Source organism: Acomys minous (genome assembly GCF_964271855.1).
Source record: "Acomys minous genome assembly, chromosome: 4".
Taxonomy (NCBI): domain Eukaryota; kingdom Metazoa; phylum Chordata; class Mammalia; order Rodentia; family Muridae; genus Acomys; species Acomys minous.
In genome coordinates, this window is record NC_140486.1 from 125200880 (window position 1) to 125777595 (window position 576716).

At 43.1% G+C, this 576716-nt stretch overlaps 2 protein-coding genes, 2 long non-coding RNA genes and 1 pseudogene across 18 annotated transcripts; 2 read left to right on the forward strand and 3 right to left on the reverse strand.

The window, feature by feature from the left end:
- Window positions 1–73521: 73521 nt before the first annotated feature.
- Window positions 73522–371538, forward strand: FER (FER tyrosine kinase). 13 transcript variants are annotated; one of them, XM_084778105.1, is made up of 20 exons: window positions 73534–73663; window positions 118822–118964; window positions 136199–136464; window positions 145250–145423; window positions 151103–151202; window positions 157999–158182; window positions 160197–160334; window positions 160894–161013; window positions 176542–176664; window positions 183313–183502; window positions 211445–211537; window positions 217289–217492; window positions 225644–225766; window positions 272024–272080; window positions 276421–276536; window positions 278650–278744; window positions 306424–306547; window positions 361133–361287; window positions 365887–366009; window positions 367330–371538. In XM_084778105.1, the coding sequence occupies exons 3-20, from the start codon at window positions 136258–136260 to the stop codon at window positions 367470–367472; spliced, it is 2469 nt and encodes an 822-aa protein (XP_084634231.1). In that variant the 5' UTR covers window positions 73534–73663; window positions 118822–118964; window positions 136199–136257; the 3' UTR covers window positions 367473–371538. The 13 variants fall into 13 exon arrangements, 10 of the variants coding, with proteins under 10 accessions (XP_084634235.1, XP_084634231.1, XP_084634234.1 ...); XM_084778108.1 differs by having other exon boundaries at window positions 118822–118902; XM_084778107.1 differs by lacking the exon at window positions 73534–73663 and adding an exon at window positions 106537–106704 and having other exon boundaries at window positions 118822–118902.
- Window positions 84539–87945, forward strand: LOC311595561. The gene is made up of 3 exons (XR_014778485.1): window positions 84539–84606; window positions 85685–85734; window positions 87237–87945. It is a non-coding gene; the product is annotated as an uncharacterized lncRNA (long non-coding RNA).
- Window positions 122101–176563, reverse strand: LOC311595434. Its single transcript, XR_014778443.1, has 3 exons — window positions 176432–176563; window positions 140575–140626; window positions 122101–122252 (listed from the first exon to the last, which is right to left on the reverse strand). It is a non-coding gene; the product is annotated as an uncharacterized lncRNA (long non-coding RNA).
- Window positions 138893–139837, reverse strand: LOC311596922 (large ribosomal subunit protein eL15-like; annotated as a pseudogene). The gene has a single exon. The product of its transcript is annotated as a large ribosomal subunit protein eL15-like (transcript).
- A 119234-nt stretch (window positions 371539–490772) lies between the features above and the next one.
- Window positions 490773–547431, reverse strand: PJA2 (praja ring finger ubiquitin ligase 2). 2 transcript variants are annotated; one of them, XM_084778115.1, is made up of 10 exons: window positions 547274–547431; window positions 523167–523284; window positions 521833–522033; window positions 519056–520070; window positions 510492–510677; window positions 505550–505735; window positions 502362–502473; window positions 497328–497442; window positions 496862–496983; window positions 490773–493281 (listed from the first exon to the last, which is right to left on the reverse strand). In XM_084778115.1, the coding sequence occupies exons 2-10, from the start codon at window positions 523195–523197 to the stop codon at window positions 493156–493158; spliced, it is 2094 nt and encodes a 697-aa protein (XP_084634241.1). In that variant the 5' UTR covers window positions 523198–523284; window positions 547274–547431; the 3' UTR covers window positions 490773–493155. The 2 variants fall into 2 exon arrangements, with proteins under 2 accessions (XP_084634241.1, XP_084634242.1); XM_084778116.1 differs by lacking the exon at window positions 521833–522033.
- Between the last annotated feature and the right edge of the window lie 29285 nt (window positions 547432–576716).

Consider the following 576716-nt stretch of genomic DNA (forward strand, 5'->3'; position numbering starts at 1 on the left):
AGTTTCTGTACTGACTGACAGAAATGATCGGTTTTGCTAATATTCTGTTCTCTGACACTTTTGCAGAGGTCTGTGCTGTCTGTCAAGGGAAGTCCACCTCAGCTCAGATAGCAGGAACTGAGGTCCATGGTTCCTGCCTTCTCATTTATAAATGGCCACGATGCAAGGCCTGGTTTGGAAGTCCATCCTAAGAGCCACTCAAGCCATGTGCTTATCTCTGCCTTCACTGTTTTGGTTAGAAAAGAGAGACAGAACACATACTCTGGCAGAAACTGCCAGACGTGTGCAGAAAAGATGATGATAAAAGCCCAAGACCGTCCTATGAGTGTGCCTTCCAGTGGGAAAGCAAAACATATATGCAGATATGAGCAAACACATGTCAGGTGCCATGCTATGGGTGCTGTACAATGGTGTAACGTACAGCATTGTGGACAGTGGTTACATGCGCAGCTCCTGACTCTCCATGGGAGGGAATCTGTTTTACCTGTGGAGTTTCTTACACATAGCTCATCTCTGGGAGTCACTTGCCCTGTTTTTAAAGTAGACACAAGTAGATCCAATGCATAGTGTGTTGCAGGGATTGCATGAGACATGGTAGATAGCACTATTGGATTGTAAGTGCCCAGTATTTGCGAAAAACTGAAATTATTGTTGGTTTTAATAATGAGAGCACAGGAGACACCGTGTGTTTGATTGACTTGAAAGGGCTGGTTCCCTGAGTACAGTGCTAGAAACGGGACCCAAGCTGACATGCTACAGAATTTGCAGCTACTTGGAATGCCCAGGGCTCAGTATGCAAGCCCAGTAGCCATGCATACCAGACCTGTGCAATGTCCAAGGACCAGAAAATGACAGGGCAGCAATTCTATTCTAGTCCCTGTGTCGGGCAAAACCATTTGGGCCTTGCTCTTAGGTTTCTGATTTGGGGACTAACGGGGCTAGACTAGGCAGCAGCTGTCGTCCTTTCCACTCCAGAGCTCCATGGACTTAACGCAGGGTTAAGCGAGTTAAGTCAGGAGCACCAGTTTGCATTCTAGGAAAAACCACGTTATCAGATGGGAGGGAGTGGAAAAAAGATGTCAGCGCTTGAGTACAAAGCAGGCAGTGTGTGGAAGAGTGGGGACCTCTGAACAGACGTGCAGCCAAGGGGTTAGTTCCTTGGTTAGGTGCAGCAAACACTACCTACGAAGGAAAGAATTACTATAAGCAGTCTACATTGAACCACTGCTTTCCAAACCTGTGAATTTGTTCTGTCACTTCTGATGTGTGTGTGTCTGTGTGTGTGTATGCATATATATGAATATGCATATGTAGATATGTATATCTCTATATATGACTGTATGTGTGCACATGTATACACATGCATGTATGTGTGTGCATGTGTGCGTGCATGTATGTGTGTGTGTGTGTGTGTGTGTGTGTGTGTGTGTGTGTGTGTGTGTGTGTGACAGTACTAGGGCCAATCATAGGCCTTTGCACACTAAGCAGGTACTCTAACACTGAATTCCACCTCCAGCCCTACATTTCAGTCACTGTCTAATTTCTCACTGGATACTAAATGCTCTGCTGCTCTGTTCCCTTCGCCAGCTTCCGTACTGCCTCTGCAGCCGACGCCATGATCCCACTCTTGTGGTTAGAGCAGCACCCAGGACCATGTAGATGTGCAAGGGCTGTGCAGCGCTGGCCTTGCTCATCCCTGCCTGTGGTATTCTGTAGAGCTGGCCTTGCCCATCCCTGCCTGTGGCATTCTACAGAGCTGGCCCTGCCCATCCCTGCCTGTGGCATTCTACAGAGCTGGCCCTGCCCATCCCTTCCTGTGGCATTCTACAGAGCTGGCCCTGCCTATCCCTGCCTGTGGCATTCTACAGAGCTGGCCCTGCCCATCCCTGCCTGTGGCATTCTGTAGAGCTGGCCTTGCCCATCCCTGCCTGTGGCATTCTACAGAGCTGGCCTTGCCCATCCCTTCCTGTGGCATTCTACAGAGCTGGCCCTGCCCATCCCTGCCTGTGGCATTCTACAGAGTGGACCCTGCCCATCCCTGCCTGTGGTATTCTGTAGAGCTGGCCCTGCCCATCCCTGCCTATGGCATTCTACAGAGCTGGCCCTGCCCATCCCTGCCTGTGGCATTCTACAGAGCTGGCCCTGCCCATCCCTTCCTGTGGCATTCTACAGAGCTGGCCCTGCCTATCCCTGCCTGTGGCATTCTACAGAGCTGGCCCTGCCCATCCCTGCCTGTGGCATTCTACAGAGCTGGCCCTGCCCATCCCTGCCTGTGGCATTCTACAGAGCTGGCCTTGCCCATCCCTGCCTGTGGTATTCTGTAGAGCTGGCCCTGCCCATCCCTGCCTGTGGCATTCTACAGAGCTGGCCCTGCCCATCCCTTCCTGTGGCATTCTACAGAGCTGGCCCTGCCCATCCCTGCCTGTGGCATTCTACAGAGTAGACCCTGCCCATCCCTGCCTGTGGTATTCTGTAGAGCTGGCCCTGCCCATCCCTGCCTATGGCATTCTACAGAGCTGGCCCTGCCCATCCCTGCCTGTGGCATTCTACAGAGCTGGCCCTGCCCATCCCTTCCTGTGGCATTCTACAGAGCTGGCCCTGCCTATCCCTGCCTGTGGCATTCTACAGAGCTGGCCCTGCCCATCCCTGCCTGTGGCATTCTACAGAGCTGGCCCTGCCCATCCCTGCCTGTGGCATTCTACAGAGCTGGCCTTGCCCATCCCTGCCTGTGGTATTCTGTAGAGCTGGCCTTGCCCATCCCTGCCTGTGGCATTCTACAGAGCTGGCCTTGCCCATCCCTGCCTGTGGCATTCTACAGAGCTGGCCCTGCCCATCCCTTCCTGTGGCATTCTACAGAGCTGGCCCTGCCCATCCCTGCCTGTGGCATTCTACAGAGCTGGCCCTGCCCATCCCTGCCTGTGGCATTCTACAGAGCTGGCCCTGCCCATCCCTGCCTGTGGCATTCTACAGAGCTGGCCCTGCACATCCCTGCCTGTGGCATTCTACAGAGCTGGCCTTGCCCATCCCTGCCTGTGGCATTCTACAGAGAGGGCCCTGCCCATCCCTGCCTGTGGCATTCTGTAGAGCTGACCCTGCCCATCCCTGCCTGTGGCATTCTGTAGAGCTGGTCCTGCCCATCCCTGCCTGTGGCATTCTACAGAGCTGGCCCTGCCCATCCCTGCCTGTGGCATTCTAAAGAGCTGGCCTTGCCCATCCCTGCCTGTGGCATTCTACAGAGCTGGCCTTGCCCATCCCTGCCTGTGGTATTCTGTAGAGCTGGCCTTGCCCATCCCTGCCTGTGGCATTCTACAGAGCTGGCCTTGCCCATCCCTGCCTGTGGCATTCTACAGAGCTGGCCCTGCCCATCCCTTCCTGTGGCATTCTACAGAGCTGGCCCTGCCCATCCCTGCCTGTGGCATTCTACAGAGCTGGCCCTGCCCATCCCTGCCTGTGGCATTCTACAGAGCTGGCCCTGCCCATCCCTGCCTGTGGCATTCTACAGATCTGGCCCTGCCCATCCCTGCCTGTGGCATTCTACAGAGCTGGCCTTGCCCATCCCTGCCTGTGGCATTCTACAGAGAGGGCCCTGCCCATCCCTGCCTGTGGCATTCTGTAGAGCTGACCCTGCCCATCCCTGCCTGTGGCATTCTGTAGAGCTGGTCCTGCCCATCCCTGCCTGTGGCATTCTACAGAGCTGGCCCTGCCCATCCCTGCCTGTGGCATTCTACAGAGCTGGCCCTGCCCATCCCTGCCTGTGGCATTCTGTAGAGTTGGCCCTGCCCATCCCTGCCTGTGGCATTCTACAGAGCTGGCCCTGCCCATTCCTGCCTGTGGCATTCTACAGAGCTGGCCCTGCCCATCCCTGCCTGTGGCATTCTACAGAGCTGGCCCTGCCCATCCCTGCCTGTGGCATTCTACAGAGCTGGCCCTGCCCATCCCTGCCTGTGGCATTCTACAGAGCTGGCCCTGCCCATCCCTGCCTGTGGCATTCTACAGAGCTGGCCTTGCCCATCCCTGCCTGTGGCATTCTACAGAGCTGGCCTTGCCCATCCCTGCCTGTGGCATTCTGCAGAGCTGGCCCCAACACTCACTGGCTGCAGCAGTTGGGAGATCGGGCCCTGCACCTCAGTTTGGCAGCACAGTAGAGCTAACTCTATGGTGTGGGTGAGTGAGCCAGCCCCAAGAGCATGAGAGCAGAAGAGCTGACCCTGCCCCCTGCCAGCTGCAGCATTGGGTGAGCTATCCTGGGCAGTGCTAGAGAGTTTGCCCTGGTGTTGAGAGTACGGAAGAGCTGGGGGCTGGCCAACTCACCTATCACCCAGGCCCAGATCTAGGGCTTTGAGTTGGCCCGCCCAACACCTACCTCATCGATGAACTACTAAGAGCAAAGAAAGGGCCGGTCCTGCAGATCCAAAGCTGATAGATCTCCGTGGCACAAGGCAACAACAGGAGAATCCTAGGGAAGATCCAATATGGATGATGTAATAGGATCCAGAGGCCTCGAACCAGGCTCATTGCAGTTAACATCTGCAAGTAAAGATGTGCGCACACAATTGTAGCTTCCACAATAAGATGTTTTCTATGCTTTGTTTTGTCTTGTTTTTTAGTTTTTGGTTTGTTTGTCAGGCCAAGGAAGCCACTGTCTATGGAAAAAATCTCATACAACACTTAGTAACCTAGAGTAGGACACAGCCTAACCTCAACAGCCTCATGGTTTGAAACTCCATCACACTCTGAGCTGTGTGGTGGAAGTGTGAGAAGACATCACAAGTGATGTACCACACAGAAGCACAGCCTCTCCCCACAGGACCAGCACTGCTGGGTGCAACGTCCCGGCTCCAAGCCGTGGCATGGCTACTTCAGAAAGTTCCACAGCAAGAGTTCCAAAAAGGGAATGGAACGTGAAGCCTGTGTGAGACACACAGTTTGTTACCGTTATTCTTAATGCTAGCCTCGACTGTCTGGTAAATGTGACTATTAGATGTTGAGCGATTAAGTTATTTGCCCAAAGCCGAAGACCTAGAAATGACAGTGACAAAATGACAGTGACAAAATGACAGTGATCAGATTGCTGTAATTTCAAAGCCAGGAGAGAGAGAGAGGGTGTACGGAGTGCAAGCTTTATCGCCCTCCTGACTGACGGATGACGTTAGCTCTGTTGCTAAAATCAAATCCGTTTCAAATCATGGTTTCGCAAGTACTTAAAAACCACTGAAAGTTTTGGGCTTCCCCCCCCCACCCCCACTGGTTCTGGAGTTTTCTTCACTTGAATATTAAGAACTTGCACTGCTGCTGTTTCTCTGCTTCTCTGTTAAACGATATTTACTAAAATAACTCATATTCTTTGAAGTGAGGCAGAAACTATGTTTCCCAGGGCGGACTTGAATTCCTGGGGCTCAAGTGATCTTTCCACCTCCGCCTTCTGAAAAGCTGGGGCCACAGATGTGTACCACTCTTCCCAGCTAACAGCTCATAGTCTTTGCTTACAATCACTCCAAACGCTTGCTCCCTTCAGCACTTCAGTGAGGACACAATGTTAACTGCTCCACAAAGATTCTGTAGTCTACGTCACAGATGCCGTGTTCTTATTACTCTTACTGGCCCCTCAGAAACATTCTCCACAGAGGACGACACCATGTGCCCCGCCCTCGTGTCATTCAGAACACTGAGCAGCTTCTTGCTTCCCTAATTGCTGTTTCTTAGTCTTCCTGTGGCCCTTCCTCCTCAGCTTGACTCCTAAATCCTATCAGAGAGAAGACACTCTTCTCCCTGCCCCTCCTAGCAGTCAACTCTTATTAAGTAACTTAATCCATGCCCATGGCCTCAGATACTGCTTACAAGCTGACAGCTGACCCTGGTATTTAGTTTCGGGCTCCTGTGCCCAGTAGCTCACTTGATAGCTCCACTGGGAAGGGCGCCTTCCACAGTGCCCTTGATCTTAGCCCTCTCACCCTCACCTGCTCTGTCCTGTCACCACAAACAACTTCACTGGCAGGAATTGTTCTTGGCTCCTTTACCTTTATTTTCTAGACCCAATTCCTCAGCAAATCAACTCTTCCCCACCCCCCCACCCCCCCACCCCCCTCACCCACCCCACCCCCACCCACCGCTGCTGTTGTCCTTCTAATCCAAAGAGCCATTACTCCTCAGAGTTTCCACCCCAACCTTCTCAATCAACCTCTTTGCTGCGGGAGCGGGGGTGGGGGGTGGGGGATGGGAGGGGGATGGGGGGTTGGGAGGGAGAATTTTCAACAACAGCACTGCTGACATTCTAGGTGGATGTTTTCTTTGTTGTAGGAGCTTCTGTCCTAGCACTGAAAAGTCTTTAACATCTCTGGCTTCTACCCACTAGATGCCCATAGCACTCCCATCCCCAAAGTTGCTAAAACAAAACTATTTCCAGACATTGTGGCAAATGGTCCCTGGGAGGCAAGATGCTCAGGGGGTAAAGGTGCATTTATTCTGTCGTGGTCAGGAAGTTTGGGTCATTTCTCTTACTTGTTGGTCCCAGTGACTTTATTTCTATTCCTCACCTCAAGCTAGCTGCTTCTTTCTATGAACCGCCTCATGCCTGGTTTCTTACACAAACCTCTCGCTATTTATCCCCATGTGTCCCCACTTTACACTGCTGTCCCCTCCGAGCTTTCTTCAATGTGTTATTCAATGCCCATTACAATGTTCATTATAGCATCTCTGGCTATCTGGAGTTGTCTTAAGTTTATATATTTTTATATTGTCTCCCAATGCAATATGGTTCTGCACGACCAAGCACCTCTGGTGCTGACTGCCTCACTGCCTCACTAACATCTATGACAGTGCCACGCACACAGCAGGTGCCTGGGAAACACTGAGTCTGGGGATTCTTCATACCTACATGTTTATTGTGAATTGTTTTGGTCCAAATGTAAATATTTTCACTAGGACAGGATGCCCGTGTGATGTGCTTAATGAGACAGACAGGGAGGACAATCCATCTCAAGGAAAAGCTATGAGCTTGCTTGGATGGTGATTGGAGCCCAAATGTCAACGGACAAAGTTGGCACAGTTAAGATCACGGAGTTCATCTTTGCCAATGACTTCAGCCTGGTGAAAGCCATCACCAGAGCTGAACACCTAAGGAATCTAGTTCCTGTGCCATCCAGCCTTCTGTTTGACAGAAGCTTTGACAAGGGAACGAGATACTGACATTTTAGTGTCTGTGGATCGTGGTAATGCGCTTAACTGTATTGATCCGCTCAGCATTCTGTACTTGCTTTGGCTGCTGTCCAAAAAAAAAAAAAAAAAAAAAAAAAAGAGAAAGGGGTGTCCAACTATGAAACGGGATCAAAGACGTGGCTTATCAAAGTAATTCATAAAACATTAGACATCAAGTTTTGACACTTTAGTTAAGCCACAAGCAGAATGAGGAAGTACTTAATGGGATAAATTAATCCTACCACCGGCAAAATTCAGTGTGTGTGTGCGTGTGCGTGCGTGTGTGAGTGCGTGTGTGTGTGTGTGTGTGTGTGTGTGTGTGCGCGCGTGCGTGCGTGCGTGTGTGTGTGTGTGTGTGTGACAAGAATGAGGATTTACTAGCTGACATGCAGCATCTGTGGAAGAGATGGAGAAGCAACATTTAAATGAGGACATCAGAATTAATATAGTAGTGGAATACACGGGAGGAGAGCGCAGGAGACCCACTTGGGCCTGGCCAGCAGACCTAAGGCAAGAATCCATGGGATACAACGTGCCAAGCTCTTAAATCGGTCAGGTTTTGTTTAGCCCCACCCCAAGTTCTGCACTTGCTTATAACTCTGCGTTTGCATGCTCACATGTGGCTTAATTTATTTTCCTATGTGTTCATCCTTCTCCTTGTAAAAAAAAAAAAGAGAAAAGTAATGTGCCTTATCACAAGATGATAGGAGAATAAATGTGATAATATATGCCAAGTACCGGGACCAGAATCTCAGTTCTCTCCTTGTCTGCAGTCTGTTTCCTCCCAGACTCTGGCATTTGCTCTCATTAAGATAGCATGTGAATTACCTACTTGACCTTGAAATGAGCAAAGACCTTCAGCCGAGACGGATCTCTGTGCTCAGCGTTTCCAGTTCCAGCAGCTTTTGTCAGTTGCCTCAGAGGAAAGATAAGCTTGTGTGAAATGCTGAGGTTGAATTACCCTCTGCTCTGTAAAGGTGATCTAGGGCTTGGCAGGAGGGCCTGGGGGAGGCTCTGCCCACTACTCCAGTTTGCCAGCCTGCAGGAGAAGAGCAGAGACCAGCAGACCCCTGCCCTGCCAGGAATGGCCCTTTTCACGCATGCCTCAAACACTTTGCAGCCATCGTAATGAAAGCTAAGTGTGCCAGTCCTGGCCCCGTGAGAGTGGATAAACAATAGCTAGAAGATTAAATAATGTGGGGCATTTCATATTTATGTTTGATGGTTTAGTGGAAACTGAGAGCATAATAAATTAAAAAAGGGCCGCACTAGCCTTTAATAAAGCCAGCAGACCAAAGAGTCATTCGTTTGCCATATGAAGGATTTGTTTTCCAGGGCAATCATGAGAAAACAAGAAAACAGAGAACTTAGCCTTTCCTGCAGATGAGAAACTGGCCTGACCCTATTCTACTCAGCCGAGTGAACTCTGCAAACAGGAATTTCAGAGAACACTTTTTCAATTAATGCTTTAGTATTTTTGAGGCCTTTCATGGAAATTATAGCTTTAGCTGTTCGAGATGACTTAAGCAACTGCCTGATTTACGGATGCATCCAAGCAATGCCAGTGGCCTTTGCAAATTAGATTTTTAAAATAATCCTCAAGGCACCCAAGTGCTTCCCATGCGCAGCCTTCTCGCCCCGTTCTGAAGAATGGCTTTCAGAACTCACTGCACATTCCCCTCTGTCACACTTTGGCTTTCCTTTTTGGATGGCTTCCACTGCTGCCTGTTCTTTATCAGAGTAATGAAAAGGAAACTGGGGGGGAGGGGTGGGGCGAGGGGGGCGGTGCCCAACACGTAGAGCTGTCAATCACCAAGGTTTCATTATACCTGCCAATCTCAGCTCACCACCCAGAGCTTCATCTTACCCTCATCAACTTGCTCTTGATGCCTTGCTGGATGCCTTCTCTCCATCATGGCGACGGCATTCTCAAATCACTGTTCTTCCGTGTTGTCCCTTGCTCCAGAAACTGTTTGTGGCACCGTTCATTTCCAGTTTAAACTTCCTCTTCCTCCTCTCACGGGTATCTTCATTTTATAACTATCTATAAAATGTGCCTTCATTTTAAAACTTTTTTAGAATGCTTTTAGGATCGCAGCAAAAACAAAGTACAGAGAGCTTCCATGTGTCACCCTCCTCCTGACACAGACAGCCTTCCTCCAGCTCGATACTATTAAAGTCGGTGAGTGCACATCTTCCTGACACTGTTAGAGTCATGGCTGCAGTGGCCTTCACTCAGGGTATTTGCATGTACCTTTGCATTCATCCACAACTGTCCTGACAAACATATGTGTTTGTTGCTCTATAGTCTCTCCATCTGTTCACCCTTCCTTGTAAGTAGCCCATGACAACCAGTGACCTTTTCCCTGACTCCCTGGCTTTCCCTTTTCCTAAACAGCTGGAGATGACACAGCATCGGGCCCTTCAGTAGTTTCTTTCGCTTTGTAGTGTCTATCAGCATTTCCACCATGTCTCTTTCTGATTTTTTTTCTTCTTTATTTTAACATGGAATGATAGTCCATTGTATGGATCTGTTTATCCATTCAACAGTCATAGAAAATCTTTTTTTTTCATTCCTTAATTTTTCAAGATTATAGTATGTTACATCATTTTCTCCTTCCCTTTCCCTCCTCCAAATGCTCCCATATCCTCCTCCTTGCTCCCTTTCATATTTTTCATTAATTATTGGTACATATATATGTATGCATATATTCATATATATACATTCTTAAACACAGCCCGCTCACTCTGTGTAATGTTACTTGTACATGCTTTTTCAGGGCTGACCCCTGGTGTTGAATAACCATTTGTTGTGCTCCTCCCCCGGGGAAGACCGTTTCTCCCAGTCTCAGTTTTCCTTAGTTGTGTGCGGCTCTTTGTGTAGAGTGGGGCCCTGTGGGCTTGCCCTCATCTGCTCCAGCATGGCTAGTCTTGTCCTTGTTGACCTATGTCTGGGCAGGCATGCTGATGAGACTTGTACTTGTGATGTACTAGGAGACATGATCGCACAGCACACTCTATGACCCTCTGGCTCCCAGAAGCTTCCAGTGCCCTCTTCTGCAGTGTTCCCCGAGCCTTAGGCATGGGAGTGCTTTGTAAATGTATCCATTGGGACTGGTTGCTTTCCAAGTCTGGGTGATTGTGACTAAAGCTGCTGGAAACACCTTTGTGAAGGATTTTGCATACACACGAGTTTTCAACTCCTTTAGATAAATAGCAAGTTTGCTTGGAGCAGGTTTGCTGGGTCAAATAACAGGTTTTTTTTTCTTTAATGGATAAAATATTGATGTTGCCAACATGTTGCATTTTTTTTCATTTTAAGGAACTTTTTTGTTTTTCTTTGTGTGAGAATATTTTATTTATCAAGTTCACTCCTCAGTGAACCAAAGAATCATATTAAGTTTCTAAAATTCAAATTAAATACCAATATTAGCCATTATTGCTTTGAAAATTAAATAAAGCATTATAATTATTTTTTTTAACTTTCTGCTGCTTGACAGTTTCATACATTTATATGAAGAATTTTAGCAATTTTCACTTCCTCATTTTCTTCCTTTATCTCTCCCTCTCCCTAGCCCTTCTCATCAAGTCTTGCTCTTTGTATGTGTGGTCCGCTGAGTCTAGTAAAAGTTCTTTGCCTGAACGTGAACAGGAGGTTATTTAGTACAGCAAAGGCTCTACTGTGACTATACCACTAAAGAAAATGCCGTCACATCCCTCAACAGCTGTCAATTACCATGGTCCCTCAGGGTAGGGTAGAGCTTCATGGCCCTGGCCATCTGTGGTAAAATGCCAGCAGGCCCAGTCTTGTGCGGACATTGATTTTGTCCTTAACCATGTGTATATGCATACCCGCGTGTAACTGTATGCATATGGGTGCAGATGCATAGCAGAACACACCAGCACACATGTCCCACTTCCGTATTTAGAGAGGCTTTTTTTTTTCTCTTCACGGTGGTGGGAATCAAGCCCATATATGTTGGGTAACTGCTTTACCACTGAGCTACATAGAACTTTTTTATAAACTGGTAAGAGATAGGGTGATTTCTGTGTTGCTGTTGCTCTCCTTGTCTTTATAAAGGTGTTTGCACATATGCAGTAAGGGCCCGACACTCTCTCCTGGCGTTTGCTGCACTGAGTTCCCACCACATAAGCAGTATCTGCCCCATCTCTTGTACCCAAAGCCTCTAAATCCTCCCCACTGGAATTTTAACCTAACCTTACTTCCTTGGCTGTGACTTGCTCTGAGTTTAGTTCTTGTCGCTACAGTGCCCCAAGCACACTAACATGCTCCATTCAGGAAGCTCCCCACGTTGTTGAAGCAGACACTAGGACTTTCAAAGCACCCAGTCCTTAAAGTGCAGCCAACGTCAAGGCCGAAGCACCAGACCTCAGAGTTCTTACTCAAAAACAAACAAACAAACAAACACTTCATTGCATACTAAGTAAACCATAGACCAGGTTCTCAGGAAGTGGTGCTAATCATTGGCAGGTTTATATTACATCTGAGAATCACTGTCTGTCTGCTAAAATTGATCTACTCGTATCTGCCAGGCTCGGAGGCAAATGGATAAGAAAGCATTTCCTGGTGGCCTATTTTATTTCTCCCCATGCAGACAGCTTAGCTTCATGGATTGGAGGCAAACACCGTATTCAAATCTCAACTACAACACTCGTCTTTACTTATATTAAACTCCCTTCCCACAGTCAATGGCTGAGCGCCTGCCCTCTGACAGCCAGCCGCTTACACAGCGGGGCGATTTGAAGTTGAGTGGCCAATTCAGTGTGACCTGTCTACGTCCACGAGGAAAAGAAAAACAGCAGTATTGGGGAGAAAGGTGATCTCCTAATTTTGTTGCAGATTTTTACCGGATCCAGCGTTGTTGTGATGCCATTCATAACACTTGCTGGGGAAGAAGAAGGAAGAGGAGGAGAAAGAGGGGAGAGGAAGAAGGTGGAAGAGGAAGGCGGTTGAGGAGGAAGAGGAAGAGGAAGGAAGTTGAGGAGGAAGTTGTTGTCAGCCAGACAGCAAATGCTACTTCCCACTTCGGGCTCACCTGACTGGCCTTTAGATTTCTCTTATCAGATTTAATCCATCCTGAAAGATCATTTGACCCTCAGAAATTAGTCTCCCACCTTCCCTTCCTGGCACAAAATATGTGCAGGGGACCCACTAGTGGGCAGCCTCGATCTACATTTTCATAGGGTGAGTTTTTCCTGGCATAACAGAACCCTAAGTTGGGCCCCTGGCCCAGTTAGTTACCTGCTGAGCGTTGAACTCAGTCTCTTCTAAAGTATGCAACTCGGATTAGCTATGGGGCCACCAAGCGGGAAATGCTCACTTTGGGAAAATGCATAGTGCTCCAAAGCGCAAGCTCTCGATGAGCGTGAACTTACACACATAAAAGCTCAGGAGCCAGAGCTGGTCAGGTCAGCTGAAAACCTCTTGAGATTACTCATGCCTCCTCCAAAGTCACAGCAAAGAAATATGTCACTGGGTAGATTTATAGTAACACTGAAGAGCAGGGAACAGCAGCCATCCACAAGCCAGAGGCTTTTGACAGACTTTAAAAGACAAAACTGCGGGTGATACTAACGAGTAAGGTGAAACTAAGAGAACCGTCACCCGGAAGCAGTCCAGAGAAGTGTGTGTATTCCTCACGCACAGGGTCTCCCCGCTAACAGCCAGGGAGGGTGATGGGTAAGGCCGGAGCAGGGTTCACTGGAGCACCATCCTCTTAGGAGCTTTGTCGCTGGTTCGCTTGGCTCTGCTCTCTGCTTTCAAATGACTGCGCTTGCTTCTGACCCACATACTAGCTGTACTGCTGGCTTACAGAAAAGATGGCTCCAGAGTACAACCGTGAAATTTTTCTGCCACAGAGAGAGATGTCGCTGGGGAACATGCTGCAGGCATCCTGAACCCATACACCTGGTAGTAGCTGTGGGCCTCAAACACAGAAGTGACCGTGTAGGGAGAGATGGCCCTACAGAGCAGCCGAGAAACCTCCATCAGCTGTCCTTGTTAATTTATTAACCAGGATGCTAATTCCCAAAGCTGAGGAGACAACCAATATGAGAAAAACAAAAAGAATAAAAACAAAAGTAATAGCTGAGACACTTAAAGAATCCAGGGGCGAGCTTGGAAAGAAGATCCTAATTTGCCTTAGTCAGTTAAGAAACTTCACCCACAAAATACAAATAGCTGCTATAATAATAGAAAAATATTTAGAAGTTGGCCAAGTAAAATAAATATATAGTAAAGATCACAAGAATAAAGTAAATAGGTCGAAGACATAAAAGGATGAAAATGATGAATTTTTTAAAAGTTAGATGATGTAAAGATAGGTCAGGGGCCAAGGCAGGAAGATTAGGAGTTCAATGCCATCCTGGGCTACGTAGTTCCAGGCTAGCCCATGGTACAAAGAAAGACTTTATCTCAATACAGATATGAGGATCTAGCTAATGTCGAGGGAATCTGGCTTCTGGGCATAGATAACACGGAAAACGTGAAGCTAATGGAATTATTTTACCTCCCTTCACCAAACACCCCAATCTTCTGATTAAAAGCTTATTTTCAGGCAACGACTACAACTAAGACAAAAATGAGGACCCTCTGCTGAATAGGACCACTGTCTTGCTACACCTCACAGAGCCTTTGAGGCAGGCATAGTGAGACAGATACCACTCACCCCAGTCATGTCCTCCTGACTTTTCAGAGCACCAATATGAAGAGACTGTTCTACACATTTGGAGAAAGATGGTCATTAACAAAGGACTAAAGCTCAGCAGCATCTACACTTTCCAGCAACAATGGCGGATCCCGGAGGTCAGTGCTGAGAGGCCTTTATCGTTCTGGTGAGAAATTAATTTTATTCAAGAATCAACTAGAACTTTTTTTTTCCGGACTCACTTTGTAGACCAGGCTGGTCTCGAACTCACAGAGATCCTCCTGCCTCTGCCTCCCAAGTGCTGGGATTACAGGCATGCGCCACCACACCCAGCATTAGAACATTTATTAAAAGAAGATGCTGTGAACAAAAGAAAACCTTTTCTGGACATTAGAAAGCAGAGGAAATTTATTTCAATATGCTTTTTGAAAAGTATTTGTAGCTATACTGCAGAATAAAAAACAAAGAAGGATTTTACCAAAGAGAATGACAGGGATTTCAGCAGAGCACACTAGCCCAGGAGTACAGAGCAATGTACCTAATGGGAAACAAAACAAAAACTGCATGTAGGAAATTAGAAAAGAATGTGAGCAGGTTCCTTGTAAAACCTTAACACCAAAATTAAAATTACTCCAGTTGAAGTTTAATGAAGAAGCAGAAAATATAATGCTGTGAAGCAAAAAGTCATGTATTTTCATTTGAGCAAAATATTGGAAACTACAGTTAAAACAGAAAGTTATACCAGTAATGTGCAAAAAAAAAAAATTACAGCACAATTTTGAATGGTCAATGGAAGATGAAAAAAAGAGAACCCGCTAATACCTTGTAATCTCCTTTCTGTCATTATGACAGAATATTTGACATAAACAACTGAGAAGTGTATTGATTTTGGCTCATTGTTTGAAAGGTGCCTGCCTGTCATGGCAGGGTGGTGGGCATCACAGAGTGGCTCAGACCACAGCAGCCAGGAAGTAAAGGGTGAGACACAGGAAGAGAACAAGATACAGGCCCTGAGCACACACCCCGAGTGGGCGCCATCTCCTACCTTCCACCTCTGCAACGCTACTATTATAGTATGAACCCATAAAAGAACTGACTCCTTCCTTGAATGAGAGCATTCAAGACCTAATCCCTCTGCTAATAGCCTCCCAGGAGCACCGGGAGACAGGCTTCAGAAGTCCCTTAAGAATCTCTCAGTCCAGTCACATTGAGAGCCCTAGCTCTCACAGGCCTATTTGCTATACCACTGCCCTTTAAACGGCATAAGCACAGCATAAATTTCATTTCTTTTTTTTTTCTGTGATTCCAACTTTATTAGTCAATTCTAAGAGGAACAAAATTTATACTGCAGATTTTTGCTTTGTTTCTTCTGAGTTCTTAGTTTAAAAAATATTCTTTTTTTTTTTATCTAAAGCATGACACATTTAACAGCCTTTATAAAGCAGAATATAAATTATAATAATGATATAAAAATCACAATATGACTAAGAGGTTGAGATGATGATGCAGGTTTAAGATAATACAGGAATACTAATTAACTCCTTTCATATTAGCAGACATTAGCGAACAGATCCAGAGCCAGTCATTTAGAACCGTGATCAGCAGCTGTGCTGTTTTAAAGATGAACTGGAGGACAGACTTCAGAAGCATGTGTGTTTTGTTTTGCCTAATGTTCCCATGTTGTTTATCACACACGCACGTGTTACTTTTATGACGCCTTTTAAAGATTAGTCTTTTCTCATTCTATTTCTTTAACATTTCACGAAACCAGATCATTTCAAAAGTGATAGTTTCCTGCAGTTGGCAGCCAAAATTTCCTTAAATTGCTCCGACTCATCACCGTGCTGGCTCTTATTCTATAAACCTTTGGACACATCTGTGTTTGCGGCTTTCATCCTGACTCTGCTTGAGTGGAAGTCCTGCCCGTTGACCATTGAATCTCTCTGACTAAGGATCTTGCATAACTTCTTATGCATTAGTCCATTTTTATGGCCATAATGAAATTCTTGGGGGAAGACTAGTTGACAAAGAAAAGGGAATTGGTTCAGCTCATGGTCTGGAGTTGTAAAGGTAAGGAGCTTCTGATAATGGCGTCCTTACTGAATGAGATCTGGGATGGTGCAAGCAAGGAGTCGCGTGTTTGGAAAAGAGAAGTGTGTGTGTGTGTGTGTGTGTGTGTGTGTGTTACATATTTCTTTCTTTTAAAGACAGGCTATCACTCTACAGCCTGTCTTGTCTGGAACTTGCCATGTTGACCAGGCTGGCCTTGAACCCACAGAGATCTGCCCCTACCCAACCCAAAGTGCAAGGATTAAGGATGCATGCCTTCATGCCAGGCTTGTTGGTGTGCTTTTCTTAAGAAGCCATTGAGGTATAGGGATGGAGGCTGGACTTTTGCTCCCAAACACACAACCCCTAAAACAACAAAATAGAGGTAAATTTCTGCTCTCTTACTTAAAACTTCACACTGAGGATTAAATTCCCCCAGTTTAGGTAATGCTCTAGAGCTACATCCAAAACCAAAGCCTCGCTGGTGGGTCAAGCTCAAGGTTGTTTGTCGTACAATGTGTGACTATGGAAGAATGTCTGTTAGACACTATTAGTCATAGAGGCAGACCTGAGCTTGAATGTTACTTCATTGTCATTAAAAAAAAAAAAAAAAGCCAGTCTCATACCCAGCCGTGTAGCAGACTGCTTGCAGGGCCTCTGACCACACCCTACTCCGTTCCCCATAGATGCCACTGAAGCTTGTAGCACAGTAGCCTCCTTCCTTCCTTCCTTCCTTCCTTCCTTCCTTCCTTCCTTCTTTCCTTCCTTCTTCCTTCCTTCCTTCTTCCTTCCCTTTCCTTCCCTTCCTTTCCCTTCCCTTCCTTTGTGTCAACCACTTGTACCTACAAACAGTCTCTACCTGGGACCTCCAGTAGCCACAAGGGGCTATAACTAAGGTAGGCAACTTTCACTCTCCTTTCTGTTCTCCATAGCAAGTGAAAGACATATAATAAAAACTTTAAAGACTGAAGAATGAAATTGAAAAAGATATCAAAAGATGGAAAGATCTCCTATGCTCATGGATCAGAAGGATTAATACAGTGAAAATGGCCACCCTACTAAAAGCAATATACAGAGTCAAAGCAATCCCCATCAAAAGTCCAACATAATTTTCCACAAAACTAGAAAGGATAATTTTATCTTTATTCGTAAATACACACACACACACAGAGAGAGAGAGAGAGAGAGAGAGAGAGAGAGAGAGAGAGAGAGAGAGAGAGAGAGAGAGATACACATACAAAAATCAGAATACCTATAATAATCCTGAATAATAAAAGTACTGCTGGATGTATCACCATTCCCAATTTTAAACTGCATTACAGAGTATAGTAATAAAACAGCATCATGTTAGCATGTAAGCAAACATACTGATCAATGGGATGGACTTGAAAATCCATATATAAGCCCACAACAACAAAAATGTCAGAAAAACATCATCTTAAACAAATGGTGCTGGTCAAACTGAATGGCTTCATGTGCAAGAATGAAACTAGATCCATGTTTATCACTGTGCATGAAACTCAAATCCAAATGGATCAGAGACCTCAACACAAGACCAGATGCACTGAACCTGATAGAAAAGAAAGTGGAAAATCATCTTAAAATTATTGGCACAGGAAAATACTTTCTGAACAGGACCTCAATAGCACAGGCACTAAGAACAATAATTAATAAACAGGACCTCATGACACCAAAAGGCTGCGTGACAAAGGACACCATCAGGAGGGGACAGTGTCAGGCTACAGAAAGAAGGGGGTCATTATAAAAAAAAATATATACAAAGAACCAAAAAAACTGGACATCAAGAAAACAAATAAACAAGTTAAAAATTGTGTACAGAACTAAACAGAGTTCTAGAGAGATGAAACGCAAATGGCTGATAAACACAGAAATGTTCAACATCCTTAGCCATCAGGAAAATGCAAATCAAAACTACTTTGAGATTTCAACTTACACTAGTCAGAATGACTAAGATCAGTTTAAAAAATGGCCTGGAGAGATGGCTCAGTGGTTAAGAGGACTGACTGCTCTTCCAAAGGACCCGGGTTCAATTCCCAGCACCCACATGGCAGCTTACAACTGTCTGTAACTCCAAGATCTGACACCTTCACACAGACATACATGAAGGCAAAACACCAATACACATAAAATAAAAATAAATACATTATTTTTTTAATTATTTTAAAAGTTTTTTAAATTAAAATTTTAAAGTACTTGCTTTTTAAAATTCTTGTTGTTGATATCAAGTATACGAATACTTTAAATTTTGCTTTTTTTTTTTTTTTTTGAATTTTACAAAAAGGAAGTCCTTGAAGTTAGTCTGGGACTTGTTTTTCTAATTCATCAGTATGCTACTGAGATTCATATATATGATTACATGTGGCGCTAACTCACTCATCTTCACTCTGTAATAAGCTACATCTGATTTTTACCTTTCCCCCATTGTTGATCATATTGTATTTCCACTGGCTGTTGTTAGCTGGTAATTCTTACATTTATTTGGTTTTGATTTTTTACTGTTATGGATTTCCTAAAACATTTTTGAGTGTGACCCCTGGTACAAGTGCCTGGGAACATACATTAAGGAGAACAATGGCCTTAGGGCATGTGAGTGCTCAAGCCAACAAGATAATTCCAAATTATTTTCTGAAGTGGTTGGACCAGTTAGTTCTAACTTCATCTCACAACACAGGAATGATGCCGTTGATCTGCGCAGTCTCCAAAACCCGGAATGTCACACCTCTGTTTTCTCTATATGACTACAAAGCAATAATGTGCTGTGATCTTATTTTTAAACAAGTGAAAACTATACTTACTTATGAACCAATAAATACTAATATATACTTCAGTTAGGCGTGGTAGCACATGCCTGTAATCCCAGAGTGTAAGAGGTTGAGGCAGGGGAAGCAGCAGCTCAGGGTCATCTTGGCTACACCGTAAGCTTAAGGCCAGCCTGTGTTGTATGAGGCCCTCTCTAAATTAAAAAGAAAAGAAGAAGAAAAAAATATTTCAATTCAGAAACTCTCACACTACAATCGTACCACCGTGCTTTAGTGCTGATTAAGAAATAAAGACACAACAGGAGCAAACATGTCATTATGAGCTAAACGTGGGAAAGCTAAGACTACCCGAGCCCAAGTGGCTTTACACAAACAGCACCTTCTGGGCTTTGTTTTCTGCCTCACTAGAGAGCAACTCTTCAAATAACTGTATCCTATGAAAGTCAGAGAGAGGCAGCTGGATGCTATGCCCAGGATTTCTTTTGAGTTGAATATCTGATTCCGTAGGTAGTGTTTATGTGTCAACAAAGTGACTATTTAACATAAGTGTTTAGAGTGGAGCTTTGGTGTCCTACGGACTCAGAGTGTGTGGTCACAGTTTCCATGTTTAACCACCCAGGCTGGCATGTATAGAACAAGCCCCTCTCCTGCCAGACTACAGCGCATTTTCTTTGTTCTCCCATACAGGAGCTGTAAATCTATTACAGCATAAACTGACAGGTGTTACATAAACACTGAATACAGCTGATCAGTCCTTTCAAACGATATCACACTAAAACCTCGACGGGGTTCCAGGAATTTACAGTACCCCAGAGAGGAAAGCAATATAAAAATCTCAGAAATAACTGAAATTGCTAGTAAAATAAGTCTGCGATATTGACTTTGGAAAAGACCAAACACTGAATCAACATGAGGACATGATTTATATACAGAAGGAAGCAGAAACTGTTAAAAAGCACAGTGTTGTCCTCCTGCAGCCAGAAAGGAAGGATGCTCTGAAGCTCCTCAATTGCAGCTTGCAGTAGCATGTGTATGAAGGACATGTTTATGTGCCAGCGGCACTGGAAAATGCCAACCTGTCTGCTGGGGCACACAGAGGCCAGGTGCATCGAGAAAGCATGACAGGCAATTCCCTGCTGCTTTCCTCGGGCTCTAACATCAATTGCATCCAACAAGCACTAGTTTCTTTTCCCTCCTATTTGATCCTAGCCACACTAGTTTATTGAACACTATTATGTGCCTCTAGGAGAAAATGTTAACTATTAAATAGCCAGAAGAATGCCAGTAAGGTATTTGAACAAGGACAGGAAGGATAGAAAAAGACACCAGCGTCACATGAGAGGTTACGGGGTAGAGCGAGCTGGCTGCAGATGACCTGGGTAGAGCAGTACAAGTGGAAGGTCAGCCACAGAAAGCTGAACAGGAGACTGGTGCGGGTAGTGTAGCAAAGTGTGCAGGGGTGAGAGAAGATGCGTGCATGAGACAGGATGCTTTAGGCGGAAGAGGGCAGCAAAACCGAGAGTGGGCTGTGGGTTTGAGCGAGGATGTGAGAACGGTCCTCATGAGCTCATATATGTGAATGTTTGCTCCCTAGTTGGTGGAACTGTGTTGAGAAGGATTAGGATGTGTGGGCTTTTCCCGAAGGTGTTATGACGTCACTGGAGATGGGCTTTGGGGCTTCAAATGCCTGTGCCAGCTCCAGTCTCCTCCTCCTCCTCCTCCTCCTCCTCCTCCTCTTCCTCCTCCTCCTCCTCGTTGTCTCTCTCTCTCTCTCTCTGTGTCTCTGTCTCTCTCTCTGTCTCTCTCTCTGTGTCTCTGTCTCTCTCTCTGTCTCTCTCTCTGTCTCTCTCTCTCTCTCTCTCTCTCTCTCTCTCTCTCTCTCTCTCTCTCTCTCTCTCTCTCCCCCTCCCCTTTCTCCCTCTCTCTCACCTGCGGATCAGTCTCGTAAGCTCCTAGACACCTCTCCAGTGCCATGCCTGCCTGCTTGCCGCCATGTTCCTGCCATGGTGCTCCTGTGAAACAGGAAGCAAGGCCCAATACTTTCTAGTGTAAGTGGCCGTGGTCATGGTGACTCTTCACAGCACTAGAAAATGAACTAAAGCAATGCACTGCCCTCTGCACTGGAGGCTGTGGGGTGGGAGCCTTGTGACTAGGCTACTTCCTGGGGTTCTCACACACACTTTAAATCTCACCTCGCTCCGATCTTGTTGAGGGATGGGGAAACATACAAGTGAGGGGATAACAATTGGGACATAATCTGAATAAGTTATGATAAAAATTTTTTAAAAGAATGAAGGGAGGGGCATGAGGGTAGGACTTGGAGGAAAGAAGCGAGGGGGCTGGGATCAGGCTGGAAAGTGATTAAATAAATAAATAAATAAATAAATAAATAAATAAAAATAATGGTGACAAGTCTCACATCTGTTAAAGAAGAGTTGAACTGAAGAAAGCCATGTATTTTTAAAAAACCAAATAGTAAAGATGATATAAAACCAATTTTTCTGTTAAAATGTTAACAAAAGAATTAGATATGACCGAAAGTGAGATGTGAACTCATAGGATCCAGTAATATTATTTGAAGAGGAAAATGAGGGTCGCAGGCGGGGGTGCCGCCCAGGGACAGAGTGCTTGGCCGGCGTGCCTGAGGTCTAGTTGCCAGCCTTAGGTGCCGGGGAGCAAGGAAGGGTGGATCCACGCTAGCTGTGGCCTGGGTCAGAGTGGAAAGTGGCAGATTCAAGGCACGTTTTGGAAACTGCATCAAACATGGACAAATTCTGTAAAACAGAAAATGGGCTGTGGAAGAAGGATGTTGGGTGGTTTGGTTTTTGGTTTTGGTTTTGGTTTTTTGGTTTGTTTGTTTTTTTTTTTTTTCAAATTTTGAGGATTAAGGAGGTTTTTTCCCTTGAATTTTTTTTAGAACTTCATATTTCATAGACCCCCTCCTCCATACTGCACTGCCCAGCATCCTGACTTTAGATGAACCTGTCATTAAAGTGACATACTGCTTTATTTGTAAATCTATTTTTGAGATTATTTCTTGTTTAAAGTGTTTCAGATAAAATGACTTTTGATGGGAAAGGGCAGGATTGGGGAGAGAAAGGAAGGCTGGAAGGGGTCAGCCTCGGGAACATCCGCTCTTCTGTGCTTTACTGCCATTTCTCAGGAGCAGGTTTCCACAGATCAGAAGGGGTCAGCCTCGGCACCAAGCCTGACATCGGGGCCTCGTGTCTCTTAGCCGAGGCAGCCCTTTCCTAAGAACCGCAGTGACTCATCACCAACTTCTGAGGCACCAACAATACCTAAGTTCACCAGAAACAGCGTGTCCTGCTCTCATTTCTGTGCTCTGATGAAACACCTGAGAAGAGGAGCTTCATGGGAAACAGGCTAATCCTAGCTCAGAATGCCTGGTTACTGTCCATCATGGGGAAGTCACGGGAGCAAAAGCATGAAGGAGCAGGTCAGCCTTGAGCGCGCGCGTGCGTGTGTGTGTGTGTGTGTGTGTGTGTGTGTGCGCGCACGAGAGAGAGACAGAGACAGAGACAGACAGACAGAGACAGAGACAGAGAGACAGACAGAAACAGAGACAAAGAAACAGAAAGAGACAAAGACAGACAGACAGACAGAAAGAGACAGAGACAGACAGACAGAGAGACAGAGACAGACAGAGAATAAATGCATGCCCGGTACTCAACTCCTTTATAGATTCCTATACTCATAGATAGACCAGGGAATGGTGCCCCCCATAGTGGGCTGAGTCGTCCCACATCAATTCACTTAACTATCAACACGGTCCTCCACATGCATGCTCATGGGCCAACCTCTTCAGATGATCCATCGTCACTCAGGCTCTCTTCTCAGGTAATTCCAAACTGTAGCAAGTTGACAATTAAAGTAACAGTCACAGTTTCGCTCCTTGTCAGCTTGACACACAACATACCACTTCAATCCAGAACCTTCCATCTCTTGCCCGCAACGTCTCCCATTTAATCTCATAGCACAAAATACAGTTTAATTCTTTTTTCAAGTACCCAAAGGTCTTTAAAAGCACCAACCCTTTAAAAGTCTGGAGTCTCTAAACTGTGGGCTCATATAGAACCAAAACATACTTGCAGTAATGGAAGAGCACAGGACATAAAATGATCACACCAAAGCAAAGCCAAAATGCTGTAATAAAGATGTCAAATACTGCTCCAGAGTGCATCGTTTAAGATCAGAATAACCTGGACAGCAGAGGCCCTGGGTGCCCCGCCTTCCAGCTCTGCCACCCACAGCACGCACAGCTTCTCCCATGAGCTTGGGTCATCCTTGTGGAAATCCCCCAGTCCTGGAGTACCCAATATCCAGGGTCTCCATACCTCAGCATCACAGCTTCATGCAGTGGCCTCCCGGGCACTCTCTGCAGGGACACTAGCTCTGTGTCACACGGCGTCAGGCCCCAGCAGCTCTTCGCAACCTTCTCAGTCTTGCATCTCTGCCTTCAAAACCAGTGTAACGCAACAGCACCTATGATACTGCCAATCCCTATGCCAGTTCCTCATGACCCCCTTGGACCAGCGCTGTAACTAATCCTGTGTGCTAACGGTGAGGTGAGGACACACCTCCCAAGGCAGCTGCCTTCAAGAAGTCACAGGGCAAGTCACGGCAACAGAAGCTCGAGAGAGCTTCAGTTAAAACTGGCCCTTGCACAGTGTGTCTTTGTTCCCTTATAAAGGTGTTGTAGTAATTTTAAAAATGGGTCATTAAAAAGTTATACGGAAAGGCAAAAGACCTAGGATGTTCAAAAGAATACTGAATAAGTTCACTGGACTGACGTATAAGAGTGTTCTGAGTCTTAGCTAAAATGGATCCGAACCACATGAGAATTTACAGTGAATGCGCATCTTGGCCTCTACCTTAGAAGCTTCAAGTCAGCACCGCGGGGAGCTGGTACCAGCAGCAGAGGTCATGCCAGCTGGATTCTGCCATGTGCCTGGGCTTCTGAATCACTGACCTGAACAAAAGGATTGCAGGAGTGATTGCTATAGCCAAGAAGAAAGATTATCTTTCCTTGTGTCACTCAGGGGCCTGCCTGCCTGCTGCTGCTGCTGCTGCTGCTGCTGGGCTCCGCACCATGGTGGCCTCTTCCTCAGTCTTCTTTCTCTGCTTTCTGGCCACCACGATGTGCCCTGCTTTGATGCTCCACCACACATGATCACCATGATGGGCTAGCATCTCTGAAACCATTAGTCAAAGTAAACCTTCTCTCCCCTTGTTCCTGTCATGTGTTTGACCACAGTGATGAGAAAAGTGACTAATATACTGCTTGTGTCGCAGTGGCAAGAATGACAAGGGTCTGAAGATGCTAAGTGGTTTAGTGCTTGTAGTGCTAAAGGCTATGGTTTACTCCCTGCACAGGGGGAAAAAAATACTATGTATAAGTCAGCCAGGACAATCGCAGCCACCGTGAAGGGCCTATTATGCCAAGCACTATGGCATGAAGTTTGCATTTGTTAGCCCATTTAATCCGTTCAGAAGCTCTAGAAAATGGATATCATGATCCCCATTTTATGGTTGAGGAAACTGACTTAGATTGGAAAATCAATTTGCCTGAAGAGACATAGAGCCAGCCGATACAGAAAGGTAGAACTTCAGCCAGTCACTGGAGTATAGGTAGGGGAAGTGGAGGCGGCCAAACAAAGTGGAACCTGGTAAAAATAAAACAAAAAACAAAAAGCAAAAAAAACAAAAACAAAAACCTTAGTGTGGTGAAAGTCATATTGCAAGTCACAGTTAAGCAGTCATGAGGAATCGGAGACCGCGGAGCACCTACGCCTGGTAGCGTCTCGGTAAAGGCCTCTCACAGTTCAAAATGGACATAAATCATTCAAGTGGGATCCTGGTTAAATGCATAGTCTCACTCTATCGGCCCAGACAAGACTGCAACTTGAGCAGTTAACACTCTAGCCTACGGTCACCAAAGCTGATTTAGAAACCAGTGCTAACCAGTGCCAAGAAGATGCCAGGTAGGTGAAAACGAAGACCATAAATGACAGTAGGGAACACACACACACACACACACACACACACACACACACACACACACACAGCTGGTAAAGCTGCTTGCTACTTCTCAGTGGCAACTTGAGATTGATCCCCAGAGCCACCATGTTTGAAGGAATCAACTGCCACAAGTTGTCATCTGACAAATGCCAAACAGGAAAATAAATAAAAGTAAGTTTTAAAAAGTAGCTTAGTAGCCATTGCTCTAACTCAACCACTTGGTTTGTAAGTGGGAAACCAAGGCTTTAAAGCGACAGCGACATGATCTGTTGAGGATCTCAGGCTCTGCCAAGCATGGCCTACGACCACCGGTACACTGGAGTGGATGGCAGCAAGTGTGGCATGTCACCTCGAGAGACAACAAATTTGAGTATATAACAAAATCTTCAGTATTTCAGTTAAGGGCGGTGGTAATACAACCAGGGTTAGAGGCTAGAAAGCTGGCCTGATGACAACGTGTATCGCAGTGAGCAACACGGGCTTGGTGCTGCAGGGGTCAGAGCAAGATCTTAACCTTGCCTCTGTGGGTTTCCTTTTACCCAAATGAGCTGTTGCATATGCATGACCTTTATGCTAATGTCATGTGTGTGTGCTTGTGGCATGAGGTGTCTCATGTGCTTGGTGCCAACAAGGCAGGATTCCCAGAACATGCTCATGGTGACTGGTTACTCAACAGCACATGCTAAGGTGGTTCTGAGGCAGGCTCCTCTGCTCTTACATTTCCCTCACTGTAGACAAGTTACAAATTCTGTATCCTCAGATGAAGGAGATTTAAAAAAAAATAGCCTAATGTGGCACCAAAGGAAGTCTCCCAATGAGTTGTAGGACAGGGTCAGGTGCATAGTGCACCGGATAAACACTCAATAGTAGTGTAATAACTGGATAGTTAGATACTGTCTTTGTATTACAAATAATTTGCTATATTTAACAGATTAAGCGTTTTTGTGTCTTGTTTTGTTTTTTGAGACAGGGTTTCTCTGTGTAGCCTTGGCTGTCCTGGAACATACTCTGCAGACCAGGCTGGCCTCAAACTCACAGCAATCCACCTGCCTCTGCCTCCCCGAATGCTGGGATTAAAGGCGTGTGCCACCATAACCAGCAGCGAGATAAATTTTATAGATACCTTTTTAAAACATACTTTATAGTTTTCTCATAGTCTATTTACTGGGACTTCATATTTTAAAGATTCATTATCCCTTTTTTCCTTAATTTTTTTTACATTTATTTATTTACTTCTGGGGTCACACAGGCCATGACAGGTGTGTGGCGGCTGGAGGATGACTTCTGAGAGCTGTTTCTCTCTTTCCAGCACACGGGAGGGATCTGTGGATAAATTCAGGTCATCAGGCTTAGTGGCGAGTCCCATCTTGCCATCCTTTGAGATCTATATTTCCAGAAAAAAAAATGCACAAATTAACTTTATAATCAATATATGTCCTTTTAAATTCTTATATCATTGCATTCCCTCGAACACAAAGAATTTCAATTTAAACATCTTGCTGGGAATTTATTAAAATTTATTTATGGGGCTGGAAATAAAAAATGGCCAGTAGTTAAGAACAATTGCTGCTCTTGCAGAGGAGCTAGTTAGGTTCCCAGCATCAGAATGGCCACTCACAGCCATCTGTAACTCCATCCTGAAGAACCAGTGCGCCCTCTTCTGGCCTCTTCAGGCACTGCAAGAATGTGATGCAAAACAGTAGCACATGCAAATACACGTAAGTAAAAATCTTTATGGGGCTAGAGAGATGGCTTAGAGGTTAAGAACACTGTCTGTTCTTCCAAAGGTACTGGGTTCAATTCTCAGCAACTACATGGTGGCTCACAACCATCTATAATTAAATCTGGCACCCTTTCCTGGCATACAAGCTTACATGCAGGCAGAATACTATACAAACAAATCATTTTAAAAATGTTTAAATTGCATTTAGTGTGTGTGTGTGCGTGTGTGTGTGTGTGTGTGTGTGTGTGTGTGTGTGTGTGTGTGTGTGTGTGAAAGCAAACCCAAGACTCTCAACTGCTCTATCAGAAGCTACAGCTCCTAGTTTTTAGGTTAGAAGTGAAGACACAAGTTCTTCCATATGCTAATACTCAGTTCCACCCAATCTTTTGTGGTCTGCATCATTTTTAGTGAATGCAATTAAATATACCTAACAGAAACATATGACCCATTTATGGCATTACTGTGTTTTAGTATGTTTTACCTGCTCTATACTTAAGTGATTTTTTGACCATTATAGCGTGTGTTTTTAATACATATCTACATAGTAAATATATGCTTACTTCCTTCTTTTGTCTCTTGGAATGGCTTTCATTCTGTCATTGATGCTGCCTGGAAGGTTTTGTCCTTTTAGCACCGACCTTCTGTTTATAACTTAGGCCAAAATAGTGAGCTCTCTCCTGTGTCATCCTTCCCTTCTTCTTGCACAACACACAGGAATTCCAATGCTTTTCTTTCTCTCCCTCCAGATTCTCTTCAGCTAAACATGTCATTCTTATCTCGAACTGTATTCTCCCTTAAAAGTGGGGCTCGAACCATCTGGCGCTTGTAAAGTTTCCTGGATGCTTGCCGATGCTTGTACGTCACGTTTGCTTCCTCTGGGTTTGTCTAGGTTAGGGCTTCTCTTGCCATCATGAAACACCATGACCGAAAAGCAAGTCAGGGAGGAAAGGGTTATTTAACTTCTGCTTTCATATCATTAAAGGAAGTCAGGACAGAAAGGGCAGTAACCTGGAGGCAGGAGCTGCTGCGGAGACCACAGGAGGGTGCTGCTTACTGGCTTGTTCCTCATGGCTTGCTCAGCCTGATTTCTCATAGAACCCATGACCCCCAGCCAAAAGATGGCACTACACACAATGGGCTGGGCTCTCCCACATCAATAACTAATTAAGAAAGTGCCCTTCAAACTTGCCTACAGCCCAATATTATGGAGGTATTTCCCTAATTGAGGTTCTCTCCTCCCAGATGACTTTATCCTGTGACAAGTTGACATAACATTATCCAGCATAGGGTTTAATTACTTTTGCCTGAAAAAAAAATTTATATGTCCTGCCGTAGTTTGATGGACCAAAGCTGATCACGAAACAGAAGTCAGGTAAGATTCCAATGCCTTACTCAGATCTGTGAGGTAGAATACGAAGTGCCTTCTCTTATAAGACACACTAATGTATATCCCCAAGGAAAAGGTCCTGTCAATAAAAACCATAGCAACCTGATTTTTCTTATCACTTTGAAATTTCTGTAGCTATTACATTCCTCTTTTATACTATGTAGACATTGCTTTTTCTTACATATTACTCCTGAGGATTCATAAAAGCAGACTATAAGAAAATTGAATTGGCAGAAGCCATGGTTCCCATGCCACATAAAACAGCACTGCAGAGAGCCACAGGAAACCCACCGGAGTACCATGGGAAAACTTGCATTTTTAAATGCACTAGTATTTGACATGAGTTAGCAATGGTACAAACATCTAGATCAAAGATAGTCACAATTTCAACATGCTGTCAGGCTGTATTGTTCTTGATAAGGTCATCTTTTGTGAATTTATTAGCATTTGCTGTAATAAAAAAAAAAGCAATGCCAGGATGCCAGGTGCGGTGGGGCATACCTTCCCTGGATGGCAGTGGCAGGCGGATCTCTGTGCGTTTGAGGCCAACCTCATCTACATAGTGAGTTCCAGGACAACCAGAGCTACAAAGTAAAACTCTGTCTCAAAAAAAAAAAACAAAAACAAAAAAACAGAAAACCAAACCAAAACCAAGAAGGATAACAACGAGAAGAAGAAATAACCATGGCAACGTCTGTTGCGATTCCAAAGTTTGGCAAGTTGCTGCCCAAGAAGCACATCCGTTCCACTAGTAGGTAACTGTAGTTATTTAACAATGAGATAAAAATTTAAAAATAACTAATAAAGTGCTGGACCTCAAGCTTGATAAATGAAATGGTTATTAGGTATTTCTTTTAACCTAGAAAAGACATGCAAAAGGTAGCAAGCCCCAAAACTCTGGAATCAAGAAAGTTTGGGAATCTTTATATGAAAGCATTTTTAAAAACCTTTTCGAGTTGATGGGCTGTTCTTCTGTATCACTAAGGCAGAGTTTTCTGCACCCATGTGTCACCTAGACAGCAGCATCCTGTATGCTGCAGATGCACTGGCATCGTTTTTTAAAGAGTACTCCACTTTCCATGGTTTTATGGTTGTTTGTTTTTTTTCCTACCCCCATGCAATCTAAATATTTTGTCACTAAAAAATACCTAAGGTCTTCAATAAAAGGGTTTTAAGCAATAGCCAGGACTCATGTTCTGTCTGTGGAGAGCTGACACTTGAGAAAACTGAGTTCGGGTCATGACAAAGGAAAAGGAAAAAAAAACAAATAAACAAACAAAAACAGCACAGCTATATACTTGTACACATACCACACAGCACAGAAAGCTGAAATGGTGTCTGTAAGATGGAGGAGTTTTGTGACCTTAAGGCACCGTCAGGATGGCTAGCCGGGGAAACTGAGAGAAGCATGGTTACAAAGCACAGAAATAGAACCCACAGGGTTTTAAAATAAGAGTTCAGGGGCTGGGGGCATAGCTCAGCGGGGAAGCACTTCCCTAATTTGCTCCATGCCTTAGGTTTCATCACCAGTAGCACAAAACAAATAAGAGTGCAAACTTAGATTGTTCAATTTCTTTGCATCCCTGGAGACGGTCCTGAGAATGTCTGGCCATGTGCCTGCTCCCACAGCACAGTTTCTGTGGAAGATACAATCCACCCACAACTCTCCAGGCCTCTTTTCTATGCCTAATTACCAAGCCATGGCCATAAATTCAAGTCGTGTACTCCTGAACTTGCTATTATTCGTGGTATAACACTCATCCTCACTAAAATCCGGGTTTAGGGGAAGAAGTGCTCTAGATATGCGCAGCAAATCCCTCATGCATTGTATTCTTAGAAAGAACTGTAAAATAAAAAGTAGTTGGGTTTTTTTTTCTATACCCGTACTAGCTCCCAAATAATGACACAGAGACCTATTAGATTTATTAATAAGCTTTAAAGCACTACATCTGGGCAGACATTGATCTATTCTAACCTGTCCCGTCTATACAAGCCTGGCTACTTCCCAGCCACGTGCGCCATGTTACTTCTCATCTTAGTCTCCCCTTGGCTGTTTCTGCTCCATCTGCCTGTTTCCATGGAGAAGTCCTCATGGTGATCATCTCTTCCTCCTCCTCCTCCTCCTCCTCCTCCTCCTCCCTCTTTTTCTCCCCCTCCTCCCCTCCTCCTCCTCCTCCTCCTCCTCCTCCTCCTCCTTCTTCTTCTTCTTCTCTCTCTCTCTCTCTCTCTCTCTCTCTCTCTCTCTCTCTCTCTCTCTCTCTCTCTCTCTTTTTCCCTGGTCCCTAGCTGAGCCCCCCTGACTGGGATCAGAAGCCCACCCTCCTGTGCTTTCTTGCCCAGCTATAGGCTGATCAAGCTTCTTTATTAACCAATCAGAGATGATGGTGAACAATTTTTTTTTTTTGCACAGCATTAAGACAGGAGATTCTTCAGTAACCATGACAACGCCCAGGTCAGGACCTGCAGCCAGATCTAGGGGCAGAGAAACCAGCATCTGCATGCACAGAGCACAAGACCGGCCCTCAACAAGGACCTTTTGGGCTAGGAGTAAAATTCACTGCTTCTGTTAAAAATAGATCCCGATTACAAGTTCTAGCCACATCCTGCACTCGCTGTGTGGCCGTGGGCTTCTCAGCCTGTTTCCTTATCTCACGGAACAGAAATGATTGTGGCATGTGCCTTCGTAAGAGTGTAACAAGGAGCAGGGAGTGATGGCACACACCTTTAGTCCCAGAACTCTCTGGCAGGCAGGTCTCTGCGGGTTCAAAGACAGCCAGGGATAAATAGACCCTGTATTAAAAACAACAACAACAACAACAACAAAACAAAATGTAGTGACAGCAACTAAGGTCAAGTGTGTGTATATTCAAGTGTTTAGCTCACACACGCATTCGAATGTCAAAAAGACCAAGACATCCCAGCTCATTTGACACATCTTTGGAAGCTTTGTAATTGTTTCTCCTCCTCTTACCTAAAACTTTATTAGACCATTTTCATGGACATCCAAGGAACATAGTCATGTGTAGAATCACACACATGCATGGCCTTTCCGCCAACTGCCTCCGGGTGTGTGCCACTGACTTATTTTTCAGATACACGCCCACACCTTCTGACATCTGGCTTCTCCTCCTGACCGACTGAACTCCATTCTGCAGTTACATTTCTAAACGTCCTTTACGCTTTGTCATTGCTCAGGCCACACTCTCCCCGAAAGAGCTTCCCGTTGCACTCTCAATAAAACTCAAGAACAGCGTGCAGGTTTTCCAGCCTGGCATTCACCTCATCTCCCCGCCCCCCTGCCCCCCCCACCCCCTACCCCCCCACCCCCACCCCACCCCCACCCCCCCTACCCCCCCACCCCCCCTACCCCCCCCCACCCCCCCCACCCCCCCCCCCGCCACCTACACCCATCACTTCGCTCCAAGCATTAACCTGCCTTCTGCTCCTTAAACACACCCGCCCATTTGATCTCTAGAACCAGCAGCGCTCTTTTTGCTGACACGGGTGCTGAGACAGATGGAAAGCTCACCACCCACACTCTCAGCCTCTTCCCACCCAGGCAGAGACCTAAAAAGTGAGTCCTGCCCTCTTAGGCTCCAGCAATGCCAAAGGGAAAACCAGTCGTCAGCAGAGAGGAAGGAGCCTCAGCTGAGGGGAAAAAAAAAAATGCCTCCATGAGATCTGGCTATGGGAAAGCCTGTGGGGTATTTTCTTAATTAGTGATTGATGTGGGAGGGCCTACCTCATGGTGGGTGGCGCCATCCCTGTGCTGGTGGTCCTGGGTTCAATAAGAAAGCAGGCTGAGCAAGCCATGAGGAGCAAGCCAGTAAGCAGCACCCTCCATGCCCAGCAGCTCCTGCCTCAGGTTCTGGCAGGAGTTCCGGTCCTGACTTCCTTGGAACTGTGATGTGGGAGCGTAAGCTGAACAGTCCTTTCCTCTCAAGTTGCTTTAGTCGTGATGTTTCATCAAAACAATAGTAACCTTAAGGCACACTGTGCACCCACACACACAACAACAACAACAACAACAACAACAACTGTGGGTGAAACACATGTACTCTGGTCTGAAGACTGCTCTCAAACAACAAGCAGCCAGACCATCCAAACCTGTCAGCAAATGAGTTCAAGGAACATCTGTACCTTCATTACTGAGACAATACATCAGGGTAAGTGGTCCTTACAACATGACTTCATACAAGAAAGAGTCTATTCAAAATATGTACTGAGTAGCCAACCACTATTACTCTAACACTATGTGCAATCAACACCAAACTCCCAAGAAAAGGCCTTGGAAATAGCAGAATGCCAATTTCAGACTCGAGGCACAAACAGCCCTTCACAAAGTCTGCTTTTCCCAAGGGATTTGCCATTTTTCCTTGGCTCTTCAGATGTCATTCTAAGTCAACACTCAGTCCCGTGTGAAAGGTTTCTGTGTCCAGCCTGGGGCAGGGCGCCTTGTGACCATAAGATCTCACGTCAATGAACATAGGTAGATACTTCAGTCTCATTTGCCAAAAAAGAAATGGAAGCCGCTGAGCAACTGAACAGATTGCCCAATGAAATTGTTAGATGCAATGTGCTAATTAAATTCTGGACGTTTGTGATTATATTTATTTGCTGATTAGCTTGAGTCTCTGAAGCTGAAGGTTCAAACGGGATATGCTCTAGATGCTCAGAGATTTCCCCTGACGTGTGATCAAAGAGTGTTTTCTAAAGTGGACGCATCATGGCTGAGGTAATGGTCCAGAGAACGGAAGAAACGGATCGCTTTTTGGAGGAAAGTGGAGGCGGAAGGACAGTGAAGACACTACCAAGATCTGATCAGAAAGTCCTGAAAATGAAAAGCCTAAGGAGCACTCAACAGAGGGGAGCTGGAGAGACGGGAATACAGTCACGTGGAGTGAGGAAGACTATCCAGTGTGGTGAAGAAGCAGAAACCTGGAGAAAAGAGCACAGGCCAGCCAAGGAGGGTGCGGGCGTCAGACTCAGGGAGCCATATTTTACCAGGAAAGTGACGGGATTCTAAGAAACATTTAAAGGAGGAATGTGACACCCTCAGAATGGTTTCTTTAAAAGGTTTTCCAGTGTCCGAACATGGTCTGGGAAATGATGCTGTATGAGATTTCTGAGAAAACTCCAAGTAAACAAGACAAGAGTCGCGTAATCTCTGTTTCTCCATAGCGTGGTTTGTTCTCAGAGTGTGGTTCCATGCCCCTCCCAGGTGTAGCACACAGGAGTGAGCTCTCTTTAGATTATTCCGGCTTGGAGAAAGGTGGGGCTGGAGAGATGGCTCAGCGGTTAAGAGCACTGACTGCTCTTCCAAAGGACCCGGGTTCAGTTCCCAGCACCCACATGGCAGCCCACAACTGTCTGTAACTCCAAGATCTGACACCCTCACACAGACATACATGCAGGCAGAACACCAGTGCACCTACAATAAAAATAAATAAAATATTTTTTAAAAATAGATTATTCCGGCTATTGTCATTTGTTTAGAGTCCTCTATTCAAAACCATGTGTTTACCACATGTGGCATGTCCCTGTCCCTGAACACCTTACTCAGGTGACTCTTCTTAACCCTCCGAGTATAAATTGTCTGATGCCCTGAATAAAGGTGGCTGTCCCATGAGACTTTAGACTGCCTCATTGTTAGGCCCCCTGCTCTCCCACATGCATGCTGCCAACTAGAGCGGCCACATTTCAGCAGTGGTGTGGAAGATGAGAGAGACACTTATCCGAGGAGGTAGAGAGGGTGGAGGAGAGACCTCTTCACCATCCAGGTGAGAGGCGCTAAGGCCTGACTGAAACAGGCCTGTCTAGGCCCTCTTCCTGCACAGTTCAACGCGCTGTGCTCATGAGGCAACTCTGTTCACTAAGCAAGGGGAGCTGGTTTACAAGAGTAGAATGGGGCTCCTCCAAACAGAGCTGATGCAGGTTGTCAGCCCAGCACTGCCGACCTTGCAAGGACTCCAAAATGAGCGCTTTAGTCACTCCTCTGCCATCGGCTGAGGAGCCTCCTATTAAAGGGTAGCGGAGTCCCTAGCAGGGATGCAGCATTAGCAGCCACTAATGCCCTGCCCTTAATTGCTTTGCCAGGTTAATTAGGTGGGTTCCCAGTGAGGCCCTAATCAAAGAGAGACAGAAGAGACCAGTGTGGTATGGGGGAAAAAATGAGATCCAAAGCGCCAGAGAACAGGGCGCCGCAAACCTGGCATGACTGGAACACTGAATACACATGGGGATGACCATCAAGACACGTGGGAGGGAAAAGCTCATGAGAGATGAAAGAGGCAACCAGGAAGTCTTAGCCTTGGAACCCAGGCATCCCCATCTACCATGTATGGTAGGTCCTTGGTCCTATATAGGTCCTCGTCAGAACTAGCCATTGTCACTTTCACCTTTCATTCAGCTCCTAAAATGTCCTCAGCAGACTTAACAATGGAATGACACCACCACCACCCCTCTCTTGGTATGTTCAAGACAGGGTCTCACTTGGTAGCTCTGGCTGTTCTGGAACTCACCATGTAGACCAGGCTGGCCTGTAACTCACAGAGATCTGCCTGCTTCTGCCTCCTGAGTGCTGGGATTAAAGGCATTGGCTTTGGCCAACTTTCATGCTGCGAGTTAGGCTTGGTGCTTATAAGTTTTCCAGGAGAAAACCAAAGTTCCAGTAAATCGCTTAGCTCCCAGGCATCCAGCTGAGTCTATGTCTACTCTGGCTCCAAGAGAATTAACCACCAGCTCATCTGCTCTCTGTCCCACCATTCTCAGTCATCACTGCAACTCTCCTGACGGGTGGAGGCTTCCTACGGCCCATAGATGTAGTTGGACCATGAGAAGGCTGTGGATGCATTTTAATCAGCCACTGTGCTGTCTATCCCCTTGCTGTACCTTAGATTTGCATTGTAGGGCTTATCATGCCATCTTCACATGAGCACCAAGAGAAGGCTTTCTACCCAAGAGAACTGCTGGGTTCTTGCAAAACAAATGATAAAGCTTGGATCAGAAACCCAAACTGGCTGAACCCAGAAATGCAAATCCATACTGACTGTTCCAAGAGGTGACAACCTTTGAACAGTGGATGACAGGGGTGGCGAAACGGAGGCCAGATGCAACAGAAATTGCTTGGAGAACGGTGAGCCTCAAGTGTTTATGGGAGAAAGAAAACACCAAGAGGTGAGGTTGGCAAGGTAACTTGAAATGCTGGTAGGAAGTTGTTTTAGTTGCTGTTCTAAAGGAAGGCATTTAACTGTGGGCTTGATTACAGTTTCAGAGGGCGAGTCCATGACCAACATGGCAGGAGCATGGAGACACGCAGGCATAGTGCTGGAGCTGGGGCTGAGAACTCACATCTCATCCGTAAGCAGCAGGCAAAGAGAAAGAGGGACAGAGAGGAGAGAGAGAGAGAGAGAGAGAGAGAGAGAGAGAGAGAGAGAGAGAGGGGGAGAGAGAGGGGGGAGAGGAGGGAGAGAGAGAGGAAGGGAGGGGGAGAAGGAAAGGGGAAAGAGAGAGAGAGCTGCTAGGCCTGGCATGGGCTTTGAAACCTAAAAGCCCATTCTTGGTGACCCCATCTAACAAGGCCACACCTCCTCATCCTTTTTAAACATTTCCACTAACTGGGGACCAAGGATTCCAACACATGAGCCTATTGGGGGGCATTCTCATTCAAAGCTCCACAGAAGGTGATGACATAGGAAACTACCAGTGGAAAAGTGTGTTCTTGTCAGTAAAATGATTGGAGTACTTGAAAATAGAGAGTTAACAACTCTTACAGTGGCATTAGCTGATGGCTACTGATGTACTGAAGGCCTGGGGATGGCTAATGAGAAACTCAGAGCCATTAATTAATGAACTGTTAAATGCTAAGTGAGAAAGTGAGCGACAGTTTACAACTCCCTACTTCCTGCAGTGAGAATGCCTCATCTGAGGAGCAAAGCCAGAGCTGACAGGCGAGGTTGCTGAATTCTAGATACTGAATTCAGTGTCTAGAGATACTGAAAGGCTTAGCCAAAGGGATCCCGTTTTCTAAGGTGAGGGCTGAGATTTGGAATGCCCAGAGCTCTAGAATCTGAGATGCGGACATCTAGGCAGGTCGTCCTGACAGGGTTATTTTTATGCACCTGTGAATCGCCCCTCTCCAAAGGAAGAGCCAGGATCCCAAGGGATAGGATTCTTTGGAGGCATTTCTCCTGTCAAGCAATAGGCAGTCCCCTCCCCTTGGGAGCTAACCCTGACTTTGTCTGGGTTACTCTTGTCTGACAGACTGACAATAATAGGAGTTAAGGCTGGGGGTGGCGGTGCACGCCTCTGAGCCCAGCACTCAGGAGGCAGAGGCAGGAGGACCTCTGTGAGTTTGAGGCCAGTCTGGTCTACAGAGTGAGTTCCATGACAGCCAGGGCACAGATAAACATTGCCTCAAAACAATAGCAATAATAACAACAACAACAACGATAATAATAATAAAAGTTAAAGCCCTGTAGTTAGGAACATGCTGGGCATGAGAGAAAAGTTTGTGTCAAAGGAGCTTCAGACACTAACCATTGTAGATGCACGAGCTGAATCTGGACCCTGAAACGACTTGATCAACAATGTTGAAACTTGGGCTTAGAGATGGCTTAGAGGTTAAGAGCGCTGCCTGCTCTTCCAAAGGTCCTGAGTTCAATTCCCAGCAACCTAGATAAGCAAAAAATTGAGTAACATGGAACATGTGATCACGGAATTGACCGTCCTCTCAAGGAGTCAAGGATGCAGGATCCAGCCAGGCTCAATCTCTGAAGTACGGGGAGAAAACAATGGCTTATCCTAGGCAAAGAAGAAAAGCCTGCAGGAAGAAGGGGGCTTTAGGAGGTGAGGTGCTGAGGTGGGTATATTATAAGCAATCAAAAGTCTACTCTAGAACTGTATAGTACAGGCGGCCCCAGGGAAGGCATCATTGACCATGGCTAGCGGAAATGGGCTGGGAAGAGGCGGCAGCAGTGCTCCAATGTTCTAGACTGGCCTCCCCTGCAGACAAGGAACCGTGGTAGGTGAGGAAGCCCTGGTGCTGGACTCAGGGTAGAAAAGTGAGATAATGAAGCCGAGAAGTGGCTCTCAGGGCTGAAGGAATGGCTCAGTGGTTAAGGGCACTTGCTTTTCTTGCAGAGGACCTGGATTCAGTTCCCAGCACCCACATTGGGTGGCAGCTCAGGACCACTTGTAACTCCAGTTCTAGGGGGATCCAACACCCCCCTCTGATCTCTGTAGGCACCTGCACCCACATGGAGCATTGTGCAAACCCGAGGGCGTACGTGTGTACATAAAGAAAGAAGATTATGCTTTAAGTGGCGCTTAACCAACATAGCCAGGAAGCCACAGTTATCACAATGACCAGAAAGGACAAAGAGACAGACAAGGATGCTGGACTCCAGGGAATTCCAGAGAAAATTAATAGAACAAGGCATTACACAGGAGAAAATTAGATAGTTCTGCTTAATACCCAGGAGGAAAAGCATAAAATGCAAGCAATCTGCAGAAGCTGGTAGCTCAGGTCTCTGCCATAGTAGCATCATCCATCCCCAAAGACAGACTTGACTGTATGTAGGGACCCTTACGATCTGTTGTGTCTTCTAAGGAGCGTAAGGTACAAAGATGCAAATGCAAACCAGCCCGCCTGGGGAGTTGAGCTTTCCCTTCTGAATGGATGGGAGACATAGACCTTCCGTTTACAGCAACTGGCTTCCTCTAAGGGCTGTTTTCAGTGTTACATAGTACAGTCGAGCATTTCTGTTTGTTTGTTTGTTTGTTTTGTTTTGTTTTTGTTTTTACATCTATACTGTGTGCTGTGGCTCTTCCACTAACCCTTCTTCTCTTCTTTCACAAGTATCATCTCTGCCTTGCTTAGGTATCCCGTGTGTCCTCTGTAGATTTTTTTCTGTTTTACATCTCTCTTGGGAACTGTTTCTCAAGGTTCTGAACTGGCATCTCTCTCTCCCTTATGTCCCATGAAAACAGAGCTCATGCCTGCCTTGTCTACAGCCCAGCACCATTTCCCAGTAAGTGTGCTATACAGTTGAAGACCATCAGGAAAATGCTGCCAGACCCATTTCAGCTTATAATTAGCCAAATTTATCAAAACTGCTAGCAGGGATGCAGTCTCTAACCCAAATGTGAAATGCGCACCCCAAAAACAGGTGAGGGAAGGCCTTTTAAAGGTGAAGACCACAATAACTTCCTTTCCCCAGAACTGGCAGCTTTGTGAGAAACTACCTCACCGCCACCGCCCTCCCCAGCTATGCGAGGAACTGCCCCACTTCCCCAGCACGTAGCGATAAGCAATTTTACAAAAGCCAGGGCAAGCAGCTAATCATTTCACAACGGTTACACCATTCTGGGGAGGGGGCAGATTGCTGGAAGCTTATCTTTCAGGTATTTAGGTCACAGGCCAAGGGCTACTGAAGTGAGTGGCCGGGTGTGAAATGGAGTTTCCTTAGTCATCAGAAGCAGACTAATCAATGCACTCATTCATGGCAGCATCAATCGTAGGAGTCAGACCCACACTGGACAGGAAGAGATGTGAGCTACTGGCTGGTTCTGTGTCGGCTAGACACAAGCTGGAGTCATCAGAGAGGAAGGAGCCTCAGTTGAGAGGCTGTCTCAATTAGTGATCAATAGGGGCGGGCCCGGCCCACGGTGGGTGGAGCCATCCCTGCGCTGGTGGTCCTGGGTTCTATAAGAAAGGAGGCCGAGCAAGCCATGGCAAGCAAGCCAGTAAGCAGCACCCCTCCACGGCCTCTGCATCAGCTCCTGCCTCCAGGTTCCTGTCCTGACTTCCTTTGGTGATGAACAGCAATGTGAATGTGTAAAGCAAATAAACCCTTTCCTCCTCAACTTGCTTTTTGGTCGTGGTGTTTCACTGCAACAATAGAAACCCTAACTTCAGCATGAGACAAGTATACCTTTTCAGGAATACTAGCTGGGAAAGAGAGAAAGGTGAGGTTTACAGCAGCAAGAGAGAAAACAATGGATGGAAGGCTTTTTTTTTTTTTGAGAAGCTGGGGCATAATATAAGCTATGGGAAAGTGGATGAAAAAGAAAAACCCTAGCACCATGTATACATCAAAATGCCATAATTAAGCCCATTACTTTTAATACTAATTTTAAACCAGAGAACTGTGAAGAGAAGAAAGAATGGTAAGAGCAGGAAGCTGAAGGTTGAGCACCTGCCCTGGGGGCGTGGTTCTGCTGTATACTGTGTTGGTAGCTGGCAAGCTCATCGGAGGATGGGGAGAGAGGACCAGTGCAGGCTTACAGGAGGATGGGTGGGTGAGCTGCTCCTCTACAGGGGCAGCCTCTGCTCTGTAGGGCTGAGGGAGGGGCTCATCTGAGGCTGGAGACAGGTGCCTGTGATTCCAGACACGGGCTTTCGTTCCACACCCACTAGGAGTTGCAGTTAGGAACTAGGAACATTAGAAAAACATGAGTTTCAGAATGAAGAAATCCAGGCCCTAAGGGGAGGTCGGGCAGGGCAGCAGAGTAGTTGTGAAAGGAGGGCACTGATAACTGATTTCCCATCATCGGATTGAGAGCAGAAAGTCTTAGCTGTCCAAGGTGAGGGAGTAATAAGCTGGCTACCCTTACCCTCCCATCGCATCTAATTCTCCCATATGAAAATATCTTTCTGCCCTTGAAGTCCTGAAGGCTCCAAGAATGTTGAGAAACATGTTAACGTAGCCTTAGCTTTTCTTTTCCCCCCAAAACAGAAATCAAATCTCAAACCTATTTTTACTTTTATAATTAATTGTCTTTGCTGGTGAGTGAATAGTGTGTGTGTGTGTGTGTGTGTGTGTGTGTGTGTGTGTGTGTGTATGTGTGTGTATGTGTGTGTGTGTGTGTGTGTGTGTGTGTAAATTTTATATAAGCTGCCATAACTAAACTAACTTCATAATTAAATAAGACTTCAACTGCATGTTTTACCTCGCTGTGTCTGACATAATTCCGCACCTTGTTGGGACTTAGGCTACGTTTTGGCATTGGATATACTCATAGAAAACAGTGAGATGTCGTGTTACCATATGCATTCATCTACACCATGCATACTGTTCTTTCTTTCCTTTTTTCTTTTCTTTCTTTCTTTCTTTTTATTTTTTAAGAGACAGAGCTTCTCTGTGTAGCCTTTGCTGTCCTGGACTCGCTTTGTAGAACAAGCTGACCTCTAACTCACAGTGATCCGCCTGCCTCTGCCTTCCTGAGTACTGGGATTACAGGCATGCACCACCGCGCCGGACTTCGCATACTTTTCTTGATGCTGTGACAAAAGCAATTTATGGAAGGGCTGGTTTGTTATGACTCACAGTTTGAAGGCACACCAGTCATTACGGAAGAAACGCAAGGTGGCCACAAAATTAGGTGGCTGGTCACATTGCTTCCACATCAGGAAAGAAAGAAAGGGACAGTTGCTCTGTTGGGTTTGTTTGTTTGTTTGTTTGTTTGTTTGTTTGTTTCTCTCAGCCCAGCCACGGGAAGGTGCTGCCCACACCCAGTAGTTGAACCTTTCTGAAAGAGCCATCACAAATGCCAAGAGGTGGTCTTCTAAGTGATTCTGAACCTAGTCAACTTGACAGTGAAGTTTTGCGTTCACATCTCACTGCCACCGCCCACAAACATGCGCGCATGCGCACACCTGTTGGGTTTGGCTAGCGAGTCCGATTCCTCTTAGCTTTTATGTATTAATAAACTCTCCTGAAACTAGATGTGGTGGCTCTGGGACTTGGGAAGCAAAAGCAGGGCGGATAGCGGATGGATCTGAAGTTTCAAGCCTGGTGTACCTGTGAGAGTCGGGGAGGGGAACGGGGGGGGGGGGGAGTGAGGGCAGGGGGAGGAAAAGAGATCTTCTAAGGGTTGGACTGGGGAACAGAGGATGCCGTAAGGATGCTAAAATTCCATTCGTATCGCCCCGTGCTCACTTATAATAAGAATGCATACTTATTTAAGATTCGACACTTCCTCTTAGAAATATTTAAGAAGAAAGGCCGCGATCTGCATGGCATTGTCTGGAATTCATCAGTATTTACTGCATGCACATTTCAGAAAACGATGTAGAATGTTTGAGTTAATTCCATTCTTTTTGCTCTTTTAACAAGCTCTGTGTATATTTTATGTGTAAGTATTTTTAAAAGTTATCGCCTGGATCAAGAGAGACCATGTGGACTATAAGCTCTTCGCTTGCTCTTACTACATGAACTTGTGGGTTTTACCTTTCCCCCCCCCCTCCCCCCATTAGATGTTAACCGCTAAATATCACAGACATTAGCTTGCTCATGGAGGTTTTTCTTAAAAGAATCAGAGAAAATTGCTTTGCTTGTAACCAAGCGGCTCTGAGGAAAATGTTAAGACGTGTGCAAATGGGATTGCGCTTGGTGCCTCGTGCACGGCGACAGGTGGCCCCTCATGCATTATCTAAGAAAGATAATTTGAGTCAAGTAGAGGGTGGAGTTCAAAACGAAAGCAGTAAAGAACTTACACTCAATTTTGACGCTGCTTTGTCCCCACTCACATTCTGGCGAGCTTATTTCACGGGCACACACGACGGCAGACATGGCTTTAAATTATAGTGGAGTTTCCATGGCGCTGTGTTTGACAGCTGGCCCCATGCACGCATGGGACCTGACAATTAACCACTCAACATCACATAAAAATACAAGCATCAGGGTCCAGACTGGTGTTCAACTTTTTATTTTATTTTTTTAATATGTTAACTAGAAGAAAGGTGAAGAGACTCATTCTAGACAGAATTTTTTTTATTACAGTCATTTCCTGATGTTTTTCATATTGAAGCCAAAAGAAACATTTCACCGAATTATTTGTCATGAATAAGCACTATCTGGAGAAAGAATTTTATTAAAAATAATATTAAAAATATAAAGTGAATAATATCTTATGGACCTGGGGGGTGGTTAATTTTTTAATAAATCCATGGAAATGCCAGGAAGGCTTTGCCCTATAAGCTGACTCTAGATCACAGCTAGTATGACCAGATCAGTGTTCAGTTAAATGCGTTCATGGCTCCACCTATTTGATGAGTGGGCAGGTGGGCACTTAGGATACACCTTGCCGAAGCTACAGGGCTGAAGAGCAGTGGCTAAGAGTGTTTATTGTTCTTCCAGAGGATTCAGTTTGGTTCCCAGCATCCATGTCAGGCTGATCACAGTTCCGGGAGATCTGGCACCTTCTTCAGACCTGCTCAGATATGTGTGTGCGCACGCGCACGCGCACGCACACACGCATGCACGCATGCAGAGAGACAGAGGCCAAGAGAGCATGCACGCATGCGCGCGAGGTGGCGGGGCATGGGGTGCGGGGGGCGGGGGAGATAGGAAAGCAAAACCTATACTAGTTGGATGTGATGGTGCGTACCTATAATCCTAGAACCTGGGAAGCTACAGCAGGCAAATGAGGAGACTGAGGTCAGCCTGGGCTACATAGCAACACTAGCTCAAAGTGAAACAAGGAAAAAACGCATTGCAATGGAACAGGCCAGACCCTCACATGGTAGGAGCTTTAGACATCTAACTTCAAGCTAAGCTCCTGCCACTCACTGGGCGTTCTCTCCATCACTGGTAGCTGGCTTTGGAAACTGCCCATTTTCCAAGTGATTGTGTCTCTCAGGAGTAGCTCATGTGGGACAGAGGCAGGAGTCTGTACCTTGTGAGGGAACCACACAAGCAGTTCCAAAAGGAGAGGCAAGGCGCACATGCGTCCTTCTGCTCTTAAAGAGCGGAAAGCACAAGTGAACAGATGACATGGTGTCGTTTCCCAGTGCACACTTTGACCCATCTCTTTTTGAGTCTTGGAGACCTTACCACTTCCCCAATCAGACTTCCAGAAAGCCAAAACTAAGTTTCACCCAGCCTAAGACCAGGGGCCCCTGGTGGCATGAGCAGGGTGGAGATAGTGTCATTTCTCCATGGTTTCAAACACACAGAATTGCAAAGACAAGGCAGGAGAGCGAACTCCACCTCAAGGGGTGAGGCCGAGAATAATCGGATTTGGACTAGTGGTACCACAGGAGAGCAGGAAGTCTCTCGCTAACTGTGGCAGCCTTGGCGTTGTGAACACATGCAGGGACAAGAGATAGGCCGGTGAGAGATGAGTACTAACTTTGCTTTCTCGTAAGTTCTTATGGTGTTTGGAAAAACGGCCACAGAGTCTCCCCCTCCTCCCATCAACTGACCCCTCCCCTCAAACACGAATAGATCTTGGTGACAACCTCAGTCAACAAAAGATAGTGTGTCACTTTTTGAGGCTGGGGCAGAAAAGCCCAGGCAGCCCATGGATGTCATCTCATTCTGAGATCCTTTATGCCCACCTCTACGGTAGTGATGAGCCTGCGCAGAACAGCGGAGCCCCGCGGAGCGGCGATGCTGAAGGATGCTGGCTGCCTAGCTCAGCTGCTGGGATACCCCTGGGCAGGCACCAGCCATACAGAGGAGCCCAGGCCCAACTACCTTTTCACTGCCAACACATGGGGACCTCAAATGAAAATTGTCTGAGTCCCAATGGAAAGCGAATTAACTGGCGTTGTCTTGAGGAAGTTTGGGAAGGTTTGTTGTGTGGGATAAACTCAACAGGCAGTTTTCTGTACCAGACACTTTTAACGTCCCTTTCTCACAGAGGCCTGGAGGTCTGGAGCTCAGGGGGAAGTAGTAGTAGTTGTTGTTGTGTTGTTTTTCAGGGTCCCCACCCCTTTCTCTGCTACAGTGCCTTTACAAAGATGGCTGATGGGATCAGAGCAGGATTCCTGTTGCTAACCTCAGAGGGCCCCCAGGCTTTATGGTAGAGTCCTCAGTTCTCAGTGGGTTCCTCAATGCAGAGGAGGCAGGTACCACAATCAGCAGAGTATAATGTAAGTGTGATGTCAACGTAGCCAAGCCAAGAACTGTCTGGACGGCTTTCATGTAACACTGAGCAGGATTGTGGATGGAGTGTAGCTCAGGGGGTTAGAAAGAAATCTGTGTTGCAGAGAAAGAGAGTGCTACCAACTAAATGTCTGCACAAGGCAAACGTAGAGAGACAGCAAGCACATTTGGCTAATTTTATTCTAATTCAGGTAGTGGCTATGTCTTTTTCCTCACTGTTTGGAGTCTGGTCACTAGTCTTACTTTGACTGACTAATCTGAGAAGAATTGGTACATGAAGAAGGGGAAAGGGGGGGTCTCCGGTCCAAGGAGAAGGGGGTTCCAGCTCCATCAGATTCCTGGAAAACAGCAATAGATCTTTTATCTACTGGGGTGGGGGTAGGGGTGGGGGTCAAACCTTCGCATAAAAGTTCTACAAGTGTCAGGGGTGGGGTGGGGGTGGGCTTTGAATTTCTTCTCCTAAATACAAGTTTTATAGTATTTGATAGAAGAGACTCCTATTTGATATTTCTCACAATGGTTAGAATATGTGTCAAACTTAGGCAAAACCTGGGATTCAATCTCTATAACTGAAAGAAAAAAAAATGAACTGCAAGTGAGTTTTCAGTCATGTCATGATTTTTTAAAATGTCTACAATCCTTTCTTACTATAAAAATGTATTACCTACACCTAGTTTCTCTCTCTCTCTCTCTCTCTCTCTCTCTCTCTCTCTCTCTCTCTCATGCACGTGCTTGCATTTGTGCATGCACACACACACACACTCACTCACTCACTCACTCACACTTGTAAATGACAGATTAGCCACAGAGGTGTTATAAGAGGCTTTGATATCAATAAAGCAAATGAATTCTCATATATGAAGATTCTAGACCATGTGAAAAAGGAGGGGTTTTAAGAACAATGGAATCATTGGAAAGCAGTTACCTGGACCTTGGGGAGCCATTAAGTTTTCCTTGCTACTGAGAACAAGCCCAGGCCTCCAATTCTAAAATCTTGAGACTTTTCAGAGCTCTGAGACAGCCTGAGCTTTCGAGAGCTCCACGGTGACCTTGTTGGTGCATTTGTTCTCTCTGGTGGCAACATTAAATGCGGGAGATGCGTGACTCACACTGCTCAGACACATGGATGTTACTACCAACCAAATCCTCTCTGTGTGAGCCAGAGACAGTGTCTCCAGCTGTTTCCGTCTTATTGTCAGATAGCCCTTAATTTTAATCAAATAAAATCAGCCGCCTGTGTTTAAAGACCTAGAAAATGATTGCTTTAGACATTTAATCCTAATTGTTGCTTCCTCTTCCTTCCTTGGTCTCTCTCACTAAAATAAACCATCCAATCGTCTCTGATCATGAGATAAACTTACAGTGACTAATGTCTCTTCTCTTGGCCTTTTCTCTTTTAGCCAAGGGTTACAGCTGATCATCAGCCGTGATCCAATCCAAGGAGAAAGGTATTTAAATAACCTGACAGCCACACAGAGAAACCCTGTCTCAAAACAAGACAAAACAAACAAGCAAACCAAAAACCCACCTAAAATAACCTGACAGCCAACCAATGGGAAACACCAGTATAAAGGAGACTTTCCCAGAATGTTGTCAGCATAATAAAAAATGTGCACTATTTCAGCATCCAGGGTAAGGCAAATCTGCCCAGAGGTGGTCCACAGCACAGGCATTGAAACTCTAGAGTCCTGCCTGCTCACCTCTTCAAGGTGAGGCATGTTCTGGCACGCAGACAGGACATAAAAGAATGAAAGGAACAAACAAACAAACTTGTCCTCAGAGGCCCCAGCCTGTTTGCTCAAAGAACTAGTAGAAATAGATCAAACCAATGTATTCTGAAATGTCAAAATGGCTCTAATGGATTAAAATATAGCTGTGTAAAAATCTGTATCCTAAGGTAGCAGATGGCTGATGAAGGTCAGGCAGCCAGCTTCCTTACATTGTCATTATGAGTTGTCATGTGCCTTTATTAGTCACCGATGGATAACTTCTTCTCAGCAATATCTTAGGGAGCACTTTATCTATACTACATAAAGTTTTCAAAAATATGAGTCTAATTAATTTTGCTGGTATAACTAAGAGAGAAAGTGAGGTCCCGATGGACATGCTTATCACACACACACACACACACACACACACACACACACACACACACACACACACACACACACACAAATGAGATTAATTGCTTTACTCACACCTGGAGGGATCTCTGAGTGTGTGACATGTTGTCAATGACTTTGAACTTCAAGTACAAAGTTGAGAACAAACAAAGCTGGAGCAAAGACAGCTGAAATGGTCTTGCAGTATCCGCTGCGAAGGCTAGGGGGCGCAGTTGCTTTAGCTGATCTAAAGCTATGAGAACCCAAACCCCAAACCAACCATGCTTATTTTACTGTGTGACCTACGGAGTTTCAAACTCACATCATCAATGCAAGCTTGTTCCTCGCTAAAAAACCGTCCTCGGTCAGCTTGAAGAAACAGGAGAATAGAATACGCCATTCCTAAATTATCGTTGACGGTAATTAGACCCTTGGGTCTGTGAGAATAAACGGAAGACATTTTAAATGTCCTGTCTTTCAAAGACTGCTGGTTTTGCTTTTGTCAAGTGTCTACTCAGATTTCACATGAGCTTTTGTCTGTTTCTCCTATTCAAGGAAAAACAAACTCAAAAACAAAAACACAAAAACAAACAAACCATGTATATACATAGAGTACCAGAAGGTTCTACATATGATTTTCAGTATCCTAGGGAAATTATGGGATAAACTCTAGGTGGTGTGAAATGGTGCAAAAATGTACATGTCTCTCTATTTTATTTTATCTTTTGTTTGTTGCAAAGAGACTGGCTAGTCAACGACTTCACTAGGCCTTAATGCTATTCGTGTGTTTCCTTGTCGCTTCCTGCACAGAGATTTCTAAGTTTTCTCTGATTTCTTTCACGTGATTCTTCCCCTGCTCAGACTCAGGAGGGCGCGGAATCCCACGGCCCAGGGCACCCCTCTTCATTCACTCCTCTCTGACCCTGTTCAGGCCACAACCCCATTCGTATCCACAAACTCCTGCTGATTTCATCTTTCCTTGGCCTCTCAGACAGACGTGCATAGTCCTCAAATGGAACTTCTTGAGTGACAGGTAACTCTCCCTCCATCTTTCTGCTTATCCAAAGTCCTCAAGTGAGACCTCTGTAGACAGATGAATGAAAATACTGTCCCAGAAAATACTGTCCCAGAAAATACTGTCTATTAGAAAAAAAAAAAAACAACAAAATTGCACTCCAGGAAGTAAAGTAGCCATGGCCTGTAAAGAAGTTTCTAAGAGCAGGGCACTGTGGTGCACGCCTGTGATCCCAGCACTTGGGGAGGCAGAGGCAGGCGGGGCTTTGTGAGTTCAAGGCCAGCCTGGTCTAGAAAGCAAGTCCAGGACAGCCAAGTCTACACAGAGAAACTCTGTCTTGAAAAACCAAAAAGAATTTTATAGGCACGCCCGGCTAAATGTTAAAACTTTTTTGAAGCAAATATTTCCCCTTCTGAAATAGTACAAGCCCATCTGTTGCCTCAGTATTTGGGCTCCTATAGTTGTCACTAGTGCCTTGCCCCACTCTCCAATTACTCCTATGAATATATTAATTTTCACATGACAGAATAAATATTCCAGAAGTAATTAAGACTGCTTTCTAATTACCTAGTCTAAAATAGGAAGAGCTACTGGGTTACCCAGGGAGACCTAGCACCACACCCATAGCCTTCTGACCCAGGGAACTGGGTTGTTCTCAGCATCTGCAGCAACACTGATAAGCAACACAGTCGCCATGCTTACTGTACACAACGCATATCCTTTGCAGTTTGGGCTATTTTCTCTTGTCTGCTTCTGCTGCTTCTGCTTCTGCTGTGATGTAAAACTGAAAGAGAAACTTCCATCTCCTCAATCTATAAATAAGAATAAGTCTGGGCACTGGGCACAGCCTTGTGTCAGTCCCAGCATTTGGGAGGCGGAGGCAAAACAATCTCTGTGAGCTCAAGGCCAGCTTGTTCCTTTCTGAAGAGCTTCAGGTCATCCAGGGCTTCATAGTGAGATATTGTGCCAAAAAAACAAAAAAACAAAACAAAACAAAACAAAAAACAAAACAAAAACAGATAATAATAATAATGTCTAAAAAATGTAACTTTCCCTTTTTTACTTAGGTACTATTGAATGTTAAAATATTTCTTTCAATGGAAGAATGTAACTGTCCAAATAATAACCAAATGGCAATCTAGAGTTAGGATCCATGCTGGTCAGCTGACCTGGTTTGGTTTCTGTGATAAAATTCTGACCAAAAGCAACATGGGGAGGAAGGGGTTCACCTGGCTTATAGGCCGCAATCCATCATCAAAGGGAGCCAGAGCAGCGGCCTGGGGCAGGGCTTTTCTTCTACAGCCTGCCTGCCTGCTTGAGGAAGGTGCTGACTCCAGAGCACTGGGCCTCCATCCAAATCAGTTCTCAATTAAGAGAATGCCCACAGGAGGCAGTTATCGCCAGCCGTGGGTATACAGACCCAGGCCTCAGAAGAGTGCGCACGGCACAGGAGAAAAGCACATGGTCAGTCTGGGAAAAGACCCAGCACCCACCGGGAGTGAGAAGCAGAGGAGAAACATTACTTTAAAAAGAGGAATGGTAAAAGGATGGGTTGGGGGTGGTTCCTTTTTGAACCTCACTGTGAAGTGCAGACTATCTCAGATTCCAGGAGGAGCCACCTAGAGAACAGAAAAGCTTCTGTCTTTAAAGGTTAAAATTCCTGGCCACAGACTGAGCGGCGAGGCACATAAAGGGCATTTAATTTTATAAGGTAATGTAATTGTTGAGCCCTATGGGGGATGGGTTGAGTTAGACTATTTCAACAGGCCAAGAAATTTTTACTCAAGACTATTCAATCAGCTCTCCACCACCCTGACAAAATACCCAAGAGGACAATTTAGAGTAGGAAAGAAGTGTGGCAGCTCACTGTTTCAAAGACTGAGTCAGTGGTCCCCTTGGCCTGTTGGTTCCATGATAAATATGGAGGGAAAAAGTGAAGCCTGGGAGCATGAGGTACCAACCAGGCAGCACACTAGGAAAGGCGGAGGCAGGGACCGAGCATCCTCTAAAGGCAGGCTGTCTCTAGGGACTGCTTCCTCCAGCTAGTGTGTCTTCCCCTACCCTCGCACCACCCCCCACCTCCGTTGCCTAATAGCCCAGTGATGTCATCATTGGATTAACTCGTTGAACCCCAGATTACCCAAATGCTGCTCAAGCCCTCTCTCCTCTGCTACACTGGGAACCAACATTCAAAGCGCGAGTCTTTGGGAAGACCGGCAACAGAGAAGACACAGTATGGCAGTAACGAGTGGATGGGCCAAGCACCAGGTCCAAAAGGCAGGAGGCTTGGGACACACTGATGGGAAACACTGCAGGATGTTGGCGGAGATCCCTAAAGGATGACCCCCCAGTCCTAAAGAAAAAAAAAAGACACTACCAACTTGTAGAAGGTTTACTTTTGAAAGAGCCATTAAAAATTAGAATTACAGCTGGGCATGGTAGTGCTCACCTTTGATCCCAGCACCCAGGGGATCAGGGAAGCAGGCAGATCTCTATGAGTTGGAGGCCAGCCTGGTCTACTTAGCAAGTCTAGGACAGCCAGGGCTACACAGAGGAACCCTGTCTCCAGAAACAAACAAACAAACAAACAAAAATTAGATTTCCAGAGTGTGGAATGTAAATACCTTATGAAGCAGTGAGAGCAGGGCGGGGGGAGGAGGAGGAGGAGGGGGAGGAAGAGGAGAGGAAGCGGGAGGGGGAGGGGAAGGAGGAGGAAGAGGAGGAGGAAGAGGAGGGAGAGGAGGAGGAGAGGGAGCGGGAGGGGGAGGGGAAGGAACACATTTGAAGTTTGTCAGGCTGAGACTTGCCAAAATCAGTCCCCATTTGGTTTGACTGTCAGAAAACCAGGGGTTGTTTGTTTGTTTGTTTGTTTGTTTGTTTTGAGTTCTCTTCCTAACTCTAGGGCCCATCCCAGTCCCTGCCTACCTCCTGCAGGTCAGGAAGGCCCGTTGCAGGTTCCCAGAGGATGGCCCCTCTGAACAGCAGAACAGTCCATTGGTGGCCTCAGCAGTTCAATCACAGCCCTCAGCTACTTCAGTGACATATTTAAGACACAACAACTCTTAGGTGGCCAGTGAACTAGTCTGCCTAAAAATCTTACCTACTTTTCTTTCTGATACATTCTTCATCTGATCAAAGCAACATGTGGCCAACATGAAAAGAAAGGACTGCAAGAAATAAAGAGAAAAAAAATAATACTGGCTAATTTCTCAAGCATAGTCTCTGCAATTAATACTAAAGAATAACTGATTCATACAACAAACACAAAAGCATTAAGGCACTCAAGTTTGTGCATTCACATGCTAATTAAGGAAATGAAATATGCACCTCATTAGCCCACAGGCTTCCAAGTCTGAGCTTGGCTGTCTATTCAGTGCAGTTTGTATGGTATTCAATATGCTTGTCTGAATTGAAGCCCTAAATTCAAGTATTAAATATGCGGTTTTTTTCCTCAGGAACACTCAGGATTGGAAAGCACATTAATGCCTCATTTTTTAAAATGTGCTGTTCAGCTTCCACATTCTTAAACACTTCTGATTGTGTTTTATCATTTGCTGTATGAGAATTTTCACATTTTCATTTTTTCCTTGACCTTCTTGATAACCATGCCCTGTGGAAAAGCATAGAAGATCAGTGTGTAACAAACTACAAAACGTACTTGTTGCAAGCCTGAAGAGACAGTGTAATCCCGTACACAATCTCTGTAACTGAGATCTAAGGCATACGGTTAGATTCTTACAGTACTTTTATTGTTGAATATGATTTCAGCGTTCAAATCAGGAATAAGTGCTATAAAGCCATGCAGTGATTTCTAAAGAGATTGAGAGATAAAATAGCAAGACCTTTGAAAGAAAGCCTTGCAGGTTAAAATAACGTACCAAGACAACAAACATTAAGGAGGTTGAACCTCAGTTCATGGTGTTGTCGTGGCAACAGTTCTTCAAGACAGGAAGTGGGGATAAAGATGAACAAAAATTTAGGCTGTGAAAGGATCAACTCCTTACTGGGTTTGTTGTTGTTGTTTGTTTATTTTGGTTTTGTGGCAAAGTTTCTGTACGAGATGCCGCTGGACAACCAAAGTCCCTCCCTTCTGGATTTTTCTAGCCTTTGTGCTTCCTAAGGGTTTCCTGGTGCTGCTCCCCACCCGGCCCCTGGGCCTGTCTGCTTCCCTTGGCTACTGGCAGAAAAGCGCCAAACAATCCAGCTCCCTAGCAGTGCAACAGAAACAGCTCAGATGCTCCAAGAGAGGCTCGCAGAGGAAACAAAAAACCTTAAAAAACAACTGGATGCTTTTCAGCTCCCTGAGTCCCTGTCCCAAGTCCCAGGTCTTGTTTTGGAATTGCAACTGTGGAGACCCACCCTCCCCACCTTGCCTGGGACCCAGACCCACCCTCCCCACCTTGCCTGGGAACCACCCTCTTTACCTCGCCTGGGACCCACCTTCCCTGGGACCTACCCTCCCCACCTCGCGTGGGGCCTCTCCGGTGTTTAAGCTCCTGAATACCCTACATCTATACTTCCGGTCTTAGTAGCAGGCAAACTGGGGTGGTCCTGAGGTTTTGTTTTTTGCTTTTTTGGTTTGTTTTGTTTTGTTTTGTTTTGTTTTTTATCTAACTCTTCAAATGTTCTTTAGACCATAAACAATAGAGCTGAGTGAGTCAGCTGAGCCCAAGAGTGCTGCTCACTCAGATAAGCTAGTGTGGCGGTCACTGGCACTGAGCCACAGACTTGTTAAGGAGTGTCCGCCCCAGCACTTCCTCAAACACTCTTCTTAGGAAGAGATGTCCCCAAACTCCAACAGCGCTATCATGCACTCAAATGCTTATCACGTGTATCGCTGGGGCTAGTGTCAAAGGTGGCTGCATCTTTACAAAGTCAAACACCAGCTACTCAACTGAGCACTGCGTAAGTCAGGTCAGAAGGGAGTTTTAACGTAGCTTCTTACTGGGTGTGTGGCTTGGGCATTATACATGGCACACACAATTTCAGCACTTGGGGGCAGGGGGGCAGGGAACGGACAGATCAGGGGTTAGTCATCCTGAGGTAGATGAGACCCTGACTTAAAGCAATTTATACATTAGTGAGAGACGATTTTACGAAACAAGCCATCGTCCTGTCTTTTGTGTTCCCAACTCTACGTATGGATCATAGAGTGACTAATTAGAAACAGATATGGTGGCACACACCTTTAATCTTAGCACTCTGGAGGCAGAGGCAGGTGGATCCCTGTGAGTTCAAGGCCAGCAGGGTCTACAAAGCGACTTCCAGAGCAGCCATGACTGCTACCCAGAGAAACCCTGTCTCAAAAACAAAGACAAAAAAAAAAAAAAAAAAAAAAAAGACCAGCCAAAGATAAAAAACCAAACTAAAGAGAAGTGGGGAGTTGGCCGAGCGGTGATGGTGTGTGCCTTTCATTCCAGGACTCAGGAAGCCAAGGCAGGCAAATCTGAGTTTGAGGCCAGCCTGGACAGCCAGGGCTACACTGAGAAACCATGTCTAAACGAAAACAAAAAAAGAAGAAAGAAAAGAAAGAAGAACAGAAAAGAAAAGAAATGGAGAATTGATTTTAGAGCTACCATTGATCTTAAAGGGCATATGACTATAAATAACTTACAGTTTAATGTAGATCTGCATGAAGAATATAGAAAGTGAAAAGAAAATCAATAATCATCCCATGACATAGGTGCATAGTTAGCATCTTATCACCTCTCCTTGATGACTCGCTCTATATGCTAACCACGTGTGTACCTTTACAAATAATGACACGCTTTAGCTTTCTATTCTGTTCTGCTTTTTTTTTTCCTTGAAACATTTGTCAACGGACTGAATGTTTGTTCCTGCCTTGCCCATCCCTGCAAATGTACATGCTCAAGCTCTCCTCCTCAGTGTTATGGATGTGGGGATGGACTGTGGGGAGGTGCTCAGGTTTACATGAGACCACGAAGGTGTCCCTCTCTGTGGAATCATTGCCCTTCTAAGGATTCTAAGGAAGGTCCACAGAGCTTTGCCTCTCTGTCCTCACCAGTGGCACCTTGGTCTTAGATTCTTCATTTCTTTAATTTTCCAGGCTGTAGGCTTTGGCTGTGACAGCCCAAGCAGACCAAGGTAGCACTTGCTGTACCGTGAATACTTTCCTATGTTAAACACTTTTCAAATACAACATGTATTTATACCATTCAAGATAATGATAGCCATTATATTAATAACCTAATAACCATCAATAGTAGCCATCCAAGAGAACATGCACGGACCATAATCTAGCTTTCCACATCACTGTCTGAAACTCCCTAGTGCATGTAAGTCACATATTACGTTGTCATGTCTGTTTTCCGAAGAGAATTATGATTTTGTTCAGTAACATCCTCCTCCTCCGTGCAAGTGGCCATGGTGTAATCATGTGTCTCAAAGAGAAATGAAGACACGAGGCGGTCCAGAAGTGGACCTGATTATCTAAAAATGGCATAATTCTCTTCCCTGGCAACTGGTTCAGAAATGGCATAGGACCAATCATAAGAAAGGAAAAGAGGGGCTGGAGAGATGGGCCAGAAGGTTAAGAGCACCGGCTGCTCTTCCTAAAGGTCCTGAGTTTAACTCCCAGCAACCACATGGTGGCTCACAGCCGTCTATAATGTGATCTGGTTCCCGCATTTGGCCTGCAGGTGTATGTGCAGGCAGAACACTGTATACATAATAATAAATAAATATTTAAGATATGAAAAGAAAGCTCTGAGTGGAAGATGCTGGGGAGGTTCTCTCGTGTCTAAGACAGAACCGTAAGAGATGCTCTCTCTTTTGGCTAGACTTTTGTGAATTTGGGACATGTAGCCTTCCCACTTCCTCACTGCTCAAAAAAAAATGGCAAGAGCAGATACATGAGCAGCTCTTTGGTGATGCTGATGAACTCCTGAGTCTCACCCCTGGACCCCCTCCTCCCTCTGCTTCCTGTTACGTAAGCGGAACCTGTTCTCTATAAGACAGATGTGCCAAGGTTCTGAGAGCTTGCAGCTAAAATTACCCTGATAAAAGACTTTATCCATTCTGCTCTTACAACACTCTCTGCTCATAAATCATTATCCATTTCCCCGATTACTTCCCAAGATAGAACGGTAAAGGGGAATCCTGGGCCAGAGGGTATGAGCGTGTTTCCTGCTCTTTCATCTGCTGCCAGGCTTATTCTGAGAACAGCTATGTCAGCTAACACTCAGCAATTAATGAGTGGGTGTCTCAACAGCCTTACCAGCATCAGCATCACCCTCCTCACTTCTCATCGGTGCTCTGTGTGCTGTGACATCGATCTATGTTTTTGTTAAGGAAGTTGAATGTGTTGTGTATGGCACTTATTAGCCGTTTGTATTTAGTCATCCCATGCCTGCCTGTTCATGTCATTGCCTATATTTGAAGCTAAGCATTCACATAAAAATTGTGCTATAATATGTATTTAATTTTAACATTGTCCTGATTTAGATGAAAGGCAGATTATATTACAGGACAGAAGTTGATATTGGTCTTTTAGTAAAATAATAATAATAATAATAATAATAATAATAATAATAATAATAATAACGAAAAGAAAAGCTAAAACTCACTAGAGTCACAACCACCTCTCTTCCTTAAAAGATATTTCTGTTTAAGAAATTGATGAAAACCTCCAGTAGCTACAGTCTAAACTCACATGGAACCTTGCATCTTTCAACATCAGAAGTCAGTATCTCAGGCCAACTGCCCATTTCAAGGCTTCGTTTATGACCTGTTCAGCTGAATTTAGGTTTCTCTCTACTGACTTAATGACCCACTATAATTTTCCTCATACACCCTTTTGCTAAAAATTGTTTTATGTCAGGCTTAGGAAATTTATACTCAGCTGGAGAGAAATGTGCATGTATAAAATTAAAAATGAACTCCAATAACATTACATACTCAAGACATAGGAGGCAATAGTAGTCCATTTTTATTCTGAAAATGCCAATTTTCAGTGTGCCTGCAGCCCTGGAAAACAGTATAATTCAGTCTCCATTATTAATGTGTTCAATTATGCGTTTTAATATAGGTAGGCACCAGTGAGGTGCTCTTTTGAGAAAAAAGAGGTGTTGAGAACCATCACTCGCTTCCTTGCCTCCAGCCTCCTCCTATGACTGGACTGGGAAGTGCAGCAGGCAGCTGGCTTGTCCCCAAAGTTGTCATAACTGAAGAAAGATCCTTTATAGGCTCTGAGTTTGGTTCTGTGTGTAGCAATAGAGGCAGCCTTTGAGGTATGGTCCACTGTCCCCCACAGGCAGGACAGACATTAGGGGTCCTAACAGACACTGCTTGAGTCCAAAGGACTGTACTAAAGGTCAACTCACAGGCCAGGCACCAAGGCGTCAGTCACTGAAGGTTGAGGGACAGGACTGTTGTGGCCCAGAGGGAACTGACAAGGATTGGACAAAGCGCCAGGATCAGAGAAAGAACCGAAACCAACCAGCACCACGGTGGACAGTGTCCTGCTAGGGAGCAGTGGGTCTCTGCCACGGTTGGTTGGTAGGGAAGGAAATAAAATCAGCATTGTGGAAGCCAAGCAATTTGCCCCAGGGAAGCCAAAAACCAGGTCCTTTTAAGAGAAGCAAATCTCTGGCCGGGCGTGGTGTTGCAAGCCTTTAATCCCAGCACTCGGGAGGCAGAGGCAGGTGGATCTCTGTGAATTCGAGGCCAGCCTGGTCTACAAAGTGAGTCTAGGACAGCCAAGGCTACACAGAGAAACCCTGTCTCGAAAAACCAAGAAAGAAATGCAGACCATGTTGAGCTGCTTTTCCCTGTACGTATGCAACGTTCTTCTCTCTGTCTGCTAGTAGACTTGGTTGCCTCGGCCCTCAGAATACAGTTCTAGCTTTTGCATTTGTATGGTGTAGTTTAGCCACACAGATTTTGCTTCACTCTCATTGTCTGTCTGTCTGTCTGTCTGTCTGTCTCTCTCTCTCTCTCTCTCTCTCTCTTTCTGTTTCTGTCTTTCTTTGTCTCTCTCTCTCTCTCTCTGTGTGTGTGTGTGTGTGTGTGTGTGTGTGTGTGTGTGTGTAGGTAAGCAGTACCCTTTCTAGCCATTGAAACAACAGACCTGACATGAATGATGTATTGTACTTTATACCTCAGTGATTTGTTTCAACCCATCTTGGTGTGCAGGCCATAAGGAACAGCAATTCACACCTGGGACTCAGGATTGCAGAAAGACAGCGCCTGTGCTAACAGGCTCTCTTCTTTTACCTTTATCCTGTGTGGACAACTCCCTACGTCCTCACGCCATCCCTCCCCTACTCCCTAACCCCACCTGTAGAATGGTGCCACCCACACCCAGGAATGACCCCCTCCCCGAGCCCAGTTCATGCTCTCTGGAAACACTCACCGTCATACCCAGAGTCTTGTTTTACTAATCTCCTGGGTGCTTCCTCATTAAATCAAGTCATCAATCAGGTTTAACCATCAAAGGCCCATCTCTTGTTTACTGGACACCCAAACCATCTCCTTAAGCCACGGCAGTAGGGAAAACAACGGCTTTTTTTATATATTAAACAACAGATAGCACAAAACTGCAGCCAACGAGAGAAGGATCCTAAGGTTCCCCACCTCTGTCCCCTTGTTCTCCAGGGAAGCTCCTACAGCAGGTAGGGGGGACCAAAGAGAACCTTGCGGGCTCACTGATTTCAAAATAACAGTAAATTTATAGGACAAAGGAATGAAGAGATCTCTATTTTCCTCAAATCTTCAGCTGATCACTTCAAGTAACCACTTTTACTCAAAACTATGGTGCAAAGTTAAGGAAATACGTAAGCATAGAACCCCTCAGAATGCACGCCTTATCCGGTTCAATCCAGTTCACACTAGCCCAAGTGAAAAGACCTCCACATACACAGGGCACCGAGTAGATTCTTCTTAGAGCTATTGCTTTAGTAGCTGGGCCATATTCGCTCTAGAATGAAGGATGTTCTGGACCAAACCAGGCAAATCAAAAAGGAAACTTCAAAATGAGCAAAACTAGGTGAAGGTGACTTAACAATGTCACAAAACAAAGCCTGGTAAGAACTCACAGCAAACAATAAGACCCAGACCCAAAGACATAAAATTCAGAATGTCTGATCCAATAAAAAAACTACCAGAAATGTAAAACTAATATGATACTTAGCTAAGACAGAGTGAATATTGGAATCGGCTGTTCTTAAATAGAACCAGCTTTTACAAATATATCCCATATGTTGAAGAAGATGAAAGAAAAACAGTGACCATGATGAGAACAGACATTAAAGACAAAAGGAAGATCTGAATGGAATGCCTAGAGATAAGAATACAATACCAGGAGTGAAAATAAACAAGATGGAATTAATATACAATTAAGCCACTGGGCTTTGATACACAGCAGTAGAAGTTATATAGAGAAAATGAATATATATATATATATAGAACAGAAGAAATGAGTGTGACATCATTCGCTGTGGGAACACATCAGCAGTCTAACAGACAAGTGTTTGAGTCACAGGAAGACTGCAATTGTTGAAAGGAAGACAAATGAGGAAAAAAAAATTGAAGAAGCATTTACCCCAGTGTAGTGAAAACTGTGAACCCACAGATACAAGATGCTCAAGAAACTTCAAGTTAAGAAACAGGAAACAAAACAAGACCAACAAAATTCTTTAGTAGGCAGAATAACGGCCTCACGCCCACGACCTGACCTCGACCTGACCTCAGGAACTTGTGGCATTGCTTTGTACCATTTTGTAGAGGTAATTAAACCAAGGGTCTTCCTATGAAGCCCTCATGGTGCATTGCCTGGGCAGCTTCTGTGTAAGCACAGGGATTTACACCAAAGAGGCAACAGGGAGTCAGAAGAGACCATGACAACAAGCAGTAAGCCATGACCCCAGGAATGCAGGTGGCCCCCGGGAGCTGCGGAAGGCCTCCAGAGACACCTTTGCTTTAGCTTGGCAAGGCACATTTTGGGGTTTCAGAACTATAAGACGATAGTGTGTCATTTTAAACCTCTAAATGTATGGCGATTTGTTGCCAAAGCAACCGTAAACTAACACAAACACTACAACACATCAAAATAAAAACAATGAAAATAAAAGAGAAAAAAAATCCTACCCCAACCCACATATTAATGAACAAATCTTAATATCACTGTTGGGGACATGATGCCTTGCATTTAGGGGAACAAATCCTCTTTGGCTACTGCCAGTGTCCCCACTCACTACTCTCTCAGCGTATCTCTTGGCTCTCACTTTTACACAGCTTGAAATGTCATCTCTTTATGGGTATTAACAATAGTAGCACCTTTTTGTTAACCAGAGGCACACCATTTTGTAAGCTCCTCCATTTTGGTTGATAAGCGTTCCTGTAATTACAGCAGTGGACCTCAAACAGCAGCCAGCCAGGAAAGCAGGGAAGACAGTTATTGATCACCTAACAGTCTTTAACTGACTACACTTTGAGCTTAGATCCCAGAATACTGGCTAGGGATGGACAGGGAATGAGGAATATGCATACACGCACACCCATACACCCACAGAGGCACACACAGAGAGACAGATACACAAAGAGAGAGAGAGACAGACAGACAGACAGACACACACACACACACACACACACACACACACACACACACACACAAAAGACAGAGAGAGACACAGAGACAGAGGCAGAGAGAGATGGGGTGAGTGTGCTCAGCCACCGGGAACCTCAGCCTGTTGGTTAGGTAGAGCACAGAGGAAATGGTTAGCTGGTCTTACAAAGACATCTCTGTGGGTGAGTTAATATCAGACTGCAAGCATCCAGGAGGAGGAAGCTGGAGTTGGTGGTCTGTGCGAACAGTGACCAGGCCATAAGCACATACTCTCAAGGGAAGCTTTGCTGCTTCTCTTGAGCCTGACCATATAGGTAAAGGCTTTGCCAATTTGCCACGGGCCAATTTAGTCTCCGAGTCCTCAACAGGCTGTGCCCATGCCAAAATATGCATTTGCCTAAAACTTCACTCACTCAAGGCTTCTTCCTCTTTTACATACACTTTTTAGTTACCCATAACAGTGGCCAAATATGGGAAAGTGTTCAAGTTTCCCCAGGTGTAAGCAGATAGCAGGCTGATTCTCACAGCACCCGTTCTGCAGGTCCACCCCACCCTCAGAGGAAGGCCAGCGGCATCTTAACTTGCTTTTTCCCTTACCTATCATTTCTTTTACCAAAATAAATTATGAGCCCCTTGCAGAAGCTTTTTGAATCTATCGCTCGCCTCTCTATAATAAGCCAAGCAGCTTTCAACCCAGTAAACAGAGGAAGCAGGACTGAAACTCAGAACTTCTTGAGAATGACAGAGCAAAATTAATGGCCCATTAAGCAAGAATTAAATTGCTTCTGGTTGAGAAGAGTAAATCTCTAGCCTCCGTGAAGGCTTAGCATTCTAAGCTAGCCAACGTTTAAACAATTTAATCCCATGGATTTGATCAATCACCTGGTCAATGGACTACCTCTTTTTTTTTTAATTTGTTATTTTTTTTTAAAGATTTCTTTATTATTATGTATACAGTGCTCTGTCTGCATCTACACCTGCAGGCCAGAAGAGGGCGTCAGATCACGTAGATGGTTGTGAGCCACCCTGTGGTTGCTGGGAAGTGAACTCAGGACCTCTGGAAGAGCAGTCAGTGCTCTTAAGCCATGCTCCAGCTCTGCAGCCCCCCCCCCATCTTGTTTTAAATTATGTATGTATGAGAGGGAGTATGTGCACATGCATGCAGTTATGCGTGGAGGCCAGAGCTGTGAGATGTCCTAGGCCGGGGTTGCTAGTTACCATTGTAACTATTGTAACCATTGTAACCACTGAGCCACCTTTGCAACCTGCTTTGGTTCTTTCATTGTCTCCTTCAGGTGATGGCCAGAGCAGAAGCGTGCCTTTTGGGGGTACTTTGAGCTTCCTTACCTTTTCTCTAAAGCTCCCCTTCCCGCCGCGTTGCTTGTCTGTCATATGGCTGACTTCCAGTGCTGGTTTAACTAAGATGGCATAGCTTTCCCCCCATCTTTTTGGTTCTCCGCCTTCAGGGGAGAAGCTGGGCTCTACAGCTTGCCTGCCGGTGGATGTTTCCTTTTAATCACTTTGAGACAACGTTCAGCTTTGCTTGGCTCTCACAATTCTCCTGCCTTGAAATGATTTAATCACCAGGGAAAATAAGCCTGTCCTTGAACTTCTAGGTGGTGTTGGGAAGACTGTTGTTACTTTCTCTGTCAGCACCCTCTTCTTCCACTTGGGGCAGCTCTGGCCGCGTATCCTCAAAACCTTACTTTGTACTTCGTCATCTTGTAAGTGGAATGTCGTCCTTGAGTGTCCTTACAGTCATGACTGGAGAATGCTGTGACTCATCCCAGCCCTCTGAGAGGCAGAGGCAGGCAGATCTCTGTAAGTTCGAGGCCAGCCTAGTCTACAAAGGGAGTCCAAGGGTAGCCATGGCTATGCAGAGAAACCCTGTCTGGGAAAAAAACAAAAACAAAGAAGACAACAACAGCAAAAAGTTGCCCCTTGGAGCTCCGTCCTCTGTGCGCCCTTGCCTGGACTGTCTGTGCAGTTTGGTTTTCCACTTACATGTACTGGGTGACGCTACATCTATTCCAGAGACAAACAGCTAAAACAAAACAAAACAAAACAAAAACAAAAAACAAACAAACAAAAAAAAAACACCAAAAACAAAAACAAAAAAACACCTAGGATCTTCTGGCTGAAAAGCTGACTGTTCTCACAAGGCCATGCTGTGAGAAAGCCCAGGCTAGGCACAGGAAGCAAGTGCGCAGAAAGAGGCTGGCAACTCACCCATCGCGAGCAATTCCAACTGTCCCACTCCCACACGAGGGTGGGGTACCATCAGGTGGGGACCTGGGTCTTGACAGAAAAAGGAAGAGTGCCCGAAATGGTGAACTGCTGCTATTGGAGGATTAGTTTCGAGAAAGCCACAGGGGCACTGAGAGATAGATGAGGCTGATAGCAAGTGTGCTTGCCTCAGGTAAGGACCTCCACATACCAAACCCTGTCACCCACCGTGTCCAGACTGCAGGGGACCTGCCCTAAGATGGACTCTTCCATCCCCCAAACAAACCCTTTTTCCATCCTATAACCCCTCCCCCAAGACCCTCCATGCCAGGAGCACACAGCTTCGTTTCTGCAGCCTTCATCTGTTCTGATTAAAGAACAATCTCGCTTCTAGAAACGCCTGTCTGCTTTCTTTTATTTCCATGTCGCCTTCATCAATCCTGATCTAAAAGCCTCATGAATAACAAAAAGATGATTTTTCCCCCTCGGTTGAAAATCTTTATAGAAGAAATTATTATTTCTTATTATTTCTTGACTCTAAGGGATATTAAGTATTGCTGGACACCACTTCCTAGGAGCACATCTAAGTTGGGGCCCGAGATGACCAGTTTGCAGCTGTCTCCTGAGTGGCAGGTGTAAATGTCCTTGGGGGCAGCTGAAGTGTAGCTACTGCACTTTTAACTAGTGTGGTACAGCCGTTTTGATTGTCTCTACATTGGGCTTTTCCTATGCCCTGAACAGGTGCCCGGTTAAACACGCCCTCTTTGCGTCGGTTATGCCTTCCCACTCCAGTATGAGTGACCTGGCTGCCTGTGAACACAGCCAGCGAGCCTGACCTAGGGAAGGAGCCCATGCTGGCGTTCTCACACGGAAGGCCTCTCTACGCTCAGTTGCCATATGTTCCTCCCAGGTGTTTCCCTTTAAGGCCCATTACAGCCTTCACTCCTTATTTCTCTGTGGGGGTCAAAAGTCCACACATGACCCATATTTAAGCTAAGACTCCTAGGTTCCCCCACAATCATTTTTGGTTTGTTTGTCCTTGGCCACTGGTCCGTAGGCTGTCACTAGCTCGGGCATGGGGCGTTCCCTCACAGCTTGATGAACTTTGAGGGATGGCCCATGGCTGGCCTGGTCCCAGGTGGCATCACCTGAAGGAGATGAGGCAGAACCCCTCTGTGGGGCAGTTAGTTACATTGATGGGTGTCCGGGAGTTGGAGTTGCCCTGGAACAAGGTTGCTCTCCAGACACTGGCTCCAACGAGCATTGCAGAATCTGTGAGGACGTCAGGAGGCAGGCTGAGCCATTGTTCCATTCAATGGTCAGGGTTTTTTGGTTGTTGTTGTTCTTGTTTCGAGACAGGGTCTTTGTGTAGCCTTGGCTGTCCTAGACTCACTTTGTAGACCAGGCTGTCCTTGAACTCACAATGATCTGCTGCCTCTGCCTCGGCTGGTCTGGGTCTGGGACTCTCATGGTTGACTCCTGGCTGGGGTCCACAGCCGCCTTGGTGTGGGCGTGGCATATCCTAGGCTTGGCACCTGCAACTTTAAGAGCTGAGGGAGTGGTGAAATTGGGCAGTTATTTTGTGTAGTGTCAGCCAAGTCTTTCAAGACTCGCTGGCGGCAGGTGTGTCCACACTCTCTCGGGTCCTGAGTCCTTTGGGGGCAGTGGAGGTGGGCAACCATCATCTCAAAAGGAGAAGAGCTGTGTTTACAGGGTGTGCAGTGTAGCCTAAACGGACAAGTGGCAGGGTTTCTGGCCAGGGGAGGTCTGTTCTTGGCGATGCGTGGCCAGCGCTGTTTTAAAGGTTCTTTTAATTTCACTCCCCGGCCTGATGACTGGGGTGGCACCATGTGTGCAGGGTTCATGCTACTCTTCTGTACAGGTAGGGAGAACTCCTTCACTCACTGAAATGTGCACACAATAACCAGCAAATATGGGTGCCCTCTGCTGGGTTAAGTCACTTCCAGATGTCCCGATGGGGAGGGCCCTTCATGTTGTGTCAGTGTGGGAACCTTGCTCCCTCCCTGGGATTGTTCAAGCACACTGTGGACGCTTTGCTAGGTTGTTGAGTACTGACATTTGGCAGCCTCGGAACCACCAAATTCTTGTTTGGGTGTTTTTCTACATGGGTTGCTTCATGAGCTTTCAGGACTGGGCTGGGAGCTGTCATCTCTGGAATTATTATTTTCCTGTATGTAGTAATCAGACAGTCCTCCTGAATTTTAGTAGCCCCATTGTTTTTCTCCTCTCTCTCTCTCTCTCTCTCTCTCTCTCTCTCTCTCTTTCTCTCTCTCTCTCTTTCTCTCTCTCTCCCTCACCCTCTCTTCCTCCCTCCCTCCTTTTTCTCTCCCCTTCCCTCCCTCCCTCTCTCCTTCCCTCTCCCTCCATCCTTCCCTCTCTCCTTTCTTTCTTTCTTTCTTTCTTTCTTTCTTTCTTTCTTTCTTTCTTTATTTATTTATTTCTTCTGGCTTATATGAGGGGAGGTCTGGGAGCACCTGAGTGTAAACATACCTTCTGGAGGGCTCTATGTCTTCTTCACAGAGGGCAGCCATTTGGCTGTCTGCTCTGCCAGTTGGTTTCCCAGCTCACTTGCCCTTGACATTTCCTGAGAGTCTGGCCATACAGCCGGGCCCCAGTTGGGGGGTCCACACAGCTTCTGGGAACTGAAGGGTTTGGTTTTTGCTTTAATTTCTTTGTCTTCTGAGATAATCCGTCCCTTTCTGGGTATACTGTGTGTGGGTCTCTTGTCAGCTCTTCCCCCTTTTGCAGAGCTCAGCTCCCATCACTAGAAGGCTCCTTATCTGAACTGGGTCTTGTCTTTTAAGTCCAGCCACGAGGAGAAAACCTCTTTTATAATATCCCCACAATCCTGGATGGGCTTTCCCCGCTCTTCAGGCATGAGTGTGGCTGAATAACATATCTGTCGTCTTCTTGTATGAGGCCAGGATGTGGCATTCCCTTTAGTGGACTCACTGGAATGGCCTCATACCTGGACCGCAGTCAGAGTCTGCTGAACTGGCTCCCTGTAGAGGCTGGTGAGCATCATAGCATGGGGCGGGTGCCTTTAAAGCGGCAGGATCAGGTGGTCTTGGGACTATCTGGGTCCCTCTGGGAAGCTAATGGGGGTGTCTTCAGGATTAATAGTCTTTGCAGATCTGTGGGGATCTCCTTGACCACAACCTCAGTTAGTCTAGAGAGACTGTTGCAGGAATCTAGTGTCCGCATTCAGACACCCATGAGAGTGGAAGAGAGGTGTCACTGGTGGAATGCTGTTTGGATAGTTCCTGAAAGGAGGGGGTGGGGGTGGGGGGGGGGTTGCACTCTTGGTTTATACTGTAAAACCACAAGGTGGGGCAGATATGCAAGGAGCTTTTACAAAAGTCCATGTGGCTGGCCCAGGTTGTTAAGGGCAACCATCCAGTGCTCCAACTATTTCTCTAGGTCACTCTGTCCTAGGCAGCAAGTGAAGGCCTGCTTGGCAAATAGGCAGTTCAAGCAGTGCTTTAAGTAAAACACTAAATAAAACAATACGTCAGCATCTAACAATCACTCTTTAATTTTCCCCTTTATTCTCTTCACTAATACTGTTTGGGGAAGTCGTGAAATCTTCATGGGATAGAGCGCCTTGGAAGGAAGTAGATGGTGAGGGAGGGGCCTTGAGATTTATATCCAAAGTAGGTTTCCAGTCCTGGGTTGCTTCCGGGTCCTCCAGGAAGTGAGCCAGTAGCCTCAAAGGCCTGCACATCCAGGCCCCTCTAGCCACTCCCTAGCACAAGATACCCAACCGTGAAACCCTGAGCCCAAAAAGTCCTCCCCCACTTGGCTTCCTTCTTGTCAGGTATTGGTCACAGCCACAAGGAGAGTAACAAACACAGGTAGACATGTAATCACTTTGTTATTTATAAACAAGTGCTCATAATGGACACTGTAAAATGTCCTTGTCATTTGCTTATGAAATACAACACAGTGAAAATGCAATATGCTCACAGCCTACATACTGACCTTATTTTTTCCATTAATATCCACATTGATGGTGTGATAAGAAACACAGTCCTGACTCCTGAACATTCCAAAACAGTTATGGGCTGGCTTCTTAGCAATACAAATGAGTGACATAGACTCTGTTTTTACTGTGTATCCCAGCTGTCTCTGATATGGACTCTGCTGCCTGCTTTTGGATCCCTTTTCCCTAGCTGGCTGCCTTGATGGGCCTCGGTTGAAGAAGATGCGCTTAGTCCTGATGAGACTTGATGTGCTGTCCTGCTTTGTTTGGTTCTGCTTCCTATTGTTAGATTATGTTACATGCTATGTTATTGATCCCTTAGATGCCTGTTTGCTCTCTAGTGAGAGACAGAAAGGGGGTGGATCCAGGCAGGAGAGGAGAAGCCATAATTAGAATATATTGTATGAAAAAAAACCCCTATTTTTAATAAAAGAAAGTGAAGTCACGGACCACATAAGACCATTTTGATCAATGGTGGAGTAAACATACAATGGTCGTGCAACAGGCAGCTGAGGAGCTGAGGAGCTGCTCTTGCCTCCCTTAGACTCACAATGTGTCTGTTTCTACCTTGCAGGAACAATGTCTTATTCTTGTGTTTGTGGTGAGGATGCTGTAAACAAGCTATTGTGCTGCCCGCTGTGTTAATGCATACAGCATGCAGCATTATAGCACACCATAGCAACCTGGTAATGATAATAAATGACTAACCAAGTTTCGGAATTACCTAAAAACAAATGTACAGAATTCTTTGATAACCATGTGGTTTTTCCTAGACCATGTGTTTGTATAGTGTGTGTGTGTGTTGTGTATGTGTACACCTAGAAATTCAATCCTCCCTGTTAAAGAGACTGGCGCTGCTCACACCTACCTGAAAGATTCAAGGGTATGTTCTAAAGGAATATTGGAAGTCACTTGAGCTAATGATTTTTCTTTATCCTTGTATTGAATGGAATCCTAATATCCAGACAGACACAGAATTTCACAAGATAAAGTATGTCACTGATGACCATGAGACAACTGTGATGAATTAAAAAATTAAATAATTATGTTATCCCCAGCATCAGATTTATTATTATATTTTACTTTAGTTGCACATTTGTAAAATACTTATTTAGATAAATGGTTGCAAATAGTCATAGTTTTTGTTTTGTTTCAAAGCAACTTCCCCAGCAACCTTGGTCCCTGCTCAACTTAACTCAATCAGAAGCTCACAAAAGAAGAGGGGATGGGGGAAAGGATCACATTTTATTCTTTCTACTGAAATGTCCATTTCAGGTTTTTTTTATTCATCTCATATATTTAGATTTCTCTGGAAGTATAAACAACTATAAGGCAATCCTGCAGGAAGCTGGAAGTGTCCCTCAGTGGTAGAACACGTGCTCAGCATGCACAAGGTCTTGGTGTTCGTCCCAAGACACACGAATGTAACAAATATTAAATCAAGCTTAAAGTCCCAACGATGGCACTGATGATTCCAGTGGCAGAGGGGGAAAGATGACCCATTCTCCCTTCCCTCTGGGGACCTTAAGCTGATATTAAAACACATTGCAACTGAAATCCAGAAATACACAAAAAGAGGAAAAGCATAGAATTTCTTAAGAGAAGCCTCATATTCCTGAGTTACAAAGTCTGTCAGTGTTAGGATAATGTCCTAGTTAGTTTTTGGTCAATTTGGCCAAATAGTAGTCATTTAGAGAGACCCTCAGTTGGGAGATGGCCCCTACCAAGCTCCCAGCAAGCCTGGGGAGCATATTCTTGACTAACGGTTGACATGAGTGGGAAGCACTCACTGTGGGTGGTGCTACCCCTGGGCCCCTAGTCCTGAATAGTATAATAAAACAGGCTAAAAGCTGGTGTCCAGCTTTACCCTACCGACTGGCATTTATGGTTCTGGAAGGTACTTTGTGTGTTACCAGAGAAGAAGAAAAGTAATTATCAATACCACCCAGCTACAAACCCTGCGATCTACAACAGCGATCTGCTTACAAGACATACAGGTGCATTAGTGGCACAAAAGTTACAGGAGTAGCCAGGCATGGTGGCGCATGCCTTTAATCCCAGCACTCGGGAGGCAGGGGCAGGCGGATAGCCATGAGTTCGAGGCCAGCCTGGTCTACAAAGTGAGTCCAGGACAGCCAAGGCTACACAGAGAAACGCTGTCTCAAAAAAAGTTACAGGAGAGTCAATCACTTTGTTGCTGTTGTTGAAGTTAAGGCCCATTCTACGACACTTAGAAAGTGGCCAAAGAATGTGATACTAAACAAATCATTGGCTCAGAGGAAAACTGCCACTATTACTCTGCTAAAGTAACATAGCAATAACATGACTCCTAATGACATATTGCTACACTCATCGATTAGAACGTTGTCCAGCCCTCATCAGAGCAGCATCTTCTTGCAGTAGATGGTTCTTAACGCAGAGACCTACAACTGGCCAGTGTGCAGAGAGCGAGGAGACACTTAGGAGAACTCAGCCCTAAATGGTATGCCTTTATCAAACCTCAAGGCGAAACTCTCAAGGCTCCAAGGCAGAAAGACTGAAAGAACCAAAGGTGGTGAGTGACTCCAGGGAACCAGCATCTTCCAGACACAACGGGGCTGGTACATATATGAACTTAAAGAGACTGTTGACCGCATGCCCAAGACCTACACCAATTCCACCCAGACAGAGTCTGAGGACAGAGAATCAGAAGTGTACACAAAGTCCTACACCTAACAAAGAAGCTGTTAGTGACTGTTATCTGTGGAGAGAGGAAAAATTGTTTTTCTCCATGAGATTGTCACTCGGTATATCAATCACACCCCAGGGACTGTCCTGCACCCAGTAGTAGTTGACCAACACAAAACAGCCTCTATGTTTCTGTGTGCTTTTGGTTGTGGGTTTTGCTTTTTGTTTGTTTTGTCTTAATGGGTCTTTTTGTTTGTTTGTTGTTTCTTTTGATATTTCTTTTAGAGAGATAGAGGAAGAATATGAAGTTGGATGGGAAGGGAAATGGGGAGGATCTGGGAGGTTTTGGGAGAGCAAAAAAGAATATGGCCAAAACAGAGTATATGTTAACTGGGGGGGGGGGGGGGACTGAGCAAGCCATGGGGAGCAGGCCAGCAAGCAGCACTCTTCCATGGCTTCTGCTTCAGCCCCTGCCTCCAGGTTTCTGACCTGAGTGTCCACCCTGGGTTCCCTAGTAATGACTGTAACCTGTCCCTTTCCCTCTCCCAGGTGCTTTTGGCTGTGATGTCTCATCACAGCAGTAGAAGCCTCATTAAGGCAGGTGGCGTGTAGCTCAGGATACTGAGTATTTGCTTTGCATGTGCAAAGGCCTGGGCTAGGTCCCTGACACCACAACAGAAGAAGGAAATAAGATAAGGAAAACAAAAGTCTGGCTGTTTTAGATTGAGTTTTTGAAATAGCTAACTTTCAGTTAAAAGAGAATCTACATGCTCCCAAAGAATCATCCCCATCCGGTAATTTCAACTCTGAAAGTTAAAGGAGAACTGTGGCTTTAAGTACAACTCCAATAAAGGATGTAGTCTTTCCTCTTTGTTCCTGGTGTATTATTCATGCTTATTGTCCTTTGGGGTACTTTAATAGATTTAAAGAAAATACTATGCTGATAAATACCTATTAAATAAAAGTCACACCCAAACCACACTGAGATCGCATTGGAAAGTTAAAAATTCTCCGGAGTGAATATATGCTTCCATCCCCAAGCACAGTTTTCAACTTTTTCACACAGGGTTTTCAGTCCTGTAAGTCCCACCTCTGATTTAATACCAGCTTCTCCCCTTAAGGAGATGAATGTGGTGCTTTCTTTTTATGAGGTAATAACTGCAGACTCTACTAAATAAACTTAGTGGCTGCGGTATTTACAGGAAATAAACTCAAAGCTAAAAAATCTAAAGGAACTTTTAGCCTAGGATATGAATTTAATTGAGTCTTTCCAGGAGCACCCTCAGGTCAACCCTGTTATAATGAACTGGCATCTCTTTCTTGTCCCCTTCTCCTCAAGGTCCTCTTTTGTGACTCTCCGTACATTTGTAGAAGATGGTCCTAAGAATTCTGTAATCAATTTCTCATTTGCTCCGTAGCACACGCTCTACTTTTCAATCGACCATCCTTGATCCTCTGTGGAACTCACCACTTATAAACTCATCACACTCAGCATTCAAAAATTAAAAGGAACTGACGTCGCCCTCCCCTATCTCCACTTCCAAGAGTGTGTTGAAGGCATCTACTAGCAACCAGGATTTAAATCAATTGAGAACTAGAGTCGTGCGGTGCGGAGGGAGGTGTGCAATCTTAAGCTAGCCCTGATCTCATTCCTTTGGGGAAATTGCAGTTTGGCTGTTTACTACCTCCCGTTATTTTGTTTCTGAAATACAGCTTGCTACCTAGCAAGATAAAATGAGGGTGGTCTCTGCAAATAAAGTGGAGTCTCTGGGTGTTTATTGCTACGTCATAAAAAAAATGAGCTAAAGAGATTTTTTTTTCCTTTTTACCACATTTGTAAAATTTATGTTGTGTGTGTATGTGTGTGTGTGTGTGTGTGTGTGTGTGTGTGTGTGTGTGTGTGTGTTTTAATTAGGTCACAAGAATGCTCACAGAATTTATTTCAAAAAGTCATTGGCACACTTCAAAGGGACAAGGAAGTGTCTTCCAGTGGACATGTAGCCTTTCAGATTCGCAGGATGTCAATCTTGTCATACATAAGCCGTTCTGAGCGTGAGGAGCAGCAGTGGACAGAAGTGAATCTTTAACAAGAGCTAGTGACTCTCTGGAAGATGCTGGCTTGGCCTCACTAAGGATATTATTTAATATAATAATTGATTCCAGTGTGTTATTTGTAATGGGTATTTCAGTTGGTTTTATTACTATTCTAACCATTCCTTAGACTGGAAATTTTTATTTATTTATTTATTTTATTTTTGTTTTTTTGAGAGAGGGTTTCCTTGTGTAACAGCTCTGGCTGTCCCAGAACTCATTCTATAGCCTAGGCTGGCCTCGAACTCACAGAGATCCACCTGCCTCTGCCTCCCAAACGCTGGAATTAAAAGAGTGCGCCACCACTGCCCAGCTTAGACTGGGAATTTAAAGACTAAAAACTATCTCGTGACACGATTTCATAGAAATCCATTTATTTGTTAGAAATAAGTTATCCTAATCTAATAGACTGAAGTTGTTGCTTTGAATGAATTCACACCTCGTAGCAGAGTCTGTCAGAGCCCATGGCACCTCATTGGCCCAAGTGGTAGGTCAGCGTAACATTACTGAATGGTTCCCAAATACACCAAGGGCTTCTTTCCTGAATCGCCATGTTTCTGTCTCAAGCCAAGGGAGTTACAAGCCAGAAGTTCCAATGTAGTTAGGATTTTGGAATTTTGGTTTCTTTAAAAACACAGAAATATTATAAGACTATGTTTTTGTTTTAATCCCAGGTATTCAGCAGCTTTGATCTATCTTGTGCTCTGGCAAGGGCACAGTCTTGCCAGCTGCAGATAGCTTCTGCAATTCTACCTTCAGAGGGTAGATACAAATGCTAGGGTGTATGGGCGGGTGGTTATTGGTCGCTGTTGTTTGCAACTTATTATGGAGTCATGCACAAAGAAGAAATGAGAAAAGAAGAAGAGGAGGAGGAGGAGGAGGAAAAGGAAGGAGGAGGAAGAGGCAGAGGAGGAAGAAGAGGAGGAGGAGGAGGAAGAGGAGGAAGAAGAAAAGGAGGAGGAGGAAGAGGAGGAGGAGGAAGAAGAAGAAAGTAGATCAAGTGTGCCCCCAAAGAGTTCGATGCCCCTAGTCAGCAGGAAGTGGTCTAATGAAAGCATCTCCCTCTTTTGGACCCTCGCCTTTATTCGAGGATCCTTTTTCTCTCATACCTAGTGCTGGGGGTTGAAAGGGAAGAAGCAAAGGGGTGGAGGAGGGTGGAAGAAAGAAGAACCCATAAAGTAGCAAACGCCTTCCTGTTTGTGAGCATCTATGTAAACAACAGTGAGCAAGGGTTGGCAGGTAAGTACCCGCTGCGTGGCTCCAGGCAGGTCAGTTCCTGAGGTGTGCTCTACACAGTCACCTGAACCCTACCGTGGTGATTTCACCATGTTCTCTATTAACAAATCTTTCTGTCTACTGCCTTACACTCTCACTGGCTTTTCTAAGATCTGATCCCATATGAGCTTAAATATATGAAAAACCTTGTCTCTAGATTGCTTTGGGCAAATTCGAACTAAGATAATTTAAACCGTTGGCAATTTTTCTTATCTTATTAGAGGTTTTTTTTCCCTTACTCTTTTTATTTTTTATGTCAAGTATAGTAGTTTAAATCATCAGTCAGATCTGGGTGTTGTGCCTGGCTTTCTGGTTAGCTAGCTGAGAACTTAGATTAAGTGGCTTAACTTCTCTGACGTTAAGTTTTCTATAAAGCAGAATCAGAGCAATACCTACTTAAAGCTGTATGTGGCATCTGTTAGACAACACACAGTGTCCAATCCTTACCACCTAAGAGGAAGTCAAGCCAACTGTGGTTGCTTGGTTTCATAGCTTCCTGCTTTGTTATAAAAAGTCTTTTACTGTATCTAAATTCATCTAAAGTAATTAGGTTTCAGATAGGCTCACCATTAAGAAATGGAACAATAGAAATAGTCTTTGGGTCGCATTTAGGAACATATTTATGTGGACTGGGGAGATGGCTCAGTGGTTAAGAGCATTTGCTGCATTCCCAGCACCACCTGGTGGCTCGCAGCCATCTGTAATTGCAGTTTCAGAAGATCCAGCATCTTCTCCTGACTCCTCCCACACCAGGAACACATGTGGCTCGTAGGCATATGTGTAGGTAAAACAATCATGAACACATAGAGCAAAAATATTTTTTATAAAGCATGTTTGTAGAGAAATTTTAATCCAGCAACAAGGCTACTTCTACTCTGGCTGGAATACAGACACGCCTTTAATCCCAGGAGACAGAGGCAAGCAGATCTCTGAGTTCAAGGCCAGCCCAGGACAGAACAAGTTCCAGGTACAGAAAAACTTAGGTCCAGGCCTAGTGGTACACGCCTTTAATCCCAGCACTCAAGGATGTAGATCTGTAAACTCTAGTCAGTCTGTTCTGGTCACCGGGTGGAGTTCAGTGCAATAGGATGAATCAGGCAGTGCAGTGGAGTTGAGCTCATGGACGTCAGAGGTAGTTTTTACCAGGACACTTGTACAGAGACAGGTTGCAGAGAGACACAGGTAAAAACAGAGAGAGCCAGAGAATGAGAAGGAGCCAGAATATTAGAAAATATTGCCAAAGTTAGTATGAGGCCAAGAGGAGCAATTTAGTCAGAAGCCAAGAGAAAGCAGTTTGAACCAGTCAGCTTGGAGAGCAGTTTTGAGCCAGACAGCTCAAAACAGTTGAACTAGCCAGCCAGAGCTCAGAAAGAGCTAGAATGGGTGAGCTTATTCAGCAGTAAGCCTCAGAGGCTGAAAACACTCTAGGCCTGGATTAGATTCTACAGAGGCTAGAAGCTTCCGGGACTAGGTTAGCGGACAGAGGCAGTAAGACAATTAAATCGGGCAAATAAAAGTCACTTTTACAGATGTTTACTGAAAAGGTCCTATTTCACAAATAACAAAAGTGAGGATTGGGGATGTAGCTCTGGGCTACAGCACTTACAAAGTACAAGCCTGTGAGCCTGGTAAGGTCTTCTCCTCTGAGGATTGTTTCGGGACAGAAGGTCATCGTGGTCTCTGCTCCACCCAGACCTGAGAATACTGTCTGGACTCTGGCAAGCACTCTGAGAATCCTAATCACCATCACTCCCACTCAGGCTTGTAAGGATGCTGTTCTGCGTGAGCTCATTTGTTCTGTGCTTGTTGCCCCAGTTAATTTTGCTCTGTACTGTTGGCCACGCCCCTTCTTGGTATGCCCTTAAGGCAGGGTAAACAATAGTACCACCATGGCCTGGGTATTTAGATGAGACCCATACAACTGTAAACCTGCTAGTTAATTTAGGTTTTAAGATAGAGGAATGAGGTATTTCTCGAGCATTTATAGATATCACAGAGATAAGAAGTCAAATGTCACCAGGGTGAAATATGATGGGCTGTGACCATATGGCAGGGGAGGAGGTTCCCTTTTGTCACAGACCTAGGGGAGGGGAATAGGATGAAAGAGGGAGGGAGGGGGTAATGGAAAGATATAGGTGAGGGGATAACAATAGAGAAGTAATAGGAATAAATTACTTAAATTAAAAAAAAGAAATTAAATGTCGGTGTGGGAGCACCTCTATATGATGAAAATGCTCATGATTGACATTTTAATGGCTTTAAAATATATCCTTTGAGACATATTTGCACTACTGATGCCATTTTTGTGTTTCACTCGAGGTAGAATGAGTTTTGTTTTGTTACTTGTGTATAGATTTTTACAGCCAAATTATAACAACAACTCCTAGAATGTGTTGTTCTCTCATGGACACTGAAGGACACATTTAGAAGGGCATATTGTAATAATAAAATTCCACAACTGGCCTTCACATCACACACACCATCCCCTACAAAGGAGAACCGGTTGATCAATTCACGACCAGTTGGTCATGGGGAACGGTGTGTGTTCCGCACCCATTTCTGTCTTACCCACAGGAGGACATGGCTTTCCTCACACTCCCTTGCACCTAGGGTCTGGATGAGGACTTGCTTCCACCAGTGAGTATGGAGTGTGTGCACACGTGAGCGTGCATGGGGGAAAGGGAGGACTTGGAAATGTGTGAAGGTCTCCTTCATAGTGAGCTGGTGGCTCACTGGTGTTTGCAGCTGGGCTTGGCATTCCACTGTCCAGTCATCAGCTTCCTCATAGGCCAGGAGCCGCAGATGGAGCAGTCTGTCAGTGTCTGGTCACGAGCTCCAGCAGAACCCAGGCAGCTGGCTCTACCTGGGGGAACAACAACAGTTTTCTGACCTCTACGTCACAGTGCTTAAAATCCATATCACCTGGCAGATCTCAGCTTCTGTTCCTTGAACCCATCCAATCATTTCGTGAGTACCTGATTTCCTATGTTCAATTCCTCACTATATAATGGCTAATGGTGGCTTTTTTTCCTGCACTGAATTATATAAGGATGTCAAGAATACTTAAGAACTGGGTGCTGGGGCACACACTTTTAATCCCAGCACTTGGAAGGCAGAGGTGGGCAGATCTCCATGAGTTCTAGGCCAGGCTGATCTATAAAGTGAGTCCAGGGCAGCCAAGGCTACAGAGAGAAGCCCTGTCTCAGAAAAACAGACAAACCAACAACAACAAAAGCGAAGAATTAAGAGCTGTACGTGCTTTAGAGCAACATTTAGGCTTATAGCACTAGAGTAAGACTTGAAAGTAAGAATAAAGTGTGTGTAATAGTATGTGTGATTGCTTATACACAGTAGAAAGGTCCTATAAGGTTATGTTTTTAAAAATCAATACTTATTTCTACAAAAGCTGAAGTGGGTTCTGAAAGAGACTTATGTTATAAAAAATGACAAATTTCTATAATAATTTGAATACATAATAACAAATTGTACTGGCATAGCAGATAAGAGTGCTTGCCAGGCAAGCCTAGCATCCAGAGTTTGATTCCCAGAAACCACAGTAAAAACCTCCAAAAACCGTCCTCTGACTTCCACAGAGTGCAATAGTCAATCAATTAAGCTAATTAAAGTGAGATCTTATTATTTCTCTCTTATTTATTTATTTATTTATTTATTTATTTATTTATTTATTTACACAGTGTCTCCCTATGTAGCCCTGGCTGGCCCAGAACTCAGAACCTGCCTCTGTCCCCTGAGTGTTGGGATCTAATGTGCGCACCACCACGCCCAGCATCTTAACCTTTTTTACTTCTGACTTACAATACACCAGGCATAGTCCTGTAAATCCCTTGAATCATCGTTCACTGAAACAAAGGTGCTATTTACTTTAAGGCATGGTATTATGCCACCTTGAGGGGAAATTGAAGGCACGAAACCTGCCCACCATGTAGCACTAGCCACGAATGCTCCGTGCTACGTTTACTTTGTTTTGTTTTCTGATTGAATCACATGTCCATGGAAGTTGAGCAACTTCTGCCTAACATCAACAGGAACTGTGTGACACACTGGTGATTGATACTTTAATGATGGCTCTCCACAAAGCATGGCTTGGTCACACCAGCCTGCCCCTTCTTAGACATGTCTTTCTACTCCAAGGTATTTCAGGTTCCTTAGCACTGCCTGGTGAGTGACAGTCAGGGATTCTCGGTCCTTGGGTGTAAAGGCATCCTCTCCAGGGTGCCTCTGCATGAGGGTAAGCAACTGCAATTGCAGCCTTCCCTTACGGAGCAAACGTTGGTGAGGTTTTAATTTTTAATTCTGTGTTCATGTGTGTTGGGGGGTGGTATTTGTGTGTGACTGCCCTTGGAGAAACTGCTGTTACAAGTGGTGAGTGAGCTGTCCAAGGCGGGTGCTGAGAACCACACTGCAAGAGCAGCTTGTGCTCTTAACCCCTGAGCCATCTCTGCAGGCCCCAAATACAGCTCTCATCAATGGTTAAAATGAAGCTCTCCCGCTCTACTCTGAGTCTTTGTCCATGTGTAACTGCTGTTTCTGTGCCAAATCACAATGGGATTTTACAGGGATTATAAATGGAAACTCAATTCAAATTAAGGAGCAGCACAATTCAGATGATTCAGTTTATAAGACAACCAACTTTCCATTCATAGATGAGAGCACCTGTGTAAGAGAAGCAGGATGAGCCAGGTGAGCACGCCTGTGATCCCAGAACTCAGGGAGGCAGAGGCAGGCAGATCTCTGTGAGTTCGAGGCCAGCCTGGTCTACAAAGCGAGTCCAGGACAGCAAAGGCTACACAGAGAAACCCTGTCTGGCATCGGGGGAGAGCATCAGGATGCCACTAACTACATCACAGCCCAGTGCCAGAGTCCTTAAAAGGGTGAAAACCAATTGTCCTTAGCATATATAAAATGTGGTATTATTCTTTTGATTTTCAAATAAGCCTTCAATCAGTTTAATTACCCCTCAGATGAGAAACGAAGGGATTATCAAGATGGATGGTAGTTAGGAACTAGCTAAATTTAGTCAGTTTGCTCTCAGTGCCCAAGATCTTTTTTTTTTTAATGTATTCACTTTATATCCTAATCTTAGCCCTCTTCTCATCTCCTCCTGGTCCCACCCCCTCCCTCTCCCCCCTTGCCCCTCCCCTAGTCCTCAGAGACAGGGAGCCCTTCTCCCCTATCAACTGACCCCAGCCTACCAAATCTCTTCAGCACTGCCTGCATTCTCTTCCTCTGTGGCCTAAGACACCCCAGCAGGGGGGACATGACCAAAGAGCAGGCAACAGAGTCGATGGCAGGGACAGCCCCTGAACCCCTTACTAGGGGAGCCTTATGGAGACTGAGCTGCCTATCAGCTACATCTGAGCAGGGGATCTACATCCTCTCAAAGCATGGTCCTTGTATGGTGCACCCGTGTCCGCCAGCCCCCTGGCCCCAGATTTGTTGGCTCCGCTGGCTGGTTTTCTGGTAGTGCTCCTGTTCCCTAAGGGTCCTTCTGTTTCCCCCCCCCCCCACACACACACACACTTCCATAGGGCTCCCTGCCCTCTGCCCAAAGTTTGGCTGTGAGTCTCAGCTTCTGCTCTGATCCCTCACTGGGGGGGAGTCTTTCAGGGAACCCCTATGGTAGGCTCCCATCCTGCTCCCTGTCTTCAACAACTTCCAGTGTCTGTTCTATTTGTCCTTCTGACTGAGAATTAAGCATCCTCCTCCACAGGGTCCTCCTGTAATTTAGCTTCTCTAGGCATGTGTATTGTAGTGTGGTTATCCTGTATTATATGGCTAATATAATATCTGCTTATAAGTGAGTATATATCATGCCTGTCCTTCTGGGTCTGGGTTACTTCACTCAGGATGATCTTTTCCAGATCCATCCATTTGCCTGAAAATTTCATGATGTCCTTGTTTTTGACATATGAATAGTATTCCATTGTGTAGATGTAACACAGTTTCTTTATCCATTCTTTAATTGAGGGACATCTGGGTTGTTTCCAGTTTCTGGCTATTATGAATAAAGCTGCTATGAACATAGTTAAGCAAATGTCCTTGTTGTATGGTGGAGCATCTTTCAGGTATACGCCCAGGAGTGGTATAGCTGGGTCTTGAGGAAGCACTAGTACCAATTTTCTGAGACTGTGCCAGACTGATTTCCAAACTGGTTGTACAAGTTTCTACTCCCACCAGCAATGGAGGAGTGTTCTCCTTTCTCCACATCCTCACCAGCGTGTGTTGTCACTTGAGTTTTTTTATTTTAGCCATTCTGATAGGGGTAAGATGAAATCTCAAGGTCATTTTAATTTGAACTTCTCTCATGGCTAAGAACATTGAGCATTTCTTTAAGTGCTTCTTGGACATTCTATATTTTTCTATTGAGAAATTTCTGTTTAGCTCTGTACCCTTTATTACTTGGATTATTTGGTTTGGTGGTTAATTTCCTGAGTTCTTTATATATTTTGGATATTAGCCCTCTGCTGGATGTAGGGTTGGTGAGGATCTTTTCCATGTCTGTAGACTGTCATTTTGTTCTGTTGAAAGTTCTGTTTGTCCTTTTATTCACAGAAGCTTTTCAGTTTCATGAGGTCCCATTTATTAATTGTTGATCTTAGAGCCTAAGCTATTGGTGTTCTGTTTAGGAAGTTGTCTCCTGTGCCAATAAGTTCAAGGGTGTTCCCCACATTTTTGTCAAACAGATTTATTGTTTCTGACTTTATGTTAAGATCCTTGATCTAGTTGGACTTGGTGCCCAAGATCTGAACCAGTAAATTACATTGTCTCCTCGTTGTTCTAAAGCCTTTTTTACATTGTGACATAATATGCATATTTTTCCATTGTGACATAACACCCATAATTACAGCAGCTTGACTCCGTCAGAAAAAGAGAAAAAACCAAATATTATCAAACATTATATAATCAGATTGGCTAATTTTTAAATCATAAGCTGTACAATAGTTACCATACTAACCCATATGCTTTCTATACATTTTAATATAAAAATCATATTCATCTTCAAAAATTTGGAAAATACAGAACTGAGTCATAAGAAAATAAGATTGTTATAATCTATCTACTGTGAGCCACCATTACTAATACAGATTCTTTTAAAATTTTTCCACACATTTTACATATGTAGTATGTTGTAGTTGTCTCTTTACTGGGATAAATGACCACAGACGCTGTAGCCCACAAGCCTGGAGACTTGGGCGAGGGTCTGAGAGGTAAAGTGGCTACGAGTTCTCTTCGCATCACAATGGAACTGGAAGATGCTGCAAGTCTTCGCTACTGTGTAACTTTATGAAGTGATGAGTGGGTCACCTGAGCTGAACTTTCCTGTTTGTTCAGGCTTTCCACCTCTACGTTCTGTGAGTAACATGGATGTGCAGAGACGATTCGCTGGGGAGAGAAAATAAGGGTCGACACTGATCTAGATCAAAACTGCCTTTTGTCTTCAGCAAGAGGTGTTTAACAGGGCTTTGAAGTTAAACATGCTTTGCAGAATGAAGAATTCAAAGCTTGCTTTAGACAGTCACTAGAAAAGGCAGCGAGAATGGACGACAGGATGCTGCACAGCCAAATTATCCTCCACCGGTAATTGTCTTACAAAGGAATAGGCCGTGGAGTCGCTGCCTCTCTGGCTCTTTCAATCTCAGGTGACATTAACCTCGCTGTGGTGCCATGTGCTGCCTTCATGCTGTTTGCTGTGCACTGAGCACGGCCCAACAACTAAAACGAAAGGCTCCCCCATGAAGATGCGCTGCACTCTCCCCATTACAAACAAAACCCCCTAGAGTGAGGCAAGGAGATAGCGTTTATACCTGAGGGTGGATCCGTACTGCACATGCCAGAAGAACAAAGCGGTACATTGATGAGCTGGGAGATGCTGATAGAATCTTCTAAGGGCAGCCAATAAGAACACGAACAGTGTTTGTTGTCTTGTGCGTATTTGTTCCGTATAGCCGAGGACCTGCCACAGGGCAGAGGAAATGGAGCTAAAGGCCAACTCGCGCTTTTCCTCTCAAGGCAGCTGTGTCCACCGTGCAGCGGGCTTTCCTTTGAGGAGCTCTTCACCTATTGAAACCGAAGTCCTAAATGTTTGCGCTGTTTCTGTCCTACCCCTCTGGCCTCCCCCACCCGTGGTGCTGACTCATCAGATAGAAAGGGGAGGCATGTTAAAGTTATCATTAACCTTTTCTTTTGACACGTAATCAGCCAGGAGTTATGAGATGCTAAAGGCTCCAACGTCTGGGAAAGGGTACATAAATGTATAAATGGGAGTGTTTCTGTTGTATTGAGTTTGGAATAATATAGCCATTTGTTTTCGTTGTGGCCCTGTGAATCTGGTATATTTTTATATCCAAGTGGGTAATGGCCTGTTAAAGAAATTAGACATATTATCCTAGTCCATCCTGGACTAGAGGTCTATTCCAGCTTCCTTACCAAGCTTTCTGATTGGATCAGATGAAGGCAATGCAGACTATCATAAAATGTAAGCCCACTTTCCTCTTTATTTTATGCTAGTTTGGGGGGCACCTGTTATCACGATTCAAAGTTTTATTGTCAATTCTAATTGAACCCACTGACTTTTAAGGGAAAACTTATTGCTGGAGTTTACTTAGGTCAGACCCTGTAACAGTCTCTACAAAAGTAAATAACTTTACAAGCAAACACTTACCAAGTAACCCTGATTTTTTTTTCTGTAAAAAATTATTTTATTTTGTGTGTGTGTGTGTGTTGTGTGTACATGTGGAGTATAGATGCCCGCAGAGGCCAGAGGCATTGGAACCAACTGGTGCTGCAGTTACAAATGGGATCAAAGCACCTTACATGAATGCTGGTAGCCAAACCCATGTCCTCCCCAAGAGTAGGATGCACTCTTAACTTCTGAGCCATTTCTCCAGCCCCCTTTCTATAAGATGGAATTAATTTTCAAGTTTTCTTCTTTTTTTATTTAAAAAGAAATAACATTTCCTCTAAACTTAATAGAGGAATTTACATTACCTTCCTTAGCAAGAAATTATTATATATCCCAGGCGTGGTGGCTCATGCCTTTAATCCTAGCACTCAGGAGGTAGAGGGGGCCAGACCTGAGTCTACATAATGTTTCAGGCCATCCAGGGCATTTTATAGTGAGACACTGCATGAAAAAGAAAAAAAAAAGAAAAGAAAGAAAGAAAAACTGAAGGAAGGAAGGAAAAATACTTACAGCAAGAAAAGGAAACAGATTACAAAGTATCTAACTTTTCATTGATTTGTGGAAATACCTAATTGGGTTGAGAAATGAAGGATGGGCAATTTTCAGTGCTGGAAGACTTTCAGCTACACTTAAAACAGCACATCTTCACTCTGGGCTGCCAAGAACAGAAGACATCCAAATTTGCCCTGACTGTCTTTCATCTTGCTTTTATCCTAGGCTTCTAAATCTTATGAAATCCTCTCTCACATCAATTAAATCACATATTTCCTTTAAGTGCTATATTGTATCGTGCCCTCTGACTGCAGAGATGAAAGTAGGCAAGCAGAGCTGTCATTCAAAGCATCATTTTCTGTCAGCTATACCGTGGCAAGCTAACTGTTATGATTTACACCTAAATTGCCTCCAACAAGCCTATGTTTTGAGTGCTCAGTTTCCAAGCTTGGAGAGCTGTTTTGAAGTGCATGGAGCCTTTGGGAGATAGGATCTGGCTGACAGAGGTAGGTCATAGGAGCGGGCCTTAGCTGGCACCCTGACTCCAGCTTGCCCTCTCTACTTTCTGGGGTGCCACGCAAACAGGGTCCTAGGAGCCCTATGGTATGAACTCTCTCTTGCTACAACAGACTGCAGTCCTCTGAAAGTGAGAGCCAAAGTAAAGAAAAGTTCTCCCCATAACTTGTTTCTGTCAAGTATTTTGGCTAGGATGACATAAACACAGTTAGCATACCACTCTGTTTTTAAATTTCTTCTTCTTCTTTTTTTTATTTAATTTCTAACCCAACTCCCAAAGCTCAGGTCATATGACGTAAGACATGTTTGATCTATAGTTAGCAGTCTTCCATGACTTTTCATTTATTTCATTCTCAAGAGCTTTATTCTATAATTATTACCATCCCTATAACTAATATTAGTATGTCACAAATATAACTTGCATTCTGTTGTTCTGGTTAGATGAATATGTATGACTTTTTTTGGTAAAAGTCTCTTATTATAGCCTCTATAGCTCTTCTTTTCATATTAATTTCCTACAACTACTTGAATAACATTTTTGTGGTCCTCTGATTTAGTAATTGTTACTATTGTGACCTTTTAAAGAAAAGATGTTAAGAAAGGGTTTGTTTTTAAGGCATAAAATCTCTGAGTTGAAGGAAGTTAAAAATTCAGTGAGAAGAAGAAAGAAGCAGGATTTTGCAGCTGGCCCGAGCTCCTGTTGGAGGGAGGTTGCAAGTGTTTCTTACAGGACAGTGTGTACCTGAGAGGTGGGTTGCCCTCAGGTCTCACTGAGGACAGGGAGGAAAACGGTTCTTAGGCACCTATCGGATCACCTGCTCGCTGCGGACCTGCACGTTAGCTGTTAGCTTTCATTTCACCTCGCCGCCGGAACTGTCTTCACGGAGCTTCCAGTTTCCTGGAATAACAATGATTTCTCTCCTGAGAGCTGTGTTTCAAGGTTAAAGCTGGTTACTCCTCTAGCTTCCTTGCAAGCCTCTGCTTAATGGCACCTGCCTGTACTTAAGTATTAGGTAGGAGAGGTACTGGGAAGAGAAGGCACGGGGGCTGGCAGGCATAAATATCTTTTCCTCCATTTGCCGGAACAAGGTGACCTGGGAGACAGCCGCTGTATTAATGTTAATGAGGATAAGCAAGCCCCTCGGTAACACTGAGAGAGTGGAGCCCAAATCACAGGGAGCAGCTGGCCGCATGCCAGGCTCTGTGTGTGGAATATAAGATGCCTTGGCCCCAGGGGGCTCAGCGTCAGGCTCCTCATCCTAAGAGGACAGTGGAACTCCACAGAGAGGACGAGTCCAGCGTTTTTGAGACCGAGAACTCAGGCTTTCTGTGCCATAAAGTTGGTCGGAAAAAAAAAAGGAAAAAAATTTTAATCAATTAATATTGTCCATCGTCATCCTTTTACCGTGAAAATCTCACCAATGCCATTTTTGTTTCTTCGCTATTTTATTCCTTAAGATCTCGAGGGACATCCAGCCAAATCGAAAGCCACTGAGAAGTCATGCTTATCAGTGACCTGATGAAACTGCAGACCGAGAGGACATAGTTCTCTGAGTATTAACTGGACAGTAAGATGTGTGCAGCGCCGCGGAGAAACGGACAGGGAAGGCTCTCGAATCATGGGGGCCGGGCCGGGGGGGTTGAGTTAAGGTTCTGGTTCTTCCTTATGGGCTGTCTCTGTGACCTTGAGGAAAGCATCCTTAAACCTATCTGTGAAATAGAACTGGATACGGAAACCTATCTGGGCTGGGCATGGAGGTATATATCTTTAATCCTATCACTCAGGAGGCAGAGGCAGGCAGGTGGAGCTCTGTGAATACATCGACATGGGTTCCAGGCCAGCATCAAAAAATCACACACACACACACACACACACACACACACACACACACACACACACACACACATCCCAAACAACTCTAGTAAAATCTATCTCATAAAATCACTTCAAAGACTGACATAAAATATATAAACTACCTAGAGCAAGGCATAGCACTTATATTTAGTATTTTCACAGCTATAATTGCTTAAAAGGCTGCTGCAGTCTTTATTTCTCCTGATCCTTGCATGCAGACAGCACAAGTTCAAGTCCCAGTATCACTAAAATAAAACAAAATAATTGCACTTGCAATTTTGTCTGTGTTTTTTCTAAAACTACCCCTTCAATGAACCTTAAAGTCCATTACTCAGACTTGCACTCTGTATTGTAGTTTTTAAAACGTTATACTTATTTTTACCCAAAAGGATGACTGAAGGTAAGACTCAGTGAAAGGGCTTCAAGCCACTTTGCAAGACTTTCAGTTTAGGCAACCTTCTTGCTAATCTATCGCTGCAGCCTCCTATTGGCTGACCGAGGAGGACAGGGCAGGCAGGACAACCTTCCAGAGCAGAGGGAGCATGGCCAGAAGTGGACAGCAGATGTGGAAAGGCATGAGCAGTTTCTGACACATATGTGCATTCTGGTCAGCCCAGGCCTGCCACACAGCTTGAACAGCACACATGTATTATTTAGAAGGCCAGGAGGTCCACTATCTGGTTCCAGTCACCGTGGACCTCTGGCAATGGGCCTCCTGCTGGTTTAGAGGGCTTATCTTCTTGTACCTTTTCCTTGCCAGAAACATAATCCTTAGGGCATGCCTGATTATAAGAGTACTAGTCCCAGAGGTGCGGGATCGCTCAGCAGCTAAGAGCACTCCCTGACTGGACTCCCAGCACCCACATGACAACTCACAGCTGTTCTAACTCCAGTTACAGGAGATCAGACGCCCTCGTTTGGCCTCCACTGGTATTGCACACTTATGGTGAACAGACACACAAGCAAATAAATAACTAAAATGTAGGTAGGTATGTAGATGATAGATAGATAGATAGATAGATAGATAGATAGATAGATAGATGGATGGATAGATAGATAGATAGATAGATAGATAGATAGAAAGATAGAAAGATAGCAGAACACCCATCCACATAAAATTAAAATTAAGGGGAAAAGGGGTCTAGGTCTCATGTACGAAGGTTCAGACCTTCATGACCAAACTACCTTCCACAGTCTTTACCTCCCAAGGCCATCATATTATGGGATAGGTGTTAAAATATGAAGGTGCAGAGGGAGAGAGTACAAATTCATGCCATAGCAATGTATAAGACATTCATGGGAAAAACTGAAAAGTTTCTGTTCCACATGTATGAGTAAGCCAACTAAACAATCTTACAAAGACAATGTCGTAGAAATTATAAATTTAATACATTTTAAATATTAAAAGTACTTCATAGGGCAGCAGTTGAGAGCACTGGCTACTCTTCCAGAGGTCCTGAGTTCAATTGCCAGCAACAACATGGTGGCTCACAACCACCTGTAATGGAATCTGATTACCTTTTCTGGTGTGCATGAAGACAAAGCACTTGTATACATTAAATAAATAAATATAAAAAGTATTTCATAGAATTCTATATAAGCTAATTTTAAAATGCATATAAGTATCAAAAAAAGAGCAATTCCAATTCAAATCTGAAGAACAAAGCATGAGATATTTATATGTATATGTATATGTATGAGTTATGATTGTACTGTAATGTGACTACTTTGCTAGCATAAGGAGTTAACTGCTAACATTTAAGTAGGGGCTTACTATGTATAGGTCTTTCTCTGAAACCCCAGTGTTCAATTCTACCCACTGAAACTCTAAGGCTGCCATGTTTTCCTGCCAGACTACGCTGCCTGCTCTGGTGGGCAGGTTTCTCTGTGGACAGTGCGTTTACTGTTACCTCAGGCTATGAGAGATGAGTTGGTCTCTCCTTTGCATCTCGTTCTACCACATCAGACAAGCCCTTTCAGAATTCCACACAGCACGACTGAGTCTACACCGTAGCTATAAAACATCACAGCGGGGTTAGGGATCAAAGGAAGCAGAGCATGACAATTACTGCCTAGGCCTAGACACATCCAAACATCTCAGAAATTTCATTCCTGGCTATTAGCTAGCTGGCCAGGGCTGGCTCCTTTGGAGACACTCCAAAACGTCCATGCCCTTGGCTCAGTGCTGTTGACAGTGGCACAGAAACAGGAACTAGTTTTTCTCTCACCTAGTGTAAGAGTTGCCAGCTTACATTCTCAGCAGGACGTGATTGATAGTTTGGCTTAAGTGCTTTGCAGGCAAGAGCCTCAGAAAGCTTTCACGAATTCCCTCTTTCACAAAAGGTTTGTTTTTGCTATTTTAAATTAAGAGTGAGTGTGTGTGAGTGAGTGTGTGTGTGTGTGTGTGTGTGTGTGTGTGTGTGTGTGTGCACGGGTGCCCTTGGCAGTGGAGAGGCATCAGATCCCCCTAGATCTGGAGTTGCAGGCAGTTGTGAGTCACTTGATATGAGTGAGAGGCCTCAAACCCTGGGTCTGCAGGGGAAAGTGCTCTGTCCTGGTTAGGATTTGTTTTTTATTGCTATTGTTTGTCAACTTGACACAAGTTAGAGTTATGGGGGAAGGGGAACTGCCATTGGAAAAATGTCACTATCAGATTGCCTGTAGGCAAGTCTGTGGGAACATTTCCTTGAGTAAGGATTAGTGTGGGGAGGGCCCAGCCTATTATGGGCAATGTCAGCCTGGGGCAAGTGGTCCTTGGTTGTAAAAGAAAGCAGGCTGACCAAATAAAAAACAAAGCAGCAACAACAACATATTTTTTTCTTTTCTTTTCTTTCTTTCTTTCTTTTCTTTTTTTTTTTTTTAGAAAAGAGGGCTTAAACATTGACAGAATTCTTATGTTTCCTCCAAATACTCTTGCTTCTTCCCCAGAGTCTTTCTTCCTTCCTTTCTTTCTTTCTTTCTTTTTTCCTTTGCTTTCTCTTGAATCTTAGCACGCGTGTAAATATACTTCCACCTCGGTTTGTAAGCTTACCCAGATATGAGACCACTGTTGATGTATCACAAAGGTGTGAGTAAGGGCTGTAATGCCAATAAATGGTCCTTTTCCCGTACAGTCTCTACAGGACACTCAGGATTTGAGCTCTAGAGAGACAGAAGTGAAGGCACTGCTCATGACACTGGGGTTCCTGTTGGGTGCGACAAGTTCACAGATTGATTTGGAGCACTGGGATTTTGTCATCTGTGTGTCCTCCTAAACTTGCCCCCTTTTTGTCCTCTTTTGTAAAGGCAATTAGCTAGAGCCAGGAAGGATCCTTAATTTATATGAAAGTTTGTTTACATCATAAAAAGAAAGAAAGCAGGCTGAGCAAGGCAGGAAGCAGCGTTGTTCCTTCTCGGCCTCTGCTTCATTTCCTGCCTCCAGGTTCCTGCTGGAGTTCCTGCCCTGACTGCCCTTCATGACAGACTACAACTGTAAGCTGATACATCCTCCCCTCCTCGAGGAGGTTTTGTCCATAATGTTTATTTGTTTGTTTGGGGTTTTTTTGAGGCAGAGTGTCTCTGTGCAACCGAGCCTTAGCTGTCCTAGACTCTCATTGTAGACCAGGCTGGCCTCAAACTCACAGAGATCCTCCTTCCTCTGCCTCCCGAGTGCTGGGATTAAAGGCATGCACCACCACCACCAGGCCATAATGTTTATGACAGCAACAGAAAACAAACTAATATGTGCTCTTAACCACTGAACAATCTCTCTAGCCCCTTGCAAACTCCCTCTTGCCTATTTCTCCAGCTCCATCACTTTGCTTTTCCCCCACTCACACCCCGTGGCTCATCCTAAACATTCAAAATTAGTATGAATCCTTGATCCTACATATTCTCTCTCTCTCTCTCTCTCTCTCTCTCTCTCTCTCTCTCTCTCTCTCTCTCTCTCTGTTTTTCAAGACAAGGTTTCTCTGTGTACCCTCGACTGTCCTGGACTCTCACTGTAGACCAGGCTGGCCTCGAATTCACAGAGATCCTCCTGCCTCTGCCTCCCAAGTGCTGGGATTAAAGGCGTGAGCCACCATGCCCAGTTGGTCCTACATTCTCTCTCTTGCCTCTTCCCTGCTGCCTAGATCAGGAATGTCTTTATGTTTCACTAGATGGCCATATCTCATTCATCCTTCTAGATATAACCCTGTTGACAATTCCTCCTGGGAACCCTATCTTTATCCATCCCCATGCCTGGGCCAGGAATATCTTCTCTGATCTGGGGCATGTTACACTTATCCCTGAAACATGCCTTATCAAACTGTACTGCACTTCCTCCTCTTCTATGAGTATGGGAGCTCCATAAAGGTAGGGTAATGTTGGCCTCTGTGTTGCCATGCACCAGCTACAAAGTTATCACTATATAAGTGTTTAGTAAAGGTGAATGAATATTGTGTCAATATACAGCCCTGAGAAGCCAGTGCTATTTCCACCACGTGTTGGTGGAAAGCAGCAAATCTGTATATTTGAAACTATGGTTAAAACACTATGAAGATTAACATACCACAATGGACAGCAAAGCCTATATAAATCATGGCAGCACAGAATAAATAGAATGAACAAAAGGAGAAAGGAAAGAAGCAAGCAGGTGAGAGATAGAAAATGTAGACTTCTTCTGTATACAACCAGCCCTGTGATGTTAGATCTTACGCTGATAAATCAAGTTATAAGTATATGGATACACTATAAACAGAAGTAAACAGAAGAATATAGAAAAGTCATGGAGTGAATTAAACCCAGGTTTTAGATGGCATAATATGAAAAATGATAATGGAGGTACAATCTTAATATAACACCCTCCAAAGTTCATGTGTTAGAGGCAATCTCCAGCACCAAGGATTGGGAGGCAGGGCCTGATGAGGGGAGTTTAGCCACTTTGGGTACTTGCAGCTTGGATAAACACCATTACCGCAATAGTAAGTTGTGTGGTTTTGTTACTATAACAGGTTCAAAGACTAAGGGAACGTTGTGGAAGAGGAGACAGGATGCACACATGGGTATTTGTTGGCAGGACACAGACAGGGGACAGTGGATGGAAATTTACTGTGAGAAAACCATCCAGCAAACAGAATTCTTGCTCAACCAACCCAACAGGATTCTTGCTGAAGACGACAGGACAGGACGATCAACGTCACTAGGGAACAATAGGAGGGTGAGAGAAGCGCAGGAAAAACAAAGACTCAGACTCAATCCTCAAAGAAATCCATTAAGTGCAGAAGAAAACAACTGATAGAAACACAAAGTGCAAGACAGAATCACAGGCATGTCAAAGGACACGTGAACAAAGAGAGGAACTGGTTTGGGGATGTCAATCGGTGGGAACTCCCTGGACTAGTGTGTGGTGAGGACTCTATCCCCAGCACTATAAGCAGCAAAAGGAAATATTATATATATAAAGATTTACTTATGTGTGAGTGCTCTATCTGCATGTACATCTACTTGCCAGAAGAGGATATCAAATCACGTTATTGATGGTTGTGAACTATTCTTTTGGTTGCCAGGAATTGAACTCAGGACCTCTGGAAGAGCAGAGTGCTCTTAACCATTGAGACATCTCTCCAGCCCATGATTTATATTTTTAAATTATGTATATATGTATATATTTGTACCAGTATAGTTTACAGGTGTCAGATCTCCTGAGAACTGAAGTTGCAAGTGGTTGTGAGCCACGTGATATGGGTGCTGGGACCTGAACTCAGAGGGGCAGAGTGACCCCATCAGCATTCCAAAAAAAATGTTGCTAAGAAGAAACTTCTGGGCACATTTTCTATACTACTATGGTTCTGTTGTCATCACAATTGCATCTCTTTTTTTGTTCAAAAATAAGCAGTTTTAAAATTCCGCTTTCTATTGACAAATATGGCAGAAGAAAAATAATATACTTCAATAATAAAATTACAGTGATGTGACCAGTCATGGGTAAGGGAAATTTAAGATTAAAATATTGCCGAGCACGGTGGCACACATTTATCATCCCAGCACTTTGGAAGAAGAGGCAGAAACATCAGGAGTTCAAGGCCAACCTATTTATAAAATCTCCTTCAAGTCAGGAAGAAAGTGGTAGCCTGAGGGTGACTCAGCTTCCATCCTTTAGCCATTGGATGGTTCTCCAGTGCCTAGCCGTGGTGTAGGCTCGGGAGATGAAAGGAACCTGAAGGAAAGAAAAGGGAAAGAATTCTTGTAACTCACAACCATGCCTTTACTTAAGCTGCAAATGTTTATAATAACAGTAATTGCTCCATTGTGCTAGCAGGAAGTGGCCAAAGAACAAACACAGTCCACACTTAAGAAGATAATCAGGATATCATGAATTCTTGTGCTAAATAAAAACAAAGTTGCTTCATGAAGCGCAATGTTTTAAACAGTTTGTAGAGGAAAAGTAGCAATATAGGGGTCCAGGAGGAAATGAGGTACAGAATGCAGCGCAGGCTGCATCAGAGTAGGGGGTAGAACCATAACCTCGGTTCCATAGGGAACATTCCACGCAAATTAGCTGTTTACATTTTACTTTGGGACCACAGATGGATGATAGGTTTCTTTAGAGTTTCCGACATCTGTTTTGGTCAAGTTAGGGACGCTACTACATAGTGCTTATCAAAATGAAGGACAGTTGGCTACCACTGTCCACAGATTGGAATCCCGCTGTCTGCGAATACTAATACACCTTTCTGCTTGAGTTGTCATACTTGCTATTTCTTAGGTATAGATCCAATACCGCTTGGACATATCTTTCTCATCTTCTTGTCGCAGATGGAATAGTATTTTGGGAAAGCTTTTCCCCTCCCAGTCACTTCCCCTCTTTACGCTCTTTAGGAGTCTCCTTATTTTAAGCACGCAAAGTTGTGATTAAATATCGTCTTTTGTAGTTGTTTAGAGTCCATTTGCTCTTTCAAGCCCCAACCAACAATTCATCTTCCACTGGGGGCGAAAATTCAGGGACCTTCGGAGTTTGATGATGCAGGGGTGAACGTTTATCTCCAGGGCCTGCCAGCGTTAATGATGGATTCCAGTCACGTGCTTAACAATGAATGCCAGGCCCCAAAACAAGGTACTGGAATTCTCATTCATCTTCTCAATTCTGATAAAACTTTGGGATATAATCATCACCGATACCGCGGGCTAGAAAATTATGGCAAGTGTCTGACGGCCCCTTAAGGCACAGCCCTGGGCCAGGAGGGGGTGATCCCTGTCCCTTTGCCATTTGCTGCTCGGCTCAGGGCAGCGTGAGTCTAGCTAGTGTCTGCTGGGGAGAGGCCGCTATGGGCGGGGGAGCGGCTAGCCCAGGGCAGCGGGCGTGGGGACACCCGGCCCACCAGCTCCCCCGGACCCGGAGACGCTCCGCCCATTGCTGCACCACCCTGTGGCCGCTCTAGGACGCCGGAGGGTCTCCTCTCTTGGCTCTCGCTGGTTAGGGCTGGACCTCCCTCCGTGGGCGGGGCCTGGCCTTAGGTCTGCGCGACGCCTTAGGCTGTCTTAGTCCTGATCTGGTAGAGCAGGAAGCCCAATTTTGAGGTCTTGTCCCTGTACCGGCTACCCTTGCTAAGGCTTGACATCTAAATCGCAGAGAACTGAAGCAATTGTTTCCCTAAACTTCTACAGTTTGCTGAGTGGGAGAAAAAAACAAAAACCACCTCTGACTATTATTGTCAACCGATTTCTTGTGTGCTTTGATTCCGGCTCAGATTATTGCCCTAGACACCTTCATATGGTGAGAGATCTGAAAGAGCCCATAACCGCAGTTTCCTAACCTGTGGGCAGAGTGTGGGACTAGGGCTTCCGTTTTTCCTCTACAGAGAACCAACAGGCTGTGGGGGAGGTAAACGTTAGTTCTATTGCCTGCCCTATAGCCTCCTTGGTTAATTCAGAGCTTTATAATTGCATGGCTGCCAAAAAGACCGGGGTGGGGGGATGGAGGTGGGGTGGGGTGGAGGAGGCAGGCGGGAGGGAGCGGGGAGTCAGAATCAAACATTAGAAATTGCGTTCTTAGAGGCTGAAAGTGTTACCGAATCTCTGGGGTCGCCACCTGTGCCTCCATGTGTGGGTCCAGCCACTCGTCCTCAATTAGCTAATTAAAGGAGCCAAATTCAAAATGGAAGACAGGGAAGACATTGATTCACCGTGCCCACGTTGGGAAGAGGGAAAGAGACCCAGGGAACTCACCACTTTCGGGGTCCTGAAGTAGCATCAGGCTAAGGAATGTGCGCATCGAGGCTAACCAGGTCATGAGGTGACTGCCCACACCATCGAGCTACCTTTGAGCTTCAGTCCTAACCTGTAAGATGGTGGGACACATTGTTAGAGCTGGGTAAAATGGAGTGTCTCCTCTGGCTAGGGGCTTGCTCATCTTTCAGCGTTAAGATTTCCCCGGGAAAGCCTCTTTTATGTCTGTGTCGATAGTCCATTGCCGTGACAGTCTAATAAATTGAAAGACGTGACTTAGAACACTGTCTTAGGGTTTTTATTGCTGTGAAGAGACACCATGACCACGGCAACTCTTTTACTTTTTTTTAAAAAAATTATTTATTATTATGCATACAGTGCTCTGCCTGCGTGTACACCTGCAGGCCAGAAGAGGGCATCAGATCTCATTATAGATGGTTGTGAGCCACCACGTGGCTGCTGGGAATTGAACTCAGGACCTTTGGAAGAGCAGCCAGTGCTCTTAACCTCTGAGCCATCTCTCCAGGCCCTCACTGCAATTCTTTTAAAGAAAAACGTTTAACTGGAACTGGCTTACAGTTCAGCGGTTTAGTCCCTGCCGTGGTGGCAGGAAGCACCGTGGCATCCAAGCCCACTCGGTGCCGGAGAAGGATGCAAGAAGTCTGCATCTGAATCCACAGGCAGCCAGCGATCCAGAGAGACACCGGGCCTGACCTCCAAGCCCACCCCGCAGTGACACACTTCCTCCAAAAGGGCCTCACCTACTAATAACGCAATGAGCCTCTGGGGGCCACTTTCACTCAAACTGCCACAAAAAGATTTTTTTTTCATTTCTGCTGGCCAGTTCTTGAACTCTGAGCACTTGATTGGTTCCATTAGAAATGTAAGCTTACTCTAAATAAGTAAATCAAATGGCCAGGGAAAGTGACGGTTTGTCTTTAATTCTAAATGTACTACCATCAGCTAAAAAAGAAACTTTTAGTGACTAGGCTCACTGAGGTGCTGGGCAGCAGTAATTCAGAGATGTTCTGCAGGGAGAACTTTCTGCATTATGAAGGCAATTTAGTGGGATATGTCAAGATGGCAAAACGCGGGTCCTTGGGAAGCGCAGTCTTTGTTCAAAAGCCTGTTGTCGACTCTCCGGGTCTTTAAAAAAAAGCCTTGCTTCACATATAAACACCAATACCAAAATTAAGTAAGTACCTCTTTGTGCTTAGGTAGATATAGGTAGAAACAATCCTGCATGGGTTAGCCAAGAGGCAGGTGGACTAAATAAACAAAAGAAACAATAATGTCGCTCCCAACTGGGCAACCCCAAGGAACTCAGCTTCACTTGGAAAATCGTAGCGCTATCTCAGAAGAATACTTATTACTGAACTTATTATATTATCCATTTTAAGACTCTGTCTTGGTGTTCCTTTATTCTTAGTGTCTCCGACTAATAACTTTCTCATTTTATTGCCGTGCGCATAATGATGTTCTTTAGTGTTTCCAAGAGGCTTTTTGATGTTGGGATATGCAATGATTGGACTTTCACTCCAGCAGCTTGAAGGAGCAATAATGAGGCGTTCTCCTTTTTGCATTTATGCTTCCCTTCCAGGCCTATAATTTCATTTTAAAAGTTGATATTGTTCTTTCAGAGTTTCTATTCAATATGGAAGGCAAAGCAATCATTGCTCCCTTAGGAACGACTCCTAAGTTTTCTGAGAAGTAAGACAAGGACTGTGCAGCGCACTCTCAAAGCATCGCGTTGGGATTTGCAACACGGGGCACTCGTAAGCCAGATGCCAGGGGGCATTCTGGATTATAATTGGTGGATGAAAATCTATAATGGTACGCTGAATCAGTGAGGATTTGGTGGGTAGTAAACAGAGTTACAGGACAAATGTGAGGATCTGGTTGCCCAACGGTAGTGTCAGTAACGTTCAACCTTGGCTCAGCTTTGTAGGAAAAACTCCTTGGAACACAAAGACAGAAAGGAAAAGGGTGTGGGGGATGGGAAGGTGGAGAAGAATAAAATACCAAAAGGAAGAATATCAGTGAACAGTTGTGGGTCATTTATTAAGTGCCAGGTGCCATAAGCATTTTTAGTTGTCCCCTTATTCCTCACAACAGCTATGAGGTTGGTGCTGTTGTCACCCTCAGTTGTTGTTGTTGTTTTGTTTGGTTTTGGTTTTAGTTTTGGTTTTGGTTTCGAGACATGTTTTCTCTGTGTAACCCTGGCTGTCCTGGACTCACTCCGTAGACCAGGCTGGCCTCGAACTCACAAAGATTCCCCTGCCTCTGCCTCCCGAGTGCTGGGATTAAAGGCGTGCGCCACTACGCCCGGCATCACCCTCGTTTTTAAAGTTGAAAATAAAGATCAGAGATGTCTTCAGCTGGGAAGTGCTATTGTGACTCCCAAACTTAGGGTTGTCTGACTTGCAGAGCTACACAGAGATTTTAGTATCAGCCATCCTATTTTCTACTCTTTTTTTTTTTTTCCGAGACAGGGTTTCTCTGTGTAGCCTTTGCTGTCCTAGACTCGCTTTTGTAGACTTTGTAGACCAGGCTGGCCTCGAACTCACAGTGATCTCCTGCCTCTGCCTCCGGAGTGCTGGGATTAAGTGCCACCACGCCCGACTCTATTTTCTGCTTGTAAAGATTTTTTTTTTTTAGCTGCATGGTGGTTCACAACTGCAATCCCAGCGCCTGGAAGGATAAGGGAAGTGGATCACGAGTTTGCAGCTAGTTTGGGCTGCATAGAAAAGCCCCCACGGTGCCCTTTGTTTCCATGGACTTTGGTTATCCTTATTCAAAACCACTCTTAGTGCTCTGAATCCTAGAGGAATTCATCGGTTCCTGACTGGCGAGGACGCTTAGGAGTGGTTAGAGTCGTGGCTTCTGTACTAGGTCACCCTGTTTCAAGTCACAATGCCTATGCCAACACAGCTGTAAGCTGGTAAATCACACATTCAAACTCGCTCTGCCTCTTTTTAAAAATATATCTAGAAATAGGGATAATATAAGTATCTATCCCACAGGATTTTTAGAAGGCTTAAATGAGACTGTGAGGTGTGTGTGTGTGTGTGTGTGTGTGTGTGTGTGTGTGTGTGTTAATCAGGGTTCTCTAGAGGAACAGAACCAATAGAGTGAGAGTATATATTACAAAGGACATTATTAGGTTGGATTATACAGTACAGACGGGTACTCCAACAATGGCCGTCTGTGTGCTAGAAAGGCTGGAAATCCGGCCTGGCAGTTTGATGCAAGAAGCCAGATGCCTCAGCGGTTTCGATCTGGGGCTGAGGACCTGGAACATTCCTGGAGAGCCAGTGGTCTTAGTTCTTGTTGGAAGGCCAAAGAAGCTGAGTTCCAACACCAGAAAACACCTCAGCAGGGGATATAACAGTGTAGCTACAGCAGTGCCATGAAGTAGAGGTCAGGGGACAAAAGTAGGCCTCCTAAAATCTGGGCAGCTACTGGGAGTCCCTGCCCATTCTAGACTATCTTTGATCTTCAGTTAATCCTCCTCAAGGACACACCCAGGGGCAGGTCTCTTAGTTGATTCCAGATCACCCTCCTCAAAGACCCACCCTGGGGCAGGTCTCTTAGTCGATTCCAGATCACCTTCCTCAAGGACCCACCCAGGGGCAGGTCTCTTAGTGGATTCCAGATCACCCTCCTCAAAGACCCACCCTGGGGCAGGTCTCTTAGTCGATTCCAGATCACCTTCCTCAAGGACCCACCCAGGGGCAGGTCTCTTAGTTGATTCCAGATCACCCTCCTCAAAGACCCACCCTGGGGCAGGTCTCTTAGTCGATTCCAGATCACCTTCCTCAAGGACCCACCCAGGGGCAGGTCTCTTAGTCGATTCCAGAGCCAGTCAAGCTGACAACCAAGATTAACCGCCACAGTGGGTAGTAAAAACATTTGTCATGTATCTGAGCAGTGTAGGGCGTTTGTATACATTAAATATCTTTATTAGAATTCAAGGGTGCGTGTGATAGCATTCTCTCGCCAGGGTTGGTGCTGCACAATTGCAATCCCTGCCCTGGAGAGACTGAGATAGAATGATGTAAAGTTTCAAACAAACAAACAAACAAACAAGTTTTGTTTGTTTGTTTGTTTGTTTGTTTGTTTTTAACACTGTTAGGACAAGGAAGTGGAGGGCCAGTCTGTGGTCCTCTTTAGACCTTATGAGTATGTTGTAATTGCTGTGACCAAAATACTTGGCAGAAGCAACGGAGGCAATACTCACTTGGCTCAGCTGAAGGGACCTATGTAAAAAATGCGTCAAGACAGGCGAGAGGCAGAACAGCTTGGTCCATGGTGGTGTGGCATTGGCTGTTTGCAAGGCCCAGGCCAGGAAGCCCAGTGCATAGAGAACATGTTATAGCCTTCAAGGTCCCCTGCACACCTAGGGACCTGCTTTCCACTGCCAGGTCCTACCTCCTAAAGGTCACGCACCAACAGGCACCGAACAGACTTCAAAAACATGAGCCTCAGGGGTCAATGCACAATCCATCCCATTGCTCTGGGGCTGAGAGAGGAAACAAACACAGATTACTGTACGTTTGGCCGTACTTTTCTGTTGTTGAGATAATAAAACATGACTGAGGCAACGTAGAGAAGGAAGAGTTTACTTCGGTTGATGGTTCCTGAGAGAGAATCCACAATGGCGGTGAAGGCCTTGGAGCTGCCGCTAGAGCAGGACGCCGAGAGGGCCCGCCTTCCCTCTCCAACACCGAGCTAGGGAATGAAGTAGAAGTGGGTGGAGCAAGCCATAAACCCTCAAGCCCATCCCCTAAGGATACAGTTCCTCCAGCAAGGCTGAGACACCCTCAGAAACAGTACCCACAACAGGGATCCACGTTTTCAAACACTTGATCCCGTGGGAGACTTTCCGCATTCGAACCTTCACAGCGACTCAACACAAGCCATAACTGCTACACAAGTATCTGTGCTGTTGTTGTTGTTGAAATCACTGGTGATGGATTAAGTTGGTACTAAAGAGGTCTTCCTAAACGAAGACAATGATCTATCTATCACTGCATAGCAAAAGCTTTAAGGACAAGATGCCAGGAAAACGACCAATAAAGAATGCCTGGGCTTTTCCTTATCAATCAAAGCTTGCTTTTTACCGCTTCTGAAGGAATAACGACAGCCATTGCTACATTGTGGTTTGACTACTGGGTGAACAAACATCCGGTTATAAACAGATACATGTGGATGTGATTAGGTAATTTAATTTTTGAGTTGAAACAAAGGATTCCGGCTTCAAAATAATAATAATAATTACTATTGTGCCTATATGTGGCCCCTGTATGTGGGTTTGTGCTTGTGAGTCCCTGGGCCTTCAGGGGCCAGAGTTTCCTGAAGGTGGAGTGACAGAGCTTCCTGAAGGTGTAGTGACAGTGACAGTGACAGATGGTTGTGAGCCGCAGGACATGGGTTCTGGGAACTGAATTCCAGGACTCTAGTGGAGCACTAAGTGCTTTTTCTGCCTGCTGACCCAGCTCTATAATTCTAGGAAGGCTTTTTTTTTTTTAATGGATTCTTTGCATTCTTGTTTGCTTCACCCACCATTACCATCACCATCACTAACAACCACAAACAAACAAACAAACAACCCCCAAGACTATGATTAAAATAACCAGCTAATAATGTTTAGGGCTATAGAAGCCGCTTAGCCAGGGTCCCTAACTAGTCTGTGACAGGCCCTGAGCTCAATCTCCACTACAGCAAACAAAGTAAAAACCTGACATCTCCCAAATTCTCTTCCTACTGTAAGCTCTTCATACACATTAGTGAGCTTCCTGGCAGTGCTGCCCTTTGACGTCTTTTGTGTTATTCTCCGAGGCCCATAGCTGAAGTATGCAGTCTATGTGTGCTGACTAAGATCAGTTAACCAGCTGGGCTACGGTTTCTCCTGAGCGGCCTGACTGCAGAGCCAAGTCTTTGAGTCTTTTTTTTTTCTTTCTTTTGTTTGGTTTTTGCTTTTTTGTTTGCTTGTTTGTTTGTTTGCTTTGAGACAGGGTTTCTCTGTATAGCCTTTGGGTGTCCTGGACTCACTTTGTAGACTAGTCTGGCTTCGAACTCACAGTGAGCTTCCCGAGTGCTGGGATTAAAGGCGTGCACCACCAAGCCCAGCCAAGTCTTTCCCTACTAGAGCAGTCTGTCTCATGCGTGCACCCACTTTACATGATTTACTATACAATTTTAAGCACTTTACATGATTTACTATACAATTTTAAGACACACAGACTCTATGAAATCTAAATATAAACCCCATGATAACCTTCTACATGTTTCTTCACTGTATTTAATACATAATTATCACAAAAACATAACATACAGGCCATCATTTTTAAAAATATTTATTTATTTATTTATTTATTTATTTATTTATTTCCGAGACAGGGTCTCTCTGTGTTAGCCTTGGCTGTCCTGGACTCACTTTGTAGACCAGGCTGGCCTTGAACTCAGAGCAATCCGAATGCTGGAATTAAAGATTTGCACCACCACACCACACACCTGGCACTTACCTATTATTTATACAGTGTTCTGCTTGCATGTACACTTGCAGGCCAGAAGAGGGCACCAGTTCTCATTATCCATGGTTGTGGGACACCCTGTGGTTGCTGGGAATTGAACTCAGGACCTTTGGAAGAGCAGACAGTGCTCTTAAGCTCTGCTCCATCTCTCCAGCCTCGTATAGCCAATTTTTAAAGAAGAAATAATTACAGATAGGCTCTGTGTTTTAAAATGTAGACTATCATTCAAGATGTCCCTATATGATCCATCTCCTCTTGGTAACACATGAGCAGGCCTTCCATAGCGGCTCGGGATAGGCAGTCTGCTTTCGTGAGTGGTACCTAGTCTCCCAAGAAGTGTTGCCTTTCCCTTCAACTATGGGATCTCAACAAAACCTGCTGTGCTCTTGCCAGGCTCAGATGTATAGTGCATACCCCAGTGGTCTGAAGTCCTTCTTGGATCTTGCCAACTTGGAATTGATAAGTTAGATTGCAGCAGCAGTGGGTTGTAAAAATCAGACACTTTCCCTGTCACATAGAAGATTTTGTCAGACAGAGAATTTAATGCAGTATGCAGTTATACGAGGTGAAACGGGGAGAGAATAAAAAAAAATTAAGTGCAGGAATGAGGACAAAGTGGAGAAAGGAGGTGAGTGAATCTTGGCCACAATCTAGACCCTGGTACAGTTATCTGAGCCTTTCCAGTTACCCTTCCTTCAGAGCTATTCAGCAGCTCTTCCCACATCTTTTCAACTATTTGCCTTGTGTCCCTAAGGATGCTGGAGATGGATTTCTGACACTTGCCACCAGAGAATCAGGCAAATTGAAAATTTTGTCACATTAAAAATACCTCTTATCTGTGTTTTAGCAATAATAAGCCTTCCCAGAGAGAAACCACTCTGCATACTGGAGTGAAGGAAAAAGTCTTCATTAGCACTTGTCTGGCTGGGGCTAATGCCCAAGGAAGGAGCTGCCTTAATATGCACCTTAGGCTTATGTGTCTTACATACACTTTCATCCTTAAATCTCTTTTAGGTCCCTGGTTACACTTTGAACAATTTAAACAGAGATGGGAGCCTGTCAGTCTGTCCATGTGGCCTGATGGGAGGAAATTTGCACAGTGAAGACATTGCAGAATTGTTTCTTACGTCCACCTGTGTTTCCTGCGAAGAGCACAGAGACTAGAAACAGATAAAGCGACAGATTCAAAGTGAGAGAAAGGCTTCCTGGCTTGGTTTGGAGAAGATGAAAATCACATGACTGAATTTGGTTAACTAAATCTTGAGGGGAAAAGTGAAACTGACCATACAGCTCTTTCCCTTGCTTAAAACTCTGCTGGCAGCCTGGTGAGGGGATTCACATTGTCACCTCTAAGTTCAAGGCCAGCCTGGGGTACATCATGAGGTCCAGGCTAGTCTGGGGCTGGAGAGTGAGATGGGGGGGCAAGGGAGGAGGAGGAGGAGGAGGAGGAGGAGGAGGAGGAGGAGGAGGAGGAGGAGGAAGAGGAGGAAACAATTTTAAAACAACATTTACTATTTTCAAAACAGCCCCTACACAAATCCCTGTTGGCCTTTTTCCAGTGCATCAGAATAAAAGTAGAACAAAAAACCACAGTCTCACCCTCTGTAACATCTCATCTGTTCATGGTGTTTTACTCTATTTCTGTTCTCGCTGCGCTCTCGTCACACCCGTCCTTCTGTGCTTGTAATACTCACTCCTCCTCTCTTCCACCTCAGGGTGTGCCACAGCAATTTGTAACTGTTGTCTAGAACATTCTGTTCCCAGAGCTCCCTGTACCTGGCTCCTTCCTCACCTTCAGGTCTCATTTCAAGTCGCATCTTTTCAGACTCCTTTGCTACCTAAGTTTCTCCCTGTCCCTAGCAACAGCACACACACCCTGTGGCACTATTCTACATGGACTTTAACTCCGCCCAGATGGCATTATCTACTTACTATTCGGTCCCTCCTGTTGGAATGGAAGACTTATGCTGGCACGTACCGACGCTTAAGAAACTATACTATATAGTAAAAAAAATATATGTTAAAACAGATTTCTCCATTAAATATGGTTAGAAGACAATAATTTATTATGTAAATGAAACATATCAATTCTGGAATAATAACAGTGAAATTAAAATTGTGGATTGACTGGATATCATTTCATTTCTGTTCTTTTGCTTGGAACAAGTCTTTCAGGTTAACATATCTTGGGTTAAAGGCATGCACCACTATTGCCTGACAGGTTAAAATTGTTTTAATGAATTGGGGATTATTTCAGATTAAAAAAATATTTTTAAAATTTTAATGTGCTAATTTTATGTCACTCAGTTCCATTTTAGTTACAGTCTTGGGACTTTATAAGATAAGCTGTGAGTTACAAGTAGGAAGAAATTATATCATTCAGTTCATTTTTAGTGACAGTCTTTGGACTTTATAACGTAAACTTTGAGTTTCAAGTAAGAAGAAATTTATTTTTCTTGAAATTGTTTCTACAAATAAATGAAGCCAATTTTTCCCACATGTAATAAGTTAGAATAAGCCAGAGATGCTACGAAATAAGTCACATGAAGTAGGTAATATGAATTATAATCTCAACTCAGGATTGGAGATGTTACTCAGGATTGGAGGTCACGAGCTACTTGGATACTAAAGCTTCAAAGCATAGGAGGCCACTTGTACATCAACCTCAATCCTAAGTAACAGATCTAAGGGACAGCAAAACAGATTGGCTCAGGCTAATTCGTGGCTTTGGTCATAGTTTTAAGCTAATGTCACTGCTACAGGGACAATCTATGTAAAGTGATAATTTTATTTTATCCAAAAAGTAGAACAAAGACCTATGAGGAGTACTAAACTCTGATCTTACATATCTTATCATGCTTATTTATTTACTGCACACACACATGCTAACGTGTATGTTGAGATCAGACAACAGCCTGCAATAGTCAGTTCTCTCCTTTCCCCTAGTGGGGCAGCCAGTGGAACACCCCCATCAGGCTTGAGAGGTAGCAAGCACCTCTTGCTACCCACTGAGCAGATGTACTTCGTGTGCATCTACTCTGCGTACATGGTTGCTGCATTCCCTTCTGGTGTGGGGCAAAACTGAGCTAATAAGTCTATGGCATCAAGACAGCACAAAGTGCACTGCACCCGTGTAAAAGGGAAATCTGTAGTCTGAAAAGTCGGGGGTGGAGCCTAGAGACTGCACTACTCAGGAAGTTAATTTATTCTCAGCACTGATCTAGGCCTAGCAAAAGGCTTTCTTCTTCTTCTTCTTCTTCTTCTTCTTCTTCTTCTTCTTCTTCTTCTTCTTCTTCTTCTTCTTCTTCTTCTTCTTCTTGAGACAGGGTTTCTCTGTGTATCCTTGGCTGTTCTGGACTCTCTTTGTAAACCAGGCTGGCTTTGAACTCACAGAGACCTACCTACCTCTGCCTCCCGAATGCTGGGAGGGAATTCTATTCTGAATATATGCTTGCTTTTTAAAAATTTTTAAATCAGGCATGTGATTTGCATGTATTTCCTGTATGTCTTTTCTTGTCATGTCTGTCATAGAGCAATACTTCCTGTTTTTAAGAAAAATTCTTAAAATTTTGTGGTTTTGATCAAGTCTATTTCCACACTTTTCTTTCACTATTGTACTTTTGGTGTTATAGCTAAGACCTTTTCTTCCTAACTGAAGGTCAGAAGATTTTCTTTAGTGTGGTATTTTGAATGCTTTATCATTTTCTACCTTTTCTAATTAGGCCTGTGGTTAATTTTGAATACCGTGAGAAGTATAGGGCAGTTTCCTTGTGGGCGACCAACTGTATCAAAACTATGATTTGCCTGGTCCTTATAAAGTTAAATATTACTTGCCAGCGCTGAAAAGGCTCAGTGGGTAGAGCCACAGAGCTCAGCTGGGGCTCAGAGATGGCTGAACAAGCAGAAGGACCTGCATTCAGATTCTAGAACCTACTAAAAAGCCAGCCATGGCTTCATGTGCCTGTCATCACACACGCGCGCGCGCGCGCACACACACACACACACACACACACACACACACACACCCCGAGTCTTACTAGTAGGTATCTGTCCAACTTAAATGGACATTATGTTTATATAATCAAAATGCTTTTTGGGAGTGCTTATAACAATTTATGTTTAATTGTCAAAACTGGGGCCTGAGGAATGGCTCCGTGGTTAAAAGCACTGGCCGTTCTTCCAGAGGACAGAGGTTCCATTCCAAGCACCTGCACGGCAGCTCACAACCACCAGTTACTCCAGTTCCAGGGCACCAGGTCCACATGTGGTACACACACACACACACACACACACACACCCCGCAAAACACACATATACATAAAATTAAAAACACCTCTGTTTCTCAATCAGTAAATGGATAAACAAAAATGAAACTCTACCTTGTGCTACTGGGGAAGAAGCTGTCACAGCAATGGCATGGGTACATCTTAAAGGCAGCCTCCATGCAACGACATTTTGGCAAAGGCTAAACTATAACAGGCAAACAGAAGTCATTGCCAGCCGCTGTTCAGGGAGAAGACTGCTGCCTGACTAAAGGGAGAGTTCTAGAACTTTCTTCCCTCTATGTAGTGCTCATGTTTACACATTTTACTACATGTAAATTAAAAATATGAAGTCAAACGTGGAGGGATTGAGTATTTTATAGCTGGAGATAGTTGGCAAAGGGAGCTGTGTGGTACAAGACAGATCTGGCTTGGTTTTTCTGTGGCTGTTGCTCAGACTAACTTACAGTAGCTGTGGTTACCTGTGTAAGATCTGACGAGATCAAGCCATTCAAAGTTTCAACATGGATGGGCGGGGCCCTGAGGCTGCTGAGGGAAGACTCATTCTCCTCAGGGAACATGGCCACACTCGTTGCATTTTCGAAATACTTCTTTGGGCTAAGCATGCCTTTAATCCTAGCACTCAGGCGGCAGAGGCAGATCTCTGTGAGTTCGAGGCCAGCCTGGCCTACAAAGTGAGTCTAGGACAACCAAGGATACACAGAGAAACCCTATCTTGAAGAACAAACAAAACAAACAAACAAACAAAATATTTCTTCAGGATAAACATCTTGTTTCCTTACACACACTATGTTCCTTTCTAAGATTTGTATTTGTTAGCTTTGATTATGTATAGTGTGTGTGTGTGTGTGTGTGTGTGTGTGTGTGTGTGTGTGTTCATGTTCATGTGAATGCATGTGCCCAAGGAAGACAGCTGCATTGGATGCCTCTGGAGCTGGAGCTACTCGCTATTGTGAGTCATCTGACCTTGGTGCTAAGAACTGAACTCCAGTTGGATGGAGCAGGAGTAAAGTGTGTGTTCTTAACCACTGGATGAGCCATTTCTCTAGGCCAGTATCTTCTTTTTAAAGGAAACCATTCACAGTTGATTAAAAAAGTGTTTTCCCCTCATCTCTCCTTTGGATTTATTTTGTTCCAGCCCCGCCCTCTCCTCTTTGGTTTGGTATCTGACTGCCATGATTGCAGGTCTACATAAAACATGATAATATATCCATTTGCCTTTTTCTAGCTGAATTTACAGATTGCACACTTCATTTCTGATGTGCTTAGGCAAGGAACAGGGCTATGTCATAGAGAAGAGCCTCTAAGCACATAAAATATTCCTTCTCAGACAAGTCACTGTGCCCAGAAGCCTGGAGACTTCAGGCGCTAAGCAAGAGAAGTGTGTGGCTCTCTGCTTGCTTCCTCTACTGTATGGGAAGGGGCTCACTCTCTTCTGCATTGAGTTGTGGTCTAGCTCAGCACAGGGCTAGAAGGAAATATTTTTGTTCCTTAGTAGCCCGATGGAGGAAGTGATCTGAGAGTCTGGCCTACACATTTCTTAGATTACACAGACTTCCAACTAATTCTGTGTTCAGCTCTGCTCCTTCTCCTTAGGCAGCTGGATACCCAGTGACCTGGACCTAAGTGTATTTGCTGTTGAAAGGAACAGAAGAGAGCATCAGATTCCAGTATAGAGGGTTATGAGCCACCATGTGGTTGCTGGCAATTGAACTCAGGATCTTTGGATGAGAAGGCAGTGCTCTTAGCTGCTGAGCCATCCCCCCATCCCAAAGGGACCCTCAGGTGACCACACGGGGAAAGTCATGACTCTAAGCACTGTCAAGCACAAGTTCTAGCCTTGTCTTTGAAGGTGCAGAGGACTAGGTGTAAGGCAATCAAGGGAAGGGCAGGTCAGGCCTGGTGAAAGAAAGGCTGAATAAAGGAGGAGACCTCGAATAGTCTGCGGGCATTTTAAGAGGACAAGTCTTGATGAGGAATGTTGGTGGTAGCATTTCTCAGTGGAGACAGAAAACCAAGGAACCACGGAAAACAACGTGAGTCTGTTCAGGCAGCCGCTGTCTGGGAGGGGCGGTTATGAAGTCTTCTTAGTGGATTTGACATTTACTTTGCAGACTGTAGTTTTCTTCCTCTTATCTACTTCACCTTTCTTCCCTCTGTTCCCCTTATTTTCCACATACAGGTTTGTAACCAGTGTAAACATATTTAGGTGCTTTGAAGTTCGGAAAGCCCAAACAACAAACATCTTGCACTTCACCCAAACGCGATCTATAGTGAAGGTATTCATTTAAAGTGAACACTCTTCAGAATCAATGACGTTTATATCCTGTGAAAACAGACTGTGTAGTGTGCATAAATGCCATTTCTGTTCAGCACCCCTCAGCACTGTATCTACTTTAGGCGTGGCATGTACACTTGTTAGGTATAAAAGTGAGCAAGAGAACAGTTGCAGATGGAAGGAACTGGCTGGGAACAGAGAAGAGGCAGAGATTACAGACGAAGGAATTGCTGAACTAACTTGGCTCACAGCCAAGATTCCTCAAGTCTATGAGAAAATTTTAAACAGGAAAACAAGAGAGGGAGAAAGATAGGGTGGAGTGATACCAACTAAAAGGGAGTAAAGAATTAAAGAATATATTTAAAACAATTAGCTAGTTTTAATGTTCACATTATATTATCCTTCCAGGAAAGTTACTTTATTAAAATGTAAACTTTGGTATGGATGACACGATGAGGACTTGTTTGCTTACAGCTAGTGATACTGTGGTATTTCACAAATAATGGTAGTTCCTGGTAGAGATCTAAATTTTAATGGAAGAAAACAGATCTATAAATCAATTGTTAGTAACTTCTACTCAGGGTGATTAGCATTTTATGAAGCTCATGGATCACCTAGACGGGAAATTAGTTCCCCATTCTCCTATATTGCCCCATACCTACAAGGTACAGGGAAGTTTGTTCAGAATTTTTGAAGGTGGAAAACAACTATTTGTTAAATGTGTCCCAGTGCAAAGTGATAAGGATCACGGGGGAAAACCAGTAAAACTAGGTGTGCAATTTCCCAGTTTATTTTTATTTTTTGGCTAAATTTATGTGTTTTATATACCCAGGGACCATTTTTTTAAATTGCAAAGTTACATTTTTAACATGGTACATGCTGACATATGGTGGGTAACTTATGTTTCTTGATTGAACAAGTGGGAACAGGATAATAACAGAACAGAAGATTGCTACCTTAGTGTAGCGGACTCCATTCTTGTATGTAAACCCACGCACTCTATACCAAAGAAGTCTATCCTTATTGTATTATAGAGTCCATTTTTATTGTACTTAAAGCTATTTTCTGCAAATCTTCTGATTATTTTTCTTTTTATAAAGATGTAAAGCCTAAGGTTCTTGGAAAAGGCATGCTTGGTAAAACAGTGCCAAGTTATACCGTTTTTTTTCAAACCATTTATACATGCACACACTTTTATTTATTTCACCCACACTGACATGATACAACATTCATTGCTTATAGAAAGTTAATTTGCATTTAAGAGGCTGTTTATGCATTTAAGTACAGAACTACGAAACCAGAAAACATTGTAATTTTTCATTTTATTAAAAATAAGATTCGGAGTTCGTTGACAAGGTAATGAGAGAAGGCAGGCACCTTTCTTGTCAAATAAGACATTAAACTAGACTGTGATGCATATCCCAGGCATTAGGTAAGAGATTGCAAAGGCACAGATCTCACACTGTCTGTAGTTGAGTAGACACAACCCATCATTTAGGCTTTCATAATGAATACTAACTAGTCCTCAGTAAGAGAACTTGGCTCTGTCACATCTATAGTGGGTTGTTGGGGTGGCCATCTGAGTTAGTTACTGTATTTTAAAAGAAAAAACAATCCTTATCCCCGAGGTAGTTTCGCAATTTAAGTTTAGAGTTCTAGAATTTCACAGAAACTGAGAGATAAGGGGGCAACTATTTCTTCTGGGATCTGTGAACTTTGAAAGACACTGGTTCCCAGTTTGTACGGGGCTTCCCTACCTCGCAGAGGTTCAGCCACGGTTTTAAGCACTCTTAACAGCGACTCACAACCCCTGTATATTCCAAGTTCTTGAGCAATTATTATTCCTCGATCATACATCTGACAAGAGTACTTAACACTTGTTTTCTGAGAAAAAGAAGGGGGAGAGAATCTCACTCATTTTCAACAGTAAGACTTAAACATCTGTGTGCCCTTATGTTTTGGATTCTTGGGCTTTGAAACTAACTTACATGAATAACTATTTAAAATAAAAAAGGATCAATCCTTTGGCTCTCATCTAACTCAACGGTTTTAAGGGTGGGAGTGCAAATGGAGTTGTTAGGCTTGTTGCAGGCAACGAATCTGGTTGAACTCAAGTACAAGACACAATGCCTTAAAAAGCATGCTACAGCAACACAGGAGTGACGCTCCGTGACGAGTAACACCTATCCCAGAGCTCCAGATCACCTAGTGAGATCCGCTCAGTCCACATTACTCATTTTGCACCAAACTGGCGAACAGCGCTTCAGAAGACAGCCCTCACTGGAAGAGCAAGTCAGTTTGGGTTCTCGCTTTCTAGACTTTATCCTAGAGGTAAGTACTTTCGAAGGGACCGCGGATTCCCAGGACTCGCGGTAGACCTTCCACGGCATGCACTTGCTTGCAGAGACTCTCAGGCACCGGGGAGCAGAGGAGCGAGAAAGGCCGTTCTGAGCGCTCTGCAGAAACGCAAAAGGCGCTGTGGAGGGATCCACGTGGTAGAGCACACGCAGGCAGAACGCGGGAAGGTAGAGTCCGGTGCGCAGCCTGCTCGGGGTGGGGAGACCAGGCGCTCGCCTGTCCCGTGCCCCCGCGGGCGCTCCACGTCTAAGTCACGCCTCCTTTCCGGCCGGGCGGCGGGGCTCACCCTTCCCGGCGGCCCCAGCTTATCACCCGGGCCAGGCCACTTCCCGGCTTCGGCCCTGCCGGCCTCCCCGAGTTTCCTGTCAGGCCCCCTCCACCTCCATCCCGCCGCGCTGTCCGAGAGTGGGCTCGGAGAACCGGGTTCCTCCAGGACCTAGAGCCGCGAGAAGCAGCCACGACGGGAGCCGGCCCGCAGGGCGTCGGCCGCGGCGCACGCCCCTTCACGCCCCGCAACCCTGGCCCGCGCCCACCCGCTAAGCCCCGCCCCCCGCGGGCCCGGGCCAATGGGCCGCGCCCGCCTCCTGGGAGGTAGCAGAGGAGGGGGTTGGGGCCGGCGGCAGCTCCCGCCCCCCGCTCTCGCTCATTGGCTGAGGTCTCAGGGTGCCCGGAGACCGGAGTGCAGCGGGATTGGCTGTCGAGGCTCCCGACGGCGGCGCCCATTGGCTGGAACGGCCCCCGTGACGCCGGGTGGCGACTGGCTCCCGGGTCTGAGGGGCTCCTGCTTGTCAGGTTCTAGGTAGGTGCGTTTCACGCCGCGGTCCGTAGGCACCGTTGCTCGGGGCAACGCCCCGGGAGGTGGGAAGGAGGCCGGAAGGCGAGCGCAGCGCGGGGGGCAACCGTCCCCGCCCGCAGGGGGGCGCCGGGCTCTGGCCCAGCGGGCGCGGGCTGCGCGGAGGCTCTTCCTCCTGCCTCAGCCAGCTCCGTCCCCGCCCCGGGTTGCGGGGGTCACTCGTCCTCGAGCTGCCCGCGATGGAACATTCCGGGTTGGGCTTAGGTCCGGCCCGCCAGGCCCGCCCTCCCACCCGCCCGGACCGGGAGGCTGAGGGGGCGGTGCCGGCCGTGGCGGGCGCCTGGCCCCGCCCCGTCGCGGGTCTCGGGTCTGCGGGGCGTGGGGCGGGGTCGGGGGGCCGCGGCGCTGGGAGCCCGCACCCTTTCCCTTCGCGCGCTCCTCGCTCCGCGCGCACGGTGCCCACACCCCGTCGAGTCTCCTCACCCACCCCTCGCCGCCCGCCCCTGGGGCAGCTAGCCTCTGGTGTTCCCGCAGCCCCTTCCCCATCAGGACCCGCTAACCCTGTGTGGCCTCCCCTGCAGCGCGTCTTGCTGATGACTGCTGCCCTTCTGGAGTCTGGTCCAGAGAGAGACTCCCTGGAGGCGTCTGGACTCCTTAGGGGCGATTTTTGCCCTCAGGGCTTTTTAGGGGTCTGAGGTATTTGGAGGCACTTTGGTGTCTTCTCTTAGGATCAGTTCCCTGATAGGAATCCATGAGGTTAGTTTTGGTAAGGACTAGGGCGCTTTTGGACAACTAAGTTTTCCTTGAGGTGGTGGTCGCTTTGTACTCTACATTTGTGATTTTGTTGAGAATGCCATTGCAGTCTAAATTTGTTACGGCAACCTTTTGTTTTCATCCACCTTGTGATGATGTAAGATTTTGGTATGTTTACTTCCGAAGAAGCTGGATATATTCACAATGATCTCGCCATCACTCTTAACATATGGTACTTTTAACTTGTACAGGAGTGTTCAGTCATTTTAAGAAAACCTTCTCACCTGAAGTCACTGTATAAAAAAGTTTGATGTAAAAAAAAAATCTGAAGATGAGGCCAACACTGTTTTCATGGTTAACGTCTAAAAAGCACTTTGCAATCCATATGTGAAATGAGAACAGGATTCAAAGTACAAGTATTGCAAACAGACTGTGCAGTGTAGGGACTATTCGTATACACCCGTATGTAGACTTAATGGTGGGTCATAGAAGACCCTCAGCATGTGAAAGGTTGCGTGTCTCCTTTACAGCCAAGAACAGATTTTCTGATAGCCCTAGAGTTAAGGGTTTTCAAAGGTCCTGGGGATGTTTTAAGAGAGTACATAGGCATTCTTGGAACACTTTCGGTTTTCTTCCATAAAAGACCTTTGGCGAAGATCTGTTTCTTTTCGGCATTGACAGTATTAATATACACTAGCAAAGATGATGTAGTGTTCTGCGAATGAGCGTCTGCTGTACTGCAGAGGCTGCAATCATTTGTGTGGGAGAAGTAACCTAGGCTTTTGTAGACAAAATACTTGAATCTCGTTCTTAGTTGCCATGTAGCTCTAACTTTTCTGTAAACATTTCAGATCTGCAGCTCTTTTTCTCTAGCATCAAGAAAAATTTCACTTTACACAGAAAAAAATGAGTTGTGCTTGTCATTTATATGGCAGCGATCTCTTTTACATTGCTTTTCCGTAGTAAACATTAACAACCCGGGAAGTGAAATGATCGGATTTGAAATCTAACATACCTGTGTAGAAGACCAAAATACCGTAAGGCACTTGTTTGTTTATAAGTGGAAACAGTAAAACTAAATAGTAACAGGGAAAAAAAAAAGCTAATAATAATTTAGTTACACGAACGACTACTCTGTGTGGTTTTGTGAGCTATTGGGAAGAAAGTATCTTTGTATCTCAGGCCCAAATTAGTAAGTAGCATTCTGGTAGCCATAGGAAAGATAATCTACAAACTTGCCATAAAAATCAAAGCTTCATTTTAACCTTGGATTTGTGCTAATAGATGGTGCTGAACATCTTTTGGAGTGAAGGCAAAGAGATGGTCAATTATTCAGTGTTTTGATAATGCAACTGAATAAATTGCATCAATTATATATATTGTTTTAGAGCAATGTATTTTGTGGTGGAAAAAGACTTTGAAAATGTAAACTTAAAAAAATGTCAGCTAATTTAGATGTACTTCATGGAGACTTCATTTACTAATATTTCAATAGGACTTTAAACTATCTTCATTGCTGTCTCATAATGTTAATAAAGAAATATCTTTAGACTGAACTTCAGTTACTAATAAAGGAGTAAAAGTGGAAGCGACATTGTTTCACACATATAATTGTATCTTTCCTGTCTTAGGAAAGTATTTCACTTTTCTTAAATATTTGTGTCCTTTTCAATTTCAGAAATATTTTATACCTATCTTTATCTATTAATTCCTAAAATATTTAAGAGATGTATATCAGAACTTAAAGATGTTTAAGACAGGTTTTCATTTCTTTGGCATACTTACTGTGGTCTACCTGATGTTTCATTGAGGCATCAAAGGGAATTAAGGCCACAGTTCTAGGGCTTAAGTAGTGAATTGAGCAAGCTTAGAAAGGCTGAGCTGCTTATGAGGTTCTCACCAGAGCTCCATTTTCCCTGCCTCTCTCCTCCTCCTTCCTTCTTTAATTCCCATTTTCATTTAGTTACTCAAATTGAGTTCTTCAAAATCAGTTGAGAAAATACATAGAAGAAAAGTCACCAGTAATTCTGTCATAGTTAATGATTTGGGAAATAATTACAACTTGCTGTTTAACAGGTAGTACTCCACCAGCCATCACTGTTCTGTGAACTGATATGTGTATGTAAATTGGTGTCATAACCTGGCTATAGTGACCCAGATGCTTCCACATCTGGGGAAGAACAGAGTAGAGGACATGGTAGAGCTGGAACAAAGAAACCAGAATAAAATAGCTATTTTTTCTTATTCTGTCAGAACAAGTACAGTCACAGTTTACCATGCATGTAGTTTACTGATGTGTGGCTCCCACATCTGGAGCCTTTAAGAGTTTTTGAAATTCAAAATATATAGGTAAACTGACGTTCACTTATTACCTTTCTAAGAAAATAAAATTTAACAAAAATCTCTCCATTTTAGGGGTATTACATATTCAGCTTTAAAAAATGTAATGTCACGCATAACTTGTAATTATTTCTTAAAATTTCATCTGTAGTTACAAAGCTGTGACTAATATTTAGTCTACATTATTACCATTCATTATAAGCTTGATATGTTCTCTTTCCTTAGTAAGTATTAATTAAGAGCCTGGAGATTTTAATGACAGAGTCCCTTGCCAGGTTGGGAGAGTGAAAAGAAGAACGGTTTGTTTGGAAGCCATATAACTTGGGTTTCAGCCCCAGTTTCTCTTTTGTGGGATCTTGGACAAATTACTTAATATCATCAAATCATAGTTTCCTCTTCTATTAAATGAGTAAGATAAAATTACCTCATGCAGTAGTTATGTAGAAGAAATGAGACAATGTAAGTAAAAATGCCTGGAGTTAGGACATGCTCTGCTTTTGTGTTCCGCTCTTTGCATCAGTTTTTATCTGTTCTGGTGCTGACACAATGATTCTGTCTTAGTTCATGTTATTGCTGTGAAGAGACACCATGACCAAGACAAGCCTTACAAAACAGAGCATTGAATTAGGGGCTTGCTTTGGGGATAGGAGGATGGGGATGGGGTGGGGAGGAGAAGGGAGGAGAGAGAGAGAGAGGGAGGGAGGGAGGGAGGGAGGGAGGGAGGGAGGAAGGGAGGAAGGGAGGGAGGATGGGGGAGGGAGCGAGAGAGAGGGAGAGAGAGAGAGAAGAATGAACTAGAACTGCTTACAAGATAAAGCTAGTCCTTAGAGAGGGGTCCTTCAGATCAGTTCCAAGTCAGGGGCCTCTGGGTCTTGTTTCTGAGACGCATGGGGATACCACTGCTGTCTTTTACCTCTGGGTGGTAACCAAGAGCAACAGCTGTAGGTTCTGTGTTTTGGGAATCTCTTGCATAGCCTTGGCCAACAATGTAAAAGTGGGTTTATTTCTGGTATTGAGAGTTTTGTTTTTTGTTTTGTTTTTCTGTTTTGTTTTTTGTTTTTTTCCAAGACAGGGTTTCTCTGTGTAGCCTTGGCTGTCCTAGACTCACTTTGTAGACCAGGCTGGCCTCGAACTCATGGCCATCCACCTGCCTCTGCCTCCAGAGTGCTAGGATTAAAGGCGTGCACCACCACACCCGGCTGAGGTTTTTGTTTTTTGTTAGGTGGTATTTGGCTGTTAAAGGGGACACCATCAGCCTAGATGAGAAAGGTTCATTGTTACTACATATGCATATCTGCACACTGAATTATGTGCATTGTAGGGTTTTTCCTCCCATTTCCTGGGTCAGATCAATAGGCCCAATTCCTAAAGTATTTTCTTTCAGCTTAGGTTGTCATTTGTTGTTGGTTGAGCACTGTAAATTCCTTTCACTTGAACGAAAAGTATTGGTTTAATATTGGTAGTGATGGTAAGTGTTACTAAATTTCTTATTAGGACTCCCACTTTGTATCACATTCGTTCCATTGGTGTAAAATCGAATCTCTGTAGAACGCTAATTCTTAAAACAGTTCAGATGTGCAGAAGGTATATGGCTGTTGGGTGCACCTGAGGAAGCCCTCAGCAAGGACTTACCAGCTGAATTATGCAGCAGTTACCGTCCCATCCCACAGCACACATTTTGATTTAAGTTGGTTATTCTCGAGGTTTTTTTCCCCCCATCCAAGTTCAAGATATTTACGTTTGTGATAACTAGTGTGAAGGTTCTAGGTATCAGCTGTGACTTTGTCTTCCTTTCCCACGCAAGCATGTCAGAATGGAGGTGTTGGCAGTGATACATATCACTGTAGTATAAACTTGGGTCTACTTGGAATTATTGAAGAAAGTAATCAGAAATGTCCTCTGACTCATCAGTAACAAGTACTTTTATTGATGAGATCAAGGGAATTCCTCTTTCCCTAAATGAAAGTCTGTCCTGTGCTTTCTGGTCTTTTGTGTAACATAATAGCATATACTATTTGCTGATTTTGTGTAATTGCTGATGAAGAATACACATTTGAAAGTTCAAGTAACTTAGAAAAGAGTTGAAAGCACTTTAATGAAAGCACTACAGCCTTTGTTATAAATGACATTAATTTTATAGAAATGTGAAGATCAGTTTTATGGTGAGAATTGTCTCTGTAGTATAACTGTTTTGGAGATCTTTATACTCTAGGCACTTAGTACCTAAAATGCTCTTTGCATGGGCGCAGTGCAAAGGGGCATCTTTAAAATTAACTTGCCCAGGTAGGAGTGCAGTTATTTATTTTAAAATTTAGTTTTAATTTTTTGATATCTTGTAGACCAGGTTGACTTCAAACTATGAGAGATTACAACCTCCCTTCAGAAGAGGAAAACTGTCAACATGGAGCCTGCAGTGGTTCTCAGTCCTGCTCGCCCACTCTGGTTTACACAGCAGTGACTGGCCAGCCATCTTGCATGTTAGGCATTGCTGGTTTCTTACCCTGTAGTAGAGAAATACCAAGTTTCCTTCACTTTCTGTTGCTTCAGTCCTACATGTTAAGGGGCTGCCGCTCGTCACTTGATTTCTGACATGAAGTTTTGCATTTGCCAGGGTTATTTTAGAACTCAAAGGACAGAAGCCACTTCATAAAGCCACACTTCCAGCTCTGACGGTGGCCGTGTTGTCCTGTTTTTGCTTAACCCCGTGTCTTTGAGATCGTTCTCAGTTCATCTTGAATGGCTCCTCCATGGCCACTGGGCACAATTCATTTTGCCTCCAAAACATTCTGAAATCTGGCTAATTCTTACACCTCTGCTTCCTTCACCCTAGATCAGCGTACCCCTTTCCTTTAGCATCCCTCCTAGGGAGACTGCTGCTCTGATGCTCTCCAAAAGTAGCCTTCACCCTTGTGAAAACCTGCTGACTGGCTACTCAGTCTTCAGTGTGCTGCTCCCGCTCCTCAGATGAGCTTGTCCGTGGTTCTGTTCTCTTCCACACAGAGCTTCGCTAAGATTTTTACTCTCCCCACCATGCACTGCCCAGAGGCCTAAACAGGCACTCTGTTCATTTGCCCCTGGGATGCTCTTCCTCCACATCTGACCATAGCGCCTGCCTTTGTCCTGCACAGGCCTTTGCTCTGTTATCATTAGTTTACCTCCCCCAGGCTTCTTACTAAGGTTTTCTTCTTCATAGTGATTGTCACAGCTAGCCCTTTAAACAAACTTTTAAAATATTTTAAATTTGATTTTCCTTTTTAAAGTATAATCTCCATGAAGGCATGATGTGTGTGTGTAGAAATTGTTGCATGGCTAATAGCTTTCAGCTAATAGTTGTTGATTGAAATAATAATTAAGACAGCTATTTGCTTTCTGTAACATTGTAGGAAGTGAGGATACTATTCCTTGCTTGCCATCCAGCGCCAGCTTGCTGTAGGTGTGTGTCTGTGTGAAGCCCTCTGCCTCACTGCCTAGGTTGGGCTTCGTGGATCTGCCCATCTCTACCCAACAATGCTTCAGCTACAGACATGGGCAGGCCTGAGCAGTTTCTCACACAGATGCTGGGCTTCAGACTCATGGTCATGCTTGTAGAGCAGTGCTCTCACCCCCTGAGCATCTCCCCAGCTCTCCCCAGCTCTAGTTTATGATTCCTATAGGAGCAGAGACCTGTGTCAGAGGCTCACCTAGGTGGAGTTAGTTAGAACGAAGAGAGTGGCCAGAGAAGCCACAGTTGTGCTTCTCTCAGCCTGTCCCTTTGGATTGGTCACGTGACAGGGCCAGATAGTTACCATTATATGCTTTATATGCATCCAGGAGAGTAGGCTGAACATCTAAATTGCCCCTTTTCTTTAGGGAGACACTGTCTCTACTTCCAGCATTGTCCCTTATGTGAAGAAGCCCTTGCACCTTTTGCTTGGAGAGCCCTGTCTATGTAGGAATATGAGTAATCCATGAGAAGTGTCTCTTAGCAGTGTTTCCAAGTTCCAGAAACTTCATCTGTTCACACTGAATGCAGACCTACAGCAAGATGTTTTGTGAATTTTCTCCACTTGCCTTTCCATTTCTAGCCTTTTTGGGAGGGGGCAGGGTTGGTTCATTGTTAAGTAGAAACTTAAAGCTCTTTCAGTTCAGCAACGTCAGCTGAAAGAGAACTTTGCTTCCTGGAGAAATGTTGGGTGAGGTGCTGGGGATGTGGCTCAGTGATAGGGTGTTGGAGCAGTGGGCATGAGGCTATGGGTCCCTCAGCCAGGAGTGCGGGGGAGATGTCCCGGTGGGCCCCTGTCCATTCCTGAACTACTGCGGGAGGCCATCCGCCCACTGTAGGAACTTCAGTGTCATCCAAACCATGTGGAAGGATGATGAGAAGAGCGAGTCTTAGTGGAAGAGCACTGAGATGCTGTTACCTCAGCAACGGGGAGGGGCTACAGAGCTTCAGAGTCAAACAAGCAAGTAAACATACTTACATGCAACTCATGATCATTTAAAACATGCTAGATTATATATAGTCATATCTTCATCAGAAATTTTTAAACAATCACACCATGAAGAAATTTTCTTTGAAAATACGAATGTAAATATCTGTAACTTTATATTTAAATCAGTGGTATATTTGTAGATATCTGATTGATCAGATTCAACTTTGAACCATCGGGATGTTTGTTGGGAACAGGAGAAGATGTGAAAAAAAGTAACAGGGCCAGTGAGACAGTGAAGATTTTTAGAGTTCTGTGTTTGTAGGATGTCATGTGACCCTGAAATTCTCCCTCCATTCTTCACTCCAAGTGCTCCTCTGGCTTCACTTAATCCCCATTGGTGAAGAAAAACACATTTGAGAAGTGGGAATTGTGTTTGCTTTGAGTGCGCTAGTGATGAGGACCTGTGGCATTGCAGAAGTCAGCTGTGTGTAGTCACAGCGATGTAGTCAGTCTTTGCTGAGTAAGGGTGATAGTGCATATGAAGTAATAAAAAGGGCATTTGTTTTTTCACATCTCAACATGGGACCAGTGATGATGTTAAGCCACGTCAATATTAAGGAAAATGATTTTTCACTGAAAAAATTATAGAGCAGACTTAGTTGGAGAGTAAGAGAGTGCATGGGTGCTTTGGCTGGCTGCCTCGGGGAGACATTTGAACTGTTGAGGGTTGGCTGAACATGGATCAGCTGAATGGTTCTCTCTGTTTCATGTAGCGTGTTGAGCATGACCATCCCACAGCAGAAGATGAAAATGTGAAATTCTAAATAACTCAGTTGGCTGCACACGCCTGTAATCCCAGCACCCAGGGGGGCAGAGGCAGGTGGATCTCTGTGAGTTCGAGGCCAGCCTGGTCTACAAAGTGAGTCCAGGACAGCCAAGGCTACACAGAGAAACCCTGTGTCGAAAAGCCAGAAAAACCAAAACAAAAACCACAACAATCTTAGTTATCTGTATTGACAAAGTGAAAAATTTAAACATTAAGAATTAAATGGATAACCAAGTGATTTGGGGGTATATTTGGAAAGGAACTAATTATTTATACAATGTGTACATTGGTGCACACTTACATTTTATTCCTTAGCAATATTACAAACAGGAATGCTGGAGGTTAGAAATACTTGCTGTTCTTCCAGAATACCTGAGTTTGGTTCCCAGTAGCAATGCTAGGCAACTTATACTACCTGTAACTCTGTCCCAAGTATCTGATGCCTTTTCTGGCCTCCATGGGGACTTGTACATATGTGGTATACACATGACATACACATAAATGAAAACAAATATACACAGGACCTGGTAGCACACACTTCAGGAGGCAGAGGCATGTGGATCTCAGAGGCAGACAGATCTGTGTGTTTGAGGCCAGCCTGGTCTACATAGTGAGTTCCAGGCCAGCTGTGGTTACATAGTGGCACCTTGCCTTAAAAAAAAATCTAAAGGAAATAGAACTTTAAAAATAGGAGCCAGTGAGCTGGTGCAGCTGGTGGGAGTGTTTGCCAGCAAGCCTGATTCAGTCCCAGGAGTCTCGATGCTGGGAGAAGAGTACCTGCTTCTACAAGGTGTCCTCTGACCTCCACCATTGCTATATAGTGTATATAAAATTGAATACTATATTACTATAGCCTAAGGTATGCTTTCTGAAAGCATATAAAGAAGCAATGATTACAAAATTCATATTTAAATATTTTAAGTTGCACATTTTACCATCAACAAGAACTCATTTAAAGGCCTAACTTTACACCACTATGTACTAATAACTAATTCACCTTATGTTGTCACTCACTCAGTCACACTTGTTGGGTGGCTGCTGTGTCTTAGGTGTGGTGCAGAGGACATTAACAATATTACGGTAGAAACTCTTCCCTAAGTTACAGTTCAGTGGAAGAAGGGGATTCAGTGACATTTATACAACATGGAGGTTAGATTTCCAATCATGTCAGCACCAACCATGCCAACTCTAAAATGAAATGTTTGGAGGCAATGAAGGTATCTTTGGAAATGGGTGGAGCATTGGAGGAGTGGAAGACTTGGAGAAGATGACTGATAAAACCGCTCTGTTTCCTGACTGGAAGGAGGCAGACACTTCTGGTAGAGTGTGTGAAATGCCTTTGTGTTCTTATGAAAGTCAAGGGTAATGACAGAACACAGCATGGGCAAGCACAGCAGTGGGGTGGGAGGCAGGGTAGAGGCACTTGCTGTGCAGGCCCCGTGAGCAGAGTTTAACCCACAAACCCATGTGGGCGTGGAAGGAGAGAACCAGGTCCACAGATTTGTCCTCTGGCTTTCACACGCATGCTACAGACAAATGAACACACACACACACACACACACACACACACACACACACACACACACTACACTTGTGGGGAGGGGTGTGGTGGGGAGAAGAGAGGATAGAGGATTATAGACCAAGAAGCCAGGGCTAGAACAGAAGGTTTCTATGTTGCAAAAAATAAAGTTACAACATTGTAAACTACACATATGGCCCTTGGTATTTGTATAGATGTTCGAGGATTCACTCAATCATTGCTCAAAAATGTATATAAAAATTGTGTTTGTATTGCACATGCACAAACTTGCTCTTTTCTTGTCCTTATTCCCCCAAAATACTGTACAACAACTGATATATAGCATTTCCATTATAGTAGGTAGTATTAGTTACCTAGACATGGTTTAAAGTGTAGGATGATGTGGGCAGTTTTTATGCAATACTGTGCCACTTGGTGTGCGTGTTTTGTTCGTTTGTTTGTTTTGTTTTGTTTTGTTTTTCGAGACAGGATTTCTCTATGTAGCCTTGGCTGTTCTGGACTTGCTTTGTAGACCAGGCTGGCCTCGAACTCAGCGATCCACCTGTCTCTGCCTCCCGAGTGCTGGGATTAAAGGCGTGTGCCACCACACCTGGCTGCATGTTTTTCTTTTTTAATTTAAAGTTATTTTTATGTGTATGTGTGGTGGGGTGTATGTGGAGAGTTGGTTTTTGCTTTTTTTTAATGTTTGGTTTGAGGCAGGGCCTCTCTTGTGTCTGCCAAGCTGCACTGGGTGCTCCAGCCTAGCTGACTCTGCAGCTTCGCTGTAGCTCTGCTATCTGCCTACCAATTTATCTTAGGCTTGATGTGAGTCCTGGAGGTCTGATCTCCTGTCGGCAGGCATGTGCTGCACGGCTGTTACCTGTTGAGCCTGCTCATGATGTTATATATAAAGGACCGAGCATCTGCAGGGTGCCAGGACTAATCTCTGTGAATTGATGGGGGCCGCTGTATGGATATCAGTGATAAAGAAGAGAACCTGTGACCAAGAGACCTCGTAAAACAGTCTCCACTTTCAAGAATTGCAAGGAAACCAGCCTAATCAAGGAGTATATAGGCAAACTGAAGCTTTTGAGACAGAAACTAAGTCTTTTTGGGAAAATCTTTCTAAACCCTCTGTCATCCTTTACATACCTAATTACTTCTTGAGACTCCCCCTTAGTTTTTGTAGTTAAAATATAATTACATCATTTTGCCCCCTTCCCTTTCACCCCGTCCTGTGTCCCTCTACCCCCTTACTCTCTCTCAATTCATGGCCTGTGTTTCCTTGATTATATTTGATTTTGTATGTATGTATATGTACAATCAAATACATATAATTTATGCATGCACATATAAATACAACCTGCTTGGTTTGCTGCTGTTGCTTGTATGCATCTGATTTCAGGGCTGAGCATTTGGTATTGGATAACAGTTAGGGTACTCACTCCCAGGGAAGTCGGTCTCCTCCAGCAGGTGCTAGGGGCATGTGGTTCCTTGCCTAGGAGTGGGGCCTGCTGAGATTCCTCACCCACAGGTAACATTTTAAAATAATGTAGTGCCTGCTTCTGCTGTGCTTCCAGCTTGAAGTTAGCTTTATGCGTTGAAAATGGAGAAAAACATGAGTTGGCTCTTCAAATTGGGTGGGAAAGAAAGAGGCAAGCATTGGGACAACTGTGGAGAGAGAGTAGGGAAAAAACAGTGCACAGCCAAAGTTAGGTCAGTGTAGTATTTTATTTAGTGAAGGTGAAAAACTGTGGCAGTTAATTTCTTCTTCTTATTTTTTTTAAAGATTTATTTATTTATTTATTTATTAGTATACAATGTTCTCCTGCAAGTAACAACTGAAGGCCAGAAGGGGGCACTAGATCTCGTTATAGTTGGTTGTGAACCACCATGTGGTAGCTGGGAATTGAACGCAGGACCTTTGGGAGAACAGCAAGTGCTCTTAACCTTTGAGTCATCTCTCCAGCCCAATTTCTTCTTTTTAAAAGACTTATTTATGTATTATGTATGCAGTGTTCCTCCTGCATGTATGCCTGTATACCAGAGAGGGTGCCAGATATCATAATTGATGGTTGTGAGCCACCATGTGGTTGGTGAGAATTGAACTCAGGACCTCTGGAAGAGCAGCCAGTGCTCTTAACCTCTGAGCCATCTCTCTAGCCCCCTGTGGCAGTTAGTTTCCAGTAATAGCTTCAGTGTACTTTACACATATATATTCTTTCTCTTTCCTCTGGGTGAGTAGCTCTGACTCCTTCAATTTCTTCTTACAGCCCAGTTCTTTTGGCTAGACCTGTGATCACTCCTGAGACTTCACTGCACACTTTGTCAAGTGTCTTCCTCATCCCCAATGTGTAAGTCCCCACCATGGACCTGCTACTTTAGCTAAGACTTGGCCAGCAATGATAGTAGTAAGGTAGGACCCCTTTACTATTCTTAGTAAATTACTAAAACCTTTGCTTTTTGGTTTGGCCCCTGAACCTATAATAGTTTTGTTAACATTGTGATGCTCGTTATACTAGATTATATAATTCAGAAGGCTACTGCCGTTTTATGTGTAATTTATTTTTGCTTGTCATTTATCTTAACCCATTTTGCATATGAAGCTTGTGGTCTGATTGGATTTTCAGCTAATAGTTTTGAATGGCAGAATCCCAATCCCCATATGACCTCATTAACCTATGTGCCCACCAGTCCTATATTTTCAAATGCTTGGTACCAAACTCAACATGTTTTTCTTTGTTCTGTGTTTCCAGAAAGACTCTGAAGTGATGTACAATTAAATTCATAATTAATTAAAAGGCATATAAAACTAATTGTTGGTTAAAAGCTTTAACAAAGCAGTAACTAGTATATATTAAAAATTTGTTGGACATAGTGGGGTAAAACTTTAATCCAAGCACGTAGGAGACAGAGGCAGGTGGATCTCTTTGAGTTTGAGGACAGCTTGGTCTATATAGTGTTCCAGGCCAGCCAAGGCCACATAGCGAGAACTTGTCTATCTGTCTGTCTGTCTGTCTGTCTATCTGTTTGTCTCCTCCCCCTGTCTTTTATTTCTAACATTTGTTAAGTCCATTTTTGTATAATAGCTAGTCCTATAGTTATTTTTCCTGTGTTCTGCCTTGGGATATTTAACAGGTACTTAAATTCAAATAAACAAACAAACAACTATTCATCCTTGAATATATTTTCTTCCCTTTTACACCCAAGAAACTCAAAGTCCTGTGGACACTGTTGGAAGAAAAGAAAAGAGAAAGAAGAAGAAAACCACCTCAAATGCCTCTGTCTTGCCTTTGTGGCTGTCAGGCTTTTTAGACAGCTCCTTACCTTAGAAAAGTCTGCTTTCTCTTTGCCTGAGATAGCCCACCCTCACCTAATAGCCAGCCGTTGTCACCTAAGAGTGAGCCACCAGTTTCTCTAGGAGTCTTTAAAGCCCCGGGTGACATTTACTTTTGGCTTTAATTTCAGAGGACTCCAGCAACTGTCTGGCAGTGAAAGTAACTGTCTCTACTTTTAAGCTGCTAAATGTCTCTACCTTGCTCTGTCTTAGAAAAAGAAATTGTTCTTTCCACCAGTATAAAATCTTTCCAGGGTGTTCCCCAGTGTTCTTAGGAGTAATTTAAAAAATATTTTAGTTTGAAGATATTCCAGTATCATGTAAAATCACACACACACACACGCACACACACACACACACACACACACACACACACACACACGCACACACACACACACACAATTAAACTTACTTGAATCTATCTAGGCTGTGTAGACTCAAGGGAGATCCATTTATTATAAGTTTGGTTGTATGGTTTCATCAGAGCATTTAATAGTTTTTATTTTATATGCGTGGGTGTTCTGCCTGTGTGTGTGTCTGTATACCACATATATGCAGTTCCTGGAGGATCCGTTGAGACTGGAGTTACAGACAGTTGTGGGAGGTCACGTGGGTGCAGGGAATCAACGGGAGGTTCTCTCCTTAGAGTGATTTATATTCTGTGGTTTAGGACTGATACTTGAGGTAAAAATGGAAAATTAGTAGTTATTAAAATGAATCTGTTTTGTGCACACACGCACACACACACACACACACACACACACACACACACACACAGACACATGCGAGTACTGGAATAACAGGTGGCTGTGAGCTGTCCAGAATGCATGAGGACCATACTTAGGTCCTCTGAAGGAGCAGCCAGCTGTCTAAACCCCAGGGCCATCTCTCTGGCCTTTTGGTTATCTTTGAATTGTAAGACTGAGATATTATGGTAGAAATTGGGACCTAGTAGCTGACTTGTACCTTTGGCACTCACCCACTTCCTTTCCTTCAGTGATTCTGTGGTCTGCCCAGGGTCTTGCAGCTGGTTCTCAGGATTCTGAAGACTGATCTGGTTTTATTCCTCAGGCCTCAGTAATACTGGGTTTCTCAAACTATTCTGTCTTCTGCTCCAGGGCTTCATTTCGGCAGTGTGTCTTGCTACAGAAAAGCTGAAGATAAGGGACCGTGAATGAGGGTACATGGCTTGCCATCTACACTCACTCCAGCATTTGCCTGTGTTTTCATTCTTTCCATGTTTACCTAGTTTGAAACCATGTTAAGACATCATAACTAAAGGCAGGCATGGTGGCACATGCCTTTGATCCCAGCACTCAGGAATCGGAGACAGGCAAAACCAAAACCAAACCAAACCAAACTAAACCAACCAACGAACCAACCAAAAGAACAAAAGAGAGAAAAAAAAGCATCATAATTAAGCCAGCATGGTCTACAAAGTGAGTCTAGGACAGCCAAGGCTACACAGAGAAACTCTGTCTCGAAAAACAAACAAACAAACATTTTAGCATCCAGATTCTGCAATAAGGATAGTTTTCCCAAATAATCATAATATTGAGGTCATATAAAAAAGTTAACATTATGTTTATCTTAACCCATTTGTGATGCTATAATATAACACTTCATACTAGCCAGTTTATAAGTAACAAAAGTTTATTACTCACATCTGGAGGTTTATAAATGCTAGATCAAGGTGTGCTGGCAGGCGTGGTGGTTGCTTCCTCATATATGGCTCTATTTGAATGTATTCACACTGCAGAAGGGATGGAGATGGGTTGGCTGTCCTGACACCTGTTTTTAGTCAGCATTAGGAATGCCAGTGTGACGGGAACCCTCACCTCCTCCTGTATCACTTTGGAGGTTAAACATCAATATGTTTTGTTTTGGTTTTCAATAACCAAGAGCGCTCTCTCTCTCTCTCTCTCTCTCTCTCTCTCTCTCTCTCTCTCTCTCTCTCTGTGTGTGTGTGTGTGTAAAACATACATGTAAATGATGATTGTTGTTACATACACACACACACACACACACACACACACACACACACACATACTATGCTTTATAGGCTTAGATTTTTCAAAACCGGCTTTATTTAGGGTTCTTAAACAGTTCAACTTCACTTCTAACCCAAGAAAGAAAGAATGTTAATAGGACAAAGGGATTGTGGGCCTGTTCAGATGTAGTTCCTTAGGCCAATTCCACTCTTTGTCATCAGGACACCAGCAGTCCAATCCAATAGCCAAACAGCAACATGAATCTGTAGAGGTGGCATGGTCCAGCAGAAACATCCAGGCTCCGGTGGATTGACATGAGGCTTCAGAAGTGGCCAGAATCAGTTGAAAACCATGAGAAGTTTTCTGGAATGTTACTCTGCAAAGTGAAGACCAGCGAAGCATTGCGGGAGGTGTAGCAATATGAAAGTGGCTTCCTACTGCCCCTTATTTATACTCCTTCCAGACATCACATGCCCTCTCACGTGTCTGCTCCCAGCAAAACATCCCACGTCCTCTCCCAAGACATCTTCCAGAGAAACATCACACACCGTCTCATAAGACAGCGCCCAGCAAAACATCATGTGACACAACCAAGTCTTCAGAGAAAGCAGAAACTTCTACTTCATAGCCCCCTTTCTATTTTTAAAAAATTGTCTTTTTCTCTAACATTAACAATCTACACATAATAAAAATTACTGAGGCCGGGCGTGGTGGTGCACACCTTTAATCCCAGCATTCGGGAGGCAGAGGCAGGCAGATCGCTGTGAGTTCAAGGCCAGCCTGGTCTACAAAGCAAATGCATCTAATGCGACACAGAGAGACCCTGTCTCAAAAAACCAAAGGGGGAAAAAGATTGAGAACCAAAAAATTAGAACTTTGCATGACATTTAATTTGTTTGTTTGTTTGTTTATTTATTGGAATTTTGAGACAGAGTTACTCTGTGTAGGCTTGGCTGTCCTGTACTCACTCTGTAGACCAGGCTGATGTGGAACTTACAGAGATCCACCTGCCTCTGCCTCTCAAGTGCTGGGATTAAAGGTGTCCGCCACTACACCTGGCCCTACCTCACATTTTATTTATTTATTTCGGTTTTTTGAGACAGTTTCTCTGAGTAGCCTTGGCTGTCCTGGACTTTCTTTGAAGACCAGGCTGGCTTCAAACTCACAGCAGTCCGCCTGCCTCTGCCTCCCAAGTGCTGGGATTAAAGGCATGTGCCACCACCGCCTGCCGGTAACTATATTTTTTCATTGCCTGTAGTTACATAAACAAAACATTGTCCTCATCTTAAAACTATTGAATGTCTTTCCATTCAACACATATTTATAGAATATTGTTTAGCCTAGTTCCTCAGCTTTTTGTTTTTTGTTTTTAATAAACCAGTGTCTCTCAGCAGCTGCTGTTCTGTTTTCACCAGCATTAAGAAAATTTAAAATTAACAAAGCATTATTTAATCTGACCTTGGAGGATTTTACTCTTTCTTTAATAAACATCTCTTTTATGGTATGATTGGCTCTTTTCTACAACTGCTTGTCCTATGGGATTGTGTGATATACCAGTAATATGCTTTCTTTTTATAATATGCAATGAATTGCTTCATCTTATTGGATACATATGTGAGAGCATTATCAGTCTTAATTTGAGCAGATATCCCCATAGTTGCCATTATTTCGAATAAGTGTGTGATTACACAATCAGCCTCTTCAGAACTTAAAGGAGTTGTCCACTGAAACCCTGAGTGTGTGTAAATGGTATGGTGTACGTACCTTTGTTTTCCAGATTCTGCAAAATGAAATACATCCATCTGCAAGATGCCATTTCTTTTGGCACCCCTAGGGTTATTTCTAGCAGGTAATGGAGTTTGGTTGTATAGAGAACCTGTAGGATATATATATCTCCATCCTGTAGCCAAGTGATAGAATTTTTTTTCTTTTAACCTTTTGCATTTACATGGTGTTTCTCATGAAATTTTGAGGCCAATGGACCTGGCAAACCTGTATGAGTCTGAATATAAGTAATATATAATGGACACTTTCTACTTCTGATGGCCTGTTGCAGTTACATAAATAGCGAAGTTAATTCTGAGTTGTCAGAAATAAATTTAGAATCTCTATATGCAAAACAATTCTTTATGCAAATAAAAAATTGGTAATAATATTAAGAGATTGGGGAAAATCTAATAATACCATAAAGATTGAATACAGTTTTAATTTTTGAACTCAGGTATATGGACTTTTGATCACCTTGTTTATTTTGTCTGACTTATAACCTGCCATCCCCATCTTGTTTCTATCAGCATAGAATGTTGCTGCTTCTGGAACTGTTGTTTTCTTTACAATATGTAGAAGAATACAATTAGTTCTTTTTAAAAACTGTATATGTTTTCTTTGCAGATATTTGTTATTAATTTCTCCCAAGTAGTTACGACTTGGCTCTTTGACAGTCTTTAGTGATCGCCCGTACTACTTGGCTCTTTGACGATCTTTAGTGATCGCCCATAATGACATACTCTCTGCATTAGAGGTAGTATAATTTTGCCCGCATCTGTTCCCTACAATTGATGTAGTCTCATTCTACCTTTTATAATTAATTCAAAAATGTTTTCTACATATGTCTTCAATTTTTTACTTTGTTTATGAGCTAAGAAAATCCATTCCATAATACTGTCTTCTCTTTGTATAATGAGCCCAGTAGGAGAAGGAGTTGAAGGCAAAATGACCAAAGTACAATCAAGTTTAGGATCAATTCCATCTATATATGCATCTTGTAGTCTTTGTTCTACAAGAGTTAACTGTCTTTCCGCTTCAGATGTTAGACATCTTAGGCTGTTTAAATTTGAATCTCCTTGTAATGTCTGAAACAAATTACTTAACTTATAAATAATTAATCCAATTGTGGGCCTTAGCCTGTTAATATCTCCTATTAATTTTTGAAAATCATTAAGAGTTTGCAATTGGTCCCTACAGATCTGTACCTTTTGTAGCCAAATTTTTTGTTGACTGATTTTATAAGCCAAATAACAAAGTAAATCTCCTCTTTGTATTTTTTCTGGAGCAACCTGTAACCCCATGCATGGCAGAATTCTTTGAGTTTCCTTAAACATTTTCTCTAAACTATCTGCATCAGAATCAGCAAGCAGAATATCATCCATATAATGGTAAAGATAGATTGAGGAAATTGGCTAGAATAATTTTAAAGCTTGTTGCATAAAGTATTGACTGACATAAAGTTGGACTACAACATTCCCTGTGGAAGTACCCTACAATGGTATCTTTTTATTGGACCACTGTTGTTCAGAATAGGTGCTGAGAAAGCAAACCTTTCCCTATGCTGCTCAGGCAAGGGTATTGTGAAAAAGCAGTCTTTCAATCAATTATTGTTTTAGGACATGATCTTGGTAACAAAGAAGGTAAAGGAAGTCCAGGCTGTAAAAGACCCATTGGTTGAATTACTCTACTCACTGCTCTTAAATCTGTTACCATCTTTAATTTTCCTGAGTTCTTTTATACAACAAACACAGGGGCTTTCCATGGGCTGGTGGACTCTTCTATATGGTGAGCCTCCAGCTGCTCTGTTACCAGTTGTTCAAGTGCCTGCTGCTTTTCTTTTGTTATGGGTCACTGCTCTTGCCACCAAGTCTGTTTGATAACCATTTTAGGGGCAAGGCTGTTGGTATGTCAACATTGGTCTCTTATACATTTGGAAACTCGATCCCTATGATGTCCTGTGTTTCAACAATGGGCACAGCTTGTGATTGTTCTCCATTACCCATAGCAATACTTTCCCCAGAAGCATCTACTATATCACCCCCGTCATTTTCTCATTTGCTGTCCCTGGAATTGCAGGAATATAAAATTGAATACCCCATTATTGCAAAAGATCCCATCCCCACAAATTTATGGGTATGTCAGCCACATAAGGCCTGAACTTCCCTGTTTGACCTTCTGGCCCAGCAAAATATCCCATGCCCTCTCCCAAGACATTTTCCAGAAAAACATCCCATGCCCTCTCACAATGCAGTTCTCAGAAACACACCAGGTGACACAACAGAAAGACACCAGAACCTTCCATTTCAGTGTTCAGTCTGTATAATGACTTACATGTATGTGTTCAGGGCTGACCATTTGGCACTGGATAACCGATGGGTGTGCTCCTCCCTAGGAAGCAATACCTGTGCTATCTGCATTCTTAGTTGCCTGGAGTTTTTTATGAAGGTTTCAGGCTTTATGGGCTTTTCCCATCCACTTTGGCATGTCCATTGTTGTCCTTGTTTAGCTTACATTTGGGCAGTCATGTTGGTGAAACTATGGGTTGGTGAGACTTTGTGTGTGTAGCTTTTGACAGTATTAGGAGACACAGTCTCGTAGCAAACTTCCTGATCATCTGGCTCTTACAGTCTTTCTGCACCCTCTTCCGCAATGCTCCCTGAGCCTTAGGTGCAGCATTTGTTCTGTAGATGCATCCACCGGGACTGGGCTCTACAGCTCTGCACTTTGATTCGTTGTGGTTTTCTGTAATGGGCTCCACACTTACATGTGGGTATAAGGATGAATATTTAGACTGTAGTTAGGGATTGTGCTGGTTCAGTAAAGTGACATTTGTAGGTTAAGATCTGTGACTTCACTAGCCCTGGGTAGTTGGCTAGGTTTCCAGTACCAGGCAGATTTCCTTATTGTTTATCATATCCTAAGCCCGACTAGAGAGCTGTTGGCCATCACCAAGGCATGTGTGATGACACTGCTGCACCCCATGGTTGGTGTGCCGTACTGGTTGTTGTTGTGGCTCACAGACACTGTCTCTGGGTTGGTTGCTTTCCCCCTTGGAAGCTTGCATGGCTCCTTCTGGTACCATGAAAACTAGACCTCAAGGAAAAGGCTTTCAGGTCTGTTCCAGGGCAGGAGTCTCTGGGCTTTGTCTTTGAAATATATGATGTCTTCAGTAATAGTGACTTCCCTTCTACTTCTGGGGGCAACTGAGGACAATGGCAATAGTCTGTAGCATTTCTGGAGTCTCTTAGCTAACCCTGGCCAACAACTCAAAACTGGACTTCTCATGCCTGGTAGTGAGACTTTTGTTAGATGGTCTTTAGCTCTTGGAGGGAATATTGTCAGGCCAGATGCTAAAATTTTATTTAAACTATATATGTATATTTATACACAGACTTATGTACATTACAGGTTTTATTTAGGTGGCTCATTATAGTATGTTTCCTTATGATGCTTAAATATCCTTCCTGTTACTATACTGTCCTCTTCTCCTTTTGTCTCCCTCCTCCCTTCCTAATCACATTTCCTGTGTTTCCTATTTTCACCAACAGATTACTTTGTATATTGCTATTCCCTTCTCTATTGCTTCCCCACCCCCAGCTCAGCAGTGGTCCCCATTTACCTTACTGGTTTCTGCAGTTACTTCAGGATATGTATTCACATCTAAAAATTTGGAGCTAGAAGCCTCAGATGAGAGAGAATGTGTGACATTTGTCTTTCTGGGCCTGGGTTACCTCACTCAGTAGTATCTTCTCCTATATGAAAGTTCGTGATTTCAGTTTTATTTTTGGCTGAATAGTATTCTATAGTGTATATATACCACATTTTTATTATGCATTTGCCAAGCCAAACAAATTTAATTATTTGTGTATAAAATGATTAAAACCTCACATATTCTCCCATGTTTTTAAAAAATGTATTATTCTTTGACAAGTCCTCTTCTGCATCTTGTGTGTTCGTTGTGTTTGTGTACTCTCTCTCACACTCCTCTCACCCCTGCTCACCCCCCTTCCATTTTCATGGCTGCTTCTGTGACCTGCTGAATTTATTTAGTATTACCCACATGCATTAGGACTTATTTTCTGGTGTTTTGGCAACTTCACAATGAATATACTATTGAAGAGAATGATATTCTCTTTCCCAGGAACCATCAACTGCCTCCCATGTCTCATTGCTTTCTATGATGGATTGTTGACTGGCTTTATCTTGTATAGGTCTTATGTAGATAATCACAGTGCTGTGAGCTCATCAGTGCCATGGCTATGTCATACCCTGTTGATGGCCTCATCTTGTACAGGTTATACGTAGGTAATCACAGTGCTGTGAGCTCATCAGTGCCATGGCTATGTCATATCCAGAAGACGGTTTTTCAGAACTCCTCCTAACCACCCACCCTCTGCATTTGGGACAAGTATAGGAAATTCTGAAGGATGTATATGTTCAAACCACAGTGATGTTTTGTGTGACAATCTGTATTCAGGCCTTACCAGTTGACCTTGATAGCTTTTCTTTGGAGTTGTAAATCTAGGATTCAGTCAGGTTTCCTGCATTCCATTTGGTTCTTATGCTTTCTATTTTTTTCTAGTAAGTAATTTCCTGCTGTGCTGTTTTTTCTTTGTTGTTGATGATCTTTTTTTTTCACTTATGGGTTAAAGTGTAAAAACATAAATTAATGTTTCTTTTTGGGAATTATCTGGTTTCTAGAAGGTTACCTATCTAAAACTTGAATTTGTTTTTGCTTCTACTTCTCTGAGGTTGTAGGAGATAAAAAAAAGTCCAAGTATTTTTTCTCTTCAAAATATTCAAAATTTAAATGTATATTAGCCAAGTTACGTTTTTCATTTGATTGCATTAAGAAAGCTAGGGGATTTATATTTGATTTCCTGTATTAGCATTTGAAATCAAATTAGAAGTCACTCTAAGTCTCTCTTATTATTCACTCTTGTGTTGGTTATAGCTTCTATTTAATATGAGTCTAGAACTGAATATTATAAAGCAGTAGTAGTTAGGCATATGTCCATTTGAAGTGAAAAGTAGATTAAAATGTAAAAGGCAAGTCAGTAGATGCAGTCAGAGTGTGGTACAGACAGACAAGACTTATGTACCTTTTCTCTCTGGCTGGACCCGACACTGTTCTCTTTGAGGCTTCACAGATGTTATTGATTTTCCCTAAGGGTGATTAGTCTGCCTTTTGGGAGGCATTTGCAGATGACTTGTAAGCAGTATTGCATCCTCCTTTTTATTTGGCGTGGTTTCAAGACAGGGTCTCAGCTATCCTTGGCTGGCCTTGAATTTGCTGGGTAGTCAAGGCTGACCTTAAAGCCCCGATCCTCCCATCTCTGCTCCCTAGGTGCTGGGATCACAGGTGTGTGGCACTGGCAGTTGAACTGGGGCTTTGTGCGTGCTGCACAAGTGCTGTAGCGACTGCGCCACATCCCTAGCCTTTGAGTCATGTTTTTCAAAGATGAGAGATACATGTTTTGATCAAGAAGAGAATCTGAGCAAGGGGAGGGGCTGCTCTGTGTCGCTTTAAAATATGTCAGGTGTTTCCTTCTTTTGCCCCACCCAGTTCTAGGCTACATGTTTCTACTTTCACTTCTCTGATTAGACCCTGAGGTTGTAACAGATTTCCCTCATCCCCCTGACTGAGCATCAGACCTTGCCTTGTACTTACTAGGCTACTGCTATACCACAGAGCGAGCAAGGTGCACACTCTTTATCTGTGCATTCAGGACCTTACTCAGGCCCTGGCGTATTATTCACATTTAATAAATACTCCTTCGATGAATCAGTGAATGAACCACTCTCTGGGCTATAGAACAAAGCAAGAAATAACATTTGCTAGGCAACAACAGCTCTTAGCTGATGTGCCTAAGTAGAGTTAAAATTAATTGATGAATCAAGAGGCATTTTATTGCTCCTCACATGCTCTAAATTCTAGATCTGTAGCTATCTACGTGCTCTTTAACCTTTACCTGACATGGTCAGTTATGAAAGAGTGTAGTTTTCAATTTAAGGCCAAACAAATTTCTGATTTTCAAGAGATTAATTCTATCAGAGAAGAGTCAGAACAGCTGGTCTCTATACTTGGAATAGCAGAGGCACACACCAACAGAGTGGGGACTGATGAAAACACATCTGCTGGGGGTGAGAGGGATAGGCCGTGCAGATCCCAGCCTGCAGAGAGCGGCCTCAGAAAAGCCAGTTTTATGCTCCTCTTCAGAAAAATTCCTTCCATTCTTGACCCTTTTCAGGTAATATAGTCTTTATAAAAAAGAAAAACCTAGGGGGCTGGAGAGATGGCTCAGAGGTTAAGAGCACTGTTTGTTCTTCCTAAAGGTGCTGAGTTCAATTCCCAGCAACCACGTGGTGGCTCACAACCATCTATAATGAGATCTAGTGTCCTCTTCTGGCATGCGGGCAGAATAAATCTTAAAAAAAAAAAAAAAAAAAAAAAAGAAAGAAAGAAAGAAAAAAGAAAAACCTAATTCCCAGATCCATCTCCCCTCTCCTTTAGTCAAGACCTCACATTTCTATTTTAATTCAAAATTATATACATTTGCACAGATTCCGTAGGATTCCACTATAATTCCATGTTTCTCATTTCTAGTAGGTTATGAGCTTCTTAATGCCTTAAGCCTGTAATCGTGTTTATTTTTTATTTATTTGTTTAGGGGGAGGAAAGGGTTGATTTGGCTTCCACTTCCACAGCACTGCTCATCATTGAGGAAAGTCAGGACAGGAACTCACGCAGGGCAGGAACCTGGAGGCAGGAGCTGATGCGCAGGCCATGGCTTACTGGCTTGCTTTGCCTGTAATCTTATTTATCCTGGTGTTTTTGTCAATCAAATACATGTGGCAAATAGGTACTCAATATAGGTTTGCTGAGTGACTTTTGCATAAGTCATTTTGATTGTCATTACCTGTGAACTTGTTTTCCTTCACTGTAAGCTGTTTGAAGGCTGCATTCCAGATGCCTTTTATATGTGATGCTAGGCTGAATCAAACTGACAGTTAAAACTCACTAGGACCAGCAGGGTGCGGTGGTGTACGTCTATAATTCTAGCATTTGGGGAGGCAGAGGCAGGTAGATCTCTGAGTTTGAGGCTAGCCTGGTCTACAAGACGAGTCCAGGACAGCCAAGACTACACAGAAGAACCCTGTCTGGAAAAAAAAAAAACAGAAAACTAACCAACCAAACAAAAAAGAAAAAAACCCCCAAACAAACAAACAGCCCCGCCCCCCAAAAAACCCAACTAAGACCATAAGTCTTTAAAATTGTGTGACTGTTATGGGATATGGAAATTGTATTGATTACCAGGTAAAGGACTTTGAATTTTAACTTGTAGGGTGTGATTGTAAAATTAGTACCAAAAACCTAACATAAGTACTAATAAGATTAATGCCAACTATTGCTGTGTGGTGGAGTCATGATTGTAATCTTAACTGGACTTAGACTTCCCTTTGGAAGCACTTCTGGGTGTGTTTGAGGGAGTTTCCAGTAAGATGTGCATTAGGGAAGACATGGTGTGAATGTGAGCAGCACTGCTGCATGGGATGAGGTCCTGAACTGAGTCAAAACGAGCTGGGCAGGAGCCACCTGTGCACTGGCCCTCCTGCTGCTCTGCTTCCTGGTTGGCACAACATACGGAGCTGTTCCTGCTGCCTTGCCTTTTCCACCAAGGTGGACTATGTTCTGAACTGGGAGCTGGAGCACACCTTTCCATCTTAACTCGCTTTTGTCAGGCATTTGGTTGCAACATGGAGAAAAGTAAGTAATCGGCAAAGTATAGATTGCTGGTCTTTGGAGATGCTTGTGCAGTGCTGTGTACTGTCAACCAGTTAATTCACTTTGTACATTTCTGTTGTCTACTGTGTCCAAGTCACTTTTCTAAGTGATGGGGATGGCGAATATAGAAGAGTATTTACCTGCGTGTCTATAATTATATTACAAATCAGCACTGTATACATCCCCCACCCATGTACTTTTCAGCTGCAGTTGATAATATAATATTTTCTATTCTTTTATTCTAGAACAATAGGGATGATTTTGGGACCCCCCCTAATATTATAAAATATGGTTTGAGGGTTTTTAAAATTTGCTTTTGAAAGACAGACCCTTACTATATAGTCTAGCCCTGATGCTAACTCTATCTTGGGTGCTAATATTATAGGGGTGCACCACCATACCTAATGTCAAGGTCTGGGCATTTTGAAAAATTGAAATTTTTATTGATATAATTATAAATTACATTTTATTCTTATATTGGGGATTATAATTTGATTACAGCATTTCTCCCTCCAAATCCTCTCATATACTCTTCCCTGCTTTCCTTCACATTTATGACCTCTTTTTTTCACTAATTGTTATTGCATGTATGTGCGTGTGTGTGTGTATATTATATGTGATAAATACACATTGTATATTATATTTCAGTCATGAGATACAGGAGGTTTCATGTAAACTTTGACTAGGCTTTAACTCCCATTTTCCCACATTGAGTCTCAGCAGTTCCTCGCTGTGTATAGCCTTTCTTCCTGTGGGATTTCTGCTCTGCTATGATCTGACTTTTTAAACCTGTCTGTCTGACATGATGCTTCTTAGATTGTACTTTGTCCAAAAGCTAGATCCATCTTGCCTGTTCCGGCATCTCTGAATTAGGAAGGAATCCTGGGACCTGTGAGTACAGAGAGGTTCTACGTATCAGTCAGACACGTCAAAGATAGTCTTAGCGGCACCAAGGGGCGTCACCTTCAGGATAGAAAGTCCAGTAGTTCCCCTTATGTGAATTTGACCCCATCATGACCCCGAGTTTGATTCCTCCCCCTCTCCCTGAACCTTCCAACTGTCTGCAGTTTGTAGTTGATGCTTGTATCTTTTTTCTGCATTTACTGAGCAGCACAGGGAGCACACATGGGGAAGGAATGAGGGATGCTCTACAGACGTTACCGACAGCGACTGAGTCAGAGAACACAATCACTAAGCATGCAGTTATCACGCAATATCCATGTGCTGTGCCCAGCATTTATGATGGATGTTTGCTGTGCAGGTGGGGGGTGGGGGGGAAGGAAGGAGAAGAGGAAAGAATGTAGGGAAGAGCCTCTGGGGCTGGGGACGCTCTCCTCCCCTCCTCCCTGGGCCAGAAGGTTCAGGGTAGAGGTCAGGCTCTGGAAGCCCAGCTCTGTAACAGGTAGGGACTTGGGAATGCTGGGAGAACCTGGAGGTCAGGCCTGCCTTGGCTTAGAAGGCACCTTAGCTTCTGTCCTGGGTCTGAAGCCCAACAGAATTGCCTTACTTTAAAAAGGCATTGTTATTCCATTTTTTCCTAAAGAGAGGCACGTCTATATTCTGACCTAGAATATTAATAAACATAAGCCTCTTAGGACAGGCTGGAACATTTCCCAGATTCTGCCAGGTTCTGTTTCCCATTGTTTTCTTGAGCGCTATGCAGTTTTTTGAAGCTTCTGATAGCAGAAATAAAAAATAAAAATGCTTATCAAGATGCATTTGGAAGCAGAGATGGTATTTATGCCACATTAGGACTAAAATGAACCACAAGCTTAGATTTAGTGCTTTTTAGAAAATTAAATTAAAATATTTTTAGCATTTCTCCCCTCAAAAATATCCCTCATTCTTTGGCAGGACATGGGGTTAGACGTATGCTTCCACCAGCTGCAGGTAAAAATAGCAGCAGCAGCAATGAGAACAATCACAGCAAATCATTGCCAGTGTTTGTGCCCACAACTGATCGTCTTTTCTACTGCTACCTTGGGATCGAGGCATGGGCTTTTGCATACTAGGAAATGCTCTACCACTGAGCTGAACCCCAAACTCATTGCTTTAAAGCTGCTGTCTGGGACCTGAAGCCTGAAATCATTGTGTTTAACACTCAGGTGAATAAAGTGTTCCCTTCGTAGTCACTGACTCCGCTAAAGGCCGCTCAGTCTTGGTTGCTGCTTTGGACATTTTAGCAAGGTGTTTTTTACAACTCATATCTTTCCTAGTTACTTTATAGTTCATACAGTTGGGGAACAATTGTAATTTATTCTCTACTTGGAGAACAATAACTGAAGGTTGAGAGACCCTTTTCTGTCTATAGCTTAGATGATGTCAGTGCTGTTCACTGGAACAGAGTCCTGTGGTCTGGACTGTAATTCAGTGTGTGTGTGTGTGTGTGTGTGTGTGTGTGTGTGTGTGTGTGTGTGTGTGTGTGTACAGCACTTGCCTAGCACATGTGAGGCACGGCTGCAGAGCACGAGACTCTAGCACGGTTCCCGTTTCTGCTGCCTGGTCTGAAAGATTCACTGCTGGAAAGCTTAGGAAACTAGAGGGCAAAATAAATTCTGCAGAAGTTTTCAGGATTTACAGTAAACAAGGAGAATACCGCGAGGAAGTTTATGATAGCTGGCCTGTACATGATCATAAGTTACGTTCTTAGTGACTTTAAAATAACTGTCTTGAGTTATTGTTTGAGTTCTCATCCATTCTCTGTCACCAGTAACATTGTAACATGGGCAGAGTGAGTTTATAAATGAGATAAGGTTATTTGGGCTCAGGGTCAGGAGGCCCAAGGTCAAGGAGCCAAATCTAGGGATAGCCTTACTGGCAGGGACCCAAGGTGGTCCAGACCATTTGAAGGGGTAAACGTGTGTGCGGGCACACAAGTGCCTGCGTGTGTGTGTGTGTGTGTGTGTGTGTGTGTGTGTGTGTGTGTGTGGAGAGAGAGAGAGAGAGAGAGAGAGAGAGAGAGAGAGAGAGAGAGAGAGAAGAGAGAAGAGAGAAGAGAGAAGAGAGAAGAGAGAAGAGAGAAGAGAGATAAGAGAAAGGGAGAGGGAGGGAGAGAGAGGGAGGGAGAGAGAGAGAGAGAGATACAGAGACAGGCAGGCAGAGAGAGGACTTTCTGGGTTGTCTCCTCTTTTCAAGCTACCAGGATTCAGCCATGAGCTGCATGCTAATGGCCTGCTTCGTCCTGATCATCTCCCAGAGGTCTTCCTGCTAAGTACCACAGTGGGATTAGCTTTCCACCTTCTTTTTACTTCTCCTTGGGAGGTAAATCCCAGCACATGCAGCCTTGAGGGATATATCAAACCATAGCTAGACCATAGTGCTCATGTGCTAAAGAATTTCCCTGATGGAACCATGCAGTTTAGTTGTTTTTAATCCACTCAGAGCTGTGCTGCTACCATAATCAATTTTAGAACATTTCCACCAACACAGAAAGAAATCTAATGCATCTCAAGTATCCTTCCCTATTTCTCTCCAAATTTACTAGCCCTAGACAACCACAGATCTATCTAATATATCCAATTGGCCTATTTTTAGATATGTCATATCAATAGAATTATACAATATGTGTTTTTTGTATCTTAATTTCTTTCACTTACAAAATGTTTTCAATAAAGATTATGTCAAATGTATAGATCAGACTGGAGGGTCTTGCTTTGTTAAACCTTAATTCTTCCACCTTTGAACCTGAGTCTTTCAGGAGCTTGTTTATAATTTCAGCTTCTTAATTTGAAGAACACAATTTTCTTTCAGTAAAGATTTGTTCCTGAGTGTCTTATTCTTTATAATTTTAAAAATGTTTTTGTAAATGGAATTTAATTGAATTTTATTTGATTTCTGGGTTGGTTGTTGTTGATATGTAGATATTTAATTGAGTTTTTATTATTGGCCATGCACTGTGTGTGTTGACACTATGTTGCTGTGACCAAATATGTGAAGAAAACAACTTAAAGAAAGAAGGACTGATTTTGGCTCATGGTTTCATCTAGTTCCTCCCACGGTCCTTTGACTCTGTATCTGAGCTTGTGGTGAGAAGGAGCTCGGTAGGAGGAGCTCGGAAGAAGCTGCCCCTTGGAAGCCAGGAATCAGAGAGACCTTTATGAAAAGTAAGGTCTGCTGACCTACTTTGCCTAGCTAGGCTTCGCCATCTAGTGTTTCCACTATCTACTAAATAGCATCATTAGCTGGGGGCCAGATGTTTGGCATCGCACCCATGGAGGGCGTTTGTTCTTCATTTGTAGTATTTGGTTACGTTGCAGACTCACTCTGATACCCGCATTAAGCCTTCTTTTGGGTCTTCTATATGAGAAGTGTTGTCATGTGCAAATGGAAATCTCTTTACTTCTTACTTACCTAATCTGATTATTTTTATATTTTAGTTATGTGAATCTGTGTATAACTGTGTATGTGTATATACATGTAAATGCACGTGCCTGAGACGTCAGGGGTGAGATCCCCAGAAGCTGGAGTACAGGCTGTTTTGAGCCACCCTTCATGAGGGCTGAGAACTGACCTTGGGTCCTCTGGAAGAGCTGCGTACACTCTAAGGACTAGACCATCTTTCCAGTCCCTATGCTAACCGTCTTTTATTTTGCAGTGCCAGTCCAGTGTGTAGAGCCATCACTACAGCGAACACCCTCAGTTTCTTCCTGACCTTTGGGACAAGGCATTCAGTTGTCATTTTTTCTTAACTCTTAAATTAAAACTATGGCCATACTTTTGATATGAGGACGAATTTCCTTCTAACTGAGACTTAACGTCTGTGCCCGCAGATATGTGCTGACTAGCAGGCTCACGTGTGCAGTGTGGAGGACAAGCAGTGCCTTACAAAATGGGATTTGGGAGTGACCTGAGGAACTCACAGGAAGCTGTGCTAAAGTTACAAGACTGGGAATTACGGTTGCTGGAGACAGTGAAGAAATTTATGGCTCTAAGAATAAAAAGCGACAAAGAATATGCATATACTCTCCAGAACCTTTGTAATCAAGTTGATAAAGAAAGTACTGTGCAAGTGAATTATGTCAGCAATGTGTCCAAGGTAAGAACCATTTCTCTTGTTTTCTCTAGTTTGTCCTTAGAACACAGATCATATCACAGAACAAGCACACCCATAGCAACCCGTACTAAATTTTCTCTTAGTACTATTTTATCTGCATCCTACAGATGTTCTTTTTGTGTGTTGTCTGTGCATGGACGTACAGATAAGTGTGTGTGCAGATGTACACACCAGAGCGTGGCATGTGGAGGCCACAGCAGGATGTGGGTGTCTTCTCTAGCTAGCCAGCTTAGTCCCTTGACTCTCAACTACTGAGCAGTATGTCCAGCTACTGTAGCCATTTTGCTTTTGTCTTGCTCTGTACAGCAGATAATTTTTACTTTGTATTTTGTTATTCATTAAAACTACAACTGTCCAAATACATTCAGCTCTCTCTACACATTATTATGATACAAGAAATTCTCAGTAACAGTTTATTTGAAAGGGGATACTGACTTAACTTTTGAACGCAAAATAGATAGGCATATTAGCAGTACTCATATGCTAAATTGAAAAAGGGTTTTGATAATTTTAGAGTTAAAATTTATTAGCCACATAATACAAGCATGTATATAATATATTTTATATCTAATTATATAATACTATATAATTTATATTATGTAATTTTTAGGAGATAGAGTTAGTTCTTATATAAATTTGATGTGAATGTATTATATCCCAAGTGATACATGAAGAAACATGCTGAGTACTGATTGTGTTTTCCTTCTGAATGGAAGGTGAGGAAGCACTAGTGGAATCCACAAGTGGTACCACACACAGGAAGTTGTTTAGGAATACAGTCCCGGCCTGCCCTGTGGCCCTTTGCTGCCACTGCTGCTCACTCCTTTATCGTGAGCCAGACTCACCTGCAGTAATACTGTCGCTTGCTCTTCTGCTTTAGATAAATTTCTGCCACTTCCCTGCGCTCACAGGGAGTAACCGTCTGAAGCCTACCTTGACAGGCGTATTTCTTGTCTTTTCAAGATAAAGTGCTGAGTTTATTGTAGTGTATTTCCTAATCATTTAATATATGCCAAGTTGTACAAAGTTGCTGCATTTTTAAATGCATCTCTTATTAGCGTTTTGAATGTTATGTTCCTAACACATCAGTAAACCCTGTGACTTTCAGTTTATAATTCTGTACAGTGAAGAGATTGTTAGTGAGACCAATACTTGGTTACAGCGGAGCATGTACAGCAGCGTTTCTTAGGCAGCTGTATAGTACTGCTCCATCTCAGAAGCATGCTACCTCAGGCATTCTGGTCATAGAATCCTCAAACTGATGTTTTGAAAAGACTCAGTTTTTATTTCAGCCAGGTTAGAGACTCTTTGGAGGTGAGCGGAACCAAAATTCGAAGAAAATTCAGAGAGCTTTTTATGAGTGGGGCACATCTACAGATTCCTTTGTACTTGGAGTTGAGTCTTTGAAAACTCTGTTTTAGAGAAATTTAATGAGTTGGTTTTTAGATTTCTGTATCCCCTAAGGACTTAGAGACTCCAGCATTTTCCTTATGTAATAGGCAAACTCAAAGAAAAACTGTTGCTTCCAAGGATCATTTATTTTGAGTTATCGTGTAGTGTAGAAACTGCATTCTTCATGGAATTTTAATGTTGGATTTGTGAAAAAATTTAACCAAGATGAAAACAAGCAAGTGCTTGGAGGATACAATCTACAGCACAAAGCTGTTTTTGACAACTATTACTTGGGTAGTTTTCAGGCTTGAGTCATCTTGTTGACTATTTTCAATGCCTTGCTATAATTATAGGTCCAGTACTAGTTCTTTTACTCAGTATCCCAGGATACATTAATAAGCTCTGAACACTTAAATTACTGCCTGTTGTGGAAACTGACTCATCTCACCACATTGTCTGCTAGGTCAGAGGTAGAAGGCAAGAAATGACACGTGCTCTCCTAAAAGGTGTGGATTTTCTTCAATTAAAAAAAAAACTATGTGCACAGGTGTTCTAGCTGCATGTGTGTCTGTGGGCCAGGTGTGTGCCGTGTTTGTGGAGGCCAGAAGAAGGTGGAGATCCCAGGAACCGGCATGAGATTGCCTGGGACTGGAGTGACAGATGGCTGTGAGCCATAATGTGGGTGCTAGGAATCTAATCCCGGCTCTCAGGAAGAGCTGCAGTGCTCCTAACTGCTATACCATCTCCAACCCTAAGTTTTTGTTTCCAATAAGCTGAGCATGCAGTTTATTTTTAAAGTATCATACAGTTATTTCAGGATAATTGATACCATTGACCTCTATTGGTTTTCAAAGCAAAAATGTCATTTTATCATTGATGTGGATTATTTTATGTATCTGGAGTTATATTTAGTGCATGCAAGTAATCTCTTTTGGATATTTTCTAAATTGCACCATTTTAAAGCTGCAAATGAGAAATGATGCATTTGCTTTTAGGCAAATGTTATTTTTTACTACAGAACAACAGAATAAAAACTAGGTAAATATTTAAAAATCACAAATTTAAGATAAAAGTAATATTATGTGAATATTTTAACTATATTATTAGATATCCTGAATAATATTATAAGATAAAAAAAAACTTTCAGACTAGTATTTTGTTTCCCTGAGGCACAGGAAAATGTGTGCTGTTATTATGGTTATTTTACACTTGTTCCTAATGATCCAGGCTTGGATTGGGATTGGTTAGATAAGATGTTTCATTTCTTAATTCTAATTTTAATGGGGGTGGTAAAGGGTTACCATTATTTTTTTGACTGCCCTAAATCGTTTTTTGGGTATGACTTTTACAAACATCATTTGTATTAGTGGTAACGGTGGAGCTGGAGAGTATTTCGTCCTTTCCAGGCTGTGCGGGGAGAGCCACCAATAGTGTGGTGGTACTTGGCCCTTTCCAAGGCCAGGGCTCTTGTGGCCAGCAGATGTCAGCCCACGCATCTTTCTGTGTTTGTGGCCTGGTTTGGTGATCTACTAGTTGTCAGGATTTCTTCTGATAGCTTTATGGGATGGGTCAATGAGGATAACCTCAAACAATGTGTATGTGGAATCTTCACCATCCCAGTGAGAATTTAGGACTCTCAAACTCCACAGTGGCACCCAGCTCTCTCCTGAGACAGACCGAAGGCTTCCTGCAAATTTTAGCTGGTTAACACCACGGTGGACAGGCTTGCCGGAAGTTGCACCCTTTGGAGCTGGGCGTTTGCGGCCCTCAGGGTGGACACGAATCCTGTAAATGACGGAACCTTGCTAGGCCTTGTATCCCAGCCTTCGTCTAATCAGGCCGAGTGGGGAGGAGAGCAATGCAGAGAGCTGTAGGTCTTGCGAGCCCCGGACCCTCAGAAGAAAGCGCCTCAGTCGGACTGCTTCATCATCTGTAGCTCCTGGGTGTGTTTGTGTGCACCCATTGCGGCTCACCTCATGGCTTACCTCATGGCTGCCGCTAGAGGAAAACTATCATTATTTTTAGCTACTTAAAAACAAAGTTTTAGTGAGATGGCGCTTTCATTTTCATCTCTGTAGTCCTGTAACAAAGCCCGTCATGTCAAGAATGACCCAAGTCTTGACTGAGAAGGCTTCTTCTCTTGGATGTTATCATGCTGCAAAGTAGTGCTCCAAATAGAGGCCTGCAGGAAGGACACGATGCTCTCCTTTACTCTGTAACCACTTTAGCTTAGTTATTTGTTTTTGTTTGTTTGTTGAGACAGGGACTCATATAGCCTAGGTTGGCCTTGAATTTGGCTGTGTAGCTGAGGGTGCCCTTGATTTTCTGACTTTCCTGCCTCCAACTCCCAAATGCTGGGATTATGGGCATGTACTGCCATGCCAGCCGAGATAGACTGGTTTTCTACAAGTAGTCAAGAAACAAGGGTTTTTAGAGTCCCACCCTTTTCTATCTCCTAAGCTTCAACTTGTATCATGTCTAGCACATTAAGAGATAAATTTGTAGCTGGGCATGGTGGTGTAATCCCAGAACTCAGGAGGCAGAGGCAGCCGGATCGCTGTGAGTCCGAGGCCACCTTGTTCTACAGAGTTAGCCCAGGACAGCCAAGGCTACACAGCAAGACCCAGATCCTGAAAAACAAACAAACAAACAAACAAACAAACAAATTTGTGTTCGCATGTGAGTTCTTCTGTTACTTACCTGACAGTGAGTGGGTCTCTTAGTTCAGTTTTTTTTTAGATGAAGTATTTGCCTAATAGCGTGAATAAAAAGAATGAATAAGAAAGGCTGTGAATTGGCAGAAAGCAAGTGTTAAAGAGTCAGTTAACCAGAGCTGCTTACACCATATTCACTTGTAGCCCCCGTTAGTCTCAGGATTTTCTTGTGACCCGGATATGTAGTTCATAAAGGATGTACACAAATCAGACTAATACTAATCCTGATACTAAATCATAAGAAAATTCATTTTAGAACAATTCCTTGGTATATATAAAGTTTAATACTAATTAAACTTGAAAGCAAACTTACATGCCAAGATGAAAGTGCTTTGCTTTTTAAAAAATTATCAATTAAGTCTTGGCAGGACATAGAACAACCTTAAGTTTTCCAGCATTTATTAATTTATCAAATATATTTGTCAATGCTGAGAACACTACTTTGCATTAACAATTAGTAATATATAATGATCATTTCAGAAGTTGTTGAAAATTCTGTCTTAATCTTAAACCATAACTCATTGAATAATCTTTATGTGAAACTCAAATCAGGAACAGAAAAATTTCACATAATCCAATATGGAAACATTTTGACATTATTATGCTGAGGGATGATAAAAAATTTCATTTTCACAATTAAATAATTGTTTCTATAAGAGCAGAAAACTTCGTATGTGAATGACTGCAGCTCACAGCCTGCAGTAATCTTGAAGCTGAGCGTGAATACTTCATGTGTCTTGGGGATACATGAAGAGACAGCACGTGCGGTGCACTGTGTGTGTGCATGTGAGAACCCAGGGCTCTGCAACACCCTGTGCTGCGGCATGGACCAGTGCTGTCAGGACACCTCCTCCACTCAGGGCCTGCTTTTAATTAGCTTCTGGTTGGTGAACATTTGGAAACCTTCTGCTGTGCATGCATGTGTGTGTGAGGGGCTGAGAGTTAGACAGCAGAAGTTAGCTGTGAAAGGAGTGAGGTTAGAGAGACGTATGGACACCATCCGATTTTCTGCTGTGTGCTGTACAGGATATGAGAGAAGAAAGCAGCACAGCACTTATTTGATAGACCTTTTCTTCTTGTTCACCTCCTTGCCCTTCCTTGTTCTTCCCTCCCCTCTTCCAACCCCTCTTCTGCCTTCTCCTTCCTTCTCAGACTCACCTCGACTCAAAATTGTTCATCTAAAAGACAGTGTTCCTATTATTTGTAGTTCACACACTCTCAGCCTTGTGTCCTTCCTTGATCGTCAGCTTCTGTGGAAGAGTGGCCACTCTCCACATTTCCTTCTCTTTCCCTCCTTCCTCTTCCCCCTCTCTTCTTCCTCACTGGCTCCCTTTGGCATTCCCAAACCGGAACCTTTCCCCCACATTAAAGCCTGTCTTTTGAACTACATAGTGTAGATTCTTTCTTTTTTTTTTTTTTTACTAAATCCTAAGATTTATAGATAGGAAGCCCAGCAACTAATATCCAGAGAACACAGTGTACAAGCCAATTACCAGTGAGCTATTTCTCCTAAATGACAGGATTCAAATTACTTTACTACTTAATAATGTTAAGCTTTCTATTGAAAAATTTTAAGTTATTTTTAGTTTTGTGTGTGTGTATGCGTGTGTGTGTGTGTGTGTGTGTGTGTGTGTGTGTGTGTGTGTGGCTTTGCTTGTGATACCGTGCACATTAAGTGCCAGTGCCCACAGAGGCCCTTGAGCTAGAGTTACTGGTGGTTGTGAGCTACCTGATGTGGGTGCTGGGGATCAAGCTGGGGCCTCTGGAAGAACAGTGCATGCTCTTACCTGTTGTGCCATCTCTCTACCCCTTTAACTTTTTAAAAACTATTTTTAATTATGTGCATTTGTGTATATGTGCATATGAGTACAACTTCAACTTTATGAATCAGAAAACTTTGGTGCTATCTAAAGTTTTCAAATTTTCAGCCTAAAATAAAATGTTCATAAGCTACTATAAACATAGAAAAAAACAAGACAGAATCCAGTAGAGTTCTCAAGTTCAGAAGACACCCCAGAGAGACATGTAGAAAAACACAGCTTGAATAAGTACATATAATACACACACACACACACACACACACACACACACACACACACACACACACACACCAATAGCAAGCAAGCAAGCAAGCAAGCAAGAAAACTGATTCAAAGATCAAAAACCTTTCAAGAAGGTGAGACCTAGCACCTTATGGCTTCCCTAGTAGGTTGTATGAAACTTCCAAAGCTTCACAGGAAAGTTAACAAAAGTTCTTCTCTAGTGCTTGAAAAGCTCGAATTTATTCTACAAGGAAAGAATTACCTTGATGTCAAATGAACATAGCTGCAAAACCCCACAACATAGTCCTACAGCAAGTGGAATTAAATAGCTCATTAAGACGGTTATACACCGTGGTCAGGAGGGGCCACAAGGGATGCATTTTAGACTTAAAACTGGCTCAACAGCTACAGATTAGTTTGTGGCACTTTACACTACCAGGAGGATAACAATTCTCTATGATTATCTGAATATAAGATGTACATTAATACAGTAGTCTCCGCAAAGGCTTCAAACAATCGCCGTGCAAACATTACCTTAAGCAGTGCTGTGATCACTGCCGAGTTTGTGTGAGATCTGCATGTAGACTGTTCTGCCATCTAAAAAATTAGCATGTATTCATGGTACCAACGATGGCCTTCCTTTGTTGTGACATTTGAATGTGTGTACCTCATGTGCTGTGCTCATGTTGACCTATTAGCCTCCCTCGAGCCTGTCTCCCTGCCTCTGCTCCCATCCTCTTCATTGCAGATGTTAGAGTGTACTCTATGGATCGCTTCCTTACGAACCATGCCGTAACCTCTTGATCTCCTTTCTTTTCTGAACTGCTTGTTCCCCACCTGGTTCAAGTGGTGTATCACTGAAACCAGCGCCTTAGGGCGAGGGCTCAGCCAGGGTTCCGTTTCTTCCTTTGTCCTTCCTTTCTTCTTCCAGCAATATTTAGTATCGCTTACTTTTCAGATATCAAATGCCTCAAGTACTCATCAAAGAGTCATGATACCACATTTAAGGAGTTTTCTTTCCACTTCAGGAGTCAGTAGGCCAAAACATACAGGTAAATGCGTTCTTTCCCCCCAGATAGATTATAACATGACACTTAGCAGATTTGTAGAGGGAAAGATGGCTCTTGCCATCTGAAGAAGAAGAAACATGTCTGTGAGTAGGGAAGAACTAGAAAGAGGTTGGCGCTTGATATATTCAGGAAGCAGAGAGTAATGCTGTGTGATATAATTACCTAGGGGGAAGACCTGAAGTGTAAAGATGGAAAGGTTTATAGAGGAGAGCGACTGTAGCCTTAGAAAAGACTGGGGTTTTCTTTAAGTACAAAGGAAATACAATGTAGAGCTCTGAGTAAGACACTTCTTTTTCTACTTTAAGGAGAGTGGACTGATGGGAAGAGGAGGAAGATGAGGAAGATTTGTGGTAGACACTAGAGACAGATGTGATAGATATATTCTTGAGTCAGGTGGCTGAACTTCAGTTCAAAAGAGCAAGGACATTTTTTTTTTTTTGTAAGAAGAATTTATTAGTAATGTTGAGTCTTTGGCTGTGGGGTGGGATACAGCCAGACAGCTGTTAAAAGTAGGTCATAAATGAAAATTTCTAGTAGGAGTTTATGAGGAGTTTTCTGATCACAGGGAAGGATTATGCAGATACAGGATTTTGAAGATACAGGGTATCTGTAGAAGACGATGGCGTCGGTCTGAGTAGGCGTTATCAAGGGCAGTGTGAGGTAGGCAGTGCAGTAAGTGGACGGGGCTGTTAGGTATGCCCCTTATGGGCGAGGAGGGCAACCTGACCTACTTTTACATGTTGGCTTCCAAGATAAGCTTCTTTTCTAGGTTGCCAGAACTCATATGTAGAATCATAAACAAGCAAACAAACACCCCAAGGGGTTACAGAGCTTTAGAGAATACTTAATTTTGAAAGGAAGGGCAAGAACATGGACTTCTTCCACTTACTTATTTACTATTCGCTTAATATTCTATACATGTCATATGATTTTTTCAATATGATGTTTTTAGGATGAAGATACGAGATAGAGAAGACAATCGTACAAGCTTTATTGCTATTTATATTTTGAGGCAGTATTTATGTTTTTATTGTTGTATAGATTTTGGGGCTTTAAATATTTATTGCTCAATTAAAAGTAACCAACTAAAAGGGTTTAGTTCAGGCTGGACTCAAACCTGTGACAGTTGGCATGCCCCAGCCTTCCGAGTGCAGAGATTAAAGACGGGAGCTACCATGCTCAGCTTGCTAAATTTTATATATTAAAGGAAGGGATACTTGGATTTTAAATTACTTCGTGGTGTCAAGAGCAGGTTAGCCATCATATTTTCAGATTTAAGCACAGCCGTGATGAGTTCATAGGCCACATACCATGTTGCAGGTACATTACAATATTCTGCATAGGCTCACACTGACATCTGAAACATTTGTGCTAGAGGATCCTGAATATAATCATGCATAGTTTATTTTACAGTTGTACAGAAACCTGCTATTTGTAATGTAAAGATTCTTATAAAACTGAACTTTATAATATTTGAACATATAAGTAATTAACTAGTGGAAACTTCTAATACAAATGCTAATTTTTTATTTTATTTTTTTGTGTAAAGTCTTGGCTACTGATGATTCAGCAGACGGAACAGCTGAGCAGGATAATGAAGACCCATGCCGAGGACCTGAACTCGGGGCCCTTGCACAGGCTCAGCATGATGATCAAGGACAAGCAGCAGGTGAAGAAGAGCTATGTGGGCATCCACCAGCAGATAGAGGCAGAGATGATCAAGGTTTGTCTGTCTGCATTTGCTGTTCTCTTGAATTCTTTCTAAAATCTGTGTTTGTAGTTCATCCTGCTTCACCTTAAACTTGTCATTCCCGACAGGAGGTGTTAGGTGCTGTAGTAATGTTTTATTGTGTACAGAATGTTACCAACAAATGTTCACTGCAACAAAGAGAAAACACACTGACCATTAGGCCATGTTTCAGAGAGCCTGTAAGATCTTGGGATATGTATTTTTTGTTTACTAAAATAGTTTTTAGGGCTGGAGAGATGGCTCAGTGGTTACGAGCACTGGCTGCTCTTCTAGAGGACCCAGGTTCAATTCCCAGCACACCCATGGCAGCTCACAACCTCTGTAGATCCAGTCCCAGGGGATCTGACTTTCTCCTGTGGCCTCCACGAGCACTGCAAGCACAGGGTACACAGACATATGTGGGAGCAAAACACCTACACACATAAAATAAACTCTAAGAGATAAAAAGAAATAGCTTTGGCTTCTGTAAAACATTGACTATGTATATGTTTCCTTGTATCAGTAATAACTAATAACTTAGTCAATGTAGATCCCTGACTATCCAAGTGGGAGGAGAGTAATGTGGGTGCCTAAAGCCGTCACCATGGTTACCTTCTCTTCTTACTGTAGTCTCACATTTTCTCCCATATTGGGTCCTTTAAAGGAAACCCCAGGTATCATTTTATCAAAAATATTTTAGTATATATTGCAATATTGGGATTCTTTAAGAAAAAAGAACAGCTGATTAATCCAGTTAAAGCTGACAGACAGAAGTTCATGTTACTAAACACCCTGTGTTCAGATACTTGCAGGTGAAGTGGGTTCTGGTGGTGCGTTTCAGTCAGGATGTAACGCGGGACACGAGTGGCATTTGAGTAGTGGCCTTTTGACCCCTGGCTGTTCCATTCGCTAATGGAAGAAATTAGATAATTGGCTCTCTGTAATTGAATTCCTTCAATTTTGAGTTTTTCTTTTTCATTCTTTTTTGTTTGTTTGAGATATAGTTTGACTATGTAGCCTTAGCTGGCTTGCAGCTCCCTCTGTAGACCAGGCTGGCCTTCAGTTCACAGAGCGCTGCCTGTCTCTGCCCCCCGAGTGCTGGGAAAAATGTGCATTACCACACCTGGCTCAGTTTTGAAGTTTTTGATAGTCTTCTTATGAAACCCATCTTCATCTTCTTAATTTCCTATAAATTTGAAATTAGGTAGAGCTAGAGGCTTAATTTGCTGAAGAACAGATCGTGTGTTGTTTGATTTCAGGCATATGTAATTTCCTCTTGTTTCATATCAGGGCATATATAGGGCTTGCTTGTCTTCTGTTGCTGTTACTCTTTACTAATTAGTTGCACAGTTGTCAGCTCCGTCTGTCAGCTTTCCCCACCCCTTTTCCATCTAGTGCTTTTTAGAAACTACTGATTGTTGTTGCATACACAGCAACAAGTGTGTGTGTCTGTGTGTTGTGTATCTGTGTATTGTGGTATGTGTTGTGTGTCTGTGTGTTCTATGTATGTGTATTCTATGTGTTTGTGTATTGTATATGTGCATTGCATGTTTGTATATTGTTGTGTGTGGTATATGTGAGTGTTGTATGTAGAAGATGTATATGTTGTATGTGTATTTGTGTATTTTGTGTTGTACATGGGTGATGCATGTAAGTGTGTGTGATGTGTATGTGTGTGCTAGTGTGTCCGGGTAGGCTGAGATTGCTATCAAGTATTCTCAGTCATTTGTTACTCTGATTTTGAGACAGGGTCTCTCTGTAAACCCAGGCCTTGCCGTTTGGGATACAGTAGGTGGCCTACTTACTTGGGGATCATTTTGTCTCTGCCCCTCCTCCAGGGCCTGGAGCTCCTGTTGCCATGCCTGGTAAAGTTTCCATAGGTGCTGGGGATCTGAGCTCAGGTTGTCATGCTCTCACGACAATCCTTTTACTCACTAAACCGTTTCTACAAACTGAAGGACTCTTATTTTATTGGTGCTTCTATAATGCAAAGTCTTTTACATCCTTTATTTTCTAATGTAATTAATAAAATATTTTTTTGTCACATAGAATTTTTGGGTGCTGGTTTGGTGGTGGGTGCTGCTAATCTAAGCAGTTGGGAGGCAGAGCAGGTGGATTGCTGTGAGTTTGAGGATTGCTTAGTTAACAAAGTTATTTACAGGACTATGTATAGACCTTGTCTCAAGGAAGAAAAAAAAAAACAACAAAGGATCTTTTTGTGACTATTTGGATACCCTAAAATTTAATGTGTATAGGAAAATGATTTTTTTTAATCAATAGCATTTGGAATAATGAATCAGTTTTTGACAGCTTCAAAAATTAAGCAATGTTTTTCTTCTTGAAAGGATGACTTGAGTTTATTTATATTTACCTCATAGTTTTTGAAATTTTGTTTATTTATTCACAAAATGCCATTATTGTCATCAAAAGTATTGGTGGGACATGGCTTTCTTTTAGAAGGACTCTGACGGTTCCTTGAAATTTTCAGGGCTCTTTTTGTAAGTTTTTGTTTGTTTGTTTGTTTGTTGTTGTTGTATGCTTTGAGACTCTCATGGTTGTGTATAACACAGTCTGGTCCCACTCAACACCCCAGCCTCTGTTACTCTCCCTACCATGTCCTCCCATTTCAGTAAGTCCACCTCCCACTGTCAGCTTGTTTTGTGACCCACCGAGTTTGAGTTTAACCTGGGCACAAGTATGGGCATGGGTGTAGAGACTTTGTTACCCTGGCTGCACCCCTGAAGACACCAGCAGCTGTCAACTTCAGTAGCTCTCCTGGGAGAAGCAGGGCTTCCAGAGCCCTCCCCTCACCCATGACTGTGCACGTAACCCTAGCTGCTGGGAGTTGGGAGTGCAGTGGCCATGCCTAGAACCCAGTCTCTTATGTCCCTTCTCCCTGCCGTCAGGTTCCTAACAGTTTCTGTGTGCTATCTCCTGAGATGTTCCCTGACCCTGGGGTAGAGTGCTGTAGCGTTCCTAGAGGGCTGGTCACTCAGCAGTCACTTCTCAGCACCCTGAGTCTAGGCTGTAACTACCGTCCACTGCAAAAGAAGCTTCTCTGACCCAAACCGAGGGTAGCACTAGTGTGTGGGTGTAAACACAGATATTTATAATGAAGGCATTCACTCCTAGTGTCTTTAACCTGCACAGCCTATGGCCTTTGATCAGGTTCGTAGTCCCAGGCATGAGCTCTCACCGTTGGAGCAGGTCGCAGTCCTGTGCGAATGATGGCCTTGGTCACTCCTAGCACTCACACTACTAGTGCCGCAGTGGAGATCAGGTTGCAGCATGCAGGACGCACCGCTGGAGGACACCCTTGCTGACTTTGCTCTCACCTGCTTGCACAGCGCCTTTCTGAACTGTGAAAGCTAGCTAGCCCATAGGGTGCAAGCTTCTAGCTCAGTTCCACCTTGTTTCCTCTGTGTCCCCAAGCCGAAGTGTGTGTTGTTCAGCAGTAGAATTTTACCACTTAGGAAAAATGGAAACACCCTGTATTGTTTTGGGGGCCTCTGGTGCCTTCATGGCCAACCACTTATAAGGATGTATTCATTACCTGGTATTGGGATTTTTGTTAAAAAGCCTATGATTGGCATTATCTACCCATTCAAGGTACCTCCACTCAAACTCTTTTAAAAAAAGAAAAAGTATTTTAGTCAGCAAATAAAATAGTAGGTTTCTTACGACTTCGTTATGCATCCCTAGCTTTGGTTAGCCCTCTCCTTATCCTGCTCCTGTCCCGTCCTCCCTCCCCTCATCCTGTCTATAAGCCTATGTCATGTATTCTACTCTCCGTACCCTAAATCCCTCTACATGATCCATGTGCCACTTCCTGATCTCTTCAGACATTGAAAGAAAAAAATCCAAAACACTGATATTATGATCTGTTTGAGGAATAACATGCAATATATGATGTTCCGGGCCTGGGTTATCTTACTATAGCATTTTCAAATTCTATTGATTTTCCTGAAAGTTTCATAATTACATATTTATTTATAGCCCAGTAGGATTCCATTGTGTACATCTATCATGTTTTTCACAACCCGTTTCCCAGTTGATAGACACCTATACTGATTTCATTTACTAACTGTTCAGAATAGAGTAGCAGTAAGCATGAGTGTACAAGTAGCTGTGCAGCTGTGTAGTAGGATATCGAGTCCTTCGGGATATGCCGAGGCGTGGTATAACTAGATCATAAAGGAGTTACGTTTTTAGTTGTTTGAGAAACCTCCAGACTGGCTTCCATTGTGGCCAGCCCCCTTCACACTCCTGCAGTGCATGCTGGGAACCTCCAGATTGGCTTCCACTGTCCTTGGCCCCATTTACACTGCTGCAGTGCAAGCTGGGAACCTCCAGACTGGCTTCCACTGTCCTTGGCCCCATTCACACTCCTGCAATTAATGCTGGGAACCTCCAGACTGGCTCCCACTGTCCTTGGCCCCATTTACACTGCTGCAGTGCATGCTGGGACTTCCCCCTAATTTCTTTCTCAGCATGTTTGTTGTTTGTATGTAGGAAGTTTGCTTATATTTGTGTGTACTTTTCCATGCTTCCTCTTTGCTGACATGTTTACCAGCTCTAGGAGTTTTCTGGTGGAGTCTCCGAAGTCTCTCATACAGAGAATCATACAGTCTTTTACAAGTTTTTGATGCTGTCCCTTTCTTAGTCGTTTTAGAAGGTGTATTAGAAGATTTTCAGATGACGAGGAGTCGTGCTTTTCTTTATGTTGTTACTAGAATAGCATTTTGATTACAGGGTCAAGATGCTTGCTTATGATTAGTAACTTGGTTCTTGTAAGCTTGATGACTGCTGCCTGGCAAATGGTGACTGTTTCTGCAGATGGAATGCTTTTCCATCTAGAGATGCTAAAATATAAAGAACATAACAACAACAACGACAAATATCAACAAATATATTAGAACTACTGACATAATTTAAAGTTTCTTTCCATTATTTATTCAGTTCTCTACTTATAGAAAATATGTGTGGACACATCAAATTAATATGTTTTAAAACACATTTCTTCTTTGCCTTGCCTTTCTCCAAACTCTCTGAAATACTCCTCCCATCTCTATTTCAAATGTATGTTCTCTACATTCATTAGTTGTTATTGTATGCACATATGTATGTACATACATATTCCAAAATATAACCTGTCTGGTCCACATTATATCATTGGAATGTGCTCTTTGCTTCTCAGTACATCTACACTTCCTCTGTTAAAGAATCACGCTGAACTTCTACCTTAGCCCAGTCACAGGGGCAGTCATGAAGAAAACAATGCAGACACCGAGGGTGTGGGCCCCAGGGACCCCTATGCACGGCTTATGTCCTTATGGACTGCAAACCACTCCTGAACTTAAGGCTCAAGTTTTGTTGTGGAAAATGGGGAGCAAAGACTGCATGGGCCCCAGGATCAGGGGGTGTGCTCTGAGATTGTGTCTCCTGTGTTGCGTTGTTCTTGATTTGTATTTTAAAGGAAGGATGTGTTTTTATATCATATTGAATTTATCATGGATTTTAAAGCTGATTTTTAGTTTATTGTCTAACTTTTTGGTAAAGAGTAGTTGTCACTTACAGGTCATAAAATGCACATAAACTAATGCTTCAGAATGTCAAATGTTGACCTATTTAAATGTAAACACTTAAAAATTCTGCATATTGTCTCTTTGACAGGTCACAAAGACAGAATTGGAGAAATTAAAATCCAGCTATCGACAATTGATAAAAGAAATGAATTCTGCCAAAGAGAAATATAAAGAAGCCTTAGCCAAAGGTATGGCCGCGTTAGGAAAGGCGTCCCTGTTATGGGTTCTAGTCTCGTTGTCTGTTGGATGTCTTTGTAAGCTGTAGAAGTTAGTCAGTCTAGAGCAGCTTACATTCTAAAATCTCAGAATATATCAAAATAGGCCCGTTGTTGAACTGCTGCGAGTTCTGTGTGCTTTAAGAGATTCTGAGGAATTCTGAGAAGTTCACAGTAGTGGAGTTAAATAGTGTTTGTGAAAGGATGCAAGGGATGTATATATCTTTCTTGCTTTTGATTTACTGAATTCGAGAGTATCAAACGAGAAAAATAGTGTTCTGTGTGTTTAGAAGTCTTTTCAAACCTGTTTGCCTATTAAACAAAAATATCGTTTTATGGTGTAACACTGTTACTATAGATGAATTTTCATGTTTGTGCTGTCCTAAGGCTTTCCTAAAGTCTCAGGTGGGAAAGAGGAGCATGCTCTTCCCATTCCCGTAGCCAGTCCTGATTCTGGTCATTGCTGTACATCCTTATGATTAACCTAGAATTCTGTGAGCGCTGGTTTTAGTAGCGAGTCATCCTGGATCAGGAATGGAAGCTTTTGTGTCTGTGCAATGGATCACTGTTCCTATCTGGCTTAGTGTGGCTTCAACTTTTAGATTTATACTTTTGTTCTTTTATTAAAATATTTTTCTTACTAATAAAGCTTCACTAGAAACGATTTTCCTCATTCTTAACTTTCTCTTTCACTAATACACTGTGTATATCTTACTAATGTTATTCTGTGGGAAAATGAAGTCAACACTTTTCCCTTCTTGGCTGTATTTTGAACAGTGAAGCTGCTGTTGCTCTTCTCGCTAGATGCTGGCCAAGGGTTGCCATCCAGCTCTCCTTCTCCTGCTCCCGTCTTGCCTTTACCTCCCTTTCCAGGCTCCTCGTCACTCGCCTCCTCATCCCACCCATCCCTGCCACTTCTTACTCTGTTTCTTACTCAATTTTAGTAGCTCTTTACAGAGAAAATTAATCCATATTCCTGGCTTTGTTTTTTCTTTATATATTTCCACACACCTTAGCTATTTGAGATTGGCATGTCCCTAGTAATTTAGAGGTCTTTTTTTTTTTTAAGTTTCACATACATTATCATTATTCTTTTTTAATTTTAAAGAATACTTTAGGTACTCAGAATGCGTTCTCTTGAACACTGTCATGTCTCCAGCCCCCAGCATTACTTTTGTTTTTTAATCTGTCAGCATAGTTAACATTGTAAAGTTGACTGCTTCATCCTTAGTCAGGCCTCTGCAGCTAGTTAATTACCTTATAAGTCCATTTGCATGTCCACTGGCATCAGTGACAACTTCACTGACTCTACGCTAATTCAGCTATATTTTATTTTTCACATGACTTTCATATCCATTGGGGAATGACTACTAAGGAAAGGCAATGTATCACCGACCAGTCTTCAATACATGTTTTTAATGATGAAGATTATTTTTATGTAAACACAAAATCTGTGTTGTGATGTTTTAAATAGTCTTTGTACTTACAGAAATATAATCATAGGTGATTCTTTGTGAGGCGAGAAGGACTAAAAGACTGTAGGCTGCGAGGGGCGGGTACCACTGTCTCAGCAAGGACACACTGAGGAGTGAGGCGTTCCCACACTCAAGAGCCACGTTCGTATTTAGTTAAGGGAGAGTAATATATCTCTGTTAACTCAAACGCTGAGCATGCCCATCTGGGGTTGGATGACAGCACAGCCATTTTCAAAATAAGATGGCGACATGCTTATAAGCATTCAAGCTAAAGCAGAGAATAGGCGTGTTGTTTTTGGAAAGTAATCACTTCTTACTATTACCAGGGGACTTTGTATCATGATATTTAAGAAATGCTAATCACTTCAGAAGTTTATGTACCAATGCTCGACTTTCTAGATGAGCTTAATGAATAGTCTAGCTGGTCTCTTGTAAATGTCAGCCTTACATAATTGCATTTTTCTAACTTCGTAATGCTGTTTATGACATGACATGTTGTATACACATTCTCTTATTACACATCATTAAACAGATTTGTCAACAAGTTGTGGTGAAAAAATTATAATTCAATCTCTGTGAATTTCATTATATGGAGGAGGAAAATTGGATCTTTTCCTCCCTGTTAATTGGCACGCAGAATAGCTCCACACATTGCTGCAGTGCTCCTCATCAGCTAAGAAAAGTCTTACAGCAGTAGAGGCCTGTGAATAGCAATTTGTTCACTTACCCTTTGCATTACCCTTAACTTGTAATTATTTTTGAAGTATATTAGAAAGTATGCTAGTGATCTGAGTTATTCTGAACCAGAAAAGTGTATAACTAGAATTGTATTAGCTAGGTTTTCTTTTTAAGCAAATAATTTTGTTAAGTGAAAGAATTAGCAGTTTTCAAATTTGTCTTTATTTCATTTTTTTTACTTAGCAATCAAAATAATGGACTTCATTGTGACATTTTCCTATATGTGTGTATATGTGTGTGTATGTGTGTGTATGTATGTGTGCATATATATGTTTGTGTATATGTGTGTGTGTGCGTGTGTATGTATGTATATCATTATACTTTGTTCTTTCTTACTCTTGCCCACCCCTGTCTCATCTCCTCTGTCTCACACTTACTGGTCTCCTTCATCTCCCTGAATCATCCACCTTCTGCTTTCATGTCACATATATTTCATTGTTGTTGTTTTGAGACAGGGTCTCTCCGTGTAGCCTTGGCTGTCCTGGACTTGCTTTGTAGACCAGGCTGGCCTTGAACTCACAGAGATCTGCCTGCTCTGCCTTCCTTAGTGCTTGGATTAAAGGTGTGCGCCACCATGCCCAGCTTTATTATTCTATCTTATGCCCTTCTTTTGTTTTTGATATTATTGATATTTTAGGATTTACTTATGCAGTCTCTGTGTGGCTGCAGGTATTTGTAGAATATCTATAAGAAGTGCAATAGGGTTCTTTTTCAAATTATGACAGTTAAACAGGTCTTCAGAACTCTGTACCACTAGGGGAGGGGACAGTAGATAGCTTGGTAGGAGTCTGTTTGCCACAAGCATGCTTCACACCTAGGTAGATCTGAGGGGAGTGGAGGGGTACATTTTGTCCCCAAACCCTTCTGAACTATAACTTCAGATCTAATTTTAAACTCCACTCTTATGTTAATGTAATGGATCACTTACTAGATGTTTTCTGAGGCAGCTTACTTTTTAAATTATATTAATGACCGTCACTAAGCAGTTGGTAATTGGATTTTTGGCTTCAATATTCCTATTTAATTTGCTGATCATATAATACACCTAATTCAGAGAAAAGAAGCAGCTGGGAAATGAAGTTGCTGTTATTTTGTGTTCCTAACCTCAGTGAGCTGAGCAAGTCACACTACACCACACAGCAAGGCCGGTGAGGAGTGTGCAGTGCAGAGTCTGCGCGAAGGAAGTGCATGGGTGCTTTCAATCTCCCATGAAAACGTGTGGAGAGATGACACCTGAGGTTAGAAAACAAATCATGAGTGAGTTAGGCGTCCTAAAGTTAAAGTAACAACAGCAACAACAACGACAACAAAACACAGCACAGTAGTTTAAAGGGACATCAAGTGTGGAGTCAGTTCACTCCTTGGACTTTGAAGGTACAAATACAAGGTAGTAGGTGAGACCACAGTGCGCAGACACTCTCTGTAGCTTGTTTCCTTATGAGCATGTGGGCTGTGGAAGGGACCTTTGTTACCTGAACTTTTTCAGAGAATTGTACATGATCTTGTGAATTGTGTTGTTGTAGTTAACTTGTTTAATTTCAAGTAACAAACTAGCTTTTAAGAAAATGAACGGAAAGAAGAGACACAACAACTTAAGTCCTACAGTGGGTCACAGGGAGAGCGGTAACGGTGCTGTGTGGCAGCCTGCGCAGCAGGAGTTAATACCCTATCTCTCATTCGGGTGGCAGTGCCCTTGTTTGCTAGCCACAAGACTGGGCAGGTGCAGTCTTGAGTTTTGGATGCCAGCTTTCTACAGGAGTTACTGCTGTTGTGTGAGAGAAACAAGTGCCCGCCTTTAGAGGAGGGTTCAGGGCTGTCTGAAGATGTGCGTGTGTCAATTGACTGACCTTAGGACCTTCAACGACCTGTATTTCGGCAAGAAGGATGCTGATACTAGTATTCAAGGATAGAAGTTGTATATATGTTATTCTGCGAAAAATTATGTGTTATTCTGTGGAAGAACATTTATCGGGCTGTTAAAAAATAATTACAATTAAGGTGATGTAATTGCTAAGTAATAAAAATATCCCAAGAACATTTTATTGAGTTAAAGCTTCCTTAAGGATTCTGTATACCTGAGGTAAAATGTTCACTGGACTTTTGATCAACATTCTTCAAATCTACATTTGAAGGAATTACAAAAGAAATCAAAGTATACCTGGTAGTGAGAAGCCTTCTTTCATATTGTTATACCACTACTAACTAACCTGTGTGCGGATTGTGCTGATTTAGTCAAATCATAAACACATTCCATTTATTTTTTGTCAGAATTGAATTGTTCTTTTCTTGGCCCCCCTCCCCCACCCCCACCCGAGAACTACAGTACCAGGCTAATGTTTTGCAAAGTAATTTATATAGTTACTAAAATTCCTGTGTGTCAGAATTAGCTATTAGTAAGGCTGGGCTTATCTTTTGTAAAATTCTTGTTCATCTTAGAAGTCAGTGGTAGTTCTGGTACTTGGGCAATCCAGATTTGTGGGTCACAGAGACATCCTAGTCTATAGGAAGGGTTACTTCTTTTAATTTTATATTTTTAGTAGATACTAAGATGTTTAATATTTGAACAATTCACACATGTATGTGATGTATCTTGAATCACATCCACCGTCAACTCTCCCTAGATCTCCCAGCATCTCCATCCCATCCTCACGTCTTGTCTTCCTGCTTTCCTCTTTGTTTGCGAACACAATCGAGTTCTACCAGTGATGCCCATATACATAAAAGCATGGTACTAAACCACTGGGGCTTGAGCAAGGGGTTAGCGCTCACACCCCCAAGAAAAAGCGGCTCTCCCACCTAGCCCTGACCTGAAAGCTCTTCAGCCCTGGGCGGAGCCTCAAGCCAGCCTCCCACCTAGCCCTGAGCACAAAGCTCTCCAGCTGTGGGCGGGGCCTCAAGCGGCTCCTCCCACCCAGGCTGGATGTTTAACTTGTCTTGCTCTCATGCAGGGCACTGCAACTGCTGTCCATTCTTATGTGGAACAGCCATGCCAATGTCGTGTCAAGAAGGCAGCATTTCACAGAGCTTCCACCACCCTCTGCCCCTTACATTCTTTCCGTTTCTGGGCTGACTTCATGCGCCTCATAATTGGCGGGAGATATGAGAAACACAAGGGAATGGCATTTGCCATTTTGTTTCTGCTTTTTCTGGGAATAGTTGTGTATCGGGGGATGTCTAAGTCTCTTTGCAAAAATCTTTACCTTTTCTTGCTTTTTTTTTCCCCACTGGGACTAGAGAGATTCTCAAACGGATGATAATAACAGGTGATTGCTAAGCCAAAATCGATTGCAGCAAATGAAAGCTTTTCACCAAAAATTCTTCATATGAGGCTACAGCTATGGCTCAGTGGCTAAGAGGACCAGATCTCCGTTCTCAGCACCCATAGCAGTGGCTCACAACCTGCTTTAGGGGACCTGACACCCCTTCCTGATCTCCACAGGCACCTCCCACACGTGGCGTAGACACATACAAATAGTATAAGGTCTCTTCCTAGGCATAGGATTCACTCGCAGAACTTCCTTGGAAGAGGGAAAGAATTAATAAATATCTAAAATTACTTTTTAGTCCAAATTGATAAGACATTCAATTTGCATAAAAATCTATGATATGCTTAAAATTGTATTAATTGAGGAGTTTACATATGTTGCCAATATATAAATATTGTCAAATGATTTTGATAAAAAGGAAGCACAAGATGTTTTGTTTTGTTGAGACAAGGTTTCTTTGTCTCGGCCTGGATGTTCTAGAATTAGCTCTATAGACCAGGCTGGCCTCAAACTCAGAGGTCGGCCTGCTTCTGCCTCCTGAGTGCTGGGATTAAAGGTGTGCGCCCCACTGCCCGGCCACAGAAAGTTTTTAGTTCATGCATTAGCAGTATCTCCCACACGTCTTTCTCATCATCTGCCTGTGCTTGGTTGTCCTACTTGTGAGGACACCCGCGGGTCTTCAATTCCTGAAGTTTCCTTTCTCTCCTCGCCTGCCTCTGCGCATTGCCGATTCTTCCCAAGCACTCTTCAGTATCCCGGTCCACCATGCTCTAAATCAAGGGCTCTGCCACACGCTGCACTCCTGTCACCTCGCCCAGAAGGGTCCAGTTGGGAATGCTCATCGTGACGGCGCTGTGTTGTCTCCTCATCTTTGTTACTCTGTTCCATACATGTCCGTCTTTCACGTTTGTTTTCTCCTCAAAGCCTCCTCGGGTTACTCTTACCTTTATTGATACCGTAGACGCAGGCTTACACTTTAGCGTTTGCGTGCTCTCCTGCTTCCATAGTCTCATGCGAGCAGTTGTTCCGATTTGCTGTGAGCTCCTTTGACGGGGAGCAGGAGTGTACCTCTGTGCTTACGTGTTCTGAGTGTGATTTACCACGCATTGCTGCACAGGAACTTCCATGCTGAGCATGACCGTTAGGACGTGACATTGCACTCGGCTCAGAGTGCACACTCAGCAGACTGGATCCCTCATTAAATGTGGGAAATAACCAAGTAACAGCAGTCTGGGTTGCATGTGGTGGTGACACAACTTATCTCTTTGCTGTCTTCAATGTTTTCTTCAGGGAAGGAAACAGAAAAGGCCAAGGAGCGCTATGACAAAGCCACAATGAAGCTGCATATGCTGCATAATCAGTATGTATTGGCACTGAAGGGGGCGCAGCTCCATCAGAGTCAGTATTATGACACCACACTTCCTCTGCTGCTGGACTCTGTGCAAAAGATGCAAGAAGAAATGATAAAAGCACTGTAAGATACATTTCCTGTTTATCATCAAATCCCTTCGAAATGTGATTCAGCGTTTCCCCCACATAAATGTTTGCTTTAGATGCCGCATTATTACCCAGACCACTAGGCATCTCAGACTGTTTTCTTTTTCTTGACTCTTGTTCGTGGTGGTCCTTCTGTCGTGCTCATCACCTAGCACGCTGAGGGCTAGAGCTCTATATGCTGTATTTGTTATTTACTCTGTTGTCCGAGTCAGCGATGCTTTTAAATGAAAAGAATGTGTACCATGAATACCTGCCTCCCGAGGGCCCGGCACGTAAACCTTGACTTAAGAAACATCAAGAGAACTTTAAAAAACTATCTATCTATCTATCTATCTATCTATCTATCTATCTATCTATCTATCTATCGATCTATCTATCTATCATACAGTGTACCCCTGTATCTATCATACAGTGTACCCCCGAGAAGGGGGTAACAGATCGCATTATAGATGGTTGTGAGCCACCATCTGCTTGCTGGGAATTGAACTCAGGACCTTTGGGAGAACAGACAGTGCTTTTAACCTCTGGGCCATCTCTCCAGCCCGCAAGGAGAGCACTTTTTGAAAGTTAATTTCTAGCTTCTTGTTCTTTTCTTCTATGAGATTAGAATCCACTCGTGTTTATTGCAGCTCTGCTGTTTCCACACACCCTGTGTGGTGCTTGCGTATGTGCAGGCAGCGCTTCCTACCTTGTCAGGAGTCCACAGCACGCTCCAGCTAGTGAGCTGCATGCTGACTTAACTGCCCTATATGTAGGATAGCCACATTTGATAGACACACTTCCTTTAATCTGTTAAGCATTTGGTAAATCTTTAGATTCAGTTTTCTCTCACTGAAAATGGGGGGGGGGGCGATTTTTTTCTTGATTCAATTTAAATGGTTTTGTGCTTAACACTATTTTTCTATTAAAACAGAGCAATCTGTTGCATGTGGTCATGCACACCTTTAATCCTAGCACTCAGAAATATTTGCAGGCACAGATCTTTTGTGAGTTTGGAGCAAGCCTAGTCTATGTAGCAAGTTCCATGGCACCCAGGTCTACACAGTAAGACCCTATCTCAAAAACCAGCCAACCAAATGAGGAAACAAACAAACAAACAAACAAAACTTAGAGTAATTGGAGTAACCTACAAGGGGAATTTTAAATAATGATTCTGATTGATAAGTAGTTCATTTAGAAAACAAACGAACCCTTATTTATATTTATATAGGCACATGCAGAATAGGCTTTGAAGCCAGTAATAACCAGTATTTATCAAGCACAACCTTAAAAGTAGGGGATCTGATCTGTGTGACAGGATTCTTTTCCTTTTTCATTAATTAGATCAACTTAATAACCTTGATGAAATTTTTGCTACAGACTGGAGATCAGGATCAGAAGAAACAGATGCCTCTAAAACTGAAGTTGAACTAACACACACACACACATACATACATACATACATACATACATACACACACACACATACATACATACATACACACACACATACATACATACATACATACATACATACACACATACATACATACATATCCCAGGAATAAAAGAGGAAGGGGCATTTGAAGAGTGTCATATACTAGAAAAGAAATGGTGATGCAGAGAAATCCTGTCTTTAAAAACAATACAAAACAAAGCAAAAAACCAAATACAAAACATAAAGAAACAATGAAGTAGGGGTTGGTCAGAGCTTCACACCACAAAATGCAGTGTTTCCATAAGAATATTGAAGAGTAGAAAGTTATTAACGCTGGCTGGCCCTCCGTTTTGGGTATACCAGATACATATTTGAATTGGCAATAGTGTGTTTAGATTACTGTACATTTGCATAACCTCTTCTTGCTCCATGTATATGAAATATGGTGGTGTGTGAAACCTTACTCTTAAAATTCTGATACTTCATTTCCTGTGTTTATTGTTCTACATCCTTTCTGGGTCTGTGTTTCTCTTAATAGAACACTAAAATGTAAAATTTTACTTTTACTTTTCAGAAAAGGTATATTTGATGAATATAGCCAGATCACCAGCCTTGTTACAGAGGAAATAGTGAATGTCCATAAGGAGATTCAGATGTCTGTCGAACAGATAGATCCTAGCACAGAGTATAATAATTTCATAGATGTTCACAGGTAAGGTATTTTCATTCCTTTTAAACTATTTATGAATATATAGTTTTTCATAGTAGAGTATCTAAAAACTTACAAAATAGTTGTATCAGAGCAGAGTTTATTTTATATAAATATATTTTCTTTTATTTTTAAAAGACTGTCTTAAACTTGATAGTTAACTTTTAAAATTATACTTAAGACTTTTTCAGTTGATATGTCGCTGTTTAAATCCATATTTAATGGATGAGTTGCATTTTTAAACATTTGCATAATACATGATGAGTGATGTATGTGTGTGGATTTTTCTGAGGCACTCTTGCATGCTTCTTGTTTTATACTTTTACAATTATGATGAGGATGCCATGGCTAGTGTGTATGTGTAGTCTACAAAGGAGGAAACCCAGGTGCAGACTACTTGATGAGATCGTTAAGGCCTGCGGTTTTCTCTAAGTTACACTGTTGTTTTTACTTTGTTATCATAATTTTGAATAATAGTAAATATTTTGCTTTTGACACCTGCTGAGATAGATTATAATAGTTATACTAATATTGATTAGAATTATTTGGCATACTTTACTAGAACAACAGCTGCTAAAGAACAAGAAATCGAATTTGATACTTCCCTATTAGAAGAAAATGAAAATCTTCAGGCTAATGAGATCATGTGGAATAATTTAACAGCAGACAGTTTGCAAGCAATGTAAGTACTTAGCAAAATCATAAGAGTGTAAAATGAGTATTATCATTGCCTTGGAGTTATTGTGTTTCATCAGTCTTAAATTCCTAGGTTTTTGTGCAAGCAATAAAAAGTAAATTTGGTCAGATTGATGTGATTCTTATGTGTGTGTGTGTTGTGTGTTTTGTATGTATGTTTGTGTATGTTTATATGTGCTGTATGTTGTATATGTTGTGTATGTGTGCTGTGTGGAGATATATTCACATGCAGAGGTCTGAGCAGGACATTGAGTGTGCTATTTTATGTTTTCCTTACTGCCTTGAGGTGGAGTCTCTCACTCACTGAAGGGGAATGATTGTTAATTGCTGATGAAGCCAGGCTTGCTGGGGGGAAGCCTGTGGAATTCGCCTCTGTCTGCCTCTCAGTGCTGGGAATATAGAAATGTGCTGAGTATAAAACCAGGGCTTTCCATGTGGGTGATTGGGATGGAGCTCAGGCCTTAGTGTACACCACACAGCATGTGTTCTGTCTTAATGTACACCACACAGCAGGTGTACTACTGAGCCAGATCAGCCCCCAGATGATAGATCTTGAGAAATATATTATATTTAGTCATTGTTATCACTAATTTAAAAAATATGAAATTTGTGAGATGTTGGATTAAATTTTCCACTAGTTGCCAGCATACTAGAACAATATTTTATCCTTTTACTCTTTTTATTTTATTTTATTCTCAATACTTAGTGGCAGATTCATTTTGGAAATGTAGACACTGAATTTGAGAGGTAAGAGTCATTGATATCACAGCATGTAGTCTAAAAGTTTACCCTTGATTGCATTTTTTTTATTGAAACAAAGGTGTATTCTACTATAAATGATTAAATCAGCTTCTTTGCCTTGCTGTTTTTGTTTATAAACTTTGTGGGAGTTTGAAGAGATTCTAATTTTTTTCAACAACTTCTTCTTCTTCTTCTTCTTCTTCTTCTTCTTCTTCTTCTTCTTCTTCTTCTTCCTCCTCCTCTTCCTCCTCCTCCTCCTCTTCCTCCCCCATCCTCCTCCTCTTCCTCTTCTTCCTCCTCCTCCTCTTTCTCTTCCTTCTTCTTCTTCCTTCTTCTTTTTTTTTTCTTCTTCTTTTTTGAGACAAAATGTTTCTCTGTGGACCTCTGGCTGTCCTGTAATCACTATGTAGACCAGGCGGGCTTCGAACTCACAGAGATCCGCCTGCCTCTGCTTCCAGAGTGCTGGGATTAAAGACATGCACCACCACAGCTGGCTTTTTAAAGTACTCTTCACACATTAAAGGCAATTCAAATTACCCTGTGAATTGTGAAGGGCCTATATTGTTAAATATTTAAGTTATCTCAGGGTACTGTTTAGGGCTTAGAAACAAATATTTATTGATAAGCTTTATATGTCTTTATCCTTGTGTTAGACTTAAAGGTAGAAAGTATATATTCATTTCTTGTCAGTATTGAGCATGGTATATTATTTTACTTGTTAATATTTTCCCTCTAATGGCTCAGACAAAAGTCCTATATAATAGAATTAATCTATTATTTAGAGTACTACAGTGGTAGAGAGGAGGATTAGCTCTTAGAAAGCGGATTGAAATATAAAGGGGGCATGTAGACTTGAAGGAACTAACACACGCTCTTCCAGACACCTATTCATGATGAAGCCTCATGAATCATAGAGGCCTGATTACTGTTGAGGGAGGTGAGTAAATGGGTGTCCCATACATCAGAGTGATGGGGAGTTGAGGGACATTTGACAGGTAGGAGTGTTGGGCAGGCGTACAGCTAGGCATTCTGTCATGTGAAGGACAGACTCTTAGAAAAAAGAATTTTTGGCAACAATCTCCGTAGTGCTGAGCTTGAGAACTGCTGTAACTGCTGGAGACTCCTTACCGCACATCCATCGTTCCTGATGGTTGGTTATCGCTACTGTCTCCCGAGTAACTTATTGACTCATCAAAGTCTCTTATGGGATATTTAAAGTTGCATGAGTAATATTCTCAAGGAGTCAAAACCCAAATTGATCATTTATTTTAATGAATAGCAAATAGAATGAAAATATAGCTACTGAAATCGAATGTGGTAATACTAAAAATAACTACCTGCCAAGAGCTTGTGAGCAGAGGTTTTGTGGCCAACTCATTTGTTTTATTGCTTCTCAGAGTGTAATGAGAATAGAATCAGTTATCTCAACAAATCACCATTTGTAAATTTGGTGATGAAGCAGTGACTCTCCCCATACCCAATAACTTAAGGATAATAAGTCTGTGATAATGTACCAGATTTAATTACTTAGATCTTTATTAGGCAAAACTTTATCTACATTTAATTAAACAGTATTTTATTTAGGATATGAGTTAAAGATAGACACGCATGTGTATGTGTTTTTGTGTGTATATATATGTGTGTGTATTTTCAATGCTAAGGGTCAAATTCAGGCTTCATTCTACCACTATTCCAGTTTACTTTCTGTAGCTGTGACAGATGACCTGCCTGAAAGCAACTCTGAGGAGGGAGGGCTTGCTTAGCTCACAAGTCCAGCTTATAATCCACCCTGAGGGAAGTCAAGGCAGGATGGTGAAGGCAGTGCTGCTTGCTGTTCCATATAGCCTTACCTCCGACCAGTTGTTCGTGGCAAATTAAAATCAGAAGTTATTTACAAACAATATGAACATTCACATACCCATCCAAGAAGCAATTCTGGTCAGCAGTATAGTTAACACATTTATTTCTTTTGGTGGTATTTCCTGATCTTTAGTGACGTCTCCTTAGGATACTAACATTTATCAATATTACATACTAGTTCTACAAAACTGTGTAAAATACTGAATCTTGTGATCTAAAGTAAGACCTAAACCCAAAGCTTTGTGCTTTCCAGTGATTTTAAAAGAGAAATTAGAGTTAGAACATGTTTATCTTTTATGATGGAATGTAAGTATATTGCTTTCACTGAATAATAGTAATTGATTATGTAGAAAACTAATTCTTTTGGATCTTGTAGAATCCAAATTAGCAGTGAGTTGATAAAACTTGAGAATCAAATCTGTTTTGCTGCTTGTTTTTGTACAGCCCACGAGCTAAGAATGACATTAACATTTTAAAACGTTGAAAATATCAAAAGCGTTATCTTTTGGGTCACATAAAAAATCATGTGAAACTAGACCATCAAGCTACACAAATAAAATTGTATTGCTGTGCAACCATGTTTCTCAGCAGTAGAGTCAGGTACTTATGTTGTGACAACAAGGATATGTGCTTGGCACTGTACAATGACAGTTCCATTCGAGTGCCACACATGCTGCTGCACTACAGCATTTCATTTATTTTTGTTATCAGTTCATACTTCTTTTGTCAAAATAAGAGAAAAAGGATTTCAAATGACCAACTTTCAGGTACTGTGGACTATTTTTTTTTTTATGACTTATATGGCAGGATATTAAGTTAGGTCTCTAGTTGGACACAACTAAAATTTTGTCAGGCTGTATTCTAGGAATACTTTGGGAATTAGTGACTTGAGAGCTTTGGGGAAATGTAAAAGAATTACAAGACAGATGTTAGGAGGGCAGGTTAAAGAAAACTGTTTAAAATAACTATGTGGATTTGTTGGGGTGGAAGTAGGTTAGGGTGAGTTTGCTTTGAACATATTAAACAGAAATGTGTAACTGCTTGGCCAATTAGAGTCATCTTGTGACACCAGTGCACATGACAAAGCAGACAGAGAAAAGTCCTTCAGGCCTCAACCCTACCAACGAACTGCAGGCAATGGGGGAAAGCTGGGAACGGAAGGGGCGGACTTTCCAGGGAACAGTATGCCAATCGTTTGGCCAGTGCGAAGTGAGCGCCCTGGGAAGTACACATACAAGTAACATTCTATAGACTGGGCAGCTTTAATTCAGAATATATGTAAGTACATATATATGTTAAGCAGCCACTCTACCACCAAGCTAGTAACTTAGTCCAACTGAACAATGTTTAAATATTTACTTGTGTGAAAAGATGCAGAATTCTAAAACTCCTCTTGTGGACAAGAAGTTGTTAGCACTTACATAACAATATCCTTTTTACCATGAGCTTGCACCATTTTAATTTTACGAGCACGCTTGGACACAATCAAATGACCAATCAAATTATTTTTATTTTTTGTTTCTTACATTAAATTTCCAATACTATTATTTTAACTATGACTTTTATTTCAAAAAGGAAAAGGGGTTGAATTGGCTTAAATAACATTTTCTGATATCTCTTTAAATATAATTACAGCGTCACAGGACTTTTGATTACATGGCACAAATCTTTTACATATTTTTTTTGAGATTATAATATTACATTCTCCTTCTCCTTCATGAGCAAGGCCCTGGGCTCAAACCCCTGCTTAACTAGAAAAAAATCCAATTAATCTATGCAGATGTTAAAATTTATGTGATCTTACAAGAGGCTGTGCATGGAAATCAGATTTTTCCCCCTTCTTTTTGTAAACATCCCTATTACTACCTTCCAGGAATAATTCACAAAAAAGTTTTATTTATTTTTCCAGAATATAAGAAAGCATATATAAATTATTTTTGTATAAATGAAGATATTCTTTAGATAATCTTTAAAAATTTTAAATTTATTTTTCATGTGTGTTGATGATTTGTCTGCACACATGTCAGGGGGAGGGTGTTGGCTCCCTTAGGTTACAGACAGAAAGAGGGCTCATTCCTAGGGGAGGTTAATTCTCAGTCCCCCAGGGATCATTAGTTGACTTTCATTCTTTATCTGTGAATGAGACCCCATGAGATGACGTTACCAGGTCCACTGATACTGCAGTTGCTTATGCAGCCATTCCTAGGAGAGACTGTTTCACCACAGAACCTCTGGTGTTCTGCCTCTTAGAATCTTTCCAATCCTTCCTTCTCAGTGTTCCCTGGGCCACGGATGCAGTAGCTGTGGCAGAGATCTACCTGTTGGGGCTGGGCTCACCATAACAAAGCGCGCTCATTATTGCATTGAGTTGTGGTTTGCTGTGACAGTCCATGTGCTGTGGAGAGAGGCTTCTTTGATGAAAGGTAGTAGCTACTCTTATCTGTGGTTGTAAGGATAAAATTTAGGACATAGTAAGGAATTATGCTGGTCTGGCAAAGTGGTGATAGGAGATTCTTTTCTAATATCCATTCCCTCACTAACTCCCAGATGTTGACTAGTTTTCTAGTACCAGGCGTTATTATTGAGCAGGACTTAAGCCCACTTGGACAGTTTGGTTGCCACCTCCATATGATCACACTTTTTGCATCTTTATGCATTTCTTGCCATGCAGGTCATTGTCCTGGAGCATAGATGTATTGTGTCTGGCTAGGACTGTTAATTGCTTCCCCCATACTGTGTCCTAGAAGCCCTAGGGCCTGGAGGCTAGACTGCAGGAAAAGGCTTTCAGGTCAGATCCAGCTCTCATGACCTGAGGCCTGTGTTCTAAATGTGGTGTGTTCAGCAGTAGCGGCCCACTCTTAACCCATGAAACAACGGCATTGATAACTATGTTGTTTGAGGAGTCATTTGAACTGTGCTGGCCAACCATGAGAAAGCCAGGTAGAGGGGCTGTGGCTCTTGTTCAGTTTGTTGTCAACTCTAGTGACTTAACTACTTTTAATATTAAAGTGTGTGTGTACATGCACTTATATGCATTGTGTATAATGTTAGGAAAATATAAACTAATACAATTCTTTGAGACTTTTATCAAACAGCCTTGGTGTTGTTTGTCCATCGTCCCTTTTTCTCTGTCTACATTGATTTCCCTTACTTCTTCACAGTTTGAGTCCCCTCCTTGCTATTCAGTTTTTCACTTATGTCTTGCTAGTCCCCTCCCTTCTTCCCACCTGTGGTCCCTTTATAATTTATTGGTTTTTATGATTATTTCATGTTGTATACTCACATCTGAGGATTTGGAGCTAGGAACTGCAGATTCAAAAGACCCGTGCTGTTTGTCTTTCTGGGTTATGTCACTCAATATGACCTTTCCTAAACCCACCTGCTTACTTGCAAATTTCATTTTTCTTTACAGATGAATAGTATTCATATATATATATGAATTTATATATTTATATATATTTATATATATTGCATTATCCATTGGTTGGTGGTTTTCATTTCCTGGCTTTTATGTAGTTTAGCAGTGAACATGGCTGAGCAGGTATCTGTGAAGTATGGTGTTGAGTCCTTTGGGCATGTGCCAAGGAGTGCTATAGCTAGGTCATGCAATAGCTTCATTTTTAGCTATTGAGGCTCTTCCCTGTGATTTGCATAGTGGCAGTGCCAATTTGCATCCCACCAGAAGTGAATGAGCTTCCTTTTTCTCCACAGTCCTATCAGCATTTGTGGTCTGTTGTTTTGTTGTTCTTAGCTGTTCTGGTTTGGGTCAGATGGAGTCTCAAGTTGTTTTAATTCACATTTCCCTAATTGCTGTGGGTGATAAATACTTTTTAGACATTTCTTGGCCTCTTTCTTTCTTTTGACTTATTTATTATTATGTATACAGTGCTCTGTCTGCATGCACACCTGCAGGCCAGAAAAGGGCATCAGATCACATTATAGATGGTTGTGAGCCACTGTGTGGTTGCTAGGAATTAAACTCAGTACCTTTGGAAGGAGAGTCAGTGCCCTTAACCTCTGAGTCATCTCTCCAGCTCCACTTTTATTTCTTTTATTGATAACTCTCTGTTTAGAACCCTAGCCTATTTTTTAAATTGGGTTATTTGTTTTCTTAACTTTAAGTTCTTTGTGTATTCTGGATATTAATCCTCTGTCAGATGTGTAGCTGGCAAAGATTCTCTCCCTTGGATGTACAGAATTTTTCAGTTTCAGGAGGTCCCACTGGTCAGTTGTAGGTTAATGTAGTCTTGTTCTGAAAGCTCTATCCTATGCCTGTAGCGTGTGGGATACTGCCTGTGTCTTCTAGCAACTTTAGTATTTCAGGTTGCAAGTTGAGATCTTTGTGCACGTGAACCTAATTTTTGTACAGGTCTAATTTTATCCTGGACATCCAGTTTCCCCAGGACCTTTTGTGGAAGATGCTGGGTGTGTGTGTGTGTGTGTGTGTGTGTGTGTGTGTGTGTGTGTGTGTGTGTATGTGTGTGTGTATTGCATTTTTTTCAATTATCAGATGGCAGTAGTTACAAGTACTCATGTTTGCCTTTTCTGTTTTATTCCATTGGTCTATATGCCTATTTTTATGTCAGTACCATGTTATTTTTATTACTGTAGCTCTATAATATACCATTTTCCTTTTTGCTCAGGATTGCTTTGGTATCCTGGATCTTTTCTGTTTTCATGTGAATTTTAGCATTTCTTTTTTCTATATCTGTGAGGAATCATGTGGGTATTTTGATGGGATTACATTTGATCTGTAAATTGCTTTTGGTGGAGTAGTCATTTTCACAAAATTAATTATAGTGATCTATAACCATATGCACTTCCATTTTATAGTTTTTTTTAATATCTTATTTCAAAGGTTTGAATTTTTTTTATCATGGAGGCATTTTATCTCATTGTCTAGGCTTGTTCTAAGATATTTTGGTTGTTGATGCTACTGTAAGTGGGATTGTTCCTATGATCTCGTAGTGAGTTTGTTGTTGGTATATAGAAAAGCTACTAATTTTTTAAGATTTTATTTTCTGCCCTGCCACTTTGCTGAAATTGTTGATTATTTCTAGATTTTCTTGTGGTGCATTAAAAAAATCTCTTAAGTATAGTATCATATCATCTGCAAATATGGATAATTTTACTCTTTTTTTTTAATTTTTATTTTTTGTTTTTTTGAGGCAGGGTTTCTCTATGTAGCCTTAGCTGTCCTAGACTCACTTTGTAGACCAGGTTGTCCTCGAACTCACAGAGATCCACCTGCCTCTGCCCCCTGAGTGCTGGGATTACAGGTGTGTGCCACCACGCCTAACTTACCTGTTCTTTTGTACTTTTGTCTCCCTTTAATTTCCTTCTCTTCACCAAGTGCTTCAAGTGCTGCATTGAAAAGGAAGAGGTAATGGGCAGCCCTGTCTCATTTCTGATTTTAATGAGATTGCTTTGAGTTTTGCCCAATTTAGGGTAACATGAGTGGTTGGATTGTCATATACAGCGTCTATTCTGTTGAACATGTTCCCTTCAGTCCTACTCTGTCTAGGACTTTGGTCATGAAAACATGGTATGTTTTTCAAAGGGACCTTGACAGATGATAGCCATCTGATTTTTATGAAATTGAGTGTGTCTTTCTTGCATCTTTTGAGATGGTCATGTGATTTTTGTCCTTATGTATATTTATAGGATTTATTTTGTTAAATGACTTAAGTATGTTGAGCCAACCTTGAATTTCAATGATAAAGTTAACTTGATCGTGTTGGATACTCTTCTTGATGTGTGCTTGTATTTAGGTTACAAGTATTTTATTGAGTTTTGCATCTGTTTATAATGGGTATCAGTCTGGTTTTGCGTTTGTGCTGCTTCTTTTCTTGGTTTGGGTATGGGAGGGGTGCTGCCTTCAGAGAACTAGTTGGGGAGTGCTCCTTCTGTTTCTTCTTTTTTGAAGAGTTTAAGAAGGGCTGGCTGCAGTTCTGTAAAAGCCTGGTAGAATTCTCCTGTGAGTCCATCTGGCCTGGTCTTTCTGTAGAAGGCTTTTATGACTGTTTCAGTCTCCTTTGTTATGGATCTGTGTTGCTTGTCTGTCTCTTCTTGGCCTAACTTTGGCAGTTCTGAGAAATTAAATTCACACATTTTGTTTAGATTTCCCAAATGAATAGAGTACAGGTCTTAAAAGTATTCTTCTATAATATTCTGAATTTCATTGGTGTTTGTTGGATTGTTTCTCTGTTCATTTCTGATTCGGTTAATGTGGGTCTTCTTTTTTCTTTGATTAGTTGGGCCAACAGTCTGTCAGTCTTATTTATCTCCTCAAAGATTCATTGATTCTTTGTGTTATTGTCCTTGTTTTTATTTTATTAAGTTGTTTGATTTTTACAATTTCTTACTGTCCACTGGGCTTGGGTTAGGTTTGTATTTATTTGATTTTCCAAATCCTGGCTTTGCGTCAGGAAGTCATTCATTAGTGCTTCTTCTGATTTTTTAATGTAGGTACTTAGGTATACAAACTTGCCTCTTAGATCTGCTTTTAAAGTATCCCAGAGGTTTGGTTTTGTTGTTTTTATTCTCATTTAATTTTAGGAATATTTTTGCTTCTCCTTTGATCTATCTTTATTCAGTAATGAGTTGTTTAATCCCCACGAGTTTATACACTTACTAGATATTTGTTTGATGTTGATTTTGAGTTTCATTGGATAATGGTCAAATGTGATACATGTAATTGTTTCAGCTTTTCTATGTGTGTTAAGGTTTTCTCCTTCTTTCTTTCTTTCTTTCTTTCTTTCTTTCTTTCTTTCTTTCTTTTTTGTTCCCCGATACAGGGTCTCTCTGTGTAGCCTTGGCTGTCCTGGACTCGCTTTGTAGACCAGGCTGGCCTCGAACTCACAGTGATCCACCTGTCTCTGCCTCCCGAGTGCTTGGATTAAAGGCGTGCGCCACCATGTCTGGCTAGGCTCTCTTTGTGTTCTGGCATGGCTCTGTTATAGAGAAGCTTCCACATGCTGCTGAGTAGAATGTACACTCTCTGTGTTTGGCGGAATAAGTATGGGGCTCTGTTAGGTCCATCTGATTTCAGGAACAAGAGAACTTAGAGAAGAAAGCAAGCAACAGAAAGGAGCTTCTCTAACAGAATACAATAGACTGAGGAATGAATATCAGGACTAGAAGATACAATCCTAGAACTTGAAGCAACCATCAAAGGAAATGCTAAATCTGAAAAATTCTTGACACAAAACATCCAAGAAATCAAGGACACCATGAAAAGACAAAACCTGAGGATAATAGGCATTTAGGAAAGAAAAGACACCCGACTCCAAGGTGCAGAAAATATTTTCAACAAAATGATAGAAGAAAAAGTTTCCTCAATTTAAAGAAGGAGATGCATATAAACATACAAGAGGCCTACAGAACACTAAATAGAATAGATCAGAAAAGAAAATCTTCCTGCCACATAGTAATCAAAACACAAAATATATAGAACAAAGAAAAATTATTAAAAGTGGCAATGGAAAAGGGCCAAGTAACAATAATGGCAAACCTATCAGAAATATACCCAACTTCTCATCAGAGACCATAAAAGCCAGAAGGGCCTGGATAGAGGTCCTGCAAACTCTTAAGAGGCCATAGATGCCAGGCCAGACTACTATACCCAGCGAAACTATCAATAAGTATTGATGGAGACAACAAGATATTCCATGAAAAAAACAAATTCAAACAGTACCTACCCACAAATCTGGCCGTACAGAAGTTACTAGAAGGAAACCTCCAACCCAAAGTGACAAGCTGCAACCAAAATTACATGAGAAATAGATAACTACACCATCGCAAAAACACAACCACACAAACACTCTACTGCAACCAACATCAAAATCAAAGGACTGAACAGTCACTGTTCATTAATATATCTTAACATCAATAGTCTCAATTCTCCAGTAAAAAGACACAGACTAACTAAAGAAGACCCAACATTCTTCTGCATTCAAGAAACACATCTCAGCCATAAGGATAGACATTACCTCAGGGTAAAAGGTTGGAAAAAGATATTCCAAGCAAATGGACACGAGACGCAATTTGGTATAGCCATTTTAATATCTAATAAAATAGACTTTCAACCAAAATTAATCAAAAGAGATGAGGAAGAACACTTCATATTCATCAAAGGTAAAGTCAACCCAGATGACATCATGATTCTAAACATCTACGCTCCCAATACAAGGGCACCCACATTTGTAAAAGAACTATTAGTAAAGCTTAAACCACATATTAATCTCCACACATTAATAGTGGGAGACTTCAACACCCCACTCTCATGAAAGGAAAGGTCATTGAAACAGAAACTAAACTGAGAAATAATGACACTAACCAGTGCCATGAATCAAATGGATCTAACAGATATCTACAGAACTTTTCACCCAAACAGAAAGGATTATATCTTCTTCTCATCACTGCATGGAACCTTTTCCAAAATTGATAGTATAGTAGGTCACAAAGCAAGCCTCAACAGAAACAAGGAGATTGAAATAATACCTTGTATCCTATCAGATCACCATGACCTAAAACTAGACTTCAACAACAACAGAAATAACAAAAGCCTACACACACGGGAACTAAACAGCTCTCTACTTAATGACACTGAATCAGGGAAGAAATTAGAAAGAAATTAAGGACTTCCTATAATTCAATGAAAATGAAGGAACAGCATACCCAATTTTGTGGGACACATTGAAAGCAGTGCTAAGAGGAAAGTTCATAGCACTAAGTGACTTTATAAAGAAATTGGAAACATCCTATAAAGCAACTTAATGACACATCTGGAAGCCCTCCGGGGGGAAAAAAGGAGCATAAACATCCAAGAGGAGTAGACTTCTGGAAATAATCAAACTCAGGGCTGAAATCAACAAATTAGAAACAACGAGAACAATTCAAAGAATCAACAAAACCAGGAGCTGGTTCTTTTAGAAAATCAACAAGATAGACAAACCATTAACCAAACTAATTAAAAGGCAGAGAGACACTATCCAAATCAACAAAATCAGAAATTAAAGGGGGCACATAACAGCAGAAACTGAAGAAATACAAAGAGTTATAAGATCCTACTTCAATCTGAAAATCTAAGGGAAATGGACAATTGTCATGATTGATTCCACTTGCCAAAATTGAATCAAGATCAGATAAACAAATTAAATAGTCCTATTTCTCCTACAGAAATAAAAGTAGTCATTAATAGTCTCCCAACCAAAAAAAGCCCAGGGCCATATGGTTTCAGTGCAGAATTCTACCAGACCTTCAAAGAAGAGCTAACACTGATATTCTTCAAACTACTCCAAAATATAGAAATGGATGGAACATTACCAAATTCATTCTATGAGGCCACAGTTCTTTGATACCTAAACCTCACAGAGACCCAACAAAAAAAGAGAATTTCAGACCAATTTCTCCTATGAACATTGATGTAAAAATACTCGCAAACTGAATACAAGAACACATCCAAGATATCATTCACCATGACCAGGTAGACTTCATTCCAGGCATGCAGGAATTTTTTAATATATGGAAATCCATCAATGTAATTCACCACATAAACAAACTGAAAGAAGAAAACTACATGATCATCTCCTTGGATGCAGAAAAAGCATTTGGAGAGATACTCAAGGAAATTCCTCTAAAATCAGGGACCAGGCAAGGCTGCCCACTTTCTCCATATCTCTTCAATATAGTTCTTGAAGTTCTAGCTAGAGCAATAAGACAACAAAAGGAGACCAAGGGGATCCAAACAGAATCTCTGAAGAAGGAGATTGAAGATGACATCAGAAGATGGAAAGATCTACCTTTTTTGTGGGTCGGGAGAATTAGCATAATAAAAATGGCCATCTTACCAAAAGCAATTAACAGATTCAATGCAATCCCTATCAAAATACCTACATAATTTTTAAAGACATTGAAATATCAATTCTCAACTTCATATGGAAAAACAAACAAACAAAAAAACCCAGAATAGCTAAAACAATTCTGTACAATAAAAGATCCTCTGGAGGAATCCCCATAACTGATCTCAAGCTGAACTATAGAGCAACAGTAATTAAAACAGCATGGTACTGGCATAGCAATAGGCTGGTTGATCAGTGGAATCAAATCGAAGACCCAGAAATAAATCCACACACATATGGCCACTTGATTTTTGACAAGGAAGCCAAATCTAATCAATGGAAAAAGGATAGCATCTTTCACAAATGGTGCTGGTCTAACAGGATGTCGACATGTAGATAAATTCAAGGAGACTGATATTTATCACTATACACAAAACTCAAGTCCAAGAGGATTAAAGACCTCAACATAAAACCAAAGACACTCAATCTGTTAGGGAAAAATGTGGGGAAGAGCCTGGAGCTCAGAGGTGCCCATGCTGAAGCACAGGCAGTTGCTGTCGCTTCTTTTGAGGGCAGACACCTGCCTGACGTTCCCTCTAAGGTTCTCACTCTCTGTTGTTTAAACCTTTTGTTAGGTTTGTGACAGAATCTGTCCCCCACATTTTACAACTATGACTTGTCCCTGACACATTGGCAGCGTGGCCCCAGGAACCCTGACTTGTGATTTCCTAACCATTCTGATGCCCTGAGTAGTTGGTTCCTGAGGTTAGGAGCCTTCTCTAGGTGTCACCTCATTGCCACACTCGGAGATGGTACTCCATGCAGTGGGTTTGGATTTCTTTTCAAATGCTATCCTGTCATGCAGGAGTCATTTTGAGACAGAGTTAAGCCTTGTGGGAGGTGTAGGTTTGTCCCCTGGTAGGGCTGCAGCCTGTAAGGCCGTGGGTTCTCCTCACTGCCTCTGCTGGGCAGCTCTGGTGGGAGTGGGGGGATGCTTGTCCTTTGAGCTCCCTTATTCTTCATGCTGCTTGTTTTTCCTGTTTCCCTTGATTACTAGAGTGCTATGTCTCTCCTCTCCTTGAAATATGCTTTCTTCATTGCTGCCCCCATGTTGTTCATGCAGTCATGTGAGGAGTCTCTTCCATAGTCTGACCTTGCAGATCCCCAAGTTTTTCTGGATGAACCTCTACTTGTGTTGTTTCTATTAAACAAAAAATAGATTCCCTTCTTTGTAAGAGATTTTCTGCAGTCAGGGGCTTTGGCTTATAACTTGCACTGCAATTGTCTTAATTTATCTCCCTTACTTTAAGTAAAACTACATTTCTATAGACTGAGATCATTTGATTTTTTTTTTGTATTCTTTGGACTTTGTGTTGTTACTGGGGGTCTCGTTTGTCCTATGACATGGAATCTAGATTCTTTGTTTCTTGAACAATGAATTAGAAAAGATATGGACGAGTAGCATAGCTTTATTAAAAGTGAGAAGAGAAGTATGGCGCACACTCCACACACTAGGAGTCAGCCCAAGCAAGCACAGTGACTCAAGAATCTGAGTTTGTTTTAGGAATTCTGTTTTATGTTGCAACCACTTTGTGGGTCAAGCTGCCCTTTCACAGGCATTGCCTAAGACTATCTGCTTATCAGAAATTTACAATATAATTCATAACAGCAAAATTATGGTCATCAAGTAGCAATGAAAATAATGTTATGGTTGAGGGTCATGACAACACGAGGAACTGTATCAAAGGGTCACAGCGTTAGGCATGTTGAGAACCACTGTTCAACAAGGAACTGTGGGAACAAGTTACCCACAAGAGTGTAGGTAGTCATTGTTACCTACCAGAGGCAAGCACATCTTTCTAAGAGATGTTTACTCATTGCTTCTGCCTCTTCCTACTCAAACCTCCCTCAACATCTTGTTCTGAAAGTCTGGAGATAAGTTTTAATATGATATAATAAGTGTGTGTGTGTGTGTGTGTGTGTGTGTGTTAGAAATATCTGCATAAGGGCTGAATCCATTTTATGCAGCCATAAAATCATTTGGCCCATGAATACATATTAATTTTGTGTATTAAATTATTTTTGAATCTAATACAGAGGCTACTTCTAACTCAGAATAATATGTGAACATAGAAGTAGTTCATCATCAATTTAAACTGCCAAAGTACTGAGTCTCATTTTCTTTTCTATAAATAAATGTAATGATATTTATTATAGAAGACTGTTACAAAGCAGAAATAAGGTAATACATGCAAAACATACTGATTACCACTTAGCCTACCAAAATGCAGTTAATTTACAATATATGAAGTACATTACATCAGCTTTCTCTAAAAACAGTGATAATAAAGCAGTATTTTTTTAAGTTCTAGAATTATAGATAAAAAATACATGATGTAAGCTGAAGAATTGTCTGAGTCTCACATAAATGAGCAAAGCCAGAATGCAGCTATATGTTTATCTGAAAACAAAAAGTGTGATCTTTTCACCAAAGCATACTTTGCCTGGGACATGATAAATACTCACTTGTTTAGTTCTTTTTATCTTTATGACTTTCGATTAACATTTTTTTTCCATTTTAAGAAATAAGACTAGCAGGGTGTGTTGTACTTTAATCCCCAAGAGGCAGGCAGGTCTCTGAGTTTGAGGCAAGTCTAGTCTACAGAGTGAGTTTAGGGCTAGCCAGGTCTACACAGAGAAGCCCTGTCTCCAAAGAAATAAGACTGAGACAAACACTTCCCAGGAGCACTAGTTCTCCTGCCCAGGCTCACAGCCTTTATTCATAGCTGTGTACTTCCCCCACAGTCCATTGACCCTTACACTGACAGTTACGTCTAGTTTCCTGAATGCTCACTTTGAAAACGGAAATGTTTTCTGTGCCATCAAATAAAAAATAAAGCATCCACATTTCAGTTTAGCATTTGAAACATAGCTAATGCAACCAAGGAACTGAAATTTCACCTTAGATTAGATTGAAGTCACTGCTGTCTTGGGCTTTGCAGCTTCAGATGCTTGTGTGGTGTTTGGGTTGATGCAGTGTGTTGACTGATAGCGATGCCCCATGCCTCCAGGTTGAAGACCTTAGCAGACGAGCTTACACAGACACAGCAGGTTCTCCTAAAGAAGGAGGAGGCCGTCCTGGAGCTGGAGAAGAGGATTGAAGAATCTTCTGAGACCTGTGAAAAGAAGTCTGAGTGAGTAATAGAAAAACTGTCTGAAAGAATATAGTTTAATTGGTGCATTTTTTACAGAGATACTTGCTACACGCTAGTATGGGCATGGCATTTCCAGAAATGGAAGTTTTCATGTAAAAATGATGGAATTCCATATGACTCCGGAAAACTGTTTCTGTAGTTTTGTAAAATGTCATGTCTAATGGTTAGTGTGGGGCAAGCTAGAGTTGTTTGGAATGTAAGCAAAAGAAGCCCTTTCTTGCTCAGATTGATTTAGTTCATAGTGTTTCGTCACCACATTAGAAGCCCTGACTAAGACAGATATGTCATAGAAAACTGGCCCTGTCTGTGTAAATATAATGCCACCATCAGATGTCTTAGTGTTTTATCAGTTTGAACTATCTCATGAATCTTTTGTTAAAAGCTGCCTTGTTTCTCAACGTCTTTTTTTCTTTTTTAATGAGATGTACTGGAAATCCCTTTGTAAAAAGGGAGACAGAGAAGTATTATCTAGAAATTGGCTGGTGTTATATTAAAAGGCAATCAAATAAACTAATTATATCACACTAATATACTTTGCATATAAAAATCAGCTTCAGATTTACTTTGCTATTTTTGCTTTCCTGGTGTATGTATTACTGATTTCTAACTTGAAAATATTTTTCTGGGTCTTCAGATTTTACTTATCTTAGTACGTTTCTATCTTTTTTTTTTTTTGGTAGATGTGTGTCCTTGTTCATGTGTGCAGGTACAAGAGTGTGTGCATGTGTGTGGAGGCCAGAGTTCAATGTCAGCTGTTTTCCTCATTTGCTCTTTGCCTTATTTTTAGAGGCAGGGCCTCTCATTGGGTTGTCCCTTGATGATTTGACTAGATGGGCTGGCTAGCAAACCCCAGGGATTCTCTTGTCTCCCAGCAGTGGGATTATAGGTGCTTGTATGCTAGGGTTTAGAGTTGTACTAAAATTTATTCTCTAGCAATCGTATGCATGACCACAGTGTACTAAGATCACACTAACACTGTGGCCTCCTCTCTGACCCCTCCACACCACCTCATGCCCTCCTGACTACATGTCCCTGTTCTTCTCCTTCTCCCCTGCCACCCACTCAGTCCCTGCTGCCAGTATGCTCACAGCTGTAGGGTGCCACCCCACGACAGCCCACCACCTGCTGAAGAAGACTGCCTCCTCCTTCCCCAGCAGCCATCATTGCCAGCTTTTCCTTAATGAGGCATGCAGCCTTCCTTCTCCGTGCTGGATATTGACTGGCTTGATCCTGTGCAGCCACAGCTGCTGCAGGGCACGAGTGTCCAAAGGACATTGCTCTGCAGCAGTCATTCCCGGCGCCTGACTTAAAGTGTCTCCATCCCCTCTTCTGCAGTGTTCTCTAGCCTTGTGGAGGAAGCGTGTGATCTAACCGTCCCCTTTAGGACTGAGCATTCCACGCTCACGTGAGCTCTGCCCTTTGACTGGTTGTTAGTCTCCATGTTAGCAAAGTGCCCTGCATAAAGAAGAGCTATGCTTGTCTATTAGGCTCTGTATTTGTTTAGTAGACTCATGGTAGTAGTGCCTGTGACCTTGTCAGCCACAGGTTCTTGTTCATGGTTATAGCACCAGGCCCGAGTGTCCTCGTGTAGAACAGGTATTATGTGCAGTTAGAGTTGTTGGTCATCCCCATACGTTCATGCCACCATTGCACACAAAGGTGTATCTTGTCAGATCGGTCATTATGTAGTTTACAAGGTTCACAAAGCTGTGTCAGACTGTTGATAGCTTTTCTCCTCCAACAGCCTGCAAAGTATCATGTTGCACTAGGAAGCTAGACAGCAGGAAGGGCACAGGCCAGTATCAGATTGATTTCTCCATGTTCTATGATCCAAGTATGTGGTGTCCTTAGCAACGCGGTCACATTATCACGTTTCAGTGGGGGCAACCAAGAACACTGGCAATAACCTATTTTTGTGAATGCTGGGCATTGAACTCAGGACCTCATGCTTGAGTTCAAGGAGTCTACAAATTGAGCCATCTTCCTAACCTAACCCCCCCACCCCACCCCCCATGCTGGAGTATCCTGGATTATTTGAGTCAGACTCCTTCACTGAATCCCTGAGCCCATTACTTTGTGTATGCTGGATGACAAATGAGCTCCAGGAATCTGTGTGATTCCCTGCCCCACACCTAGGTCTGAGGTTATGGATGCTCACCAACATACCTGGCTTTTATGTGGGTGCTTAGGATTGGAACCTAAGTTCTGATGTTTGCATGGAGGGTGCTTTAAGAGCTGCACCCTCTGCTCATCCTGTGCCTCACTCTTTGTACTAATAGTTGTGAAATCACTGTATGTTGGTGTGCTTTCTCTAGTCCCGACTGCAGTGTTTCCTGCTCTCATAACATCACAACTGCTTTGAGCTCTCAAGGCTCTCAAGGATTTTGTGATGTGTTAGATCTCTCTGATCTACTCCTGCTCCTATTTTTTGTTATAATTCTCAAATATTCCCTGCTTCTGTCAAATTTCTGATCTCTCTTTATTGTAGTCGGCAGGTGAACTTCTGTACCACGGGGGGGGGGGGGCGGCGGGGAGCGTAAAGCATTAAATGACTTTGTCCTTATTTTGGGGAGCTAGATGCCTGAATTTACTCACTTTCCCCCTTAGTACACATCCTCAATGCTGACTTTTTACAGTAGAACGTACTTATTCTAAGCCTGTTTCTTGTGGCTTTGTAAAGTATTGCCATCTTTTACTTTCCCAGAAACTTTGTGTTATTTTGTATGCTGTATTTTACCTTTTCCTCCCAGCTGGGTCGTTAGGCTCTCTAAGTAGTGACTTCAAAACCCCCAGTCTTCCCTGTCCGTCTTTGACGTGCTGGGTCCGCTACTCAGGGCGACACCTGCGGCAGTGCTGTAGTGTCGCTCCGCTGTAGTACCTCCTGCCGCTGCGGAAAGCCTTCTCTATTCTCGCTGTCTCCTGCTCACACTTTGCCTTCTCGTCTTTGAGTTTGAACTCATCTTAGTAGTAATTCTCACTCCTTTTCTGAATTACCACTTAGTTTTCAACTCACATATATCCAGCCTTTGTCCCATTACTGTAGAAGTAAGAATCTCAAAGACTAGCCGTGGCCTGTAACGGGGCAGCGGAATTTGGCAGCTTTCTTTCTGCGTCTCTTAATCACATCTCACAGGTTTTTCTGCGCAGTGTTTCTTCTTTCCTTATTGGTATCCCTCCTATTCTGTTTTTTCTTTGAAAATTTCATCACCTTCAGTTCGCGGTGCTGCCTCACACGTGCGTGAGGGCGTGTGCCGTTAATGGCCGCAGGCTGGCTGCTCGGTCGAGCTGGGACGTTTGGCCGCGGGCTTCAGGCTCTGACTGCTCAGCCTGCGGGAGGTACATGGTTCCTGCCAGCCCTGTAGCTGAGGCCCGACCAGGCGGGGCCGCCTGGAACAGAGGTACCCACAGGCAGGGCTGGGGCTGGCCTCGGACTTCACCCTCCTGCGGAGGCCTTGCGGGCTTATAGAATTTTTAGAAGAGTTAGTACGGCCAGGTTTTCAGGGTGAGTCCTAGGGAACCGGATCACTCAACCTTAGTTTCCCTGAGTTCTTAGGGTTAGCTTCAGGGCATAATATGAAAACTAAATATGAAGTACATTTATATGACAGAACAGTTACTGCTAACTTATTGATTCAGAAATTAGTGGATTGAATTTTGTTTTCATATTTATATATTAAAATCATTTACTAAGCCAATGTTCTGAATGGGATTCCATGATGATACATTTATGGTTTTTCCCTTAATATTTACTGGGCTTGTCCTTAGAATGTGCCGGTACATTTCTATCTATCATTTATTTACATATAGATCTAAATATCTATTTGTATTTAAATGCACATATGTAATGAGAATAATTTGAATAATTTGTGCTCTAGTTTAGAACATGAACTTACAATTATTTTTAAGGCTAGGTGTGGCCATACATGTCCAACCTGGGCAATATAGTGAGTTTTGTTTTGTTTTTTAAGAAAAATCATTATCTTTGTTTTTGTAATACTTCATTATCTTCATAATCATTTCTTCAAAAATACTAAAATTTTTTTGTTATATGTTCATATTTCTGAGTTATTTCTAAATAATAGAATCCTAATGGATTTTTACTTAATGGAATTATTTGTCCTGTCAACATGCAGTAGGGTCTGAAACTAAATCTTTGGATTTAATATGTGCCTCTAACTTCCTAATATTTGCAGCTTTCTGAATGAAAATTGAAAAAGCTTATCCCTGGATTAGGTAGGACCTTGGATTGCCAGCTCTGAAAACACATAGACTTAAGCGCATTATAGTTTTTTAGGTGGTTAATAATAGGACTTTTCCTGAGATTCTTACTGTTATTTTACTGTCTTCTACAGAAATACCATTGTGTTTGTTTTGTGTTGGCCCTACCCTGGAGTGTCATTAGTATACTCAGTGAGATTTTATTGGTGAAAAGTAATTTTTCTTTTGCAAATGGGTATCAACTGCAGATAGCTTCTTAGTCAGGCGTGAGCCGGAGCCCACCTCCCATCCCTCCCGCCCCCATCTCGCTTGAGTGTGTCTAGGCCCGGTGTGTGTTCCCACAGTCTCTGTGAGTTTGTTCCTGTAAATACACAGTTAAAGATTTTTATTTGGCTATTTGGTTAACATTTATATTTTGCAACTCTTATTCTTTATATATAGTTTCATGTTCATTATTGCAAAGCTTATTTCCCTTCCTCTTGCTCTGTGCAGTCCTTTTTTCTGGTTATTTTCTTTTACATTTTCTGATAGCTTTTATGTAAGACTATTGATAACAATTCTTTTAGAATATTGTTTTTAATATTTCATGCATGTGATAAATCATTCTTTGAATAATCGAATGTGTGTGAAAGTGATGACCTCTCACCTGATATATGTAGCATCATTTCTTTTACTGTTGTCACAGTTGTTGTGATTCTGTGGTACTTTGCTTTTGGTGTGTGTTAAGAAGACCCACCCCCCAGTTTAAAATGTGTAAGTAGATTTAATCTTTTCTAGGGTCTCCTCTTTTTTTTTTTTTTTAACAAAAATGATTATCTTAAAAATAAACATTCTCTGAATAGATTTTTCGGAGAATTAGAAGTACCAATTTATTGGAAAAAAATAAAAGCAATTACCAACTAATACCAAGCCAGCATGAATTTACTAAGAACTTGGTACAGATCTTGAAAGAGGATGATGTGCATGGTGATTGTCACCGCGTAAACTCTCCTGCTTAGAGCAGTCTGTCTTCTGGACATGTCTAGATCTTTACAAATGCTCTCCATCATAAGTTCTCTCTCCCCACTTCACGTTGTTCCCTGAAATTCCTTGAACTGTAGTTGAGACCAGCATTCTTTACCATGGCCTACTCAGTTAGACTGGAGCTGAGTTCTCAAAACATCAGTTGTCAGTGGACACACAACTCAGTGACTTACTGTTGTTGTCTTTATTCAGTTGTCAGTGGACACACAACTCAGTGACTTACTGTGGTCCTCTGTGTTTATTCAGTTGCCAATGGACACACAACTCAGTGACTTACTGTGGTCCTCTGTGTTTATTCAGTTGTCAGTGGACACACAACTCAGTGACTTACTGTGGTCCTCTGTGTTTATTCAGTTGTCAGTGGACACACAACTCAGTGACTTACTGTGGTCCTCTGTGTTTATTCAGTTGTCAGTGGACACACAACTCAGTGACTTACTGTGGTCCTCTGTGTTTACTCAAATCAGATTCTGAGCCTCACTCTCTATCCTTGAAGCCTTCCCTGATTTCACTCTGGTGTTTCTTATCTGTTAATAACTTACCGCAGTGCATGGTGCCCTTTTTTTTGAAGATATTAGTATCATACACTGTAAAGACATTCCTGCCGGCACTTTGTGGTTTTGTTTTTTGTTTTGTTTTTTTCCTGGTGGCCTTACAATGGGGAAATTACTTTGAAATTCCCATTGCGGGGAGCCCCAAGGGACAACTCTCTAAAGGAAACATGGGAAAATCTGTTTCTCCATGTTGGTTATAGTAGAAAGATTTGTAGACTTAGGTTCCCTCAGTCGCAGTCAAGTCTGATCCTGCCATGTTAGTGGTCCCTGATCAAAACACCCAGCTCACATGTGTGTACACAGCTCTGTGAGTACATTGAGACCATCACCTTAATTTTATTACTTTTACTCCACACACACATCATACCTTAAACATGCAATTCTTGAGATTTGAAAATAATTCACTATTTTTATTTTGTAATTTTTTTTCAATCAGTTTAGGGCCTATATTCATAAGCCTAGCTCCTGGTGAGGTAGATGGTTTATGTATAGAAGAAAATAAGTGCCATAAATCATAATTTACTTGAAAATGTCTTGAGTGACTTATTTTCATTTTATTAATTCAAGTATCCAGCAAACATTGCTATTAAAATCTGTTCTCATGTTTTTATGATTCTAAAAGCATGCTGAGAAGAAAAATGAAAGCTTGCAAAAGCATAATCTGCACACACACGTGCATATAACACACAGACATATAACATGCAGACACACACACACATAGACATAACACATACACACACAGACATACACATGGGCACATAACACAGACATTTTCATTACTGCTTTTACTTGTTGAGTTGAAATAATGTATATTTATTTTATTCTATTGTAGCATTGTGCTTCTTCTGGGCCAAAAACAGGCACTTGAAGAGTTGAAACAGTCAGTCCAGCAGTTGAGATGCACTGAGGCAAAGTGTGCGGCCCAGAAAGAACTACTGGAGCAAAAGGTACAAGAAAATGATGGGAAAGAACCACCTCCCGTGGTGAATTACGAAGAAGATGCACGGTCCGTCACATCAATGGTAAGCGCTGGAGCCAGGGCGCGGAGAGAGGACTGTCTGGGTAATGAGCGAGCAGAGCCAGTTGTGCTCTGCTGTAACGGCCGTGGCTCCTGTAGACATGCAGGTCCTGTTACACTCACGTGTAAATGCAGACCAGACTTAGCTGTCAGTCACCTCAGGTCACCTGCAGAGCACTTGAGGAAGCGTCTGTAGTCAGAGGACAGAAAGCTCTTCTCTTGCCTTCAGAACTGGAGGGCAGACTGCAGCTGTGTTCATCCCTGGGAGTCAACAGGAAGGTAGGGCATCAGTTTCAGACAGAAGGAGGAAGCGGCTCTCCCTGACTGCTTCTTAAGAACCGTGAACCTGTTCGCCTTAGATTGGAGATGTACTTATTAAAACTGACTTACCTTAGAATCTTTTGATTCTTAATTTATTCAGACTTATGAACTTAAAATTGATTTAATTTAAGTTTTATTAGCTGTTTAATGCCTATTATTTATCAGTATATCTACCTGTCCATCCACAGATCTCTCTGTCTACACACCCATCTGTCTATTTCATGTATCTGTCATATGCGTGGGTAATTATTACTAGGAGGCAGTTTTGCTCACTGGGGCATTTGGCAGAACTCTGCAGTTTTGTGTTGCACTGACCAGTAGATACTGTCCAGAGCTTGCCAAACATCTACTATGCGGAGAGTAGTCCCTTTACATCACCAGGGGAAACTATTCAGGCCAAATTTTCTGGAGTGAAACACTTGAAAAATTGTGATGTATATCTTTTTTGTTTTCTCTGGACAGCTCGATGTACTTCATAGATGGAGGAATTATAAATAAAGAATTTGTAGTTGACATTTTAGTTATTTTTCAATTTATGTTTTATTAAATAATAAATATGTGTTATATATGATATATAACTTATAAATAATGTATAATTATATAAATAATATAATGTGTTAAAATAAAACTAATGTACTGAATAAATTCAAATGTCCCCACAGGCCATATTTAAAACTGCAATAACATAGAAATGAATTTGCAGTACTTGACTATTGTAGTCATTGCTGCTTTTGTTACTAATTGAAATTTGCTGATATACATCACATTGAAATTGTAGATTGTTCTCCAGTATCATCCTACCTGTCAGGATCTGAACACATGTAGCAAAGGCCCATGGGATTCTTTCTTCTGCTTTATGATTCTTGATATCTATTGGACATACGTATTCGTTCAGCGGAATTCACATTTATTTCTGTCACTTGGCTTTTGAAAACCTTGTATCTTTCCTTTGGTTATGATTTGTAATATTTCTTTGCCTGCATATGAGTATGGAATTGGCTACTTAATTACTAATGGTTTGACCGTCTTAGATTATAATACTTTATAAATAATTTTAAGTAATTTAATGTGCATATAACTTATGCTGGTACTATCATAGTAGTTATCCAAGTTGCCAGATAACAACTCTTCCCAGTAGACAGCTATAACTTAAAAACTCAGATTTTAAAAATTTGTGATCCTTTGGAGTTTAATTCTTGTTATCAAAGAGAAGATATGTTTATCACTAAATTGAATAAACAGCATTTCATAGAAAATCGTTAATAAAGTTTAAGAATGCAAACACTTTTTGACACCATCAGCCTCTTCTTACACCTTTTATATGATGATTTATAAGCAATGATATTACCTTGCTAATTTTAAATAGTGCTGTTTTATTGTCATCAATTTATTTTCAGTAACTGAAATAGTAATTATAAGTGTCTCTTAAGCAATGCCTTTAATAAATATTTAATTCAAAATAAAAATTTTCCACAAGTGGTGGGTATTACACCTATATTCCCACACTTGTGTGGTTTAGGCTAGATGGTGGGAAGTTAAAGACCTCGTGGGACACATGGCAAAACTCCATCTCAAACCAAAGCAAACGGAAATGAAACTTTAGTATGACTTTCATTGAAAACTTGTGGGGATTTCCAAGGAAAAACTGTATATTACTTGTGGTTTAAAGTAATAAGATAACGTTTTATAAATTACATAGGCTATTCCACAGACTGATGATGATTAAATGTGTTACAGTAATTTTAGGAAGAAGGAATATATCTGGTGCACAGTTCTTATTGTTGATGCTCCTCAGTTGCATTAGTGAAATTTCTGTATTCTTTAACTTTTTAAATTAATATTTATAATGTATATATTCAATTTAGTTGAGAATAGTAAAAACTGTAAGGCTTAATTTTCCCCAAAATGACTACTTAAGCAGTGTTTTATGAATAACATTATAAAAAATAAGTTAGACTGTGTTATTGAGAGGAGCCTATGGGGCAGGAGGACAAGCAGGAGCAATGGGGGAAGAGATGGTATCATGTGTGTTCACTCATGTGCCAGATCCAGATTTAAACATAGCTATCGTCTGTCTGTCTCTATCATCTGTGTCTATGTGCCTACCTATAACTATGTATCTTATCTGTATCTAGGAATTTTCCTCCCACCTACTCCTCCTCTCCCTCCCTCCCTCTTTTCTGTTCAGTAGGAGACATTACAGGTAGTATTTGGGGTAGGAAAGGGCAGTGGGGAAGGCGGGAAGGGCAGCAGAAGAGGGCAAGCTCTCGGTGAGCCGAGGGTTTGTGTGTTTACGTTGTTGCTCTTGAGATGAGAACAGTGCACCCTGAGTCGGGGTAGGAGCGTGACTCTGTGTAGTTGCACTTTGCTTAGTTCTGACCTTTTCCTAACAGTCAACACAAAGCTGCTGCTTTACTATTTATTTACTTATTAGATATTATTTATTTACTATTTGTTTATTAAGCACGGTTCTTTAGTGTGTTTATTAGCTATCCAATCATATAATAAGCTTTATTTTAGTATCTGTTGAATTGAGGAATTAAACTTCCTTTTCACACTGGAGTTACCCGTTTGTTTTATTTTATGACAATATTGGACCAAATATAGTGATTTCTGATGAATGGGTTGGCTTGTATGTCAGATCTGTATGTCTAGAACTGATGGCAGCCTCAAAATGACTTCCTTCTTCTGAATGTGTAGCTCTCCTATAAGAGAATTGACCTCACTTTGATATTTCTCAAATTGACATTTCATGTAAACCCCTTTGATAGACTGAGACACAACATTATTTACCTTCTCTTAGATACCGAGTAGGTGTTCTTAGTTGAACAGCAGTAGTAATAAAATCTTGTTCTGCTACATGTTTAGCCAGTGAACTGCCTGACCTGTCATATGACTTGGTGTTGACAGTCGTGCCTGAAGTCCCCGTCCTATGTAAGGACACTGAAGTGCACTCAATTACTGGAAGCATATTGACCGTGTTGTTGAGAGTGTGTGGCCCGGCTTGTTCACTTATGCTTGCCTGACAAAAGCAAGCTGAATCCAGATCATCATGACAACACTGGGAGACGTTTCTGTTCTGGCTTTGGGTATAGTTATGTAGACAGTATTTAATTGTAATTAATTTGACTGCTATTTTTATCTTGTTTTCAAGGACTTGATTCTTGTATTATATCTAATAAGAGTAAGTAAACACAGGATTAGACCTTTTGATCATTTCTCCTATATGATGCAATGAGTATTTACTATCACCTTTCACTTGTAAACTTGTGCTTGTATGATATAACTTAATTTAACTGGAAATATTTTTAGGGCAGATCTCTATGTTAGGGTGAAAACTCTGTGGTTTTTTTGTATTTAAAAAAAAATTAAGATTATACAGATATGGTTATACCACAGGTTAATTAAGAGTTTTCACTAGTGGATTAACTTAACAACAGAAATTAATTCCTATGTACCTTTTAGCATTTGATGACAGCATACAATTTAGAGGTCTCATTTTAACTTAGTGGTTGCTCATTATAATTTAGAAAGTTGTACTTTGGAATTAAACCATAATTGTTTCTATTTTAGAAGTCATACTATGCTTTTATGATGATGGGATAATTAGTGCAAGTGCCTTCAGTTTTCAGGAGATGGGGAATAAAACAAGCACTGTCTGTCTACCCATATCAAGAAAACTTCTGGCCTTTTGTTTTCCTTAGGAGTATGAAAGGCTAATTTAAACGTGTCATTTCTTATGGTCTTCCTGGCTGATCTGTGGGAATATTGCCGCTCTCCCACTTCCCTAACCCACCACAGCTGTGACGGTGTGTCAAGCCAGCTGGATAATTTGACTTGGGATTAGAACACCGCAGAATGTTCTCTGTCCATCTCATTTTTCACAGAGTCCAGTAGCTGACTGGATGTGTGAAAGTGCTGGTGCTCAAAAGCTTCAGATTTATTTCTAGGATAGACAGCCCAGTGGCACGATGGCATGGAGGGATTTAAAGATCACAGGAGGCATGCCACAGCTTTGGGTGACTCAGCTTTTGTCTTCAGTGGTTAGTCAGACCTCCAATGGCTCTGGCTATATGAAATGTCTCATTGCAAGGCTTTCATCTTGTTGTAGGCACATTTATTTTTATTTATGTATTTATTTATTTATTTATTTATTTTTGTAGCCACTGTTAATCAGCAGTTGCTCCCAGCTTATTTCACAGAATGTTTGAGGTAGCTAAAGACAGTAAAATTCAATGAAATATAAATTACAACCAGGAAAAATAGAATTTGTAACAAGATCTTAAGACCACACAGAAACTGTGTGTAGCCTGTGCCCTGCACAGCAGCACTACTCTTGTGCCTCTTGAGCCATGACTTTGTAGGAGTCTCCAAGGTGAAAACACGGGGGAAGGGAAACTCATGCAGTGGCCATTAAACGAAGGTACATTGCAGGGAGGGGAGTTTCACTGTGCTCAGCGCTGATAAAATGTCTAGCAGGGGCTCTCACTGGCACCGGTGTGGCCACTGTCACACGCTTACCGTGTGACCCTGCCAGCTAACGTGGGAACGTGGTTCATGAAACCTAACACAGAACCTGGAATCCCTCAATAGGAGAAGAGGCCATGACACCAGATTCAGTTCCTTAGGATGAAAAATGCGCCAGTCAACTTACTTCATTTAACAATATAATCACTGCTTAGAAAAGTGGACAGCATGGATGTGTTTGAAAAAAAGTCCCCTTTTGGGATGGGTGCAGTGGCACTTGCTGCCACTCCCAGGCACTCTGGAGACGAGGCTGGGTGCAGTGGCACTTGCTGCCACTCCCAGGCACTCTGGAGACGAGGCTGGGTGCAGTGGCACTTGCTGACCCTCACAGGCACTCTGCAGACTGTAATGATGAAAGTGTGAGTTCAAGGCCAGGTGCATAGCTTGACGCTATCCAGTCCCAAAAGAAAACTAGACAGAAACTCCCCAGACTTCCCAAATTTTGTTTCAGTACCACTTCTCTTAGCTGAAAATTGAATGTGCAATGAATAATAGATATTATATATTTGATTAAAGATAAATCTATGCCACTAAAAGCATTTACTGGCCAATTCTTTAGCTTTTAACAAAATGAACGTCTGTTATCTTTAAAATTTTTGGGAATATTTTAGTATTGAAAATAATTGTTACATTTATGGAGACATAGTCTCTATAAAATTATTCTAATTTCCTCTCTGTTAGGATTAAAAAATGTTACTAATGGTGACTGAATGGGAAATTTCAGTCTTATTTTTTTTTACCAATTTTATGATATGTTTTACTTAATGTGTCATTATTTCGATTTAGTTATTAAGTTCACATTATAAATTTTTGTTGAACATGTAGAAAACCAATTTTAATTTAGATTTTAATGATAAGTAGCTATAGAGTACTGCAAACTTTGCTATTCTATAAAGACATGCTTACTTTTGGAGGGAAGAGTTACATATCATAGTTCAAATATTTAAGTTCCCAAAGAGATTATTTGATAGAGAATTTGCTTCATTAGCACTTGAGACATATAAAGTCTTCTATTAGATTGTGTTGATTGTCATTTAAACAATGTTTCTAAGAAAAAGGCTCACACTTTTACTTACTCTTTGCCATGTAATGGGCAGTTTGCTAGATAGATAGCAGTATTTTAGTCCGAAAGCCTTACTGAGATGTTATGTTTCAGAGAGAAGAACTTGTAAATGTGAGGAGATTGTGGAAATTTATCAGTTTTCTGGTGTTAAAATTACATTTTATCCTGGCTTTGTTGTTAAATCAATAGACCAACTTTGTGTTTGGAGGGTCTGAAGATGCACTTAATATATGACCACAGTGTAAGTTATGTAATGTCTCTCAAATAAGATTCCTTGTTAATTAGAAGTGACAACTTCTAGGAACATAACAATTGTTTTTGACAGTTTAATAAAGTGATATATAAAAATGTTTAGTTCAGTGCCTTGCATATGGGCAACTTTACTAAATAGAAAGTATAAAAAAAGAAAATGTTATCGTCGTATCTCCTAATTTTTTAAGCCTCTGTTTTAATGTTGAAGACTGCATTGTGTATCAGCCTACTTTAGTTCTTTTTAATGGCACAGAGAGTAACTAAAGGTAAGAAATTACCAGCAGGTGGAGCTCAGCATCAGAAAACCAAACAGCTGCAACCGAGGTATCCTGTTACCTTATTTATTTATTCATTTTAAATAAAGCAAACGAATATTGGTTTTGAAATGTATGTGGATACTTTCTGTTTTTATTGTGCCTACCAGAGGCCACTGTCTTGCTATGCAGTTTTATGGTATGAAGATGAAATGTTTTACTATTATTTTAAGCTCTTTATTTCTTTCATCTAATGCCATGCATAAGATATGGCAGTTCATTTCATGGCTAAAACACTTTTAATAAAACTTAATTTTATAAACACTGGCCTAGAACTTAAACAATTTATTTCTTAATTGAATTGAATGGTCTTAGATGTGAGTTACCAAAACTGAATTCTGCCACTCAGACAGGCTTTCATTTCTGTGTAAATGGGATAACTTGTCACCTCAATCAAGTATTCAAATCAAAATCAAAATATGAGACTCCCTTAATATTTAATCTTCCACAAGTCTTATATGCAGCACATAAGCAAGCTCCTGTTACATTGCCTGCATTCCGGTAGTCTGCTTCAACCTAACCTCACGTCAGCATCTCCTCTGTGATGCCCGGGTAAATCACACTGCCAGTGTATCTGTGCTTCCTTGCCCTTCCTACATCTTACTTTCTATGTAGAGTGATCTCATTATGTGAATGAGCTGTTGTATTGCTTATGCCTGTGACCCTCCAGTGGCAGCTCTGTAACTCTTATAATATTCACATTCCTTACTTTAGCAGAAACTACATGATTTTGTCTCCAAACACCAGAGTTCGCCAACACCCACCCACTCTTCCTCACTGGCCACACTGGAGCCATTCTACTCTGTTGTGCTCTGAATACGCCAAGCTTCTCATTTTTCTCTCGATGTGCCTTTTCTCTCTACTATTCTTACCTAGCTTTTCATAGGACTAACTACCATCCTTCCGTCATTTCAGTTATTAGGATAGTCTTTGTGTGCATGTGTATTTTTGAATATGCATTTTTATTCTTTGAGAATTTCCTACATGCATTCAGTGCACTTTGATCATTTTCCTTGCTGCTCAGGTTGGGCTGTGACCAGTGACCCCTCCCTACCCCACACTGGGATGCTGACTGTCTTGACCCCTGCAGGTCTGCCAGGAAACCCCAGCCCTGCCATGTCTTCCTCAACCTCTGGTCTTACAGTCTTGTTGCCTCCTCTTCCCGAGCACTAGCAGGATGGATATGACATAGAGGCTTCATTTAGAGCTGAGGACAGCACAGGCCCTCCATCTGCACCAGCTCTGAGGCGCTGCGTCAGGTGCTGCCCATTCGTTATACCAGTTTCTCTGATGACGTCTGGAAGCTGTACTGATTTGTGGGCAGAGGGGTTTGAATAAAGAGGGCAGGTTGACACTAACTCCACGGAACAATTTAATGGTAGTTGGTTCATCTCTGGAATTCCCAGCCATTCTTGGTCAGAAATATAGTATCTGACAAGTGTTTTAACCCTTTGGAGTAAACCTTAAATCCACTCAGAAAGTAGGTGGTTATTGGCATTGCATTTGTGCCACAGTTGCACCCTGGGCATATCTTGCTGTGCCAGCGATTATCGTAACTTTCAGGGCCGTTATCTGGGTAAGACCGTTGTGGCCTTTCTCCTTCAGCAGCCTTGAAAGGCACCTTGTGGTACTGTGAAGGCTAGCCAGCTGGAAGGAGCTGCATGGTTGGTAAGGACTTGATTTCTCCATGTCTTGTGACCAAAGCGTGTAATCTCTGGCTCAGTAATCTCTTGCCATGTTCTCATGGGTGTCAGAGCACAGTGGCAACAACTCTGTTGGGGTGGCACTCTCAGTGCGCCCCTGACTTGGAAGATTTTTATCCCTTGTGCACATGGTTCCCATTCTGCTCTACATGAAAAGCCATGTCGGAAGCTTACCAACGGTTTCCCACATGGTTTTCTCAGAGACCTTTAGTGTTCGTCACCCCCATTTTCTGTCCTGCTTTCCCATCTTGTTCCCCTCTTAAACTTGCTTCTCATCCTCTTCCTCTCTCCCTTACATCACATGTGCTGTACTCACCCCCTTTTCTTAAGGTGGTTCTCCCCTCCCCATCAGTTACTCGTTTCTGGTTTCCTGGATCTCACAGATACTACAGATTAAACAAACAAACCTAAAGATTTGACACTAAGGTCCAGATGAGTGAGAACCAGTACTGCTTGACATTTTGTTTTTAAATGACCTCACTCAGTATATTTTTTACAGTTCCATCTATTCACCTGCAGATCCCATTTTCTTTATAGGACTTTTCATTATCTGTTGAGCAGGCATAGGCTACTTCAGGTCCTGGCTGTTGTGAGTAAAGTAGTGATGAACATGGATGAGCAAGCATCTTTATAGGAGGACAGAGGCCTTTGAGTATATGCCCAGTAGTGGAAGAGCTGGGCTGTAGGGCAGGTCTAGTTTTTGGATGATCCGCCACACTGACTTTTTTATAGTAGCTATACCAGTTTGCCCACCCACCAACAGTGCACAATTCCTATGCATCCTTACCAGCATTTGTCTCCCTCCCTCCCCTTTCAAAAAAATTCTTAACCATCTGACTGGCATCTCAAAATAGTTTCAATTTGCATTTCAGAAGCTGCTCTCTTAAGAGATCTCTGGCTCTATTGCTACAGTGAGCTACTTATGGTCCTCCACACCCTGCTATCACCATTTACCCTGTTGTCCTTTGTTCTCACATGGTGTAAATCTTTATATCTTAAAAAGATATAAAAATATCTTTAGCATTAATTACTACAACAGTGACTATAACTACCTTTTTTGTTAATATAGTCAAGAGCTTTTTAGCATTTTTATGGATTAAATACTAATACATGTATTAATTAATATATGTATTGACTCATTTTTAGGAGTATCGGTGTATTTATTTTGTATATTCTCCCACATAATACTATCTATGCCCAAGTTTACTTTGAGAAAACAGACACTTATTACTGCTTATTACTTTATTTACTGCTGTTTGCTCTGACTTGCATAGTACTTGCTGTATAGACTCAGCACGTAAATATTTTTCAAACGTTAGACAGGCTGTTAGAATTCCTGGTAAGAAAAAGGCACTGGATATTTATATAAAATACTTTTCTAGGGGAAAGAGGGCATTTTCAAGCAACAGAATTCTGCCTGACTGTTTTCAGAGTCTCTGTGAAATCAGCAGTATCTAGAGCAATCTACTTGGGTTTTCGAGTGACGGGAGTATTTGTTGATGGTTATAGCGTGTTAAGTTACCCTGGAATGGGAAGTACACTTTCAGTGTGGCCCCCAAACTGGTTTAGATTTTGAAAGAAAAGACTGTTTAACTTTCAGAAACATAAAATTATGGATTCCTAGCTTATTTTCCCTGTGGCCTTGGTTTTAGCATTATCCATATGATTATTGTCTTTATCTATGATCTGAGTGAGGTTCTGCTTAGCATCACCAGGCAACTTAAGGTCCTTCTGGTTACAGAAAGCAAAATCAAGGGTGTACGTGATGTAAAAGGAAACACCAGATTTAGCTTATTTCTGGGGGTAAACTAAGAATTGAATATAGTTGCTTTAGATTTTTATTTTTTGGCTGTAAATATTAATTTTCATTTATTTTTATCTCCAAGATTGCTTGCAGATTTAAAATTTTGTGATTTTGTGAGACTGGGTGAGTGCCTGGCACCCAGTAAATCCTCACTGAATACTGAAAGAATAAACGAATAGAACCAGCTGTAAGTAAGCGGCAAAGATAGGAAAATGTAAGTAACTTTACTCAGATATAGAAGTCAAAATTACTTGTTTAAAATGAGCTTGAAAAATGTGAGACCCACAAAGACTAGCAGGAGGCATTAGTGTTACCCTGTGAGCTTACACTCACTTAAGCCCAAGGGGCTGGTCATACTTAAAGTGGCAGAGACTTCCTTCCAAGAAGAGTGCCATGGGTAAGGGCTGAACCCAAGGAGCAGAGTTACAGAGTGCAGATGTTCTGTGCTCAGTTCTTGATGTCACCTGGTCAGTGTGAAGGAATCAATGGAAGGGCCTCATAGTCAGGGCAGTGCTAGATCATAAGATCTAGCACTTTCTATCCCATGTTTATTACTGTTTTTGTTAATAGAAAACCTTACGAAATCATCATTTGAAGCTTCTCATAGGCCTGGAATATACAGCAAAGTTAAAAACTGATACACAGAAAAGTACTGGAAAGTGGACAGAGATGAGGCTACCTACTTTTATAGATGTAGGACTTCACAATGTAACTCATGCTGGTCTTGAACTCACATCTTCTCCACCTCCTACCAGATGGTAGGACTGCCAGCATATGCCACTGGGCCTGGCCTTGATTGTTACAAGCAAGTTAAATTGTGAAGAGTATGAAGATTTAAGGAATAGATGTTTGTGGCAAACTTGTGATCCAGGGAGGTTTTGAAGCCAAGACCTGTCCATTGCCTTTACATTTTTTTCTGCCTTGTTTCCACGAGGATTTATTAACTGTATTCCATTTGAAACTACGTTCTGGCCAAGGGTGGTGATACACACGTGGCAGCTGGTGCTCTGGTGGCAGAAGCGATAGCATTAGAAGCACGCAGCCAGCCATGGCCTCATAGTGAGAAGCCCAAGAAGTGTGGGAGCACAGTGTGGGCGGAACTGTAGCACACGGTGCTTCTGCATCACAGTCAGTGCACTCTAGAGCAGAGGCCACACGGCCTTCTGCACCGTCTGCACATCCAAGCCCTCCGACCGCCCAGCCCTGCTGCCTCACTAACCGCTAACGGGCTATTATTGGGAAATTTGAAATCTGATGAGACACTAGTGGTCATCTGGACATAACTTAGATTCTTTTACTTTGATTAGAAGAGTTACAAAGAATTAGAGCATTATGGTCAATAAAATAAAAGTGTAGAGAAAGTGTAAAGCAGTGCGTTTTTTCTCAGGCGGCTGTGAAACTGTTTCCAGATGTACTTGGTGAGTTCCCAGGGCTTCTGAAATGCAGCTCTTCAGTGGGAAGCCTTCTGCATGATATGAAGGAAGAAAATAAGTTATTTTATTCAGATAAGTAAGAATGTGCTCTGTTTCTTAGATAATGGGTCTTTATTTAAGTTACATGGACTCCCACTCAAATGAAGCAAACAAGACACTCCAACAGTGTTGGCGGTGTGGTTCCTTTGATCAGAGCTGACTGGTACAGTTGTGTGACGGTGGAGGGAGACGCTGTGGAACAGGAGATGAAGGCCTGTGCCTTTTCTCTCTTGCTTTTGTCTCAGACAGGAAGCTCTGTGGACACACTGACTTCTGTGGGCACACAGGTAGCTCTAGCTAAGATTTGAGATGGAGCAGAGAGAGGAGTGCCCCCACTGTGAGGGGCAGCTGGAACCTGACTCTGACTCCCAGTACTGTAAAAAGTGTGCTATACCGTTGAGCCCTTCACCTTCCTCATCAGAGATCCAAAGATACCAGGTAAGGAGGAAGGTGGCGCCGGCCCTGCACCAGGCCCGGCATAGTCCTGTAGCTCTAGCAGTGTCACCTGCTGTGTTAGTAATGTTACTGCGTGAACTGGGAAAAATAACTTTCTTGACTTTTTTTTTTAAACACTACTATTACTTAGACACCCAGCCAAGGAGATGGATGGGTGTGGTGGTGTTAATCTTCATTTGTTTAATCTGTTTCTCTATTTGCCTCTGAGATTTGAGAGTAAACAGGCTTTCTAATCCACAAGAAGGCAAACGAGTGCACCGTGTGCAGAAACACAATTCAGTTTAAAATCCGTAATGGCGTTCACATGTCTGATATCTAAGTTTAAGTCTTTATTGCCTGCCAAGTTCGATTTAAATTTCTTGTTTTCAATTTCCATTACTAAAAGAGAGTGGTATTTTTCTTGAACAAATGTATTAGATAATTAGGGACAATAACTGAGAAGCTTCTCACAAGATATGACCGTAGGTCAGTGATATTTTTATAAATCAGCACTTACAGTTTAATTTAGTAATCTGAAATATACCAGCCGCTAACCTTTTATTGTATAGCATATAATATCTGTGGATAGTAGGAATAGTGCCCTGTATCCCATCTGTTGTGTTTGTAAGGAGTTTTATGAACAATTTGTTTGTTTATTTTTAGTTCAGACTCAACTGCCTGCATTTCCTAACTAAGACCCTGGCGCTTTAGACTGTTTTGTCTACATTTTCTATGTTAGGAAAAACAAACTCTAGCTTTGAAATAAGAATGAGAATACAAAAGAGGAATGCTCAGTGATGGTGTAACTGCCTTTTTTCTTTACTTATGTTTGTAAAGAATGGAAATAGATACACAATTTCTTTCTTACTCAGTGGAATGAATATTTGGGTTATCATTCATATTCTAAGTAAGGTCTTGTCATTAGGTGATACTATTGGCACATTTAAAGACCATTGCTGTGTGCATGGTTGTATCGTATCTCAAGTTGTGTATTCATAAAAAATATTAGAGGATATAAAATCCTTCCAGATTGTCCTGTACAACCAACTTCTCATCATCTGATAACATTTCTAACTGGTAAGATATTAATGTTTTAAATGGCTAGCTGATGGAATATATAGCTTACTCTTCAGCTTTAAAAATAAGCCTTGCATTTTTACTCTTCATTTTTATAAATTCTTTCTATCTTTGATATTTTGCTGTTGTTATTTTGTTTGTTTGTTTGTTTGTTTGTTTTTGGTTTTTCGAGGCAGAGTTTCTCTGTGTAGCCTTGGCTGTCCTGGACTTGCTTTGTGGACGAGGCTGGCCTTGAACTCACAGTGATCCGCCTGCCTCTGCCTCCCGAGTGCCTATCTTTGATATTTTATACACATAGTTTTTCTTTGTATGTTGGGTTTAAAATATAATTTTGTGCTTTTTAATTTTTTGAAAACTTTTTTCTTTTCCATCAGTTTTATTGCATTTAAAAAACAAAGTGGAAATATTTTAAAAAAATAGTATTTTACTACTTTATGTGTTTTTATAGAGAAAGTAGGATAAGGCTTTTCTGTTGATGGTTTTCAAACACCATCCTCAGAAAGATATTAAGCAGAGAAATGCAGACTGAAAGAAATGTTTCAACAGCTCAGCAAAGTAACACGTGCTGGCTTCTCCTCTCTGTGACATCTACCACAGCCACAGTGTCCCATCTGTGGTGATTAGCTAACCCTGGTATAAGTGTAACAAGAGTTTGGGCTCTGGATTTTGCTCTCTGATGTTATTTTTATGATGTCCAGCTATTTTTTTAATTAGCATATAATACACAGTAGCTAATGAGCTAATTTTAGGGAGGAGTTGTTCCTTTAATCAGAAATATAAATACCCTGGGAAGTGGGAGTCATCTAGTGTAGTTTTCTCCTGGTGACACAGTCCCTCAGGCGGTCATTGCTGGCCATCTGCTTTTTCTTTATCCTGCAGTGTCGTTGAATCTGAAGGGCATGTTGAGATCCGTTCTTGACTGAGTTCTCACCTCCGCTATGTATCCTTACACAGCTTTCCAGCTCAGCACACTTCCTTTTAAAGAAAAGAATGCTCCTTCTGCCCTGTTTGCTGTAGCTCAGCATTGCAAGGCTCTCTCATGATTCTTTTTATTATTTGTGCACAATGATTATAGATTTGGGTTGTATTCAGTGAACTTCCTTCTTGTAGATGAAATGTTTTAAACCTTTCATTCATCTTCACTATTCAGACAATAAGCTGTCTGGCAGTGTTGTCGTCTCCTCCTCCTCTTCCTCTTTCCTTCCTTCCCCTCCTCTTCTGCCTTCTTTTTTTTTCCCTCCTCTTCTCCTCCCTCCTTATGTAGCTGTAGTCACTGTTCTCTTGTTGTGAGCAGACACTATGACCAAGGCAACTCTTATACAGGGAAGCATTTAACTGGGCCTTGCTTACTGTCTCTGTTTTAGTACATGTGCTACCGAAGTGAGCACGCTTACTGTCTCAGAGGCTTAGGCTATTATTATCATGGTGGGATGCATAGTGGCAGGCATGGCGTTGTGGTGCTGGAGAAATAGCTGAGAGCTACATCTTTATCCACAGCAGAGAGAAGGAGAGACACCAAGCCTGGTGTGGGCTTTCAAACCCCAAAGCCCACCCCAATGACACGCTTGCTCCAACAAGGCCAGGCTCCTTTCAGTTAGGCCACATCTCCCAGTCCTTCCAGTACTCAAACAGTGCCACTCCCTAATGGCTAAGTGTTGACATATGTAACATACTATGGGAGACATTCTAATGCAAACCATGACAGCAGCTGTTCAAGGTTATGTAAGCATTCATGTGGAAGGCCCATGAAGAGTGTTTAGTCCTATCCTCATTGATTGAAAAATATTTACTAAGGGATATTCTTTTTTTTTTTTTTAAACAAGTCTACACTGTACCTTTTTCCTGTTTTTCACCATAAAAATCTTTATTTTTCGGGAGGCAGAGGCAGGCGGATCGCTGTGAGTTCGAGGCCAGCCTGGTCTACAAAGTAAGTCCAGGATTGCGAAGGCTACACAGAGAAACCCTGTCTTGAAAAACCAAAAAAAAACCAAAAAAACAAAAACAAAAACAAACAAACAAAAAAACAACCCCCCATCTTTATTTTTAATCTATATGTATGTGTGTATATCTATCTGTATGAGTTTATGTGCACCACATGCAAGCATGTTACCTTGGTGTCCAGAACAAGACATTGAATCCTTTGTATCTGGTTGTGGGTTATTGTGAGCTACCATCGTGGGGCTAAACTTGTGCTGTCTATGAGAACAGTGAGCTGTCTCACCTGCTGAGCCATTTCTTTAGTCCTCCTTTTCATTTTAAAGAAGTGGCAGAGAGCTGTTGGACTCTTGTTCCTCTTTAGTGAATTCATCAGCTCATGATCTTCCACTTCATGAGAAGAATGGGACCTTACTAGCTAAACTAAAATTTTTAGGATTAAATAAATGTGTGGGGGGGGGGGGAGGGGAGAAGGGAGGAGAGAAGGAAGGAGAGAGGGAGGGAAGGAGGGAGGGAGAGAGAGAATTTCATACATGAGTACTGTGTTTTTATTCTTTTCATCCCTTCTTCTCCTTTCACCTCCTTTTATGTTTTCCCTACTTCCTCTCAAATCCATGACTTCTTATTATTAGTGTCATGCACATACAGGTACATATATACAACATACTGATTCCATTTAGTGTTGTACCTGTGCACATGGGTTTGGTGTTGAGCCCTTGGGGTCAGATACCCTATCAGGGGCTCATTCCTGAAGAAAACTGATTCTGTCTCTCAGCAGCCATTGATTACCTATAGTTCTTCATCTAAGGATGAGATCCAGTGATAGTCCTCCCATCCATGCCGGAGGGTTGATGGGTGCCGTCATTCTGTCGGTCTTCTTTAACGTTGTGGAGATTTTGTTGGTGCAGCTTTTTTCTCATATCTAGAAGATACTATATAGAAGCAGAACGTATAGTCTTTCTACCATGTCTTCCAGAGTGTTCTTGGAAATGACCGTTACATGGTTTGTAGAAGTACTGCTTGGGATTGAGTGTTCCACAGTCCCCTTTTCTCTGCATTTTGACCAGTTGTGCGTCTCTGTGGTAGTCTCCATTTGCAAAAAGATACTTCTTTGATAGAGGATAGGAAATATATTTATCTGTGGGCAGAAGGGTAGTTCTTTAGAATACACTTAGAAATCAGATTGGGTTAGAAACATAGCAATAGTAGATTCCCACTCAGTTTAATGACCTCTCCAGCCATCAGTGGTTGACTTGGTTTACAGTCTCAGGCATGAATTCCCTCATGTTGAGTAGGTTCCAAGTCTATGTTGACAGTTGTGAGTTAACCTCCCCCCGCCCAGACACACCTATTGTACTTCTTAAAAGTCCTTTACAAGTTTCTTATTAACCAAAATGTATTACTGTGGTTCATAGTCTTCCCAGCTGGGTAGGATTACTGATTGCTATTTTCCCACAGCAGTGTGCGTAGTACTTTCCAACCTATAAGAACTAGTCCACAGGAAAGAGACCTCTAGATCAACTTCATCTTGTTTCTCTCATGGCAATAGGCTATAATCTTATCAGTCTTCTAGCCCCACACCACCAATGGAGGCTTTGAGGTTCTTATTAGTAGCCTATGGTTCCTGAGGAGAGCATCATCCCCTTGTGTGATGTAGCTATATCCTGTCTGACTGTCTGCTTATCCACCCACCCACCCACACACCCACACCCACATCTGTATTATATCTGATTTCTTTCCTTCTTTTTTTTATTTTTTATTTTTCCGAGAAAAGGTTTCTCTGTGTAGCCTTGGCTGTCCTAGACTCACTTTGTAGACCAGACTGGCCTCGAACTCACAGTGATCCACCTGCTTCTGCCTCCTTAGTACTGGGATTAAAGGCATGTTTTACCATGCCCGGCAAGTATATCTGTTTTCTTATTTACTTATTTATTATGTATACAGTGTTCTGCCTGCATGTACACTTGTTTGTACACCTGAAGAGGACACGAAATCTCATTATAGATGGTTGTGAGCCACAATGTGCTTGCTAGGAATTGAACTCAGGACTTTTGGAAGAGCAGCCAGTGCTCTTAATCTCTGAGCCATCTGTCCAGCCACTGTATCTGATTTCTAAACAAGCCTACAAACCAGTATGTTTCTTATGGCTTTCTCAAACATCCTTGCTGGCATTCATTTTTCTTTCTTCCTACTCCATCTGCCATCCCTCCCCCCATTTCTCCCTCTATAGCATTTGTGTCACACTGTCTGTCTTTTCAGAACTCCTCTCTTCCCTACTCCCATAGTTTCTTCCTGTTTCCCTGCCTCAAGCTACATTCTCAAATGTAGAGATTTGGAGGTATCTTGTATGTATATATGAAACCTATGCCTTTTAGTTTCATTAGGTCAGAGTGGCCAACAGTTGGCCTTGATTCCTGAGTAAATGGGCTTCTACAGAAAGTACCTATGTCCTGTGGGCTGCTGCATACGTTTTCTTCTAGGAGTTTCATTCACTGTTAAGCCATGTTGAGGTCATTGATACATTTAACACTGAGTTTTGTACAAGATTATTGTTGTGGGTGAGTTCCGTTCTTATAGATGTGTGCATAGAGGAGAAGGAGGAGGAGGAGAGGAAGGCCTCACTAGCTCTCCCAGAATGCCTTGCAACTCTTCCTCCTCCTGCCCCCGTGTCTCTAGTGTTGCAATTACATGGATAATGACTCTGTGTGCTGCCTGGCCTTTAATCCCTTACCATTAGTGAACAAAGACACAGTGACCTTGCAGTTGATTGTGATGTTGCTACATGGTTTCCTGGAATGACCAGGACCCCTGCTGAGGAAATTTGTCTTTGGGACTGTAGCATGTTGTTTGTTGTCAGTAACTTTTGAGTTAGAGATAAGTGTCTAAATATGGATAGGAAATGAAAGACAGATTGCATATACACACGCACAGACAAATACTTGACTTTTGTTGTATAGAAATTTTGGGAACAATATCCAGTTTTTCTGATTGGTTATAAGGGTGGTTTTTTTTAAAAGTATGGTTACAATGCCAGTGGTTGCTTTCTAGTACAAATGTGGAATGAAATGATTATTATTATTATTATTATTATTATTATTATTATTATTATTATTATTATTATTATTTTGTTAACTAACAGCTTCACACATTACTAGAAACTTGACCGAGAACAGAGATTCCTCTGTCAGGGCTGGGGAAGTCCGAAGCCTCATAGTGCAGTTCTGAGTTATTGGTCGCCACTGTCTCTGAGGGACCCTGCTCCTCCTCCTCTCTTAGTCTCTGGTGGCTGCTGGACTCCTTACTGTTCTTGGCCTCCTAGACGGAGCACTCCATTTTGTTTCTTCCACATAGCCTCACCGGCTTCTCTTCTTCTGTCTGTCATCTTCTGAGGGAGTTGACATTGGATAACTGCATTGTCCTAGGTAGGCCAGCATAGTCTCATCATGATATCTTTAACTCGGTTACATTTGTATCCTACCACCGTCAGCTGAGGCAGAGTCTGTCGCCTTAGCTGTGTGTCCTCAAATGATGTCCTCAGAGTGAAGACTGTTTGCTGAAGTTACAAGTTTTAGTTCTGCCTTAGTGAAGACAGACCCTGAGTATAACTCTTGTGCTGTTTCATGCGTAATGGCAGTGCGAGGTGACTGGTGGATGACTGGTCTTAGTAAATGCAAATGTAATTGGATATGGAGAGCTACAGAGACCACTGGTCATTCTTAATAACAGAAGTTAGGCAATGAGCTCCCGAATAATAGCTCTTAACAGTCTATCAGAGAGCTGAGCAAACAAAGAAACCTATATGAACCTGTTCAGAAGGAAGAAGCCTTTAATGAGAGAAAGAAGGTCTTTCTGCACTGCCATCCTGGATTGAGCTGTGTGAGTAGAGGAGCCCTCAGAGTGCGCAGCAGAATCTCCCCAGTGCCTTCCTCTTCCCTTCCCATCTCCTTAACCCTCTTTTGCTTTCTTCTTTTCCTTCTTTGTCTTTTCTTGAGGCAAAAATGCATTAGTTATTGTTCTGCTGCTGTGATACAACAGCATGACCAAGGCAGCGTATAGAAGGAAGGACTTACGTGACCTTGTGGACCTTGTAGCGCATGAGGCTGTGGGACCAGCTCCGTGGGTACTTGAGTCTGAAAGGCATCTCCTTAGTGATGGGAATCCGGGACTGCTCACTGATTCAGACTAAAACTGCAGCTACTCTGGATCCTGCTCTTGGGCAGCAAGAGCAGTAAATAGGTGTGCTCTTTTCCTAGGTAAATGTTGAATTCCGACTCCTGTTCCTTTATGCAAGTTTCCTGGCTATAATGCAAGATTACATGACATGCTAAAAAGACTTGTAGCTCATTATTTATAACATAGACAGACAAGAAATGACCCAGATAGCGAAATGACCAGATGGTGCTTTCAGTATAGCTCTTACAAAAGACCAAGGGATCCAGTACAAAAGATGGACAATGGGTATGAAAAGATGGAATATTTCAGCAGCAGTATGCTGCTATAAAAATAGCATCCTGGACAAGTCCATTAGAACCGAGAGTCGTTAGATGGGCTTGTTAATAATAGACCAGGCACAGAAGGAAAGAGCAGGGAGATGGAAGGCGTGCTGATCAAGGCAGAAGAACCATGGCAGCATAGAGCAGCGTTTGTGACCATCAGTCTATACTAGATGTCTAAGGCGTGAGGCTGTGACTGAGGAAGAGAAAGAGGGCTGATGGGCAGAGCAGCTGAGCAGCACCGGCCTGCTGTGCTTAGTACCTTCAAGCTGCGGGCTCACCTCTGTCTCCGTCTCTCTCCTTTACTCCCTCTCTCTCTTCCTCTCGCCATCTTTCCCTTTTCTATTCGTTCATTCTCTGCATGTGTGTGAGTAAGTGTGTGGTTATATTACTCATTGTATTCAACTAAAAAGTAGGGAAGAAAAACATCATGTGTAATGGAGACTTCTTACGGGGAACAATGAAGTTCATAAGACGGTACGCTATAAAAACCTACCTTAACATTGAATTTCACATTTAGTGAACCTACCTTCAGAAACGAAGCAAGTAACCTTTCACGCCAACCAGCATGCCTGTCATCAAGAAACAGAAAATAGTGCTGGTGAGGGTATGGAGCAATTGGAAGTTGGGTCTTCTTAAAGCAGCCTTATAAAGAGCATGCAGATCCCTGAAGGAATTGCTCCCCTGAGGCCGGCCTGCTGCAGCCCTCAGCCCCTGACCTTTTCTTTGTTCTAAGTTTGAGAAACCCTGCCACTGACAGATTTTTCTGACCCCTCATTCACTGGAATGATGTTTTTTTTTTTTTAACTCTTGTTGGAAAAACTAGTCTCCTGTTGAGTCTATGAGGCCTTAACATACTCTGTCTGTCCCTTCTGGAGTGGTCAACAGATTGCTTATCAATTTTCATTGTTTATTGTTTGTTTGTTTGTTTGGTGTCGACTAAATGTAGAGCCTCATGCATGGTAGACAAGTCCCCTACCACTGAGCTATATCCCAGCCTTAGTCATTGTGGAAAATAGTTTCTTAAAAACTTGAACATGTGGGATGCAGGTGCCAGAGAGAGTGTAATAGTTAAGAACATTCAGAGACCCTGGGTTTTGTTCCCAGCCTCTGTGTGGTGGTTTACAACTGCTTCTAACTAAGTTCAAGGAGAACTCATTCCAGTGGGCTCTTCTAGCTTCTGACTGCATGTGGTGCAGGTAAACTCAATCAGGCACACATATTTGTATAAAAATAAGTGAATAAATGTTTTTAAAAGTTAAACATACATGGGATTATAATTTCTGTTCTAAACATATAATTAAGAGAGTTAAAAACAGATATTGAAACAAGCACATGTGCACACATGTTTCAAGCACTTCTACTCAGGATAGTGAAAACAGTGGGAACAGACTGTACACATCTTTCATTGGTAGTAAAGATAAAATAATAACCACTAATATCCATGACCATTCAGTATGGTCAGGCAGAGAGGACATGGGCAAGACAGGAGCAGTGGAAGCTGTTGGAGAAGAAACACATGGACAGCATCTGCCAGGAATTTTGATGAGGTCATCTTTAGCTTAATTTTTAAAAATTTTCCTTTTTTCTTTCATTTGTTTTGGCGTGTTTATTCCCACCTGATGGAAACAGTTTGTTAAGAGGGGTAATGCGAGAGAGTAGTGGGCTGGCTGGTGTTAATAGGGAGCCCTCTTACCATATAGCACGGCCTACACAGTACGTCTGCTCGATATTCTGCTCTCCTTGTCTCATTGCTACTTAAGGAAAGTGGAGGAATTCACTGCTTTATTATTATGTGCCTTAGTTGTTTCAAAAACAAAATCTTGGTTATACTGAATCTAGAGAAGTTAATTCATAATAGTTATATTTATAAAAGAAAAGTCGTACAGAGCAAAGTCCATCCATCCTTGTGTTGTGTTGTGGGGCTGAGGTATTCCTCAGGAAGGGCCTTGAAATGCATCTGGTCCTTCAGGTCTTGTCTCCAGAGTATCTTGGGGGAAGGAGGCGTGAGAAGACCAAGCACAGGTGAGGTTTCTGGCAGGACATTCCTACGTGGCACTGCAGTGGTGAAGACTCAGTCCACCAGAGACAGCAGACCCTCATGCCAGCTGCTGACTTGTGAGGGACAGTGAGTGCTGTGTCACTCTGGGCTCAGCTAGTGGCTGTGGGGAGTCTGCACATGCAGTAGAGACAAGTGGCAATCTGTGTTTCTACCTTCTATCCATACTGTATATCCAAATTACTCTAAATGTAGTAGTCTTGAGTTATTACTATTTGAGCGATCTGCGCATTTGGGGAAGCACTCGAGAGCTTGAACTGTCTCTGGATGTTAGGAGGAAGGGAGCTTCTTGCAGCCACTTCTTGGCGTTTGTTCACCCAGGGGCATCATCTCACACGGTGTGGTGGACTCCAGAAAGTAAGAAAGCTGATCCATTACATTTCCCACCTTCGCTTTCAGGGCTCTGAGCATTATTTTACAAGGTCTTTCTGAAATCATCAGACTTTCTCTTTATATAGTTGTGGCTTAACTTAGTTTTGGGGATATGAAGATACTTGACTCAGTAAGTGAGCTGTGTTTCTTTAATTCATATTGTTAATGCGCAAGCAGCAGAGGACAGCATCGCTCTGAGTGCTTCCATGCCTCAGGGAAAACAGATCACTGACAGGTCATCCAGAGACCCTCTTAACACTTAAATTCTAAACCCCCGCTGAAACAAAATCTTGCATTTCCCGTTCTTCCAAGAAACTCAGCTTATGCAAGGAGGCTGAGTGATTCAAGTACATTCCTTTGAAAAGGTGTTCTAGTATGTACAGTGTGCCTTGCTTGCAGACTGCTGTGTGGTTTTAGTGTGTGTCATCACTCCCTACAGCAGCAGGAAAGCCATGTGGTGTGGCCTCTGACTTCACAAAGCCTTAGCCCTTTCCCTTTGTGCTTCTGCTTCACAGTGAGGAGTTATTTGAAGCCTCCAGGCTTATCACTAAGCATTAGGAAATGTGGGTATTGTTTCCCTTAGAGGTAGAAGGTATCAGTAATGGCTGATAACAGGTCAATTTATAATTAATATAAAGCAGTCTAGATTTATGTGTGTGTATACAGATGTATTAGATGCAGTTAGACATTATATTGATGGTGATTGATTTAAAAGGTAGGACTTTTAGCCAGGCAGTGGTGACTCACGCCCTTAATCCCAGCACGCAGGAGGCAGAGGCAGGCGGATCTCTGTGAGTTCAAGGCCAGCCTGGACTAGAGATCAAGTTCCAGGACAGCCAGAGCTGTTACACAGAGAAACTCTGTCTTGAAAAAAAACCAAAAAATAAAAAATAAAAAATAAAAAAATAAAATAAAAAGGTCAGACTTTTAATTTTTAAAAGTAGCCATTTACTTATTTGACATACAGTCAACAATGAAGTGTGTGTGTGTGTGTGTGTGTGTGTGTGTGTTAACTCAGGGCAAGTCAAGATCTGGTTGCATTTACTTATTTAATTTCACACTATGAAAAGCTATTCTTTTTTATTTTTAATTTTTTATTATTTTTCTTTTTTAACATATGCATTTATATTATTACACATGAATAAAATAAACTACATACAACAAGAAGAACCATGAGACAATCAGGAATTATATAAATGTTACATTCATAGTGATTTGGCTATTTGTATTTGGCAAACTTGAAGTAAACATCTTTCTTATTTTGTTGGGTCTAAAATTCTGAATGAAAATCAGTATCTATCATATCTCATCTCTATTAATTTAAAACATCTATCTTGATCTAAAAACATCTTAATCCCTAACCAACTAAGCATAATTGTAAGGCTAAACTATCTGGTCTTCAACCCCATTAGAGACTTGAGAAGGAATAAAACTTAATTACCTGAGTGAACTGGAAGTGCAGGTTAGCAGTTTAAAAAATAAGAGATGACTGAGACAATGCACTGCCTGAACAGTCACCCAACACTCTCTATAATGTTAGAGCATCATCTTCAGCCTTCTGGCCCAATGTTTCCGACAAATGTATTTGTGAGGCAGATGTATTGTGAGGACTTGCTTACCTTATCTTAGCAAAGTTCAGATGTTGACTCTGCCTGCGTCTAAGCTTACCCATTTTTAGGCAGAATTCTGTCTGTGGCAGGAACAAGGACATTTTGCCCAGTGGCTTGTTTGCCACATTTGAAGCCAGCTCCACAAGGAGGTTCTTCAATGCTCATCATCTTCTTTGAGGTAGGCTGGGTGTTGCCAGGAATTATCTCTGGGTTGCTTAACCATTTTCCCATTTTTTTTTTTTTTTTGGCCCTTTCAAAGGTATTATTTGCCCTAAATCAACCTGAAGAAACCTTAAGAGAATGACATCTCATTCCCTGTAAGGAGGGTTGGGTAGGTTTCGGTTCGCTCTCTTGGTCTACAGATGCTTATTTTCATTGGGAGTGGTTATAAGTTATTACTGGTTTTATACAGAGAGAAACCTAGGTTGGACTCAGGGATGTCTCTCTTTTCATTTGTCTTTCATAGATAACAAGATAGGAGGTAAAAAGAAAAAAGGGAGATAGAGAAATATAAAGGGAGGATAGAACAAAGGGTGGATTATTGAATCTACTCTTCAACTCAAGGCCTTAATTGTTACTCACAAATAGGGTTATTTTTAGTTCATTGGTATAGAATTGTGTATACAGATGCAAAGTAAGTGTAAATCTGATACACTGGTGTAGGACTCAAGTCTAAGATTGTTCACACACATTATATATATAGCATGTAATATCATGTAATATGAGGTACTGTACCCATCCAACTCAAGTATAGGACAACGTTTACTTCCAATACCTTGAAAGTGGGGCTGCAGCCTATTTAGGATAATTAAGTAATAGGAACTAATTTTTAGTTGAGCAAATCACGGTCATGTCAAATACTAGTCTAATTTTATCACAAGAATATATATCCTAGGTCTAACAGATAGATATGATTCTATAGATGGGAAGCTGATTCTACATGTGGAACTTGGCTGTCAGGGTGGTTTTTTCTCATCAGAATCTTCATAAAGTGAGGGTTTTTTTCATAGCGCTGCTTCTCCCTGCCTCCCTCCATTGCCTCTCCCTCCACTGGGAGGAGCTGGCACTTTGGCAGATGATCTGCGGCCCTGTCTTCTACGGAGCAAGCTCTCTACCTTGTCCTCACTTGAGGTGGGCAAATGAATGCTCTGCTACTCCCACCAGCAGCTTGGCACGTGCACACCTTGCAGTGTCTGATGGAAAGGAAGGGGGTTTCGCCTTTATTTTCTTTTAAACACCATCCTGTCAGTAGGTTCAGCACAGGCTGCTGTGTCGTAGGCGGACTGTACTTTAAAGCTTCACTGAATGTTATATAGACAAGAGCTTGGCAGATGGATTTGAGGGCCTAGTCCTAGAAATCAGGGCACCGGGTGAGCAGAAGCTGCCAGAATGTCTTGTCATCCTGTTTTTGTTTTGATTGCTCATCTATAAATTGTAAGGTGATATTGCAATGATTATTAGTATATTCCTAAATCTGTCTATGTAAACAGTGTCTTTAACCTTTAGAAAGCCCGCTTTCACCAGTCGTATGGAGCCTTGTAGTTTGTGACTTAATGTCAGCAAAGTGGGTTTTGAAATGATTTTCATCCCACATCTGTTTTACTTGTCAAGTAATTCTAACTCGTGATGTAACTCTAATATTACCCTTGAGGAAATGCTAAGGAGTTCTGATGAAAAGTTTTCTTTCCTAGAGTGGGGTACCCCAAGCATAACTAGAGGCAACTTATGAATACATATAATTATTTCATGCGTAAAAGATGTTTTCTAATACTTAAATTTTTCTGAATGTTACTTGTGTGCATTTGAATGCTTTTCCTGTGTAGTTTTCAGTTGTGTTTTTCTAGTACCTGCACACTAGAAGAATGCTTCCTCTAGTATATGAATGAAGAATGCTGCCCAGAGGAAAAGTGCACAGGCACAGTAGAAGTGCCTGCTGCTTTTTTGTGACACTGTCATCACAATACATGTGACAATAGCACTTTCATTGCATCTTTCTGTCAGTGGCTGTAGCAACAAAGTGACCTTTCCAGCTGCTCAGGGCAGATACCACTTTCCAGAAATGTCGGGTCCCAGCCTGCAGGAAAAATCGAATCAGGGTTCACCAGAAAGAGGGAGTGGGGATTGAAAGTAGGATACAGAGACACTAGAAATAACGAATCAAGTCAGGACATTTCTGATCAAGATTATTCACTTTATTGCCGACTAGCAGGAACATATATAGAGCAAGGTCAGTAGGATCTATTCTTATCTCACTCACCCTAGCCCCCGGGCAAGAATACAATAGCCTGAGTCACTCCCTGTAGAACTTTCTAGTTCTCTGAGTAGTTCCTTGTAAGAACTTCCTAGATCCTCTGGGTAGTTCCAAGTTGAGACTTCTCTACTTCTTTCAGAGGTAAACAGTCCAAGGATGGCCTAGAACACAAGACCTTGTGATGAGGTAAAGGTCAGCAACTCGAAGGTCACAGCATACAGCCTAAGCACAGGATTTCTGACATGGCAGAATTTGTCATGGGTCCCCACACAGAAAGGAAGAGGAGAAAAGGCAGCTTTCTCTGGGAATTAGGAAACCAGGTCATTAACGTGTTCTCCAGCCCATGTGCTCGCACTGGACACGGCCGTGCATGCTCGACTCCCCACTAGTGTCCTGGCTGTGGTCTCTCTTCCTTAAGTCATTGTTATTTCTGCAGACTTACAAAGCACCAGAAATCGATTTAAAGACCAACAACAAAACATACACGTACACACCATTTAATGGTGAAGATGACAGGCGTACTTTACCAAAGGTTGCTATATTCTTGTGTCTCAGTGCTCTTTTTCTCTCAGGCCTTGTAGCATGATTTAGAAAAACATACTTATGTCTCATGTTTGGGCTGAGGCTATAGAACAAATCCTCACATTCCTAAGGAGATCGCCATTAGGGGACCCTCCTTGGTACAGTGGGAATAATGTGTTTCTCTAAGTGAATATTACATAAAATAAATGTATGTTCAAAGGTCCAGCCTCTACTCACTTGCAAGTCTAAGCAAGGTTTGTGTAAGTTTTTCAGTCTTATATATGGTCAAATAGTGATTTACCTGAAATCCTAAGCTAGCACAGTCATGTTGACCAAGGACATAGTCTTCTATTAGAAGATTATCCTACGCTGTTTCAGATGATTAATATTCACATGCTTATAGCTTGTTACAACTCCTGGCTTGCTGCTCTTAGAAGAAGTAAAAGCAGTGAGGAGGGTACGTGGAGAGGGACACAGTGAGGTTCAGAAACTATAGGGTTCACTACTCGGCAGGCCCTGGAGGTGAGAGGTAACAGTGAGCTTCCCTGCTGACAGGAAACAGCAGAGCTGCTGCACCCTCTGGCCAGCTGCTGAAACATGATGCAATCCTGGGCTGCAAGCAGTCCCTCCACACAGACCCATGCACTCTTCCCAACCTGGCCTACACCTTCTAGCTCTCATTTTCCTTCTTTTAAGTCTTGCTTGCTATACTTGCTCTGTTTGCAATGGTAAAGTGGATCTGAAGATTTGAAAATTTAGAAGTGATTTCTCTGTTGTAATATATGATAGTCAGAAATATACGTGGAAAGAGACGTGCAGGCTGCTTGGCTTCTGAGAGCCCTCCACTCTTCCCAGCTGCTTTACTTGACCCCCACTTCCCTGTCCCCCCCTTCCCTGTGATCCCCCCTTCCCTGTGATCCTCCCTTCCCTGTGGCCCTCGTTCCCTGTGATCCTCCCTTCCCTGTGATCCCCCCTTCCCTGTCCCCCCCTTCCCTGTGATCCCCCCTTCCCTGTGATCCTCCCTTCCCTGTGGCCCTCGTTCCCTGTGATCCTCCCTTCCCTGTGATCCCCCCTTCCCTGTGGCCCTCGTTCCCTGTGATCCTCCCTTCCCTGTGGCCCCCCTTCCCTGTGGCCCCCCTTCCCTGTGGCCCCCCTTCCCTGTGGCCCCCCCTTCCCTGTGGCCCTCCCTTCCCTGTGATCCTCCCTTCCCTGTGGCCCCCTTCCCTGTGGCCCTCCCTTCCCTGTGGCCCTCCCTTCCCTGTGGCCCCCCTTCCCTGTGGCCCTCCCTTCCCTGTGGCCCTCCCTTCCCCATGGCCCTCATGATCAGGTGAGTCCTTCGGAGACTTACCTCAGGTAACAGAATTCACATCCTTACAACATGATTTATGTGGTTCTATTCTTTACTATTTTTTTGTAGTTGATCATTTACAACTGTGTTTTTAGAGTCTGCATGCATGCTGCTTGCTTAGAGCTTATGTCTCTTTCTTTCTGTACCTATTATTTAATAATTAATTGCTTTTCTTTGACTTTCCTTCATCTATGTGAATATCCTTATTTTTTTTCCAAGTGAAGACACATATTGAGGGACCAGAGAGAATGCTATGCACTTACATGTGTTATGTTGTGAAGCTTACATGTGACATAGTTAGAAAACTGAGCTATGACCCAATCCCGAGTATTAAAGTATAAACACTCAGCAGCGTGCTGCTACTGATGGCTGCTTCTTATCCTCCCAGGAGAGAAAGGAGAGGCTGTCCAAGTTTGAGTCTATTCGTCATTCAATCGCTGGAATAATCAGGTCTCCAAAGTCAGCACTGGGCTCTTCAACGGTAAGTGTGACTGTGTGCTGGCTCACAGGGATCGCTGCCTCGCTTCCTCAGGTTGTATGTTTATGCTCACAAGCAGAAAAGCTGGACCAGACTCAGCTTCCTGTGTGTGTGGGACTCTTTACATATGAGTGTAGTATACCTCCAGGCAACATTTTTACAGGAAGGGTGAAAGTAGCCTTTTTGCAATGGATCTCCTTTATTGTCTATGGACATCCTGGGCCACCATTGTGTGCTGGCAACCGAGGGTAGTATCGACCCATTTATACACACATTTTCTATACATAATCCATTGTTGTAAAATTTACTAGGCACAGTAAGATATTAGCTGTATTAAGTATTGATAAAATAGAACAGTTCCCAACTCAGCCTGTCATGAAGGCTTTCTCAAAATATTGTACCATTCTAACTTCTGATGAAGATGTGACGGGAAATGAATCCATGCTGTGATGGGTAACTGAAGTTGCTACGGTAAACATGGGTAAAAGGAACAGCATATTACAGATTTTTTGTATTGCAGGTATATAATTTTGGGCATTTCATGTATTTGAAACCTTACTAGAGAAATAGTATAAACAGGGAAACAACACTTTTGTAATAGCTATGACTGTGTGTGTTCTTAAAATGTGTTAGTGTGTATTTCCATTGTAAAGAACATTTGATAGTAAAAGTAACCTGTTGGCTTGATTGTCAACATTTTAGCATGGTTCACCACGATGGAGCACAGTAGAATATGAGTCACTCCTTTAACTTCCGTGTGTTCAAGCACGAAGTGCCCAAGCAGCCACTTGGAGCTGTCCTCTCGCGTTAAGTGCAGTCCTCTCCCTCCCTAGAATACGCTGACAGAGGCCCCGAGTTTTAATGCGAATGTGATTGTTGCACACAATAACCCTGGGAATCTAAAATTGAATAGCTATTTAAAGATGACTTAATCATAACTTTAATTTTTCATTATGGTAGATGTTGTTTCTTATACAGAAAAGCCTTTTATGAATTTGTCACATCTGTGATGGACTTCACAGAACACAAAGTTTATGTTTTCACATGCATGCCAAGAAGTCTCAGTGTGTTCGCCATGTTGCACAACCATAATTACCATAGGATGCTGGAGTGGTTTAGCCTCTAGAAAAGTGCTCCACACGTCTTAGAAGATAGCCTCAGCTCCTGACATTTGCTATCCTGTGACTATGCTTCTCGCTGGACCTATCAGATACATAGCATCATATAGCGACAGGCTTTCTATGTTTACTTTTCTTCTCTTTTAAACTTTATTCATGTTATACTATGTGGCATGGTCTTTTTAAGGCTGCATATTCATATTATTTCATTGCATAGATTTTTCACATTGTTTGCCTGTTCATCGTCTGATAAAACTTTAGTTTTAACTTCATATGATATCAAATCAGCATAAACTTTTCTAATAAAACTTTTTACTTTTGGCCTTGTATGAAGAATGATACTGTTAACATTTTTTATATTTTTCTGTGAATATGCATTCATTTTTCTTTTCTCTTTACCTAGAAGTGGAATTACTGGGTCATACAGTAGTTCTAACTTTATGTTTTTAAGGGGGCTGGTTTCCGTACTGGCAGCAATATTTGCATTTCTAACAGCAGTATATATCTGAATGTTACTATTTTCTCATATCATCTTCAGTACTGTTTTTCTGGTTATGTGTTTTGCTGTTAATTTATTTTGAATATTCTTTTTTGGGTTTTCAAGACAGGGCTTCTCTGCATGTAGCCTCAGCTTCATTTTGTTTTTATTGTTGTTTTCATTGTAAGCATCCAGTGATTGTGGTTTGACACTGCCTTTTTTACTTGGAATTTTTAGTGACTAATAATATTATGAGTTCTTCATGTGCCAATTGTCTACTTATGTTCTCTTTAGAGATGGTTTCCTTTATAATGTTTGCATGCTTAACATGTTTTGTGTATTTTCTGAGGTCCTGCTGATGGAACCCAGGTTTCATGCATGCTAGCTAAGCACTCTACCAGTAAATTATGCCCTCAGCAATAAGCTTCATTTTTTTTAAAGATGTTGAGTTGTATGAGTTTTTAACGGTGTTTTGGGGAAAACAAGTCTCTTATCATATGTGTAGTCTACAAAGTGGGTTTTCTTAGCCTGTAAGTTTGCCATTCTTTTTTCTTGATAGTGTCACACCCAGTAACTAATTTTGATGAAAAAAACTATTACTCTTGTGATTTTGATGCCATGTATGAAGAGCGTTATGCAGCTCAAGATGATAGCAAAAACTTGCCTTGTTTCTTCCTCAGATTCACATGTGACTTATGTGTTTGCCTTGGAATGCAGAGAGGTCTGCATTCATCTCTCTCTACCTGGAGGCACCCCTGCTTAAGATATTTATAAATCAGCAACTATGAACTCTATTTCTTTATATAAAATTTGAGTTTTAATGTTTAATTTTAGCTAAAGAAAAGCAAATACACATGTGCGCATGCGCGCATGCACACACACATGCACACACACACACACACACACACACACACACACACACACACACGAAATGAGTTGCAATTGCGTTCTTCACTGCCATACCTATAGTCTGCATGTTTTCAACTGAATGGCTAAATTGTGGTGATGCAGAGGGTCCAAGGTATATTGTGTCTGGTACATCAGATGTTACTATCCGTTGCTGGGCTTAGGGTCACAGTAGGTCGGATCCAAACAAGTGCTCTTTAGCACAGGATGGGAGCCACGTAACACCTCATTAGTGTCCCAGAGCCTGGAAGCAGCTCCATGTCAGAAAGCTGTCACTTTGCATTGAGAACTGTCCCCAGGCTCTGCTTCTAAAGGCAGACAGAGGTGTTGGGCAGCATTAGTTGCACACCTTGAAAGTGTCCTGGCAATCATTATGGTTCATTTGGGTTGGAAAGCTTTCAAATCATATTAAAGTTACCAAGACCTGGTCCAGCCGTGTCAGGAGTGCCTTTCTTTTCTGAAGGCTCTTTTTGTATAGACTTGCTGCAGCGCCTGGCTGAGCAATCTCATGTTCCGTGTCTTAGCACTCGTGAGCTGGTTTTACTGATCTGGGTGCTATATGATGTCCCTCTAAGTGTAGTACTCTTGGAAAACATCCTTTAAATTGGGCTCATATAAATCCTGATCCACATTATTGGTCTTTCATCCAAATAAAGACTAAAAGTTTTAAATTAGTCTTCTATTACTCTTAAGGTCATAATTTACCCCCTTTTCAGTTTTAAAGTGTTAAAAAGAAAGTAGCAAGGAGCTATAAATGTTTTGTGTTGTATCACAGCCATATGCTAATGTCTTCCACATAGCCATGTTAAGAAACATCATATTTATTCTCTCAGTTGCAAATTTCGAATGACTTGTATTACACATAATTTTCAAGAAGGGCTTATTAAGGTTAATTTTGTACAGTTTTTATTGTAGGAGACCAAATCTGTTTTTTTTTTCATGTGTTTGTTCAAAATATAGGCTGTTGAAAATAAGAAACAGATTATTTCACACTTCCTGTGTTCTATACTGAAATTTGGTTACATAGTGATTATTGCAATGTTCTCCTCACAATTTTAGTTGAAATGTGTGATATAAAATTACCAGAGACTGCAGTTTAACTGATGAAAATGTGCTGTCATTAATATTCGGGCACATTTTCTAAATAAAATGTTTATTTTCTTAAACACAAAAGACAAAATACAAAACTGACAAATATTCTTTCAGGATGATTTCCTTCTCAAACATACTTTATCTTCAAATCTATCCATAACTCCTGCCATATTAGTTGAACTTTGTGTATGAAACTCTGTGTTTTAAAGCTTGGAAACTTCATGTTCCAGACTTGCAGAGTTTTCCATACTCTTCCAGGTCTAGGAAAATGGCGGTTATGATGGGGGTTGGTTAGCAGGGAGAACAGGCCCTGGCGTCCTTGCTTGCGCCACCCCTCTGCCTCGAAGCCCTTTGAGAACGACGTTACGTGAATTCCTCATGTTTGCGCACTTTGCTGTTGAAGAGGCTTAGAAATAGATTTCTACTAAAGTAAAAACTTGGACTAACATATTTAGATACATTGTGATAAATGTGGAAAAGATACTCAATTTTTCTGATTACCTTCTTGAAAAATTATCAGCTCCTGGTATCAGTTCACAAAGAACATTGGGCGGGTTTCACATTCACACTTAAACGCAATGTTTATTGTCTTGTTTACTGGTAGTTGGTGTGTTGTGTTTTATTGCTTTCATTATTGTCAGCACTAAAGGAAAAAAGGCTTAGAACACAATTGCCTCAAAAACTGTCATGCCATGTTAGATTTAAAAAATGTAGGTATCATAAACGGGAGAACAACCATGAAAACGTGTAATATCCTTGAGTCCTGTGTGGGACATTGTCTTTTTATCCCCAATAAGATACATCTTGCATAATGGCGTGTTGGACTTGGGCTAGTGTGTTCTGGACCTCTGCAGTGGTACAGATCTGAAGGCTGTCTTCACACTGGCTTTCGTTTACTACCTAGTTACCATCAGGTTTGTAATGCAAGCCTCTAAGTCCTCATACATGGATGTGTGTGGGCTTGCCTCTTATGTATTGTGTTTGCCACTTTCTTTCACTGTACAAAGTGCTGGGATCAGTGGCTGCTGAGGCCGAAAGGCTTAGTTTGGCTCCTTGGTGAAAATACAGACCCAGCTCTCGCCAGCCATGAAGGAGTGGGGAGTCCGTTCCAAGGCTCTGCCGCCAGACGGGCCAACTTCTTCCTCTCCATCCACCGTAGCCTGAGGATGGAGAATTCAACGCAGGGCTTTTGCAAGACATTTTAGGTCCAAACTATAACTTTCCTATTAATCCTGATTATTTCTAATTTATAATTTATTTTCATGAAGATTATCAATGCTACATTCTGAGAACCATAATGTTTTGTGTAAAATATTATACTTTACCCATAAACTATTCTAACAGTATGGGGCAGTTTAGTTCCTGTGGCTGAATAAGACACAACAAAACTGTACTCACCACATGTAGGCTTTCCGCTACCATCAGTTTCAGGTATTTTAAGACATTGTAGCCAGCTCTTACATACTTCTGCTACTTGGTATGAACACATGTCCCTCTAAAATAATAGATGACTTGCTTTTCTTTCTGTGCTCATGGCTCATAATAGTCTTCCCCATGTGTTGTGTTTGCATGCTGCTGCGTTTCTTTGATGTTATTTCTCCTAGGGTTTTATCTACCATTGTTTTGCAAAACCAAGACAGGCCACAGGGCAGAGCAATGGCTCAGCAGACGTGAGGAGAGGAGAGGGTGAGAATATGGCTATTGAGGCAGCTTCAGGTCGGGCTGAGACCTGTCCCACCTGCTCTCATGCACAGTGCGCAGTGTGTGTGTCCAGAGGTAATCAGCACAATCAAAGAACAGGTTTAGTGTGCTTGTGATAAATTTCTCTGAAAATATTTTTTTCATAATTTTTCTGGCTGATGATTCTAATAATTATATTTATTTTGTAATAAGGGTACAAGACTAGGGACTATTAAACTTAAGTGCTAATGCCCCTATGCATGATGGGAAAAAGTATCAAAAGATAAGTATTTGTGTTAAACTTTAGCCCTGGTACTTCAGGGAACATTTTCTTTTGTAATTGTGAAAATGCCAGATTTATCATTTAATTTTTAATTGTCTAATGAAGCATATGTAAGAAGTATTTATACTTGCAATGAATTTTACCAGAGAAAAATAAGGTTTTTTTTTCCTAACTTAGTTTCTAAAATGCTCTTTTAGTTCTCTGACATGATCTCTGTGGGTGAGAAGCCCCTGGCGGAGCATGACTGGTACCACGGAGCTATCCCCAGAATAGAAGCACAAGAGCTGCTCAAGCAGCAAGGAGACTTCCTGGTGCGAGAGAGCCATGGGAAACCTGGTGAATATGTCCTTTCTGTATATTCTGACGGACAGAGGAGACACTTTATCATACAATTTGTTGATGTACGTTTCCAGTCTGGTTCATATGTATATATTGATGTAGTCCATTGTGGGAGACTTGTAATATAGTGATGAATGGTTTATGGGAGGAGCTTGCCACACTATTAATTTAACATTAATTTTTCCTTCATTCCATAAACATAATGTTCTAAAACTGACTGAAGTATTATATCTTAATGAGAAAATACCATATTTAAAAGTTAATAAAATTAAATTTGAATGGAATTTTAGTTAAATTTGAGTACTAAAATATTTTAAGTTAGAAACAAAAGTAATATAAATACCATGTATATTTTCTTCCTATAGTAAAACTTAAGCTTATGGAATTTTGAGGGTATCTCTTTAGCTACTTTCAAACTATGTTCTATTTTGTTGAATAGTATTAATGAAATTTTTGAGTTCATAAGTGGCAAATTTATGTTATGATTTATTATTATTGACCATTTTCTGTTTTTCTATAACACTTCCTTAACATTAGTAAGCAATAGAAAATAACAAATATAAACAACACATTTACATTATTAACTCTAAGGCTAGTTTATCTTTGTAAATTAAAATTTAAAGTACTTCATTTTAATAAGTTATGACCATTATGTGTGTTTGTGATATGTGTGGGGAGGGGCTGGTGCTGCTTTGCACATGCATGGAGGTCAGATGACAACCTGCTGGTGCCATTTCTCCCCTTCTAACCCTGTGGGTTCCAGGGAATCAAACACAGGTCACTAGGCTTTTGCAGCAAGTATATTTACCCAGTGAGCCGTCTTGTAGGCCCCAGGTATTGCTCAGCCACTCCCTGGTAGATTGTCTTTGTTAAGCATTAAATACATGGGTAGCAATTTTGACAATTTTGCTTTTACTAATTTAGAAATTTATAGTGACAATGTTTTGGCAAATGGAAGAATTGTTGCCTGAATTTGTTATTTTTCACCCCATCATTTCAAATGGGTTACATTTGAGAAATACAGTTTATATCCAAGCACAAGGGTAATACTAATTACCTTACATAAAGATTAAGCCACAGTCATAAGCAGAACCTGTAGGACTTTAGGAACTTATAACTTGTATACATGTCAATTTGAACTAAGGGTTCACTGATTGAGCCAAAAAAAAAAAAAATCAGAGCAATGAGAAATTAAAACTAAAATGATACATATTTTAAAATACAACTAATAAAAATCTTCATAGAATGGCATTGTTTATTCTCTTGTTCATTCATTAATTCATTCATTTATTCAGAAAACATTTATTGATTATTATGTTAAGCCTAAACATATGAACCAGAACAACACAAAAGTAGCACAAGTTTAGAGGTGGTGAAATTGAGTGGTTAGTTAAAAAGCTATTAATAAATGTTAAGGGAAAGATAGAATTTAATATAGTAATAGCAACAACCAACATTCTTCAGTGACCAGATAATCTAACCAGAAAAATCGGCAGAGGAACGTGAGAGTAACCAGTGTACTGGACACAACAGGCCTGAGACTCAGCACTCTGCTCACCTGCTCACTGAGAGTTTTCCAGGCAGATGGACACAGAGAACGTCTTTAACAACTAAAGAGCAAAGTGGCTTTTCTGACACTGTGAGGGAAGCTAGAAATCAACACCAGGAAGCCCCGGGACACAGCATTAGACACGTGGAAATGGAACATTGTCTTGAGGAAACACGTCAACTGAAGGCATTAAATGGGAAATGTAAATTTCAGTAAAATTTATAGAATATGGCAAATGGCATTCTCAAATGGAAATCCTCAGCAACCAGCACCAACATTAAAAAAGCAATAGCTTAAACAATTGAGTTGTAATCTGAATAAATTAATTTTTAAAAAGCAATAGCAAAATTTCAGCTGAAGACCTTGCTGTACTTTTTTTTAACTTACACTTTTTGATTAAATATTTTTACATATAATTTTATATTATTACACATATATACAATAAACTACCAACCATGAAACAATGAGGGATTATATAAGTGTTACATTCCTAGTGTTTGGCTATTTATATTCGGCCGCCTTAAAGAAAACATTTTTCTTGCTGTGCTTCTTAAGGAACTAGAAAAACAAGAAGAATCAGTAAAAGCAAATGCTAAACATCAGAGCATGGATAAGTGAATACTTAAAAGATACAAAGAGATAAGTGTAATATGTTGGTTTTGGGAAAAGATAAACTTAATAAGCCTTTAGCTAAATGAAGAATAACACTCAGTATCAGAGATGAGAATAGATACATTGACCTGATACCAGCAAAGATCAAAGGGTCATGAACTAGGTCAGAAAGGCTATGAGCAAGTATACAGAACCCTTGGAGACTATCAGGGGATGGTGAGACGGCTCAGCTGGTGAAGGCGCTCACCACCAGCCTGCTGGACTCACATGCCGGAGAGGACTGGCTCCTGAAAACTGCTCTGCTTCGCACAGGAACCATGCCCTTGCCCCATACGTTAAGAAAAAGAAAATTCATAAGAGCAGATACATTCTGTGATATGCAAATAACAAAATTTGAATAATAAATATAAAACTTTTTCTCCCCCCCTTGTTTGAGACAGAGTCTTACTATGTAGCCCAGGCTAGCCATAGGCTTGTGATTTTTGTGTCTCTGTCTTTGTCACGCTAGAATTGGAGCCGTGGCCCACCATACTGGCCTAGAAATATAAAACATTGAAGAGACTAATAATGAACCCTGAGAGTGACTCAGTAATAAGTGATTACATTTATTAAAATGAATATTAATAAAATAATTTTGTTAGTCAAGTTGCTATTATATTAGCCCAAGACTTGATGCTTTCCTTATAGAATCTACTAATATTTAAAGAGGTAATACCAGTTTTTGTCAGAGTACTTTTAAAAAATTGAAGCGTATTCTATGAAGCCTGTCCACGCATACTAATATCAGATAAGGAACAATCATAGGAGGAAATTACAGACCAATATCACTTAAGTGTAGACACGGAGTGTCAAGTAAAGTACTAGCAAATTGCATTTCATTTACACCTTAGAAAAGTACATTCACTGTGATCAAATGATTTATTGCTGAGATGCAAGAATGCTTCAATATAAAATACCTGATTTGTTTGTTAACAGAGTCAAACCCAAAGTTATATTTAAAGCATTTTACAAAATTCACAATTCCTTCACGGTATAACCCCTACAAAGTCAGGGTGGAAGGAGTCACTGCAACCCAGTGAAGGTGGTTTCTCGTGAAGCCACAGCTTGTGCCACACTGACTGGAGAGGGAGCAGGAAGCCTCCCTTCCAAAGGCTGGAACAAGTCAAGGATGCCCATCGTTCGCGCCTTCCCTCAGCATAGACCTGCAAATTCTCACCAGAACCATTAGGCAAGAAAAAACAATAAAGGAATCCACAGTATTAAAGGAAAAAGCAAACTGCCCTTGTTGAAAATGACATAGTCTTGGGTATAGAGAATTCTAAAAGACCTCACTTTAAAAAAACAAGCAACAACTGTTGGAACTAATGCATTCTATAAAGCCAAGGGTTCAAAATCAGCACTCAGACACACTTGCGTTTCTGCATACCTTTGATCCTAGCTGAAAGGCTGAGCAGTGATCACGTTTTTATATGCCATGTAAGCTCCCTGACAAGAAAAGCACAAAGAACAATCCCTCTTCGAACAGCTGTAAACACCAGTCACAAATTTAATGGAGAAGTGAAAGGAAATGAAAAATGTAAAACATGGATGAAGGATACTGAAAAACATACAAATGAATACAAAGATGTCCTGTGTGCATGAAAAAGTCAATATGATCAAAATGTTCCCACGTGATAGACTCATCAGCAAAGAATTGTGAAAAATAACCTAAAAGTTCCTAAGAGACTACAGATAAACCTGAATAGCCGAAACATTCTTGAACAGAACAAAGCTGGAGGCGTTACCTAACCAGACCTAAAAATGTCCTAGGAAGTTATAGTCATCAAAGTGATGTTAAAAACAGAAACAACTGTATTCCACTGAGCAGAACAGAGAGGCGAGAACACACAATGGCTCTGCTAAAGAAGTAGTGTCAGAAAAATCAGATACCCATATGCATAAGAAACCTCTTTCTTTCACAGTTACAAATATCAAATAAGAATCTATTAAAGCTTACATGTAAGGCCAAACTTCTTGAAACTATTAGAAGGAAACGGGAGAATTTGAAGGTCTTGGCCTGGGAAGTAGGTGCTTGATATGTCCCCAAATATAGACAACAAAAAATCTTTTGCTGCATTTGCATCAAACTAAAAAAAAAAAAAAAAAAAAGAATCTTCACAAAAACAAAACCATCAACAGGATACAGAGGCAGCTTAACAGTCAAGAAAGCATTAGCAAACTATACAGCTAAAGGTATTATTTTCCACAATATATAGAGAGTTTTAATAGCTCAGTAGCATCAAACCAAATAACCCAATTCAAAAAGAAAGAAGGTCTGAATAGATTTCTGAACAATATTCTATTTTTTGTAAAATTTAATAGGACTACAATGATGCCTCTTTTCCCTTTTTCCCTCCAGTCCCTCCCGTCATCTCCCTCTACCTCTTTCCAGGTTTCATCTGTTCTCAAATTGGAAGCCTCCTTTCCCCTTTGTTAGTGTTATTGCTAGTATACATTTATGTGTTTGTTTATATACAAACATAAACACAGCCTGCCAAGTCGTCGTGTTGCTTGTGTGTATATGGTTGGGGAGCTGGCCACTTTGTGTTGGATAGCCATCCCTGGGAGGGGCTGACCTCCCTCTCCACACTCACCCTTGGCTGTAATTCCTTGTCCATGGATGTAACCCCAGGAGTTTTCCCCTTCATGGAAGCACACCTTCAATAGATTTTTTTCCCCTTAGAAGAAAAAAATATAAATGGCAACAGACATTCATGCAAGATGTTCAACATCTATAATCATATAAATTAAACCACTAAGATAGCATATTTCTCGTGTGAGACTATTTTTCAGAAGACAAACTAAGAGCAAAAGCTTTGAGGAAATAAAGAACATAATTAGGTCCATCATTATGGCAGTCAGTGAAGAGTGTCCTCAGACACCTGAAAGCAGAACCACGGGGTGACCCAAAGCCCTATCCCGTGGATCCTGTGACGGAGTGACATGAAGAGCAGGTTAAACACACACATTTACATATTTCTTCTATGCTGCTTAGAGTAGCCAGGATGTGAAACCAACCTAAATGTCCAGGGATTGGATATTGATCAGGTATCAAGTTCACTTTGAGATGATTACATCTCTGAATTACTTAGCTTCATTATGGCTGTCTCTAGGCTCTTTAAGCTACATTTTAAATTCATGCTGTGGGTCTTAACATGTGCAGTAAAACACCGCCAACGTGTTTTTACGTAGCAGTTCTAAATTGTGGCCTGTCCTTGTGTAGTTAGAATTGCTTTCCATTGTTCATTCATCATTAGGGTAAAGCAATAACTACTTTCAAGTTTAAGTGAAACTCTTAGGTCATTTTCTACACCTCTAATATAATTTGAGATTTTGCCATTTCAAAACCTTATTAATATTACTTCCCAGGAGGTACAAGCAAGTAACTACTATTTCCAAGGCCGTCTTGGAGGACATGGCAAGACTCTCCTTTCAAAGACATCAAACCAATCACAACCGATGAACAAACCAACAAGCCAATTTAACCTTAATTTTAAAAATCCTATTATCATAAAGTTGCATCATTCTGTGTGTGAATGACTCAGTTACATTAGAAGGAATTTATCCCAATTTGTTTGAAGCCAAATCTAGTTCAGTCTGTGGAATCCCAAGAGTAAAGAAACAACCCAAAATACTGCGAGTGTTCTGTTCTCTCTCTTATTTGCTTAAATTTAATTGACAGTGTCTTAACATTTTATATCCATCGATGTATCTTCCTGTTTGAGAAAGGGAATTTATTGGTTTTATACCATGTTAGGATGCTGAGAACTTCACAGGTTATCAGAATAATTTTTGTTAACTTAATAATTTCAAATTTTGATATGTTCTTAAATTAAGAAAGGGAAACTGAATTTGTTTTTTTTTTTTTTAAGCTAGTTGTGTGGCTCTGGAGACAGATAGTTAGACCTTTACAGAGGATTCGCAGCAGGGCTGATGCACATGAACTTCATTTTATTATCACCAAACATTGTACTTTAACATCTCATACCCATTTAGTGCGGTTCATATCAGTCACGTTTACTTCTACAGGCCATATATGCCACAGATTGTCCTAGGCTATCACACTGACCAAAAATCAATGGTTGTTGCCTAATGTGCCAGCATTCTAGAAGGGAAATAGATAATAAAAAACATAAGTAAGATTGGGACTAGAGAGCTAGCTTCCAGAGGATCCAAGTTGGTTCCCCAAGCATCCATGCTCAGTGTGTATAACCACCTATAATTGCAGCTCTAGGCAATCTTTGCTGGCCTCGGTGGACACACACACACACACACACACACACACACACACACCTTTAAAAATAAGTAAAATATATGTGATAATAGAGTCAAAGGTAATAGTGATACATTCTATGGAGAAAATGTCCATAAAGATGAGGACTATGAACTTAGATTGGGGTGTGAAAGTGGAGATTGTACATGGTGTAGGTGGCTAGTGTCAACTTCACTGAGACACTGATGAAAGCCTGGACGGGAAGTCAGTAAAGCAGATGTTACCTATAGGGCTGGCTGCCTCTCAAATGCATTCATGTAGCAAACCAGCACCTCTGGTTCTGAGGAACGAGAAGATCATATATTTTAGAACAAGAAGGTACTGCAGTGCTTGGAGACTAATGAGCAGAGAGGAGCAGTGAGGTAGAGAGACAGCGGTGAGCCCTGGCTGTCATGCAGCATCCTTGGCTTTTATTTTATGCTTGAGGGAAGAAAGATGGGAAAGGGCTGATCCTCAGAGGCCGTTTGCCCTCGTTGCTGTGTTAAGAGTACATTGAAAGAGGATACAGGTGGAAATCATATTTGGCTGCAGTGTTGTTGGGGTTGGGGTTGTTATTGCATGCTGTCCTTCTATGACATGTTACGTTTTCATCTGTTATTTACTGTTGCAAACTTCATCTACTGCACTGTGCTAAGGAACAGCAGAGCTGTTTTACGAATGGGATTGTGTTTTATCCACCTTCTTCCTGTTGTTCCTGCTCTCCTTCTCTACCTCTAGCCACCACTCCGGCTTCCCCACCCTGCTTTTATAAGGCATTCCCATGTGTTAGTCTGGCCCAAGGAGGAGCCACAGACGCTTTTATTACATTGCACTGAAAAGTGTCATTAGTGGGGTATTTCAGTATTCACTGCTGTCAATTCTCACACATAATAACCTAATTACCGGTCTATTTAAATATGAAAGACAGGAAAGGCATGACAGAGTGTGAGAAAATGCAGCTTCCCTAGTGATAGGAAAGGCTGGAGGGATGCTCAGCTATTAGGAGGCTGTGATACTCTTGCTGATGAAGCTCGGTTAGGCTCACCACAGCTTGTAAATCCAGCCAGCCCCCGGCCTTTGCACACCTTGCACGGGTGTCAGCACTCACAGGGCACATGCATTTAAGTGACAAAATAAACCTATGAAGGTACTAAGCACTGAGCCTGCTGATCTCAGGCTTTATCGCTGATGCTCTTTATTATTTATCTTCATTTCTTGCATGAATGCTGCTTGGATTTTTATTTTTTATAAATCAATACTACATTGAAGTCCTAATGTAGAAAAAGCTATTGTATTAGCAAATAAGGAATGATTGTCGATATTAAGTTATTTATTATTTTATTAGATTTCCTGAAACTTTTGATTTGGGTACTGCAGGTTTATTGGCTGGGACATACATGGAGACATGTGTGCCGAAGCTTAAGTGGGCCCCTGCCTTGTCTGCTTTGGTCATCGTTTTAGTAGAATGCAGTTCAGTTCTGCTCTCTTTTCTTCTTTCTATAATAATGATGTGAGTTATGTTTATTTTGAAATTTTTCTGTCAAAAGATTTGGCAGTAAATTGTAGAGCTTTGTTTTTCCATCTATTTTTAATTTTTATTTCTTAATATGTACAAGTGTGTAGCTGAGTGTTAGAGATAATCTGTGCTGCTGTGCGCTGACAACTCCTTAGAGAGCACGTAAGCTCCTGGACGAAGAGCTTTGTTTTTTTTCCCTGAAATAATTTCTTCCTGATAATTCTACACTGTTGCTCTCTCTCCAGAACCTGTATCGATTTGAGGGCACTGGGTTTTCAAACATCCCTCAGCTTATAGATCACCACTTCTCTACAAAGCAAGTCATCACCAAGAAATCCGGAGTGGTGCTGCTGAATCCTATCCCTAAGGTAGGCGCCGAGCACTTGCTTCGTTTTTCACAAAAGAATCCTGTGTTGACATTTCTCACAGAAGAAAGCTTTTAGGTTATGTGCCGAAGTCGGAAACAAATCACTTCTGTGAATACCAATAACTCTTGGCACTCTAGCTGAAAATTAAAGGAATATAGACTTCCTTTAATTTCACTAAGATACATTGCCTTCCTGCTAAGTATTTGCTAGGATACAAATGGCCCAATTTGTTTTCTTTCTTTTTCAATTTATCTTGAGAGATGTGGGATTCATACTGTGAAAGATTCTAGCAAAAGATTTGAAGATGTACACACCAAAGAGGTTCACAATTAGGAGTAAGCCAGAATTTTAGTTTGGAGTCTGGGGTTTACAACGCACTGTAAGTTTGGGACTGGTTAAGCTACACTGCTTTTCTCAGAAAAGCACAGCTTCCTAGGAGGAGCCAGGCAACTAGGTCAAAGCTCACTTTGGATAATTTTTACTTCTAAGATCCATCACAAACAGTTCTTTCGTGTACTAAGAGACTTGTGAGGTTAGGATGGGCGTAAGGAGTGTTTCCGTGCTCCGTCTAGACCACTGTGCAACAGTGAGCCTGCTGAGCGTTTCTGCACTGTGAGTGCTGGGGAATGGGCTGGGGACCACAGGAGCTCTGTGCTGTGAGGGCCGTGCAACATGAAGATCGGTGTAAAAATGGGAAAGACATTGAAATCGGTGCGTGGTATGTATCCATTTGATTTCTATAGGTCAGTCCAGTGTTAGCCTTCTCACAGCGCAGACCCCCCATTTTCACTTCCGTCTCATTTTATAACACACAAGCTGACAGTTTGTTCTGTTGTTGTTGTTAACACCCAGCTACTCAGAATCCACAACCCTGAAGCTATCTTTAATGTCTCCTCCTGCTCCCAGCTTCTCCAATTATGATTCTTCTTATGAATTTCAGTCCCAGTACATCCTGAATCACCCTCAACCCTCAACATATGTTTTACCCATGTTAGGTTAATACAAAATAAGCTTATTTACACATACTGATGTTTAGCTTTATGAGCTAACCAGATATTTGCACAATCTATAGGCTCAGTCAGGTCCACGTTAGAGACGAAATCCATGGCTGAAATCGACATGTAGATCTGGGCCTGGGTAGGAATATATAATTCCAAGTAAAATTACATATCTCTCTTCATAAAATTCTCCATGAAATGAACGTAGGTGATTGAGGCATGTGATTCTCCAGACTATTGCATGGTCAATTATTCTCTTTCTCCTGGATCTCTAATCCATGGAGTTGATTAGCCCATCCCTTTATGGTCCTAGCTGTGCAAATAGGTGAGCACTGGACACTGCGGGAGGAGAAAGAGCTGCTTTATGAGGTACAGACAAAGCATCTCTCCCTACTAACCTAGCATATCCCAGCATCTGCTTCTTGTAAACACCATTCAAAGAATCCTAGCACTCTTTAAAAGATAACTGCAATACAGAGGTTATAAAGGACAGTTTTTAATTAAGAGTAGAGAAGAAATTAATGGCGATTTTGTGGGTGGTATCATCACCGTATATCTTCCTTTGACAGATTATTTGTAATCTTACTACTGAATATTTCTTGATTTAAATTGTGTAAGAAGTTAATACGTTTCACCATATAATATGCTATAAAATATCTAATTTTCATCTTTCTAGGCTTCACTTTTAACCCTCACAAAGAATGTTATTTTGCTTTAGGTGCAATTTGTTTCCCATTTATTTTTTCTCTATTCATGAAAATATACTTTTATTATCGAAATGCCGAAGTGACTAAAGCAGTTTCTTATCTTTAGTCCTTGTATTTACTCACAAGTGCAGGGAGACTAGACAGCTAGAATGGGAGAATTGCTTGGTCTCTACAGCTTAATAATCCCACTCCTCACCTGCTGACGAGTTCCTTCCTGCACTGCTGTGCGGAGCCTGAGCAGCGGTTAGGAGAGGGGGAGTATTGTACGCAGTACTAACTGATCACCCATAGCTGTTATCGCAGGGCAGCAAGCCAGTGGGCTTCCATGGCCGTTCTTTCTTAGGTCACTTCTCTATGCTCATTTGCTTTTAGAGTATGAGTGAGAAAACTTTCCACAAGGTAACATGGTGGAACCTGTCAAAGTTATGAACTGTGTAGCTTTGACTCAGCGATAACTCATAGTCTCTCTCCTTGTCGTATTGGTGTGGTTGTGAGGGGGGTTGTGTTGCTGGTCACTGCAGCACAGTTCATGCCATCCGCACATGGCCATGTTCCCTAGTAGGGTAGCTCAGTAATTCATGCTCCCCTTCCTAGAGGAGTTCTGTTACGTGGGGAGTTTACCGTGTTCTGCATAAAGAGAGTTTGGGGGTCTATTGATTAAAAAGGAGACTATTACCAAACAGTTTATGTTGTATTGCCTTCATGTATGAAAACTAAGGAGCAATCTTACATGTGCCTCAATTTTCTAACTGTTCACAAAACAGAGTGGGCCTATAGGTCTGGGGCTTTCCTTGATATTCATGAATTTGACCCTCAATGTCCCTCTCCCTCTCCCCCTCCCCCATCCCCTCTCCCTCTCTCCCCTCCCCTCCCCCATCCCCTTTCCTTCTCTCCCCCTCCCCTCCCCCTCCCCCCTCCCCCCCCTCTCTCTCTGTAGGATACTCCACCTCAGCAGTTTTTCTGTGTTGTACTTTTATAGAACAGAATAGAAAATTATAAGACTCTAGATTTATGATCAAAATATTAGCATATTAACTTTAAATGTGCATAGCCTTAGTTGTCCTGGACTCGCTTTGTAGACCAGGCTGGCCTAGAACTCACAGAGATCCGCCTGCTTCTGCCTCCTGAGTGCTGGGATTAAAGGCGTGCGCCACCATGCCTGGCAATACTTTAAAATTTTAAAGCAAATCCCTAAATTGCAAAGGGTTATACTTGTGAAATGCATATAATCTCATCTTAATTTTGTTTCCACAGTGTTTAATATTTAGCTACATTAGGAGAGGCCTTATGTGCTCACTAAAAAAGAGCAAAATGTGAAGAAAAAAATCACGACTAAGTTTTAGAAATGTGCTAAAATCGATAAGTGGTCAATTCTATGTTACTTAAACAGAGATTAACAATATATACACTTTTCAAGTTATGAATGCATATATCTAGCACATATTTATATTCCTTCTAAGAAACTTAGAGTATCATGTCCTAAGACGGATGTAGAAAGCAAGAAAGGTCTCTGGGAGACTAGAGTTAGGTTAAGTTAGGTTAAAAGCCCTCTGTGCTCTTACGCAGGTCCCAGGCTCCATTCCCTGCACCCACAGGGCAGCTCGTGAGCCTTTGTTACTTTAGTTGCAGGAATTCCAGCGCCCTCTTCAGGTGTCTGTGGGCATAGCATGCATGGTGGCGCACATGTGTGCATAGAGGCAAAATACTCATACACATAAAATAAAACTAATTTTTTTAAAGAAAGAAAGTTCTGTAGGGGGAAGAACAAAGTACTATTTGGAATACAGATGTTCTTGGCATTGGCTGTTTGTTCTTCAGTAGGAGAGGAGGTCATTGAGCAGTGGGTGAGCGGCACTGGGACCTGGGCGAGTTGATAAGACATGGGAGTGGAACAGAGAAGAGGTACCTGTCCTGTCCATCCTGAGTTGGCCTCTTCTGTCACAGAAGCCACCACTCCTTAGACAGACTCTCCTCCCTGTGACCCACAAGCTGCAGCCCACCAAAACCTCTCAGGTGGAGACCCTCTGAGGAAGAAGTGACTTTTTTCATTCTCAGTCAACTTTACTTTATGTGCCTGACTCCCCATCAGGTAATAAGATAGTCCAGAACAACAGGACAGTATTACTTGTTTCTAGGTATCCTTCCAGATTCTGTTGCATAGGAGACAGTAAATATTTAACACCTCTTGTAGTTACATTATTATATAACATGGCAGTTTCCATTTTTTTTTCCAAAGTGGATCCCTGTTTATGACCTGCCTGTGAACTGCTGGCTGTGTCCTATGGCATGCGGCTGAGGATAGGGAGCAGTGCAGTACCCCATTAAAACATCATGTAATTAAAAAAAATTTTTTTAACTTGATTGTCTGTTCTTGAGTGTGAACTTTGGAGATGACAGTGTTTCATAGTGTTAAAAAGTTGAATGTTCTGATTAGCTTATGGATGAAATCTCTTTGCAATTAATGTATGCTTAAGTCCCATTTCATTTATATGATAATTTAGTTCTTATATTATAATTTTCTTTTGTTTACTTTATATTAAGAGTTATTTGGAGTTGGGCAGGTAGCTCAGTGGTAAGTGCTTACATGACAAGCCCAAGGCTTCCAGTTTAATCTCTAGCACTGCAGAAAACATAATTTTTCATATATCAAGCTACTGTTTCATATAGTTACTTTCCTTTTAGAAACAGTTGTAAGTTGTTAAGTACTGAAAGAAATGTTTGGTGCACTCTATTTAAGCTTCTTTGTACTTTAAGCTACTGTAACTTATTTTAGGGTTAATATAATTTATTTGACATTTCAAGTGAGTTTTTTTTCTCTGATAGTAAAATGGGGACACAATCTTATATAATATTTAAAGTTCCTTATTTGCAAACACTGTCCTGTTTTGACCTATTTCAGAAGTGAAATGCTGATATATAAGAATAGGCGAGCTTGTTTTACCCTGGAAAAGAAGCGTTGGTGTTTTATCTTACTAACTAAATTCATGGTCACCTTCTGCCCAGTCCTTGAAGAGAACAATTAAATCATACAACAAAAGACTAGTCCATGTCTTCTTTCACAGGGACTAATAAATATGCATGTTAAAAAATTTAATGACATTGAAATAACAGGGTTTAAATTAGAAAGGCCATGGGCACTAGAAAGATAACTGCAAATGATTTTTTTAAATGGAAAGCTTCATTCGTATATATTTATAAGTCTTTGAAAAATGAAACTTGTATTTTTTCTTCTGCTGTTTACATAATGCATTATATATATTAACAGTGGAACAAAACCTTCACAGCACTGTAAAAATGAACTATAATTTCTTTGTTCCTTAGTCTCAACTAGGAACCAGCTGTATTGTGGAAAGCAGGATCAGTTAGCAGCTCTGTAGTCACTGTTTCTGTCATGTCTTTTAGTAATATATAAACCATGGGCCTGTTTGATCCTTAGTCTTGCTGCTAGGGACATTTCTAATTGGTCCTCTCAAACAGATAGAAGCTTCTAATGCTTTCTAGTGGTGTTGTTTTCTCTGTTTAAATAAACCCTTTGATATCACTGCATTTCATTAGTTGGAAATCATAAGAATTGTTTCTTTTCTCGTGTGTCTGCGGTGTGTGGTGTATCTGTGTAGTTTGTGCGATTACATGTGTGGGACATGCACCCATGTGCCCATTGGGGAGGTCAGAGGAGGGCCCTAGGTGCCTCCTGCTGTTGTCACCTTGCCTTCTTCCTTCTAGGCAGCAGCTCACTGAGCAGCAGCAGCAGGTGCAGGAAGTGAAGCTGGGAGTGCCCTGTAATTACCATTTTATGTAAAAGGGTCCAATCTTTGTATTGGGGGTGATGGGAAGCTTCAGAGGTTTCATTCTGAGAACTATGATCAAATTTCTATTTTATACAGGTAACTGTGGCTTCATTGTGGAAACCAGTTAGTGTATTGATAACAAGTGATAGATTGAAATGACAAAATAAGCTATAAAATGATCAGTTTGGGACCTAAATAATGATAGGGTGTTATTGACATAAATTTGTTAACCCCTAGCTTAGTTATCTGTGAAAGTAAGTAAGACTTGACAGTTGCCACAGTTACCTTACTTTACTGCACCCATTGCAGGCCTACAGCTTGAGGAACTTTGGGAGTGGTGCTGAGCTGTCTGTCCTGATGCTTGCTGATGTTGAGGGGCCAATCCTGGAAACTAACCTCTGTGAAAAGGGAAAGGGCTCTCCCAGGCTGTGAGATCTCTTCATTATCCAGGCTCTGTGATGTAGACAGCAGGAGTACATGCATTTAACCTTGGAAGGATAAGCGGAGTGAGGGTGGGGAATCACATTTATCAGGGAACAGACTGGTAGTTATTTGAGGTATAAACGATGACCCCTTTAAACTTTAATCATCTCACAGTATCCTAATGATAAGAACCAGTGAAGCAGAAATACCTATTTTATGGCTTTTTGGAGAAGTTGATGTTCCAAAATTGATTTTCACAGTCTCATCAGAATTTAAAAGAAAGATACTTGAAATAGGTTTTTTTTTTGTTTTTTTTTTTTTTTAAATCTTGGGAGTTGTATGTTTGCTATAGCCATTCAAAGGTGGCTTTAGGGCAGAATATATACAAACTTACATATTTAAAACTAGAAATTTGAGCCTTGTGTTTGATATATTTTTGACTGATAAAGAATGCCAAGCAATATTATTTCTTCACTGAGGTGATCCTTATTTCTGTACAGCTTGTACTTTGAGCATAGTTTAACTCCCCTGTTCAACCTATCCACTTCTGAGTATAATACACTTTCTGAATTCCCAAGGCTCATTTCCTCACACAGAATGGTGGCGGTCCTGACGCGTTAGCTCTGTGTTAACTTAAGTGAGAGTGCACATGCAGAGAACAGATGGTAACTGCGTCTGCACACACTCACCACGGCCGCTAACCTGCACGTGTACTGCCTACACCTAGTATATTAGAGATGGCGAGCATGGCGCATTTTGGTCCCACCATATTCTTTAGCATTTACTATTCAGTCAGTAGTACTTCCTGAGTGGCTAACTGAGTCGATGATGAGACGATGTGGCACTTTGTGCAGAGCTAAGAGTAGCCTTAGAGGCAGTTGAGCACTGCAGCATACATTTTTGTGGAAGGATTATTAACTCCAGCACCAACCCCGGCAATGATATTCCGGTGGTGGGGACTTGTCCCTGAGCTACAGCATAATGTCCTTACAGCCATGGCTGCTGTCTCAGGGTTCCTGCTGTCACTCTGCCGTTTGCTTCCTTCAAAAGTCTCTCAGCTTTTGCTCTAGTCCAAGTTAAAGTCTATTTAATTTTTAATTGAATGGTGCTTTTACTGAAATCTGGACAGTTGTGTTCATATAATTCTAGGTATGAAATATGTGTAAGGTAGTAAATTAACTTTTGTCACCTTGTGGCAGACATTTTTGACCTGACAGTCATTCTTAGCGGCTTCTTGGGCACAGTGGGAGGAGCAGTCTTTCAAGCCACATGGAATTCCCAAGGTAAGAGCAGAGCACGCCCTGGAGCTACCCACCTGGAGCATGCCAGAGAAATTTGACTTTAGATGCTTCTGAGGGTTTTCATAGCAGAATCAAGGTCACAGAGAATCAGGGAGCAAATGGTAGGATAAAAATCCATTTTCAGTCCTACATCTGTTAAAAAGTAGCCATTTAAAAATGGTATAATTTTGACATAGCACCAAGAGCCTGCTCTAAGCAAGTGTGTCTCCCCACCCCCCTGGTTTTTTGAGACATACCTGTAGACCAGGCTGTCCTCAACCTCACAGTGCCCAACCACCTCTGAGTCCCTGAGTGCTGGTTTAAAGGCCTGTGCTTCTAGCTCTTTCTTAAACTTGCCTTTGTGAAGAGTTAAAGTTAGCAGCGGGAGAGATCTAGGGACTGTGGGAAGGGGATTGCGGGCATGCTCACTAGATGAGAGAAGCCATTCAACCATTTCAGCGGGCAGCAACTAGGAAAATAGAAGGATAAAAGGATAAAAGCCCTGCTACAACCAGGCAGTGCACAATTGCACATGTGCTTGAGGATTAAAATTAAAAAATGAGCTGGGTGTGGTGGCATACGACTTTGATCCCAGCACTCTGGAAGCAGAGGCGGGTGGGTCTCTATGAGTTCGAGGCCTGCCTAGTCTACTGAGTGAGTCCAGGGCAGCCAGGACTATACAGAGAACTCTCAAAAACAAAACAAAACAAAAATAAATAAAATAAAATGAAAACAGTGGAGAATTGACTGAGAATTTGAAAATATAGATGAAGACTGGGAACTGAAAATGTTTTTATCCCAAGATATAAGTAAATGATTGATCTTCTCAATTATACTTAGAAACAGAAATGGCAGATTAGTATTTAGCTGGGAAGATGTGGGGAGACTGCAGGAAGGTGGAGCAGAAGCCAGCTGGAACTGATGACCGTCTCAGTCAGGGAGCGCCATCTGCTAATGGCCTCAGTGAGACACGGACTCAGCTAGTGTAGTAGAGAGTGGTTAGAACCTCACATACACAGGCAATAAAGAAGAAAGCAAAGTTTAATTATTATACACTCTTGGACATAGAGACAAGACTTTTAAGTTAAAAGCATACCAAAAAATTTAAAAGATAATATTAGCAATTTGAGCACTTAATTATACACTAAATGTTGAAAGAAAAAGAATCCAAGATAAGATAAACACAGACGTGGACTTGTGCTTGTGCTAGAAATGACTCACAAAAACTGAGAACTCGCTAAAAATTCTACTCTTAATTGGACAACTCATGGGTTGTTAGCTCACCATGAAGGGACCACAGTTGTTTATAAGACATGATGCCCCGGTCAGTATAACCACATTGGCCAATAAAGCTACAAATGTCTCCTAGTTTTCTCAACAGTGCTGGGTATTGAATTCAGGTCGGTGTGCATGCTAGCCATACGAGTCACCACACACACACCCCACTTCCTTTTCATCTTTATGTTTTTGTTTGTTTGTTTGTTTGTTTTGAGACAAGGTTCTGCTCACTGTTCAGGCTGCCTGGAAACCCTTGGCTCAGGACAGCTTCCTTGCCCTCCCTACCCCTCACTGTTGAGTTGCGGGCTCGTGAGCACGCCTGCACAGAGTTCATTCTGAAGGAAAGTTTCAGCAAACTGAAAAAGACAGCAGAATGGTGTCTTGATAACTAAAGTCCCAAGAAAGAAGTTTTGTAAATATAGTTACTGTTTTATTTTCATCATAAGAATTACATGTAGATTGAACATGAAAAGTCAAGAGAGCCCTAATTTGACAGAGTTTAATGTGGTATCACTAGGCATTTATGATTTGGTTTGGAGATCATGTGAATCCACTTGCCTCAGTCATTTGTACATCTTGTCCTTGTAATTAGTTTTGGGCCAAGGATTCTTTCATAGTTTTTAATGTCCTGATAGTGCTTTGTTTTTTCTCATTTTAAATAAACAGTTGCATGATTCATCAGGTGATTTGAATCATGCAATAGATTCAGTTTATTTTTCTGTCACAGACATATAAACAAATTGCTTAATAGTAGCTTCATAGTAAAAGTTAAAAAAACATTTTTATTAAAAATTAGTTTAGAAGCTGGGTGGTGCTGGCTCATGCCTTTAATCTCAGCACTGGCATGTAGAGGCAGACAGATCTCTGAGTTCTTAGTTTGAGGCCAGCCTTGTCTTCAGAGTGAATTCCAGGAGAGCTAAGCCTACGCAGAGAGAGACACAAAGTTTTGTGTTTCAAAAAACACAAAAACCAAATGAAACCAAAACAAAATTTAAAAAACCCAAAGAAACCTTAGCTTACATATTAAGATAAAATACTGGTAAATTCAAAGTAGGCCAATATTATGGACCTTATTTTACAGGAATTATATCACTTAGTTTTGATTATGAGGTAAAAGATGATTTTACTAACTTGTTTAGGCCTAGTGATTTTCATGGAACTTTTTAATGATACTTTTAAAAATGGGATTTGTAATAAATGTACAAAAATTAGACTGAGAAGTTAATAAAATCTATTGTGTATAATGTCTTAGCCCAGCTGGGCATGATGGAATGTGTCTTTAGTCCTGACACTCAGCTATCATAGGCCAGCGGATCTCTATGAGTTCAAGGTCAGCCTGATGTATGTAGTGCATTCCAGGTCAACCAGAGCTATATAGAGAGAGCTGGTCTTAAAGAAAAATTATACCTCATAATATATTCATAATTCAGCTTAGAGAACTATTATGGAAGTTTGTAACATGCATGCATGTATTTCACATTCCACTGGCCACTAAACACAGTTCAAAGAAACACACATATCAAGGTAAAGGTATTTATATAAAAATGATAGATGGAGACAGAATAAAGAAAAGGTTGAGAGGAAAGCTTTTAACACTCCATGCATATTTTAGGTATATGACCAGGAATTGCACTTTGAGGACTTGAAGAAGATGAGATAGGTAATAGTCCCAAGAGACTGAGACAGTAGATGCCTCTTCATGAGGCCAGAATAGGAGCAAGAAAATGAAGAGAGTAATTAACTCCTCACAGAGAGCTCTGAGTCTTCTTCATTAGCATCTGGCAAATGAGCTTAATTGAAATCTGTTTCTACAGAAGTTCTCTACTGTAGTAAACTGCTGAAATGAAAAATGATCCTCTGCTAACATCTTTCTACATGGACATTTGTGTATAACATCTTGTCTCATATATTAATATTTCAGCATAGAGATGATAAAACATAATATTCTCAATTTCTAATGTTAAGATATCCACATAACTCATTAAGTATAAGACTTTGTTAAGAATTAGAATAATTATGTATTTTAACACTACATGAGTTAGTATAATATTCTTGCATTTATATACATAAGCATATTAAGTATGTACATGTGTATTCAGATAAGTATCTGTATAATGGTATTCTTTTTCTTTTTTTCTTTTTTTTCCTTTTTTTTTTTTCTGAGACAGGCTTTTTCTGTAGCCCTGGCTGTCCTAGACTCACTTTGTAGACCAGGCTGGCCTCGAACTAACATTGATCTTCCTGCCTCTGCTACCCAAGTGCTAGGATTAAAAGTGTGCGCCACCACGCCTCTTATTTATAATGAGAAAATGAGAGCAAGAACATGATTAGTAATTAACACAAAATGTAGAAAATGGTGATGGTTTAAATGTCAGCATTAATAGGTCATGACTATTTAGGTGTGTGTATGTGTGTGTGAGTGTGTGTGTGTGTGTGTGTGTGTGTGTGTGTGTGTGTGTGTTTCATCTGGCTTCTACTTTGTAAATATTTTCTGTGCTTTCTTCCCATAATTCCTCCCAGCTTTACTACTTTTAATTGTTCCTCTCTAGGTCTATGAATTTTGCCTTTTTAGCTTAGAATTTGACTGAATATTATACTTGGAGTTCTGTGCCTGACTTATTTTAATATAGTACCCCCAGGCTCATCCATGTTGTCATAAATGATAGAATTTCATTTGTCTCTATGGGTGATTGATATTCTGCATTCAGTACATTCTCGGTATATCAAAGCCACTTTGGTTCATTCATTACTAGGCTGACTATGTTTTGTCGGTTATAAGCAATGTTGAATAAGCGGGTATGTGTGTTTGGGCATGTTGATTTCCTTTTCCTTGGATGCTTGCTTTGTTTTTAATTTTCCCTCACATAGGCAGTGTATCCATTTGTGTGGATGGCAGGCATGTGTGACAACTTTTTTTGTTACATATACCTGGAAGTTGTCAGAAGAAAAGGCCCACAAATCCTTAGTATTGTTAGGCATTGCCATCTTGTTTCCCAGTGAGTGCCAATGTCAGTTTATACTCCTGTTTACCAGGGCAACAGGGTTTTCTATCTCCCTGATTAATATTATGTATGTATGCATATATATATATATATATGTATGCATATATATATATATGCCTCTATGAACCACGTATATTTCAGTTCAATCTGGGGAAGAAATCCTTTTATTATAACCATCTTGACCCATCCACAGTGCATGTAAGCCTGCTACTGTTTTCCTTATTTCGTTTCTGAATCCAGCAGTTGTTTTCGCCTTTCCTGTTTTTATTTTGCAGACTATTGCCATATGTTTGCGGAGGACAGTCTTTGGAATTACCAGTTTGTTATTTAATCTTTACATCTCCTTTTTCATAAAAAGGATGAATAAATTATATATCCATTTATTTCAGGGCTTTATGAAATTTGGGTTGGTATAAACATGTAAATGTAAGTTAAGGTCAATGAATTTATATTAATTAAACAAAACTTTCCTTATTAAAAAGCAAAATTAAGTCAGGCTGGGTGACACAGGCTTGTAATCCCAGCTACTTGGAAGTCTCAGGCAGAAGATTTCAAGTTCAAGGTCTGCAATTTAGTAAGACTGTTTCAAAACAAAAATACAAAGACATTTTAGAGAACAGTCAATAGCAGAGTGCTTTTCCAGCATGCACTGTGTTCTGAGGCTCAAACTTAGCAAATAAGAAAAAGCAGTGGAATTAAATATTATTTACCAGGGGGCAGGCGAGAGCACTTACTGCTCTTCCAAAGAGGCCCACAGTTCATTTCCCAGCACTTGGCAGCTCAGCTCATAATGAGGAGTCCCAGTAGATGTGCTGCCCTCTTCTGGCTTCCATGTGCACTGCACATATGTAGCACACAGATATGGTGCATGCAGATTAAACACTCCTACACATAAATAATAAAAACATTTAAAAATTACTTGCCATAAGTAGTAGGCATTACTTTCTTGACTATATATTGTACATTTATTCTAAGATTAAGCTCATTATCTAATAGAAAAAACAAAAAAAAATGAAGAAAAACAATATATAGAAAACATGATATCCAAAGTATTCAAATAAATACAAATTTAAAATATTTTTCATATATATATATGTACATATCACAAACTTATAATATTATCACTGGAGAGATTGTCCAGCATTTAAGATTACTTGATGTTCTTGCAGGGCACCTTGGTTTAGACACCTCGTTTCTACATGGTAGCTTACAACTGTCTGTAACTGCAGTTTCAGGGGTCCAGTGCCAGCTTCTAACATCTGGGCACTGGAAGCACATAATGGCAAACAAACATACATGCAGGTTAACACTCATACACCCAAAATAAAGACAGATATGCTGATGGCACTTTGCAAGGTGCCATGGGATCTATCTCTTTATATACTACCCTACAAAATTAATTAAACAGAAACAATTATGCCTTCCTTTCCCTATCAGACTGATATTTTATACTGGGAACCAGTAAATGTGATTGCTAATAACACGTATCCCCTGCTGATGAAGACGTTAATGTGCAATGCTGGGGGATGGCTGTGTGCAGCGGGGACCCAGCAGCCACAGCTGTAGTGCTCACCTGGACGCTTACTTTCTCCATTTCATTAGTCATAGTTGAGTTGCTCAGTCGCCACACATGTTACTGGTGACTATGTGCTGCACACTACATACCTGATCAGGAATCATTTGGTTTGGTTTTGTCCTTTGAGACAGTGTACCACAGTGCAACCCAGGCTGGCCCAAACTCCACATCCTCCTGCATCAGCTTTCTTAGTACTGGGATTACATGTGCGTACCACAATAGCTGACCTTCAAAGATGCATCACTGAATAGCACTCATTATTAACTTTAAAGTGGTCATATCTTTTTTCAAATAATCCTCATTCTGGGAAGTTTTGTGAACAAATACTATAAACTTGAGAAATTTCAAAACCCTGAAAATAATAGAGAATGTAAATAATCTAAATGTCCAAAAAAGTAGCAGAGAAGTGATGGTCAATTTCAATGTGAACAGACTATCTGGATGACTACTCGAGGAATATGCATATGATGTGCTGCTAATGAATGACAGGCTGCAAAATGGCATGGTTACTAATATGCCACATGTTACAATGTTTTCAAACTCATGTTTAAAAGCCTGGTCATGTTGATCACTTGTTGCTGTGTTTTCTGTCATGTGTGTATGTATTATGTATTATAGTCATACAGATTAAAAATCAAAATATACTTTTAATATATTGTCTTAGGGTTTCCATTGCTGTGAAGAGACATCCTAACCAGTGCAGTTCTTATAAAAGAAAACATTTAGTTGGTGCTGGCTCACAGCTCAGAGCTTTAGTCCATTATCATCATGGCGGGAAGCATGGCAGCGTGCAGGCAGACATGGTGCTGGGGAGGGAGCTGAGAGTCCTACATCTTGATCCGCAGGTGGCAGAAGGACACTGTGCCAACACTGGGCATAGCTAGAGCATATATATGAGACCTCAAAGCCCACCCCACAGTGACACACTACCTCAAACAAGGCCACACCCACTCCAACAGGCCTCATGTCTTAATAGTGCCACTCCTCATGGGCCAAGCATTGAATGATTTTATATCTATTCAAACTACCACATAGTTTGGTTTTGATCTTATGAAACAAAAAATGATGTCCATTTCAGGATTCTTGTTTCATTGAAATTTAGAGTTGATTGGCATATTTATGTATTTAGTACCATATTGCACATATGTAGGTGATATGTTTGTGAATATTTAAAAACATGATAGAAACCAGAATTCAATCCAAATGGCTTAAATAAAGAGAAAATGTTAACGAGTGAACTACTGTCAGAAGGTTTGTCATGTGAGATGTTCACTTGCCATAAAGAGCCACCCCGGAGTCATTATCATCCGCAGAGGAGAAGGTGCAGAGAGGCTGAGTCTCAAGGGCCAGCGCCCGCCAGCCCTTTGTATAGTGAGTGGGCCTTTGCCTGCACAGCGATACCCAGGAACAGGACAGCAAAGGCGTCGGGTGCCCTCCTAACTGGAGGCCCATCCACAAGAGGAACCTCAGAGTGTACCCGAGCCAAAGAGAGCAGAAGCAGGAGGGAGATGGGCTGGCAAATGGAGTAATTTAATGCATGTATCCATGTACATGTGTGTGTGTGTGTGTTCACTTAATGTACTTCTGTTGTGACACATAAATGTAAAGTATATGTCATGTGTTTATGGAGGATTCCAACATTTGTATACTCTCACATGTAAGCAGATACACATTGACAAGGTGTTTAAATTCCAGATGTACTTACATTTCCAAATACAGAAAGCTACAGTGACTGGAAAAGAGTTCTAAGCAGATTAAAAGCATCACTGGGAATTCTTAGGAAAACATCTTTAAAGTTACAGACATTCTTGTACACACGCCGTATCCAGTACTGAGTACTCAGGAAGTGTCCGCACATGACAGGGCCTAGTGCGTTTATTCCCTGTAACTCAGTGCTGTTTATATCCAACCACAGTACCACACTGTATAATTTATCAACCTGTAGAAAGCAAGCGTAAAATTCAAAATTCTCATTTTTAAATCATGTTAATTGTTGAAGAATAACTCCTGGTTTTGTTTCTAGAACTTACAACTACTTAAATTTCCATCATAATAGCTTCACAAAGCAGAGGGCAATAGGTGATGTCATCAGCAGCAGCCATGTATCTTAGAGAGGTAATTCAGTTCCAGTTTCTCTGTAGTGAGGACAGGGCTGTAAACAGCTGTTCAGTGTTCGCCGAGCAGCAAACAAGGCTTTAATTTTCTTATTTAATGTACACCAATGATGCAAAGGGGCTTTCTTGGCTTTTCTTTCTTAGTTCTTTTTGTGTTGTTATTGGAAGCGCTCTTATTAGAATAGGAAATTGGGGAGAGCACATCTTACATGTGATTCACAAAGATTAGTTAAAAATCATAACGCTTCTTTTTATAGAAACTTATTTTCTTTTTCATTTTCCATTACAAATGTCCCCAGAATTGGCCTTAATAAAGTAATTTTGATGTTTATATGGAAAAATGTTTTGCCTACAGTATCTCGGCTTAAGATTGTTAAAGCAATATATTGATTCCAAAAGTAGAATTGTAGAGGAAGAGCTTTGGCAGAGCTGCCGTCGCTCTCTGACTCAAAAGCTTACTTAAAGTACTTAACTTTGGTACTGAATAAACTCTAAATACTCTGCAATGCCTGTCTTGTGTAATCTGACGTGCTGAGCAAATGTCATTAGTTTGGGAAAACATCAAGTTCAGAGGTATAGATTAGTACAGAAATCCTTAGCTCTGTGTAGGATCTGAAAAGCATTTTTAATGACACGATTATTTTATTTGGGTCTGTGTTCTTTTTAGCAATAGCTTCTTCTGAAATATGTGTGCTAGTAGCGTTGCTTGGAAGAGAGGCTATGTTTGACCAAAAATAACAGAAGACAGTAATCAGCCTTTATGTTGTCACTTTGTTTTGAAATGGCAACATTTGCATCACTTCAGTCAGACTTACAGCGGAAAGGTTTTGTATGGTGAAATTAAAACCTGGGTAGCACAGTTCTGCTGAATGTAGACAAATGCATATAATAGTGTGGCACAACCCACTTAATTTATACAGGTTCCATTATGTCCCAAACATTGAAACTGATCAAGTTTGTCATAGAAAAGGAATAATACGGTATGTGGCAAATCAAACCTTTTGGGTTTGACTTATTTGCCAATTGAGTTAGGATACACCCACATTGTTGCATGAATCAATAATTTCTTTTTATTCTGAGTGGCATACCAGTGTATAGATGTAGCTAATGGTTTCTAAAACTTATTTGAAGGATAGTTACAATTTTTGGTGAGTATTAAATAATCTCCTAAAACATCCTGTATAAGGCTTATATAACCACTAATTTTTCATTTATTGATATACATACAGGAACTGGACTAGTGGCTTGTCAGTGACTTTTTGTCTGACTTACAAGACATTACCAAGGTGATGGTTGCCGAGGCAGCTGTGTGGGGCTGGTAGCTTGCCCTGGTCTCAGTGGACAGCTCACACGCTGTGTGTGTGTGTGTGTGTGTGTGTGTGTGTGTGTGTCTGTGTGTGTGTGTGTGTGTGTGTGTGTGTGTGTGTGTGTACACATAAGTTACTAAGAACAACAACAACAGAGAACATGAAGTCAGGAGGGAGACTGGGGAAGCTGAAGGTAAATAGTGAGTATTAGACATGATCAAAATATGTTGCATACAAGCAAGAAATTTTAAGATAAATAAAAATATTATTTAAAACAAAAAAGAAAGGAAGGAATGAAGAAAGAAAGAAAGAAAGAAAGAAGTGGTGGAACTACTTCCCAGTGTGTTGATGCCACTTCCATTCTGACCACCAATGCGTGAGAATCCTAGATGCTCCAAATTCTTGCTGATACTTGATTTTTTTCCTCCCACTTAAAAAGTTAAATAAGTTAGGTAATTATGTTTAGCCATTCTTATAGGCACATAGTGATATATCACCATAGTTTTAATTTGCATTTTCCTTAGTGACTAATAATATTGTATGCCACGTCCTGTATTTATGATTCATATTCATTTTTGACAGTCATAGAAAGATAGAAATCAGTGGATTAAAATTTTAGTCCTGTACTCATGGATGAAATAGGTCCCTTATAGTCAGTCATGCACTATTTACTTTTACATGAAATAGTAATATTTCTCTCTTACTGTAATTCTCATTTGTAAAGATGTTTAGTTTATTGAGCACTGGTTGTTTGAGGCAGGGCCTCCCTCTGAATATCAGGGTGGCCTGGAGCTGGTATTGAGTTCACTCATCCCCAATCCCACGGGCCTCCCCACTTTAGTCACCTCACTGTCACTCTGAGGCCGTGATCTTGCATCTTGTATTAAAAACCCTGAATTCTCGTGACCCCCACCAACAGTTATGTCCATGTGCTCTGATTTCACCTTCTCTCCATGAGCTCTCTCGTTTCTCATCTTCCTTTTGAGCCCTCTTTCATAGAAGCAGCCCTCTCCCCTTCATTTGCGTTCTGCCTGTGGGCCACCTTCTGCTGATCCACTTTGCAGTTACTTCTGTGTGGCATCTCCCCAAAAGTTAGTTTCCAGAAAACATGTTTTATTATTTACAGTTTTATTATTTCTAGGAGTCGATTTCCTGTTGTTTTTAGCCCGAGTTCACTTAAAGGTAGTGTTCAATAGATTAAGTCCAGAGTGGGCTCAGGAGAGATGGCCACATGGGCTGGTCTTTAAGTTTAGGCTCTGTTCCCAGATGGTGACGGCTTCTCCCAGGCCAGAGACTCTATCTCTCAAGCAGCTCTGCTGCCCCGCCCTGGCCTTGTGTCTACATGCTGGAGCAGGCCTGCTGCCCCGCCCTGGCCTGGTGTCTACATGCTGGAGCAGGCCTGCTGCCCCGCCCTGGCCTGGCGTCTACATGCTGGAGCAGGCCTGCTGCCCCGCCCTGGCCTGGCGTCTACATGCTGGAGCAGGCCTGCTGCCCCGCCCTGGCCTGGCGTCTACATGCTGGAGCAGGCCTGCTGCCCCGCCCTGGCCTGGCGTCTACATGCTGGAGCAGGCCTGCTGCCCCGCCCTGGCCTGGCGTCTACATGCTGGAGCAGGCCTGCTGCCCCGCCCTGGCCTGGCGTCTACATGCTGGAGCAGGCCTGCTGCCCCGCCCTGGCCTGGCGTCTACATGCTGGAGCAGGCCTGCTGCCCCGCCCTGGCCTGGCGTCTACATGCTGGAGCAGGCCTGCTGCCCCGCCCTGGCCTGGTGTCTACATGCTGGAGCAGGCCAGCTGCCCCGCCCTGGCCTGGTGTCTACATGCTGGAGCAGGCCTGCTGCCCCGCCCTGGCCTGGTGTCTACATGCTGGAGCAGGCCTGCTGCCTGGAGCCCTAGGAAGCCGCCTTTCTGTCGCTCAGCACTGGCACTCAGGCCTCCACTCGTCTCTCTTCTGACAGTTTTTTCCTTACAGTGTTTCTTGATTTTTAGACATGGAAAGTTTTAGCACCAATAAACCAAGATTATTTTTCAAAATATAAAGATATGCAAAATATAAAGAAAAATTTAAAATTACCCATGAGCTCCACACTATCTTAGTTTTTAATGTCTTTTAGATGTTTTATTATAGGCCTGTAATTACATACTAACACATCTCAAGCATGTTTTTCAAATGCTTTAAAAACCATGTTCTGCAATTTGCAATCTAGCTTTATCCAGGAAGACTTATAAAGTAGGGCAAAAGCTGAACTGAGATGCTGAGATGTAAAGACTACTACATCCCGTTGGGGCCACACCCAGCCACATCTCCTCAGCTCTAACACCAGTGTCCAGGGGAAGACAGGAGTTTAAGAAGTGCTAAGAAAAGTACTAAGGTCAGGTAGCTTTTGGTGTCTTTGTTTTCCAAATATTAGCTTAAGCACACATCTAGTCTGCACCTGATTATCTTTCTTCTCACCATTTTGCTTTTTACAATTTTTAATTAATTTTTTTGAGAATTTTATATATAAATACCATATTTACATCATTTCTACCCCTTCCTCGTCCTTCTCCAACTAACCCTGTGCTCCACCCTCAACTTCATGACATCTTTTTAAATTATGATTGTGTATACACACACACACACACACACACACACACAGCCTGCTGAGTCCATTCAGTGTGTTGCTCTTATGTATATGTGTTCAGGGCAATCATTTGGGTATGGATCCCTATTGACACATCTGCAGCGCAGCCCTGTGCCTAAGGCTCAGGAAACACTGAAGCGGTGGGAGGACTGTGAGAGCCAGAGCGCCAGGACACCTACTGTCTGTGTGTGAAAGGGAGGCCGTGCCCACGAGCTCCCCACAACACAGTTGTCTACTTAAGAGCCGCAATGACAGCGCCAGGCGACATCAGTGTGTGGGGTGGGCATTCACAAGGGCCTGCCCCTAGCTGAAGAGAGAGCTACAGACTACTAATGTCTGCTGAGCGCTGGGCCATCATTTCCAGAAGAAACCCTCTGCCTGTTTTTTGTTAGGAGCCTGCATTCCCTGCTGATTTCCTAGTCATTTCCTGTTTCCCTTGGTGTTCCTGCCCCCACCACCACCACCCCCACCGCCCCAGGGCATGTTCTAATTTTGTTTTCCTCTTGCATAGCATTTTTCTTCTTTGCTATTCTTAGAAGGTCCTTATATGGTCCTTATGTCTTTGAGTATTATCATGTCTTTATGCAATCTCAGCCAACTTAACCTTTCCCCTCATTTACAGTTAAGTTAAATCAAATGAACCTGTGTGTGTGTGTTCAGATTTGGCGCTTCCTTGTCTGTCTCCGCCTTTGGACGGGCAGCCTTTCAGTGGCCAAGGCTGTGAAGAGCTAACAGGATTTTCTTGGGCCTGAGAATATGATAGCTTTGTAACCCTAACTCCAGACTCTGCTTTCTTCAGCCCCTGTGTATGTTCACACTCACCTGTTGTCTCTCAGCCACTTTCTTCACCTGCACACTGGCCTTTCATCCTTCCCGTAGCCTGCTCATCTCCTCTGAAGCCAGCTGTAGTCTCCGACCTGCCATCACATTTTCTATTCCCCATGTTCATAGTAACGTTTGCTATTGCTTATCATGAAGACAGCTGTAATCACGAGACTATGGATTTGCTTTAAAAACGCTGTGCAAGTTAAAGCAGTAAGAATAATAGTCACACCAATGGTTCATAAGCTTGAGTGACTCAGTGGTTAAATGTGGAGTGTGATTACAGAATCAGTGAGGGGTTTTTTTGGGGGGGGGGGATTTGTATATCATAACAGAGATGGCAGTATTGCCTCCAGCTGACTAGCACGTTTCTATACCACTCATAGGTGTTCATGCCTGTTTTTATGCTGTCTGAAAACCACAGTGAGTTTAGCTCTAGAAGGTACTTATCTTTACCGCTCCATCTTTTTATTCTGTCTTTTTCAAACTAAAACTTAAAAAGAAAAGAGAAAGAAACCTGTGGATATTGTTAGTATACTATGATTCTGATAAGTGTTTCCCAAAATGTGCTACGTGGGAAGTGGGACACTGGCGAGATTTACCAGAGACTGTGTGTCTTTAGACTGTAACTGCAAGTAGATGCTAACAATTTCCTCAGAATTGTGAATTATTTTTCTTTGGATTTTGCCAAAATGGAAAACAGAAAAACTTTGATGAGCACAAATTCTGGAGATGTCCAAGAGAGTATGATGAATAATGAAATAAAATGACATTTTACATCTTGGTATGTATCAATGACAAAGCAGGAGACACTGGAAATATATTCTTACTGCATACTTTTTTGCTGAGCATGTGTAGTGGAATTACCTGTCATCAGGGTAAAGATGGTGTATCACATGTTTTCCTGACGTCAGTGCTACCATTGTTCTTAGAGTTATCTTCTTACACGTCGGTTTTTAAAGAGTGTTTATTCCAAATGTTCCATGTTAATGCAAAAGCATATTCTTGTCTGCAGAATTAATGTCAGACTCTATCTAGTTACAGGAAAAGTTGTTTGTGTGTTTGACAGTTGTGTAGATCTTAAATCTTTTATGTATGAATTCATAAGCTCATTCATTCTGGAACATAGCAATGCAGCATTTTTATCAAAACAACATCTGTTTGCCACCGCGCAGTCATCACAGTGGCAGCATCCTTTCCATTTGTGAGTCTCTGCCATTCAGTGCTTTTTAAAACTGCTGTATCAGTTGCTTTTGTAGTAAAACTTGGAGTATCGGTTCTTGGCATCAAATAACCTTATCTTTTAAAATTGACTTTTAGATGAATTTTAAGAGGTTAGGAGAGGAAGAGAGGCAAAAACTTACCTAAAAATAAATCAAGTTTGCAGGAAGCACATGCTCACTCCCTCATTTAGGAGACTGCTTGGTGAAGTCTTATGTTGTCATGGTAACTGATGCAGACATGCCTCTGCCCTCAAGGCGTGCCTCTTCTGTTTGGAGGTTGATGGGTAAATAGATCATTATAGTCAAGATAACATTAGCATAAGGAGAACTACAGGAGCACTGTTCAGCTATGAGCACATCATGCTTTAGGGCAGCTGTGTGTGTGTGTGTGTGTGTGTAATTCAAGGTGAGGGAAGATCATGGAAAACACATTTTAAAAGAGAAATATAGTTTTTCTTTAAATTTTTATTTTGGCTAGCACTTATTTCGAACTTGCCCCATTTCTCAAGAACATTGTGTATGTTGCATGCCCACCTGTTGCCCTCCATACTCTGAGAGCTGCGCTCTCCCTGCGGATGTCTGTAGTGTCCCAGGCACTTAGTCCTGTTTGATCTGTGACTTCTTGGCTGTGGCTTTGGGTGCCTCAGGAGTGCTGCAGGACTGATGTTCGCTCATTTTAAGGGTCACTAAGTGAGCCAGGAGGAGACTAGAGGCACCAGAGACTGAGAAGAGATTTTTTCTGAGGTGTGCTTGTTTGTTTGGGTTTTTGTTGTAATCTTCCTGTTTCTAGCAAGAGTCGTCATCTTTTCCATGGCCAGAGAAAGAACATATTGTTTCAGTCAGCATTTATTTCCTGAGAGATTTGTGTGCACCAGGGTCCTGTGTAGGAAAACAGTATACTGTGGGTTTTGGACACTTTGCCCATCTCAGTGCAGTGGGCTGAGATAAAGGCTCTGGAGAATGACTTGTGAGTAGCACCAGATCATCCTTGCCAGTCACAGCTTCACTGTGCCGCAGCTGCTCCTGTGCGGACACTGAGTAACCGCAAGAAGATGGAGCATTGGCTGTAAGCACAGCAACATGTGGACAAACTGGCGTTCCTGGAACCAAGGGCAACTTGGGGCTTATGCCTACTCTTTTGACTTCTCTGAGTATATCAGATAGCTCTTTTTAATTGCTAATAAAACTGACAATATAAGCTAAGTGGCTTAGTTACTGGTTACTTCAGAGAAAAAGCTGTTATTGTAAATCCATAAAACATGCAATCGTATACTCAGTCAATTTTCAGGCCCTCATTCCTCCTTAACTGTGAAGTACCAGGAAGGCCAGATAGCTCAGTGAGTAAAGTTCTTGCTCACACAAGCATGAGGACCTGTGCTTGAATCTCCAGAACCCACACAGAATACAGTGTTCCTATGGTGCACTAGGAGGCAGAAGCAGGTTTCCAGGACACGAGGGGCCGGCTTACCTGGCCTACATGATGACAAGACCCTGTCTCAAGCAAGGTGCAAGGTGAGGGGCAAGACCTAAGGTTGTCTCTAATCCTCATGTGTACCATAGTGTGTGTGTCTGTGCAGACCCACACATGGACATCAAATCACGTTAAATATATTTAAATATAGCTAATATATAGTTAAAATATTTAAAAGATCAGTTTTTCAAAATTCTAACTTTTCACTGTGGTTTATGGATTAGATAGTGTGTCGCTCCATTCGTACATTGTCGTCCTGACTCCCATGGCTAATGTGTAAGGAGGCAGGGCTTCTAGGAGAGAGTGCAAATAGCTTCCTAAGACTAAGCTTCTAGTACAATAGACATTTAGGAGGCAGAGGGAAAGGGACCGCAGTTTAGATCTTGGCCTAGCAAGCCACCAAGCTGTGAGGCTGTTGACAGTTGTATCCTAATATGGGTGCCCATGTAGACCACAGCACAATGGTGATACACATGCACACCAGCAGCGCAGTGATACACGTGCACACTAGCAGCACAGCGGTGCACGTGCTGGTGTAAGTCACTTTAGTCATTTATGGACATTAACATTTTAATGGAAAGGAGATGGTGTATTTGATGTTGCTGTTGGAGTGAGTGCACTGACATTTCAAAGTCAGTAAGGAATGGGGGAAACTGGTCCTAAGCTTGCTTTGTCAAAAGGATACATGTGTCACAAACCAAAAATTGTTACTAAAGACGAAATAATGGAATGTAATTGGTTTGCTTGTTTATTTATTTTGGGAATTCTGAATTTAGAACATTTTCTTAGGATTTCTTAGATCATTTTGATGAAAATATTGGCTATGTCAACTTAGCCAATCTTTTAAAAAAGATCAGGAAATGAGCCCGGCGTGGTGGCGCACGCCTTTAATCCCAGCACGCAGGAGGTATAGGCAGGCAGATCTCTGAGTTCGAGGCCAGCCTGGTCTACAGAGGGAGTCCAGGACAGCAAGGGCTGTTACACAGAGAAACCTTGTCTGGAAAAACCAATAAATAAATAAATTAATAAATTAATTAATAAATTAATTAATTAAATAATCAATCAATCAGGAACTGGGATGGACAGAGAAAATTGGATTTAGTTACAGTGTCACCTAAGCAGGTGGAGAAAGATTGGGGTCTACCTTTACCTTCTCTGCTACAGTGTTACAGAAGAGATGAGACAGGGGCAGAGAAGTGTGCATGTGTTAACCAAAGTTGGGAGAACTATATAAAGTTTCTTCCTGGCCAGTGAGTTCCCTCCAGCTGGCAACAGGGCACTAGTCTTTTCTTTTGCCCAGGATGATATTCCAGAGGAAATGCTGATGCTGTTGGTCCATGTTTCTATAATCTAACAGCAGAAAGGACAGACAAAACTACCCTCCTGGACAACCCCTCTCCTGCCAGGACTGTTACAAGTAGGGCAGGATCTTTCTTCCCTCTCTGTCTTCAAATGCAACGTGCCTTGAAGATGTTGCTGGAAGTTACGCTCAGCAGAATTTCAAGCTGGTTAATATTCTGGAGCCCCAGACAGGAGGGAGTGGGGCTGCCTCCACGGTGATTCACTAAGAGTCTTGCTGCAAGCTCAGTGGGGCCCTGTGCTGAGAGAAGAACCTGAGGTAAGGTACAAACCTGTCCGGCAGCACAGGGCACAGGCCCTGAGATACAGGTTTTTGCCAACTAAATAGTAGAGGGTAGAGCAAAGGGAGATTATATATATAATTTTTAAAAATTGTGTTTGTAGTAGAGAGATTAGGCCTCAACATAGTTAAGGATTAATTATGGTCTTTAACAAAATATGAATTTCCTTTAGAAAGAACAAGTTGTAGAGGTGTTTTTCCATTATATTATCCTTCCTTCCCCCTTCCCTCCTCGCCTGCCTATAGTGCTTGGTTGGATGAATAGTGGGTAAATGCAAGAAGGAGCGTGCGACCTTGGGTTTCTATGAGCAGTGCTGCTGCTGCATCATGTGGCTTCGCAATCCACTTGTCTAATGTGCAGGTTGAATTGTCACCGCAGACTCATGTGAATGTTCTAATGATTCATAAGACGCTGGCAGACAGCGGGCATGAAGCAGCTATCTTATCTGGCTTCAAAACCTCTTTCTCTACATTTGGAGCAGTTTGGCTTTGGATTAATACATGCTACCATGTATTTCATTTGGATTTTGAAGCTCTTTAATGTTATGTCATCAATAGCCTACAAAGAAAAAACTGCATTCTTCACGAAGCCTCAGATTATAGGTTAAAAGTGACCAGTGGTGTCTGTCCTGATGGTTTTATACACTCACCTCTCTCCTAGCTTTTCTCCTAACTACTGTCAGAATATTAGCATTGCCTGAGTAAGCTCCTCAGAGCAGCAGCAACAGCGCCTGAGAACATATAAGGAGTGCTAATTCTTGCTTCCTGTGCCAGACCTAGAGAGTCAGAAATGCAGGACTTGAGGGTCTTCAAACCATGCTTTGCAAAGCCCTCAGATAATTATCATTTCCAAAAATGTAGATTCCTGCTTGGTAGGGAGAAAGGGATCTAGCCTGCTGGAGCAAGGTGGACAAGACAGGAGGGAGTGGGGGACAAGCCAAGCACAGTGATAGGCATGCGTGGAGACACCACAGTGAAATCTGTTATTTTATGCACTGAAAGAACGAAGAAGCACACCTTGCTCATAGCACTAGTGCTAATGTTTTACATTTGATTAACGTTGTGCTTGCTAAGTTCTTTCATTATAAATTCAATTGAAACATGTGTTATAATATGCCAGTTATTTTTTGTCAACATAGCACAAAGGAGTCACTAGCCTAAGAGAACCTCAGTAGAAGGAATCCCTCCTTCAGAATGATGTATGGGCATGGATAGGGAACATTTTCTTCCTTTTTTCCCCTGCCAGTTTATTTTTAGTGCAAGCAGTTTTTTTTTCATACAATATATTCCGATTAGTTCCCCTCCCTCAACTCTTCTTAGATCCTCTCTGCCCTCTCACCCAAATCCACACCCTTTCCCCCTCTTTCTCACTAGAAAACAAATGGGCAAATAACAAACAAGCAGGAAAAAAAGAGCCAAATTAAAAACATAAGAAAAACATATTGATAAAGAGAACATATACAACACACACACACACACACACACACACACACAGAGAGAGAGAGAGAGAGAGAGAGAGAGAGAGAGAGAGAGAGAGAGAGAGAGAGAGAAATCCTATAAAAACACAAAATCAGAAACCATAATATATAAGCAAAAGACCTGTAAGGTTAAAAAGAAATGCCCAAACAAAGAATTATGCAACAAATAATCTTACGAAATTACTATTGAGTTCACTTTGTGTTGGCCATCTATGGCTGGGCATGGAGCCTGAATTTAAGCTTGGCTTTTATTCCTTATGAGACTTTGGAGCATTTTCTTGATGTACGATTGATATGGGAGGGCCCATCCCACTGTGGCCATTGCCACCTTGTGCAGGTGGTCCTGGGTTACACAAGCAAGCAAGTTGAGCAGGCCATGAGGAACAAGTAAGTAGGTAGCTGTAAAAATAGGTACTTTCTATGCCTGTCCTAGCTCCCAAGCAATGACCCCTGTATTTGTTAATAGCTGTGGGCACTGTAGCCGGGCTATTCTATTGAGCTATTCAGAGCCACCTGTGCTGGTCTGGCCCATTACCTGCCATCTGACGTCCATGTTCATCCTTGTCCTCATGGTGACTCTCTAGTCCCCACCTGACACCCTTTCTGTCTCTCTGGGGCCCAGCAGTATCACCTTATCCTCTTCTGGCCAGCTCTTGACTATTCAGCTCTTTATTAACCAATCAGAGGGTGGTGGAGGACAGTTCTTACACAACACTGAGACAGGAGATGTTTCGTAGACATGACAGTGCCAACACTGGCTGCACGCTGATCTCTGGGTAGAGAAATCAGCATCTGAACACACAGTGAACAAGCCATCAGGTAGCTTCCCCTCGCAGCTCTTCCTCATTTCCTTCCTAAGTCTGTGCTCTGACTTCCTTTGGTGTCTGATCAGAACATAGAAGCAAAATAAACCACTTTCTTATCCAGCTTTTTTTTAGTTAGTGTTTTATCACAGCAACAGAAACCTAGCTAAGATATGTTGTTAGTTATTAGACAAGTATTTTTCACAGAGAAAAAAATAAAACCACTTGATCCATAACTTTACAAAGAGGTCACAGAGAAGGAATGGACCCTTAAAGTTGTTTTGTGTATGGCAGTCATTTATAAAGAAGTTTGCTTTGAAGTTGTGCTTTGTAAAATAAGGTAATTTTAAGTTGTCCATAGTTTTTGTCTCCACCAATAAAACCAGTGTTTCCATATTGTCTGAAGACAAAGTTTAAAAAGGAATAAACAAGTAAACCCATTGCATGTTTTTTCTCCCTCCTACCCTCCTTCCCATCCTCCCTCTCCCCCTCCCTCTCCCCCCTCCCTCTCCCCCTCGCCTGCCCTCTCCTATGTCTGTCTACATAGCTCTGGTTGTCCTAGAACTCAGTCTTCAAACCAGGCTGGCTTCAGACTCACCAAGATCCACCTGCCTCCTGGAGTTGGGATTAAAGGTGCGTGCCACCACACCTGGCTGATTTTTCTTTCTTATATAATAAATATTTTATCCAGTTTATAATTTGCTAATAGAGAGAAAAATAGTATTGTTTTGTGTTGTTAGATTAGTTTTTGTTTTTAATGAAACGGAGGAATTTGTTAGTTAATAACTTTGGCTTGCTGTAAATGTTTTCTAGAGAGAACTTGATGTATGAGAAAAATTGTCATATATGACTGGACTATCTCCTATGAAGGTGTGGCCCAGGTGCTATTGCTTAGCTCTACTCTCTGACTGTGTTTTTATAACTAGAAGTTCAAAATTTGAAATTGCACCCTGGCTTTCATGAAGCCTGGAGAGAGCTTGCAGCTCGTGGTGAGCCTTCTTCAGATGGAGCCTTTGAGTTTTGATGTTTAATTCCTGAAACTCTGTGGTGTGACTGCATTAGTGGTTTGGACATTTCTTTCTTAGGAGCTGCGACTGGGTGTGGTCCTTCTGAAACATGTAGCCAGGCTCTGAAAGAAGGATTTTATGGTTTCCCCATACCTTAAAAATTATAGTTGTTACAGTTACTGCTATCTATGCTATTTTAATTAAGCTGCACCCTTTTGTCCCTCAAACCTGTGAACAGTCCTTCATGTGGGACATCCATGAGGGGATGACCTGGACTGGGGCCATGGAAGCAGGCTAGTCATCATGCTAACAGGGAGCTTGGGGTCCTATATACCCTGGCATGGACTGCACAAGCTGCATGTAGGCACATGTCCAACTACCATGTGGGGAAGCTTCAAATGCCAGAGTGCCTTGGAAACGGAGAAGTAACTGTGCCTCTCACCCAAGTAAAGCAAGTTATCCCTCCACTTTCTGTCCAGCATGATCTGTCTGTAATTCTAAGTTTTCATTTTGCTTCTCCCTCCAACTGTTAAGGTGCTTATTTTACAGTACTTCCAAATAGGATGTATTTAATAAATATTTGTGAGCTTATATTCTTACAGTGTAACCTGAAAATATACTTTTGGGAAAAGTAAACCATATATTTCACAAGACCATATTTCATAAGTGTCAACCAAATCTAAGAAAATTAATCACTTACATTTTACTTACTCTTTTGCACAAATGAAATGGGGTGTTTTTATCGTGTAGCTCAGGTATGCCATCTAGTGAATGCCTACCACAGTGCCCGTCACTTGGATGAAAAATGAATAGATCAAGCTTGGCTTGGAAGGAAAGACATTTGGGGACAGATAATGTAGCAGATATGCCCCCACATGTGTAATAGGTTTGGAGTAAAGGAATGGCTACTGTTCCCGATTACACTTGCTCTTCGTATTAAGCATTGTGTTGCTTCATTTTGCTAATACGGTAACTGAGGCTTGAAGAAGCTAAGTTGCTGAAAGCTATACCTGTAGGACAGCTGTGTCTAAAATTCCTTGGCCCATTCATGTTGTATTTTTAAACCTAATTGGCCAGCAGAAGGGTTAAATCTGTGACATAGTATCTTTGGGCGAAGAAGGTCTTTCTTAAACTTAAATAATTTCCTTTCAAGCTACTTTTAGTCACTCAGTTGCTTCAACCTGGGAAGAAGCTGTGTCAACAAGGTCTCGTGCTGATCCCTGTCAGCCCTGCACTCTTCTCACCTGCTGCCTCTAAGAGTTTTCTTTAAGAAAAAGTAAGATATTCTAGAGTTGGGATGAATGAAAAAGAATGAGTTGTTACTTCTCCAGTGCCAATAGGCACAAACATTTAACATAAGAAGGACATTATGGTAGTCATTATTTAAAAATAAGGACAATTAAAATTCTAGAAGGATAGATTAAACTAACTTATAGACATCCCAGAACTATGCTCTGTAAATGTTTCCTACTAACAACAGTGTGGGAGGAAATTTGGAGATTCCGTAGATTGATTTATAGTGCACGTATGCAAGTTCAGTTGCTAACGGCTTCTCAGATGGATTCCAAAAGAGCAGCTCGCTCTGCGTACCGGGCAGGAAGGCCTTGCCCCTGTAAAGCGACCCTGGTAACTTTATGACAAAGCTGATCAAGTCTTCAGTAATACCTGCACTCTAAAAGTACGCCACGGCGAGCCTGAGTGAAGGAGTGTGCCAAGCAGGCAGTGAAGCGAGCGGGAACCTGGGCAGAAAAGTAAAGAAGCGTAACAACCGCTTCTCAGCATGACAAGTACAGAAATTATAGTCCCTGACAGCCATTTCATGCGGCTCATTGTTATGCCTTGTAATTATTTCTCCTAAGAATTATACCAACTTTTAATACCTATCCTTAAAAAATAAAATCTCTAAAATGTCATGTTGTATATATGCTTATAAATTTTTATCTGCTTCAAATATTAAGCATTATAATTTTTCAAAATTTAAGTCTGTATTTAAACTCTCCCCATCCCTTCTACTCCTCCCAGCATCCCACACTAGTTGACTGTTAGCACACATTTGATCATGGCATGGGTTATTAACATTTTAACATTCTGTATTAGGGGCAGCTACATTTTTAAGGTGGACTTACATTGCATTAACTTTTGCTTTAAAAGTGTTATATAATTCATAAATTTTCCTGTATTTAAGCCTGAGTAATGATCAAAACATGTATGAAAATATTGCTTATAAATAACTGTTTACCTATGTAAAAGAGAAGCCTCCTTTTATCTGAATAATCAGTGTTTTGGAAGATGTATAATAATAGAGTAAGTTTGTTACTCAGCATGGGGTGGGCTCTGCTTCTTGGGAAACGATCTGAATTAAAGTGTGGTGGTGACTTAAAACCTGTCATTTAGACCCTCGTGCGCTGATGTCAAATACCACCCCCCAGCCCATAAGAAACACCTAAGAGAAAACCTTCCAGAGAAACACACGCCATTCCAGTGAGACTTGGCGGAGTTGGTTGGCCTAAGAAATAGTGAGCACCTGCACATGATGGTTGCCCACCAAGAAGCTGCCTGAGTCCCCTGCAGCCTGGGCAGCTTCAGCAGGGGACACTGCTTAGCTGCTGCTCTGGTCACTATTTTAAATGGCAACTTTGTGAGACAAAATTAGTTCTGTGATGTAGGTTTTTACTTTTTAAGCTGTAATTCGGTTTTATTTACAGTTATTTTTAGAGTTTATTCCTACTATACCTACTCATGTGGCACACTGTAATGGGAACTTAATGTTTTCACAAAAATAGAGAATGCCATAAAAATGGCTTGATTTTGTTGATGCCTAATTTTAAATTATTTCCTTATATTTGATAGAAAAATTGACAGCATGGGGATAAAATTGACTGTGGGGATAAGAGAATAGTTATTGTATATTACCTAGTGAAAAATCAATGAGTCTTGGGTAAGTCTGCAGCCGGGCCAATTGGTCATCAGGACAGTATGAGCTTTCGCTCCGAGGCTGCAGATTCTGTGAAGGTTATAGAGAGCTGACTCAGAACCCTGCCAGCCACATAAAGCATTTTTATTACAACTTGAAAGCATTATTGTGGTTTGAGTTTTGGTACAAAGTCTGAATGTAAAGCTTTTAATTGGGTTTAATCCAGTTAACCCAATGGATGAAGAAGAAATTGTAAAGTTACATAGCATTCATTTGAAACAACATTTATGAACCATTATAACTGAAAACCCTGAAACTTGAAATGTAGAATTCATGGTGTTCTGGTTCGTTAAAAGCCGTGGTTGCATGGACTATCTCTGGGTCTTTACGAGCCAAACTCACTGTTGTGGGGAGGTGGTGAAATTTGCCAGAAAGAACATGAGCTTTAGTGTTAGACACATAGGGGTGCAAACCTCGTTCCTCCACTCCTTTAGAGCATCATCAGTGCCCCTCCCCACTGTAGGGAAGTCCTTTCTATGTTTGGCTTCATGGCATTGTGTGATGTCACTGCTCAGGAAACTCCATTGGAGTCCTAGATTCCAAAGTTGTTACCCAGAGCTAAGCATGCCCCATCTGTATGAGCAAGCACGGTCCCAAAGCCTGAGTCTGCCTGTTCACTGGCTCATTGTGAAGTGCCACATGAGACATCTGGACAGACATTATGCAGTCACATGTGAACATTCCAGTTTGACCAAGTGTCACCAACATGACTACATATTTAACTGGAAATGGTGAAACTGAACTGCTGCCTGCCCTTTTGTCACACAATTACTGTGGAAGTAAGAAGAGAGCAAACCTGCAGGGTAGCTCAGCAGGTAAATGGGCTCGCCCCGACCCTCCGTCCCTGGGACCCATGTAAAGGTAGAAGGAGAAAACCAAGTCCAGAGAGTCATCTTCTGCCTTCCACAGATGTGTGCATATGTATACATACACACACAGACACATACACAGACGCGCGCGCGCGCACACACACACACACACACACACACACACACACACACACACACACACACACACTAAAATTCCTCAACATGTTAAAGGGGCAGAATTTCCTCCCAATGTGCTGTGTCTTCTGTCCCAGCCACCTTCTGTCTCCAGTGTGTGCTGCATTGTAGTCTCTGGGACAAAACTAGTTCAGGGAGGCACAAGAAGAAGATCCTGAGCTCGGCTGAGATCTGTGTTTGTTTGCATGCTTTGGTCTTCTCCAGCCGAGAGCGCTCTCATAAGCCTTTCATTCCTGAAAGCAAGCGGGCGTTCTCACGTGCAGCAGCGATAACCGGCAGCAGTTTTGGCATGTGTACACGGTGCCATTTCCTTCTAAGCTTGCTGACTGCAGAAGACAATCATCACCTAAAGAGTGTTCTGTCACAGGTAAGGCTGCCTGCAAGGCCCTGTGCTTCCTTTTGTGGACTTTATTATATATGGCATTATTTGATGTTCTGTCACCTCTTTGGTTTGTTGAGTGTCTTTCGTCGAATTTAAGGAGTTTCAGCTGTTGTCTTTGGCTCCTCTCCAGCTCTAGCCTCCTCCTCCCTTCTTAGAGGGTTAGTGACTGGTTCTCTCCTTGTAGCCCTGCAGTCTGTGATGCTCTTCATCTAATCCCCAGCCAGCTGGAGAGAGTCTGTTTACTTGTCCTCAGGTGCAGTGTTACTATCCTCGATTGTCTTCAATTTCTTGTTGAACCAATTCAATTGATTTTAAAAGTTTGTGTGATCCTAATTTTTTTTTTTTGCAATGATGTAAGTTCTTTTTGTTCCCTTTTCAAATACCTTCTGTTCCTATAGTTAAGGAAGCCTGCATACCTTAGTTGTTTCCATAGTCTTTTTAGATGACTGCCTTTTTGAGGTTGCCTTTGAGTCGCTCTCAGATAATCCCCAGGATCTCATCCTTGTCAGTACTGTCAGGGCTCTCCTCACTTGAGGGTTTTGACTTTTTTTTTTTTTTAACTAAAAAATGGGTTTATTATGTAGGAGACCCTAGGTCCTTGGCTTCCAAAACAGCCACCTTGTTTAGGTTTAGCACTCACATTGTGGCTTTGTGGACTGGCCTTTGGTTTCCCTGACAACTAATTTTCTGAGCCTTCGAGGTGGTACAATTGCTTAGCTGATTTATTTGGAGTAACTGGCTTCCAGTTTCTTCTTTGTAGTGCTGCTGGGTGCCAGGTCTTTCTCCCTGAGGGAAAGGATTGGGCCTGTGGCTGACTTGGTAGGCACAGAGCTCTTCCTGAGCTAGCATGGTTGCGTTCTCTTTCTCAGTACTCTCCACTTGCTCTTTGTCTCCCCCACACAGTGGAAAGCTCGGGTCCTTGGAGACAAGGCTGGGCTGCGTTTGTAGTGGTGTTCCCCTGTCAGAGCAGCGTGGTATCTGTGCCTGCTAATGTTCTGTCAGCTTGACACAGACTAGAGACATCTGTGAGGAGAAAACTTCAATTGAGACTACGCCTTCATAAGATCAGGCTGTGGGCAAGCCTGCAGGACATTGATGGAGGAGGGCTCCGGCCACTGTGGGCGGTGGAACCCCTAGGCTGGTGGTCCTGGGTTCTGTAAGAAAGCTGAGAAAGCCATGAGGAGCAAGCCAGTAAGCGGCACCCCTCCAAAGCCTCTGCGTCAGCTCCTGTCTCCAGGTTCCTGCCCTGCTTGAGTTCCTGTCCTGATGTCCTTGATGATGGACTATGATGTGGAAATGTGAGCCATATAAACTCTTCCCCCCCCCCCAACTTGCTTTTGGTCATGTTGTTTTACCGTAACAATGATAACTCTAAATAAGACAGTACTCTTTGGGGAAAAGAGTCCAGGCTGCGGAGACAGACTTCAGGGCACTGGTTGCTGACTGGACTACTCCCGCCCATTTGTAGTTTGGGCCAGTCTCTTAGTCTTGGCAGGCTAAATGATCTTGAGCTAGGCCTGTTTCTCTTTCCAAAGGCCTTCCCCTGCTGGCCTGTTGGCTTCCAGGGCCTTGCTCAGCCCTTTTTGGTAGGGTTAGGCTCACTAAGCCATGCTGGTCAACTCAGGAGAGGGTTGACCCCCTACCTGGTCCACCTTGTATTTGGGGTGGGGGTGAGGCTGCGGCTTTTCTTCCATGCTATGGTAGGGTGTGAGCCATCTTGCTGCTGTGGCAATCCATGGTTCTTAAGATGCAGACTCCTACCTGCTTTCACAGCACTTTGGTTGTCTGGAATGCATTATCTCCAGCGTTTTTGATGCTCTATGCATGGATAACTACAGATTAAACAGTGCATCCTACCTGCATACACCGTACAGTTTCTCTCTTCTGAAAGCTTTTATCTTCTACCATATCTCTCTTCTGAAAGCTTTTATCTTCTACCATATTTGCATATTTTCTTAGGATATTTATATATATTTACTAAAAACATTTTCTAATTTTATTTTTAAATGTGTATTTTGATTTACATTTGTATACGTGTGTGTGTGTGTGTGTGTGTGTGTGTGTGTGTGTGTGTGTGTGTGTCCCATCAGATCCCTTGGAGCTGGAGTTGCAGGGTTCTGCTGGCCCCTGCTATACTCTTCTCTTCCCTGGCCTTAAGGATCAGTGGTCCCAGCTGTGAGCACTTGCCCCACCCCCACCCCTACCCCTGGGTGTGGCTCTGCCCATGCTCAGTTCCTTCAGACTGTCTTCACTCCTCGTATGCCCATGTTGAAGCCTTGCAGAGGCAGCCATGCTAACCTGCCTTTGAGTTCAGATGTGTTGAGTTTGTAGCACAGGATTTTTCTACTCATATGTATCTGTGTGTCCTCTTGGTTGGCATTTATGATCAATAATATTATTTTACTGTTTCACTTTCTGAAATAACCAGAAGAATCTGAAATATTCTAAATTGTTTTATCTCTCTTGGGCATTAACTTCAAAATAATGGAAAAATATTTTTCTGTTAGATTCTTTGGCTCTAGCCCAGTGGTTCTCAACCTTCCTAAGGCTGTGACCCTTTAATACAGTTCTTCAGTTGTGGTGACCCCCAACCATAAAATTATTTTCATTGCTACTTCATAACTGTAGTCTTGCTACTGTTGTGCATTGTAATGTAACTATCTGTGTTTTGGAGTGGTCTTAGGTGACCCCATGGAAGGACTGTTGGACAGGTTGACAGTCTCTGCTGCTCTAGAGAGTCCATTCACACAGATGCAGCCTCCTGACTGGGATCTTTAAGAGCAGAGACTTAGGTTCATTGCCTGACTGCTGTAAAGAAGAGCTGGCTTTGAACAGCATCTCAGCTGTTTTTATTTCACTTTCCTATTCATGTGAGCCTTATCATTTTTCATCCCCATCTGGTGCTTTGGTTTGGTTTGGCTTTTCAAGACACAGTTTCTCTGTATAGCCTTGGCTGTCCTGGACTTACTTTGTAGACCAGTCTGGCTTCGAACTCACAGAGATCTGCCTGCCTTTGCCTCCTGAGTGCTGGGATTGCAGGTGTCTGCCACTATGCCCCGGCTCCCATCCTGGGTTTTAAAGATGCACTACCAAATCAGGGACTAGCAGGGAAGGACTTTGAATTTGTAATTTATAATGAGTCTTTTGAATAAATTCTTTCTTTTGTATAAAATTTCAAGTTCCTTTTAAACCAATTTCTGTGAGTCAAGTACTAACAGGTTTTATATATATATAAAAAATATACCAATGTACAGAAAAGGAACAACAACAACAAAAAAAACCTTAGCTGCATGGTGGTAGCACACTCCTTTAATCTCAGCACTCGGGAGGCAGAGGCAGGTGGATTGCTGTGAGTTCGAGGCTGGCCTGATCTACAAAGCGAGTCCAGGACAGCCAAGGCTACACGAAGAAACCCTGTCTTGGAAAAAGAAAAAAAAAAAAAAAAAGAATGAACTGTCATTTTCTCATTTTGGAAGCTGCTAACTTGCACTTCCTGTTTACTCAATAATTGATTTTATTCCTTCTTAAGTCTCTGATGGGGTTGAAGACTGGATAGTTTAGTTTTACAATTAAGCTTAGTTATTTAGCGGTTAAAATGTTTTTAGGTCTAGATAGAAGTTTTTATGTTGATAGAGATAGGATATGATAGATACTACATCTATCAGAGTCAGAGCTGTAGACTCAACAAGACAAGAAAGATGTTGTCTCCAAGGTTGCCAAATACAAATAGGCAAAACACTATGAATGTAACATTTATATAATTCCTAATTGTTTCGTGGTCCTTCTTGCTGTATGTAGATCATTGTATATATGTGTAAGAATACAAATGTATATGTAAAGGTAAAAAAAATTTTTTTTAAATTAATTTAGGTCAGGCATGGTGGTGCACATCTTTAATTCCAGCACTCGGGAGGCAGAGGCAGGCAGATCTCTGAGAGTTAGAGACCCACTTGGTCTACAAAGTAAGTCCAGAACAGCCAGGACTACAAGAGAAACCCTGTATCAAACCCCTCAAAAAAGAACTAATTCAGAAACAACCTGCTCTCTTATTTACACATTGTAGTATCTATCAGTTGTATGTAGAAATTTTTCCCTTATTCTGTCAAACGTTTCAGTTATTAGTGCTTTATTCATTTCAGTTATTAGTGCTTTATTCTTAGCATCTTTTTTATCTTTCATCTGTGCTCGTTAGTGAACTTCTAAAAGGCAAAAGTTTTAAGAACCAAGGTTTGAGTTGGGGAGTGGCATTTTCACAGTGTTTTGCTTCCCACTGTGGTGCCGAGGTTTAGCTTACCTGTTAACTTCTAATTCTGTGTTGCTTTCTTAGTTTTTTCTTCCTTTTCTTAACTGAAAAATTTTTATGTGAAACAAGAAAAATGAATATGACTAGTCAATTTTATTTCCTGCTCTTAAATTTAAGGGAAAATTACTCATATTTTCTTATTTAATTACCATTTTACTAAAACTATATGTATTTTAAAGATTTATCACATTTACAAATTTAATTTTATATTTTGACTCAATTCTGTTTGCAAGAGAATGAAAATGATGAAACTATTGAATTTAATATGGGAGATTTCACTTTGTTAGCAGCTTCTCGGTGTCCTAAATATTCAGGCCAGACATGGTAACCCACGCCTTTAATCCCAGCTTTTGGGAGATAGAGGCAGGTGGATCTCCGACAGTTTAAGGCTAGCCTGGTTTACAAAGCCAGTTTCAGGCCAGACAAGGCTGCATAATGAAAACTCATCTCAAGAAAGAAAGAAAGAAAGAAAGAAAGAAAGAAAGAAAGAAAGAAAGAAAGAAAGAAAGAAAGAAAAGAAAGAAAGAAGAAATAGCCAGACAGAGTGGCGCAGACCTTTAATTCCAGTACTTGGGAGACAGAGTCAGGTGGATCTCTGTGAGTTCAAGGCTGGACTGGTCTACAGTGAAAGTTCTAAGACAGCCAGCCTATGCATAAAAACCTTGCCTCAAAAAATAAAATAAATAAATAAATAGATAAATAAATAAAAAATAAATAGATAAACTTCAGAGTTTGGGGCGGGGACTGCCTTTGGATGGATTTTGTGGCTATGAAACAGTTTCTAGCATAATTGCAATTGTAGATTTTACTTTACATATACTCAAATTTGTGTATCTATTTAGAAATTGTTATCAGGTACATTTCAATGGATTTAAAAATATTAAGAGCCATTTTATGTAAAAGTCTGTTTAATTAAAGAATCTGAATGAATGGAAGATACGAAGATAAAGAGAGCTTGGCACCTTCCAGTACTGAGCCTGTTACAGGTGAGGGCAGGTTCCAGGTCACGCCTGGGTGCCAGAAACCTTGTGGGGAGACAGGTGCACTGCAAAATACCACACCTGAAGTGTAGCGCAAGGTCGATGACAGAAAGCTCACACTATGTGTTAACTGAAGATGGTTTTAAAGTGAAATGCTAGTATCTGTGACTTGAATGTGACTCCCAAGGTTATTGATTAGTATATTTTGTTATTAGAATTGGCCATCACTTTTCTCCTGTATAAAGTATATATAGATGGTGTTGCCCTTGAACTTAAAATAAGAATCTCTTCATTCAGTGAGTAGCTTGACTCTGGACTCAGAAATGTGTATGTGGAAGGCTTGGGGTGGAGGGAGAGAGCAGGGAGCAACCTGCACTTCTGGAGAAATGGCACTTGATGAAGATGCAGGACAGGTCTGGGAGAGGGGACCACTTTGCAAAGTCCTATAGGCTCATACGTTTGCATGCCTGCTCCCCAGTTAATGCAACTGTTTGGGAAGGATTAGGAAGGAGGTGTGGCCTTGTTGGAGTAGGTGTGTCACAGGGAGTGGGTTTGAGGTTTCTAAAGTCCCAGCCAGGCCCAGTATCTCTGTCTTGGCCTGCTGGCTGTAGATAAGGATGTAAAGCTCTCAGCTATGGCTTCAACAACATGTCTGTCCGCTTCCTGCCATGATGACAAAGGATTAAGCCTCTATAACTGTAAGCAAGCCCGCAACTATATGCTTTCTTTCATAAGAGTTGCCTTGATCATCACAGCAATAGGAAGTAATATACTTAAATATTTTATTTATAAATAGTCATTTACTTTTAATTGCCCATTTATGCTTCCCTATATTAAGCAATTATTATTATATAATAAACAAATATTATATAATATAGAATTAAGCCTATTATATAATATTTATAAATTATATTAATTTAATAAATTTATATTATGCATATTAAATTAATAGATTACATTTGGATCCCTGTCTGAGTCCACTTCTGGAAGACTCCAAACAAAGGCAGAGCCATATCTCCTTCTCATCCAAGTTAACTGAACTGTCTTCTACTGTCTTAGCTTGTCAGAGCTGACCCTTCCATTCTCCACCTCAGCCGCAGTGAGCCATGCGAGTACATACTGGTTACTGGCAAAGCCATTAGAAGGGACATTATAAAGCCATGTGTTCAGATGGCCACTGGAGTCCAATATCCAGCTCACATCTTTCAAGTCAGTATTACTGAAACACATAATTCTTAGTTTCCAAGAATTTCTATGATAAAGATATTCCTGACACTTTTATCAATCCTGCAACAGATTATTTCAATTTGAATTTTAGATAGTCTAGTCACCTTCTGCTCCAGGATGTGAAAACTTAGTAGCCTCTGAAACATTAGATACATAGCAATAGAACTATCAAGCAAGCCAATTTAGGAGCCCATTTTTAATTTTCCAGTTTCTGATAGGAATTTTTTCATCCCACAGTTGAAAATTGTGATAATTATGATGAAGGGAAGAAGCCTGAAAAGGCCATGTTTATATTTTTATTTCTTCTCTTGTTTTTTTTAAACTCTTGAAATATGATTCATTCTCATATAATATTGAAGCATTTATTACTAAAATAATAATCATGATCGTCACCTTGGCCTCACTAATGGCTATTGTGATCAGCGCCACACATGGATGTTAGTTGTGGTCTTGTTCTGTCAGGATGAGAAAGTGACCTTTCTATTCTCAGTTTCTGTGCTATTTTATTCCAGTAGAGTGAGAAGGGTACCCCAAGTATCAAGAATGTTCTATGCTTGAGTCAAAGCAGAGACAATAGGCTGGCGTAGACAGAAGAGTATTCAAAGGGTTACAGTGCAGCCAGAGTAGATAAGGTTTCACAGATCTGGGAGAGGGCCGGGCCCCTGAAAATCACTCACCGGTGTATGGCAGCTTAACATCTGAAACAATAAAGTCACACCTGTTAAGTGTATTGAGTATGGCTCAGTGTGTCACCCAGCTTTTGAGTTAGAATTTCCTGTTACTTCTGTGGAGGTGGGAGTACTTAAGTTTACCTACTGCTTAAATTACTGTCTCTGCATTACATGGAAGTAGTCAGGCTCAGCAGTTGTTTTCCTAACACATTTATAGAAACCACAAACTTTTCAGGAACTTAATACAAATAAGTAACATATACCTTAAAGCGTATCCTGAGGAATATTGCCATGGCAATCATGCCTTCTAGTAAAATGGCACATGGCAATGCTCTCTACTCCCCTCAGTGACTTGAAAGCTACTCCCAGTGCAGCTGGAGAACAGACTGGAAGCCTGGGTGGGTATCATGCAGCTGAACGCAAGCTTGCTGCCACCAAGATGCTTGAGGCGATGACTGAAGATTGTACACGGTATACTTCAGCAGGGCTTCTGTCCCTCCCAGCCAGGACTGACCTAAACCCTCTGTTCTTGGCTCGGGCTTCTTGACCTTCCAGTTCTTTTGTAAAATAAAAGGCCATTTTGAACTCCATTTCACACTGGATGCAGTGGTCATGGCACTAAGTGAGCTGTTAGAGCTGTGAGTCATTGCCCTGAGGAACTCTGTAGGGTGGCATGAATTGACTCCCTATAGTCCTGTAGGGTGGCATGAATTGACTCCCTATAGCCCTGTAGGGTGGCATGAATTGACTCCCTATAAATGATGCTCGCTTTTCGTATGCTGGGACAGGCATGCAGGATGGGAAAGTGGCATGCGTGCAGTTGTCTGATCCTCCAGTTCGGCTGATACAGTGCTCTTAGTACCGTTCAGGCTCAGCAGTGTTCCCATCTGAAGAGCTGTGTGCCTTCACTGGCCTCTGTAGCGCAGTGAAGGTGGATACTAGGAGAGGGGACAAGTGATAAGCTAGCTTCTTAGTACCCTGTACCCTTGACAAGCAGTAACCTCTCAAGCCTCAGTTTTCTCATCTCCAAGTGCAGCAATAGTGTCTTTCAGGCATTTCCCAGTATAGTAGGAGCGTTCTTCTGAGATTCAGCAAGCATATGTGGAAACATATCCAGGTGAAGTTAATGAAAGCTTTGATTAGACAAACAAAAGAGATTGCCTTTATCACTACTGTAGGCTGACCATGTATCTTCTAGCAGTTTTTAAAATTCCTTTGATGATTTGTGGATGCTGTGAAGTACATGGTATATTTTTGAGTTAACCTCCATTGGTTCTTTAAAGAATTTCTCAAAGAATAAACAAAGAAAATATTCAAAAAATAAAGTCTCCAATTTAAATCAAAAGAATCTTATGTTTCAAAATAGCATGGTGTTTGGTGTTGAGATAGAATTAATAGAGAAAATGGATATTGACTTCCTTTGCTGTAATAATGACATAAATATTTATGAACTCACAAAGAGTGTGGAATCCTATTATTAAAATTAAATGATTTAGCCAGTTCTCTGAAGCTTTAACATCAGACAAGCTTAGTAATTAGAATTTGGACATAACTCTGGATTTGTTTTATTCATATGGATATTTGTGACCATATTTTACATTTTATACGGTCACAAATCACTAGCAAACAGATGAATCATTAAGTAAAAGTTTGTTGATTTGTCATCACTGTTGTGCACTTTCTTTGTTTTTGTTTTTGTTGATGACATACTATATTGCAATCTTTTATAAAGATTTATTTTTACTTTATATATATATGGTGCTTGTCTTCATATATGTCTGTGTAGTGCATGTGCAGTCCTGCAGAGGCCAGAAGGCATTGGATCCCCTGGGCCTAGAGATGGTTGTGAGCTGCCCATGTGGGTGGTAGGATCCAAACCTTGGTCCTCTGAAAGAACAGGTGCTCCTAGCAGCTAAGCCCTGTCTTAAGCCCTGTTTGATCCCGGGCAGCGCCACTCTGTATGGAAGGACTCAAAGCAGACCCTATCCACTCCTTCTACACAAAACAGCAAAGGAAGAAAGCCAAAATGGAGGGTAAATCACTTTATTTGGGGGCACGTGTTAAGGAGTAAACTGGAGCATTTTTTGCCCATCACTTCAGGGTGTGACTTTGTTTAGAAAGAGATGGATAGAAGAGGTTGAGGGAGTGTTCCAACTGGAACAGTCGGTATCCAGCCAGGCCAGAGATCATAGGGATCTTTGTTGGTACTCTAACATTCCCCTACTCTGAAGGGCTAGGCCTAAAACCATTCAGGATCCAGATAGGGGATCCGAGCCCAACACTGCTGGCTTCTCTGGCCTCTGCCAAAGCTGAGGCTGTCTAGAGGCTCAAGGATGTTTCTTGTTTTTAGCCAAGAAAGAAGTTGCTAACTCTTTTGTAGTAACATCACTTAAATCCTTCTTAAGTGACTTTGAAATTATCATTAACTACAGTTATCTTGCAGTGAAATCAGTCTGGAAAAAAATCAGTCCTAGTTTCTAACAGAAACTTTGTATTTGGGTCAGATTCTGTTTTAGTTAAGAGCCTTGACAGCGCCAGGCGGCTCTTCTTCCCACTTGCAGCTCTGCGTTGCTGTGGAGACGTTAATGAAGGTTACTGATTTCTGTTGCGCTGGTGTGGCTTCCTCTAGCATTGGATCTACCTCATTCTTCCTTGTCTTTCCTTCCTATAGTCTTTATTCTTCCTTAGTCTTTAAAGTAAATCTCTTAGGCATTGACTTGAGCTCCCTTTTGTTTTTTAATAAGCCTGTGAAATATTATAAGCTTCCCTTTAAACACTGTTTTAGCTGTACCCCACAATCTCAGATAGATTTTTATATTCGTTTAAGTTTTTATCCAATTTTCCATGACCTTAAGAAATATTAAGAACTATATTTTCCTGAAAAAAATTTAAAGACTGTTTAGACATATACTGCTTAGTTACTGGGCATGTTGGAAAATTACTTCTAACTTTGTTTTAGTTGTTGGAGAAGGTGCCTGGGCCTTGTGTTCTATTGCTGTGAGGAGACATGACCAAGACAATTATAAAGTAAGACACACACCTGGGGGCCTGCTTCCAGCTTCAGGGTTAGTCTGTGATCATCATCATGGGAGCACAGCAGGCCGGCAGGCATGGCACTGGAGCAGTCGCTGAGAGCCCACGTCTGCAGGAAGGAGTAGAGAGAACAAGTGTGGGCCTAGCATGGGGTTTGAAGAGACTGCCCCTGAGTGATAGACACACCTCCTCCAACAAAAGGCACACAGTTTCTAATTTCTTCTCTTAAACAGTCCACCACGTTTCACTCTTCTTCAAACCACCGCATTTCACTCTTTAGTCCTCATAGGCTTTTACAGGCGCAATACTGTTTAAAAGTACCGAGTCTCTTCTGAGACTCAAGCAGTCTCTTCACTGTAACCCCCTGTAAAATCAAAAACCAAATCACATGCATACAGTACACAGTGACACAGGGTACATGTTACCATTGTAGAAGGAGGAAAGGGAGGACAGTGAAGAAGCACGGGACCCAAGCGTGACTGAAAGCCAGCAGGGAAACTCCAAAGCTGTCTCTAGGCTGATGTCAAAGAGCTTAGCTTTTCCCATCTTCCGCTCCTCCTGGCCTTTTTGGCTATAAAACTCTTCTCTTTCCAGGCTGCTTCCACTTCCTGTATGTGGCTCTATTTGGGAGGTGTCCCATGGCTGCGGGCCTCCAACATTGGGTGCTATCTGGGGCCATCTAGGGTCCACCTTCCCGGCTTCACACGCCAGCCTCTCATGGCCTCCATGCAGGGACTCTGCTGTTGCACATCTGGCCTAGGCAGCTCTCCTCAACTGTGGAAGAAGGTTCTACAACTCCTTTACTTCTTTTTTATTCCTTTTTTTTTGTTTACATATACATTGATATTATTATACATAAATAAAATAAACTACAGCAAGAAGAACCACAAAACAACCAGGAATTATATAAATGCTTTTACTTCTTATCTGTGCTTTTTTGTTGTTGTTGTTGTTGTTGTTGTTTTATTAATTTATTCTTGTTACATCTCAATGGTTATCCCATCCCTTGTATCCTCCCATTCTTCCCTCCCTCCCATTTTCCCTTTATTCCCCTCCCCTATGACTGTTCCTGAGGGGGATTTCCTCCCCCTGTATATGTTCATAGGGTATCAAGTCTCTTCTTGGTAACCTGCTGTCCTTCCTCTGACTGTCACCAGGTCTCCCCCTCCAGGGGACATGGTCAAATGTAAAGTCATACCCCACTCTGCACTCAACTGTGCTTTTAAGCCAGAAGCACTTGGCCCCGAGCTTACAGGTGGTGCTGCTGGGCTGGAGCCAGGCCCCACAAGCCTTCAGTCTGCATAAGCTTTGGCTCACTGATTCCTTTGTTGAGTAAGCTTTTCTTTTCAGAGGTCTGGAGCTTGGCTGGGTGGGGTCTTGCCCTCAGGACACCATTCACTTAGTTCCCGTTAACTTCAGGCCTTTCTTTCAGCATCTCTTCTCCTTAAGCACAGAATTTGCCTCCTTTTCTCTACAAAGTGTGTGTTTTATATTTCTTTTTGCTCATTTTCATTGTACATCTGTGTAAGAGTGGTCAGTAATAACCATGTGACACATGCACAACTAGCTTGTCTTGGAATCTCCTCTGTCTGTGACATTTGTCAAAATTTCTTCAATTTGGCTTCCAGCATTTTTTTTTCCACAAGGACAAAATGCAGCCACATTCCTTGCCAAAATAGCACAGTGGTCTGTAGCTCTGCCAACAATAGCACCTCGCCTCTGAAACCTCTTGAGCCTCCATAGTGTACATAGTGTACATGGCTCTCAGCACTACTGTCTCCCACATCCCTTCTAGGACGGCCTGTTAAACCCTACTTACAGCCTTCAACCACTTTCCTGATCCAAAGTCCCATAGTCGCAGCCCACCAGCAAGCACCTTGGTACTGACTCCTCCTTGGTCCCTGTTCTATTGCTGTGAGGAGACACCGTGGTCAAGGCAATGTTTAAACGAGAACACTGCTTACAGTTTCAGAGGGTTAATCTGTGGTCATTACGGCAGGGAGCATGGTGGCAGGAAGGCAGGCATGGTGCTGGAGCAGTAGCTGAGAACTCTGCCCACAAAACGGAGGCGAGTTAGAGGGAGACTGGGCTTGGAGTGGACTTTTGAACCATCAAAGCCACCCCCATTGGCACATGCCAGTAAGTCCACGCCTCCTAGTCTTTCCTTTTAAACAGTCCACCAGCGTTGTAGAGATGACTCGCTTGGTAAAGTGCTTACCATCCAAGCCTCAGCAGCCAAGTGTGTGTGTGTGTGTGTGTGTGTGTGTGTGTGTGTGTGTGTGTGTGTGTGTGTGTGTACAGACACACACTGGAGACAGGCAGGCGCATTCCTGGAGCTCTCAGATAGCCAGTCTAGCAAGTCTAACGGGGGCTCCAGTTCAGTAGAGAGAATGAGTGAGGGAAAAAAAACACCCAAAGTTCAACCACTAGCCTCCACATACATGATACACACCTGTATGTACTCTACACATGAGTTGCACTTACACACTACACATGTACCATACTACACATATTTTTCCCAGAAGATTTGAGTGTGTAAATCAATGAAATAGTCAAGAAATTTAGGGTATAAGAGAATTCTAAACTTACTAAGAAACTTCCAAATTGTGTCAAAAATGGCTATACCACCTTTAGTTTCATCAGTAACATATTAGGCTCCTCATTCTCAGAGTCTGATAAGGTTGTTAGGCTTTTTAACTCTAGTGTCCAGTGATCAGCCTTTGCATAGCATAAGTCTCTGGAGTCAGTCTCCAGGATGAGCACACACCACCTGTCAGTCTCTAGTGGGTGTGGCTAGTTGTGTTGCTGAGAACTGATAGAGGTAAGCACTTTCCGATGTGCCTGTTGGTTATTTACACAATTCCTTGAAATTAGATCATTAATGTGATGTGAATCATGTATGTGTTCTTCATATAGATTTCCTTTTGGAAAGAAATATTGCAAAAATTTGCTCCCAGTTTGCAGTTCGCTTTTGCAGTTCTTAAATTACACTTTTGGAAGAGTGAATGCTTGTAAGTTTGAGGAAATATGGTTTTATTTCTTCTTGTAATTGTAAACTAAGGACAGCTTTGCTTACTGAGGCCTGGTGCATTCTCCCATAGTGCCTTTTCATCTTCTTTGCTTTGGATTAACATTTAGATTGAAATATTTATGTAAATTGAACTTTAAAAATAAAGTAGGCCTGTGGTTAACATGTCCATCAGAGGGTGACAGGTGAGTGTTTGTCACATGCTGTTTCTAAAGGTGAAGTACTTCAGTGACTGTCAGGACACTTTAAACCACCTACAGTTTGACTTCACTATATATCTGATTACCTATTATGATAAACGTAGGTGTGCCCTATAGAGTGTGTCGTAACTATGTTTCTATACAATGTGTAAGTAATGAATAAAATGCTGAAGTCTACATCTGCCTCCTCCTCCTCACTCATCTTTATGTTCCTCTTCCTTCCTTTCTTTCCACTCCAACCTAACCCTTGCTTTGTTTCTTTTTCCTTCCTTCATTTAAAATTGACCTATTTGCCATTCTAGGAACAGTTTGGTGTGATTTTGTAACATGTGTTTTTACACACTCATGTATTCCCGCTGTGACAGTTGTTTCCTGAACTGTAGCAGAGAGACGCCATTTTACAGTCACGTTTGTGCATCACTGGCCTTGTACGTCATAGTGGTATTGTACTTGATGCCCGTTGCTTTGTTACGCCACAGGGAATGTTGGGAAAGATATGAGACTATGGGCAATGTCACAGGAAGCTGTAAGTCATGTGTGTACATAAAAGTTAACCGTTAGGACTGGGGCTCAGGGAAGAGAACATTTTGGGAGATAAGTGAGAATTTGAAATTCTATGGTACCGCGGAACCCGGCGATGTCCTACAGCAGGACTTTTATAGTGGCAGGAAATGGTCATTCATTGTGCCTGTATGGTACTTACAGGCTGGTACAGCATCATTTGGAAGCTGCAAATTCTGAAAAAATGTTGCCCCCATAATAATGTTAATATCTGACAGTTCAGTAACTCCCTCAGAACTTACTCCATGTCATGTTGAAGTGGCAGCATCTTGGTTTGCTGGTGACTGCACTCGTTTCCTCATATCATAACTGTGACTGTGCAGGGTTAACAGCGTGCCTTTCCTTCCTTCCTGCTGTAGGATAAGAAATGGGTTCTCAACCATGAAGATGTCTCACTGGGAGCGATGCTGGGCAAGGTATGCGGTGAGCTGAGCTAGACACGTTTATGTTAGTCATGACACTGTATAGTGCTGTTCCATCTCACATCAAGGTGTATATACATATACATTATCTAGAAGGCAGTATCAGCATATCTCCTAGAAATCTTCTGGCTTTTACTGAGGTAGATTGTGATAATCTTAGAAAGGTTTATGATGATTTTTATTTTTAAAAATAGTGTTTATTTTCCCTGGAAGGTCAAAGCCATAATAGTTTTCTTAAAATGAAAATTACTGAATGAAGGAGAGAAGCCATCAGCTAGTACACATTACAGTAGTCACTGCACTTCCAGATGTAATTGATAATTCAGAAGAAAGTGAAGTGTTGCTTCTTTAACTATCAGGAAGGGTTATAAACTACATTATCATAAAATAAATACAATGGAGGCAAAGGCCATGGAGATGGTGGAGGGACGGAAGTACTTGCCACCAAGCTTGTCCAGCTGAGTTCAGTACTTGAAACCTACATGGTAGAAGGAGTGAACCAACTTCTGACCTCTTCATGTGTGCTATGGAACACGCATGCTTCCCCAAACATGAGAGGGGTGGGGCAGGGAGGGGGAGAGAGGGGGGCGGGAAAAAGAAGAAATGTAAGTTTATTTAAATATCGTGAGCATGACGTGTTTTATGTCAAGTAACTATTTTGTAATGGGCTCTGTTAGTGGTGGGAAAGGGCAGGTCATGTACAGTGTTGGCCTCTTTTCCTGCAACTCAGCGGGAATTTTATAGTCATAGTCCACATCAATGCATTCTTTCCAACAGTAAAGAAGGGCATTAGGTAATTAGTCCAATGGATTCTTCACAGATCTGGTAGTAATCATTATTCAGGTTATGGTAAATAAATACTGGTTGTCAGCGACTTAATTGTACATGTTTCTGTATGAAATATGAGTTAAATTTAGCTTCATGATGTACTACAAAAATAATATGAATTTCAAGTGTTATTATAGGAAAGCCTTTATATGATTGGGGTCCAGCATTTTAAGTAATAAATGATTGATCCATTTTTATCTAAAAGTGAACTTGACCATTTCTTCTAATTTTTAAAAACAATGTAGTTCATTACTATTTTAAATGCCTTTTTCAAATGGAAGCATCTAGTTGTTATTGGAAAACAGGTTTTATTTGTTAATACATTTTTAAGTAAGTTAGTGCTAAAGAATCTAAGCTAAAAGAGACACTGTCTCTGAGATGCTCTCCTAATCTGAAGGAAATATCAGAATAAGATTGCTTGGGGAAATACCCAGTAATGGCAGTTTAGTGAAAAGTTACTACCAAGAAACTAATTTTCTTAAAAATACAATTAAGTGACAAACTTCAAAAATAAAACACTGAAATAGACTATATTTAGAAAAACAGATTTTTTTTCAGTAAGAAACAAAAAATATTTTTAATTAAAGAAAATGTTCTGATTTTTTGTTTGTTTGTTTCGAGACAGGGTCTCATGTATAGCCCTGGTTGGCCTGGAACTTGCCATATAACCAGGCTGGCCTTAAACTCACAGAGTTCCTTATGCCCTAGACTCATGCGTGCATGCGTGCACGTGTGTGCATGTTGGTTTCTAATAACTTTTATGTCTACTTTAACTATGACCATTCAGCAAGAATTATGTTTCTTACTAGGTCTATTCTATGGAATAATTATTTTTTAATAACTAGGTATGAAAGGCTCAAATTTAAATATTTTAAAGAAAGAAAATACTTCTAAAGAGATATTATTTAGCTTAACTTTATCTAGTATCTCAAACTACTGGAACATAATTTGTCATTAATCTCTTACTACCTTTTCTGAATACTTACTGTGCACTGAGCAAGAGAGCCACACTTTTTAATAGTAATTGTTATGTAATGGCAGAAACCAACCTATTTGTTCAGTACTGTAGCCTTATACTGCGGTTACTCTAGTTGGCGTTAGGTCATCCTGCATTTTCTGCATGCCTGTGGCGTGTCACTGTCCTGAGTGCTCGGTGTGTGTGTGCATGCACAAGCAGAGACAACCCTTGTGCCTGAAGGGCTTGTGCTCTGACTGCAAGGGAGGACAGGTGACTGTGAAGCACTGAAGAGATGTCTTTTATGTTAGAGGCCACCGAGTCCTGAGAAAGTGTGGAGGCCTTGGCCTGCTTCTCAGTCGGGGCTGCAGTTCTTAAAAGGAAACAAGGCAGATCGTATTAAAATGGTTACTTTTCAATAATATCTCTCCGGAAGCACCAGTGAGCCATGTGGACAGCTGACAGTTTGAGTTAGGCAAAGACTAGTCAGTGCGGAACCCACTTACTGTGCAAGAGACAGCTGTGATTAACAAGTAACAGAATTTCCGGGAGGTGGGAAGCAGGCAAGATGATGAAGATGCAGATCACATAGGGCCTGACTGGATACTGTAACACCTGTGCTTTGGTCATGCAGGCAATGTTAAGCCGGGTAGTTACACTTTGAAAAGATGGCCGTTGGCATTGGGAGTTGAGAACTTAGGAGAGAAGTGCAGTTGGCTGAGTGAAAACTGAGAGAGGGTTGTGGCTGGAAGGTGGTAAGTTTACAATATTATGAAGTCAAGTCAGTTGTATGTCCTAATGGATGGTGTGGGGATTGAGAGATAGAAGCCAGCTGTAAGTGTAGTGGGCTGCTTGGAGCAAATTAAAGGTGTGTGATATGTCAGACTTATCTATTAGATTTTTGTGTGACGGCGAGGAGAGCCAGTTGAGTAACAGGTGCTGAGGCTGAACAGACACTATTCCAGAATATAAAGAGAGTAGTTGGGAGTGGGTCTAGAGAAAGGAGGGGTCAGCACTGAGCCCTGGTCATTGCAGCACCAAGAGGCTAGGGGAAGGATAAGCAGTCCTCGAGGAAGTTGAAAAAGTAACCAATTAGGAAGGCAGAAAACCAGGAAGGTTACTATGTCTTAGAGGTTAGGAGGAAAGGCTAAGCCAGGGAGGGGGCCTGCCTGCAGCCTGGTGCTGGCTGGGTGTCAGCACTGCATTTGCCAGAGGCAGTGTGGTGAGTGATTTTGTGACAACCTCCTCAGGATGGTTTAGAGAGGCCTGGGGTAGCAAGATTGGGACTCCTGCTGCAAAAGGAAGCAGTGACGCAGTGGCTGCATCAAGGGCTACTGTGTGTTGGGTAACACAAGAGAAAGATGGCATCTTATCTGTAGCTGGAAATGGTCTATTTGAAGGATTAGGATTTGAGAGTGTTATGAATTGCAAAGTAAGGACAGCAAGAGATGCTTCTCAGTGGCAGAGAAACATTAATGAGACAGTGTGTCTTGGTTGTAACCCAGAATATGTAACTGAGAGTCCATTAACTTCACATGGATTACTTTTTTTTTGAGGGGGGGGGGTGATATTAGGTTTTTGTTTTTGTTTCAGAGAAGTAGGAAGCAACATCTCAGCTAAGAATGATGGGAATGTTGAAAAGACAGTGGAAGGCAAACCAGTTATCCACAAGACTGGGTGTGTGAGTGATCTAGAAAAAATAGCCAAGCCACTGGAAGAGCCCTGTAACAGCTTGTTTGTTTGTTTGCTTGCTTGCTTGTTTTTCCATGGATTTACAGTTAATTCCGTCATCGGGTTAAGGTCTCCAGCCATGTTTGAGTAGAGTTGGTAGAGTGACTGTGACGTGGTAGGTGACAGCCATCTTGAGGCGTAGTGGAAACAGCAGAACGGCCGTCTCGGAGCAGGGAGTTAAAAGAACAGAGATGGTGTCAGTTCAGAGCTAGTAATAGGAACCTAAAGGAGTACTCCAAAGCGAGCTCTTTGAGAAGGTGTTAGTCATATTGATCTTTTCTGTGGTGTGGATGTCTTCTCTTCCTTAACGCATTGAATACAAGGAATGTACATCAGAGTAGATGCTGGCTGACAGGAGAGTTAGCAGGTGCGTACACGTGATGAATACCACTTCACCATTGATAGCACTGAGGTGGAGTAAGCCGCTTTCGACCTGGGCACCTACAGACATGGTTGTGTGGATCAGTGCCAACAGTTCCCGCTTAGAATCTTTCCTTGAGCTTTAATCACCGTGATCTTTAATTTAATAAAATATAGTGCTTGAAGCATAAGAAAGAGTCAGTGGGAGGAGAGCTGTGTGGTTAAGGCGGTGGTGATGCTGGGTCCCCCTTTATTGAAGCCGAGCAGCAGAGTAACCGAAGCTTTCTCTAGCAAGGGTTAACCTGGAGGTACTGTGGAGGGGCGATGCCCGTGTAAATTTGTAAGAGATAAAGCAGCACTTTGGTTAACCAAAATGCTTCATTTTATGCTTTCTTGAATTTTTAGGAAAGATTTATATGCTGTCAAACATGCCAAATAACAATTATATTCTTATTTTCAGGGGAATTTTGGTGAAGTGTATAAGGGCACACTAAAAGATAAGACTCCTGTTGCTGTTAAAACGTGCAAGGAAGATCTTCCTCAGGAATTAAAAATAAAGTTTTTACAAGAAGCCAAGTGAGTTCTTTAAATTTATATGAAATGTGTGTCCATAATTCATTATATTTATCATTCTGCTGGCCTGGGTCCATTGAGGTAAGTTTTAAGACCTCTGAGCTGTGATTACTGAAGCAGAAGTCAGCGCTTTAGAGCCTTCCTGAGTGGCATTTTATGGTGTGGGAACAGTTTCAGGCTGAGCCAGCCCAGATGCCAGCGAAGCAGACGTGGGAGCGACAGACATCAACAGCGTGACTATTCTCCAAGCTTAAAAAGGCTGTAGCATCGTATACCTTACCACACATCTGCGTTTATAGCAGTGGGTAGTTATATTTGTAATAAAACATCACTAAATAACCTATCTTATTTATACCTTTATCTATATTTTACATATCTCATGCTCTTAACCGGATTTTATAACTTTGATTTCTTTCCCGTAAATCTCAGATTTCCCTTTCTGCTTTGTGTCTGGCGTTTGTTCAAAAATCCTGCATACCCTTTCTTTTTTAAAGTTTTTTACTGTTTTACTTATATGAGTGCTCTATCTGCATGTACATCTGCATGCCAGAAGAAGGCATTGGATCCTAGTATAAATGGTTGTGAGGCACCAGGTGGTTGCTGGGGATTGAACTCAGGACCTCTGGAGGAGCAGACAGTGCTCTTAACCGCAGGCATCTCTCCAACACAATGCATACCCTTTCTTTCTTAAGGAGGCTTCTCTATATTATCTTCTTAACTAAAATTGAATGGTTCATCTTAACTAGCCCTGTACTACAGATAGATAAAACTAGTCTGCTATTTACAAAATCAAGAACTCACACTTTTAAAGTATGACAATGTAATGTGAAGAGAGTATGCTAGAGAGAAATCGGGTGGGAGATGGGTGAAATGGTGAAGACAGGGAAAAGTGACCGTGAGAGGGAACCAAGCTTTTAGCGCACATTCCTGTTAGAATCTAAAAATACCTGTCGCTATAGATTCCAGGGAAGTATTAAGTACTTAAATACTGTCTGAGGAATGAAGCTGTAGTCTTTTCGTGTACATTTCAGTGCTAAGAGGCAGGCTATCAAAACTGGACTTGCAGTCATTCTGGTGGACAGTTCCATATGGTCACAGGATGAAAGGCTATGTTTAACCTTATTCCTACTTTGATTCTATTGTAAACTTAGTTTAAGTTCTTTTTAACTGAAATTATAGAGATGTGAATTCTGTCCGTTCAGACTTCTGCGTGTTCCTCCGTAGGCATCAGCGACGTCATACAGCTGGCTCGTCTATGCCGTTTCTTTGTTACTATCTTCCAGCCTCACAAAGACATTTTGTTTTAAAGTCAAATATTCTAGAAACATGGATTTTAATTTTTATTAAAATTTTCCTAAATTCTTGACAGTATTTTCCTTACTTATAAAGTTTTTTTCCTAGTTTATTTTCGTTTATAAATCATTATGCATTAAAATCTAAAATGTTTTTCTAAGAGTTTGTCCCTATTTGTGTATGCATAAAACATAGTTTTTTCTCTAGTTATTATTTTCATTTTCATAGGAAAGCATGCAGGAAATTCCACAGGAGTGAGTTTATGGTGTCAGGGTGAGGAGGGGCCTGAGGGATTTATTCTCTTCAGCTCATGCTTGAAGTCCTGCTCAGGACTGTTTCTTACTTTATACCCTCTACTGAAGTGATGCGTTTATGCAAACCAAGTCAGCCTCAGCCTGTGTTGAAACTCTTTTATTTGATCACATTTATTAGCCCAGTTTTTAAAATTGTTCTTGCCATCTGAAACCAATCACATAGTGAAGTGCCATCTGTGGCATTTGGGATGATTTGCCGATGACTGACACTAGATGTTTTGAATTGAGTTCCGTATGTCGTTCTTAATTAGCCTGATTATTAAGCATTTGCAGTGGGTACCTATTTTAAATAAATGTTTAAGGGTGATTAGCTCATTTGCATTTGTGCTGTGCTACCCATATTTATCAATACATTTTGGTATTCATCCCACTTATCAGAATTTGAAGTCATACTGATATTGTAAAAATTGAGTTATGATGAAAGTGTATTCTAATTATATATATTGTTCATTATCATAAATTAAAGCTTTGTTTTATTCAGCTGATTAATTCATATGTTTTTCACCTAGAATTCTCAAGCAATATGATCACCCCAACATCGTCAAACTTATAGGTGTGTGCACACAAAGACAGCCTGTCTACATCATTATGGAACTGGTCCCAGGTAATGCTACTTGAAATGTTTACTTGATGGCATTTTAACATCATGTGTTATTGCCTCCTCACATTGAGTCTCTTTGATATTTCCTTGTGAGGTTTCCAAGGAGTGTTGCATAGCATTTTCCTGATAACAAAGCCTGTATATATTCAATATTTTTATAGGCCATAACATATTTCTATTTCCTAGAAAATGTCAGCCAACATTTTTTGAGACAGATTTATTAGAGTGTAGTCGCACATGGAGTTTAGTTGTATATAATGTTTATGTGTAGAGCTGCTTAGAGAACTGAGCACTAGAGTGGCGTGACAGCACTGCAGGTGCCGTCTTACAGTTCATCCTCGTGCGCCATTTCTAAGTCCATCTCCACACAGCCTCGTAGTGATTGAAAGATCTCCTGGTGCTTGGCAGCCACTTGTGAGGTATATGCTGGTTTCATGTGTGGCCAGTAACAGGCGTGCTGTCTGGGAGTCTTCTCTGGGCACTTTCACGTCTTGGCATCGCTACCAACTTGGAGCAGCAAGTGTAGACAACAGCAGCCATAGTATGAGATAGCATTGTTTAAGGTTTTTCTTGTTTTCTGACTTCTTGTTGTAGAAAAACACAGAGCAAAACTTGACCTAGATACAGTTTACAGTGCTTCATAACCAAAAGGGTTTGATTTACCCTTTCAGTATCTACCTCACTTCACTTCTTTTAAAAGAAGAAACTTAAAGGGATATTAAAATTATTTCTAACTAATTAAAATACTTTTAGGAACCCAGTGTTGTAGATTCTCTGGTGAATATGGCTTGTAGGATGATTCCACTGTTCAGGGATAGCATCCTCGTTTTGCTTTTTGTTTGTTTGTTTTGTTCTGTTTTGTTTTGTTCTGTTCTGTTCTGTTCCCCAAGACAGGGTTTCTCTGTGTAGCCTTTGCTGTCCTGGACTCATTTTGTAGACCAGGCTGGCCTTGAACTCACAGCGATCTGCCTGCCTCTGCCTCCCGAGTGCTGGGATTAAAGATGTATCCTTTCTTACCACTTTGCTTGCTCCCGAAATACTCTAGAAACTGCAGTACACGGAGGTTATCACTAACTTCATCAAAATGGCATGATCTGTGCACAAAAGAACACAATCTAAAAACTAACAACAAATGACTAGCATATAGTTATATAACTTAAAGAATATAGACTATATTGTATAGACTAAGATGTTAAACATAAATACATGCGGGCATTTGTGTAGGGGCAAATGATGGTCTAGGTTATAAGAAGTGCTACCAAAAAGCTTAGATTTGGCGTCCCCTTTGTAAAACTTACGTGCTTTATGTGATCAGTATTTTAGTTCACTTTTTTTTTTGCTTGTTTTCTTTTTTCTCTTTGTTAGTTTGTTTTGCAAACAGTCCTTAAGTGCTTTCCACTCAGTGTGCACTTAATGGAGCAGTGTGATTGATTTCAACATGATGCCACTCTGAAGAGAAATGTGAGCCATAACAAACCTCAGGAGCTAGGAGCCTGAGGGAACTCGTTTCTTACCTCACCACAGTGTCCATTAGAAGTTGAACCTTGACTGGATTTTCTTGAGCCCAGGTCCAAGTGTCAGGCTGAGCTCTTACCTGGAGACTTTTGGGGCTCATCTCTTCAGGACTGCTCAGGCACTGGCAGAACCCTGCCCTGTCTGTACTGCTGGAGGTTCTCAGGTCTGCGTGGTCTCAGAGCTGTCTCTCAGCTCCCCTCACATGGCCTGTGCATCTTCAGAACACACAGTTGGCTTCTCAGATTCACATTTCTCTTTCCAGCTGAAGAATTGGTGATATCAGTGCCGCTTAGATGATGTCCCTCCATGAAGGTCAGACTGTCATGTGACTGAACCCATTTGTGAGAGAGCATCTAATGATGGTTATAGTGTGCAGGGACCAAGGTGGGCAAGTGTGGGACACCATCTTCCTGTCCTGCCTACAACAGTAGATTTCACTACAATTTCTTAAAGACTAGTTGCAGTGTGGATTCTAAATCCATATTAAGGAACTTTGCATGCAAGATTACATTAGGTCCATTGGTTGATATGCAGTTAAAATGTATCTTTTGCCCATGTGTGACTCTGCAGCATGATGGTTGAGTCATTTGGAAAACATCACAGTGTGCAGATCTTTCCAATAGTGACACAGTTCATTATTCAGTATTCGAAGAGCATATTCATTAATGTCACTAGTTAATCTCATTAGAAGAGTAATGGGGACACTCCCAGGCTCGTGGTAGCAAAAACATGTTCTTTTACCTTTAGTTTTAATTTGAAAGATTCTTTTATCCCTGGCCATAAAACTTATTAGCCTTTTTCTATAAAAAGTGCACCTCATTTCATTTTTGAAAAAACAAAAACAAACAAACAAAAAACTGCCAAACATCTTGACTTCTAATAACCATGATTTTTCCCTTTCCTTTTAAAAACTGGCTTAATTGGATGTATTTGATATGCAATAAAGAGTAGCGTGTATAAAGCCTGTATTTATTGACATTTATATAACCCTTTGACATCTTTACCACAGCAAGGCAATAAACACTTCTGTCACCCTCATACTCTCTCTTGCCTGTCTGTGATTCTTCCCTGGCCTTTCTGCACCATCCTAGTGAACCACAGATCTACTGTCCATCCTGCTAGTTAGCATGTCTTAGACCAGTATGTAAATGGTATTACACAGTACATACTTACCTAATGAAGGTATAAATATAGCTTACAAATGTATAAAAAAGATGCTTAAGATATTAGACATCCTGTATCAAACTACTTTAAGCCATACATTAGTAGACAGTCTCAACAAGATCAAAGCCACAGCACTATGAGACACTATGCTAACCCTGTGGAGGTTCCCAAAGAAATCACAGAGGACAGTCTGTCTCAAAGCATAACACAAGTAAAGACGTCCGCACTTGACAGTGCTACCCTCCCTGCGTGACACCAAAGCAGTACTCACCAATAGCAAAGAAACGCAGGCAGGAAGAGAAACTGATCACAGGGGAGGGCACAGACAACATCACTGAAAAGTGGCTCTGTTACTTTTGGCCTGTGCTGGCACATCATGGCAAGAGCCCAGCACCAAGCAAGGAATTTACCTCAGGGTTAGGAATAAAGGGAGAGAGAGGCAGGACTCCAGGTATCCTCACGGCCTCTCCCCAGCCCCGTGACTGCCTTACTGGACAGGCTCCGGCACGTGTTCATCCTTCTACTACCTCCCAGGAGGACCAGGATGGAGCCCTGACAGCTAACCCAGGGCCCTGGAGGACATTTCTGCTCCTAACTATAGGAAACAAAATTGTTACCTTTTTTTTTTTTTGCTTGAGTATTTTAAACTTCTGATAATGTACTCATACCACTTCAAGTTAACATTGCTGTGTCTTTTTTAATAAAAGCCACAATAAAGAAATAACTAGGCAGCATTTGTTCTTACATGATTAGAACAGTAACATATTTTATACTTTCACCTAGTATTTTAAATAGTTGTCAGCATTTTGATTGGCATTGCCATTTGTTGGCTTTCCGATCATACAGATACCCACAAAGTTAACTGAATTTACAAATGAGTTGTAGCTTTGGAACTCTAAGGATCATTGCAGAATTTCATGCAGCTTTTAGACATTGTGAACATATATCTCACCTGACACAGTTATTAACATCCATCCCATAAGCACCAGGAGAAATCTGTCACCAGAGCCCTTCTTTCAATTCTTCTACTCTGTAATTTCTGTAATCAGGTTTCATTACATTTTTTGCCAAAAGAGTAAATTATTTTTAGAAGTAAGCATTTACACTTGTTCATTTTTGAAATCTACCATTTTCATGTGATTTTAGCATGATCAGCCCTGTGCCCTCACAGCTATGCAGTTACTTGAAAAATCCCGGGCAGTGACAGCCCCTGGTGACTTGGTAACGTAGTCTCTCTGTTTTGGCCCTGGTGCTTGCCTGCCATTTGTTTCTTCAGAAAGGGCAGACACAGCTGACACAGGACTGCAGCCTGCGGCTCCTGGCTCACCAAGCAGGACTTAGAATGTGAATGTGCATCTTCTCCTTACGCAAAGCTAAGCTACTGCCAGTTGACAGTTGACAATCACGATCACTCCGCAGTCAGTGCTGAAGTCTAGAGAAAGGACAGCAAAGTAGTTCTCAAAGAAATGTTTATACAAAACATGTATTTGCTACATCTGTTTAATTTTTTGGTTTACTTGTTCTTATATTTCATTTTTCAAGACAGGGTTTCTCTGTGTAACCTTAGCTGTCCTGGACTCGCTTTGTAGACCAGGCTGGCCTTGGACTCATGGAGATCTGCCTGCCTCTGCCTCCCAGGTGCTGAGACTGAAGGTGTGCAATACCACCTCCTGGCACTATTTAGTTGTTTTCAGGTAGGATTTCCCTCATGTAGCCCTGACAAACCTAAAACTCACTTTGTAAACTACACTGCCCTCAGACTTACTAACATATGTCCGCCTCTGTCTCTAGAGTGCTAAGGTTACAGGCATGAGCTACCGTATCTGTAGGAAGTATATAATATTACAAATAAAACCCCTAATTCTGTGGAATTTAAGGGTTTTTTTGTATATGGTAGAACAGATTTGATATCATCTCAGTTAATATAACTACAAACTGGTACACTGAGAATTTCAATTTGAGAGATTAAATGATTGTTTTGCTTGTTAACTGATGTTATAAACTACATCTTTGCCTGAATTTTATAATCCCGAGTAGGAGCGTGCACACTTACTAATTATTAATATCACAGTTGGTACTTTAGATGGAACATGAGATGCTTGCAAATCAACTTCAGAGAGGCTCCATCTTTTAGCTTGTGTCTCCTTTGCAGCTCTGTTTGCTACTTAGCAGCCTATTGCAAACACAAGGGAGAGAGCTGACCTTGGCCAGCTCTGAAGGGCGAGCAGCCCTGACTGACTGCTGACATGGTCAGTGACCTGCCGGCTATTCACCCCTGCCTTCCTTCTGTGTTTGTTCTCGAATCTGCCACTTCCTTCTAGAGACCACGCACTTCTTCAGCAGGTGTTATTTTGCAGAGGTTGAGTTAAATGCCAGACACATCAATCCAAAAGCAGAAAAGGATTGCATATCTGGAAAAGCTTTTAAAGGAGCAGGTGCTGGCATGTCGCCATGAGCATCGAGCTCCTGAGGACACACCGAGTGTCATGTGCATCTGCGTCACTCACGTGCTTTGTGCTCTGTCACTTGCTGTGAGTAAGAAGTGCCCTTGCGGGGGCAGCTAGCATGGCGAGCAGTGTGATGTGTTCTCTGTCTGCTCTTGCACTGGGCTCCTGTTTTCAAAACGTCTTAATGGTACTTGCAGATCCTTGCCTGAAAGGACAGTGGGGGAGGCATGACTGCATCTGCGCCCTTCTACATGATAAGCAGCCCTCAATTTTCTAGTGAGTTTTATCGTTTTGGAAGCATTGGTTTTATGTGTTCATGGAAACATCTGAGACTTGTCAAAGATAAGGTTTAAATAATACTTTAAATGATAAGAAAAATTGCTTTATTACTGATAGTCTAGAATGCAAAAAGAATTAATACATTTTGGTGAAACTCGCCAAAATACTGTACTTCCTTACATCTTTAATATGGTAATTTTTATTTAAAATTAAAAATTCACACACATGTGAATAGGGGAAGCTGTTTGTGCATCTAGCCTCGGCTCCTACCCAAGAGAGTGGGCTAGTGGCCCTGCAAATGACAATGGTACATCTGTACCTATGGGAAAGCGCTCACACAGCTAGGGAGGGACACTTAAGGCCAGCATTCAGCGGGATGCCTGTGAGAAGCCATTTCCTTTCTTTTTGATCAGCTCTCTTGGGAACACCCACTTTGCCTGTCAGCAGAAGTAGCCTTTTGGCAGTGACATTGAAAGGACAGTCTTGGCAACAAAGAGCCGAGTGTGAATGTTTCGGTCCCATTGTGTTAGCCTGTCTGTGAGGAAATGCCTAGCCTCGCCAGGTGTGGTGCTGATATGGGTGGACGCTCAGAGAAAGGCAGGTCTCATACCTCATGACTGATGCTCTGAACAGGTCCCACCTGCAGGAAGCTTTTTGCATACATCCTTTCCAGTCTCGGTGCTTTTGCTGGTGAATTCTTAGAGCTTCTGAGGTTTGGGCTGGGCTTGGGATGGCAAGCAAAGGACACGTCTGCCCTTACCTTTGTCTGTAATTATATCTCTTTTGTAAGATAGTGTCTGTATTCAGAAACTATAGCCTAAAAAAGCTAATCTTCACAATTTTGCCAAAGCCATGAACCTTATGTATTAATATTTATGGAGGTCAGTCACTGAACTCAGAGACAACAGTATTCTTTCAGCTACTGAGATGCTCTAGAACTCAGGGCTTTGTCGATCTTTCAGTCATCTTCACAGGAGGTTACTGGACGTCTGTGGTATGGCAGATACAGAAAGTGCATTGGCCAGAAGAGAGCTGACCAAAAAGACTTCTACGAAAGGGAGGACAACCCTGTCCTTGTGGAACAGAGATAGGTAACCTGTGCGGTAGACTCAGTGCCTGACAGTAACCGTGAGGCACAGATAGGGAGGGTGGAATTGTTGCCAAGGTTTTAGAAAACTAGGAAGAGTGAGAGAGTTGATGCATCCTGGCTGCTGGAGCACCAGTCGGGGAAGAGCTGATGAAGTAAAAGAGCCAGGAGATGAGGGGCAAAAGAAGTGGAGTTCATAAGAGGAACCTTGTAGGTCAGAGTGAGGATGTCCCTCAGCATGAGCTGATTGTCACATGGACTTTGAAACAAGCAGGGTCCTGCTTTCCTTTTCAGCTGCTAAGGAAAAGGATGTGAGTAGGACCTTCATCCATCGTCACATTTAGTGAACACTGTGGAAGGCACTTGCGGTCCCCAGGCCACCTGACTGTATCAGGTGGACAGGCATGTGTCCATCCTTGCTGTTTCTGTTTGTTTGTTTGTTCTCTTTCATAACTTGGAGGCTACTTAAAGGATGTTATTGGCATTCTAGTTGCTTCCTGCTTAGTTTGTCTCCAGCAAGATTAATTACATATAAAAAGTCATTGGTGCTTCCTTCCCTCATTTCTTCAGGAGTTTCTGGTCTTATTTAGTCTCTCCTTATTTGATTGCTTTTTATTTTACCTTACAGAGTTTCAGATACTGAATAACATGAAAGTGTCAACCTACAGATTATTGTGAGGGTTTCACTTTTATGTTAGTGTGAGTAGACTCTTGTCATTGGGAATAGTATTAGGAGCCATCACTACAATAACACTTGCTTGTGTGGCAATGTCACTCTCTCTATTGGCCTTCATTTGCCCTTCCTGTAGAACTGAGCTAGACTGTTATCACTGCTACTTACAGATGTGCATGTCAATTCTGGACACAGCTGTGCCTGACATTGAACGCCTAATAAACCCTGAGAAAATGAAGTCTTTACTGAGAGATTATAGTTCTGCCTATTTTTCTGTGTCAAACTTGCAAAATGGCAGTATATGCCTTCAAAGTGAAAGCATTGAGACAGGTGACTAAAGAAACGACTGTGTAACACAGGAGATGCATGCCTAAGACAGTCCGGCCTAGGACTTGCTGCAGGCTTCTTTCTCTCTTCCCTGCGTGCTGATGGGCCTGCATAGTGATGTTTTCCAGATTGTTGATGAAGACTGCTAAATGACTTTATCTGTAAAATGCTATTTGCTGTTAACAAGTACCTGAATTTCTATTTTTCTGTTAATTACTATAAGTTAAGGAAGAAATCCTCCCACCTTCCTATAGTTAGTAGCTTTAGTGTTCTTATGCCATTTCATGATAGGATAAACCCCTAAGACCTAGCTTTGTGAAGCTTTTTGTACATCTCCAAAAGTGCTTTTTAAAAATTGTGTAGACAATACCACATGACAGTAGTTTAAATAATCACTAAAATTATTTGCTTCTGTCCAAATGATTTTAAAATACACTATGTCCTTGGGGCTGGAGAGATGGCTTGGTGGTTAGGAACAGTTGTTGCTCTTGCAGAGGACTTGGGTACAGTTCTCAGCACCAACATGATAATTCGTGGTAAGAAACTCCAATTTCAGAGGATCTAACACCCTCTTCTGACCTCTTCAGATACAAGGCACATACATATATGCAGGAAAACATTCATAGACATAAATTAATCAAAAAATGTTTAAAATATACAACTTCTCATCTTAGAGTCTGTAACAATATGTAGACTTATCTTTTTAAAGCTTCCTTAAGATTTGGAGTTCTTTTTTATTTCTTCCAATTAAAAAACAGAAAGTATGTAAGAAAGAGAATTAGGATTTTTAAAAATTATGTTTCACTAATAACACAAAATAATTTCAGAAGGCATACACAGTAAAGATGTAGGCATCGACTGTGCAGAGGTGTGTTAGCTAATATGGTTCTGATGTGGAGAGTTAATTTTTGAGTTGAAAACCTAGAAAAACAGAGCTCAGCCATGGAACCTTCCCATACATGTATGTATGATCCTGTCCGTGAGTGGCATGTCCTTCTGAACTCATGTCATCTGGCCTCCTTTCAGCATCTAAGTGTCAGTTCTGAATGTGTCACTTGGGTAAAAACCAAACTCTTCATGAATGATATTCATGATAAAGATACTTGGGGCACACATCACATTTTCTTTATAGTTAAGTCCAGGATTATATAAAGATTTACTGGATGTTAACAATTTAATTAATGTTTATTGTTGTTAACAATTTAAATGTCACTGTGTTTTAGAGGAACCATGCTTACACTCAAGGCCTTTCCTGCTTTCTGGCAGGCTTGCTTTGTCTTCTACTTCCCAGGTGTGATAAACAAAACCTTCCTGCTCTGTGCAGGAGAAAGGAAATGGTACAATGGTTTGCAGGCTGCACTCTGTTTCAGAGGACAGAGTGAAGTATTATTCAGAGAAATCTGTTCTTCTGGCCTTGTTCCCAGGACTTTGAGCCTTGATACTTGGTAGTGTTCTCTTGTTGTGGCAGTGTTGGTAGTTAAAACAAGTTCACATAAATGAAATCTTTTGTTTCTCAAACCAGCACAAAAAGAGAAGGAAGGCCAGGGTGTTGCCTCTCAGCTCATGGTGGTAGGTCCTCAAGGACTGTTCTGTTCTGCCTTCACAAGCCACCTGCGGCCTCTGAAAACAGTCTGGAGGAATCTTGCAGTAGGGGGTTGAAGATTCCTATATTAACTCTCTAGTTACTGTAGCAAAGCACCACAGACTACATGGCTTAAGTCGGTACCAAGACACCTCTCAATTCTAGGAGCAAACTTGTAATATAGTCAAGGGTGGCCTCTTCAAGAGCGTCACAGGGGACCCCCTTACTTGCCTCTACCTGGCTTTTGCTCCCTGCCATGACATTTCTTAGTTTGCTGCCGTGCCATTTACACCTTTGCCTCTGTGGTCACATTAATTTCTATCTGAATCTCTCTCTCAGTTCTAATCTTTTCCCTGTAAATCAAAATAGTCATTGGTAGCAGGATTCGCCCTAACCCTTCATGACCATATGGCAACTACATCTGCACAGATTATGTTCCCAAGTCAGATGATTTTCTGAAACCTGTGATCGAGACTGATATTTTAGTGGTAGTATTCAACTGAGTAGATACTGGTAGTTTAAACTGACCTATGAGTTCGTGAATATTTGTGATAAAATTTGTAATTTAATTTTCAGCCTGGTCTACAAAGTGAGTCCAGGATAGCCAAGGCTATGCAGAGAAACTCTGTCTCGGGAGGGGGGAACCCCAAAAGCTAAATTCCTTGAATTCTTTAAGGGGGTGTTGATTGTTCTTTTAAACTCTATGTTCTAGTGTTCATCTGTGTTATTGGCATGAACTTCAGTAGTCAGTTTTGGAGAAAAGATACTGGCTTGATTGTTCATGTTGTTACTTCTGTGATGAGCACTGGACATGTGGCCTAGTTTTAATTTATTATGGATAAAACATGTTGGGGAAGAAAAGAAGATGTGGGGCTCAGTTGTGTCCAGAGGTTGGGAATGCCTTTGATGGAATGAAGTCAGGTGGACAGAGGGGACTGGGCTGGTGTACAGGTGTGCTTCCTGTCCAGGCTAGAGAGCAGCAGTAGATAGCTCTCAATGGAAAGGCCTGATGTGACCGAGGAGTGTTCTGTGGTTTCAGAGATAGGCAGGAAGGATCCTGTCTCTACCCTAGGGCTCCTGTGCATGAAGAGAGGAAGGCCACACTGCCTGATGCACTGGCTGTGAGTCCTAGCCTAAACCCCTAGAGCAGACCTGGGAACTCTGGGTATGGAGTCGAAGTGTGAAAAAGGGACCTGTGGGTGGACGTAGGGGGAGCAGGGCCTGGTGGAAGCCTAGAGATTGACTTTGGTGCAGAAGGGGCAGAGTAGACTAGGGCACTGGCTGTGGGAGACATGGGTTGTAGGGGTGCTCACCCCAAGTAGCTACCCAAAATCCCGCACTTTGTGATCAGGATTATAGTCAAGTTTAAATCTAGCTGGCATCCAAAGCCAATTTTCTCAATTAGAACCTGCTCTAAAACTAAGAGTGTAGTTGGCTTGTTAGAGACACTCTTACAAATAATCCACAGGGTCATCGAGTTGAGCCAAAGAATTTCTGAGGCTGGGGAGTCAAAGTGAAGTCTAAGCAGCGTGACTAGGTTCACAAGGGAGCACAAGATTTAAAACCTACCTGCAACCCGGGTCATACAGTCACGCTCAGCCCTGAAAACCACTCACTGCGCATGTGGAACTCTGTGTAGTGCAGTTAATAGAATTAGAGATTTACATCCTCTCGCTGAGGTGAGGGTAGAGGTCATGAAAACCCCAAAGTACTATGAATAATCTCTCTAGGAGTAGAAGAGCTGCATAGGGAACCATTTGGAACCAGTTTATTTCCAGTTGTGAATGCAGGTAGGCTGGAGTCCCTGACATGGAGTGCTTGCCGGGTACGGTGTGTTGTAGATGATGTGACAAGAACTGTGAACAGATACTAAATTCCTGTGCTTAGCTTTCACACACACACACGCACACGCACACGCACACACACACACACACACACACACCTTGATTAAACACTATCGATTGTTTTCAGGAAGTGCAAACAGAAACAAGGTTGACTTGGAGAGTTACTTGAGAGTATATACATACTTACATCGCACAGCTAAACAATGTCTGAATGAGGTTGCTAATTTAACTGAAGTAAGGATTTATTATTCAAATTGTATGTTTATGATGAATCTTCTGCTTTTCCTCCATATGCCACCTTCCCAGATTCTTTAGCTGGTGTCTGATCTCTAACCTACAGTCACTTGTCTTTCTTTGAAGATTAACTTTAAAGATTAGGACTATGTAAGGCTTAAGAAAAATCAAATGCAAGAGCATACAGCTACTCCAGTAGCCTCCCTGCTTACCCCCTGGTGTTTGTGGAGGCATAGCATGTTGCTTGCCCCCTGGTGTTTGTGGAGGCATAGCATGTTGCTTGCCCCCTGGTGTTTGTGGAGGTACAGCATGTTAATTGTGTCTCGCTTAGCCTGACCCATCCACCCATCAGCGCTGTGTAGAAGCATGTGACTTTGGAATAGAGTGTCTGCATTGTCCTTTGACTGAGATACTTTAGCATGGCATTAGCTTGGTATTTTTGACATTTTCTTTTATCCCACCTGAAAACATACATAATTAAACATGAATATAAATAACTGTAATTAGAGATTGCTATAAAGACATTTATAACAAGGAAGAATATTAGTTTATTTCAGTTTGTAGTATTGTTTTCTTTCTATATAATAATTATTTTGGATTCTCCACATTAGAGTATATAAACACTTTAATTATTTTGTCCTGTGTTTTCAAAACAGAAATACAGAAAACAAATTGGAAGCTGTTTTAGAGACATCTACAGACTCACATTATTTATGTTTTCATCAGGCTATATCTTTCCAGAGATTACTTTTTTCTATTGGAACTTTACAGCATTTTTGCAGGAAAGATGTATACCACTAATTTTATGCCAGTTTCTCTAAGCATTTATTTTATCATAAAGTCAAGCACATATCAGGAGGATTATAGCCAAAGAAAACAGCAGGGAGCAGAGCTGCAAACAGGAAACCGTTAACATTTCAGAAACTACAGGGAGTTCCTTGTGTGGTGCAGCTCAGTGAGGACAGATCCTGTTTGCGATACCACCAGCACTGAGCCCGCTTCACCTTACCTTAGTCTCATGACCTCAGCTTTCTGTGGCCATGTTAAGGGTCACTCTGAATGAGGACTGTCTGTTTACCTGTAAACAAAGCACTAGCAGTCCCATAGCTGTCTTCAAAGTAGGAACTCGGCTTAGGACCATGTACTAGCGGGACAATATCAACCCCAGTGGTGCCAGAAGGCAAATATCCCTATAGCTTTACTGTCGGACACTACTAAACACACAGCTAAACAAGACTAAGGAAAAGTTAAGGTCAAATACTTAGATTCTAAGCTGTTTATTTCAGAGGATGTCTGAATGGGACAGCCAGTCTTGTTCAGGTCTCTTAAACTGGGCCACTTTTCGTACCCGCTCCTAAGAGCCACCGTAAGTTCAGCTAGAGTGTCGGCAGCAGCCACTCTCTGACAGTGAGGGGGACTAGTCTGAGGGACTCATTTGGAGCATGGCGGTCACAGTACTGAAGTGTACTTACAGTCTTAGACAGCGCAAACTCCCCACATCCTTCCTAACTAGTTAGGCAAAAATCCTTTTATAATATCATAACATAAAATAAAACATGCATCCAGAATAATTTTCTAAAATGATGCTCATATCTTAATGAAATTACTTACTGAGTGTAGATAGTGGATTGACTATTTATTAACTTATAAACATGGTTTTACTTTGTAGTCCTGGCTGGCCTAGAACTCAGTACATAGACCATTCTGGCACCAGACTCCCAGAAATCCACCTGCCTCTTCTGGAGTGCTAGAACTGCTAATTTCCAACACTGATTTTTTTTTTCCACTCAGATTAATTTATTATTTTGATATGGGTGTGTTGCCATTGCAGAGCCTGGGTAAACTTAGCCTGCTAGGGGCCACCCACCTCCTCCTAGGAAGCAGCCCCCTCTCCACCCGCCTGGAGCCCATTGCTGTTACCTACGCTCCTTCCCTCTCCATAAGTTCCATCAGCTTGTCCTTGATGCAGTGTCGGACTGCATTTCTCCCCCTGCTATATAGCCGCTAACCACTGTGCGTATGTGTAGGCCAAACAAGTGTATCGGTAGCAAAACAGTGGACCACAAAACTAAACTCAAATCTGACAGAAAATGACTTTTTCTTTATGAAAACTTCAAATACTTATGATTTGCTTCATCCAAAGGATTAGGGAAGTGTTTGTGACTTCCATTTTGTGAAGGAAGAAATTGTCAATCAGAAGGATTGTTTAGTGTAGGCTTGAGCTCAGACCTCAGGTGAACCAACCTGCTCCAGCATCAGCTGACATAGATTTTATTCAATAAAACATAGATGCGCCCGAAACATACAGTGCTCTGCGGTGGTCCAGCAGCCGTATGAAAGTCACCTGAAGTACAAAACTACAAAATGAACAATATTAAAGACATATACCACCAGTGGCATCTGTCTTCTCACTCTATTAAGTAGTAATGAAGGGCTCAAAGGATGTGGGCATAGAGTCTATAAACTGTCAAGGTAGTAGTAACCTGAAAAATATTGTTTATAGACAATAAGTGTTTTATTAGTTCAGTGTTAAGGATTTTTTTCCCTTTCATGGGCAAGAAGACTGCTGTCCATATAACTAATTTACACACTCCAGTCTAGGGGTACTTTTTCTATATTGTCTCAAAATGAGTAAATGTTTTAGTTTCTTTATTCTCTTTTGACCAAACAGATTTAAAGAAGCAAGCCTGCTCACTGACGTCCTTTCCTCAGAGCTCCTTTCAGTGACAGCATTGGCCTCTGGCTGGGCCTGCTCACTGCTTCTATGTGCAGACCGTTTCAGTAGCACAAAAGAGAAGCTAAAAACTGCTTCAACAGAGATGAAGCTGGGAAAACTAACTTGCACACCTGAGTGTTTACCACTCACGGGTGGGCAGAGTCACTGGCCAGGACGGGAGAGAACACCACAAGTTGCTTTCAAAGGCCTCACTTTCCTGTAGAGCAGAGGAAACCTAGCCAGGGGTCACATACCAGATAGCCTGCATATCAGACATTGCGTGATAATCATAGCCATAGCAAAATTACAGTTCTGAAATAGCAACAAAAATAAGTTTATTTTGGGGGGGGTTACCACACCATGAGGAACTCTATTAAAGGGTCAAAGCATTAGGAAGGTTGAGAATCACTGATCTAGAAGTTTATGCCACCAACAGATTTATACAGGAGATCCACAGTGATTTATTTATTTATTTATGTGCACTGAGCTTTCTCATATTTAACCATTATCAAAATTACTATCCTTATAACTTACTAAATCTATAAGATATTTTTTAAACATAATTCTTATCAGCTAATCTTTCCTTTGACAAAAATCTTATCTGAAATAGAAAGAACATAGAAAACTGCATTTGTTTTCTTAACTTGTTCCTATATATTTACAGGCCGTATTTTCGAGCCCATGTGTGTGAATGTGTACCCTTGAAGGCACATTTGAAGGACACATGTTAAGTTGAAAGGTCTTTGCTCACTTCTCCACTTTGTTCTGAGACAAGAGTCTCAACATGGCCGGCCAGCAAGCCTGATATCTGCCCATCTGTAGGCATGCATCGTGTCTGGCTTTTCCCTGTGTTCTGGGGACCCAGACTCAGGTCCCCTTGCTTGTACAGCAAGCATTTTATCCACTAAGCTATTTCTCCAGCCCCAAGGACCTAATTCCTACAGTAGCGGTAATTATCCCACTGAATGCCAGATTCAGTGTTGGGGATTTTGGAAGATAACTGTGAACTTCCTCTGCGTCTGGCTTCCCGGGGGTAGTAGTAGTGTTCCAAAACCAGGAGCTGCTGGGTCTGCTTTATTGCGTTGCTTGAATTGCAAAGACTAAATCAAAACTTTAAAAACACTGTTACATGACACTGCAAGTGTCCTGCTACTGCTGTTCCTGAAGAAACTGCTCTAGAGGGAAAAGAGGAGCAACAGGAACACCCAAACAGGGCACAGCGTTACACTGCACCAGCACAGCCATGGGTGTCACAAGGACCAGGAAAGGGGGTCGGGTGCACAGAAGTGCAGGTCTCTGGGTTCACGTCAAGAATGAACAACTTTTATTTTTCCCACTGCTGTTTATATATTGTCTGGCTGGCCACTAGAGACAGTATTGCAAGCAGAGCTTAAGCAAACAGTTTCTTTGACCCCCTTATCTGATGTTGTTCTTCCTCCTTCCCTGCCCTTGTGACCTTGTTTTGCCCCCAGAGAAAGTTCCTCCGAGGCTTTATCTGATACGTACAGTTTTCCTACAGTCTTGCAGCCACATCTGGGTCAGGGTTTGTGCTTAAAAAAGGAACTGCACACCACCTGGACCAACAGTACTCTAGTTATTTAATGAACTGAAGAACATAGCAATAATAATTGTAGTTTTTCCTAATTGTCCCTGGCAGTAACAAAATATGTTCCACGGTTAGCATAGTGGGAAGTCGTCGATGTTCTCGTGGTAGAAAGAGTACATATCAGTGTGGGTGCTGGAGCCCAGTTCCAGCCTGAAGACACTGACGTCAGACAGGGAGACGGCGACCAAGGAAGGCCAGTTATTCGAAAGAACTCTATTGAGGGCAGAAGATACTGTGTCCTAGTAGACTCTGCAGGGTTTTAGATTAGCCCTTCCCCTGCAGAGACTGCCCTGAGGCATGACCTCAGGAGGTGCAGCAGAGCCCCAGCCAGCCTCAGACTCACCCAATCCCCGTGCCTTTCTGACAGCTTGTGACCTGTCAGAGACAAACAGAGACAAACAGAGCAGGTTCCCCCGCTGCCCCACGCTCCAAGTTCAGAATTGTAGATTAGTATGTGAATATGGTGAGTTTTGAGGAAAAAATGAGTTATTTCCCTCTCCTTAAATGAACAAATTAGGAAAGGCCTACTTATGCATTTTTTCTGTCTCGTGTCTAATCTTACTTGCAGTCATGTCGTAGTTTGAAAATATTCAACACTCAGTAAAAAGAGACGTGCAGACTTTACTGCTTTTGGTGGCCTCGCTGTGGCATGTAGCCTATCATTGAGCGAAGACGGTTTCAGCTGCTTACTTGCATGTGGTGCTGTGCAGAGTCCCTCGCTAGTTTGTGCTTTCTGAGATGGAAGATGAACAGTATGCTGTGGGTGTGAATGTAAAAAGGTCACAGAGACGATAAATTAGTACAAAGTGATAAATTAATAAAACTTATATAAAGGGTTAATGAAACATTTTCTGTGTGAAAACAGAGTTATATGGGTGAGGAAGGGGTGAATTATGCTTTCATTTTAGAGTTGAGAGTATTGGTGTAAGTTACCTGTGCTGAGTGAGAAAGGAGGTGAGGCCTAAAGAATGGAAGCCTGAGGGGCCAGAGAGTTGGCTCCGAAGGTAAAGGTGCCATTCACCAAACCTGATGGCCTGAGTTCAGTCCCTGAGACCCACATACAGAAAAAGAGGACCAACTCCCATGAATTGTCCTCGGCCCTTCACATGTATGGCATGGCATATGCACATACTCACACAACAAATACAAATTAGTACATTTTCAAAGAATAGAAATCTGAATAAGAGGAATAAGTTAACTGTCAGTCTATAAAACAAGATTATTCCATTTGTCTGCTAGAGTCTGTGACTTGTAAAGAAAGCTCTTACTGATCTCAGAGTATTATAGGTAGGAGAAGTATTGCGATATAACAATGTACAGAATAAAATGTGTGGCCAATAAAATATTCTCAGATTGCTGGGGTGATCAGAGAAAAAAGCTTCAGTTTCTCAGATGGACACACTGCGCTATCATGGGAGACAGAGCTGGCTGTGAGGATGGAGGATGTGCACGTCAGTGGGGACATGAGGATGGAGGATGTGCACGTCAGTGGGGACGTGAGGATGGAGGATGTGCACGTCAGTGGGGACGTGAGGATGGAGGATGTGCACGTCAGTGGAGATGTGAGGATGGAGGATGTGCACGTCAGTGGGGACGTGAGGATGGAGGATGTGCACGTCAGTGGGGACATGAGGGGGACATGAGGATGGAGGATGTGCACGTCAGTGGGGACATGAGGATGGAGGATGTGCACGTCAGTGGGGACGTGAGGATGGAGGATGTGCACGTCAGTGGGGACGTGAGGATGGAGAATGTGCACGTCAGTGGGGACATGAGGATGGAGGATGTGCACGTCAGTGGGGACATGAGGATGGAGGATGTGCACGTCAGTGGGGACGTGAGGATGGAGGATGTGCACGTCAGTGGGGACATGAGGATGGAGGATGTGCACGTCAGTGGGGACATGAGGATGGAGGATGTGCACGTCAGTGGAGACGTGAGCATGGAGGATGTGCACGTCAGTGGAGATGTGAGGATGGAGGATGTGCACGTCAGTGGGGACATGAGGATGGAGGATGTGCACGTCAGTGGGGACATGAGGATGGAGGATGTGCACGTCAGTGGGGACATGAGGATGGAGGATGTGCACGTCAGTGGGGACATGAGGATGGAGGATGTGCACGTCAGTGGAGACGTGAGGATGGAGGATGTGCACGTCAGTGGAGACGTGAGCATGGAGGATGTGCACGTCAGTGGGGACGTGAGGATGGAGGATGTGCACGTCAGTGGGGACGTGAGGATGGAGGATGTGCACGTCAGTGGGGACGTGAGGATGGAGGATGTGCACGTCAGTGGAGATGTGAGGATGGAGGATGTGCACGTCAGTGGGGTGGACCTTTATGCAAAGTGGTCAGAGTAGAACTAGGAATGCAGAGACCCAACAAGTCCCCATGTCATCCTCAAAATTGTAGCACCACTAATATGCTGTAAACAGCCTGGGAGAACCTGCATCAAGCTACCATAGCTGACATAGACCAGGGCTGACTGGGCCCTTAACAGCCAGACCCACTGCAGTGTCCATAGTTAGAGAAGGTTCTTGGTCCTGAGCGTGTAAGTTTGATTTTCCCTGCTGAGTTGTGAACTTACTTGGATGGCACAGCTGCCCTTTGTTCTTGGCTGCCTCCCTTCGGGATGAGAGTGTCTGTCACAGATTCGATCCAGCAGCATGTTGTAGAAGCACCTCACTAAGGTCAGTCTCACACCCAGCAGAGAGTCTGCCTGCTGTGAAATGGACCTTGACATTGACTCGTGTGATTGACATCTTGTGATTTGGGACTTTTCAGACTGATATCTGGAGCAAGTTAAAAATCTGGTGGCAACTGGGCAATGGTGCTCATGCCTATAATCTTGGTACTTGGGAGGCAGAGGCAGGTGGATCTCTGTGAGTTTGAGACCAGTCTCATCTACAAAGCGAGTCCAGGGCAGACAAGACTACACAAAGAAACTCTGTCTCAAAACAAACAAACAAAAAATTGAGATGTTGTATTTTATTTTTGAGAATGACAAACTTTAGAGGGGCAGGAAGAGAATCCTATTATTTTCATGTTGGTGATCCAGGAGGGAAATAACTGGTGACAAGGTGAAGCTCTCTTGATCAGAATTGATGAATATATAAGAGGTTTGGATAAAACTTCCCAGATCCTCTTTTGTCCTTGTGTTGTTCGATGTCTGAAGAGCATAGCCTCTGGGCACTGTGTCAGGAGCAGGCTATGCCCGTCCTCTCTAGATGCTGAGCCACTGAGCGCTTTGATTCTAGGCTTCAGCCTCCTGAACAGGAGAAAGAAAGATTGACTCTTTGTAAGTTACCAGGTCTCAGAAATAGTGTTACAGCAGCACACACAGAGTAAATGTAACTCTGAAATTATGAAACTTGTCACAAAGTTCCGTAGCATTTTGAAGAGCCAGTGGTTTCTCAATGTGACACCAACATCATAAGCATCAAAAGCAGACCACTGAGACTGCATCAGACTTGAACGCTCTGCCCAGCGAAGAACACAGTTAAGAGGGGAAAAGCATCTTGAGAAATGGGGGAAAGGTTTGGAAAACATACCAGATAAGTGGTTTATATCTTTAAGAAAGACATCTTCAACAACCAGACTGACAACAGGTTTTTAAATGCACATAGAATTTGAATAATCATTTATTCAGAGGAGATAAGCAAGTGAGCGTGCATATGTGCCACTCAAAGTAACAAAACCCCTGAGAAATGCAAATTGAATCGTGATGACATGCCACTTCACACCTGGTAGAAGACTGCCCTCAGAAGGCAGCGCGTGTTGGCAAGGAGAGCCATGTGCACTGCTGAGGGATTGTAAAAAGCAACATTAAAATGGGAAGATGAAGCTGCTGCATGGCATCTGTTACTGAGAACCTTCAGGACAGAGCTATCACGTGACTCAGTCATCCCTTCTGAGTAGACTGAAAACAAGAATTGGAAGAGAGTTTCGTAAGTGTGCTTACTTTCAGCATTATTCAGAATAGTCAAGATAATAGAAACCTAAGGCTTGTGAACAGATACACAGAAAAAGGAAATGTGGTGTGTACATAAAATTGGGTATTAGTCACCTTGAGAAAGAAGACAGTCCACAGCAGGTATGAGCTTGAGGCATTCCAGTAAGTGGACTAGGCCAATCACGGGAAGATGGTGAGATCTGTGTATATCAGGGGTTACTACAAATCATTAGCATCTTAGAACTGGGAAGGTGCATGGTAATTCCCACACTAGCCTGGAGGGGCACAGGGCTGTCAGTAAACAGATGTACTTTCAGTAATGTAAAATAGAACAACAGGGTGATGGAATTTGTGGTATTGAACTATATGCTTAAAAATTAAGAGAATAAATTTATTCTGTGAATTTTACTACAGTAAAAACAAAGGCTAAGAGAAGATATTTATGTTCTGATTTTTCTTTCACACAGAGATTCTCATCTCTTCACTGAAAAGTATTTAATTTTTGCAATTATATTAGTGTAATATTATAGCAGGCTTTATATTTTTATAATAAATCAATATCATAATTGAATATTTTATTTGTTTACACTATAACAACCCATGAAATTGCATAGAGGAAAATTAACTAGTTTCCTAATTTTTTGAAATTACAATTCTGTGACATTTTTGTCACGTGGTCATTGATGTCACTCATTTGAAAACCTTAATATTTTATTTCTGAAATTTCCAGCTAATGGCAAATTCAGTGACAATCTCCTGAAAATATCATTAGCTTTTCTAACTTAACATTTTACAGATTTTACTCTTAATACTTTTAAATGTAATTTTGGCTGTCTTTTCAACCCATATCTCTTTAAAAATTGATGGAAGTTTAAATTTGTACCATTTTTCCTCTTCATTATCAAAAGATTTGAGGGAAGATAACTTAGAGAACCCAAAAGCTAATAGTTTGGCATCAAAGTAAAGAGAAAATCCTACAACACAAATGGATAAAGAGGGTGACAGGAGGCTATGGGCTTGGTGTATGTTCACTGGGACGTAAAATACTGGTGAACATCTTTCTAACCTTTTTGAGATTAAAAAAAACTGCTTTACTAGAACAATGAGATGCTCAGTCTGGTGAAGATGCCTCCTGCCCGCCATGATGGCCTGATTCGATCCCTGGAGCGGTCTGGCTGAAGGAGAGGACCAGCTCCTGCAGGTGTCCTCTGACCTCCAAGTGCACAGGCTAGCATGGCTGCACACCACTCCTGCAGGTGTCCTCTGACCTCCAAGTGCACAGGCTAGCATGGCTGCACACCACTCCTGCAGGTGTCCTCTGACCTCCAAGTGCACATGCTAGCATGGCTGCGCACCACTCCTGCAGGTGTCCTCTGACCTCCAAGGCACATGCTAGCATGGCTGCGCACCACTCCTGCAGGTGTCCTCTGACCTCCAAGTGCACATGCTAGCATGGCTGCGCACCACTCCTGCAGGTGTCCTCTGACCTCCAAGGCACATGCTAGCATGGCTGCGCACCACTCCTGCAGGTGTCCTCTGACCTCCAAGGCACATGCTAGCATGGCTGCGCACCAGTCAATAGGTGGTTTGTAGTAGTACAAATGGGGCAGTAAGGGTGTACTCATGCACATATGCACAAGTAAGTGGTTTTTAATAACGCACGTGATAGCCTTATTAAAAATTCATGTATTAAGGGAGCTGTGATTGGTATGTAAAATTAATAAGTTAGTAAAAATAAATAAAAATCCATGTGTGCCCATGCACATATATACTAGTCAGTAAATGATTGCTAATTGCAGTGTTTTCTGTGAAAAAGAAAAGTGCCATATAGGTGGAAAGTAGATAACTTTAGAAATCAGTTGGCCAAGTTTTTGTGTCCATGGCCAGATAGTAAATTTTAAGGCACAACAGTAACACAGCCTCTGATGTAACTCTGCCATGTATCAGAACAGTCTCCATTTACAGTACATACAAGTGTGACAGATGTGACAGTCTTCTGAAAAACCTTTACTAACAGAAACAGTCAAAGAGCTGGGTTTGGTAGTATGACTGAAATCACTACCCTGAAAACACCAGGCAAGTAAATTCAATGTTCTCAACAAGAGCATAAATAGGCTGCAGGGGATTGCTTCAAAGGCCTGACAGACCTTCCATCGTAGGGGCTTGTGACAGTTGACCATGGTTTCTCTCCCAGCTGCTGACACCACGGCTGTCAGAACTGTAGCTATCCCTTGAGTAGGAGCTTAAAAACACAGGGAAATGTGCTTTGCTTCACAGACTCAGAATCATAATAGTGTCACAGTGTTTCCTCAGAGCTCCTCTGCAAAGAGAGAATGAAAGGGTTCTGCCCTAATAAAGCAGCCTGCAGCCCATTAGCAGCAGCAGCATCTGAGAGGACAGCCAACTGGGGAAGCCCACACACCTGGGTCTGCATTTCAGAGCTGCCTTCTGTTGTCTCTAACAAGCTGCTCAGCAAACCCTTTCAAAGAAGAAAATGCAACCAGGAAATCTGCTAGATTCATGAACCCATCCCTTGGTTTTCTGTTTTTAATCTTGCTTTTGCACACATGACCTCTTTTTGTATTAAGCCTTTGCAGATGTGATGGTTTTTAAAAATATTTTATTAATTTATTCATATTACATCTCACTGGTTATCCCATCCCTTGTATCCTCCCATTCCTCCCTCCCTCCCATTTTCCCCCTACTCCTCTCCCCTATGACTGTGACTGAGGGAGACCTCCTCCCCCTGTATATGCTCACAGGGTATCAAGTCTCTTCTTTGTAGCCTGCTATCCTTCTTCTGAGTGCCACCAGGTCTCCCCATCCAGGGGACGTGGTCAAAATGGGGCACCAGAGTTCATGTGACCGTCAGTCCCCACTCTCTACTCACCAGTGGAGACTGTCCTGTCCATCGGCTAGAGCAGATGTGATGTTTTAATTCACTTCTGTGAACTGCTCATAGCGTAACCTGTGATCACTGCACTCAGCAGTCAGCACACATTCCAGCTAAGCCCGTTCTGTACCAGCCATTTCCTGAGCCACGCCCACATGCTGCTGTGTGCTCACCGCTCCCATGTAGCCTCAAGGATGCTGAACTGTGCATTTTCTATATTACTAGCAGCAGGTACCTCTTAATAGCCTTGGAAGTTATTTGCAGATAAAATGTAGATTTCTCTCTGATTCACTGACAAGTTGTTAGTGGTATTGCCTTGATGATCCTTTTTATTCAGTTACAAATTGATACGTTATTCCTGTTGACACGATCTGAGTTTAGGTTAAATACGATCCGTTTCTTAGTGCTCCATCAACAACAGAAAAACAGTAAATCCATGTTTTGTGACATGGAGTTTTGGAAATATTTGAGAATACTGCTGAAAATGCTGGCTTCATGCTCTGTATACAGTTGGTAAGTTTGACCACCTCTCAATTGTGCGTTCTGCTTGTCCAAAGCACTGAAAGTCTTTGGTTAATCAAGAAAATTGCCCTTTTTATACTGTCATTGTACCCATTAGACACCTTTAAGTTAATAGTACAGAAAATACATGCAAAACTCTATTTTTACAAAATCTATGTGCTGTGGGGCAGAGGCATTCTTTCCTCGGGCAGCATGCAATCCAGGGGCTCCAGTTGGTCAGGCAGTCTCTTTCTCCACTGCAGTCTGCATTGTGGCTGCTTGTGTGGTGATCGGGTGGGTGGTCCTTTATTTGTTTGGCTTCTTTCCTTTTTCCTTTCTCCTTTCTCCTTTTCTCTTCCTCCTTCCCCTTCCCCCTCCTCGCTTCACTACCCTTACTTTTTCCCCTTTCCTTTCCTTTCTGTTCCTTTTTATTTCTTTTCCTTCCCTTTTCCCTTTCTTTTCTTTCCTTCCCTTGACAGGCTTTCACTGTGTGTCTCAAGTTGGCTTCAAACTTGTGATTTTCATCCTTTGTCTCCTGAATGCTAGAATCACATGTGTGTGCCAATATAACTGGCTCCTATGACACTTTTCAGATGCCAAATGTTTCCTCCTAAGATTTTTTTGTTTATGTGCTACTGTATTTATCAAAACTTTTTTCTGATACTTCTCTAGAGATAAAACAAAACAAAAAAATAGTTATGTCTTCTCTCAATCACATTCTGCATTCTCGGTGGCCTGGATGAACTCATGTGCCAGTCTCTGAATTAGTCACTTGGGCAGATGCACGGACATCATTGGCTGGATTACAGCAATCTAAGACTAGCCTCCTGGCTGAAAATGGGGTCAGTTCTATCTAAAGCAGGGTCGTGGCCCAGGCCATGACAGGAAATGGCAGTGCCTGAGGGAAAGCCAGTGATGCAACAGCAGCAGCCATGGCTCCCTTATGAAGTAACTGCAGTCACAGTGACTGTGCTCGGTATCCGAGGGCGTGCTTGGTGCTGTGGGTACCTTTCTATTAAGAGATGGCATTAGAGGCTCCTTTGTAGAAGTTTGGGGAAATTATAGGAAGAACTCGAGGCTGTGTGGGTTAATGAGGCCTAGGCAGTGTGATATATGTCCATACACTTTAACATGCCACGGTATCTCTATAGTAAAACAGCAGTTGCTATTGAGAAGGCATTAAATATTGTCTTATAAACCATTATCACTGTATAATACTATCTTGCTTTCATGTGCGGTCCTCTTCTGGCTGACTTGCAGAAGGGAAGTTACTTATGTTCCTTTATCCGCTTTGAACATAAGCTATTCACTGCAACATATAGTACTCTATGCCATGTGCACACATATGTATCATATTGGATACTACATGTAATATATGCATGGATATTATATGTATCCCAGCGTCTTAGAGGTTTTTGGAACGTGACACTCAATGGAAATGATAGTAATTAAGTTGAGAGGAAGCAGCTGTACGCACTGAACTTCCGTCACAGTAAACACTACCACTGTGGCGTGCCCAGCTCCTTACTCACTAGTACTCGTTCGTAGTGTGTACTAGAAGAATTTTACTGTCCCGAGGCTGAATTACTCCCTGCTCATCCTAACTTCAGTGCCATGCTCCACTCCATGGGGCATTTATCACTTACTTTGGGATTCTTTCTTCTCTTGGCTTTCTTTAGTTAACATATAAAGTGGATTTTTCTGTATACTCATCGTTTTATTTAGACCGGCCCTCTTCGGTCCTTCTCGTCTCTCTCTTGTTGGTTCCATCTCTACCTCTTAAATACGTGCGTCTCCTCTGTCCCAGGTACAGCGTTACTTTCCCCCCTGTCTCCCTCCCATCCCGTAAGATCGCATCTCCTCTCTCATGGTCACCGTTCTGCTTTCGTGGCCTACAGACATGTCCTGTTTATTTGTAAGCCTCTGGTGTCTAGTATGTACTTTGTTGTCCAGTTAAATGATAACTGCATTTTAACTTCTTTCATGTGTGTATATAGATGTGTGTTTGGAAGCTTTTACATCAGTAGGCGAACTTTCCAAAAAGTCTTTGTGGTATTTATCCCTCTGTTACCTTTAGGGCTTGGATACATTGTGTTATGTTCTTCTGGGTTTTCAGAGTGCTGATGAGAGATGCGATGTTATTTGGTGTGTTTTTCTTTGTATGTTGGTGTTTCCCCTTTAGAGTTTCTACTTGGTTCTTTGGAATGTTGACATTGCGACTATAACATGTCATAGTGAGGGTATTTTCTGATCAAGCCTACCTAGGGTTCTGTCTGAATGCCCTTATAAATATTTCCTTGTTTACAGGGGTGTCATTTATTTCTCTAAATTTGGGGAATTTTTCACTGTAAAGGTTCTCTATACCTTTAGCTTTTATCTCAAGTACTTTCGTTCGCTACTGGATTGTTGGAGGTTGTCCTGTTGACCACATGGCAAGAACACCATCTTGGGTGCTGTTGAAATGTTTGGTTTTCCCTTCCCACTGCTGACGTCTAAGTACAGAATGTCCTTGACCTTGTTGTCTATTTCCAATATTTCTTCTAATTAGTCAAGCCTATTTATAATACTGTTCATTGAGTTTTCATTTCAGTTTTTCCTGAAAAATCTGGATTTGCGTGATTGAATTATTCTTTCATGCTACTGACTTTATCATTTTTACTGTTTTTTTAATCCATGTTTTTCTAACATTTTTCTCCATGTTGCCAATGTTTCTCACCATGCCCAAGATTGGGCTAATCTGCTTATTTGCATCCTCTTTCAGGTCTTGGATCTGTTTTGCTAGTAATTTTCAAAGCTTTCTCTTGGCATCATGTCTCTTCCATAGCTCTGGATCAATAGCATGGCCAGCTTGTGTTGTCTGTGGTAAATTTGAGCTGAAGGTGTCTCCAAGTGTGTGGGAGTGAAAGAAGCAGCCACAGCACTTAGGTCTGTCATCTCAAGGTCTCCTCAGGATGGAGTCCCCTGCTGAAGGGCTGCAGCTGTGGTTGTAGGGGAGACAATCTGAGCTGGAGAGTTTGGGGCTCTGCAGCAGTAGGTGGCAGATAGGTGGCTCCAGAGTTGGTCCATTCGCTAGCCCAAGCCTCAGGGCTGTCCAACTCTAAGATTATTCTCAGGGCATGAGATCCACTCTTAGCCAAGCCAGCTTTCCCTTCATGGTCTGAGTAGAGCCTGCTGTAGCCTGTACTCTGCAGCTTGTTAAGTCTGCCCCTCCCACAGCACTCAGCTTCCTCCTAGGAGTGTCTCTTGCTCACACACTGCTGCAGACTAACTTAGGACTCCTGTCTTGTAGTTTCCCCAGTTCTCAGGCCTCCAGAATAGCTCAGCTGGTGCCCAGCTCCTAAGAGAGTGAGGAAATGGGGTTCAGTGGGGTTCCTCTCCACTGCTGATACAAAGCTCACTGCCTCACCAAACCCTGCACTTTATTTTGATATCTGTAAAACCTGTGGGCGCATGCACGTGTGCACAGACACACACATGTATTTATACTTAAAATTATGAAAATAGATCTTCAGAATGAACAGGAGAGCTGAATTGTCTGCTTTTTAAGTTTATTTCTTAAAGGTAAAAGGCCTATTAGATTTTCTAAGTGGTCCACAAAACATGTTTAACCATTAATTGTGCCTAAGAGGTAAGAAAGGGGAAATTTTAAGTAGATTTAGGTGGGTGTTTATTTTCTAGTTGTTAAGAAGAAGCTATTCGCTCTTCTCTTGTGGAGTTTTCCTACTTAAGGGAACCTCAATCTTCAGCAGAGTGTGAAAGGTTCAGGAGTGGCGACCAGACATAGCCTTCTGTGCTTTATTACAGAGGCCTGATAGAAAGTGAACGGCTGCTCTTCGGGTCATGAGTTCAAGCACACGTCACCATCTGCTTAATACCATAAACTATAAACAGTCTGCAGAGGGAAACATGGCTGGCAGCATGCGAGTGGGCCTGGCCTGGCATGTGCTGGGCCCTGGGTCTGTCTGTGGAGAGCTGGGCTGCTACATGGGGAGGGAGGAAAAGAGGAGGAAGAGTAACCTGACTCTGCTGCAGCAAGTGCCACCGCAGCAGCTCTGGCCTGGTGGCCTGGGCTAGCATGCAGCCCAGCCATAGGAAGCCTGGTTAGAGCTCCAGCACAGACACCAAATGCAAACTGCAACTGCGCTGAGCAGTCTGCTCGGCACCAGCCACGCATGCCTCTTGAAATGTAGTCAGTTCAGTAAAGTGCTGAACTTTAATTTTAATTGATTTACGCTTAAAATTTTATGCTTGACTTAGTTGTCAAGAACTTTTAAGAATATTTGGGATAACTTAAGCATGTGGATCTACTTTTCAGTGCTAAGTTTTATTAAATCTAAATGTCAATTAAATATTTAAAATGAAAATTGCATATAAACTATAATATTTCAAGATTTGAGATATATTGAGATAAGGGAACTATCTCGTTAAAATCAATTTAACTTTTTTCTAACTTCATAAAATGAGCCTAAGTTTTAAATTACTTTTTATATTGTAGTATGTCTTGTACTATGACAGTTAAAAAGGATTTTCTAAGACCTCATTGGAGGGTGTAGAGATGACTGTTATTTGCTATTAGAGAAAATAAAGTTTCTTAGCAAATGTCAATAAAATAAATGAGCACACACAGTTCCGAAGAGATGTGTTTGGCAGCTCATGGCTTGAGACAGTTTACATACTCGACGGCACCTGCTTCCCTGGGATGTACTGTTTCCGTGCTGCTTCTGTTCTGCACGCAGGAGCCTGGGACGCGAGCACAGTAGAGCCTACAGGGCTCTCTGTTTTGCCCGGGCTCCTCATGGACTAGAAATGTGACGCATGACTCCCACCACATTTAACCTCTTTTCTCTTCGTCCACTCCTCTAGGAGGCGATTTCCTGTCCTTTCTGAGGAAGAGGAAGGACGAGCTGAAGCTCAAGCAGTTGGTGAGGTTTTCCTTGGACGTTGCTGCTGGCATGATGTATCTCGAGAGCAAAAACTGCATACACAGGTCAGCGGGATTCTTAAAAGCGCTTTCACTTTCTGAGTACAGTCCTAGAAAGCTGACATACTTCTGTAATACGACAGTGGATTCCTTTCATAAAGCTTGCCTGTTGTTCTTTGTATTTTACGTAAAAGCATTCTTTGATAACGTTACAGAAATGCTTGCTCCATCCCTTACTAGAGGTAAGTACTAATTAGAAAGTGATGTAACCCCTTAATTAGAAATAGCTTTATTCAATCATGAATAGCCTGACATGGCCTGCACTGAAGTCAGGAAGTGGCTTCATGTGTTGCTATCATTTTCCAAACCCAGGGAGAGCATAATTCTATAAGCATAATTCTCTCCTTGTTAGTGTGACATCATCTTGTTCTTGTTCTTGTTTGTTTGAAACACGGTTTCTCTGTAACCCTGGCTGTCTGGGAACTCGCTATGTAGACTAGGTTAGCCTCAAACTCAGAGATCGACCTGCTTCTGCCTCCTGAATGCTGGATTAGAGGGGTGTGCCACCACACCCAGCTGTAACAGTAATTCTTAGCTGTGAAGCTGGCCAAGGGTAAAAGATTTCCAATGGTTCTCTCAAGGAGAGTTTTAGAAAGCTTGCTCTGATTGTGCATCGTGGCCTCCTTGTCTTCTTGTTTCGCAGATTATGGTTTTATTTTCATTTTTAAGATTTTTCAAAAATATTTATGTGTAATCCCCTGGGAACAAGTTACGACTGGTTGTGTGCAGCCATGTGTGCTGGGAAGTCTGTGAGAGCAGCAAGAGCTCCTAACCCCTGAGGCAGCTCTCCAGCCCCCAGACTGTGGATTTACTTTTTGGGAGCTGAGAGCGCCCTTTAACATGGAATGCACTGCACCCTGAGACCATTGCAGACTCTGTGCCCGTCTCAGGTGCGGTTAGGTGGGCATGAGGCCGCAGCGAGCTGTGCAGCTGTTACTTGCTGGAAGCAGACCACCACCCTGGCACCCTGGAGGAGGGCTCCTTGCCACGCCTGGCTGCCACAGCCCTTACCTGCCGCCTTCATTAGTGCTCTGGCTTTTGACTGAGGCCTCGCCTTGACACTGTGCTGAGAGTGTTGATTGGGCACTGTGGGGAGGTTATATGATGTAGAAGTACAGCAAAACAGCACTGTCTTCATCTGCAGTACAGTTTTTGAATATTGTTCAGTAATTGCATTTACTTTAAAATGTCAGTGTGCATACTGTCTTCTGGGACTTAAAATGGCTGTGACTAAGCCACACCACTGTACTTCTGTCTTACTTTGTGTAAAGATGTACCGAGTCACTGTAGAGATTTGTAAGCCTTAACAAACAATCAAGCTAGAGTAAACCATGTTAAAACCATAAAAACATAAAAGGTCTCATGCTTAGATTTTGAGAAAATTTGTAAATTTTTTCTGAGACTTTAAGTTATATATATCAAACATTTCATCAAATTCTCTATAGTAGCTACTCTTGGAGTTTTTGTTTCCTATTGAGCCATCTGTGGCTTTAACTAATAAGTAATATAATAAGTAATACTAAGTAATATATATCATTAAAACTCCTCGAATACTTTGTGAATTATCTCTAATATGCTGAGTCCTCCTCCTCCCACCACAGACTGGGAATTGAAGCTAGGAAGTGCTCTACCCACTGAGTTCAATCCCAAACCCTCTTTGTACATTTCATTTTGAGACGGGGTCCGACTGTTTTCCATGGTAGCCTTGAATTAACCCTGTAATTGAATCAGACCATAATGATCTCTAGTTTTGACTGTTCTGCGTTTGAGGAACCGTTGCTTTAGTTCCGTGTTATCTGCAGTGATGACTTACCCTGCAAGAGGATGGCTCTTTAATCATTAGGATTAAAACCATTCTAGACTACTGATGGCAATGGCATTGAATTTTCTATGCTTAAGTCACAACATTATACGCTCTAATACTGTTTTCCATTTTCCTTTTTATTAATTTTCATAGTTTTACATGTATTTGAAAGCCATTCTTTGCTTGTCTCTAGCGGTTATGTGTATTAGGTAGCTGGCAAGATTTCACTGTTGAGCCCTTGTACAGTGTCACTGAGAGCAGGTGGGGTAAGTAGGTCTCCATGTTTATGGCAGCCTTCAGAGACTGGTGTTGGCTCTCTGTGATATGTGCTAAGAAACCCGGGATCTGCTACAAAGAGTCGGTATTGATTAGTCAGGATTGATAGTCATTAGCATAAAAGCCCCAATTTTGCCATTCTTGGCATTCAGTAAACTCCTGCCTTTATTCTCATAAATATATTTCTGCTTAATATTTGACATAATCTTACCAGCCACAGTATCATAACAGTGTATGGTTTTCTGTGATCATACCCACTGAATTCTCCTAATGAATCTCTTATTCCCCTGCTAATCCTGAGAACTAGATGCACTCATATCTACAGCAGATAGGTTTTGTTGCTGTGTGGCCCTGGATGACTTCTCTTCATTTTACTCCAGCAATGGCTGGCACTGTGTTGAGAGGGTAAGCTCGGCCACATGTGCCAGCCTGGGGAGCTGTTTCTCTGGGAGAAGCAGTAATCAGAGTGGAGTCAACTTGCTTTGTAGTTACAAACATGGTCAGTGCGTATTATTTAAGAAATACCCAAAATACGTTATGCTTAATTCAGTGTTTTGTTTTCTGCAATAATTTCTGATGGGGTATTGTAAAAATTAATTTAAATAATAGAACCCATGATGAAATTTTATTACTATTCAGATAATGAGTAAATCTCTGAGCCTCGTTTTTTATCTCCCCCAACTGCAGTTTTCCTTCCGTCCCTCCTCTCAGTCCCTTCACTGTGCCTCCTCTGTATCTCTTCAGAAGATGGCAGGGCTCCCATGAACACCCACTAGCCATGGCACAGCAAGCTGCAGTAAGACTAGGAACCTCCTCTCCTGTCACGGCTAGACAAGGGTCCAAGGGCAGCAGCAGAGTCAGGGACAGCCCTGCTCCCACTCTTAGGAGCCCCACAAGAAGGCCAAGCTGTGCAGCTGTAACATATGAGCAGAGGGCCTGGGTCAGTGCAGGCTCCCTGTGGGCAGCGCAGTCTCTGTGGCCCCTGTAAGCTCAGGTTAGTGGGTTCTCTGGGTTTGAGCCTCATTTTAAACATCCTAAACATTACTAAAATACATGCATGAAGATTGTGAGATACAAGAAGCAACTTATACTATGCTTCATTTTTACAATCTACAAATGTTTTTATGTTCACTGATCCATTAACTAAGTTAGAACTCGGAATGTGAAAATATTTCTAATTGTCTTCCTGCCAAATAATTCTTTTTAACATTGGAGTGACACATTTTCTTTCTGTGTGCATATGCGTGTGTGTGTGTGTTACTATAAGAAAACCAAAGTAATCTTTTATGAAGGAAAAAATAAATGTAAAAATTCAACCAAGAGAGTAAAGGAAGCATCCAGAAGTGGCCTGCCTTTGTGATTTGTTTGTTTTCGTTCCCATTAACTTCCAGAATAGTTCTCTTGAGTCTGGTTTTAACTGTAATTGTTTCCGCTCCAAGATAGGGACTTGGATATTTTTGTTTGGACTTAACTTTAATTGACAATATTTTCTTTAAAATTACTTGATAAGCCAATGTGAAATTGTCTCTTGTTCTTGATTTTATCTGCAGTACACTGAGGAGTTGTGCTGTGGCAACCCTTACTTGATGTGTTATCCGGTCCTTGTGCCATGCCATAAAGGGTACTAACTCCACCTTATTCTGAAATTAAATCATTAAATACATGCTAGATATAAGTGGCAACGGATACATGATCTTATTTTTTGATGGATCTCACAGTAAGATTTTACTTTGATTTATTTCTAAAGTTGATCATACACTACCATTTTTGGATAAATCTTTATTGTCATGTGCTTTAGTTAAAAATCATACTCTACAGAGAAGTGTGGGAATATTACGTAATTCCATTTCATCATCAGTAACAAAAAAGGTCATCTATTTTTAATGGTCGGACGACATCAGACCTCACTGCCCTGGCACTGTGCTGCTTCTGTTATGAAGTAACAGCTCTGAGTTAAAGTCTGACAAGCCAGGCTTGTAACTAATCAAGGGTTTCACAGACCCTTTAACTACAGTGCATGCTAAGTGCTCCTACTTGGGAGACCTGAGGTCTAAAATGATCCAAATTAGGACAACTCTGGGCACCATCATGATGACACAGTGGGAAAACCCCACACTTCGAAACTTCATTTCATATTTTAAGTTACTAAAACTTTTATAAAAATTATCATTATGCTATGTATAAAAAGGTATATGTGAAACTGAAAAAAATCTTGTGTTTAGATTTGGATCCTGTACCCAAGATACCCCATTATGTATATGTAAATACTAAAAGCTATGACATTTAAAATACCCTGATCCAGTTTTTGGTAAGGTGATGTAGCATGTGCTTTCCAAGTGGAGTCACCTAACCTGTGCTAGGATGCAGCAGGACAGGTGTGCTCCCTGATGGACATGACACAGAGAGGTGATCAGCTTTGTCATGCTAGGAACGTGGCTCATTGAAAGTAATATGAAGAAAGCATAATAGAGCTGCTGGTGTTAATGTGGGGCTGTGGGAGTGCTGGGGTGGCCGGGAAGGCTTGGCAGAGCCTCCGCCTCCCTGCGATGTGATGGGGGGAAGAACAGCTACTGAAGAAGAGTCAGGAGGCTGCAGAGATGGCTCAGCGGTTATGAGGACCTGCTGGCTGTTCTTCAGAGGACCCGGGTTTAGTTCCCAGCACCCGTGTGGCAGCTTGCAACCCTCTGTCACTCCAGTTCCACGGGTCACATGCTCTCTCTCAGCCTCCACAGGTACCACCCATGCAACATTGTGCCTGCCCCTCTCTCGCACACCCTTTCCCATGTACTCAGTAGAGGCACTTTCAGACCCGCTCTATGCACCTGAGTCCAGGTCATCTGACGTCATCTTAGATGTCACTGAATGGAGAAAGACTGAAAGCATGACCACAGTGGAAGGTCACTGGGTGAAGAACACCCGAAACCTAATTCAAAACCAGGTGCATGATGGAGTCCAGTTGTCCCTGGTGCCACTTGCCTGTGTCGACAGTTGACTCCACTGCAGCCTTGACTCCCAACACACATCATGCACACTTGGCCTGACACATACCACAGCACACAGCACCAACAAATGTGTGAGGCTCCTTGACTCAGATTAAAGACTCGTGTCATGAGTACCTTGTTATCACTGTGCATACAGATCGAGACACAATGGTTTAATTAGAGAAAACAAAGATGTTGGTTGTTCTTACAGAGAATCTGCTGATTCTCAGCACTTAAAGATCAAATTAGTGCATCTTTGGATTGTACTGCATTAGAGTGTTTGATTTTTAAAAATTGCTGTTTGCGTTGCTGGCTTAGGAAACATTTTAAGTCACTAAGTGGACTTAGTTTGGAGTTAGGACAGAACTTCCAGTAGTTTTTGAAATGGTTCTATACATATTCTACACATATTACTTGAAGCAATTTTCTCATTGTTGGCAAAAATCAAAACATTGATGAACTCTGGAAAATACTGAAAATGTGGTATCAAGCATTCAACCATGATTTAATTCTTAACAAAATTTAATTAAGTTCAAAAAAATTTTTTTTTAATTTATGTCCGTTGGTGTGGGAGTGTCAGGTCTTGGAGTTCAAACAGTTGTGAGCTGCCATGTGGGTGCTGGGAATTGAACCTGGGTCCTTTAGAAGAGCAGGCAGTGCTCTTAACCACTGAGCCATCTCTCCAGTGCTTTAAGTTCAAATTTTTAAAAATAAAAACAAACAAGAAAAATTTAAGAATTTAAAATAAACTTTTAATGAATTATAGTAAATATGTGTTGTACATATATATGTATAACATATATGATATATTAAATTATGTGTTAATATCTATTATATTATCACCAGAGTCATTTTAAGAAATACCCTGAGCTTGTGGAAACAGTTTAAGAAGGGGATCTGCACATGCAGACCTTGGTCTTACATGGACAGACTGCATTTGGACAGTCTCCCTGTCACTGCTGTGTCTGTGTGTGCGTCTCTATGTCACGCAGGCTTTAGTACAAGGTGAATATCCCTTAGCTGGAAGGCCGGGGACCAGGCACGTTCTGAGTATTTCACACTTTGTGACATGCACTTCAGATAGTGTACTCAAAATATGGTCTCCTGTGAAAGCAATGGCTCCTTTAATATGCAAGAAGAAAACCGTGGGGATAAATTAAACAAGATACAAATATATACAAATATACCTGGTGGTGTCTCAGAATGAAAGGCTGCTGCTCCTCTGCACAGTGGTCTGTACACGCAGTCATGAGGGCCATTCTCCGAGTGTTCCCCCACAGAGGCTTGCTATGCAGAGGACCATTATAAGCCTTGTCTTTTGTAACTCGCCATGAATGCAAATGTAAGAGGCCATTTGGCAGGCTGGAGAGGTAGCTCAGCAGTCAAGAGCACTTGCTGCTCTTGCGGAGGACCATGCGTCAGTTCCGTCACGCACATGGTAGCTCACAGTCATCTGTAAACCCAGTTCCAAGACATCGGATGGCCTCTTCTGAGCTCCCCAGGCCCCAGACACACTCCTGGTGCACGCACACAACTGCAGGCACAATACTCATACTCATAAAAATACATCTTCATGAACAACTCTGAGAAGCCACTTAGCATACAGAAGAGTAAGATATGCATCATTTTTCTTGGGATCCTAGTATTGTTGCTTACTGTTTTCCATTTATCCTGTTTGAATCATAAGCAGTACAGATACATCAGTATATAAAGGTAGTCTTACTATTTAATATAAAAGATTATATAATTTTAATATTAAGTGAATAAACATTTAAAATAAACATTATTTAATAAATCAATAGTTAATGATACCATTTTCTTATTTTTCACATGAGAATATCAATACTTAGTGGCTTCTGAAGAATTAAGTGACACTGGGTCTTAGCTGGAAACCTTTGAGGACAGGGGGTGGACACCTGAGTCTGTGTCTAGAATTTTGTCTTCAGGGCCAGATTTTAGACATTCTAGCTCTGTAGTACACAAGGTCTTCATCTCTACTCCCCTATTATGGGGGCAGGGGGTGAAACTACCAGAAGAAACAGGTGGGGATAGAAGCAGGTTGAATTCCCATAGAAGTTACCCATCGAAGAGATAAGGTGTGTCCTGTTTGCTCACGGGCCACATTTTGTGGTCCACGCTCTAAAATACTGAAGTACTTCTGAGGACAAGCTCTGAACAACAACTAAAAGCATTTGAGGGAGGATTGTTTCCTTCTCGATGTAATTTTTCTTTGAAACCTAATTTTCTTGAGACTTTGCTCAAGTCCTACTTGACTGCCACCATTTTTCTTTGCTTTTGTGTATCTTATCCTTGGTATTAGTCAGCTGCCCATAGCCATAACGAAAACTTGACATAGTGTACTTATAAGGAATAAAGGAATTTCGCTCTCAGTTTAAGGTTCTGACGCATGACTGATGGGCACAGCTGCACTTAGGCCTGTGGCAGCATGTGTGGCATGAAGATGCGCCTCACGGTGCTCCAGAGTGAGAAGGGAAGTGAGGAGATCCCACAGTCTCTTTTAAGGACACACCCTGGCTTCTAAAACCTCTCATAGCGCCTGCCTCTTAAAGGTTCAGCTCATTCCCAGTAATGCCTCCCTGAGGACCAGGCCTCTGCTGACCACATGGGCCTTGGTGAGACAGTCCAGGTGTAAGCCAGCATTGTCTCAAATGAGGGTTGTGCTCATCCAAACACACTGGTAAATTTGGTTTGGTGGCCTCCTTCTTCCCTCCCTCCTTCCTCCCTCCCTCCTTCCTCCCTCCCTCCCTTCTTTTCTCTCTCCCTCCCTCCATTGTTCACTCCTCTCATTCCTAGTAGATGAACCGGGAGATACAATTTCAAATATAACTTTCAAATATATTTAACTCTTAACTATAATTATCAAAGATATTGTGAAGGAAATTATTTTTATTTCTGGGTTCTAAGAGCATCTGTTGGAGATTATTAATGCTAATTAAGGTTTTGCCTTTTTATAACACATTATTGAGAAAATCTCCGAAGATACAGATCAGGGAAGAAAAGAGATGAAAAAATCAAGGCCATTTGATGGAATCAGTTTATTTTCTGATGAGCTGTCCAGAGTGAGTGAGGATGACTCCTGGGCTTCTAAGTCCAAACTGAACTATGAGGAGTAGTTGTCTGTGGAAACAGACTTGTCTGTTCACACACCTCCATGATGTATATGGACAAGTGTGTGACCCAATGACTGAAGACCATAGAAGAACTCCCATGAGCCAGTCCTCTCAACAGTAGGATCCAGGGGTCGAACTCAGGCTGTCAGTGTTGGTGGCAAGCTCTTTTACACACTGAGCCATCTTTTTGGCCCTTTTAGGATCCTCTGTCCTTGTGGGAGAGTCAGACTTGCCAGCTTCCAATGACTGGCTTCTGATACTCTATTAAATTTTTAGTCACTTTTTCTTTTCAAAAAATTTTAAACACTTTATTGTGAAGTCTTTCATGCTATTTCTAGTAATTAAAAAATTCCTTCAAGAAGCTATGAGACACACCTAGACAACCAGAATGTGGCCTGGAAGATAGTGAGAAGCTGAAATGGCTTAGTTAGAGAAGCATGGCTCTCAGTCAGCCAGTGGCTGAGGTAACAGGGACTGCCCGGCCTGTCCGCTGACCACCCAGTCTAAGCGAAGCTGTGTCCTGGGGAGGTCTTCACACTTACACCAGCGAGGTGGAAACCTGTGAGACTGCTGTTGCCAGTTTCCTTTACTAGCAGATGCTGATACATTTCTGGTGGATACACTTGGAGCCACCGCAGGCTTGTTTTCTCTGCAGCCTTGGCAGAAAGCTGGGCTACCCCTATAGCTTCACACGTTTTCAGTTTTCCCCTTTTAAAGAAAAGACTGTAAGATGATCAAAACAAAGTCACCACGGTGCCCATGGATCGCGTTGTTTCTCTGTGTGAGCATCACTTGACATTTTGTCATCCATCTACAGTGCTCAGAAATGTGTAGCACTCCTAGTTCTAAGATGTACCTGATAAATGAGGCCCGTCAGCATCAGAGTCTGTTTCACTTGTGCTGTCCCATCCTATCCCGAGAAACAGTTATCTGTACTCCCCGTGACGGCAGTGACTGCGCTGCCAGCCTTCTGTGGTAGGTGTTACCGATATGTAGCCACCAGTATGAGCTCTTCCACTGCTCTTCCCTTTGGGATTCACTCTTTGTAAGTAAAGACAAACGCATAGTTTGAATGCAGACAAGTAGAATTTTTAAGGGTAACGTCATTTTCTGCTTCATATATGTGAAAAACTACTCATTAGGTCAAAGTTCTAAAGCAGAGTGAATGAGAACAATAAAATCCCCTTGTGTAATTGTGTTCTCTTCGTAAAGGTCAAAGAACAGAAGAGAGTGCAATTTGGAGGTTTATGATAAAAGGTTTTACTGCCTTCTGTCGTAAATAGTAGAGCTCTTGGAAGGGGACCCATTGTGAGATGCTTCGCCCCAGTCTTCAGCTCTGCGTTTCATCTTCACTGATGGGCTTTACCTTTACTTCAAGGACTGTGGGCATCACTTGCTCTACCCAGCTCAGTGCAGCTCTGTCAGGTAGAGCCTAGAGCTCCACCACCTGAGGGCTACACTCCCATCACTGCCGGTTTGAGCTAGAGACGGCAACCTGGTTATCGAACATCCCAGCATCTATGGGCCCTGCTACCCAGTGTTAACAAAGATAGCAAGAAATGTTTTTAGGACAGAAACCAGGGCCTGGAGACATGGCTCATTCACTAGCTAAGAGTGAGTACGGCTCTCGAAGAGGATCTACAGGCAGTTCCCAGCACCCTTGTTGGGCAGCTCACCACCTGCCTATAACTGCAGCTCCCGGGGATCTGGTGCCTTTGGCTTCTGTGGGCACCACACTCACATGCGCAAACCCACACACACACATACACATAGTTAAACGGAATTGTAAAAGGCTCCTAGCTGCATCCTCAGTGGGAAGCTTGGATAGTCATAATGCACTGGGCATTTTCCCATGAAGTGCCTGGAATTGGGCCAGTGACCTACTCCTTAAGGACAGCTTTGTGCACCGGTGAGATGGGAGAGGGTCTTCATCAGCCTGGGTGTAAACCTCCAAGTCTCCTTGGAGGACTCGTCACCCTCCAGCCATCCTCAGAAAACTACCAGCTGTTCCTGAGAGATGGAGAGCTGATTTCAAGCTGATTTCTAGGATGAGGACATTCAGGAAGGTGCTCAGGGTCCCTCTCTGCACGCGCTCACCAGCAGCCACACAGAAAAGCTGGTGTGCACACTTCTAACCCAGGCTCATCAGCAAGTCCAAGAGCCAAGGAGAGACCCCGTCTCATAAAACAAGGTGGCCGGTTCCTGAGGCATGACACCTAAGGTTGACCTCTGACTCCACACATACATCACCAAAATTATCTTTAAGAGGAAAAAAAAAACAACCTTAATTTAAACCCATTATTTAAGTATTGTAAAGAAAATCTCTTGATAAGGAAAAGTAATACTAAAAGTTTGTGTTTCTATGAGTGTGGCGACGCACACCTGTGCTCGGGAGGGGTCAGAAGTTCAACGTCATCCTCAGCTGCATAGTGTGTCCAACCTACATGAGATCTGTCCCAAACAGACAAAATAATAATAAAAAGAAAGAAAATATAAACGTATGTTTTTTAAAGTTGAGAGCTAATTAGCGGAAAAAGCCTTTGTTGGTGTGTTTTTGGGTTTGCTGCTGCTGCTGCCGTTATGATAAAAATTCTAGAGTAGCCCAGGTTTGCTAGGTACTGAAGGGTGGATGACCTTGAACTCCCCCACTTCCTGTCTCCATCTCCCAAGTGCTGGCATTGCAGGCCCACAAGACAGCAACTGATTTCAATTTTACCCTGAAGACCCAGCCCCTCAGGAACTTGAGATTTGGAAATTCGGTCTGTACATTTTCTCTTACACATTTTTAGCTCTCCTTACATAATATAGTGGACTCAGTGTATTACGAGCTATTGTATAATCATAATGTCGCTGTAAAAATTGTGATTAAGCTGTCAGTTTTATATACATACAGACATGTGTACTAAAAATCTTAAAAATTTATTTTTAATTCCATGTGCTGGTGGGGAGCAGGTTATATGCTCATGAGGTCAAGTGCTCACTGACGCCAGAGGCATTGGATCCCTTGGAGCTGGAGTTAGAGACAGTTACTAGCCTCCTGGCATGGGTGCTGGGAGCTGAACCCAAGTCCTCTGCAGGAGTGTTAGTGCTCTTAATTGTCCAGCCACTCTCCAGTGCTGTCAGCTACATTTTCCTGAGGGACATGAGTTTATTCCTAACCTGTAGTAGTTGTATTTTTAGTAATAATTTCATCCCACTCCCTCCCTTTTCTCAAACTCAGGGATAATCACGATGAAATAGTAATTGGGTTGGTTCCAAAATCCATACTCCAGGTCGTATCTATGGAAAACTGCAGCTCCATGTTTGGAAACTAGCACCTGTTGTCTTTGAACACCCCCTGTTTGTGACGGCTGCTCACGCTCAGCACATTCTCTCTCCTCCTCTCTCCATCACGACTGCCTCTCCATGTTGCATGTGCGTCCAGGGTGGGGCTGCGGTTGCCATGCTCAGCAGTGTTGCTTCCATTCCTTTCAGAAGGGCTGAGGCAAAGGAACAACACTCCTCTGCCTGCCTACGGAGCCACCACACTGCCTAGAAAAATGGGAGTTCAAAGTGTTATTTTGCAGGCTATTCCTGTTAAAACTCGGTGGATAACAAGAAAAGGTTGTAAGCTACATCAATTGGTCATTTGGATCTACCTAGAGAAGGATGGACTAACGAGTAAGGATGGATTGGCACTGCTCCCTCCCAGGTGTGCTGAGGCCAATCCCTTCAGCCTGACCAATGCCACTCACCTACCAGGTTGGTACTTAGCTGCTTGCTTTGTGCCGAGCACAGCTCTAGGTGTTGTGTGAATCGATGTGTGGCTTATGATCAGGTAGAAGAGGCAGAGAAATGCAGAGAAAGAAGAAGTCGGTCTCTAGTGGCATGAAACATGCTGGGATAGAAGCAGGCTGCACGTGAGAGCTCCGCATACCCCAGTGTCTTCATTGCAGTGAGGGCTCAGGGAGTCGTCGTGTGACTGGACTGCCATGTTCTGTGTGAAAGGCCATGTGGCTCACCAGCCCGAAGAAAGGCCCTAACAGATTCTCCATCAGCCTGGCAGGCCGTCAGACTTCTAACATGGAAAAGCTGATTCAGAACAGGTGCGTTCCCATGTTGGGGATTCATCTCCTGTGATGTTTTAAACATTATTGCCACTTATGGTGAATGCTTTAGCCATGAGTTACTTTTTAGCGTAGACACAGACAGTCTGGGAAAGTGGAAGGTCGCTTTCCAATACATGTCTGTAATAAGATATGAAAACTCCAGGTGTAGGGTATTTTTAAACTATTCATCTTTATGTATCATATATACGCTTGCTAATTTTCTCTTTTTCAACTTTTGACCTTTCCCCATAGTGTATATAAACTAATAAATATCACCTTTGAGCCATTCATCAATGAGTCCATATTGTGTCCAAGGAACTGTTGGATGCCAAAGTTATAGATGCTAAAAAGTAATTCATGTGTGATAGCAGTCTGTTGTCACTACTTTACTTTCTTCGATGTTCTGAATATATACTACTGAGTAGTAGCTGTAAAATAAGCAGATTGTTGATGCTGAGAATTACTAACAATTTTATATGTAATTGAGTGTCATGAAAGGTCTTTGCCAATAGGATAAAATAACACTGTTTATACAACCATTTCATCTTCTTTTTAAAAGAACTTCATCCATGCTTGATGTTAACCTTCCCTACTTTTATCAACCACTGTAGTCAGTTTTCTTAGGCCTGTATTTACCATTTAAATTTCTGTAGACCATAAGAGTAACCTAACACTAGTGGTGATGGCGACTGTTGCCCTGCCTTGAGTAGGAAGGAGTAGAGCATGTTCACTTCCCCTCTCCTCTCTCACTCACTGTCGGCCATACACAGTTAGTTAGCTAGCTAGTTAGTTGGCTAGCTAGTTAGGTAGTTAGATTTTTTTTTGGTTTTTGAGACAGGGTTTCTCTGTGTAGCCTTGGCTGTCCTGGCCTCACTTTGTAGACCAGGCTAGCCTCGAACTCACAAAAATCCATCAGCCTCTGCTTCCAAAGTGCTGGGATTACAGACATGCACCACTACACCCGGCCCACAAATATTTATTATACCATAGTGGAAAACAATTGTCCACAAAAATACTCTGCATACAATTCTTAAGTCATGTATTTATTTTATGTGACTAGGTAGTCAAGCAACATTTTTACCTATAATCATGATTAAAAATATCTGTGACTATTTCTGGTTGTCTTTGGGGAAGATATAAAATAGTCTTTTCTTAATTAAGGAACTCCTAGTAAACACTTTGAACATCAGTGTGTGATTCTAGTCTGTTTTCCCTTGTTTCATTGATACTGCGATGTCTTTCTAATTTCGACTTGAGGATTGCTGCATTAAAATCAAGGCGAGGTATAATCATCATCACACTGCGGTGTCTGCATGTGTCTTACACTGCTTAGGCTTGGGCAGAGCAGTGCAGAGCTGGGACTGCAGATGATAAGATGCCCATGTTAATATTAAGCAGTTTGCATGGGCTACTTAAGTGTAAACTTCCAAGCACATATATACCATTGTACTTAAAATAAATCCACATTATACAAGGTAAGTGGTCTTTGCTTTCTGTATATTGACATGAATCACCCAGTTAATACACTTTCTATCAAAATCCAAACAAAGCTTTGGATCAGGCACTTTACAAAATGATCCTACATTTGCATGAAAAAATAAATGTGCCACACAAAAATACACATATAAAGGATAATCTCCCACTTATATATGTTAAAACATAACAATATAGTAAAGTAAAATACATATGTACAAAAATAATGGGGAGAAATAGAATATAATGTCAAAATAGACTAGATGTAGGTAAGGATTTAGGATATAGGATAGGAGAGGTGACTGTCTGAGGAAGTGGGAACATAAATGAATTCCAGATGTTTGAGCACAGGCAGCTGCTTGTGGTGGGGAATGGGAGTAGAGAAGGTCACTCACACCTCAGAACAACAAAAGTACAATTTCTTCCATGGTAGCTTCTAGACTACTTAGTCCTAACAAATACCTTTTGAAAATGTGGAAAAACATAAAAATCCCTGCCTCAAATAGAATCTTTAATATCCTCATTTTAAAAAAATGTCTACAAGTAGCTTTTCTTATTCTCTCTGATATTATAATTGGATATTAGAGCTTCAGTGGACATAATAATAAAATACCTGTATATCAGAAATAATTGAGAAAATGGAAAAGGACTTGACACTATAATAAAAATCACAATTTAGATGTATCTGCTAGCTGGTCATGGCAGCACACATCTGGAATCCTGAAGCAACTGTGCAGCACTACCAGGAGTTTAAACATAGTGGGACTCTGTGTCAAACAAGTAGTAAATACTGCTTAATAGAGTTTGGTATTTAATGAACCTTCATATTATTTCATGAGCTTCAGTTGATTTTTTCACACACTTTGACTATTATAATAATTGTTTTCCCCTCAAGAAGGCTTTTTGGTATTTGTTTTAGTCATTGCTCTGTTGCTATGAAGGGACACCTGACCACAGCAACTCTCATTTAAGAAAGTATGTAATGGGGGCTGGTTACAGTTCAGGCATAGTCCATTGTCACCAAGGTAGGGAACATGGTGACAGGCAGGCCTGGTGCTGGAGTAGTAGCTGAGAAAATACAACCTGAGCTGCAGGCAGAGAGAGAAGACTGGGCCTGGCTTGGGCTTTTGAAACCTCAAAGTCCACTCCCAGGGACACACTTCCTCTAACAAGGCCACACCTCCTAATCCTTCTAATCCTTTCAAAGAGTGACCAAGCATTCAAATGCATGAGCCTAGGGGCCCTGTTCTTCCTCAAAGCACTACCCTGCTGTGCTGAACAAGGTCCTGCAACATCCCCGGCTCCTGATTTCTCTATAGCTTCTATTAACCACATTCTAAGCTGAAACAGTATGGATCATATACATAATTTAAAATTTCATAGTCACCTTAAATGTATAAATAAAGCAGGTAGAGTTAATTTTAATAGTTTCCTATCATTGTATGAATTTTTATCAGATAGGAAATTGTATAAATTTGCTGATTTTTGTATTCTTTTAAAATATAAATTTCCTAAATTAGGGCACACCTTAGTTTTACTTGGCTATCTTTCCAAGACATGAGGCTAGTGGCAGCCACATCATAGAGGACACTAGCCTATAGTCTTTCAGAGGGGCAGGGGAGCTTTCCCATACCCCTCGCACCTAGTACAATGGCCTGGGTTTAAAGAGCATTTGAGTCTGCCTCCCCAGTGGAGTCTGCTTCCGTTCCCGCTCTGCCAGGTTTCTCTCCTGCACTCTGTCTCTGCCTCTGCTTCCATGTTTCTCACAGCAGAGACTGCGTTCATTCTGCTTCCTGTCTCTGACATGGTAGATAATGAACGGATGCTTGTTGAGAAGAGCTTAGAAGAAGCTAAGTTACAAAAAAACATTTTTATACCAAATTAGTAGAAATATGATGTGTTAAGTCTCATAAGATCCTATTTGTAGTTCTATAACATTCAGCAGAAGAAAAAAAAAATAGAAACCCTCAAGTCTTCTGTGCCTTAGATGCAGCCATCCACAACAGCTAACTGCCAGCTTCCCTTATAAAGATCTCTAAGGGCTGTGGATTCAGGAGCCTGACTTACTATAACCTTGTCCTGTGCCAAGTCTCATAGCTCCAGATGTCTTCCCTAAGTCTTAACCCCTCACTGTAACGTAAGACTTTGCTGTGACCCTCAGTGGACACAGGCGACAGTCGGTCACCATTAAGTGCTGTGCATTGGCAGTAATATTACTAACTATATTTTCTCATACCTTTTGACTGAATTATATAATATTTAAATTTTATGTCATGGGATATTTAAAGTTTCTTTATAAGAGAAAATGGGAAGTCAATAACGGTTTGCTCTTTGGGCTTGTGAGGTGTTCTCCCACAAATATGGCGTTATGAGTACCAGAGGCCACTTTTAGTCTGTCAGTAATCACTGAGCAGCCACCATGTGCTGGCGTGGTCTCCGTTGCTAAAGGCAACTGGTGTGCTCTTAGCTTATTTTTATTGTAGTCAACGCTTGATAACTTGCTGAGCCTCCTTAGGGCCATGCGTTCTGCTTAGCAGAGTGGCCAGGTGTATAAATTGAGATTGCCTTGTCGAAAGACAGAATAGATAGAATCAGCTTTCGTTTGTGTTCCAGCACCTTCCATTTTCAGTGTGTTGCCAATGGCACAAAGTTGTTTCAAGAATTACGGAAGTTAGTGTCGTTATTGTTGCTGCTAGTATCCTTACTATTATTCAAGTCTTCTCTGAAGAATGAACCTGACGTGGTGCTGTCAACACTGAAAACAAAGAGCTGGGCTATTCAGAAATTTAAAAATTAGCAAAGACCTATTATTCAAGTCTTCTCTGAAGAATGAACCTGACGTGGTGCTGTCAACACTGAAAACAAAGAGCTGGGCTATTCAGAAATTTAAAAATTAGCAAAGACCCAGAAGTCAACCTTATCAATCCTGCATTCAGTATTATGGAATGTGATACCTCTGCCCTTACCCAAAGGAAAGATATAACCAAGAGAGGAATTTTTGTAAAGTAGACAAAGTAAATATATATGCTACCACAGGAAGAGATTTGTAGTTCATTTCCTTAAGTGCTGCATGCTCATCACATGGCAGTTGCTCTTCAGGTAGCAGAAGGAAAATGCCTGTCTTGCATTCTTCTTTAACCCAGTGGGATCAAGATCCTGCTCTTAGAGGACAGCTTGGAAGCGTGCCCAGACGCTAGTGGAGCCAGGGCAAGGGCCAGCTCTCCTCAGATCTTTAAATGCCAGACCCCAAGACAACATCGGGAGGCCAAACCCAGTTGCCCCATTTCTTAGGAGACGGGAGTCCCTGGAGTCTGTCTCACGGGACATAGTAATCCCAGCCGCCTCATGAGCTCACGGTGCAGAGGTGCATTGACTAGACGAGGGCGATGGCATGCCGCACAGCCCAGCTTATCTGCCATGTTCATTGCACAGTCTGTAAAGTGACTCCCATCTGACTCCATTGCGTAGAACATGTACAGTGCGCATGTGTTTACTGTAACTTCTGGTTTTGCTGGAAAGGAGATGCGTTGTTGGGAAATGGTTTCTTTGGTTTTTTATCTTGGAAATAAATTGTTAATTTGCAGTTGACAGTAAAAGTGAAGTCAGTTCTCACCAGCCTTCATTTCAGAGTAGAAAAGGGTCATTACGGAGAGGGATAAACGGTGCTCAAGGTTTGATAGTGTGATTTAGGGAAGAGACGCATCCATCTCATTCCATCTTAGCTGTGAGAAGCCAGCCTCAGCCACAGCAATGCCAAGTGACTTTGTATGCCATGGCATCTTTTATATTGTTTAATAAAGTTGAGGGGTATCTCCAAAAGGCTTGCCTCTTAATCATTTCAAGTGGCTCAACCTCACAGCAAGGATGTCATTGATGGAGGTGGGGTCTTGGATGGGATCAGAGCAAGGGAATCAGAGCTTGATTTGGGTTCATGAGCTACAGGCTCTTCATGATTAATTCACTTTAAAAACTCTGAGGACAACACTGTCGAGCTGTCTTCAGAATTACTTAGGCCAGGTCTACACCAAGCCTGGGTTGACCCGTTTCTTTATAAGCCAGCCTGATTCTCCTCCACGGGGACTCAGTCCTTTGGCTTCAGCTCTGTGCATTCTGCCCCTGCCTTTCCCTGCTGCTCTGCTCTGCTGCTGCACAGTGAGGTAAACAGTCTGTGCTCAAACGTGGGAAAGGATGTGAAGGACCCCGCAGCTCTTCCCGTCCACCCAATTGTGATTCAGTCTCCCCTTCTGCGTTCTGGAAATGTATCGAAAGGCAGCAACCCATTTGTATCACGTGGAAAGCATTTTAGGAATGTTTCATTTCGTTTTTGTCTGGGGCATTTTCTTTAGAAAGATAATCTTAAGAATAATGGTACAGTTAAATTTAGCTGGTTACAGCCTACACTTTATTGTCATGAATAGATTGTCATGTGATTCTGACAGTAGCCAAGGGAAGCAATTATCACTGTTTCATAAGTGAAAGAACACAGTGTCAGCAGGAACACGTGTGTTTCCAGGACTTTGACCTAGGCTTTCTTCCTTCAAGTCTGATTCTCCCATTGTAATCATGTTTATGCATTTCATATGTCACAAGTGTAGTTTGGTAATACTGGAAACACATAGGTCTTTAGTCCAAACTTTAATTCAGTTACTACTGTGGCATCCTACAAACTCTTACATCCTTAAGAATTTCTCATTGTAAAATAATTTTGACATTGATATAAAGCAAAAAAGAATCCTAGGGCTGTACAACCTGTCTTTTTAATGTTTTCAGTTAAGCTATTATTTTCCAAAGTCCTCATGTCCTTGGAAATAAACGTTTAGGTTGTTTCAACTGTGTCTTCTCTAAGCAGTTTGCTAGTCTGCTCACCAGGGCTGCAATGAGGAAAGAAACATGGCGAACAACGCCTCCAACAAGACTAAGTCATGCAGGGATGTTGTCTACACAGAAGAATTGCAGACGATACTTTCAGACTGTGTGTGTGTATGTGTGTGTGTGTGTGTGTGTGTGTGTGTGTGTGTGTGCGCGCGCGTGCTTTCTGGAAGGAAAGGAAATGCACAAAGGCTGGTCTTTCACTCCATGGCTACACACCATTGTGCCCATGTACCTCCCAGTGGATGTGCTCCCTGGGACTCACTGGAGTTACCCTGAGAAGTCTGCATGCACTGATAACGCCTTCTCTGTGAACATGTCTAAAACCTCTCCTACATCGCCACCTTTGCCCTAGCTTTTGGGTAAGGTGAGGCTGATTTTTAACTGGAAAGGATAGAGCCCTAGGGGAACCTCGGAACTATGTGGGGTGAAATCTAATCCACGATTCACAGTGGTCTAATGGACCTCCCATCCACAGGAGGACGGACTCCTGTCTGATAGAAAGGAGCCACAAAAGGTAGAAACATGAGTGGTAAAGAGCTGAGCAAGACCCATAAAAGGCAGGTTTTAAAGCTGCCCCTATGGCTGTGACCTAGCAGAAAATGAGCAAAACTGATTTTTTTTTTTACTGAGGGGGTGGGGGGGTTGTTTGTTTGTTGTTTGGTTTGGTTTGGTTTGGTTTTTCAAGACGGTTTCTCTATGTAGCCCTGGCTGTCCTGGAACTCACTCTGTAGATCAGGCTTGCCTCCAACTCAGAGATGCTCTGCCTCTGCCTCCCAACACCACCAGTTTTTAATCCTGCTGCAGTTAAATTGATTTAAGACTCCTCCCAGGCTAGATTCTGTCTTTCCCATGTGGGCTTAGCACCACTTTAGTAGCTAATGAATCCACTCAATTTGGAAAGGGTGTGACCGAGTGTCCTTTTGAAGACATACTGAATAAACACTGTTAACCCTAGACTCTAACTGTTGTTCACCCGGGAACTCATGTAGGGAAGATAGGAAAGACAGTCAGATAAAGGACTAGCACAAAGAATACACAGCAAGAGGGGGGAGTTGAGAGATGGGGAGTAACCCTGCTGTTCAGTGAGAAAGGAAAGCACTTCCTATCTGAGTTACTATGGGTACTTGCAGGTGTTTAAGATTTACATAGTTGGGAGCTGGAGAGAGGGCTAAGAGGTTAAGAACACTGGCTGCTCTTCCAGAGGTCCTGAGTTCAGTTTCCAACAACCACATGGTGGCTCACAACCATCTATAATGTGGATTGATGCCCTTTTCTGGCATGTAGGCATACATGCACTATATGCATAATAAATAGATAAATTTTTAAAATTTACATAGTCCGTATTTGTGTTAATAGTCTTATGCAGCTTGTTATAAATATTATCAAAGAGAATAAAAAGGTGTTAGAGGAGAAATCCAAGAGCAGGGAAGTGGGGATGTGTACAGAGGGTAAAACTTCCAGCTACAAGATTAAAAAGTCCTGGGTATCCAAGGGACAGCATGGGAGATGATAAGCTGGTAATTACTTTGTTTGTGATAATCCTTACACATGGCATATTAAATTGTGTCATTTCATTCTATTTCTGTCAGTTATATTTTTTAATGAAAAAAAAAAAACAAAGCAAAACAAAAGAAACATTAACTTAGACCATGGTGTCATAAGCCTTAGATTTATTCTCCCCTAAACTCATTTTTCTTGCTTAATGCAGTGTTACTGCCTCAAAGTTAGTCATTTCTCCACTTTCTGTTTCCTTATGGAATCTCCACCTGATGTTCACAGATCTGGGCTTTCGACTCACTTGCCCCAGTGGACAGTTAGTCAGCTGTTAGAGTTGCCCTGGCGCCGTGGGCGTGGCCTGAGCTATGACAGATGCACTGTGAGGTCCGGGAAGAACTAAAGCGTGGACTCAGGAGCTTCCTCAGAAGTGAATGCAAGTTTCTGTTGCAGTGGGGTAAAGGCCCGGGAAGGAAGGGCTCACGCGCACACATGACTGCAAGGCTCTCGGTGTTCCAAGAGCTCAGAGGGAGGCCACAGCAGGACGTGGGAAAGATGGGCTTGGATTGGTGTGCCTGCTAGAACATCCAGAAAAGAGAAACCTAGTGGAACGCAGCTGTAATATTGGTGTGAAATCTATAGAAGTGAGACTGGGTGTGTATGTGGTCGTTAAAGCCACTGGAAAGACTGAGACTTGTAGGTGTGAGTGAACATGGAGGTCAGAGCAGCATTTAAGAAGTAAAAAGGTGAGCCACTGAAAGATTGGATTTAAAGGGCCAAATGAGCCGGGCATGGTGGCACACGCCTTTAATCCCAGCACTCAGGAGGCAGAGGCAAGCGGATCTCTATGAGTTCGAGGCCAGCCTGGTCTATAAAGTGAGTCCAGGACAGCCAAGGCTACACAGAGAACCCTGTCTTGAAAAAACAAATGATAATAATAATTATTATTATTATCATCATCATCATCAATAATTAAAAAGGGCCAAATGAGCCTCGGGTCTTCTCCTAATGTGACTGTGGAAGTCTCTTTCAAGCCCCCTTTGGATTATTTTCAGGCCTGCAGAAGGTGCCCACCACAACCTGCATTCCAGCACAGAAGCTGTGGCTTCTCATTTCTCAAAGCTTGAGAGCTTGCTAAAAGAGAAACTGTTCTATTAGACGTCACCAAGGTAGCATTTTTAAGGAAATACAGTTTGACTCTTACTTCATTTTCAGATGTCAGAACTAGTTTTTATTTCACTCTTTTCTCCTATTACAACTTAGAGGTTTTTCTGGCAAGTCAGCATAAAAATCGAGGTAACGCTGTGCCCTGTTATGAAAGCAAACCTCCAGTTTTCTTCGAGTATGCTGCGTCGTTACAGGAACACACATTTTGCTGACATGTTCTGAAGCTTAGTCTTTTGATGAATTGACCTGGGGATAGGAATCGATTGAAAACTTCTCCATTTTATAATAGCTAGAGTGAGTATCAGTTAGGACGCTAGGCAGCCAGTCCATGGACAGGCCTGCACAGTGCTGGGCAGATTGCAGTACACAAACTGGGCTAACAAGAGAAAGCAGCTGTCACTTGCTAGTGGACCGCAGAGTGTGTAATTGAATCATATCAGAAATAAAGGCCAAATCATTTTTCTCTTGTTCTCTGCAAATGCTCAGGTGGTGAATACCTGTAGTGCATAGTAAGCAGAGCGTTTCGGCTGTGTGTAACGTGAAATGGTCTGGTAGACAGGGAAAGGGCCTGCGTTTTGTTACTAACATACTAAGCCTACCCATATTTCCTTCTGTGCATTCAAAAGAACCATATGCATATTACATGAAAAGGCAGTCAATTCTTTTAGTGGCTCTTAATATTTTTGAATTAAGCTTTAGACGGAAAAGAAGGGATAGGCTGATATACAACATTTACTTGTAATTTACTAAATGGAGACGTGAGGGTTAAAACATCACCTGTTGTGAGTCCAGGAAGAGCCAGTTCGGGGCAAGAGTGGGGTTGAGAATCATGGCCAACCCTGAAAATCTGGTTTCGAGAACAGGAGGAGTGCGGACCACTCCCTCCCCTGACCTGGGCCTGCATGTAGTCCTGCACACCACCACACCCCGCCTCGACCTCTGCCCACACCAGAAGTGGTAATATTGCCTCTCTCCTAAATAAGGTCAGTCCAGCAAACCCATGGAATTCCTCTTCATGCAAATGAGGCATTCCCAGCCCCTTAGTCACAGCCGGTGATGTACTCTCATCCTCCCCCCCCCCAAAGCCTCTACCACTCCCCAATGGTCCCCCGCCCTCCAAGAGAGTCTGTTCTTGCCTCCTGAGGTCTCCATCACCTCAGCCATCCTACCTCCCACTTCCTCCCCTCAGGGTCCACGGGCCAACCTATCTTTGTCCTTCAGCTTATATAGAAAGCATCCAATAACCCTGGGTCCATGCTCTGCGATGTCACCGCTCCTGCCTTGGAATGGTGCTGGTTACCATGAGCAGCCCAAAGTCTCTGTTTAAGGATAACACTGAATGCAGGGAGCCTAGCCAGGGCAAGGTCCCAAGGCCATAAGGAAGGTGGCCCTTGTGGCGGTAACATGGAGAATTTCATGACACCAGGAAGGAGTAAGCAACTTATGTTTTGACAATACAAATTTAGCTTCTTAATTTTCATAAACCACACTACTGATTCTCTTTTTAATGTATTAGAAATGTTTATTTGGAATGAGAAAAACTCACAGGACATTCAAGTTATGTAAAATATTTGAAGATTTTTTTTTCTGTGTATTGTTCTTGATATGCACAAAACTGAACAACCATGGTTGGTATTATAGACTAGCTGGAAATGTCACCATTCTTCAGTCATACCAGAGGGCAGAAAGGTTTTGACTTTGGTATCAGGATAATATAGAGTTTTACTCACTTGTAAACAACATGAAAATCTTTGTGTTTACCTTTGATCTGCCCTGTGCTGTCAGGGAAGCCTTGCTCACCATAGTATTTGGGTTTTGTTGTTGTTGTTGTTTTGCTGAGATGTAGCTCAGGCTCATCTCTAGCGTGAAAAATAGCCTTGAGCTCTGGACCCGTGTCCTCCCAGCCTCCAGGAGCTGGGGCTGTGGGTGTGGCCCCCAAGCCCAGCTTTCAGAGAACTCACTCAGGAACACAGAACAATTGCAGCCCACCTCTCCCATAAACACAGACGCAGGGAACTTGGCAGTCTATGTGCTGGCTCCTAAAACCTTTGTTCTAGAAGTGACACTGTGCCTCGGGCTCACATTTCACTGAGCACAGCCATGCCTGACAGTAGTGTGAGGAGGATGACACCTCCTCCAGGGAAAGGCACCGTGTACTTGTGACCTATGGTTTAACTATCACAGCATCCTTCTGTGTGCCACCCCAACACTGTGTGCGTTCCTTTCTTAGTTTATCATGGTTCTAAAACCATAAATGTCTCCAAGCACATCAACTGGAGAGGCCTTGAACTCCAGGGCTGTTCGTTCAGGATGGCAACCAGGGGGTGGGTGCCAAGGTCCCGCTTTTTCTTGATTTGTTACTACTAGTGTATCTTTCATGAAAACCATCGCCTACTGAGTGGATTTTACTTAGCAGCTTTGAGCTCCAGAAACAGCCTTCTTAATCTCTTCAGGAGACTAAAGATAGAACACTGGCAACAGCTATGACATTTTGCATTTTTTCATTTACATAATCAGGTTTTGTTTTGTTTGAGGTGGTCTTGGAGTTCATATTTTATGCTGGAATTACCAACAGATAAAAACTGTGGTAAGCACATGACGAGTGTGAAAGACCCCTTCCACATCTGCCTCCTAAAAATCTGACCCAGCTCTTTCCTCTGTTTTTGTGACATCAGTGAATGACAAGGATGGCTATATTCCTGACTGGTGACTCACTGAGCAGATATATGTAGGGATTAAATAAAGAAGCAGGCTCTAATCTAGGATGCTTTATAAAAGAAATAGGATTTCAGGAGCTGTAAACTTTATTTCAAAAGTTAAAATAATTTTAATTGAGGAATCTGAAAAGAATGACATGCTTTTATGAATGTTTACTGAGCAAATGCTGTGCAGCAGACTGTGTGCTGAATCCCACAGGCAAGCACACGTGCTGTGTTACAGGTACGTGGGGGTGGGAGTGAAAGAGACTGAGCCTAAGGTATCAGAAGGCAAATTCGACTAAAGAGAGAGGAAAGGGTGGGCTGGTGGTGAGCGGGAAAGCAAGCTTCTGCTGCACGGTGTGCTTCGACCACGGTCTCCTTTGTACTTTGTTTGGGTTGGGTTTGGTATGGTTTATGACACAGGGTTTCTCTTTGTAGCCTTGGCTGTCCTGGACTCACTCTGTAGACCAGGCTAGCCTCAAACTCAGAGATCCGCCTGCCTCTGCCTCCTGAGTGCTGGGGTTAAAGGCGTGCACCACCACACCTGGCTTCTTTTGTTCTTTCTACTTGGCCTCTTTTATGAAATCTAGTATTTTTTTAAGTGAAAAATGTAGTATATTAAAATTGAAGATTGTAGTCTAATACTGGATACTGAGAGATCCTAAAATTTTTGATTTTTTTTTAATGTTACGGAAGTTGATTGTCGGATAATGAAATGGAATTTTGAAGCGCTTTGTCTGTCTGTCTGTCTGTCTGTTTTTGTGGAGGGGTGGTTGTCCTGTCACTGAAGATGGGATGTGGTAGCTTATGATAAACCAGCGACATTGCGGTACTTGCTGGGGAGTGTGCCCACTGAGACTGCGTGCATAGTGACATTGCGGTACTTGCTGGGGAGTGTGCCCACTGAGACTGCGTGCATAGCGACAAGTGCTGGCGACCTGGCATTCTTCTAAGTTCCCGGAACAGTCATAGTGAGCACATGCAGCCATCCTAGGGCATCAGGAAGAGCTTCATTAAGAATGAGATGCTGGGATACAGTAGCCAAAACCACCCGCTGGCATAGGAAAAAACAAACAAAGAGGCTTACCCATGCAATAAAGAGCTTCAGCATAGACATGTAAATGTAGCTCTCTTTATGTCAATGTAGGGGGTGGAGATGGACTGTCTAATCACCTTGTGAGTATTGAACTAGAGGGAGGAGCAGAAGTAGAACATTTGAAATCAGCCCTAGCAAATATCCAGCCAAAAGCTTTTGTATGTATGTATGTATGTATGTATGTATGTATGTATGTATGTATGTTTTTTAATTTGGCCTATATTTCATCCCAAAACTTTGTACCTTTTTACCTTTTTAACTGCAATTCATGTGTCAATCCAAAGATCTCTTCCTCAGACTTCACCCCCTCCCCAAGCCTGTCTCTCCATCTGTCCGAGTAGTGCGTCCTGTCTCCCTCACTGGAGCCCTGGACCTCCGCTGCCGCTCCTCACAGCACTGCCAAAGCTTCAGACCCGCATTGCCTACTTACTAAATGTTTGTCCTTCTTAAGCTTCCCCACTGAGGAAAGGAATTTGTTCTGTTTATTGTTGTTGAGTAAATATTCGTCAGAATAAACATCAAAGCTATTATCCAGCTCGTAAGCATGGGTTGAGGGCATTTTTTTCCTGCTGAAGGGATTTTTTTGTAGGTGAAGATAAGGATTCCCTGAACTCTGAACCCAGACTTTTCTGCCTTTGTCCTGACAGCATTCATTTTGCTGATAACCTCTTTATACTGAAAATTGATGACTTCATACTTGACTATCAAAGCGGCCGCTGAGTCTCAGCGGCTGTGGAGCAGGGGCTGCGGGACAAGTGCCCGAGCGGCCGCTGACCGCTGACTTCCCTGGGGTGTGCCTGCCTACGGAAGATACAGAAGGGAAGCCCGATCACTGAAGTAGTGAGGTGTGCAATACGAAATTAGGTTAGGACTGTCTGCTTTTATAGCACTAACCAGAACAGGAATCGCTTTGTATTCATCAGGTGTCACAGGATACAGTGACATAATTCTGTTATGTACACGCTGTATCAGGATCGACGCTGGGGTTGACATGGTCACCCCCTGTTAAGATGTGTAGTTGTGCATATTTATGAAGGCAGTATAATTCAGAACATTCATACAACACGCGTTGATCAGACAGTGCCGAGCACTCCATTACTCCATGTTTGGGGCAACTGGTTTCCTGGCACCTCGCTGTGCTGAGGACACCAGGTCTTCTCCTGTCTGGCTCTGTTGGGGTACTCCTGATCTGACCTCCCCCTGCCTGCCCTGTACGGCTGTCCTCTCAGCCTCTAGGGACTGCTTTTCTGTACTCAAGTCATCTTTTCACACTATCCTCTGTAAGAAGGGACGTGGGATATTTGTTTTCCTGTCTCACGTGTTTGACGTGATGGGACTCTGACCAGGATTGCATTATCATTTGATGTTGTTATTCATCTTCTTGATTGAAAACATACTTTTACTCTTTTTTTCCCAAGAATAAACATATATTTTGTAAGTTTTAAAATTATTTTTGAAGTTATTTATATGTGTGTTTGTGGAGGGGTATGTACATATAAGTGCACTCACCATGGAGGGCAGAGGCATTGGGTTCCTCTTGGAGCTAGAGTTTTGGCAGTGTGAGTCCTCCCTGACATAGGTGCTGGGAATTGAACTCAGATTCTCTGCAAGAGTGGCGCGTGTTCTTAGCCGCTGCCACCTCTCCAGCCCGTAGATTCAGAGTTGAACAATATGTCACACATTCAGCTATAGATGAGTATATACACAGTTCTGTTTGTCCCGTACCTGTGTGCAAGCTTTCTCCCAGCCCCAGGGTTGAATATGTATGAAGTCACTGACTATTCAGTAAGTTCCAGAGGACAAGGTGACCCAAACCAGGGCTTCAAAGGAAGTTAGCTGTTTAAAATCTCTGAGCGTAAAAACTGTGAAAACCATCTCTTTGCAGAGTTCTATAGCAATGGCATGAAAAAAAAGAAACTTAAATAAATTTTATAATCTCATTTTGGGAAGTAAAATTTTCCTTTAAATCATGTGCTTCAGTGCCTGTGTTTCATTACACACTTTTTTCTTGCATCAGTCCGAAGGACCTTGCCCCACCTCCCACCGCCCTGACTGTGCCAGCTTCCTGTTTAAGTCTGCACTTTGCATTGCTTCAGCCTGTCTCTCCAAGGAGGCAGAAAAGAAGCATCCAATTACCAGCAGCAGCTAGCGTTCAGATCCCGAGAATGTGTCTAGGAGATCTTTATTCAGGGAGGTAGAGCGTTTTCTAAGATTATTCAGGAGGGTAAGATTTGAGGACGGGAGACTGTATGCATAGAGAATGTTATTATTGGGCTTTAGTGCTGTCACATTGATGTTGCATTCCTCAGGAAATGTATGCTAATGTATTTCCACTCGGTTTTTAAGGCCTTGAGTTAGGTGGGCTGAATATTAAAGCTATTTGGTTGCTAGAAAATAGACCATATACTTTGTAAACTACATGTTATTACTTTAAAAAAAAAACAGTTATCTCCCAGAACTTGATATAAATAACTCTGAAACTCAGGCAAACTTACATCTTGGTATATACTTTTTAGGTCATGTATAATTGACACACTGGCTAATCAAAACTAAATAATAGGTTTTCATAAAATTATGAAAAATGTAAATCATAATTTTCAACAAAAGAAGATTGATAGAATGACGAAATTTTACATAAAAATAAATTTAATTTTCAATATACTTTATTGGTTTCCAACTGTTAAAAAGAAGATAAAGGCCTGAGTGTAGACCTTTCACATGCAAGAGCAAAGTGAGAAACACTCCAATCTAATCCAGCTGCCGCCAAGGAACATAAACACCGTATTTTCAGGTCACTGACTTCCATAATACTGTTGACTGCTAATCTTTTATTATTGACTATGAATTTTTATTATTATATTTACCCATATTTCTTTTTCAGTGATAATCATTTTAGCCAGCTTGTTCTTTCCTTTCCTTTGTTTTTTTTTGTTTTTTTTTGTTTTTTTTTGGTTTGGATTTTGGTTTTTGGTTTTTCGAGACAGGGTTTCTCTGTGTAGCCTTGGCTGTCCTGGACCAGGCTGGTCTCGAACTCATATTGATCTGCCTGGGATTACAGGAATGTGCCACTGCACCTGGCTTTCTTTTCTTTCCATAGACAGTAAATTTCATTGTCTTTCAGAATCCCTAAAATATGAATTTGTAGTATTTTACCAGATAAAGTTGTTGTGACTCATAGATGTTACATGTATCATACAATTGTCTATGCCTCACAGGAGCCACAGAGTCCTTCCCACAGTGGAACACTGATTTCAATGATTTAGAAGTCTGAGTCGAGTAGATCCAGGATTGACAGGGTGAGCCATGGTGTTTGCAGTGCTGGCCCATATGGCAGGTATAACTCTGGCCAGAAGGCTCTGCTGTGCTGCCCGCATCATTACCTCAGCTGGTGAGTCAGGAGGAAAGCCAGTGGAGAGTTGAAAGTAAAAAGACAAAGAGCTGCAGGCCATTCGCCAAAGGAGGCAGTAATGTTTAAAGGAATAATTAAAGACAAAACAGATTGTTAACACTATGCATATATTCAGAAAAATATTGGAGAAATATACAATGTATATGGCAAATGGTGACAACTTTGATTCATAAGGCTTATTTATGTAAGATAAAAAAATCAGTAAGGTAAAATGTTGTTAGTTCACGGACAAACAATTATATAAACTTTATAAGCATTTGGAAAAATATTTGAATTAATACAGATAACAGCATACTTGAAAGATGCTAAGTCCAAAGCCATAAAGCAAATGTGAGTTTTTCAAAATGGATATTGTTAAACTCGCAGATGGTAAAGAATTAAAAAGAATATCATAAACCAGTGTGCACAAGAGGCCAAGTCGATCAGCATGTTGCCAGCAGTGGCCGTGCAGGCCACACAGCCTCTCTGGCAATAACTTAATATTGTAATTCTCAGAACGCAGGCAGGGTTGGTATCGACTTTGCTGCAGTTGTTTCACTTTTAGAATCTATTTTATGAAACTGATAACTAAAGACATGCAAAAAGATGTGTGTGAACAGATGTCTATTACATTATTCGTGGCAGTAAAAAGAAAAGAAAATATGTAAAAATTAAATGTTTTATACAAATTATAGTGTGTCCACTCATGGAGCATAAATGCTACGGCTAGAAGTCCTGTGAAGTAGTAAAGGGGTTTTTTGTTGTTGTTGTTGTTGTTTGTTTTTGTTTTTTTGGTAGGTTTTTGTTCTGTTTTGTTTTTTTGCAAGAGAAATGTTATACTTTAATTTTAACTGAAAAACACAAGCCAATTTTCACAATTTACAAGATGCCATTTTCTTAAAAATCTGTGTCTTGTAAATTTGTACACATAAATATGTATATTCTACATCAAGAATGTATGTGGTTTTAGAGAGAAAATTTTGGAACTCCAAAATATTAAATGTAATATATTTTCTTAGATTCCAGGTAGGTATTTATATAAATTGATACTTTTTCTGTTGACCAAAATTTTTCTTAAGTAGAAAAAATGAAAATTTTGACACTCAAATGTATTCCGTTGCTGTGTGGAGATGTAGCTCAGGGATAGAATGCTTGCCTGCCTAGCATGCACAAGGGAGGTGTTCAGCCTGCAGTGCTGCAAAAAGAAAATAAAGCCTTTGGTTACACTGCCAAGCCACCTTTGGTTGTGTATTAACAGGGCTTTGTGTTGTGCACATATGTGGTTAAATTCCTGATAGAGACATCTGTTGTCGCCGGGTGCACTTAGCTTTTAGCATTTATATATACAGTTCATTTGCCTGGAATGCAATTATCCAGCAACTTCAGCCCTCCAGAGACAAGTGAAGAAATGTGGGGTACAGCCCAGTGGATAAAGGCCACAGAAGCACAGGGACCTGATTAGCGTCACCCACATAAGCCCGCATACCTGCACGCATCTGTGATCCCAGTGTCCCTTCAGCAGGGGGGGAGGTGGAGGCAAGCGACCCTCCTGGTGCTCAGGGCTCAGCTAGCCGGACATGCCCAGCAGCAAAGAGGACAAAGAGGCCCGTCTCAAATAGCGTGGAAGGCAGGTGCTGGTGCCTAAGCTTGACCCCTGACTCCCACACCTGTGCTATGGCATGCTCGTGCGTGCACACACCCACCCACACACAGAGGAAATATGTGTGAAAGATCTCTAAAACCTAAATAAATGCCCTCAGATCCACTCATTGAAACCCTGGTATTTTAGATAAAGAAATTAAGTCTCCTAAGTTGTGGTTTTTAATTAGATTTGAATTAGAAAATTAGAGAAGTGGATAAGGGCCTGGACCGGCAGAGGAGACGGAGACTTGGAAATAGATACAGCTCTAAGGGGCCTGAGGAGAGGCCCGCTGACAGGCCCGCGGCGTCGCTCTCGCATGCCACCCTGTTGTCACTACCTGTTGCTTTCTTAAGACATGGAGAGCATGTGACTTTGCTTTCACCCTGCTTAAAGATGTGAGAAAGTGTGACCAAATGTCAGATCCTAGGATGATTTTCTTTGTAAAACACCCTTATCTCGGCCAAAACTGAGTGAATCTCTGCTGCATCCATAAACATCATGGAGCAAGGCATCAGCATCCTGAGCTCTGATAGGTAAAAGTATCAGCACCAGAGAAGCAGCAGCCAAGTGAGACAGCCGTGGAATGCTGAAGATTAGAAAGATGAAGGTTTACAAATAAGGTGTATGAAGGGTTGGTGAAGATCTTTTCCCAGAAGCTTCTGTAAGGCAGCAGACACTGTCAAGAGAACAAAGCGACAGCCTACTGACTGGGAAAAGATCTTCACCAACCCTTCACCTGACAAAGGTTTAATATCCAAAATATATAAAGAACTCAAGAAATTAAACACCACAAAACCAAACAACCCAATTGCAAAATGGGGCTTAGAACTAAACAGAGAATTCTCAACAGAGGAATATCAAATGGCTGAGAAACACTTAAAGAAATGCTCATCCTCGTTAGGCATCAGAGAAATGCAAATCAAAACGACACTGAGATTCCATCTTACACCCATCAGAATGGCTAAGATCAAAAACTCAAATGACACCACATGTTGGCGAGGATGTGGAGAGAGAGGAACACTCCTTCACTGCTGGTGGGAATGCAAACTAGTACAACCACTTTGGAAAGCTATCTGGCGTTTTCTCAGAAAAATGGGAATAGGGCTTCCTCAAGACCCAGCTATCCCACTCCTTGGAATATACCCAGAAAATGCTCGAACACACAACAGGGACATATGCTCAACCATGTTCATAGCTGCTTTATACACAATAGCCAGAACATGGAAACAGCCTAAGTGTCCCTCAGTAGAAGAATGGACTAAGAAACTATGGTACATTTACACTATGGAGTATTACTCAGCTATTAAAAACGAGGAATTCCCGAAATTTGTGGACAAATGGATTGACCTAGAAATTATCATAATGAGTGAGTTCACCCAGAAGCAAAAAGAGACAAACGGTATATACTCACTTATATCAAAACACTAGTCCAAGGGATACGTCCCATGAAAACCTTACTTACCAAGAAAGTGGGTCAGAGGAGAGGACATCCTATTGAGACTTTAGGCGAGAGTAGCATGGAAGAATGGGGAAATAACAGGACCCACAGGGTCCTGGAAACCTACAAGAAGAACTTTATGACAGGCAGATCTGGGTCCTGGGGTCCTCCTCAAACTAAGGCACCAGCCAAGGAGAAATAGGCAGCAAACTTCGAACCCCTACCAAGACCTAGCCGACGAACACGATATTCTCCACTGTTGAGTGGAGAGTGAGATCTGATTCTCACGTGAACTCTGGTGCCCCTTTTCTGACCATGTCCCCTGGATGGGGAGGCCTGGTGGCACTCAGAAGAAGGATAGCAAGTTACCAAGAAGAGACTCAATAATCTTAGAGCACACATAGGGGGAAGAAGTCTCCCTCAATCACAGACATAGGGGAGGGGAGAAGGGGGGAAGTGGGAGGGAGGGAGGAATGGGAGGAAACAGGGGAAGGGCTAACAATCAAGATGTAATATGAATAAATTAATTAAAAAAAATAAAATAAAATATTAAAAAAAAAAAAAAAAAACAAATAAGGTGTATGGCCACAGAGACAAGATAATGCCCCCTTGGTACCTGTGTCACCCATTGTTATTAATGCCACCTAACCAAGACCAATCTGAGTCTCTAAAAGCCAACATAGTTAAGCAGGTCACTTTCCTTTTTCCTGGATATTTCAAGAAAAGGAAGGACATAAATGTTGTGACATTTTTGTTCTTTAATCTCAGGGGACTGCCTCTGTGACCATATGTATAACCTCACTAATAAATACATAAATTTGCAGCCTTTCCCAAATGTCAGGGCTCAGCCAGGTGACCTTCCTACTCTTTCCCCTCTCCCCTCCCCCGAGGGACAAACGATACCAAAAATAGTTCAGATAATGAAAAACCCAGGGCCCCAGGGCAGAGATAGATGCACAAAGTCTGTCCCTTAGACAGGGTGGCTGAGACCAACAGTCCCTGACCACAAGAGACTGATCAGCTAGGCATGTGTTCAGCTGCCCCTTCACTTTCCAAGGGCAGGGTTTCTCTCCCCATCCTTGTGTCCTGAGGTATGACATCACTTGTTCTGGGGCATTCTGCATCCCACTCAACTTTGTTTCTTTAGGCCCCCCTTCAGCCTTTAGTTTTCTTTAGTGGGCCCTTTTCTCTGCTAAACGTAATTACCCCTATTATTTGCCACGATATTTATGACACTCAGTTATGGTTGCTTGGTGACCTGTCTCCCCCATAGGTTTTTTAGGACAGTTCTAGAATGTGAATACTACCCTAAAGGAACCCTAGTTTGTTAAGTAGAAAACAAGCCAACAAATGCATAGACACTCTTAACATCTGCGGGCTAATTCCTAAGTAATAATAATATATTTTAAGGTCCAAGAAGCCAGTGTATCCTTAAAGTGCTGGTTCCCATGATTACACACCCCCGTCGCCACATTCTCATGCATGTTTGAGCTGTGTTAGTGGTGTTGAAGTAGGCATAGAGCTAATGGAAAGCTTCTCTGGTGCAAGTAAGTGTTGAGGAATGTTAATTCAGAGCCTGGCTCCTCTGACAGGAGATCACATCCAAAGACCTAGGTCTGTGTGATCCAGCTGCAATATACACTGCCTTTAATCCAGGAGACAGGCAAGCAGATCTGAGTTCAAGGCCAGCCTGGAGTAGAGCAAGGTAAAGCTGAGGTCCAGGCATGGTGGTACAAAACATTTCATCCCAAACAAGGAAGGTAAAGTTAGCTTGTAGAAAGAAGCAGCCATGTTTGAAAGTGATGTTTAATTGAGTGGCAGAAAAAGTGATGGATCAGAGGAAGGTCTGGCAGAATAGGATATGTCTAACTCTGAGGAGAACAGGAGGAAAGGGAAGCTACTTAGGGGGCAACGCAGAGGGAGAGGAGGCAGTTTCACCAGACAGTGATAGAAGGACAGGTTCCAGAGAGAGAACAAGCTAAGACTCAGGTGAAGACCAAGTGAGCCAGAGAATGAGAAGGAAGCAGACGATTAGAGCAGATTGCTGAGTTAGTTTGAGGCCAAGGAGAACAATTCAGAGGCCAAGAGAGAAGCCAGATTGAGTAAGTCGGCTGGGAGAGGAGTCTGAGCCAGAACAGCTGAGCTGAACCAGCCAGCCCAGAGCTCAGTAAGAACAAGGAAGGGTGAGCTTATTCAGCAGTAAGTCTCAGAGGCTGAAAACATTCTAGGCCTAGGTTAGATTGTATGGAGGCTAGAAGCTTCCAGGACTAGGCCTAGGTTACTGACTGACAGAGGCAGTCAGCCTCCCAGACAATTGTAAATTTAAAAAGTTCATTTTACGAGTAAGTCTTCATCACCATCACAGTGTGCATTATTACTCAGCTGTAACTAAATTTTCAGGTAATCAGATGACATTTTATAAACTGTAATTGTATATGCAGAGTAATGAACTCTGAAATGATGAATTATAGATAAATATTTTGAAGAACTTATCTTCAACTAGTACTTTCTCTTTGAAGGTGGAAACAGGCTGAAATGAAATAGTTTAAAATAGTCTTGCAAAACAGAAAATTATAATTCACCAAGTAATTATTTTCTGCTGTGTGATACTTTTTAATGTAAGTTTCAGATATTTTAAAGTTACCTTATTTCTGTATTTATTGTGTGTATTTTTGGTGTCAGGGTAACATTTCTTCACTGTCAGATAGAAGAAGGTTAAATTCAAATGGCAAATTCAAAGGTTAAATTCAAGTGGCAAAAATGCTAAGTTCAAATGTAAAATTTGGTTTTCTATTTTACATACTCGAATATACTAAACCCTCACTCCAGAAACCATGAAAAAGAAACATGCTTAATAAGAAAATGCATAGATTAGTAAATCTGAAAGCTTTTACAAAAACTACAAGGAAGAAAAAAGTTGTAGCAAGCGTAGATGGGTGCACAGTTACGCCTTTGCTTTTTTTTTTTTTTTTTTTTTTTTGGTTTTTCAAGACAGGGTTTCTCTGTGTAGCCTTGACTGTCCTGGACTCACTTTGTAGTCCAGGCTGGCCTCGAACTCACAGCAATCCGCCTGCCTCTGCCTCCCAAGTGCTGGGATTAAAGGCGTGTGCCACCACGCCCGGCACGCCTTTGCTTTTATTAGTGGGTCGTATTTCCTTCACTGGCATTTGCTGTGGCAGAAATTACTGAAGAGCTTGACTCCAGAGGAGATCGCCCCAGCAAAGAAACAGGACTGGATAGTTGTCACTGGAGATGTGGACACGTCGCCTGACGCAGCCTGCTACCTGCTTACCTGCTTCTCTTTCTCATGGTTCTGGGACTGTCTGACACGTGGTTTTTTTCTTTCTTTTATTGAAAATTGATTGTTTTCATACAGTATATTTTGATTATGGATTCCTCTCTTCCATCTCCTCTGAAATTCCCTCCACCTTCCCTCCCATCAGAACCCACACACATCCTTTCTCTATTAGAAAACAAACAGGCATCTAAAAGAATATTTAAAATAAAATAAAAATAAAACCAACTGGAATAGGACAAAGCAAACAGAAGAGAGACAGAGGAAAAGCCAGAGATAGGCATGTAGATGTAGTGGCACACATGTTCATGCACACAGGAATCCCCTTAAAAACACAAAACGGGGAGCTGTAATATACATGCAAAGAACCTGAAAGGTTTAAAAAAAAAAAAAAAAAAAGGCCCTGTCAACCCTTATGGGACAAAAAACTACCAAAGATGCTATTGACTTGCCGGCCATCTCCTGCTGGGCAGGACCTGCCCTTAAAAGTGGTTTGTATCCTCAGAGAGACTCCATTATGGATATAGCTTCTGGGTTAGGGATTCCGCTAGCATCTGCTCGCGTCTGCTCCTCCCAGCACTGGGACCTCATCTGGCACAGACACATGCAGGCACTGTCATGCTGTCACTGGCCTTGAGTTCCCATTGTGTGGCCCCTGCTGTGTTGTGTTGTGGTGTTGTGTAGTGTTGTGTTGTGCTGTGTTGTGTTGTATTGTGCTGTGTAGTGTGGTGTTGTGATGTGTTGTGTTGTGCTGTGTGGTGCTGTGTTGTGCTGTTGTGTGATGGCCTTGTTTCCTCAGTGGCCTTCACCCCCTCTGGCCCTGGGGCTCTTTCTACTCTTCTGCCAGGTTCCCTGAGTCCTGCAGGAAGGGATTTGATGGCGAATCCCATTCAGGACTGAGTGTCCCATGGTCTCTCACTCTCTGCACATTGTCCAACTGCGGGTCTCTGTGTCTGTGCTCATCTTCCACAGGAGGGAGCTTCTCTAATGATCTATGAGCACAGCAGAGCGTTGTTAAGAGACACTTTATGGCTGCCTCACTCCAGCAGGACAGTAGTATTGTGTTTTCCCCTGGGCCCATTAGACATGTTTACAGCCGTTCAGGAAGTTTTCCTGATCTTCTCCCGTGAGTAACCAAAAACCAGAAATCAAGTGACTGTAGTAATTTTAGTTCCATAAACAGGAGAAATAAATGCGCTCCACACTCCCCTTACCCCTCTACAGGAAACACCTTCAAATGTTAATAAACATAAGGCTGGAGGTTCTCCCAACACTACCAGCCCATTAGAGTCCGTTAAGTCACGTCACTAATAAACACAGATGGTGCCCTGTAGAAAAGGACTGAATTACTAAAGCTGTGAGGAAAAGGTGAGCATAGCTCAGCACACGCTGTGTGTGCTCACACCGCACGCGTTCCTCTGTCTGCGGTCACTCCCTAGGCACTGGAAGCCCTTTTAGCTCTGTGTCAAGGACGTACAAAGCCTGCAGCATCATGTACTGCTTGCCTTATAACTGCTTTATTAAAATTAACATTCTAAAGTAACCTGTTAATATGTACAGTTCTTAAAATTACATTTTATAATCTTGAGTTTTAAGACCAGCTAACAGTGGAGTAACAAACTGTACGTCAGAAAAGCCCCAAAGTACAAGGGGCCATAGCTCTTCATGGGTATGTAAGCTACTCAAACAGTTTGTTCCTTAGAGCTAAGAAATATTGTTAACTAGACACAAGTCAAAGAGAACAGCCCTCCTTTTGATCTCGTGAACCAAATTCCATCAAACTGTGTTGGTGGCCTCGCTCAAGTGAACTCTTAAACCAGATTTCTGGCATCCATTTGAGATTTCATTTTAAAAGGTGGCCTAGCCAGGCATGACAGTGCGCTTTCTTAATCCTAGCACTTTGGAGGCAGAGGCAGGCAGACCTGTGTGAGTTCAAGGACAATCTGGTCTACAGAGTGAGCGCCAGGGCAGTCAAGACTACATAGAGAGACCTGTTCAAACACAAAAATAAAAATAAATGAAAAGCTTGCCTATAGTGCATTCGTTACTATTATCTGTTGATTTATTTACATTTTTTGGTGTGTATACTTAAGGTCGTATTCCAGTTGTGGTGGGAGAAGTTTCATGGCATTTTTTTTTAAAACATGCCTGGCTTTACGAAAACAAATACGCCTTTCTAAATACAAGAAGAAAGCTAAGCTCATAATCACTGTCTCACAGTGCAGCTCTAAGCTGTCCCACTCAGCGCTCCCCTGCTGCCCCTGTGGTACAGACAGGCCTGGTCATTATCCTCCACAGCAGTGTCAGGGAGGCCACGGCATCTGTGAACGTCTCCCCCGAAGCTTGAAGAACAAGGGGGACATTCCGAGGGCCTGCTTTTCATCCTCCTGTGTGAGGTGGATGCTGCACCTCACAGTGTAAAGCAGGAAAGAGCAGGAACTGGATTTTGTGTTCCCATTTAGTAGTGAGAATGGAGTTGATAATTCAGAAATGGGAGAGGAAGAGACAGCACAGTGGACATGGGGAAGCAGACGCTGTGCCTGTGGTGAGTCCAGAAGACTAAGAACACAGGGAAAATTCACCCAGGAGCCTTAGCCACTGACCTCTGGGTGGAGAGGAAAGAGAGAAATTTTTAAATTTTAAGTATTTATTCCTTAGAAAGTGACCACAAAGAACACAAATACTATTTAATACCTATATTGCTTTTTTCAATACTGCAGTAATAAATTGTCACAAACTTAGTGGCTTCAGACAACCCAGTTTTTTTTCTCTTAAGAGTACTGAAGTTCAGGAGTCCTACATGGATCTTGGGGGTCTGTCACTGTGGTGTCAGGAATGCTGTAATCCTGACAGAGGTGCCAAAGGAGAATCAGTCTTACCTTCATTTCTTGGCTCACAGTCCCTTCCTCTCTCTTCATAGGACATCAGTTCAAACTCTTTGTTTGTCATATTTCCCTTTTTGTGACATTAACTCTATTGCTTCTCTCTCTTGAGGACTCTTCTGGTTGCATTGGACCTGCCCAGATAATCCAGGATGATCTCCTATCCCCAAACCCCAAGGCCTTCTTGCCATTTAAAGTATCATTTTATTGGTTTTAGGGACTAGAACATAAACATCTTTGGTGGACAGATAGGAAGTGATTTGGTGAAATTATTCACCCTACCACAGTGTCTTAAAAAACACAAAAAGGGAGGGAGGGAGGAAAGAAAAGAAGAAAGATGAGTAAATTTCTCTTCAAAAGAGAAATTCTGAAGTGCTGATTTAAAACCTTAATTGACTGCAAAGGGCTGTGCTATGCTGAGGGCCCAAGGATGGCATTCCATGGCGCTGTGTATAAAGTGGGGTTCTTCCCTGGGAGAGATGTGCAGATGCTGTAAGTATGCAGAGAGCGGCCACGGGTCGCAGAAAGCTTTGAGCGCACATGCCTGCCGTCTTCACGTGTGCTCAGAACTAACCGCGAGAGAAGACGGCAGTTGTCAGGAGCTTTCCAACCCCTTTGCCCAGAAGTGTCACCTGTCACACAGTCACAGCCCTGGACCTGTGGCCACCTAATTGCAGACGCTCAGAGGACAGCCACTCTGCTACTGAATGGAAAAATCAGACAGTGCTGAATTGTAAAGAACTGACATCATATTGCCAGGTGTCGTCCCCATGACAAACACTGGAGTTACTGAAACCGTGTGACTTGTCAGTGGTTAAGCAGTTGTGCGTGGGCACTGGTCTGCGAGGGAATGGCGCCATCTTGTTAACAGGTGACAGTCCAAGGGAGGTGAGACTAGACAGCAGTCCAGTTAGCAGATTTGTAATGACTGAAGGGAGGGCAGAAGGAAGTTTTTTTTTAAAGATAAATGGAATGAGAAACAAACTAGAGCCAGTGAGCTGGCAATATGGGCGTGTCGGATGATCCGAGCTCAGTCCTGGAACCCACTCATGAGAAGAGAGTGACCCCTGAAAGTTACTCTCTGACCTCCATGGCATGGGCATGATGTACATGTGTGCACACACACATGCATGCACCATAACACACAGACACACACACACAGACACCACACCACACATGCACAGGTGCACACATGCATGCACCATAACACACACACACAGGTGCACACATGCATGCACCATAACACACACACACAGGTGCACACATGCATGCACCATAACACACACACACAGGTGCACACATGCATACACCATAACACACACACACACACACACACACACACACACACACACACCACAGGTGCATACATGCATGCACCATAACACACACACATAGGTGCACAACATGCATGCACCATAACATATATACACCCCACACACACAGGTGCACACATGCATGCACCATAAAACACACACAGACACCACACACACACCCACACATAGGTGCACACATGCATGCACCATAACACACACACACAGAGACACACACACAACACACAACACACACAGGTGTACACATTCACACACGCACCATAACATACACTCAGACAGACAGACACACACACACCTGTGGGCTGCGGTGCTTCCCAACCTGTGGGCTGTGACCCCTTTGACAGACCTCTAGCTCCGAAAACGGTTTACAATTCATAACAGCGGCTTAATTACGATTATAAAGTAGCAACAAAAACACTTTTTATGCTTGGGGTCACCACAACAGGAGGCACTGTAGTAATGGGCTGCAGCGTTAGGCAGGGTGAGAACCACTGCTGTACATGATCATCCAGAAAGACCCTGCAGTCAGAAGAAGAAAAGAGAACCAAAATTCAGGGAACATTTGTTTTCAAGAGATGTGTGAGGCAAAGAGACCAAAAGCACATTGTCAGGAGGGGCTAGTGCTTTAGAAGTTGGAGAAAGGGTTTCAGAGAGGCCGTGGTCAGCAGAGCTGAGTGCTGCCTGCAGCCCAGATGGCAGAGGCAAAACCAAGTTGCAGTACGGCAGGAAGGAAGGGAAAGGGGAGAGTGGTCCCCGGAGTGCAGCCTGCGCTCAGGCAGGACCTTCCTGCTTAGCTGATGCTGGGAAATGTCAGTTGAAAAGACATCGCTGGAGCACACAGTAGGTAGGCAAATTACCCTGAACCAAGACACGCTATTATCCCCTCTTCTGTAAGACTACCAAGCTGTGTAAGTGCCCACTGGCTATGTCACAGTGGAGAATTCTTGGTATAAACCCTGACTCCATGTGCGAGCCAGTGAGTATGGTAGATTTATTTTTCAATCAATTGAAAATAGATAACATGATTAGATTAAATCGGGTCTTCATTATCATCTGAGACGTTCTGTTATGTTTTTAAATCTGCTGGCAGTTCAGTGTCACATAGATTTTCTTAGTAACTATTTCTATGAAAACACTTTAAAATGGGCTTTACTGCTGTGATCAGCAATAGGGAAAGCCTGTACGACTTCCACTGTTTTAAATTCTGTTCCCTCGTCTGCCATGCCTGCACTGTAGTTTTGCAGACCGTTTCTCTTCTCTCTGGGATCTCCTGCTGGCCTGGACAGTGCTTGTGGTTTTATTTGATCACAGGCAGTGAGTCCTGGTTTCCCTTTTCTACCACCAAGCATCTCAAATGGCTCCCTGGTGAGCCCGCCCCTGCGCCTGTGCTGTTAACTTTTGATAGATTTTTCCAATGTGAAATGGGCCTTCTAGAAAGAATTGACTTATTTTCCTTAGTGACTCTTTGTTTCCGTGAAATTTCATTATTTCTAAAATTGTGGGTTTCGCTTTGCCCACCCAGTGCATGGTTGGTTTCCCCTTTAGTTCCTGGCTTGGGTGGCGTCTGGAAACTGGGAGTTGGGAATGCATGCATTTATTCCTGAAGCATGAATTAAGAATTACTGCATGGCATGTGCTTAGGCCTTTATGTTCTAGACTCAGAAGGTTCATGACATACAGGGACAGACAGATAAAAAGAAACAAATCTGTGCTCCCACTCAGAGAGAAAATGTTGCCGTGTACAGTGGTGAGGCACTGGGAGAGCTCCTGAAGATGGTGGTGCTGGAATCAGTTTTGGAGAGTGAGTAGGATTTGGCTAGATAAGGTAAAGGTGTGCTCTGTGTGAACGCGGACAGGGACATGGAGAGCTCTAGGCCGCTGGAGTTAGGGCCTCCAGTCACCTTCCAGCCCACCACACGTTCCAGTCTTTACAGTCGCCTGGAGTACTCACTGGCCCCACTAAAAATGGAGTGCCTGCTTTGCTTGCGGCCCTGTTCCCTCTGCATCAACAGACACATATCCTCAGGTTCTGCTGAGCCTGGCCCTGCCGTGTTAAACCCTGCTATCTGCTGTGTTCCTCTATGACACTTTCACTCATACGTTTTGGCTGATCCTCCCATCCTGGTCTCCTCTCCCTGTCTCCCCGCCCCCTCTTTGTTCATACGCAGTCAGTATTCCTTTTTCCTTTTTCCACATCCATGCCGGGTGTGTGTGTGTGTGTGTGTGTGTGTGTGTGTGTGTGTGTGTGTGTGTGACTTCTTCCTCTCTCATGGGTCCTTTTCTCGTGTGTGGACTAGACCCACACTGACTCCCCCATAGGTACCCATGTATAAAAATCACAAGGCCAGATCTGCATGCTTGTCTCTCTGGACCTGGGTTACTTCACTTAATATACTATCTCCCACTTCCATCCATTTCCTGCAAGTTCCCTGACTTCATTTTTCCATATAGCTAAATAAAATGTAATTGTATTGTATACCACAATTTCACTGTGCATTCCTCTGCGGTTAGACACCTAAACAGACTCTATCTCTTGCTATTGTGAGCAGAGTGTAAGCAAACATGCGTGCATGAGTGTCTCTGTTGTAGAGTGAGGACACCTTTGGATATATGCACATTTCAACGGCTACCATGAAAATACCTGCAACAAATGCACATGTGTTTACGAACTCTACTATATTCACTAAAAATTAGTTATGATATTAAAACAACCTCAAAATGTCATTAGAAATGACTATAGGGTAAGTAATTATTATGAAAAGGTGAGTTAATGCATTGCTGGGTAAACAGGCAAACAGTGCTAAATGCTTGTTTTAAAAACATTTAAAAGAGAAGCCCAGGCATGTCCCTTGTGCTATACCGGTGCTCTCACTAGCTGGTTACGGGATAGCTGTCCTCTGTCCTCTCTTTCTGCTCTGTTTTGTATTTACAAGTTTTTTCACAGTAGATACATGGTGCTCCTATGCCCCCTCCCAAAAAGGTAAAAAAGGTAATTGGTGTCACTTTTCAACCTTTTTCTACTCTAAGTAGTTTTTAAGCTGTATTCTTCATTCAAGAGGATTAACTTGCTCCTGTTTCGTAGATTGTTCGCTGCTCCTCACCAACCAGAAGTGATTTTGGGTGCTTGTATGTTTGAGACAAGGTTGCACACTATAGCACAAGCTGACCTAGACCCCACTGTGTAGCCCAGGATAGCCTCAAACTCCTGGCAGTCCTCTTGCCTCAGTCTCCAGTGTTAGAATTACAGGTGTGAACCATCACACTAAGCTTCAAGAGTAATCTTTGTGTGTCCTTGATGCCAGGACATTTGTATGCTTCCTTTCTTTTTATTTATTTATTTAGTTATTCACTTTACAAGTCAATCATAGCCCCCTCCCTGGTCTCCTCCCTCTCTCCCTCTTCCCCTACCCTCCCACCCCTCAGACAAGGGGAGCACCCCTACTTCTCACCCACCCCAGCACATCAGGCCTGAGCACATCCACTTCCATGGTAGCCTGGCAAGGCAGCCCCTCCAGAGGGAAGTGACCAAAAAGCATGTTTCTGCTTCTTTTCTAACACCACGTCACATTCTTCCCTCCGTTGTGTATACGCCGAGAGACACTGGTCACCTAGGGAACGAGCAGAGTGAGAATGCTGATGGCAGTTCTCCATGCTCATACTTGTCCCCTCTAAAGCGCTTAACGTTTTATGTCGGGGAAGATGGAAGTTGACTTCTAAAGCTCCAGGACGGTAATTGTGAAGAAGTGGGTGTACATCTGCTGGTATAGTCAACACTGGGGAGGTTCTAAAACCTGCCAATAGAGTCCTCTGTCCCAAAATGCAGTACACGGGATATGGCTGAGATGGGGGCTGCTTTGAAGGTCAGAATTATGAAAGAGTCACGGGCGAGAGACCATGCGCACCCCAGGCTTCTCCCTTCCCCCAGTCCTTTCACCCTGGCTCGGCACAAAGTAGACGTCACAGCAGTCCACAGAGCAGGACAGCTACACCTTAACAGCCATTGGCTTCCTAACTCACCTGCCTTTTTATTTTCTCGTAGTGATTATTAATGTGACAAAAACACTCAGTTCTTCCCTTTCTTCCAGCTTGAGCCTTTGCAGCTCATCTGCTTGGGAGGGGCGGAATGGAGGAATGGCATCTTTCTGTCTCATCAAACATCTGCGATTGGTTGGGATGTCACTCATCTATGCTTACTACCATCACATGTAATAAACTGGAAGCCAGGCGTCCTATTCCCCTATAATTAAAGGTTAGCCATGGAACCGTAAAGTATTTTCAGTCATTCGGATTCCAGGTGTCATGCAGCCATCCTAAACCCCATGGGGAAGAAACCAGGAATAATCAAACAAGGGGAAGGGATGTGCGCACCTACTGGGTGTTAGCACAACTGGTTTGCCCTACTGAGTGTTAGCACAACTGGTTTGGCCTACTTTTCCCTCCTTTCTATTTAAGATCTGAATAACACCAGTTAAAGGAATATCATGCACATAATAATTTCAAACTTCTTCTGTAAATGTCTCAAAAGAGGAAAGCTCCTCCCAGGATTCCAGGTCACAACTTGCTGTGCACGATAACAACCACTGTACACGGTGTTCGGCTATGCATGACCACAGCTGCTAACGCTTGCTTCTCAGGACGAAATGAAGTCAGCAAACTCCTGGCTCAAGCTGTCTTTCCTACCTTCGCTGTGTCTTAGTAGTTTATGCTCATCTCTGTTGCCTTTAATAGGATCTCATGTCAGTTCAAAATGCCAGTATAGACAAAGGTGGGCAGTTCTTGCCACATTGCACTCTGGAAGTGACTTTATAGGCAGAATGACATCTATCTGGGACATAGAGGAAAACAGAGAGAAGCCTTGTGAGCAGACCAGCTGTACAGCTATAGAAGCACTGAGAATCTTTCCAAATAGACACAAGTTAAACTATTACTAGAAATAAGCCTCCAGTATCTGAACTGTCTCTTAGGAATGGACTCAAACTGGTGCAAGTCATGGTGGAAACTGGGCAAACTCCAGCACGCTCTAGTATTTTCTCCTGCATTCTGTGCACAGTGGTCTTTCTCGGGTTGTCTGTGTAAGGTCTACTAGAGACTTAGGGTGTCTGTCATTCATAAACAACTGCACAGATAAGGAGCAGACTCGCATAGGAGCACTTTCCTAATGCGCACGATGCTGCCTTTGGGCCCGAATTCTATTTCCAGCTCTGTTGTTTATGAGAGGTTAACTATTAGCCTGGTTACAGCTTTGTAATCATGTCTACAAGCTGCTTCTGTAGTTATCTCTTAAATATTAAGGCCAGGAAGGTTCTTCTTAAGCAGGAAATGTTTCTTGCCTTTCGTCCCTGCCTCCCATGCCCTCTGCTGGGCCCTCTGTGGACTCAGGTTGTCTTTTCTGCAAGACTGGTTTCTCCTTGAGCAGGTAAGCCACTTAAGGGCAGGAACCTGTGTGTCCCTGCCATTAAATGACGCCAGTGTTAGAAATGTTATAAGCCAGAGAATTGTCCTGGGTTGGTGACCCTACCCTCTCTGCCATATCCCTTTGCTAAAGAACTAGGAATCCGTATGGGCGAGAATCTGCCCTTGTCAGCTACACAGCTTAGACCCATTATCTTTAGGCTTTCGTTAAATGTATTCTTTGTCAATTTTATACATGTACACAATTCTGATTCCTGTCACCACACTCTCTCTGAACTACAGCCCAGCCTCCCCCCCCCCCCCACCTTCCCTTATATGTTCTTGTCCCCTTCTTGTGTCTTCTTGCTTCTTTTTGTGGATTTTTTTTTTTCAGAATTGCCTTGTTTTTCTTCATCACTGACTCAGTCTGGACTGCTTACAGTCTTAGGTGGCTTCCAAAGCACAGAAGTATGTTTCTCGCATTTAGAAGATGAGCATCTGAGGTCAAGAGCAAGTCTGCTCTCCGGGAGGCGGCTTCCTGGTGTGCAGGCAGCCATCTTGTCAGGTGCAGAACAGAGAGCAGAGAAGAAAGCACTTGCTCCCTGTCTTCGCTAGGGCACTAACTCAATTCACGAGGGAGGGCTTCACACTCATGATCTGAACACTCCCACAGCAGGGGGCTGGGCAGTACCATATACACGTCGGTCAGAGGCACCTCAGCCCACAGCAACCATAATCACACTAGCTGAACTGAACACTGGATTACCTCCCCGCATGCCTCAGCACTGCTGGCATCCACGCCTCGCTCTTGCCCTTCGCTCTTCCGCTTTTGGATTTGGGGTTTTTCTTTGTCACAGTTCCATAGGAATAGGAAGTCTTTTGTTTTCACAAAGAACAAAAACGTTATCCATCTTCCTGAGTTACTACTAGTTCATCGTGGGTGGATTCTTTGTTGTTATTTTGGAAGATGAGTTTAAGGGAGATTTAAAATGTAGATATTGGGATTAAAAATAAGAATCTACTCTTTTATCGGAAGAAAGAATAAAGTTACTTTTGGTGCATACAATTCAGTTTATATTGAACAGTGAGCATTTACTTCTTTAAAAATGATAATGCAACTTAGTATTTATTTTTTACATCCTTTCATAAGTATGGCCTATAATTTAAGGGGAACCTTTACGTACTATTCCAGGTGCCTGGCATGCTATTAGGCAGTGATTTCATGGTAGTTTGGTAATGCTTGCATGTGTTGCATAGCTAACATGACGGATCACAGAAGCACTTGGGAAATAAAGCCAGCGGCTTATCTGCATAAGACTTGTTTTGCTTGTTCGCTTATTAATAGTCAATCACTGTGTACCTGTGCTGCATTAAACTTAAACAAGTTAGCCTTTAGAGGATCATTGGTTTTGAGCTTATAGCTGAAAAGGCTAGGAGCGCTCGCCCATTCTTTCTCAAGGACACATTGGTCCCTTTCCAAGAGCCTGGTCCCCGAGGCAGCTTGTTTCTGATAAGCTGAGCAGTGAAGTAGACAGTGAATGACACAAGGTGCCCACACCGCCTGCTCAGCATCAGACCACACACTGGTGTAGTGAGTGATTCTGTAATTATCCCGACTGTTTCAACACAGGTCAGATTTGAATGACCCCCTCTTCCATTAGTGATTTTATTATTAAGATGCTCAAAGGCAGCCTCATTTCTTTATCCCATTATTTGAGTTGCTGTTTACCAGGAGGCGGGCCTCTGGTCACCACCGTCCTGCCTCTGAGGCTGACATGTCGTCTGTGGCATGGCCTGTGCATGCCTCCTCCTAAAGCAGTGTGACAGGCCTGCTTCTGTCCTTCTCCGCCTGCATGGTGTGTCTGGGTCTCAATGTTGGCACTCTTTGCTTCATTTGCACTTAGACTCATTAGCATATCTTTTGTAGAGAATTCTGCTTTTTAGAAATGGAGAATAGTTCTTTTATTCTGATTGATGCAGGCTCCTCAGATTCTGCTGTCTGAAAGCAATATCACCACAGTCTGTACCGACTTTGTCTCTTCTCTGTGTAGGGTAACAACTCTGACATGTTCACCATAATCTGAAGCCTCCCCCACGTGCCTTTTGAAGTCCTCTAGCACGGAAGTCTCTCCATTTTCTTAATTCAACAAATGATGTGGGCAGGACCGTGTCATCTGTTTGTTTGCTCCTGTTTCTTGCTTCCTTCCTCTTGTCCTTTCTCCAGATCCCCTTTTTACATTAAGATGAACATGTCCTTCAGTAACTCTTCTTTTGTGTACTATTTAATGCTGCTCCATTCACCACCGCCTCACGGATGAGGACTGTGGACTCCTGTCGGGTTCAGTTCCCTGCCTTGCCCAGCTCATGCCTGGCAAATAATAAATGCGAGGTTTTAAAGGAATACACTGTATTTTTCTCGGTCTCTGTACCCTGAAAACCTTAAATCATTTTATGAAATTATTGTAAATTGCTTTCCTGTGTTTTTTTTTTTTAAATACCAACTATTCGCACACAGTAGTTAACACTTATTGGTAGACTTGAATCATTTTTTTATGTCCCTTGTTGTGATATGTTTTAATATGCTAACAAATTCTCCAGAGTTCCCTGTAAGGGGTTTACTTCTAAATTAACAAGCTTCTGTATATTACGTGTTTGTTTTCTCTTTCTTCTCTTCATGTCATGCACTAAGTGGTAGTGGAGGCTTGTGAGACAGGGAGGAACCCTCTCAGTATCATTTGCGGAAGAAGTTACGCCTACAGAGCCTGGTGGATTTTAGTGCAAAGAAAGCCATAAGAGAGGGCCAGGTGGGGTTTGCACCCATAATGAAGCCAGGTAAGAAAACAAGTATGGCGCCATGGAAAGGCGCCCGCCCGTGCCTCTGCTGCTCCTGAGGCCCCTGCTGAGCAGTGACACTTCTCTGACTGCCATGGCCATTCCTGCTGAGCTGCTTCCTACCGCTGTTAATAAGTGGGTGTTCTCATTATTTATTGCTACGTGACCTGTCACCCCAAAACACAGCCGCTCACCACAGTGACTTTTTATTACTAATTATTCTGAGAGTTTGGGTCAACAGCTTGACTCAGCCCAGCTAAGTAGTTTATTGTTCTGCTCCAGTGTCACTAACATAGCTTATTCAAAGGCTTATTTAACTGACTGTGGCCTTTATGCTAGATGCATGCACTCACGCATGCACAGACGCACGCACGCACCTCCCTTAGACTTTATTGCATGGTGTCTGTGTGTTCAGGAAGACAGAAGTGAGTGCTGCAAGGTCCCTTGGAGTCTCTGAAGCATTGCTTCTGTCACATTCTTTACAAGTTGCTTTGCCCATGGTTCCATGCGGTGCCTGTCTTCGAGGGTCTACCTGTCCACATTACCTTCACGGTGTCACCTCCAGGGTTGGGGTTTATGCACTCATGCTACTTTCTCCTACAGAAGCAAACTCCTTGAAAGAAAGAATTAGGATATCTTTGTGTGCAGTATATAACAGAGGGCCTGGCACATGAAGGATGGAGTAATTTGTTGATGTGTCCACACATGCATATACATTGTTTTGCATGCTTTCAGAGATTAAGTTCTGGGCTGGAGGGATGGCTCAGGTTAAGAACTGCCTGTTCTTCCAAAGGTCCTGAGTTCAATTCCCAGCAACCACATGGTGGCTCATAACCATCTATAAAGAGATCTAGTGCTGTCTTCTGGCCTGCTAACTCACATGCAGGCAGAATACTATATAAACAATAAATAAATAAATAAATTTTTTAAATCCAGTGATTAAAATCTGTGATTATAAGGTTAATGGAGTACAAAGTGAATTGGAAGTTTGTCCATTGTCGGTAGTATATCAAGTAAACCATGGAATTCAGTGTTCTTTGAGCCTACAAACTAATAGAGATGGCCCAGTGTTTCCACATAGCCAGAAATCAATCTCTGTCACTCATCGCCATCATCTAGCATGTCATTGCTTCATACTATGTTTCAGTATGTTTTGTGTCATACATTTGTAGTATCAGACTTGTGAACATATATGTCAAAATAAGATCACAAGAACAAAGTCTGCTTGCAGATATACCTTTATTGCTTTGCTTAAAAGATGACCACCTTTAAATACTTAGTGCCAGCTGATGGTCCCCAAATGTTTTGGTGTCCTGTATTCGTACTGACTTCCCACACGGAATCAGTCTAGAACCTGCCAACTGTTAAGTCTGTTGGCTGTATCGTTGGCCTCCATAGCCCTACACTTCTGGGAAATGCTACTACATTTTATCTTGTGGTTTGGGTGTCACTACTTTTGCTAATTCTGGGGACTCCTTGAGGCAACATAAAATCACTTTATCCACCTTAAGCCTTTTCAACACTTTATATAACCATGACCTACAAGTTGGCAAAAGTAAATTTCACTGAAAGACCAACAAATACAAGAAATTGCTTAGATTTTATTTTATTATTGAATGTTTTCCTTTCTACATTGATTGTGATGGATAGTTATGGGCTAGTTCTGGGTCTAGATGTCTGGGCTGGTGACTGCAGTCTCTCAACATTTATAGAACATCTGCCCAGCCCCTCCTGGCTTTAGAGTCTTCACTGAAAAGACCCATTATCCTAATGGGTCTAACTTTATATGTTACTTAGTCTTTTTCTGTCACAGCTTGTAATAGTTTTTCTTTGTTCTATACATTTACTGTTTGACTATTGTGTACTGTGGGGGATTTCTTTCCTGGACTTGTCTATTTGGTGTTCTGTATGATTCTTAATAGGCATCTCTTTAAGTTGAGGAAATTTTTCTGATTTTGTTAAAAACTATTTTCTGTGCTTTTGACCTGGATTTCGTTTCATTTCTACATCCCTATTATTTGTAGATTTGGTCTTTTCATAGTGTCCTAGATTTCCTGGATGTTTTGTGCCTCGAATTTTTTAGATTGAATACTTCTTTGACTGGGTTCCTGTTTCTTCTTCATTGACTTCAGCACCAGACTCTCTCATCCATGTCTCGTATTCTGTTGCACAGGTTTTACCTCGGAGGTCTTTGTTTGACTCTCTATATTTTTCATTTCGGTTTGGGTTTTCTGCTGTGATTCTGTTCCTACTTTCATGTCTGGAACTGTTTTCATTATTTCACTGAGCTATTTCTTACGTGATTTAATCATGTTCTCCTTAACATCCTTCAACATACTTATACTTGCTATTTTGAAGTCTTTGTCTAGTGCTTCAGCTGGGTAGCATTTCTCGGGCCCTGCAGTAGGGTAAGTGGGCTCTGGTAGCATCACACTGTCCTGCTGTTCATGTCTGTGGTTCATGTCTGGGGACAGGCATCTGTAGTTACAAGGACTGAAGTGTCTCTGAGGGTTGCTGTCTGGTCTTGTCTGTGGTGGGTGGGTGTTCCGTTGTCCTCTGGATCCTAGGCAAGTATGGTGGCTGTGCTCAGAAAAGTTAAAAATAGTACTTTCATTTCCAGAGTCCAGGGACGTAATGTATAGCAGATAAGCTTAAACAGCTTATTAAAGAAAACACTGAGTGAGAAGTCTATAAAATGTATCTATCATGTAGCACAGCATGCAGGAAGCTGACAGAGATACCTGGCAAGTTACAAAGCACTAAGTAAATGGCTGCCCTTTCCAGGAGGGCTGCTCAGTGAGGAGCGGCCATGTCACTTTCTGCATTATTGCTCTGGGTAGCTATTTGTCTGTCTGTCCATTTGTTCCATATCCCAACCATAGCTTCCCTTCCTTGCTCTCCTCCCAGTCCCTCCCCACCTCCTCCTCCCTCTCTCTACTTGTGCACTTTGGTTGTTATTTTACAATTCCCTAACCCTGTCCACACTTCTCTGTTTCCTTTGTGCTTATCCTTGAGTGCATGGAGAGTTGTGACTGGTCCACCACTGACCTGTCAAATGTTTGGTTTGTGTTTTCAGATAGTGTATGCTCAAGTTGTAGTAATTCTATTTTTAAAATATTTCTAAACCTCTGCCTTTCCACACAAGTGTGTTTTATCTTAATTCTATTTTCTTGTTGTCATAAGGTAGGCATTTTCTGACTGCATTTCCTCTTTACCTCTAGAACCAATAATTAGCCACTTGAGGCTGGGTAGGGTGCTGTTAAAAGCACCCAAGGCCTTCACAGAAAACTAACTTACAAATGAACTACAAGCTGACACTTAAAAGGTTTTGACTGTTGTAGTCATGATGTTGTGAGTGTGTAAACTTGGAGGCCCTGCATAGCATGCTGCAGAACAGAATCTTTACCATAAAACATTGTTAGGTCCAGACTAAGATTCTGCTTCTGATTGCTGTCAAGGCAGCCAGGTCTATCACCCTTAGGCCTTGTGGTGATTTAAATGTTTGTGAGTTATCTAGGTGAGTGTGAGTGTTCCCACAAAACTAGCTCAGGGCTTCAGCTGAGTCAGGCCCCTCATCTGGTCCTCCCATGATCCCTCCATGCTAGCCCATACGTATCATTTTGCCCGTTTCTCTGGTATAAAGACAGAGCTCCTTGTTGGAGTTTCCATCTCTAGGTCAGGTGCCCACTCTGTGCCTTCTTTGGGGGAAGCTGCAGCAGAACAGTGGCAGAGGGGAGAGCAGCAGACGGGAGAGGAAACTCCTGGGCTGCCTTCCCAAGTTTTCATCAGACTCTGGAATCCACATGTGCGAATCTTGAAAAATCTGTTTTACCAGCTTACCTGGAGGCCTTAGTTACAATCAGCAGGCCATGCATTCTGATCTTGCTGCCATGAGAGGACAAAGCTCCGAAATGTGGGGTTTGAAGACTGTGTTGTTTGCCCTCTTCAAAGCAAATGTAACAATGTAACGTTAGAAGAAAATCCTCTGAGTCAAACACAGCCACAGCCTCTTGACCATCTCCAACAGATCACCTCCTTGATTCCTCACAGCAGATCTGCACTTGGTTACTGTTCAGAAGGTACTAGAATACCTTTCCATCCTCATCTCCAGAAGAGGCTAAAAGAAAAGGAGGGAGGCATGAATCTAGTACACTGACCAACACGCAGCCTGACTTGAGCCTGGTCATCGGCAAGCACCAGTGCAGCTAGACTGCAGCGGGGAAGAGCTGCAGAAATGACTCGGACCTGCAGTGCCACCTCCAAACACAGACACACCAGGTCTTCCCCAGATGAGAGATTGGGTGTTTTTACTCTTTCAGTAATTCTGGAAAATGTCAAGCCCTGTGTAAGTGTATAAGCATCACTGATTATCTCTGCAAGCATGGTTTAAGTCTCCCTCGCAGTCATGTTTCCAGGTGCTGCCCCATTTCCTTTGTGATCATGACATCTCTTATATCGCCTTGTTTTAAAATGATTTGCGTATGCTGTTCCAGGGCCTCAGTGACAGTCGTAGTTTCAGCAGTAACAGTGCTAATGTATAGACAAGAAAAAAACAACAACAGTAGCTCATTGTATGCTGCTACTTTATAAACATTACCCCCGTAATCCTGCCCAGTTAATAGCAGAACTGTACCCTGGGTAAGGCCTAGAGTTCCCAAGACAACACGGAAAGCAGCTGCCTACAGATGACGGAGTCACAGTAAGCCAGCCATTCACTGTCACCTCCTTTGGCAGTAAGCTCCCCAGTGGGAGTGCGTGGTGAGCTGGGCAGTGAGTCAGATTCAGTTTTTAACTTGGGCTTCCTCCATGGTTCTCCACTGTGCAGCTCGAGCCAGTGAATAAAGCCAGTCCCAGCAAATCAGCAAGGTGCTGTGTGTTTCTCTGTGAATGGCTACAGGGATGGCCAGCCAAGTTCCCCACTGAAAGGGGGAATATTCATTCTTTTGGTCATAATTACCAGTAATTGCAAGGTTAATTCACTACTGTTAGGAAGGGGCATCACCGGTTGGATGTTTATGTGTCTGTTGCTAACAGTTCAAATGAGGCTCACATAGTGTGACAGGGCCTGCCTGGCCCCTCAGCCCTTGGGATGCTGGGAAAGGAAGATCAAATGACTTCAAGGCCAGCGAGAGCCCAGTGAGACCTCATTCTAAAACAGCTTTAAATGTGACTTAAGACTTCCAAAAATTAATTCTTATGTATGTGTTCCAAAGACAAAGATACAAAAACCACTTCAAAATGGAACCAGCTATTTACTCAGAAGAAAATAATTTAAAAAGAAAAACCAGAATGAATGCCTGCAGCCCGGAACATTTAAATAAGACATGCCTTCGGGAGGTGGTTTTTGGAGCACGTACTTTGTACCACATTCTTGTCTAGACATTAAGGATCTAACAAGAATGCAAGAGGCGACAGGACTCAGCTGTGCTTTTCAAGAGCTTCACATCTGCGGTGGTCACTTCCCCTCCTGCATTAGCCCCTCCCCTTCATACCCTGCCCTGCACACACACGCCTTATGCACAGGCAGCTCTGCTCTGGACACGGCTGGGGCATCCCTCTGTGGACCTCTCTACTTCTCTGGGCCCCTTTACAGAAAACATTCTCAGCAGAGGTTTCCACTTCTCTTTCTCCCGCTGTGGTCATGGTTGTATTATAGCCACTGCATCTCTAAAATTGCCCTTGTCCATACTCATTAGAGGCCATGTTGACAAATCCAGTGGCCTGCTCACAGTCTGACCTCGTATTCTCCATAGTAGCTCAGTTCGTCCATGAAATGCTGTCCACACCTAACAGAGAGGCCGGGTTCCCTCTGCCCTCTGCTGCCCCTTCAGTGTGTCTTTGCCCTTTCCCTAAACCATGCTGCGCCATGGCGCCTCATCTTTGTGTGCCGCCTGCTATCTCTCTACACTGGCGGTGCATGCATTCTCCAATCCCGTACCTTCAGGTGCCATCCAAAAAGCTGGAGCTCTCTTCAGACCTCTCCTGTGACTTCAGAACCGATATACCAACAGCTTGCCCTCTCCTCCACTCAGACATCAGATAGATCCCTCAAACCAAGGTATCCAAATCCAAGTTTACCACTGTATTTACTGCTACACACACACACACACACACACACACACACACACACACACACACACACACACACACACCCCACTTAAGTAGTATAAGCATTCTCACATAACAAACCCAAACCCCCATGGTTTCCTGTTTCTCTGTTGGGGTTGCTGTGGTCCATCTGCTCCTAGCTTCCTGTCTGTGTTCTGGCTAGCAGAAGGGAGAGAGAGGGAGAGAGAGAGAGGAGAGAGAGAGAACAATTGCCCAGTTGCTACAGACAGTTCTCACGCTGCCATCTCACTGGCCAGCACAGCTGCGTGTAACTGCAGGGACCCTGGGAAGCTTCATGTTTTAAACCATATGGCAGACATTCTGTTACTGAAGAGGAGGAAACCATCACTGACACACACCCTTCCTTCAGGTCTTTGGGTAAGGACCAGTTAGGAAAGAGGACTTCCAGAAGCCCATCTAACCTAGAAGTCCCTCTTGTGAGTCTGTCCCTTTACACAAGGTTCTTTGTGGCCACACAGCTTACAGCATGTGTATGGTGACACACCCACTCACAGCCTCCTTTATACGAGGATCTGGTCGCTGCCTCTCCTCACTAGACTTAGCCATATGATACAGCCCACGAAGAGTGGAGTAGAACACTGAGGGGCAGAGGGACCACGTCACCGTGTAGTTTTGCCTGTCCCTGGTGCAGGAAAATAGAGTTGGCCCACTTCCTCACCACCTTAGCCTTTCCCCTTTTGGGGGAGGCTCTAGCAGTGATCTCTTGCTAAATATAATAAACTAAAAGTGTACAGAATGGAACTCCATTTCTCAGTCACTAGCCATACTGCAAGTGCTCAGGAGCAGATGTGACCTGACCGAGTCACTTTGGCACACAGTAGGTGACAGTCCATTATCCCAGCAGCCCTTGGGCAGTGCTGCCATAGGAAAGCGAGTCAACAGATGTCAGACTCTTAGCCACTCCTGTGCCTTTCTCCTCTAACAGAGAATCCGAGTTTTTCTATTTAAATGGAAATCTATCTGGAGCCTAGAAAGCTAGCATGTGGCCTGCTCCATATGCAAATGTCCTCCTGGGTGATTTTTACCTATGACAGAATTGATGGGAAGCCTGGTAAATCACAGCGTTCTTAACCTCATTATAAATACACTGCAGATGTGAAAATGCACAGTGTGGAGGCCATAAATGTGAAAGCAGCTTCCAACTTGTTTTAATGGGTGTTTCTGAATCTTGTTATAACCTAGGGACCTGGCTGCACGAAACTGCCTCGTGGGTGAAAATAATACTCTGAAAATCAGTGATTTTGGAATGTCTCGACAAGAAGACGGTGGAGTGTATTCATCTTCTGGCTTAAAGCAGATCCCCATTAAATGGACAGCACCGGAAGCCCTTAATTACGGTACGAATGGACTCTGGTTTTCCTTTTGATGGTGAAAGTGGCCTGCATCAGCAGGAACCACTCCCAGGCATGACTAGGGTAGAACAGAACCCAGGCTAAAACCACTTAGGAGCAACACAGAGCGAGTGTAAATGTTTTTACCTTGCTCTTAGACACAGACAGAAGTGTTCATATATTGCTGGTTATGATGGCGAATTCCTCTTGTTCAGAAAATGGTTATTTCACAGCCACACATCAAGTATTGCTGGGGCTCTCTGGCCCATTAGTTTGGTGGCTTCTCATCCAAGGTTAGATATTGTCAGTCGAGGCGTCAGTTTCTCACTCTGCAGGACCCTGGTCTCAGCCTCTGGCTCTGGATTTTACATAGATCTTGGGCAAAGAGAGACGTGAGTATTGTTTTTTCTAAGAGCTGGGATTTTTTTTTCTTTTGTCCACTGAAAACTTTTAAGTTTCTCTGTTGTGAGAAAGTGACAGGACAACACATGAGAGGCAGTCCATGCTGTCCCACAGAGTCCGGTGTGGCTCTTGTGGCTAGCACTGATTTTTCATACAAGGGTGTTTGCTGCACCCAACAGCCCGTTATGCAGGTATAACCAGTTTAACTTCTCAGGAGCCACCAGACTTTGTGAGTACAACTGGCTTGGAAACTTGGTGACACTGAGTCGATGCCCAGTTCCAGCAAAAGGGGTTTGTGAGCTTTCTAGTGACTGTAGACCAACTGTAGAGTCCGGTGAACTCCCTGTCATTTCCCACAGGACTCTTCTCTGAAGTGGGTGCTGTTCGGTCTGGGCTATACTACTAACGGAAATAACCACCGGGTGAAAGACAAGATATAACACTTGCATTTGCACAGAGGGTTTCTTTAGATGCAAATGTTTATTTAAAAAAAAAAAAAAAGAAACTTGTGAGTAAATGCTTATGGCCAGTAAAACTCTACCTTGTGATCACAGTGCATTTTAACAAGTCCCAACCTCACTACAGAATTTATGAATCTAAGGACTCACTGCAGATATGTAGACCAGACATATGTAAGGTGTTTTTAGTAAAAAGGACAATAGGAAGCTCTTTGGTTGACACTTAGGGACATTTCTTTAGCTGCCTTTGATTTTGTAAGGTGCAGAAGAATTTAGTTGATGACGAAGACTGTAGAGGTAGGTGACAGCGTAGTGTAGTCCAGCGGGAAATGCACAGCCCAGGGGTTACCCTGAAGAGCCATGTTAGTCCTACAGACGTATATTACAGAAGACTGGCGTCAGAGCCAGTGCAGTGGTTGGTTGGTTTTGTTGTAGTTGTTTTGTTTTTTTAACAAGGTGGAAGGGGCAGTTATCTCACAAAAGTCCTTATTCTTGTTATCCTTCAAGTTTTTACTGACCTCATCTCCAGGAGCCCTTTCTTCTCTGCTGATCCCTTCCTTCTCTCTTGCTCAGGCTGCTGAATACTGCTCAGATCTCCCGTGAAGAGATCAGGGAAATAAAAGACAATTCTCTGTACAAGGAACCTCTTGAGCCTTTGACTTAGTTCTGTCATTAGTGCTACGTAAAACATGCAAAGACTCTGACACCATTAAAGCCCCCCCACACACACACACATCTCTAGCCACATAATTTCTCTTCCATGCACAGAAAGTCTTCCTTCCCAGCCATGTGGTTGTGACTCTCCCTTAATTACCTTCGTGCTGCTCTGGTGAGAAGCCGGGCAGCAGCGCCTCGAGGGAGAAGGAGCTGATCTCTGGCTTCTATTTGCAGAGGGACATAGTCTGTGGTGGCAGTGAGGACACGCAGCAGGAAACAGGCTGAGGTACAGGGCATCCACACCTGCCCCCAGTGACCTGCTTCCTCCAGCAACCTTCCCTACCTGCCTCACTGCCTCTCAGTGAGCAATAGCTCACATACTGCACACTCAAATCGCAGCCCCAGCAAGCGGAAGCTGGAGCGCGGGCACTGTATGGCGGAAGCTAGAGCGCGGGCACTGTATGGCGGAAGCTAGAGCGCGGGCACTGTATGGCGGAAGCTAGAGCGCGGGCACTGTATGCCGTAAGCTAGAGCGCGCGCACTGTATGCCGGAGGCTAGAGCGCGCACACTGTATGGCGGAGGCTGGAGCGCGGGCACTGTATGGCGGAAGCTAGAGCGCGGGCACTGTATGGCGGAAGCTAGAGCGCGGGCACTGTATGGCGGAGGCTAGAGCACGCGCACTGTATGGCGGAGGCTAGAGCACGCGCACTGTATGGCGGAGGCTAGAGCACGCGCACTGTATGGCGGAGGCTAGAGCGCGCGCACTGTATGACTCGTATGTCTTCCACCCTCAGTCTAGTTTTCAACAAAAGTCTGGGCTTATAAAGAAAAGGTCATATACTGATCTTCAACTAAGAAATAAAGTCCTCCATTTATCAGTTATTGAGAAAGTTTTGGGCTAATGAGTTGGCTGAGCTGGTAAAGACACGTAGCACCAATCCTGAGGTTCTGAGTTCGATCCCTGGAGCCCACATATTGGACTGAAAGATGTCCTCTGTCCTCCGCACTCTATGGCATGTGGAGACATTCAGAGACATGGAGGCATTCACAAAATAAGAAATGTAAAAACGGCTTGAAAAAAGGAAATGTTCACTGGGCGGTGGTGGGCACACCTTTAAAGAAAAAAAAAGTTTTCCAGCTGGGAGTGGGGAACAGGGGGTCTTCCCCAAGGAAGAGCACACCAATTGGTTGTCATATGATCACCCCTGAAAACATACATACAAGCAACATTATATGGACTAAACGCACTGCATTTAGAAATACACACACACACACACACACACACACACACACACACACACACACACACACGCAGGAGATGACAACTGGTGAGAAAAGCGGCTGTGCATTTGATGGAGAGTAGGGAGGGGAAAAAGGAAGGGAGTGTGTGGAGGAAAGGAAGGGAGAAATGTTGTCATTGTCTCAAAACCATTTAACAAGTTAGCCGTTTGCCACCTGCTTGCTTGAGGACACTAGTGGAGTCCACAGCATAACTAAGCAGAATTTCCTCCCAGTGCCTCGGGAATGAGAGGGAGACAGGACTTTCTGCTTGGTGATGTTGTTGGCGACATGGCCTGGGCATGACATCTCTGCTCTATGCTTCTGCAGGTTGTAGCTCTTCTTTTTCTCCGGAGGGACACGGTGCTGTGAGGGTCATACAAGTCAAAGAGCAGCAAGTGCTGCTCTGACTTACGCTGCAGTATTGAACTCCCCCAGGTTGAAAGGTCAGGGAGGCTGCGGAGGCTTTGTCTCTGAAGTGGGATCTGCTTACAAAGTGCCTTGATCTCCACCAGGCAGTACTTTACAGGGTAAGGTGTAAGGCTACATAACTTAACTTCTTGCCACTTAGCCTTAGCCACTGGATAGGTTTCATGCAAAGACTTGGTGTGTAGAGAAGAAAAGTAATTTTCCTCCCCAGCAGCACTGGAAGTGCCTGCAGTTGCCCCAGCTGCAGCTGATGATCAGTGAGTGCCCCACGACGGCGTCCGAGCACAGGCAGATGCTCTGGCCCTTGTGCTCTCCAGGAGAGAAGAGGCCAGTCTGCTTTAAAGGAACGTGACAGTTTTCTAGGAGTGGCTTTTATAAATCCTGGGGTAGCAGGTAGATAGAAAATGTTGCGATTCAAGGTGACACATGCCTGTAACCCAGCACTGGAGAGGTACAGGTAGGACCGGAGTTAAAGGCCCACCTACGCCACATGAGAGAGACCTCCGCTTCAAAAACAGACAGAAAAGCCGTCAACGTTTGTGCAGGCAGGGTTCGGGAGTGGCACGTGTCAGGCAAGACTCACACGTACATGTTGTCTTGGAGACTGGGAGGGAGGCTTCTGCAGGCCTCACACCTACCTCCAGAAAGCAGCTTGGGTAGGATTTTATCTCTATGCTTCTGCTGAAGGGGACCAAAAAACTTTCTAAGAGTTTGGCTCATGTGGCTCAGTAGAACAGGTGCACCAAGATATTTTGACCAAACAAGGCACCATGTAATTTCAAGAAGTTGTTTTTACCAGCCAGCTATTTTAATTTCCAGTCTATTCAAACCACACAGAGAAATGCATTTTCTCCAAACGAAACTATCAGTAGAGAAATGAGACCTTTAAAAGCATGTAAGAATATCCGTAAACAGTGATGAGGAAAAAAATGGAAGTTAAGAAATTTTCCTTATTGCTTTAAGTTTGTTTGTAATTTTACTGGAAAGAAAATGATGAAGGCAGAAGATCAAATTGTAGGAATTCAATGTAACTTATTTATTCTTGTAGGCTCTGGTATGTGCAAATTTATATTTGTATATGTATGCAAACCAACCACCTCATCCAGATACCACAAGGAAAGTGAGCCAGTATGCTGGCTGAATTTCTGTTCTTGGGGTGAGGGAGAAATGTTTTATAGCTCATTTAGTTGAACTCCCGAAGACTCCATTTAATTGTTAACATTACTAGGCCTGGAATTAACCTAAGTACCAAGAATGAGATGTAGTTGTAGCATTCCTTGGGAAGAGTAACCACGCTCGCATGAGACTGACAGGCAGAGCCACAGCCGTTATCGTCTCGTCCCATTGGCTCACCTTTCATGACCATCTTCTCCCCTGCAGGGAGATACAGCTCCGAAAGTGATGTGTGGAGCTTTGGCATCCTCCTCTGGGAGACCTTCAGCCTGGGCGTCTGTCCGTACCCTGGAATGACGAACCAGCAAGCACGAGAACAAGTGGAGAGAGGTGAGGAAAGCCTTGGTGCTCCTATTCATGTCACCTGGGACAGCGGCGCCCACGGCAGGGCTGCAGACCAGCAGGGGTGAGGGGGTGGGGGTGTCCCAGGGTAGCAGTGCCCACGGCAGGGCTGTGCACCAGTGGAGACGGGCGGGGTTCCCAGGGTTGCAGTGCCCATGGCAGGGCTGCGCACCAGCGGGGGTGAAGAGGTGAGGGGGTGAGGGTGTTCCCAGGACAGCAGTGCCCACGGCAGGGCTGTGCACCAGTGGAGACGGGCGGGGTTCCCAGGGTTGCAGTGCCCATGGCAGGGCTGTGCACCAGCCCGTTGGGGGAGGGGGACAGCTACAGTGCTGTTTGGGACATAATAAAGAGGAGCGCTATAAGAGAGGTCCACTTCCGAATGCTGTGGATGCTATGGCTCCAGCAGAACAAAAGCAAACACTTGCGAGCCTGTCTGACCTATGGCTCATAGGTGGCACGCAGCTAAGCATAGCTGTCAACGTGCCAACACAATGTGAGCCTATTTAAAGCATTCTTTTCTTCTGCAATTTGTTTCATAACTAATTGCACAGTTCCCGAGTGTGAGCTATGTACATACAGCCCTGCTGTATCACAGTAAGTACAGGTCAGGCACATCTGCAAGGCTCTCAGCATGGAGAGAGAGGCCTTCCCTCTGTCCCACTCCATTGAGGTGAAGGAAGGCAGACTACCTCAGAGTGTGTTGTATTTCAGGAGGAATTCGGAGAAGCTGTAATCTGAAGAAACGCCATGGTGCTCCAGATAGAGACAGGGTGACGAGATGGCAGAAGCACTCCTTACATGTGTGTGTAGGACACAGATTCTAGCGAAGGGAATGTTGTTCAGATGACTGCCCCACCCCCCAGCCCGCAGCCTCGCCTCTGGCCAGCCTGCCTTGGGTGGCCTGAGTGTGGGGTGGCCTGCCTGCCTTCCTTGTGCACACAGCTCCTAGCACAGGACCCCAGCACTGACAGACACAGCTTGTCAGGAATGGAGATAGTTCTTTCTCAGCTCACTGTCAAATGAGTGTATTACCTCCCCTCTGCAGACTTTGTCTACCTCTGATAGTTCAGGAAGATAATTCTCAGAACAATTAAAATATGCATTCGTATGTGCTGCAGCCTACTTGAGACTTGCTGAAAAATATATAGCTCTGTCCTTGTGCGTTCTGCACCGTCCGAGGGAGGGCGTCTACAGAACTTTCCTTCTACCCTTTACCGCACAAGGACTAACACTTACAAACAGCATGGTGCGCAGTGCGGGCGTTTCTATCGCATCCCCCTTCTGAGATCTCTTCTCTTGAATCTTCAGGATACCGGATGTCAGCCCCGCAGAGCTGCCCCGAGGAGATTTTTCAAATCATGATGAAGTGTTGGGATTACAAGCCTGAAAACCGCCCTAAGTTCAGTGACCTTCACAAAGAGCTCACTGTCATCAAGAAGAAAATCACATAGTGCCAGCAAGACCCAGACTCCACCTGTAGGCTCTGTCCTGTCACCCCAATTTTATACCACCTTACTGAAACCATCTTTGAAGGTTATGTTTTTTTTATTAAGTGGGTTTTTAAAGTATGTTCCACTTCAAAATATGTTAAAGGCAAATTTATTCAAGAAATCAGTAGTCCTTCCCGGGCCTGTATTAGCAGCCCTGCCCTGTGAGAAAAGCACAGGCTAGCTGGGAAGACGAAAGGTCTATCTTTTCACACCTAGGCCCACGGAGGGCCCTCTAGGGTTTTCCACTTGAGGCACAGCCTGTGGGCTGCTGTCTCCTGTCACAGGTTTGCTCAGTTGGTGCTATAAACAGCGTTGGTAGCTCGTGCTTGCAGGACGCACTCCCACCACAATTGGCTTTCTACTCTGCCAAGGCGAGATTGTACCTATAAATATAATCATATATTGGGAATTACTTGGACCTCCTAGGGTTTTTCTTCTCTTTCCTGTCAGAACAAGCCTGGTGAGAACACCACACTCCTGGGTTATTTTGTCTTTTGCTTCCACAGTTCAGGCTGCAGAAAATGGTGCATAAAAACTCCCAGAGAGCACACAGCATGGAGGCAGCTGCTTCTGCAGGACACCAAGAGGAGAGGAGCCATGTGACCAGGAGGGCAGGGGCCATGTGACCAGGAGGGCAGGTGAAGGGAGGCAGGCACAGGGGGAGGGGCTGCTAGCCAGTGTTCAACCGAGAGAAGAAAACAAAGGAGCCTTGCTTCCAGGCTTGCACCACTATAGCACTCTGTGTCTGTGCTCTGAATGCCCCAACAAGGTCTGAGAATCAGGGCCCAGTGGAAAGTTTCTTAAAGATACTCAAGTCCACAGACAGAACAGTGTGATTTAATTGTGTCTTCGTCCTGGGGGACAGTCCAAGAATGGAATTCCCTTTATTTGCACCAGTTTCTGGACCTTCAGAATCCATGACTCAGGTTCACAAACACATCCACATATACCTACTGAAGGGCAAGGTTGCTATGAATGAAATCAGTGAGCCAGAAGTCATACCAGTGTTAGTGAGGACCCTAGGCACCGCACACTCCCATTTCTTCTTTGCCCCAAAGCCACTACTTGGAAATCTTACTGATAGCCCACAGGTATGCAAGCTCATCATTAAAGGTGTCCGCTGTGTATCAAATGTACGCCAGCTAACACTAGATTTGGTTGAACTGAATCTCAGCTGTGTCCAGAGAACTTCCCCACGATCTGTCCACAGTTGTCTCAGGATCATTGTGTCTGGGAAATGGTCTTACTCAGGGGAAGATGTGGTCCGGAAGTCTTCACTAACTCTCAGACCTGTGTCCACATGGACATCATCTTAGCAGTTGCTCAGTCTGTGGAGCCCTCCCCTCCTGGCAGTGTAGAGCACACATCAGCCTTTAAAGGGTATGAAGGGGACTGCTGAGGAGAAGAATGACTCAGATCTATCCTTTCACCCTCCGTGCTAATTTTATAACTTCATGCACATTTAATGATTCACATGCACAGACTAAAGTAAAGACGTAATGACCCTGCCTGCACCAAAGCAGCCTCCTCGTCCCTGACCGCGGGTCAGATGCTAACTAAGCGGAACTCCCCTTTGATGGCCCACACCATGGCAAGGCAACCCAAGTGCAGACACAGGCATGCACATTCGGGTGCCCCTGCTCTTCAAGCATCTGCCATCCCTCAGGAGGAGATAAGACGCTCCCTCTCAGGATTTCCAAGTGAATCTGTCTATAATACACTCTATCTCTGAAAAAGAAAACCCAGCCTCTCACCACTCAGCACTGCGCTCCCAGCAAGGGCCAGGCTTGGCTCGAACTCCGAACAAGACCCGAAGCCTAATCCTCACGATCTGGTGGAAAGAGAACCGTGTCATTGATACTTCACTCATCTAGACTATTCGGATTTGCAATTCACATCATGACTCTTTGCTTAAATTAAGAAGGCTTTTCAAAGCATCATGACATCTGCAGCATTTAAAATCTATTTTATTCTTTGTCCCAGAGCAGGCAGAGGTATAGTTTAAGATTAACTCATCGGGAGCCTTTCAGGATCATGTCAGTCGTATAGAATATTAAATTTAACATAGGCGCACGCATTAAGGAAAGCTTATGCAAAATATCCTTACTGTTAATTTTGTTATGCTTGAGGCATAATTTATTCATCCCTTCTGTCACTGATAATTATTGGAATTATGTACTTAGGAGGCTAATCCATACCCAAAAAGTGCACATATAAATACAGTTCTGATTTGCAAGTTGATTTAGGAAAAATGGGGCTGCAGAGATACACAAAATTCTAAGTCTTCTCTAGTTGAAAAAATAATAATAGTAAATGGTGGCACCCAAACTAACCCGGGTGTGGAGACATTTGAGCCACTGGTTGTTTATCCGAGAGTTGCCTGCTCACAGCCATTTAGCATCCCTTCGGGTCAGCAATCTGGGCGTGAAGAAGGCTTTAACACAGACTCTGACTTCCCTCTGCATGTCTCTACCTTGAATCGCCAAGCCTTCATCAGAAATGGGTAGTTTGCTGTTTCCCAAAGATAGAAGATTCTGCCACAGTAGCATTCTTGTAGATTCCATGGGACCTAAGGTTGTTTCTCAAAGCCATTTTCTTAGGAAGACGATAAAGAGTCACTAGGCTTTCTTTCAGCTCTTCCTGCTACCGGGTCCACAGGGAAGGTTTCCTGTGATTCTTTCTCCTTTTTTCAAGACTTAGCAGGGACAGCAGAGTTGCTACCCCAATCACAGCTGGCCACCTTCCATCCATCCATCCATATTGCCTGGAGTCATTCAGTGCGTGTCTCACAGAAAACAGAGTATCTCATGACGGAGATTGTATTAATTTCCTAAAACAACCAAGGTTATATTTTAGCCACTACTTCCATCAGCTGGCTCTGCTGATGCCACTGCAGCCCTGTGCTAAGGCTGTGTTGACAAGCAAGCATTTTAGTTGCAATACGTGCTACACGCCAGGCGGGAGCAAACAGGCGTATCAATACAGGTCTGTTGTGTCATGGTCATCAGATGCTGTACACTTAAGTATACCTGACCGTCATCTTGATATGCTCTGTGTACACTGTCTTACAGCCATGTGTCCTTGAGGCAGGAGTGACAGCTAAGAGGGGGCTGTGCCTGAGCCCTCTTCCTTTCAGCACACTCCATTTGTCACACCGTTGACACTCTCCATGTCTCTTGTCAGTAGACATGAATGCCATGGGAAGACAGGCTTTCCTATTTGGAGATCAGAGGCCTCGTGCAAAACTGCACCGCAGCTGAAAAAGAGCTGCAGAGACACATTTCCCTTGTGTGTCAATATCGTCAGTAGGTGGAATCAGAGGTTTTATATGAAAATCCATCATTAAAGTGGCTTAAAAGCTTAATATCAAAATGAAGTATTACCTCTTATTAACTGATTTAGTATACACATCAGAATTCTTTATTAGATTTTTACTTTATTTATGTTTTTCTGGGCTTAATGGTTTCATGTCAAGTTTGAGTATGTACTTTTTTGAGAATCCAAAATGTCACTTATTTCTGTATAAGAAAAGATCCTGATTTAAAAGCCAGCAAGATCCACCCTGCTGGGAGTTACTGGGACAAACTTCAGCTCTTGTGAAATGTCCCTTTGAAAGTCAAGTTCTAATGTGGATGGTGAACCAACAATGTATCATCATCCTAAGTCGGTATGAGAAATGTATCCCTCGTCCCCACAAACCATCCCTCTGCCCTCTGATAATTCAAAGATGAAATCCAGGAGTAGCATTACAATCTCTTTGCTATCCTGACAAGGTATGAAGATTCTGGGATGACAGAAAAAAAAAACAATAAAAAGCAAAATAAAAAAATAAAAACCCAGCTATGAAACCCTTCACCCCTTTACACTGGCCCAGAGTAATGAGCTGGGTGCAGTGAGTCTGCCCAGGCAGCATGCAGGGAGGCAAAGCAGGAAAGAGCCAGTTCCCTGGAGCATGTGGAAATGGTGTACAAAGACTACAGTGTCACCAGGAAACCTGAGGAAACTGCCAGGGGGCCAGACCCTTCCCTTCCCCCCCCCCCAAAAAAAATCCAGAAAAGATCAGCATCCCCAAAGAGCTCACCCCCAATGCTGTCTCTGCAGCAGGAGCCGCTTGGCACCCTACTCAGAGCCGACACCTTGTGCTCTCACTGTATTTCCACCCAGTAAGCGTGTGCTCAGAGTCTTGAAGGAGCGTAGCCAACGCCTCAGCCTTTGCACTACTCATCAGTACTTCTTAGGTGAAGGCCACTGATTCTTCACCCCGCATTGGAAATCTCTGTATGCAGTAGCACCTGACCTGGACTAAAATTTCCTGAATGCGAACCTGCTTACATCATCTTGTGCTGTCTTTGAGCACCAGGAACTAAGTGGTTCCTAGAGTTAGCTGCTGAGAGGCCCTCCTGTGCAGTGCTCTAAAAGGATCACCCAGCAGGGGAGCTGGGGGATAGCCATGGGTTTTGACTTTACACTATAGTTTAAGAAACACTCTGAGGCAGAGCACAGTACAGCAGGGTGAGGGGGTGAGCATCCAGCAAAGGGGTCCCTCTGGAAGGCAGAGGCAGTGAGAGAGCACCAGTGAGATCCACCAGAAAGCCCAAAGCCTGGTTACCACAGAGCCAGCCTCAGAGACTGCTGGACAGAAACTAAATTAACACACCTCAAGCCTCTACAGCGGATTCTTGAAGGCTTGAGCTGACTATCTTATGTTCCCTGCTGTTTCAGGAAATAGCCACTGTTTCTCCACAAAGCTGCAGAGGTGGGAGTTGAACCTGTTTCCTTAGCACAGGAAAACTGAGTCCCAGCACTCCAGGGAAATTACTGTGAATGTTTCTGCCGCTCCTTTTATTAATGAAAAACGGTAACATGGCAGGTTTAGTGTCCTCGCTAGCAAACTTGTAAGAATCCGCAAACAAGAATATTGAAGTCTGCTGTTGAATTTCAGAGCAATGTGCCCAAACATCTGCTAAACCAGTAAGATGCAAGTTGTTCCTCAAGGGACCTGAGTGCTAGGTGACAGAAATAGACCTGTAACACCGCGTTTCCCTCACACCTGCCACGTCAGGCCAGGAACACTCGGAGCTGCCATTTCCCACGCTCACTCTTGGCTTCTGCTTACTGTCCTTTCTCATCTTGTTTTGCAAGAACAGAAAAGCCACCATCGCTGGCTTTTAAACACAAGAGTGTCTGCTCAGGGGCTCCCAAGCACACCGTCAGGGTGTGAGAGAGATGCCATGCTCGGGTGGGTGCCAGGTGTAAGTGGCCTTATCAGCAAAGGCTTTGGGGACTTTGTTTTTAAGGACAGAAAGACTACTGTGAGTGGGCATGTCCAGGTTGAAAGCATCCCTACTGTCTTGGGTTCGTAAGCTCAGCTCCCCAGAGAAGTTTTGGAACAGATTGCTCTACAGTAAAGCCCTGCACACGCCAGTCTAGGCTAATGCACTTTGTATCCTCTCTGTACCTTATTTAAGAGTATTACCTAAGTTATTCAAGTTACATCATGTGAAATGATGTTCCAGAGCTTTGAGAGACAGGGCACTATGAGGGTTACATTCGAAGTAAGCAAGTCCATCTGAGTAAACACCCAGAACATTGAATGAAAACATCAGCTTTCCTGGGTGGCTTCCCAGAGCAGCTCCCTTCCTGGAGAACCAGATATTATCCCTTTCTGATTGGAATTTCTGTAGCATCAGAAGAAGTAGATTATAAATGGTACCCAGCAGATTCTACCAGGCCCGGTAGGATGTCAGGTATCCTCCCATAAACACAAGTGCAAATAACAGAACACCATAGGAGACACCTCAGCAACCTTGTAAGAACATGGACCCAAGTACAGAAAGGGAAGTTACATGTAAGTCCAACGTCTGTTCCCAATTTCCTCATATAGCTTTTGTCAACTCACCCTGACAGTCACTGTAGAGCAAAGAGTGAGCTTGCCGTCCTGAGGTCTCTAACTGCCCTGTATTCAAACCTTTGGGGCTAAGAGGGAACCACAGCTGCAGTTATGGATACCCCGTGTAATAAAGCCATCCTTTTTTTTTTCCAGCTCATTATTCCACACTTTCTTTTTTTAAAACTAAAAACCATCTTATTTAAGAATTTTCCTCTTAGAAAGAATTTGGTGGGGAGAATTTGCCTGCCAACTCATAAGAAATGCCAAACTAGTGTATGCAGACACACGTAGGAACCAAGCTTGCTGCTCACTTAAACTGGACATGGGGTGCTGTGAAGGCCTATCCCATGCTAGCTGTAATTGTTCTCCTGAAGCAGCAACCAGAAGACCAATTTTTAAAAAGTTCCAAAGAAGTGAATTTCCCATCACTTCTTAGGCCCTGGTCCTTTCACACCCACAGTGCACAGAACGTGAACACATCGCAGTAAAGTCGCTTTTTTATTCCGTGTCTATGCTTCCTTTGGCTGCAGCAGGTTACTGTAGGTACACTTCACAATAAGGGCTTCTGATCAAACCAAACATAAACAGAAGCTCATTTATTTCCAGTTCCTGACGAAAGTGGCCAGAGACAGAAAATACCTTTCGCCTGCCAGAATTGCACCTCACTAACAAAGGGTCTGTCACCCAGCTGTATCCTGGCATAGTCTCCATGTGGACACAGCCTTGTTGGACAGTTCCATCCTCATGCTCCTCCATAAACCACTGAGACTGTCTGTTGGGTCAGCTTTAGTCAAGCACCTGTAGGTTTTATGTTTAACTTGTTCTCAGTATGACAAGTGGCTGGGGACAGCGGGATGGATGGCGGCGCACATTCTATTGACCTTGCACTGTAGTTTGTGTGAAGCTTCTTAGTTTGGTCAGGGTGCTCGTGTTGAGTGCTCTGAAATGCCCAAACTCCCTGAAAGCATAATCATGCAATCACATCAAGTTTAAAGATCCATGGAAGTGGCTGAGCATGGTGGTGGCGCACGCCTTTAATCCCACCACTCGGAGAGGCAGACAGAGGCAGGCAGATCGCTGCGAGTTCAAGGCCAGCCTGGTCTGCAAAGTGAGTCCAGGACAGCCAAGGCTACACAGAGAAACCCTGTCTCAAAAAAAAAAAAAAAGACAGAAATACAAAAAAAATAAAGGTGAGCTGTCAAGGAACCACAAGCTCTACTGACTTCTTTAGGAGGTCCAAGCAACCTGAACACAAAAACAAAATACTCAGCTGGTGCCCAGGCCATGTCAGCCCACCATTTTCCCAGCACAGGCCCACAGAGAGCAGGTACAGAAACACCGTTTTCTGACTTGTTTCTCTGCTTGTTATGGAGGTGAACTTACACTGAGAGAGCAGGGCTGCCCTCGGCCACCTGTGGGCTACGTGTTCCATCCGTAGTCAACACCATGAGCCAAGCACCCCTATGGTTCACAGAGTTTTCTTCAGTGCCAATGCATGGCCATTTTAATGTCAGCTTAAAGCACCTTTAATCTTTTGTTGTTATTGTTGTTGTTGTTGCTGTTTTAAAATAATATATTTGTGAAGTGGATAAAAGAAACACTGGAAACTGGGTGCTTCTGAAAAGGACAAGTATAAAGTATGTGAACAAGGTCTAGGGTGGTTCATCTGGCTTCGGAAACAAGCCTGTGGGTGGCTGACAACGACACGTGTGAACAGGTTGGGTAGGACCTTGGCCATTTGTATCTCAGATCTGTATTTAACACATATTTATTTGTTAGATTTTACATTCAGAGGAAATACACTTGGAACTTTGGCTAACATTACCGAATGTTGTGAAAATTGCCTTCTCCTTATTTTTTTAAAACACAATTCATCACTTTTGTAAATTTGGGCCATTTTTGGACAGCTGCCTTTTTCCAGAGACCAATTACCATCCACTGGTTTGCAAGCCATTTTACTGTGTCCTTGTAATAATGTAAAATATTTACAGTAGACTGTGTCTTGTTTGATCCTTCCGTCATGTTTACATTTCTCTTGACTACCACATAAATATGCTTACGAAAGAAGAAGCTGGCTGTCACACTGCACAGAAGTTACTAGCTCGCGGTTTCTCAGTCATTGCACGTATAAGTCCTGATGATGGTGGTGTGTGTTTCAGTCCAAAGATCTCTTCCTGTTTAGAAATCAGAACTGAAATGTGGTTCAAGTCAGAGTTTTCTATGCACTTTGGGAATTCTCCAGGATTTTCTTAAATGTATGGGGGGGGTTGTTTTTCAGATCATGATTTGTTTAGATATAACATGAGAATTTAGGGGAGTAAGGTAGCTGGGCCGCTATTTGGAGCAGAGCTGTCCGTGCTGCTGTGAGGTAGCTCGGGCGTCTGCGCATGTTTCCATGGTGCTGGCTCTGCAGGAACCTGGAGGCAGGAGCTGATGCACAAACCATGCAGGAGGAGGATGCTCACTGGCTTGCTTACCATGGCTCGCTCAGCCTGCTTTCTTATAGAACCCAAGACCACCAACCCACGGGTGGCCCCACCCACATGAGCTGGGCCCTCCCCCATCAACCACTAATTAAGAAAATGCCCTACAGTCCTGCCTACAGCCTGATCTTATGGAGGCATTTTCTCACTTGAGGTTCCCCCTCTTGGATGACTCTGGCTTGTGCCAATTGACATACAGCCAGCCTTTGCACTAGATGGGCACAGTACCATCTAGTCCCCTGACCTTACCGCTTTTACATCACTGTCTTAGATTTCTGTTGATGTGAAAAGACACCGTGAGCACAGCAGCTCTTATAAAGGAAAACATTTAACGGGGGCTGGCTCACAGTTTCAAGAGCTTAGTCTGTTATTGTCATGGCGGGAAGCATGGCGGCGTGCAGGCAGACTTGGTGCTGGGGAAGGAGCTGAGAGTTCCACATCTGAAGCAGCACAAAGTGACAGTGACACACTGGCCTCCAGCAAAGCCACACCCACTCCAACGAGGCCACACCCCCTAATATTGCCACTCCCTGTAAGACTTCGGGGCATTTTTACTTCCAACTACCACATTCACCCAGCACGGTGCTGTGCATTTCTGGATTGGTGAGTAGTGCTTTCTGACCATAGCTCCTCACCATGAGCTTGAGAGTTTAGCTTCTTGCCCAGCGGATCTGATTGAAGCCTGGGCCGCCTCTGCCTTCTGCCTTCATGGGACTGGGTGCATCAGTCGCCCAGGAGGCTTGGCTCCCTGAGTGAATCACGTTCCCCACAATGTGAAAATAGCATCCCTGAGAATCCCTGGAGCCTCGGTGGCACTTAAAGCCCTGGACACCATGCTGCTTTCCTCTCTGGCTGCTGATCTTATCAGGCAGATAGTGTGATGTTGCTTGCAGAAAACACAGGGGTGAACACTCACTTCTATTAAAAAGCATCACTGAAATTTTGCCTGCTGTCTCTCTGTGGACCCCACCATCCTTACCTGCTTCCTAAAAGCATCCTCACTCCTGGGGAATTTGCACGTCAGTAGGTGACACAGCTCTGATCATAAGGGAGTTCAAGTACCCACCTCATGCTACAGAAGCCCAGGAACCCATGAGCTTTCTCTCCAAAGCTGGATCCCTTCTCCCAAGATGTGAAGGACAGAAAGAGGAGCAGAGCCCTTCTTCAGGGCGGACTCTGTCCTTCGAGCAGAGTGTCGCTGTGATTCCTGCTTCTGAGCTCCCCTCACCCCTGGCTGTGTGCCATCCTTGTCCTCTATCTAGCTTTGGTTTTGGTACCCATGTGCCCACATGGCCTCAGCACAGCCTCCTCTCTAACCCTTCCACGTCAGGCAACAGTATGCCATTCCTGTCACCTCCTGACAACACTGGGCTCAAAGGCCCTTCCAGCTTTGTGATTCTGTGATCTATCAAGCCTCAGGGTCCTTTGGGGGGGGGGGGAGTTGCCCTGAAATACCACTGCTCTACAGAGTGAGTTTGAATCCTTCACACTGCTGTGTCCGCTTCCTGTTAGTGTGACAACTGGGATATGCCACTTCTTTTAAAAAGTGTATTTGTGCTACCAGTTTCCAAGCCTTTATCATGGTCCCTTGGCCCACGTGCTTTGGCCTTGCTGTGGCACAGTGTGTCGCTGCAGGAGTGTGGCAGCAGAGGCCTGTTCACATCACGGCAGCAAGATAGATGACAATCCAGGGTCCCCACACTTCTGGTGAGCTAACTGCCTTCCACTAGGCCCCACCTCCTGGAAGTTTCACTGCCTCCTAGTACTGCAAGAGTAGGAGGGCAGCGCATACACAGGCCGTTCAGAATCGATGAGACACAGACACACCCGGGATGAGCTATCGATTACGCACATTAAGCCTTCCTGTGGCCTGCTCAGGCCTCAGGTAATACAGAACTGTTTCTTTTGCGGTGTTGCTGGTAGGCAATGACACCACTGGGTAGTGAGGTGATAATGTCAATAGACTCAACAGTGTTAAAGGTTAACTGACCTATCACCAAAATATAAATATCAAGAATAAAAAAATTAACGTGTAGGAAGCTGGGGCACTAATGGCTTTACAAGCAACTCTCCTAGCCCACCTGTCCCAGCATGCACTGAGGCTTCATCTTATCCACCCCCCGCCCCAGGACAGGACAGGCTTCTGTCTTCCTGTGAAAAATACTCAAAGCCTATGTCTTAGTCAGTTCTATTGCCGTTGAGAAGACACCATGTCCATGGCAACTCTTACAAAGGAAAGCATTTAATTGGGGCTGGCTTGCAGGTCAGAGGTTTAACGTATTATTGTCATGGTGGGAAGCATAGCAGCACACAGGCAGACATGGTGCTGGAGATGAAGGTGAGAGTTCTATATTCATACTGGAAGGAAGAGAGAATGCACTGGGCCTGGCTTGAGCGTGTGAAACCTCAAAGCCCACCCCCAGTGACGTACATCCTCCAGCAAGGCCACGCCCACCCCCAGTGACATACATCCTCCAACAAGGCCACGCCCACCCCCAGTGACATACATCCTCCAACAAGGCCACGCCCACCCCCAGTGACATACATCCTCCAACAAGGCCACGCCCACCCCCAGTGACATACATCCTCCAGCAAGGCCACGCCCACCCCCAGTGACATACATCCTCCAACAAGGCCACGCCTACTAATAAGCACCACTCCCTATGAACCCATGGGGCCATTTTCATTCAAACCACCACAGCCTACCAAATGTTTCCTTCCAGGCCTGAATAAAAGCCAATAAAGTGATTTAGGCCTGTAGCATTTCACACTATGCTCATCTCCTCAGCAGCCCCTTCAGTCCTTTGCCTCTGCCAACCTCTTTCCCTTGTGCCCTCCTGACGAATGTCAGAGACTGATTATGACAATCCTGTGCCCACACGAGCTCTGAGGAAGACATTAGGACATCTGTGTCTCATGAAAGAAAGGAGGGACAGAGGGGATTTGGTCATTGGTGCCCATCCAGGTCATAGCCTTGGGGACTTTGAACAAGACAGACAGACATAGACACATGCAGTCCCCAATCTAGAACTACATACAGCATTAGCCTTCGCAGTCACACAGAACAACTCAGCCCTGAGGCTGAGACTTCCTCCAGTGACAACCAGGTAAGGGAAGGTACTGCCGTCTGCCTTAGCCGGATCATTCCCTAAGGGCCTTTAAAAATAAACTACATTAAATTCAGCCTCACAGAAACTTAGAACGTTCTTTCTCTGCCCCCTCAACATCCTTTCTCTGCCTCAGTCACCCCAAGGTTTCTTAGGTATAGCAGACATTGCAGGAAGATGAGCATGGTCAGGTGACTGCTGAAGCTGTTCATTCTTCAGACGCTATGCTGGAAAACCAGAGGTCACTGACGAGCTCCATCAGCAGGTAAAGGAGACTGGAGACTCAGTGGCAAAGGGCAGCAGAACAAACACCCAGCACCTGAAATTTGCTGATTTAGGGAACAAATTTCACCCAAGGTCTCAAAAACAACAAAAAGGTTACATTAGAAAATGAAGAAGCTGAGAGGCATGGGCCGAGCATTGAAATTAACAGATTAGAAAGCTAGTGAGTCCAGGGTGCAGTGTTTGCCAAGACTGAATGTCAGCGTTGTGAACAGCTTTGTGTCCCTCCTAGGGCATCTGGCAGTGTCACAACTAGGGGATGACTGGCTAGCATCTTAGCAGCCTCAGTCTGGGGATGCTGCTCAGCAGATCACAGGCACAGATGAGAACCTTCCATTAAAGAATTATCTGGCTGCCTAAGCCAATAGAGAGCCCTTGCTGGGAGCCCCCGAGTGTCAGAAATATCCATCCCAGGCAAGGTCACTGGGAGACTTCGCTGCATCGATGTTAAAGGTACAGTGAAGGACAGAAAGTTTTAAAATGAGTTTTATTTCCATAAATAGGCATAAAGCTTACACAGAGAAGCAATCTCAAGATGAAGAAAGCCGAGTCGTGATGAGATTTAAAATCTCATCGTTTAAAAACATCTGATGAATTTTACTAAGAAGGAGAAAGAGTGAGCCGTATCTGGCATAAAGAGGTCAATGCAGACACCGAAATAGCAGCAATTGAACAAATAAGGGATTATAATCTCTATGCTGCTAAATATGAAAAACTTAACAGAACTGACAACTTCCTAGAAAAGCCTTAATGTAGCCAAGCAAAATCTAAGAACAAATAGACACTCAGGAGAACGGATCCGAAGTCAGCTGTTAAAGCAACCTTTATTCTCCTGGTGTCATTGTCATCTCGAAGGCTTACTACCTTGTCTGCTAACCTAGGCCTCGTCCTGGAAACTTCTACCCTCCACACAGTCTAACCTAGGCCTAGAATGTTTTCATCCTCTGAGACTGCTCAATAAAGTCTCTCTTTTTAGCTCTCTTTCTGAACTCTAGCTGGCTGGTTCAACTTAGCTGTTCTGGCTCAAACTACTCTCCAAGCTGACTGCTTCAATCTGGTTTCTCTCTCAGCCTCTGACTGAATCACTCTGCTTGGTCTCAGACTATCTGTAGCAATCTGTTCTAATCTTCTGGCTCCTTCTCACTCTCTGGCTCATTCTGTCTTCACCTGTGTTTAGCTTTTTCTCCTTTCAACCTGTGTCTGTAAAAGTCTAAAACCGCCTCTGGATACCATGGATTAAACTGCCACAAACTCAACCCAAGGCCACTGCCTCTCAGCTCACTGACTCAACCAAATGACTAACAGAACTGACTAGAACTCCAAGATCTTCATGCCTCTATCTCCTGAGTGCTGGGATTAAAGGCGTGTACCACCACGGCTGGACCTGAAACTTGCTCTATACCAGGCTGGCCTTGAACTCAGAGATCTGCTTGCCTCTGTCTCCTGGGATTAAAGGTGTGTCGGTATCTAGCCAGCTCACACAGACTTAGAAGGTCTTTGGATGTGAGCTCTCTCCAGAGCAGCCATGTTCTGAATTAAAATTCCTCTATAGTCAGCAGTTTCAAATCTCCCAGGGGCCAGCAAAGGCGACAGCCTAAATCCAATAACTCAGAACCCACATGATAGTAGAAGAAAACAGCCTCCTGTGAGTTGTCCTTTTGACATCCACACACATGCACCACCACACATACATGCACCAACTCACATGCATGCACCAACACATACATGCACCAACACATGCAGATAAGTCCGTAAAATGTCCAATTTTCCTAGAACATTATCCCAGGGAACTACAGATTTCTTTTTATGCAGAAACTCTACACAAATGTTCTTTCCCCATGACCCCAGACTAGAAGCATCAAAATGTTCCTCCACAGGTGACCCATCAAGACAACTATTCTACACTTGTGTCATTTTTAAAGTGAAATAGTGATACACCTAACATGGATAAACCTCAAGGAAATGGTGTTCAGTGAAAAGGCCAGTGGCAGAGGGATGCACAGCGGGATGCCACTGCGATTTCACAGATGATGAAGCCAGGGTCTGCGCTGGGTGTCGAGTGGCAGAGGGATGCACAGCGGGATGCCACTGCGATTTCACAGATGATGAAGCCAGGGTCTGCGCTGGGTGGGCCAGTTTTCATTCTCTAGCAATGGGTGCACGGGGCTGAAAACGTGATAAAACACAGCCAGCCCAAACAGTTGAGGAGGTGTTGGAATTGGAACCCATTTGGACTGTGACACACCAGATTTTGGGGAGAAGTGATGAAAACACGCCCAGTGCAGTCTGAAGGGGCAGCTGTCCTTCCAGGGAAAAGAGAAGGAAGAAGACACTCCAGTCAGATTAATGAGAAAATACAATTGAAAGTGAGAAAAGCAATGGTAGATATTGCAAGTTCATCTTCACTATGAAGATAGATGAACCTTTTCCAAAGTAAAGACAACTAAATCTCGTAATGAATGAAATATATAAAATACCCACTCTGGCCTGGGAAACAGGAATGAACAGTTTATAGGCGTTAAACTTTTAAAGAGATTTGAAGTTTTACAAAGACTTAGGATTTTAAAAGAAAGTTTGGAAATTTTAAAAAGACTTTGAACTTTTAAGTCTTTGAATTTTTGTAGGATTTTAAAACTAGGAATATTTTATATTGTGATATTTTTATTAATGTGAGATCTTGGGGAAGAATAAGAAAGCGAAGGTTGTAACTAATAGTGATATGTTTTCTGTGTCAAGGTGACAAGGGGTCAGTTATGCTGGCTAGTTTTATATCAACTTGACCAACGCTAGAGTCATCTGCAAGGAGGGAACCTCAACTGAGAAAATATCTCTGTAAGATGGAGCTGCAGGGCATTTTATTAACTATCAATGGGGGTGGGGGGTAGGTGGGGAGCCCTTTGTGGGTGGGACCATCTCAAGCTGGTGGTCCTGGGTTCTATAAGAAAGGAGGCTAAGCACGCCAGTAAGCAACACCTTCCATGGCCTCTGCATCAGCTCCTGCCTCAAGAGTTTTCAAATCTTGAAGAATGGTTTTTATGCTAAAGGAATAAACAAACTTATTTCTCATTGGCAAACAAGTTTATTGTAAAGGTTCTTATTTTGATTAATAAAGATGTGTTTGAGCCAGATAGATAGATAGATAGATAGATACATACATACATACATACATACATACATACATGCATACATACATACATACATACATAAATGGATGAATATAGATAAAGCTATGTAATCAATTTGAATTAGACTTAGTCTAAAAATGAAAGAGTATTTTCAAATAAACTGTTGAACTAGAGAAAAGTTTGTAAAAATCACCAAAATTATGCCAGACAGCCCAAAACTTTAATAAAAAGGGAGGACGCAAGCGTAGTATGTCTAAAGCCATAAGGAATCTTGCAAACATCCACAGGAACTCTCAGACTTATAATGAAACATTAGCCACACCCCCATCACCACAGGAACAAGAAAGGCTGGGCCGCCTCCTTCATGCTGAAGGCCTAGCTAATGCAAAAAGGCACAGAAGCCAAATCTGTGTGATACTACAAATTTTAAAAGCTACTATTCGCAGACGGATTTCTCACATTTTGAACTCAAACTTGGTAACAAATTAGTAGAGTCCCGCCGAGGTTCAGCTGATTTGTCTAGAGTGACGCTGGCATGAAATGAATCTATCACATTTCTGTCACAAAGCATGAGGAAGTGGTAATGTTAGAATGCCATGGCAACAAGACCATAGGCTACCCAGAAACCAGCACAGCGCACACTCAAGCTCCTCACCGAGCGGCTTTTCAGAAACAGCAAACACCACCAAACCTAAGGCTAGAACTATTCCCCACCACATTGTGAGAAGGACTAAAAAAGAACATCTTTATGATATTCTAATTTGATGCATAAAGTATATGCATCAGCTTACTACCCCCTGGGAAAAATAATCAAAAAAGTAATAGAAAGCAGTACCATCGACTGAAAAAGCACCGCTGTGAACAGCTGTTAGTGTTCAATGCTTAAAGTGAGTGTGTTCCCAAACCAAGGTGAAGAACGAGGCACCCGCCCTCACTACTGTAGTTTACCATTGCACTAGTGACCACAGTCAATACGGTGCTGTAATAAAAAGAGGGGGTGAGTTAACCACCTTACCAGCTGACCATGCATGGAAAATGCATGAGGAATTAATCCCCGTCCCCCAAAGATTCTAAAGTAAGTAGGGAGTTACACCAAGTTACAGGGTGAAAAGGCGGCACACAGATCACCTGGATGCTGTGTACTAGAGCCAATGGGAGAGAGAATCTTGAAATTACAGCAGCATCCAAACAAACACATTGGAGCACAGAACAAGCACAAACAACAAAAACACCAATGCACAAGAAAACTATAGATAAGTATCCTTGATGAACATAGAGAAAAAAAGAAAAAAAAAAAACAACAACAAAATACTAGCAGAATCTGCACCATGACCAACTCCTATCTATCTCAGGGATGCATGGACATTTCAAATGAATAGATTAATATAACATATGACATCAATAAAATGGAGGATAAATATCAATACGATTATCTCAAAAGATTTGGAAAAAATGTTTGATAGAATTCAATATCCCTTGATTAGAAAAAAAAAACCTGAAGGAATTTGGTGTATAGAGTTTATAGTCACCACGATGAAGGCTGTTGATGACTGCCCTTCAGTCAGCACCTTACAGAACCAGGGAGAGTTGAAAGCAAGGTCAAGCACAGGACAGAGATATGGATGGTCCTCGCTGCTTTTATTAAGTGTTATACTAAAAGTCTTTTCAGAGCAGTTACGCAAATGAGAGACATGAAAAGGATCCAAACAGGAAGGGAGGAGGTAAAATGATTCCTGTTTGCAAATGACATGATTCTATAGAGAAAAAAAATCAAATGATGCTACCAAAAATCTATATAAACAAACAAATCTGGTCAAGTTTCAAGGCTCAAATCAATATATAAAAATCAATGACATATTTTACACCAATAAAAAACCCCCTAAAGTGGAAATCATAGAAGAAATACCTTTCACAGTAACTATAAAAATTAATTAATTACCTAGGAACATATCTAACCAAAGAAATGAAAGGCATCTATTAAAAAAGTATAAAATTATAAAAAAGAACATAAGCTAGATTAATGATGCACATACCAAAAAAAACTAAAAATGGACTGAAGAAATTCCTGGTAAATAATCTTGTCAAATACCTATACTATTAATTATTCTGAGAGTCAACACACACTCAGTAAAATGCTAAGAAATTCTTTATAGAACTAGAAAAACAATTCTAAAGAAGATCTACAAACCCCCAAATAGTCCAATAAGTGGGCATCGTAATACCTGACTGAAAGCACGATGCAGAACCACAGTAACCAAAACAGTAGGGTATGAAGGCATATGCCTTGACCAATAGGGCAAAACTAAGATTCCAGAAACAAATAATTTTGACTAAATGTAGTACAAATCATATGGTAGAGAAAGGCCGATTTTGGCAATAAATGCTCAATCATTAACACAAACAGCAGAGTTGCACTTCTCACCCTGCACAAAAATCAGCTCAAAATGGACTCAAGACCTGACAGAGACCTGGAGCAGCAAAACCACGGCGGAAAACACAGGGAAAGAACTTCAGGACATCACTGCAGTCAGTGATTTTTGTGGGACACCCCAAAAAATCATGGGGAATAAAAGCAAAAACAGACAATGAGAAAACAGTGGCTTGAAAAGGCTCTGTACAACAAAGGAAACAAGGCGCATCGTGAAGGGACAGCATGCAGGAAGCAGGGAGTGTCCCTAAGTGTCCACCTGACAAATGATCAGTCCCCCCAAGAAACTCAAGCAGCAACAAAAAATAAATCACAATGGGCAAGTGATTTGAGAGTAGACACTTGAAACAAAGAAATATAACTGACCAACATCTGATGCCCATAATTAGTCATCAGGGAAATGCAAGTCAAAACTACAATGGGGTCTCACCGCAGTTAGAACAGCATTGCCAAATCATACTTATGGAGATGCAGAGGGGAGCGGACACTCATATCACTCCCAGGGTGTGCATAAATGCAGCAATTGTGGTGATCAGTGTTGGCAGTCTTCAATAAACTGAAGTCACTTCTGTTGTACAATTCAGCCATTACACTCCTGGAGAGATAGATAGATAGATAGATAGATAGATACATACATACATACATACATACATACATACATACATACATACATATAGAGATATATAGATAGATATGTAGATATGTATATATATATATATGTGTGTATATATATAAAATAAATCAGCAAGTGAAAGAAATAAGCGCACTCTCGTGGTTGTTATAGCACCAATCACAATAACTAAAGTGTAAAATCAACCTAATATTCCATAACACATAAATGGATCAAGTGTGGCATAGTGATACATTGTAACAGTATTCATTATATAGTATCTTAAGGCACATATAGAAGTTCAAAGCCAGGATAACCAAGGCAATCTACGGGAGGAGGGAGAGCCAAAAAAGCCTAATCCTGGAGGCCTTGTCATACCTGAGTATACCTGGATTCAAGTTCTCCTAGAGAGCCATCCTTATAAAATCAGCAAGGCACGAGCACAAAACAGGCACGAAGATCAGTGGAACAGAACAGAGGACCCAGAGACAGAGAACTCCACGCAACTTCAGCCTCCTGGGTCTGTATCATACACTGGGGGGGGGGGGGGGACCCCAGCATCTTCATATCTGGGAGCACTGGTAGCTATATAAGATAACTAAAGTTGGTCCTTATCTCTCACCTGGCACAAAATTCAACTCCATTCACATCAAAGGCCTCATCATAAAGCCTCCAAGTCCGAAACTGCTTGAAGAAAAGGTAGGGTGAACACTCAAGACATAGTTACACATTAGGGCTTTCTAACAGGTCTGTGGCTGCCCAGTTTTATGTCAGTTTGACACAAGCTAGAGCCATCTGGGAAGAGCAAAGCACAAATGTCCCCACTAGAGTAGCGTGCGGGCAAGTCTGTGGTGCACTGTGCATGGCGGTCCCAGCAGCTGGGAGAAAACAGGCTGAGGCAGCCATGAGGAGCAAGCAGTAAGCAGCATTCCCCGCGGCCTCTGCATCAGCTCCTGCCTCCTGTTCCTGCCTTGACTTCCCTCAGTGTTGGACTATGATTTTTCCAACAGCGAGGATAGCTTAGAAGACAGTGGTACCGAAAGCAGTGGGGACTGTTGCAGCCCAGCTCGCCAGGAAAGGCATCCTGAAGCAGAAACGTGGAAACAAATGATCAAGAGAGAGAAACCTGACAGCTGACGCCTATGATGCTCAAAAAATTAGGATGAGTCATACTTGTAATAGCTAAAACCAGAGTCGTTTTTAAAAGAAAACATGAGTTTGTGACTCAGAAAGTAGTCAAAACATTCCAAGACAGAAAATACAACATTAACAAACTGAATATTTGATTTCACCAAAATTAAAATATTCCACTCCATCACAGTGGGAGAAGGGCCACACAACAACCCAGCACTCATCTAGACACGTACACGTAAGTAAGCCCTAAACCCTGGCAATGCAGGACAATCCAGTTCCTTAGGAGTCAGAAGATCCAAACAAATAATCACAGAGGTGGATAAATGTGAGTGGGAAGAACACTGAGAAGACACTCTGAGCATTCGTCATCAGGCCAGACCAGCGAACGTCATCATGACATTACCACACAGTCACCAGCACAGTCACCAGAATGCTAAAACTACATCTGATTGGATCAACTGTTGGCAAGGTTGTGAAGTAACTGGAGTTCTCAGCCCTTGAATGTGGACACGTAAGAAAGGACAACCAACTTGGACAACCTCTGAGTGGACTGAGTAGGAGTAAAGACACACCTGCGGAACCATCCAGCGATCCCCTCCTCGGTGCCTTCTCAGGACAAATGAAAATGCTTGTCAGCCAGAAAACGAGTGTCTACCGGGTGTCATATTGAACGAACACGGGATGCTGGGTGCCTATCAAGAGGAGAATGAGCGAGATAGGGGGAGGGGAAAGGTAGCCCCGAGATAGGGGGAGGGGAAAGGTAACCCCGAGATAGGGGGAGGGGAAAGGTAGCCCCGAGATAGGGGGAGGGGAAAGGTAACCCCGAGATAGGGGGAGGGGAAAGGTAGCCCCGAGATAGGGGGAGGGGAAAGGTAGCCCCGAGACAGGGGGAGGGGAAAGGTAGCCCCAAAATAGGGGGAGGGGAAAGGTAACCCCGAGATAGGGGGAGGGGAAAGGTAGCCCCGAGATAGGGGGAGGGGAAAGGTAGCCCCGAGATAGGGGGAGGGGAAAGGTAGCCCCGAGACAGGGGGAGGGGAAAGGTAGCCCCGAGATAGGGGGAGGGGAAAGGTAGCCCCGAGACAGGGGGAGGGGAAAGGTAACCCCGAGATAGGGGGAGGGGAAAGGTAGCCCCGAGATAGGGGGAGGGGAAAGGTAACCCCGAGATAGGGGGAGGGGAAAGGTAACCCCGAGATAGGGGGAGGGGAAAGGTAGCCCCGAGATAGGGGGAGGGGAAAGGTAACCCCGAGATAGGGGGAGGGGAAAGGTAGCCCCGAGATAGGGGGAGTGGAAAGGTAGCCCCGAGATAGGGGGAGGGGAAAGGTAGCCCCGAGATAGGGGGAGGGGAAAGGTAGCCCCGAGATAGGGGGAGGGGAAAGGTAGCCCCGAGATAGGGGGAGGGGAAAGGTAACCCCGAGATAGGGGGAGGGGAAAGGTAACCCCGAGATAGGGGGAGGGGAAAGGTAGCCCCGAGATAGGGGGAGGGGAAAGGTAGCCCCGAGATAGGGGGAGGGGAAAGGTAGCCCCGAGATAGGGGGAGGGGAAAGGTAGCCCCGAGATAGGGGGAGGGGAAAGGTAGCCCCGAGATAGGGGGAGGGGAAAGGTAGCCCCGAGATAGGGGGAGGGGAAAGGTAGCCCCGAGATAGGGGGAGGGGAAAGGTAGCCCCGAGATAGGGGGAGGGGAAAGGTAGCCCCGAGATAGGGGGAGGGGAAAGGTAGCCCCGAGATAGGGGGAGGGGAAAGGTAGCCCCGAGATAGGGGGAGGGGAAAGGTAGCCCCGAGATAGGGGGAGGGGAAAGGTAGCCCCGAGATAGGGGGAGGGGAAAGGTAGCCCCGAGATAGGGGGAGGGGAAAGGTAGCCCCGAGATAGGGGGAGGGGAAAGGTAGCCCCGAGATAGGGGGAGGGGAAAGGTAACCCCGAGATAGGGGAAGGGGAAAGGTAACCCCGAGATAGGGGGAGGGGAAAGGTAGCCCCGAGATAGGGGGAGGGGAAAGGTAACCCCGAGATAGGGGGAGGGGAAAGGTAGCCCCGAGATAGGGGGAGGGGAAAGGTAACGGGAAAGGTAACCCCGAGATAGGGGGAGGGGAAAGGTAGCCCCAAGATAGGGGGAGGGGAAAGGTAACGGGAAAGGTAACCCCGAGATAGGGGGAGGGGAAAGGTCGCCCCGAGATAGGGGGAGGGGAAAGGTAACGGGAAAGGTAACCCCGAGATAGGGGGAGGGGAAAGGTAGCCCCGAGATAGGGAGAGGGGAAAGGTAGCCCCGAGACAGGGGGAGGGGAAAGGTAACCCCGAGATAGGGGGAGGGGAAAGGTAGCCCCGAGATAGGGGGAGGGGAAAGGTAGCCCCAAGATAGGGGGAGGGGAAAGGTAGCCCCGAGATAGGGGGAGGGGAAAGGTAGCCCCACAGAAGTGGGTCCACAGGGCACAGTGTCTCAACAGCATCCGTTAGTCACATGGCCGCATGTACACTTTAGATTTCTATACTTCACCACATGTAGATTTGATATCAAAAGAAAAACACAAAAAGGGTGCAATTTACTGATCGGCGCGTGAAATTTCAGAGGGGTAAGGTTGATGACATCTGTAATTTATTTTGAAATACTTCCTCCCTAAATAAGCTGATAATAGTAAAGAGGGATGGAAAATGAGCAGGAATCAAGTAAGTTAAATACAGGAAAACACTAACGGCTGAAGGCAGTGGGAAGTATGGCTGACCTCTGCTAACAGCTTCCGTGTTTTGCACTTGAGTTTTTCATAATGAATATTTTCTGAAATGTTGCAGGATTTTGTCATGTTCTCTCTGCAGAACTTTGCCTACGTCATGTTTCCTCTCCCTCACTTCCTGGCTCTGGTGTTTTAGACAGTCTTACCATCTAGCCCAGCATGGTTTCGAACCTTTCTCCTCAGACATCACCTTCCGAGAGCTAGTGATACAAGTGTGCCCTCTTTTATCTAAGGCTACATATCTGTCGTTGCCTGCATCGTTCAGGAGAGAGATTGGAAAGATAAATCAGGGTAGGGGTACATAGGCTCGTGTCGACACCCAGATATGACCGCCATATGTAAAACAGAGTTTAGAGAAGGCAGCTCTCTGTCCAATAGAGAAATAAAACCGTAGAGTCCTGCGGCTTCTGTGTTCCACTTCTCCAGGGTTCCAGAGTGAGGGTGCATTCCTTAAGCTCCAGGACAGAAACTTACAAAACTCCGTCCCCATGTGTAACCAGGGGAAGTTGGGCCTCCAGTGAGCCTGCTCCTAGCCACACTGTAACCACACACTCAGCCACATAGCACTGACAGTTCGTGTTCCCAATGCCGTCTGAAGGGGGTCCCTATGCCCACTCCACCCAGGGCAAGGTTCAGAGGTCACAGGACAGCCTTGGTGATGTGCATACCTCCGCTTAAGAGCTCCGCACGCTCACCTCTCCACCAGGACCATCCTTGAGAGGTACTGTTGTCAAACACCTTGCTTAGAAATGCCTAGAATTTTCCTGAATTGAGGCAGTGACAGGATGTGGGGAAGTGATGTCATAACACTAACTGATAAAGGAGCCTCCCAAACCTCGGCAGCCAGCAATGGATAGAAGATAGCTTCCCCAGATACCTACACAGAGCCTCAAAGCCCTCTTTGCCTTGAAGCGAGTCCAGACACATCGAGTGTGAGGCAGGCAGGGTACACACCAGGAAGTACACAAGCCTGCACACATGCCCTCCACCCAGGCTTCAACAGGTCTGTCTCAGAGCAAGTGTCTAATTTTTGTTTGGTTTGGTTTGGTTTGGTTTTAGAAACAGGGTTTCTCTGTGTGTAGCCCGGGCTATCCTGGAACTTGCTTTGTAGCCGCAGGCAGGCTGGTCTTGAACTCACAGAGATCCACGTACCTCTGCTTCCCAAATGCCGGGATGAGAGGCGCGTGCCACCACAGCTGGCCAGAGCAGGTATCTGGAAAGCTGACGAATTTACAAAATGCAGCTTATCTGGAGGAGATGGAGCAAGCACTTTTTCCCCAGGTAGACGCATGCTTGTTAAGATGGATTTCTCTGGGGGAAAAGGCTGGGAAAGGGCGAAGACGTTGACCCTGGAACTAAGAATTAGATCTATGAACAGCTGCCAAGAAAACCCAGCTGATTCCCCTGCCTGGAAATGAGAGGCATCAAAAGGGAGATTAAATTAGAGCAGCAAGTTTAAAATCATGGATGGGCTGTCTTTATCAGCTCACATCACTAATGAAATCCGAATCTCCGTGGAAAGGAGTGAGGAAAATGCAGAAATAGAAGGGACGTCACGGAGGGCTGCACTGTGAACCGGAAGCCTGGGAGAGCACGGTGTTTAAAACCAATCAGTGGACCTCGCCACTGCTATCCTTGGGTCTGCTCCTTGGGCGGTATTGGGGGTGGGGGTGGGGGTGGGGTGGCCGAACACTGGAAGAAAAAAAATGCAAACACAAATAAGGTGTGCCATGAGCTGTCATTTTCCCACATTAGAGGGTGTCCCAGGTCCCCTGGGACAAAAGGCACTGCTGTGCTTAGACTTCCCCCAGTGGGAGGGCCAACATCCTGCAGCCTCTGGTTTGGGCCCTCCCCTGTGGCCCGAGGGATACCCATAGAAGCCGCACCCTCCTGGCTGGGTCTCCCCGTTTAGCAGTACTGGGAAGGACTCTGTTCTCGGCAAAGAACCACAAAGGCCTAGCGAGCAGGGCCAGCTCCGGGTAAAAACGAACAGGATGTTGTCAGCCAGCTGTCCCAGCTCCCTCATAGCTAGGGGATCTGAGTTCAAATCATGACTCCACCACACTATGAACCTCTGAACACATAACCAGCATTTCTGTCTTGGTGCATCCATTTGCAAAATTGACCTGATGTGGTAAAAATGTCTGAGTGAACACTTAACACCCCCAAGACTCAAGAAATGTACCCTTTCTCCTTCCTCAAGTTCCCCACGATTTCCACTTTATAAGTAGTCAGCGCCACATGTTTACTTCTGTTCAATAAACAGGTGCCTCTGGAAACAGAGTTCTCAGCCCTTCAAAGTGCTGCTGGGGGTGGCAGACCAGCGGACAGGGGTTCTGTGCGTGGCGAGTCTTAGGAAAGCCATACTCTGTTGTGTTGTGTTCCACATAAAGGAGCAGAGGCCGGGCCTATTCTCCTCCAGATCTTGAGAGCTGGTTTCTTTAAGCGCCTCTGCCTGAGGGGGTTTTAGAACTGAGAGCATCTGGCAAAAGCACCTTAGGCCTTTCATTGTGTTGCCATGACACTATACTGCCTAGGAATGTGTGGGGCTCCTAGGCAGAAAAGTGCCCCTCAGTGTCTGCCGTGCGCTGGCTGTCTTGTGCCCCTTGGGAGAGTGGGATATAAGAAGAGACAGCAGGGTGTGTCAATTGGGTCTGAAAAAAAATCTCAAAATGCTTGTAGTTTTGGAAACAGCAGCTTTAAGGGGACAATGAAGTTGACGTGAGGTGGGAAGTGAGCCTTATTCTGATGAGTAGAGTCTTTATGGGAGTTATGGGTGGGGTGCTGCAGGGGAGCAGTGGCCTCAGGAAAGCCATCCCTGCTGGCACTTTGGTCCCCAACTTTGAACTTGCAGAGCTGTGAGAATAAACTCACTGTATGCCTCCTTATAAAGACCATAGCGAAGGATGCGCATCCATGGCCGAAAGATGGCTATACAGAACTGCATCGCTGGACAGAGGTAGAAGACACTTGCTGAAAAAACGACCGAGGAGAAGGCTCAGCAGGTGAGGTGTGTGCTGCACAGGCTTTAGGACTAACTTTGGGTCCCCAGCACCCACGTGAAAGCCGTGTGTGGCAGTGTCTAACCAACTCCAGTGCTGGAGAGTGGAGAAAGGTCAGTCTGGTCCAACAGCAAGCCCCAGGTTCAGTGAGGGACCCTGCCTAAAACAAAATAAGGTGGAAAAGTAACTCAGGAAGACACCTGATATCAACCTTTGGCCTCCACATACACCTATACACGTGAGGGTCCCCATGCACACATGCACATACGTGCACATGCCATACACACACACACACACACACACACACACACACACACACACACACACACACACACGGACTAAAGAATGAAACAACAAATAAAGAAAATGGCCGCACCTTTGTTCAGTTTTACATGGCACCCCCCTGTATGTTCCATGATGTTAAGGAGGGTGTTTATCTCCATCTTCTCTAAGCCACAGTTCCCTAGAGACCTGAGCTGCGGGAAGAACAGAGCGTAGCTGTTGGAGACCATACGTGGAGGCCCAAGGCCCCAAGGAGCCTGCAGGGTTCCCACCTGACCCAAGTACAGAAGCTGTCCAAGGCATGCGGCCAGCAAGTGACCAGCCTCTATTGGGTTATCTGCCCTCAGCAAACATTTCATCCATCCAGAGGACATCTTTCCCCCGTGGCTGTGGTCACAGGTGAGAGTAGGACCACAAAGAGACAGTTCTGAGTGACCTAAAATTAGCTTCCTACCACTGTGCACTGTGGTTCTGCATCAGCCCTCGAAGCACCAAATACAGGGGCACCGGAGCATTCTAGTGCTGTCTCCTGGGTGTCACAGTAACTCGGGGCCATCAGGAGCACCAGTACCTCCCTGTGGTAAGTGCTGACTCTACTAGCTGGAAAAGAACTTCTGCCCTCGTAACTTAATGCCTACTTGAAACGTTGTACATTAATGTAAAGAAAACCAATCTTTGGGTTTTGTTCTTAAGTTACTGTCATTGCTACCTGGTGTGAGGGGCACCGCACATCCCCTCAAGTCTTGGAATGAGATCGGAGTTGGCCACTCTGATGTCTTAGCTCATGGTGAATTCTTATTAGTGTTTACTTTCATGGCAACAACTACTGGAAATCCACTTCCCAAAGATATGTCCCCAAGCAGATGGCAGCGCGGATCCCATGTGAAACTATCAATCCCATAAAGGCAGTGGCGCGCACCATCTAACACAGCTCTCAAAAATTAATAAGCCCTAACATAAGCTCTGTGGCACGTGGGGTCCACAGCGCACGGTCCAGAACCTCTTACTTGTTCCTAAGTAGAGATTTGACGTGTGTATAGGTTTAAGACCACATAAGTTTCCACATATGTAAAGCTAGGACAATAGTGGGCCTAAATCAGATGCGTCCTGTGAAAATTAAAGGAGATTTTAATTGTCTAACATCAGCTCTGGCATAAAGGCCTTTGGACTCATTTTAAAATAATAAATTTATTATAATTTATTCAAATTACATCCAGATTGTTATCCCCTCACTTGTATCTTCCTGTTCCTCCCCTTCACCCTATTCCCCTCCTCTAGATCTCTGACAGAAGTGGACCTCCTCCCCCACCATATGACCACGGCCTATCATCTCATCCAGAGAGCCTGCTTCCCCTTCCTCCTGGGGCCCACTGGGCCTCCCGACCAAGGGGAAGTGATCAAATCAGGGGCACCAGAGTTCATGTCAGAGACAGTCCCCGCTCTCCCCACAACTGTGGAGAATGAGCTGTCCATTGGCTACATCTGAACAGCAGGTCTAGGTTTACTGCATGCATTGTCCTTGGTTGGTGCCACAGTTTGTGCAGACCACCCCTGGGTCCAGATACTACTCAAGAAACCTTGAGATTTGCAGGCAAATGGATGGAACTAGAAATGATCATCCTGAGTGAGGTAACCCAGACACAGAAAGACACGCAGGGTACATATTCACTTATATGTGGATATTAGCCCAGCACAGATGATCTCTGAGAAACTCCACCCAGCTGTGGATCAGGACAGATGCTGGGACTCACTGCTGGACTCTGGGTGGAGCACTGAGAGTGGTATAGAAGGAGGAGGGGGATGGAAGGACCCAGAAGGTTCAGGAGACCCTCAAGGAGACCATCAAGGCAGCCGGAGCTTTGTACTTATTCTCACTGCAGCGTAACAATTTGCTGTAAACTGAAAGGCTTTATATGGCCCACAATGATGAGTCAGGAGACTCGAAGGCTTTCTGGCTGCCATCCATCCAGGTCGTCCAGGGCTGCGGGGGGGTCAGCGCAACTGAAGAAGATGCAGCCCCAGGCAGGGGCAGAATTCCTCTTCCTGGAGTCCTAACGCTGAAGTCCTACTCTGCTGCTGGCCGTGAGCCTGGCCGCACACAGTTTCCAGACCCAGCAGCTTCCTGCTGGGCAGCAGGACGCTCGAGTCCATGAGGGCAGTGAGCCACAGTCACAGGAGTGGCATTAAGGGAATGGCGTCCCATATTCTTATGTTACCACATTCAACGCAAAGCTTCTGGCCACTGTGGCACAGAGAGTGGTGTTACAACGTGGGATGGATCAGCGATGGGCACCTTGGGTTGCAGTTGCCATGCCTTGACACTGGACATTATCAGGCAAAGGACACACGCCCACGGATGCCTCCAGCCAACTCAACACTATTCTCAGTCTCTGAACAGAACCATGTCTCACCCTCTTGATTTATTTTCAGGGATAAAATTTCTATTTTTATATCTGTTATGGGTGGGATCCTTTTTCCCAACTTGAAAATACTTTAGCAGTTCAGATTATGAGGTTAAAGAAAATGGGTCTTGCTTTTGCCCTTGGAGTTTTTCTGAAGGGGTAAACCACTCTCCCCCACTCCCAAGCAAGTATGGAAGACTACAATATTTTCACTACACCAGAGGGGTTGGGTGACACCATCTTCATACATAAGTCTGCATGAGGTAAATAGGGGTGGGAGAAAGAGACGCTTAAGATTGTCACCTCAAATCTGGTGGCAGTGCACAGAATCAGGAGGCGAGATTTATACTGAGCAAAAGTAGGGGCTGGAGAGGTGGCTCAGAGGGTAAGAGCACCCTCTGTTCCTCCAAAGGTCCTGAGTTCAATTCCCAGCAACCACATGGTGACTCACAACCATCTGTATGAGATCTGGTGCCCTCTCCTGGCCTGCAGGCACACATGGGGGCAGAATACTGTATAAATAATAAATAAATAAAATCTTAAAAAAAAAAAAGTAAGCAGTCCACCAACAGCTGGCAGAGCCACAGTGACTGATACTAGCTTAGGTGTTAAAGGGAAGTGTGCTCTGAGTTTGAGGAAAAAGAGTGCATCACCGGGAAAGGCGCTTTGTTCTTTGCTTCCTCTGGTAGTGAAAGTCATGATCAAGTCTTCCCAGGTCCTTCCTCCCTCTTCCTTAGCCTTTCTAAGGTTTGCCTTCAGCTCACCCAGGCTGCCGCCTCCCTGAGGTACCCTGGCTTCTGCCATCAGGCAATCACAGCTCTCGGCCTTGTTCCTCCTTCACCTGAGCTCTCCACACCCAGTGGGTGCTCAGAAGCCTAGGAAACGCATAGGGAAAGCCTGCCTACCTCACAGCTCATAACTGGAGTCTTCTGCAAGTCCCAGGAGGGAGATTCTGGGGGAGGCTGGATACCTCACCTTTTTTTGGGGGGGGGGGGAGCCCATGCTTTAATTTCTAACACTGTTCATTTATATTAAAAAATACTCAATTAATAAATAGAGTTTGAGCTTTTTATACTCTAACAACAAATCATTGAAATATTTTATAGCAATTAATGAGTCAAATCTGAAGGCCCTATCCTTTCTAGACGAAGCCACTTCAGCACAGAATATACTTCGGATATTCCTTGTTTTTGAGTCTTCAAGGTGGCAGGGGACTGACAGCCCTATGTCTGCGTCCACCAAGTGAATCCAAGCCTTCGTATCACAGCCCCACAGGTCCCAAAGCAGGGTTAGGAACGCAATGGAGAATGGCATGAAAGCCGACGGGATGGTGACAATGAAGAAGGGCGCTAGGTGTGACAAAGCCAAGGCAGTAGGAGGGAGGCACGGTTACCACCTCCAAGTCACAGCCTTGCTGAACACCCCACCACCACCACTGTCCTGCTCTCAGCCTGTGCACCTCAATGCGCACTGTTTGGCTTACGAAGATGGGGATTTGCTTAGGTTGCACGGAATGCACTGGGGAGGAGGAGGGGAGGGCTCCAGAAATCCCATGTGAAAGGAAAAGCATCCCTGCTCATTGGTCTTAGGGATGTAATCGAGACCCAGAAAGGTAATGTTGCTGAAATGCAGAACTATTCCACCGTGAACTGATTTGCAGTATCCAGGAAGCCCAGGACAACCATCTTGGGTACCACGGCCATCCTTGGTTATTGCTCGTAGGATTCAGTAGATTGTCATGATTTCAGGGTTAGCAAATCAGGTAAAGATACCATAGAGCATGGCAGAGGACATGGTCAGAGACGGGGCTAAGAGCAAGCACCAGTGTCTACTGTGCCCCATCTCTCTGCGGCCAGGATCTGAACTATTTCCCCAGGAGGCTGAGGCCATCTGTTCTACTTTAAACTGAATTTCTGGTAGATTTGGGGTATCTGGGGTACAGGGGGAAGGCTTGCTGGCCCCTAGATGCCTAGGGAGTCTTGATCACTATGGGAGTGGGGTAGGTAGCGAGATTTCAGATGCCAAATTTTGCTGAGCCTAACCCTTCCAAGGGAGGCAACTGTGATGGCTAGTCCTCTCATAGACTGGGAGGAGGAGAGCAGAGGATGTGAGGCCCCTGAAGCCTCTTCCGTTCTCCCTTTGAGCATGGCAGAGTTTTCCAAAGTCTTTCTGTGGCTGGCTATCACCAGCTCTTCCTTCACTAAACCGAGAACCACAGCTACTTGCCATGAGCCAAGGTCTGCCCTAGATGCCAAGGATAGAAAAAATGGAGGGCTCATCACTAAAACACATTTCGTGTTGAAACCAACAAGAAAGAAGGGATGCTGTTCATCTGCTCTGAGAATCATTAAAGATGGGGGCGGAACTCTGAGGCCAACCTGAGCGGCAGGTGATTCGGAAGGCTGCAGGGAGGCGTCCTCTGCCAGTGACCCTGGCCTGTGTTTGCAGGATTGTGGGAGTTAGGGAGAAACAGGAAGCAGCTTCATGAGGAGAGCATTATGTCAACTAACACAGAAACTAAGCACAGGGGTCGCTGAAAGCTCCCCTGATGTCCGGATGAGGACCACAGGGCCTGGAGAGACCACCAAGGGCTATGATGGACACAGAGCATGTCCATAGTAGCTTAGGTACTCTTGGAAGCAGAGCAAATAGGGGGGAGAGAGAGAGAGAGAGAGAGAGAGGGAGAGAGAGAAAGATATTAAGAGAGAGAATGAATGTTTGTGTCTGTCTGTATATGTATCTGTGTGTCTGTCTGCATATGTATCTGTGTGTCTTTCTATGTGTGCATCTGCCTGTGTTTTCTGCATGTGTGTGTTTGTATATTTATGTGTGCCTGTGTGTGCGCTCGCGGAGATACAGGAGACTTCCCCTCTAGAGTCGAGAGAGGTAGCAGCAAGCCAGAGGTTTACAGTGGAGAACTGGCTGAAGTGTCAAAGCTCACTGCCAGGGCTCTAGCCCGCCAGCTGGAGAGCAAGTGATGCCATGGGCATAGTTGTTCTTTGAGTCCAAACCCTGAAGCCCACAAGCGCTGGATGTGTGTCCTAGCGAGTCCAAGCCCGGTGACGCTAGAGCAGGGAGTCATATGTCTGCCTCTCTTAGACCATTTATTCAGACATCAATAGCTTGCTCAACACCCACTCAACAGTAGAACCCTAAAACCCCATCTTCTACTCACCCAGAAACGCCACACAACCAAAGAGCCCAGCATACCAGGGCCTGCTCTGGTTAGTGCACTAACTACCAGAACATTGCCCAAATCTGACGCCTGAGGCGCTGGCGGCCTGCACCAGAGTCTACTAGTGTAAGGCAGGGAGAAGGGGTCCAGACAGCCGGGGGAAGTAAGCAGATGAGGACAGGGGACACGGGCTTGTCCTTGCAGGAGCTGATGAGGGGAGGAAACTAACAGAATAGAAGCCAGAAAAGGGAAATGTTCCGCTTTAACTAGGAAAGACTTCACTGTGTGGCTAGGAATGAGGGCGGGGGTGGGACAAAAGAAGGGAGGAATGAAAAAAGGGAAGATGGATTCACAGAACAAAAGGCCCAAAGAGGGGCTGAGCCTTACGAAGGGACATGGGAAGGAAACAGGAAACCCCTCAGACAGAGAAGGTGCAGGACTTGCCTGGTAGTACACCCCCTCCCCCGCCCCCTGTGTATATGCTAATGAGTAGCTTTCACGGTCCCTGAACACTGACAGGAATTAAAATGCAAGCTTCTGAGGCAGAAGCAAAGAAACCCAGCTCATTACACCCAAAAGCAGCAGGCAGAGGAAGATGTCGCACAGTCTGCCCAAACTCCACTTTCCAGTGAGCTGGTGACAAAGGCTAACTCTTGCCTGCACAAGCAGAGAAGTGCACTGTGGGAAGGGAGCCCCGAGACTGGAAAACCCTGATCTCATTGGAGGTGTCTTCTGGCAAACCCACCTGTCCCACTGTCTGTCGCAGGGCAACTAAACCAATCTACACCGTCTCTGTTTTTATTAACCTAAGATGGAAGAGAGATTCCGATCTTTGCTGTTGAAAATTGTTCCACGTTGAATGTCTATTGATGCTCCCACAACTGTTGCCTCTAATGCCTCTAGAGATCATGTACCGGCATCAGTGAACTTGCGGCCACCTGAGGAATTAGCTACCAGCATGACTGCCTGATGGCATCAGTTTTTCTTTTCACGGTAGCACCAAGTACCACTAAGAGGCTGGGGCTTGGGTGAGGTGTATGATGAAGTGTTAAAAGGTCACTGAACATAGAAAAGTTATATATATGTGTGTGTGTATGTGTGTGTATATATATATATATATATATATATATATATATATATATATATATGTATGTGTGTATATATTTATATATACACACAGATATATGTATATACATATATATGTATATGTGTATGTATATACATATATGTGTGTCATACACACACTTACATATGCTGTGTAAGGCATGAGCTAGCAAGGCTAGTGTCTATGACCTTGAAAGAGGCAGCCATGCGGGAAGAGCTGCATGAAGCTGTAGGAAGGATCTGTTGGATGATAGGTCATGTGGAGCACTTGACATGAAAGATACAGAATGGGGGTGCAGTGGGGAACAGGTCGAGTAGGAGTACGGTGGGGAGAGGTATGGCAAACACTGGAGGGGGTGAAGGGGCCCCCTCTGAGTTCCCTTTCTTTAATCTGCACCTAGTGACTGTGGTAGGGTGGTCAGGTGGGAGGCGGAAAGTGGAGCCTGCTATAGTTGTGAGGGACTGACCAGGGCCTCCTGCTGTCCTGCTATCTGGGGTGGCCCTCGCTAGCAGCTGCACCTGCTTTGGAATGCTTTGGGGGAAAAAAATTGGGTTCAAGGCTAGATTAAACTTAGGATTTGGTTAAGAATTTCTGGGCTGCGACTGAGGAGTCTCAGCCGGGCTTCCCTTTCCTATAACATGGCGGTTCTTAGACTCTTGGCCTCCTCTAGTGAGTGTGAACCTGTCCCATCCTTTTTTATGTTCTGGGAAAGCTTGCTTTCAATTGGTGCTATAGCTGTTTTAATGCTTGTTAAATTCCACCATTGAAGCTCTTTAGACCTGGAGCCTTTCTTTGTGGGAGGATTTTAACCACAGAATCCATTTCTTAATGGACTTAATACAACTCTAATCACAATCTCAACAGGATGTTCCCGGTAAAGATCCTCAAATTGAGAATAAAATTTGTATGCAGGAAAACAAAGGACTGACAATAGTAAAAATCATTTTGAATGAGGAACAAATTGCATCACCCTCACTGTGTGTTTCAAAGGCCTGCTTTAGAGTGACATTCATCAGGACCATGTGGTGCGATAGATTGATTAGAGTCCAGAAATAGGTCCACACACGTACAAGTTCAATTGAGTTTTCAGAGATGATGTCATGAACTCATTACAGAAGCAACAGCCTACCAGTAAGTGATGCCAGCAACTCAACATCCATTTGCAAACAAATGAAAAGCCCACAAACAGTGATTCTTACCTCATTCATACAAATCAACTCACAGTGGATTCTAGATATAAATGTAAAACTCTTAACTGTAAAACTTCTGGCAGATAACACAAGAGAGAGGAAGAAATACTTAGGAAATGAACACAAAATAATGATCTATTCCAGAATACACAAAGACTCAATGCTCACATAAAATATGAGTACAAAATTCAAAGAGATACTTACCAATGACACGGCACAGTCATTAAGGAAATAAAGTGTACACTTGCCTTAAGGGCTGCATTGCTGTGATGAAATGCTATGACCAAAACCAACTTGGGTAGGAGAGTGTTTGTTTTGCTTACACTTCTGGGTGGCAGTCCATCACTAAGGGAAGTCAGGACAGGAACCCAAGCAGGGCAGGAACCAGGAGACAGGAGCTGACGCCATGGAGGAGTACTGCTCAATGGTTTGCTCCCCATAGCTTGCTCCCCAAGGCTTGCTCCCCAAGGCTTGCTCCCCATGGCTTGCTCCCCATGGCTTGCTCCCCAAGGCTTGCTCCCCATGGCTTGCTCCCCATGGCTTGCTCCGCAAGGCTTGTTCCCCATGGCTTGCTCCCCATGGCTTGTTCCCCATGGCTTGATCCCCATGGCTTGCTCCCCAAGGCTTGCTCCCCAAGGCTTGCTCCCCAAGGCTTGCTCCCCATGGCTTGCTCCCCAAGGCTTGCTCCCCATGGTTTGCTCCCCAAGGCTTGCTCCCCATGGCTTGCTCCCCAAGGCTTGCTCCCCATGGCTTGCTCCCCAAGGCTTGCTCCCCATGGCTTGCTCCCCAAGGCTTGCTCCTCATGGCTTGCTCCCCAAGGCTTGCTCCCCATGGCTTGCTTAGCTTGCTTTTTGTATATAACCAAAGTCACAGTAGGCTGGACCCTCCCCATCAATCACTAACTAAGAAAATGCCTGTATGACACTAAGGAATTTGCCTGCCAAAGCCCAGTCTACAGGATTTTCTCAATTGAGGTTCTCCCCTTTTGGGTGATTTTTAGCTTTGTGTCAATTTAACATTAAACTAGCCAGCACAGTACCTAAGACAAGATTTAAAAACTCCTCTGGCCAGCGAGATGGCTCAGCAGGTCCAAGCACTTGCCTGACACCTGAATGTGATTCCTAAAAGCCACATAAAAGTAGCAGGAAATGAGCTACTACTGAAAGCTGCCCTCTGACCTCCACATGGGTGTGGCATGGCCCTGATCACAAAAAGGTTTAAGGCTCCACTAGGCAATTTAAAGTACTAGTAGGAATTTGTAACAAGTGGAAATCATAAACATTGCTAGTAACAGTGAAAATTAGTAAAGATGAATGGACAAACTGTGATACCTTTGTGCAATAGGACACTAGCTTAGCATTCTACATGATCTATACTAAAAAGGGATGAAAAAGGCTGCATATAAAGCATCGATGGCTCTTTAGGACATTGTGCTAAGCACAAGACGCAAATAGAGCACTTAAGACAAAAAAAAAAGTATGTGTTGTTGGAGGGAAGGAAGAGAGGGAAAAAGGGAGGAGACTAAGGCGAGAGAAATTTGCAAATGATGAGACTATTCCACACTTCCTGAGGTATTGGTTACATAACTATGTATTTGTTGGAGTTCATTTAAATACATATCTAAGCAGGGAAATAATTTTGCTGCATGTAAACTGTATTTCGACATGCATATAACATTGCTGAAGACAACGGTGAATACCAGAGTAAGTGACAAAGTGACAAGGCTCGTGGATGGGAACAGTCAGCGTAGCCGCAGTGTAAAGGCTCAGGCTATGACCTCTGTAAAGGCGGCAGGAGAGGGGCTAACCAGGGCTGTGAGATCTGTTTTGAGTCTTACAGCTGCCTCATTATTTCTTAGGCAGTGAGGAGCACACCGGACCACTGCAGGTGCGCCTGGCTTTGGAGGCGCACAGGGCAGTAAACATGAAGGGCAGACATTGGATCTGGGATCAGTTGTGATGACAAAGCTGACCAGACTTGGTGCCTTGATGGCCTCCACAGACCAGGGCCCCTACAAATCCAGAACTTCTTCAGGAGGGGCGGGGGTGTGTGTGTGAGAGACCCTCTTAAATTTCCTCCTCAAGGGTCTCTCACTCAATGGAAAGTAGAGAGCAGATCCCCCCCACCCTCCAGGGCTTCTTGGTTCATTCTTCCTCTCTTTTAAAGGAAGCTAGCACTTCCACGTCACTGGAACCATTCCGGCCTCTCGGAAGTCTGGGCGACATCAGACTCCTACATACAACTTTACAACTCTCATGCCTCAGATCTTCCTGACAAGCTCATTAAAGCACAAAGCCATTGTTCTGGTCTCAGTGACATCTCACCCCTGGCAAGCTCCATGCCATCTCCAGAGTGGATGGTATGCGCGTGCACCTCCTGCGCCTGCAGCAGTGGCGAGGGGACACAGACAAGCTGCAAGGCCCTATACTGGCCCCAGCAGCCGGTGCACGGAAAGGCCTGGTCTGTCCTGAGGTGCTGCCGTGGAGTGATGTGCAGAAGTGGGCAGGGGCATAAGCACCCCTTATCTCTCTCAAGGCTTTGCTGCTGGCACAACTCCCCTTGCAAAATTAAACTCCCTTAATGTGGGTGCCTGCAGTATGGTGCGGGCAAGATGGAGAGTCATGCCTAGCTTGTCTGACTTCTGCCTATGGGCGGGGCTCAGATGAAGCCAGGGCTGCTACATCACTCACTGCTCCCCCCTAAGGTCTCATTCTAAGCCCCGAGTTTCCCCAGGAGCTGATGGATTGTGAGAAGTTGTGGATAGGGGGTGCAGTGGGGCCAGGAGCCAGAGGATAGTATGACAGCCCCGAGACGGTAGGTTCTGGAGATGAAACATACTTTAGGGTGTTTCAGTTGACTAGATGACCCCAACCTATCCTGTGCCTGCTTACTAGGGCCACAGTGTGGAAGGAATGGGACCAGCTTCTCAGGGGCTCCTGGCATCACCTTTATGTCACTGTCTTCCAAAATAGTGGTGTGAGAGACAGCATTCTAAAAGAGGACCCCCTAGGGTACCCAGCCCCTGAAACATAACACACACACACACACACACACACACACACACACACTACCCCCTACCCCTTCTCCCACTTATTCAAGCAAATACCCATCCTGGGGCTGCAGTAAAGGCACTGTGAGGGATTGGGATGTAACTGAGTTGGTAGAGTGCCTGCCTAGCATGGCTAGGCCCTGGGTTCAACCCCCAGCACTGCATAAACCCAGTGTGGTGACACAGGACTGCTAGCACTTGGAAGGTGGGGACAGGAGGATCCGACAGTAATGCCAGCTTTGGATACATAGTGAGTGCAAGGACAGCCTGGGCCTCATGACATCCTGTCTCAAAAACAAACCCAGTAAAAGCACTCTGGAGACCAGGCATCCTGCAACAACTGACTTTCAAACAGGTGCTGGCTTCAGAAGCCTTAGAGCCGAGAGTGTTCCCCCACTCACCGCAGACATGGAGGTCGCTATCGAAAGTGCGAAAACAGAAGAGAACGCATAGGAAGGAACAAGAATAACCCCTTGGCAGCCCCGAGGGTAGCTGGATGCTCACCAGTAGGGACATTCTGGACCACAGCACTGCAACCGCAGCCACTGCATTGTGCCAAGAGTGACTCTGGACATGTGTCACCCCATATCCTCAAGGCTTGGGACTCATCCCAGCCATCAACCCTTTACATTTGCCTCGTGATGCTAAGCCCAGAGTCCAACTCTGGTGTGCCAGGCCTCACGGTGGCAGAAAAGGGAGCTTGTGAACTATGCGTGTTGTCAGATGCTAAGTGTGTGATCTACTACGTGTCAGCACAAAACAATCTAAACAGTTATGACACTGCACCTCCATGTCCCCCTTGGTCTGTCCCCCTCAATGTCACACAAAGTCAATTGTGTTGGGGTCTACAGAGCCCCAAGTTCTCAAGTGCTTTCAGTTATGCACTTCCTATCATGGTGAGTATTGGGGGGTAGTTGGGGAGCAGCACAGGCCTCCCACCAACACCCTCCACTTCCCGCTTGTATTTTGTCCTGATTGCCTTTTGGGCGCATGCATTTGAAACTGTTTCAAAGCCATATTTCTTCCATATTTTTTTCCTACTGTCACAGCCCTTGCTTGAGACACACTCCCCAGTGGTCCAGTGACTCTCTGAGTGGGGCAAAGGGCAGACATGACAAGCGAGCGGGGTTGATGGGATGGAACTCAGTGATATGTTGAAGGTACTTACCCGGTAGCATCCAGTCCACACAGGCGGTGCCTGGCGGCATCCAGCAGGTACAAGACAAACCCTGTGCTGCTTTCCTCTCGCTCTTTCCATCTGACTTTCTTCCCAGCTCTATTACTCCTTTCTTCCAAACTGTCCCCACTCCCCCAGGATCCCCTGTAGTGAGCTGCCCTCCCACCCCTCCCCCACCCTCCTGGGTCCTATCTTTGGCCCCCCTGTGAGCTCTGCACAGGACTCTTAACGGGGAAATCCTTCTCTCTACCAATCATATATATTTTTTTTTCTTTTTTTTAAACCTTGACATTTTATCTGGTATCATGACCAGTAAATTCTGTGGTCCTCGCCTTTTATAGTCCCCTGAATAAACCTGAACAAAACCCGAATTGGGGAAACACCATTTTCAAGGTAGCTCACATGCAACAGCCTCTGCTATGTGCAACAGCTTCTCAGTGCCCACTCGGCTCCTCTCAGAGTAGAGGGTCCCACTCAAGTCCCACCGTGGGACAGGCTGCTGTCACTTGACACCACTTGAATGCCTGCCCACGAGTCCACTCTTTGCTCTTTGGAATTCCCCACAATTTGGGCACAGATTCAAATATGAAACTTTAATTTCTCTGAAGACTCCGTCAGGGGCCTCTCTACATTCTGCATCTACTCAGCTTGCCTTCTGCACCTGGATTGGTGTCCTAGCCAGTAACGTGGCCAGGTACTCAAGGACCCTGAGTGGCAGACACCAGGTCCTGTCACTTTCTCTAGTTGAGCAAGCATAGGACAGAATCAGGAGGCCCTGCAGGGGGCACAGACATTTTCTAGAACAACAGTGCCTGCTATTTGCCCTTCATTCCGTTCTTGTCATGTGCATATTTTACATTTTAATCTTAAATTTTATCTTTGATCTTTATACTGCTCAGATCCATTCCAGAGGCGGCCAAGCCTCTTAACTTTGTTCTGATCAAAGTATCTTAAGTTTCATTGGGTAGTTGGTATCAAACTGACTGTCCTTAGTCTTATAGCATCTACCTTATAACACTCGCACTCACAGGACAGACAGACAGACAGATAATGCTAGCTTGCAGCTAAGCATCATCTACGTTCCTCCCTCTCTCCCTCCTCCCTCCCTCCCTTTCGCTACCCACAGAAGCTTCTCTCCAAAATGGAACAGACAGGCCCGTGTGCCTCACCTTTCCTGCGGCTTCTAAAGCCAACATATGCCTGTCCTTTGTAGGAGAAGCTGCCATCCAGTCATAAGAGACCTTAACACATGGGATGCAGGGAGGGAAGAAGGCTGAGGGAACAGAAACAGTTACTGTGCATCACCTACACTCCCATTGCGCTAATCAAAGTGCTGTCACTGGGACAGCCCCCTTCTGAGCGTGTGCTCAATAGCAGTAATTTTATGAAGCATAATACATTTTTATTTGACATTATTTCCTAACATTTTTCATATTTCCACATTAGTTTTCAATAAGGCCATTATTTTAATAACTATACACGGGCTCAGCTATGTCATAATGTATTTAAAGTTCTCTGCTGTTGACACGTGGGCTACATCTAACTCTTCCTGGGAATGTAAGCAAAAGAACCTCATAAAAATGTGCAGGAGAGTGACAATCACGGGGTTGCAGAATTTTTTTAAATCTCTTAAATGGCTTAAAATAACTTTTAAATCATTTTTATTGTATAAACAATACATTCACCAGCCCAAAATTAAAAGAATCTAGCAGAGTCACACAAGTGCACAAAACGCTTTTTCTTCCATGGTCTGGTGACCCTTTCGACACAAGGTTAAGTAATATTTACTCGCTTTGAATCTTCACCTCTCAGCTAACAACTCTTAAACCTACACTGTGGGGTGAAGAATCTGTGTACCAAGGTCTACGGAAGTTTTTTTTTTTTTTTTTTACTTTCTCTAGCCTTATTCACAAGCTCCAAATCGCATACAGCTGCCTCCTCTTTGGTACGATCTCTCCCTTCCTCTCCTCCCTCTGCCTCTCTCTCCTCCTCTGGTTTACCTGCATTAACTCTAGAACCAAATACATGTCCCCTCAGGACTCTAAGGACAGTCTTGTGAAGACATCTACTCGGAGGCAGAAGCTGTGCTCCACACCAGGTGACTGAAAATTGCCTTAAGTTCCCTGCCTGCCCCCCCCCAATCTCCTAACTCCCACCCCCACCCCCCCACCCACACTGCTTTAACAATTTCTTGGTCTCAGTATTCCTGGCATTTGGGGATAAATAGTCCCTCACTGTGTGGTGCTGGCCTGTACATTACAGAAAGTTTACCAGCATTCTTGTCCTCAAACCATCAAACACCCGGAACACCCTTTCCAATTGTGACAATCAAAACTGTCTCTAGACATGGTCAAATATCCCCAGCAGGAAAAAATTGTCCTCAGTTGAGGACCGCTTTGTAACAAAACAGGAACAGGACAAGGCTAAGTTCCACTAAATAATGACCTCACAAAGACATGCTCGACTTGATTCTTGGAGCCTGCAAATTTGTTGCCTTATATAGAAAAGACTTTGTAATTAAGGTCATTATGATGGGAAGATTATTTTGATTTTGGATTATCTAGTAGACTCAATATGCTTTTTTGGAGGGGGTAGGGTTTCGAGACAAAGTTTCTCTGTGTAGCCTTGGCTGTCCTGGACTTGCTTTATAGACCAGGCTGGCCTCGAACTCATAGCGATTCACCTGCCTCTACCTTCCAAGTGCTGGGATTAAAGGCTTGCGCCACATGCCCGGCTTATCTGTGTTCTTAAAACATAGACTCCATTATAATGACAAAAACCCAGACCCAGAAAGCCTTGAAGACAGAGAAAGAGGCTGTGACCATGTAACACAGCACACCTAGAAGCTGGAAAAGACACAGGTTCCTGTTGGAAGGAACATGGCCTTACTGTCATTGTCATTTCTGGTTTCTTAGCTCACGCCTTTGAGTCAAATTATGACTCCAATAGGAAACCAATATAGGGTCCATGACCAAAGGAATCCCCTAGTTGTATCAATATTGCTGTATACAAAAGCCTTGGTTAGAAGGCGCTATGCTTCGAAGATGGCCTACTAACCTTTTAGCATTCAGTGTCATTATACAGACTAGGAAGTGGTTATCCATGGAGAAAAGAAATGGACCAGTGGATGCTGAGGTACCTGTTAGGTGTTCTAGATCTCATTTTGTATGGTGACTAATACCAGAGCCAGAGGCTTTCTGGATGCCATCAAAGGTTAACTTATATCTCAAGTATCACTGTGCTGGCTAGTCTCATATCTAGTCTCATGCCACTTTGATACAAGCTAGAGTCATCAAAAAGGAGGGAACTCCAATTGAGACAATGCCTCCATAAGATCCAGCTGGAAGGCATTTTCTTAATTAGTGGTTGATGGGGAGGGCCCAGGCCATTGTGGGTGGGGATACTATCTGTGCTGGAGGTCCTGTGTTCTATAAGAAAGCAGGCTGAGCAAGCCATGGGAAGCAAACCAGTGAGCAGCACCCTCCATGGCCCCTGCATCAGCACCTGCCTCCAGGTTCCTGCCCCTGACTTCCTTCAGTGATGAACAGTGTAAGCCAAATAAGCCCTTTCCTCTCCAGCTTACTTTTTTGGTCATGGTATTTCATCACAGCAATAGAAACTCTAAGACAATAACTATACATTGTTATAATATATGTAAAATAGAACTTATTAATATTATTTTCACTTTAACATATAATTACAAAATAAATTAGCATACCAATGAGACCTATAAAGAGAGCTACAGTTGCATTAACTGTGACAGAGCTAGTCATGATGGTGTTGGAGCTCAATGAAGCTTTTGATTTATGATGGTATTAGGGAGTAAGAGAACTTTGAGCTAGGTATGAAAGGAAAAGACGGGTATCACCTTCTCTCCTTTCCTCCCCTTTTCTTTTTCACCTTTTCTCCTCCTTTCTCTTGGGGATATTTTCTTGGCTTTGTAGTCCTTTCCAGGAACTAGATGAGGTAACTGGCTGCTGGAGAGTAATGACCCTCAAGAAAAATAGGTAGGCCATCTCTCATAGCTCTGGGGAAACCTGGGTTAGTTCTGTTGAGGTGTCAGGGCTTTCTTGGCTCAGTTGGGGATGATGGGTGGTGAAGCAGATTTGGATCACAGGCCACTTCTGAGATGGATATTATTGTCCTGGTTACTTTTCTGTTGAGGTTAAGACACCATGGTCAAGGCAACTTGAATAATAAAGAGTTGGTTTAGCAGGCATAATGTTGGGGCAGCACCTGAGAGTTCACACCTTGAGGCACAACCACAAGCAGATAGAGCTAATGGGTGGGAAGGTTGGGGGAGGAGTGGGAGATAGGGGGGTGGAGTGGGGGGGGTGGAGTGGGGGATAGGGGGCTGGAGTGGGGGGGGTGGAGTGGGGGGAGGAGTGGGGGATAGGGGGCTGGAGTGGGGGGAGGAGTGGGGGATAGGGGGCTGGAGTGGGGGGGGTGGAGTGGGGGATAGGGGGCTGGAGTGGGGGGGGTGGAGTGGGGGGAGGAGTGGGGGATAGGGGGCTGGAGTGGGGGGAGGAGTGGGAGATAGGGGGGTGGAGTGGGGGGGGTGGAGTGGGGGATAGGGGGCTGGAGTGGGGGGGCTGGAGTGGGGGGAGGAGTGGGGGATAGGGGGTGGAGTGGGGGGGTGGAGTGGGGGATAGGGGGCTGGAGTGGGGGGGCTGGAGTGGGGGATAGGGGGCTGGAGTGGGGGGGCTGGAGTGGGGGGAGGAGTGGGGGATAGGGGGGTGGAGTGGGGGGGGTGGAGTGGGGGATAGGGGGCTGGAGTGGGGGGGCTGGAGTGGGGGATAGGGGGCTGGAGTGGGGGGAGGAGTGGGGGATAGGGGGCTGGAGTGGGGGGGGTGGAGTGGGGGATAGGGGGCTGGAGTGGGGGGGAGGAGTGGGGGATAGGGGGCTGGAGTGGGGGGAGGAGTGGGGGATAGGGGGCTGGAGTGGGGGGGGTGGAGTGGGGGATAGGGGGCTGGAGTGGGGGGGGAGGAGTGGGGGATAGGGGGTGGAGTGGGGGGGGTGGAGTGGGGGATAGGGGGCTGGAGTGGGGGGGCTGGAGTGGGGGATAGGGGGCTGGAGTGGGGGGGCTGGAGTGGGGGGAGGAGTGGGGGATAGGGGGGTGGAGTGGGGGGGGTGGAGTGGGGGATAGGGGGCTGGAGTGGGGGGGCTGGAGTGGGGGATAGGGGGCTGGAGTGGGGGGAGGAGTGGGGGATAGGGGGCTGGAGTGGGGGGGGTGGAGTGGGGGATAGGGGGCTGGAGTGGGGGGGGAGGAGTGGGGGATAGGGGGCTGGAGTGGGGGGGGAGGAGTGGGGGATAGGGGGCTGGAGTGGGGGGGGAGGAGTGGGGGATAGGGGGCTGGAGTGGGGGGAGGAGTGGGGGATAGGGGGCTGGAGTGGGGGGAGGAGTGGGGGATAGGGGGCTGGAGTGGGGGGAGGAGTGGGGGATAGGGGGCTGGAGTGGGGGGGGAGGAGTGGGGGATAGGGGCTGGAGTGGGGGGGAGGAGTGGGGGATAGGGGGCTGGAGTGGGGGGGAGGGGTGGGGGATAGGGGGCTGGAGTGGGGGGGTGGAGTGGGGGGAGGAGTGGGGGATAGGGGGGCTGGAGTGGGGGGGAGGAGTGGGGGATAGGGGGCTGGAGTGGGGGAGGAGTGGGGGATAGGGGGGAGGAGTGGGGGGGAGGAGTGGGGGATAGGGGGCTGGAGTGGGGGGAGGAGTGGGGGATAGGGGGCTGGAGTGGGGGGGGTGGAGTGGGGGGATAGGGGGCTGGAGTGGGGGGGGAGGAGTGGGGGATAGGGGGCTGGAGTGGGGGGGGAGGAGTGGGGGATAGGGGGCTGGAGTGGGGGGGGAGGAGTGGGGGATAGGGGGCTGGAGTGGGGGGGGAGGAGTGGGGGATAGGGGGCTGGAGTGGGGGGGAGGGGTGGGGGATAGGGGGCTGGAGTGGGGGGGTGGAGTGGGGGGGAGGAGTGGGGGATAGGGGGCTGGAGTGGGGGGAGGAGTGGGGGATAGGGGGCTGGAGTGGGGGGAGGAGTGGGGGATAGGGGGCTGGAGTGGGGGGGTGGAGTGGGGGGGAGGAGTGGGGGATAGGGGGCTGGAGTGGGGGGAGGAGTGGGGGATAGGGGGCTGGAGTGGGGGGAGGAGTGGGGGATAGGGGGCTGGAGTGGGGGGGGAGGAGTGGGGGATAGGGGGCTGGAGTGGGGGGGGAGGAGTGGGGGATAGGGGGCTGGAGTGGGGGGGGAGGGGTGGGGGATAGGGGGCTGGAGTGGGGGGGTGGAGTGGGGGGGAGGAGTGGGGGATAGGGGGCTGGAGTGGGGGGAGGAGTGGGGGATAGGGGGCTGGAGTGGGGGGAGGAGTGGGGGATAGGGGGCTGGAGTGGGGGGGTGGAGTGGGGGGGAGGAGTGGGGGATAGGGGGCTGGAGTGGGGGGAGGAGTGGGGGATAGGGGGCTGGAGTGGGGGGGGTGGAGTGGGGGATAGGGGGCTGGAGTGGGGGGAGGAGTGGGGGATAGGGGGCTGGAGTGGGGGGGTGGAGTGGGGGGGGAGGAGTGGGGGATAGGGGGCTGGAGTGGGGGGAGGAGTGGGGGATAGGGGCTGGAGTGGGGGGGTGGAGTGGGGGATAGGGGGCTGGAGTGGGGGGGAGGAGTGGGGGATAGGGGGCTGGAGTGGGGGGGGAGGAGTGGGGATAGGGGCTGGAGTGGGGGGAGGAGTGGGGGATAGGGGGCTGGAGTGGGGGGAGGAGTGGGGGATAGGGGGCTGGAGTGGGGGGAGGAGTGGGGGATAGGGGGCTGGAGTGGGGGGGGAGGAGTGGGGATAGGGGGCTGGAGTGGGGGGGGGAGGAGTGGGGGATAGGGGGCTGGAGTGGGGGGGAGGAGTGGGGGATAGGGGGCTGGAGTGGGGGGGAGGAGTGGGGATAGGGGGCTGGAGTGGGGGGGGAGGAGTGGGGGATAGGGGGCTGGAGTGGGGGGGGAGTGGGGATAGGGGGCTGGAGTGGAGGGGAGTGGGGGATGGGGGATAGGGGGCTGGGTGGGGGGAGGAGTGGGGGATAGGGGGCTGGAGTGGGGGGAGGAGTGGGGGATAGGGGGCTGGAGTGGGGGGGGAGGAGTGGGGGATAGGGGGCTGGAGTGGGGGGAGGAGTGGGGGATAGGGGGCTGGAGTGGGGGGAGGAGTGGGGGATAGGGGGCTGGAGTGGGGGGTGGAGTGGGGGATAGGGGGCTGGAGTGGGGGGAGGAGTGGGGGATAGGGGGCTGGAGTGGGGGGGAGTGGGGGGATAGGGGGCTGGAGTGGGGGGAGGAGTGGGGGATAGGGGGCTGGAGTGGGGGGGTGGAGTGGGGGATAGGGGGCTGGAGTGGGGGGAGGAGTGGGGGATAGGGGGCTGGAGTGGGGGGAGGAGTGGGGGATAGGGGGCTGGAGTGGGGGGAGGAGTGGGGGATAGGGGGCTGGAGTGGGGGGAGGAGTGGGGGATAGGGGGCTGGAGTGGGGGGAGGAGTGGGGGATAGGGGGCTGGAGTGGGGGGGTGGAGTGGGGGGAGGAGTGGGGGATAGGGGGGTGGAGTGGGGGGGAGGAGTGGGGGAGAGGAGTGGGGGGGAGGAGTGGGGGATAGGGGGCTGGAGTGGGGGGCTGGAGTGGGGGGAGGAGTGGGGGATAGGGGGGTGGAGTGGGGGGGAGGAGTGGGGGAGAGGAGTGGGGGGAGGAGTGGGGGGGGGGGGTGGGGGGGGGGATAGGGGGAGGAGTGGGGGGGAGGAGTGGGGGGGAGGAGTGGGGGGGATGGCAAGAACTAACTGGGAATAGTGTGGACTTTTGTGTCTTCAAAGCCAGCTCCCAGTGACACACCTCCTCCAACAACGACCACACCTATTTACTTTTGTAAATAGTTCCACCAACTGAGACCAAGTATTCAAATAGATGAGACTGTGGGGGCCACCCTCATTCAAACCACCACATTCCACTCCCTGGCCCCCGAGGCTCATGGACATAAAATAATGCAAAATGCATTTGGTTCAACTTCAGAAGAAGTCCCACTAGTCCTTCAACATAGAAGAGACTTTGGACTTCTAAACTAAGACTCATAGTACCCCCTGTAAATTAAAAATTAAAAATTAAAGTATAGCAGGGTAGTGATGGTTCACACTTTCAATCCTCTAATCCCAGCACTCGGGAGGCAGGGGCAGATGGGTCTCTGAGTTTGAGGCCAGCCTGGTCTACAGAATGAGTCCAGGACAGCCAAGGCTACACAGTGAAACCCTGTCTCAAAAACAAAACAAAACAAAACAAAAAAACCACACACACACACACACACACACAAAAAGCAAATTACATAGTCAATGTCCAATGGCAGGCACAGAATATACATACATTACCATTCCAAAAGTGAGGAATGGGGACATAGCAAGAAAATACTGGACCGAAGCCAAGACCTAAACCCAATCCTCGTGCTGTGTCTGATGTCAAGCATGTCTGATGGCTCTGCTCTTCTGGCTCTGTGGACTGCATTCACTTCTCCCTCGTGGGTTGGGTTCGAACCCCTGTCTGCAGCTCCTTGTGGCAGATGTCTCAAGGCTCTGTGCCTCTAAGATCCATGTGTCTCCAGTGTGGTACAGCTTCGCGCAATGGCCTGTCAGGGCCGCCATACAGGGACTCAGTTGCCACATACCTGGCTCCAACAGCTCTGTAACCACAGAGGGAGATTCCATAAGCCCTTCCCCTTACGTATGTGTCTCTCAAGACTCTAAAACCAGAACCTTCGGCCAAGTTCAGCTGCTCTGTTCTTGACTGCCATTTGCATATGCTTTCTTGGGTTGTTGCTGTTTTGTTTTATTAAGCTTGTTTATTTGTTCACTTTACATTCCCACTGCAGCCCCCTCCCTCCTCTTCTCCTGCTCCCATCTCCCCTTCTTCTCACCAGGACTGAGTGCGTCCTCTTCCACTGAGGCCAGGACCAGAAAACCACTCGAGGATTTCCTTTTTACAAGTGGGAAGTTTAGCTGTTTGGGAGCTCACCCTGAGGCACACCTCCTTTTACTCGATTTCCCATCAGGCCTCTCCTTATCTCCTTCAGCACAACCTTTGGGTACAACATTAACTTTCCCAGGGCTTCTTTTGGCTCCTAAATATACATTTTGCATTTCCTTGTGTCCTACATGGGCCTTTTCATTATAGACATAAACCTGTAGAAAAGTAATAACCGGTAACCATGTAACAGAGCTGTACTAGGCTGTCTTGAAATCTCTTCCAGCAATTAACCTGTTGTTGTTCAATTTTGCCTTGGGCAAATTTTTAGGACAGGGGCAGGAAGCCAAATATTATTTGCAAAAAAAAAAAAAAAAAAAAAATCACAAGAACAGTCTCTAGCCCAGTTGCTAATACTGTCTTCCTCTAAAACCTCTTGGGCTGGTCCTCCCTAGCCCACACCGCCTTCAAAGCTGCTGTCTTCCAAGTTATTACTGTGATGGCCCCTTAAGCCCACTTGTACTGTTCAACCACTTTTTCTAGTCCCAAGTCTTCCACGTTCCCTGCCAAAAAGCAGCATAGCGAGGCCTGTCGTATCAACAGCCCACTCCTGCTCTCAAATTCTGTCTTTTTATTTTCTATTGGTGTGATAAGACAGCATAACCATAGACATTTATAGAAGAAAAGGTTTCCTTGAGGCTTGCAGTTTCCAAGGGTTAGAGTCCATGATGACCACGGTAGGGAGGACCCACAGCTCTCTCCTAAGGGCTGTTCTAAGTGACTGCTTTAAGGTAACGCGTGCTGGTAACAGTGGAGGAAATGGATGGGAAGAAGGAAGCAGGAACAAAGGAAATGGTTTCTGGTTGGACTTAAGGCCAGCTCTATAGGAGGAAATCCATGTGTGGTACTACAAACTCACTAAAAGAACCCCACAGTGCAGAAAGTAACAATCCCTGAGCGTTGTTGTTTATCTAAATTGCCACGGCACCAACCCACCTTCTAAATATATCAGTTTATGCCCATAGACAGCCACCACTCTCGGTCCGAGAAGCCCATCTTTCCAGTCAACTGCAGTGAATAAAGAGACTTTATAGTTGCACACGATGCTGAGAACAAGTGGCACCTCAGTACTCAGCCCTGACCGTGACATGTGCACCTTCCACTCCAGAGCTTGGGGAACACGGGGAAACAGGAAACAGAAAGAACAAGAGCTAGACAACAGGGCAGGGCTATGAAACCCCAGCTTCTGAGCAAGACAAAAAGTGCTGCGAGTGGGAAGTCTCAAGATCCTCAGATGGCAACAGCGATGGGTGCATCCACAGCCTGGCTCTGGTGGAGGAGGGTCTCTCTGGGGTGCCCCTCCTCGGTGCAGAACTAGTTGCTACTGAAACGGCAGGAAAAGCGGGGCAGGGGTGGCCTTCAGATGGACTCTACTGGTGACCCTGCCAGGTTCCAGTGGATACTTCCAATCTAATGGTCACACTGATGGGCCTAGTTAAAGTAATGAGTCACAGAATAAAAACAAATGTCATTAATCTAGATGTACAGGTAGGCTCAGGGAGAAACTCATAGTGGGAGGGGAATAAGAAAATACGGTATGGAGAGAGGTTAACAGAATGCATTCTATACGTGTATGCGATTATCAAAGGACTAACACACACACACGCATATGGAGGAAGGGAGGGAAGGGGGGGAGAGAGACAGAGACAGAGACAGAGACAGAGACAGAGACAGAGACAGAGACAGAGACAGAGACAGATAGAGAGGAAGAGAAGAGAGGACAGGACAGGAGAGAAGAGATTAATTAAGATTTTAAAAGATGGACTGCAAAGTCTTGTACTTCCAAGTATGAGTGAGCAGCCTGTGTGTGAAAGGAGAAACACTGCCAAAGAGACACTCAGAAAGAACTAGACCGGTGATAGGAGAACTGCTGGCTTGTGGGCGTGAACCGGGTGGGGGCGGGGGGGGGGGAGTGGCCGGGTGGCCAGGCTGATTTCTGACTTGAGGGAGGATATCTCCCCTCCAGGCCACTGTAGGCAAGGGCGCCCCTGTCTCCATCTCCGCAGCGCTGCCGAGCTGAAAGACACCCAGGAGCCTGGAGGAAACACACGAGATAAAAGGGAAGGAAGAGAAGAGTTGTCGCGAGAGCTCTGGGGGATTTTTATTCCCTTCTCACAGTCTTATAAATTTTCTAATATAAATGTAAATTTTCAGCAAGAAAAACTGTGTAGGGGTGCTCTGACTAATTGAATCAGCATGTATTAATTATGCATTAGGGAAGATTATGCCACAATTCATTGCAGGCCCCACAATCAGTCTTCAAGCAGAAGGCAAGTGCGGAATAGAACGTCCCGCGATAATGATGTCGATTAAGAGGAGGGGTCCTCAGCACTGCTCTCGTTAGAAATCTAATCACGGGAAAAATACTTGACGAACTGCCTTCTGGGGACTGACAGTTATCCCAGGGCAACGAGGCTGGGCAGGGGTGAGGGTGGGGGCGGGGGTGGGGCGTGGCTGCCAGGCATAGTTGTGAGGACGAGGAAGGCCTAGAGCTAAGGAGTGGAGGGCTTTTCCAAAACACACTTTCTACCCTCTCTGCGACCTGGAGTTTTTTCATCTGAGAGGCGTGGCTAAAGCTAACAGCTGTGCTCCCATGGAGTAAGATGATGTTGTAAACGGCTGGGGTTTAGGAACCACCGCTTTTGCTATTTGTTGATTTAATTTTTATATTTTAAGACACAGTTGCCTCAAGCTTGTCACAGTCGGCCTGCTTCTGCGTCCCCTGTGCTTTTACAGGCACGCTCCTCCATGCTTGGCTTGTTTCGTTTGTATTTTTGTGTGAAAAGGGGACTATTGTGAAGGCTTTTTTCTAGTCCCATCTGAAAAACTAAAGCTTGCTTGACCAGACAGGGCCAGTGTAGCTATTATGACCAATCCTGTCTAAGCACAGATTGACTCTGGGAAACAGCACGGAGCTATCATACACTTTATGAGATGGATGCAGAGTGAAACAGGAAATTATGCCAAATCATCATTTTCGGCTGATGGCCACATTCTGATTTACAGACTGTATAGTACCATTCTGGGAGCCAAAGACCAGTAATTCACTAAGTGGCTGGGCATGGCCCTCTCCCAGTGTGGTTAATCTCGTGAAACATTGCAGGGCGCTTAGGAGATGGATAGGAGGGGGCGTGTATGTGATATTTTCTTATAATTTTATTATCAGGTCCGTGCTCCCAGTAGATGATGCCACATCTACTCATATAGAAGGCCGTGGATCACGGAAGCATTCCAGATACAAGAATCAGTGAGGGGCCCTGACCCTGGACCTGCTACTGTAAATCAGCCAACTGTCTGAGAGGTTCGGAGTGCTTTCAGATAATTAAGCCAAATGTGCTGTTATGGGATGACCCTCCATCTCAGCACCTGGGAAACTGGGACGACTCAGCCACCAACAAGGAACCCCAAAGGCCCAACATTGAGCTATACCGTCTGTTATCTGCCCCTGACAACGATCATGGCAGCTTCGCCTCTGGGGTTGGTGCGGTTCCTTGGTCTCTGTCCCCAGGAATTTAAATGTCCACACTGAAACCAAGAAGCCCACATCATCAGCAGGGACTCCCACCTCTGTGTCTGCCCGTGGAGGAATCCACCTCCATGTTTTCAGGGCCATGAACTGTCAGGGTTTAAGCAACTTAGATCCAGAGCCTGAGAGGGTTTACTTGAGAAATTAGCTTATTGGAGGGTGCTGGCAAGAGAAGGGCACTGAGGGAAGATGACGGAGCAAGAGAAAGAAGCCAAGGCAGTGGCAGTGGTGGCTGGGCCCTGGGTTGAGCCTGGTGTCCAGGGGTGCTAAGGTTCCGACTGTACTGCAGGGGTGAGCTGCTCCGAGACAAGGATTGCAGGCTCCAAAGTCCTACATGTCAGTCCTTGGCTCTGGCTGGTGACCACAGTGACCACGTGCTGGGATCTTTCAGGTAAATGCTCTGCCTTGGTGAGGGATGTCCTATGGAAGAGGCAGAAGCTAGCATTCAGCAGCCAGGTGCCTGGTGTCCTGGCCTCAGGGAGTCTCAGGTTTGATAATGGGCTCGGTGCATCTGCATGATGGAGGAGCTTGCTCTGGATGCTCTTAGGGCACATGGGGCGCGTGAGTCCATAGCATGTGATAAAGTCACTCCTTGGAGTCCTCATGCATGGTACCGAGAGTCCCTGATGCCTCGTATTTCCTCACTGTGGACGTCTCACTAAGTGGACAGGAAAGATGAGGGGGTGGCTTCAAACAGAGGAAAGAATGACACACAAGACTCAGGCCCAACACAGAGCAGGACAAGTGCAAGGACGTGGAAGTGGGACTGTGTTAGAGAGAGGAGTTAAGAAATAGCTGTGACCCAGGGCTGCTGCAAAGACCATTTGAGATGGTTCAGAGTTCAGAGCATCTAAGCAGTGTAATGGCCTGTGGCCACTAGACCATCCCATCACCTGCCAATCCTAGGAATGTAATGAAGGAGAGAAGAGCGACAAAGAGGACAGCAGTATGGTTGTCCAGGCAGGAGATGACCAGCTCCTGGGTTAGGGCAGTGGCCCTGGAGTTTAGATACGAAGATCGTTACGAAAATGTTTTTCAAACTATCAGTCTTGATCTTTCAGAAATAAGAACCTTTATTTTATGAGCCATGGCTAGAATTTCTTCAATGAAGCAGAACTAAATAGAATTAACAGGAGGCAAAGCACCTAGGAGGGGTAGAGCTGCCTGCCACGTTTGCTTCATGTGTGTTTTATGGTGGCTCTGACCCCCTGTAGAAATGCTGCTTGTGGCGCCTTTGACTCTTTTGGGTGATGCAACATGAGGACTGAAGGATGTTTATCTGGCCTCCAGCCCTCATGCTCCCTGACTGCTGGCTTCTATAGCCTGGGAAGTAGCGTTGGAAACCACCGCGCTGCCACACGAGGCTATGGGAGAGCCCATGAGCTTTTAGTTTGTTGGGTCATATACAGGTCCATATCTACGTTGGGATGAAAGGACAGACCATGCTCCCAGGAGGTCTGCCAGCAGGAATGAGTCTGTCTCTTTAGCATTTCTCTCTAGAAAAGCAGCAGGGGATCCTGGGTATAAACCCATTCAGTATAGCCAAGTGCGTCTCGGGGGTCCGAGTGCTGAGTGGTACACCCTACATCCTGACTCCAATTGGCAGGATTGGGGGGCAGGCAGCGGATTTCTGTCTGGTGACTCACAGCCTGCTCCCTGTGTGATGGATAGCCTCCACCCAGCTCACCATCGATCTCCGTCCTAGCTGAAAAGTAGAACAACCAGGCTGTGTGAGCTGACAAGTGTCTGCGGCGCAGCAGTGGCCCGGGGACTGCACCAGGCTGCCATCTGCCTTGTCAGCGCATGGCTCAATTCCTCCTGTGCGCACCCTTTGGTAAATTGCCTTTGTCAGCGTCTCCTAACAGAGGCTGCTCTCTTCATCAATCAGAGCCAATGGCCTGTTAGAATGAAAGATTCCCTTCCCGGCCAGCTGAAGAAAAGGACTGCAGGCGTGAGTGCACACTATTTGCCATGAGGCAGCTACTCAAACACTCCCCTCCTTCCCCATGGCAACCCACCCCCCAGCCCTGGCCTTGCTCAGTTGTTGTTCCCTGGGGCCAAGGACTTGTTGTCTGCGTGGAAAACTTGGTGAGCAGCATTCATATTGGTATCAGGCTGACCAACTTCTAACCAAAAGACAGCCCGCATTTTCTTCCACGCTTGGTGTATCGCCTCATCCTTCAGAAAACTACGCCAAACGCTGCGTTCGGCATTCCTGACCAGCTATGGATCACTGGACAAGTAGGGCACTTAACCTTGCTTTTCTATTCTGTAGATAAAGGGGTGCAAGGATACGTAGGACTAACGGGAAGACTGAGTGAGGTAGATGCAGGGTGCCTGTCACCTGGTGAGTGTCATGTGACACATGACATCATCTTTAACGGCAGTTGGCGAGACCTGTGATAGACAGGCTCTCTCTGCCCATTGAACTGAAGGAGAACCCGAGGCTCAAACAGTTAAGTATGCCCAAGCCTTTACTTTAAATCATCAATCAGCTGTTGATGGACCCAGACTTGAACAGAGAAATGCTGGCCACAAAGCCAAAGCCTTCTCTATCAGCCACAAAGGTCTATGGCATCTAGAAGGGACTTTGACTGCATTACTGAAATGATAAGAATCCAGAGTTTTCAGCCTCCCAAATACTTTGAAATGCTTCTTCTGCAAGCCATCTCCTCTTTGTGGACAGGAGAAACCATCCCCACAAACTAAGGAGGACTCCTTAGGAGCATGTCCAAGGACGGTGCTCTCAAAAGGCTGCCGATGCCATTGGCTACAGGAAAGGACACGGAGACGCTTGCTGCCCTGACTCACCTGTAGCCAAGTGTCACCTGGGAGTGTGTCTGGCTCAGAGGAAGCCACAGTTTCCTGGTTGCTGATGACACACAAGGTATGTGGGTCCTGCCCCGCCTACAAGTACCACTGGGTACCGGCACCCAGATCAGTAAGAACGCATGCCACAGTGCTCTGTGAGAAGGGACACAAATAGAATAGAACTCTGTTCTCTGTCTTGCTGGGGTGGGCTGGCTAAGCAGCTCAGTGGCAACTGAGTGCATAGAAATCTGGCTCCAGCACCAACCTCTTGCAGTGGTGACTTGTTCCCAAACCGTGTCTTCCCGAATTCACATCATTGTCTGGACAGACTCAAACTCCACACATATCCACGACCACCTCCCCGTGTAGTCACTTATCCATTCCCTCATATTCCAGTGGCCAGCCCCAGCTTCCTGGTGGCTCTCGGACAGTGCTGTTGGTTCTGAGCCCCAACCTAACAGCTGGCCAGAGATGGGAGCACTGAACGGCCTTTGGCTACACAGATGGCCTACACAGTGGAGCGCCCTCTGCCTATGGCTGCCCGGCTCCTTCATGCTGGACTTCCTGACTGTAGCCCACTGCCTAATGATAATGGGTACCAGGAATCCCTGAGCCTCTTCTGTGTGTGGGGGGGGGGTATACAAACAGAAACGGAAATGGTTCATAAAAGGGGAGGCAGGGAGGTGCAAGTCAGAATTGGCACTTAGAATAGAGGCTGCTGTGCAAGCTAGCTTTAATCCGGATACTGTCCACACAATTTTTAGACACACACACACACACACACACACACACACATGTTTTCTTAAAATGTATGTCCATTGCTTCTAGAAAAAGGAATGTGGCAAAAGGAGGCATCATTATTATGGGCACTCTATAACCTGGTTTTGTGCTGTGCAGGTTAGATCCACAGAGAGAAATCCCTGAGAATCCGGTGTCAGGAGCCACAGTCATGCTCCTCACAGTGCAGGGGAGATCCACAGGGGCCAGCCAGCTCTCTCCAGAAGGCACAGGACTTCAGGGGTAGGGGAGGGGGGTGCGTGACCATTCAGCTCTATTTCTGTAGTCTCCCCTGGGGTTGAGGTGAGGTGGGGATGGCAGAGGTAAGCGCATGGCTGCTTCCCCAGAGAGCAGCCAGAGAGCAGCTGTGCAAGTATCCACCCGGGCAGGAGGCAGAGGCCTGCCAGGGTCTCCTTACATGAACAAAGGCTCCTGGTAGAGAGGGGTTAAATGCTGCTGCAGTATGCATGTGGCTTCAGCAGGTCCCGTGTTGAAAGCGAATCCCCACTGTGAGGTACTGGGAGACTGGCGCTTAGCTATGATATTGAGAGGCAAGGCCTCTGAGAAGTATTGAGGATTAGAAACCTTATCAAGGTGGAACCTCGTCAGGCAGCACAGGGAGATAGATGCTCAGGGCTCCTGCACCACCTGGGGCCTTGGTCAGCAGGAAAGCCACCGTCAAGAGCAGGCCCCAAGTCTCCAGGACTGAGGTGGAAACAAACCTATTTTCTTTTTTCTTTATAAAGTTAGCTAGCATCAGATACTTTTGTTTTACTCACACAAAACAATGCAATTATTGACTCAAGGCTTATGAATACCTGTAACCTTACAACCTGGCAAGTTTATAGTTTTTCCCCCTCCATTCTTGCTCTCTCTCAGCTGCCTTTAAACAAGAGGGCTGTTTATAGACCCAAGTATTAAACACGCAGTATGTTTTCTTATGGGGCATTCAACTCACAAAACACAACCTTGTTAAGCTCTTCATTAACCTCTTTTCTTACTTCCCATTTCTTTTACCTGAAATTTTCTATTAGAATGTTATTGTTTTGGGTTTTTATCAGATTTCAAACTGCCTCTGCTCCCAAACTGATTTTGTTTTTACTGTAATGAAATGAGGGTCACAGACACCTAGGGACCACCTAGGGATGGATTTTGGTACTCTGCGCTCCCAGGTAAGAGCAGCACAGCATGGCCTTGGCATCCACACTACCCCAGAGCTCCATGTCTCCCTCAAATGCACTGTGGTATCCACGGAGCCATCTGTATCACTCCCTCCTGCCAAGAGCTGGAGTCTTTACCAATTCCAAGGCAGGCTTCTGCTGCACAGGGCGCAGCAGTGGGGAAGAAGCTCTGGAAGTTTCTCCCTGCATCTCCCACTGCAGTTCTCGTGAGCTCAGTGTCAACGCAGAAGGAGGAGGCTCTTCCACTGCAGCCCGTGTCGATGCCAGTGTCAGTGCTCTCACCTCAGTCGTACAGCGAAGGACACACCTTCCCTGCTGTTTTACACAGACCTGACAGCACATGCCTGTCTGAGATATGGGTACATCCATGCTTATTGTTTCCCTTTTCACAACAGCAAGGAAATGCAGTGAGCCTAGATGTCCATCACCAAATGAACAGGTAATGAAAATGTGGAGCCTACGCACAATGGAATTCCACTCAGCCATCGAGAAAAAGGAATGATAAAATCTGCAGAAAATTCGAACTGAAAAATATTCTATTAAGCAAGGTAAGCCGGGCTCGGATAGACAAATCCATAGTCTTTCTCCCTAGCCACTAGTGGTTAAATATTTGTGTTTAGGTGAGAGTAAATGTGGGCATGGGCCTGGGCCCCATGAGATTGTGACAGCAGGGAAGAAACTGAGGAAAGCCACATCAAGATTAACCCAAACAAGGCCAGTTTGCAGGGGCAGACTGGAAGCCCTTTCTTACCTCTGCAGCATCTGACAAATACAGCATGCCCCCCCCAAAGCCCTTTAACTATAAATAGGAAGAGGGTGTGAGGGGCTACTAACGATGCTTCTGGGGCTCTTTCCCCAGCGCCCTAACCCACTTCCTGCTAGTACCTCTTTCTTTCTCTTAAAAAAAGAAACAAGTCTCTTTAATTGAAACAGAATTCCATCATTCCCACCCCTGCTTTCCATCCAAGACACCCGACCCTAACCCTCCCTCCCATGTCCACCGCTCTCATGTTGATAGCCTCTTATTCTTTATTATTGTAACATAATACATACAGACACATATATATGTAGATAGATGTTTATACGTGTATGCACAGATATATACATAGACATACACACAAACTTCTGGGTCCGTTTTTGCTGTTTGTGTGATATGGTTTCAAGGCTGGCCACCCTGCTCTGGACAGCCAGGAAGAGAGCTCGTTCCTGGGCAGGTTAATTCTCCTAGCGGTCACTTGTTACCTGCCCTTCCTTTGTCTAGGGTGAGACCAGGCAGAGCTTCCCCTTCCACGTTAGCGTGTCCACTGAGACTGCCGTTGGCCCTGTCCTGTTTAAGCAGCCATTTCTATGAATGACTGCTACACAGTGGCCTTCTTGGCATTCTGGCTCTTATAATTTTCCATCCTCTGCCTCGATGTTCCCTAAGCCACAGATGCAGAGACGGGACACCGATGTAGTCGCTGGGCCTGGCTCCCCATGATCTGATCTCTGCCTTGTGAGCAGTCATGGTTTTCTGTGCTGGTCTCTGCTTGCTGTAGAGAGAGGCTTCTCTGACGAGGGGTAGTGGCTACACTTACTCAGGAAAGGTGGCTTGCTCAGAGAGGGTTCACAGGCCTCCCCGGAGTCTGAAAGGAGGCTTGGTTGTAGGTTTGCAAATGGCAGTGGGTTGCGGAAGCCTGCTTTCCCGTTCTTCTTTTTTTGTTGTTGTGGTTTTTCTTGTTTGTTTTTTTGTTTTTTGAGACAGGGTTTCTATGTGTAGCCTTGATTGTCCTGGACACGCTTTGTAGACCAGGCCGGCCTCGAACTCACAAAGATCTACCTGCCTCTGCCTCCCAAGACTAAAGACGTGCTCCACCACCCAGCTTTCCTGCTCTTCTTAAGATGTCCGTTTCTCCCCGATGCCTAACTTAGAAGTCATGACTCTTTCCGCCTGGATTTTCACCTAATCTGTACCAATTTTTCTCTCAAACTCTAATAAAATTGTCCTCAAGCTCTTTTCTGAGTCTGTGCCCAAGTTATTTCATTAATGAGACTAAGAGCCCTGAAGGGAACCTCGGGTTCCCAGTAACAGGACTAGAAAAGGGATTTTAAAGCTTGAGGGAAGGACAAGAGAGCGGAACATAAGGGGCATCTGGGCTCAGGGACACCAAGGGGACAGAAAGAGAGCAGGTAAGAAGGCTGGGGGCAATGCGCAGGGGGAAATGACTAAAACAAAACACATATTAGACTCCTATGCTGAAAAGGCCTTTTGCAAATTCACTGAAGCATGCGATTGAGCCAAGGGTGGTGGAGGCGCACACCTTTAATCCCAGCACTCAGGAGGCAGAGGCAGAGGCAGGCCGATCTCTTTGAGTTTCAGGCCAGCCTGGTCTACATAGTAAGTTCCAGGACAGCCAGGGCTCTGTGGAAAGACTCTGTATCAAAGAAAAAAATGTAAAATAGATAAATTGAAATACACGCTTGTGACAGGCAGCCTGCTCTAGATAGGCTTCTGCCCTGTGTCCTTTGTTTCTGGACAACAGAGTAAAAGCCCAGCTACATGCAAAGGGAACAGGCCTGGAGCTGGTGACCTGGCCCTGGGGAGCTGTTCTGAAAGCAAAGTGAGACAGAGCTGTGTGAGGGTTGCTTCGCACGAGACCTGCGTCTCTGTCTGCACACATTTGCTTCCAGAAGAAAACAGTTTTTGCCCAAGATGAAAATCTTGCTATTTTCCCAAATACTTTTTCTGGTTGCTGGTTTAGAAAAACTTACTTTCTCCACGGCCATTCCTGGGCTATTTCTGGCCTCTGTCTGAAGAACAGAAGTGAAATTACATTTAAAACCAGCCCTTGGTTTATTGACACCCAGAAGGTTAATCAAGTCGGACTTTTTCCTTTCTTGATCAATAAATATCTGGCCTGTCCTGCTCATAGACAGTTACCCAATTACCTGCTCTCTAATCGGAGCCTCACAACCTTTCAAAATCTGACTTGTTTCATCGATCTGGTAACAGCTAAATTGGCACCCTCCTCTCTCACAGAACAGATTTAATCTGCCTGGGTTTGATTAAAATGCTTGGCTGAAACCAACGGCAGATAAGATTTCCTCACTTTTTCCACAGTCTTCAGAACTTACGAGAGTCCCTCCCATACCTGAGAGAATCATCTGGGACAAAGATGAACAGTGGGGCAGTTCAGCTCCACGCCCAATCTCCAGTCCTTGGAGACTTCTGTGAAAAACTGTCCCCTCAACATCTAATTCTTGGTTGACAATGGTACACCTCTGCCCCATCAGCACCTAATTGCTAGTCCTCACCCTCTTAGGACAAAACTGAAAGTGGAATTCACATCAGATAGGAGCTTCCCTAACAAATCTGATGACCCCTATCAAGTGTAAAGGGAGCAGGTGAGGGTGTAAATGTCACTGAAATATAACTGAGAGAAACCAGTGTCTTCTTGTAGGAATTTGGTAAAAGGTGAATTTCTGTGCTAATCTTGTAGAAGGTGAAAAACAGTTCCTATGTCCTCAAGCATTTATGTTGTTAATATTTGTTTAACAAATCACTCGTACTGTGGGAAAAAGTTAATTAAAGTGGACTTGTAGCCTGCAATTCCCTCATACAGAGCAATCGCCCTGGCCCCGGAGATTAAACAATGCAGCTAGAGTGTTTCTAATTACTAAAGGGGAGGACACCTCTTATCTAGGTCATTAGTTTTCACCTCAATCTTGCAAAAAAGGAGAAAACGCAATTTAACTCATTTGCAATAACAGTCCTGAAATTGTAAGTAGAAGTTAAAAACATGGCCAGCGCTTCATGATGTATACGGGGAATATGAGAACATGATGCCAACTTAAATTCTGTGTAGATGCATTAGGTTTGCAACCAGAAATAAGAACATTTGTGTGCAAATAAAAAAAAAAAAATAAGGTACTCACTGTAGGGTGCCTCACAAGTTGTTCTGGGGCGTGACTGCCAGAATTCCTGCCGGGACTTCATGAAAGTCACCCGGGTGACACCAAAAGAGCCACCCCCCCCCCAAAAAAAAGACAGTATGCTTTCAAAAGCATGGAAGTGCAGAGAAGTAGCCTTTAGCGTATCGTGGCATAATGAATGCTTTGTGGCTTTGTTTAAATTTGTTTATAGCCTTTATTATATTAATACACTGATATTAGAGTTGGATTCAGATAAAATGGCTTAGGTTCTCATCTAACATTAAAAGTAATATAAACGGTTATAAAAAAAAATAGATGGCGATTTTCTTCCTGCGAAAGTTATTATATGATAAAGTGAAGTAGATAGGAAAGGTAATAGATTTAAAAAAAAAAAAAGGAAAACAGGCAAAGACTAAGGCACGGGGCTTTCAGGAACTACTTTTCTAAATCAGTAGCGTTGATTTGGGAAACCCTACCCTGAATGTTAACGGTACTGCCTGGGCGTCAGAGACTAGGGACAGAAACACACAAAACCCTCAGATGGTCACATCTATACCTCTCTGGCTGGATTTCAGACGCCCGGGACTCAGCTGTTCAGCGGTATCCGCAGGTGTGCGCAGGGCCTGTGATTTTCTGAGATAGAGTCAAGTGCACTCCCAGCCAGAGCTATCCAGCTGAAGTACTAGGTACCACACTCGAGGGCCCTAGAGGGACCACAATCCATCTCTCCCAGGACAAGGGGACTTAGAGATGATGTGAGCAGCGAGTTCACCTGCTCATTACCCCACTGAATCTTCTCAGCAACCCAGCGAGTTAGTAATAAAGTTCTCCACACTCACAGATGGAAAAACAGGGTCAAAATCAATAGTAAGGCAGGCCATTGCCCATACTTGGCCTTGCCTAGACCCGTGGAGCCTACAGCCAAGCTAGCATTCTGTTGTTGCCCGTGTAAATCCAGTAAGATCTTGTCTGGGCGTTATGGGATGGCTGCAGGGGGTGGTGGTTGGGGGGGGAGGTTAGAGAACTTATACTGCAAGCAGAAGAAATGGAGTTCAGATCCCCAGAGCCCAAATGCTGGGGTGGCACCCCTGTCACTCCAGTCCCATAAGGCAGATGGGGACTCCTCCAACAAACAGGCTACACAGACTACTCTTATCAGCAAGCTCTGGATTGGCTCAAGAGACCCTGCCTCAACAAAAAGAGCCATTAGGAAGACTCGAGACACCAACCTTGGGCTCCGCACACATCCGTGCCTATGTGTGCACGTGCACTCACATACTGGCGACAATCCCTTCCTCCTATGCCTGCCACATCAACCGCTGACCTGACCTTGACATTACATTTTGCCTTATCTAATATTTCATTTGAATGGACTTGGTGTTTGTAATTGGTTATATTTGCCTTTCTTCATGCAGCATGTTTTTGAAGCACATTAAAGATAATGTATAAATGAGCATTTTAATCGCTTATGGCTTGATGGCATTTTGTCACATGGATGTGCCACTGATGGCTCTCTGCTTACTGTGCGGCAGTATTTAGACTTTGTCTAGTTTCCACTATCTGCAGTAACACTTTTTTTCTTCTTTTCCATGGCTTAGAAGGACTCACACTGCTCCCTTGAGTGAGAACTGGGGCAGATTTACTAGTCACGAGGTGAGAGCTTGCTCACCTTCCTAAAATACTGCCGTGCTGCCGTCGCCATCCCACGCTCTTGCCAGCTGCTGGGAGAGCACTACTTGTACCTCTGGCCAATATGTAGCATTGCCAGCTTTTTTTTACTGTCTTTTACACTTACACAGAAAATACCGATTGGATGATTCCACGTCTTGCAGTGGCTCTCAACTCTCCCAACTCTGTGACCCCAACCGTAACATTATTTTTGTTGCTACATCATAACTGTAATTTTGCTACTGTTATGAATCGTAGTGTAAATATCGGATAGGCAGGATATCTGATGTGTAAACCCCCAAAGGAGCCAGGAGCCCCAGGCTGAGAAGCACTTGCTGAGAGTCATTTAAACTAGGTGCTGCGTCACAGTGCCCGCTTGGCGTGACCGTCTGCTGTACATTTTCCTGCTCATGAGTTCCCTGACTTTACTTAGAGATGTGGATTATCTTCATGCACCTATTCCATCTTAGTGTTTTCTCTAGTTTGGTTCCTATCCAGATCTTTCATCCATTTTTAAACACTGGGCTGTGTGTCTCCCTGCAATGGCATTTTTCTGTTTTACAGTGTGACTATCGCATCTGACTCCCCGTCCCGTGCACAGTTTCCCGGCTTCTGCTCTCCACACATTCCCCTTTAATAGAAGCCCAGGACTTACGCTTGTGTTGTGTAAACGTCTTCGTCTAGCAGAGCTTTTGTCCATCATATCTGGAAAGAAGCAGCAGTTTGGGCTCTAATGCAACAGTGGGGATTGTATTGTCAGGCTGCTTCCTTGAGGCAAATCTTCAAAGTGTGGAAAGCCAAAGATAAAGAGCAAATCTTGACATGGTCAAGAGGAAAATGACAACTACATCGAGAGGAACAACAGCCCAATTACTGGCTGGCTCCTTATCTGAAGACGCAGGGCAGAGAACAACAGAAGAGCATCTTCAGGTGCCAAAATAAAATTTTATGAGAAACTGAATCCAGCATTCCATGGCCAATGGATTTTAAGACACACAGACACATACTCACACACACAGAGACACACACATGCACACACACAAAGACACACACATGCACACACACAAAGACACACACTCACACACACACAGGCACACACTCACACACACCCATGCACATGCTCTCAGAATAAGGCCACAACTGTAGTGCAGACAGCGTGGTAGCATTCAGGTACAGTCCTTGAGTCAGCTTCAATTAGGCAGCAGCCGATGGTGACAGCCCTGTCATTGTTTTACCCAGAAGCCTTCCTCGATGTTGGCACAGCTAGAGACAACTTTTAGCAAGGGCTGGCTGCTGCCCCGAGTGCTTCAGCGGGGCTGCCGTGTCCCGGTCGCCTCACCATGCCACCAGCGGTTTTGAGATGTCAGGAGAGTTAAGACTCCTCTGTTAGGAACTCTACAGATGTTTAAGCTCCACCCTTCAGTCTTGTGAATCATCTTCACTGAACACGTCAGTAAGCCTCCCAGCGGTGGCCCTGGCCTAAGGCTCACCCTTTCACTTAGATACATGTGACGTAGCCAGCAGAGACCTTTCAGAAACGGCTGGCCCGTTCCTGGGATGTTTTGGGAGGATGACAGGTGTGTGGGTTGCCTGTGAGCCGCACCAGAAGGGTGGTACAGTTCCCCCAGGGGAATATGAGTGACCGCCTAGTGTCACAAAGGACAGGAAAGGAGACTGTAGGAGCTGGCATTTGCCAGCAGGAAGGTGGTGGCTGAGTTCCTGACAGGACCTCACTGGATAGTGAATGCTTCTGTCTTGTGGAGGAACTAGAGACCCAGAACCATGAGCACTAGGTTATGTAGAAAATCTTCTAGAACAAACAGCCAAGCAAGAATGGTTTGTCTTCTGTCGATCAAAGTTTTATTTCCACACATACATGAGTGCGGTGTCCATTAAAAAAAAAAAAAGCTCCTTTTTCATTTTTGAGCACTCACTTTTGGTTAGAAACATGATTGTGACTTTTCCTTCCTTCCTCCACCTCAGCCTGTGACAAGGATGTGCTGGGGTCTCAGGTCTCTGCAGTCAGTACCGCTGGCTTTACTCAGGAGATGAGTCGGCAAGTGGTGACCATGTTGATTGATTTCAGCTTCCTCTTTCTGAAGGTTGATTGTCTTGCCTCCTTTCTTGTTGTCACATCTGACTAAATTCCAAGTTTTGTTTCTTTGCTTGCTTGGTTTTTTTTTGTTGTTTTTTTTTTTTGTTGTTGTTGTTGTTTTTTTGAGACAGGGTTTCTCTGGGTAGCCTTAGCTGTTATAGACTCACTTTGTAGACCAGGCTGGCCTCGAACTCAAAGAGATCCTCCTGCCTCTGCCCTCCCTGAGTGCTGGGATTACAGGTGTGCGCCACCACGCCTGACCTCCAAGCTTTGTTTTAAAGTGCTACATATGACATGGTCTTTCAAGACTGATGACACTTTCTAAGTTGATGGGAACGTAGGAGCTCACAGCTCTAGTAACTGGAGATGACTTGGAGAAAGTATTAGGATAACTCAGAGAGAAGCATTTCCTTCTAATGTGGAATTGGGTTCAGCTTCTGTGTATGACAGTAGCCTAGGGCTGGCCCAGAGCTCTGTTCTGCGAGTCAGTCGCTCTTACTACAAGCTGACCAGACTTCTCCAGAGCTGAGTCCAGGGCTGAAGATTGAGAAGGATATAGGCCCATCTCTTCAGTAATATGTGATGCAGCCAACTGGCTTAGAAGGTGTTCTATGGGGACCTGGAAGTTTTCTTGTTGTTCTGTTCTTCTCTTGTGACCGCTTTCATTTTCTCAATCTCCATTTCAGCTTATTTTTCACTCAGATTTGGCCTCCGCGCTTAGTCACTAACACTGACTAAAGTCACAGGCTTTCATAGCATGGAGAGGAGTTAGCAACTTCCTCCTCCAATGCCCTCATTTTATAGACTAAAGTGAAAGAGGATCAATCAAGTCACACAGTTGGGTCAAGGACACATAATTAGTAAGTTAACAGTGATAAGCATTAATACGTATTATCTACTGTGTTCCAGACGCTGTTAAAGTGACCTATCAATCAATCCTTACAATGACTGATGATAGAGGAATTTTTATTTTATTTTTTTTAATACATTAACCTTGCTAGCATTGTCTATAATTATCCAATCAAATATCCTTTTAGGATAAAGCATCAGGAAGATGGTAGAATAGAGTTCTCCTGTGCACATCCCTCCACAAAAAAAACAAAAAACAAAAAACAAAAATAAAAACACATCAAATTGCTCAACTATTTGTACACACACACACACACACACACACACACACACACACACACAGCCTTAACAAGAATTTGGCAAAAATTACATGAGCAAGGTGTTACGCAGAAATAAGAAAAGATGTGTTAAAAGAGTAGGGAGGTGGCGACAAGTTCCTATCTCCCCTTATGAAGGCCACACAGCACACACTCCACCTTCTGGGTGGAGGAAGGAGAGAGAAATGGGCATCTGTAGGACCCTGGTGGCAGAAGCTGATGCAAACGCCAGTACCCCTTCTCCTCAGTCCCCAGGAGACTGCAACACTAGGCAGGATGGTATGACACCACACCCCAGGCCTGCGCTCCTGGACTATCTGTCTCATTTGGTTTCTGGGTTTTCTCTTCTCTCGTGCTCACCTCTAGTACAGTACGATGACTCCAAGCTTTCAACTTCAAGCCTGTCCCAAGCACCACGCCAAGCACCAGAAACTTGGTGCTAGTCCATGTGACCACAGGCTTATCCGGACAACCCCAGGCTCCAGGTGCTCCAGACTGAACCCCAATGTTTGCTGTGATACTTGGCTAGGTCCCACGGTCCCCAGAGGATGGACTCTGAACTGTTTTAGAAGCAGGTTAATCCCAGCAGTTCAGGCTCTGCCCCGGACCAGGATCCAGTGGCCTTACACCCCAGCCTCTCCCCAGCTTTGGTCTTCAGGCACACCCCAACACATGGCTAAAAGCTAAAGCCCTTCTTATCCCTGGACTTGCCAAGCCTGGCTCCAGGCTGCTTTTCTGGACAGACTACCTACCCAGCCACAGCAGGCAAGACCCTGTGAGGCCAGGCTCCAAGTCAACACACAACCAGCCTGGCCCTGCGTTTTCTCTCTAGGTCTATGCCAGCAGAGTCAAGTGCTAACCAGACCAATCTGTGCAGCCATTCCAACCGGAAAAAGAAAAAATACATGGCACTCGTGTTGATTTGCTCTTTGGTGAATGTGCTGGCCACTTTTATGACACATTGACACAAGTCACCTGAGACGAGGGAACCTCAAGTGAGAAAAATGCCTCTATATGATAGCGCTATAGGCAAACCTGTAGAGCTCTTTCTTAGTTGGTGGTTTCTGTGGAAGGGCACAGCTCTTTATGGGTGTGAAATCCCTGGGCTGGTGGTCCTGGGTCCTATAAGAGAGCAGACTGAGCAAGCCATGGGGAGCAAGCCAGTAAGCAGCACCCTCCATGGCCTCTGCATCAGTTCCTGCCTCCAGGTTCCTGCCCTGCTTGAGTTCCTGTCCTGACGTCCTTCAGCAATGGACTACAATCCTCCCCCACTTGCTTCTGTGCATGGTGTCTGTTGCTGCAGTGAAGCCCTGGCTGAGACCGTGAGGGATGGTGGTGGCAGGAGCAGGGGGGGCTGTCCACACTGCATAGATGGTCAGAAAGCCGTGAGCAATGAATGTCTGCGTCCAGCCAGCTTCCTCTTTACTCACTGCAGGACTAAAGCCACGAGACGCTGCTGCTGCCTGCACTTAGAGTGGGCGTGGCTGCCTCAGTTAAGCTAATACAGACAACCAGCCCTCATGGACATGTCCAGGAATTCACTTCTATGGTGACTCCAAGTCTCATTGAGTTGACAATCAATATTAACCGTGACACAACAGAATTTGAACTCTCAAACATGGGTTATTTGACAATACACATAGATGGGATAAAACACAAAAATAAAGCCAGCATATTAGGTTTATGAGACCCAATCAAAAAGAGCAAATCCAAGTTATAGGTTTCTGGGAACGAGGCTGTAGGAAGGTCATTTTAAAAATAGGCGTCCAAATCCTGAGCAAGCTATAAATAACCATGTACAAGAAGGCTAAAGGTCTTCAAACAGATTCAACAAAAAAAGAAAAAGAAAAAAAATGACACCAAGATTAATAATAACCCCTGAAAGAAGCAAGAAGGAAACAGGGCACGCATGGGAGGACACAGGAGTTTCCCAGCATCCCTTTCAATAGGGGAGAATGGTCTGGCAAAGTCAGGATGCCTGTTGTGATTGGAACCTGAAAGGTCCCCCTTCGAGGCTTATGTCCTGAAAGTTCATCTCCAACACAGGCAGGTGCACCATCAGGGAGTGGATGGAGCCCGCTGGCAGGATTACATCACCCGGGGCAGAAGTCCCTGTGAACATCAGAGCCCGGCATGCAGCTCCAGTCTGTCTGTACTCACTGGTCCATCAAGACGTGTCCAGCTGCCACTGCCACACAACTGCCTGAGGGGACTGAACAGTTCTACATCACCTTCCTGCGATGACAGACTGAAACGGCTCTGAGACAGCCATCTAAGATAAACTTTCCTTCCTTGAAGTTTGTCATAGCGATGAAAGTAACTAACATGGTGCTGACAAAAGGAATCTCACAAGGAACCCACCCTAAAAATGACAGACAGCTAAAGACAAACAAAAGCTGATTTTTGAGAAATGCTGTATGGAGTCTAAAAGATAAAGGAGAGGGCCACTTTTTAGTAAGGCAAAATTTTTCCCAATGAATTTCATACTTTCATGTGCTAAGTACACAGCCATAGCTGGAATACCGTTGAACAGCAGTAATTTAGTATAAATCCCACATCTTTAGCATAAGGCCACTAAAGATGATTTCTACAACAATTTGTTATGGGGTCTGCAAGGTGGCTCGGCGGTTAGGAGGGCTTGCTGTTCTTGCGGAGGACTTGGGTTCCATAACCAGCACCTCCATGGTGGGTCACAACCACCTGTAACTTGTGTCAGGAGATCTGATGCCCTCTCCTGACTGCTTTGGGTACTGCATGCTTGTAGTGCTTTTATATATATACATGCAGGCAACACACATAAATAAGTTTCTAAATCTTTAAAAAAAATAGTAAGTTTTCATAAATTATACAATATAAAAAGATATCAACTGTGGTGTCAAAATACATTGTGTGGGAGAATGAAGTGGATATTTAGAGTTGTGTATAATTAAAGTTAAGTTTTCAGCATAAAATAGCCCATTTAACTATTGCAACTATTTATGTAGCCTTGTGGTAACAAGGCAAAAGCCTGAGTCATTCTGCCAATAAAATAAATCATCTAAATATAAAAGAGACAGGAGAATAATCAAGGAATAAATGATCTATAAAACAACCCCCAAATAATTAGCAAGTATAATGACAGACCTTACTCTCAATGATTTTCTTAAACATAAATTTCTCTATTGAAAACAGAGTAGATGAGTGGATTAAAATGTGCACCCAAAACCCAACAATGCATGCTGCCTGTAAGGGATTCTCCTCACGCAAAGACACACTTGGAAAAGGAGTAGTCATTCCATGCAGTTGTAAACGAAACGAGAGCAGGACGGATTATATTTATGTTGACAAACAAATTCCAAGTAAAAACCCACAAAGACAAAACAGGCGTTATACAATGGTAGTTCATCACGTGGCTTTAGCAGTTGTTGGCACAAACAATCGTCTTCAGTTGTTCCAAAGATGGGATGCTAACACCTCAGTAGCAGCGATAAACAGATTGTCCAGACAGAAAAATCAATGGCAGAGCGGCAGACTTCAGCTACACTTCAGACTAAACAAGCCCAAGGGCACACAAAGCATTCCACCAACTCCGTGGGACGCGCAGCCCTCTCAAGTACACGTGAAACATCTTCCAGGGGAGATACTGGAGTAGGTCACTCAAATTTTAACATGCTGCAGCACAGCAGAGCGAAGCTTCTAGAATGCCTCAAAAGAGGTTCTCAGAGGAGCATCTGTAGCTACAAACATCTACATAAAAAGACACGAGGTCAACATATACACATGTACACAAACGAGAGAGAGAGAGAGAGAGAGAGAGAGAGAGAGAGAGAGAGAGAGAGAGACCCTGTCTCAAAAAAAACAAAACAAAACAAAACAAAATAGAGAGTGGATAGGTGAGATGGCTCAGTGTGTGAAGGCACTTTTCACACTTTTACCAAGTCTGAACACTTTGATATGCACATACATGCACACCCACATATAGATGTGCACAGAAAATAATTGTTTAAAAAAATAAAAGAAATCCATCAAATAAAAATCCTGTTATACCTTAAGTTACTAGAAAAAGAGCAAAGTTCAAACTGACAAAAAATAAGCATTAAAAAAAAGCAATCAAGCTGGATGTGGTAGCACATGCCTTTAATCCCAGCACTCGGGAGGCAGATGCAGGTGGATTGCTGTGAGTTTGAGGCCAGCCTGGTCTACAAAGTGAGTCCAGGAAAGCAAAGGCTACACACAGAAACCCTGTCTCAAAAAACAAAACAAACAAAAAGTAATCAAGAACAAAAATTATAGCAAAAACAACATACTAGTTTTCTAGAGGCATTGATTAGTTTTGCAATATTCAGTTGTTATAAAAAGGGTGTTTGGTTTTGGTTGGTTGGTTTTTGGTTTTTTGTTTTTGTTTTGTTTTGTTTTGTTTTTGAGACAGGGTTTCTCTGGGTAGCCTTGGCTGTCCTGGACTCACTCTGTAGACCAGGCTGGCCTCGAACTCATAGAGATCTCCTTGCCTCTGCATCCTGAGTATTGGGATTATAGGTGTGTACCCAGCTTAAAGTTTGTTTGTTTTTTTTTTTTTTAGGAGAAAAATAGCAAATCTTTAGGCTAAAGAAAAAAGAGGAGAAACAACTAAAATCAGAACTAAGAGAGGAAATATTGTAGCAGATACAACATAAATAATAATATAAGAAACTGCTAAGAAAAATGATACACCAAACAATTGGATAACCAAGGATAAATGGAAAAAATCCTACACGCTAAGGCCTTCCAAATAGAATCCTGCATAAATAGAAAATCTGAAGAGACCGATGGTGAGCTACATTAAGCCAGTAATGAAAACAGTCTGATGTGAAAGAAAAGGACACAGCCTAGTGGCCTCGTGGTTAAGCCCTTCCAAACACGTAAAATCCCATACCAGCCACTCTCAAATGCTAAAATTCAAGAATAGGAAAGATTGTCAAATTTATTTTATTTAGATAGCATTAACCCTGACAGCAAAAGCACACCAGGACTTTACAAGAAAACAGAAAAATAGGCTAGTAGGCCCAATCAAAAGAAGTGCAAAATTCCTCAGCAAAATACTAGCAAACCAAATTCAACAGAAAAATAAAAAAATCAAGGTGGTACAGTGAAAAGGAAGGTACTGATGAACACAGTTTAAAAAGATACAAGTAACTAGGAATGGCTCTTTGGAACAGCTTCTAAGTGTTCTGGGTGTATTTTCTAAGGGTTCACATGATTGACATCTGTCCCCCAGTCTGGCAATGTTGAGTGGGCGGGGCCTTTAGTGAGGGGGGCGGGGACGGGGGCTTGCCAAGTCATCGAGTCCTAGAGCTTTTTCCTTAGAGAGATTAGTGCAGTTCTTGAGGAATATGAGTAGCCCTCGAGCTCTGCACTGCTGCAAAGTGGGGCTGCCCCTCATACTTGGTCTCTTCTGCAAACGCCAGCTCCTACTTCATTTTCCTGCCATTTTCTGAGTCACAGCCAAGAGAGCCCTTGGCAGAAGCTGAAGAGATGAGGTCACCAGTCTTGGCTTTTCAGCTTTTAAAACTTTAAAACAGATTTTTAAAAAAGTCTTTAAAAAAATAAAATAGATATTCTCAGGTATGTTGTTATAACAATATAAAAAGACTGAAACATCTAACGTTTATAGGTTAGAAGAGTTAATTTTGCTAAAATGTATAAGGACATGTGATGTTCTATAGAATAAATGTAATGCCTACCAGAATTACAAAAATGTATCTCATAGTAATATAAAAATGATCTTAAAATTCATATGGAACTAGAAAACATTCAAATAGCCAAATAAATCTTTAGCAAAAAGCTCGGAGCTGGTGGTATCACATTACCTGACCTCAAAATCTCCTAAAACCCTGTGACAGTCTAAACAGCACGGTAGTGGTAGGTACAACAGTTAAGTACATAGGCCAAGGAAACAGACTGTAAATTCCCGAAATAAACCCGTGCCTTACAGCCACTGGGGTTTCAGGGACAATGGCGAGGGTGCGCAGCGGGGACAGGCCAGTCTGAGCAGCAGTGATGCTGAGGAACCTGGATTGCGCGCAGAAGGTGGGACTAGAGTCCATCTCACGCATGCTCAGAAGTCAGCATGAGCGACAGGCTCAACCACAAGACTCGAAGCCCCCAAATACTGCAAGAAAGCAGAGGGGCGCTCCTTCGAAGCTGTGTGGTGAGCCATGCGTGCGCCCTCTTTGACTCCAAAAGACGGAAGCATAAAAAGATGAGAGAGATCACATGGAGATAAACAACAACGACAACAACAACACAAACAAAAACCTGGCTTCGTGAAGGAAACAAAGATGGAGAGAGCCTGCTGACTACGGAAAACAGAAACGTCTGCTAATTGGTAGACATCCACAGTATGAAGGAACTCAACCCAATGTGAAAGTATAAATTGTGCGTGCGTGTGTGTGTGTGTGTGTGTGTGTGTGTGTGCATGTGTGTGTGCACGCGTGTATGCACATACATGTGAGTGCGTGTGTGTGTGTGAGTGTGTGTGTGTGTGAGTGTATGTGTGTGTGCATGTGTGGGTGCACGCGTGTGTGCACATGCATGCGTGAGTGCGTGCGTGTGTGCGTGCGTAACTGTGTGTGTGCGTGTGAGTGTGTGCAGTATGTAGGGACACTTGCCTATGCACGTGCTGGCCAGAGGACAATGCCACGGCCTTCTTCACTTTGCTCTCCATCTTATTTTTTGAGGCTCAGTCCTTACTGAACCGGAAGCCATCCATTTTAGCTAGGCTGGACTGTCAGTGAGGAGGAGGAGGAGACAGGGATGCTCCTGCCTTTACACCTCTAGTACTGGGGCTCCGGAAGCGCTGCCCTGCCAAGCTGTTGCACATGCGTGCTGGGGACCCAAACTCAGGTGGTCCTGCCCATTCAGCAAGCGTTTTATCCACTGACGTGTTGTCTCAGCCACGATCGCCTCAGCTTTCAAACTAGGTGAAGGATACATAGGAATTTCTCTGAAGAGCTCAGGGCTTGCCGTTTGATAGATGAAGGAATCTCGCAACACCACCTATCATCGGAGATGTGAAAATTCAAACCCCAGTGAGGCCATTTCACATGGGCTAAAATGGCTACTGTCAAGAACAGGAGAGACAGTTGGTGAGGAGAAAAGTGAATCCTCCTGCACATTAGGCCAGAATGTGAATTAATATAGCCACTATATTAAGTTATAGAAAATAGCAAGGACGGTCTATTTAAAAAAAACCATGCTTTATAAGCCAGCAATCCCACTGCTAAATATAGTTTCAATGAAAACAAAATCAATACATCAAAGAGAAATCTCTGGTTATTCAGATCCTGTCACGCACACCAAAAGCTTTGAAGCTAACATCCGCCTATAAAAGACAAGGTATCTGTCTTTGTGCTTGGGCCACCTCACACAGCATGGCTTGCTTCCTAGATCTATCTATTTGCCTGAAAATTTCATAACTTCATTTCTTAACAGCTGAATAATATTCCATTGTGTAAACACACCATTTTCATTATCCATTAAGGCATGGAGGGTGGGGTCCACCAAGGAAGGGAAAATAGAATTCAGTAGAGAAGGGACAGAAGAGAGTGGTAAAGGAGGGAACGTGTGTGTGTGTGTGTGTGTGTGTGTATGTGTGTGTGTGTGTATGTATATATATGTACACATATACAATACATATAAGAAAGGAATAAAAATGGAATTACCACTTAATAGGGAGAGAATGCTCCAACTAGACATCTTATGGCACCAAGTGAAACCCCCAGTGCCAGGAATGGGTTACATCTTGTTGAGTTGTTCCCATGGAAACCACCCCACACGCTACTGGTTGCTCCCCACAACCTGGAAGGAAGGCTCTGGTGCTGAAGCTAATACTTATCGTCATCGAAACTTGTGCCTGACTAGAAGTTCCACCCCTGCTGACTAGCATTCACGGTGCTGAAAGGCACTCTGCACGTTACTGGAAGAGAAAGGTAAGTGTCAATAGAACCCAGCTACAGACCCTGTGACCCACGACAATGATCTGCCCGCAAGATGTACTGGTGCAATAAACAGACAAGCGTTAGGGGAGAAACCAGCCACTCTTGTTTATTGGACCTAAGGCCCAGCCTGTGGGATGAAACCCATACCTGACGTTGCTAAAGTGGACAGGAAGCTGAGACTAGATAGGTCATGGCCCCTAAGGAAAGCCTATTGTCATTCTGCCAGCGGACCATGGCTATACCTATCCATGCAAGCCTCTCTCGTTCCTTCTTGCAATGTGTAGGAATTAACACAGAGATCCATGACAGGACAATGCGCAAAGAACGAGAGATCGTGGAGCACTCAGTGGCAAGTGGGACGGCTTCATAAAACCCTTCCCTGAGGCTCACAGGCCTATGCAGAAGAAGAGGAGAAAAGATTTTAAAAGTCAGAAGGGGTGGATGACTGCAAGGGGACTGTCCTCCAGGCACAACAGGACGGATGCACATAGGAGCTCAGAGACTGTGGCAGCACATACAACACCTGCACAGGCTCCAGTCAGGCCGGGTCCCACCTGTAGCAGAGGAGCTATTGCAGTTGATACCCATCGGCAGAGGGAGAACCAGTGTCCTCCTACAGAGTGTCACCAGGTATAGTAACCGCACTCAAGGGCAGCCCCCTGCCTGGAGTATCTGGCCAGCTTCAAACCAACTCCGTGTTTTATTTTGTTTCTAGACTTTTTGTTTCATTTTGTTTGGTTTTAGCTTTTTAAATGTCTTATTAGTCTTTTGCTTGTTTGTTTTGACTTTTATTTCTGTATTTTTAGTGTTATTTGAAAGAGGGAGAGAGAGAGGGGAAGAAGAAAGAGAGAGAAAACATAAAGTTGGGTGGGTGAGTAGGGAAGGGAAATTTGTTACGAGTTAGGGGAAGGAACAGGATGAAATTAAATTTCAAAAATTAATTTAGCTACTTTTAGTCCTTTAAGTTGCAAGGTATTTCTATAAGAGATGATAGATAGACAGACAGACAGACAGACAGATAGGATTACAATATGTTATCTTTGCAGTGAAAATGTTGCTAGAATTACATACTACATGTTTTATTAAAACATGCTAATAAGCTAAGTACTGCCATCACCACCCAGCCCTGAAAGCGACATTTGCATTCTCATTTACCTGCATCATTCATCACCCAGCTGGGATACGGAATCTACATGAATGTGAGTACACACATGACAGAATACTTATTGATGCTTTAACAAATATCAGGAAATGTCATCAGTGGTAAAAAGGGATGAACCAGGAGAGCACTATGCAAAGTAAAGCGAGCTAGGCTCCGAAAGAGAAAAGCTACACGGTTATCATGTACATAGAGAGTCCAAACAGATCATCTAGGTGGCTAAGGGTTCAAAGAGCCGGAGGGAGGGAGGGACAGAGGGAGGGGGAGGGATAGGGAGGAGGATGGAGAAAGCATGAGCAGGAAGCTCCTACACAGGCAATAGCTACAGACATGGGACTTGCCTGACCACATAGGACAGCTATATAAGCTAACTCTAGGCAGTGGTCCTTCTTAGTATCCGTGTATCCTGCTGGTTCTCCATCTCCAGTGAGCTCTGAAAGCTACAATGCTATGCTAATCATGCTCACCTCACAGATGCCGTGAGGAAGTACAAACGATAACGCCCAATATGCCAACTAGATGCTCAAGGCAGAATCCAAACCTAAACACCTCCATTCCAAATCTCCACTCTTATCTACAGCCACCTTTTTTCGGCCAGAAATCTTTCTCTTGCTTGTAACACACGTTTCCCGTGACACACACACAGCACCAAAAGTGTTTTAGTATCATATGTCAGCAACAGCAGACCTGGGCCACACGACGGGCATGCAGCTGAGGCAAGGTGGGGTGAAGAGCGTTTGGGGAGGAGAGAGAGAGAGAGAGAGAGAGAGAGAGAGAGAGAGAGAGAGAGAGAGAGAGAGAGAGGAGAACCTGCTTTCTTCTTGGAGCAGGCCCAGGCCCAGCATCCCCGGGGAGATGCCTCAGTTTTAAATCAAGTTCATGGTTTCATTATTACAGGCTATGGGACTTGTAATTTATGAATGAAGAACATGTGCTTAGATTTAGAGTAACTGGAAGATTTGTATTATGTAAATCTGACCAGGAAATCCATGGGATGCTGAGTTTGTTCTCCACGGAAGAAACTAACTCTAACAGGTGAATACAAACAGAGCAGAAACAAAACAAGCAAAAAATGAGGCACAGCACATCCTCAGTGGACTCAGCAATGGAGGGAGGCAAGCCTGCCTGCTTTGTAAGTCTTCCATTCCTTGTAAGGGTTCCATCAAAACCAGCACCCTCGCTGTCCTTCAGGATGCTCTGTTCTCCTGGCCGTGCAACGCGCTTTTGTCTTGAACCATTCTCTCCAGGTTAGGTGCTTGGAGCTGCAAACTCCTCAGTAAGCCATAAACTACAGCCCCCTTCCCGACCCTGAGACTGCTCCTCAGCTTGTGAGAGAACACTGACGGTTGGAGAGAAGAGAGAAAATGCAAACAACCGCGTGCCTCAGGAAATCACCCATCTTCTGTCTCCCAGCTGTCACACTTCTTAGTCAGCTCTAAATTTCAAATGTTATTTTGTGTTCCGAAAAACATAAGCAGAATATGAAGGGAAAATGCTGCTCCCCAAAGCTGTGGGCTCAAATATGATTACCTGGATAGTCTTTGTGAACGAACCTCGTCTCTTTCACAATTTGTTCTTTTCTTTCCTTGTCCCTTCTCTTCTACCTTTCATTATTAATTTTTAAAAAAAAATTTCAGCTTAAAAGCCCTCATAAACACATAAAATTCCCATCTCATTCTTATTTTCAGAAGTGGTAATCATTTTTATAGGTCTGTGAAATAGACATCCATAACATTTTCAGCTTGCATGTAGAGCCCCTCCACTCATTACAGAGCTACACTCCATTCCTCCTGTCTCTGTTGGTCCAGCTGCTGTGATTAAAATGCCCTTCAAAAGACTCAGGAACCGTCTTGGAAAACGAGGCAGAAAGATTGTAAAATCCGGAGTCTGGGAAGGGCCAGAAGCGAAGCAGTATTTTCTGGACGTGACTGGACTGTTGTGCCTATGAACTCAGCACCTAAGAATGCCTGGTCAAGACACGTACAGCGCAGCCTGGAGAAGAAAAGGTTCGTATTCTCCACATGCATCTCTAACGGAGGAACGTGTGGCACCTGGTGGGTTAGCAGGCTCCATACCCAGGAGTATATAGGTGAAACAAATACGCCCTGCCAATGCAGCCAGCAGCGCTAAGGTGCTGCACCTAACAGAGTAACATGCTAACACTAGGAAACCACAGGCCTCGCCTCTGCTTATTACTGGAAAATAGCACAAAAGTGTGGGTGAGAAATGCAATGCCCTGAGTCACAAACAAACTGGCATCCAATCGCCCTTCTGGAATTCCACTGTGTTGGCTCCCAGACTTGGGACAAACGGCTGAGACATCCTATAATATAGCAAACATATCATAAATCCGGCTGCCAAGTTCTCCCAGATTCCCTCAGTCCCTACCTGTTACACAGTCCTCCTGGCTGGCATGCCCCGCCCCCTACTCTGACCTCTCCAGCTGGGCTCCCCTCCCCCACAGCTGCTCCTCCCTATATAATCCAGCCACTTTGGCTCTGCTGGCCCTTACTGCCTCTTGCTCTCTTGGATAGTTTCTTGGCCTGGGCAGCCCCTTCTGGTTGGTGGCTCCTCTCTTGCTCCCCCTCCGCCTTTTACCTCACGTGGCTTGGCTCAGTCTGGCCAGATCTCCCTACCTCTGGCTAGGCTCTCCGTCATCTCTACAAAACACACTGTCTTCCGCCATACCTAGGAGCCTCAATGTGTGGCTGTTTATATGTGGTTTTTTTCTTTTTTCTTTCTTCTCTCTTCTTGGCATTTCTCTGTTGGGATTACTGCCATGCGTTTTCTATTTCTTCCCTTGATTCAAGTCTAGGTCAGAGGTTAGGGCAGAACTGAGGGACAATGACAATGGCCGAGGCGAGCTGAGAACCCTTGGGACCCTATGCCTCCCTCAGATGACTTTCCTTCCCGTTTGTTTTTCCGTCTGTGACACAAATGACCTGAAGGAGCAGCTTGAAATCATGAGAGAAACCAAAAAGAGTGGACCTCCATCTTTGCCCCTGTTTGTGATAAGTTGGCCTCATTTGAAAAAAAAAATAACCCATCAGATTGGCACCTAGGCAAGTCTATAAGGGCATTTTCACGCTGAATGATTGACTGGGGGCGGGGAGGGTGTCAGCACTGTGGGTCTGCCCCGAGGCAGCTGGCGCTGGGCTGTGTGAGAAAGCAGGCTGAGCAAGCCAAGTGGACTAAGACAGTTTTTCCTACAGGGATTTGTTTGCCAGATAAATCCCTTTCTCTCCGAATTGCCTTTGCTTCTAGTGTTTATCACAGCAGTAGAAAGGAAACTAAGGGAGCTGGCCAACCTTGACCACCTTGACAGAACCTCAGGTCAGTCACATCATCTAGTCCAAGAGATGGGAGCTATTGTGAAAGCACAGAGCATCTGGCAAAGCCTGAGCTAGAATCCTGGTGAGCAGGGGGCGGGGTTGAGGGGGGAGCGGAGGTGTTACTTCCGGCCCATGCCCATGCTCAGTCTAACCTTGGGCGGGTTTGTGGATGTCGCTTGGCCTCAAGCAGTCTGGTTTGCTGGTCAAGCCCTGGGCAAGGAGAGGAATTGGCTGGAAACCTGGGAGAGTGGAGATTGTCTCAGAGGCATTGTTCCACACACTCTGGAAAGTTGTCTGCTCCGTGTCGTTTCTCTGGGATCCCTGGGATCCCCTGGCAAAGACGGAGCTGTTTGTTGTTTCTAGAATTTTCTTTCTGCTTCACCACATTCCTGGAAATCTTTAGAAAACATTATTTTTTAAATCCACCATTACAACCAACAGTTAGCTCATCGGGCACCTTGAGAATTTTTTTTAATGCTTTTGTCTTGCCTAGTTAATGGAAAACTCGAGAGATAAGCAAATGCTATATTATTATAACCCTACAGGCTCTTTCATGTAGTATGTACTCAATAATTGCTTATAGGTTTTTTCTTCAGCAAACTACACCATTTCTTTATTATTATTATTTTTTGGTTATGTTTAGCTGATAGATACAAACTCAAAATTATTAGAAATACTATGCCATGTATTTGAGCACATATACATTTTGTATGATCAAACTAAACATATCTGTTTTCTCAAACACTGATCATGTCTTTATGTAAAAGCATTCAAAGTGTAGATTTCTGAGATATAGAGCACTTGTGGCGTCCTGGCTAGTTTTATGTCAACCTGAGTCATCTGAGAGGAGGAAGCCTCAATTCAGAAGCCTCCATAGATCCGGCTGCAGGCAAGCCGATAGGGCACTTTCTTATCTAGTGACTGAAGAGGGAGGGCCCAGCCCATCATGGGTGGTGCCATCCCTGCGCTGGTGGTCCTGGGTTCTATAAGAAAGCAGGCTGAGCAAGCCATGAGGAACAAGCCAGTAAGCAGCACCCTCCATAGCCCCTGTACCAGCTCCTGCCTCCAGGCTACTGCCCTATTTGAGGTGTCCCCTGATTTTTTTGATGTGCAATTATAAGCCAAATAAATCCTTCCCTGCCCAAGTTGCTTTTGGTCATGGTGGTTTCATCACAGCAGTGGTCACCCTGACTAAGCCAGATGGAGATCTGTAGTCAGTCACCACGCAGGAGCACCCTGGGGCTTCTTACTTCTTAATCTCTTGCTTATTGGTCTTTGGTGTTTAGATCTTTTCTCCCTTTGGGTTGGGACCACAAGGAACTCACCAACAGCCCTATGTGTGGGGTAGGGAGGGGAGGAAGGAGACGGCTAGATAGGAGGAAGTGAGAAGAGGCAGAGGAAGGGAGAGGAAGATGGCACCGTCGCCTCAGGGGTCTTCCTCTCCACACAGGCGCAGTACCCGTCACTGTACAGCGGCACTCTGGCCGCACCACCCAGCATCGCCTCTGTACACTGAAGTCAGCCTGCTGCCAATACCTGCCGCTGTCCACCCGAGCGCCTTCATTTCTCGCTGCAGGCCCTGTACACCAGGCAAGACAGACGTCCAACAGGGCCAACGCTTGTGGGAACAGATCTCAACTGTCATGGCTGAGGAGATCAATGCCAGTGCCCTTCCAACGTGACTGGCTCTGAGGTGGTTCCCACAAAGGCAACAGGCTCCTGGTCGCCCTGTCTCTCTCCTCCTCGTACCTTCCTTCTTTCTGACCAGGCTTTTGCTGGTGAGCCACTTGACTGGACTTAGCCTCAGCTTTTTCCAACTGTCTTTCTCCAACTGTCTAAAACTTAAGCCGACTCTTGGAGACTTTTCTGTGTCAGTGCAAACAGACGCCAAGAGGCTGACTCTTGCCCGAGCAGATGTGTTCTTAGACTGCATTCATGGTCTGCCTTTTGCCCCATGCACTTCAGGTAGATTTGACGTCTAGACAGTTATAAAACTCAGATGTACAAAAGGCACCAGGAGCATTCACTGGCTCTGGCATTTTGGCTCACACAAAGCCAGCCACTTCCACTTCTCTGTGGATAGATTGTATTTGGACAAAATTATCGTGGACCTTCACCAGAATGCAAACCCAAGCAATCGTTGACATATGACTGACGGGAAATAGACTCTGGCCAGGGAACCAGGTGAGCCAACTGCAGATCACCACCTCTCCCTTGCGTCCTCCAAATCTGGTCCCCAGATGCTAGGCACAGCTCTGTAGCAGACCACTTGCTGGACCTCCCTGCTCCCCAACCCTCTCCAGTGGCTCACACAGATCTCCCCCCCCTCCAAACTTCCCCCATTAATTCACTGGTTTATCCCAGTCCCCAGCTCCAGCAGGCATCCCCTGGGAACCTGAGGGCCACTCAGCCAGGGAAGCAGGCAGGCTGGCTGCAGCTTCTCACCTCTCCCTCCTGCCCTCCAAATCCAATCTCCCAGTCTCACCCCATCTCTGTAGCAGACAACCTGCTGCGGCCTCCCCCTCCCCTCTGCTCCAGCAGGCCCCACAGGTCTTCCCTAACCTTCTTGTTGTGCCAGCCCTCAGCTTCAGCAAGCATCAGCAGCCAAGCCTGCCAGAGAAATAAGGAGCCTAGCAGAGCAGGGAGGCTGCTTCAGCTCTTCCCCCACTTACCCTCCCCCCCATGACTGTGCCTCATATCTAATGGAGTCCCAGCCCCTGTCTGCAGCTGACTACCTGTTGTGACTCTTCTCACTCTCTGTCCCTATCCCCAAGGGACTAAATAGATCCTGGTGGAACACCCTGCTTTCCTCCTTCCTGAGGATCACCTCAGGGCTGGGCCCTCCCCATCAATCACTAATTTAAGAAAATGCTCTACAGGGTTGCCTGCACCCCAATCTTATGGAGGCATTAGTTTGACACATAACACCTTTTAAGACAATACCTTTCCTTTTTTTTTTTTGTCCATCCAACATCCCAGAATAATAAATCACAAATATAAACATATTGTAAATTTAAAAGTCCCACAGTCCTTACCAATTCAAACACTTTAAAAGTTCAAGTGCTAAAGCGGTGGCTCAGCCATTAAAGGCTAGGCTCACAACCAAAAATATAACAGTTCAGTTTTTATAAAAACCCAAAGTCCCTTTTAAAATCCAAAATCTTGTTTAAAAGTTCAAAGTCTCTCAACTTTGGGCTCCTATAAAATAAAAAAATCAGCTAAATACTTTATTACTTCAAGAGGGGAGAACCAGGGCACAATATAATCTAAAAAAGGAAAATCACACTCTAACCGTGTAAGTAAAACAGTGTTTTATATCTGAGATTTACTCACGATTTTCTGGGCTCCTCAGAGGGATTTGGGCCACTTCTCTAGCTCTGCCCTCTGTAGTACAACTTGTCATGGAGGCTCTGGCTGGCTCCACTCCACAGCTGCTGCTGTTCTTGTTGGCCATTCCACGGCGCTGGCATCCCCCAAATTGTAGGGTCTTCTACTGCAACTGGGCTGCACTTTCACCAATAGCATCCCCTAGGAACTCCTCATGGCACCCGCCCTCAACTGCTCCGCATGACTTTTCAGTCCAGCGGCTTCCATGGCTGCTCAAGCGGCACCTTTAGCAATGGCCTCTCCCAGCCTCTCCCAGAGCCAAGCCTCAGCTGATCCTCGTGACCCCTTCACGCCTTCAAAACCAGGAGCACCTGGGAGATTCTCACACAAGGCCAGGTCTGGCTCCCAGCGTGAGGTGCAGCCTCGGCCACCTCTGAACACGCCTTGCATGTGCTGACTCTGAGGAAACGCATCTCAAAAGATTTCACCTCAGGTTTCTTAATCACAGCTGATCCGTGAGCTCCAGCAGAGCAGCATCCATTGTCCCGGCAGAACAAAGGTGTTATTTAGTGGTTCTGGCCTCTTGTTAACCACAGCTGATTCTTCAGCTGCCGCTGACCAGACACCATAGATTCCTCACACTAGCAGAGTCTTTGCTTCCCTATGAAACGTCAGAAGCCAGGCCCTCATCCTCTGCAGTGCTCTCAACGTTCTTACCATCTAAGCTCCTACAGAACAGCCCATCAGATCAAAACCCAATGGCCTTTCTACCCAAAGTTCCAAAGTCCTTCCACAGTGCTCCCCAAAACAGCGTGGTCAGGTCTGTCCCAGCAATACGCCACTAACCTGGTACCAACTGGGCTTAGGCACGGGTACTATTGCTATGATGAAACACCATGACCAAAAGCAAGTCAGGGAAGAAAGGGTTTAGTTGGCTTGTGCTTCCATATCCATAGTCCAACACTGAAGGAAGTCAGGACAGGAACCCAAACAAGGCAGGAAACTGAAGGCAGGAGATGAGACAGCGGTCATGGAGAGGTGCTGCTTGCTTCCCATGGCTTGCCCAGCCTGCTTTCTTACAGAACCAGGAGCACCAGCTGAGAGAAGGCCCCACCCCCAGTGGGCTGGGCCCTCCCACACCAATCACTAATTAAGAAAATGCCCTATAAGCTTGTACACAGCCCCATCTTATTGAAGCATTTTCTTAATTGTAGTTCCCTCCTCTCAGATGATTCTAGCCTGTGACAATTTGACATAAAATTAACCAGAACGATGGAGAAAATAAAATGTTCCATGAGAAAACCATATTTAAGCAATATCTATCTACAAACCCAGCCCAACAGAAAGTGCTAGAAGGAAAACCAAGAGGTTAACCAAACCTAGGAAAATAAGGAATAAATAATCTCAGAGCAGCAAATCAAAAGAGGAAACGCATGCACGCGCGCACATGCACACACACATGAACATGTACACACCACCACCACTACCACCAGAGCAAGATAACAGGAAGCAACAAAGACTGCTTACTGATATCTCTGAATTCCAACTGTCTCAATCCCCCCAATAAAAAGACAGACAGTGACAAAGTGGATGTGAAAACAGGATCCATCCTTTTGCCATAGAATCCAAGAAACACGTCTTAAAATCAGGGATCGACATCATCTCTAGGTAAAAAGATAGAAAACACATTTCAGAAAAAATAGGCCTAAGAAGCAAGCTAGTGTAGTTATTTCAATATCTGACAGAAGAGACTTGAAGCCAAAACTAATCAGGAGAGATAGAAAAGGACACTACGTACTCATCAAAGGGAAAATCTGCCAAGAGGACATTGCAATTCTAAACATCTATGCAGCAAACACAAGGGCACCCAAGTTCATTAAAAAGACACTGCCACAGTGTAAATCACATATTGATCCTCACACATGGATAGCGGAAAACTTCAATATCCCACTCTCGCCAATACACAGGTCATCCAGACAAAAACTAAATAGAGAAACACCGGAGCTAACTGACAGTATAAACCAAGTGGACCTAACAGACATTTACAGAACATTTCACCTGGACACGAGAATATACCTTCTCAGCACCTCATGGAACTTTCTCCAAGACTGAGCACACACGTGGACATAAAGCGAGTGTCAACAGATACAAGGAAACGGAAACACCCCGCCCCAACCCCCGCCACATCCTATGTGACCACCATGGATCAAAGCTGGACACTATCAACAGCAGAAACAGCTGAAAGCTTACAGACATGGCGACCGAACAACTTCAGCTGAATGAAAAATGGGTCAAGACAGAAGTTACGGAAAACATGAGAAAATAGAAATTAATGAAAATGAGCACACAACATATCTAAACTTAAGGGACACGATGAAGGTGCTTCTAAGAGGCAAGTTCACAACACTAAATGTCTAAAATAATTTTTTTGGAGAGCTCTCATACTAGTAACTTAACAGCACACCTGAAAGCTGTAGAACAAAAAGAAATTACACCCAAAATGAATAAATAGCAAGAAATAATCAAACTCAAGGCAGAAACCTATAAAACAGAAACAAACAAACTAAGGAATAGAAAGAGTCAATGAAACAAGAAAATCAATAAGATGGACAAATCCTTATCCAAATTAACTAGAAGGTGAGTAGAGAATATGCAAATTAACCATATTAGAGATGAAAGGGATGCATAAGAACACCAAGGAACTTCACAGAATCATAAGAACCTACTTTAAAAACCTGTACTCCACCAAACTGGAAAATCTTTTTTTTATGGTTAATTTTTTCAATACTTCGCACTTACCAAAGTTAAATCAAGATCAGACAAGCAATTTAAACAGACTTGTAGCTCCTAGTGAAATACAAGCAGTTAAAACTCTCTCAACCAAAAACAAGCAAAACTCAACAACAAAAACAAAAACAAAAAACAAACAAGCAAGTCCAGGTCCACATGGTTTTAGCACAGACTTCTATGAGACTTTCAAATAAGAGTTAAAGCCAATACTCCTCAAATTATTTCAGACAATAAAACAGAAGGAACACTGCCCCCCAAAACACATAAAAACCCAGCAATGAAGTAAAATTACAGACCAAATTCCCTTGTGAACATAGATACAAAGATTATTAGTAAAATACTGGCTTTATCCCAAGACACAGGGGTTGTTCAACATACATAAACTGATAAGTGTAACCTACAATTAAAAACAAACCAAAAGATAAAGACCACATGGTCATCTCATTAGATGACAAAAAAAGGCCTTTGACAAAAATCCAACACCTTTTCATAATAAAAGTCGTGGAGAGAATAGAGATAAAAAGGACATACCTCAAAGTAATAGAGGCAGTTTACAGAAATCCCATAGCCAACATCAACTTAAATACAGAAAAAATAAAAACAATTCCACTAAAATCATGGACAAGACAAGGCTGTCCACTCTCTCCATAGCTAGTCAATATAGTGCTGAAGTCTTAGCTAGAGCAATAAACAAATGAAGAAGAGCTAGGGTATACCAATTGGAAAGCAAGGGTCAAAACAAAAATCTTTATTTGCAGACATATGATAGTATACATAAGTGACCCTAAACATTCTACTGAGGTACTCCTATAGCTGGTAAACATTTTCAGCAAAGTAGCTAGATACAAAGTTAACTCAAATACCAGTAGTCCTCTGATGCATACAGAGATACGGCCAGGAGCTGGTGTCTCTCTCTGGCAGGAAAGCCCTCATCATTAAATGCCATATTCGGTGGATCTCTGAAGAGTTTGAAAAAAAATCCTACTAGATACTAACTTACTTTGTCATAAAACAGGTTTGTTTAATTTCTTGTATATGTCTTCAGTCCTCTGGTATAGAGATGATAAACAAACTGAAAAGAAATCAGGGATACAACATCTTTCATAATAGCTTCAAATAATGTAAAATATCTTGGGGGTAACTCTAGCCAAGCAAGTGAAAGAATTGATTAAAAACTTCAAGTCTTTGAAGAAATAAATTGAAGACGATGTCAGAAGATGAAACGATCTCTCATGCCCAATTAAAAATGGGGTACAGAACTAAACAGAGCGTTCTCGATGAAGGAAACTCAAAAGGCTGAGACGCACGTAAATGTTCACCCTCCTCTCCCATCAGGGAAAAACACATAAAAACTACTTTGTGATTTACCTTACTCCCATCAGAATGGCCAAGATCAATAAAACGAGTGGCTGGCGGGGATGTGGAGTAAGGGGAACACGCCCACTGCTGGCGGGGATGTGGAGTAAGGGGAACACGCCCACTGCTGGCAGGAGTGCAGGCTTCTGCAGCCACTGTGCTAATCAGTGCGGCGGGGTCTCAGGAAAACAGGAATTGCTGTACCTCAAGATCCAGCCACACCACACCAAAGGAAGCTTCATCCTGCCACAAACACTCGCTCACCCACGCTCATTGCTGCTCTAGTCATGATAGCCCAGAAACTGGAGACAGCCTAGACGTCCCTCAATGGATGGATGGATAAAGAAACCGTGGTACATTTACACAATGGAATATTAATTATCCATTAAAGAAAGAAATGAAGAAAGAAAGACATTCTCAGGTAAATGGATAGAACTAGAAAAAATTATCTTGAGTTAAGTATCCCAGACTCAGAAAGGCAAATAAGTGTGTTCTTATATGTGGATACTAGCTGTCAAGTCAATGAGAAGCAAGCTACCATCCACAGCTATAGACTAGAGTGAGGGCCAGGGGGTGGGGACAGATAGACCGACCTAAGAAAGGGAAACAGAACAGACGGTTGTGGATGGATGGGGGTTGGGGGTGGGGGCTGGAACAGAGGATCAAGTGTCGAGAGGGAAGGAAAAGGGGGACAAGGGAGGGTACGTGGAGAAAGACGGCTGAAGTGAATGGCTATTTGGTGGACATTATGAAACCTAAAACACTAGAAGCTTCCTAAAATATAAACATAGTGTTAGGATTCTGCCCCAGGCTGCCTACCTGTGATGTCATAGCCTACCTGCCACTGGGTGAGGCCCTGCTCAGTATATAAAAGAACAAGCCCACCTTGCCCCTCCCTCTCCTCTCACTCTCTCTCTAGCTCTCTCTCTCTCTCTCTCTCTCTCTCTCTCTCTCTCTCTCTCTCTCTCTCTCTCGCTCTCCCTCTCTCTTTCTCCTCTTACCTCTCTCTTTCTTCCTTTCTCTCCCTATCTCTCTGTTTCTCTGGGGGTACTGCTCCCCCCTTTCCTTCTCTCCCCATGCTCATACAATAAACATCTCATATCACATCTGTTGCCTGGCATCTTATTTTTAATTATTAAATACATATGAAGATGTTCTAAATGAAATTGCTGAATAATGGGAGAGCGAGCCCCAACTGGCCATCTGTTTTCACCAAATGAAGCTTCCGGTACTAGAGGCTGGATAACATCTAATTAAGATGTTGGCCAAAGTAGCCAGACAACCAAGCAACCAAACAACCAAACAACCAAACAACCCAGGCTGTTTGTTGCCAAGACTACAGGTTACTCTCCACAAACTGCCAGCAAGGCCCCATTGCTGAAGACAACACCTACACAAACTCACTAAACATGGAGAAGTGGAGCTGGTGCCTACATAGAGCCTTCACCCGCGTGCTAGTGTCTTTGGTAGAGGAACGTATGCTACAGGCTGCTAAAGGAGAAACACAAATGCCAACCAAGCCACAGTCACAAACCCTTTGATCTATAATGGTGGCCTGCCTGAAAGAGTGTAACGGTGGCAAAAAGCCAGTGGAAGTAACCAACCAACGTCTGATTTGACTTAAGGTCCACTCCAGGAGATGGAACCCATGCCTGACAGTGCTTTGGTGACCAACAATCTGAGACTGGATAATCTAGAAATGTAAGATAAAACCAAAAATCAAAAAGGCAAAAAACAAAAATCAAAATCAAAACGAAAGGAAAGGAAAAGAAAGTGAAAACTTGAGTCCAAAGTAGGAATCAGAGAGAAAACCTGTTAGTACAGGAGGCTGTTTTGTCTCAAAGCCTGACCCAACTGACATATTTCCCCTAGCAAGACTGTAGCACCTAAACATCTCCTCACAGTGCTAACTCCTGGGTACTGAGTAGTCAAATACCCAAGACTAAGGTAGGCATTTTTCGTCCAACCCATCATAGCATTTGAGAGGGTTAGTATGCACCAAGGGCCAGTATATTTCCTAATTATGCAAATTCTGAATTATCTGCATTGGGAATTCTAGCCTCATCTGTGTGCGAGCGGGTTTGAGCGACCCACACCCCACCGCTTTGTGAAATAAAACCGTGACCTTGCACATGGTACCAGGCACTTTATCCCTGAGATACATGCCGACCTCCAGATGGACTTGTACTATAGGAAAATGCCTTCTTTCTTGTGGTACATCATGTCTCATCTGTAGAGCAACATGCCCCTCCTCTGATGTTATTTGCAGATAGAGAAGACCACGGTGCTCTGGGAAGACCTATAAATGCTTCACTGGGCTTCAGTAAAAAGCTTTCTCTTGAAAACAGAACGCGACGTCTAACGCGACACATGGCATGAAACAGTCTGTTCATTCGAGTCCATAGTCACCCAGTAGTGTTGGTGTGACTAAGTAGTGATGTCCTGACTAGAAATGCAAAGAGAACTCCATACAACACACAGCACTGAAGACGTTCCTTGTCAATCGGCAGGGTCGCAACAGGGACATCCAGGGCCCTTGACCGGGGATTTATTTTCATGGCCCTAGGATCTTGTTGTCATCAAGGTCTGCTGGGGTTCCTGTGTGCGTCCCATCTCCTCCGTGACACTCATTTATGGAAAATTCCCAGACCCTGCTTATGCACTTGGCCAGCGTTCACTTTGTGAGTCGTTGCTCAGTGCTGGGAGTATGTGGCATTCCGTCACCCTGACGTGTGGCATATATGCTTTTGGCTTGGGTCCTTGTTGGTCCTCTTTAAAAGCACGGAATTCTGAGTATGGGTCAAACTAATTTATGCCTCTGTGTGAGAAGCTGCTTGTTTTTTAAAAACAATTAAAGGTGGAGCAAATGTAATCGATCTTTAGAGCAAAGAAGTCCCTGGGCTAATGAAAATCAATCTGATAATGTGGATGTGCAAATGACTTCCAGAAATGCTTATGGTATTTTATCATAATATTAGTTGCAGACCTCAGAGGGCACTAAGAAAATGTTACACGCGTACTACAGCTCAGGGAGTCTTTTCTCGGCTGCTTAACTTTAGATGCAGATGAGCTGCCACTCCTTTAGATTTATGTGATGGCTCCAGTGCTCAGCATCCTGCTTTACGGTGCCGCTTACGGTTTCTGAATGTGACAGGGCCAGACAGAGCCCTCTGGACTGGATCCCTGGATCTCAGCAACAGGCCAAAGGGCCAGGCTGAAGTCATTTGTCATTTTACAGAAAATTCCTGCTGGAATTGGAACCTCACCCCCAGGCATGGCCTCTGCCCTGTATCAGCCAACCTGTGTTTGCAAATGAGTGCTCCTCCCCGTTCCCGCCCCCGTTCCCGCCCCCCCATACTCTTCTGACTTCAAACTCAAAAGCCCCTCCCCCTTTCCTTCTCTCAGTTGGGTTTTTCACACTTGAAGCCTTCATTTCTTTTTTTCATTTTTATAACGTTTCTTTTTTAATATATACAATTATATTATTACACATGAATAAGATAAACTACATACAGCAGGAAGAACCATGAGACAATCGGGAATTATATAAACGTTACATTCATAATGATTTGGCTATTTGTATTTGGCAAACTTGAAGCAAACATCTTTCCTATCTTGTTGGGTCTAAATTTCTGAATTAAAATCAATATCTATCATATCTCATCTCTATCAACTTAGCACGTCTATCTTGCTGTGATGTGGAGCCTGTGACGAGGCTCCATGGCTGCTCCGACCCTCGTTTTCGAATCTAACACCTGTTTCCAGGCCTCTGCCTCCCTTGAAGTCCCAGCAAGTTTTGCAGCTGTGGCCTCTCTCCTTCCTACTTCAGGTGCCACGCGGCGGGTCACAGAAGCAGGAGCGGTTTCCTGGGACCCCGTGTGGGAGTGTACAGGTGAGAGGGTACAGGTGAGAGGTGCCGTGCAGGAGCCAGCGAGGTGGAAGGGCTCAGGGGCCCGGGCACCCATAACCCTCCTCCCGCGATGCTGCGAGGCTGAGGTCAGGGCTGCTCGCTGCAGGAAGGACTATAGCTTTGCAGCTCCTCTCCCGCCTCACGCCCCATTCTCCTTCTCAAACCCCTTAGTGAAGGACAGCTTCCAGGCACCAGGTGAAAATGAAGACACGGTGCATTTTTCTAAATTTCAGAAAAAAATGTCTCTGGCATAGTATGCTAACTCAGAAGCAAGCTGTGCAGAGGTGAGGGAGCAACACCCGCTATCATTTTCCGCCTTGTCTTGGAACACGCTCTCGTCACATGTCACATGACCGGCAGCCTGACACAGATGCTCTAGAGCAGCGCTCCTCAACCTTCCTAACGCTGCCACCCTTTAATACAGTTGCTCATGGCGTGGCGACCCCTAACCCTAAAATTATTTTTTGTTGCTACTGCATCACTGTAATTTCACTACTGTTATAAATCGTAATGTAAATATTTTCGGAGACAGAGGATTGCCAAAGGAGTGGCGAACCACTTCGATAGACCAACTAGCCAGTGCATTTTAGTTATTTTTGTCCCTGCCTGCCAGTGCTTTGCTGGGACTGCAGGCCTGTGCTACCAAGCCAGGCTTTTTTTTTTTTTTTTTTTTTTGTAGGTGCAAGAGATCCAACCAAACTCAGGTCCTCTTTTTTCTTTTCTTTTGAGCAGCCCTGTGGAGACACTGACCTGTCACCCTAGTCCCACTGGTGATCTTTTTAAACCAGCGGGTTGAGACAGGCTAGTGCTCCTGTTTCCCCTTCCTTTCATCCCGGATGGAGATCTAGGGTCTTTCTTCCTCGCTACCACACTGCCAGGACTGGATGTAAGAGATGATAACCTCCGATTTAAAGGGGACGCCTTTGCTTTGCTGGTACGTTTTTCTATACTGGGACATAAGAGCCATGGCTTCTGTCCACCCAGCTTCTACGGTGCCTGCAGAGTCGCAGCCATGGATTTGCTTGCTTTACGGTTTTCTGTTCTTGTTTCCCGGACGGAGCCTCTGGAGTGTGGCTACAGGAGGATGAGCTCTGCAGTCTCCAGCCTGCTTTCTCCGAGGCTCTGTAGGACTAACTTCTGTTGCTGTGCAGAATGCTGTCCTTGCACAGGTCTGTCCAGTGAGAGAGTGGTTCTTGCATTCGGTGGTGCTTAATCCATGTTTGGGTTGAACCTCCAACCCATCCTCGCTCCACTAAGGTTCTTTTTTTTTTTCTCTCTTTCTCTCTCTGTCTGCCTTCTAGGGTTACCTACATGCCTGTGCATTCCCTGTTTGGGGTGGGGCGGGGATGGGGGACATTCAACAAGGCCATCTTCAACACCTGGCAAGATTTCACATCTCCATCCATAGCAACCATCTCAAAACATGTCCTGCTTTCTTTTACCACAAAACAAACAAACAAACAAACAAACATATTCTTACTCTTATTAGGAAAACCCTCGAGTCTCACGCAGAGCAGCTCAGCTAGTGCACTTTCCAGTCACTCTGTGCACACGTCTGATTGTCTCCTCAAGCACACAGCCTTCTGACATTCCTCAAGGCTCGCACGCCCTCCTCCCTCCTCACAGAATCTTCCTCAGCCTCCCCAGTCCCACTGGGCTCACTCTTCAATTCTGCACGAATGTTGCCTGAGCCCCAACAACCTTTACATTTTGTCCCTGAATTCCAATGCCCCCAATCCTTGCTGCATCCTCTTGCTCTCTACATATGATGCCACTCTTAACCTGCTGAATTCACGACCTACTGACTGCCAACTCTGCACAGAGGGTGGGATCTGGGCATCCACATGCCCAGAGCCAAGACAGTGCTAGACGCATAAAAGAGTTCAGTCTACTCAGTGTCGTATGAATAAGCGAGTAAAAGACATGCGAAAGAACAAATGTGCTTATTGTAAGTAAATTGTTTCATTTCCTGACAAAAGTTTTTCCAGCTTTATTCACCTTCCTCATGCCTTTCAAAGGTCAGAAGAAAAGCTGCCCCATGTGAGAAGACGTCACAGAGGTTCAACTTTAGCTGGGCTAAGATCATGGGGTGAGGTGGTCGTGGAGACTCCTTTCCACTTCATGGAAGGCCGAGGGCAAAAAGGTCAGTTAACAGGATGAGGATATGGTGCTCATCCTGCTGCAGGATTATATAGTTCTAGTGAGTAACTCAACAGGAATGTTAAACTCAAATGTTGGGATTCTGAACAGACAGCATGGCTACCACTGCCACCCTCAGCCTAGCTGAGAGGACTCTGTCTTGTGAAAAGAGCCAGAGCAAAAGGGCCAGGGGCCACATAAAAGGTCTTGATTCATAGGAGAGTCCACCTCAGGGAAAGAGCCTGTACAGTGCTGGGGCTAAGCCAGGCGGCACAGCTAAAGACACAGGGGCCGCACTTGGAAAGCTCTCGTGTTATGGTGAGCATCCTAGGGTTGCCCTGAGCACTGTCTGGGCTGGAATTCCTCCCGGTCAGCTTTTCAACGCTGGAATCAGGAGCAGCGGGTTGAGCCCAGCATTCTGGACCTCTGTGGAGATCTGGGTTAAGGGCTTGTGAGATGCCAGAACAGGGGACATGGCAATCACCTTCAAGCAGCTGAAAGGATAGTGAAGAGGTAGGGTATGTATTGAGAGATCCGATTTGACCGCCATTAAAGATGGCAAAAGAGGTGTTTCTCTTTGGTATATCAGAGACATTCTAACAGAGATGAAAACAAATTAGGTTAAAAAAAAAAAGTAGGATAACCGAGATGCATTCCCAATAGGAAATCTCTCGGGCTATGCAATGGTATGACTATTAAGTGCAGGCCACAGATCTGTGCATTTGGAGCTTCATTGCCAGCTGACTGGCCTGTGGGAAGTGGCTGTATCTGGACCACTCTACACTACCTGGTAGACTAATACCTTGATGGACATACTTATGTCCCTGAGAGGTGATAACAAGATGGACTGTATCTGAAGGGGTCAGTTTCCACAGCAGACCCATGGGGGCTGGATCCTGTCCTGGGTCTTTTCTGTATTCCTTTCTCTATTTCCCGTCCACCAGGAGGAGGGCAACCCCCCTTTCTCTCCTGCCACCACCTGCCTCAAGTTGTTTGTGTCGAGTATTTTATCATAGAATTGCAAGGTCTAGTACAAATGAGACAAGAAGATCTTAGGATGAGGGGGAAAAATGATTTTCCACTTGGTTAAAGACCTGGATAACACAATTCAAGATTTTGGGGGGATAACAGCCCAGAAAAACATATGTCCACACTGGGAAAGAACTCCAGTGATGACCCAGGCATCCGAGGAAGTCTGCTTTGCTTTTCTCAGAAGCAGCGATAAGTTACTGGATGTTTCTGAGCGAGCATATAAACGGCCTAGTGCAGTTTTCTCCCAGCTATTGAGAAGTGGATTAAAGGAGCGTGTCTGCATGGAGCAAACAGCTCGGAATCCTTCTAAGGCCGCAACTGACACTGACATCTGAAGGTGAAACTGAATGCCACAGAAGTCCTAGACACGGCTCCCTCTGCTCCCGGCCTGCGTTTGGGCCTCTCTGGACTCCTCCAGGGCAGGTGGTGACAGGTGGTGACAGGGGGTGACAGGCTGGAGAGATGAAGGAAAGCATATGGTAGCCCGACATAAACAGTCCAGAGTGGGAATTTACATGCCCTGAATAGGTCTCCCACCTTAACTCTTTCCTGAGCTTTCCAATTTATTTTTGTTTGTTTTACGTTCAGTCAAATGGCAAAACAAACAAACAAAAACTAACCAACCAAACAACCCCAAACCCACACAAACTTTAAAAAGAATAGACACACTGATTGAAGAAATAAGCTAAAAGAGCCTTCAATCATATTGAGTAAAAGTATAAAGACAAAATGATCACATCCTCTGAGGTATTATAGTATTATCCAACGTCTGATTAGATGGTACTCTTCAAAGAAATAAATACATATGGTAACAACTTTGCTGTTGTGTGTGTGTGTCAGCGTATGTCTGATTCCTCCAGAGGGTACAAGGACACCAGAGGAAAAAAAACACTTTCTAACTAATCCTCCATCATTTTTCAATTTCCAAATAAAAATTGGCTTTTGGCTCAGCAAGTAGCGCCTGAGAGATAAATCACTTTTAAGAAACATGGAACTGCTATTATTTTTTCCTTATGTGGCAGACAATCTCACTTTAAAAGTGTATACATAGTTTACAATTAAAATGTAGCAAGAACATTTGTTCTGCCCAAGCTGAGGAGAAAACTTGTTTCAGGAAACGTGACCTCTGTTTTCCTGGCCTTGGTTCCAACAGGTCCTGCATCCCTTCCCTGTATCTGCACACCTTGACATACGTCATGCATCAATAACAGTGTGACGCTTGTCTTCTTCCTGCTGCCTATGGGACCATGTGGCACACTGGATTTAGCTATCCTGTGTCTATATTGTCTCAGCTCGAGCGACCACTGGACACTCTTGCTGTTCTGCAGGCACTGGCCCGCATCTCTTGATGTTACCTGGGATGCTGGCTGTGGAACTGTTTGAACACCACGAAGCCAAAATGGCCCTGATTAGCCCCTCAACCACTTTGCTCTTCTTTCTATAACAGGTGTTTTAATTTCTTTCTGTATTTCTTAATAAACTGTCATGTATTCAGAAATACGTCATTACTAATTTTTTAAAAAGTCATGTGCTATGCATATATGCCTACCCATCTACACACCAGGATGCCGAGATTACGATTAATTATTTGAAGACATTTAACTAGACACCTAGAACCCAGCACGTGAATTAGACAGGAACCTGCCTCCGTTTGTTTCAGATGCTCTACTCAGTTCTACTCTCTGTCTTTGCACAGTGCATCTCTGGAATGCTTACGCAAAGTCAGAAGGCAGGGCTAATCAGCCCAAGGGTTAGCACAGTCTGCAGATACCAGCACAGTGCGCACCCACTGGTGAGAATTTACACACTTGTTTTGGCAGCTCTGCTCCTCCATAATGTGTAGGCTATCCTTTACCTCATGGCACTGGATTCAGCTTTCAACACCCTGGTAATGCATTCATTAATTTACATCCATGTGAATACTTTCATGAGCATCTGCATCCTGCATCTGGGTGGTGTTTTTCCTGCTTCTCCTCCAGCTTTTCAGACAGACCTTTCACATCCTTTCTGGTTGCTTTTCTATATACTAGAACTTAGTAGCCCCCTCAGCCCCCAGAGCATTAATGTAACCATTAATATATATATATATATATGTATTTATATATATTTTAATTTATATTATTACACATATATACAATAAACTACCTATAACAAAAAGAACTATGACACAATCAGGAATTATATAAATGTTATATTCTTAGTGTTTTGGCTATTTGTATATGACAGCCTTGAAGAAAACATCTTTCTATCTTGGTGCATCTAAAATTCTGAATCACATCTTGTCATTATCAACTTAAAACATCGATCTAGACCTAAAAACATCTTCACCCCTAAACAACTAAGCTTCTTTGTAAAACTAAGCTACCCGGTCTTCAACCCCATCAGAGACTTGAGAAGGAATAAACTTGATTACCTGAGTATGCAGGGAGTGTAGGTTAGTAACATTCCAAATGAGAAGATGACAGGCAGTTTGCTACCTGAATAGTCACCCAAAACTCTCTATAACGTTGGAGAATCTTCTTCAGCCTTCTGTCCCAATATATCTGACAGACATATTTGTGAGGCAGGAACTATTAAGGACTTGCTTACCCTGTCCTGGCAGAGTTTGGCTGTTGACTCTGCCTGAATCCAAGCTTGCCCTTTTTTAGGCAGAATTCTGTCTGTGGTAGAAATGAGGACATTGTGCCCAGTGGCTAGCTTTCCACATTTGAAGCCATCTCCACAAGGAGGTTCTTTGATGCTTATCATCCTCTTTGAGGTAGGCTGAGTGTCTCCAGGAGTTAATCTGTCTCATTGTCAGTGAATCTCTAAAATAATAAGAATATTTTAAAATGCTATATTCTGCATGTCTCTGAGGTCTTTGCAGACCCGTTTGCACCATTTCTTTCCATGTGGAGCTTCAGAGTTCCTCCTCTGGGCCATGTGGTTCTCCTTCTTCCTCCTCCAGCCCTGTCTCCTCTCCTTCCCAAGAGTCTCTCTGCTCAAAGACCTGGAACCTTCGCCTGACTCCTTCCTTCTGCCTTGGCCAGGTGAAGGCCTTTTATTCAGCCAACCAGGGAGGCGAGGTTCTGGGCAGTAACCAGCTCTTGTGAGCTATTAGCATCAGACCAACCTCCAACACTCTGCCTACAAAAAGAAATCACTAAGACAAAAGAGGACCATGTGTGGACCATGGGAACAGAGTGAGAATCACAGTGGAGAAGCACAGGAACTTGCCACCCCAGCCCCCGACCCCACCACACTAACAGGGCACAGGCTGCATCTGGAGCTGCCTGCTGGAATGCACATCCTTAGAACCAGGACACACCACAGGTTTAGTTTGTTTGGAAGCTGGCCGCAGTTTAGAATCCCTTGGGGGAAACTCTAAGGACTAAGGATTCCTGGATCCCACAGACTTAACACACCAGAATATCCAAGGTCAAACAGGCACTAAGTGTGGCCCTTTGTACACTCCCCAGGGGATTTCGCTATGCTGCAGTGGGAACTACTTGGACCACAGAATTCTGAGGCGCTAAGAGTTTAAATAGAGCCCAGATGGGGTGGCCTGGTGCGAGAGCCCTTGAGGGCCTGCCTTCAAGATTTCTGTGACAGTTAGAGCAGCGCCTTTGTCCTCAGCCGCGGCTAAGGTTTCTCCCCCTCCTTTTCCACCTAAACTTTTCTCCCCTCTTTGGTTTCAATCAAGATCTCCCCAGAGAGCGGTCTCAATTTCACCCAAGAACAGCACAGATGAATTCTGTTAGCTGCAGAGATAAGTCCCTTGTCACTGAAAGCTGTTTCACTTCAGCGGCACTGCTGGAGCAAATAAACCTTCCTTGCAGGGACCCCTAGAACTGCGTGGGTTCCTGTGTGACTCAGGATACTGAGCTCTGAGGGAGCCACAGCGCCTGCCACTCCACGGCTTTCCCAGGGTTGGCTTCACATCTCTAGGGCAGCAGAGGGTACAGTGGTGGTGATAAAGCCGTGGAGTGGTTTCAATAAGGACAAACTTTGTTTTTACTGATGTGTGTTGTCTACTGACCTCAGACAGGACACTGATGGCAGACCAAAGTATGAACAGCATGGAAGCCCAACTTGATGAGCCAGTGAGTTCTCTTGGGGTCACGTGGGAGAATATGCGTGAGGGGTTACTTATAGGAGCAGAAATGACTTAAAGACAGATGCATCACAGCAAAGCCCACTCCAGTATAGGGGACAGCTCACCAAATCTTGGAGCCAGGAATAAAACCTACCAACAGCTCAAACAGGTGGCGGAGTGTTCTTTTCTGGTGGGTCTGTAGGTCTGAGTCTCTCCCAGGCAGCTCAGCCAGACTTCGTTCCTTCCAGGCAGTCGGGCTGGTCTCTGGTCTTTTCAGGCCGCTGGCTTGCTTCAGAGCCAGACTCTGCAAGTCTTTACTGTTTATATACTTTTTAGGGAGGCAAGGGCCTAGTGGATATGGCCAGTTTCAGGGACTTCCTGAAGTTATTCTGAGTTGTTTACTTCCTGTCTTCGGGAGCTTCCCTGCAGTGTTGAACCTCTCTAGAACATCCTCCTGTTTCACTTCTCTGTAAAATGGTAAATCTTATGTTTCCTTCCCAAGTGGAAGGTTTTATTCTAGGGAGAACTTGCTACACAGCTGTGTTTCTCTGAAAGCCAGAATAGGAAGGGATTGGTCTCTTATTTTATTTATACATTGTATCCAATGGTCCTCTCCAGAATGAGACCGCATTACCCTGGATCCGCTCAAGTGTATCTCTGGTGCCTGGAACAACCACCACCACCACCCAATCAGGAAAGTACCTGGCTTTAATTCCAGGAAGAGCAAGCAAGGCATGTGACCTGCTCGCTCTGAGACATTGCCTGTTGGGGTAGGGAATGACCCGCCCACCTGTCTAAGCTGAAGGTTCCTGCCCAGCAAAGTGATGAGCTCTCAAGGGAGCCTGCAAGACTGCACTTGCCTGGGGAGATTGATTTGGTTCAGTCACACATTTAAACCTCAGAACCTCACGTGACTACCAGAGAAAGAAGTGGGGTAGGGGGTAAAAACAGTGGGGGATGGGGAGTGGGGGAGAGCGAGTGGTAAGGTGAGTGCAAACGGGGAAGAGCTGCCCACTGCCTTGAAAGAGCAGATTCCCAGCAGCACCCTCGGCGTCTTGCTGCCACATCCAGGAACTGAGCATGCGCCTGTGCCAAGCTGGTGTCCGAGAATTGATCAGAGGCCCAGGCTCGCTGTCTCCGTGTACTTTTCCTCAGATCTTAATTACCAGCATTCTCTTCTTTAGGCAAGTCTCATTTTTGAATGAAAGCGGTCCCTGGCTTTACACTATAGAAATTCAATCCTTTGATCATCTCAACATTTGCACTTGACAGAGAGCAGCCTGTGTTCGTGGGAATCAGTGGCAAGTGATCAAGGTGGTGGCCTGAAGCTGGGGAGGGGGAGCGGGGGGGGGGGGGGGGCGGAGCGAGAAGGAGCTGCAGGTAACAGGCTGTAGGTAGCCTGCCAGGTAGCCTCGACTGCGCCAGTCAAGGTTTGGGATCTAATGCTCTACAATCCAGACTTCAACAGGAAACAATGGAGCGGATTTGAATTCCCACCTCCCCTGTGCGCAACCCTCCCCCCCCCCACCTGCCGTCTAAATGTGACAGACCAAATCTGAAGCATTTTCAATACCCACAGCCTGGCAACCCAGAGTAGGAAAAAAAAAAAAAACCTCCTTGCACAATACACACTTTAAAAAAGTATTTTTGGTTTCTCCCTTGAAGTGACATTTTACTTTACTCACTAAAAACATTTAACTGTCAGCAAAGGTTTATGCCTGCGATGTTCTATAACTCCTGTGAAACAATGTGCTTAGTTCTCTGAGACAGTGACGAGTTCCATGGGATTGTGTTTGCTGAGAGTGTAACAACACTAAAAGTAGAGGGGGGGCGACAGAATCCAGTCTTCTCCAGCGTATTAGGAGTCTATTGCCAGCCAGTCTGTCAGATAAGCCTGTCTGATAACGGCACACCGTCCCCCATGGGACCCATTGGTATCCGTGGAGGAAGATGGCTGATCTAAACCTCACAACTTGAGCAGATTTTTAGAGAAAGATTTGTTTTTATGTGTATGAGTGCTTTGCCTGCATGTACATATATGCACGATGTGCTTGCCTAGTATCTTTGAGAACATCAGATTCCCTAGGAACTGGGGTTACAGATGGTTCTGAACCTGGACCTCTGCTAGAGCAGCAAGTGTTTTAACCTGCTGAGCCATCTCTCCAGCCCTGAGAGACTTTTACCTGTTTTTATAACGGTACAGGCAGTGCCAGGAACTGGCCTGGAAAGCCTCCGGGCTAGCAACAAGCAAAAGGTCTCCAGGTCCTGGCCAGGGGTCAGATGGAGCCTGTCTTGGAATCCAGGAGGAGTCACACACCGAGGATCTCCTAGCCCAGAGTTCCCCCTCTGCCCACCTTCCAGTCTCCCACCTGTGCTCCTTACTGAACAAATGCCACCAGAACCCAAAGGCCAGCGTGGTGGCTTAAGTACCCTAACCCAGCACAAATGACAGAGAGGACAGGCTGGGCAGGAAGGTGTCCTCTGGCTTCTGGAAGACAGGCAGCCCGTCAACAAGGAAAACAAGGCACTGGGAGCTGGCTACTCTTCGCCACCCTGTTATTCATCTTTGCATTGGGAAAGTGAAAGCACATAGGAAGTGGGAAGCTCATCTCACGGAACTAGAGATGAACTCTAAGCAGATAAAACATCAAAATGAAAGCCGAGCTGTGAGGAGCACGGCAGAGTGACACTGACAGGAGCACAGAGGTGGGCGGCTCCAGGAATGCTCTGGAGAGAGTGGGCTCGAGGGGAGAGGGGAGAACAAAGTTATTTTAAGATACCGGGGTAGAGGACAGCATTGCCATCAATTCCATCAAAAGCCTTTCAGTTCCCCACCTCAACACCAGCCTACTGAGGGTTTTTTGTTTTTTAATTCTGATATTACAAGGAGACAATCTCCTGGCAAACTCCTGGTTTTTACAAGATTTCCACCTCCTCTTCTCTGCTCCTGAACCTTGTGGGCCATGGTCTACGGATGCATCCATTTGAGCCTGGCCTCCACAGTTCCTTTTGATCGGTTGTGGTTTTCTGTGATGCTCTCCGTGGAGAGGAGTCTCCCTTTTAAGGGGCGATGTCTACATTAATCTGTGGATATAAGGGCAAATACTTAGAATGTAGTTAGGGATTACGCTTGCTTAATAAAGTGGGGGCTGAGGGTGTAGATTCTCCTCCAAGATGCATGGCTTCACCAGCACTGGGCACTTAGCTAAGTTTTCAGTACCAGGCATGGGTTTCCCTCTTGCTGAGAGAACTGTTGGTTACTGCCAAGGCATGCATGCCACTACTGTATTCTCAGGGTCACTGTTGCGGTTCAGGTGTCATAGCTATGTAGGTTTGTTGGTTGTTCCCCTCTTTTGAAAGCTTGTATGGGACCTGGTGCCATGGAAATTAGTCCTCAGGGAGGAGGCATCCAGGTCAGATCCAGCTCGTGGGGCCTTTGGGTTCTGTGTCTGAAATGTCTTTAGGACTTTTATCATGGAGGCAAGTTGGATTTTGTCAGAGGCCTTTTCTGCATCAACTGACATGATCATATCATTTGCTTTTGTTGTTGTTATTTTGGTTTTAGAGACAGGGTTTCTCTATATAGACTTGGCTGTCCTGGAACTCACTCTGTAGACCAGGCTGGCCTTGAACTCAGAGATCCTCCTGCCTCTGCCTCCTGAGTGCTGAGATTAAGGTCATGTGACACCACTGCCTGGGCAAGCATATAATTTTTGTATTTAAGCCCTTATGTGGCTTGCTACATGTTGAATCACTTGGTCAGGATGTGCAATCTTTCTTCTGGGTGTCTGCACTCTGTTTACTGGTATTTTATTAAACATTTTTGAGTTTATGTTCATCACGGATATTGGACTATAGTTTTTTGTTTTTTGTTGTATGTGTACCTGGTTATGGTGATAATGGCTTCATAGAAGGAGATTTGGCATGCTCTGTTTCTTTCTTCCTTTATTCATTCATTTATTCTTTCTTTCCTTCTTTGTTTTAATAGTTTAAGCAGGATTGGCTGTCTATCTTCTTTTACTCTCTAGTAGAATTGTGTTGTGACTCCATCTGGCCCTGGACGTGTTTTAGCTGGGAGGTTGTTTTTTGTTTTTGTTTTCTCTTATTTTTGTGTTTGTTTGTTTAATCACTGTTTCAGCCTCACTGGCTGTGGGTCTGCCTGTTTAGGTTGTAGATTACTTGTTGGCTTAGTTTTGCTGATCCAGCTGAATCTTGAATGTCATCTTTGTTTATTTAGTTCCAGTGTTTTCAATATTCCTAAATACTATGCTGACTTTCCTTGGCATCTGTTTTGTATTTTCCTGTTCACTTCTGACTCTTTTAATCTGGGTCCTCTATTTCTTTTTGGCTAGTTGGGCCAGGGTCTACCAATCTTGTCTGTCTTCTCAAACTACCAGCTCTTAGATGCCTTGATATTTTTATTTTTTATTTTGCATTGTTTTAATCTATTTCACTGAATTCTGTTCTAAATTATATTGTGTCTTGCTGTCAACAGGGTTTGCATTTGGTTTATTCTTGTTTTTCCAACTTTTTAAATTACATCATTAAGTCGTTTACTTGTACTCTTTCTGATGTTTTTAGTGCAGGCACTCAGAGCTATAAATTTCCCTCATAGGACTGCTTTTAATGGGTTTCAGAGATTTTGTTATATTGTGTTTTCATTTAGTACCAGAAAAATTTTTCTTTCTTAATTTCTTCTTTAACATATTCATCATTCAGTAATGAATTATTCAATTTCCATGAGCTTGTATATTTACTAAAAATGTGTTTGCTGTCGATTTTTAAGATTTATTGCATTGTGGCCAGGTAGGATACAAAGAGTGACTTCCAATACTTTTTAATTTAAAGATTTGTTTGGTGCCCCAGGATGTGGTCTATTTTAGAAAAGCTTCCATGGGCTGCTGAGTGGACTATGTGTTCTCTGGTATTTGGATAGAATATTCTATAGATATCTATTTATTCTGTTTGGTGTATGATGCCAATTAATTCTAATATTTCTCTGGGTATTTTGTTTGTTTATTTGGTTGGGTGGGTGGGTGGTTTGGCTTTTGTTTTTTTTGGTTTGTTTGTTTTATCTAGATGACTTGTATGTTGGAGAGAGAATGCTATTGAAGTCACCTGCTAGTGATAGATTTATGTGAACCTGTTTCTTTAAATCAAGTAGTATATTTTTAAGAAACTGTGTGCCCCAGAATTCAGTGCACATATGTTTAGGATAGTAATGTCTTCTTGGTTAACTGTTCCCTTCATTAGAATGAATTGTTGTTGTTGTTTTTTTAAACCTCTTACTAGTTTTAGTTTGAAGTCTATTTTGTTAGCTATTATGGTAGCAATGCTTATCTGCTTTCTGGTCTCACTTGATTTGACTACTTTCATCCATCCTTTTATAAAGCAAAGATATATTTCTTGTAGACAATAGATAAATCTCTTTTGGTCCCTTCAGCCAGCCTGTGCCTTTTGGTTGGAGAATTAAGGCCAGTTATATCTATAGTTATTATTTGTAATGTGTATGTTAATTATAGTCACTGTGTTGTTGATTTTGGTGTTGTGTTCTTAATGTACTGTGGCATGTGGACATGTGGACTTCTTTTGTTTGCTCTAAGTCTGATTAAGCAAAACATTTGGGAAAAGAAGAGAGGATGTGTAGGTAGGTTGGGCCAGGCTAGACATTGGAGTAGGAGGTTGCAAGTTTGGTGAGGAGTCAGGGGGAGGGTTGGATGAGGCACAGTGGGGACACATTGATGATGACAGGTGTGGTGTCCTGGTGGGAATCTGGGAGAGAAGGCATGGGTGCGGAAATGAGGGGGACTCACTGGGCTAGCAAGTTTTTGTGTTTTTCCCACTTAAATACAGATACCACTTTCATAGAGTATTTAACAATGTGTCAGGCATTATTATGTATAATTCACTGAAGCCATACAGCCCTGCTGAGCATTGTGTTTCTCATTTTATGTTTGAAAATGAAATCCAAAAAGGTGAAAAATCTAACTGAAGATCACAACTCCAGTGGTGGAGGGTCTAGGATTCAAAGCCACTGACCTAAGTAACAAGAACATGGGTTGAAAATGCAGCTCAGCTGGTACAGCGTTTGCCTTGTATGCACAAATCTATGGGTCTAAGCCTCAACACATAAACTAGGCATGGTTTTGTACACACTCATAATCTTCAGGAGGCAAGGTCAGAAGTTCAAGATCATCCTTGATTACATAGTTGGTTAAGGCTTTCAAAGTTAGCTTGAACTAGAGACAACATCTCAAGTTAAAAAAGAAAAACAAACCAAACAAAAACAAACAAACAAACAGGGGGCCAGGTGTGGTGGCACACACCTTTAATCCCAGCACTTGGGAGGCAGAGGCAGGCAGATTGCTGTGTGTTCGAGGCCAGCCTGGTCTACAAAGTGAGTCCAGGACAGCCAAGGCTACACAAGGAAACCCTGTCTCGAAAAACCAAAACCAACCAACCAAACAAACAAACAAAGCCACAGCATTGAAGGGCTTACCAATGGAGTCTACTGATGTACATCAGAATTCTCAGTGATCTCCTCCTGTGTTACCAGATGACTGGTCGTTAACAGCCCCGCCCCCAGTAAGAAGCTGCCTGAGCAATAGAACAGGGTCATGTTTTCATATGCACTGTGTGCATTTAGGTATAGTGTTTGCATCTGGGATAGTCAGTATTGGGTACTGTCTTTGCGCATCCACGTTTAAGAGCCTCTGATATCGTCCCACTGTACTTAGGATTAATTCCATAGACCACGGGGAGGCATGATCTGGCCCCTCTTACCTCTCATTTGACTTCTTAGGACTAGTCACTTTCTTATTCTTCAACTAGCTTCTCCCCCGCCCCCTGTTCTTTGACAGTTATTCACTGTGCCAAAGGCTCCTTGGTTTACATACTCTGTCCACATGTTAGTCGAACATCTCAATATTTTATGAAATGCTGGATCACCCCAAGCTTTGATTACTGCATGCTCCTTAAATGTTGACCAAAAGTGTGAATGAAGTCATAAAGGTGAACCTTGGCTCAGAAAGAAATTAACACAATAGTACTGAATGGCCATCTACCTCAAGTATTAATTTCACTATGAGAGAAGTTCAGAGTTGTTCCACCAACAGTGCAGGAATAAAATATACACTGTTTGACTCCATGTCCAGCGGGTTTTCAAATCCACTAATGCTGCTGGCGTGATTTATGGCTGGGATGCTGAGGCCTCAGGTACAAGGCCTTAAACAAATGCTCCTCTCTCTCACACGTTAGCACAAAAGTACATCCTGTAATTTCCTAGATAGCAGAAAGGGAGACAGAGGAGCCAGCCCCGACACTATTATCAGGAGGTCCTACGGCTTACCTTCAAAGTGCTAATGAAGAGAAGCTAGCAAATGTAATAGCTAGTTTAGAGAATATGTGCAAATTAAAACTGCACATTTTAGCACTAAGAGTAATAAGATGAGACTAAATGTGGGCCCAACCAGCAGTCTCTTGACTTTGTAGCGAATCCAGCAGAGAAAGGCCAATGTTAGAACTCACAGCAAGAATGCATATAGTCTCCATTTATTTCGTTGCATCATGGTTAGATACTCTTCACCACACTTTCCATCATTGGAATGCCATTTAGTCTTGACCTCTTAGAGAGATTTTTAACCACCAAGGGCAGTGTGATGCTTTGAATGGGTGTGGTCCCTACAGACTCTTGTGGTTGAATGCTTGGCCCATAGGGAGTGGCCCTATTAGGAGGTGTGGCCTTGTTAGAATAGGCGTGGCCTTGTTGGAGGAAGTGTGTCACTGTGGGGACAGGCTTTGAGGTCTCCTACGCTCAAGCTATGCCCAGTGTGACCCAGTCTCCTTCTGCTGCCTGTAGATCAAAGTGTAGAGCTCTCGGCTCCTCCAGCACCATGTCTGGCTATAGGCTGCCATGCTTCCCACCATGACAATAGTGGACTAAACCTCTGAAACTGGAAGTGAGCCCCAAATTAAGCATTTCGCTTTATAAGAGTTGCCATGGCCACTGTGTCTCTTCACAGCAATGAAACCCTAACTAAGACTGGCAGAAAGTAAGTAAAAGTGTCCAGGTGCTGGGACTCTGTTTGGCTTCCTGAGAGCTTCGAGTCCCTCTTCTGTGTGTACTGGGCTGCTGGCAAAGAGGCCTTCAGCGCCCATGTGCTCTAATATGGCAGGACCTGCATCTTAGGTGCATGCAACAGAGTAAATAATGATGGCCAGGCTCTCTGACCCCTGACCAACAATGGCAACTCCAAAGGCTACAGGTCCTTGTTTGCTCTGATGATCCTCGCTTTCAGCTGCTGTTACAGTAGAGTCATCAAGAGAATGTACCTCAAGAACACTCTAATTTGGGTATGTTACATGGTCAATATGCCTGTTTCCATTGGTATTCAGTGTTAAACATTTGGGGGAAAATGTCTGGGGATGTTGACAGACAGACTGAGAAGCGAGCATCACTATAATCTCCACCTCTGAATCTGATTCCCACTGGAAAGGCCCAGTGAGAAACTGCACAATATTCCCTACTTCAGATGAGCAATAACTCCCGTCCTCTGGATAAGCCCAAACAATCAAGGAGTCAGGGCTAATTTGATAATTCATTCCAAGATTAACAAACAACATGAACATGTCTCGAGTGGTGTTTTATGTTGCAGAATCATTAATGATTAAAATGTCCAGGAACAGAAGCCCGCATAGTCACAAATTATTCAAGGCACAAAAGACTTTATAACATTCAATCTGTAAGAGGCATTCCATAAATAACCCGGAGCTCATCTATTTCATGCCCGTGCCCTTTGGTTTCAATGACATTCCCATTTTTCAAAATTATATTGAGTTATTCTATACATGGAGTTTTTGAAAAGTTTTCCTATTAATCACAATTGACTCAATTTGTAGCACAACAATTCTATTCCCCAGGGGTCACTATCAACACATCTTTTATGATCCTGACCAAAATATGCCCTACAGGGAGATCTGTAAAATGACAATCATCAAGGAACTTCAGAATTGAAAATCAACACATAAAACAATTGGCGCTTCCTAATGTGAGAATGAAACAAGAGATGTTCACTAAGAAAAACAGAAAAGAAATAAGCTACCTAAATACATTTAAAATAGAAAGCAGAGTTTCTTTGTAAATGAAAAACAAAAAAACAAAACAGTTGGATATGACTTCATGAAATTACAGCCCATTCAGAGAATTGTACTTCAGCAAAGTGTATCACTTGATACTTGATTTTTTACAACATGGCCATCAAGAGCATCACAGTCAACAGAAAATTGTCCTCCCTTCACTGGCCTCCCTAAGAAAGCCATACCCACTTCTGGTGGCTACACATGCTCCTGAAGAGACTACCCGTCATATCCCCACCCTCTGAGTTGATGATTGGCCACACCCTAGCAGTCATCTACTGTGATTTTGAGTGGCTCTCCAGCAGCCTTCTGTCAACCTCAGGAAATCCTGCCTCTATCACCCAATTTATGTTTTCACTTGTCAGTCACTTTGCATGACTAATAGTTCATGTGGATATTTTTTAAAAATCCCAAGAGTCTGAGCATCAAAGCTATTCATTTCATTTGGGAGAATGAACACCAATAAATGTTATTGAAGACTATTTTGTGATTGGGCCATTAGATAATCTTTCTTTAGCAGCACCCCTGAGTCGTTAGAGACAGTGGTAAGGCCTTAGACAGAGGACTCCGAGTAGCATTGACTCCCACAGTCAGAACTGTGTCTGTGATATAGGTAACTGCAACTTGATTCCTGATTTTCATCATTTTAACAGAAACAACATCATTACTTCATGGGCCTCCTGCAGGGGTTTTCTTTGGCCTCTGACACCTAAAAAAATTGTTTTGGGAGTGCTTAGCCCATTTCAAGACTGACTCCCAACTCCACCAACTTGTTCTATGGTCTTCATGAAGTCACTTTGACCTCCAAACCTAAAAATAAAACCATGTTCAGGGAGCCAGAGAATTCCGTGCATACTTTCTGGGCACACACTCTCAGGGAAGGCAGCCATGTGCTTTCCGGGATTCCCGGGAGTTCAGCCCTCAGCCCTCTAGCCGTCGCCCGCCGAGTCTCACAAGGTTGCCAATGCTGCATCAGGTGTTCACACTCACTCCAATTCTCACTGGGAAGGAAAGTGGGAGATAGGATCGGACCAAAGGGAGATGATGAAAAACTATTTCTTATAAGCAATGCGAAAATATCAATAAGTAATACATGTGTTCCAGCAGGCAGCCTACTTCTAAGCAGCTCCTGGAAACTTATTTTGAGAAAAGCTAAAGATTTTTTTTTTTGGTTTATCACTCCAGGAGAGACAAACGCGGGATTGAAGATCTAGTGATACACGAGCAACTGTGAGTCATGATGGAAACAGTGAACACACAGAGGAATCAATTTCCAAGCATCTGAAGTGCCACCAAGTTACTACTGCACTGTATTAGCAACATGACAGAATCCTGGCAACTATCAGGGCTAGAAAGACAGGAAGTGACCAATGGATGGACAGAGCACAAAGTCTTCTGGTGAAGAGCAGGACCTTTTGCTTTCCAAACCTTGAACTCCAAAGACACTTTAATGTGACCATTGTTTTGTTTTTCGAACCAGAGTTTCTCTGTGTAGCACTGGAATTCACTCTGTAGACCAGGCTGGCTTCAGACTCACAGATCCACCTGCTTCTGCCTCCTGATTGCTGAGATTAAAGGTTGCACCCCCACCACTGGGCCAGAATTGATAATTTTAAAGAAACCTGAGAGACAACTGTGGAATGTTCCTGACTGACAGGCAGCACTGTGGAATGTTCCTGACAGGCAGGCAGCACTGTGGAATGTTCCTGACTGACAGGCAGCACTGTGGAATGCTCTGACTGACAGGCAGCACTGTGGAATGCTCTGACTGACTGACAGGCAGCACTGTGGAATGTTCCTGACTGACAGGCAGCACTGTGGAATGTTCCTGACTGACAGGCAGCACTGTGGAATGTTCCTGACTGACAGGCAGCACTGTGGAATGTGTATGGGTAAACAGAGGTTAATTTACTAGGCTGACTACGTGCCTCCCTGTCTTTAGATGAAAAGTAAATATACACACTGGCTATAGGAACAAATTACTTCTTCTCGATAAACTGAACTTACTGAAATATGCTTTCATCACAGTGAGGGCTGGAGAGCTGGCTCGGTATTGAAAAGCACCTCTCCTCTTGCAGAAGACTCAGGTTCAAGTCCCAGCACTGGCATGGTGGTTCACAATCCAGAACCCCAGCTCTATGGACTCCAACTCATGCACATTCGTGCAAGCAGAACATTCATACTCATGAGGTTGTGACAGCTCTGAGGGGAGAGGGGTCCCCAATGCAAGTGTTATAACTCTGAGGAGAAAGGTGTCCTGCCAGTCAGAAGTCAAGGAATACCACAAAGTCACACTGCACCACAGACCTCACACAAGAGATTTATTGAGAAAGTCACAAAAGGGTGGCTGCCTCTGCTTCGTGAGAAGCAGCAGAGAACTGTGGGAGGCTGGGACATGGGCTTACATGGGGTTTCCTGAGGGTGGGGATCTCCAGGGTGGGGGCTCATAGATCAGTAGGTTTTCCAGCTCAGAGACTGGTGAGTTTTTTAGTTCAGGAGGGTTTTCAAAACTCACAGGTGAGCTCAGACTTTTTAACCCTTCAAAAATAAAATAACTAAATCTAAAAAAAAAAAAAGTAAATACAATTTAAAAAATCACATTATGGGGCTGGAGAGATGGCTCAGAGGTTAAGAGCACTGGCAGCTTTTCCAAAAGTCCTGAGTTCAGTTCCCAGGAACTACATGGTGGCTCACAACCAACTATAATGAGATCTGGTGTCTTCTTCTGGCCTGCAGGAGTACATGCGGGCAAAAAACACTGTATGCATAATAAATACATCTTTTTAAAAAATTAATTAAAAACAATCACATCAAGCCGGGCGTGATAGCGCACGCCTGTAATCCCAGCACTTGGGAGGCAGAGGCAGGCAGATCTTCATGAGTCCGAGGCCAGTAGAGTCTACAAAGTGAGTCCAGGATAGCCAAAACTACACAGAAACCCTGTCTAAAAAAAAAAAGAAAAGAAAAGAAAAAAAATCATACATAGTAAAGTTAACGGGGAATTTTCAGGTTATTGTGCTCATATAAGGGTGGGTATTTAGTTCCTTGCTTTCCTAGCACCTACCTCCCTTCTTCAATAGCGCAAATTTTCCACTGAACCCACCCTCCCCCCCATCAGTGTAAACATGTGTGACCCAGCATGAGTCATATCTTCGTCGCTATGTCTCTGAAGGGAATGGATGTGCCCAAAGCCGGCAGTGGTCCTACTCACTAGCGATGGCTGAACTCTAATTTCAACCCCACAGGCGATGAGGATGGAGAGGCAGATGCTTTTCACCTTGAGAACTTAGTTGACAATCGTTTGAAAGAACCCGAGGAGAAACACAGCTGAAAACTGAAGCGGCATCATTAAACGTTGGACGCAGCCACTCCTGAAACAAGCTGGTCCTAGGCCACCAGCCATGTAAGCCTGTGCGTGTCCTGCTCACCGCCAGCTTGGTCTTACTGATCTAGCACTTGGGGATAAACAACCCAGCTGCTTGCAGGTACTTTGCTTGTAGCTGCTGCTGTGGCCTGTTTTGAAGAATACATTTCAGGACACGTACCCCAGGCAGCTGCTCTCTGCTCCGTTTCTTAAAGAACTGAGGCTAACGACGTCTGAGTCACGTGACCTCAGGGCGCCACTCAGAGACCGCTAAATGATAATTCACCACCCTCGAACTTGATTGAAGAGGAGCTAAGCTTGTTCTCTGGGATCTAATTCTGGGCAGTGAGACCTTGGAAGCCAAATTTTTCAAAAGAACTGCTGATGTTAAATGTGAGGCTCTACCAGCAAATCAGGCTGAAAATGGAGCTTAGAAGGGTTAGTCTGAAAAAAGATCTTGTGAGGCTTTTATGCTGACATCACTCCCAGTCAAAGTGGACCAGCAGTTAGCAGGAATGTATTTTTATAAAACTGCAAGACATTTCTTCATTAAATATTTTACAAATATGAGCCGGGTGTGGTGGTGCACGCCTTTAATTCCAGCACTCGGGAGGCAGAGGCAGGCGGATCGCTGTGAGTTCTAGGCCAGCCTGGTCTGCAAAGCGAGTACAGGACAGCCAAGGCTAACACAAAGAGACTGTCTTGAAAAACAAACAAACAAACAAAAAACCAAAACAAATATATATATATATATATATATATATATATATATATATATATATATTACAAATATGACTTTTAGGTTACTGGTTCACTATTTTATTAACACGGGCAGCTTTGCTTTCTACAATGCTGGTGATTTAGACTGTTGACAACTAATCTCATTTCTAAAAGGTCTCACCACGTTGACCCTCGCTGGGAAGCTGGGAAGCTTGCTGCATCTTCAGACTTCTTCAGGGATGTCTGGAAATCTGGGGGCCACTGTGGTGATGACCAGGCCTGGCCAGGGCTCCTAGAGCTTTCAGCATATTTCTAACTTCTCCCCTACACTTGCCACCAAGGATAATCCCGATATTCACAAACATGGCTTGGGTCCGTCCAACAGGTTGTTAGCCACACCTGAAGGTGATGCCTCCAGCCAGCTCATGAAGCTCAAGGCAGTGGGAGGAGGATGTTTAGGAGGCAAACTGCTCCTCTTTGGAGGAGGTTAAATTGGGCCAGCAAAGTAAACGAGAACGTGACACGGGGCAGACCTTTGCCCTTACCACGTGGAGCCATTCCATATTGTGTCACTAGATCCGACCGTGAGACACGCACGAGTTAGTCCACACTCACAGGCGACCTGCTCCGTGTGACTGAGTCACAGTCATCAACTGAAATATGACGTCAGGAGCGTTCACAGTAGCAGTGCGGCCGTGAACTCAGAGGCAGGAAGATTAGATATGGTGCCACCTACACGAACTGAGGTTCTGCCCTCTAAGAAGGAAGGAGACAGCTGGAGACACGGCCCGACTGGTAAAATGCTTGTCACACACGCATGGGGACCTGAGTGTGTTCCCTGGTGTCCACATAAGAAGCTGGAGTGGTGCCATGGGCTTGGAATTCCAGCCGAGGGGGCAGAGACAAGATGGTCCCTGGGACTCACTAGCTAGCCTGCCTAATATGAGGTCCCACCAAGAGACCATGTCTCAAAGACACAAGGCAAATGAATCCTACAGAATGACACTCAGTTTTGATATCAGGCCTCCACAGGTGCATAAACACTAGAACATAACCACACACACACACACACACACACACACACACACACACACATGCATGCGCAAGGGGTGTAAGTGGATACAAGAGGCAATAAACAGAATCTTCACAGCTAAAGGACACTGAAATAATAGGCTATATGTAGGAAACCAACAACAAAAGCCAAGTCCAAACCAAAGGGATAAATGGACAAAACCAAAAGACAGGTTTTGAACCCTGTCCTGGCCTCCGAGCCAGTGTTTCCCTCACTACAATAAAAACAACTGTAGATGAGCTAGCGAGAGGACAGAGCGCCTCAGGGTAGGGAGAGCAAACCCCTTTCCTCCTTCCCCCTCAGGGAAATCTGGTAACTACAGCCCCAAGGTCAGCCTGAGGTCTTATTTGGTTTTCAATGGAATTTTTCTCTAATTTGATCTCCATGCCTCTCACTAAAAAGTGGCTCTATCTCCGCACCACACTCCTAGGACGCCAGGGGCCTTCAAGACATTTGTGCCTTCTGCAGGACACTTCCTTAGGGTAGATGAACTTAATGTGGAATAACCCGACCTACCTGAGGCTGGGACTGACGCCAGGGCCACGTGCATGCTAGGCACGTCCTGGGTCCCTGAGCTCCACTCCTGGCTCACGAAACGTGTTCACACTGGTACACACCTTTGCAGACCTTGTCTGAGCAGGTCAGATACCAAACTGACCACTTCAGGAAGGCTTCGGCCAGGAGAATTTGGATCTAGGTGTGTTAGGCCGCACGGGCAGGAATCACAACAAAACACATGAAATGACAAGAATTTTATCACCCACAAGTCCAGAAGAAAAAAGAGGTACCACTGTGGAACGATGAGAAGTTCAGGTAACGAGGAGCTCAAACATTGAGGGGGGGAACCAAGTCTGTCAGGCTTTGAGTTCCTGAGCGTCCCTGGTCAAGCATCCATGCCCAAGCTTGCTGATTGGCTAGGACAGGGTAACGCCCCTGCAAGGAGGAGCTTTATAATAGGACTCTGGTGCAGCCTGTCATGGGCCACAGCTGTGCGGTGTACTGGCTTGGGGCTGAGATGAGAAAAACAGGCTCCGTTCTAAATCTGCATTCAGGGAGAGGGTGTTTGGGGCGGGAGGTGCAGAAGGGGCCAGGTGTGGCTGGCTTTCAAATAACTCCCGTCAGGTCTAAAAATAGACGCGGAGGCTCAGCTATTCTAAACAAATTCATGATACTCGTCTAACATAAAGTTTAAAGTCTCATCTTTCAAGGGAACACATTTGCATTGATGTGTGTTGAGTGCCAGCAGAGGTGGGCATGCCGACGTGGGCATGCGTTCCTCTTTATACAAAAGCCTCTTTTCTTAGTGGCCACTTCCAAAGTGCACAGGGGAGCTAGGGAGGCCAGAAAGCCACCCAGGATCGGCACACACATGTGTGGAAAACAAAGGTGCCTGCTAAACACCTTGATTAAAAATGTAGCCCTCGAATTCCTGTGTGAATCAGGTTCTGCTGACCCTTTTCATCTGTGTGGGTGATGGTGGAGGTGATGGTGGTGGTGGTGGTGGAGGTGGTGGAAGTGATAATGGTGGTGGAGGTGGTGGAAGTGATAATGGTGGTAGTAGCAGTGGAGGTGATGGTGGCGGAAGTGATGATGGTGGAGGTGGTAGTGGTGGTGGTGGTGATGGTGATGGTGGTGGTGGTGGTGATGGTGGTGGTGATGGTGGTGGTGGTGGTGGTGGTGGTGGTGATGGTGGTGGTGGTGATGGTGGTGGTGATGGTGGTGGTGATGGTGATGGTGGTGGTGGTGGTGATGGTGGTGGTGGTGATGGTGGTGGTGATGGTGGTGGTGATGGTGGTGGTGGTGGTGGTGGTGATGGTGGTGGTGATGGTGGTGGTGATGGTGATGGTGGTGGTGGTGATGGTGGTGGTGATGGTGGTGGTGGTGGTGGTGGTGATGGTGGTGGTGGAGGTGATGGTGGTGATGGTGGTGATGGTGGTGGTGGTGGTGGTGGTGATGGTGGTGGTGGTGGTGGTGGTGGTGGTGATGGTGGTGGAGGTGATGGTGGTGATGGTGGTGGTGGTGATGGTGGTGGTGGTGGTGGTGGTGATGGTGGTGGTGATGGTGATGGTGGTGGTGGTGGAGGTGATGGTGGTGATGGTGGTGGTGGTGGTGGTGGTGGTGGTGGTGGTGGTGATGGTGGTGGTGGTGGAGGTGATGGTGGTGGTGGTGGTGGTGGTGATGGTGGTGGTGGTGGTGGTGGTGATGGTGGTGGTGATGGTGGTGGTGGTGGTGGAGGTGATGGTGGTGATGGTGGTGATGGTGGTGGTGGTGATGGTGGTGATGGTGGTGGTGGTGGAGGTGATGGTGGTGATGGTGGTGATGGTGGTGGTGGTGATGGTGGTGATGGTGGTGGTGGTGGTGGTGGTGATGGTGGTGGTGGTGGTGGTGGTGGTGGTGGTGATGGTGGTGGAGGTGATGGTGGTGATGGTGGTGATGGTGATGGTGGTGGAGGTGATGGTGGTGAAGGTGGTGGTGGTGATGGTGGTGGTGGTGGTGGTGATGGTGGTGGTGGAGGTGATGGTGGTAGTGGTGATGGTGGTGGTGATGGTGGTAGTGGTGATGGTGGTGGTGGTGGTTGTGATGGTGGTGGTGGTGGTGGTGGTGGTGGTGGTGGTGATGGTGGTAGTGGTGATGGTGGTGGTGGTGGTGGTGGTGATGGTGGTGGTAAGCCAGAATGGATCCCACAGAGGTGGAGCCTCAGGTGTTTGTGAGCTGCCTGCTGTGTATGCTGGGAACTGAACTCTGCTCCTAAGAACAACGGCCGCTCTTAACCACACAGCCACCTCTCCAGCGTCTCACCCTAGCTTTGCCCTTACGTGGTATGAGCATCATTGTATTTTAGCCAAGAGTTTTGGGAAAGCATGATGATGAGAAATTGTGGCAAAGACACTCTTCCAGTCTATTAATCTCTTACATTTCTTACTTTTTTGTGGTGATGGGAATCAAACCCAGGACCTTGCTGATGCTGGGCAAATACTCCAGCCCTGAGCTGTATCTTAGCCCTTTAATTTTATGTTATTCAATAATAAGAATATGATGGCAAACGGCTGCCACGAGCATGGGACACTTCCCCCATTTTTTTTTTTTTGAGACAGGGTTTCTCTGTGTAGCCTTGGCTGTCCTGGACTTGCTTTGTAGACCAGGCTGGCCTCGAACTCACAGCGGCCCACCTGCCTCTGCCTCCCTGAGTGCTGGGATTACAGGCATGTGTTACCACACCCAACTTCCTCTCCAATTTTTAAAAATATGGTCCAGTCAAAAATGGCTAAAGGCTATAATTGATAAAAAACATATTTATGCTAATTTCCAAACTTTAAGCCAATCATACAAGTTATGAGTATATCATAAATAACTTTCTCATCTAGATCTACTTGTACCTTCCAGCCCAGCACCCCTAAATACACATTTCCTACAGTTGAGCCACAGTGCCAGTGTCAACAATCACGAAATTATCTCGGACGCATCGCTAGCATTCAACTCTGGCCAGCCGGTTCTCAGACAACCAGTTGTCCCAACTGTGGCTTCATGCCTAAGGCAGACGCTGAGTTTCCAGTTGCTCAGGTCCCTTTGGTCTGATGCCATTTCTTTCATCCTGCAGGGCTTTGCTTGGGTTGGGCCTTTCCCGATGCTTGCCCAGTTACACTGTGGTCATGCGTCCTTCTAAGTGCCAGGCTGCCTACCACGTGGCTCACAGTTCGAGACGTTTCCTCACTGTGGCCCTGTGAGTTAGGGGTGTCTCAGTCATTTCTCTATTGCTATGCGGAGACACCATGACCGAGGCAACTTTTAACAGGAAGCAATTAACTGGGAGCTTGGTGACAGTTTCAGAGGGTCAACCTGTGACCACAATGGTGGGCGTGGTGCTGGAGCAGGAGCTGAGGGCTAGCGGCTTCCCTGCATGTTGGGAGCAGATACAGGTAGTATCTGCTGGGAATAGTGTGGACTTTTGAAAGTGGCACAGGACCTCCAACAAGACCACACCTCCTCATCTTTCTAGAACAATCGTACAAATACATTTACCTGTGGGGCCCATCCTCATTCAGACCAGCACGGGGGTGTGCCACCTTGTGAAGTTAATGAGTGTGGTTGGGGAAAGTTTTAAAAATTATATTAGTATCTCATTCATCCTGCTTAATTTATTCACGTATTTGTTTACATCTGAATAGACTGCCATTGTGCTATAATGGTTTACTGTAACTGTTTAGCTTGATCTGCAAACTGTTCCCACTTCTGCTAGTGGGAGCCCCTTTCAGCTGTCTTCAGCACATTGTACCTCATTCTTTGCTCATTTCTGTTTCTGGTTCAAGGTGTTTTAGGTTCAGTTTTACTTTCTTGACCCAGCTCTGTAATTATCTCTCTCTATCTTTTTTTTTCCTTCAATAAGCCCTGATTCCTTTTGGGGGAAGATGGTTCTTACAGGCTATAATTGTTGCAGCCTCCAGCCTCAGTGAACAGAGGCAGACACTGTGTGTGTGTGTGGGGGGGGGGGGGTGGTGTGCTCGCGCGCGCAGCGGCATGCATACGCCGTCTATATTTGCGTAGATATTACTGGAAACCATGACTCTGCACTGATTTACTTCCGTCTCGACTCTCCAAGGCTTATTCTAGTTTCCTCCCTCTCCACATCTGCAATAGCTGGGCCTGCTAATGAAAAAAAAATCACTATTCTACACCATTTATACATTCATCTCACCAAATCCCCTGCGGCGTGCCAGCCTGCCAGCCTCCCCCACACTCCCTTCAGGCCAGCTGTAGCTCCTTGCACTCAGCAGCCCTGGGTCTGACAATGGCCTCCTCGCCCCACATGGTGCTAATTACCTAAGGTGTGCTGTGCTGTGTGGAGCGTATTTGCACAGCGCGTGTCCTGTGGGGGTGCCCTCTCCCCGTGCATGGATGGCTTAGCCTCCCCTCGCACTGCACTGGGATGCAAACCTACTTCTCTGCCCTGTTTACTGGCCTTATTTTGGTACCAACTTGTGTTGGGGGGGTGGTCTGATAATGCTAATTAATAAAAAGCCATCCTACCTGGGCAGGACAGATGAGATAGGTGTGGCTAAAGGTCCCGAGAAGGAGAGAGAGAGAGGAATTCTGGGAGGAAGAAGAGGAAGGAGAAAGATGCCGAGGGAGAGGGTTCCGAGAGGAGAAAGAAGGCTGCCGTGGATTAGATGGAGGAGAAACACATGGTCAGTGTGGATGGAGAATCGGCCCAGATGAAGAACATTAGCAAGTATTTGGCACTATGGATGGGAGGTAGCTTGATAGAAGTTATTAGAAGCAGATGGCATGGGATTGGGACAGGTATCACCTGCCCCAGGTTAACTAAGGCTATTTTAATATATAACAAGTGTCAGTGTCTTAATGGATTGCTAATAGTTTTATTTATTTTTAAAGTAAATTTACAAAATAAATTTGGTGCATCACTGAATACACGCTCTTTGTAAAGACAGCAAGGACAGGAAGTGCTTCCTGGTCAAGGGCCCTGTGCCCTTTTGTAATCCTGGCTCTGGGCAAAGGGGTCAAGGGATCCTGTATGCCTTTAAAGGAGTAGACTGTAGTTTAGTACAAGTGACTTTCCTTAATGGGCGAGGGAGTCAACAGTCTGAGGCGGACTTCCACTGGCCTAGCCTAGGCACAACAGAACCAGCGTGTGCCTGCCTGGGCCCTCAATTGCAAACACATCATCCCGTTGTGAATGGTGGACAGATCCTTCTGAGGGCCCCGCGGCCTCCTAGTGCGGCAGCCTGACTCCTCCCGACAGCCTGAGCAACTTGACCCTCGCAGAGATTTCTCCTCTGCCGCACAGAAGATAACCTCACAGGAGGCTTCATCATTTATTTCCAGAGCTTTGAAAATAAATTTGTGCTTGCGTTTAGAGCGCTATTTAAATAGAGGCCCTGCTGCTTAGGAGAGTGGATTTAAATATTATTCATGAGTTCTGCGAGAATCTGGGGGATGATTTTATCCTGGGCAGAAATTTCAAATGATTATAAAGGAAAACATGAAATTAAAAAAAAAAAAGTATGTTTACTGGCAGGCTTAGGAAGTGAAAGAAGTGTGTGTCGGCGCCTGGGGTTACATTTTAGCAGGGCTTGGCACAGGGACACCCACAGCCACTGCAGGGGCGGCTCCTCCTTTCTCAGTCAACCCTATCCCAGCCTGATTACCTTGCTCCCAATCCCAAAAAGAGGAACCAAGAGCGAGCTGTACCCTGTCTCTTGTCCCAGAGGTGAAACACCCCGAATGTTTAGAAACATACTTATTTTTCTAAAAAGATTAGGGCAAATCTTGACTTTTAGAAAACAGGTCTTGAGCACATGCCTTTAATCCCAGCACTTGAAAGGCAGAGGCCGGTGGATCACTGTGAGTTCGAGGCCAGCCTGGTCTACAAAGTGAGTCCAGGATGGCCAATGCTAGCACAGAGAGAGACCCTGTCTCGAGAAAAAAAAAAAGCAAAACAAAAACAAAACAAAAAAACCAAAAAAGAAAGAAAGAAACAGGTCTTGAAACCAGGTAAAATACAACTGAGGTTGGAAAAAAATGTAGTTTCTGTCCTGAGCGTCCTGACAGAACAACCAGTGTCTATTAAGGTGTCTTATCCACTGAGCCATCTCTCCAGCCCCTGTTAGGGTGTTTTATAATAAGAACAATTGGTGAAATTTTCTAGACAAAAAGAGAAAAAATGAAAACCATTGTGTTAAGAGTCTTTGAAATACACACAAGGCAAAATTACAGTAGATTAATTTTTGCTTCAAGAAATAAGAGAGATCAAACAAATCCCGCTGTGGTTCTCCTTCTAATGGCTTTGGTAGAAAAATTAAGCAATCTTTTTCCAAAATGGTAGCATGTATAAGAATCTCCCAGGAACCTGCTTAGAATGCAGACTCCTAGACTCTTGTTCCCAGAGACCTGTTTCACGTTCTCAAGGGGCACATTAGGGCCAGGGGTCGAGGGGTGGGGGGTGGGGGGGATGGGAGGATGGGAGGGGTGGGGGTGGGGGAAGGGCAGCACTGGAGAAGGCCAGGGCTCCTTTGCAGAAGGGCCAGGTGAACCTTCCCCTGACAGCCATGTCAGGAGACGCTTAAAGGTAAGGGTAGGCTGTGCTCCTCTGGAGGGATTAAAACCCGCAGAACCATGCTACATGCAATTTGACAAGAGCCCCAGCAAACGTTATTACAGTCCAAGCCTGCTGTTAAATCCCACTATTTTATCCCCATCTTCTGCTCAGATGCCCGATGTTTCGAGCTATAACTACAGGACATATGTTTATTATGTACTTGCTCCTCTCCTCAGGGCATTCCACACGTCCTGTTCTCCGTAGCTCTCCGGTCTTCCTAGACACAGCTGGGAGAAGCGCCATATTGTTTGGTTCCATTTTGCTACGTATCCCTGGAAAACCTGTTTGAGACCTACGAACGCCCTCCTCTTGCAATCTTCCACAAGAGTAGAGCTGGTAAAAGTGGGCAAGCTATGAGATTTCATCAATCCAAATCCTGACGGATTCAGGGAGCCTCGTGTGCGTGTGCGCATGCGTGAGCGCCCTAGGCGTTCAAGTACCCATGCTTGTATAATAGTTGTGAAAAACAAACAAGCATAAACAAACAATCTTTCTGAGCTCAGAGCAGAGCTTTGGAAGTTAAAGGAAGTAGGCCCTGAGGACCGTTGAAGGAAAAGATGAAAATGATAGTCTGCCTTTATCCAGTGCTTACTATTGAGATCTTGGAAGAATCTGAGTAAGTGACATCTCTCTATCCCCTTCAGACTCGACACAGACTGAAGGTCAAGAACGCAGGCTGGGCGGTGGTGGCGCACGCCTTTAATCCCAGCACTCGGGAGGCAGAGGCAGGTGGATCTCTGTGAGTTCGAGGCCAGCCTGGTCTACAAGGAGAATTCCAGGACAGCCAAGGTTACACAGAGAAACCCTGTCTCAAAGAACAAAAAGAGCCAAAACAAACAAACAAACAAACCAAACAACAACAAACAAAAACAACAAAACAAAAACAAAACAAACAAAACCAAAACCAAAACCAGAGGCATGGCCAGTGGCCAGTGCAGCAGCAGCTTTGTTGCGGACCAAAGCTGACGTGCAAGATCGGTATGGGTGGAGGAGACATGGAAATGAGACCGCAGGCTGGCGTCTCCAGAAGCAGAATAGTTCTTTTAATCGGAACAGTTGGAGAACACCACTCCTGGGGAGCGGAGACTGTGCAAGTGGCATGGGAGGCTTGGGGTTTTATACTGCAGAAAAAGGGGAGTTTTGGGGGTGAGGGTCAGTGTACAGTCTCCAAGTGGTAGATAGCAATGGGGGTTGGGATGCTCCGTTATCAGAAGCTTGTGGGGTGGGGGGGGGTGGGGGCAGGGACGGGGCGGGGGAAGGGTCATCCTGACAGCCCACAGGTGTTTTCAGTGGAGAGTTTCTCAGCCCACCTGTTAGGTCACTCATTAGCCCTTCAGAGAAATGACTCATTTTAGTGGGCGCATGGCCTTCTCTGGGACTCGCTTAGGGCAACATTTCCTGTCGGCTTTTACCTATATGATCTATTTGACTGCAAAACTCTGGAGCATGTGAAGTGTTGCTGTTTCCCGATGAAGTCTTGGGGCAGATAAAGAGTGCTTCTGGACTATGCCCACACAGGAGGAGTGCTCATCCCGGCCACACACCATCAACGGCTCTCCAGGGCCTGGGTGCACAACTCCTGATTAATTTCCTATCTCCCATAATGATTTTAGGAAAGTATATTTCACATTGGAACACCACAAGACTTCCTGCTTCTGTAGCTGTGTCGTCAGTACAGTGGAGGAACGGACTAAAAGGAGAAGCATTATCGTTGATGTACAAGAAATGCTAGCCGTTTATCCAGTTCAAGACAGCCTACGAGGGGGCAGGAGAGCACTGCCGGTCAGGGTCTGCCAGTCCTGGGAGTGACAGGTTGTGTAGCCTAGGATGAGACAGGCTCACACACTAGGCCTCCTACAGGGCTGGGGCGACAGCTCTCCATGCTACCTAGCACAGGGAGTGGCACCACAGGATAAAGAATGCCTTTTGCCATTGACTTGAGATGGACCTGCCCACCCACAGCTCAAGCTGAGCCCTGAAACTGTTTTGTGTCTGACGAGAGAGTCAGTTTGAGTCAGTGATTCTAGAGCTCGCTGTCACGCCAGAGAAACAGGCTTCTAGTCAGCAGTGGAATTCACTCTTTGGACCAGAGCCTGTGGACAAGAGCAAGCTGTGGACAGGAGTCCAGGGAGACAGACCCTGGGACACACACTAGTTCTCACACAGACATCCTAGTGGGAAGCAATTCCAAGGCCCAAGAACTCAGCCGTTGCGGAGAGGCACTTGCTCACTCTCTTGAGAGAGGCATGGAGATTGGGAGACGAACATGGCAGTGTGTGCCCTCCAGTGCTCACCAGAACCAGCCACTTCCTGGAAGACAAGGTGTAGAAGAGGCTATGTGTCCCAGCAGAGGAATGCCTGCCTTGTGGGAGGAGACAGAAGCGTGTAAAGGAACAGAAGTGTTCCCGCCCCGAGCTGACTAGGTGCCAGACTCTAAGAGCGCCATTTATACTAATAATGACACATCCCCCTGTTCTGCAGAGGCAGCAGGCACATGGAGACTGGGGAGGAGGCATAGCAAGGATTTAAGCTCAGCAAGTCTTGCTGGTGAAGGGCAGGAGAAAGGGACGGGGTAGGGTAGTGAAGGGAAGCAAGCAGCTAGTGCCCTGTTGCCTCTGGGAGTGACTGGAAATACCCTTTAACCTCTTCCGCTGTAACCAGGAGTGTGAAAATGTTGCCTTCCAGACCTGCAAAGCAACCCTCAATTTGCATTTCTACTTGAAAAGAAAAAAAATAAATTCTCCTTGGGTGGGTGAAACTCAGCTTCACTTTTGGGGGCACCATGGCTGAGCTGACACTAACAGGTTGCCAGAGAATGCGGTTACTTAATTTACAAGGCAACCGCTCCTTTCCCTGTCTTTTAAGAAACCCCAGCAGGGTTCCCACTTTAGGAAGCCATCACAGCTCCAGGGGTTATTACTAATCAGTGTTGTCATCCTTATAGATCTGGGAGTTCCAGCCTATACCTTTTTTTCATAAGGGCCAGCGGACTAGCAGGCTTCCAGAGAAGTGGCTGTTTCAGCACCCAAACCTCTGAACTTAGAATTGCTCCCTCCCAACCACCCCAAAGAGGCAGAAAAAAGAGCTCCCCTAGGGCGTCCTGTGCCTACTGTTTTCCCACCTTGTCTCCGAACAGGCTGGAGGTTAAGTGCAGACTGGGACTCCGCGGCTTCTTTACTAACCTACCCATAGCTGCTGCCTGACACATCAGAGGGTGACAGTGGGCACAAAGTAGACTTCTGACAGTGGAAAAGACATGTCTGCAGCCTGAGTCCGAACCTTCAAGTCCTAGCTCCAGCATTTTCTACGACTGTGATCTTAGGCGAGCCACTGTTGCCTTCACAAAATGAGCTAGTAAAGCAGTGATTTCCATCCTTAATTAGAACAAACAAACAAACTGGTCTTAAGTACCAAGTGGTCCAGGAATAGACAAATACCTTCTGCCAAGTTGCTTTGGCAGCACTCTCACAGCCTCCTATGGTGTCTGTTATTAGAGATGAGCAGCCTCTGGGTATCCACTAACCAAGGAATAAGCTGCCTGGGACAGAGGCCAATCAGGGCAGGGCAAGACTTGTAGTGTGGATTTCCTAGGCAGGAGGCAAGTACAAAGAAAGTTACAGCACTAGACAGATCCCTTCCAGAAGGGTTAGCTGTATGGCTGGTGGTAGCTGTGACTTTAATCTGTTGGCTCCTTCTGGAGGTCATCAGACTGCCTACTTCTAAGATGTTGTTAGGATTAACCAAGACCATGCATGTAAAAATGATTCCAAAATATTCTCCGAGTATAGCAGATACCCAGTAAATGTTAATGTCAAATATCCAACTTAACTTATAATCAAATAGCTAAGTAAAGAGAGGCTCAGCCATCCCTTCTGGTTCATTTTTGGTTAACATTCCGCTGGTGACAAGGCTCAGCTTCCTTCTCTCTCAGCCTTGCACAGTGGGTTTTTGTGACCTTTGCTGCATTAGCAGAGTGAGGCCGTGTGTGTGTGTGTGTGTGTGTGTGTGTGTGTGTGTGTGTGTGTGTGATTTGTGTCTGGATGTCTTCTGAGCAACTAGCCTGGGTAGCTGCGTTTGGTACTGCCTTTCAGAAGCAGTCCTAAACATGGTTCCCCTCAGGTCAGAAGACAGATCTGTTTCCTGCTCTAGGGCAGGGATGCCAGTAGCCATCTCAGAAGCACAAGTTTCCTAAGCTGATTTCCTCAGTTGTGACACAAACCTACTGACTGTATGGCACTCACTGCCAATAACCTCCGCACCATCCCTGAGATCGTGCGGCCAAAAGCAACTGCTGCAGTTAGAATAATTAGGCTGGAAGTCAGTCAGTAGTCGCTGATCCAGGTGCCTCACACATTTCTGTTGAAATCTAAGACCCTCGAAAGTTCCTGACAGAGTGAGAGGAAGACCTCAGTGAAGTAGGAGGCTGTGGCTGTGACGCGCAGGACCCATTTTGCAGCTTTGTAGTGTGCTGCTGACACAACCGTATTTGACAGCTTTGTGTGACACACTAGCGGAAGCAGGCATCTGCACAGCATTTAGTCCCTGGGCTAGTGTGTTCCATATAGCTTCTTCAGCTGCTGTGAGAGGCAACATGAAGGAAGTCTAGCTAGCGACTTTCAGAGGTTACTCCTTGTGAAGCCTGTAGGTCAGCCAGTCTGTAGTGAGCTGCTATCTGTGGTCACCAAAACTTTCACTGTGTTTCCCACCAGAGAGTACTCTGCCAGCTTTGCTTCAGAACTGTCTGGCTTATGCTCCACTTTGGGGTAAGACAACCTTAGTGAAGGCTTATGGGAGAATGTCTTAGAGCAAAGGGAAGTGGGAATGGTAAAAAGTAATGCAAGGCAGATAAAAATGAAACCCTGGCTTCTGTTTCACCCCAGTGCCGCTGCTAGAAAAGAAATTCTCTTAAACTGCGGTGGCTGTGAGACATCACGGCTGATGAAGGGTGCATGTGTAACTTCCTAGAGACCTCCAGTCCAGCCCTGGGTCCTTTAGCTTGAGAGACTCTCTGGTGGCTAACACGCCCTTGGGGAAAACAGCACAACACCCTCTAAGGCCCTGAGTGCTGGGTGCTAGGACAGAATTCTTACAAGTCCCTCTACAAGGGGATAAGCTGGGGCTACATGCAGTGTCCTCGCTGCAATGGACTAGGCATCTGGTACACATTTAGTAAATTGCTTACGTTAAGGTTATATAAATAATAATTTGTTGGCTTTGATGATGTTTCTTGGCAGATTTAGGTATGATGAGAGTTTGACATGTTCTATGCATTATTTTCACAAGTTTATTACAAGTTTGGGCATGTTGTTTCAGGCGCCATTTACTCATTTAGATGTGGGTTGCAAACAAGTCCTATTTTTGCTTTTCTTCAACATGATCAAATATGAGACAAGAACTTGCTTTCCAGGTAAGACTTTGAGAGCTCCCCACTTCCAACTTTATATGCTTTAAGTGTGAATTTAAACTAAATTAAGCCTGATATTCAGGAGAAAACCAACCTAGCACACCAAATACCAGGTTTAGAGGTCCTGGGCCCAACAGAAGAGCCAGATCACACGTTGGGCAAGCTCCAGGTTTGCCTGAGAGGCCCTACCTCACCAAGATGGAAGAATGACTGAAGATGTCATGTGCAGTTACACACACACATGAAAATGGGGGAATTTTAAAAAAAGATCCTGAGTGGTGCCAACAGTTGTTATGATACACTGTAATGTGTATTACCATACTTTAACTGTTGAGTCATCCCTCTGGGCCCAAACTTTGACTTAATGAAAATTTCCTGTCAAAATTTGAACCCCTGGGGTGATTATGGCACATCCATAATTTTACATGTGTAATGTTCATCAAGCCCCAAAGGCATTCCTAAAAGCAATTTTGGAAGCCAAGCACTTAATAGTCCCCTTAGAACTGTGTATAAACTTGTGCATGGACAACAGTACAGAGCCTAATTAGATTTATCACTTTATAGCAAAATTAGAGTAATTATGTGACTTGTCAATGTCATATTACTTTAAGACAGACCTTGAGCAGGAAAAGGTGGGCTCCAGAAATTAAGAAGAACTTGACATTGAAGACTTATGGAACCTAGAACAGCCTACTAAGCAGATGGCATATGAGCAACAGGAAACAGTGTCTGCACCAGTTTTGTTAAGGAAGCATTTCCAGCTGACTTCCTTTCCTTTCTTAATTTAGTACACTAGCAGATTAAACTATTTTCAAAGACATCTTTAAAACATGGCAAGAACTTTGTCATGTCTTTTCCAGGAAAGGATGAAAGAGAGGCACACAAGGTGACTGGCAGTTGTGTGAACTAAGCACTAGCCTATCAACCTAAGGGGTTGTCTACAGTGCTATGCTTTGTGCTCCATAGTTACTTGAAAACAAACAAACTCCCCACCCAACATGGGAAGTATGCCTCATCAAAGCTGGAGCTAACAGAGTCTGAGAGGGTGCTTCCATGTTAACATTACTGAGGATGCGAACCGTCCTTCAGTTAGGTTATGAAGAGGTGCTGGCCTACGCATGGCAACGCCTGTGGAGTTCGTCAGTCACGCCGTAAGCTTGCCTAAGCATGATCATCACAACCAGCTGCACCTACACCTCCAGAGTAATTTTGAAATTGGCAAAAAGCCCCCGAACCCTGTACTTCAGTTACATTACAGAAGAACTGTTCACCTTACAGGCAAAACACGTCAGCAAATGATCAAAAGAGGCAGACTTGGACTGGTATGGGTCAGATATAATGTGACATTTAAAAATGTGAAGGAATCCTGAGGGAGGGTGTGAAGAGGCAGAATTTTTTTTCTAGTTTTATGTTTCTATAGAGAATCTGAATGATGCTGTTTTTACAGTGGAATCCTGCCTCTGCAGGGGTACAAGGTGGCTGTAGACCAATGGCTGGACAAGAGGATGCCCACTTTACAAGTAGTTTTGCACTACTGCAGGGCATAAGCACACCACTGCGATTCTTATCTCTAAGACTAGTTTTCTAGCATGTTTATTAGGAAAATTAGAATTCTAACCTTTCTAGACAAAATTGTTTTTGCTTAATAATGTCGATACAATCTACTATGCAACCAACTCAGAAATAAGCCTCTGAGCCCTCTGTGAGCCATGAGAGGCTGTTCTCAGTGGCATCTTTGACAGCAGTCCTGCATCTGGTTTGATGACAGCCACTCAAGTGAGGAATCACGGAACTTCAAGAGTCTCCACAGTCTGAGTTAGCACAGCAGCTGCCAGGCTCTGCAGAGAAGTGTGGGACTGCTAAGACGGTCAGGCAGGGAAGGGTAACAGTTTTTCTGTCAGAGCCCGCCTCCGCCTCCGCCTCCGCCTCCGCCTCTGTAAGTGACTATGTGCCCCTCCTCCCTTCTGCCCCGATTTCTCAGAGAAAAACCCAGTAAGCTCAGTCTGGAGTTAAGAGTTGTGCTCTTTGTTAGTGACTTTGAATCTTTTTGGGATTGTTGTAGAAGTGATGATGACACAATTAAATATTAGAAATGACCACCGAGTATATCCTGTTTATTATTTATGATTTACACGGAAAATGCCGGGCTGGGATTGTAGAACAATAAACCAATCATTACAGTTAGACCTGGGCTTTTGAAAACCTTGCATTCCACTTTAACAGCTCATATATATTTAACAGCTTATATATAAATCCATATCACAAATAATGTTAAAAGTTAGTTAGCTTAGAGATAAACAACTAAGAAACACAAAAGAAATCCACACGAGTCGAACTTTAAATATCAGCATTCATATTACAAGAAATAAGAAAATGTTCAAAAAATTAAAATTAGGCCAAGTAACAACATAAAATAGAGAAATAAGATAAAAGGCATTTTATTAATATTTTTACTATTTCTAATTTACCTTCATATATTCTTAAATTTTCAAAAGGATCCAGGATAAGATCAAATAATATATTGGGGTCTGAACTTGTCAGCCTCCGCTTATATACTGGCTTGTTACCATCAAAGTCCTAAACCTTCATTTTCTTTTTAAAAAAATGTAAAGCAAGTCTTATTCAGCTTTCTCCTTCACAGCAGCTGTGTATGTGCAGCAGGAGCCAACAATGAAGGGTGCTAACAGATGGAAAGCAGGAAAGCACAACAGCCATCTTCATTTCTTCATTCAACTCTCTGGGTGAGTTTGGAACCAAACCTCTTAACAACTGGTAGATAAAAGCTAAATCTTAATAGGCAAAGAAGAAATATTTTCTTTGGGACAGCTGCTATATAGGAGAGTAAAACCAAGGTCCCTTAATACTGACTAAACATAACATGTAGCTTGTTACAAAGCAATCTGCAGCAATGTAAGTTTAATCAGTAAGTGCCACAACTCATCAACAGTACATAAAAGAAAACAAACAAACATACGATCCACCAATTTCCACAGTATACACATGGGAACTAATGTTAATGTGGTGTGACTTCTTGACACTAACTGATCATCAGTGAAATATAGAATGGAAAGATCACAGAGTAGAAAACAAGCAAAGATTAGTTTATACAGCATTGACTATATACATCAGAAGGAAACATGCCAGCTAGAGCAACATTAAGGCCTGAATGTAAGCATCCAAAGTCACAGAAGCCCCAGAGAACCCCTAAATTACAAATTCACCACATTACTTGCATGCAATGTTCACTTTTGTTTTACCCATAAAAGGATACACAGTATTTTGCTGTAAATACCAGCCACATTTACAATATATGCAAAAATCAGAATGCAAGAGTTATGTTTCTTATATTTAAGCCTCAAATGTGCCAACGGTGAAAATTCATTTATTTTCAAGAATGGAGACAAAAAAGAAAGAATATAAATACTCAGATATTACACAAATTAAATGAAACTGTGCATTTCAGGAGCTATATAAATATTCCTGAACTAGATGAGCAGTGGACCAGCTGGCTGTGCACTCACTGTGTGCTCTAGCATTGTGCCTTCCAGCCCACTGTTCCCTAGTGTTGACAGCAGGCCTCACCTGTAAGCTCCTACTACACCCATGTGATCGCCTAAAGCTGTGCAGTTCTTATTTGGGGTGATTGATATAGTTACAGACATGACCATGTGCAAATCTTCAGACCTTCTAAAATATTTCAGAAACCAAGCAACCTTTACCTAACTACATCCAACTTCTTAAACAAATATGTCAAGAGTGTTCTGGACCTTCAAGTATTTAATGAGTAGAAGCAGACTGGAAAGGGCTTAGACAGTGTTTCATAAGGCCACACACACACGTACCTGTGCCGAGCATAGCGCACATCAGATTACTCACATGCTTTACGAGCCTTTAAACACATCCAATGTTCATTAAATATCTTATTACATGACCATTTCAGGAGGTTTACATCTGAGATGTAAATTTTGGTGTTCTGGTCAAAATTTTAGTCTCTGTTTGGCATTCTGACACTTTAACCATCTCAGTATTATAAACCAAGAGGTTTCGATGTAGCAAAAGCAAGGGGACCAGTGAAAAAGCATGCTTTAGAATTCAATTTATTTTCAATGAAACCAAATTTTACTACTGTTGTGATCACAGTCTTCACATCTGATGTGGAAAAGAGAGCTTCTTATGATCTCTAAGTGGCAGCACTTCAGACAGAGATGACGACTGACTTTACAGTGAACACCAACATATCCAACTAAAGAAAATGGATGCACTGCTTCAACATTCAGCTTGAAAATGTTTAGTATATTCTGCAAACCTAAATTCAGTTTAGAAAGGTTAATATTCTCTTTCTAAACCATGGCATATACTATATATAGCATTTTAAATATATTTATATGTAATTATTTGCACATCAGACTTAGAAGGAATTTGCAGATTTACTGTGATAGAATTTAGATCTCGTCTCAGTGTTGTGGTTTACGGGGCTTCTGCGGGGTTGTCACTTGCAGGTGGGGCATCAGGACCAGGTTCAGGGGAAGCAGCTGCAGATGCTTCAATAACTGCGGGTGGGAAATGACGGCGACACACAGGGCACGTTCCCGACTGCAGGGGGGGAAAAACAACAAGCCAATTAACAGTCAACAGAAGAAATAAACTAACAGCAGTGTCTTTATAGAACAATCACTACCTACAAAGAAATTCAGTTTAAATTTTGTGTATATGTGCATGGGCACATACACGCAGGTGCCCATGAAGCCATCAGTCTGTTAACTTCCCCAGAGCTGGAAGTACAGCAGCTGTGATCCAGTTGCCATGGGTGTTAGGAACCACTCAGCCCCTCTGTAAGAGGCACATGCACTTCTAACTGCTGGGTCATCTCTCCAGTCCCAGATCAAGTATTTAAAAACAAACAAACAAACTAACAAACAAAAAACCCAACAACAACACCTCATATATACCCATGACATAAAGACAAAATTTTAAAGCCGTCTGTTTAATGCCAGACTCCAGTTTCTTTGAAACAAAACAGTATGCTATGATCATGTTCATACCTTGGATTAAACTCATTTCTTGTTCACTGAACTTTGATTTAGAACTTCTACGCTTGGCAGGGATGCTATTGTCAAAGCTGAGCACAGAATCAGTGCTTGCCCTCATAGAGGTCACAGTTAAACTTCCTAACAACCTGAGGCAAATGATTATTTTATCTATGAGGCATCTAAGAGACATCACACAACCCGCTTACCAAATTATAGCCCCGCCAGGCCTTCCCTTGTTATGTACATGTATGAGAGCCTCATTCTAGGTAGACAGATATGATCAAACAGATGGACTTCATTCAGACTTTACTTACTAGCCAGGTAGGGCCCTTTCTAAAAAGAGACAAAGTCATGTGCCTTCCAAATAGCAAAACAAATCAACCACAGCCCCGGGAAGAAGGCAGGGAGGGAGCACATTTATGACCAACGGAAGGCCACCTGGTAGATGATGGATCATTTCCTTGCAAATCTGATCTTTGTCCAAATACATCTCCCTGAAAGAAGGGCAATGAAGCTATCACACTGTTGAAGGTGACAAAGAATTTATCTTAGGAACCTTTTCCCAGTGGTGGTTTTATACTAATTGTTTCCTTAGAGGACAAAAATTAGATTGTTAGCCCATGCTGTAGCCAAGTCAAGTACACTGACTGCGTACCTGCCACAACGGTGGCCGCTCACAGCAGCACCCGGTACACAACGAGTGGCTGCTAACAGCAGTACCCGATACACAGGTGCAGTTTGGGCCTAGGATGTCCTAGCTATCTCCCCTTAACCCTGTGGCAGTCACTGGAGCAGGGAGCAGAGCACCAGCACATTTCCCGGTTCTCTGAGGATTACATGGGTAAATACAGTGGAATCGTCTAGAGTCAACTACAACCGACTGTATCTCCTACAGCTCCTATAGTCGCTCATCTCCTTAGAGCACCTCATCTTACAGAGGGTACGCAGGGGGCCAGGTTTCAGGAACAAATGCACAGAAACATAAGCAAATGTACAGAACAGAAGAAATCGGAAGAGTCGGTTGGGGCCTAGAGCATAGTAGGATTTGAAAGCCAAAACAGAAACCCATTATTCTGCAAGTGAAAGAAAATCACTCTCAATATCTCTCCTCTTTAAAGAAAAGGAGGTAATGGGACCAGAGCTGCAATTGAAATGTTAAGACAAAGAATGAAGTGGGCAACTGCCACAGGTAAGGACGCGGAGCTGGAGGGGCTGGCTGAGGAGTCACAGGCTTGGATACACAGCACTGCAAATCTGGTAGCCCGGATTCCTGCTTTCCTACTGGTTTCAGAAATATTTTCTGCTGACTAGCAACACCTCTGCTACCATACACAGGAACGACAAGTTCTTTCCTACCTAATTCTGACCTTAACTGCTGTTAACTTACTTTTTCCATACCAGGTGTTTATGTTTTAGGTAACATGTTAAATAATATGCACTATCTAATTCAACTTTATTTATTTATTTTTGTTTTTTTGAGACAGGGTTTCTCTGTGTAACAGTCCTGGCTGTCCTGAACTCACTTTTGTAGATCAGGCTGGCCTCAAACTCACAGCAATCTGCTTGCCTCTGCCTCCCAAGTGCTGAGATTAAAGGGGTGCGCCACAAGCCAGCCCTAACTTTGAGGTAGACAGATTATACCATCTATGTTATAATCTACATAATGGCAAATAAACAGATTAAGAAAAAAAAAAACATCTAGAATGCCAGAAGTCTTTCTTTTTTTTGTCAGAAGTCTTAATAACTTGAAACACATAAAATCTCTACTTATCAATTAGCAATCATTTTGTTAACAAGCAGTTTACTAAAGTTGGCCTATGGGTCTTTATAACCTGTACCATAAATTAAGCTTATTTTTGCCATTTCATTATTTAACAGGCCATCTCTAATTTTTACTGATATTGATGATGTAATTTACATTTATAACATTTTCTAGGCACTGAATGCCTCCTAGGCACTAGTTCTCACAACACTGCATGATATACATATCATTTTAACAATGGATACTATTAAATTTAAAATTAAAAAGAAAAAGCCAGCAGTAATTAGGTATCCAACCCTCAACTTCAACTCAAAAGAGCAGTGCACCTCAGGGAAATTTTTGTGTTCCATGAATCCAACTCTAAAAGTATTTGGAACAAGTCTACAACAGAATGTATAGACTTAGTGCTACCACAATCATAAATTCTAACCAAAATCAATTCTTTTGGAGGAGAGAAACATATGAATAAAATGTTTTAAAACTTGGAACAGGAAAAAAATATTCAGGAGTAAATTAAAAAAAATATTATGTACTGGAAAAAACTGTACAATACTGTTGGAGGAAAAACAATAAAGAAAATCAATCCCATAAATGTCAAAAACTGGGGAAATCACAGATGTGTCCACTGGAGGGTGGGAACACTGGCTGTTAGAGGCAAAGTGGCGGGTAAGGGAGACAGAGGAAGATGTCAACACATTAGAGAGCACAAAGCAGGTCTCCATTCAACCACAGCATAGGAGGCAACAGCAGTAGAGTAATGGGCGTTTTTAGGCTTCAGACACTTCAAACAGTTTTAAGAAGATAAAATAAGAGTCAAGGGAAAAAACCAATAAAGAAAAATGGAGAGAAAGGAGCAAGAAGAGGAAAATAGGCAAGAGGGAGCTATGACCACAAGAAGAAAGCTAGGAAAGTGACCTGAGGATTCTAGTAAGCTGGACGGTAAGGTAGTGCCCTTCACGGACAGCAGGGATCACGGCATGTAAGTAGAACTCTTTATTTCTTATATAACTCAAGTACATTTAAAATTATTGGTTAGTCTTTTAGGTATAAAAGCTAGAAGAGGGGCCACTTGATTGGTTATTGTATTTCTCTCATCTTCAGAAACACCTGTGCACACCTGCAGACTACTTTTTTATGATCACAGTGCATGCTCTGAGTGGTGTAAAAGTATCTTTGGAGATACTTCTGAAAACAACTGCAGGGCTGTGAATGAAAATCTATCAAATAGTTATTGTTGTCTAAATTTCTACAAAAGGTAATCAATCTTTAATGTGAAATACTGTATGTGTCTAGATAAAATAAGCTTAAAGGTCACTATTATTATTAATTGTAGGAGAAACTACTGAAGTGTTAATTTTAAAAAAGTACATCTGAAACTCACCTTCTGTAGCCAAATTGAGACACAAGGCTTATGAAAGAAATGATGGCACGGCAGCTCTGTTGCTATGTCATCCTTAATGTACTCGCTGCAACAGATCGGACAGCACTGCTCCTGCCCAATAGCTGAGAACAAGGAACAATGCACATTTATCAAGCACACAAGGCTCAACAGTACTAACACTAGCCACATACGACAGCTGTTAAAGATGAAAGATGCAGAGCTTTATCAATTAACTGGCAAGCATGATTCTAGCATATTTGTTGGGAATTAAATTAAACATTCCTGTTTTGAAAAGTTCACTGACTAAACACTTTGCCTTTATTGTTTTATTAAATATTTTCTATTTGTCAACTTCTGGCTTAAAAAACAAAACAAAACAGTGATCAATTACTTCATCTCCTAGGTGCCCCAATAATAAATCAAAATATGCAACATGCCACCCTAAACTTGAGAACTTTGACCTTACCAGTATGATCTTCTAGAACAAGAGTTTCTGGGAGTCCGTCAATGCTCTCCTTACTCGCTGGTGGGTTAGCCACCTCAACGTCCACTGCAAGAGATTCTAAGTGTGCCAGCGCAGTCTGAGCAAGAGAAGCACAGCTGTTAGAAGGTTCTTTAAAATAGCAATGGGAACCTATTTTTAAGATGTCTCAACTCCTTTCCCGTTAGCTCCCTTCCAAAATTACTACTGCCACAGTCACTAAATCAAATAACTGTGCACTGTGCACACAGGCACACAGCACTCATGCATACACCACACGCATACACATAGCACATGCACTCACGCACAAACACACACGCATACACACAGACACCCACACACGTGTGCAGAAAGCAAACCTGTAAGACCTATCTTGTCTCAGCAATCATCTCCTTGCTCACTGTAATTGCGTTTTTCAGACAATGGTTATGCTTCCAGCTTGAAAGCTCTTGTATGAGATCAATAATATCAGGAAAAGACACTAGAAAAATGTACTTCATGAGAGAACAGGTCACAGTTAGACTACCAAATGTTTACAATGTGAAAACCAACAATTGAGCCCTGCGGTTTTCCCTACTCACACAGAATGAGCACACGCACACGGCTAGTCAACAAGTGTCACTAGGTTACCTGGTCAGCTCCTTCAGAGGTTTAACCTGTGTAAATGATTATTCTATGAAGACTGGAAAGAACACATGGTCACATGACAATTTAGTACGCATGATCCTCTCTCTTCTACAGAAGCACTGGGAGGCAGGCTGTGCCTCTTTCTGCACGCTGGTTTTAGTACGTGTTCTTAGTGCACCAGGTGCTGCTTCCTGTGCCTGGTACTTTCTGTCCCTCCTTCAGCTCTTCCAGAAACCTATGCTGGCAATCCCAATTCCCAGAGGTATCTTCTTTCTGAATTGCTCTGAATCAAGATGATACTTCACAGCTTATTACTTGTTGGCAGCATATCCTACCACTGCATTATTCTAGCCTAACGCTTTGTTATTGAGATGGCTATCAAAACTGGGCCTCCTTCCTGGCAGGAATGCAAAATGTAGCCAATATAGAAAACAGTGGGAGAATTTTTTCCTTCCTCTTTTTTTTTCTTTCTTTTTGCCTGCATGCACACCTGCATACCAGAAGATCCCATCATAGATGGCTGTGAGCCACCATGTGGTTGCTGGGAATCGAACTCAGGACCTTCAGAAAAACAGGCAGTGCTCTTAACCTCTGAGTCATCTCTGCAGCCCAAGAATTTCTTAAACACTCAAAAACAGATTTACTTAGCCAGGCAGTTTTGGCACATGCTTTTAATCCCAGCACTCGAGAAACAGATGCAGGTAAATCTCTGTGAGTTCAAGGCTGGCATGGACTACAGACCAAGCTCCAGGGTGGCCGTGAGACACACTAGAAACCCTGTCTCAAGAGCCGAGGGAATGAATGAAAATACAACGACCGTGTTGCCCAGCAATTCTACTTCTAGGTACGTACTCAAAATACCTGAAAGCAGAGACTAGTGTAGATGTGTCTGTACATCCATGCTGGCCAGTGCATTAGTTATAATGTCAGAAAGTGGGAAAGCAGGAGCAAACCAAGTGTTCACTGAAACACACACACACACACACACACACACACACACACACACACACACACACACGCTCTCTTTCTCCTAAGAATTAGCTTTGAAATGAAATTCTAACACATATTAGCACATAGATTAATCATAAAAACATTATATGAAATAAGCCAGTCACATAAGAATAAACACTGCACTAATTCATCTGTTTGAGGTACCAAAAGTAATAAAATTCATAGGCCGACGTGGAAGAACCAAATGTTAGTTCTTCCATGTCTAAAAGAGATACCAGAACCAAAGCCAGAAAAGGAAGACTGAGGACAGTTCTTCAGACATGTAGGTGCAGGTTAATCTACAAAATAAATAATTCTAACTGGGTGTGGGGGTTCAGCTACTTGGTACCGAGCTTGCTTTGCAAGCATGAAGTCCTGAGTTTGAGCTGGGCCCAAAACCTACCTCTGAAAAAGAAAACAACACTGAGCATGATGGTGTGTAACTACTCCCAGCACTGAGGCCTCGGGAGAGGCAGATGGATCCCTGGGAACTGTGCTCAACCAGTCCAGCCTACTAAGTTCTAGACCTACTAAGTTGTCTAGAAGCGATCTCAAAAACAGTTGCAGGACAATGCCCAAGAACCAACACGCAAGGCTGTCTTGTGATCTCCACATGAACCAGCACATACATGTGTACCTCACACATATGAATTGATGAGAATTGCATGTTTAAAGATTCTAACAAATGTTTAATACTCATCTGAATGACCTCCACAGACTTAAGGATTTCTGAATGATTAAAACTAGGTTGACTGTTGATTTAAAGTAAGCCATGAATATAGTCCTGAAAGCTTACCATTATTATACTAAATATTATGCTACCTGATTTAATACAATCTTTTATTGTTGTTGCATGGAAGCTTTTAATTTTTCCCCATCTTTATAGCATCACAAAGCTCACTAACGCATGCTCTGTTGGGTCAGGATGACCTGAGTGGCCATGGCCCCATGCTTCACATTTACCCATTTATCCTAAGGCTGAACAATCTATGACCTCATTGCTATACCACCTGAAGTAATCTTTCCTGACACTAAGCTGCAAAAATATGCACCTATTATCCAAGTATAATTTGGTTCTCATTTTTCTTATATACTAAGAAAGCCTTTCTCACACTTTATTAACTAGTAACTTACAGGTATAAAGAATTAAGGTCTACATGGATTCCAGCAGAAAAATAAATCCTTTAGGAGATGTAAAAATCATCTGCTTTAAATAAAAACAAACAAGAACCCCAGCAAAGTAGTAGCAGTAACTTTCAAAAAATGTTACGTAAGAACTTCGTGACGATCTATGCTTAAAGTCATTCCCTACTAATTTATCTGTTTGAACAAAATTTCTCAATCATACACTCTTAAAGATAAAAAAAAATAAAATTTATACTGAATACGTTTCACTCTAGGAATAAACTCAAAAAGGTCCCTCCATTTCATTAAGCCATGTCATTTCCAGTAAAGTTTTGTATTTAAGTGCTAGCAAAACTTTAATTTATCTCTCAGTAACTGAAATTATAAATGAGAAACCTGTCACTTAGTTTAAGCCATTTTTCTGCATTACCTTCTTGAAATCGCATTTTCATTGTGTGTATATATGTAGCCCATGTGCACGGGTATGGAGGTCAGGATATACCTGCCTGGAGTTAGTTCTCTCACACAACCTGGTGGGTCTCAGGGTTGAATCTGGTTGCCAGGCTAGGTGGGAAACACCTTTACCCACTGAGCCACCTTGCCAGACTTGAGTTAAATTTTGAAAACATTTTCTTTACAAAGATGTATAAGCAGTATTACTTAAGACATAAAATGAAACCATTATAAATCATGCCGGCTTCTTGTTTTTTACAATTTTTGTTTTATTTCAAGATTACCAGTGTTAAGTTTTTTAAAAAGTTATTTCAGTTCCATGCTTTAAAACTAACTAAATATATCCTAGACATGAAAAAAATTGTTTCTGCAGTGTGATAAGAAAATAGAATTATCCTGATAATATAGATGTAGAATAACTCGATCAAAATCACAATCAGTAATATAGAGTCCTAAGATGTGATGGGACTGTTAGCGCTGCGGAGGAGGGAGAGAGCTGGAAACACCAGGGCAGAGAAGTAAAGACAGCCTTGAACGTGCCACACTACTGAGTTCTCATTAGCAGAATCAACAGCGGATGCGTTCCTACAGTCCTTCCTGCTTTGCCTTTACTCACACTACTGGTGCCCTTGTGCAACCTGCCTCTCAAGACCAATCTTTTTAGCTCTTCTTCAATCATGCCACACTGCCCCTTAGTAATAAATAAAATTTACATTATTCCCAACATTTCTCCTTTTAAGGACACCTCCACAGCGAAGAAAGTACAAACCTAAGATGATAAAAATTAAAGATACTTTAAATATTGTGAAACTACATCCTAGCATAGATTTACTTTACTGTGCTGACCCAAACGTTACGCTGCTCATGGAAGTGAGCAACCTTACTCTCCATTACTATGTCCTGCCGCAAGCTCTCACACCACACCATCACTGTGCATACGCCAGCGCTGGGAAGAGGTCCTAAGCACATGCTGTTTTCATGCTGTTGGTTGCTCTGGTTCATACTATTTCTGCTATGGTGAAATTTGAGAACAAACTAGTAGAACATAAAAGAAACTAATGCTCTCATGGAAAATCACACAGACGCCAATCTGAACTGAACTTTCTACTCTGAGAATGTCAAGATACAGCTTTGTCAGAATGCTCCTGGAAGTCCCTTCTTACTGATTCGTTTCTTAACTCTTTCTCATTCAACTCACCAGCACTGTTGGTTTTGTCTGAATCACTTCATGACTAGTGGTTTAAAGAAAGATTTATTTCAATGAGGTTCACCAGTTTAATGGAAACAAATGAAAAAGCTGGGCTTTTAATTTTGGAAAATACATTTCAGAATAAGTTTGTGTGTTTCAGTTCAAGAAAATTAAAAGGTGGCAAGAAGAGGTAGCAAATGTGTCCCACTGCTGAAAAAGATGAGAAGAAGCAGCCTGACTGCAATAGTAAGTGCTGTCTGGAGAAAAGGGGGGTGTGTAACACCCTGAGATCTCTCACTCCACAGCTACGCCTCTCTGTGCCTGTCTGTGTAAATATGCAAACATCCACACTTGCACACCTAGAGTTCAGTACAGGGAAAAATTACATTTCCTAAACTTAAGCAAAATACCTCTTTCTGTAGAAAAAACTAACAACTATTGCAATTGGAAGTGAACTAGCACACCAGCAATGACTTCACACAGATACACTGCTAACAATTGCTACACTGCGGTTATTACATTGCTGTGGGAACTATTCATCTTCCCTTCAGTGGAGTTAAAAACGGAGACCTTTCAAACTTATAATTATTTTATACTTTACCAATTTTATATCTATTTATCAGTTGGAAACATACCTCCATAGCCTGAGCTAAGCGTTCTTCTAGTGCCATGTAGGTGAGGAACTGAGGGTCCACATAAGAAATAGCTTCAGCAACTCCTAGTCCATCCGCAAACCCATCAAATAAGCTGAAAGAACAAGATCCGTAACTATGGCTTCAGATTTCTTACAGTGAGGATAATTACATATCACCACAGTGGTGGGCAGTGTAAGTTTCTGTAAGCAGGAAATTCTTGAAATATTTTAATGTAAACTGCATGGGCAGAAGAGCTAGAAAAATAACAGAAAAGCTAAGTGTTAAATATAAAAAGTTATTATAACCCATTTTGCTCACCAGCCTGTTATCTCACGGCACAAAGCTTGCAGGAAATGGTCCCTTTGTGTTTCTGACTCAAAGGCCTGCTTAACAGTACTCATATAATCCTTTCCCTATACTTTCCTCTCTGTTAGATTTAGTTTCCAATCTGGGTGAAGGTGAAAATATGAGAAAGAAAATTCCTGTATTTGAATTTTATCACTAGTCAAAACCTCTACCCAACCCTCTGCCCACTTTGCACCACTTAATTACTTTTGGGTTTTACAAGACTTTATTTTCTCAAGCCTTCTTCTGTCTCTCTTCTTCCCCTTGGCTAAGAATCAGGGCTCCTTCACTTATTAATAGCTAGAAAATTATTTTTCCCCAAACTGTTCATTTTTATGACTTCTCGTTCTAAAGGACTATAAGCCCTTCAAGAAAAACACATCTGGCTTTGGTGTTAAGCTATTTCCTTTATTCATGAGTCAGATCCTACTTTCCCCTAGCCCTAGAATTATTAATATTTCAAATTTAGGAAAACCAGGCATAGTAGCGCACACCTTTATCCTAGCATCAAGGAGGCAGAGGCAGTGGATTTCAGTGAGTTCCTGGCTAGCTAGAACTACGTATTTACATTCTGTTTTTAAAAATGAAACGAAACAAACCCACGTATGTCTTTAGCCATTCGCTCTCTAATCTTGCTGCGTTGGAAATTAATCTCAATCTCACTTCTTTTATGATATTTTCTGCAAGTAATTCCTACATTTTTAACTAGTTCCAATCTCTGTGCAGCCACTGACCCACATTCCCAGTTGTCCATGGGTACACTGTACAAGTGTACCCCTACCATCTTATAAACCCGGGATTCTAAAATGGTTTGTCTAAAGGCCAATGTCTGTTGACTTCCGTATCTTCTTAGCATGTGAGTAACAGAGACAGTCATACAGGTTAGCTCAGAATAGTGTACTGTCAGCCAGTTGGCTACTACTAAGTTACAAATAAAAGTACACAAATTGAGTTTAGCAGTACTAGAAATCAACAAATGTAAGAGAAAACATATGGATTCTTAAACGTCCAGAGATTTAGAATTAAAGAATCCGCAGTCTATTCACCTCTGCAATACTAAGACTTTTATCGAACAGTGAACATGAATGCACAGAGAAGGCCTTGGATCAGTCAAATAGGATTTAATTGAATCACAGTTAACTTGAAAAATGTACTTAATGACTCTGACTAGTTCTTCATCTATAAAATAAGTTGGATAGGCACACAAAGACACCAGGCACAGAGGTAGCACACTGAAGACACACAAAACTATGAAAATAGTTTTTTCATGCACTACTTTCCAATAGATCAGATTAAAACTCTAAAAGAACACAAACATGTTCACTTCTTATAGAAAATCCACTCCAGTGACTGAAGTAAATTACTTCTCAATTATTCTTTTCTTCAGTAGCATAAACTTAACACTCAGGACATGATATCTAGTTGTTAGTGGGCCCCTGAAGAATAATCAGCGTTTAAAAAATTCATGTTTCAGACAAGAATTACTAATGGAGACTAAAGCTAGCCAACCCAAGTGTGATAGTTGGCGAATAAACAGCTTATTTATAGTCTCAAAATATCACTTGGTTAAAAAGAGGAAATGGTAATTGGACAGTACAACGTTATCTGCGATAATGTGTCTTCTGGTATGTACTAAGGGCAAAATGTGTAACTTTTTGTTGTTCCTGCTAAAAATTAAAAATCTATGTATGACTAAACAAATACAATGTAAAGGATAGTCCATAAAATAAATGGCCTGAACTTTTCAAATATTTGTCAGAAATGAAAAACAAAGATTAAGTGAAGATATGGCCAGATTAAGGAAATATATTAACTAAATACAGTGTCTGTCCTGTAGTAGATCAGGTAAACATAGTCTATAATGTCAGTGATGACATAACTATGGACATTAGAATAAGCCCTGGAGATTAAATTATTAGTACCATATCAACACTAATTTTATTTCAGCAATTCTGTGTTATGTAAGAAAATTTTTGTATTTTTCAGAAATTCATCCTAGAATTTTTATAGGTAAATAAGTAATTTTTGTGGACTTACTCATAAAAAAGCTAGAAGAATTCTTATCATAAGTACAGAGAGAAAAGGAAAGAGAAAATGGCATAAACGTTGTTATATTAACATTTAAGGGGTCTTAGTGAAGAATATATGGTAATACTGTTTACCCTTTTGCCCATTTTTCTGTAAGTTGGAAATTACTTTAGATATTGACATAGTCAAAACAAAAACATTAAAATTTATTCTCTTAAAATCAATCTACAAAGATGCGAAAGTTGAAGAAGGGTGAGAAAAAGGAAACAGTCCATGTAGACAGTGGCACCTGAAGTGAAACTTGAAGAAGCCTACTCCTTCCTACCAGAGCTATGGCTCCCAGACAGGCCTACCACGCTGTGGTACCATGGCACATACCTACCTCCAGACAGGCCTACCATGCTGTGGTACCGTGGCACATACCTACCTCCAGACAGGCCTACCATGCTGTGGTACCGTGGCACATACCTACCTCCAGACAGGCCTACCATGCTGTGGTACCGTGGCACATACCTACCTCCAGACAGGCCTACCATGCTGTGGTACCGTGGCACATACCTACCTCCAGACAGGCCTACCATGCTGTGGTCAGACAGGCCTACCATGCTGTGGTACCATGGCATATACTTCTAGACAGGCCTACCATGCTGTGGTACCATGGCATATACCTCTAGACAGGCCTACCATGCTGTGGTACCATGGCATATACCTCTAGACAGGCCTACCATGCTGTGGTACCGGGGCACATACCTCCAGACAGGCCTACCATGCTGTGGTCAGACAGGCCTACCATGCTGTGGTACCGGGGCACGTACCTCCAGTCCACATCCAGGTCTTCACTCACACTGGAGTCATCCTCAAGGTTGTTGTTACCATCCAACATGAAAGCTTCTGGCTGTGCAAACTCATTTGCAGGCTCATTTCCTTCATCACTGCTGCTTTCGTTGACTTCATTGTACTGTAACCAGGGAATTTCTCCCTCTTCCAAGGATGTCTGTTCCCTAATAGAAACATTTAAAAGGAAGTAGTAAAACAAAATGTTGCTTTCAAACATACCATATTGTGTTTTATAGCCATTCACTTTGTAACTTGGTTCTTGTAGGTTTAAGTCCTTGGTACTTATGACTGTAAATAAAAGTTTTCCTTACCTGCAAAAGCATTTCAATAGAAATAAATGCCCGGTGAGGTGACACGGTGGGCCAAAGCTCCTGTCACCATGCCTATGGACTTTGAGTTCAAGGATCCATATGGTAGAGACAAACAGCTCTCACAAGTTGTCCTCTCTGTCTGTCTGTCTCTTTCACTCACACACACCTCCTTAATGTGTGTGTGTGTGTGTGTGTGTGTGTGTGTGTGTGTGTGTGTGTGTGTGTCTGGTTGTCAGTACGCAGACTGTGTGTACATTAGGTGTCCTCCTCTGTAATGCTCCACCAATTCCTTTAGGGCAGAGTCTCTCCCTGAACCTGGACTTGGGTTTCCTCTGTAAGCCAGCAAGCTGCAGCAGCCACTCTACCTCTCCCTGCTGACGGGGTTACGGGGATGAGCCAGATGCCTGGCTGTTAAGCTGGGAGCAAGTCTCTGAACCCTGACTTCAGGTTGTTCAGCAGTGATTATAACTACTGGGCCATCTCTCCAGCCTCTACTTACACTTTTTTATCTTTATTTTGCAAATGTTAATATAACTATTTTAGTTCTTTCATGATTAGTGTTTGCCTAAAATATTGTATTTCCCTCTTACTTTTTCTATATGTATATTTGTTTTTTGTGTTCCTTTTTAGGTTTTAAAAATTCTAATAAGTTTTACCTTGAAAAAGCAAAGTTTGGTCTATATATATATATATATATATATATATATATATATATATATATATATATATATATATATAGCAACTAGTAATTGCAAGAACTATTCCAAATGCCTAACTTTTCACTCTTTTTTTTTCTCTCCATTTGTCTTTTTCTTTTTGGGTAGATTTTAACGTTCTTTTTGAAGTTTTACCCTAGCAATGGGAAAATCCAGTGACTTGTGCATACTAGGAAGTACTTTACCACCGAACTACACTTCTAGCTCCTAATACATATGGTTTTATTTTCCTCACTGCAGCAGTTATCCTTAGGACATTTCTATACACATACAACACAAAGCAATCGGACACTGCAGACTTCTCCCCGCCATTTAAAAACTAATGGTGGCCAATGTTCAGGTTCATCTGTACCACACTAAGAGCAAAACACAATATGAAGTAAGTTATATTACATTGGTGGATGATTTTGATGTAAACAGCTAATATCCTCCAGATATATTTTATTTATTCTTGTATGTCTTGTATTCGACTTCAAGCAAGAACATTCTCTTGAACTTAAAAAATTTCAGTTGTCTATTTGTCAGCTATAGTGCATAACTGACAATTAACACTTGCAAATAGGTTAGCATTTTCTAGTTTTCCCTGTACAATTCCTCATTCTCCCTTCATACAACAATCTATTTTATTATCTGAAACTTCAAAATATTCTCACCTAGAGGTTTTTGTGATTGTTTTGAGGAAGAGGACCAGTTTTTTATGCATGCTGCCAGGTACTCTGACACATAAAGCTTGTTTCCTAAAACTCACAAGTCCTCATTAATCAGAACAATTTACTCTCCTTTTATAAACTTTAGTTCATTTCCAACTAATCAACACAAAGCAGACGATCTTTTAAAGTGCCCATCAGGCTGGTTAGACAATTAAAAATGTTACTACTCTCTGAATAAGTTTCCGAGGTTGCAATGTGACCTGCAGTTGCTTCTACCTGCTTTTACTGCATCAGCACCACCACTCTCACCAGCTTTGCCAATCCTTTTCAGTATTCTGCCCTTAGTCTTTTTAATGCCTACACAGCTCTACCTTTACCATTACATTTACCTTTTATTTATAGTGTGTGTGTTGGGGGGGGGGGTGGTACACGGATGGCACCACATTTTTATAGCGATCTTTATTATTTTTTCCTAGCATATGGATCTTGAAAGCAAACTCAGGCCTCATGGAGGGCGCCTTTACCCAGTGAGGCATTTTGCCAGCCCAATTTTTATCTTTCATATCTAAATCAAAAAGTCAATTTTTAAATCTGGGTATAGTGGTACACACCTTTAAGCCCAGTACTCAGGAGGCAGAGGCTGTCAGATCACTTTGAGTTCAAGCCCAGCCTGGTTTACAGATCAAGTTCCAGGACAGCCAGGGCTACATGGAGAAACCCTGTCTCAGGGGGAAAAAGTTATTCTGAGGCATCCCTCTGACCATTCTAATTAATGTTAGTTTTCTCTTAGCAGCCATTTGTTGCATTACAGCCTTACTCTTTGTAGTAAACATGAGTCTGTAATTAATGTTTTTATTTTTTTTTATATATCTTACCTACCTAATACTTGTATATAATTAATATCAACCTCAAAATTTATATAATTCAAAAGATACAAATGTCATATTAGTCCAAGAAAATATAACTTCTGAAAACATAATCTATGAGAAACTAAAAATTGAAAGAACTTAGTTGTCATCAAAATAATTTAAATAATCTAAGACAGTCACTTATAATAACATAGCCAAATAAGGAAACTGGGACAGAGGGGAGGACATCCTATTGGGACTCTAGATGAGAGAAGCATGGGAGAATGGCAAAGTTGAAGGATCCAGAGGTTCCTAGAAACCTACAAGAAGAAAATTATGATAGGCAGATTTCGGCCCAGGAGTCCCACTCAAACTATGGCACCAGCCAAGGACAATACAGGCCGTAAACTTCAAACCCCTACGCAGATCTAACCAATGGACAGGACATTCTCCACAGTTGAGCGGAGAGTGGGGTCTGACTTTCACACGTACTCTGGTGCCTCATATTTGACCATGTCCCCTGAATGGGGAGACCTGGTGGCACTCAGAGGAAGGATAGCAGGCTGCCAAGAAGAGACTTGATACCCTGAGCATAAACAGGGGGAGGAAGTCCCCCTCAGTCACAGTCATAGGGGAGGGGAGTAAGGGGAAAATGGGAAGGAGGGAGGTATGGGAGGATACAAGGGAGGGGATAACCATTGAGATGTAATATAAATAAATAAAATAAAAATAAAATAAAAAAATAAAAATAACCAGAATAAATCACTCATTTTAACAAGAGACAGAGCACATAAAAATAAAACAAAAACATTTTTTAAAGGAAAGCATCAAACTGATATTGAAATAAAAATCTAGAAACCATGCTTACTTAAAGATCTCGACAGATACATCCTATACAAAATAATGAAGCAATCTATCATTAAACTGTGACTACTGATCATGTTTCATTTATTTATAAAAAGGATGGGTAAGAATCATTAAGAAGTCTAGCAACAAAACTTCCTATGATCAACAGACCAAAGTCATGTTTTTACTCTTTTTACACTAAAAAGACTTAAAGGTAGAATCCCATAAAATATACAAAAAGCGGTTATTCTTTAATGTTAAAAAAACATTTTCTTCCAAAATTAGTAATAAGATGAGGGTGTCTACTCTTTACTCTTACTCAATACCACACCTTTTAAATCTTACCTAGATTAACGAAGGCCAGAGGAAGAAATAAAAATAATCCAAACAGCAAAGGAAGAGGTCAAATTATCCCTGTTTGGACAGTATGTTTCTATTCTTAAAAGAGCCTAAAGATTCTACTAGAAAGTGGACAGATTCAGTAAACACTGAAGTAGCAGAACAGAAAAGAAAAACAAACAAACATGAAAAATCAGTAGTTTCTATATGGCAGTAAATGATTTTGCTGAGAAATAAATCAAAAAGAAAATTACAATCACAACAGCTTCTACAAATACAGAAGCACACAGACACACACATCAGGGTAGGGGAAGAAAGATTTCGACGTGTTTTATTGGTGAAATATTTGAACAAGGACAGGCAAGCTGAGAGCCACAGGCCCTTGCCATTGTTTGAGAGGGATTTTTTCCACTCATTTACGTATTGCCTATGGCTGCTTTCATGCCACAACAGAACTGATGAGAAGCTGCAACAAGGACCAGCCAGCATACACAACCAACAATGTTTATTTGGCTTTTCACAACTTAAATTTGACAACTCCTAGATTTGGAATATGTCCATTCTAAGGCATAAAGTCAGAGATGTTTACCACAGATCACTGATGTCCTGGAAATATTATCCAATGGAGTTAGAAAAAAAATATAATAAAACTTCAACATAGCAACTAACCGCCTCCATCTCTGTGAAGGAATCACTTAAACTACCATGACGAGCTAAGCTAAGTTACCATAGACTTACCTCTTGAACAGACTGTTCTCCCAAGTCTCTGCATTGTACGGCAACGGCAACACCAACTCAATTACTCCTCACTCAGCTTAATGACCTTTTAAGTAAGCAGTTCTCACCCTGCGGGTTGTAACCCCTTCCTCTAGAAATATTTACACTATGACTCCTAACAGCAAAATTACAGTAATGAAGTAGAAATAAAAATAATGTTAAGGCTGGGGTCACCACTACATGAGAAACTATATTAAATTGAAGAGTTGCAGCACTAGGAAGGCTGAGAACCAGTTTTAAATGCTCAATTTTTCTTTATAAACCAACATGAAAACATACATAATATTCTAATAAAAATACTGAAATTGCCAGCATTTAAAATTGTTCTCTACAAAATACCAAAGAACTAACAGTACACCCAACATACGAACGTAGCGTGCGCCATTCTCACACAGTACACATTTACAAACAGGAGCCTCACTGTGAAACATACCCTTCCTGAAGAGACAGTTCTTGGTTTTCTTCCTCAGGGCCACTGCTATCACTCTGCAGCTCGGGCTCATTCTCATCTTTTCCTGGCAGAGTTTCCCAGCTCTCATCACTTGAGGACTGATCTTTTTCTGTGCCAGAAAATCGGTGAGGCAGAGAAGCAGACCATTCCCCATCACTGCATTCTGAACTGCAAACCACAACAGAAGTAAACGACCATCACACACTGTTGTCTTTATCATATGCAGAGTTACCAGACATTATGAAGCAGACAGGACTACTGATGACCAGGCTGACAGTCAGGTGCTCACGCAATTTTTAAAAATACAAACAAGTAAACAGAAACAAATACTCAACAGAATGTAACCTTTCCAAATGATCATGACATGTAGCAAGTTATGGAATATATCATTTTTTTATACTAGAGGAAACAATTCAATAGTTTTAAAAAAGAGTTTAGACATATTTCTACATAAAAAATTAAATGCAATTTGGGAATAAAAAATAATATCTAGAATTAATAATATATGTATTATTCTCCTGACCTAAATGAAACAAATTTCTAATTACATAATAACCCTTTAAAAACAAAGTGCTGGAGGGGCTGGAAAGATGGCTCAGACATTAAGAGCACTGGCTGCTATTCTAGAGGTCCTGAGTTCAATTCCTAGCAACCGCATGGTGGTTCACAACTATCTGTAATGGTGTCTGATTCCCTCTTTTGGTGTGCATGAAAACAGAGTACTCATATACATAAAAAATAAAATAAAATAAATCTTTAAAAAAAAGAGCCGACTGACTTGGGTCTATATCATTAATACACACAGCAACCCTCTATTAAGGAGAAACCTTTCACAGTATATCCCCTAATAATCACCTTGCTAAGCTTTTATAATGCTAATATCCACTGAACATAATCACTCTTCTGTCAAATTATATTTTTATTATAAAAATCCATCTGCCAGATGAGTGTTCTTTCTTATTTTCTATCTGTAACACAGTTTATCACCAAGCTTTTATTTTGGAAACTACTTATTTTTTAACTCTTTCTACGTTTTCCATGTTCAAATCCTTTATTTTTCATTCTATTTTTACATGGCCCTTATATCCTAAGACCTAAAAGTTACAGGCTTGTAGAAATCACTTGGGTGTTTTTTTTGTTGTTATTGTTGCTACTATTGTATTGTGAGTTTTTTTTTGTTTTTGTTTTTTTTAGGTCTTAGGATTTACAACCCCACTTCCATGTTATAACTAGCTGTTCTTCCCTTATGCAAAGACTCTATCACTGTCCTCTTCAACGTGTTCTCTCTCCATCAAAATGCTTTCACAATCACATAGTGCATTTCATTCTTCAAGGCTAGAGCAGCCTTCATTTCTTTCAAGATACTTCTGGATAAACCTGCCTTTTGAGGGGGGCAGTTATTCATGGACAGGGCGCCTGGCTTAGTCAGTCCAAATCCCTGTACTGCAGCTACTTCTTTAAACTGCACTTATTTTTCTTAAGCATTAAATAAAGTTTATGGGACACAATGGGTTTGGGCCTAACCAAGTAAAACAACCTAGAGCTTTCCCAGCAAGCTCTGGTGACTGTGGATGGCTTCCAGTCAGTTAATTAAGCTGTAATTGATGAAGACGAACGAACTAAGATGCAGTCAGTAAAAGCTGTTTTCAATGCCTCACTTCTTGCTCTAGTGCTGGGAGATGCCCAATTCATGAATCATTTTTGTCTTGTTTTACTAAAACAAACATTACAGATTTTAATTGATTTAAAGTATTTTCCTAGTTATATAAGTGTAAAATCAGTTCCTTTATTACCTTACTAGCAGTTTCCAAGACAGAAGAGTTAAATGTTTATTAGCTCTTAGTAGGTACTAAGGACTGTTCAATCATACAACTTTAAATATAAAATTTTATTGGTAATATCTGATTTGAAAGAGGCCAGCAGTAGGCATTTGTAAGAATGTCCTAAAATGTATGTGCATATTTGTGGCAGGTGACAGAAATCACAAGTGGTTTCTAATACTATTTCAATGTGAATCTTATTAATTATGACAATCTGATATTTATTAATATTTTCTAAATCTAAAAGCCTGTACTGGCCCAGAAAGTCAGAGGAGACCACAACCATGATGACTTTCTACTACAAAAAATTTCAAAGCTGCCATAGCCAACTTCTTTATTAAGACACAAAATAATATTTATGATACCAAATTTTTAAGAGCAAGCTTTGAAGTAAGACAGATTTGACTAAGAATCTAGGATAATTTCTCTGTGTTTAATTTATCTATAAAATGGTATTATTAATATTCAAGTTTCAAGCTTACAATGATGTTTAGATTAAAAACCGGAGACAAAATCTGTAGTAAAATTTTTGGAAAGAGGTGACTAGTTTAAAAAGCAATCAAGCTTTGCTTACTGGTTCACCACTATTTCCCTCTTTTCTGTGCCAAAGAAAAGCTACTATGCCATACCAGTTCTACTGTCCTGATGACATCAGCGCCCTGGGAACCCAGCTTTAGTGTTTCTCCTTTTGCACTAAAATATCAGAAAATTATACCCTAGACCATCACCCACACTAGCTCACTTATTTCTTCATGATCCAGAAAATAAGGTATTTTTCAGTTTTAAATGGTTATAACCTAATAATTATATATCTATATATTCTGAATTAATCAAAATATCTACTCTATAGTGATCCTTTAAAAACTGTTTGCAGAGCAGAGGTCTAGACAAAGGCTATTACTATTTTGGATGTTGTTCTACCTTGAATACCATCTGTACGTACAGATAGAAGCCTAAAAAGACAAACCAACCACTTCTTTGGGGAGAATGAAATGCAGCTTGGCTTCTTTTGAGTTTACAAAGGTATCAGACTTGGTCATTTAATCTGTATTTTGTTTATATCAACAAAACCAGGCTTTTGGTTTGCATTCATGTAGTAACAGAGATTAAATCTAGGGCCTCACATGTGTAAAGCAAGCCTCTACCACTATGTTATTTCTCTAACCCATTTCTGTTTTTTAATGCCTTGCTAAGCAGCAGTTTAGCCTTGCCCTCACTCTGTAGCCCAGGCAGGCCTGAGGTGTCTTCAATCCTCCTGCAGCTGGGACTCCAGGCTGGGCACAGCTACTTGTCCCTGAAGGAACGCTGCCTCTATGTAAGGGCTGTTTCTGTTTTGCTTTGTTTAACTTTATCAGCAAGATTAAGTCCTAGTGACAAGAAAACTCTGAAAGAAGTTTCAAGTGCTATTAGAATGGGTCAGTCTCTTCAAAACAGGCCCAAGGTTAAAAAATGTGCCAGGATTACTGACAACTGCCCCACCCTCCCTAACCTGCCTGTCCCTCCCTAACCTGAATGCTGCCCTCAGTTACTACAGTTCTCAGATCTATTTCAAAACAGTAAGTGCTAACCTTAGTACTTTGGCTGGATTCCAGGTCTGGTTACTATACACTGACTCTTAATTCTCCTTGTAGTTTTTCTTCAATAATCTACAACTCATTTTTTGTCAAACGCCCCAGAGCAATGCTACTGGCTGGAATATTTATCTCATAGACTGCAGCATTCTGACAAGATGAAGCAATGGCGTAAGACTTCCAAGGAAGACAGTGACCACATATTAATTAAATCCTCTTCTACTTATAAAGAACGCACAATCGTGACTAAAAGGTTTTAGATTTATTTTCTTTAGTGTATATATCTATACACATGCATGCCTGGTGTCCAGAGGTCAGAAGAGGATGTCAGATTCCCCAGAACTGGGAGTTACAGATGGTTGGGGACCACTGTGTAGTTGCTGGGAACCGAACCTGGATTCTCTGCACCCTCTTAAAAAATTTTCAGACTTAAATTAAAAAGTTTGTATCCTTTCCTTCTCAAGATACTGTAGATATGTGGCCATTGTTTCCCCCTTTCCCCAGTGTACTACTATTATAGCTGCACAGAGAGCAAAACATGTAGGCGAGCAAGGGTTAACTAGAGTCCATGGCGACTTGATTTTGGCATCAGGCAGGTACCAGAGTAAAAGGCATCCTAGTCACTAACACTTAGCAGAGTTAGATAAGAAGAGCAAGAAATAGAATCAGTAATAAAATATTCATACTATTGAAATAATTCAATCCTAAAATCCATTTTAAGGTGTACAAATTATACTGGTGTCTAAGGTAGACTCATTAGCCTTCCAAAATTTTTTTTCTTTCTTTTTTAAGGAAAAGATCTTATAAGGCCAGGCTGGCCTTTAACTTACTCCACATCCAAAGATACCCATGAGGTCCTGATCTCCTACCTCTACCTCCCAAGTGCTGGGATCACAGGTGTGTGTCTCCATGCTCAGCTTCTGTGACTTAAATAACACAAACCCACTGTAGCACTTCACTGGGTTTTACCGCCAACATTCTGACATACCCAACTACTAGTTCTACCAGTCAGTACATTGACATAGAGTTGAAAGAAAAGTTTTTATTAACATGAAATGTCCTACTGTCCATTGTATTTACAAAAATCTGTCGCTGTTCATAATACTGACATCACTTCTAAATGTACTAAGAAAACATCCTATAACCATTTAAAATTCCCCTAAAAAAATATACTACCTATCGTTAGCGGGTAGGGGGAAGCCAACTTTAAGAAAGTGGGATTTGTTGGGCATGGTGGCGCCCGCCTTTAATCCCAGCACTCAGGAGGCAGAGGCAGGCAGATTTCTGTGAGTTTGAGGCCAGCCTGGTCTACAAAGCGAGTCCAGGACAGCGAAGGCTACACAGAGAAACCCTGTCTCGAAAAACAAAAAACAAAAACAAAAGAAAAGAAAAGAAAGTGGGATCCATGAAAACAAACCATACTTTGTTTTATGACTGATTAAAAAAAATTAGATTTTAATATTTTCATCTAAAAAGCAAGCAAAGCTTAAGGATCTTTATTTTTGTTTTGCTCTAGTGGGTCCACAATGATGATGAACAGACAAGTGAAATAATTTTCTTTAAAAAATGTATAACTAAGAAAAAGAGTAACAACTTTACACTTTTAAAAGAAAAATTGCCATTTTTTTCCTTTTCAATAGTAATCTAGAAGTAGAGACTCACAGTCAAATCTACCAATCTTGGAGCTGAATGCTTTAGGACGTAAATCTTTTCTCCCAAGCTCAGAAGCAATGGCTAACAACGCCCAGGCAGTCAGTAATAGTTTTCAAACATATAAATATTCCTGGAACAAAATATCATTGCTTGAAAAATGTGTCTTGTTTTACTTTGGATCCAGAGCATCTATCAATAAAGTTAATTTCACGTAAAATTTTGTGGTCAATTTATGATTTAGGAACTTTGTGTGTATTTTGAATAAAAGACCATGGACTCCAACTGATATAACAGCAGGTCTTACAAATGGTTACGAACCTGTCATTTAATTTCTTAAATTTCATTATCTTCTACTCTCCCAAAAAGTCTGTTTACCCTAGAGCTCTGTCAGAGCAGTGTGAACTTACTAGAGTTCTGTATGTTTTATGTCTCCTAGCAACTCCTAATTCGTAGAGATCAGGAACATGCCAACTTATTTTGTAGCACATGTCAATCTATTAATAGCTATGTATAACAATATCATCTGATCAAATACTTAATGTATTTGTTGAATTAAATATATAGGCATCATCCTAACTAAATCTACATTTCTGCATGAAATCATTGTCAAATACAGCATACAGAAAGAATCTGGAAATGGCTTAATGAAAAGTCTCTATAAAGTGCAAGAGGAATTATCTCTGAATTAGTTTCAAGTGAGAAGCTAACACTGAGTTTGTACATTTTCCATTTTCCTGATTAATTTCAGCACAAGCTTTTTAGTGATATAGCAGTTTCTAAATCTAAGTTGTTGTTCCTCCCATTATTCCTTTTCTCCAAGTTCTCTTGTCTCCTTCAATATCAGCTCTCTTTTTCATTAACAGTTATGTATTGAACTGAGTGTAAAAATTTTTTTTCTCTTGATTTAAAAAATGAACTCCCTCTATCATGAACTCTAGTGTCCCCAACTTGATCACGTCCCTTTGGTGGGGGAGGGGGGGCAGAGGCACACAAAGGAAAGGAATGCAGGCTATCCAGATGAGACCTGTAGGCGACTGTCATATGGTCGGGGAGGAGGTCCCCTTAGGTCAGAGGTCTAGGGGATGGGGGAAATAGGGCGAAGAGGGAGAGAGGGTGGGAACCGGAAGATAGAAGGGAGGGGATAACAATCGGGATGTACATTTCTAGTTCCATCCATTTGTCCAGAAATTTTGGGATTTCCTTGTTTTTAATAGCTGAATAGTATTCCATAGTGTAAATGTACCAGTTTCTTTATCCGTTGTTCGACTGAGGGACACTTAGGCTGTTTCCAGGTTCTGGCTATTATGAATAAGGCTGCTATGAACACGGTGTGGAATAGCTGGGTCTTGAGGAAGCCCTATTCCCAGTTTTCTGAGATAGCACCAGATAGATTTCCAAAGTGGTTGTACAAGTTTGCATTCCCACCAGCAATGAAGGAGTGTTCCCCTTTCTCCACATTCTCGCCAGCAGGTGCTGTCACTTGAGTTTTTATCTTAGCCATTCTGGATAATGAGTGAGTTAAGTCAGAAGCAGAAAGACTCACATGGTATATACTCACTTATAATTGGACACTAGCCCAAGAAGCATATCTCATGAAAGTCTTCACTTACCAGGAGATGGGGATAGATGTGAGGACCTCCTATTGGGACTCTAGGTGAGAGAAGTAGGGGAGAATGGGGAAATAGAAGGATCCAGAAAGTCCTAGAAACCTACAAGAAGAACATCATGATGGACCCATCTGGGCCCAGAGGTTCTGCCCAAACTACTGCACCCACCAAGGACAATACATGCAGTAAACTTTGAACCCCTACCCAGATCTAGCAAAAGGACAGGACATTCTCCACAGTTTAGTGGAGAGCGAGGACTGACTCTGAGATGAGCTCTGGTGCCCCATATTTGACCATTTCCCCTTCGTGGGGAGGCCTGGTGGCACTCAGAGGAAGGATAAGCAGGCTACCAAGATGGGACTTGATAGGCTGTGATCATATTATGGGGGAGGAGGTCCCCCTCAGTCACAGATATAGAGGAGGGGAATAGGGTGAAAACAGGAGGATACAAGGGATGGGATAACAATTGAGATGTAATCTGAATAAATTATAACTTATAAAAAGTAAACAAAGAATCAGTCATACAAAGCAGTGTCTTTAACAAACAGTGCTGGAGAAACGGAATATCCACCTGTAGGACAATCAAAGCTGACTCCTTTCTTTGCCCTTTACAAAGGAAGGTGTAAGTCACTTTAGGGTTCAGGAATAGGAAAAGACTTTCCGAAAAGGTTTCTAGTATCTCAAGAAACGAAACCAAGAGCTGATGAGTATGACTACATGAAATTATAAAGCTTCCGCACGACAAAACAACTAATAATAGTGTAAAGAGCCTACAAAATGGGAGAAAATCTTTACTAGCTATACACCCAACAGATTAATGTAGAAAACAAGCACAAACAATAATGATAATACAATCAATAAATGGCCAAATCAATTGAACACACAGCTTTCAAAAGTACAAATGGCCAAAATACATTAAAAACAGTTCGACAGCCATAGCCAGCAGTAAAATACAAACTAAAACTTCCTTATTTCATCCCAGTCAGAATGGCTCCAAGCAAGAAAACAGTGAAAACAGTAACTGACGCTGGGGAGCATGCACACAGGGAGGAATCCTTATTTATGGGAACTGAATTAGTGTGGCCACTACAGAAATCTATATGGAAGATTCCTCAACAAACTGAAAATAAAACTACCAAATAACCAAGCTTGTTATACATATACAAAGGAATCTAAGTCAGTACATCACAGACAGCCTGCATAATGAATTTTATTTCAGCATTATTTTACTTAAATTTTAAAATCGCACTCATTTTATATGTGCGTGTGCAGATAGATACAAGTGTGCCACAGTGCATGTGAGGAGATCAGAGAGCAACTACAGGAATCAATTCTCTGCTTTCACCTTGTGAAAGCCAGGGACTGAACTCAGGCCATCAGGCTCAGCTCGGCAGGAAGCACTTCTCTACCCACTGAAGCAGCTCACTGGTTCTATTTCAACACTATTCACAAGAGCCAAATTTAGGAATCAGCCCAGATGTCCATCAACATAGGAACTGATAAAGAAAATGTATGTAAAGATACAATGTAGTTTTGTTAATCCATAAAGAACAAATGTATGCCGTTTTCGAAAATCAGATGGAACTCAGGATTGCCATGTTAAGCCAAGTAAGTCAAACTCAGGAACAAACAACTATTGCATGCTTTCTGTCTTATGTAGAATCCAGATTTTAAAACAAGACATGAAAGTGCAAGGGGGACAATTTGAGAAGCGAAAGGTGACCAGCAAGATGGGAAAGGAGGGATAAAACATGGCAATAGAGCCTTAAATACGATCGAAGTACAAGATATACATGTATGGGAATGTTATAATTAAACTCATTACTTTATATAATATATAATATTAAAAAAACTTGGCTCAGTAACAAGTCAATCAAATACTGCATGAAGCTTACCTGTCTTCATCTTTGTCATAGAGCTGGTAATAATCTCCACAGCCATTCCAAAAGGAATTGTCGCGAGCTTCTTGCCTTTCTGAAGCTGTGGCTCCATTTTCGGAGGTTCCATGATTATGTTCTGTTTCTCTTTGTGTAACTCTTGAGTAGGGTGGAATCAAGAACATGCACTCGTGCTCTCCATCATACTCCTCACACTTTATTATAGGGTCATCTGAACCACATTCCTCAACTTCTACTGCCTCTCTCCATCTCTCAACACTTCTTTGTTTGGCCTCGTGCCTATTAAAACCTGTTTCTTGGTCCACCTGGCTTGAACTTATCACTTTTCTAACTTTGGGCCTTACTACCTGATCAGGAGAACTTCCATGGTGGTTGGCTCTATCACTAGTATTTTGTTCACTACAAATATGTTCTGGAACACAGTCTGCATCTTCAGTTGAATTTTCTGTCTGTCTTCCCTGATCGGCATCCTCCTGTTGCCTCTTTCTAACAATGCCATCTTCAGAGGACCTCTGAGGTCCCTGCCCATTCTGACGGACAAGCTCACCATCACCAGAACAGTGCTTCTCTAAAGGTGCTGAATCTAGTTCTTCAAACTCATCGCTTATTTCACAGTTGAGAGAGGGAACGGATGGTGAAAGATCAGTGTACACCTCTGCCTCTCCACTTTCCAGCTCAAATACTGTGCTGCCTAATACTTCCTGAAGAGAGTCGCTCTCATCATGTTTGCTGTCTGGATCGTAAGAGTCAGTATGAACCAACACAATTCCACTTTGGGCACTTGAGACATGGCAACCTGCTGGGGCAGACTGTGTCTCAGTGTGGTCATGAAGACTCGTATTGCTTTCTAAGGTCTCCCTGACTTCCTCACTAGGATATCCTGTGGCGATGCATGGACTGCTCTCAGTGGTTTGACTCAGTGCTGGACCATAAGCAGGAATCTCTGTTTCACTTTTTTCAAATGCAGATCCATTGGGTAAAGAAGGATGGACTTGATCCAATGAATTGGAACCTTCATAAAAAGAACAAAAGAAAACATTTTGGAGGGATTATTTTAGATAAGATTTTATATAGTATCTGTTCTCTGGAAATCATAGTACCTATCTGACAACATGCCATGTGCTTCTACATTCCCTAACTCCTTACGGCAGTCAGACTGGCTACTCTGCGCCCTCAGCTCTGACAGCCTCTCAGTACGCTTTCCCTTGTGTTTCTTTTGTTTTAAAACTTAAGTCCCAACATTGAAAATCTTCTCTATGACAAGAAAGAGGCTAATAAGAAGCTACGCAACAAAAACCAAAAGTAGTCAGAGAATAATCTGCCCTCCAAGCACTCTTCAAATCTACCTTTTAATTACAAAATTAAAAAACAAAAAAGAAACTTATGACAGATATAATTTTCATGTCAGGTAATAGAGATATGAGAAATGAGATTCTAATTGCATTTTGATACTAATTTTAAAATTGTATCTTATATTCTAGACATGCACCATATTTCTATGCCCAAAATGTATTGTTATAATAGATTTGTAATTTAGGTATTAGAGATACAACTGAAAAATAAGTGAATATACTGATTCAATTTGCCAAAATTCTGACACCTGAGGAAAATCAAATCTATAATTACTTTAAACTTGACTATTCTTCATTATCATTAATTTCACAGAGATATTGAGATTTGTTGTAACAAAATGAATAAACCATAAAATAACTGAAATTTAATCTTAAAACATAAAATCCTCTTTATGGAATGACTTAGCTAGCAATTCAGATTCCAACATATAAATGACAATGAAAATATTCTAAGAATATTACATATATATTAAATATATAGGATACATAATATGTAATACATAATTATGTAACTATTGTACAGAAAATCTGCATAAAACATTTCAAACCTGTAGAAGGAATCTTGTGTATTGTATGGATGTAACACCTGTCAATTAAAAAAAAACTATGGCCTATAGCTTAGGCAGGAAATAGAGGTGGGACATTCGATAGCAGAAAGGATTCTGGAAGAGAGATAGGTGCGGGAGAGTTCAGCTGCCAAGATGTGTGAAAGATGGATGCATGGTGCCTGAGCTCAGGTAACCAGTCGCATGGCAGAATGTAGATTAGCATAATAGGTTATTTTAAGTTATGAGCTAGTCAGAGAAGAACCTAGCTATATTTCATAGGTATTTGAATAATATTTAATGAATCTCATGAGCCACTATTCTGGGAGCTAAGTGATAGGAGGAAAAACCCACCTGAAAAATAATAGTAACCTATATAACACAAACCACTGAATAATTAAGATGATTTAATTGAAATGCTATTACCACATATCTTGATGTTTCTATTTTACAAAATAATGGAAGCTAAAAGTTACTTAAATATAGTATGCAAAGTAATACAGTCTTGGTTCCCATTAAAAAGACTTGGCATGGCTTATTCTGCACAGTGAAGTATTGAAAACAAAACCCTAAACTTCCGTAGGTCTTGTAACTCATCAGCAAGGCTCATGAGTAGAAAATAGCATGCAGCCACACTCTGCTGTAGAGGTAAGTACAGACGAGATTTAAAGACTTGGAAGGGAGTTAGCTGTGTAATCGCTCCAAGACAATTAGTTGTATTTAGGGACTGGTCAAACTGGATCTTCTTCTGTATTTAATGTAATATTACCATTATTAAATTCAATAGAAATTTCAAAATAGAAAATGTACTATATTTACACTCAAAAGCATGTAACTTTGACAATAAGTAGCCCCTGCGTGCCGACACGTTACACACCTGAGGAGTGCTCCTTTGGAGCATCGTCTACGTCCAATACCTCATAGTCATCAGCAGCCCGGCCTAAGCTTCTCTCATGCCTGGTCATGCATGGCTTAAAACTGACATATGCGTGTCTTCTTCCATATCTCCTGCCTGTAATAGTCTGATATCCTCCTGCTGGTTTAGGCCAAGCAGCCTTGTTGGATTCTTGATCCATTACTGAAAATATAAATTAAATTAAAGAGGGCCAGCAATGAACTTTACTATTGTAACAAGTTGGGGGGAAAAGTGTCCCAACAAATACGCTATTATTTACTAAATTATATACCACTGAATAGGTGTCTTGTTTAAATGGTATATGGATGACAACAAACAACTAAATAGCTATGTCCTGAAACCAAGGGCCAGATAAATTCTAAAAAAGAACAATTACTGAAGTCAAACAAATGCTATTCCATCTTCAAAGTTACAAATGGATGGTATACATTAAGCAAACAATAGCCAGCAGTATTTAAACAACTTGAATATTAACTTATCTTTTACCAAACAGTACAGTATTATACACATATATACTAAACTTGCTTAGCCAATTATTTGTTATATATTCTTGTAAGATTAGGCTATTTCTTCACAGTATAATTAATAAATGAGAGTTTTCTGTTTTTGTTTTGCATTAAAGTAAAACAATTACTTCAAGGTGCAAACGGTAAGCTTTTATTTCTCAAATGCTACTCTATTTTATTTAATCCCTTTAACAACCTTGAGATGTTAACTACTATCTATTTTAAAAATCAAAATAAATGTTAAGAAGTCAGGCATGAAGATGTGTACCTATAACCCCAGCACTAAGGCAAGGAGAAGGTAAACTGAAGGACAACCTAAGCTACACAGTTGACATGTTGTTATTAAAAAAAAAAAAAAGAAGTATTTAATCACTTGAATCAACATCTTTTACTACTATTTTAAAAGAATAGCCTCCAAAATGGAATGTAGGATAGAAATGAGGGCTGTTTTATTGTTAGAAATTAATCTTAACAAATATTAAATAGCTATAGGTAACCTAAAACGAGTTTTTATATAAGATTATCATCAGAGGATAACACATCACGTATAGTACTCTCTTTTATTTGTTTGTTTGGTTTTTTGAAACAAGATCTCTCTATAGTGCCAGCTGCCTTAGAACTCTCTAAGCAGACCAGGTTGGCCTTGAACTCACGAAGATTCACCTACTTGCCTTCCCAAGTGCTGGGAGTGAAAATGTGAGACCCTATGCCTGGCTTCACATACTTCAAGTACCCAGGATATAAAAGAGGAAGCCCTTATGGAGAAGCATAAACATCTATCTTGCTCACCTGACGGCTCTTTTTCAGGGTACTGCGACATGTGTGGCGGCGTCTATGCTTCCAATTCAGTAGAATTATGGGTGTTATTTGGTTTTTACTTACACAGTGAATAAGCTGCAAATGATTCCTATAAAGAAACAATGCATTGATCAAAGCATTAGTAAAAAAAGAATAAAACAAAAATTACAAAACTGGCAAAACTAGTGAAGATGTTGGGCTTTTATTCACTTTGAAAAACATAACTTGATCTGACAAAGACAACAAACAACACTCAAAACAACAAATAGAGAACTTATAAGTAAATAATCAAATACATTATCGAAAAGCTGACTGGGAAATGTGACACTGCCAGTTAGTTTTTGTGTAACCAGACACAAAGCTAGACATATCTGAGAAAAAGGAAGCTCAACTGAGGAATTTCACAATGGATCGGCCTGTGGGCATACCTAGGAACATTTTCTTGACTAATGATTGGTGCTGGTGAGCACAGCCCCTACAGGCACTGTCAGCTCTGGGCAGGCGGTCTGGGACTGCAGACTGAGAGAGCAGCCTGGAGAGCAAGTCGGTGAGCAGCATTCCTCCATGGTGTCTGGTTTAGGTCCTGCCTTGCTTCCCTCAGTGACAGACTATAGCCCTTTCCTCCCCTAGGTTGCTTTTGGTTATTATTTTATAAAATAAAACGTATGTTGGTGTCTACTATGCCATGGTATTTTGGCTTTTCCACAAATTCATTTAGTTCTCATTAGCAGAATTTTTGTTAAGTCTAAAAATACAACCTTCACCTTAAAATGTTTAATGAAAAACTGAAATATTTAAAGCATACAGGTATCAATTATGACCAGGTAATTTAACCCCATAACCTAGTCTAAGCCAGTAAAGACTACAGTTTATCATTCAACATTTTTTTAATTCAGCTTATTTTTTTCTTATTTAAACCACTTTAATATTTAAGCACCCAAACTAACACTAAGTTTCTGTCATTAACACAAACGTATTAGCTAAGCACTCCGCAAACAGGTTGCTTTGCCTAACTCTTGTTAGTTACACAGTAGCATGTATCAGAGAGCACACATCTACAGTCATTCATAAAAACCACAGCTGAGGAACATGCACTCTCCTAATGCAGCTTCATTAAATCAAAGGAATATATAACCATCATAATTTTACCATGCTGTCAAAAAACACAGGTTCTCATTAACATTATTTTCATAAGTCTGAAATTATTTGACTTCACATATCACTGTGTAGTACATGACAATCTTAAAAATTATCAGAGCTTTATGTTCACATCATAAATACTTTATCCAAAGTCCTCTTGGGACAGGCTATATTCAAACACGTTACACGCACTGTTTTCAGATCTGAGGATGTAACAATGTATAAAACGAATGGATGTATGTGCTGACCTACAACTACAGTACAGAATACAAAAAAGGGGGGGGTACATACCATATACTTTTATTCTAGATTGAAAAGAGAACAAAGAGTTATACGAACGAGCAGTTTTATTGAGAGTCACTGAAATAAACATCTGAGAAGAGGCAGGAAACACAGAGAAACAACATTCTAGGTATAATAAAAGACTACAATGAGAACATCCAAGAAGAGTCAAATAATAGTCTATAGTGAACAAGAAAGTAATAGGAAATAAGCAAAGTAGGGAGAGGTCAACAAGATCACACACCCTTCACAGGCTAATGTGAAAATGCAGCCTTTCATTCCGAGACTGAAAGCCAGGGAACAGTACTGAGCAAAGAGACTTCATCTGACTTCTTTTTTAATCTGGCTACTTGGCCAAACAGCATAAATGGGCAGGAAAAAAGGCCACTGTCAGGGAGCCTGGGTGCAAAGCCAGCAAAACAACAGCAGAAGATCAGAGTGGTTTAGACGAGGTTAAAAGTGGGTGGTGAGGGAGGTTCTGGACATACTGTGAATTAGAGTCAACACCATTACTGGTTGATGAAAGATATCAAAGGTGGGGAGATCAGATTAAGTCTGCATTTTGAAGCCTAGTGTTTGCCATTAACTGACAACAAAGAAAACTCGTGGAAGCAGCTGCAAATCCAGAGAAAATATCTGGAGTTTAGTTCTGAATGTGTCAGGCTTGAAGGAGATACTAAACATTCAAGTCTAAGTGTTAAATACAAGACTGGACTTGACTGGAGAATTCTGAGCAGCTAGTATAATCTTGAGGTTTTTACAGAAAAATTTCAAGAAGGCATAAACTTGAGTAAGATCGCTAAGAGGACAAGGACTGAAACTTAAAGACAAACGAAAAAAAAAAAAAAACCAACAGGAGAGACCACTGAAGAGCAAAGGAAAACTGAGAATTGTAGACAGAGGAGAAAAAAGAGTTTCAAGTGCGCCTTTTGGGATACGGGTCAAGAATAGAGCAGTGTGGGGAGACTTCTGAGTGCTTTCAGAAAACCAAGGCCAGACACATGTGACCTCAGTTTCCTCAAAATGACAGAACGGTTTTTGGATTATGCTTTTGTGCAGCTCCTCCCAGGTGTAGCAAATAGGAGTGAGTTTGCTTTAGATTCTCCATTACAACTAGCAATTGTTATTTGCTTATATGCCTCTATGGAAAAACATGTTTTTGTGGCATGCAGCTTACTTTCCAAGTATGGCCTACCCTTGCGACTGTGCACTTTACTCATGTGACTCCTCCCAGCCCCGAGGGTATCAACAGTCCGATGCTCTGACTGAAGCTGGCTACTTCATGAGACTTTAGTCCGCCTCATGTATCAGCTCCATTCTCCCAGGCCCCGCCACCACCAAGAGTGCTAAACAAGTGTTGTCATGATCAGGGACTGGAAGTGAGGTGCGCGAGAGTGGGGACCCTCACATTAGGAGGTGAGTGAGAATAGGAGCAGAAGCCAGGGAAGGCTTTGTCTTATGTCAAGCTTTTGCATCATTTTTTAAAGAAAGGGGGAGGCACAAGCATCAAAATCACAGCTGTTAGATTGCTTGCATGTTGTTTGTGATTATAAGCTCTGGTTTCCAGAAGAATGAGCTTTAGATGAAATATGACACAGAGCTCAAAAGAACATTGAAAACACATGCAAACAAAAGGAAAAGATCCCGGTTCAATTTGGGGCCACTTGGGCACTAATTCAAGCTGTTATCAAAATACTTAAAGAAGATAAGGCAGATATTAATCCCGGGGAAGAGATGACTAATCCTTGGAATGAATATAAACCGAATGCTCAAACCTTAACATTGGTAGAAGAGGCAAAAAAAGATTTTTCCCTATTCAGGCAAAACTGAAAGTGAGGAAAGTATGTCGCTGATAGCGGGCCGGTTATGTCTCCTCCCTCCGCCCCCTTACTGAGGCCTCCTTTAACTATGCATCCTCCATGCCTTGGAGATGAGCCTGAAGCATGGGTGAGGAACTTGGTCATCAATCGAATGTTAAATTCTCTCTACTTTTTGATGAAGACTTAGGAGAAGCTATGAAAATGCTGTTTACAAACTAGGCAAGGTATGGCACAGCAGGGTAAAGGGGTTCATTTCCCAATTACCCCCAGTCTCAATATATTAACTGATGTATTTGCAACTCTAGGAGGAGAGATGGCAACGGACAGTCCTCAATTATTATCCTGAGAGACAAGGGAAGGACCACAGCTATTAAATCCAGACTCAAAGAAACAACTGTGTCATGTGGGTCCTTCACTTCCTTTAAACATACATATTTTCCCCACTTAATTGTCTCCTACAGTATTATAACAAAAGAGGATAAATTTTTGGATTGGATTTATTATACTGTAAGGGCCAGAAAATACTAACTCCTTATCTTCTTCTTCTAGGTCAATTAGTAAGTCAGGGGAGGACCTGATGTCAACAATTACATGAGAAGTCGATCCTTGATGTATTATATTAACAATCAGTTTTTAAGAGCATTATATAACTCCATGAATTTTCAAATTTCATTTGCAGATTAATATGAAAGGATAGGAAATCATTATCTAGCTGGTAAGCTATGGGATTTTCTTATATGAACTGAATTTGTGATGATAAAAACTGTCCAATCTTCTGACATTCCATAGGCAGGTACTTACTTTATTGATAATTCATTCACAATCAAGATATTGATCAATCTATTAATATTTCCTTTTACCTCTGCCTATCAGGTGGAACTGGCTGTTTTGATTCACCTAGTAGTTAATTCATAAACCCTTAAATATCACTGCAGATTCTGCTTATGTTGTAGGACATTACCAGCAACAAACATGCCTGGTTTTACTGCAGAGGGAAATAAGTAAGCTGATGTCTGGGGTATGCATCTGTCATTGCAGATGGATCCACTGCAACATTATGGATTCCCCAGGCCATCAAGGATGACTGTGGAAAGTGACAGTGAAAGTCACCAGAAAGATAGCAAACCTCCCGCTGAAGGACAAAAGGAGGTATCAACCATACCATCAGAAGTCAAGTTTGCCTACCTAAAACTAAGTTAAGGCCATATACATCAAGGGCGAGATTATTCTATGAAACACACAGAGCCCTATGTCACCTGAGAATCTTTATCTGGTGATTCCAGCTGCTTTGACCCGTGCATTTGCAGTGAGTGCCTCTGAACACATGTGTTGGCCTTATGTTCCTCACCCTCCTCTGCTTCAATGTGCAGACTGGATGATTCCAGCTCCCATTATTTTTATGAATGACTCTGTGTTTATGACTGGAACTTGGGACTGTAAAAAGCCTATTCATTCATCTGAAGAAAGGACTGCATTTAACTTTTACTTGGGATTTAAGCCACTTTCTATTTGTATTGGATATTCTAACATTTGTATTCCTATTAAAGGACAAACATGGGCTTATGCTCTACAAGAGACCAGAACTACTAACCATATGGATCTCGTTTCAAGCTATTCTCCTAAGTCTTTCTGATCAGTGTACTAAAGTAACCAACAGTACTGGGCATAGTTCGGATCCCTGTTCTTGGCAGCAGAGTGTTTATTCCACACAATGCTCCCACTGTTCTAATAGGATTATGTTTATAATCTGCTTGCTTATAGGATAGTCATGTACCAAATGGCAGTTAGATTTATCTATATTTCACATCAAAACCACTTTGAATATTCTACATTTTAAAAATAAAAATTTGAGAGATGAAGGAACATGTTCCAAAAATGGAGTCCTATGAGATTTCTGAATGCCTGTGAGAAAACTTCAAGGAACCAATACAAGAGTCTTGTGATATTAGTTTCTTCAAAAACAAGAATTGTTCTACAATTTTGCTCTTATGCCCCTCCCAGGTGTAGCAGAGAGGAGTAAGTTTACTTCACATTACTTATTACAACTGTCTATTACTATCTGTTTATATGCCTCTATGGAAAACATGAAGGTGGTAAGAAAGAAGATGTTTAAGATATTGTTAAAGCACCACTGGTGTCTTATAAAGCTTGACAGAAATGTGGATGAGAGGAAAGCAACAAAACAGGAATCATGAAAAGTGTCATGTTTTTAAAAATCTCCTCTTAAAGATACTCTGAAGCTGGATGTGGTAGTGCACACCATTAATCCAGGCAGATCACTGTGACTTTGAGACCAGCTTTGTCTACACATCCAATAGCAAACCCAGTAAGAACTGTATAGTTAGACCCTGCCTAAAACAAAGCATGAAACCCAAACAACAAAACTCTTAGAAGGCATTCAATATCTTGATCTAAATGTACTTTATTTCCAAGGCCCATTACCAGTTACTGTTGTGGTATCTTTTGACTACACACTGAATCAGGTCATATTTCCGCCCTGCTTCCCTTTGTCCTTTTTGTAGAAAATTCTCAATTATTTCTGAGTTTATGAAGAAGGCATACTTTGATTTGTTTTTTGCATGTTATAAAATACCATTAGTCTATCACAATTTAATATAGCTAAAACTCAAATCATTTTTATAAACCCTGAAAGTACTGTTCCCTAATACACCTATTACTATTAGGGAAACATTAAGGTGATTTGCTACCGCTTTGGTAGGAAAACCACATTTTTCTCTGTGAACTATTTGAGATCTTGTCTTTTGCTTTGTTTTGTTTTTTGAGACATGGTTTCTCTGTGCAGCCTTAGCTATCCTAGAACTAGCTCTGTAGACCAGGTTGGCCTCGAACTCAGAAGACCAGAGGGCCTCTGCCTCCCAAGTGCTAGGATTAAAGGTTTGCGCCATAATCTCCAGGCCGGGATCTTGTTTTAATAAGCTGATATCCTGTAATTTCAAAAGAATGTGGTCAGTACCAGGCTATTTAAACCTTTCTCCATAATAATAGCTGGATTATTTTAGTGTCACAAAGGTGTCTTTTTCTTTCCTATTATCTCTGTATTTGACCAACATGGATTAATCTTTTGTTTTTAAAACATTTTTCCCTATGTTCATTCTATGGACAGAGATTTAAGTCGCTTCCTAGACTTCCTATACTCTCTATAACAATTTACAATTATTTTTATTTTTTTGTTCCTCTTTTCGTTATTATTTTCAATAACGGTTCTTGTGTTATATAGACTATGATATTTCTCTATATACCAATTGTCTCTATTTTATCTGATGCCATTATAATTCGCTATCTATGACAGTGTTATCTGTTTCCATAACCCCTGCGACCGGAAGAAGGGACACACCCGTAGTCTGGGTCAAACCTTCTGCTGGCAGCCTAGATAAACGACATGAAAGAAGGACGCTCGATCCATTTGCCTGCTTGTTCTCGCTCTTGCTGACAAGTCTGTTCCGTCACTGGCATTAGAGTCTACTTCTTTGGGATTCTGGTGTATACTTAAAACCAGCTAAGGCCTTCAGCCTTGTGGAATGAACAATTACTGGCTTCTTGGCCCTCCTGTGGATAGACAGCTATTATGAGACTAGCTGGATCACAGCCTGTAAGCCATTAACCCCCTTTCTACATACACACAAATATACGTCCTTCATTCTCTAAGTTCTGTTGATAAAAACACTAATGATAATGTTTCAACAGTAGCTGAATAATGAGCTCCTTTCACTAATGGAAATGAGGTAAGAGAAAGAAGACTGAGCCAAATTCTGATGCTCAAACAAATACTTGCTCTCAGTATTAGGAACCGCTCTGTGACCTGTCTCTAAAGAAGTGGTAACTATGATATACAAGACCACGTAAGAAGAACTGGCTAATCCTTGTCCCTCTCAGCTCACTCCGGGAGAAGCAGGTGCCCCGTAAGGAGACTAGTTAACGCAGCGAGCCACATGGTAAAAAGACTGATCATTCTTTTTCCTGCCAAGAGTCTTTTGAGGGGTCTTCTTTCACATGGGAACCCTGAGTAGGCCTTCATATCACTGCTGTCTATGACTGCTACTTTACAAGAAGCCTTGAAGAAAAAATATTTAGCCAGGCTGCCCTACAGAGACCGTACCGAAGCCGCTAAGTTTAATGCAGGGTAACACATTACTAGTTATCCTTCAATAGATAAGAAAGGACAGAGGTCATATCATACCTTAATCTCACTAAACACTAGACACATTGTAGCTAATTATAGAAAAGTGTTCTACTACTATAGCCACTATAGCTGGAAGCCAGGCAGGAACTATTCCAGTATATAACTGCCAAATTCCTCAAACGGACAATGGTAGAGATGATGAAGTTTTCAACAGGTAGCAGTTTTAAAAGTACAACTGCTGGAGAGGAGATTGAGCAGTTAGGTGTGTGTGCTGCTTTTCTAGAGGGCCTGAATTCAGTCCCCAGCACCCATATCAGGTAGCTCACCGCTGCCTGGGACTTCAGCTTCAGGGACCAGACACCTTCTTTGGCTTCCTTAGGCACACATACATGTGACATAGATTCACAAAAGCACATACATATAAGATGTAATAAAGTCTTTTGAAAAGTATAACTGTTCAAACTTCTGAGACTAATCAGGTTTGCAATTCATAAGAACATCAAAAAAAATAATCTGCTACCAGCCACAGTATAAGCAATGCTAAGCATCAATGGTTAAGTATCTTTAAATGCCATCCTCTAAGAACATTTTTATATACTGCTAAAGAGAAACAAACTTAGAATTCATATAGAAAAAAATAATTATAAGCATAACCAAATCATAAAGTAAATTATAATCAGAGGCATCTCTCTTTTAGGCCAACCAAAAATCTTATCCAAGTATCTAAAAAACTGTTACCTCCAATTCTCATTGTTAAAAGTCTATCTCACCAAAGGTTTATAAATTATTACACTGCTTGGCTCTACCCAGCTCTGACACCTATGAATCACAACCACCAGAATAACATGATGACAGATGACCCAAGGGTACAGTAGTAGTGGCATGACCTTGTCAGCAACCAACCAACCAGCAATTCTCCAGCTAGACTTAAGACCCACTCGACAAGAGGGAAAGCATACTTGGTGCTGAAAACCTAGCCAACTACCTAGGGGTAGTGAAGTCATGGACCTTAGCAGAGAACCTACAACCGCTACGTTACCTAACCACATTTTTTTTTTTTTTTTTTTTTTTTTTGGTTTTTTGAGACAGGGTTTCTCTGTGTAGCCTTGGCTGTCCTGGACTCACTTTGTAGACCAGGCTGGCCTCGAACTCACAGCGATCCGCCTGCCTCTGCCTCCCGAGTGCTGGGATTAAAGGCGTGAGCCACCACCGCCCGGCTTACCTAACCACATTTTAAGTATTGTCCTTATACCTACAGATAAGTACAGTCTTCACCCCTCATCAAGAACATTCTTTGAAGCAGGGCGTGGTGGCGGCGCACACCTATAATCCCAGCACTCAGGGAGGCAGAAGCAGACAGATCACTGCGAGTTCAAGTATTACAGAAAACTATAACCAATCAAGATGCCGAGTTGTGGGGCTCGGCCCTAACTGATACATCTACAACACTTGCAGCTAAGGCTCAGGAAATATTGGGGGGCGGGGGCTGGGGATAAAAGGACTTTAAGGTGACTGTAAGAGTTACATGAATTTTTATCTTTTTAGTTTTATAATGCAATTTAAAATCACCTTTGAATACAGTATTTAATAACAGTCAAGGCTTGTTTTTTGTTTGTTTGTTTTTGACTGATACAGCTGACACAGTACAAGTCTCATACAAATCAGCCTTTTCTCTCCTAACTAGTTTTCATGGAATGTCTGTCACAAGGAATCATTTATGTGACTGTCTACACTATTTCCATTTTTTTTGCTCAAACTTTTACACTGTCTTTTTGTCTATGCATGTTCTAGTCTAATACTATCTTACTGTAATGTCATAGCAAGTTGTAATACTTAAAAGATACTGACATTTGAAATAAAGATTCAAAATCTAACAGATCAAAAATAAAATAATCTGGGACTTTTGACTGCAAATGCACTGCATTTACATACCAAGCATGGAGAAATTGACATTTTTAACCATCTGGAATCTCCTACTATAAAAACATGAAATAGTTATCCACATAAGTATTTTAAATGTTTCAGAATGCCTTTGTAATTTTCAGTATGCAAGTCTTCTCTTCACATTAAATAGCAGATACGTTTAGTTGTTTTCTGTTTGTAGACTGTGTATTGCTTTCTTATTCAACATTTACTTTTTTTTTTTTTTTAATGGGAAGTCTTGTCATGCAGTCCTGTCTGGCTTATATTTCCCATCTAGTGCAGGATGGCCTCCAGCACATAGAGATCCACACACTTCTGCTGCCAAGTGCTACTACTCCCAGAATATGCTATTCTACATATATTTTAAAATCTTGACTTGCTATTTTTTTGCTACTGTTAGACAAATTCCAGGTAATTTCTGAGGGATTTATCCTGTAGCTAATCAACTTGCTAAAAATCAGTTAGTAATCTGTTAGTTAATGTATCTGGGTTTTTTAGTTACCAATATTATTTTACTTGGCACAGGGTGATAAATAGAGCTCCAATGCAATACTGAATAATGAAAAGACAGTGAACAAGAATCAAGTTTCTTATTATATTAATCACAGGAACTGTTGTTAACACAATAACAAAGATTTCCCTCAACTTTCAGTTTGATGACAGTATTGAATGTAAGTGTTGAATTTTGTGATATGATTTCTTCTTATGTGAAGGCATGAGAGACTTCAAAGCAATGGACTATTCATTAATTTAAAAAATTAAAAACTGAGGGTGTAACCGAGCGGAGAGGAGGGAGGAGCTGTAATTGGGATATAAAGTGAATTAGTAAATTAATTAATGAGGAAAATCATTAAAAACTGCATTCTTCATACAAATCCACGCTAGTCATATTTCTCTTTAGGGTTACACTTCATTATTTCTGTATTTTCTAGAGAAATAATGACCTACCACTGCCTTATTATCATATCTACCTTTTTTACCACAGTTATGATAAAAAATTATAATAGGTGCTGAGATGTTTATCTGGTAATTCTCTGGAAAATGCTCTTTAGTAACATTGTACTTTACTTAAATGAGTTACCAGTAAAACCAACTAAGCTTGGGATACTCATTGTGGGAAGGTTTTGAATAAACTCAACTTGTTTTACAAAGCATAATTCATATTTCCTATCTCTTCATGTGTTTGAGTAAATTGAGTATTTCAAGAACTGCAACTCTGTCTATGAATGGTGGCACACACCTTTAATCCCAGCACTCAATCCTAGCGTTCTGAGGTAGAGGCAGAGTGCCAACCTGGTCTACATAGCAGGTTTCAGGACAGCCAGAGCTACATAATAAAGATACTCTGTCTCAACAAACTAAAAAGAATTATGACCTTTCATTTAGGTTGTAAAATGTTAACAGAATAAAGCTGTTTATAATTTCTTTTGAACAATTTACTATCAATAGTGAATTTCTTTTTCTCATCCCTGGTTTTGTTAATTTGATTTTTTCCTTTTTCCTTTATCAGTTTATTGTGTTTTCATTTTCTAAGAAATGCCTTAATAGTCTGTCTCTAGAATCTCTGCTTCACTGATTTCTGATTTTATATTATTTACATATTTGTAGAGTTTGACTCATCTTTCCTTTAAAAGCCTAGACTATTAACATCCAACATTCTTTGACTTACATAACACTATAAACTAAAGTGTCCCTTTGGTTGTGTTCTAGGTACCCTCACATTATTATTATTATTTTTCAGATAAAAATGTTTTCCAATTTCCACACTAAGTTTTAGGACAATTCAAGGTATTCTGATCATATCTACCCCTATTCCCTCCCTCCAGCGGCCAGTATGTACCCGGGTGTAGGGGTCATCACAGCCAGTGTGTACCCGGGTGTAGGGGTCATCCACCACAGCATGAGAAACCTAGCTTGCACCCACGCCTGAGGAAAGCAGACCTCCCCCAGCAGTCACCAACAGCGGCTGACAACTCCTCAGATAGTGGTGGAGCTCAGGAGGACCTCCCCCACCCACCCTGGAATTTTAATTAGCCTGATCTCATGCTGATCTTGTACAGGCAACTACAGCTGCTCAGAGATCATGCGTGGAAGCCACTAGACAGACTAGTTGGGTTCCCCCCCCCCCTTTTGCATTGTAGAGGATAAAAAACAAACATCCAAAAAATAAATAAAACAAAAACAAAAAGCCCAAACATTCTTCCAAATCTAACCACATACAAGTATCCTACCCTTGGGTGAGAAAGTGCAGGGCAGAGAGAAAGAGGAGTGATTTGCCTAAAAATTCGAAAGTCATAAGCTCAACTTCATCTAGCTTTATAGTTGCAATTCATACTATCTGCTCGCGTCCTTAAATCAACAGGTAGAATTTCCTCTCTGGTGAAAGTTACTTTACTTTCATTCAACTAGGTCAGAGTTTTCACATATAAAATTTCAAAGACACTCTCTCTCTCTCTCTCTCTCTCTCTCTCTCTCTCTCTCTCTCTCTCTCTCTCTCTCACACACACACACACACACACACACACACACACACACATACCCTGGCTCCCAGGTACACAAGAAAATACCTGAGAAATAAAAGTAACAAGTATTAATAAAATGGGATATAACTGGAGAATGACTATAAAGACCAGAGAGTAACATTATTAAGTATTAAGAGTTTTCTTTAATGTATACAAATAACAATATAGTTAAATAGACATTGTTTAAATTTTTTAAAAGGCAGAAAATAGAACTTTTTAAAAAAAAAGTAATGAAACCTAAATTACATAATTAAAAAGATCAGAAATAGCTGAAAAGAGCTATTAAAGCTATTAAAGGCATGCTGAGGCACCCCTTTAATCCCAGCACTCAGGGAGGCAGAGGCAGCTGCATCCCAGGACAGCCAAGGCTACAAAGAGAAACCCTGCCTTGCTGGGGCTGGGGGCAGGGTGGCAAACAGCTGAAAAGAAAATCAACACAATAGAAGCCAGACACTAAGACAATGCTCAGGATATAACTCATAGAAAGACTGAAACAGAAGCATCAAGAAGAGGCAGGAATGTGAACTCAGAAGGCAGAAATGAAACATAAACAGCATTCCAAAAGAGAACATATGAATGTTAATCAATTTTTGCCCTCTCACAGTCAAAGACTCTCAAGTAGGATGAATACAGATACAATTCCCATAATCACTGCAGTGAAAACTACAGAAAATCCAGAGTGAAGGCTACAAAGAGGTGTGGTGTTTTTTCTAAGGCCTAGAGTCTGGTTCACAGCACATACATCAGCCAGATGGCAACCACCTGTAACTCCAGGGGATCTGATACTCTATTCTGACATTTGTGGGCACATACGATGAAATGTAAGTCTTATCTTTTAAAATGATATTCTGTGTCACTAAGGAAATTGAGCTGACTAGGTAGATGACAGCACTCGCCACCAAGCCTGGCCATCTGAGTTCAACTCCTAGCACCCACATGGTAGATGAAGAAAACCAACTCCCCCAGGTCATCCTTGGACCCCGACAAAGGCACTGTGGCACTTGTGTACTACCTCTGCCCCACACAAAATAAATAAATGTAATTATAACAAAACGCAAAACAAAAAACAACAACAAAGCCCCCAAAAACCAAACAACCAAAATCCCTCAGACAGTAAAACCTTCCTACATGGAGAAAATTGGTCCCACAGGACTTAATAAAACACATTCTACTATGCATCAGGGGAGATAATTGAATTATTTTCCAAAAAAGCACAAAAACTTTAATACAGTTTCAAAAACATGCAGCTGACTTTATGAGCTGGGTCAGGGATGTGAGTGGGGTGCACTTGAGGGGGAAACAGTTATAATCCCAGCATTTGGAAGGTAAAGTCAGGTAGTCCAAGGTTAGGCCTAGCTACACAGCTAGTTGAGGATGGACTGGGCTGTATAAGATTCTGTCTCAAAATAGATTAAAATTTTTTTTTTCTTTTTTAAATACTTATTTATTATGTATATAATGCTCTGCCAGCACATATGCCTGCAGGTCAGAAGAGGGCATCAGATCACATTATAGATGGTTGTGAGCCACCATGTGGAACTGGGAATTGAACTCAAGACCTCTGGAAGAACGGACAGTGTGCTCTTTAACCTATGAGTTATCTCTCTAGCCCCAAAAGAGATTATTTAAATAAAAAAAAATTAAAAATCAACAACCGAAATTACCAAAATGAAAAATTACAGATCCACTCCAGAAATAAAGATGCAAAGAAACGTCAACAAGATGACACACCAGATAATTACAGCAAATGGTACAAAGTGAGCTTCTTCCAAAACAGCCATCATTAGCTGGGATGAATTACATCATGTGCTGTTGTCTGTGCTGGAAGGAGAGAAGCATTCAGGGGAAAAAACTGACTTTCATTAAGAAAACTAAAAGTTAAAAAAACCAAGTTTTCAAGACAAAGTTCATCAGTCAAGAAGCGACAATAAAGTAGCATTTAATGGTGAAATGACTGTGTTTTTAAGGCACCTAATCTCCATTTCCAATCAACGGGGTACGAAGTTCTAGTTGAAGGTAAGAGCAGGAGTAGGAACTGGAAGAATAATTCAGGCAAAAGTGTGAAGAAAGCAATTTTACAAAGTTGAACACTATTTGAAAAGTAAAAGTAACCTGAAGGAAAAAAGCTGAAACAAAGAAGGTAACTCAGGGACACTGCCAACGCTATGGCGCAGATGTCTGCGCCCTTTCAAAACTCCCCCAGTGGAAGCGCACTTAACCGCTGAGCTCTCTCCAAGCCCCTATAGCAACTATTACAGACTCAAATGTAAACAGCCACACTGCCTCGCGACTACCTTAGTCAATTCAAATGGAAAATACGCAGGGGAAAAGTGCGCCAACACCGAACATTGATACTCTTTCATTTACCTAACAACTACCCATCTTATCTACATTATAATAAACACTGCAAGTATGTGCAAGAGTGTAGATAGAGGTGAACATTATGTGTCATGTTATACACGGGACTAATATCCCTGAGTGTCAGTATCCACAGTGGGTGTGAGAAGTAAACCCTATAGATACCCAAGGACAACTGTAACAAGGAATTATGATTTTATGGCATATGTTAAGAAAAATATACAACAGCAGCAAAAATGACAGTAGGAAGAAGGAAGAAACAACATGTATTTCTTGAGTACAGAACTATAATATAAATCACAGAGAAACTCTGTTATTAATTTTCTTATTGCTGTGACCAAATACCTGACAAGAAGTGACTTAAGGTTGAAGGTTGAAGGTGCAGGCAGTCCACCATGAAAGAGAAGGCACTGGTGGCAAAACAAGTGAGGCCAGGTTCTACACCCCCAGGCTTGTACCCACTGACCCCCTTCCCCCAGTAAGCTCCATCTTCTAAGGGTTCACAACCTCCCAAAACAGAGTCACTAGCCAGGGACCAAGTATTCAAAGGCATGAGCCTGGAGGTAACATTTTACATCCAGCCATAACAAAACTTATGGATAGTTGTTGTTGTTCTTGACTCAACATCATGTTTATTTCCTTTTTATTCATCTGCCACTGAACCGTGAAGGGTTGTCTAAGTAGTTCTGGCATTTTATCTAATGTTCACAAGATCTTTTGACATATTTACTAGTGTTTACAAATCCAAAAGCACAATATATTTTGATGTATGAATTCATAGTACCAAGTTATTAGTTATTTTTCTATGGAAACAACCTAGAAAATCTGATAAATATTTCAGCTAAGTAAGAGTAAATAATGTGTCAGGCACAGTGGTAGACACCTGTAATCCCAGCACTTGAGGAGGCAGAGGCAGGTGGATCTCTGTGAGGTCAAGGCCAGCCTCGTCTACAGAGTGAGTCCAAGACAGCCAAGGTTACACAGAGAAACACTATCTCCAGAGGGGGGTGGTGAATAATGTTATTTCACAAATAATTTTCAAAATATTTTTGAAATCTTGTGAAATACAGAATGTCAATCTGTTTGTGCTTCATTAGCCATGTCAGGGATTAATAAAATTAAAGGCCTAGATTAGGTTCAAGTATCAAAAATCTTTTTTACATCCCACACTTAAGAGCCTAACAACCTACTGCCATTTATTATGAGCATCTTTGAAGATGAAACGTGATTTTAAGTGCATGTCCTGTGTGGCACACACCTTTAATCCCAGCACTCGGGAGGCAGAGGTAGGCAGATCTCTGTGCATTTGAAACCAGCCTGGTCTACAAAGAGTTTTCCAGGATAGCCACGGCTATACAGAGAAGGCCTGTCTCAAAAAAAAAAAAAAAAAAAAAAAAAAAAAAAAAAAAGGACGATGAAGACTAAAAACACTCAAATAACTCAAATGAAGGCATGTGTTTTAGCCAACAGATTCTACATAATCTGTAAACCCAACTTTAAAGTCATTTGAAAGGAAAAGCATACTAGTATAATTAATGCATGTTCTCTTGAGAGAAAAAGGAGGTATAAATTATGACCCACTGATGACGTAAGATAAACTAAACGGGGTAGTACATGGGTAGGAGCGTAACTCTGATGTAAAACATTTGCCTACTACATCGAAGGCCCGGGACTTGATTTTTAACACTCCTTGGAGAAAGGGTAGTGGTGGTTTTAGCCTAAGACAGCCTCTTTATGTATAAAGAATGAAAGCATCACAGCTATTCTGAGATTAAGACAGGAGGGTCTTTGGGCCCAAAAGAATTTACAGGCAAACAAAGTAAAAAAACAGAAAGCAGCTTGTAAGTTAATACATTTAAATCTAACCCTACTGTATTAGTCATGGGTATCTAGAGTCACAGAACTTATGGAATGAATCTCTGTATAAAATATACAAAGGAAACTGATTGAAACGACTCACAGGCTGCAGCCCAACTAACCCAACAATGGCTAGCTGTGAATGGAAAGCCCCAGAATCTAGCAGTCGCTCAGCCCCACAAGACTGGATGTCTCAGTGGTCTTCAGTACACGCTGGAATCCTGTGGAAGTAGACTCCAATTGCCAGTGAAGAAAGGATGTGTTAACAAGGTGAGGGCCAGCAGGCAAAGAGCAACACCTTCCTTCTTCCATGTCGTTGTACAGGTTTCCAGCAGAAGGCGTGGCCAAGATTAAAGTATGTCTTCCTGCCTCAACATCTGGATCAAAGCCTATGTGTGTGTCTTCCCAGATCTGAGGTGTGTCTTCCTACCTCCAAGGTCCAGACTACAAGTGGATTCACTCACTTGAAAGCAAGCAGAAAATCTCTCACCTCACAGGTGTTCATTCCAGATATAGTCAAGTTGATAACCAAGAACAGCCATCACAACTACTGATAACTACATTAAATGCAAATGGTTTAAACATCTTACTGAAAAGAGAAATTGTTAGTAAGACTTTAAGAAGTGATTTGTGCCGGGCAGTAGTGGCCCAAGCCTTTAATGCCAGCACTCGGGAGGTAGAAGCAGGCAGATCTCTGTGAGTTTGAGGCCAGCCTGCTCTACAGAGCTGGGTACACAGCTAGTTCCAGGACAGCAAGAACTACACAGAGAAACCCTATCTCGAAAAACCTAAATAAATAAATAAAGTGACTTGCAGGGTTGAGGATAGCTCTGTAGTGGTTAAGAGCTCAGGAAGGGGGATCAGTTCCCAGCACCCACATGATGACTTTGAATTGTAGCTCCAGGTCCAGCTAATCCCACACGTCTTCTGAATTCCAGGTCCTGCATGCACACAGTGCACATCTATACAATCAGGCACACGCACATACAAATAATTTTTTAAGTGAGCTACTTAAAGTAAAAATAGTTTAGATAAAATAGCAGAGGATAAAAATAAAGGATAGAAAGGTTTATCATACAAGCATTAATCAAACGAATGCTAGAGAATGTGTACTAATATTAAGACAGGCTTCAAGTTGAGGAATACTTGAGAGATGAAGGGTATTAGTTAATAATAGTGGGCTCTATACATCACAATGATGCAATTCTCTTGGACATAACAGTGTACCAAGAGAAGTTTAAAAACAGTAAGTAAAAATGGACAGGAATGAAGCATATCCTCAATTATACTTGGAGATTGCAAGTCTTTTCTGAATGATTAACAAAATAACTACCAAAAAAAAAAGGTAATCAAGATAAAGGAAGGCACTAAGAATAAGAAAGTACCTTTACTGTGATAATTAGATGAATTTCTTAAAACACAAAAATTTCAAATACTGAGTAAAGTGACTCAATGACAAAGACAATGTTTTCAAAAGAAAATAAATAATTCCTAGAGTCTTATCTCTCAAAAAGTTTACCTTTTAAAACTCTCCACTAAGAAAGTTTAGCTTGAAAAATCCAGTGAACATTTATATAATAAAGAACACTAACTGTATAAAAAATTTTCAGGAAATATAAAGGAAAAGGATATTTCTGAGCTTTTTACTATTACCATAATAAAAATTAAATAATAAGAGCCAGGCATGGTGGCACACGCCTTTAATCCCAGCATTCGGGAGGCAGAAGCAGGCGGACAGGAAACCCTATCTCGAAAAAAAACCAAACAAACAAACAAAAAAATTAAATAATAAAGTACCCTCATGAGCAGAAAGTGGGGGTGGGGGTGGGCTTTTAACAACTTAGCTTTAACCACAGAATGCAGGGTGACATATTTGAAAATAAAGTTGTTACATTTATAAACCACAGAAAATAACTCCTTAAATATAGTAAAAACAAAACTAAAAAGAAACATACAAACAAATAACCAAACTTCCTTTTGTCTAAACTTAGTACTTACATACAGTTAAAATTCAGTATCACTAACAGAGTGGGAATGAACTTACTATGATGAAATGTATCATTTGCTGTCATTTCTGTTGGAAGCAGAGAAAGCATTCAGAGAAAAAAATTGACTTTCATTAACAGAACTAAAAATTAACATCAATTTCTCAAGAAGTTTATCAATCAAGAAGCTATAAGAAAAAAAAAGCTACAAGAAAGTTATATTGAATGATGGAATTATACTTTTTAAAGCACCCAAACTCCATGTCTAATTAACAGTATACAAAGTTCTAGTGGAAGGTTAGGTGTCAGACCAGGTAACTTCCTCTAGTGCTCTGGGTAGCATCCGTCTCTGCTCCACCTGTCTTTATCCCTCAGTGCTGGAGTCACAAGTGCATGGCCACATTAGCCTTTTTTTTTTGTTTTTTTTTTTTTTTAATGTGGATGCTAGGGATCTAAACTCAGATTTCCTGCTTGGGGAGCAAGCATTTTACCTACATTAAGCCATCTTCCCTGGTGCCAAGCAAAGTGATACTTCGAAAGAAAAAAAGAAAGAAAAAAGAAAACTCAAGAGTTCACATTTCCTGATTTCAAGACTTAGTACAAAGTAAAAGTGCCATGCTAATACAGTACTTTCAAAACTATAGGCCCAGAGATCAAGGGTATTTAAAAGCAGATCACATTTGTGGTCTGATTTTTATTGATTTTCAACTAAATTCAACAAGAAAAGGAATGTTCTCAACAAATGGAACTAGAATGACATATCCACTGGATAAGAAAATGAGCCTTAAACATTTCTTCATATCATAAAACAAAAGCCTAACTTAGATGTGTAATGTATCTTAATATAAAAAACAAAACTATTAAATATGTAGCCACTAACTTTGCAATTGGCAAAGAATTCTCAGAACACAGAAACGCAAATCATAAAGAAACTCATTAGCCAAATTAATTATTTTAATTAATTTTAAGTAAGCTCTTTTTAAGGGATTTTTATATGTGTGTACATGTGAGTACAGGTACCTGTGGTAGCCTGTAGAAGAGTTTCAGTTCAGAACACGATAGGTCTCTGTGATCCAGCTGGATGGAAAAGACACACCTTTAATCCCAGGAGATAGACAAGCCCATCTCTGAGTTCAAGGCCAGTTGGCTTAGAACAAGTTTTAGGTAAAGAAAAGCTTAGGTCCAGGTACATACCTTTCATCCCAAACAATGAAGATAAAGTTAGTTTGTAGAAGGAAGAGAAGGAAGCACCCATATTTGAAAGTGATGTCTAATTGAGTGGCAGAAAAAGTGATGGATGAGAGAAGATCCTGACAGAGTAGAATATGCAGAGTCTCAGCAGAGAGGGGAAAGGGAAGCTACTTAAGGGAGCAGCACAGAGAATAGAGGGAGGAGGCAGTTTTACTGGGAGGGGTTTTTGGGTTTCTCTGTGTAGCCCTGGCTGTCCTAGACTCACTTTGTAGACCAGGCTGGCCTTGAACTCACAGAGATCCACCTGTGTCTGCCTCCTGAGTGTTGAGATTAAAGGCGTGCGCCACCACATCCAGCCCCGTAGAGAACAAGCTAGACACAGGTAAAGACAGATCAAGACAGAATGAAAAGGAACCAGAGAAGATTAGAAGAACAAATTGCTAAAGTTTGTAAGAGGGCAAGCAGAGAAATTCAGTCAGAGGCTGACAGAGAAACCAGATTGAATCAGTCAGCATGGAGTGGAGTTTGAGCCGGAATAGCTGAATTGAACCAGGCAGCCAGAGTTCAGAAAGAACTAGAAAGGGTGAGCGTGAGCTTATTCAGAGAGGAAATGACTTCAGAGGTGTAAGTTAACACTCTCACAGTGGCCAGAAGGCAACACTGAATTCCACGGAGCTGGGGTTGCAGGCCTTATGAGCAGGCCCACGTGCTGCTAAGAACTAAAGTGGGTTCTCTGGAAGAGCAGGAGATGCTCTTAACTGCAGAGCCATCCCTCAGCTCCTCTTCTTTATAATTTGCAAACAAAACAAAACAAAAATCTTCATACTGATGTTTGTCAATAGTCATATAACAAACATCTTAAAGGTTTAAAATTCACTAAGAGAAGCTGATTTTTAAAAAATAGATGAAAGACCTGCAGGAAGCCTTTACAAATGAATACATACACAAGCCTACCAGTGTCATCAGTCATTCAGCAAATACAATGTAGAATTCACTGTGACCCAGGAAACACGGGTCCCTGTAACCCCATTAGTCAGAACCATGAGGCAGGGCAGGAGGATTTGAGAGGTCAAGGCTAACTTGGTCTACATAGTGAGCTCATGACCGCCTTGGCTACAAAACGAGATCTCTTTTCAAAAAGACCATGCCAATAAGTGAACAAGAAAAATAAAATTCAGTGTGATACCATAATACACATACTAGGATGGTGTGAATAAACCAAATTGTTATGTCATTGGTAGACAAGTAAAATATGACAATGGTAAAACATTCACTTTCTACACAAGTCCATAAATAACACTTTTAGAAATTTTTCAGGTTACAAAAATGTTTTAATTCACACAGGAACTAAGAAAAAATGTTTACAGCACCTTTATTAATAACCACTAAACAGCAATAACCCAAATAGCCATAAATAGATTAACTGATCAAAACAGTAATTAATCAACTAACATGAACTACTTCACAATAAAATGAAGCAGATCAGTTAAATATAACACACACACAATGATCTTCAAAAACATGATACTAGGAAATGGCAGACACAAAAGAAATAATTACATTTATATGAAACAGTAGACCAAGGGAAAACAATATATAATGAGAAAAAGGTGGTTTCTGGGGCTCAAAGTGTGGTTGACTACAGAGGATAGAAGGGAAGTTTTCAGAGAGATGAAAATACTATCCTGATTGTGCTATATACTCTACTCTTGTGATGGTAATAACATAAGAGTATACTTGTATAGGGGGCTGCAGAGATGGCTCAGAGGTTAAGAGCACCACCTGCTCTTCCAGAGGTCTGAGCTCAGTTCCCAGCAACCACACAGTGGCTCACAACCATCTATAATGTGATCTGATGCCTTCTTCTAGCCTGCAGGTGTACATGTAGGCAGAGCACTATATACATAATAAATTTTTTTTAAAAGAGTATACTTTTATAAATAAAAAAAAAAAACAAAATGAGCTATATATTTAAAATAAGCACATTTCACTACTTCTGATTTACTCTCAATAAAGTTGATTTTTTGAAAAGATAATCTCTTTTAAGGAACTAGTGTACAGGAACCACTAGTAAGACCCAAATAGAAACACATATACAACTGAAAAGATGTAAGAAAGAAAGAACGAAAGAAAGAAAGAAAAGAACATAATGTCTATTACTTATTTTTAAAATGAAACAACAGGAGCCAGTGAGGCAGCTCGGAACTTGCCACAAAGCCAGACAACATGCAATCTCCACAAGTTGTCCTCTGACCCCCCCACACACACTGTAACACACATATGCATACTCACACACTAAATAAATGTTTTTAAAAATGAAAACAACATTATCTTGGCAAACTAAAAATAGAACGACATAGTTTAACTTAATATTGGCTATTAGGAAGCTCTGTTAAATAGCACTAAGAAGCATTCACCTTAAGGTAAGAAGTAACACCATATTTTAATTATTAGCCCTACTATTCAACAATATGTAGCACCTACCAGGCAATGCAATAAACAGAATGTTATAAACACTTTAAAGGTAATCACAAAACTATTTTCAGATAATTATCAACTAAATAAAAATATTAGCACCATGAAAAACAGAAAAGCTATGAAAAGCTTTTCTACTGCCAGACACAGAGAAAAAGTTACCTTAAAGTTTCCCTCTACTACAGCAACCCATTAAGGAGCGGGAAATATTGACAAGGAGTGACATATAATGTGAGCAATAACTAAAGTTTAATAAAATCAGGATGTGAATAAAATGATGAGGACAATCTTTGGAGGGAGCTTAAGACTATAAAATAGTTCTAAGAATTTATATAAACCTTATTCCAAATAGGGATTTTGCTGTTGTTGTTGTTTGGGTTTTCGAGACAGGGTTCCTCTGTGTAGTCTTGGCTGTCCTGGACTCCCTTTGAAGACCAGGTTGGCTTTGAACTCACATCCATCTGCCTGCCTCTGCCTCCTGAGTGCTGGGATTAAAAGTGTGAGCCAACACAGCCAGCTGCCAAATAGGGTTTTTAAATTTTAAATCACAAATGGTCTGGAGATCACCGAGAAGAAATACTCAAGAAGTAGTCTAAATATCTTTGAAAAAGTAATAATGAGGGCTAATGGCTATCAAACTTAAATAGTCACATCCTTTACCTTTGCAATTCTAGTTCTATGGATCTGTGCTCCAGAAATGACCACACAAAGGTTTTCCCCTGACGGACAGTGGCTGAATCTTGGGATTAAGGTAACACTGGAAGGGAAAGTGGGAGCTGCGCTCTACAGTACAGGCTTCCACATCGTTCTAAAATCAAGGATTTAAAGCATCAGCCAATGAATGAGTTAGTTACCTTTAGTTAGCCTAACTTTAGACTGCTTTAAAAGGCTTTCAATAGACACATTTAATTAAAGTCCTTCAAATTAAAAGAAATATGAGCTGGGCGTGGTGGCGTACGCTTTTAATCCTAGCACTTGGGAGGCAGAGGCAGGTAGATCACTGTGAGTTCAAGGCCAGCCTGGTCTACAAAGTGAGTTCAGGACAGCCAAGGATACACAGAGAAACCCTGTCTCGAAATAAAATAAAATAAAATAAATAAATATGATATACTCTTAGAAAAGTATTAAGGGGCCCACATAAAGCAAGGCCTACGCCAAGACACATAATTAGGTGAAGAAACAAGCTTTACTAAACAAATGTGCTCCTAACCTCCGAAATAAGGCAATTTTGCATGTCTTTAAAGATGCATTTGTGAAAGCACTTTGAAAGACGACCTCCAAACCTAAATCCTGGTGTGGCATTGGGGGGGATGAAATAGTCACACATTAAGTGTTTACTTAACATTCCTTTCTTTATACTGTTGAATTTCATACCAAGTTTGCATGTCTGTAATAGAAGATTCAAGTTATTTCACATAAAAACAACATGAAATCCCGAATACAATCACAAAGACTGTTACATGTATTTCTGTCATGTTTATTTACATACTCTTCAAATGACAGGTTAGCCTTCAGCAACGATGACTACCATCTTAAAAGAAATATGAGCAAATATTTTGTGGTAAAATTAGAGTAACTGAGGCCTCTTTAAAAAGAGAATCGTGTTACTTGACAGAACGAGGAGACTCAAAACAGTCGTCTATGTAGACACACACACACACACATATATGTGTGTGTATGTATATATATATTTTAATGCCTGATGAGGGAGACCTCCCCGGTTCTTATTCCAACAAAAATTATTTACCCTCCCCCCTTTTCTTCAACTTGGTCAGGGCAGCTTTCAGCTCACCGTTTTGAATGTGCGCAAAAATGATTAACCAGGAGGGATCTTGGGGTGAAGGGGGGGGGGGGAGGCGGGGAGCAGCCCTGAAGGTGCCTCTGACAGGCGTGCTGGGGCCTAACGCTGACTGAGAAGGCGCTAGGCCACGGGCACAGTCTGATAGGGTGCCCGGGCCTCGGTGACAATCGGGAACGGCGCAAACTCGGGGGGGGGGGGGGGGGTGGCCAGCAAGGGGCAGGGAGGGAGGGAGGGAGGGGAAGGCGTGCCGGGCAGGGGCCCGCGGCGCCACCGTCCTTCGCGGCGAGCCTGGGGGTGGGCGGCGCTGCCAGGCCGCGAGGGGGGACGGCGCCGGGTCCTTGGCCCGGGCGACCAAGGACGGCGGGCGGAGAGCCGGCGGGAGCGAGCGGGCGGCGGGCGCGGCGGATCGGGCTAGAGCGCAGCCCCGAGCGAGGCTACAGGCCTCCCAGCCGCCAACCCCACCCATGGCCGGCCCGGCCCGCTGCTCGGGGCCCACCGAAGCCGAGGCGCCGGCTTCCCCACCCAGATCCCCTCTGACAAGACCAGCCAGACTGGAGAGAGAGAGATAAAAAATATATATATACATATATATATCCCCCTCACCGAAATGTGCAGCGGCTCCAGGGCGAGAACAGCGATCGATCCTCCACCCGCCACCACCGCCTTCTTCTCCGCCTCCGGCTCCTCCCCCGCCGAACGCGCAGCGGCTGCAGCGGCGGCGGCGGCGGCGGCGGCGGCGGAAGCAGAGGCAGCGGCGGCAGCGACGGCGGCGGCGGCGGCGCGTCCCGCCCCTTGCGCCGCGAAGGGGGCGGAGGAAGTGAGAGCATTAGTCCCGCCCCCTGAGAGCGCAGCCAATCGACACCACGGCCTTCTGCGGGGGAAACGTATGTATCCAATCGGAGCCAGAGAGGAGGGCTTACGTCATGGTTGGACGTGGCAGAAAAAGGAAAAATAACTCGTGCTGTGTCTCTGTGCCCAGCCCCGCGGGCTCTCTCCCGAGGCCTTCGCGGATTGGCCGAGGGGCGGGGCGACGCGCTCGGCTCCGCCTCCTGTCTGGCCCTGCGCCTTTCCCCTGCAGCATTGCGACGTTTGGGCCGGGGGCGGGGCGCGCGGCCGGCGGAGGCAGCACGGCCTTTTGTGGTTTGGGCTGGAAGAAAAGGGCGGGGTCTCCGGTAGGGAAAGGGGGTGTGGAGAGCCGAGCGCAGGACTGGCGCACTTAACTCTCTTCTTCTTCCCGCCGCCCCCCGCAAAATGGAGGTGCTGAATTCAATCCCCAGGCCCCAGTTATTTGCAGTTTAAAGTACAAGAACAGAAAAGCTCTCCAAGCAGATGCAGTTTTGATAGCAGCGGGGAAAGGAAAGTACCCGAGGAAGCGCTTGTTCGCTCACCCTGACTGTTAGGATTCGCTTCAGCCTGTCTACCTGTGATGTCACTGCTTACCTGCCACGGGGGGCGTGGCCCTGCGCTGAGCCATATAAAAGACAGACCTTCCATGTGACTCTCCCTCCCTCCCTCTCTCTCCCTCTCTCTCTCTCTCTCACCCACTTGCGTCTCTGTATACCCTCATTAAACCTCTTAAGTGGATCTGTTGCGTGGTGTGATTCCTTCCCTCTGTACAGCTCCGCCGCTCACCTCTAACCTCCGCCTCCGCCGCACACTTCTAACACTGACGGTTCTCCCTGGTGTTTTGTACCCGCCCGCTACCAGTCAGACCCTCGCCCTGGATTCTGATTCCGTTTCCTTAGGGCAGGTGTAGGTGAGACTGAGATTTGGCCTGACCAGAGTTTAGCAGCTGGCAACTTAGCTAAATCGGTTTGCCAGGCTGGAAGTTAACAGCTCTTGTCACATGCAACCAAAATAAATACAGCAGCTGGAGTCCCTGGACACCTTGCTTAATTTAAACCTAGTCACAGTTACGGTTCATTATGCCAGTGATGCACATGTTGTCCTCTCTCATCCTCAAGCTTGCCCGCTTCTCTGATTACAGTCTCTTTCACTCCTCCTCCTGGCCCCATCTCCTAGTGCCCAAACCCAGCATATATTTATCACTTCACCTCCCCCACGAATTAACGGCCCCACTTCTTGTGATGTCTTTTAACTATAAAATCCACCAGTGAACTGGAACTATTTTTTTTTCTGCCATTGATGTAAACAAATTATCGGAAAATTTTCATAGAATCCTGAGCTACAAGAATTTGCTACACATTTTGTGAAACCAAGTTTAATTCCCAGACCACCCGACTAGCATATATTTTAAAAAAGAGAAAGAAAAAAGAAAAAGAAAGAAAAAGTTATTACTCTGTCTTTTACTCATTCCCAAGTCTTTGCCTTCCTGAAAGAGAATTTATATTTTAATTACAGTCCTCTAATTTTCCTTTAGAGTCTTGTAGATTGGTCCAATTGGACACATCGGCACAGGATTTCTCAAATTTCAATCATTTCCATGCCATATCTGTGTTTACTGCTAGTATTATTTTTCTCATATAAATGTATTTTTCTTCCATTTCTAAAGAGAGAATTATGAAAAGACTGTACCTGAAATACAACATCACTTTTTGACTAAGTTGAGAGGAGCTAAGAAAACTGAATGCAAAACAAACCTTCCAAATCTGTCTGCCCACGGTGATAGGTGATAACCTATTCTTGCCTAACAACTTGACCATGTCTGGAACACACCACGATCCAAAACGCAGGGCAAACCTGTGAGAGATTTTCTGCTTGCTTTGAAGTGGGTGAATCCTCTTCTAGCCTGGACCTTGGTGGTGGGAAGACATGCTTTAAAACATAGGCACACCTACTGGAAGCCTATGTAAGAACAATGGAGAAACAGAAGGTGTTGCTCTTTGCCTGCTTGCCCTCACCTTGTTAACACATCCTTTTTTCACTGGCATCGGAGTCTACTTCCGCAGGATTCTAGCGTGTACTGAAGACCACTGAGACATCCAGTCTTGTGGGGCTGAGCGACTGCTAGATTCTCGGGCTTTCCATTCACAGCTAGCCGTTGTTGGGTTAGTTGGGCTGCAGCCTGTGAGTCATTTCAATAAATATCCTTTACACACACACACACACACACACACACACACACACACACACTAGAGAGAGAGGGGGAGAGAGATTCATTTCATAGGTTCTGGACTAATACAGGCTCTGGGTCTGGAATTCTTTCCTAAAAGGGCACATTATCAAACATTAGTTATAGAATAGAGACACAGCACTTAAATGGCATTTTGGTTGCGATGTCATCAAAGGATAGAAAAATAGACCCTCAAATCACAATCCCTTTCTCACTGATTAAGTCATTGGTTTTGAGTGCAAGCATGTCCTAAGCACCGTCACCCAAGACATCACAAGTGATTTATGTTTCAGTCCGAGAAATTCTGGCCTGGAGCCTCAGAGGATGAACTCTGAACTCAGATGAACACACTCTCACCCTGGCCCCTGCATTTATACCCACATGCTTCTGAATGACCTACTTTCCTGTCTGGCCTGGATTTACTATTTTAACAACACCCATTTATGAGTTGTTGGTACAGATTAAATAACCTAGTACATGGAAAAACCTACCACGCCTAGCATGAAGTACTAAATACATGAGTCTGTGTGCTGTGCTGTTGTAGCTGCCTGAGATAACAGTTCCCATTAATGTAAATGTTCTGTTGAGTGTATTGTTGTCGCTTGCATAGTTGGCAAGCACTCAGGACGGGCTGGGGGAAGCACAGTGTCATGTGCTCTTAGAGAGTGCTCCTCAGAACAACAGCAGGAAAGAGGGGACTTGTGTTCTGGTCATAGTATCAAAGGTGTAAGGACCTCTGAGAATGTTCTTTTCTGTATAAGCCAGTGGTTCTCAGCCAGCCGGTCATGAACTCTTTTGTGGGGGTCAAATCACTTTTTCACAGGGTCCTCTGAGACTGTCAGAGTGCACAAATATTACCTCACAATTCACGAAAGCAGCAACATTGCAGTTATGAAGTAACACCCAAAATAAGTTTATGATTGGGGGTCACCACACGTGAGGAACTGTATTAAAGGACCACAGCGTTAGGAAGGTTGAGATCGGCTGATATAAGCCATGGCACTCCCAGCAAAGCTGTCAGAAACCACCAGAAAGAAACTAACAGCCTACAACATTCAGAAGGACCGTTTATCAAGACAACGGCCCATTCTGCCGCACAGCACAGCACACTTAGTGACAGGTAGACTTGCTTGCCCTATAGGGCTTGCTGTTGTTTCCTGCTTGCTCTTTGTAACATCTTAACTGACCAGTCGGTGATTTGAGGGGGGTTTCTATAGAGGGTCTTAGGTCCTTTGTAGTGCTTTTGGGCAATTTTGAACCCTAATCTCTGTCTCCTGGTAATAAGGACATTGTGGATGTCCCCTCCTGCATGGACTTCTCTTTGACAGCGTGTTTTGGTACATGCCAATGTCAGAATGTTCATGTGCTTTCACAGCCCTAACCTAAGCCTCATTAGCCCTTCAGTCTTAACACAGGTATCCGTCTGTGTTTCCCTACTTACATCCTTTCCTTCAGAGGACAGGTAGGCATGCCACAGGCAGGAGCGCCTACCAGAGGTTTGAGCAGGGAACACACTTTTGTCTAGACACACAGTTCAACAACAAGATTCCTTCCAAACCTTGGCAACCGTCTGACATGCTCCCTTCCAGGAAGATTCCTGAGTCATCGGCCCTCAGCACGCTCCATGGCCTCTGCATCAGCTCCTGCCTCCAGGTCCTGCCCTGTTTGAGTACCTGTGCTGACTTCCTTCAATGATCATCAGCAATATGGGCGTGTGAGCCAAATAAGCTCTTTCCTCCCCAGCTTGCCTTTTGATCACAGCAATAGAAACCATAACTAAAACATGTATGTATGTTATATAAACATGTTAATATTATATAGTTTAATAGATGTATACATTTCAGTCGGCTCTGCCAGCCTCCTCTACCGTCGTGCGAGCCTTGCCTAAGTCTCAGTGGTATGATGGGTGGGCCAGGGATTTCCTTTGGAAACACTGAGCAGAATATGCCATTATGTAGATGCTCAGAATGTTTATGACTTATTCTGACTCTTTTAGTCTGCGTGCTGGACACAAAGCAAACCCTGCCGTGTAAGGACTTGAATCTAGAGGGAAACTTTCTTAGAACACCCTCCTCTCTCTTTGTACTTTGATAATCATCTTTATCATCACCCTTTCATCATTTGCTCATCATCTCAATTCCTTCTATTGACTTGCTTTTTTTTTCCAATCACTATATATTTTCCTTTCTATGATTTCTGTTCCTAATACTCTGTTCTTTATGAACATAATATTTTAAATGTTTCCAAAGATTTGGCTTAGAGGTTTCCTTTTCAACTGGGTGGGGGGGGGGGTGCTTCTTCTTTCTCTAGAATGAATCCCTTTATCTCACTGCCACTAATAGCGTCTTTCCATTTCAGGATTCTTCCTTCTTTGTGTGCATAATGATACTTGCTTTGTGTTTGGATCTCAAAGTAATACATTCGATTGAAAATTCTGTGACCATGGGTCGCTAAGAGTAGCTAGCTGTTTTACTGGTCATACCCTAAATATTAAAGCACCAAAAATGTGAATTGGGACATTAAACTTATTTAGAGAGAAGTTTTTTTTTTTCACCTTTATCTGTCTGAGAGAAAAGACATTTGCTTTTTAAAATGCCTCTGTTGTCCAGTGTGCCAGCTCCTATGGCTGTGGGGCACTTGAGACATCACACATCATACCTGAGACCTGGAAATACATTTTAAAAAGAATTTGGGCTGGAGAGATGGCTCAGAGGTTAAGAACACCGACTATTCTTACTAAGGATCTGAGTTCAATTCCCAGCAACCACATGGTGGCCTCTTCTGGCATGCAGGTACGTATATGGGCAGAGCAATGTATACATAATAAATAAATAAATAAATAAATAAATAAATAAATACATCTTTAAAAACTTTAATATCCCCAAGTACATATGTCACTAATAATTTCTATACTATTGCTATTTTTAATGTTAGATTTTAAATTTAATTTTACTTTCCAAGTTGGGGTACTGGAAGGGAAAATTGATATACGTGGTTTGTCCCATTCTGATGGACCTGTTTCCAGCTCCAGGTCTTATATTGACTTAGCACCAATACCTAGCATTCTAAAATCCTAACTGGCTCGAGGATCAGCTTAGCTCAGTGTTCCCCGCTTCTACCATGACTCTGCCAAGTAGTTGAGTGTGTCACTTTCCTGTCTGAATCCATCAGTGATACTCAGAATTATTTTCTAAGAATGTGCTGCTATCTCTGTATTGATGTCCTTCTTCCCATTGTCTTTGTGACTTATGACTTGGTGGTTATAAAATTCTCTAATATTATTCTAATGTATTCAGGAGGAATAGGAGACAACTAACATGCCAGTTTGGATACACACACTGGCAATCAGATCACTCAAGCCTAGCATGCACACGGCGCTATACGCCAAGATACAGCACTGCACACAGTCGAGAGGTGCTTTCTACTCATAAGGAATCTCATACTTATAAGAGGAGTATGTCAAGCTGAAAGAGACTCCTTAAGCTGAGAACGGAAACAGGGTTGTAATAGAAAATGGCTGCTTTGCAGGGGGGAGGGTGGCACATACCTTTAATCCCAGCACTCCGGAGACAGAGAGGCAGGCAGATTTTTGTGAGTTCAAGGCTAGCCTGGTCTACAAAGCGAATCCAGGCCAACCAAGGCTACACAGAGAAACCCTGTCTCAAAAAACAAACAAACCCAAAAAACCCAATAATAATAATGTTGATGTTGATGATGATGATGATGATGATGATGATGATGATGAAGAGGAGGAGGAGAAGGAGGAGGAGGAGGAAGAAAATGGCTGGTTAAAGAACAAAAGACATAATTGAAAGGCTTTTTTATTAAAAGATATTTCCCAGAAGACTAGAGAGGCTGACTTTGGAAACTGGCAGGAGCAAAAGGAGGCTGGATATGTTGCTTTATAGCCTGAGGCTTGCAACACAGCCAAACTGGCATGGACACTGCACCACTCCACTGTGCAGGGATGGGATGACATGGCCTGCTTTGATGCAGGCTCCCAATGACTTGGCCGCTCAAAATTGGCTGCTGCTTCTGCCAAAACAAATCCTTCCCTGACTGAGCTTCTTTATCTCATCTGCCCCTGAGCCAACGTCCCTGGAAGGGGTATCTGATTCCCAGAGCCTAAGTCATGTGCCAGTGGGGGCCGGGGTTGGGGGTGGGATACTTTCTGACTCTATAATAGGAAGGTCTGCCTGTGCATAAAATTTATGGCCTAGGGAATTCTTCAAATAGGACAGAAGTTGAGATTCCAAAAGAAATGACAAATATCCATCAGGGCACCTATCCAAAATCAGAACAGCATGTAGCATTAGCATTTTAAAATGTAGATGCTTAGGACATTTACTATATACATTTTAATTACAGTAATTGCAAAATGCAGAGACAAATAAGCTATGGAGTCCATAACACTTTATGAACCGAGTAGTGAAAAGATTGAAATTTAAAAGTTTACAAGAGTTGACTGTCTTAGCTAGGGTTTCTATTGCTGCAATGAAACCCCACGAGGGGAGGATAGGTTTTACTTGGCTTACGCATCCACAGAACTGTTCATCGTTGAGGAGAGTCAGGGCAGGAACTCAAGCAGGGCAGGAGCCTGGAGGCAGGAGCTGATGCAGAGGCCATGGAGGGTGCTGCCTACTGCCTTGCTCCTCATGGCTTGTGCAGCCTGCTTTCTTATAGAACCCAGGACCTGGTTAAGAGCCCAGGGATATCGCCTCTCACAATGGGCTGGGCCCTCCACATCAACCACTACTTAAGAAGATGGCCTACAGCTGGATCTTACTGAGGCATTTTCTCAACTGAGGGTCCCTCCTTTCAGATAACTCTAGCTTGTGTCAACTTGACATAAAACTAGCCAGGACGTTGATTTTGATCTTTTTTATTTATTTATTTATTTATTTATTTATTTATTTATTTATTTATTTATTTTATTCAATGGGAAGTCCTCCTGCTAGGATTATTTAACACTTAACATTATTTGTGGAGTTCATTGAAACAAAGTTTCATTCTAACTGTAAGTTGTTAAAAGCGAAATGTTAGAAAATTTCTTCTTTCGATCAGATTCTGTCTCACAACACAACCCCATGCATAGTAGATCAGATTCCGAGGTCTATATACACGTGTGCCATCTGATCTTCAGGTGGCACAACTGAACATTACAGTTCTCTCAGCTATTTTTTATATAAACTATATATAAAACTGAATGGATAACAGACGTTTCCTCCATTACACTAAAGATTTTCAATACTTTTGTGACCAAATACGTAGGTTCCTCACCTCCCTCCCCCATGTACTGGCTGGTTCTTCAATACCAGCTGAGTATTAGACAAACAAACAAAAACAACAACAAAAACAAAGCCCAAACAGTGGCTCTCACACTAACACCACTATAACTTAGAGAATAACAAGGATTTTTTAGGACCTGTGATTAAAAACTGACAGCAAAAGTTGAATTACATTTTGTATTATACTACAATATTAAATGATTTGGTTCCAAGATTCATACATTTTTGTCATTGTTCCCCGAAATATTTGCCAATGCTCCTGTCAGAACATAGTCCTTAAGTTAGCATTAGCAAACTTATTTCTTTAAGGAACTGAAACTCTCAGCCATATTCAAAAATAAAATAAACATAGAGTATAAATATATATGTAAATTTATAATATAATACATGAACAGTAAAGTTTTAATTAATGATTTATGAAAAAATAACTCTAATCTTAGACAAGCAACAGTTGATCATCTGCTGACATTCTGAGTAAAAGTTCATATTCCTAGAGGGAAAAAATATACTTTTACCTTACTCATCTATACATTTCATGAGAATAAGAAATATGTCTATTTTCTTGACACACACAGGCACACATGTGCATATGCACACACTCACACATACACACTTTACACACGCACATTTGCATGTGCACACACACACAATTTGAAAATTTGCAATATTTGACCAGCACGAGTTCTACCTACAAACAAATACTGGCTTTATTTTCAGCTACTGACTTGGGTTTGAGGGATTGACGCTGTTGAAGATTATGAATGACACTTAAAAAAACGAAGCCTGGCACTACGTCTTTTTGCTCAATTATTTTAACCCAACTCTCCTAGCCCTTTGAGGAGCCAGTGTTGCCTGTGGTCTACATTGCCAAAGGTTTGCAAATATCAACTTAGACACGGGAATAAGTAGCCACAGATTGCTTTGCTTTTGTAGAATACCCTTTAATTTTGTTTTGGAGAGATACAAGTAGAGATGAGGACGCTCAGGGAAAGAAATATTTTGGACTGTGGGGCCATCATTATGCAGATAATACTCAGCTTTACTCAGCCATACATCTCGCTTTCCTTTAGCCCAGATGGTAAAATGACTCATCTCCTCCACTGGCCAGCGAAACAAGTGAGAGAGAAGAGGGTCTATTATAAAGCAGATTAAAAAAAAAAAAAGGAGGCTGTTTCAGGAGCCAGGGGAAAATATTTCTCTGCAGTGGTGACAGGACATTGCTAGTGCTTGTTAATCCTTTGCATGCCTTTTCAGACACACAGCGTGGCTTTCACACTGCCTCCAGGATTCCCCAGGAGTAGCTCTGACCAGGAATTCTTTTTATCTTTGTGGTATGTACTTACTTAAGTTGTAAATATTTTTGACCTTCAAATGAATTACTTTAGTAATTTCTGCTTGTGAAGCCCAAAGATCAGCCTTTGAGGGTATTGCCTTTTTTTTTTTTTTTTCCTACTTGCCTTGAAAATCGCCTCACAATTTTCTGTGGAGTGTATTTTAGTTAAGAACTCTGCTTGGTTGAATGTATAATTCCTTCACTGAAGGACAGAGGAGAAGGCCCTCCTGGGTAGGAAGAACAAAGGCAGACACAAATAAAAGGATGCTTTTGTGTCTGCCTCCTTTGTACTTGTCACTAAGTGAGGTTGTACAGAGACCGGTGAAGTCGCTGAAACATTCTTCTTTGCCCCCAGCAGTGGGGACTGAACACTGGGCATTGCACATGCTCAGTGGACCCTATCTATCACCCACACAGGCACAGCCACATGCCAGCCCTAGTCACAAAACAAAATCTGACTTTGCTTTCCAAAGACCTGAATAGGTCACTGGTGTCTAGTAAGCCAAACCATCTGCCACTTACCAACAAGTTTGGTTTCTAATACAAGTGAAAACAGAAATAACTAGGTAAGGTGTGGCCCGGACTGCACTTCCGGGTCCATTTGCTAATGAAGCCATTCCTCTGAGCTCCCAGGATAATTCTAGCACTGTTATTACTTCTCCTTATTCCTCTGACACTTTTGAATATGTTACACCCTGTGTCAAAAGAGAATTAAGGTCACAGATGACATGAAATGACTAGTTATCTGACTTTAAGGCTTAACCCTGGATTATCATCCATCTGGCCTCAGTGTAGTCACATGACACGCAAATGAGTCACATCAGTGTTATAATGCCATTTTAGCAACAGGGCCAGGTATGGCTGGCTTTGATGATAGAAAGGTGGGTCATGAGCCAAAGAACATGGCATGGGGTGAGGGCTCTAAGAAGTAGTCACCTGTACACTTGCCAGGATGGAATGGAGCCTCATTGATGACTTGATATCAATACTGGGCATATATTTCGCATCTCTGGCTTGCAACACTTTGCCTCAGGGCTGGAATATAGCCTCGTGGTAGAGTGTGTGCTGAACATGCATAAGACACTGGATTTGATCCTTCAAATCACAAATAAGATCTGGAGGACAGTGAGGGTACATTGTTTCAAGCCAGTAAGTTTGTGGTAATTTGTTAAAGCAGCAACAGGTGACCAATACAGTTTCACAAAACAGGACTGCGTAAATCCTGTGTATTTTTCAAAGCAAGTTCTGTCTCCCCACAAAGGCTTTCATCTTTGATTATTTTTGAGATCTTTTTTCTTGTCTGTGTGTGAACATATGCTCTGTGTGTGGCTAAGTGGGCCATTGGATGACTAGACCTAGAGTCACAGAAATTAACAAGAAGCCACCCAACATGCGTGCTTGAGATTCAACTCCAGGCCTCTGGAAGAGCAGCAAGTCCTCCCAGTGCCCCCATCTTTATTTTCAAGTCGTGAAATATTGGAAATGTTCATGAACTTTAAGAAAAATTTACTGTGACTATGTGTCCTACTAGTTTTATTAACTTGATGATATTTTGTTTTGCTTTGTTTTTTCGAAACAGGGTTTCTCTGTGTAGTCTTGGCTGTCCTCTACTCACTTTGTAGACCAGGCTGGCCTCGAACTCACAGCGATCTGCCTGCCTCTGCTTCCAAGTGCTAGGATTAAAGGCGTGTGCCACCATACCCAGCAGGCAGCTTTATGATATTTTTAAGAGTAGAAAAAAAATTTTTTTGTTAAAGTTGTGGTATTTTTCAGTTCTTTTTTTTTTTTTTTTTCTGAAACAGGGTTTTTCTGTGTAGACTTGGCTGTCCTGGATTCGCTTTATAGACCAGGATGGCCTCAAATTCACAGTAATCCACCTGCCTCTGCCTCTAGTGCTGGGATTAAAGGCGTGCGCCACCACCACCCGGCTAGTATTTTTTAAACTAAAATAAAAAATACATTTTTCTTGATGGTTATGTCTTCCCAAATCACCATAGAGGTGTCTCTTAACCTGAATTACTATAAATCAATTATAGTAATTGTATAGTATGTAACTAAAATATAATTTTCCCAATTTCAGACATCTATATAACTCAGAAATATATCTACATATGCATATAGATACAGACACATGTATAGTTCAATAAAAATCATTCATGAGTTTACTTTTGTGTTTTAAAATTTTATCTATATGAGGGCTGGAGAGATGGCTCAGAGGTTAAGAGCACTGGCTGCTCTTTCAAAGGTCATGAGTTCAATTCCCAGCAACCACATGATGGCTCACAACCATCTATAATGAAATCTGGTGCCCTCTTCTGGCCTACAGTTGCACTGTATACATAATAAAATAAAAAATTTATCTATATGAAATTTATAAATCTACTGCATTTCTTCTGATTTTAAGATCTAGAAGTGGATAAGGTAAAAAGCAGTAGGGAAACCCTTCAGAATAGAGTAGCTAGCTTAAAAAGCAATTAAAAGTGTTCTTTCTTATACAGTAGCCTGGAGGTAGATAATGCGGGGCTCTTACCATCATCACATGTGGGGCTTCTCTCAGGAATGAAAACATCTCTTCTATGTCGTCTCTTTATCCCCCAGCAATGACACGGATGGGGTCAGAGTAACATGACCTCATCCTTTCCAGGCATGACTGACACAGGACAGACATCACTTCAGTTCACCTCTCGCTGCCAAACTTAACCACAAAATGCAAAGAAGCTATGGGGTATGATCTCCATCAAGGCAGCAACATAACCAACGAGGACCTGGAAATTACGTTATTAAAGAGAGAAAGCTGTGGCCTGTAGGTCTGGGGAAAACAGGCATCGTAGTCAGCATTGCAACCAGGACTGAGAAAATTTGAATATTACGAACCAGCGGAACTGGCTAAGATTTATAAAGCATTCAACATAGCGTTCTTAGCACACGTTTCTCTAGGAGTGCACAAGCATTTACTATGATAGAAGAGATCCTGAGTCACACAATAACTTTAATGAGGTACAAGAATTGAAACCATGCAAAATACATTCTCTGACCTTAAGAGAATTAAACTAAAGACCAGGCAAAGAAAAATATCAGGAAAATGTTCAAACATTTGAAATTCATAATGTGCTTCTAAATAATCCACCAGTCAATGAATAACGTTCAAGGTGAATAAAAATATTGATTGAAATAAAAATGAGAATATGCATTTTCAAGATCTATGAGAACACAGCAAAAGCACTGAATGAAAACTTGTACTTATAAACACTTACATGGGAAAAGAAGCACCAAGCGAGGCTGAGCAGGCACCTCATCGTCTTAGGGCACTTGTGCTCTTCCAGTTGGCAGAGTTTAGATGCCAGACATTTTCACAACTTCCAAGCCCAGCTCCAGGGGCTTCAGGACCCTCCTGTGGCCTATGTGGGTACCTCACACCCATTTGCGCGAGCGCGAGCACGCGCACGCGCACACACACACACACACACACACACACACACACACACACACAGAGAGAGATATAAACACATGTAAATTAATAATATAATAAACCTATTAAAAAAGAAGCATTAAATTAAAAAACATATAAAAATCCCAAGCTTCTATCTCAAGAAATAATAATAAAAACAAACCTTAGGGCAAGAACAAAGAAATGATAAATTTAAGACTAACAAAATAAACTGAAAGCATAAAAGCAGCAAGTGAAATCCATTTTCAAAGGTGTTTGGAAAATGAATTTCAGCCAAGACTGAAGAATAGGCAGAGGAGATCCTAGTTCCCGTATCAGAAACTCAAGAGGGAACAGCATCACAGATTCTTCACAATTGAACAAGATAAGTAAGATCATTATGAAATTCCACATTCACAAATTAAATAACTTAGGTAAAATGTAAAAATGCCTGAAAATCGCAAAATGAGGCATGAACACAATGACTTTTTTGTCAACTACGGACCACTTGTGCGACAATGGTCCTATAAGATTGTAATGAAGAACATAAAAGCAGACACACTAAATCTGTTAGAAGAAAAAAGTGGGGAAGAGCCTTGAGCTCATTGGCACAGGAGACAACTTCCTGAACAGAACACCAACAGTTCAGGCTCTAAGATCAATCATTAATAAATGGGAACTTAGGAACTGAGAAGCTTCTGTAAGGCGAAGGACACTGTCAACAGAACAAAGTGACAGCCTACAGACTGGAAAAAGATCTTCACCAACCCTACATCTGACAAAGGGCTAATATCCAAAGTATATAAAGAACTCAAGATATTGAACACCACTAAACCAAATAATCCAATTTAAAAAATGAGATTCAGAACTAAACAGAGAATTCTCAAAAGAGGAATATCGAATGGCTGAGAAACACTTAAAGGATTGCTCAGTATCCCTAACTATCAGGGAAATGCAACTCAAAACGACTCTGAGATTTCATCTTACACCTATCTGAATGGCTAAGATAAAAAACTCAGGTAACAGCACATGCTGGCAAGGATGTGGAGAAAGGGGAACATGCCTCCATTGTTGGTGTGAGTGCAAACTTGTACAACTACTTTGGAAATCAATCTGGTGCTTTCTCAGAAAATTGGGAGTAATTTTACCTCAGGACCCAGCCATACCACTCCTAGGAATATACACACCATACAACAAGGACATTTGCTCAACTAAGCTCATAGCAAGTTTATTCATAATAGGCAGAATCTGGAAACAACCTAGATATCCCTCAACTGAAGAATGGATAAAGAAACTGTGGTACATTCACACAATGGAATACTATTCAACTATTAAAAACAAGGAAATCTTGAAATTTGCAGGCAAATGGATGGAACTAGAAAAGATCATCCTGGAGTGAGGTAACCCAGACCCAGAAAGACACAAATGGTATATACTCACTCATAAGCAGATATTAGCCACATAATATAGGATAGCCACATTACAGTACAGAGACTGATACATCAACCAAGGACCATGTGTGATGTGGACCTAGACCCTCTGCTCAGATGTTGTGGCGCAGTCTCCTTGTGGGCCCCACATATGGAGGGGAGGGACTACTTCTGACATGCACTCTGGCCACTGAACCTAGATCACTTGCCCCTGCCAGGACGGCCTTGACAGGCTACAAAAGAAGAGCTTTCTGGTAGTAGAGATGAGACCCGATAGGCTGAGGTCGGATGTTAAGGGAGGAGAGCTCTCCTTTCTGAAGACTAAGGGAGGGAGGGAGAGGGGATGAGGCAGGGTGGGGGGAGGGGGGAATGAGGGGGGGATACAATCAAGATGTGAAGAATTTAACCTGCAGAACAAGCAGGTAACTTATATTGCTAATCCCACTACATGGGAGTAGCTCTGAGACTGGCTGAGACACGAGTGTCTAGGCATAGACAATGCTTCTTGTTGGCTACAGAACCCCTGTGAATTATTACTAGATGCTATTCTTCATATGGCACGAATGAAGATATACAAATGTCTTCTTTTCTGCTCATACAAAGAGCAGAAAACCAACCTTAATTGTTCTGTGCATCACACACACCTTATACACTTATAATTTTAGGACTGTATAATGCTTGTGAGAAATTATATGCTTTCAGAACAAAAGAACCAGACACTGACATTGGATCAGACCTGACAGGATGCATTCCTCTCGGCATGATGAACACTGACATCCTGTATCCTTCATGTTTCAGCACCAAGTGCTTCAATTGCTGTTCCTCATCAGAACAAGACAGCTCCCAGGACACTTTCAAAGAAAGCTTCCAATCCCAATTGGTCCAACATTCCAGACTCTCCCACACAAGACTCTAATTAAGCCTGCAATTTATCAGCATTTAGAAACTGGACATAAATGATATTCCTAGTGTGTTTAACCATTTCCCAATTTATTTGGCCCCTACAAAGGTATTATTTGCCCCAAATCAACTGGAAGAAACCTTAAGAGAAAGAAGCCCCATTTCCTTTAAGAGGGGCCAGGTAGGTTTCTTGGCTGCTTTTTTGGGCTATAGAGGGTTATAATCAATGGGAGTTAGTTACAAGTTATTATTGGTCTTATTTAGAGAGAAAACAAGGTTAGACTCAGAGATGTCTCTCTTTTCCTTTTTCTTCCATTCTTAGATTTGGAGATAGGGGTTGAAAAGAAGGAAGGGGGAATATAGAAATATACAGGGAAGATAGAACAAAAGTAGATTAGTGAATCTATTCCTCAACTTAATGCCTCAATTGTCACTCACAAGGCTATTTTTAATTCACTGGTATAGAATTTTGCTTGTAGATGCAAAATAAGTTTAATTTTAGATACAGTGGTATAGAATTCAAATATAAGAATATCTTCACACATTATATATATATATATGTACCTATATATATTTTTACTCTAATGTGGGGTATTGTACTCACATAATGCAATTATAATACAAGGTTTATTTCCAATACTTTGAAAGTGCTATTGCAGGCTGTTTAGGATAAATAAGTGATACAAGTTAATTGTTAGTTGATCAAATCATGGTCATATCAATTATTAGTCTATTTTTTATCACAAGGATATACATCTTAGGTATAACAGATAGATATGATTCTACAGAAAGATAAGGTAAAATAGGTAAGGTCTTCAAAAACCTCAGAGACATAGAGAATATTGCATTTAAAAATGTTTCAATTATTTTAAAGATTCATTGACATCAAGACAGGTTAACTCCTGGCAACACCCAGCCTATCTCAAAGAAGACGATGAGCATCAGAGAACCTTCTCATGGAGATGGCTTCAAATGTGACAAACAAGGCACTGGGCAAAATGTCCTTGTTTCTACCACAGACAGAATTCTGCCTGAAAATGGGCAAGCTTGGATGCAGGCAAAGTTGAAGGCCAAACTCTGCCAAGACAGGGTAAGCAAGTCCTTAATAGTTCCTGCATCACAAATGTGTCTGTCAGATATATTGGGCCAGAATGCTAAAGATGATGCTCCAACATTACAGAGAGTTTTGGGTGATTATTCAGGTAGCAAACTGTCTCTGTCATCTCTACTAACCTACGTTCCCGGCATATTCAGGTACTTAATTTTATTCCTTCTCAAGTCTCTGATGGGGTTAAAGACCAGGTAGTTTAGTTTTACAATGAAGCTTAGTTGTTTAAGGATTAAGATATTTTTAGGTCTAGATAGATGTTTTAAGTTGATAATGACAAGATGTGATGGAGACTGAATTATATTCAGAATTTTAGGAAAGATGTTTTCGTCAAGGCTGTTAAATACAAATTGCCAAAACACTAAGAATGTAACATTTATAAAATCCTGATTGTGTCATGGTTCTTCTTGCTATAGGTAGTTTATTGTATATATGTGTAATAATATAAAGATGTAAAAAATTTAATAAAAAAAGGGGAAGAACAAAAAAATTGTAATGAAGGTAAAAACTCCTATAGTCTAGGAATATTGTAGCTATAGTAAAGTCATAGCCCCAGTCATTGCCCAAAGCAAATGTTTATGGTTATGTTGATGTAAACAAGCCAACTGTTCTGCCAAATTGTGTGAAAGACCTAGCACATGCGATTCCGCTCAGTACAGAATGGCTGATAATGAATGGCTAGGTTACTGGTCTACATAGTTACTATACCTTTAACCTCTATTTAGTAGTCTGTGCCTTCTACCTAAAGCATACATACTGTAAAACAGTACACTGTGTAACCTTGGCAGCAGCCTCATATATTTTGTACTTTGCTCTCTTATTTTAATTGATTAGAATTGGCTAATTCTACAGCTTGGGGAGGGAATATACAAGATATCTTTAGACCAGTGGTTATGCTAAGAAGGAAGGGCTAGCACAGGCTTAGATCCTTTGGTGAGGGTGTGTCAACACAGGAGCCAACTTAAGGGAGCTCCCAATGGCTGACATTGCAAGTATTTGAGCAAATACTAAGTATTCTTGGTTTATTGTCAAAAGTATAGTACAAATATCTGTGAATCTATACTGATATAAGGAATAGAAGAAATACATCTATCCAGAAGAATTTCAAATACTTTATGTAACTCCTCCTCCTCCAAGGATACAGAACATAATTTCCATCTCATAAATGTGGGTCTGCATAGCTATGTCCTTTTAAACAGTCAGGTGTGGGCGGTGGTAAGAACAGGACTTTGTAGAAGACAGTGTGGCATGACAAGGACTACCTTAGCAATGTGTTCAAGGGCAGCCTCAGCATTGTAGAGTCATTTGGTATAACATAGTGGAGATGGCATTGCATCTCTGTGGCTTTCCTCGCCCCAGCCCACGAGCTCGCTCTTATAGGGTGAGAACATCGGGTCAGTATCAACAGCAGGGCAGTGCTTTTGAGGACTGTGCAGGTCCCTGAGAGTAAGTGAGTCCGAGAAACTGCAGTCCAGGGGAGCTCAGGGCACACACAGCTGGAATGTTTTGTTGTTGCCTGGTTTATCATCGTAGCACAGAAAGAAGCTCAGGTAAAAACTGCAGAAAGCTGGATGAACTACAGACTGTCTTCAAAGGGTCACACTGACTTATGGCAATAACAAGTACACCATCGTAGTAATGTCAGACGTTAGGAGAAACCTTGGATTATCGAGCTTTCTCTAAGTCTAAAATTGTAAAATGTAAAATGTAGCCTTTAGAAGTTGAGTGAAGTAAAAAATAGAGGATTAAAAAGCAATTAGAAAAATGGATAAAAACAAACATGAACACAAATAGGAATTAAAATTTTGATGGATTTTGATGGAAAAGTATTTATGGAAAAGTATTTGATGTCGCTTTTAGAGAAATGCAAAGACAAAAGTTTGTCTTTCCAAAACTTCATTCCTGTTTTGAAGACAGGAACCCCTTCTGTTGAAAACCTGCTGTTCTGTGGCATTTTAGTAGAAAATTTGACTGCAAATGGCAGACATATACTACTTGGTTGGTTATTATTAGTTAGCAGCTTGTTATTGGCCCGCTGCAAAAACCTGCATTTGAGAAACTTTCTATTTATGGGTGACCTGCAGCTGAAAGTTGGCCCACTCGTTTGACTAGGAAGTTGGAAAGAAGGTAACAGTCACTGCAGAGGGAGCAGTGGAAAAGGCTATGCTAGCAAGAGAGCATAATGAAGAGAGAGGGGGAGAGAGACAGAGATACAGAGGGACAAGAGGGTGGGGAGGGAGGGAGGAGGGAGGGGGAGGGAGGGAGGAGGTGAGGGGGACTTATAGCACTTCATTGGGTGACTTCCAGCATTTAGACTACAGATCTAGATAGAGGTGCCCCAGGCTCAGTTTTACATTTTCTTTATCAGTGTCAATGTGATATATTTAGTTTCTAGGTAAGCTACTAAAAACATTCCTTCTCCCATAAAATTAGAACGCCAACAGAGCAACACATCCACGAAAAGTCATTTGAGTCATACTCACCTGTTAGGTTTCTTTGGTGGCTGACCGTGGCCGACCAAGGATGTGTAAACAGCATCTTCACATCATGACTCTAAAGGCTCCGTACATTGTCTCTTGTGCAGGAGAATCTGCCCATCTCATATCTGGTAACCATGTTCCTTTACAGTCGGAATTTAATAAAGCAATTTGTTTCCTTTGTTTCTAATGCCTTGAGGCTCACCTGTATATGTAGATCTCAAAATATACTATATCTAGCTTCTGGCAACACAGCATTTTCAGTCGGCTGCCATGTGGAGGAATGCTTGTAAGAAACTGACAGATGATAGCTGTTGATGTTCCTCTTTATTATGTGAGGCAAGAGACAGGTGCGAACATGCTGGGCAGCCAAGGTAAATTAACTAGAAGGGACACAGTCATAAAGCAGCCAAAGCAGAGACTTACTCTTAGCTCCATGCACACAGGGCTTTTGGATCATTCATCACGTTTTCTGCGATTTAGTTGATGTTTAATATTTGATGCAGTTTTTTTCATAATAATTGTACAGTAGTGATCTACGTTGGATGAGGATAAATTCATTTGAGATAAGTAGTTCCTGCACTAATCCCCCTTGTGAAATGCACAGCCATTTTTTTGAGCAAACTCCAAATATCAGCAATGCCAGAAGAGTCATGTTATTACCAGCTAAGACTGGTCCAGATGCTAAGGTCTGTATATTTTTTCCCCTGTCTTGAACATTTTATGTAAGATGTGTTGATAAATCTCAATTATGTCTCAAGTGGGCAAAGTTTATAAAATGTCATCAACTCACTGCAACTTTGCATTTGCCACATTGACTTCATTGTCACATGCCCCTTATTTTATCCAAGTTCTCTAAAGCTCACTGTGTGCTGGCTGTGTGGAATAGCTCGTCTGCCACGGGTCTCCACAAAGAACATTTTCCTTTGCTTCATTCTGCTTCTTCTGATTCTAGAGAGGAGCCTAGGCTAGAGTGAAAGACGGGCTCTGAGCATGGGCAGTGGTGACTGGTTGTGTGTTTATGCCCCAGCTGGGCAAACACCGAGAGAGCCCTGAGTGAGTGGGTCACTTCATGTCAATGCAGCAAAAGGCCTAAAACACACGAAGAACTTCGTTCAAGACCTACTTTCTCCAGCCATAGGAAAGAGAGTTTTAGCCTCTCCACAGCCTTACAGCTCACAAATATTATGATTATTTTTTGCCAGGTTTCTCTCTCAGTGCTTGTCTTATCATTGTATTAAACACACACAGACACACACAGATACACACACACACACACACACACACACACACACACACACACACACATACACGGAGGAAATACGAGAAATGGGTGGAAGTATACCAAAACTAGAAATCCTTGCCATGTATCTTTCAATTTAGTAAATTAAATTAAATTAAATTAGTAAATTAACTGGATAAGAACAAAACAAGAATGTTGGGGTTGACGAATGGCTCAGTGTTTGCTGTTGACCTTGATGGCCTGAGTTCAGGCTCAGGCCCCACATGGCAGAGGGAGAGGACTGACTGGAACAGGACTTCCTCTCACCTCTACATGCTCATTCGTCCTTCAAATTATATATAAGCAAAATAAAAAGCTTTATAAGAACATTTAAGTCGTAAGGTTGCAACAATACAACACGCCCTACGGATATATTAAATGGTACGGTAGGGAAATACCTTATCAGATGTATATCACATATCAGATGCACAGAACAAATTCATGACAATGGACCATACACATTTCTAACTGTCCAAAGAACAGGAACAACACAAGCAGCGCTTTCTAGACACAACACAATAGTTAAAATTAGTAAGCGCATTTTAAAGGCCTGCAATATATGTACATCTGTTTCCCTCTTGCCCTGAGCTCTGGAGCACAGGCCGTGTACACGCACTCTACCACGGAGCTACACCCCACCCCCAGGCTATGCGTTTTTAACAATTAGACTTTCTTAACTAATTCATAGATCAAGGTAGTAATTAAAATCATATTTTTTCAATGGAAAAATAAAATATTATAACATGTGTGCACATTCTTGGATTCAGCAAGGTAAGGCCTACGTTGTAGTTTGTAACTGTCAGGGTACCCTAGGGAAGGCCAAATGTTTTTATATGTCGGTGAAGGTAACTGTATTCTCTTCCTTGTATGTATCTCTGGCTTGAAAAGGCTCTAAGGTTAGCTCTTGAAACTCTGCTCCACTGGCTTCCATCTGCTTTGTGTTTCTTACTCTTTTCTTAAGCAGTTTAGTATGTCAGTCGAACTAGAGTTGGCCAGGTAAAGCTTTGTCCTCTTTTGCTTCTCCTCATTCTTCTCCTTCAGTGCTCAGAACAATCCTTCTCTGCTCTTGCCTTCTTGTCTTTTGTTTTCCAAGCCAACAATGCCAGATTATTCTTTCCTTGGCTCCACAAAGTTTTGGGGTGGCCCTGAGTGTGACTACTCAATTAGTGGGTGTGTGGTCACAGTTAAGAACTTATAGCTCCATGGGTACCAGGAAAGGCTGGCAGAGGTGGCCAGCAGATGTTGGAGGCCTTGTGAGGGGAGGGTGGGGCTCTGTGCTGACCCTGGGTAGTTTTGCTCCATTCTTTCTTCATTAGTAGTTTCCCTAGCAGCCAGGGGTGGTGGAACACACATTTAATCCCAGCAGTCTGCAGAGGCAGATGGGTTTCTGTGAGTTTGAGGCAAGTCCAGGACAGCAGAGCTAATATAGAGAACGTGATTTTTTAAAAAAAGTGTCCATGCCTCACGTGGACTGCCTATAGCTATAATCTGTAGGAAGTCAGTCTGTGACAGCTTAGGACAGTGCAATATATGACCTCAGCCAGGCCCGTGCTAATCAGATTCAGGGTTTACAGCAGGATATATGGAGAAACTCTCTAAATCTGGAACTCCCCTTCTGTATGTACACCTTGTTTCCTGCCCTGTAAGTCTAAGGAAAACTGACGCTTCAGAGAATTTCTTCCTTGTCTTGTTTGACTCACCAAGGTGAACGCAGAGGTAACGTCCAGTCCTTACCAGAAGGGACACACTTGTGTGAACCAGATGACGGCACCAATCACTCAGCCCTCTGCACCCCTGGGAAATGAACAGCCTGAGGAAGGAAGGCCTGGACAGGCTATCAGCGAGGACAGTGACGGAAACATGTAGCTTCCAGCAATGGTAACGCTCTGTGGCTATAGTCCTGGGCCCTGGTGGGGCCTTGGTACCAGCTGCGTTTCAGCTTACTGCAGCAGCGCAGACAGAGCTCGCATTGTCCGCGGTAACATTGTGTGTCATTTCTGTAGACCGTTCCTATTGCAAGCTTGGCTGCAGCCAACATTCTCTAGCCTCCCGATGGTACTGTAGCCTACAAAGTAGTCTTTTGTAACTCAGTGAGTGGGTGTGGCCACAGTTAAGAACTCTGACCGTAATGTTACAGAACTGATCTGAAATTTCAGAGCAACTGACTTGAAATTACCTTTTTTAGGGAGGCAGAGGCAGGTGGATCGCTGTGAGAAAAACCAATAATAATAATAATAATAATAATAATAATAATAATAATTTTGTTTCCAAAACGAAGTTGGCCTAGAATAAAAGTGTTGCTGAGAAATCATCAGTTAGGCAGACGCTGGCAACTGTGACAGAGTGTGGGTAGTCAGTGGCCCTTTCCCCATTATTTGAATTGTGAGACCTGCCATTGCAATGGGAGGGGCTTTGATTAATGAACTCTCTGTATAACATGTGTGTGCACCTCTATACATTCTATTATTGCACCTCCTTCCACACTGTACTTCCATCACTACATGTCCGTAATCAGACATGTAGACTCACCACTAATTCTCCCTTCTTAGCCTTGAAGCAAAGGGCATAGAGGGTTACACTAGTGCTTGCTAATTCAAGTGTGCTTGTCTTTTATTTTTCTTCATTTTGACTTAAAAATCACAAAATCGCATAAAAGGTGATTGAAAGTGGCACGAATGCCCACCTAGATAATTAGGACTCAGGGAACCACTTATATAGAGCAAGACTTCTCACTATAAAGTTCAGAGTTCAATATGAGCTTCTCTCCTTAATGAATTCATATATCCTGATCCAGCAGGTCCATGTGCAAACAGTTTTAAGGAAATAATTGCAGTGTCCTGTGGAATTTTCACCATATATCATATATCGGTAGAAATTTCCAAAAATAGTGAAATACCACTTAGTAATCCCAGTAGATCATGGTTATTTAGAACTTCTAAGTTAACTGTGATGAGAGTCTTCCACATATTCACTTTAAAATATTAAATTGGTGGTATTTTTCCCCCTCATCTCATCATTAAGAAAATCAAGCCAAAGAGAAGCAAGCACCTTGCCAATGTCCCTGCTTCAGTTCCAAACCTGCCCTGCCCTGCCTAAAGCCGGAAGTTAGGCCAAGCCTGCCTTGCCTAAAGCCAGAAGTTAGGCCAAGCCTGCCTTGCCTAAAGCCGGAAGTTAGGCCAAGCCTGCCTTGCCTAAAGCGGGAAGTTAGGCCAAGCCTGCCCTGCCAAAGCCGGAAGTTAGGCCAAGTCAGTGCTGCTGCGGCGTCTTCACTAGAGTGAATCAGCAAAGTTGGCCAGTGTTCCAGGGAAAGGAATTAGGCTGCAATCCTGATGGGAGAAGAGGCAAAGAACCATGGGTGTATCTTTTTTGTTTGTATGCTTATTTTTGTTTTTTGGTTTTTTTTTTTCGAGATAGGGTTTCTCTGTGTAGCCTTGGCTGTCCTGGATTTACTTTGTAGACCAGGCTAGCCTTGAACTCACAGGGAATCGCCTGCCTCCTGAGTGTTGGGATTATAGGCATGTGCCACTACGCCCATGAGTGTATTTTCTTTTTAAAGATTTATGTATTTATTTATTTTTTTATTATGTATACAATGTTCTGCTTGCATGTACACCTGTAGGCCAGAAGAGAGCATCAGATCATATTATAGATGGTTGTGAGCCACCATGTGGCAGCTTGGAATTGAACTCAGGACCTCTGGAGGAGCAGTCAGTGCCCTTAACCTCTGAGCCACCTCTTCAGCCGCACCCCCTCCCAGCCCCCGCCCTCCCGGTGGGTGCATCTTAAAACCCCTGCTGTCACACAGCGATAGACTTTAACCCAGGAAGCCGCCTTCCTACACCAAATGGGAGCTATTATTCAGAACATACACGTGCGCTTCAATGCCATATGTGGTAAACACGTGACTGTCTTTTGTTCTTTTTTTGGAGCAGTTTTAAATATGTGTAAGGTGCATTTTTTTTTAAGGTTCTCTTAGGGAGAGTTTGGGGTGGAGCTGGGGATTCGACCTCTGTCCACTTAACTTCATCTCAAACTCTGGAGTCCCGTTGGCGGCTCAGAGAGAGCCCCAGGTCTATGCATAGTCAGACTGCAACGGACTTCTTAGACGCAGGAAGTCACATGGACATTGCTTGTGCCAATGGTCAATATACAGTGTAGGTGAGAAGACAGGCAAAACAAGATGTGTGAGCTGTGCTCCCATTTTTATTATAAAAAGAGAGTCTCCTCACACATACGTGTATAAAAGCTTACATGTAAGGAGATGTGAAATATGTGATGGCTTACACAGAGGCACAGTGGTAGTGAGGAGTTATGCGTAGTAATTTTATTATATTAATTTTAACATTGAATCCTTAATGTTATTAATATATAAATTAATATCTAATTGAGACAATACAATTAATGTGCATATCAAACTTCTCAATCTGGGATTGAATCTACAAATTTTGGTTCTTGTTTTTTACTTCTTCTACCAACTATAAACCCTCAAACTACTCCATTGCTATATATTAAAAAAGACACTTAAAACCCACAGCATTTGAATAGACATAGTCCTATGGATGGAAAGAGATCATTTCTTTGCGACAGAGACCCCGTTCCTGTCATTTTAATAGTTATTGTGCTGGCAGTGGACATTAAAGCAGAGTTCACAGCATCTGTTCCAGTTCAGCAGTGAATAAAATTAGCCAATGTGCAGACAGCATCTTTCTACCATGAGTGGGAAAAGGGAAAGATATTGGTGGACTTTCATTAGCACCAGTGAAGATTTTTCCTCTCTGATTAAACAGTTCCGTTTTTCTTTTAAAAGTCACCAAAACAGACTGAAAGATTCAAAAACTCCATTTTCCATTCTAATAAGCCAGGTAGGATTTATAGAAAGCTCTAATGAGAAAAATCATAGTACCGCGCGCGCGGACGTGAAAGGGATCATGGAGACCGCGAGGGGGCCAGCCACAGCCACAGCCAAGGTTGGAACTTGTGGTTACACAGCACAAACCGAGGGGACACAGTTCCCTAGTGTCACTAGTTTGTACTTCCTTTGAGAAGAACATCCTGAAAACTTCCAACAGGCCAGAGACCCCTGGCATTTCTGGGTAATGATATTCCTTCTTGTGGGAATGTGCTTCGTTAGGGCATGACCGTCATTTTTCAGTACAGCATGCCAGGGTCATTGTACCTTTCTTTGAAAGAGCTGCACTCTCCTAGTGAGGGTGTGTGTTATCCGTAACTCTCCCACAAGGAAGCTATGATTGTATTTCTTACTGAGGTCATAGTTTTGCCTTGAGGCAAGAATAAAAGGGGTGAGGTGCACATATATATATATGGGTTTCCCATTGAGTCTTGGATTTAAAACTGTGGCTGGAATTTCATCTACTTGCCAGTGGCCAACCAAGAGACCTCAACCAGAGGCTTGGGACAGATAGATGACTGCTCTCACCTGCACTGTTTGCTTATCACCGCACCACACAGGATATACATAAAATGGGATGTGACCGGGCCCCCCTCTCATCTGAATAAAAATGACCGCCAATAACAGCCAAGTCCAGTTTAGCAAATCTCCACAATTGCATGAGAATACCAGCTCTTCACAAGCAGTTTCACCTCATAGGCTTCTCTCACACGCCCTGCTGTTGGCAGCAATGTCCGGACAGATGCCTGATGGAGCCAGAGTAATGGTTACCATTCTGGTGACTTCAGTTCTTAGTCCATTGTAGAAATAACTACAGGGAATGCCACAAATCGGGGCATCATCGATTTAGAAGAATGCAATGCGAAGTTCCGCAAAACTGTTCTGTTAGGGGCAAAAATGTTGAGACTCAGCCAACACACGAGGCTCCCAGGAACTGGCACACTTCTTGGTTAAAATATGCTGACTGGCTTCTCTGCATTTCGGTGTTTGGATGTAACCATGACTTTCAAATGGGAGAACGACAAGCCTAAGCACATGGGAATGTTCGTTCTTAAATGAGTATCCACAAAGGAAGCCCATGATTTCCATGCAGCTCAATGCATTCTTAGCGTTTGCTGAGAGAAGTTCTCATTTAATGGGTCTTTACCGTGGTCAACGGTTTAAAAAACAAAAAAAGGAAGCTCTTCCAGCAAATAAGCATCAAGTTCTGCTGCTGAGACTTACCTGGATGGAGAGAGAGGGCGCTCACAGACCAGCGGTCTTTGGTATTGCTGGGTCAACCCGCCCTACCACCCCAGAGGTCACCTAAGTGGATGCAGGCAATTGGCAGCAGACTGCTTCTTCAAGCACATGACAACGCTCAATCTTATTCTTTTTTGCATCGCTGACGTACTCGATCCTTCCAGGTCTCCTTCCTTTCACTCAGCATCTGTAGTCGGCCTGGCTGGTTCAGCAGAACAATTCCTCCGATCAGCAATGTCTTCCTTCACTACTCACTTATAGTTCGGCATTGCCAGTGCATTTCATACAGCGGGCCAGTGACTACAACACTTTGCATCTCTTTCATCGATTTGTCCCTTGGTCTGTGCTGCTCCCTTCTTGTAAAAATCCCCTGTCTCTTTGCTTCTTCCTCTTTGGCCTGCAAATTTCTCTCTTCTGAAAAGACATGCTCCACAAATTATGTCACTGCCAAATACCTTTACTAATAACTAACGAGAACAGGCAAGATTGCTTGGGAAGACTGAAACATGAAAACCAAAGAATTGGACATTAGGGTCTATATTAATTGGTGTTCTCTAGAGGGACAGCTGAGAGAATGAAAAGGTTTCCTTCAAAGGGGAATTACCAGACTGGCTTAAAGACAACACTGAGAAGTCCCATTTGAGGCCAATCTGGGCTACATAGTGAACTCCCCCCATCTCAAAATACAAAGGAGTTTTATGTCACAAAGTAATCAAATATACCTGATATATTTTGAACACTGTTTCTACTGAACTAAGTGTTCATACTGAACTAAGAAGGAATGATTGGACCCTTAAGAAAGTAACATTTTAATAAATATTCTTTATAAACCCAAAGCAACTCTATGCTTTTTAGTTCTTTATTTTCACAAACGGAAAACTATCTTGGTAACATTCTTATTCTTAAATAAATTGTGTGAAATTTTAGTTCTTTGTAACATATATATTAATTTTGTATTTTTTATGCCACTCAAGTGCTGTTCTTAAGAGTTTTGAGGGGGCACTGGAGAGATGACGCTCTTCCACTGCTCCTCACTGCTTGTCCAAAGGTCCTGAGTTCAATTCCCAGCACCCACATGGCAGCGCACACCTGTCTGATGCTGTCTTCTGTTGTGCAGATGTACATGTGGACAGCGTACCCACATTCATTAAAATATGTAAATAAATACATCTTAAGAAAAGTTTTGAGGTCTTTCTAACCCTCTTGTTGCTTTCTGTTTTGACGTGCTGTTCTGGGGAGGTTCACCCTAGCAGGACTGGGATGGAAGCTAGCCTGGCAGAGACTGACTTTCCGGCTTGTTTGAAGCTGCAGTACAGTGTTTATTATTATTATTATTATAAAGTAAGACTTCTAAGATGAGTTCCCAAGAACACGGACTGTTTTAGCCTTTTTGAGATGGCTTCTGTGTAGCCAGTGGGTGGAGGAGTTTCATAAGAAGAATCTGAAGAGGACACGTATTATGTTTCAATTTAATAATTTTAAAGATCAAAGAAAAGAGATACTCCAACTTAGAACAGACCACGAAGCCCGTTAGGCGCGAGGCTCTTTAAGAAGGAAGTGTGCCTGAAGCCCTGCACTTGATTCTGTCTCTATTATGAGAACATAAACAATTTATAAGAACATCATAACTTATTTTTTTAATATTTTTAAATAATTTTTAATGTTTTTTTGTTGTTGGTTGAGGTAGGGTTTCTCTGTGTAGCCTGGCCTCACTTTGTAGACCAGGCTGGCCTCGAACTCACAGTGATCCGCCTACCTCTGCCTCCCGAGTGTTGGGATTAAAGGTGCGTGCCACCACGTCTGGCTCATGCTCACTCTTAAGAGAGATCCTTTGCAAGTATTTTATCTAATCCCAACTAGACTTGTAAAAGCAAAATCTCTGTGGCTGAGGCTCTCCGGTCATCACTGGGTCTCTCTGGTTCCTGTACTTACGTAGCACTGGGCACCTCCTTGCAGACTTTATGAATAACCTGGCCTCTATGCTGCCTTCAGGATTTAAAGCTGCAGTTTTGCTTTATCTTGACTGGATATTGCAAATGAGGAAGGACTAGAGGTGTACGTGAGAGTGCGAGTCTTCCATCGTGATCTCAGTCTTGATTTTTTAAAGTATTATACCGTCGAACATGGTTTGCACGTCTCTATAGTAAAGACAGTCTTACAGCTTCCATTACATTAGCATTTGATGGATTTGGGAACTTACATTAACAAAATATTAAATTGCATCCAATAAAGTTCTCTATAAATGTCACAAAGATAAATGAGTTATTTTCATAACTTTTTAAGTGTTTCTTCTGGAAGCACTTTTAACCTAGTAAGGATCAATCCCAAGCCCTGTTCCACAGTGTTATTCTGTATGGACTCCGCTGGAGTGAGTTTCTTTCCCAACTTTAAGGCACCAGCAGAGAAGGCTGAGATATTTGCTGTTGCTACGCTTTACAAACATAAAAACAACCGGAGCACGTCAGGGAATCATGGCTGTGTATCCAACACACAGGCTTTTCCTCAGCATAAAGAGCATTTGGAAGGAGCCGCATACCTGTCATCTGAGGTCTGTGGCTTGACCTACTGGGTAGACTGTAAGGGTTGCATATGGCAGCTGGCTGGGCAGGCCTGGCACTGGTACAACGTCTGTGGCTTCCTGCTTTACTCCTAGGCTCTATGGTCTCAGGTAAATGACAGCCGAGACCCCGAGAAGTAACCTTAGTATTGGAAGAGACACAAAGACCAGCTTTAGTCCAAATAATAAATAAATAGACAAACAGATAAAGCTTTTAAAAAGTCAACAAAGGATTTGCCTCACATTGCTCTTACAGCAGTGATGATAGGAGTTAAGAATAAAGAAGAAAAATATAGGCAAAAACACATTTTTTAAGCTGAAAATGGTTTTTTATATAATATATTTTGTTCGTAGTTTCATCTCCCCACTTCCTTCTATTTCCTTCTCACCTTCCTCCCCATCTATCCAGCTCCATGCCTTCATTCTCTCTCTTTAGAAAACAAACTAGAATTTAAAAAGGAAAAGTACTAAAAACACATATACACATAACACACACACATACACATGCACACAAATAAAACCTACAGAAACACAAAATCAAAAATCATAACATGTAAGCAAAATACCAGTAAGACACAAAAAGCCCAAACAAAGCAATATCTCCAAAAATCCCACTGGATCAGTTTTCTATTGGCCTCCTCCTGCCTAGTAAGGGACCTGCCCTTTCAGTGGAGTTTATATACCCAGTGAGGCTCCATTGGAGGAGACCAAGTTTTCTTTCATGAATAGTTGTCAGTTGGAGATGTATTCTTAGTGATGGGAGCCTGTGTCCACCTCCCCTCCAGTACTGGGACCCTGTACAGGCCCTATGGATGCCTTCCCAGTATCCTCCTCGAAACTCCACCACCACCACCACCACCACCACCAAGCAGCTCGCTTTGGTAAGCTACTCTCCAGTCACAGCAGCGGCTCTCAGCCTTCCTAACACTGTGACCCTTTAACGCAGCTCCTCATGTTGTGGTGACGCCAACCATAACATTATTTCTACTGCTGCTTCATAGCTGTGACTTTGCTACTGGT

What these genes read in the sequence shown, in the direction of transcription:
- FER (XM_084778109.1), top strand. Translation starts at nt 136,258, where the DNA reads ATGGGATTTGGGAGTGACCTGAGGAACTCACAGGAAGCTGTGCTAAAG. An exon ending in TAGAGGCAGAGATGATCAAG is followed by an intron (nt 145,424 to 151,102) that starts GTTTGTCTGTCT and finishes TCTCTTTGACAG; the next exon opens with GTCACAAAGACAGAATTGGA. An exon ending in ACCTGTGAAAAGAAGTCTGA is followed by an intron (nt 176,665 to 183,312) that starts GTGAGTAATAGA and finishes ATTCTATTGTAG; the next exon opens with CATTGTGCTTCTTCTGGGCC.
- PJA2 (XM_084778115.1), bottom strand. Translation starts at nt 523,197, where the DNA reads ATGTCGCAGTACCCTGAAAAAGAGCCGTCAG. An exon ending in TGTTCTAGAAGATCATACTG is followed by an intron (nt 496,984 to 497,327) that starts GTAAGGTCAAAG and finishes CCTTGTTCTCAG; the next exon opens with CTATTGGGCAGGAGCAGTGC. An exon ending in TCTCAATTTGGCTACAGAAG is followed by an intron (nt 493,282 to 496,861) that starts GTGAGTTTCAGA and finishes CCCCCCCTGCAG; the next exon opens with TCGGGAACGTGCCCTGTGTG.